The sequence below is a fragment of the Mauremys mutica genome, chromosome 2 (genome assembly GCF_020497125.1).
Source record: "Mauremys mutica isolate MM-2020 ecotype Southern chromosome 2, ASM2049712v1, whole genome shotgun sequence".
In the NCBI taxonomy this organism is placed as follows: Eukaryota; Metazoa; Chordata; order Testudines; family Geoemydidae; genus Mauremys; species Mauremys mutica.
The window spans coordinates 87534821-88111536 of record NC_059073.1 but is presented as its reverse complement, the minus strand read 5'-3'; the positions used below and the strand labels follow the sequence as shown (position 1 = coordinate 88111536).

At 42.0% G+C, this 576716-nt stretch overlaps 1 protein-coding gene across 2 annotated transcripts; it reads left to right on the top strand.

Moving 5' to 3' along the window:
* Positions 1-304172: 304172 nt before the first annotated feature.
* DLGAP1 (DLG associated protein 1) lies at positions 304173-575262 on the top strand. Of its 2 annotated transcripts, none has more exons than XM_045007859.1 (11): positions 304173-304205; positions 348792-349817; positions 365019-365233; positions 418813-418990; positions 422398-422638; positions 531417-531790; positions 538781-538872; positions 555620-556041; positions 564992-565083; positions 568866-569018; positions 572053-575262. In XM_045007859.1, exons 2-11 carry the CDS (start codon positions 348864-348866, stop codon positions 572260-572262), a joined length of 2931 nt encoding a protein of 976 aa, XP_044863794.1. In that variant the 5' UTR covers positions 304173-304205; positions 348792-348863; the 3' UTR covers positions 572263-575262. The 2 variants fall into 2 exon arrangements, with proteins under 2 accessions (XP_044863794.1, XP_044863795.1); XM_045007860.1 differs by lacking the exon at positions 304173-304205 and adding an exon at positions 328953-328979.
* Positions 575263-576716: the final 1454 nt, after the last annotated feature.

The window sequence follows — 576716 nt, the reverse complement described above, 5'->3', positions numbered from 1 at the left end:
TAGGGGATTTCTCATGATGGCTGCCCCTTTGTTCTCTTCCACCCACTTATATATCTTTAGCATAAGGCGGGAATCCTTTGTCCCTCTGGGTTCCCACTCCTCCTTCTCAGTGGAAAAACACCAGGTTAAAGATGGATTCCAGTTCAGGTGACATGATCACACGTCACTGTAAGACTTTATTACCCACTTGCCAGCACACACATAGACAGGAAGACTTACAAGTAAAACAGAGCCATCTACAGTCAATTGTCATGGTTGATGGGAGCCCTCAAGATTCCAAACCACCATTAATGGCCCACACTTTGCATAATTACAATAGACCCTGAGAGTTATATTTCATATTTCTAGTTTCAGATACAAGAGTGATACATTTATACAAATAGGATGACCACACTCAGTAGATTATAAGCTTTGTCATGATACCTTACAAGAGACCTTTAGCATGAAGCATATTTTAGTTACATTATGTTCACACTCATCAGCATACTTTCATAAAATCATGTAGAGTGCAACATCACAATTATATTAACCACAAGTCCATTCTTCCTTTCAAATGTAGAGCATATGATGCCATTGATCATTTGGAAAACACTGCTAACATACACTAATAACATGGCTTTCCATGAACAGACTGGAGCCTACCTTCGGTTAATGGCTCACAAAAAAAAAACAACCCCACATTTGAGTTGACACAACACCTAATGCTTATGTAATTATGCTGTGGCAGTTTTTCTAATGCTTTTCTTCTGGAGGTTTAGTTACAGACTGTATTATACATGTTCAGTGTTCAAAACCTTTGAATGAAAACTAATTTTAAGTTGGTCTCTTATAAGTTAGGTCAGTGAAGAGAATGCATGTACACTTAACTAATACAACTTTCAGGGCCCTCTGCAGTTTGTGTACCTCCATTATGAGGTCTCTTTCATGCTGCTTTCATTGGGTCAAAATAGAAGATTCTAGCAGGGAAATTGGTAGGCATTTGGAGCATACCACTTAAGGTATTTCCACACAGCAAATAAACGCCTGTGACTGGGCTGTGTTGACTGACTTGGACTTGCAGGGCTTGGGCTATAGGACTATTTCATTGCAGTGTAGTTATACAGACTCGTGCAGGAGACCGGGCTCTGGGACCTGAATCCTTGTGCAGTCAAAGAGCCCAGGCACCAGCCCGAGCCTGAATGTCTACACCCCATAGTCAGAGTCAGCTGACATGGGCCAGCTGTGGGTGTTGAATTGTAGTGTAGATATAACCTTAGAGAGTGTTGAGCAACAGAGTGGGACCTATTTAGTTAAATTGATCTCTTTATTTGACTTACACAAAAAAATCACATGGTATGATTATTTTCATATGGAGATGCTTCATCAGAATGGTGTCCAACCTCTTTTCATTCTTGACAGTGAGTGGCCGTGTTTCAGTCCCTTACATCAGAATACTGATTACTAAAGTGTAATATCTTCCCCTTGTCTTTCTGCTTATCAGGGTCTCCAGTTTGCAAAAGGTGTTTTTGTTGAGACACCCATTTGTTGTGAGACTACCAATAGGATTTGATAATGTTTGATGGAATATTTTGGGAAAAGGGGTAAGAGAACATAATAAACAAAATGTGCTTTGAACTTTATTTAAAATAAGAAATACTTGAAGTTATGTGATTTTTTATAATTCTTATGTAGCCACAATGACTATCTAATATTGGAATTGTTCTGGATATTTACTAATCAGCCTTCTTTAGAAGGCAGCTCTGATACAGAGTGACACAGTGACAAAAGATTGGCTGCCAGTGATATCAAAATGATTACAAAACTCAAAGCTATTTAGTTCTATAAATGTTTCATCAATGCATTTTTAGTGACATTAATGGAAGTTGCACAAAGGCATTGAAGGAAAAATGTATCCCTTTGCTTTTAGATGCTAATGGTGCTTGTATTCAAAGAAAAGCTTCTCAATTGTAGGGACCTCCAATAATCGCTAAATGTGAAAGATTGATGGTTGGAGTTGCTAGGGCAAAAAGTAGAGTACACAGTACAAAGCAGATAATGTTTAGGATGCAAATTTATGGCATCAGGTTGGTATGAAAACCTTGTGACATTCAGTGATTGCTGTAACTTCTGAATCACTTCAGCCTAGTGAATCACTTTTACATATTGTGACTGTGTTGCAGAGCTATACTAATCCACAATGAAAAGATCTCTACTGTGTGTATATATGTGATTAGAATATGCCCACATAGTATATACTTCTCTATTTATTGTACCATTTAAAAAATTCAGTTTCTTCTACATTCTTAAATACTTAATCTTTTCCATGAATGTTTTTTAATAGTAGTGACATGGCTCAGGAGTGAACATAAGTGTTTATGGTTACAATTCTGCTAATAGGTCCCAGTCAAAAATAGGCCCCAATCAAAACCCACTCATACTTAATGTACCTCAGAGGGACTATTCATGTGTTTAAAGTTAAACATATGCTTAAGGGCTTTCCTGAATCAGTGCCTGATTGTAGATCTTTAAGAGCACATTTTAAAAAATGAACAAGATTCTTAAAGATAATACAGAAATGTATTAACTGAAATGCAGAGCTGGAGGAGACATTGAGGGGTCATTTAGTCTGAGGTGTATCTCTAGACCATCACTGACAGGTGTTTGTCTAACCCGTTTTTAAAACGTTCAATGATGGCCATTCCACAACCTCCCTTGGAAGCCTATTCCAGTGCTTAACTATCCTTAGAACATAAGAATGGCCGTACTGGGTCAGACCAAAGGTCCATCTAGCCCAGTATCCTGTCTACCAACAGTGGCCAATGCCAGGGGGCCCAGAGGGAGTGAACCTAACAGGTAATGATCAGGTGATCTCTCTCCTGCCATCCATCTCCACTCTCTGACAAACAGAGGCTAGGGACACCATTCCTTAGCTATCCTGGCTAATAGCCATTAATGGACTTAACCTCCATGAATTTATCCAGTTCTCTTTTAAACGCTGTTATAGTCCTAGTCTTCACAGCCTCCTCAGGCAAGGAGTTCCACAAGTTGACTGTGTGCTGTGTGAAGAAATTAAATATTTTCCCTAATATCTAACAAGTCTCTCTTGTTGCAGATTAAGTGTGTTGCTTGTTGTCCTACATTCAGTGGATGTGGAGAACAATTGTCACCATCTTCTTTAAAACAGCCCTTAATGCATTTGAAGACCACCAGTTCCCTCCTCAGTCATCTTTTCTTAACACTAAACATGCTCAGTTCATTCAAACTTTCCTCATAGGACAGGTTTTCTGAACTTTTTATTATTTTTGTTGCTCTCTTTTGGACTCTCTGCCATTTGTGCACATCTTTCTTAAAGTCTGGTATTCAGAACTGGACACAGTACTCCAGCTGAGGGCTCACCGTGCCAAGGAGAGTAGGAAAATTACTTCCATGTTTTGGCATACAACACTTGTTAATACACTCCAGAATATTAGCCTTTTTTGCAACTGCATCAAATTGGCGAATCATATTCAATTTGTGATCCACTGTAACCTCTTGATCCTATTCAGCAGTATGATCACCTAGCCAGTTATTCTCTACTTTGTAGCTGTGCATTTGATTTCTTTCCTTTCTAAGTGTAGTGGTTTGCACTTGTCTTTATTCTGTATTTTATTGATTTCAGACCAATCCTCCCATTTGTCAAGGTTGTTTTGAATTCTAATCCTGTCCTCCAAATTTCTTGGGACTTCCTCCCCACCACACACACCTTGGTGTCATCTGCAAATTTTATAAGCACTCTATTATCCAAATCATTAATGACAATATTGAATGGTACCAAATTGAGGCTAAACCCCTGCATGACCTCACTAGATACTTCCTCACCATTTGATAGCAAACCATTGATAACTATTCTTTGAGTATAGTCTTTCAACCAGTTTTGCACCCACCTTACTGTAATTTCATGTAGAGCATTGGAGAGAGGAGGAATAGCTCAGTGGTTTGAGCATTGGTTTGCTAAACCCAGGATTGTAAATTCAATCCTGGAGGGGGTCACTTAGGGATCCTGGGGGGAAGAAAAACAAAAAAACAGAACTGTCAGGGACTTGGTCCTGCTAGTGAAGGCAGGGGACTGGATTCAATGATCTTTTAGGGTCCCTTCCAGTTCTATGAGATAGGTATATCTCCATATAAGAAGATAAGCATATTTCTGTAATTTGTTTGAGAATGTCATGTGGGATTGTGCCAAAAGCCTTACTAAGATCAAGACATAGCACATTTACAGCTTATATCCACTAGGCCAGTAACCGTGTCAAAGAAGTAAATTAAGTTGGTTTGGGATGGTTTTGTTTTGGCATGTTTGACGAATCCATGTTAGCTATTACTTATTAATACTATTTATTCTCTAGGTGCTTACAAACTGATTGTTTAACAACTTGTTCTAGTATCTTTCCAATTATAAAAGCTAAGCTGACTGGTCTTTAATTCCCTGGTTTCTCTTTGTTCTCCTTTTTAAAGATAGGTATTGTTTGCCTTTGTCCAGCCTTCTCTCCTCTGGGACATCACCCAATCATGGGGTCTCAAAGATAATTGCTAACAGTTTTGAGATAACTTCAGCTATTTCCTTAGGTGAATTTCATCAGGTCTTCTTGACTTGACTACATCTAACTTATCTAAATATTCTTTAACCTGTTCTTTCCCTGTTTTGGTTTGCATTTCACTCCCCCTTGTTACTAATATTAATTGTGTAAAGCAGTGGTCCCCAACGCAGTGCCCGCAGGCACCATGGCGCCCGCTGGGGCATTTATGTGCACCCGCCTAGTGCCCAGCAGGGGAGAGAAGCTGTGACGCTGCGCCTGTCGGGGACAGAGAACTCCAGGGCTGCAGGCTGCGGGCGCCGGTGTTCTCTGTCCCTGGCAGGCGTGGGGCTGCGGCTTCTCTCCGGCTTCTCCAGGGCTGCAGGCTGCGGGCGCAGTTCTCTGTCCCCGGCAGGGGCGGGGCCGTGGCTTCTCTCCAGCTTCGAAGCCAGAGAGAAGCCACAGCCCCGCCCCTGCCAGGGACAGAGAACTCTGGGGCTGCAGGCTTCATTCTATGTTAAAGTAAGAATAATAAATATATTTGGACCAACAGTTCAACAATGTTTTACTTTTTAAAAATAAATAAGATGAAAACTGTTTATGATATTTATTTTGTAAAAACTCCTTAATTTTTCTTACAGGTAGATAAAAAAGAGCAAATTCACTTGGTAAGGTGAAAGAGTAATTGCCGAATAATTTAATTAATATCTTTTACATGTAAAATTACCCTTTTTATCTTATGGATTCATATATTATGTAATATTAAATATGATGTTTTTCGTATTATATAATGTACAAATACAAAATAAACCTTGAAAAATTGTTGGCGCCCGCCACACTCTTCTGAAAACATGAATGTGCTACTGGCCACAAAAAGGTTGGGGACCACTGGTGTAAAGTATACAGTCACAATTTACCTTTTCAGTTAAGACTGAAGCAAAATAGGCACATAAGCCTTCTTGATGTCATCCCTTATTAGCTCTCCTTCCCTGCTAAGTAGAGGGACCTACACTTACCTTTCTTTCTCTTGCTCCCAGTGTATTTATAGAACCTCCCACGCTCAGCCTGCAGGAGAAAAAAAAATCAAGATTCCTAATAGTTTAATGGAAAGAGGTAAAAAGTATTGGTGGTGTTGGTCTTGGAATCCACATTTGCCAACAATATTTGTGTAAAAGTATGAGTGATCTTGAAGTCAGTGTTAACGGAAACAGACAAATTTAAGAACAAAACTGGAAGACATTACAATGAGACCTTAGTTATCTTTGAAATTGGGATTACAGGTTTGGAGAACTGTTGCTGCACTAAACTCACCTGAAGGTTGTTCAAAATTAATGTTGATGGCTGAAAGAAATTTATAAAGGATGTGAGGAAAAAAACTACCCACATATATTATGTAAACATCTGTGTAACAGAGTTTAAATTAACAATTTTCTTCATTTTCAAACTGTATCTATAAACAGTACAAAGGAGTTCTAAGGTTTTCCGAAGTCAGCAGAAGGGGTGTTTTGGAGAAAATCTGTGGTTGCCAAGAGACTTACACTAAGGCACTGAAAAAGCAAAAGTGCATTCTGCATCTAGTTAGAGATGTGCTCTCAGAGCCTAAAGGTGTGAGATGCTAAGACACCTCCCTCCCCGCGTAAAAGGGTGACGACTTAATTCCAGTTAAAATTCTTTAGCATCTCTATAGGATCAACCCCATCAAAATAGCTTCATTTTAGGTAATTTTTTAAAAAGAAAAATGCACTTGCTGTTGTCCTAGGCATATATACAATGAAATCATTAACAATTACTAAATACATTATGAATTCCTCTTTACACCATTGTCTGTATAGAAATAACAAAATTCATTTCCTTTTAACCCATGCTTTCCTGAGAAGCCTTGTACCCTGCTTCAAAGTCAGCAAGCTCAAGCTGTGTCACAGCAAAGGAAGAAGCAAGTACCGTTGCTGACAGATCATTTTCAGTGAGGGGCAGTCAACAGCCGCCTCCTTTTTAAACCAATATATTGCCATCTTGAGTGCATCAGCTGATCTCAGCTGTGGGTATATATACAGTTTTTATTGTTTTGGGTGTTTTAAGCTTGAATTGCACTTGGAAATTAAATGAAATTAAAGCTAGTGTGGATATTGGAATACAAATCAGAAAACTTCTATCAAAGTCTTGACAAAAAATGAGTGGAGAAGGGGAAGCTACATTTTCCTCCCCCATTTTCCAACCAGCTTCAGACACAGGTATTACTACTTTTGCTACAAGATGCGCGTTTAATTAAGTGGGCTGCCGCCTTCTGCACTAGGTGTAGCTTTTAAATGGTCAGAGCCCCAGCTCTGGAACTGTCCCACCTTCTAGGGTGCTGCAGCCTGAGCCGGAACGTCTACACCACAATTAAATAGCCCCCTTAGCCTGAGTCCCATGAGCCTGAGTCAGTTGGCATGGGCCAGCTGAGGGTGTCTAATTGCAGTGTAGACATACCCATACAGATTGTAGTAATCCAGGTTCAGAGTCTGAATAGATGGATAACTGCTGTAAGGTCCAGCTCTAAACTAAAGTTGACAAGCACAGATGGAGAAACAGTTGCTGTTCTTCATTGCTGACACCTGGCCATCCAGAAGCAACTGGTATCTCCAGAACGTCCAGGTTGTAGATGTATGTCCCAAACACTGGGCATATCTCCCAATCGCAGAAGCTGAAATACACTCTGCCAAATCCTCTGTTTGCTTTGCCAGATTAAGGGCCTTTGTCCATCATTTTATCCAGACTGAGTTTCACCCGGTTAGTTGTCATCCAGCCCCAATCTCTGATGAATGCAAAAAGATTCTCTGAATAATTGTAATGATGTGCTTGTCATTTATGACCTAACTTGGAAACCCTTTCTGGATTTATGTTGCAGATAAGTGCATATGGTTCTCCTCCCACTTGTTTTAGTCATATGTGTCCATGTGTTGTGTGGTGAGATTGAATGATTAACTTTTGTTGTTCTTTTTGAAGGGCAGTTGTTTTTCATCCCTTTTTTTTATTATGATGACATGGAACTGCACCTTTCTTGAATTAACACCTTCTGTAACATTTTTAACTTAACAAAATTTACTGGAGTGAGCCTTTTATGAATCAGTACCAGACTGGGATTCATTGGTGGAGACTATAGACTGCTCAAAGAGACTGGGACTGGTATGAGGAGCCCAGAGGGGTTGACACCGGAACTGGCTAGGTGAGAAGACTGAGATTGGAACTGGGATGAGAATCTGAGGAAGGGGGAAGAGATTGGGACAATGAGGTGGGGAAGCATGGAGGAGGGGGAGACAGGAGTAAGATGAGGATGGAGACAGAAGGGTCCGTGACTGCTGGGGATGAATTAGGGTTGTGTAGTGAAGGATAACGTTGTCTGTAGGATCACTGCTTTATCTGTTGCAGAAGTTGGAAGATTGTACAGAAAGAGATCGGAAAATGCAGGCAGAGAAAGGGAGGGTCTTACTGCTAAGACATGCCCTGGAGATTTGGATTTTATCCCTACATCTGCCACAGAGTTCCTGTGTGATGCTGGGCAAGTCACTTAAATCAGATTTTTCACAGGTTATCACGAATTGTGTGTTCCTCATTTTCTGGGTGTTCAACTTGATACAGTGAGGTCTGGTTATGCAGAAGTATTGAACACTCACAGCTGCAGTAGAAGTTACTGCATACAGGCAACCTTAATTCTGGTGTTTCCTAACTTTTCAGTGCTTGACTTTGCAACCTGAACATTTTTAAGATTGGTTTTTTATAGTGTGTAATATTGTGACAGCATGCTGCAAGCTAGTAGCTGACCTGGTACTCTGATCACTTAAGTATAAATTAGCTCCACCAGAAAAGGTCTGATGGAGAAGGAGTACTTAATTGCCTAAGCAGAGTGGGGAGTTGAGTTAATTATCCCACCAGCTGGGAAGGCTAGTTAAAAAGCACAGGAAGTACAAAGTGGGAGGAGGTTAGGGGAAGCTAGGACTTTCTCTCCCCTCTCAGTTGAAGAACATAGTGTCATTACATAGGATTGTGATGGTGGTGGAGGTATTGTAAAATAAAACGTGCAGAGATATCAATAGACTGTGAGGCACCTAAAGACTGTGAGGGGACCCCAGGATGGGAGAGAAACCTGCCTTGTTACAAATATCTAAGTTAGTGACAAATGAAAGTGTTTACTGTGATTTATGTGTTCTCAGAGTCAGCACAACTTAAGGGAGCATGTGAACTGGAATCTGTTCTGTGTTTGTGTATTGTCATTGAAAGTTAAAGCCAGTTACAATTGTGCAAATCCACTGAAGGCATATGGTCCACATGTGTGTGATTGAGAGCATAATGCACCCTGCAGAACCTGCATTGCAGGTAATGATACAGAACAGAGAGAATCTAGCTTGACTTTTAGACCCAAGATTGAGCTTACAGGATTGGCAGTTAGAGGAAACCTCTCTTTTTCTTAAAAATTGAGTGTGTTTGACATATCAAAGATGGTGATCCACAGACTGCCATCTTTACAGAGCTACATTTCAAACCAGAACTGCACTTTGAGATGGCCAAATGACATAAAAACTGATTCTGGGCTGTGACCTGCTTCTCAGGTGTAAGGGCAGAGTAACCAATTAAACTTTTTAATTAACTGCCATACTAGCATCACTTTCCCTTTACTCTAGAAAAGATTAAGTTGAAATGCTTTTCATTCTCTACATTATGTAATGTAAACTCTAACTCTTCCACAGTATTTCGTTTATGCTGCTATAATTGGATTTGACTGTTAATGTTGCAGAAGAGGTGCTGCCTGAATGTTATAAAAGACAAGAAAATATGTACACCCAGCAGAGTATAGGAAAATGGGCAGTGTTAACCGTTCTAGAAATACAGTGCACTAGGAGATTTGTGGTCTTTTCTATAGAAGTATAGATGGTAAAAAGGTGTCTGTACTGGCATACAGTAAAGCACTTAGCAGCTCTAGGGCATGGTTATCCTCAGGTACAACTCTAGTTGGGAGTGGTTGTATTCGATCATACTTTAGTCTTACCTTTAGTTAAAACATATATTAGCTACTTGAATAGCAGTATATGAGACATGGGCACTGAGACAGTGCTGTGGATTTATCCCTTAATATTTACCCTCCATGTTTTCATATTATATTATTGTTTGTATTTTTTGCTGGAAAATAGATCTTAATTGAAAAGCAACCCCCCCCCCACACACACACATTGGCAAGTCCTATAGTTCATGTTCATGGAAAGCATGTGCAGTTTATAGGAGGAAATCATTTTACCTACTTTATGTTATGAAGGTGATTAGTGTAACCAAATGTAATGCAGGGAGAGGCACTTGGTTGAAAGATGGCTGCCCTGCTGTGATGCCCAAGAGTGTGGATGCATTTTTGTTTCTGTATGCAGCTGCATGGGAAATAACTTTTTTTTTTAAAAGCATTGGTCACATGGTTTTAAAAATTCATCCCAAACTGAAATACGTGCCACCCTTAAAGCTTGAATAATTGTTCTTGTTGCATATATTGTACCTTGCACATATAGCTGTCTTTTCACCCGTACAAAGACAGATTGTAAAGCAGTTATGTAGTTACTTGGTGGCCAGGAATACACCCTGTAAACCTGCAGCACACCATTGTGGGTGTTTTGGACAGAGGAACCACATAGATTATAGAGCTGCTCATGAGTCAGCTCTTACAGGCAAGCCATAAACACCTGCTGTGTTGCCCTGGTGAGACATGCTGTGGAACATTCTGCTCTGTGCCTGTGAGATCTCTTTGCACAGCGTCATCGTGCCCTTCCTTGCCCCACCCATGCAATATGGCCATGTACACTCAAACAAGGGAGGGGTGAGGAAACATTTGTCCCTTAATGGGGTGTGTTTTGTGGGAAGGGTTTCAGTATTGCCATCAAGTGTTTTTAAAAATCAAAATCAGGCCCCCCAAATCGTGAGATTTTTAAAATAGCGTTTAGTGTCCTTATTTGTCTTTCTTCAGGGAGTCACATTTTCAGGCTTTTTCTCCAAATCATGAGGGCTAGACCCTATATTTTATTTTAACGAAGGATGAGATTCTCATGTAATCAGATTAATTCAGGTTTAAGGAGTTTTAAGGAAAGCACAAAATATTGTGAAATTCCCAATAAAATTGCAACAGTCGGTGACACAGGGGCTTGGTGGCAATTCTTTCCTGCATCTCTATCCTCTTGTGATTGCATGTGCTTTTATCTTATGCTCATGTGAAATAAAAATTGGTGAGGCATGTAGGGTGAAATAATGTATTCTTTGAAGTCTATGTTGTCACTAGGTTATTTGATTTGATCTTTTTAAATTGAAGGACCTATTTGTTTTTCTTTAGTGTACTTTCAAAAGATTGTCATGGGGCCCCAGAGCATTGTACAGATGCTGTTCATTTTAGAGTAGTAAAAATCCAAAGAAATTCATGAAGTTGACATTTTAAAAGTGGCTCCCTAAATTGCACCTGCATAAACATGTGGAAAATGGCTAATTGTGCGTGCAAATCAGCATTCAAATGTAAAAAAACATTTTAGTAAATTCAGGGTAGGCAGCAAACTTTAAAAACTTAATCTTAACTTTTGTCTTTTTGCTATTTAGAGCTGAAAATCAGCCATGGCCCTTGGAAGTAGCCCGGGCTGGGAAATAGCGTTTTCGTTGTGTGTGTGCTTTTTGGGGAGGAGGAGTGGGGTGAATGAGGTGGTGGTGGGGAATTCAGCCTGAGAGATCAGTTCATTAAAGAACCTACTGATGCAGTCAAAGAAAATTGGATTCTAGAAGCTGACTTTGTCTGTAGGTGCTACTGTTATCCCAAAACTGAAAGAGGATGAACTTAACAATGGTAGAGAGCATAAATTCTAGGTATTGACAATTGCTCCAGGTGGATGCTATTTATCCATAAGGATGAGTTGAGGGACAGATTGGATCTGTAGAATTGTCCATGGGTTTGAAGATCAGTTTGTCCTTTTTGTGTAACTTTTTAAAGAATTTGCATATTCATGAGCAAAGTAGCAGCACAGCTACTGTTGGATTATGGCGGGTTCTTACATAAGGCAAGCAATTCCACTCTGCATATGTTTTCAGTTGTGTATAAATAGATGTAGTAGTTAATGCAGAAAAATAGAGAAGTCCAGCTTTTGCTTGTGTATCACATGGAGCTTGTCTTCACTAGACTTTTTTATCTCTAACTGGTTGACTCCCAGTTAACTGGAGGTACTTATATGTATGTAAAGGCTGTATGGACATTCCCCACATGTTTAATGCAGGCTACAAACATTGGTTCTTTATCCTAACCTGATTCCTAAATTAAATATTTTTGAGTTAATTGGCAATCAACTCAAGGTAAAAAAGTGTAATGAAAACGAAACCATTAGTATTAGCTGCCAGTCATGACAACTCTCTGGCAATAACTCCCCTGAACATTATTGTTAGTTTGAATGGATCAATTTTTGTCCTACAGTACATATCTGACAAAAACCTAGCTAACCTTAACTCTAGTCTACACAGACGTATCACCAAACTTTTATCCAATAACAAAAAACCCACCAATTTCTTTTCAAATAACTGGTATATCTCCAATTATTACCTTTTTATTACCACTTTGAATTACAATCTCCTAGAACTGGAAGGGACCTTGAAAAGTCATCAAGTCCAGCCCCCTGCCTTCACTAGCAGGACCAATTTTTGCCCTAGATCCCTAAGTGGCCTCCTCAAGGATTGAACTCACAACCCTGGGTTTAGCAGGCCAATGCTCAAACCACTGAGCTATCCCTTAAAACAAAGCAAATATTGGAAATTATAGAATGATACAGTTAAGGTCACCCCAGCAACCTTAACTTTACACTTACATACACTCAGTCATGTATGTGCTCTCATATTCACTTAGTTGTTTGGATGGACTAAAGACTTTAAGGCCAGAAAGGACCATCATGATCATCTAACCAGAACTCCTGTACATGGCAGGCCACACACCTCTCCCACTCATTCCATAACCTCTGGCTTAGTTACTGAAGTCCTCAGATCTTGATTTAAAGACTTCAAGTTACAGAGAATTCCCCACATACTCTAATTCAAACCAGCAAGTGACCTGTGCTCCAGGCTGCAGAGGGGGCAAAAATATTGGCGGCTTGCGATCAACCAATACTTTCAGGTCTTTATCTGCCTTTGTCGCTTCAAGCTAGTACATTCCCAGCCTACAGCAAAATGTCATTGTCAGTCTCTAAAGGCATGACTTTTCATTATTAAATTTCATCCCATTTCTATGATTCTAGTTTTCAAGGTCTTGCAAATCTTCTTGCATGATATTCCAGTCCTCCTCTGTATTGACATTGTTTCCCAACTTTGTGTCATCTGCAGATTTTATTAGTGCACACCTGCTTTTATGCCAAGGTCATTAACGAAAATCTTTACACAGTAACTTGCTCACAAAGGTTTTCACAAAATCACACTTACACTCAATTTCACTGTTGTCTACACTGATTCTTCCACTTGCAGAATCACTCTTGTGCACGTTCATGCTCACAAGTATATGCCCATTTGTAGTCTTGTGTGCTAGCACATGTGCATACCCAGTTGGTCTCCTGCATAGTATCTGTCAGCCTGCTCTACACACCCACAATCACAATCATCCATGAGCCGCACAGACCTTCATCCTCCCTTTTTCCATTATCCCCAGCACGTGCTGACAATGGGAAAATCAACTTATTTCCTGACCTTGCCTTTTATATAGCCAGGGTCCTTGAAAGTCTCCCACAACAAGCAGGATTCCGTTGTACTAAGGGAAGTCGTCAACTCTCCAATGAGCGGGCATATTTCTTTTACTGAGGAGGAAATCTTGCCTACATTAGTGGGACCTTGCACCAACACTCTGTAGCAATTCTAAACATTTGGGGTAGGAGGTGGCATTTTCCCATGTCTCTACTTGAGCTTTGTGGAAAGTACGCACTCAAGGGTCTTTCACAGCCCTTCATTCACAGGGCTGGTCCTGCCCTGTACTTCAGAGGGAAGAGCTGCTGCTGGGTGAGGACCTCTTACAGCCTTGATTCCAAACATTCAGTGTAGAGAATGATGTGTCTGCTGCCCCAATGGGCACTGAACTGGTGTTTCCTGGCCAGTAGCAAGTTGCCTTGCAGAACAGTCAAAACTTTTCCAACTGTCATTTATTTATTCATTTTTCTGTTTAATTTCTATTTCCATGGGAGAAAAGTAGGATTTAAAATTTGCATCTTCATATACTTTTAACTGCTCCTTGTACTTGATTAAAACTTTTAAATCTTTGCTTCAATGAAACTGAAAACGAATCTAGACCGCTTGAATGTAAAAATACGGACCGAGATCATCAGCTGATGTAAACTGGCAGAGCTTCATGTATGTACCCCATAGTACAGTGTTTTCCTTAATTAAGTTAGCACAAAAATCTGAGATACATAATTGTGAATGACAGTAGAGCAAGGCACAACAGTAAATGTGGTACCACAAATGATATATGCAATCTTTTGAATACTTATCAGGGAACTTTGGTACATATATGAAAACAATTTGTGTATATTTCTTCCTTTTTTTTTCTTACTGGCTATGTGTCATATCTCACAACGTATTGCAAATGTTATTCATAACAGAGGAGACAGGTAATATTTCATTTGGCTTTACTGCAATCAAAAAGCATTAATTTCTTTTCATTGCACCGCTTGCTCTGGAAGAACTGAGCTGTGTATAGCTGATTTCAATTCTTACTGACAGAAGTACAAAAGAAACACATGAATAAAATATTACTATAAATATGCTAACATCAAAGCAACCTTCTTAGAATATTATTTTACATTTGACTGTGTAAAATAAGGCTATTTTGTTTGTTTTTTTTAAAAGCTGAGTATTATTTAAAGTACTACAATACATTTCAAAACTTGCTATGTTCTCATATCAGGTACCAAATTCTGGATTACAGTTGAGAGAGCTTGCTTCCTTTTAACATTAAAAAATATGCGGTAATATAGACTGAAATCCACAATGATTTGTTCATGAATTCAGATGTACACTAGGTTGCATGTCTCTTTTTGTGAAAATAAGGGATTGTGTGACTCTCCAAACCTGCAGAATAGCTCCCTGGGTAAGTGTTTGAATCAGGGTGGACTGAGAGGCAGCATGGTTTGGTGCAGGGGTTCTCAAGCTTTTTCTTTCTGAATACCCTCCCCCTCCCCCCCTCACAGATACTATAAAAACTCCAGGGCCCAGCAGAGTGAGGGGTGGAGGAGGGTGAACTCTGGGCTCCGGCCACTGGGCGGGGGGGGGGGAAGGGGGAGGAGAGCCTTTGGCATAGGCATAGTTTGTCTTCTGTTTGGGTGGGCAGGGCCAGGTAGGGCTCGGGCTAGGTTCCATATGGCAGGGCCTAGGGAGGGAGCGCCACTTCCATCACCTGACTCATCTCAGCAGGCCTCCCAGCCTGGTGGGGTTGTGGGGGAGGGGGTTGCACAAGCTCAGAAAGTTAGAAAACTACTCAGGGTGCAAGGAGGGATTAGCTAGGGGCTGAGTACAGGCAGGGGGTAACTCGGCGCAGACACGGAGTAGGTAAGGGCTGTGTGTGAGCAGGAGCGTAGCTTAGTGTTCAGGGCAAGGGTAGCTAGGGGCTATGTGCAGGTAGGGAGTAGGTAGGTAGGGGCTGTGCATGGGCAGGGGGTTAGCTCAGGGTGCAGGGAGATGATAGCTAGGGGCTGTGTTTCCCGTCCCTGATGTCTCTTCCGGCCCCAGAGCTGAGTCCCCCGACCTGGGCATCTCTTACCAGTTGCACAAGTAGTCAAAGGGGGCAGGGGCTGAGGAGCAGCCGTAACCTTGGGCACCAGTAGCAAGAGATGGGGAATGCCAGGGCTGCCTATTCCATATCACCCGCCGGAGCAACAGCTGCCCAGCACTTCTGGCTTCTGACCTGCCCAGGGGATGAGGCCTCGAGTGGGGGGGGAGGGGGGCACTGGGTGAGGAGGGGTGTGTGTGGGGGGGGGTGGGTAGAGCTGTCCCTGGCACTGCCCCACTCTGGGTAAGGCACTGCAGTTTGGTGGGGCAGTAGCCTCGGTGCTCCCGCAACTCTGCCCATGGGTTCGGGGCTTCTGCCATGCCCTGCACTGCACTGCACTGCACTGTCGGGAGAACTGAGTCTCAGGGCTTTCGTCTGGTGGGGGATGCTGGGGCTTGGGCTTTCAGCCATGCAGCTCCTGCTTTAGCCCCCTGGGGGGGCACCATGACTCAGGGCTTCAACCCCAGGTTTCCCGACTTCTGCCCCTGTGGGGGGCGCTGGGGCTCGGGGCTCTGGAGTTCAGCCCTGCAGTTCTGGGCGTTAGCCCCACAGGGGTGCCGGAGGTCGGGGCTGTAGGCTTCAGCCTCAGGGGATCCACAGCCTCTGGTCTAGTGTATGTGGGGCACTGGATGTGAGAGTGGAGACCTGGGTTCCTAGCTGTGCCACTGATTTGCTGAGTGGTGTTGGGGAAGTTCCTTCACCTCTCTGGGCTTACGTTTTTTGCTCCCTCTCTCTCTCTCTCATTTACATAGTAAACTCTTTGAAGTAGGTGACAGTCCCTGCGGTGTGTTTGTGTCCAGTGCCTAGCATGGTGGGGCCTATAAGCAAAAAAATAATTAATCTTGCTGAACAAAATAGTTTACTCGGTGGTTTTACCGACACCATTTTTTTAGACTAGATGGAGCTCTGGTTTATTCTGGAATAGCAATTCCTACCCATACCAAATATATGTTTATGCTGGTCTTCAAAATAAACCACAAATGTCTGAAAACAAACCATGCCCATTTTTACATTGCAATACATTCTCACTAAGAAAACCAGTAAACGTGTGTTCTTCTCCGACTGTATGTATTCCACTCATGTCCGCACGTGCGAGAGGTGGTGCTTGCTCCCCCAACTCCCCTCATAGCCTCTGCTATGGTTATTTAAGAGCAGCACTGCCCTGACTCACCCCCTCAGTTCCTTCTTGCTGTTCGTGGCTAGAGTTGGTGTGCTTTGTGTGACCTTTCCTCATGCTTGTCTTCACAGCTTTTTGTCTTTTGTAGATAGTTATAGTTAGTACACTTAATTAGTAACTGTTAGGTAGTTTCTCCTGGTGGGATGCTCTTTGTGTGGGGCAGCTGTCCCCAGTTATAACCCCCATACTGGATGGAGGTTGTGCCTTGGGAATGGGTGTGTTAAAGAAAGGTGCTCTATTTGCAAGTCCTTTTAAAAAGTGGACATGGGTAGCTAGAGACTTAAGATTAAAACAGCACCTTCTCAAGCAGGCAATGAGGCATGCCTCGGTTCTGGGGACTGCAGCGGAGAGCCAGGCCTCTCAGAGTGCTGGAGCCAGTACGGACTACACTGTCATCCTCATCACTGGATAATGAGTCCTTGTCTTCTGTACCAGAGGATTTCAGATCGTATCAGGATCTGCTCAAATGCATGGCAACATCCTTAGATATTCAGGACAAGTTTGTGCAGGAAAACGTCCATAAATTGGTGAATATCCTTCAGCCATTGGCTCCTGGAAGAGTTGCTCTTACTACAAATGAAACAATACTAGAGCCTGCTAAATCCTTTTGGAATAGTCCGACTCTAACATGCACAGCAAAGTGCACTGATAAGAGATACTATGTGCCAATACAGAGCTTCGAATCCTTTTTCACTCATCCAGCTCCAAATTCCCTGGCTGACATGGCAGCAAGTGAGACAGGGAAGACATGCCTAAAGAAAGAGTCCAAAAAGCTAGATTTGGTGGAGAGAAAGTTCTACTTGACTCCTCCTTGCAGATTCATTTTGTAAACCAGCAGCCTGTATTATCAAAATATGATTTTGTGAACTGGGATGCCGTCCAAATTTGTGGATGAGTTACCAGTATCCTTCAGGGAGGAGTTAAAGACCTTTTGTTATGGAAGGTCATTTAGTGGCCAAGACATCCTTCATAATCAGCCCTGGATATAGTAGATGCTTCATCCAGGCTCATGGCATCAGCTGTAACAATGAGAAGAATCATAGTTACAAGACTCTGGCATAGCACCTGAGATCCAGCAAAGCATAGAGGACTTGCCGTTTGATGGTAGTCTCCAAAACTGATGAAACATTACCCTGTTTCAAAGTCTCTCAGGCCACCCTACGCTCACTGGGGATTTACACCTAGGCTGTAGAGACAGAATTTTGGGAACCATCAGCAGCAGCAACAATCTTGTCCTCGGTGGTATTTCTGTCAGTCCACCTACCCTCTGAGGCAGCAAGGGGCATAAATCACAGAGGAGGAAACCATCTCGGTCTGCTTTTAGTGAGATGGCCTGTCCTCTTCCTTCTGTGGCTAGACAGTCTGACTGGTGTTTCGAAAGCAGCCCTCAGTTGTTGATATCCTATCTACACTCCAGCTATTTGTGGACAGGCTGTCTTGCTTCTATAGTGTTTGGAAGACAACAGCTATGGACAGATGGCCCCTAAGCTCTGTGGGATCAGGTTACATCATTCAGTTCCTATCCATTCCTCCCTTCCTGTTCTGCCCCCCCTACCCTGTCCCTCTTCAGGGACCTCTCTCAGTAAGTACAAACCTTATGTACTCCTGGGGCTATAGAGGAGATTCCTCATCTTTGCAGAAAGGGGGTTTGCGCCTGGTGTTTCCTTATCCCTAAATCCAAGGGAGGAGTGAGACCCATCCTCAACCTCTGTGCACTCAACAAGCATATCAAGTACGTGAGATTCTGCATGGTCACCTTGGTTACTGTTCTTCCTGCTCGGAATCACAACTGGTTTGCTGCTTTCGATCTCAAGGATGCGTATTTCACGTGGCAGTCTTCGCAGGCTATCAGTACATGGTTCTCTCCTTCAGCCTGTCACCAGTCCCACACATCTTTACCAAATGCATTATGATGGTGGCAGCCTTTCTCAGGAGGGAAATTCATATCTTTCCATTTCTCAACGAGTGGGTGTGACAGGTTTCCCCCCACCACACACACACTCTAGGGTGCCACCTGATATACTGGGGTCCCACTGAGCCCATCTGTTCCACCAGCCTGGGCCCCCTCTTTGTCCTGCTGAGCCAGGCCCTCAAGCCTCCTTCAGCACGCGCGCACACTCACACGCAGAGACACACCCAGCTGCAGAAAGACAGACACTGAGATCAGCTCTGTGTGGGAAGACTCAGCTCGGGGATTGTCCAGCATTCAAGTGCACACCCCCTCTGGAGTGTAAACCCAAAATTGTCTTGTCTTGTCTTATGCTGCACAGAAAACTATATAGTGTAAATCAGGGGTCGGCAACCTATGGCACGAATGCCAAAGACAGCACGCGTGCCAATTTTTAATGGTACACTGCTGCCTTTCGGAGTCCCGAGGACACACAGCCAGTGAGGGGCAGAGCCCGCGCCCCCCGAGAGAGGAGCCACCTCAGCGGCCTGCCCGTGGGCTCCCGCGTCCCCTAACTCGGCAAGGAGACCTGCCCGGGGGTGCGGAGGGGCCCGCTCACCTGGGCTGCCTTGGTATAGCTGGCCATGGCGGATTGGCAGCGTGCCGGGGGAGCGGGTTTGCTGTGGGACCCAGTCCCGACTCCTGGCGGCAGGATGCGAGGGCGGTAGAGGTGGGAGAGGCCGGCAGTGGCAGCAGCGCTGGCTGCTAAGCGTCTCCAGGAGGAGGCACTCGGCCACAGCCAGGGACCGGTACCTGCTGTTCATGAGTTGGGAGGAGCGGAGAGCCCGGCGGCACTGAGCGCATAGCAGGTGCGGGTGAGTGGGAATTGGTGGTGGCCAGAGAGCCCTGGGGCGAGGAGCTCGCATATCACGGGGTCATGCGCCTCCCGGAGCAGCTCTTCCAGACACAGCCAGAGGGGACTCTCTCACCAGGGGGGCACTAGTTGCTCTCGTGCAGTGCCCCACGGGGCCCTGAGTGGGTGAGCCGGCTGGGGGCCGCAGGAGTGGGGGGGGGGCTCTGCCCTGACCCCCCCACAGCTCTCTGTCCTGAGCCCTGCAGCCCCACACACACACTCCAGGCCCCTGCCCTGAGCCATGTACCCCCCTCACACACACTCAGCCCTCTGCTTGACTCCTTCACCCCCCCACAGCCCCAGCCCTGACTCTTGCACCCCCCCACATACCCAGCCCCCCCACCCCATGCACCCCCACATCCCCACCCTAAGCACCAAATGGGAACTCTTGCACCCCCCCACCCCACATTCCCACCTGCACCTCTCGCACCAGATGGGAGCTGCCCAGGTAAGTGCCCCACACCCAAATCTCCTGCCCCAACCCTGAGCCCTCTCCCTCATTCTAGCTCCTGGCCAGACGCTTCACCCCCAGCCCTGTGCTCGGTCCACTCCCACCCTCAGCTCAGTGCAGAAAGAGGAAGAGAATGGGCCAGAACCAGGGAGAAGGTAGATACCCACTGTCTGTGGGCAGGGCCGGAATCCCAGACTGGCAGCGGGCTGAGCGGGTCTGGCAGCCAGGATCCCGGCTGGCAGGAGCCGGCGGATGGAACTCCTGAGCAGCAGTGGTCTGGGGTCCCAGCCACTGGCCCCACACGGCCCGCTGCCGGACCCTTGCCAGCTGGGATCCCGGCCGCAGGCCCTGCTCAGCCCGCTGCTTGCCCAAGTGAACAGAACCCCAGACCAGCAGCGGCCTGAGCGGGCCGGCAGCGTAAGATATACATTTTAATTTTAATTTTAAAAGAAGCTTCTTAAACATTTTGAAAACCTTGTTTATTTTACAATACAACACTAGTTTAGTTATATAATATATAGACTTATAGAGAGCGAGACCTTCTAAAAACATTAAAATGTATTACCAGTACGCAAAACCTTAAATTAAAGTGAATAAATGAAGACTTGGCACACCACTTGTGAGAGGTTGCCGACCCCTGCTCTACAACATTCCTTGTATTTCAGACATTTTTTCCTCCCAGATATCAGATTTCATTCAAATACATTTTTTGGTGGGGAGGGAGGCAAATAATAATAAAGGTTATATGACCACTAACCAGTGCGAAGAGGAACAACAACAAAAAATCATCACAGGAAAACTGGGGGGAAATAGGTCAGAGTGCCACGAAAGAACAGCTACCTACACAGCCATCTGTTCATTTGCAGCCTATTTCCAGCTCTGCCAGTGACATTGGGAAAGTGACTTTACAGCACTGTGCCTCAGTTTCCCCATTTGTAAAATGAAGATAATGATACTTGCTCTCCTTTGTAATGGATACTTGAATAAAAAGGACTATACAAAGCTATGTATTATTATTTAACGGAGCACAGAGTCACACAAATCCATTTTAACAGTGGCAGGGTGTTTTAGCTGTATTTTCTATGCTATTTCCCTTAATTGTTTAGTGGTTTTTGACTAGTATTTTTAAGTTGCATTACATTAAAAGAACATTAGTTTTTTCTGTATTTATAAATTACCATTCAGTCCTAAACTCATCCCACTGATCCTAAATATTGCAGAGAATGGAGAACAGCAGGCAATCTTGATGTGCTACAATATAGAGACACATGAGAAACCTTAAATCTGGGTTTTCCTGTTCTTCTTTGTAATTCAGTTCATTATATGCAAAAGAATCTCTGCTAACTAGGTCTAGGATGTCAATATAATGTCAGAAGGATGCAAATTCCTGACGTTTTGCTGTGATTAGAAGAACTTGTTACCTATATTGTAACTATTCTTCTTCAAGATGTGACTGCAGACATGTATTCCCCTAATTTCTGTGCATGCCCAGTGCATCAAAGTTGGAGAATTTTGCCTAGCAGTACCCACAAAGGGGCACTCTCTTCCCTCCCCTCATAGCCCCTCCCTTGGCTATATAAGGGCAGCGTCACCCCAATACCCCTCAGTTCCTTCACACCAAAATCCCCAGCTGGAGACTGATGCAAAAGAGAGATGGATGGGATTTGGAATATACGTCTGCACCCACATCTTGAAGAACAACAGTTACAATACAGGTAATGAACTGTCTATTCTTTGAGTGGTTGCAGACATGTATTCCACTCAGGTGACTCACTAGCTGTTCCAGCAGGATGTGGGCTCAGAGTCTATTTAAATAGAGAGTGCAGAATTGCCTTCCCAGAATTAGCATCTGAACCCAATGCCAGGGTGATAGCATTATGTCTATCAAAAGTACACACAGAAGACCACCTTGCAGCCATGCATATATCCACTACTGAGACATTGCTAATATATGCCAATGTCATCAGATCATTTGCTGAATGAGCCTGAAATGACTGTGGAGGCATCATCTGAGCTACTTCATAAGCCATGATAATGCAGGCAGCTATCCACTTGGAAATGGTCTGAACGGAGACTGGTTGTTTCTTCATCCAGTCAGCATGTGAGATAAAGAGTTGAGGTGACGAACAAAACAGCTTAGTCCAGGGGTCGGCAACCTTTCAGAAGTGGTGTGCCGAGTCTTCATTTATTCACTCTAATTTAAAGTTTTGTGTGCCAGTAATACATTTTAACGTTTTTAGAAGGTCTCTTTCTATAAGTCTATAATATATAACTAAACTATTGTTGTATGTAAAGTAAATAAGGTTTTTAAAATGTTTAAGAAGCTTCATTTAAAATTAATTTAAAATGCAGTGCCCCCCGGACCAGTGGCCAGGATCCGGGCACTCTGAGCGCCACTGAAAATGAGCTTGCGTGCAGCATTCGGCACGCATGCCATAGGTTGCCTACCCCTGTTGTAGAGTTTACATATCTTTGTATGAAAAGGACCAACTTAAGAGTTCATCCCATCTCCAGGCCCCTATGGGTTGCACACCCTTACCTCAGGTTTTACAATGTCTCTATCCCCCATTATCTTGGGGGTAGGGGAAGAGGAGGGCTTTCTTCCCACTTCATGAGAGTGGTGGTTGGTAGGAGAGCCTGGACCCTCCCTGAGGTTGTCTCCCTGGGTCACCACTTATTTTCTCATTCTAGGGCATGGTCATAATCTCAAACAATCCAAGTGAATCCTTAAGGACAAGCTAGTCTCTCCTCTGGGACCAGGGATAGCCGCTGCTTGCAGACCTATCCTTTCCTGCAGTAAAGGGCCCCTGCTATATTTTTATTCAGGAACTCTCGGGATAGCTCCATCTTTCCATCCTATGTGCTGTTTCCCCCTCTTACTGAGCTGTCTGTCTCTCTTTTAAACTCCTCCTCCAGCTAGAGCAGGCAGAGCCCATTGGGCCCAGAACTGCCTCATAATCCCTTCTATACTAGTGTGTGTTGGGGGGGGGGCAGGAATTGTATAACCCCATCACAAGGACCAAAAGGGATGATAAGAGAAGATGAAGTGAAAGATGCAGACAGCGGTGTCCTTGTCCTCCTTGAGTCACAAGAGATTCATATAAGGTATGCCTTATTTGGAACACAATACCAACAAGGTAGATTACTCATACTTGTATTTCACAGATATTAAAATATCTTCCTCACCCCCCTAAAATTATAACATTCATCAATAGTAGAGCAGCAGCACTGCATAACCCAAAAGGAAAAACGACGACGCCAATAGTGCTATAAAGTACAAAAAGAAAGACACAAATAGACTTTTGCCACTAGAGGTGGTTGAAGTTTTTTCCATTTGGAAAATCCTTCCTCAGGAAGGACAGGCAGGGAAAAAAGGGAGGAGATGTTGTCATATATATTAAAAATGTATACACTTGGACTGAGGTTGAGATGGAAATAGGAGAAAGACTTGTTGAAAGTCTCTGGGTAAGGATAAATGGGGTAAAAAACCAGGGTGATGTCATGGTAGGGGTCTATTACCTAACTAGGAAGAAGAGGTGGATGAGGCCTTTATTAAACAACTAACAAAATCATCCAAAGCACAGGACTTGGTGGTGATGGGGGACTTCAACTACTCAGACATCTGTTGGGAAAATAACACAGCGGGGCACAGATTATCCAACAAGTTCTTGTAATGTATTGGACTCAATTTTTGTTTTTCAGAAGGTGGAGAAAGCTACGAGGGGAGAGGCTGTTCCAGATTTGATTTTGACAAATAGGGAGGAACTGGTTGAGAATTTGAAAGTGGAAGGTAGCTTGGGTGAAAGTGATCATGAAATGGTAGAGTTCATGATTCTAAAGAATGGTATGAGGGAGAACAGCAAAATAAAGACCATGGATTTCAAGAAGGCAGACTTTAGCAAACTCAGGGAGTTGGTAGGTAAGATCCCATGGGAACCAAGTCTAAGTGGAAAAACAATTGAAAACAGTTGGCAGTTTTTCAGAGACATTAAGGGCACTAGAGCAAAATATCCCACTGCGAAGGAAAGATAAGAAGTATGGCAAGAGGCCACCCTGGCTTAACCAGGAGATCTTCAATGATCTAAAAATCAAAAAAGAGTTCTATAAAAAGTGGAAACTAGGTCAAATTACAAAGATGAATATAAAAAAATAACACAAGTATGTAGGGAGAAAATTCGAATGGGCGAGGCACAAAATGAGATCGAACTAGCTGGGCACATAAAGAGTAACAAGAAAACATTCTCAAAATACGTTAGAAGCACGAGGAAGACGAGGACAGAGTAAGCTCATTACTCAGTGGGCGTGGGGAGGGGGAGGAATAACAGAAAATGTGGAAATGGCAGAGGTACTTAATGACTACTTTGTTTTGGTTTTCACCAAGACAGTTGGTGGTGATTGGACGTCTAACATAGTGAATGCCAGAGAAAATGAGGTAGGATCAGAGGCTAAAGTAGGAAAAGAACAAGTTAAAAATTACTTAGACAAGTTAGATGTCTTCAAGTCACTGTGGCCTGATGAAATGCATCCTAGAATACTCAAGGAGCTGACTGAGAGATCTGAGCCATTAGCGATTATCTTTTAAAAGTCATGGAAGACAGGAGAGATTCTAGAAGACTGGCAAAGGGCAAATATGGTGCCCATCTACAAAAAGGGAAATTAAGACAACATGGGGAATTACAGATCAGTCAGCTTAATTTCTGTACCCAGAAAGATAATGGAGCAAATAATTAAGCAATCAATTTGCAAACACCTAGAAGATAATAAGGTGATAAGTAACAGTCAGCATGGATTTGTCAAGAACAAATTGTGTCAAACCAACCTGGTAGCTTTATGTGACAGGGTAATAAGCCTTGTGGATGGGGGGAAACGGTAGACATGGTATACCTTGACTTTAGTAAAGCTTTTGGTACTGCCTCCATGACCTTCACATAAATAAACTAGGAAAATACAACCTAGATAGAGTTACTATAAGGTGGGTGCAAAACTGGTTGGAAAACCATTCCCAGAGAGTAATCATCAGTGATTCACAGTCATGCTGGAACGACATAACGAGCGGAGTCCCGCATGGATCCGTTATGGGTCTGGTTCTGTTCAATATCTTCATAAATGATTTAGATAATGGTAGAGAGAGTACACTTATAAAGTTTGTGGACGATACCAAGCTGGGAGGGGTTGCAAGGGCTTTGGAGGTTAGGATTAAAATTCAAAATGATCTGGAGAAATAGTCTTAAGTAAACAGGATGAAATTCAGTAAGGACAAATGCAAAGCACTCCACTTAGGAAGGAACAATCAGTTGCACACGTACAAAATGGGAAATGACTGCATAGGAAGGAGTACTGCGGAAAGGGATCTGAGGGTCCTAGTGGACCACAAGCTAAATATGAGTCAATAGTGTACACTGTTGCAAAAAAAAAAAAAAGTGAACATCATTCTGGAATGTATTAGTTGGAGTGTTGTAAGCAAGACCCAAGAAATAATTTTTCCGCTCTACTCTGTGCTGATGAGGCCTCAACTGGAGTATTGTGTCCAGTTCTGGGCACCCCATTTAAGGAAAGATGTGGACAAATTGGAGAAAGTCCAGAGAAGAGCAACACAAATGATTAAAGGTCTAGAAAACATGACCTGTGAGGGATCTTTGAAAAAAATCAGGTTTGTTTAGTCTGGAAAAGAGAAGACTGAGAGGGGACATAAGTTTTCAAGTATATAAAAGGTTGTTATAAAGAGGAGGGAGAAAATTTTTTGCTCTTAACCTCTGAGGATCGGACAAGAAGCAATGGGATTAAATTGCAGCAAGGGAGGTTTAGGTTGGACATTAGGAAAAACTTCCTAACTATCAGGGTGGTTAAGAACAACTGGAGGGTGTGGAATCTCCATCATTGGAGATTTTTAAGAACCGGTTAGACAAACACCTGTCAGGAATGGTCTAGATCAGTGCGTCAGGCCGCTGCTTGTTCAGGGAAAGCCCCTGGCGGTCCAGGCCAGTTTGTTTACGTGCCGCATCCGCAGGTTCAGCTGATCGCGGCTCCCACTGGTCGCCCTTCCAGCAGCCCCCATTGGCCTGGAGCGGCAAACCACGGCCAGTGGGAACCGCTATCAGCTGGGGAGGATTAGCTCAGTGGTTTGAGCATTGGCCTGCTAAACCCAAGGTTGGGAGTTCAGTCCTTGAGGGGGCCACTTAGGGATCTGGGGCAAAAATCAGTACTGCTAGTGAAGGCAGGGGGCTGGACTTGATGACCTTTCGAGGTCTCTTCCAGTTCTAGGAGATAGGTGTATATCTCCAGGTATAAAATAAAGCTTCTTACAGCATTGCTGCTGTGTCTCTTCTCTCCCTAGCAGAACGACAAACAGACAAAAGGGGAGTCTTTTCAATTTATCTAGGGGGGAGGGATAGTTCAGTGGTTTGAGTATTGGCTTGCTAAACCCAGGGTTGTGAGTTCAGTCCTTGAGGGGAGCCACTTAGGGATCTGGGACAAAAATTGGTCCTGCTAGTGAAGGCAGGGGGCTGGACTCAATGACCTTTCAAGGTCCCTTCCAGTTCTGGGAGATTGGTATATCTCCAATTATTTACTTTATTTTTATTTATTTACACAGCACATAAACAAACCATCCCAGACCGCCAGGGGCTTTCCCTGAACAAGCAACGGACTGGCTTAGAGACGCACTGGTCTGGATAATACTTAGACCTGCAGTGAGTGCAGGGGACTGGACTAGATGACCTCTCAAAGTCCCTTCAAGTTATTTGATTCTATGATTTGACAAAACGAAACATTCCATGGGAACATATTCATTTTGCACTGCAAATTTAGACAAAGTCTAAAACAAAGAATTTTAATGTCAGTGTTTAATTTCAGTAAGGTCAAAACACTATTATATACAGTTGAACCCTGTTATGTCGCCGGCCTAGGGGTTTGCCAAAAAGCATTGAGATAACCGATGATCGAGATAAACCCCTATCCACCCCCCCACCCCTGAACTCCCCTGCCCTCTCTCCAACACCCCCTCCCTGCCCCCTTACCGCGGTGCCTGCACGTGGCTGGATCCGGCGAAGCGGGACGGGGAAGCGGGGCCGGGCGGCCGTGGACGGGGACCTGGAGCCGGGCGGCCGTGGACGGGGACCCGGTAAGCGGGCCGGGTAAGCGGGGCCGGGCGGCAGGCGAAGCGGGGACCGGGTATGCGGGGCCGGGCGGGCGGGCGGGGACCGGGGAAGTGGGGCCGGGCAGGGACCGGGGAAGTGGGGCCGGGCGGGCAGGCGGCAAAGCGGGGACCGGCGAAGCGGGGCTGGGCGGACGGGCGGGCGGCGAAGCGGGGACCGGGTAAGCGGGGCCGGGCGGGCGGGGACCGGGTAAGCGGGGCCGGGCGGGCGGCGAAGCGGGGACCGGGTTAGCGGGGCCGGGGGGCGACGCGGGGACCGGGTAAGCGGGGGCGGGCGGCGAAGCGGGGACCGGGTAAGCGGGGCCGGGCGGGCGGGGACCGGGGAAGCGGGGCCGGGCGGGCGGCGAAGCGGGGACCGGCGAAGCGGGGCCGGGCGGGTGGCGAAGCGGGGACCGGCGAAGCGGGGACCGGGCGGGTGGGCGGGGACCGGCGAAGCGGGGACCGGGCGGGTGGGCGGGGACCGGCGACGCGGGGACCGGGGAAGCGGGGCCGGGCGGGCGGCGAAGCGGGGACCGGCGAAGCGGGGCCGGGCGGGCGGGCGGCAGGCGAAGCGGGGACCGGGTATGCGGGGCCGGGCGGGCGGGCGGGGACCGGGGAAGCGGGGCCGGGCGGGGACCGGGGAAGCGGGGCCGGGCGGGCGGCGAAGCGGGGAACCGCGGGGCTGGGGACACGGGGCTGGGGAGCCGGGGAGCGGGCGGCCGGGGACGTGGGGAGCCGGGCGGCCAGGGACGCGGGGAGCCGGGCGTCTGGGGAACAGCGCGGCTGGGGAGCCGGGGAGCGGGCGGCTGGGGAACCGCGCGGCTGGGGAGCTGGGGCTAGGGCAGGAGTCGCGTGGCCGGGGAGGGATGCGGCAGGAGCCGGGCAGGGCCGCCGCCGGAGTTACAGTCGAACCCATTTATCTCGACCTCGGTGCTCTTCTGTGCTCGAGATATTAGGGTTCGGCGAGATTAAAGAATCGACATAACCAATGAGAAACCAATAAGACAAAGAGGGAGTTTGGCGGTTCCACTTCTAAAACGTCGACTTAATAGGATTGGCAAGTTAACCGAGGTCAAGATAAATGGGTTCGACTGTAATAAATTTCAATATAAAAAAAAGTCAAGTCAATAAAGTCAAAATGAAATGTATCAACCTAATTGAAACCATCTACCCACACTGGCTTAATTGGGAGGTGAGTACACAGCACTGTTAAAAGTCAAGACAATGCTAGGCTTATTTAAAAGCAAAACAAATAAACCCACAGAACAAATCTGTACTAGTCCTCAAGATTAAAATATATATCAGCAATTGACCACATTCTTGTATCTTAACTATCCATAACAAATACATGCCAACTTGAAGCAGTTTTATTCACATTTTGTTCACTTAAACAAATATAGTTAGCCAGGGATACTACTAAAGCAGGTTTTACAGTGATATAATCTTGTTTATTCAGATAATTTAATTTTAACATTGTCACAGTTATGGTATCTCAAACAAAATCCAGCTATTACAATGTCACAACAAAACTACTACTTCCTTCTTCCTACTATTGAAGTATAGCCTTCTAAAAATTTAAAAGCTTTATTAAATAGACATGGATATGAAAACGATAAGCATGGTCAAAAACTTTCCTGGAATAGAATACAATAACGATAGCTTTTGGTAACAAGTCACTAATAATGAATTAACTCAAGACAAATACACAAAGTATTGTAACTAAAGAATTCCTTTCTAATGCCCACAGTGCTTACTAACAAAAGTAGATCCACTGACTTCAACTACAATCTACAGTATTTGCAGAACTGGCCTTTAACTCAGGAAACTGGCCTGGTTTTCATTTCAGCTCTGAAGGCTTATAATTCAGATAATTGTCATGATTCATTATATGAAAAAATCAGTGGGAAAAGGTCAAAAAGCACAAATAAAGCTAATCAAAAGTTTTCAAATTGAGTTTTGACCAAAAAAAATGTTCAAATTCAGTTTTCAACCAAAAAAATCCTGGACATTTTCTATGAATTTTTTCTGGATTTTCAACCGGCTACAGAGCTGGGTAAAACTTTTGAGTAATTGAAAAACTGTATATATGTTGACATTTTCAAAATTTAAAAAAAAAAGTTAAACCTCCAAAAAAACCTATGATTTTGTATGTATATAAGTAAAACTGACACTAGTCACAAATATATAGTGAAAATGCCAGTAGTCATTCATGTCTGAAAATATATTTTCTTTTGCAATAAAAACTGTTTTAAGGCTTTCAATAATATTTAAAGAGTTAAAAGCCATTTCAAACTGAGATGGGCTTGAACTACAAAGTTCTAGTCTGGTGTAGAGTCAGCTCATTATAGAGATAAGAGCCAGCTACAGATTTTGGATATAGGTTTGAACCAGAGGTTTAAGAGCGCCAGGGGGAAGGATAGCTCAGTGGTTTGAGCATTGGCCTGTTAAACCCAAAGTGGTGAGTTCAATCCTTGAAGGGGCCATTTAGGGATGGGGGGAATCTGTCAGGAACAGTACTTGGTCCTGCTAGTGAAGGCAGGGGACTGGACTTTCAAGGTCCCTTCCAGTTCTGTGAGATAGGAATATTTCCATATAGGTTCTCCAGCTGGGTCTGTTACAATGACATGACTAGAATGCTATTTATTTCCATGTTTATAAAATAGATGCTGAATACAATGGGGGAGGACCATGCATTGTATGAAAGATAAATGTATTTGCAGTGAAATACATTTAAAAGATTTAGAGTAATGGGAACATAGCACTACAATAACTGTAAATCAATGTCAATAACAAATGAAGTGGAAATATTTAAATTACAAGTCTAATACAACTGAAAAAGTCAAGAAATTCAGAGTTATGACTACTATCTAGAGTTATGACTGACACTCATCTATTTTCACTTTCCAGTGAATGAAAAAAAGTCATGAAATGCCTCAAAACTTAATGAATTATTACTTGGAATATCCCAATTTTTATCTATTTATCTTGAAAACTTATCACCATATGCATTTGAGATTAGTTGAAGCACTGTGGTTTGGATCTAAATCTGATGTACTCTGAAGTCCAAAGCTATTCAGATCTGGTGTTCTGACCAGTTTGGTCCAATTACTGATAGGCCTGAATTTAGATCTGGATCCAAACTGCACTAAAGTTGAGAATGAATATTTTGGTCCATGCTCATGTGCAATTTAAAAGTGAGTTCTAAAAGAGCAATTAGAAATTGCATGGAAGTGAGCGTGGACTTCTAATCACATGGAGTTTAAAGTGTGGGGAAAAACTGGCTTAAGTCCATAGAACTTGGGTCATCCTCATAGAACACCCTGTTTTCACAAAAAACTTAACAGCTACACTGGCACCATATCGGGTTCAGTAGCCATGCTCTGACTGGACCTTATCCTACCTGAAGTCTCCTGTTACTCCATTGTGAGCAGTTCTTGGACTTCATTACCCCAGAAGGGGGCAGGCTCAACGGGTGAACTGGCTAGAGGGCTGAGTCACTACCTATCAGAAGAGGGACTACCACAGTGCGGGAATGTGAGGGCAAGGGATGCTGAAGACAGGGGAGAGCTGGGACCCAGTGATCTAACCCGTGGGCTGTACCGCCAGTAAGCCCAGCCTGGCACAGTGCTCTCAAGCATATTTCCTGAGTGCTTTCTTCAGGACTGATTCTGAGAAGCAGCCTCTTATTTTGCACCTGCAAATAGGTAGATGTAATTTTGTACTTGTTTGTTATGGGCACAATTCGTCACTAGTTTTCTACCTACCTGAGTGCACCTGAAGAGCAGGTACTAGATAGCTAAAAGTCAAAACTTGCACCTGAAGATAGTTACTGAAGCAAAATATGTGCCACCTTTTGCTGTGGCTCCTACACTTGAAACACACTTCTGACACTGATTAGGCTCCCACCCTCTCTTCTGTCAAATTCCTAAAAAGCTTTCTGTTCTGTGAAATCTTCTATCTACAATGGTGGCATATCTATCTGTTTGCCTGTATACTAGTCTCCGCTTGCCTGTCCTCCCTGCCCCCCATTGCACCCACTCATGCCTCTAGACTGTGAGCTTTTTATATCAGAGAGTCTGTTCTTTTTCTGGCAGATCTGACCTATGTTCAAGAGCCATGCATACTTAATAGAACAACATGAATAATAGAAATATTATACCCAAACCGTACAGTTTACTGAAGAAAAAGAAATGCAACGAGTATCCTTTTTTATAAGTAGTTACGAAAGGAAATAATTAGTTTACAAAAATAGTTTTTGATAGATTATTAGTAGTAAGAAGGTCAGCTTGTATTGGTGGTAGTCCATTAAATATGCTATAGATCAGTGTTTCCCAAACTTGGGACACCGCTTGTGTAGGGAAAGCCCCTGGCGAGCCGGGCCGGATTGTTTACCTGCCACGTCCGCAGGTCCTGCCGATCGGAACTCCCACTGGCTGTGGTTCGCCGCTCCAGACCAATCGGAGCTGCTGGAAGCGGGCCGAGGGACGTACTGGTGTCCAGATATAATTAATGAACAATTTGGGCAGGCTTTTCAAGGAAAAATGGCATAATGCTTGTCAGACTGTCTTGAGTAACCAACCTCCGGGCAGACTGTCAAGGAACAGGGCACAAACCCCAAACTGATTGTATTTTCTATAATTAGATTTCACCAACCAAGAAACAAGAGTGAACTCCAAAATGGAGTCACAGACAGTTCCCTTGGGCACTCCGGTCTATTTTGCCATTGAGGCAAGCCTGCCTTTGTGATAGTTGGTCCCTTACACCAAAAATCACAACAATATTCAGATTACTTCTAGTCCCAAAGGGCCAGTCCCTTACCCCAAATCAGTTGTACGCTAGATCTCTACTCAAAAAAAGTCAACACTTATAGCCAATCCTGTAATAAACTAACTAAAGACTTATTAACTAGGAAAAAGAAATAAGTTATTTATAAGGTTAAAGCAGGTAAATATACATGCACAAATGAGATATAGTCTTATGTTCCAAAAGATACTAGCTGCTATAATGTGCATGCTGTATATGTCCTTTAGGGCTAATCCAAAACAAGCAACTTATCTCTTGCTTATGCTTAGGAATATTGTCCTTTCCAAATTCCAAGCAGCATAGTGATAATTTTTCCTTAAGAGAGATTTTTATTCCCTTCCCTCAGTGTTCAGGCTGTGATGGGACGAAGGCAGGCAATAAACCAAGTCTTTTGGTCACTGATGTTCTACAGTGACTTGTCTGATGTCAATAGGCCTTCTTTCGTTGCAGAGGAGATGACACTTCTTGTGGTAAACTAGTATTTGACACTTGGCAGTGGGGATTTACAGTTTTGGCAAACACTTTTATAGATACAGAGTAAACGCTTAAATATTACCATTAACATGAGATACAGATATAAGTGATATTAATACATGCAGCATCCTACAAAGATTTCATAAAGTCTAAACAGTCTTGTTATTCTAGTATCTCTTTTTAATAATACTAACACACAGGCGAGCTAGACTGGCTTCCAGCTATGCATTTGTCAGTGTTCAGTGAGACCCAGGGCCCTTGGCGTGAGTTGAGACCTCATCTGCCAGCATCACACCACTTTCCTGAGAAAATTTACATTAAATTGTTTTGTTTATTTTATTATGTTTGACACTGGTTACTCATTGGTTTTCTGTATCTCAGGTCATTCTGGGTCATATTCTGATCTCAGTTACACAGGAATAAATCTCTAGGATCTGTTTCTCCTTTATACTAGGCCCCTTTGCACCACTACTGGCAGCATAAAGTGAGTGTCACTATACACATGAATGACAATCAGGCCCATGGATTTAATTCGGTACCAAGGAAAGCATCCTAAAAGATGTTGCAGTGTGTGCACTCTCACAGTGTTCTTGGAATGCTTTTTTTGGGAAGGTGGGGCGCACATGCCTTCTTCCCAACACAGGGCTTTGTATAATCTTTCAGTCCGGTGTGCTGTCTGTGTGCATATATAAATATTTATATGACTTGTACTCACCCATTCAAAAAGCCCCAATTTCATGCGGTATCAGAATTTAGCATAAGCCAAATATGTATTTTACTCTTCCCCCCCCCTCCGATTTCACTAAGGAGAGGCATCAGTACCTCTGTGCCTTATGCAGTGCTGATGAATGTACTGATTCATGGATAGCCTAGATGCATCTGCTAACAGAATTCTCAAGGCTACATCAAGGATAGCTTATACCAAGACCTATAGGAGAAAGAGGACCCAATTCACTAACTTATTTTTCTGGGAAACGTATTATATGACTTAGGGAATGTATACACTGCAGGGGGTGGTTTGAGTGGTATTTAGACTAGAAGGTGCAGCTGTGTGATTTTGAAGGGAAATGGGAGAGCACTTAGTTTGCCTGGGTTGACCCTAACAGTTCAAGTGGGAGCTACAGTATCCCTGATAATGGGAGTCACACTCATTGGCCTCCAGATTTGGCAGCTGAATTCTAACACTGGATCTTTACCAGCACTGTGCAAATAATGTGTCTTGAACCACAAAATTACACATACTTAGTCTCAGTTCTCTGTTTGAACTGCATCCACAAACCAATAATGGTTTGCTCAGATTTTGTTTGTATCTGTGATGTGTCCATAAAATTGTGAAAACATCTTTTGAATCATCTGGCTACCTGCACATTTTTTCAGGCTGTGCTTCGGGATCTGTTTCCAGCTAAAGCCTGATTTGTTAGGCTAGATCATGTGGTACAAGATACAAGGCAATTTGCCTCTGTCTGACTGAGCCTATCTTGTGTTCAGGACGTTTGAGCCCTGCTCAGCAGAAGCCACTTTGGACTGGATTCTCAGAGGGAGACTTTGCATTTTTTTTATTGAGCTTCCTGAGTCGTCTGTAATAATGTGTGTGTCTGGGAGTGGGGTGGGAGCATAAAAGCAAAACAATTCTCTGGGAGCCCCTTTCTTTCTGGTAAGTGGCCTAATACATTACTTTAATCAGTGCTCCTTCAGTGGGAACTGGACAATTTCTATTTGTAAAAATAATTTATGCATTGTATTATCCTTCTTTCCCAAGAGCATCTTGTTTCACCTCTTCTGTTGTGTCAAAAGGAGACCCGCAGCATGTTTGTTTTGGATTTGAGAGGGCCAGCACAGTCTAGGGTCTCTTCAGCCGCAGCCTGATGCTTTGTGTATCCTCTGTGTTGTATGCATGAGTGGGGGTGGTCATACAACACAAATGGAGTGTTTATCTTTAGTTTTTTTAAATGTAAATCATTGCTATGGTTAGAAGAATAATTTGATCGATGCCAGCAATTAATGGTGACACCAATGTATAAAACTGCCAGAACATTTCATTTTAATATCAATAAGTAACCTCCATGTCAGCTATAATGGATGGTTATGGTATATTTGACAGTGGCATCCTTCTTCTCTTGAATCTAGTGAAAGTGAGGAAAAGCCAAAAAATATTATGATAAATACTGTTGTTTCTTTCTTGTACACTGACAATTTGTTTTAAATAACTTAGGTAAAACTTTAAAAACATTCATGCCTAAAACTGAATACACTTGCAAATTCTATCAATCCTGAGGAATATGATAGCCTTGGGGCCAGTAGGCGTGCTATTGTGCACAACCCTGCATTGTGGGCATCATGAACCTTCCTTGTAGGTATTGGGGGAGCCCAGGGAAGAAATATGTCTCAGGAGGCACAATTCTTCTTGGAGCTCCACCTTACACAGAAACACTGCACCCCCTCTTCTATCCCTCTACAAATGCAGCAGTGTTTCCCAGCCTTCACACCTGGCTAGTGGCAGGGAGGGATGTGTGGTCCAGACCTCTTTGTTATAGTTGGAGTGGGTTTCCCTCCGACTGCCAGGATCACTTGGAAGGAACGTTGCCTGAAATCTAGCAAGCACAGGGATTATAACTGAGTATTGCCTTTATACGGGGAGCTCAAAGGAGACAACTTCTTGCACCTCCTTCTGACCCCACAGCACATCTGGGCAATTGCTAGATGCAGACTAGCTCTCAGTGAGGGGATGATGTATGAATTGTAATATTTGCCATCCTGTTGCACAATAACATTGCTTCCTTTTCCTTTCATTCCTCACCTAATGAAGGGATGGGGGGAAAAGTTGTCTGTATTATTTACTCTGCACAAATGACCCCCATGTTAGCTTTGCACAGTTCCTTCCTGACAAAGTATGCTATAATTACAAGGTTTGCTTCTTACTGATGTACATTATTTGCACAGTGAGCTCCCTTACATCCAAGAGAACATATTTTCAGGGAGTTTGTTCATATACAGAGAAAGGTGGGATGGTGATGCATGAGAGGGTCTCTCTGCAGCCCTCATTTCTTTTCTGCAGTAGAATAAGCAGAATGTTAGGGATGCTAAAAATACATCACCCTTTTGAGTTTCCATGGATGTCATGGGTTTCCATGGATGTTGAGGTATTAAGTGGTAAGAGCATCTTTAATTGTTTGAGTGAGTGGGCAAAAATGGAACTACATAATCGGCTTTGATTGTATTTACAGGAAGGGAGCGGGGAACACTCAAAAAGCAATATGAATTTCACATTCACCATCATCCATTCTCTGCCTGCATTTACCTCCTACTCATTTTTCACTGCTTTTCTGAATTGCATAAGAGGAGCGGGGTGTAGTGTGGAGGTGTCTGAGAGAAGAGAAAGGAAAAGAAAGTGAGATAGAATGACAACTAAGACTCCTGAAAAGAATTGGGGAATATCCTATAGAACTCCATTAAAACCCACTGCATATTTCAGAATGTAAGTAGTTTTATTGAAGCCATTCTATATTAGGTTGCTGTTCTGAATGCGATCTGAGATGAGTGAAATAGGTAATGTTCTTATCAAATTGACACTTTCCTTTTTGGCTGAATAGTGATGTCACTGTCTTCCAGTACCACTTGCTAAAGAAAAGGAAGTAGGCAGCAATAAATAGGGAGGTGAAAGGGAAGATAATCACATTCATTATTGTCTCCAAACAACTTTGATTGTGTCTGTCTTATTCAGGACCATATTCTCCCCTCTGCTGCAAGGCATAGTTGGAATTAAGCTACAGTAAATATCAGCCATGTCTGGCTAGTAAAGGTGGGAAAGAGGGAGCAGAAGCTTTGAGGCATTCTGACTCTCTCTCTCTCCTCTGAGATGGCAGATGCCCCTGCATACAAACACAGTATGTTCGGGGTTTTCTTGGGGGAAAGTGGCCATTTGGAGAGGGGATGAGGCCAATATGAGCTGCCAATATTTTTAACAAGGGACTTTCAATTTTTTTTCCTCCTTAGTCTATAATAAAGCTTGGCAAAGTGAAAGATTGGAAATCTATTCATTTACTTTTCCATTTAAAAAAAAAGAAAAACACATTCTTATCATAACCAAAGGAGTTAACAATTATGGGGCACCATCACTTACTACTCAAAGTAATATTAAGCAGCGTACTGTAGGAAACGTTCATACTTTGTTCCTGAAAAATGAGTATATGAATATTATAGCACTGTTGAGCCCATATAACTTGACATGAGGGTTAAGACTTTATTTTCTGGTGAGTCTGTCTTTATCCTCTTCCAGAACATTTTTTTTTAAACAAATGCCTGTCATTTGGTGCAATCTGGCCCAATCTGCTTACAAAATACTTCCAACGGGAATTAATAAACACTCTAACCAGCCTCTTTTAAGACTTCTGTCTCGGTAAGTATAATGTTCAGCTGCAGTTGGACCACCAAAGGCAGCGTAGCTCCTAAAGTAGCCCATACTGCCAGTGGTAAGGGACCAAGGGACAGTGTGGTGGTGCTGGCTCTATACCCAGAAGCCTCAAAATCTACAAACTGCCCTTTGGATCTTGGAGCATCTGTAGGGTCAGAGGGTCCAGCCTACCATGTCTGCATTGCTACAAACCATTTCCCTGAGTGAATGATCTGTTGAGAGCTTTCAGTGCAACTTTCTTCTTGTCTACTTTTCCTCAGGAAGCGATGAAAAGACCTTTAGATACAACCCCGGGAAAGGAACTGGGAGGAGGATAGGAGCAAGGGAATAAGGGCAGGAGTCGGGCAGAGAAGATGTGGAGGGAGTGGACGGGCAGGAGCTGGGAAAGGGGCCTGGGAACAGAAGAGGACAGGGAAAAGAGGCTGGAAGGGACAAGGACAGAAGGATCTATAAACCACAGCAAACATTCCCCTACAGAACCTAGAATCATAGGCGGCAGGTTCGTATAATTTTTGGTGGGGCCCAAAATGGTGGTTCCCCCCCCCCGGCTCTCACCCTGTAAGCTGATATAAAATGAAGCTACAATGCGTCAGCACCACAAGATTACAAGGGTCAATTAAAAGTGGAAAGTCAGAAGCAGCACTTGCCTGCTTCAATATACAGTATTAAATTTTGTTGCACCTGTTGTGACAAAGTGGGAATGTTCTTAATGTTTTCTCTGAATACTCTGTGGGTGCCTCAGTTTCCCCTGCAAAGTGCCAACTGACGGTGTTGGGGACAAAGAGATCAGGTGGCCTCCTTGTCCGGAAGAGACACAAAGGCCAGATGAGGGAGTGTTAGTTTGGAGCTGGCTGGGGAAATCGGGAGAGGCCCAGAACTTGGGTCTGGGCTCCCCACCCCCCAAGATGGACCTGACTGAGGGGTCCTGTTTTCTGTACCTACATGCTCTGTTTTAGACTGTATCCCTGTCATCTAATAAACCTTCTGTTTTACTGTCTGGCTGAGAGTCACATCTGACTGCGGAGTTGGGGTGCAGGGACCTCTGGTTGCCCCAGGACCTGCCTGGGCAGACTCGCTGCGGAAAGTGCATGGTGTGGAAGGGCATGCTGAATGCTCCGAGGTCCGACCCAGGAAGGTGTAAGCTTCTTGCCCTGGAGACAGTATGCTCAGAGAGGAGGCTCCCCCAGAGTCCTGACTGGCTTTGTATGGAGTTGTTCCAAAGCATCCCAGCATCCCCTTCCACACCATGCGCTTCCCGGAAGTCTGCACAGGCACTGACACTCCCTCCTCTGGCCTTTGTCTCTTTTCCAGGCATTAGGAGGCCACCTGATCTCTTTGTTCCCCAACACCTTCAGTTGGCACCTTGCAGGGGGGTGGCCCAGGCCATCAGTTGCCTGGAGGCAGGGTTGCAGCCATTATCTGTGCAGACGGCATCACACTGGCCCTCTAGGGCTTTACAACAATCACACCCCCTTCTCCCACCATCTAGAGCCTTAAGAAATGCATTGGGGAAACTGAGGCACACAGACAGTATTCAGAGAAAACACCTGTATATGACCAGTTACATACTTTGAAGGGTGTAAAATAATCAAATATTGTGCTAAATACAATGATACTCCAAACACCTTCAGTTGGCACCTTGCAGGGGGGTGGCCCAGGCCATCAGTTGCCTGGAGACAGGGTGTCAGCCATTCTGTGTGCAGACAGCATCACACTGGCCCTCTAGGGCTTTACAACAATCACACCCCCTTATCCCACCATCTAGAGCCTTAAGAAATGCATTGGGGAAACTGAGGCACACAGACAGTATTCAGAGAAAACACCTGTATACGACCAGTTACATACTTTGAAGGGTGTAAAATAATCAAATATTGTGCTAAATACAATGATACTCCAAACACCTTCAGTTGGCACCTTGCAGGAGAGTGGCCCAGGCCATCAGTTGCCTGGAGACAGGGTGTCGGCCATTCTCTGTGCAGACAGCATCACACTGGCCCTCTAGGGCTTTACAACAATCACACCCCCTTATCCCACCATCTAGAGCCTTAAGAAATGTATTGGGGAACCTGAGGCACACAGACAGTATTCAGAGAAAACACCTGTATATGACCAGTTACATACTTTGAAGGGTGTAAAATAATCAAATATTGTGCTAAATACAATGATACTCCAAACTGACCACCAAATTTAAGTTGCACGTTTTTCCCCTCAGGTGAGGGTTCTGGGGTGGGGCTGGGGATGAGGGGTTCACAGTGCAGGAGCGTGCTCGGTGCAGGCTTTGGGATGAGGCAGGGCTGAGGATGAGGAACTTGGGGTGCAGACAGGCTGCCCCAGGGCTAGGGCCAGAGAGGACTCCCCATCACCACCACTGGCAGCAGCAAGCTCCAGGGGAGGGACCCCTCCTCTGCCCCCCTGCCCCCACAGCACACTCACTCTGCACCACAGTCACTGCACATGCTCCTAGGGTCCCTCAGGTCCAGAAAGCTCACTCCCCTCCCCTATGATGGGTACTGGGGGGGGGGTTACCATCACAGGTGGCCTTCCATGCTGCCCCTCACCATAACTTCACTGTGGATGGGTGATGGGGCTGCCCCTTGCCCAGCATGGGGCAGAAGTGGGGTAGGCAGGGTGGTGGCTGGCTATGGGGCGGGGGAGCAGGGTGTCATAAAATTCATCCAAGCCCCAGCTGCTCAGGTCTAGGAAGCCTCCCTCTCCCATCCCTCCTGTGGCGGGTGGGTTGGTGGGTGCTGGGGGAGGGGGCATTGCCTTCACATGTGGCTTCCTGCCTCCCCTGTGCAGCCTGCTGCGCCTCACTGGGGGTAGGAGTCGGGGCTGGAGCTGGGGCTGGGGCTGGGGGGGAATCATAGGGTCAAACACTCAAACATAATAAAAAAAAATCATAGGGTCAAACACTCACGGAAGCCCCAGCAGGCTGCTAAGGTGAGCGATGTCCCTCTCCTGGCTGGAAGTCCCGTTCGTGTCTCCTCCAGGTAGGGGCAGGGGAGGGGAGAAGAGGCCCCCTCCACTCCCCTCCCCCTCTACAGCAGCAGTTAGTTAGCATTGTTCTTATGCTAATGTTGCAGCTGTAGCCTTAGGCTACGGCAGCAAAAGCAAGGGAGAGAGACACTCGCTGTGCGCTGTCTTTACATTCAGGCAGGGAAACTTCGGGGGGGGAAAACCTAGCTCCAATATTGGTGGAGCAGAGCCCCTGATTATGAATATTCCTGGGGCTTTAGCTCCAAGAGCCCATATAAGTTGGCGCCCATGCCTAGAATTTGAACCTGTTATTCCTGAGTGTCAACATTTCTTTGCTTTCTAGCAAATAATTATCAAACCTACTAGCGAAGTATCTTACCATCCCTCTACAGTGGCATAGTCCATATACAAGAGAACAGCTGTCAGTCTGCTGATATCAGTGACAGTTAGCTGAAGAGGTAGCACTGAAGATTTCAGAACTCCTGTTGGCCCATGTTCAGTGGGGTGGTCAATGTGGTTCATAAGACACTTTTTGTTTTTTCAATTTAAGTATGTAGGAAACTACATCCCAAAAAGCTATGTTAAAAAAACCCACAAAAATTAAGAAACATCAGAAATGAGGTTTTTTGTTTAACTTTCTTGGATAGCTCTTATGTTTAAACAGCTGAGGGCAAAATAGACCAGCGAGCATGTGGACAATCATAATTTTTCAGGTAGAACTGGTGAATATAAGTGCTCATTTCTTCTTTCAGTACTTCAGTATCAGAGTATTGCACCAAATGCATAGCACGTATTTTCACCATGCAGAGTGTTAGGAAGGGCTGGTTGATTTGCCTTTTAATGATTAGCACTCTGGAGTGTCCTGCTTCATATTGTATTTTTTACCAGTGGGTCATGTCTCCAAGAAATAGGCCAATGTGTTTGTAATCATACATTTGATTTTTAACTACATCCTGTTTGTTTGAAATGTACTTAATAAATATTTCAAATACCTCTGTTGACTTGCTAACTTGTTTTTAATTAAATGCTTGTTAAATTGATTGACTTAATTGAATTGAGTGTTAACACTCTGATGAGAACTGGGTTATTTTGAATCTAGTTAGCCTTCAAATGAAGGTTTTTGTTTTGTTTTTCTGCACATAATTGCAATTGAGATTACATTATTATGTGCATAATATGTGACCTCTCATTTCATGCAGGGTAAAGAAATGATCTGAGCTATTTACAGTACGAACATAAAGTACATGGGTTTTAAGATAAGGTATAAATGTTACTGTTTATCACCTACAAAGCACTGTTGCTCAGATGGAAACATTATTTATAAAGTGTAGAAAGGGCCCCAGGCAGGACAGGGCCCCATTCTGCTAGGTGCTGTACAAAGCCTGGAAGAGAATAGTCTGATTCAACCTCTGACTGTTCTGATTTTTCAAAACGAAGCTTATGGTTTTTAGGTGGCCTACAAGCTGAATTTGTCATGTCATGAATAAAAATGCATCCCCTTGAGAATTACTTTATTATTTTCCTGCCGTCAGGCTTGTAAATAATACTCAGTGCAAAAACGATTGAAAGCCTCAGCGACTAGTGTATATAGGGCTCAAATGTAGAATGCTTCCCATCAAGGCTTCTATTGTTTTTCAAGGATCCCATTCATTGGGAAAACTTCTGTTAGGTGGCTTTTTGTTTGTTTTTTGTTCAGTCAGGAATTTGTCTGCTGTTTATTTCATTTAAATAGTGACAATGGGATACAATACTGATGGTTTGTAATGAGTGCAATGATGACTTGAGGCACATCAAGTATGTAGAGGGAATAACAAGAATATAATTATGCCTTAATTGACAGCATCTCCATAATAGGAAGCATCCTAAGAGCCACAGTGGGTCAGACCATGGTCCATCTTGCTCATCATTCTGTCTGACAGTGGCCCATACCAGAGCTTCAGGGAGAGCATATGAAATGGCAATTATGAAGTGATTCTCCCCTATCTTCCACTGCCTGACTTCTGGTAGTCAGAGATTTAGGATTTCCCTGAGCATGGGGCTACATCTTGACCATCTTGGCTAATAGCCATTGATGAAACATGGATTTATCTAGTTCTTTTTTGATCATCACAACATCCCATGGCAATGAGTTCCATAGGTTAGTTGCATGTTGTGTGAAAAAGCACTTCCTCTTGTTTGCATTAAACATGCTGCCTGTTAATTTCATCAGGTAACTCTAGTCACTTTTTCCACACGATTAATGATTTTGTGGATCTCTATAATGTGCCCCCTTATTTGTCTCTTCTAAGCTGAACAGCCCTTTTTCTTTCATATGTTTAACAGCAAGGTGACAATCCCCCCTACACACACTCTAATTTACTGCTATTTTCACCCCTCTTTCCTAATGAAGTTTTCATTGTGGGCTGACATTAAGTGTTAAGAAATCATTCAAAGTCAGATGATTCAAAGACACATGAGACGCTACTTTCAGATGCTGATTAGCTCATAAAATGACTAAGTCCATAAATGATAGTCTGTCTGTCTAAAGGATTTAACATCACAACTAATAATTTCATAAGATTTAAAAACCCCACATTTTTTGGTTGATGTTATGTTTCTAAAAATCTGGCCCAGACTGTCAGCAACGAATCATTGGTCTCCTCCCATATCTTATTTGTTCCATTTTTATTACTGGAATTTACGAAATATACTGAAAACAAAGATTTTTTTAAAAGGGGAATGGCAAGAATTCTGGGTCTTATCCTGTGCATCTTATCAAAATAAAGCTGATCCAAGTGATAGGTAATTCATAATGAAAGAGGCAGAATTCAGAATTATAAATGAGCCTGCAGTAATAGTAGATTGTACAGGAACATATACGATGGAAAAAAGCACCTAGTGAGAATAGTTTTCTTGTGAAGTTTCTAAGGGGAATAGGCAATTGTCTTAAAGATATTGTGGGCCCACTTACACCAGTGCAACTCCATTGAGTTCAGTGGACTTGCATGGATCTATACTTGTGTAAATGAAAGCAGGATGAGGGCTCAGGTAATTAGGCAGAGATGAGGGAGGATTGAAACCTGAAGTATCTGAATATATTGAGAGTTAGATCCATTTTCTTGGATATGAACTCATCCTTTCAATTTTGGGTCTAAGACCCCAAAAGTGTATGTTTTCTGGATCCTGTTTAGATGTAGCCCAAGATGGCAGAAATCTCACAACCAGTTGTGAGAGTTTGGTGCCCTTGAATTCACACCCAAAATTTAGCTCTAGTTCAGCCTTAGAGCCAAAGTCTTAAGCTTGCCCTACATCTAATCTTGATCTGAACAATGCTACTTATGCTCATCTTTAATTTCTAGCTACTCCTTGCCAACAAACTTGTTTTTGCCTAATTTCAATGCCATAAGTTTTGAATGGCTGGTTTGAAGCCAGCCATTGTCACAATCTATAAAACTATCTCTGTATCCTCCTTAAAATTCCCCTTTAAAACTCACCTCTGCTGTGATGCCTACAGAATACTGCCATCCGGTAAAGGTTATGCAGGTGGCGAGATGTGGTTACTGCTCCTGATTAGTTTATTATAACTATGAATTGTACACAGAGCTAGTCACTGCTAAAACATTTTACTATTAACTCATCCTTTCTCCATAGCTTCCTCCAACTGCTTTTTTCCCCCTTCCAACCTGTTTTCTTGTTTTTTGGATTATAATCTCTTGTGAAAAGGGCAAGTCACTTGCAGAATGTTTGTACAGTGCCTACCACAGTGGAACCCTGACCTGGTTGAGGCTTGTAGGCCAGGGGTGGGTAAACTATCTTATCTGGCCCTCAAGCTCCTGCTGCAGTGCAGGGTCGGGGGCTCCCGGAAGCAGCGGCATGTCCCTCCTCGGGCTTCTACACATAGGGGCAGCCAGGGGGTTCTGCACACTGCCCCTGCAGCTCCCATTGGCCAGGAACTGCGGCCAATGGGAGCTGCAGGGGCGGTGCCTGCAGACGGCGAAGTTCATAGAGCCACCTGGCCGCGGCTCCGCATAGGAGCCGGAGGGGAGACCTGCTGCTGCTTCTTGGAGTTGCTTGAGGTAAGTGCCACTCAGAGCCTGCACCCTGAGCCCCTCCCGGGCCCCAACCGCCTGCCCCAGCCCTGATCCTCCTCCTGCCCTCCAAACCCCTCAGTCCCAGCCCGGAATACCCTTCTGTACCCCAAATCCCTCATCACCAGGCCTATCCCAGAGCCTGCACCCCCAGCCAGAGCCAGAGCCCTCCCAAGCCCCAGCCCTCACCTACCCACCCACCCTGTGCCCCAATCCCTTGCCCTAGCCTGGAGCCCACTCCCACACGCCGAACCTCTTGGTCCCAGCTTGGAGCATCCTCCTACACCCCAAACTCTTCATCTTCAGTCTCACCCCAGAGCCTGCATCCCCAGCCAAAGCCCACACTCCCCCGAACCTCCAGCTCAGAGCCTTCTCCTGTGCCCTGAACTCCTTATTTCTGACCCCACCCCTGAGCCTGCACCCCCAACCAGAGCTCTCATCACCTCCTGCACCCCAACCCCAATTTTGTGAGCATTCATGGCCCGCCATACAATTTCCATACCCAGATGTGGCCCTTGGGCCAAAAAGTTTGCCCACCCCTGTTCTAGGTGTTACTACAATATAAAATATAGTGACTAAAAATTACCACCATTTGACTGCTGTTCAGTGGCCTTTGTGAATTGCATTTGCAGAACATCACAATATTACTAACACAAGCATAATTGGCATGCTTGGTAGCATTTTTAGCAGAGGTGAGAGCAGAAAAAGTAGGGCCTTAACCAATTCATGGTTTTGAAAAACATGTCACGGATTGTGAAATCTGAACTTTTATGTACTTCTACCCTGTCCTTCAGAGCGGGGCGGCTGGGAAGTGGCGGTTGCAGTCCAGATGCCTAACTCTGAAGGCTACACCTCCCCGCCAGCAGCAATGCAGAAGTAAGAGTGGCAATACTGCTGCCAGCTGGTGGGGAGTCGTAACCTTCAGAGTTAGGTGCCTGGACAGCAGCCGCCACTACTCTCCAGCTGCCCAGCTCTGAAGACAGCACAGAAGTAAGGGTGGCAATACCGTGACTCCCCGCTAAATAGCTTTGCCAGACCCTTTTGGGTTGGGGACCCCCCCAGTTTGAGAAACGCTGAGTCTTGAGGGCTTTACATGTTTATATTTTGCTATTTTAAAAATACATATTCCTGGTTGTTACAACACTGAAATTTAAGATTTTTAAAATGCTATGACCGTGAAATTTACAAAAATGGACCATGAATGTGGTAGGGCCCTATGAATTTGCAGGGAGATTGAACTGCCTTGTCCAGAGGATATCCTCCTAGGTCACGGATGAGGCACAGGATGTGAGTGATTTAGGAAAGCTTATACTGCCATTTTATGTGCTGTAATCATCGGCGATCCCTCTAGATCGAGGATGATCTCTTTCATGGGTTTTATTTTTCATGGGTCCTTTGGTGACTGATGAGTCCCATTCTTGAGCCAGAGGCTCGTTGGCAGACACTGCAGGTGGTGTTGGAAGACAGGTTTGGGCCGCAATTGCTGCATGACTGTTGTCTTTCCTTTCTTTTCTGGTGTTTTTCTGTGACCAGGGCAAGGCAATTTTTCTCAAAAGTGGATGTTCCCTCTCTGACAAGTCTTCACCAGTTATCCCTATCCTGGGATGCTGTCTCCCAGTGTGCTGTAATCATTGTGCAGATAAATAGAGGACTCTTTTCTTGCTGCTTAATAATTTGGTTCTACTTGGCTGAAGCTCTGAAGAGGTGAAATTTATTTTCTCTGGAAAAATATATGAACATTTCCCTAGCTTGAGGTCTTGATATATTTCTTAACTAGGCAGTATACTGTGTATATATACTGTAGGGATCAGTTCAGTATTGGTAGGGAGATGGATTGATAATTGTTGGGTTGTGGATAGATAATGAACTACAAGCAAAATAGTCAGTAAAGGCATTAATTAAAATATATAGGTGGCCCTCAAGATAGTAGGTAGCATTCTAGAAAGTCACTAACAACAATTTATATTGAAACAGAAAAATGAAGTCTCAAGAATTGTCAAGTCACTTAAACTGATTCTGATTTTTAAAAGTGCATCAAGTCTAATGTTCATAGATCTTGAATAAAATCCTGCCCCCATAGAAGCCTGTTGGACTTTTGCCATTGACTTCAGTGAGATCAAACTTCATCCTTGACTCCTTCTCTGAGATGTGCACTCCACTGTTCTGAAGTGAATCTTTCTTTAAATCACTCAGTTGCATCCATACATTGCCCCCTATTCGCAATAAAGGGAGGAATACAAATGACTCTTCCTCACTTTGCTCCAGTCCTCCATATCTGCATAGTGCAGGAGGAGATAATGCATGCTATTGAAGTGGGGAAACTGCCACCAATATAAATAGATACAACAAGGTCTTTCTGCTCAAGAGTTTAGCACAAGTTTATTGTACTCTGACGTAATAGCAAAGCCATATGATAGTAGCCTTTAAAATGAGTGTAATCTATATATTTCATTTTCTAGCATGTTCATTATTTTAGTATCTGAGCACAAGGTTTGAGCCTCTTTCTGGACTCTTAACATCAAGAGTAAATGAACCCTCATGGGACATTTTTTAACTGTCAGTGTTGTCTGACTACGGGGAGGATTCATAGATTGTGAGACCAGGAGGGACCATTATGATAATTTAGTCTGACCTCCTGTATAACATACATCAAAGAATTTCACCCAGTAATTTCTGCCTCAAGCCTGATTGAAGCTAGAATATATTTTTAGACATCTAATTTTGATTTAAAGACTTCAAGTGATAGCAAATCCACCACTTTCCTTAGTAAATTCTTAAAAATGCGTACCTTATCTCTAGCTTCAGCTTCCAGCCATTGGCTCTTACTATGCCCTTGTCTGCTAGATTAAAGAGCTCTCTACTGTCAGGAATCTTCTCCCCATGTAGGCATATTGTAGGTGATCAAGTTGCTTATTAACCTTCTCTTTGTTAATCTAAATAGACATAGGTTCTTAATTGTTTCACTGTGAGGCAAGTTTTCCAGACCGCAAATCATTCTTAGATTTTTCCTGAACCCTTCCAATTTCTCAATATTCTTGTGTTGTTTTGAAGTGTGAACCCCAGAACTATTCCAGTAATTGTCTTCCCAGTGTTATATAGAGAGATAGTATCACCTCCCTGCTCCCTCTTAGTATTGCTCTGCTTATGCATCCAGGAATTGTATTTAACATTTTTAGCAACAGCATCACCCTGGAGACTCCATGTTCAGTTGGTTATCCACCATAACCTCTACGTCATTTTCAAAGTCATTTCTTTCCAGGATACATTCCCCCATCCTGTAAGTATGACCCATGTTCTTTGATGTCAAATGTATGACCTTGAATGTTGATCAAATGAGCCCCACTTACTAAGCAATCCAGATCTAGATGTTCATCATCCCTCTTTCTCTCAATTCTTTGTCAACTTTAATGCACAAAAATATATAACAAAATAAGATGCAAGAAGCACTTAAAAAACAAAACCAAATCCCACAGATTACTTTCTTCCCTTTAAGTCAGAGGTTTAGGGGGAAAACTGACACAGGATTATTTTGGATCCTAAATGGCCCAGCTGGGTCTTAGGTGGAAGCTAGTATACTTGCAAAGATAATGAAACAAGAAATTTGGAGAGCTGTTAGCCAGTGGAAATAAAATGGTATAATAAAACTCCATTACTTCACAGAATTCACACTAGGGCTCATAATTCATCCTCATATTTAATTTTTTTAGATCCTCCAGAGAGAGAGAAGACAAGAGTAGCTGTCTCTTTATTGCAACACCCCATAATATCATAAAATGGGGAACATAAAGTTTCTCCCTTTTTGTCTTTAGAAGTTCCCCTTCTCAGAAGAAAGAAACACTTAAAGATCTACGAGTGTATTCCTGCAAAGACTTCTGTGGCAATTGATATTGCTATACAAATTTATTTTCCCAGAAGCCACTGACTTACAGGCAGCCCAAGCCCCACAATGACCATTCAGGGCTGAGGAAAGGGGGAACAATTGTACCAAGGCCCTGAGCTCAGGGCCGCATCCTAGAAATATTTGTAACTGGGGTGAAATGGGGGTAAAAGCAGGGTGAGGGGCAGCTAACATGTTGTACCAGGGTCCTAGATTTCTCTTGACTTGTATCTTTTCTAGTTTGAATTTATGTGTAAACAATAACATGGTGGGGGTGTGTGTGTATGTGTGTGTGTGTATTTAATTTCTGTAGTTTATTTTTTTTAAAGTGAGTAGTTGCATATTGTTGTAAATGAGCTATCTTTATTTAATTCAATGTGCAATGTAATAGTGGGATGACATTGCACTGAAATAAGCACACACTTCCAAGGCATTCACCATTTTCTGTGTGCATGTAGTTCCACGGTAGACCATCACTACAGGACAGACCAAGCCTTAGAAGTAAAGTTAGGGTTTTAGGATGCCTGCTACCATATTCTTGATTTTGAATTTTTTTTTTAAGTGACACCCTAGTTGATTTACCAGATGTTAAATGATGATCAAGGTGTCAGTCTTCACTGTCATGTTTCTGTAAACAAATGTTAGGGGACCTTTACCTATCTGATTCAGTATAATGTCTTATGCTGTATTAAAAAGACGGCTTACTTTAAGAGAAGGGAGGCAATGTATGTGCAGAAAGACTTGTTGAATCTCAAAAGGAAAAAGGCCAAGTTAATATTTTTGTTAAACCAGGAGAGTATATATTTGGCTTCTGTGAAAGTGAACTGTTAAGCATGGATTGAGAATTCAGTATTATTTTTTGCATTTTCAGTTCTGCTCTTCAGGGAGTGGGCTAGCTGTTTAAATCTTAAGATAATTTGTTTGTTGATATTGTCAAGACCGATTAAGAAAAAGTGAATTCATATCCTATTAGCGTGTGACAGCTAAATAGTGGATTTCTGAACATGTTGGGGGGGGGGGGAGAGAGTAGGTGATGAAAGGATCATGGACTTTTTCTAAGTAGCTTTGCAAAATTGTTATGAAAATTTAACAGCTTGGCATAAAATCTATTCTCCAGCTTTTTACTATGAAGATTATTGGTTTTTTTCCAGATTTTACTCACTTGTCACAAAAAATTACTCCCCTTCAGTGAATAGAATTTTCAATTTTTTTCCCCAGTAATCTTGTTTCCCGCACAAATTGTTTTATTTTTTCCATTAAATCTTTTCGTAGAATTGTCTCTCTCTTAATAACAGAGAACTTTCAAAAGAGAGGCCTTGATCTAGCTCTAAAATTGAAAGACAGGCATTGATGCATGTCTGTTAAAGCCACCTATTGCATGTGAGTACATAAATTCAATAGCCAGTTTTGCAAGATTCAGGAAGATGATGTGTGTATTTAACCTCAAGTCTACATTTGCAATACAATGCAATATTCCAATAGTTCTCCAATTTTTTAGGAAGAACCGCATAGAGAAGGAGAGGAATAGTCTGTTTATGCGTGCGCATGTAAAATATACTATATATGGCAGAGGTGGGCAAAGTATGGCCCACGGGCTGCGTCCGGCCCACCAGCCATTTTAATCCGGTCCTCGAGCTCTCTCTGGGGAGTGGGGTCAGGGGCTTGCCCCACTCTGGCACTCTAGCCGGGGAGTGGGGTCAAGGGCCGCTCCGTGCGACTCCCAGAAGCAGCAGCATGTCCCCCCTCCAGCTCCTACGTGTAGGGGCAGCCAGGAGGCAGTCTGCACGCTGGATGAGGCAGTGTGCAGAGCGGCCTGGCTGCACCTCCACATAGGAACCGGAGGGGGGACATGCCGCTGCTTCTGGGGGCTGCTTGAGGTAAGCGCGGCCTGGAGCCTGCACCTCTCACCTCCTCACACACCCCTGCCCCAGTCCTGATCCACCTCCTGCCCTCCAAACCCCTTGGTCCCAGCCAGGTATCCCCTCCTGCACCCCAAATCCCTTATTCCCAGCCCCACCCCAGAGCCTGCACTCCCAGACAGAGCCCTCACCCCTCCCATGCCCCCACCCCCTGCCCCAGCCCTGATTTCCCCTGCCTTCTGAACCCCTCGATCCCAGCCTGGAGCACTTCCTACACCCCAAACTCCTCATCCCCAGCCCCACCCCAGAGCCTGCACCCACACTCTGAACTCCTCATTTCTGGCACCACTCCAGAGCCTGAGCCCCAGCCAGAGCCCTCACTCCCTCCTGCACCCCAACCCCAATTTTGTGAGCATTCATGGCCTGCCATACAATTTCCATACCCAGATGTAGCCCTCTGCCAAAAAGTTTGCCTGCCCCTGATATGAGATATAGTATACAGTAGTATCTTACTGGTAACACTGTGAGTATGTGATATAGGTACAGTTTCCCATCTTATTCCAACACTGTCCTCATCTCAGAACATTTTGAGTTTTAGCAGTACAGACGCTCCCTGGGTTATGCAAGACCGACTTGCGCAAATCTGCACTTATGGAAAAAGTTCCATAAGCTAGAAATAGGAGGTGTGGGTTTTTTTGGGTTTTTTTTGTTTGGCGTAATGGTCGGAGATATGTTTCCGACTTACGCAAAATTCGAGTTACGCAAGGCGTTCCAGAAGAGAACACTTGCGTAAGTCGGGGTGCGTCTGTACTATGTTTGTTTTTTGTGAATCACTGCTGTACATTAAATTATTAAAGAATAAACATTTACAGATTCCATATACATTTATCCATAATAGTGTCATTTCTCTCCCTATCTATGTATACTAAAAAGAAACGGAAAGCTTCCTGTTGGCCAAAGTCCGATGAGGAGACAAGTATCACACAAGTAGGGAGGGGTAAAAGAGTTTACAACTCGTAGTATCTTACAAAGTGGTGTATATGTAATGCACAGTTTCGTACTATATTTTTTTCCATTCTGCTATTTATTTCTTGTGGTGAGAAAGAAGAAATAATATTTGGCACTTCTGTCCAGGTTTTTTTTTTTAAAATGCACATGCGCATGTGTGCACACACACATACACAAAACTATCAGTCTTAAAATAGGTTGGGGTCTGAGATTTGGCTTTCTCTGGATGCCAGTTACACAGCTGGAACAGTGTCAGAAGCTGCAGCCACTGAGCAATAGGAAGCTGAACCCACTGAGACACTTTCAGCTGGGTAATTCATGAACATTCCTGCTTTACCTCTGCTGTGTGGTAGTAGGCAGCCACTATAATAGAAATAATACTCTTCAGAATTACTGCTTCCATTAGGTTATTTTTATTCAAGTGATCTATTACATCATCTAAACTGGATTTAGAAGAGTTTAAAAGTTCCAAAAAGAAAACAAAACCAAGAGAGAGAGGTTTTATTTTATTTATTTCAGCTTACAATAATACATATTAGCTATGCCAGGCTTTAGGCAAGGTATCTAGGTGCCACAAATTAATAATACTGCCACATAAAAGATTGAAGGAGCCGCTGCTCCTCACCCCAAAACCAAATGAATAAATGAGGAAAATAAAAGTCTAAATAAATACCCCTTCATACCATGAGCACTCACCTTTATCATGTCCTTCCCTGGGTACAAAGTAGATAGGTCTTGTGGAGCTCCCAGAAGGCCAGATCTGGGATGCTTTTCTTGTGCACTTGTCACTAAGGCTAAGGTGCACTTGTCATGGGTATTTTTTTAGTAAAAATCATGGACAGGACTTGGGCAATAAACAATAAATTACAGAGTTCCAGCCCTGCTGCCTGGGGCTGACAGCTGGAGCCCCCTGCCATGCTCAGGGCTGAAGCCGAAGCTGTCACAGAGACCTGTTAAAGTCATGGAATCCATGACCCCTGTGACCAAATTGTATCCTTAGTGATAAGTCTGCATTTATGTCACTGTCTTCTGAAACTGAAGAGATGGGTAAAAAGTTTGCGACCCATAGAAAGATTTCATGTTCACAACAGTAACAAGAGTCAAAGCCAATTAATGCTAATCTCTGCAGTCTCACTGCTGTAGAATAACAGGTTGCCAGATTTAATTTATTTTAAATTTTTCAAACGCATGTTGCTGCCTTATCCAAATAGTCTAATAGAGCTTTCTATTGGCTTATTTCACAAGAGCATCTCACACTTCCATGAAGGGTATGAGAACAAGCCACCCCAAAATCACTGTTGAAATAAGTTTTTAAAATATTAACATAATAGATTTATTACTTCCTTACGTAGCAGTGGTAGCTACTCCATAGTTGATTCAAGCTAGCTTCTCATTTCAAATCGCAGCTTCACTACCCACCTTGGTCCCTAGATCAAATAGCTTAATGTTATATCTTATCCCACGGTACAGTTTTTATGGAAAGTTTGGAAAAAACAGGAGTTAAAAAAAAATATCTTTTTTTAAATGGTCCCATCACTCCCTTTCTGAACATTTCCCTAACTTTTTTTGGATGATCATACCTTCAGAATGGCTTGGCCTATAAACTCAAAATTTCATATTCTTATTTGGACTTGAACAGGGACAGCTCTAGCTTTTTTGCCACCCCAAGCATGGCAGGCAGGCTGCCTTCGGTGGCTTGCCTGTGGAAGGTCCCTGGTCTCGCGGATTGGGTGGCATGCCTACGGGAAGTCTGCCAGTCCTGCAGCTTCGGCGTACCCACCGCCGAATCTGCGGGACCAGCGGACCTCTGACAGGCAAGCCGCCGAAGGCTGCCTGACTGCCTCCCTCGCAGGGACCAGCAGGGCACCCCCCACAGCTTGCTGCCCCAGGCACGTGCTTGGAGCGCTGGTGCCTGGAGCCGCTGCTGGACATGAAGAGTAAAAGTGCTCTTTAATGTGTTTTTTTGTTTGTTTGTTTTGGTTTGTTTTTTTTCAGTGTTGATAGGTGCAATGGGGGACAATACCAATATATACTTCAGTTTTATAAAGCGTGTACATGCTATGGCAGGCGGGAAAGAGATTAAGTATGGGCTCATTACAGCAGAGACCCTGTGCCTCCTCTTCAGATTTCTCCATGCTTCCTTATCCAGATGGGAAACATTGTCAGGAAAGTCTGGGGCCCAAACGAAAGCAGCAAGGAGGAACTGGGAAACAGACTATTTTGCCAGTTTACAAGAGACGTAAATTTAGGATTGTCTGCTCTACCAGCTGAAGTAAGCCATCTTTTGCTATTTTGTTGGCTTCCGGAAGCTAATACCAAACTAGATGGTCACCCATACTTTAGGGGAGAGCCTCCAGCTCCTCCTCTGTGCTGTTTTTTTTTTATATGGAGAATGGGCCCATTTACAAAAACTTTGTCTGTTTGGGGAGTATGGTGATAGGAGAGCAGCAGATCTTGGGCGTGCAGTGGTTTGCTATGTCGATTTACAGAGAAAGCGGAGCATAGTGACAGGATTATTTTCTTTTCATAATCTTTATTTACCATTAGAGAGGCAGCATGGTCCAATTGATAGGGCACTGGCCAGGAACCCAAGAGAATCTGAATTCTATTTTTGGCTTTGCCATTGGCCTAGTATTTAACCTCAGGCAAGTCACTTCAGGTCCATCTGTTTCTCAGTCCATCTTTTGTCTGTCTTATCTATTTAGATTGCTCAGGCTTTTGGGGGCAAAGCCTGCTCCTCACCGTGTGTTTGTACAGAACATATCACAATGGGGCCTACTCTACAAGGGGCCCCATAATACTGCTATGATAAAAATAATAAAAGAAAATATATAAAAGCAACAGTATACATTTGATAACACATTGTCTCTACAGAACAAAGGGGAAAGTTCTGGATAAATCCATTTTACTGCAATAGAGCTTTGATTTACCCCAGCTTCAGATGTGGCCCACTGTGTCTATAACTAATCTTTTTTGTATCCCTGCGCTTAAACCCATCTGGTTAAATGGCAGTCTGCTCCTTCACACTGTTCATGTTACCTCTCTAAGGACAGATGCCAAGTGATCCAGCCGGAAGTTTCTCCACTGTGACAGCATTGCCACATGGATGACATATTTTGCTTTACTGCTGCTGGGACTTGTGTGTCAAAAAAATCCAACAGTCTGCATAGGTGCAGGAACTAGGGTATGCTGGGGGTGCTGCTGTATCCTTTGGCTTGAAGTGGTTTCCATCATATACAGGGTTTACAGTTTCGTTCAATGGCTTTTAGCACCCCCACTATAAAAATTGTTCCAGCATCCCTGAATGGTGAAATAAAAAACAGTGTTAATGGATGCTTATAGCTGCCAAAAAGAGAGGCTATACTGCAGCTAAAGGTTGGGAAACCATTTGAACTACATGGGGGTCAAAAGCTAAGTAAAGTGAGTGTATAACCTACAGGCACTCAGAGAGAGGTCAAGTCTCATGCAGGCAACGGGGACACATTACAAAGGAGTGAATTTGATGAAAGATAACTGCAAAGTAAATATTTATAAAATGACAATATGGGAATCTTTCTGCCTGTGCACTAAACACTCCATTCACAGTCCCTGTAGGTATGGCATAGTCAGCTAAGTTATTAACAGCATATATTACTTAGTGTTTATATGGGGCTTTTCATTTTTAAGGAATTGTACAAATATTAACTAAGTATTATTAATACTGGTCTATATTGCTGCTCTTCTCATTGCCCTCCCTCCCCTCACCCCTTGGAATACCCTTTTTCAACAATGCAAGGGACTGGTTAAGGGGAAAGGAAAAGTCTGCAAGAGATCCCTTGCGTTGTGTACATAGGGACCCAACTAAGATCTGGGCTACATTGAGCTAAATGTGATACATCCACAGGAGGTTTGTCTACACTGTGCTTTTGTCCGCACTGGACAGGTGTGAATTTTAGTGCGTGCTAAAGTGCTGCTCACCAACTGGCCTGTGTGGACCCTGTTGGTGCACACTAAAAGTTCCTTAGTGCATGTAATGTAGTCCTGTTTCAAACTAGGGAACATGCACTAGGGAACAGTGAGCGTGTGCCAGCAAGGTCCATGCTAGCCAGTTAGTTCAAAACACACTAGAATGGGCTAAAATTCACTTCCCAGTGCTGTGGACTAAAATACTGTGCAGACAAGCCCTGAGTAAGAAACCATCCCTGTCCCAAAGAATTTACAATCTAGATACACAAGGCGGACAAAGGATTATTATCCCCTATTAAAGAAGGGGAACCATGGCATAGAGAGATTACTTGATTTGCCCAAGGTCACCCAGGAAGCTTCTGGCAGAACTGAGATATGTATCCAGATCTTCTGCATGCCAATCCAGTGCCTTAACCACAAGACCATCCATCCTTCCTAAAAACGAACCATTGGCCAAATCCTGTAGATCCACCAGGAGGCCAGAGCCATCTGAGTGTCTGTATGTTTCTGTCACCCTATGCAGCTTCCTGGCTGTTGCTCCTCTGACACTGGACAGGCATAGACTCTCTGGCTGCATTGCAACCTGTGACCCTCCTTAATTGGGAGGACCCTACTGTGGTGCTGGAGATTGGAAAGGGTAATGCAGCCTCAGCTTTTATTACCTTTCCTGTCTGATCGCCCCAGATGGGAGCTGATGGGTAGATCATGAAAGTTTGATCTGGCCTATTTATTCATGTTATTTGTACTAGGCAAAATCCACTTTATTTGAAAGACAGGGTTAAAATGTTTTGTTGCCTGTTTATTTTTTCCCTCCTCATCCCTTTTGTTCCTCATCATTTAGTTTGCACGTGTTGACTCCTCTTGTCAGTGTGCTGGCTGTAAAACTGAAACTATGCATTTATTGTTGGCACTACAAATAGGCAGGGTGGATGAAAAAGAATGAGAAATTTGAAATCCATTATGCTGGAACCCAGCTTTTCCTTTGGAATTTTTGAAAGGTCAATAAATACAAAGTATAAGGAACATTTTAACAGTTTCGTGTCTTTGAGCACTAATCATGTTGGGGGGTGTTGTGGAACAGTCAGGGCATATAATTTTTTTAATATATGGTTTCCAGAAGAACATATTGATGGTGCATACCATGGAACAGTAAATGGATCTCATTGCACTTTATAAGTAATGGAGGTAAGTATAACTTTTCTTTGGGTATATGTCCCCGTGGGTGCTCTATGTTGTGTATATGTGCGTATGCGCCTGTATGCCTTCAATTGGAGATTTTTCTTCAGTAGTGTCTGTGGGTCCATGCCTGCATGGTATACATCTTCATACTCTGGACCGAGAGTGTATAGGGAGGGGCAGACCCGCTGCCACTCCAGTTCCTCTCAACTGCCTGTGCCTAGAGATGAGTATTGTGTCCACTACTTACCTGATATTTTTACCTTCTTTTTCCGTATGTTACTTAAATACCTTATTTTTAGTTTTAGTTTTTCACCTCAGCACTGATTTTCAGTTTCCTTCTGCCGTTGGAGGGACACCACCCCTCTGTTCTTTTTTGGCCATGGCTAGGACCTCCAGCCCTGGGCCTTTCTTCCTCAGCTGTGGTATAGTCCATGGTAGGTTATGCCCAAAACTCTGAGCTTCAAACCCTGCCAGACTTGCCACAGGTCTTTCCCCCTTCAGCGATGGGTGCTCCAGCTGCCTTGAAGGGTCTCTCATCTCATTTAAATGCAAGGTCTGTGCTAGATTTTAAAAGCCAATCTCACAAGCTTAGGGGAGATGGATTGAAGCTCTTTCTAATTGAATGATCTGTGAGACCACAGGGGCTGACTCTCCCCTCCCCTCAGTCCCATACATCAGTATGTCTCTCAATGTGTACTGGTGGCCTCTTTGACTTTGGCTCCAGGGAGCAAAGGTAAGAGGTCTCTGGGAGAGATCGCCCCAAAAATTGGGGTCTAAGGAGACCTCAAGCCCACTCTAGGTACCGGCTTCTTCTAGCACCCAGGGTCTAGTACTGCCAAAAAGAGATCTTCCACCACTCCACCCAAGGAAAAGTCACCTGGCTAGCAGTCACATTCAACACCATCCTCGATACCCCCAGAGCCCTTTCGATGCAGGGACTCAAAAAAGCCACTGTCCTTGACTTTGGCATCCTCTGTGGGCCCTGAGCAGACCACTCATCTGCACCATCTGGTACTGCTTGACCTGCTTCAGCTGGAGGAGTACTGCCCCAGATCACCAATACCAACTTCATTCCTCTGACAGAGAACTGGGTTCCCCTCTCCTGAGAGTTGCAGATGAGGAAACCTTTCTTGGTATCGACACACACTGTGGTTCCAACTTACCCATCGGTAATGCCACATTCCACCCCAAAAAGCTGGATGCTGATACTGACTTGGATCCCATCTCCCTTCAGCCACTCATACCTATCCAACTGCCAATACCAAACCATCTGCTAGTACCACTGCCCTGGGCTTCCCCATTGGACACAGGATGATGCATCTTCAGAATCTGACATCTCTGTCTGGGACTCAGCCACCTTTCCCTTCCACCCCTCCATTCCCTTCACCATACCCGGAAGAGGAAACTCAAGGATCTGGCCATCACCTTCCCTGCCAACCTTGGCAGGAGCATTCCTGAGGTCCTCCTGCCTTTTCTTATGCCCTGCCCCATTAGGCATTTCGGAACTCTTTGGTGACCAGTTTTACAGGGTGCCATAAATGGACCCACAAAATCTCTTTCCTGGGAAGCCCCCTATACTAAAGAGGACTTTGAGGAGCAGCAGTGTCTAAGAACTGAGGAGGAAACAGCTCCTTCCAACAGATCTTCATAATCTCCTGATGCAGCAGGCATGGCTCCACCCCCATCCTCCAGGTATAACTTTAAAGTTTGTCAAGGCTTGATGAAGAGTGTGGCCAAGACTTTACAGATCCCCCTGGAAGAGGAGCAGGAACCCTAGCATTCCCTGTTGGAAAGCATCCATACTATATCACAAGGCAAGCTAGTGCTGTCTGTTAATGATGCACTGTTGTCACCTGCCTGTAACATCTGGCAGACACCTGCAACCGTTCCACCTATGTGCAAGAGGACTGACAAAAACCACCATGTTCCAGCAAAGGGTTCTGAATAGCTGTTCTTGCATCCCATCTCACATCTCCTCGTTGGTAGATATGGACAGTGGAGGAGCAGCCAGCACCGGCAGAGATCTGCTCTGCACAACAAAAAACTTGCGTTCCTCAGCTGCAATAGCTGCTCCTCAGCAACATTACAATATTCAGAGTCGCAAATTATCATGCCCTGCTAGCAAAGTATGATCACACCAGCTACTCAAAGTTCTCTCCATTTATTGATTATCCGCCACAGAACCAGAGGGACTAATTTCAAGCCCTCATTTCTGAAGATCAGACCGTCGCTCAGGCATATTTACAAGTGTCCCTTGATGCAGTTGACACAGCAGGTTGCTCTGCAGCCACTGACGTGATTATGTAGCGAGCTTTATGGCTGCAGTCTTCCTCAAAGTGTAGATAACCATAGAGTTCATACCCTTTGAAGGGCCTGAGCTCTTCAGCAACACAAAGGACAAGTCCCTGCATTCTCTCGTGGACTCCTGGGTGGCTCTGAGTATTTATGTTCCTGCAACCAAGAGGAAATTTAGTACAGTTCAGGTGGACCTACGATCTCACCTGGACCAACGATCTCACCTGGCTCATTTTTATATTTTATCCCCTTTGAGCCTATGGGAAATTGCTCTCTCTTCTCCACTGATCCTTTTAAGATGGTGTTCCTCCTACCCACTACCTCAGCCAGATAAATAAGTGAACTGGGAACTCTTATAGCTGACCCCTCTTTACACAGTGTTCTACCATGACAAGGTGACTCTCGGCCCTCAATTTCGCTTCCTGCGGAAAGTCACTTTGGACTTTCACATCAATCAGGCTATCCAACTACTGGTCTTAACACAAATCTCACTCCTTCCTCCAGGGAACAGGCTACCCTACATGCTCTAGATGTGAGATGGGCCCTCACTTTCTGTCTCGACAGGACCTGACCTTTCAGATTTTCATCTGGACTCTTCATCTCTATTGCTCATGCAAGACAGAGACAGCTGAACAAAGACTGTCATGCTATGAAATGACCAAGTTACACCTTCCATCTAGGGTGGCGGTCATTCTACAGGAGCTCAACCTCAGTAGCCCTGCTCAAAAATATACCCATTGCTGATATTTGCAAAGCTGATACTTGGTCATCAGTGCATACATTCACTCAGCACTATGCCTTCATCTGTGCTTCCAGATCCAACACAGCCTTGGATGAGGCTGTCCTCCAAACTGTTATGGATTCATCTCCTTAGCGCCTTCCTCCATATTTAAATACTGCTCTGGAGTCTCACAAAGTGGAGACCCATAGGGACATATAGGATAGGCTTTTCACCTGTATGGTAATTGGCGTTGTTTGAGATGTTATGTCCCTATGGGTGCTCTACCACCTGCCTTCCTTTCCCCTCTGCTTCAGAGTACTTGTCTTTGGACTTCAGAGTTGAGAAGGAACTGGGGTACCAGCAGGTCTGTCCCTCCCTGTTTACCATCAGTCTGGAGCATGAAGATTATTTAGGACACAAGTGCAGACCCGTGGACACTGTTGAAGAAAAATCTCGGATTGAAGATGCGCATATGCAAACAATATGGGACATAATATCTGAAAACTCCAGTTCCTGCATAGGTAAATAACCTCTCCTTATTTCCGTTGTATAGAAAGGGAAACCGAGGCACAGAGTGGTGAAGAGATTTGCTCGAGGTCATACAGCAGGTCAGTGGCAAAGCTAGAGGTCTTCTGACTCCCAGGCCAGTGCTCTATCCTCTGAACCACTCCTCCCTCCCCGTTCTTTGGGGTAATATTTTATCATTTTTATTTTTAGTGTAATATATGGTAGTAATAATTTATTCAACAGATCATAACATAAGTATTAGAAATAGATTTTAAATATATTTATGTACTATAACTGTGAACTATTATGATCACAAGCAAATAATAATATTCTCTGTTAAGAAAGATTTCTCCATCCTTATTCCTCCAGTTCAATGGCATTATTTAAGAGAAAAAGAGAGAGAAGTGAGCCTAAAAATATTTTAATTATAACTTGATGGTTCTGACACAAACCAGTGAAAGCTAGGAGATTCAAAGATAAGGCTTATACACTAGGGTATATCTACACTGCTGTCGGAGAAAAACATAGTTCTCACTCTCAGGTTGGGTGCAGCAAGTCAGATACTTTATTCTCTAGCAGTTGCATGAAGGGAGAGAGTGCACTAAGACTCAGGGTTTCCCCCACCTAGGCAGGTCTCTCTCCAGGTAAACAATTACAGCAAGCATTTATACCTTTTGTTACATACACTAATGAGCAACAGCTGCATTTTGTTTATACATAGGTCATCCTGATATCTTCTTTTTCTCAATTCTATTTATACTATAGTCTACATTCCATACTTATCTAACACAAGGTTGCAACAACTTCTCACAGAGTTCTTTCCCACTCACCTCACACAGTCCTCGCTTCTACAAATCTTGTATTATTAGGGTTACAGCTAGCCTGACTCTTGCTCACAGAGGGGACTGTTTGCATTGAAATCCCCTTCAAATCCCTGCCAGTTCTTGCTCTACTTCCACAATGCAATTAGACACCTGTGGCTGGCTTTGCCAGCTGACTCAGGCTTTTCGGGCTTGGGCTGCATGCAGGGCTGTTTAATTGCAATTTTGACTTTCTGGGAGGCTGCAGGCTGAGCCCCACAAGCCCTAGTCAGCTGGCACGACCAGCCCCAGGTTCTAATTGCAGTGTAGACAATACCCTAGCTTTCATTTACATTTGTGGCTTTTTCACTCTCTTTCTTCCCACTGGTCAAAGTTAAAGATGCATTGTTAATCTTCAATGTTATTGGTTTTTCCAGTTTGGTTCCATATGTTATGATTTAATGTTTTGTAGGATTTTAAGCAATAATAAAACACTTATTTCATAAGTGTGGGAATGTTGATGAATGGTTAGAGGCAGGGACTAGATGCTATGACTCCCTGGTTCTCTTCCTGGTTTTGTTACTGACTTGCTGTTTGATCTTGGTCAAGTCAGTTTAAATTCTCTGGGTGAAATCCTGGCCTCACTCCAGTTGACAGGTAAATTCCTATTGACTTTGGTGGGGCCAGCATTTCACCCTCTGTGGCTCAATTTATTTACGCATTAAATGAGGTTAATGACACATACCTCATATGGGTTTTGTGAGGCTTATTTAGGGTTTGTAAAGAGTTTTGAAATCCATGGATGAAAGGTGATAAATAAATGCAAAATATTTGCTTTTCCTTTTAAATGATTGACTATTGTCTCTTTGCTATACGATAGTTATTCGTAGCTGATATAACAAGCAACCAAAGCCATGATTATGACATGATTAAACATTATATACACGAGCATGTAGTTTTGCTTATTAGGTGTGAGACCCAATAAATATTTTAGCTAGAACAAAGCTTTCCTTCTGTTCTGATTCAGGGATTATAACCTGTATTGTTGCCTTTAGTGTTCACACAGGCATTAAGTTTTGTTGAGTTAGCAAAGGTAGAGGCATTAAAAAGTAATCTGATATCTGTGAAAATGCACTGGTCTTTTGGCAGGCATATTGGACAACCTGTAAGCTGTTTGCGTCAGAACAGCCCATCCACTGTTGTAATTCACAGCTGACTGAGGAGGATAAGAAATCATGCCTTAGAGAATGACTACACATGCCTGCAGTGTGAGTGGCAGTAGCAAGCAGTGGTGATTCATTCTCTTGACGCTGAAATTGCCAGCATCCAGAGAAAAACTATTTGTTTTGAACAAGAAATATTTTATCCAACAGAGAATGTAGGCATTATAAACTGTTAATCAGGACATTCGTCCTGAAAGTGTTTTTAATTTGCAGATTTAGTGGAGAGGGAATCTCAGATTACTCTATGAAGGTGGTAGATTGAACTGCAGATTTTTAGGAACTCCTCAAATTGCACCTTAGAAAGTTTCAGTCTGTAAATGCTAATGAAACGTTTCCTATTTGTATGGCTTAATGTTTTCTTGGAATGACATCTCTCCAATACAGATATAAAACAGCCAGTTTAATTTGCTGTCTTTTCTACAGAAATAGCACCTGAGGCTGTTACTTTGCTAAATCTCATGCATTAAGCAGGGTCCAGCCTAGTTGCTAGTTAGATGGGAGACCTCAAAGGAAAATCCAGATGCTGCAGGTAATTGTGTTGGTGATTCAGCTGGTAGTATTCTTTCCTCTGAATCACTATTGAACCATTCCCAAACTAGGTGTTAGGGACATTATATTGCTGGAGCAGCTACAGCTATTATCTGGATGAGCCATAAAGCTCATAAATGCTGCCTCAACCCTGATATTGTCATGAGCTTTGGAACTGTGAACCCCCACTGAAGTTAATGGGGTTCCATGCAGGCTTTGGGGTCTGTTCAGATGGAGTTGATTAGAATCATAGAATATCAGGGTTGGAAGGGACCTGAGGAGGTCATCTAGTCCAACCCCCTGCTCAAAGCAGGACCAATCCCCAACTAAATCATCTGAGCCAGGGCTTTGTCAAGCCTGACCATAAAAACCTCTACGGAAGGAGATTCCACCACCTCCCTAGGTAACCCATTCCGGTGCTTCACCACCCTCCTAGTGTAAAAGTTTTTTCTAATATCCAACCTAAACCTTCCCCACTGCAACTTGAGACCATTAATCCTTGTTCTGTCATCTGGTACCACGGAGAACAGTCTAGATCCATCCTCTTTGGAACCCCCTTTCAGGTAGTTGAAAGCAGCTGTCAAGTCCCCCCTCATTCTTCTCTTCTGCAGACTAAATAATCCCAATTCCCTCACCTTTTCCTCATAAGTCATGTGTTCCGGCCCCCTAATCATTTTTGTTGCCCTCCGCTGGACTCTTTCCAGTTTTTCCACATCCTTCTTGTAGTGTGGGGCCCAAAACTGGACACTTCTTGTAAGCTTCTTTTTTGTATTTAAGATCAGCAAGGATTTCACTGTCAAGCCAAGCTGGTCACCTGCCATATTTACTATTCTTTCTACACATCGGGATGGTTTGAGCCTGCAACCTCAATAAGGATTCTTTAAAATACAGCCAGCTCTCCTGGACTCCTTTCCCCCTCATGTTATTCTCCCAGGGGATGCTGTCTATCAGTTCCCTGAGGGAGTCAAAGTCTGCTTTTCTAAAGTCCAGGGTCTGTATTCTGCTGCTCTCCTTCCAATTGCAGGTTTGGGACCTTGATTGCTAGGAGAAGAGAGAGAGAGACCCAAAAGTTCTTAGCAAAGTAGCCATAAACAGTGGAATCTGCTGCACAGCATGGAATGCACTGGAAACAGCTCTTTAAATTGGTATAATGTGCTCTGAGAATATAGGCAAAAAAGAACTGTAGAAATTCAGAAACACATTTTTAAAGTGTGGATATTATGAACGAGCTTTTAAACACTACAGAAACTTAACCCTAAAATTCACAACTATAATTGGGGAAGGGATGGCTCAGTGGTTTGAATATTAGTCTAGGGGAGGGGTAGCTCAGTGGTTTGAGCATTGGCTCCCTAAACTCAGGGTTGTGAGTTCAATCCTTGGGGGGGGCCCACTTAGGGATCTGGGGCAAAATCAGTACTTGGTCCTGCTAGTGAAGGCAGGGGGCTGGACTAGATGACCCTTCAGGGTCCCTTCTAGTTCTAGGAGATAGGTATATCTCCATTATTAAATTGCTGCTGTGCTATTGTGGGTTATGATATATTGTACTGTGTCCATTGCAGTTTAATATAGATGTACAGTAGGGAGCTGATTCTCTACTGCCGTGTCTTGTGTAGTTACCAATCTGATTTGGTAGTGTTTTGCACCAACTCTACACAAGTATGCATGTCCAAGGAAAGAATCTGTATCAAATCTATGCATAAATTGATACCGTGGCACAGGTATTTTCATCACATTCATTAATGTTGAAAATATAAATTTGTGTGTGGTAGCTGCTCGCCTCTCCTCTGTTTACTCTTGTTAAAACATTTGCAGAACCGCCTCGAAGTTTTCAAGTTTACCACTCTGAGAGTCATAAACTAACAAATTATTTACAGCCAAGCTGTTACAAATATGCTCAGAGTAGGCTTTGTGTGTGATCTTTATGGAATGTTATGTGATTAGATAATGTTTTGTCACAAAATTAACCCAGCCTCCCATTGACTTTTGACTTTCTGGTTCTAGTATTATTATGGAGATTCAGATCTTCATAGTGACAGATTTAACAAGAGAAATAGAATCTAGAAGTGATAGCTACAATTGTATGGTATGCAGTTCAAATTGTTTTTCTATTATGTATGTAAAATAGAACTTGAATCTGTAGCTGTGTTTTTACTGGAAATTTCATAACACATTTTCTGCAAGAATAGAATTAAAAGACAAATGTGGTATAACCCAGAGTTTAATTTTCACTTGTCTCAGACTGGGGTGCTTGCTTTGTGTGTTCAGAATTTTTCTGCCAAAGTCCTTAAATTCTCCCAAACATCTGAATATAAGTGATTCAGAATAGCTGTGTGATTTAAGAAAATGAGTGTGTGCTGCATACTATGTACATACTACGTGCAGCTGTGTAATGCTGTATATTTAGGTTTGATTACTTCTGCATCCTTTTTTAATGCAGATTCTATCTATGATCATGGTGTAGTGCTTGCTGCATCTGCCACTGATTGCAGGAAAGCCACATATGTCATTTAAATAATTAGATCAGACTCTGTTGTTCCATTTAGGCAGAATCTGGAGCTATGAACTCTGTCCTCTCCTCCCAGGAGGAATTAAGTGTCAGGGAATTCCTCCTGGTGCTAACTGGTAAGCAGAGGACACACATTCACTGCCACAGTTCACAGGTGTAGCATACTACCTCAGCACAACTGGCCAGATCAGCTGGGTGAATCGTGGAAAAGGCAGTGACATGGCCAAACCCTTCCCTTTGGGGTTTCTAGTCCAAAGAAAATGCATAGAGGGAACAATCTCTGTGCTTCAGGGAGATCAGGAGGCCTTACATGCTATACTGAGAGACAAGAAAAAGGAGCCCCTGACCCTTCCAGCCCCAATTGTACATTCACAGAGCAGGCGTATGCAGTCTGGCCCATCAGTATTCTCTACATGTGGCCCAATCTGTTGGAGGAAACTGGAATGCTGCCTCAAGATGTTTTAAAGATAAAGGGTGAAATCCTTCCCCATTGGAGTGGATGGGAATTTTTCTATGGACTTCTTTGGATTTCATTAAGCTCCTTATGTCCATAGAAAAGTGCAGTATCTCATGAATTGCTGTTATGGGTCTGTTGTTCATGATTTATGGTACTGTAGCTCATGTTAAGAACAAAAGTGCAAAGTGAAATTCAGTATATAAAGTTGAAGTTTTACACTCAGCAGCAGCATATTTGCTGATCAAGTTCACTTTGCTGATGTGCTTCCAGGCAGTTTCATAATTGGAAATGTGCAGCGAGCTGAAATACTTGTGACTGACTGAAAATTCCTGTTAACTTCATTTTTGGATTGGTTGTTCAGAAAACTTTTTAAAATAGCACAATGCTGCCGTGTTTGCTATTAAAACAACAAATAAAAAAACCTCCACCTTTCCTCTGGTGTAAATGGAAATGGGCCACTTACTCATTTGAGCAGAAGAAATTCACCATATGTGAAAACTGTGTAACTCCTTTTTATTTTTATGGGATGAGCAAAAATGTATGCAGATGGAGAGGACAGGTGTATCTATCAAGCAATGGAAAGTTTAGGAATAATGCCTTTCATTAAAAGTGAATGTGGTGAATTTTTTTTTTTTGAAGGAGAGAAGAGTGTCGCTGTAAGAGACACCTTTATCAGAAATGTCAGGGTTTGTTTATTTATTTTAAACATAGATACATTGTGCATTTGGATTATCAATCAGAGAAGGTGGTTATGAGGGTAAATCTAAGCAGCCCAGAATGTAGTAGGGAGAGGTTCTCAAACTATGGTTTGTGGATTACTTGGTGGTGGTTTACAGAGAGGTAGCTGGTCATATGGTTCTTGCTGATTCTTCTTTCAAGCCACTAAGTCATATAAAAGACAGATAAAGACACATTTACTACTTTCCTGACATTATTTTTCTAGGTAAGCAACTGTTGTAGTTGCCTTAAGGACATTATATGTCGGAAAGGAGGTGATTTGTGGCCCTACCTTTAGTGCATGCTATGAAATACTTGAGAGTCTTGTAGTTACGGATGAAAATGTCATGAGCTCTGCCTGGACTAGTTCAAAGTTTAGAGATCCTGAAGCAAGGGCTCTCTGTGGCTACAATCTTTCTAGCGCATGGAGATGGGTGAGGAAATTGTATTGCTAGTTTCTTTGTGCGTCTTGGTATTGGGTCTGTTTTCATTAACTTTCCTATCATATTTACATTGTTTCTATTTATGTCCTCTTATCTAAGTTGGACCAAGAACAGGAAACTGCCATGGATTATCCATGCCATTAGTAAGAATTTTAAATGCTATAATTATTCTTCTTTTATCAAAGCCCATTACTTTGAGTTGCTGGATGCTGTAGCTAAAAATTTATCCAAATCTCTTTGTTTCTTCCATTCCTGCTGTGATTATTAGCAATTTTAAAAAATCTGACAAGAAACCTAAATATCTATATTTATATGGTTGTTTAAAATGTGTTGAGTATGCCATCAGCAAAGAAAGAAATATCCCAGCTAATGAATGAACTATAAAAGACAGAAATTTATCCACTGCAATCAGCTGCTGTTGGTGTGGAATGTGTAACACAGATTGAGCAATGAATAGATTGGAGAAAGAGGGAATGATTTTTGGAGGGGAAGGGAGGGCTGTTGTTTAGAAGACAGAATTATTACAGATAAACTATCCCTTTTTATGTGCAGCTTCAGTTAATCAAATGCTTTGCAGCATCTGCTGATTTTAACAACTTGGGTGGTCAATGATGGATAGCTGGCTCATTTCACTGGCTTTCCCACCCTACCTGCTGTCTGCTTTGCTGTGTATTGAACTCAGGTTATGGATTTTCTTGGCTATACCATATGATTTTGGCAGCATTTAGTGGTGTCTAACAGTATGTGCTACCTAGTTTTTCAGAAGCCTTTGTACAAAGTTATTAGTTGCAGTTCTAGACATGTACACCTGCTAATCTCTCTTCCTTTTCAATGAAAGGCATTATTCCTAATCTTTATATTGCTTCATAGATACACCTGTCCTCTCCATCTCCATCTCATTCATTCAGAATCCTACCTTCTTTTTTATTATTTGTAAGGGTAACAAATAAGGGTTTTGTTCATGAAATGACTAGATAACATATGATGTGTACAATATAAACACCTAGATACGGTCAAATAGATTCTTAATGTCAGCCAAGAATGAAAGTGTACGATTAAGTGCATCATTCAGCTGTCACAAGTGTCTCCTGCTTTGCTAGTTAATTAGAAAATCTTAATTACTTCTAAAGAAATACTCTTCTGTAATGAGGAATTATATATATCTCAAGGGCTTCTTTTCACAGTTCCAAATAAGATTTTATTAATCTAAAATCTGTAGCTCTTCAATTGACTTATATTTGTTTGTCTTTTTTCTTTTATTCCTTTGACAGACAAAGTTCCTCGGAAATCGCAAGAGTCATATTGTTCAGGATTTCAAAGAGCTGTCATTTATCTTTGTGGATACAAGTAACGGACAATGGTGCCCCAACCATCAGTTCAAGCTGCTTGAAAAAAGGCTTCTGTACAAATGGCATGAAAGGTAACCTAACCACATCAGGGGCCCCGGTGTACTTTAGCTCTGCTTGACATCTTTTCTCCCCCACCCTTCTTCCTCATTCAGACCTCCTAATTCCCACTCTGAGGAGGAGTTAATTAGACTGGCTAATTCCAGGATTCTAACTAAAAAAGGATTGTTTCTGCTCTCTGATACTTTTCTAGATAGAAAACAGCTCTTGAAGACAAATGGTACATGCCTCATATATTTGTGCTCCTTGCAGTGGAAGGCTGTTGGTTTTAGTCAGTGTTTTTCAAGAGGTATAGAGTAGTAAGCAAACAGGGAGTGGTGAGCATACTCTTCTGAATCTCTGTCTGCTATGGAACCATCATACTTTGACTAGGCGAATCCTGAGGCATCTGAACAGTTTCACAGAGATCCAAGTCTTTGTCAAAGAAGCTGTTACAGAAGCTGTGGCTTTGACAAAAATCTTCTGAGATGAAACGTGAATGCCCTGGATTAGAAGAACCCATTGCCTTGCATTGAGTTAATCCCCACCTTTCAGATGCCGGGAATGTTATTGGAGTCATATAACAAAAAAGAACCTTGCACCTCCCCGCCCCCAAACTGTTCTGCATTGCCAGATCAATGAACAGAAGTAGTCAACGTAAACCATGTTTTCTGGTGGCTACCCACAACACACAAGGATTCAGTTATAATGAATTATGGTAACAATATTTTGATAATTAGCAAAAAAAAGTGTTACCCTCCAACAGACCTCTTAATTCTCACTATGTATAATATTTAAAATTCCAACAGTTTGTATTTTTACGCTAGTAGAACCCAAGTAGTTATGAGACTATGAATGTGATCTTCTTTTAAGGGTAATTCTAATTTATTAGCATTTGGAAACTAATTAAGAGATTTGCTTGAAAATAGTTCAGGTTTTTTTTTAAAACAATCAGATTTACACTTTTCCTCATAGGAAACAAAGATGTTGAACATCTGCTTTAAATGCAAAAAGGAGCCTAACATTCAGCGGTGTTGCTCCTGATGCAATTTTACCCTTAAAGAACTCTGAGAAGATCTACCTCTGAGAGTTATTTTTAAAAAATCCAGAAGAGGTGGAATATGACAGATTTCAAAATGTTTTATATAGCTTTCAACAAGAAGCAATTTATAGCAACCTTAGATTTATGTAACTTCTAACTCTGATTTTTAGTGGCATAATTTAGAGGAGCTGTAGTGCTTTCACTATAATTTTAAGGAATATGTAATCAGTCTGTCTAATCTATTTTAAGCATTTCTAAGGAATACATCACTATAGTTTCTAGGTGCTAAATCTAAATACAGCTGACAGCTCGCCATGAACTTGTATTATACAGAATATCAAAAAGGAAAATGTGTGAGTTTGTTTTTAAAGACAGTCTGCTTACTGCAATCCCAGGTTCCAGAATTGTGCCATTAGTAAAGTCTATATTAAGGAATCTGTATTCATTGTGAATCTCACTCTTTGGTCTGGGAGAAACTCAGTTTGTCCCGGAAAAGTGATGCTTTTGGTTTGTCGAGGCCAGGTACTTGTTGTTGTAGTCATACAATACTCAGGAGTGTCAGAAACATCAAGCAAGGGTGATTTCATATCATTTTAGCCGAAAAGTGATGCATGCATCCAATTGCAGTGGCCCAGATTTGGAACATAGTGAACAATATGAAATTTTCAAATGAAGAATAAAATATACCTTGGAGAAACCTGCAATATGGCATAATACCTTTTGTATGCCTATAACTGGAGGTATTTGAACAATCTTGAATAATTTATTCAATGAATTTTATGATATTATTCAAATAAATTATTCAGATATTTTGCTCATTATTTGCTTGGCTTATAGAGATGGATGAATAATTCATGAACATTTTCATTGAATGGTTTAATCAGGGAATCTTCTTAATAAATATTTTCATTATTTGTTCTGTTTTACCAATAGCAGCATCTGCCCAAACCCTGCTCTTAGACGTGCAATAAGTATACACTATTGTGCAATTGTAGGATTTTGTTATATGCTGTATAGTAGGGTATACTACTTGTCTGGGTCTTGGGAGAAGCAGGAGAAAGGTGGCAGTTAGAAAGCTGTGGAGCTCCAGGCCAGGGAGGTAAGGGCTAACAGTGGGAACATGAAACACCTGAACCCTGTGGGCCTTTCTGGAAGCCAGTTGGAGCACATAAGAGGAAGTACAAGCTCAGAGCATTGGACTGGGAGTGGCTAAAAGAACAGTAGCTGCTCTGCATCTCCAGGAGTCAACACTCCTAGTGTCACTGTAAGCCCGTTTTGTTCAGAGTGCATATATTTTCAACTTGTTTTCTCTTGATTCTGAAGAGGAAGAGCATCCAAAGACTATTTTCAGTCCACTAGAAATCTTCCCCAGAGAGGAGAGAAGCACTCCAAAGAGCAGTAGTTAGATAGCCCAGCACAGTGGGAGGGAGTTCTCCTCTACCAAAGCCCGGAGAGACACGACACCCCCACCCCACCCCATGACATGACCAAACGTGTGAATAGTTGTGACCTATGGTAATGAATAGAGCTGAGTGGACACATCATAGCAAATAGAATACTTGAGAGCTCAGCATCTCTTTCTGCTTGGCACTTATTTGAATGTATTTGTTCAGATTTTACTGAACGGGTTATTTTGGCCCAGATGGTGCACTGGTCCTACACTGCCTCACAGGAGGAAGTAGGTACTTTGCCCTCAGGGGCCCCCTTCTTGCACAGTTTGCATTAGGCTTCCTAGATTGCTGCTCTTTGGAGCGTTGAGGCTGTGCCAGACATGTGCCTCTCCTCCTGCCAGGAGCAAGTGGCCAGGGGGCCAGGGAGTAGATGCCATATAAACATACCAATAGTAACATTCAATTTAATGGTGTGTAATTGTCTGCAGGGGCGGCTCCAGGCACCAGCACGCCAAGCGCGTGCCTGGGGCGGCAAGCCTTGGGGGGCACTCTGCCGGTCGCCGCAAGGGCGGCAGGCAGGTTGCCTTCGGCGGCTTGCCTGCGGAGGGTCCGCTGGTCCCGCAGCTTCAGCAGACCTCCCACAGGCGTGCCACTGAATCCGCGGGACCGGGGACCTCCCGTAGGCAAGCTGCAGAAGGCAGCCTGCCTGCCGTGCTTGGGGCGGCAAAATACCTAGAGCCACCCCTGATTGTCTGCCATCACTGCAGTCTTGGACACAGTGCAGTTGTGAGTTTACATCCTCATTGCAAAAGCTGCAGTCAGACCCTTTCTGCTTCATGTAACTGCTTCTTGGCTAGGGCCATGGTGAGAGGTTTTGAGAAAACATTCCCCCTTTTGTGTTAATAAGTAGTCCCCACATGATATTCATTAGCTGCCTTCACTCATGTAGTATTGCTAGACTCAATCAGTAAAAATCATGTCAGCCCCTCCCCCTATAATAAATTTGGATTAAAATGATGCAATTTTAAAAAAATAAATGCTGGATCCTGTTTATTTGCCTCTTGGGTTTTGACCCTTCAGGATTCACATGCTCCAGCTTTTCTCCACAACCATGAGGACTAGAAACATATTTTCATTTTTTTTAAATGAAAGCTGAGATACTCCCCTAATCCCATGATTCCAGATGATGGAGGTTTCAGAAAATGTCATAAAACTCATGGCGAAACTGCAAGAGTTGGGAATACTGCTGCTGATCAGCACAGAGTAAGGTGTAACGGTAGCAAAGGAAGGAAATATGTCCATTTCAACAGGCATGTTTAGGCCTAAACACAAGGGCCTAGTAATCAAATTAGTACCAGAATAAAATTGTCTTCACCACCAAGACCGTCATCTAGTCAGAGGCCAGAATATTCTGCTGCAGAGCAATGTTAGATTTTTTTGTTCTTTGAAAAGGGTGGGGGAGGCCTACCTTTTGAGTTCAGAAGATGTATATGTTGTGCGGTCAGAGAGAGCTGTCAGTTTGCTATTATCTGGAGCAGAAGGGACATCTGAGGATGAAAGGGGATAAATGAGGATGCTGCCACATTGCTCAAAATAATTTACATCATGGGGAGTGTTTAAAGGAAAGTATTACTAGTACTGGGCAGGAAAGAGCAGCACAGTATTTTGAGCTAACACCGATGTCCAAGGACAAAGTGTGCATGCCATTCAGGAACAGAGTAGGAAGGATAGTTTAATGTTCAGTGCAGTGGACTGGGAACTTGAGAGTTCAGGATTTAATTTCCAGCTCTGATTAATAATTGAGAGTGGCTCTGATGGTTATGGGAGGACATGCTGAGTCCTTAAAGTGATCACAACTGGTAATAGAAGTGGGAATATTCCAGATGTGATGCTTATAACAGCTTCATACTAGATCAGGGGAAGGCAACCTATGGCATGCGTGTCAAAGGCGGCACGCAAGCTCATTTTCAGTGGCACTCTCAGTGCCCGGGGTCCTGGCCACTGGTCCGGGGGGCACTGCGTTTTAAATTAATTTTAAATGAAGCTTCTTAAACATTTTAAAAACCTTATTTACTTTACATACAACAATAGTTTAGTTATATATTATAGATTTATAGAAAGAGACCTTCTAAAAATGTTAAAATGTGTGACTGGCACGCAAAACCTTACATTAGAGTGAATAAATGAAGACTCGGCACAGCACTTCTGAAAGGTTGCCGACCCCTGTACTAGATGATCTAATGAAAATAATACAAAGGTGTGCAATTTATTGAGGAGTAAAAAATTAAAATGGATTTCATTATAGATCCTATATCGTGTTTAAAAATAAAATAAAGTAATCCCAGGTGGATCTGACAGTGTGGTTAGACTTCTTAGTGGCGATGAAGAAACTACCCACAGAGTTGACACTGTAAATAGATTCATGAGATCTCAGAAAGGCAATCAAGCAAGAACATTACCTAGTGATGCCTAAACTTGCAGATATAACAAGTAAATTGGCTTATGCCCATTTTCTCAGTCCTGGAGGCTAGATCTAGGTACTAGCAAGTAAAACAGGGCAGAGGAAGTTCAGTTCTAACCATGTTTAATATCACAATAGGGAGATAAAGATTCACTTACTCTTTGGTATTCATTCAGCCTGTGATGTGAGGTTCAAAAAAAAAAAAAGGAAGCCTTGTGGAGTTTTGTGGACTCAGCTATTGTGGGTGATATATTGTTTGGTGCTGTCATGGAAGAATATGATGCCAATCTATGTATTGTGCTCCAAAATCTAGAGGAAAAGGAGTTAAATCTACACAAAATGATCACCGACCAACTAAGCTAAAATATTTTGGTCATTTTTTCTCAGTGGAGAGTGTGAAACCTGATCCTAAAAAACGGCAGCCATCACTGAGATGAGGCCATTTAGAGAATTATGCTGAGCAAGAAAATGTATCCAAGATTTATCATCTTGGGTTTATGTGTTACCTTGTAGAAATTTTGACATCAGGTTTTCTAAAAAGAGACTGAGTTTCAGTGGGATGCTCATTAGTATTTGATTTTCAACAAACTGAGGCAATTAGCTGTCAGTGCAGGCATGTTGACATACCATGATAAAAATAAAGTAACAGTTCAGGAGGATGTGTTGCAAGATCTGATTCAATGCCCAATAAAGTCCATGGGAAGTTTCCAGTTGGCTTTAGTGGGCTTTGGATTAGGTTCAATGTCAGGGCTTGAAACTACACTACTTCAAGAAGAGAAGCCAGTAGTTTATGCATCTAACCCTCTCACATGTACAGAAATAAATTGTGCACAGAAGGAGATGTTTGCATGTATGCTTAGCTAGGAGTGCTTCCATCAAAATACATACGGGAGAAAAGATGCAGTGCATCTGAGCAGAGCACTTTGGAGGCAGGCATGAAAAATCATGTTACAGCTTCACCACAGCTATAAAGAATGATGTCTGAAGAAACATGATGATGTAGGTAAGAAATATGCCAGATGTTCTTAACTTGAGCAGGTGGAGTTGACAAGGGTTTTGACCACACCTAAAACTACATGCATGAGTATATGGGCAATTGACAGTTGTCATCTTACCTGAGCAGGCCAGGTCTTAAGCCCCTCAGAGACACTGAATGTGTATATTTTTTCTAATGCTTTTGAAAGTTAAATATCTGGCTTCTAAAATATTTGCTTTTAGCAAGCCTCAAGTTTATGTTAACAATAAATTTTATATGGCTTTTTCCCCCCTGTGTGAAGGGAATAGTCAAATCAGTGGTAGTCAGCAAAAAACTATCAAGATGGTTTTGCTAGTTTTGGTTATCTGAATGTGTAGGAGTTAGATCTTGAAGAAATGCCTCCTGTTAGCTATTATGCAGTTCTTTTTAAGATGCAGTCATATGTAAAGTTCTGATTTTCTCTCTCTTTCTCTCTCACACACACATTAAGAATAGTTTACTGTTATGGATTAGTCTCACATAAAGAAACTATTATTTCAGTGCCAAAACATTACTTATTGCCCTTTTGTGTTTTATATTAAAAAGAAACTATTAAACACACAACCTCAGTGAATCCAGACAAGTAGGAAATTCCTAGGGTGGATGAGTAGGGGAGGGGATGTACGTACAGCCATGTGTAATTAAGTTATGGTAGTTGAGAGATTTTTAAATAGTATAAATTAAAATACAGAAGAGCGACAATGATATATGAAGAGTGAGCAGATAAGATTGCCTATTTACCACATTCCAACAAATAAATACTTCCTTGACTCCTTTAGTGTGTCTTCTGTTGTTTCATTTCTCTTATTTAATATATGTTGACATCTGGTGTGAAACATTGCCTCTGTTAGAAATTTTTCTGATTTTTCTCAGCTTTGGAAAAAGCTGTGTGGGAAGAAGTTGTCTTTTAATTCTGCATTTTGACTACGTAATATCTTTATTGTAAGTCTCCCTGTATGAAGTTGTATATATTTAAAAATGGGGAAAATGCTCATTTTATGTGTAACAAGTGTAGGTCAGTGCTTGCCAAGTCTGACAGTGGATAGTATAAAAAGGTAGCATGCTAATAGCTTAGTACCAAAGTGGTGTTACGTGTCCGAATAACAAAAATTAAAATGAGAAGCTCATTTTGTGAATAAAAGATAATTTAGGAAAGATTTACATCAAGATTTACAGCCATTAGAATATCAATATTATTGGTTTGGCCAGCCAGTCTTAGAATGGGGATTTAATTTCTGTTCCTCTTTGCTGTAAGGTTTTTACAGAGTTTGGTTTTTACCTTTTTAGTTACAGAGCAGAACTTTTTCATAGGCAAACAAATCAGCGTGAGTGCCAACCGTTGGTTGTAAATGGAATGACAGAGTTTGCAAACTTTACCAGCAATTTTAAAGAAATTATTAAAGTAAGATATTTCTTGGAACGATTTTGTTTCCTATCTGACTGATATGTAGCCCATGGCTTTTCTTGAAAATGTTATAGATATAATTAGTACCTTTCCTGAGAAATAAATGAGGAGGATTTATTCTAAAATTTCACTGAGAAAAAACTGTGCAGACAGGTGCTCTTTGCTTGTTTCGAGCAGATATTCAGTGTTTACTTTCAAGCTGCAACGGTTTAACTGGGAAATGTGAAGCCAGTCTCCTATTCTACTTAGTGCTTAGAGGAGGAAGTACCTCACCTCAAAGAGTATTAATTTGTTGGGTGTTGATTCTTTTTAAAAAATCAGCTTTTTTTAATGTCCTCAGTTGGACCACACTAATCAAGCTATTCAAGATTTCTGATAGTTATTCTTCGAGAGCTTGCATATGTCCACGACACTGGAGAGGTGTGTGAACAAAAACATATCATCCACGCAATTTACCTAATGGTACTTTTTTTAGTCGCTTGATGCTTACATTTTTTGTTTTTTCTTTATTTTTTTTCGAACTTTATTTCTTAGTAGTATTTTCCAGTCAGGAGGGTCATTGTGCCCCACCCAGTACTGGAGGACCCCTACCATGGTAAATTTCAGATTTACTCAGGCTGCAGAGAGGCCGTTCCAGTCAGTGACCCTCAGTTGCACTGTCTCAAGTGCTTGAGTGAGGGCTGTGTAAGATGAGTTTGTCCAATAGCCTAGTTGTAATGGAATCAAGACCAGGAGAAGGAAGTTGAGGGAGGAGCATCTCCATTACCTCTTGGTTGAGGCTGCCCTTAGACTGGAGTTGGAACCCCACTGGTCATCCAAGGGAGATACTTTGATTCCTTCCCAAAGTGCTTCCCCCAGCTTTTCTGCAGACAGGAGCAGTGAGAGATCCCTGTCAGTGGGACTGTCTTCTTTGAGGCCCAAGACTTCAGAACAGTCCTGGCTCCAGAAATACAAGAAGGAGGAGGCATTGGGCTCTTTTGAGTCCAGAATGCAAGACTCGTATACAGAAGATTGTTCAGGTACTGATGGTAGAGCGAGCCCTTTGGCTTGCTGCTCCCTGGTACTAGCTCAGAGAGAGAGACCTGAGACATCAATACATCAGTCCTCCCAAGGACTGGCAAGACTGGCTAACTCTTCAGCCGCAGTGGAGTAGTCATCCCAAATCATAGAATCATCATAGAATCATAGAATCTCAGGGTTGGAAGGGACCTCAGGAGGTCATCTAGTCCAACCCCCTGCTCAAAGCAGGACCAAACCCAACTAAATCATCCCAGCCAGGGCTTTGTCAAGCCTGACCTTAAAAACCTCTAAGGAAGGAGATTCCACTACCTCCCTAGGTAACCCATTCCAGTTCTTCACCACCCTACTAGTGAAAAAGTTTTTCCTAATATCCAACCTAAACCTCCCCCTCTGCAACTTGAGACCATTACTCCTTGTTCTGTCATCTTCTACCACTGAGAACAGTATAGATCCATCCTCTTTGGAACCCCCTTTCAGGTAGTTGAAAGCAGCTATCAAATCCCCCCTCATTCTTCTCTTCTGCAGACTAAACAATCCCAGTTCCCTCAGCCTCTCCTCATAAGTCATGTGCTCCAGTCCCCTAATCATTTTTGTTGCCCTCCGCTGGACTCTCTCCAATTTATCCACATCCTTCTTGTAGTGTGGGGCCCAAAACTGGACACAGTACTCCAGATGAGGCCTCACCAGTGCTGAATAGAGGGGAATGATCACATCCCTCGATCTGCTGGAAATGCCCCTACTTATACAACCCAAAATGCCATTAGCCTTCTTGGCAACAAGAGCACACTGTTGACTCATATTCAGCTTTTCGTCCACCGTAACCCCTAGGTCCTTTTCTGCAGAACTGCTGCCCAGCCATTCGGTCCCTAGTCTGTAGCAGTGCATGGGATTCTTCCGTCCTAAGTGCAGGACTCTGCACTTGTCCTTGTTGAGGACAAGCCACCCATATCCATACTGACTATGCCAGAGACTTTTGCTATGCCCAGGACTTGTTATGCCTGTTCTACCACCTTCACTATTGCTTCAGGTCGGCGGCACAGATGCTGAGATCATCTGCAAAGGAATGCTCTATTCTGGGGTCACCAACCAACTCCTTCGACTTCTTTTGGTCCAGTACCAGTTCCTCCATGCTGCATGTGACTGGCGGCTAGGAAGCTGCCCATACTTTCCCTAGTGCCACATCCCTGTTGCAGATCTAGATCTCAGTCACCGAAGTCCCCTTCCAGTACTGCACTGTCTCAGAATACTCTGTGTCTTCATCAGACTCTGAGGTAGGCTGTCAAGTATCTCAATACCAGAGTCTAGAGCTTCCTCCCAAACCACTTCCCATACTTAATAGCATGGGTTTGAGAAGAGCTTAACCAGGGATTGGGATGCTTGGGCCAGACATGCCTGGGGCCCCAGTACTGTTCCAGCCCCATCAGTGGCCTTGTTAGTTGCCCTATAGGATGCCTCCAGCATCCAGCTTTATATTGCCAATAGCTCATACGAGTAAATCCCCAGAAGGGAGCCATCTCCTGCCAGTACCAAGAGACTGTGATGGTTGATACCGATCAGCCTTTGGAATCTCAAGCTCAGGCTTTACCTGTTCTGCTTTGGAGCTGCAACCTGTCTTGGTACCACCAGAACAGCCTTGAGAGCTAACTCCTTTGCCCCCGTCCCCTTATGCATTCTCTTCACCATGTGTCTGACTTTAAGACATTTCAGAAGATCTTCAGGAGAATGGCAGCTTCTTTGGGCATTCAAGTGGGGCTAGTGATGGAGAATACCCACAAGCTGACTGACACGCTCCATCCCGCTGTGGTAGAAATGGTAGCCCTGCCTATCAATGGGGCCCTTATGCAGCCCGCCAAAACACTGTGGCAAAGTCCTTCCTCCATTGCACCTATGGCCAGATGAATGGAACATAAATACCAGCTTCTGTCCCAAGGGTTTGAGCAGTTTTTTTTTACATCCCACACCTGGCTTAGTAGTAGTGGCCATGATGAATGAGAGGAGTTGGCAGGGCTGGGCTAGGGCTACCCCCAAAAATAAAGATCCCCAAAAGCTCAAACTTTTTGGTAGAAAAAAATATTCTGCAGCAAGATTATAACTCTGGATCACCAACTATAGTACTCTGTCAACGTATGACTTCTCTAACTGGGAGGCAATGTCTCTTTGCAAGCAAGCTGCCCGAGGGTTCCGGAGAACAATTGCAATCACTCATCACCCAGGGCTGCCTCCTGTCTCAATCAGCTCGGCAGGCTTTTTTGGATGCAACAGATTCCACAGCCAGGCTTGTGGACTGCCCATGTGGACATGTTGGCAGTTCCTGCTTTACATTCAGAGCAAAACTGTCCAATTACTTGCTGACAACATCACAGCACTGTCTTATGTGAACAAGCAAGAGGGTACCAGGTCAGACAGTCTCCGTCAGGAGGAAGTCAAGTTGCAGAATTTGTGCATTCAGAGTTCGGTCACCCTCAGGTTCTCACTTTCTGGGGTTCAAAATGGCCTGGTGGACTGTCTGAGCAGATCCTTCAATTTAAACACATACATAAGGGGTTTTCCATTGGTGGATCTGTTTGCAGCTGGGCAAAACAGGAAATATTCCTGCATCTATTCCAGGGCTACTCACAACCTAGGATCAATATTGGATGCTTTTCTGTTGCCATGGGACAGGGTCTGCTGTATGTATACTCACCAGCACCCCTGATTCCCAGGGTCATCCTCAAGCTCAAACAAGATCATGACAGAATGATCCTTATAGCTCCAGCCTGGCCAAGACAGACTTGGTATTCAGTTCTCTAAAAACTGTCCCCTCAAGATCACTTATTACCAGTAACCAGAGACTTCATGACACAGAACCAATGCTCTGTGCTGCATCTGAGTCCTCAAGTGCTGCGTCTCACAGCATGATTTATCAGTGGTTGAATGCAGAGGCACATTGTGTTCAGTAGCAGTTGAGAATGCTCTCCTTAATAGCAGAAAACCTTCCACAAGAGCTACTTACCTGAGTAAGTGGAAGCATTTCTCTATCTGGGCAGCCTCCCATAATGTGTCCTTGACTCAGTCCAAGATTGTTTGACTCTTAATCTATCTGTTGCACCTTGAGGAATCAGATCTAGCCATCAGCTCTATTCGGGTGCATCTCAGCGTTTCACCCTATAGCTGGGTAGACTGTGTTCATTAACCCTATTATGACCAGATTCCTGAAAGTTCTAGATAGAGATCCAACTACTTCTTGGGATTTGAATTTAATGTTGTATGTTCTTATGGATCTTCCTCTTGACGCCCCAGCACCGTGCTTGCTCCTACATCTGCCAGTGAAGGTAGCTTTCTGACTGGCCATCGCCTACCTCTTCTAGGAGAGTAGAGAACTGAATGCATTGGTCACTGATAACCATATACAGTTTTCTTCAAGGACAAGTTTCAGCTTGGACCACACCCTACATTTCTTTTAAAAGAGATGCCACCTGAATCAGTCTGTATATCTGAGTTTCTTACGAGCTCTTTATTTCTTATGCCGAACATCTGAGAGACAAATCAGTCATGACTCAGAGACATTTGAAATGGATCACCACCTGCATCACAATATGTTAGGCTGTCAAAGGTGTAACAACACCTCGCAAACTCAGAGCACATTCAGCCTGGGCAGTGTTTGTGGCACACAATGTCCAGATTATGGGCAACAGTGGTTTTCTCTTCCAACATTCACTAGAAGTTATGCACTTTCTGCTGCATCGAGGGAAGAGGCAAATGTAGGTAAAATGGTTCCATAGCCCCTCCTCCAATGAAGCACTGAATCTGACCACCGGGGATAACAGCTTGAGAGTCACAACTAAATGAATTTGTCTTGTCTAACTGCATTGGTATCTGGGGAGATAAGAGACTTGAGCTGTAGTTCTATAGTGTCAGTTAAAACGGAGCGTAGGTTTATAATGTGATATATCACATTTGGGAATCAGAAAATGTAAGCCTTGAGACAGTGGTCAGCTTGTATCATGCAGCCTGTGACAGAATGCAGGTAAGCAAACAGGTACGCTTGAACTCTCCCCTTGAGAAAGCTGACAGAGGTAATTAGACAATCAGACTGGCCGGCTGGATTGTCTAAGAAGTCAATTACCCCATCAGCCCAAGGCTAATAGAGGCAGGATGAAAGTGCCAGGAGGGAGAGGGAGAGGAGACCAGGGCTAGTTGAGGTCAGAAACACAGAGGCCTCAAGGAGAGGGAGACCTCTGTTCCCCTCACGAGTGCTTCTGGCGCTATACATAGACTGTTGTAGGGGGATTGTTGTAGAAATGGTGGAGGAACTTAAAATAAAAGAATAAAGTGAAAGCACAACCACTGCAGTTTCTGTGGGGAGAAGGCAGGAGAGGAACTACGCCCTTTGGCACAACTATTTTTTGTGTGTATTTAACATGTACTGGTAATATTTAATATTATCATTGTTTAAATAGCATTCAGAGCAACAATAGCATTCAGTGCATGTATTAACAGTCCCATGAAAGGTGTAAAAATAATGGAATTGAGTTAGAAATTGCCTATGGTACGTCTACACTGCAAGGGAAGGTGTGATTGTAGCATGGGTAGTCATACATGTGCTAGTTTTAATTGTTGTTTAAAAGTAGTAGTGTAGATGTGGCAGCATGAACTAACAAAATGAGTAACAGGCTCCCTAGCTGCTTATACTCTGGTGGCGACACCAGGGTGAGGTACATGGTGTCATCTACACTATTGTTATCCATACTAGCTAAATTAAAGCTTGCATGTGTCTACAATCATACTTTCACTTGAGACATACCCTCAGGGGCTTTCAAAGGGTTATGGAGTCTCCATTTCTGGGACATTGGATTAAAGCGAGACAATGTTGGTAATAACCAAATGGTATCATGTGCAGGTAGCCTGAATGAAATGAGTTGATGGTTTCACTCCATTAGTTGTTGGACAGCTATTCACATCAGAAAATATATCTATCACAATTGGCTCCTTTCCCAGCATAGTGGGCAGGCATTGAACACTCATAAAAATTAGCCTACCTTCTTTTTCGTAGCTAGTCAACTTTTAGGTACATTGGTGGGATGTTTTATGAAAGTTGCACTGTTGCTGCCCATGGTATACCTGTTTGAGGGAAATAGAGAGCATCTGACTTATTGGTGGGGTGTCCAAAGGGGTCCAGAGCACTCCATTTGAAAGATGTTCCTGCTACGCTTGTAAGAGATAAAGCTGTCTCTTCGAGGCAGGAGGAAGAAAAACTTTGCCTTATTGCACAAGTGTGTGGGGTCCAGCCCAGAGAAGTTCCAGAGGGAGGGGCAGAGGGCCGGCATGGTTGCAATACACCCCTTCCTGGCCAAAGACCAAAACACATTCCTGAATTAAAAGCCTTCCCCAAAGGGGCAGGAGAATCTGCATCAGAGGGCCTACCAGGGGGCACAAAGAAATGGGAAAATACAGTAGACACTAAACAAGCTAAATTATGTGTACAAAGCCTGTCCACCGTAGATTTGCTGTTAATCTTGTGTCTTTTGCTAATTAATCTATGGGATATTGTGGGGAAACAAGAACTCCAAGTGGTCCTTTTCCTGAATCTTTGTCTAACTCACTTGGTGGTGGCAGCAATACCGTCCAGAGACAAGGAGGAATTTGTGCCTTGGGGAAGTTTTTAACCTAAGCTGGTAGAAATAAGCTTAGAGGGTCTTTCATGCGGGTCCCCTCATCTGTACCCTAGAGTTCAGAGGGGGGAGGGAACCCTGACATGGAGTCTGTAAGATTGCCCATTTGCCAGTCTCTAGGATTGCTTTTTAAAACAAAGAGTAGGGGTAAGTAAATATTACTTTACTAATTTTCCCCCCTAAAGTGCTAAGCAGTCCACAGGACCTGCTTTCAGAAGGCAACCTGAAATAAGAACAATTCCAGTTTAAGATCTTTGGGGTTGCCATTGTTTAGGATAATCTTGTTCAGGCCTTCTCTCCGCCCGCCCCAATACCCTTGAAAGGGAAGTCTGCAATCTCTGATACATCAGTCTAGATCTATTGGGTCCTATACTTGTATCATATAAATCACAGGAAGAGATACCAATAGAACTACATTGAAGATTATTCCACTGTGTGGACTCTTGTTTCTTCTTTGATGTAATGACCAGTTCTCATCCTGCCTCTCTGAGCTGATCGCAAAGCATGACCCAGCCACATTGTTACTTAAACAAGCTTTTTTCAAAAATAAGTTAAAAAGAAACTAAGAAAAAGAATGAAGAAGGATTTTGCAGAGTCCCAGTTTCAGGACATTAGTTAGTATTTACTACTCTTTGCTGCATACAAATGTTAAGGTGGGAATATATCAGTTTTCCAAAACTTTTTTTTTTGGGTCGGGGAGGTGGCAAATAATTAAAGAGTCTGGATAAAGAAAACTGACTTAGTTTCAGCAGAACGAATAAAGAGGTAACATATAAACAATGATCATGAAATAGGTCCTTCTGGTCTTACTCATATTATCAAAATAATTATTTTAAAAATGTGTAATAGTAGTATTTTTATTTGCTGTCCTCAGCATAAGCCATTTTAAGGGAATTAAGTTGTATTAGGTACATTGGCTGTATTTGGCCATTTGTCTCATCCGTAATTACCTTATTATTTAATTTGTCCTTATTGAGATTGCTTTGTAATCTGTTGTAGCCACTAAACATAGCAAAACAAAACAAACATCTGGTGAAGCATTAAGCACTGTGTACACTGAGATCATATAGCCCATTATTTATTAGTAAATTATAAGTAATGAAAAAAAACCCCAACCATTGGTCCTACTATAGGATTACCTCAGTGAAAGCATTTAATAAACTAATGAAGATCTAATTTGTGCAGTTCTTTGTACAGCACCGTTCATGTAATTAATAATTAAATCACCTCCATTTACTCCCTCTGTTTTAATGAAACACAATGTAGCAAAGTAGTTGGAAATTGAAGTTGGAGGGGATATAATGAGAACACTAATTGAAAAGCACATTAACAACTCTATTTGTACTGTAGTTCAGCACAGTGATATAATAGCCTCTTGAGCATTTTTTTTCTTTTTACTCATTTATTCCAAACAAATACCCTCTCAGCCTGACCTTTGAAAGCAGCCCAGGCTCTCTACAAATGAATTCTATCAGAGCTAGTCAGATAGTGTAAAACCCTATTCACAAACAATTAAATGAATTTGAAACTTGGTTGTGATTTAGCCCATTTATAACACTTGATGGCCGGAAAGCCAATTTCATTTCCTTGCAGAATTTTGAGGGGACCCCAAACTGGGAAGAAAAACCAAAACCTTGAAAAAACTCTCAAAGGAAATTCTGCAATATTTTGCTTTAGAAATGTTCCCTCAGCAGGAATGTTTTGGTGTTTATGAAACAACATCCCTGGGAGCTCCAGCTCCACTGTAGCCCACCAGGCAAACTGCTGAGGAACCAGGGAGCTTGGGCAGTTCAGCATTCGAACTACCTGACTGGAAGGTTGCTGAGCAGCCAGCAAAGCAAGTGGATAGGTAACCTGTCAGGAAACCAGGCAGGTTTCTGCCAGAAACGTATGTGCTTTCCTTCAAACAATTCATCAACATTCCCACAGAAATGTTTCTCTTTCAACAAATCAACGTTTTCGGCACAGCTCTATTCCTGAATCTTCATAGTACCTAGGTTTAGTTGGCAAACGTTTGTTCCAGTAGAAAATTTCGGGGCCATATCCAAAGTATTGCTCATCCAGGTACAAAAATTGTTTCATGATGCAACTGAGTTTGTTTCAGTGTAAATATGGTTTAAAATTTTGTCATCTATTCAAGGAATGGGAAAAGCACTACATGATTTATGTGACCAATCAGAAAGCTTCAGTAATATATTCCTTGCAAATATTGAATCACTGACTGAATACTCACTACAAATATTTTGTGACCAATCCAGAGTTCTAATATATTTGTAAAATGTACGCTGACAATTTCAGAGAAGTAAATTTGTAAAAATCATGATTTGTGGACAACTCGTACTCAGGAAAAAATAGGGGAAAACTTGGAATGCCATACTGAACCCATGGACAGCAATGGCAGAAATCCCATTGAGTTCAAAGAGGTCAGGATTTCACCCTTGGTGAATCAATTGTACTCTGTAAATAGTAAGACCAGCTCAAGCCAGTATCTCATTTAACGAAATATTTTTTCTACTGTAATACTGGTCAAAAACCATTAGAAAATTAGAAATTTCTACCAACATTTTTAGTTTGGAAAATTTGTGAAACATCTATGGAAAATTTCTGTTATCTGGCGAGGAACATAAAGGAGTGTATGACCTGGTGAGAAGTGGGGGAACTTGAAAGGTGTAGGTGGGATAACCTTTGGTGTGGTAAGGGGAGGCTAGGTCAAAGGGGATTGAAATTCAGTGAGGGATGGGAAAGGAAGAGGGAAGTTACATGCTTGTTTTCAGGGGGAGAAGGGAAGGAGTGTTGGAAGTTACATCAGAGGAGCTATAGTAGGAGGGGAAAGAGCCCCAAACTACTTAATTGGTTGATTTTATTTGGGAAATCCAAAAAGACTTTGGAGGAGGGTGGGAAGCCAGAAATATTTTATATCCAATTGGCAGCTCCACTGCTTATTTTTGGCACCAGCTGCTACTTGTTTGTACCTGTACACCAAAGCCATGTGTACACTGCAGGTGTTACACTGGCACGGTTCTGACATTATAACTATGCCACTGTATCTCCATAGTGTAGACGCTTCCTATAGTGACAGAAGGGATTTTTCAATTGTTGTAGCAACTCTACCTTCCTGAGTGACAGTGGCTAGGTTGACTGAAACATTCTTTTGTTGACCTCGCTGCACCTTCACCGGGGGTTAGATCTGCCTAGCAACAGCACTCCATGATGTGATAAACTTACACCCCATAGCAGTGTAGCTATGTCAACTTAACTTTTAAGTGTAGACCAGTCCAACAACCAGATGAGATTCATCGATTCTTTTTTTTATTTATTTTAAAGCCAGAAGGGGCCATTATGGTCATCTAGTTTGATCTCCTGCAGAATACAAGCCACAGGACTTCCATGAATTAATTCCTGCCTCAAGTCCAATAGAACTAAGGTGGCCACTCTCTCATTCCCAGAATACCCAACATTCTGGTATTTATGGAAATGTTATGGCCGGCCCTTGCTGGTGTGTCCACCCGCCCCGTCCCCCCACCCCCATCCGGAGCATGACTGTGCATGCAAATTGACTCTGCATGGAGAGGCACAGTTTTGAAGAGCATGCCTCTCCTCCTCATCTGGCATGACTTAATGCACACAGTGTGTGCAAGGTCACTCTAGCAGACAGAGTGGTGCATTCTTCATTATGGCACCCTCCCATCTGATAAGAAGACACAACCACTTCCAGTTGTTTCTCAGTTCTGGGTTGGGGAGGGTGCATTAGAAAAGCAGGACTATCCAGTATAAAACCGGACTAAGGCGATCTTTAGAAAAATAGCCAATCTTGATTTAAAATTTTCTAGTGATGGAGAATCCAGCACAGTCCTTAGTGAATTGTTCCAATAGTTAATTAGCCTCACTGTTAAGAAATTGCACTTTATTTCTAGTTTGAATGTGTCTAGCCTCAACTTCCAGCCCTCGGACCTTGTTATCTTTGTCTGTTCCCTTGAACAGCCCATTATCTAGTGTTTACTCCCTGGGCAGGTAGTTAGAGTATGATCAAGACACCTCTTCAACTTGCCTTTGTTAAGATAAATAGATTTAACTCCTGCAGTTTTGGATTATAAGGCATGCTTTCCAATCGTCAGTCATTCCTGTATTTCTTCTCTCAACCCTTCCCAATTTTTTAACATACTTCTTGAAGGCTGGCAAATGGGAACCAAGGCAGTCTACCATGCTGCTCCCCCATTGTTGGCAAGTGTACCCCAGACCATGATCCTGATCCAGCCAAGTACTTAAACATGTGCAAAACTTGAAGCATCTGAGCAGGGGTTCTGGAACAATTTGTATGGGGGGGGCGGGGATGCTGAGAGCCATGGAACCAAACTGTAAACCCTGTATATGATGGGAATCACTTGAAGCTAGGGGGTGCAGCAGCATCTCTAGTTCCAGCACCTATGCATGTGAGTAGCCCCATTGACTTTAATGTTGTTGTTTTGAATTACAGCTGCTTCTGTATGCCCCATTCAGAGATGGAAGCCCCGTTGTGCTAGATGATGAACAAGCACAGAGCCGGAGATGTTCCCTGCCCTTAAGAACTTATGTTATAAAAAGACAAGTCGGACAATATTTTTACCTCTGTGTTTGGCACTGGTGCAACCGCTGCTGGCATATTGTATCTAGTTATGGTTTCCACAATTCAAGGAGGATGTTGATGTATTGGAGCGGGTTCAGAGAAGCCATGAGAAGGATTTAACAATTAGGCCTGGTCTACACTGGGGGTGGGGGGGAATCGATCTAAGATACGCAACTTCAGCTATGAGAATAGCGTAGCTGAAGTCGAGGTATCTTAGATTGACTTCGCTCCCATCCTCACGGCGCGGGATTGACGTCCGTGGCTCCCCCGTCGACTCCGCTTCCGCCTCTTGCCCTGGTGGAGTTCTGGAGTAGACGGGGTGCGCGTTCAGGGATCAATTTATCGCGTCTAGACGAGACATGATAAATCGATCCCCGATAGATGGATCGCTACCCGCCGATCCGGCGGGTAGTGTGGACGTATCCTTAGAAAACATGCTTTATAGTGATACATAGAAGGAGCTTAACCTATTTAGCTTAAGGAGAAGGTGAAGGGGTGACTGGAGTAAAGTCTAAAAGTACCTATACAGAGAAGGAATATTTGATAATGGGCACTTCACTGTAGTAGACAAAGATATAACAACATTTGATTGCTGGAAGTTGAAGCATGATACATTCAGATGGGAAATAAAGTGTAAATTTTTAACAGTGAGGGGTAATGAATCATTAGAACTATTTACTAAGGGTTCTAGTGGATTCTCAATCACTGGCAAATTTTTAAATCAAGATGGATAATTTTTGAAATGATATGCTCTAGTTCAAAATGAATTATTTTGTGGAAATTATATGGCCTGTTACACAGGAGGTAGGTTGACCACACACAGCAAATATGAAAAATCGGGACGGGGTGAGGGGTAATAGGAGCCTATATAAGAAAAACAGCAAAAAATCTGGACTGTCCCTACAAAATTGGGACATCTGGTCACCCTACTAGGTGGTCAGACTAGATGATCACAGGGGTCCCTTAAGACCTTGCAGTTTAGGAAACAGGTAGCATACAAACAAAATGTTAAGTACAAAACTTGGAGGTGTGTGGTTTTTTTGTTTAATTCCCCTAAACTCCTTTATCCCCGTTTATCCTGTGTACGAATGTTCCAGGCAATCTGCGCTACCACTGTTGATCCATAGAGTCCTTTCTTCAGTCAGACCACATCTATCTTAAGCACTTTGCAGGACTGGGTCCTTTGTGCCTACTTCAGCCACGTGCTAGCCTTTAAGCAATAGTGTTCCCTATTGTCAGCATTCACTGAGAAGTCTTTGACATTTGAAAATTACTCTATGGATAAGCACAATGAGAATGTACCTTTACCTCTGCTGGTTCTCTGTTAGAAAGAAAGTTAAAATTATATGGTGTCTATTGTATATCCATGTCCTTATTGGATTTGCTATTACCCTTCATAATTGGACTCTTCCAGTAGCTTGCTGATTTGAGGTATTTGAAAAGACCACAATGGAAGTAAGCTTTAATTTTAGAGTTCAAATTATTTCTATGAATGTGATGAAAATGTTCAATATACAGTAAAGGACTTCTTTCTAGACAGAATTTTTGCAGCTGTCCAACTTTCTCAACTTGGTCTTTGTAAATTCTGGTTCAGAAATGATTGCTGAGCTACCAGCTATATTTTTGCAGAAACTTCTATGGTTGACTCCATTCCAATAACAGTAAAATATTGTAGAAGAAAGGGAGGGTGGTTATCACATAATCCAGACATTTTCAGATTCTGTAATGCTGTTATTGCAAAAATGGTTATACAGAGGGCTGGGAACAAAACTGATTTATACTGAAAATAAAATAACCATTTTACAATAATGTGAAGATTCTTGAGTAGAGATAGGCAAAACCCTGGATTCAAATACCTACAAACTTTAGGATCTTTGAAATCTAGATCTTAAACTTTGCAGCTTAAGTCTATGATTAGTCTGTTCTATGATTCTAGGTCCATCTTTATTTCTGAGTGACTAAAACCAACAAAAGCTGGGAAATTCAGCTTGCAGACTCTCCTTCTTTAATACTGTGGTGGGTTTGGGAAAGTGTGTGTTTTTTTTTCCTTATATCGCATAGAATCATAGAATCTCAGGGTTGGAAGGGACCCAGGAGGTCATCTAGTCCAGCCCCTTGCTCAAAATAGGACCAATCCCCAACTAAATCATCCCAGCCAGGGCTTTGTCAAGCCTGACTGTAAAAACCTCTAAGAAAGGAGATTCCACCACCTCCCTAGGTAACCCATTCCAGTGCTTCACTACCCTCCTAATGAAAAAGTTTTTCCTAATATCCAAACTAAACCTCCCCCACTGCAACTTGAGACCATTACTCCTTGTTCTGTCATCTGGTACCACTGAGAACAGTCTAGATTCATCCTCTTTGGAACCCCCTTTCAGGTAGTTGAAAGCAGCTATCAAATCCCCCCTCATTCTTCTCTTCTGCAGGCTAAACAATCCCAGGTCCCTCAGCCTCTCCTCATAGTCATGCGCTCCAGCCCCCTAATCATTTTTGTTGCCCTCCGCTGGACTCTTTCCAATTTTTCCACATTCTTCTTGTAGTGTGGAGCCCAAAACTGGACACAGTACTCCAGATGAGGCCTCACTAATGTCAAATAGAGGGGAATGATCACATTCCTCAATCTGCTGGCAATACCCCTACTTATACAAAATGCCATTAGCCTTCTTGGCAACAAGGGCACGCTGTGGACTCTTATCCAGTTTCTCATCCACTGTAACCCCAAGGTCCTTTTCTGCAGAACTGCTGCCTAGCCATTCTGTCCCTAGTCTGTAGCAGTGCATGGGATTCTGCCGTCCTAAGTGAAGGACTCTGCACTTGTCCTTGCTGAACCTCATCATATTTCTTTTGGCCCAATCCTCTAATTTGTCTAGGTCCCTCTGTATCCTATCCCTACCCTCCAGCATATCTACCATTCCTCCCAGTTTACTGTCATCTGCAAACTTGCTGAGGGTGCAGTCCATGCCATCCTCCAGATCATTAATGAAGATACTCAACAAAACTGGCTCTAGGACCGACCCTTGGGGCTCTCCGCTTGATACCGGCTGCCAACTAGACATGGAGCCATTTATCACTAACAGGAGCCATTCTATAGAACAATGGAATTACTTAACATATGCTTTCTTCTTTATGGCATATGAGAATATATGCTATTTTCTTGTTGTCGTAAGCTTTTTTGATCCTGTATGTCCTTGGCATGGTTCTTGCTAGATGTCCGACTTTTGTGAATATTGTAGGATTTTGCATAAACTGTGACTGCGTTTATTTTCTCAGCAGTAGCATCATGGTGGGGTGGTATTTGAAACTCTAAGGACATGCCTCTCATTGATTGTTAATTGTAAAGGAAATCATTTTAGCTGTACGCTCGTGTATTGCGTTGAAATACACCACTTCTGATATGCCCCAAAGGAACGCGTGTAACAAGGATACCCGAGATTCCTGAGAACATTTTTGATACACAATAAACACAATGTGTAATGTGCATGTTAATGTCAAATCCATACTATGGAGATGTGGGACTTATTTCCAGCTTTGTAGTAGTGGAAAGGAAGTTATTTCAGATCCATTGACTAGTATTTAAGCACATATTTAAGTCAAGGGACTTAAAATTAGGCGTATGCTTTGATGAATTGGGGCCTTAATGCATATGGTGGCAGGGGTTGTTTTTCACGAACTTATGTGAATTCCAATAAAAAACATTAAGTGGAATTGATCACCTTAAGTGGATAAGAACTCTGTTGTAAATAATTTTAAAACGATTAGTTATAAATCAGATAGTTGAATTTTTTTAAATATACAAAGTCAAGTAAGGGATAACTGTCTGAAATGGCTTATGTTAAATGTCAGCTTTTTTTTCCTTTTGTTAAAATATGACACAAACTATTTACGAAAGAGGAAAAACATATCTTAATGGCGCTAATAATGAATAAAAATCAGATCCTGTGTTGACAGGCATGTACACCAAGTTTCAGTAAAAATGAATTCAAATAGCCTCCTTTGGGTTTTAGATTAGATGACTGAGGATGTTCCATGCAACCATGTCAGCTGTGATTTTGTGATATACACTAGAAATGCTGATAGAGCCTTAGCTGTACCAGTCCACTCCTGAGTGTGACTAGAATTAAGTAATAAGGAATGACAGAGAGAGCATTTCTAGGCAATTTTAGCTTGTTTGAGGAGGTTTTACAAGACAGAATGTGAAAAATCAAGAGCCTAATTCTGCCAGCCTTAGTAGTTCGTTCAATCAGTGTGGGACTATTTGCATAATAAAACACTGTTGTTCACTGTGAAGAACCTGACCGAATTGGGTCCCAGGTGATTTGAAACTTTGAGAATTACTGCTTGACCACCTGAGAATTGTAAGAGTGACTAGGAATGCTCTGCTTTTTGTTCTATTAGTATTATAAAATGGAACTGACGCATAATAATAATGAAAACAGGTCTCTGTATTTATTAAGTTTTAGTGGTATGATACCATTGAGAGCCAGCCAGAAATCTCTGCTGATGTCCTAAATTCATTTTATAGTAAACATTTACTGTTCTGTTCAAGCTTCCTGCCTTGGTTTCTACATTCTGCTAAAAAGGGAGATGATGCCTTTTCTTTCATCCTCATATTTTGCTTTATTTTCAATGTAGCAACAGCACCTAAAATATATAATGTAATAGTCATGCTTTTTGGCACCAAATCTTTTTGCATTTTGAAGTAATTAGTCACTGGTAAGGCTGCTAGATTCAGTGTACCAAAATGTGGGGCTGTGTGCTGATACTCTCCAAAGGGAGAGATCCCCCTAATAAATTTTTCAGTCCTTCCAGACATCTTGTCAGCATTGAAAATGGAAGTTGCAACCATGATTCCTCAAGAAAATGATGATTGTAGAATGAATGTTTGCACTGCTGCCCACTGCATTGCCTACAGCATCTTTTGCGTTGCTTGTTCTAAGTACGAAAGCAGAGAGCATGAAGAATGAGAAATACCACATCGAAAATCTGGAGTTCCTCTGCAAATTCTGGATTTTTTTGACCACCTTCTTCAGACATATGCCTGTGTACTAGTAGAATTCAGCTAAAAAAAATCTACAGTTGATTTGTTTGATTTTTCTCTTTTCTTGTGCACAGACATACGTTCTGTATAATATTTGTCAGGATATCTCTGTCCTTTGGAACTATACTGCATGTAGAGGAGTCGTACTCACCCCTGCGGCGCCTCCTGCTGGTGACTCTTGGGAATTAGCTCATTCCAGCTCCGGATCACCCTCTGTAGGCCGGTGATCCTCCTGTCCTCTGGCCCCCGTGTCCCTCCCTGGACCCCGGTGCCCTTTTTACATGGGGAGCTGCCCCTAGGCACCACCCCATGTATTCTCTTTGGGTCTCCCCTCCCTGGGGAACCCCCACCCACTATCCTCACCTTGCCTCAGTATATGGCTACTGCCAGTCATTGTCTAGCCCCTGTGCCCTGGGGCAGACTGCAGTATCAGCCTACTCATCACTGGCAAGGAGGGTTTGGACCTGCTGCCTTGGCCTACCCCTGGGCTGCCCTCTGCAACCCCCAGTATCTATTAGCCCAATGCTAGGCTGCAGCCTGGGGCTTTCCAGGCTAGAGCTCCCCAGCCTTTCCCCATCCCTGCTTCACTCAGGTACCTTATGTCCAGCTCCCTGCAGCCAGGCCCATCTCCCTCTATAGCTAGAGAGAGACTGATTTGGCTTCTGGCTCACAGCCTCTTATAGGGGCCGGCTGGGCCTGATTGGGGCATGGCCACAGCTGAGCCTACTTTCCCCAATCAGCCCAGGCTTCTTGCCCCAGTCTAAAGGCTGCTTTCTCTAGCTACAGCCCCTTCCCAGGGCTGTTTTTAACCCCTTCAGGGCAGGAGCAGGGGACCACCCTGCTACACTGCATATAAAATCTATTCTGGTATTTTCACATTTTGAATGATGCATGATCTTCTACTGCAGATAACTTTATTGGCTGATTTTTATTCACTTTACTAGAAGCCTTTAAAATATTCTTAGCAAAAACCACAGAAATAATTTTTAATCAAATTATCTCAGAGATAGATAATCTTTCAAAGAGAGGGCTAGAAAGTGAGTTAAACTTGAAATCCTCAAATCCACTATGATAGTGTGAAAATGTTATGGAAAGATCTTATTTATCATGTCTAACAAATTACAGTCTATTACAAGTTTTTAGTGATACTGTCTCATGCCTCAGCTGAGCCTGCTTTTATAACAGTAGTGTTTCTCTGCTCTTTATTTGTGTATCTGGAGAACTAGTGAGTGATGATAAAATTCTTACATTTACTGAAGTGCTTCTGCCAAAAAGACTAGCAAAGCATATTATTACTATATGTATGCTGCACATATCTAGGCTGAGGGTGAGCAACCAATCAACACACAGCATAGTGAATAATAATGGAAGGAGGGAAAATTTTGTACCAGGAGAAAATCCAGTTCTTACAATGGGATCATGGTATTTTTAAGTTTCTAAGGTCGTGTATGAATCTGAGTCTGTTGGGGTAGAGCTATCCCTTTAAAAACCATTGAATGATGAACATTTATTAGTTGTTGTATTTTGCCAGACACCTATTGGCTGCCTGTGCAGTTGTCAGGCTTGTAAAGAAGCTACTTTCTCAACCTAGAGATATGGCAAAATCCTCCCATCTGGTCCATGGAGGAAATCTGGGATAAGTAGGGAAAAACGGTTTCAGAGAAGAAAAGCCTTCCTATTAAAAGGTGTACAAAACACAGTCCAACATCTGTGCAAAAGCAGGGGTTTTTGTTAAAGTAATTTTTACCATGGCTAGAGGAACTTTTTGCTGTTGTGAGTCTACATGGCATAGACTGCATGTCCTGGTTCTAGATAAATATATCTATATGGGGCCAAATTGTCAAGACCAGCCATTTCTTCACCCACTGTAGTTTGAGGGGAGTGCATAAAGAGTTATGCCAGCAGAGGTGCATAAAGGGGCTGAGCTGGGGCTGCTAAGCACTAGTCTAATTCCAAATTAAGTTTTAGAGGAGCCTGGGCCTGCTCTAAATTGATAGTCCCAGAGGGCCCTTCTGCCAAGTGGGAACAGACATCTATAGTGATTCCCCAGTGACAGAGACATAAGAGGTGACATAGGGCTACTTCAGCAGCCCTATGCCATATAGTGATTCCCCCACGATGTGGGAGTTCCTGAATCTCAGCTTAGGATGAATTTCAAGTTGTCTCTGCTACTAGATCAGCACTGAGCAGCTGCAACAGTCCTGGGAATCTGGCCCATGTAATTTCTCATGTGAAAGAGAATGAATGGAGTTGTACAATATCTTTACCATCAGTGTTTCTCACACAGATACAAACTGTCCTAAACTCCTGAGAAAATATTGCATGAGCAGTAACAGCTCCTGGAATTTGCTAGTAGAGTAATCAAGCTATTCAGAAACACTAATGATCCATGGTGGCTCCCTGTTGAGTATATCTCTTGATCTGGGCCATTCATCATTTACATACTCTACATTATTGCTTAGATTGTTTTTATGAGAAAAAACAAGAATAAAAATATACTGTAGCTTTTATTAGTACAAACAGTATATGCAGATCTAGACTTGTGCAAACCTGAAGGTTTACAAGAGAAAAGAAGAAATTGTTTTGATAGCCAATTCTGAGCATAACGTAGTGAAAAGCAGCTCACTTCATGGTGCATGATTTTGAAGTATTGAGTGTGAGGACTCCATCAGAGTTTCATCAGTGGTTGAATGTGGGGCTAGGTGCTCATTCATAGATGACCACAGTGCAGCAAGCAAAGGTCTGAAGTCATATCACTGTAAATCTAACAAATTGAATCTTGCAGCATTTAATAGATAACACCTTTGAAGCAAAATTCAAAGTTAGGAAATAATTTTTGTTACAGCAAATATAGCATATGCTCTGTACATTGAGATTGTCTGGGGGAGAGAAAGAGAGAGATCACAGACACCTCAGGGGAAAGCTTTTACATTTCTCTAGGGGGTGGCTGTATTATCTTGGCTAGCAATATAAAGCATAGCTGATTGTTTCCATAAAGAAAAGCTATCTAGTGCTGTTTTTCAGATGAGAATTTCATTTCCCACAAAGTTTCTTAAGCATTTTTGTCCCTAAATGGTAATGGAAGCAGGATTGTACCTCAGCTTCCAATTTGCAACTTCTATGTGTATACAAGGCACTTGTATCTGCTTCAGCTGCATGCATCTTTGGACACTAATGCTTCTAACATCAAGAAAGCCATCTTTTATGATTGACTATATTGCATTATATAATCTATATTACTAGGTTTTGGTTCTCCCACTGCTATTGTACTTATCCTGAGTTATTTTCACTTTAAAAGAGACATTCCATCTTCATCTTTCTTTCCAGTCTTTCTGACTTAATGATTGCAACTTGATTACAATATATACTTCATTGAACATGGCTCTGTTGAATGTTTACCAGCAGAAGATGATGGTGGCTTTTTTCCCCCTCAGCAATATTTTCTTTTATAATCAGCATGTCATGCATTGCTAGACAGTTGTCTTTCAGATCTTTATATTCAGTCTTTGAAACTCAACAATAAGGGCTCATTTAGAGAAAATCTCACCCTCAGTTGTGTTATATTCTCCACCAGTGGGTTTTCCATACAAAATTCTTAGCATTTTTATGCTTTGTTTCTCTTCTTGCTATGAAATTTTATTCACTGGTCATAAAAAAGAGTGGCAGAGGCTGAAGGGAGAAAGAAGCATGCCCTACGGTGCGGCTGAGTATACTTTGACAGAGTACAGATATTTATAGAATGACACAATTACTTTCAGTGCTAAGATTTATCAGTAATCTGAAAGTAAGAATAGCTTCATGTAGGCCTCAACTGGGGAGGATCAGTGCATGTACTTTATATTTAAAGCAGGTGATGATCTTCATGTAATGTCTAGTATCTGAGCCAAGGGAGGATTTTTACAGCTCAAGTCAAAGGAAATAAATCTTATGTCTGCATTGTTTGAGGAGAACTAGCTTGTAATCATATTTATTGTAATTTTTTTGTAACCATTTGGTAGTAAATCTATCAATTTACTGCCACAGATAATTTTCACTTGTTTCTATGGTTCCGCTAAATGGAGTCCTAAATGAAAGACAGCACTGTGACACCGCACAGTGGGATACAAGGAAGGTGTCTTTTTAAATTCTTTTCGTACTGACAATGCCTAGTTTCTGACTCCGTGCAAATAATGAGGAAAATTAGTATCAAACATAATTTTTCGTAATGGAATTCAGCTTGTAAATGTCATTAGAATGCCATGAGCCACTCTCTTCCTGAAAACTCAGTCAGCTAGTTGTTTTCTTCTTTTGAGGATAGTATGTTTTGTTTTTTTGAGATCTTGAAAATACAGGGGCATCTACATTCCTGATACAAATTATTTGCATGTAAGACAGATAAGAAGTTTGTAATTAGTGAAGAGGTTGTTTGGATAAAAAGCATGTACTTTAAATAACTCAGTTTCATTATCAGCAATACTAATAACACTGTAAATGGTTAGAATGAAAAGTATAAAAATTGATTTTCCAGTGTTTTTGCAATTCTTACAGGGATCTAGGGCAGTAACAATATGCTGGTTGGTTGCACTTTCTGGTGGATCTGGGTTTCTGACACTTCTGGGAATATTTTCTTTTAAAAAAAAAATTAAAAATATAATTGAAAATATTTGTATTAAGTTTTTAACTCTTACCTCTGTTTTTAAGATAACTGAAATATTGTGCCTGAACAAATGTGATAGTGTCCCTTTAAACGGCAAAAGACTTTGACTGAATAAAGTAAAGGAGTAAATAGAAAGATGCACAGTCAAGTAAACATGAAGTTATGCACCTATTTGGTGTGAATTAACTTACTGTTTTCCTTCAGGTGATGCATAAGATGGGGTAATTCCCACACACAAAGACAAAACAGACTTTGTGTGAGGACCACTGTGGCAGTTTGTAGGAGGGAAACCTCCCACAACTTGGGGTATGGCCAAGTATCAGCGCAACCAGGATGCAGCTGCTCAGTTTGTATGAAGTGAATCCACTCCTTTTGCAGACCTATTGGCCCCATCCTACCACTCCCTGTGCTTGACCCTCTCCTCACATGGTAACACTTAGAGACCTACAACAGAGCTCAGCTCTGTAGAGCACAGGAAGATGTGGAGTCCCCTCTCCAGCCTCTCTACTCTCTATCTTCCCTCACGGGTCTGAATTGTAGTGTCTCTGGTGTATTTTGGGGCTTCCACAGCTTTGAGGTCTCTGGCGGATTTTGCAGAGCTAGTTGGATTATTTTGTAGCAAAGAAATTAGCTGGATGAGGCCCTTTATGATCAGGAATAATTTGCGAACTGATGCAGTTGTATTTGTTGATCACAAGTGTTCACCAAATAGTTTGAACGAGCAGTTTTCGACTGTGGAGTTTTTATTAGCTGTTCAGTTCAGTTTTTCATTATTTATTGTTCATTGCATATGACTGGCCGCTTAAATCATATGGTATTATTTCTCCTGCCTTATATGGATCCTTGAAAGATTTTTAAACTGATGAATAATGGTGATTAGCAAATGTAGAAGAGTGAATACTTATGTTCATGCATAAATGTCCTTGTGATCAGTGATCATAGTATTGAAACAAGATGAAATTCATTCCCATAACTAGGACCTGCACGAGACCTACCTACTGCTTAGCTCCTTAAGTGGGATTAACTGTTACAGTGGCTTTCTTCTGGTCGTCTGTGCAGAGGTGAATTAATCCATTTAAAAAAAAATTATTCCCCAAGCAGACATGATAACAAAAACCCACACTTGTGGCTATTAACAAATAAAAAGGGCACAAATATGGAGAATCAGGTCAGCCATGTGGAATAGGCACACATTTTTGCAAACTCTGTTCCAGTATTTGACAGTGTTTCTAAATGAGTATAAAATAGGTAGATAAGCTACAAGATAATTATAATTACATTTATAATTTCTTTAAACTATTACCCTGATTTTGAGTCAAGGCATGGAAACATAAGGGTGCTGTGCACACACCTGCTTACCTTTGCAAAGGGCTGGGGAAGGAAGAGGAATGGACATAGACTTGGCCTGCCCCCACTAATGAGTGTGTCAGTGGAGCTGAGCCAGCAAGACTCAGTAGTTTTCTGCTGTTATTAGGCCAGCAGCAAATTACTGTCTTCCAGAAATAAGAGGAACAGGAAATGAATTGTGGCCCGCTTCTGGACTATGTCCTTGGGATACAATCTTAAGCAGTCAACAGGGGGAAACTGTAACCGAGAGAAATGTACTCATAGCCAACAAGTACTGATGTAAGGGGACTATGGTGATGAGAAATGTATGTGCTATATTAATAAAATTCTTATCCATGTCTGATTCAATAACAGATGCTTATTCAGATGGTACAGTTTAGAGCCTCACATCTTATGTCAATACATGATTAGATTTCAAGTACCTATGGAAAGGCTGCCAAATCTGCCTGTATAAATCTAGCCAAATCTGTCTTGATAACTCCAAACAATCTTGCATGTTTTCAGCAGGCACTGGAAAAAGTGACAGCAGTAAGAAGGTGTTTTCACTCTGCTAACAGAGTATGACAGTGTGCAGGGGTGATCCTGCATTGTGCATTGACTGATCCTTCCTTTACCAAGGGGCTGTCCTCACCTTAAGCTTCCTCCCCTCCCCTTTACACAGGTGCTTAGGAGAAGGAATATAATAGGGCTATGGTGATTTGCACCAGCTGAAGATCTGTTTAGAGAGTGGAAAATGTCTGTGGAAGGCAGGACTCAACACCTCAGGATCACAGAACTGAGCTGAACTTCATCTGGGGAATTTCTGGTCACTCTTTTTCTTTTGGGTAACTTGTTTTTATTTCTTGTTATAAATATGATCCCTGAAGGAGAAAGCCTTGCTGACTGCACCTCCGTTGTGTTTGTGCTGAGTCATTCCACCAGGTTATAGGGAGAATGCAGGCAAAAGGTTAGTTTTTTCTAACTCTTTCAGAGGAGTGAGTATTGCAGAAGGTGTGTAGGTGTGATAAACTGAAATGAATAACTCTAGGGAATGAAGAGAAAAGAAGTTGTCATGTTTCAAGTAATACTCTTACGAATTTGTCACTGCTAAAACTCTTCTTGGTTACAAAAGATATGTACATACATTGTTTATTTGAATAACCATTAAGAAGGAAATGGTTGTTTAGACTGTGCAAATGAGAGCACCTGTCTCCAGGTTAGATAAGGATGTTAATCACGATGTGATTTTGAGCACAAAAATATGCCCGAGTTGTTTGTAAATTGGAGAAATATGTGCACATGCTTAGATGCATGCAATTGCATGATCAAAGCTTTTAATTCTGCACTGCTTAAAATGTCTCTCATTTACCAGGTTAGGTATGTACATACTAAAGGCCAAATTCTGTCTTTGGATGCAGTTGCTATTGAATTCAATAGGAGTCCGTTATGTGCTTGATTGGGCAACAGTTGGACCTGAAAGGCTATTAGAATGCTATTAGAATGTACTGGGAAAATGCAGATACCTTGAATGTACAAGCAGTCCCTGTGCCAAAAAAAAAAATTGTATTGCAAGACATTTTCAATTATTTAAACTTACTGCACCTGGACACTACTCTATCAGAAAACAGAACATGATGGTTCTAATTCCTCCTGTTTTCCTTTTGAAATTACCATTGTGCGCACACAGTATATAAGCATTTATACCCAAAACATCCTGTTGGAAAGTAAGAAAGATTGGTTTCCTACTTTCTGCTCCAAGCAACCAAAGTAAATAAGACATTTGTTGTAAGACTAGGACTCTCTATGTTTAGATTCATCTTAGAGCAAAAACTTGTGGTCCTGAAAATAAGGGATTTTCATGGGAGCACTAACAAAACCTTAAGTATAGTGGTATGAAGGTAAATAATATTCCCTCTGGCCATAAAAATGAAATCTGTTGGGGGGGGGAGGGAGGAGTTATGTAATTTGCTCCTAGTTCAGAAATGACATGTTTCACAGTTCCACCTGTGGTGATGCTTTAGGGCAACCTCTAAGCCTTAATGCTGAACTCTAATTAGTGTGGACAGGATCACAGTGCTGGCTTTTTGAGGGAACACAAGATAACATGCAGACAACATAAATTACCAGTGAAGTAACATGACTGGCTTTGACATTGTGATCAGTTCATTTATAAAATTATTTTTGTCCACTATTCCATTTTGTAATAATTTGGCAATAGCTATCAAAACATTTTGCACTCTGGTGCTGTAGGGAACCAGACTTCCAGATAAGTATAGAAGTAGCTATGTAGCTGGAGGGTTTATGGTAATTCTGTAAGCAGTAAAGTGTCTCTGCAAGGGAGAGATAAACAGCTAGTAATCCTCATAAGTCCCCACTGATAGCCTATCCATCTCTGCTATAAATTAGAAAGCCTAGAGATTAGGAAAGCTAGGCTGGGTGTAGCTCACAGCATTAATCACAGATTTAGGACAACAGTGTGCTGAAATACTGTCCATGGTATTTTACTCTAGGTTAAATTAGTACATAATGTAGTTTGGCATAAATATATAGGAAGACTGATTTTTGTTTAACGTTTGCAGAGAGAGTTTTGCAAAAGACACTATCTCATAAATTCTTTAAAACTAAAAGATCAACTACAGTGTATAGATAACAGTACATTGTTTGTTGTGAAAACATTGTGCTGTTCTGAAATTCCTCCATTCCTCTAAATTATGAAGAATTTTTATTCTGTTTTTGTTTACATTCGTTTTATATGCACTTAGGGCGAAATTGACTTCAGAGCTTGTGTGTATTTTTGTTTGCATGGGAGGACAAGGTGGGTGAGTTAGTATCTTTTATTCGACTAACTTCTGTCGGTGAGAAAGACATGTTACTTTGTGCTTTCAGAATCTATATTTGTTTATGCAAATTGGGCTATTAGACATGCCATCACTTGATTTTTCACATGCAAATTTCCATTTCAGCATGCAAAATTTGCATGGGCTCTTCTAAAAATATGGAATTCAATGGGTAGAAGCAAATGATTGAAACAAATGTTCTTCTATTAGTGCAGAAGTTATTTTAAAATGGTAGCAATAATTTCATAAATAACATCAGACTCATTTTATTCAGATCCATAATGAGGAAATAATGAATCATTTCAGTCAGCAGAATAAAGAAATAATTTACTCAGCAGAAAAGTCTGATACCCATATGTTTTTATGATGATAATTCAAAGGCAACCATGTTAGATTACCAAACTGTGTCATAAACAGAATGAATATGCTTTAAAAGACCATTTCATTTTCTAAAGTTAGTTAACTTTTTTATTTTGCTTTGTTACATATCACATTCATACCATGATGTTTTATATTCCAAACCCAATATAAAATGTTTTAATACATATAGTTCTAAAATTGGATATTTTATAGTATGTCAGTCTTGAATTTTATATCCGATTCTTCTGTCAAACATTCATATCTCTTAACTCCTGAACATAAATTCCAGATTTTATTTTAAAGCTTTCACAGTAGTTGTAACCTGGAAACTATATTTTTCTATGCACTTTATTTAAATCTTTGAAAGTGTGTGCGTGACTGCAGCTTGAACATTTTAGATAGTATCAAATTCAATGAACTATTGCTTAAATGATGAACATGGATATATAGCACCAAAAACCTCCATTTCATGGTTTTTTATGTATTGTAACTGTGTGACGTCTAAGATACAGTGAACGTGTTTCCACCATGTTATCTATGACTGCATTGCTTGTTTTTGTTTTCAAGCTGCCTCTATACATTTTTCAAGTTTAGGAGGAGTCAGAAGGTGCTAACTTCCTGAAAGGACAGGCAGACAGTTAACTGTCAGACAAACTTAAATAATTACAGTATTTTATGAAAGTCTTAATCAACTGTGTGTGTGTGTGTTTGGGGGGGGGTATTGTGGTGAATCGGTGGGAGATTATATATATAAAAAATAAAAATGTGTGTGTGTTGGTTTCTGCTTGAAAGTCTTCTGTTCCTTTCGCATCTCCACTCCTGTCATGTTCTCAACAGCAAGCGTGCCCCATCCTCACACTTAATGATGTCTCCCTCCAATATTGCTCCTTTGCTCCAGAGAATGTTGTCAGTCTGCCTGCTTATTACAAGTGCCAATCTGAGGAACTAGTTGCCAGTGATCCACAGGTGGCTCTCTAGGGAAATATCTCAGCACCTGAGACATCATCAGCTGATCTCCCCTCTCACTACCCTCTCCCAAAAAAAAGGGGCATGGAGGGAATAAAAGGAAAGTAGGAACAGAAGATTTGTCAAGGAAGAAAAGCTATAAGCTGTGCATCCTAGTGAACTTTGTTCATTCTGTGCAGTATGACACATGTGGTGAAATTTGCCTGCTTTTTCTGGTGTCCTTAGTTTCATTTTAGGGGAAGTTGTCTTTTTTTAATGACCAGATGCTTCTTGATTAGTATGAGAAAAGTGCTTACAGGTAAGAAAATACCTAGTGAGCTCACTGTGTGCTTTGAGATCAGGATGAGGAATCTTGGATTAGCATAAATCTATCCCTAAATATGGGAGTAACTATTAACTATGTTTCTAAAACTTAGATATGAAATCCCTCCCACACCAATTTCCTCAACATTATGCTCTTTATCAAACTTTGATCTAATCAAGTAGAAGTCTAGAGCCCCCATGATGTATACCTGTTACAAGAATATGAAACTGATCATAAATCACTTGAAAGCACATCTGGGAAAAAACACTCTTGTCTTTTACCACCTAGAATCCCATGTATGACACTGCTGTGCTCTACTAATCGCCCTGGTGTCTGGCTGCACGTAATCAGCGGCCAGGCGATTTGCCTCAACCTCTCACCCTGCCATAAACGTCTCCCCCTTACTGTGGAGCACACAGCAAGCGGCATAACAATAGGCATATTGGTTTCGCTGAGATCTAACTGACTCAGTAAACTGCGCCAGCGCGCTTTTAAATGTCCAAATGCACATTCTACCATCATTCTGCACTTGCTCAGCCTATAATTGAACAGCTCCTAACTACTGTCCAGGCTGCCTGTGTATGGCTTCATGAGCCATGGGATTAAGGGGTAGGCTGGGTCCCCAAGGATATCTAAAGGCATTTCAACATCCCCAACAGTTATTTTCTGGTCTGAGAAGTAAGTTCCTTCCTGCATCAGAGGGGTAGCCGTGTTAGTCTGGTTCTGTAGAAGCAGCAAAGAATCCTGTGGCACCTTATAGACTAACAGACGTTTTGCAGCATGAGCTTTCGTGGGTGAATACCCACTTCTTCGGATGCAAGTCGAAGAAGTGGGTATTCACCCACGAAAGCTCATGCTGCAAAACGTCTGTTAGTCTATAAGGTGCCACAGGATTCTTTGCTGTTCCTTCCTGCAGCTGTTCATACAGACCAGAGTTCCTGAAGATGGGAGCGTCATGTACCTTTCCCGGCCATCCCACGTTGATGTTGGTGAAAGGTCCCTTGTGATCCACCAGTGCTTGCAGCACCCTTGAAAAGTACCCCTTGCAGTTTATGTACTGGCTGTGTTGGTGGTGTGGTCCCAAGATAGGGATATGGGTTCTGTCTCTCGCCTCACCACAGTTAGGGAATCCCATTGCAGCAAAGCCATCCACTATGACCTGCACATTTCCTAGAGTCACTACCCTTGATATCAGCAGCTCAGTGATTTGCTTTGGCTACTTGCATCACAGCAGCCCCCATGGTATATTTGCCCACTCCAAATTGATTCCTGACTTACCGGTAGCTGTCTGGTGTTGCAAGCTTCCAGAGGGCTATTGCCACTCGCTTGTGAACTGTGAGGGCTGCTCTCATCTTGGAATTCTTGCATTTCAGGGCAGGGGAAAGCTAGTCACAAAGTTCCTTGAAAGTGTCCTTACGCATGCGAAAGTTTCGCAGCCACCGGGAATCATCCCAGACCTGCAAAGCTATGCGGTCCCACCAGTCTGTGCTTGTTTCCCGGGCCCAGAATCAGTGTTCAATGACATGAACATGCCCTATTACCACCATGATGTCCAAATTGCCAGGGCCCGTACGGGCCTTGAGAGAAGTCTGTATCCATGTCCTTATCACTATCGTGCTCGTGCTGTTGTCTCCATCCTCGCCTGCTTTTGCAGGTTCTGCTTCTGCACATACTGCAGGATAATGCGCGAGGTGTTTACAGTGCTCACAACAGCAGCGGTGAGCTGAGCAGGCTCCATGCTTGCCGTGGTATGGCGTCTGCAGGAGAGCAGAGTTGCAGCGGAAATGGTGGATGACGACGGAGTGCCACGAGACTAGATATTTATAAAGAACAAGAGGGCCTGTGAGGTCGATTCACGGCACCAGGAGAGCAGAGTTACAGCAGAAGTGGTGGTTGGATGACGATGGTTAGCACTCCTACTGCACCGTCTGCTGAAAGCAGTATGGCGTCTGCACGGAAAAAAGGCACGAAATGATTGTCTGCCTTTGCTTTCACAGAGGGAGGGGCGACTGACGACATGTACTCAAAACCACCCACGACAATGTTTTTGCCCCATCATGCATTGGGAGCTCAACCCAGAATTCCAGTGGGCAGCGGAGACTGCGGGAACTGTGGGATAGCTACCCACAGTGCAACGCTCCGAAAGTCGACGCTAGCCATGGTACTGTGGATTCACTCTGCTGACTTCATGCGCTTAGTGGGGGGGCACACAATCAACTGTATAAAATTGCTTCCTAAAAATCAACTTCTATAAATTCAACCTAATTTCGTAGTGTAGACATACCCTGAGGTTGCAGAGCTAGATGGGGGCTAGTCTTCAGTGCGGTGATGTTGCCCAGTGAAATAAAAGATAAGTAGCCTTGAGAGGTGTTAGGAACCAGGTCACAGGACAAGTGGCTAGATAAATGTATATCTGAAATAAAGTATAATTGATTAAATGACTGAAAAGTATTTCAAAGATGTTGGCCATATGTATGTAAAGTTATTTCCAATTGTCATAGAGTAGCTACAGTTGCTAAAAAGAGGGATACATAGATGGATAGATTTGCTCCTAAAAGGATGACTGTGCTAATCAGATTTTGCAGTTTTAGCATGCCAGTGCTATGTTAATGGTTGTAACCTGCTGCTGAGCATGCTCAGTATTAACATAAGACTGAAAGTATATGGAGTCAAAAGGTCATGCACTCAATAAAAGTACTGTGAATTCTCTTCTGACTAACCTGCGTGTTGAGTGCTTGCCAACAGTTATGTATATCTGATGATGTTTCACTTATGGGGAAACTACTAGATTAAAAATCATGGGCCAAATTCTGCTATTAGTTTTTTAAATGACATCTTAAGTTACTAAACTAAAAAGAATTTTAAAAATCTAAAACTTTTCACAGCAATACATTTTTTACATCTTGCACTTTTGTTCACCTTGGATGATGATGATGATTATTTCTATGAAAATAGAGTCATGCTCACATTATACATGTTATATATTATACATGTATATAATGTTATATACATATATATATATATATGTTATAATACCCTACCAGGCAATTGCAATGTTTGGATTACAAACAAAGCCCCTGTTCTTGTTGCACAAGCACAGGTTTTTTTCCAAAAGTAATTTGGCCTGAATATTAATGGCTTACTATTAGAACCCTAAAATTAATATTGTCCTAATGAAGGGCGGGCAGGGCTAACTTTCATCATTAGCTTTTTTTTTCTTTCTTCTTCTTTGTTTTCTCTTAACAGTTTGCCATATTGGAATTATAGTATAATAATGAATTCCTGAATTAAAGTTATTAGCAGATGCTAGAGAAATGAACTTGCCTGATTGAGCGAGATAATGCAGCAGATAAAAGCTATAACAGATAGAATTTTTTTAATTGTTTGTGTAGTTTACATTTTGTCATCTTATACACTGCCGTATATGATATAACATGACATATACACATGTGAACGCCATTTGTTAGAGAAGAGTCAACATGGCTTTTGTAAAGTGACATCATGCCTCACCAATTTATTAGAATTCTTCGAGGGGTTAACAAAAATGTGGACAAGTGTGATCCAGTGGATATAGTGCACTTGGACTTTCAGAAAGCCTTTGACAAGGTCCATCACCATAGGCTTGTGACAGGTTGGACCCCTTGGGAAGCCATCTGATGTGCTGAGATACCACTGAGTCTACCTGTTCTGCCAGCATGGGCCCCCTTTAACCTGTCTTGCTGAGCCAAGCTCTTAAAACCTCCTCTAATGCGCACACATAGGCAGGGCCACAGCCAGCTGCAGATCAGCTCTTGGAAGACTCAGCTTAAGGGACTTGCTCCAGCACTTGGATGTCCACCTCCCTTTGAGTGCAGACCCAAAGATATATTATGAAATTCGCCCCCTCCCTCAATGTGACGAGAGGTGTGCACACTCCTTCACATAACACAAGAACCAGGGTTCACCTAATGAAATTAATAGGCAACAGGTTTAAAACAAATAAAAGGAAATATTTTTCATACAACACACAGTCAACCTCTGGAACTCATTGCCGGGGATGTTGTGGGTTCAAAAAAGAATTGGACAAGTTCATGGAAGATAGGTCCATCAGGATGGTCAGGGATGCAACCCCTTGCTCTGGATATTGGGCTAGTTGGACCATTGATCTGACCCAGTATGGCTGTTCTTATGTTCTTAAGACATATTTCAATGATTGAAGCATGTGTTGCTTACTGCCACTTTAAGAGGGAGCTCTGTGCTTCTGCAGTTCCACCATCTGGGGAAAAGGAGAAAATGCTGTAAGACCAAAGAGCCTAGAGATGGCTGCCAGACAGGCAAATCTCTGCATATGCTCCTTTTTCCAAGTCTGAGTCCATTTTCTGACCTTCAAAGACTTTGGGCATGGCTATACTTGTGAGTTTGAGCACATTAAAGCAGCCCCAGTGCATTCTAACTCACGACCCATCCACACTGGCAAGGCTCGTAGAGAGCTCTGACTCTGTAGCTAGAGTGCTTCTGGTACTCCACCTCGTTGAGTGGAATAATGTTTGATAAGCCCCCACTGGAGTGCTGCGGTGCCAGTGTGGACGCCCTGCTCTGTTAATGTGCTCTGATCGGCCTCCAGAAGTGTCCCACAATGCCTGTTCTAGCCACTCTGGTCATCAGTTTGAACTCTACTGCCCTGCCTTTAGATGACCAACCATCAGACCCACCCTTTAAATTCTCTGGGAACTTTGAAAATCCCCTTCCTGTTTGCTCAGCCAGGCGTGGAGTGCTCTCAGCACATCTTTCCAGGTGACCATGCCTCCACGTGCCAGGCGATCCCCAGTATGGAGCAATGGGGAGGTGCTGGACTTCATCAGTGTTTGCAGGGAGGAAGCTGTCCAGCCCCAGCTGTGCTCCAGCTGTAGGAATTACAATACCTACGGGCAGCTATCAAGGGACACGATGGAAAGGGACCGGGCTGCTCTGCAGTGCAGGGTTAAAGTGAAAGCACTGTGGAATGCCTACCGCAAAGCCCGTGAGGCAAACAGCCGCTCTGGTGCTGCCCCCGCGACCTGCCGTTTTTACAAAGAGCTGGATGCGATACTTGGGAGCGACCCCACCTCCACTCTGAGTACCACCATGGACACTTCAGAGTCCAGTCCAACAAGGCATGAGGAGGAGGAGCAAAGCGGGAGCGAGGGTGCTGAGGAGGAGGAAGACACCCTGAATCCCTAGATGCATGCAGGCAGAAGCTGCTCTCAAACCAGGAGGAAGGTAGCCAGTTGCGGCGGCCGGTACTTGGGAAAGGACAAACACCAGAGGAGGTTCCTGGTAAGCGGCTTTTATTTTGGGAAGGAAGTTATTTGGTGCGGGCTGTTGGGGCGAGGAGGGTGGGGCTGCATGCATGCCTAGTTGCGGAATAGGGCATTCATGTGCTCTCTCACATCATGGTAATCGGCCTCAGTGATCACTTCAAAGGTCTCAGCCAGAACTTGGGCAATGCGCTTGCGCAGGTTTTGTGGGAGAGCCACTGTGGTCCTTATCCCAGTCAGGCTAACATGTCCGTGCCACTATGCCATGAGGGGCGGGGGGACCATTGCTGCACACAGCCAAGCTGCATATGGGCCGGGTGGAAGCCGCATTGCAGCAGAAGACCCTCCCTTGCTTCCCAGGTCACCCTCAGCAGCGAGATATTTTCCAGGACGAACTCCTGTGGAAAATGTGGGGACAGTGTTCAGTATAGGGTTCCCCCTGCAGCTGTTGGCTCTTCCCAAGGCACAGAAACCCAGAGGACAGTACAGCCATGAAAGAATCAGTCCCCCATGACCCTGTGATTACTTAACATTTTGGGGCACCTGTGAGTTGTGTGTGCTCGCTTTGAGATGGGCAAATTATGCTATTGTGTAGACTGTTTGTGTCTTTAAGTATGGGCGAATCATTGCTCTGTCTGGTATGAACAATGCTGCCTGTGTTAAGTGTTGCATTTTGCATTTACAGATGCAACCGTATGATCTCAGCCATCCGTGTTATCACGGGCCGAGAGGCTGCAAAGAATCAGGAAGAGGCCATGTAGATGCAAAGAGGACATTGCTGCATGAAGTCATTCAGCACTCCTTTAATGAAAATCAAAAAGTGCAGGAGTGGCAGGAGAGTGAAAGGAGGGTCTGCCAGCAGAATGCGGATCACCGGCACTGAAGCACAGAGCGGCTGATAAGCATCATGGAGCGCCAAGCGGACTCGATCCAGGCGCTCGTAGCCATGCAGGTGGAGCACTACTGCCCCCTTCCACCACCGGCCCTCGTCCCAAAACTCTTTCCCTTGTGCCCCCATGTCACCTCCAACCCACTTTCCCCAACATCTGGGTTCTTATTGCCACCAGCTGCCTCCAACATCTGTAGCTTCACCACCCAGTCCTGAAAACAACCCTTACCCACTGCACTCAATCCCCATCACCATGCAGTATAGCCATCCTGAAGTGCAGCACTCATTGCGCAGCACTCCAAACAGGAAGGCTGAGTATGATAACAGGACATACGCACATCTGTGATTGTACCATTCCCCACCCCACCCCCTTGCCCTTTCTGTTTCCCTAGCAATTGTGTTTCTTTTCAATAAATGGATTTTTTTGCTTTGAAAACATTCTTTATTATTGCATAAAGCAAAAGATACCTTAGCCCAGGAAAGCAACAGCCAGTCCAAGTCAGTGTATCATACGTAGCAAACACAGATTCCTACTAACATTGGAACCACTGCACTTTACTCCTGTGCAGGGCATCAGACATTACTGGTGGCTTTCAGCCTCAAATTGCTCTCTCAAGGCATCCCTAATCCTTGCAGCCTGCACTGGTCCCCTCTAATTGCCTTGCTCTCTGGCTGTTCAAATTCAGCCTCCAGGTGTTGAACCTCTGAGTTCCATGCCTGAGTGAATCTTTCACCCTTCCCTTCACAAATGTTATGGAGGGTACAGCACGCGGCTAGAACCGTGGGGATGCTGTTATCGGCTAGGTGCAGCTTCCCATACAGAGAGAGCCAGGGGCCCTTTAAATGGACAAAAGCACACTCCACAGTCATTCTGCACCAGCTCAGCCTGTTGTTGAACCATTCCTTGCTGCTGTCAAGGCTCCCTGTGTAGAGTTTCATGAGCCATAGCATTAAAGGGTAAGCAGGGTCTCCAAGCATCACAGTGGGCATTTTAACTTCCCCTACTGTGATCTTCTGGTCTGGGAAAAAAGTCCCGGCCTTCAGCTTCCTGAACAGGCCAGTGTTCCGAAAGATGTGTGTGTCATGCACCTTTCCGGGCCAGCCTGCATAAATGTCAACAAAATGCCCACAGTGATCCACAAGCGCCTGGAGAACCATTGAGAAGTAGCCCTTCCAATTAACATACTCAGAGGCTAGGTGGGCTGGTGCCAGAATTGGAATATGCATCACATCTATTGCCCCTCCGCAGTTAGGGAAACCCATTTGTGCAAAGCCAGCCACAATGTCATGCATGTGACCCAGGGTCATGGTTCTTCTGAGCAGGATGCGATTAATGGCCCTGCAAACTTGCATCAACATGATTCCAACAGTCGACTTTCCCATTCCAAACTGGTTAGCAACCAATCAGTAGCTGTCTAGAGTTTGGCGACTTCCAGATTGCAATAGCCACCCGCTTCTCCACCAGCAGGGCAGCTCTCAATCTCATGTCCTTGCCCCACAGGGTGGGGTTGAGCTCCTCACACAGTCCCACGAAAGTGGCTTTTCTCATCTGAAAGTTCTGCAGCCACTGCTCGTCCTCCCAGACTTGCATGATGATGTGATCCCACCACTCAGTGCTTGTTTCCCGAGCACGGCAGTGAGCATGTCCGTGAATGCCACAAGAAATCTCGTGTTGTATGTGTTACTCGAGTCGATATCATCATCGGAGTCCTTGCTGTCACTTTGGATCTTAAGGAATAACTCGACTGCCAAATGTGATGTGCTGTCGAGACTTGTCAGCGTATTCCTCAGTAGTTTGGGCTCCATTCCTGCACACCGAAAGGGAAGACAGAGTGTGCAGTACAAAAAATGTTGAAAGATGACGCCAATTGTGGATGGAAGCAGAGGGATTGCTGGGATGCGAACCAATGCATCATCGGGCGTTGGGACAGGGACCCAGAATGCCCCGCACCTCCTGTCATCGAATCCTAGAATATCAGGGTTGGAAGGGACCTCAGGAGGTCATCTAGTCCAACCCCCTGCTCAAAGCAGGACCAATTCCCAACTAAATCATCCCAGCCAGGGCTTTGTCAAGCCTGACCTTAAAAACCTCTAAGGAAGGAGATTCCACCACCTCCCTAGGTAACCCATTCCAGTGCTTCACCACTCTCTGAGTGAAAAAGTTTTTCCTAATATCCAACCTAAACCTCCCCCACTGCAACTTGAGACCATTACTCCTTGTTCTGTCATCTGGTACCACTGAGAACAGTCTAGATTCATCCTCTTTGGAACCACCTTTCAGGTAGTTGAAAGCAACTATCAAATCCCCCCTTGTTCTTCTCTTCTGCAGACTAAACAATCCCAGGTCCCTCAGCCTCTCCTCATAGTCATGCGCTCCAGTCCCCTAATCATTTTTGTTGCCCTCCGCTGGACTCTTTCCAATTTTTCCACATTCTTCTTGTAGTGTGGAGCCCAAAACTGGACACAGTACTCCAGATGAGGCCTCACCAATGTCGAATAGAGGGGAATGATCACATCCCTCGATCTGCTGGCAATGCCCCTACTTATACAGCCCAAAATGCCGTTAGCCTTCTTGGCAACAAGGGCACGCTGTTGACTCATATCCAGCTTCTCGTCCACTGTAACCCCTAGGTCCTTTTCTGCAGAACTGCTTCCTAGCCATTCGGTCCCTAGTCTGTAACAGTGCATGGGATTCTTCTGTCCTAAGTGCAGGACTCTGCACTTGTCCTTGTTGAACCTCATCAGGTTTCTTTTGGCCCAGTCCTCTAATTTGTCTAGGTCCCTCTGTATCCTATCCCTACCCTCCAGCATATCTACCACTCCTCCCAGTTTAGTGTCATCTGCAAACTTGCTGAGAGTGCAGTCCATGCCATCCTCCAGATCATGAATGAAGATATTGAACAAAACCGGCCCCAGGACCGACCCTTGGGGCACTCCACTTGAAACCGGCTCCCAACTAGACATGGAGCCGTTGATCACTACCTGTTCAGCCCGACGCTCTAGCCAGCTTTCTCTCCACTTTATAGTCCAATCATCCAGCCCATACTTCTTTAGCTTGCTGGCAAGAATACTGTGGGAGACCGTGTCAAAAGCTTTGCTAAAATCAAGGAATAACACATCCACTGCTTTCCCTTCATCCACAGAGCCAGTTATCTCCTCATAGAAAGCAATTAGGTTAGTCAGGCATGACTTGCCCTTGGTGAATCCATGCTGACTGTTCCTGATCACTTTCCTCTCCTCTAAGTGCTTCAGAATTGATTCCTTGAGGACCTGCTCCATGATTTTTCCAGGGACTTAGGTGAGGCTGACTGGCCTGTAGTTCCCTGGATCCTCCTTCTTCCCTTTTTTAAAGATGGGCACTACATTAGCCTTTTTCCAGTCATCCGCGACCTCCTCCGTTCGCCATGAGTTTTCAAAGATAATGGCCAATGGCTCTGCAATCACTTCCGCCAACTCCTTTAGCACCCTCGGATGCAGCACATCCGGCCCCATGGACTTGTGCTCGTTCAGTTTTTCTAAATAGTCCCAAACCACTTCTTTCTCCACAGAGGGCTGGTCACCTTCTCCCCATACTGTGCTGCCCAGTGCAGCAGTCTGGGAGCTGACCTTGTATGTGAAGACAGAGGCAAAAAAAGCATTGAGTACATTAGCTTTTTCCATATCTTCTGTCACTAGGTTGCCTCCCTCATTCAGTAAGGGGCCCACACTTTCCTTGACTTTCTTCTTGTTGCTAACATACCTGAAGAAACCCTTCTTGTTACTCTTAACATCTCTTGCTAGCTGCAACTCCAAGTGTGATTTGACCTTTCTGATTTCAGTCCTGCATGCCTGAGCAATATTTTTATACTCCTCCCTGGTCATTTGTCCAAGCTTCCACTTCTTGTAAGCTTCTGTTTTGTGTTTAAGATCAGCAAGGATTACACTGTTAAGCCAAGCTGGCCGCCTGCCATATTTACTATTCTTCCTACACATCGGGATGGTTTTTTCCTGCAACCTCAATAAGGATTCTTTAAAATACAGCTAGCTCTCCTGGACTCCTTTCCCCCTCATGTTATTTTCCCAGAGGATCCTGCCCATCAGCTCCCTGAGAGAGTCAAAGTCTGCTTTTCTGAAGTCCAGGGTCTGTATTCTGCTGCCCTCCTTTCTTCCTTGTGTCAGGATCCTGAACTCGACCATCTCATGGTCACTGCCTCCCAGGTTCCCATCTACTTTTGCTTCCCCTACTAACTCTTCTCTGTGAGCAGCAGGTCAAGAAGAGCTCTGCCCCTAGTTGGTTCCTCCAGCACTTGGATCAGGAAATTGTCCCTTACGCTTTCCAAAAACTTCCTGGATTGTCTGTGCACCACTGTATTGCTCTCCCAGCATATATCAGGGTGATTAAAGTCTCCTATGAGAACCAGGGCCTGCGATCTAGTAACTTCTGCTAGTTGCCAGAAGAGAGCTTCGTCCACCTCATCCCCCTGGTCTGGTGGTCTATAGCAGACTTCCACCACAACATCACCCTTGTTGCTCACACTTCTAAACTTAATCCAGAGACTCTCAGGTTTTTCTGCAGTTTCATACTGGAGTTCTGAGCAGTCATACTGCTCTCTTACATACAATGCAACTCCCCCACCTTTTCTGTCCTGCCTGTCCTTCCTGAACAGTTTATATCCATCCATGACAGTACTCCAGTCATGTGAGTTATCCCACCAAGTCTCTGTTATTCCAATCACATAATAGTTCCTTGACTGTGCCAGGACTTCCAGTTCTCCCTGCTTGTTTCCCATGCTTCTTGCATTTGTGTATAGGCACTTAAGATAACTCGCTGATAGTCCCGCTTTCTCGGTCTGAGACAGGAGTCCTCCCCTCTTGCACTCTCCTGCATGTGCTTCCTCCCGGTATCTCATTTCTCCACTTACCTCAGGGCTTTGGTCTCCTTCCCCCAGTGAACCTAGTTTAAAGCCCTCCTCACTAGGTTAGCCAGCCTGCTTGCGAAGATGCTCTTCCCTCTCTTCGTTAGGTGGAGCCCGTCTCTGCCTAGCACTCCTCCTTCTTGGAACACCATCCCACTGTCCCCTTCCCACAAACCACAGTGCTAGCATGGGAAGAGGTGCTCTGTGGGATAGCTGCCCATAATGCATCACTCCCAATGCCACTGCAAGTGCCTCAAATGTGGCCACACCAGTGTGCTTGCAGCTGTCAGTGTGGACAGACTGCAGCACTTTCCCTACTGCGCTCTACGAAGGCTGGTTTAACTCAAAGCACTCTACATTTGCAAGTGTAGCCATGCCCTTTGTGTGAGCTTCTGCATAAATGAGGTTGGATCTGGTGTTCATGGAGGTGGGTGTGAATTGCATTTGTCTTCTGGGGCTATTGCCAGTATGAGATCATCCGTTATCTCACTATCCTGGTCATCTCAGAATTTTCATTATTATTGATGCAATGTAGCTTAGACATATTAAGAAAACATGCTGCTAATGACAATCAAGCCTTGGCTGCCCTTGAAGTGTTCTATTATGTCATTGCAAAAGAAAGAGAAGAAACTCTCCCTTTCTTCCCATAATTCTAATGTTTCGGCTATATACTTTTTCCTTTAGGGCTGAGAAATTAACACAGTTATGTCGCATCTTATTTTTCAGACATTCAATTTCTCACAAATGCAGCAGCTGTAAGTGATAGGTGATAAACTTTAATGGGTATGAGAAAAAGAGAAATACGAGAATGTGGCTTCAAATGAACAAATAGACGTCTCTGTCAGGAGAAAAGAGCGTCTGGAATATATATGTGTAGTTCAGTGGTGTTCTGGCTACATGGTCATTGTAGTCTACATTTTAAAGATTATTTTATTTTTTAGACTCCTTAAGTAGGTAAATAACTGCAATTGATATCTTGGGGAACTTTCTCAGAGCAGAATCCTACCCAGGTTTGTATGTATGTGCTTCTGGGAGTGCAGACCAGTGACACCACTGCTGTACTCTCGCTACACCCTTTCAGAATGTGTCCTCCCACATTGGCCAGCAGAATTGGAATGGCATATGTGAAAGGTGGGAAGAGAGGACTGAATCCTGCTCTTTCTTCTGTGGGGAATCTGAGGTCACTTTTGGCACTTGACTCATAAATCCTTTACTCTCCCAGGGCACAAGGACCATGATTGTGCTTGGCTTGTTACATGGAAGTTCAAGAAGTTGGAGAAGAGGTTCTGGTACTTCCTCCTGTGCATCCAAATATGAGTAGTTAATTAGTAGTGAATTAAGGTTTTTGTTTTTGTTTTGTTTTGTTTTTTTTATTTAGTTGTAAAAAATGAAGTGATCCTTTCTTAATGATTTTCACCTCCAGATCTGGGAAAAGGTGCAGTAGCTGATTACTATTCAGTCCCAGTCTCTTGATCAGCAGGCTGGCAAGTGCTGGCAGTGCTATAAAATAAACCCATTAGAAACTTTGCATAAATAAGTGCCTTACATAACTGAACAATGATATCTCCTGCCAATAATGGAGAAATCTTGAGGAACTCAAAAAGAGGAAGTCCCTCCCAATTTCTCTGTATCAGAAGGGTGTGGCTGTGACATTATTGTAGGGTCCTGAAGTTGGGAATGTAAAATGAGAAAAATGGAACATAAAAATGAAGCCTTGAGAAAATAATTCTGAATACAAACACTTTAACTGAGTAGTCTGATTTCCCCATATAAAAGGCAGGAAACATTTTGTGAAAAATGTTAGGAAATGTTTTTGTGGGAAAATGTCTTGTCAGAAAATAGTGCTATAAAATATTATGTTTTACTGGTGCTGACTACCTTTGAGAGATTTGGATGATAAATCTAGCACTGAAGGGTGTTTTAACAATAATACTTAATATTGCTCTAGTTTTATTGGGTTTACATCATTTTACATTTTACTGGGGGGGAGACAGACCTTTCTTCTTAGTAGGTAAGTTCTGAACACTTTTCTTTAAAAATCCATTTATTTTCCTAGTGATTGCACTCAAAATTCCCCATCTTCTCACTTTTCTCTCTCCCCTCCCTTCCCCTGATTACTCTGTTTTGGTGACCTTTCCTCCAGGGAGGGTGGATGGCTCTGCGTCCCTTCAGACCCTACCAGTGAAATTCCTTCAGTCATCCATAAGTGACTGCTGGAGAGTGATGAAACACCCACATTTCCCTCAGAGAGTGAATGTGTTTCCTCTCTAGTATTCTGAGTCAATACAGTCTGAGGATGAGAAACTGATGTAGGAAGCCATATTAGATCTCCCACTCTTCAATGTGATATGGGAGATCTCTCCTAAGTACAAAACACATATATTTATTTGTTGAAACATCTCCAGTACTATTTTTTCCTGCCTTACGTTAGCAATATAAGGGTCTTTTATTACCTTTTTAGTATTGAGATAAAACTTAATTATTTTTACAAAATATATTGACCATCTATTTATTAGCACATTATGAAGCATCATCATAAATAATTAATGCTAAACTCCACAGTGGGCAGACTGGAAAAAAATAAGCGATGGTATTCACCAGAGTAACTATAAGTTCTGCCCACTTGTGGTGTCTCAGTAAGATGCTATTCATAAGATAGTGAAGATCTTCACAAAATAATATCTCACTTTTTGGTAAGCTTGGATCAGTATAAGAAATTTCCTCACTACCTTCTGCACCCTTGTGTTAGGGGCCAGACACAGTCATGGTACTTGTGCTCAGGAAGTGTAAGGGAATTTATGAGAAGTGCTCAAGGTGACATTAGTGAGCAGACATTTCTCCCTGTTATAGCCTTCAGAGTCAAGAGCCCCTTGAAAGGAGCAGGAGCAGCTTGTACCATTCTGAGAGTTATTGATTCAGGCTCTCTGCAAACTTAAGCAGATATGAAACTGATATAAACTGATATAATAATATTTTGAAGGTTCTGTTTACAATCATATGAACTAGAGACTTATTTTAGAGAGACAGAACTTATTTTATATTTGATAAAAGTTAAGATTCTGGAGCACAAGATAGAAAATTACCACTTTGCTGAACTGCTGAGAGTAAGTGCAATCCAGCTGCTTTAAACTATCACTGAAAAACCCAAATAAACAGAGTACATTTTGTGAGGCTTTATGCTTGCTTTTAATTGTCTATTCTCTAAGCACCCATTCCTGCAAAATATATGCCTCTGAGTGCTGAATGTACACAACTCTCATTAACTTCCTTGGGAACTGAGGATGCTCACACTTCTCATGACTTAATCCCATATTCACTACATTTGCAATGAGTCTCCCCACTGAGAGAGGTTCTCCAAAACTATAGATTTTCCCTAATTGTTTTGTAAGAGCAAATAGATTATTTATTGCCAAAGGTCACAGAGTCACTTGCTTAAATTGAGTTTGCACTGAGGACCCTCCTTTCTGCATAAGCTATTGCACTAGATGGGTTTCCTACTATTAAATAACCGTATATATTCAGCCATGAAAACATATGAGTTAATTGTAGCATCTCGTTTCTTTGGGAAATGTTTTGGGGCCTAATCTTGCTCTCATTGAAGAATGTCATTGTTATTAGAGGGAACAGTAGCATGTGCTTCATATTAACATTGTTTAAATCATCCTGAAAGAAAAACCACGAGTGCATGGGGGGTAGCGGGAACGTAGGAATACAAAATCGACTTAAAATAAATTATTTTTTAAAGATATAAACATCTATAACTGTTACTATTGCAATATTAACTGTGTACAAACTGAAACGGAAAGGTTTTATTTATATTTATTTTAGTCTGAAAAAATGGCAAATAGTATTGCTATTAAAGAAATGCAAACAAATTCAAAATCTTCTGAGTATGTATGCCTCATACGAATTATTCAGCCTTCTGTAAGTGAAAGAATTGTGTCATCAGTTTGGCCAGATGACAAGGCATATGGCAGACTCTTTTATGATGCCTTTGATCTGTAATGATAGCTGTATGTGTAGCTGTACCATTTACTGAGTGAGGATAGAACAGTAGTGCAGCACACACTGCTAAATGGAGCAAACTGCTTTTATCGAGGACAAAAAAACCCCCAAAGAGCAACATTTCAGAAAGAGGAAGGAAAAAGAAAAGCAATGCAATCACCCAAGGGAGTTGCTATAGAAGCAGTAATCTCAAGCATCCAGGCATGTTGCCAAGAGCTCCAGTACATTGGGTTAATCAAAACTTCCAAGTTTCCTGCCAATCTGTGGTGCTGCTTTTTGGACAGCTCTGTGCATCAGAGGGAAAAAGAACCTCAAATGGTAGTATATGCGCATGGGGTAAATGTATATTTTAATATTGTTAATTTGCATTCTTACCCTGCAGATTTTTCTTTTTTGCTCCCCTAAAGAGATTTCCCCAGTATTAGATTTTTAACAGAAGTCATGTATTTTTTTACAGATACAGGATCAATTAAAAAAAAAAAACAGGAGTACTTGTGGCACCTTAAAGACTAACAAATTTATTTTAGCATGAGCTTTCGTGAGCTGCAGCTCACTTCTTCGGATGCATAGAATGGATCAATTCAAACACTCTCAGATAATATGTGCTCTTTCTTTATTAATTAGTTAATGTCCTAATGGTAACATACTATAAAATTGATGCTTCCTAGAAATAGAAAAAGAAATAGAGCTGGGAAATTTTTAAAGTAAACTATTTTTAAATAAATAAGAATAAATGTTATAAATTCCCTGTTTATTTAGGTAGTTGTAGGATTAAAGTGTTTTTGTTAAATATTATCAGACCTCCGGGATGTTACATTTTTAAATTGACTTTGATGAGCCTTGTGTCTAGAAAATGTACTGTAGGAACAGTGTTACATTTGTAGAGGGACAAATTATGATTTTAAGTCCTCTCCATCTTTAACTTCTGTGAGATGGATTTTTTCCTCTACTCCTATGAGCAGAAAGGAGCAGGAATCAGATGGATGCAAAAGGAAAAAGTGTTCTGTAGTTTGATTTTTCTCCCCACCTGTCCTATGGTAACCACCAGAACTACTCCAGGGGGAACAAGCTGGGGGGGCAGTGCAGGAGTTAGAAGGAATGGAGTGTGGCCTCCACCACTCCTCTCAAACCCCACTGCAGTCTCCACACAAAAAACAATCATGGGATCAATGTTAGCTTACATGGTATGGTACACTTTAAAGTGAAATCCCTCTGCTTCCCCAGGGAGACTGGACAGGTGCATGTAGGAAAGCCTGGGAACCATAGTGCCATAGAAACTGAGAGGCTACACAGGGGTATTGGTTCGTCATGGGCATAGCCTGGGCTCCACGTGAATCTTGGGAGAGGTATGCATTTATGGGGCTGAAACTCTGGTCATTTCCATGGGATAGGTAATTCGTCCTCTCCCAGTACTCCTGTAACAGGCTGTATAAACCCTGCAACAGTGGCAAAGGGATTAAAGGCTGGCCCACTCCTGCGGCCCTGTTAATTATGTGGGGGTCGAATAAGGTTTTAAAAGCAGGAAGTTCCAGACAGTTGCTGGGTGGCTCTGGGAGAGAATAGACTCTACTGAAAGGACTAGAGTGTAGTTCCCGGAATCCCCATCTCCATCAAATGCAGACAGTTTGGCTTAATTTAGTATAGAGAAGACTCACATTTATGCGAGCAGGGACACACTCTAGATTTAGCAATGCCCAGGCATCAGAAGGCTCCTGTCACTGACCCAAGTAGAGTGACACTTCCCCTTCCACATCTGCCCCTCCCCCCAACAGGAGCATTTTGAAGGAAATCCTTGAGTCTAAACTAGTAGAGTTCCCACTGCTCATTGGTTTGACCAACATATGTTTAATGGTGGCAAAATATACCCAGAGAATTAGATGTGGAACTAGGACTTCATATTTTCCAGAATATACCTCTAATTTAACTTAATTTTAAATGTACCCCCTGAAGTTTCCCACTCACTATGATTTCAAATGTAGCAGTGAGCAATCGGCCTGGTGATATGACAATTTTGGGGCACTGTTGTAGCTCGGTCTCATCTCTCTTACACTCATTCTTTTTTTCTTGTAAAGAAGGGCAGAAAATAGTTGCGCTGTGGATCAAATTTAGCCAAAACTGGATTCTGATTTTTTTTTTAAATTCAGGATAGACCATGTATTATAACCTTAATCTCAAAACTTACAATCAGCCACATGGCAAACTATAGTATAATCATATTGATGGTACTGGCAGTCCATTTGCACAGAAGTAGATAATTTCTTTGATTTTCTCAAATATTTTGGCCTTTTGAAATTGACATCTAGAATAAGATTTCTTTGCATACCAATTATGATTCAAATGTCTGTATTACATAAGATGGTTTGTTTAAAATGTCACAGACTGCCATTTACTACTATCCAGAGAGAGAGAGTTTTCAAAAGAATATGAAAAAGACAGAGACACTTTAAGTCAGTTAGATATTTTAGGTATTAGAGGTCTGGATTGGTACATTATATGCTAGTACTACATGGAAAAAAAACTATGTACACATTTTATGTAGAGAGAACAGTCATCTGCAAAGCTGTACCATTTTAGTGATGACTTGCTAGACATTCAAATATTTAACTATTAGTAAAATAACAGAAAACTGTTCTAAAATGTCATTGCCATAAGAGGGGTTTTGGCTTTACAGTGGAGTTGTTGATGTTTTGATAAATACTGTGAAATTTAAATGTAATTTCAATTGCTTATTGCTTCTTTTCATAGGACAGAGATTAGTAATTTGCTTATTAATTTTACACAATTAGTTCTTCTATATACAGCTACTTAACATAAATCTCACCATGGCAGGGCCGGTGCAAGGATGTTTCGCGCCCTAGGTGAAACTTCCACCTTGTGCCCCCCCCCCCCCCGCGCCCCCGACCTGAGGCGCCCCCTTGCTGCAGCTCCCCACCCCCCACCCTCTGCCCTGAGGCACCCCGCCCCAGCTCACCCCTGCTCCGCACACGAGCACTTCACTTCTCCCACCTCCCAGGCTTGCGGCGCCAATCAGCTTAGGTGCCGCAAGCCTGGGAGGTGGGAGAAGTGAAACAGCCACGGCGTGCTCGGGGAGGAGGCGGGGAAGGGGTGAGCTGGGGTGGGGAGTTCCCTGCATGCAGCCCCCGCCCCCCTTACTTGCTGTAGGCGGCCCTCCCCGTGCTCCCCTGCCCCAGCTCCCTCCGCCTAAATGCCGGCGGCGGCCGAAGATCCAGCTGTCGCGGTTGCTGCCGAAGAAAATGGTGCCCCCCAAATCTCAGCGGCCTAGGCGACCGCCTAGGTTGCCTAAATGGTTGCACCGGCCCTGCACCATGGCAATCAAATTATGTCAGTTTTCTTATTGCAGGTGGCCAGGCTGCATTCCATTACACCGCAGCTTATTTGATGTTAACAAGAAGGGCCTAAAATTGGGGCACCCGGAATAAGCTGAGATTCATAGGACTGAAGCTGTGCGGGAGGCACTTTCCTTTAAAATCACAAGTGATTAGTTTTTATAAGCGTCCCTGCTGTAGCACCATGACTCATCAAATCCCAAAGGCAGCTTTACAATTACTATACCGCATTTAGAGGAGGAGTGCCTAGTGAGTGCAAGGATCATCACTCTGGATCACTCATTCGCCTCCAATAATGTTCTTGGTTCTGCTACGGGAATGCCAGTCTGATCCTCACATCATAGAAGGGCCAAATTCGACTCTGAGACACAAGCACAATTGCCACTGTCTCATGAAATACAGTTGGGATTTATAATACTGTACATGTCTTACCAGCCTTTCTACTGACAAGAAAAAGGGTCTCTTCCCTGAACTGCATTTAATATACCTCTGCTGATTTGCACATTCAGCCCACATGCTGCTACATCTGCATAAGACCAGGCTTGTTTTCTTTTTTAAATCAGGAACGCCATTTAAACCCGACATGCATAAAAAATCTGCATCAAAATTAACACCCGCATAAGCATTTTTCCCCATGAATCAGGCTCCAAGTCCCGTTTAAAGGGAGCTATTTATAGTGCAACTCTTTCACATGTTATGTAAACTGACAAGCTTCCGTCCCACTGTACAGCTGGCAATAATAGATGAGATCGGTCCAAAGAAGCCACATTTCCTCCCCACCCCCATTCAAATAAAATGTCAGTCCCTGCTCCATAAGTGTTGTGAGCCGTTACTGGGGTAGTAAGGAACCATCAGAGAGTTTTAATGTAATATAAAGGGATTACCTTTTTATTGGGTCTCAACTAGAGGAAGCTGAGAAAAATGTCAGCTGTTTAATTATTAACACTGAGTCTAAATCAATAGCAAAATAAGCTTTGATGGTGATCTTCAAAAGGGTTTTCATCATTACTTTCCCAGTTACAGAGAGAAAATGACACTGAATTCCGAGGGTCTAGTCTGGGTTTCTGTTAACTGTATTAGAAGGTTACAGCTATGGGAGATTGCACAAACATTTATATCTATAATTAGTTTAGCACTGTGCTTTTTAAAAGTATTAGTGTGTTGGGCTTCATTATCCTCTCAATGTACTTATGGGTAACTGCTGGAGAACAGACCAGACCGCAGGCTAATGATTAACACTCCATTAAGTCCTATTGACGTTAATGAAATAATCTGATGTGGAAGTCAGTGTAGAATTTGGCCACATGTGGTTCTGGGGCAGCACACAAATGTGGACTGCAAACAATTAAACATTTGAACGCCATTTTAAAATGATAGATGCATGCCACTTATGACTGGTTGGACTGCTGCTGTTTCTGCATAGGTTGCTGTATGAAAATATACATCTGTGATTGTTTTTGGACAATGAGCCTACATAGATCTTTTCATATTCCTGTAGTTTAGGTTATGTACATATTTTTTTCCGAAATAAAATGTATTTAGTACTACTGAAAGATGCTGGATTGACACTTTTGGAGACTGCAGTCCTTAACGTATACATAGAAAAAATATAACATGAGAGCTAGAGATGGAAAAAGAGTTTTGAGGAATGAAACAAAGATAGGAGAGAGCCAAAAATGTGGATGCACTGCTCTGAAAAGGAGAGCTGCTGAGCCAAGAGGTTGATGATGATGATGATGATGATGAAAGAAGAGAATAAAGTTATAGTGAAGGAGGTTTGTCTGGTCCTGGATTTCATCCAAACGTACCCAGTGGCATAGGGGTGGGATCATTTTGATTAGCAAGCAGGCTGACTGCTCCAATTTGCCATATTAGTCATTCGACAAAGTTTCCAGCCAGTGGGTGATGCTACACAAAGTAGAAATAAACAATATTTTTTTAGATGTTAGCTTATACTGCATGCAACTAACCAATAGAATTCTGTAGTCCACCATTTAGAAGTATGCCTGAAATTGTTTTTGTTTTTTTTAAACCCACTTATTTCAAGGGGTTTGGTCTAAAAAGATTTACCTTCGGTAATGCCATAAACTAGTCCTTGGCATTCAAGATCAGAAGACTGGTATCTTTGTGCCATTTGCACAGCAGGATTGCTTTGTTTGTGGCTGTTTTCTGGTGTGATGATACTGGTAGTACAAAAGCATTTTCCCTTTTTTCTCAATGTAGGGAGCTTTAACTGTTGCACTATAAAATGATAGAGTACATTTTTATTTCCTTTTTATTTTTCCCCAAGCCCTTTGCCATTGTGGTGCTGACTTCAATGTACTTTAATTTAGTTGGGCAAGTAAATGGGCCACTACTGCTGTTCACGTTGTGTTGGTTGGTCTGGGGTGAGTGGTACAAACTACAGCATATTTATTTATTGATTTCGTTGTCAGGTCAATAGCTTAAGTACACCACAAGAGACTCAGTCTTTTCAGTTTCCGAGTTTAGGATCTGTAGCCTGCTTTTAAATGTGAGTCTCCCACTTGAAAACAAAAAGCTGTCCTGCTAGGATGAAGAGTTTTCATAGACTGAGCTGTCTAGATTATCCCACTCTAAATATTCATAATAAATCTTAAAAAGCAACAAACTTTCTCTCCTCTAGAAATCCCTTTAACATGTTTAAAAAGGGAATTTTTAAAGCTTTTTGTTCTTTAAGTTGTATTTGTTTAAAGTGATTAATTTCCCACCCCCAATGTTATTTCTGTTCCTCCTTTCTATCACTTTTATTACAATCTAGATCCTGTTTAAGGAGTGACTGTCTACATAGAGTTCACTCTTCACATGGCTGCACCCCATTCATGCAAGATCTTCTTGAATAGCAGTGTCCAGTGGGTCTGCGTCTGCACCCTGCAGCACTTGGAATCACCTTTAACTGAGGGTATAAGGGGCTGGGGGGGGGCCTCAACCACCTCTTAGTTTCTTCTTACGGTCCAAGGCTGAGATAGAATCTTGCAGTGTCCATATCTTTTCAACCTGCATGAGATTTATTAGTTATTGCTCTAATTCATTATCTGTAGCTGTTAGTTAGTTTAGCATACTCCATTGGTGTAGAAGCATGTGCTCTTTCTTACTAAAAAGCAAGTCTTTAAGGTGACACAGGACTCTTTGTTGCTTTTTACAGATCCAGACTAACATGGCTACCCCTCTGATACTTTCTTAGTAATTAAGTATCCAGTTTCAGGAAATAGTCCATTGACTAATTTGGGTCATCGTGCAAGAGAAAGTCTCTGTGTTATCACCAGATTTTTGTTCAACCATCAGCTTTCAGCTCAGTAGCTATTCACAGCAAGTGTGTTGACACTGCAAATGCAGGTGGAGCAGAGGACTGACATGACTTTATAGTCTTTTCCTGGTGTACTAGCAGGCAATCCAAGTTGCAAAGAAAGAGACAGTTAACGGTGCCTATCTGAGATAGATACTTGATATTACCCAGAGGATTCTCAGGTGGCTGGCCCAGGACTTCAGTCTTCTCCCTTCCAGGTGTCTTCGGCTTTCAGGAAGCAATGTGCTGAAGGGGACAGGCTGTTTTATCCTGTTTCTGCTGGGTAGTCAACTTGGTTCCTCTTCTTTGAGATGGTGGTATGGACCAATCAGATGGCGCCTTCTAGTTCTGATGAAGATTTGAAATGTCCAGTCAAAATGAGAGTTGTCTCCTCTCACCATTCAATCAGAGAATGAGGCATCACTCTTGAATTCTTGGGGCTGAAATAGTCTAGTCTCTTTGTGCAGAACATCTTGTCATTCCAGTTTTTGTAAGACAAGACCATAGCTATTGGTACAGCCACTTTGGGACAGCCATTTAAACAACTGCTGGTTAGTTCCAGCCAGTACCTTATCTCTGAAAGCCACTTTCCAAGAACCCCACTTGCAAAGCATCCCTTGGCCAACTTTGCATGCTCTGCCTGCTCCAGTTGCAGTTTCTCTATTAACACCCGCTTTCACTGACATGTCTAATGTAAACTTCACATAGTTTATACAATGTCCCTCCATGTTCTTTGATGCTCTTTAAACTTGCTTTAACAGTCCATTATGAAATCACAAAATCACTTCAAGAGCTGTTGTTCTCCAGCAAGCTGGAACAGCTGAATAAATCTTCCATTTTTGTTCTCCTTATTTTAACAACAACAGGGGGACTTCTGTATATGTGGCTGAGCTGTGCCTGTGCATTATTGATCGAACAGTTAAATTTATGATTATTCAAAGTTGTGATCAATACACCTTATGACACATTATTTGGTTTCAGTCCCTTTTATTTACTGCCTTTTCCAGCACAGGTGTATTTCACTAAATTGATAACATAAGCATGCTTGATTGCAAATATTAACCTTCTTCACTTTTATCACTAAGCTAAAAGAAACCAATATGAATTTGACCTGCTTCTTTCCATAACAGTACTGTCCATAAGACAAACCCTGTCATTAAAGTTTGATATTTTGCCCAAAGTGGTATAATTTATAGTCAACTCCTGTTTTACATGTAACTTCATTGAATCAAAATAGTTTTTTCAGTCTAGTTTCCTATTTTTCCTTTCTGCTGCATCTGACAACCTCTCATATTGTATCTTTATATTTAGTATCTATATTTTAATTAATTTAATTAATTAATTCATTCATTCACAGTAGATTAGAGAATGGGTATCAGGGAAGTCTATTCAGTTGCAACAATGATGTGGTTTACAGGCTTCCTGTCTTGCCTGTTCTGGGTTATATTACACTCTCAAGAGAGGCTGTAGAAACTCTGAGTTTCCTCAGACTTACTGAGTAGTCTGAGGAAACTCAGAAGAAATCCTGATGTTAGACTTAGAGTTTTTACTCTCTGACCCCTGTTCTTTCCTTTCTAAAAGACCTTGATACTGGGCATTCTTACATAACAGTGGCAATGCCCTACATCAACAGGCAAGGAGGGGCCTGTCACCATTCTGCCAAGAAGCCATGAATTTGTGGTTGTGGAGTATTTTGCATCAGTCACCCAGGAGCTCTGTCTCCTAGGTCTTCAGAAAACCCTGATGGACTAGCTCAGCAGAGACTTCTCCAAGAGCCATGGGTGGTCGCTCAAGCCCTTGTTCTTTCAAGACAGTCTTTCAGAGATGGGGATACCTGACGATAAACCTGTGTGTGACATTTACACAATTACAATTACAAATGCCCAAGGTGGTGCTCCAGAGGAGATGAGAATCCAGGATCCCTCACCCATGCTTTCCTCCTGGCCTCCAGACCTCCTGTATGGGGTTCCATAGATACCCAGGGTCTCCAGTGCCCTGTGGAAACTCAGTTAGAACTCAGAAACTATAATCCTGATAGCCTCAGCTTAGTGTGACCCAGGAATCTCTTGGTACCAACTGGCAGAGGATATAGGGGTGCATAGGTTTACAGGGATCCCCTGAGTCTGGTCTCTACATAATAGTTTGTCAAGGTGTGTGTGGGGGATCTCTACTGAAAGCTTGTCTCACACAGATCACATAATCATTGCAAAATGTATATGCATAAGGAGTTGAGTGTGTATATTGAAAATTATGCTCTTAAAGTCTGAGAGTTGGGGCTGATCACCGGAGGGTGATAAACAAGTTTCTTTCAGACAGGAGATGCTTATCTGCCTGTCTGCCTGTATGTAAATTGACTATTGTATATTTCACAATGAACACCTATTTTGCAGTCTGAGCAAAATGCTAATCAAGTGATTGCAAAGTCTCCAGAAGAGGTTCTACACAGGAAAAAACAAGCAGCTGGGGTTATCCTGTTTACAATTGAAGACAATAGATGGTTGAAACTATATATCTGGGAGTGCAGAGGTACACTCCAGTATCCTTCACCTAAGGGACAAGCTGCCAGCTGGCTTGTCTTATGAATGAAGGATCACAGCCAGTCTGGCTGTTTAAACCTGGAAGAAAAACTTTGGGTGAACTAACCTCTGAGATGGGAGAACGAGTTGTTTAGTTAAGTTTAGGGTCTAGAAAGTATTATAATTTTATTTTATATGTAACCATTTGTTGCCCTAATTTTACTTGCTGCTTCTTGAATGTCTGTACTTTGTTAAATAAACCTGTACTTGATTTCACTATACAAATCTAAGTGCTGTGTATTATGTGGAGTGGGAATCCTGACATGTAACTGATAAGGTGGAGTGTACCGTTCCTTTAGAAGTAGTGGATCTGTGAATTCTGTGAGCGTCCAGTGGAGCAGAGGCTAGACAGTCCAGAGGGATGCTTGGAGGGCTCGGGGGTTGGAATGTGACTATTGCTTACCTGCAGAGGGACAGCAGGGCCTTCATGGGCTGAGAGGGCAGTGGTTGTACTGTCTGTGACTGGGAGAGTCAAGGAGCTGACCCAGGGGAGGGACAGACAAGGCTTCCTCACTTTAAGACAGATGACAACAAGGTGCCTTGCAACCCTGGGTACCCCAGGCAAGCATCATATTGGGCAAGACTGTTCTGGTACTCAGATATGATGAGACTGTCAATCTGGAGCTGTTACTGAGTCTGCCTGACTTGCTGTCTAAGAAGAGTGGCTAGGGCGTACATCTCCAGGAGCTGCTGCACCTGAGAGTCTAGATGCTGGTTGGCTGACACCCACTGAGAGGAGTATCGGAGAGGTAGCCGTGTTAGTCTGGTTCTGTAAAAGCAGCAAAGAATCCTGTGGCACTTTATAGACTAACAGACGTACTGGAGCATGAGCTTTCGTGGGTGAATACCCATTTCGTCGGATGCATATTCACCCACGGAAGCTCACGCTCCAATATGTCTGTTAGTCTATAAGGTGCCACAGGACTCTCCACTGAGAGGAGTTACTCAGCATTTGTCCTGGACATCGTCTTCCAGAGCAGGAAACTGTCCATGAAACAATCTAGCTAACCTAAATGGAGGCAATTTTCCATTTGGTCTGAACAGTAGCATGTGACATCCCTACAAGGGTCGCTTCTGGTTGTTCAGGACTATTGGTCTCAATGAAACAATTGTGGCTATCACTCAGCTTTATTAAGGGCCGTCTGGACACCATTTTGGCTCACCATCCCACTCCCATTGAGGGCCACTCAATATTTTCTTTCCCTACCGTGACAAGATTCCTTAAGGGACCACCCATACCTTTCCACCAACCAGAGAACCCCCTCCTCGTCTTTTTACATGGATAGGACCTGTCTGAGACTGTTTATGGCATTCACAGAATGGACAAGGGGTCAGCCAGTATCCTCACAAAGACTGTCCAAGTGGTTTCAGAATGATATTTATCTGCCATGTTCTTGTGAAGAAAGATCCACCTAGATGTATTGGAGCTTGTTAGACTAGAAGTCAAATCACTTCTGTCACCTCTTTCAACTGATCTCCCTGAACTCCCTGAGGGAGATTTGTAGGGCAGCAACATGGAGTTAGATCTATACATTCACCACTCACTGTGTGTTGCTGCAGGTCTTTAAATCAGATGCAAGCTTTGATAGAGCAGTCCAGTCAGTATTACAGTAGGACTCCTTATCCATCTCCAAGAAAGGATACTGCCTACAAGTCACCAAGAGTGGAACCTGTGTGGACAGTCACTCAAAGAAGAAAATACGGTTACTTACCCTACTATAACTGTAGTCATTTGAGATGTGTAATCCACACAGATTCCACAACCCACCCTCAATCCCTGCTAATAGGAGTCATGATACATGGGAGTCTTACGGAAGGAGGAACTGAGCGGCAGTTGATGGTTCTCCACCACTTCTACTCTCAGCTGTGGAAGTCACGAAGGCTCCCAGGGTGCAGTCAGAGCCCCAGTTGGATCTCACATGCATGGAGTGCACGCGCACCAAGAGTAGAATCTGTGTGGACTACACTTCGTTGAAGAACTAGAGCAGTGGTTCTCAAACTGGAGGTCGGGACCCCTCAGGGGGTTGCGAGGTTATTACATGGGGGCTTGTGAGCTGTCAGCCTTCACTCCAAACCCCACTTTGCCTCCAGCATTTATAATTTATAAATATATTAAACAGTGTTTTTAATTTATAAAGGGGGGTTGCATCAGAGGCTTGCTATGTGAAAGGGGTCACCAGTACAAAAATTTGAGAACCACTGAACAAGAGTTACTGTAGGATAAGTATTTTAAAGGGTCTTTTTAAAAACCTATTTTTCCATCCTAAAATGGTATACTCTTCCTAGATATTTATGATGTATTCATGAAAGAACCCAAATTGATGAAACAGGTTCAAGAACCAGATCTGTCAACCTTGGGCCTGGTCTACACTAAGAACGGGGGTCGAACTAGGGTACGCAAATTCAGCTACGTGAATAGCGTAGCTGAATTCGAAGTACCCTAGTTCGAAGTACTCACCCGTCCAGATGCCGCGGAACCGAACTCCGCGGCTCCAAGGTCGACTCCGCCACCGCCGTTTGCAGTGGTGGAGTACCGGAGTCGAACGGAGCGCTTCCGGAGTTCGAACTATCGCGTCTATATTAGACGCGATAGTTCGAACTCCGAAAAGTCGAACTCTCCGCGTCGAACTGGCATGTAAGTGTAGACTAGCCCTTGGAAAAAAGGAGGTAAAAATGACTTTATAACAGCTATGTAATGATATCCAGTAATCCAGAAAGAAAGTTCCTTATTATGTTTTAGAGTATGAAGTCGGTGTACTGAGATGCATGGTAAAGTAAATGACAGTACACAACCACAACCTATATGCTCTGAATTACCAATATATGGGGAAAACCCAACCATTTTTGGCATGTTCAATAAATGATGTTTCCACCTTCTCTGTCTCCAAATAGCTCCTAAAGGATATATGATTAAAAAATGAACCAGACCAATTCATGCAATAATAGTGAATTGTGCATAATTGATAGTGGAATTATATTTCATAACCCAAAACATTACATTTGAATTACCACAAATATTTAAGGAAATAAATCATTTTCATATCATGAAATATTTACGAGTTTGAGACTCAATCAGTTAGCATTTGGATCTGCTCTGCATCCTAAAATTGATCAAATTAATGCAAATTATTCCATCTCACAGTTGCAAGTACAGTAACTCTTCACTTAAAGTTGTCCCGGTTAACGTTGTTTTGTTGTTACATTGCTGATCCATTAGGGAACATGCTCGTTTAAAGTTGTGTAATGCTCCCTTCTAACATCATTTGGCAGCTGCCTACTTTGTCTACTGCTTGCAGAAAGAGCAGCCCGTTGCAGCTAGCTGGTGGGGGCTTGGAACCAGGGTGGACCAGCAGCCCCCTATCAGCTCCCCTAAGTTCCCTGTGCAGCATCTGCCTGCAGTTCATCTGTGTCCTTCCCTCCACTGCCATGTGCTGCTTCTGCCCTCTGCCTTGGAGCTGCTCCCTGAGACTGCTGCTTGCTGTGCCCGGGGGCGGGGGGAGAAATGAGGAAGAAAGAGGGGGGCTAATGTCAGGGTGTCCCCCTCCCCCTGCTCCTGCACCCCGCTTACCCCATCTTCCATAGAGCAGGGCTCAGGATGGAGGGAGCTTGCAGAAGCTGCGGTCTCAGCAAGCTGATCTAATTAACAAGGCAGTGTACTTAAGGGAAATGTGCATATCTCCCTCCATTCCTGCTGCCTTGCAGAGTGAGACAGTTAACCCTTGAGGGCTCAGCCAATTGCTAGTTCATCATGTAGCAGTAAGGGAACTATCCCACCCTCTGACTCCTCCACCTCAACCAAGCTTCACAATTATCATCACTGTGTACCAGTATTAAATTGTTTGTTTAAAACTTATACTCTGTGTGTATATAATATAGTCTTTTGTCTGGTGAAAAAAATTTCCCTGGAACTTAATTCTTATGGGGAAATTGGATTCGCTTAACATCGTTTTGCTTAAAGTCGCATTTTTCAGGAACGTAACTACAACGTTAAGTGAGGAGTTACTGTACAGATCATATGGGAACTTGTTCTCTGTAGAAAGTATCTCTAAATTTTTTGCTATTAAATAGACTTCTTGCCTGAAAGTTATGGTATGATTTTTGCAGCATGTGTGAAGAATGATTTTATGCATTGATTTCTAAGATGCTTGAGAATATTAACAGTAGTGTGTGTCATACCTTTAGGTACACTTGCTCTCTTCCTCTGTGGGCTCTGGGAATGTCTAGAAATTTGTATATGTCTAGGTCAGTTTGTTCCTAGGTGATCTAGTCTTTTGAATCTCGTAAGAACATAGCATCTGCTAATCCAAACCCAGGTATCTTTGAAATTGGTGAATCCAGTCATCTTATTTGTATTTTGTTAAATATTAGTCACTCTAATTTTTCATAGTCATGGAGTTCAGTCGTTTAAAGCACGCATAGTAGAACTTGATTTGCCAATGCAAATTTTCTTAGTAGATTTTATTTGCCTGCCTGGATTCTGAGTTCCTGCACTGCATCCATTTGTTTTGCAAGGTGTGGAACTAATTAGGCATGGACTTGCCCCATGTATGAAGATTCTTGTGTGTCTAAGTACTTGTGCTGAGACTTGAAAATAGAACTACATGATTCTTCCTTGTGTGCAATATTGTGAATAGTTAGCCCATCATGTAATCTGACCAAACTGTAGTACGTGTCATCCCTTCTGTAGAGCCTACAATAAGTAATTCAATGTTTTTTATATGTTCAAAATTATTGATTAGGGTATATATTAAAATAACCAACCGCCTGACCCACCAAAATGTGCGCATGTCTATACCTGTTGCCACATGATCATGCTCTGTAGACCATGTCAATCTGTACCCTTTCCCCATATACTGTTTGTCACCATTGTTCATTGTGTCAGGAGTGTAATTTAGACTGTAAGCAATTTGAATACTCGGGTTTTTTTTTTGTTTTTTTGTTATTTTCTCTGAAGTGCCTAGTAGCTTTTTGGGTGCTGTAAAATAATGAATAATAGCAACTGTTTGCTGTGGGAGAATCAGAGTTGTTGGCATAAGCAGATTGTGGGGAGGATATATTTTGCATTCAGTGCTATGGAAACAACCTCTTCTTTTCCACTTCTTTCTAACAGATGGTGCTTCTTTGTTAATTAATCAAATGTAAAGTGATCCATTTGTGGCCCCAATCCTGGAAACAATTCACATTCATTATGTATATATTTAAACATGCAAGTATTGCCATTGAAATTAATAGAACTATTAATGTGCTTAAAATTAAATCATGCACTGAAATGTTTTCAGGATTGGCACCTAACTTGAGATTGTTCTGTTAAAAATATACACAAATGTGATTAGGCAAGTCCTCATGCAGAAAGTGATACACAGATACTTATTTTGATGTTCTGTGTGGTGATATGCAAGCTGCATATCCTTTTGCCATACAGAGAAGTTGCTTGCACATCATGATCTGTCGCCATAACTCATCTGGGAACGACTTGGAATTTAATGTCCTTTAAAATATGTGCTCCTTAAACTTTAATATTCATGTTGTATCTTCCCGGCCAGGCAATTAGTTAGAAAAGTATAACAGCCAAAGATGATGATGTTATAGTGGAGGTCAAGGTTCCTGAGCATGTTGATGATTCTCTCTAACTCATTGCCTATTACCATTGCTGAAATTGTATAAATCCTGATCATTGCATGCAACTAGTCCTCAATCAATTAAATTACTAGGAATTGGTCATCATCAGGGTCAGTTCTTCTCTTTGAAATATATGGTAAGCTCTTTACAACATTATCTTTAACTCACTCATTTCAAAGCTCATATCCTTTCAGCCAATTTGGTGGCTAACCCTACCATCTCACTGTGTGAAGGCTGGTTTTAAGTATCATAGTTTGAGTTCCCAGTCTGCCCTGGTGGTATGAGGCATACCTTTCCATTTCTTTTTCCCTCTGTGCTGGATATATGTAATATACTATTTAACATCAGTTATTTTAGTAAATATTTTTCCCATTTCTTGTAACCTATGTTACCTTTTCATTCTGCTGGTTTTTTAAATTTTTATTCCCTATATTAAGAGAGACTGCAAATCATAGTAAAATATTTCCGTAAAATTCTTTGCCAAAATTTTCAAACATCTATATTTAGGTCTGATTTTTTTTAAGAGGTGCTACTTACACACAACTTCTTTTGATATCATTAGGAGCTGCAAAGGCAAGCATCTCAGAAACTCAGACAACTTTTATTTATGTACATAAATAAGGATATATATGCCTACCTTTATGTACCCTTGTTTGAAAATTTTGACCCTTAGGTGTGTTTTTTTAACATGCTATAGCAGTGGTCCACAAACTCTGGGATGCAAACATCTAGAGGGGTGTAGAGGAACATTTGCGGGGCGGGGGGGGGCGGTATGTGGTGGGGCCTAGGCCAGCCCCTTTGGGAGTGGGGAGGGAGAACCACCTAGCCCCACTCTGCCACCAGACCAGCTCTACCCCCATCTGCAGCTCCGTTCCGCTCCTAGCCACAGCTCCACTCTGCCCCCAGCCCCAGCCCCAGCCGCAGCTCTGCTCTGCCCCCAGGGAAGCTCCACCCCCAGCCCAGCTCTGCCTCTGGCCCCAGCTCCTCCCCCATTCCCAGTTCTGCCCCCAGCTCAGCCTTCAGACCAAGCTCCTCTGTTGAGGAAGCCTTAGTTGTGTAGAAATGGAGGGGGTGTGTGGACAGATTCCATTATTGGTGAGGGGTGTCTGTGACCGGAAAAGTTTGGGTACCACTGTGCTGTACTCATTACTCTGTCCAACAGAAAGCCATATATGTTTAAGTTAAAGTTACAAAGTCAAGCACTCAAAAGTTAGGAAATGCCCTAATTAAGTTTGCCAATGTAACCCTAATACTGCCCCCTTGCATATATGCATTATGATATTGCTTCATTCAGTGCATCTCCTCACCCCTGCCCTACTTTCCCCTGCATTCAAGTCAATCTGGTTGCTCCTTCTCCTCCATGGGCACCTGTTGTGGGACCATTGAGAGCACAGGACAGTTCTCTGTTTGCTCTCTGTTTTGTGTGTCAACTCCACAGCAGCCCCTGGCAACTAGAAGGAGCAATTGCAGGGATTTTCTCTGCAGTCCTGCACTGGATCATGCCCTGTGCCAATAGACTCTTTGGAGGATTTAGCTGCCAAACACTAACAGAGAGAGCACAGGAAAACTGATTATTTTTTGGAGGGCTAACTTTTGGTGGATTTTGTTTAGGGATGGCAAAAGGCACATCTCTGATGCCAGGACAATTTCCCCACCAAATTTCAAGACCCTGCTTTAAAGGATGGAGGCACTAGAGTTTCTTAATGAAACGTTTATAAGAATTGTTTAACGTGGGTAAAACAATGAATTTTTCTCTTACCTCATTCTTGGAAATAGCTGGATCATTTTAGCGCCTGCCCTGAATAGGATCAGATGCATTATTTGAGTTTGTCACAAACATTAGTTTTCACAGCACCCCTTGTCAAGTGAGTGGGGATATTATCTGCATTTTACACACAGCAAACTGAGGCACAGATAGGACAATAGTGTCCTGTAATTTTCTGTGCCCAACTTTAGATATCTAGGGCCTTAGTTTTGTATAGTGTGCTTAGTTTTGTATAATACTTTTTATATTTGAAGCACAGCTACCATTGACTTCAGTTGCAGTTCTGAGTGCTTAGTGAATGCTACTGGCCATGTCTCGTTCTCCTTGATTTTGCTTAGAATTCTTTACCGATTTTCAAGTGGCATGCTTGATTCTTTGTTCTCAGTGAGATGAACAAAGTAAATCCCATCAGGGAATGGAATTTATTTTTTCCAAGTCTTGAAAGTGCACTTGATGTAGACGTAGACTAGATCCTAATAAAACCACTAGAATGTATCAGATGCTTATCTCTCAGCAACTGAATGGAAAAGTTAAATGTTGTTTTTATGTGAAGTATCTCCATTTCCCCTCCATAAGTTCCCACCCATTTTCATAGAGGTAAAGAGGTTTTTACTACATTCCATGTTGCATAGCAGAGGGGAACATATAGGTCACCCTTCAGACAGAGCTATCTGGTAAGTTAATAGACTACACAGGCTTGAACTGGCACAGCCACAGGCATCATTTCTGTTTTCCACAAGTCTGTCTGATGGACTGAGAAGTAGAACCAGTTTCTGGGTCTCTCTTGGAACATATACCTTCTTGAGAAGTATCTCTTTATGGGACCTCTGCCCCTGAGCTAACCAGTCTCTTCTGCCTGTGCATCTGGAATGGTGGGGGTGATGTGGGCTTTTCCTGTCTGATGTCTCTGCCAACCATATTTCTTGATATCTCCCTACCAGCTCTAGAACCAGAATAAAGGAATTCCTGGCTCCTGGCCCTTTGTGGCAAGTCTGCTTCTACTTATTATTCTGGGCTTTCTTTTAACTTCCTTTTCATTCATTTTCTCACGTATTAAGAGAATACAGTGACACATTTTGTCTCTGGGGTCCACAGGGCAAGATAAAGTATATTGTATGGTTGTACAGCATGTGTATTATGCCATTTTATTTGTCACTTCTTTCACATAATTTTATATTGTTTTTATAATATGTTTGTCTCTTGGCTGTTTGGTTCTTTCACTCTCTCTGTGTTTGTAAATACAGGGCTAAACTCACCCAGAGCCTATTGTGGGAATGATTGGTATAGGGCCTCTTGTTGTAAAACATCCACTGGAAGTTAAATAAAATGTTTTCCTCTCCTTATTTAAAAAAACATGTAAAGTGTCCTAAGGTGAATGTTTCTGTTCTTTGGGAAGTCACCATAAGAATCTAGGGAGCAGGGAGGATAAAAATACACACTGGTATTTCCTCTCAGGTGGCTTCTGTTCAGCCTTGCAAGTGGGATAGAAATTGGCAGTGTCCGCCTAATGTGTGGTTATTCACAATACTATAGACATTAGTGTCAGTTTCTATACAGAGAGGGATTGGATTGGAAGACTTTGGATTTGGCTGTTCAAAATAGATGCATATATTCATAAATGAATAATAGTATAAATCCAAAGGGGTAACATACAACCATGCAGTGGAAGATTCTCAGAACATTTCTAAAACTGTGGTTTTATCAGAACCATAACATGGAATGCCTTTGTATTATGTTTCATACTTGTATTTCTTAGAGTTCTGTTAAAATGTTGGTATTTCATATGTGCCGATGTTGTGTATTCAGAAAAGCATGTGTCACATCTGTACTTTTAAAAAAAATTCCTTTTAATGTTGACAGTTGGCCTTTAGGAATCTTTAGCGATCATACGTAGTATTTTGTATAGGTTTGCTTGTGACAGAACAGCTGCACTGAGTAATATGGAACAATTCAGATGTCCCTAAATCCACACAACAGCAAGACTTTTTGTTTGTTTTTGTTTTTGTTTTTGTTTTTTTGCAAACTTGTAACAATTAATTGTTTCTTCCTGATTTTGTGATCTCTTGCGGTTCTTTTGTATCTTTAGTTTTGCCCATAATAGCTATTGTTTAGGATGTGGAATTCAAAAAATAGACTTATTTGAATTTCTAGGTCATTTATTATCTCTGTGTATTTGGTGTATAGCTGAGCACACACTGTACAGTATCTAGTAAAGAGATTGTTTTGAGTATTATTTTTACCACCAGTGTGTACAAGCTGAGAGGCTGATTAATATTCTCTCTTTTCAAACTTGAACTGTATAATCATAGCTGCTATGTCATAGCCATAGGGACAGATTTTAAAGTATCTCAGTTTTGCTACAGGATTCCAGCCCTATCTTGTCTACAAGTTAAAAATGAACACAATCTCCTCTCAAATAGCTAGCAATAGTAAAGATATTTGTAATTCAAGCCAGTGTTCTATGCCAGCTTTCCATTTTCCCTAAACTCAAAGAAAATCAAAATTTAATCAACTGGATTAAAAATTAGAGCTATGAAAACAGTGGTTGCCTTGTGTTAGCTCTTATGTTATCTTTGGAGAAAGTTAAGTAAAGTATGTTTGTGGGAATGAAAAATTCTAAACACTAAAACAATTTTCATTGGAACATAAGGGCCTAATCCTGCTCCCACTGGATTCAATGATAAAACAGCTGGATCCTCAGCTGATCTAAATCAGTATAGCTTCAGTAGAGCTCTATGCCTGTTTACCTTAGCAGATGATCGATCAGTCTTATTACCTATTTATTAATTTGCATTATTGTAGTGACTAAATTATGTTTAGTATCAGAGGGGTAGCTGTGTTAATCTGGATCTGTAAAAGCAGCAAAGAGTCCTGTGGCACGTTACAGACTAACAGACGTATTGGAGCATGAGCTTTCGTGGGTGAATACCCACTTGCATCTGAGGAAGTGGGTATTCACCCACAAAAGCTCATGCTCCAATATGTCTGTTAGTCTGTAACGTGCCACAGGACTCTTTGCTGCTTTTAAATTATGTTTAATATTCTAGCAGAAACACAGCATACTGTAATATATGCCCCAAATTTCTGAGTTTTAGTATATTTCCAGCTTCCTATGTTTCAAAAAAACACACCCAACTCTTTCTAATATTTCACTACAAAGCTTCAGTATCATTGTGACTGCTCAAAACTGCTTCTCAAAATTGTGCTACTGACATGCAAACTGTCAAACATTACACTTCAAAATGCTTTAAAAAAATCAAGGACTTACAGTCAGTGATGAGCTGCCAAATTTTTAACAACGGGTTCCCTCCTCCCTCCAAAATTTTAACAACGGGTTCCCTCCTTCCCCCCCCCTCCGGGGGGGGGTCGTGCCCCATCCAACCCCTCATGTTCCTTGACACACACACTCCGAGACCCCTGACCCATCCCCCCCTTCCCTGTCCCCTGACTGCCCCTTGCCGCCCCACCCAACCCCTCCTCTCATTCTCAATGGCCCCCCAGAATCTCTACCCCATACAACTACCCCTTCTCTCTGTCCCTGAGTGCCCCCACCACCTCATCCAACCCTGCTCTTTCCTGACTGCTCCCCGGGACCCTTGCCCCCATTCAATCCCCCTGTTCCCTGCCCTCTGACCCCCAAACTCCCCTACCCTCTCTCCAACACCCCCTCCCTGCCCCCTTACCGCGCTGCCTGGACGTGGCTGGGCCGGGACAGGAGTCGCGCGGCCGGAGCCGGAGGATGCGACGGGAGCCCAGCGGCCGGAGCCAGGTGGCTGGCTGGGTGGAACCAGGGAGGGCTGCGGCCAGAGCTGGAGCCGGGCAGCCGGGGCCGCCGCCACGCCCAGACCCGCGCTGCCGGAGCCCGGCCCCCTGGCAAAACAGCAGGGGCGGCTGGAGCCACGGGGCCAGGCCGGGCTGGAGGTGGGGGGCCGTGTCCAGAGCCGAGCATCCCGGTAGGTGGGGGCACGGCAGGGCCGGGGGGGGTGCGGCCGGAGCCGGGGGGCCGGGGAGGGGTTGGGGGGGGTCGGGGACGCGGGGCCGTGCCGCAGCCGGTGAGGGTCGGGCGGGGACCCGGGGACGGGGGGGGCAGGGCCGGGAACGCGGGGCCGGGAACGCGGCCCGGGAGGGTTGGGCGGGGACCCGGGGACGGGGGGGGCCGGGCAGGGCCGCGGGGGGGGGGATGCGGCCAGGGAGGGTCGGGCGGGGACCCGGGGGGGCGGGTGGCCGGGCAGGGTCGCGGCCGGGAACGCGGGGGGGGGGACACGCGGCCAGGGAGGCCGGTGAGGGTCGGGCGGGGGGACGGGGGGGGCAGGGCCGCGAACGCGGGGGGGGGGGAGGACGCGGCCAGGGAGGGTCGGGCGGGGACCCGGGGACGGTAGGTGGGGGCACGGCAGGGCGGGGGGGGTGCGGCCGGAGCCGGGCGGCCGGGGAGGGGTTTGGGGGGAGTCGGGGACGCGGGCCGGGCAGGGTCGCGGCCAGGGACCGGCCAGGGAACACGCCCCCGTTTCCTACCTTAGGGTCGTCTTCCTGGGCCGGGGAAGCCTGCCTGCTTCTCAGCCCTCCCAGGCTTCCCGCGCGAACAGCTGATTCGCGGGAAGCCGTGGGGGAGGAGAAGCAAGGAGGAGCTTCATGGCAGGAGGTGGAGGCAGAATTTGCAACTGTTCGCGCGAACTGTTTGCTAAAATTAGACGCCGGACAGAGAACTTTAGCAAGCGGTTCGCTGTCCGGCGTCTAATTTTAGCAAACGGTTCGCGCGAACCGTTGCGAACCGTCTGCAGCTCACCCCTGCTTACAGTGAACATAAAATTAAGGCAGAGTAAGGAAGTGAGCTATCTTTGGGTTTCTATTTGATTTCTAATGCAAAATTACTCCTATTTGGGGGAAATAAATCTCTGGCAAAAATGTATTTTTCTCTCTCTATCACTCTCGGTATAATTGGGCATTTGTTTGGAAATGGTTATGAACATTCAGACACAAAAGAGTAACAATAGCTCCCCACAATGAGCAACACACATGAAAAAAGGATTCTCTCTCGGTTAATTGAGTGGTTAGGAGCTCATTAGGGACACATTTTATGCTGGAACCTGTGGAGACTTAGGTATAGTACCTAAGTTTACTAATGTGAGTTGTCCTGTTGAAAAAAAACCTCAACTCGTATGAGAAAAGTCATTCATATGCATAAGTATTTGCAGGATTGGGCTTTTGACTGCATTACTTTTTAGCTGTTGTATATTAAAACATTAAACCAGGGATTCTCAAACTGGGATTTGGGATCCCTCAGGGGGTCACGAGGTTATTACATGGGGGGGTCATGAGCTGTCAGCCTCCACCCCAAACCCCTCTTTGCCTCCAGGATTTATAATGGTATTAAATATATTTAAAAGTGTTTTTCATTTATAAGGGGGAGTCGCACTCAGAGGCTTGCTATGTGAAAGGGGCCACCTGCACAATAGTTTGAGAACCACTGCATTAAACTTTCCATTTACATCTCAGGGACACTTTATTCCAATTAGTTTAAGATGGTCTGTCTTGTGAGTTTTACTAAAATAGTTTCAGAAACCAAATTTAAAAGCTTGTCTGACTTTTTGAAATATGGAATGTATTGGCTATTAAATGGTGAATGACAAGCTGCTATCTTGGCTGTTGTCAAATGGAAATTGAAATTAAATTTAGCACGGCCTCTTAGGTATTACCACACTAAAGAGCTCTCCATCAGCAGTAAGTATACAGCAAGTGTCATGCCCAATTGAAACAAAAGATGAGATCTGACAGAACAAATTGCTGTCTTTAGCGTGCTCTTGATGAACCATTCCAATTCCTTGTCAGGTTCTCTGGCTGCTACTCACCTAGTAGCACGGTCATATTAAGGCTCATTTGGAGTTACTCTCATGGTTCCATGTTTTAGTATCATTTCTATTCCTTACAGAACCTGGCTCCATGTTCATGGTACTACAAAACATTATTTGAAGTGGGTGACCTTTTTGTAACAAACCCCAAAATCATATGAAACTTTGCTGGTTTCTACTTTCATTAGACTTTAAAACTTGGCCCAGTTTCACTAGAGTTTGTGACCTGGATCAAATTTTGAGCAATCCATCTCTCTATCCATGAGTTAAAGGAGTGATTTATGAAAATATATTAAACTCTGCAACTCAGCTGTGGCCATAGATGCCCCGCTTTAGTTGTGAAACCTGTCTTCCTGCTTCCTTAATGAAGTAGTCTCCTCCTTTAGGAACATCATGGAAACAGAAACTTTTTTTTTTACCGGATATTTTAAAAATCTGGTAAAATTGATGCTTTAAATTTGTTTCTGGAAGTGTATCTTACTGCTGGCCCTATAATAGCAAATCACAAGTGTATCTTAATAAAGATTAAAAAAATCCATCTTACTTTCTCTAGCAAACTAGGAGCATTATCCCATTTGATTATTTGCCATATTATGTCCTCCTTGTCCGATGCTCCCAAATGAGGTAAACTTGCCTTCTTTAATAATGCCCAAAGGGTCTTCCCTTTGGGTATCTATCACTGTGGATCTGTGCAGTGGAGAACCTATATATGTTATTTTAATACAGTGGTAAGCAATACATCGGCAACATTTGTCCTAATGACTGTATAATACACCATATTAGGTACATTTCCCAAACCTGAAGAAGAGTTCTGTGTAAGCTCAAAATCTTGTCTCTAATAAAATATATTAACTCGCCCACCTTGCCTCTCTAATATAGTAGTATCTGAAATACCTTTATAATGTCCAAAGTACAAAGGAAATTACTATGTTTCCTGAATGACAGCTATGAGGTAATTGTACATAGATGTTAGCTAAGATTTTCAAAAGTGATAAGGGACTTTGAGTGACTCACATTGGTCATCCTGAAACCAAGGCCTGGTCTACACTGGGGGTGGGATCGATCTAAGTTACGCAACTTCACGTACCTGAAGTCGACTTACTTAGCTCAACTTACCGTGGTGTCTTCACCGTGGTGAGTCAACTGCTGCTGCTCCCCCGTCGACTCCGCCTGCGCTTCTCATGGTGGTGGAGTACAGGAGTCGACGGCAGAGTGTTCGGGGGTCGATTTATCGTGTCTAGACTAGATGTGATAAATCGACCCCCTGCTGGATCGATTGCTGCCCGCCGATCTGGTGTGTAGTGTAGACATACCCCAAGTTACCTTTTAAAGGTGGTGGTATTCAGAGGATGGCTGAAAGTCAGGCCTCCTTAAAGTACATGAGGCTGGGCATCCTAGACACTTTTGAAAATCTTGGCTCTTCACTGTCTATAATGGCTTCTAGGAAGTGAAATTTTTACAATTCTAGATCGTTTTTGTTCACATTAAGCAACAGAATGTGCTAGTTGCTTAGTGGGTGTTAAAACTGTGTTAAAACTGATAAAGGTGGCTTGGCAAAGTACAGTTCCCTAAAGCGGTTACTTTTGGTTTAAGAGCAAATCATCCTCTTTACTGTGACAACTTAGAGGGTGCTGAAAATGTGAGTGAAGGGAGTCCTCTTGGCACCAGTATTAAGAATATTTAAAATTTCTTTTCTTTTACTTAAGAGAATTAAGAGACCGTTTTGGTCTCCCTTTCTCAGGTGAGCTCAGTTCTTGCACTAGAATAGTGCCAGTAAAGAAAATCAAACTAACAGATTCACTAAAGCAGAAAAGTCTTATTAGTGGAGTGAGCTATGATGCCCGCTCTGGAATGGCATTTGATCATTCAGCTGTAGTGATTCAATCATTCCACACAGCTAATTTAGTGTGTTTCTCAACTCACATCACGGGAGATTATGTGAAGGTTCTGGCCGTTGTTTGCCTGGGTAGGCAGACTGAGATAATCTGTGTTCCTATGTGCAAGGAGGAAGATGCTGGATCATAAAGTTATTAGGCACTAATATATTTTATTTTTACAGTCCTAGATGTAATAATAGTAATAGTGAAGCAGTTATCAGATACAGTTGTAAAGATGAGAGGTTTGTTAAGAGTACAAAGAAATTGAGGTTGTACTCCTAGTTACATCAAGGCAATTCAGGTGTGAGTGAAAATACTTGATGGCTCAGATTGGGTTCAGATTCTACTTTTTACTAGACCATCAATGTCACCAATATTTATATATTCCCACACTTTAGAGAGAAACAAGAACAATTTCCTCTAATCCATGCTCAAGAGTTTATGAATTCTTTAGTCCAATTGTTGTCTGCTGTGCGATACCATTGATTGCAAATAGATTTCAGAGAGAAATCATCCAAGACAATTTAGGATTCCTTAATCTGCTTTTGGAGAGCCAGTTCAACTGAATTACTCACTAGTTTACTAATATGCTACTGTGATGAATATATATACTTAATGGTAAATAGTTGAGGGATAAAATATCGTTCTCTTGGGGCAGAATTCAAGGCCATTTATACAATGCATATCAGAAACAAACACTAGTATAAGAGATGAAGTGGTAGCAAACAATATGGCTTTCTTTGCATACTGAAAGGTAGGAAAAGGAATGACCACTGGGCAGTGCTGCCTACTTTTTGACTCTGAGAGAATCTCCTCATGTTGTTTTTCCTCCACTCCCCTAGTCTCAATGTCTCTTTTACATCTGTCTCAAGCATTTCATGCCTTTTTCCATATTGCCATTCACACTTCACTGTTCCCAAACCTGTTTGCCAAACAATCTCTCTCCTCACCACATTCAAATCCCTCCTAAAAATACCCTTTTCTCTTCCACTTTCTCTCTTATCTGTGAGACGCTAGAGGGGGCATAGTTAAGTAACTAAAAATAAGTGCCTGATGCATCAAGATGCATACATGCTTGCCTGACTAATTTTATGACCTGACTACTGCTACCTTTGCAAACCTTCTTCTCTTTCTCTCACTTTTTCTTTTCTGGTTACAACTCACTAGATGCATCAACAATGAAGTTAGAGTGTCTGTTTCTCAGTCCATCGACCATGCCTCTGAACTGTTTTTGAGGCATGTAGCACATCTTGCACTGCTTGAGCTATAATTCCTATTATGTTTTATTTTTTCATTTGGGTTGAGAAAGGCTAGTCCACAGCTGAAGTCATTGTTAATATTCTTTCCTAGTCCTTTTAAAAAAAAAAAAAACACACACATCACCCTCCCCCCAAACTTTATTTAATAACTTTCAATAGATGCTGTATTAAGACAATAACATCACTGGGGCTTGAGGAAGGGCTATTGCTCTTAGTAAAAGAGCTTGGTATCCAGCTGGTAAGTCTTGTTTGCCTATTGAATGAATGCAGATTATGGTAAGGTGTACCTTCTGCATATCCATGTGTCCTCTCAAAGGGGTAAATACTATATTGAGAAGTAAGAAAACGCTTTTCTTGGTCCTGTAGTATGCTGTGACTTCAATGGGAGTTGCTGGACGCTCAGCATTTTCGAAAATCAGGCTGTTGCTTAGTTGCCCAATATGGACATGGGAACCTACCTTTAGGCACCTGATTTTGAAAATGTTGGCTACTTGTGGGCGTGGATAGTAGTGAGCATGAGTAACCGTACCAGAATGTTGCACAAAGCCACTGAACTTGAAATACCTAATCCTAAAGAAAAAATCATCTCATTCAGAAACAAAACTGAATTTAAAAACTCTGCTGTCTTCCTCTGACATTCCAGCTACATCTCCTGCAACTAAATCCCCAAAAGAACCATTTAAATGCATTATTGAATAAATTAACAGAAAATTTCAAAGCATACATGTTACAGTTGCAGCCATGGATGGAGAATTGGATTCTGTAAGGCAAAATGTAATAAAACTGGATATATGGTCAACCAGAAAACCTTTAAAGCTGAAAATGACTATTTAAAAAAAAGGGATTAGAAAATGGATTTTTTTAATCTCAAACTGTTAGTACACTTACAAAGGAGAATAAAATCCTTAGTAACAAAATAGAGCCCAACACAGACTAAAAATATTAGATTACTTGGGCTTTTAGATAGTGAAGATGACTTGAAATTGTTTATGGAGCTGCTGGGTCAAAAATTATTAGATTTAAATCTAACGAGACCCTATTCAACTTGAAAAGCTTATCCTGTCACAATAATAGTACCAATTTTGAATTAATGGATAGAAAAACAATTATTTTTAAAGTTGCTGAGCTATAAGGTAAAGGTAGAATCTTACTGAGACCTAGTCAAATGAAAGAAATGCTCTATAAAAATACACAGTGAATTTTGCTTCTTCCAGACTTGAGTCCAAGCCCTCAGACAAAAAGAAGATTGCTGACCCTTACTTAAAAGGTTTTTAATGAGGAGCAAGTTGAAGCTGCACTTTTTTTTCTTTTTTTCTTTTCTCCATGCAAAACACTGGAAGACTCAAATTATCCTTTAATGAGGAGGGCTAGGTCAGATCGTAGCATGTATGAAGGGTGCCTATGAACCACTATGCACTTCTGAAAGGGTCTCTGTCAGCTCTACCTTGGCCAGCATGGAAAGCTGCTATGAATCTGGGGTGTGGTGGAGCCAAAATCCACACTGATGTGGATCCAGTGTTCTCATTTCTTGACAAACACTAGTATAGTGTTCCATGCTGATCTGGAAGCTATATGTTATCTCTGGTCTTCCAGTACGAAGTGTCATAACGGTTCCACTGTTTGTCCTAAAATGAGATTTGTCAACATGACCCACCATAAAGCACTTTTGTACCCTGAAACATAAATATGTAACAATGCAGTATCATAACCGACCTGCTCTTTTGAGAATTTGGGTTTATGCTTACTCTAAGGACAAAAATTAATTCTTGCTGCTTTTTACTCCTATTAGTACTTAAAAGCCTACACCATGTGGAAAGAGTAAGCTAGATTCTATTCCTTCATGTGCAAATGCAGACTTGTTTACTGAGGTCTGCTCAGCTACATTTAAGCAAACCTACTGAATGCAATTGAGTTATAGAGGTGTTGCTGAGTGAATAGTTTGGCTTGCAGGTCTGGTGACAGACCAGATGAAGAGTCCAACTTGATCTGAATTTCCATGTCCGGTTTGCAGGGCTGGTGGCGAGGGGGGAAACCCACACTTTTTACTTCTAACCTTAGGAAATTTGAAATGGAAATCCTTATGTGACAATAAATGTCGAACTTCACTATGCTGCTTCTAGTTTCAGATTAGAGCTGTGCTTAATAGCAATACATAGTTGGCTCCCCAAGTGGTATCTGCAAAAGGTGAAACCATTTTCTAGTCATAGCAACAAATTTAAGGATAACAAAAGGGGACATGCAAGTTTAATGAAATAAAGCATAAGAGGTGAATTTGGACAGAATGGACCGTTGACATTACTGTTACATGAAATAATTTAAATACTCTTATGTCAAATAACTCCTACTGTAAGTAAAATACATGAGAACCATATAATAGACCAACGAGAAACACATTCATTGTACCATTAATGAAATGTTCCAGTTTTATAATAGGATAAAATTATATAAAATTCTTTGTTTCAGCCATCCAGACACTAACATAGTCACATCAGTTCATCCCTGTACTTTTATTGAGGTACAGAACTTCTGTTTGGTGGAAGTTTTTTTTCCTTTTTTTCCTAACCAGTAATTATCTGCAAATAAAAGGCAAACATCTAGCAAGCTAATTGGCTCACATGGAGTTCATTGCATCAGTTTAAAGTAAATAAGCTTTGGAGAGAGTTAGAATTGACACACATTTCTGAGGGGGGGGGGGGGGAAATGCTGATTTTTAGTTAGAAAGTGGTCTCCCACGGAAGACCTGCCCAAGATGGTAAACACAGAAGAATGCACTCCTCATAACACCACTAATGTCTGCCCTTTTCTCTCTTGTTGAATCTCAGCATATCCTGGAAGATGTGAATTTGCTCAAAACTATGGTGGGTTTGCAGAATTTTTTTTTCTCTACCAGTGCTAGCATATAGTCATTGCTGAAAAATGACAATGCTGTAGATCAGTGTGCGTCTATGAAGTTGTTTCAAAATTAGGGAGGATTGAGGAAACGGCTTGATGTGCTTGCAGTGTGCTGCTGCTATGTAGCTTTTCTCTGTATTATCCTGTGCAGAAGATACAGGTATCTGTCTAGTGTCTGAGCAAAACTGATAGCAAGTTTGATCTGAGGCTCAGTCCAGCCAGGATTGAGGAGCTAATAGGAAATTGGGGAAAGCATGCTCTATCACCTAGAGCTGGAGGAATCTTTGTTCTTTCTGGAACGTTACCACTGCTCCGGTGTTTCAAAGTCTAAATTCTCTGGCAAAGGTAAGCAACTATCTAAGTCAAAATTAATTAAAATTGTTAGCAGTGATATTAAACAACATAATCCTGTTTAGTTTTATATCTTCATCATCCATTTTTGCAATGGAATACAAGTAGGCTCAGCTTTGTACCCTAAAAACCATTAGAAACTTGGCAGTGTACCTTTTACTCCAAACTGAGAAGTTATCAGGATAAGACCTTATTTCATCTCATTTGTAAGACTGTCTAGTACCAAATTTAATAAAAAATTGCTATCCAGAAAAGTTTTATGAGGTTAACTAATAGTCTGATAAAGGACTATGTAAACATTATCTTAAAAGTTGTTTAATGAATAGGTCTAATTCTTATATTTTCTTCTCATGTCTGTCTGTCTGTCTGTTGCATAGCCAGGCACCTGAATGATGATGTAGAGAGAAGTGAATTGTTGGTATATGCGTGGAATTTTTTTTTTTTAGTAATTTTTTCTTTTGATACTTCCGTCGTCCCTTGTTTTTCGCATATCCTTAACTGCAGAATCAGCTGTGAACCATAAGATAATTATATTAATAACAATAAGAGCTTTTTTGAAAAAGTCTTTCATTCTACCAATCCTGATGTGTTTTACCAGTGATATACACACAAGAAACACTTTATTACTGAAATTTATCCAAGTCTGCAATGGAGGACAGCTGTCAAGGAGACCATCAGCATTTCACAATTGTAGGAAGAGGGGTAAACCTCCAATTTTATGCAATCTTTGTAATCTGTTTGCCATGAAGTGAGACCAGAGGTCCATGTACATTTGTGCAGTTATGATGTATTTGTATACATTTGCCATGACTGAATGTAGTTTTGCCACTTAGAAATGTAAATGGCTCATGCAAGTACCAGATTTGCAAGCACAATCACAGTAGTTGTATTCAAAAATGCATTTGGAGCTTGAACTACATATCATGAAAATCAACATACAGGAGTTTGTTTTTAGGAGCTGCCCAAAAGACCAACCTGTAAACTAGATATTATTCATCCTAGCTTGGAAGGAAGGATGATGAGCTGAGTTAAACCTGTTGGGATTAGAATTTGTAGTTCAAGAGAATCTAGATGGTTCAGGTCTGTGTTAAGACTTCTAAACCATCTTTTGACATTATAAATTAGGAATAATTGCTTTGGCAGACTGTCTTTTTTTTTATTTTCTTTAGTCTTTAGAAAATGTGATACCTATAGAATGGAATGGAAACACATTAGCTTGGGATTTTCAAAGGCATTTAAGGGCTCTAGACCCAATTTTGTCATTGCTGTGATAAAGACCATAGAAGAAAGATTATGTCTAATTGCTTCTTGTTTTTAGCTGACAATTTAAATGGTTAAACTTATTTTGATATGGCTGGGGGTGTTATATTTATTACACACAAAAGAGCTACGCTAAGTGTTAAGGCTACAAAGTCAAGCACTCAAGTTAGGAAATGCCCTATTTAAGGTTTCCCAGCAACCTTCATTTGACCCCTTGAGTATTTGCATTGTGATAGGATGTGTTCACGTAATTAACGTCCTATCCTTTTTCCAGAGGATCTCTCCTTCATTCGTGCACAGGATGAACAGTTCTCAGGGAATGAATGTGAAGTTATTTTGTGACTAAGACTACTGTCTTTAGGACCCAGGCTTCATTTGTTGCACAAATTGAAAGATGTGTAGTGACTAAGCCAGGGAAATGCATGAAGAGAAAAATGGTTGTGTGGTTAAGGCAGTTGAATGTTGTCCTGGCAAAGTGGAATCCATCCCTGTCTCTGCCACGGAGTTTCCTGTGTAATACTGGGCAAGTCACTTCAACCAAAATTTTCAATTTCTGTGTGTTCCTCATTTTCTGGATGCCCAATTTAAGACATCTGGAGCCTGATTTGCAGAAAAGCTGTACATTCACAACTGCAGCTGCAGTCAGTGGGAGCTGTGCTTTGAACATATAAAGTGCTACAAACATACTAAGTAAAAGGCCCTAAGCATCTCAAGATGGTAACCCAAAATTAGTGGATAGTTTTGACAATTATGGAACCTTTCTGTGCCTCGTGTCCCATCTGTAAAATGGAGGTAATGATCTCATTTTACTTCACAAGGATGGTATGAAGATTTGTTATGCATTCTCATAGTACAGTGACAGTCTTTTCCTAAAAGACTAAGGAAATTAATAATTCTGTATTAAGTCCAAGGTTTGGACAGTGTGCAGTAAATAAGGCCTTGAGCCACACATTGAATGATGAGGATAAAAAAAGAAATATTGAATAACTCCCTATTCAGAGAACACCATCCATCTTGTGCAATCAATGAGGCAGGCATCATGTGGAAAAATAGTATTTGATCATGCAATTAAAGTCTGGATTGAAATGTATCCAGAAGGGATCAGTGCAACCTTAATTCTGGCACTTCTTAATTTCCAAGTGCCTGATTTTGCAGCCTTAGTGTTCTCTTAACATATTTTTGGTATGTAATAAAATATATTTGATGAAGTCTGCATTGATCTGCACCTTCTATGGAGGAAATGGCAAGTGGATCCACATAGTCATGAAACAACTATCTCCAGCTTACTTCTCACCCCCAGATCCATTCCCCAAGGCATGAAGCCCTCATGGAAGTGTGCTCTGTGATGCACCATGGTTGTGGGCTTATCCAGTCCTTTCCCCTCTGCATTTGAACCAAACCACATCTATTGGTAGACAGGACCCATTATCCCTATAGAAGGAAGTATGATTCTTAGGGCTTGTCTACACTACCTGCCGGATCGGTGGGCAATGATCAATCCAGCAGGGGGTCAATTTATCACGATAAATCAATGGCTGAGTGCTCTCCCGTTGACTCCGGTACTCCACCAGAATGAGTAGCGCAAGCGAAGTTGACAGGAGAGTGTCAGCTGTCAATTTACCGCAGTGAAGACACCGTATCTTAGATTGATCCTGCGCAGTAGTGTAGATAAACCCTTAGCCTCTGAACATGTAGCCAGTGAGTATTTAAAGTGCAAAATGTGTATATACTACAAGGAATTTCTTTTGTGCTACGTTAATTCCCCTTTTCTTATATGTACTCCATCACCTACGTGAGATAAACTGACATGCAGTGTGTACATCAGTAGAAGCCTGATTAAAAAGAAACTTTCATAGCAAAAATACATACTCCATAAAAAGAAATGACAGTGGATTAAAGCCTTGGGGCAGTACTAACTTATGCACCCATAAGTTATGTATGTCTCATGCACCTTCTGATCTGCCAGTCACTAAAGCAAATTTATCTCAAGTCATGTAACCCCTGCCTTTCCCTGCTGAATGCCACTGTTTTTGAACGTGATTACTTTATATGTCCTGGGGACTTCTGGAACGGATGCATATTACCATCAATGCATGTTTTTTCCTATTTTCTAAATCTGCCTGTTTAATTCTTTCATAATGTGACCTTATTCTTCGTTTCTGGATTAATTTTGGCTCATAAAATGAGGGAGAAGAATTGTACTGGCTAGATTGAGACACAATATGAGTAGCTGCTATGCCATATTGACCAAAGCATCTTAGTCCTGACCTGCAGCGTCTCTTCTGTTTCATTGCCGGGCTCTTTTGAGCAACTATTGCTCCCTATGGGAAGAATTTTCAAAAGTGTTTAGATTACTTGAACGCTGCTCCCATTGAAGTTAGTGGTAAACCTCTCATTAATGTCTGTAGAAGTTAGGTCAGCCTTGAATACTTTTGAAAATCCCACTCTCTGCTAAAATATGTGATTTTTCCAGTACTAGAGAACCACTGATCTTCAGAGCTAAAAATGCACTTGTTTTCATTCAAATTCCTAGTATCGCTTTCCATACTTACTCCTTTTATGCCATTCCCTTTTTCAGAGGCACCACTTTGAGGCACTTATCACTCTGCTACTATTTTGTAAACCATTACTGCTGCTCTTCAGGCAATCAGAGAAGGTCAGTCAAACGAGACACTTCTTTTAGGGACTCAGTAACATGCATCTTTTTCTGTGTTAATGTCGCTATTTTGAAAATGACAATAATATGCCTGTCAAAAACTAGGGGGAACAGTCAATAAAAACTTCTTCCAATTTCTTTGTGGCGGGGAAGCACAACTGTACATTTATATACGTGTGTGTGTGTGTAATATCATGTATAAAAGGCATTGTGTATGTATGAGAAAGAAAGGCTTGCTTGAAAATTTGCAGTGCTGAAGATGAATAGAATTTTCCTTGACTCCTATCCATGTAAGGGTGTCTGTTTTAAATGTACAGCTGGCTGCAGCACTTTGGGGAGTTATTACTCTGTCTACTTATATGTGTACTTGATGAGTGCTCTTAGCTATGCTTTCCTCTACAAATTGTTAACCACGTATTCATCTGATCTCTAAAGGGTAGTGGAGTGGGAGAGTGGCTCTGTCAGTAATAGTTGTTTGTAACAGGGCAGAATAATGGTTACTTTTAAAACTTAAAAAGCGGTGAAGTGTGGAGCAGTTGAAACAGTGGAATTGTATTTTTTTTAAATGATAGTATTCAAGAAAGGTGACTGGCAGATAGCACTGGATACTAAAATATCTGGAAAGGACATTATTAGGCATGAGAAGGTAGTTCAGTTTTCATGCCTATTAAGAGCTTGACCTTCTTGCTGAGAGTGTTGACAGTTTGTAGTGGTGTCATCACAAAAACACCCACCATCTCAACAGCTATCGAATGGTCAGAACCAACCTAAGCTGAATTTGAGCCACTAAGCAAGAATTAAAAGGGAAGTGCTTCTCATCATTTGACTGCACAGGAAAAGCTACAAACTTGCTTCAAGGTAATTTCCAGTATTCATTGTTTGTTTGTTTTTTAAGTAACTTTGGTTTAATAAAAGCAATGTATTTGCTGCGTACATTTTGTACATATTTAATAGGGTGGCAGATTGTAAGACCCTGCATAGCAGTGTGTTGCTCTTCTGTTGGGTAACCCTAGGCTCAGATGGAAAAACCCTGCATTAAGTTTCAGGGCAGTTACTGCAGAATTAGGCTGGCAGGAAAAACATACCATAAAAATGGGGTGGGGATCTGTTTGGGTCAAGGAGGAAATTCTAGAAACAGTCCAACTTGCTGCAGAAGCTTATGTTGAGGTTTATGCTGTTTTTTTTGAGGGGGGGCGTTATAAAAAAGCCAAATCCCAGAAGGGGGGTGAGGTATTTAGGCAATTAAAGGTGCAGATAGGTGTCTGTTGAAATTTTCAAAAGCACCTAAGCAGGTTCGGCATCTAACTCCCATTGATTTCAAATGGAGTTAAATGGAATTTAGGTCCCTACCTGCTTAGGTTCTTTTGAAAATCCTTCTAGGAGTCTAAATACTAGGGCTGTCAAGTGCTTAAAAAAATTAATTGTGATTAATCGTGTGCTTAAAAAAATTAATTGTGATTAATCACACAATTAAACAACAATAAAATACCATTTATTTTAAATATTTTTGGATGTTTACTACATTTTCAAATGTATTAATTTCAATTACAGCACAGAATACGAAGTGTACAGTACTCACTTTATATTTATTTTTGATTACAGATATTTGCCTTGTAAAAAAACAAAAAATTATTTTTAAGTCACCTCATACAAGTACTGTAGTGCAGTCTCTTCATCATGAAAGTTGAACTTACAAATGTAAACTTATGTACAAAAAAACCTGCATTCAAAAATAAAACAATGTAAAACTTTAGAGTCTTCAAGTCCACTCAGTCCTCCTTCTTGGTCAGCCAATCACTCAGACAAAAAAAATTGGTTACAATTTGCAGGAGATAATGCTGCCTGCTTCTTGTTTACAATGTCACCTGAAAGTGAGAACAGGCGTTCACATGGCACTGTTGTAGCCGATGTTGCAAGATATTTATGTGCCAAATGCGCTAAAGATTCATATGTCCCTTCATGCTTCAACCACCATTGCAGAGGACATGCTGATGATAGGTTCTGCTTGATAATGATCCAAAGCAGTGCAGACTGATGCATGTTCATTTTCATCATCTGAGTCAGATGCCACCAACAGGAGGTTGATTTTCCTTTTTGGTGGTTTGGGTTCTGTAGTTTCCGCATCAGAGTGTCCCTCTCAGATTTTGGAAGGCACTATAGCCTATTTTTTAGAAATCTCACATTAGTACCTTCTTTGCATTTTGTCAAATATGCTGTGAAAGTGTTTTTAAAATGAACATGTGCTGGGTCATCATCATATAACCAGTGATGAGCTGCCAAAATATTAACAACCGGTTCCCTCCTCCCCCCCCGGGGGGGGTCGTGCCCGCCCCACCCGGGGGGGGTCGTGCCCCATCCAACCCCTCATGTTCCTTGACACACACCCCCAGGGATCCCTGACCCATCCCCCACTTCTCTGTCCCCTGATTGCCCCTTGCCGCCCCACCCAACCCCTCCTCTCATTCTCGATGGCCCCCCAGGACCCCTACCCCATCCAACCACACCTTCTCTCTGTCCCTGAGTGCCCCCACTACCTCATCCAACCCTGCTCTTTCCTGACTGCTCCCCGGGACCCTTGCCCCCATTCATTCACCCTGTTCCCTGCCCTCTGACCGCCCTGACTCCTATCCAACCCCCCACAACCCACCCCCTCCCAGCCCCCTTACCACACTGCCTGGAGCCAGGACTGGGTCCACTCCGCCAGGACCACGATTGGCGCCGCGGGGCCCAACTCCCTGAGCCCGGCCGGACCAGAGCAGGCACCGCTCGGCCGGAACCGCGGGGCCCGACTTACGATTCCCCGGGCCGGCACCGGGACTGAGCCGCTCGGCCGGCACCGGGGCCCGACTCCCTGGGCCGGCACCGGGCCGGGCTGGAGCCGGAGCCGCTCGGCCGGCACTGGGGCCCGACTCCCCGGGCCGGGCCAGGCCGGGCTGCGCTGGAGCCGCTCGGCCGGCACCGGGGCCCGACTCCCCGGGCCGGCACTGGGCCGGGCTGGAGCCGGAGCCGCTCGGCCAGCACCGGGGCCCGACTCCCCGGGCCGGGTCGGGCCGGGCTGCGCTGGAGCCGCTCGGCCGGCACCGGGGCCCGACTCCCTGGGCCGGGCTGCGCTGGAGCCGCTCGGCCGGCACCGGGGCCCGACTCCCCAGGCCGAGCCGGGCTGGGCTGGAGCCACTCGGCCGGCACCGGGACCGGAGCCGCGGGGCCTGACTCCCTGGGCCGGGCTGGAGCCGCGGGGCCCGACTCCCCGAGCTGGGCCGGAGCTGCAACCGTGGGGGCCGGGACCGGCGCTGCGGGGCCGGAGCTGCAACCGCAGGGGCCGGGGCCGGGACCAGCACCGGCTCCGCGGGGGCCGGGATGGAGCTCTGGAGCCGAAGCTGGGGGCGCTCGGTGGGAGCCGGGACCAGGCTGGAGGGAGCCGCGCTCTGGGACCGGGAGCTGCTGAGCCAGCCGCACCTCCCTCCCCCCCGGACCCCAGCTTACCTACCTGCCTGCTGCTGCTTGTTCAGGCTTCCCGCGAACATCTGATTTGCGGGAAGCAGGGGAGGGGGAGGAGAAGGGAGTGGAGCAGGAGAGGAGGAGGAAGTGAGCTTGGGCCAGAGCTTTTGTTAAATAAAGCCCTAATAGAACTGGTTGTCCTGGAACAACCGGTTCTAAAAGGGGCTGTTAAATTTAACAACCGGATCGCGCGAACCGCCTCAAGCTCACCGCTGGCTATAACATGAAATATATGCAGAATGCAGGTAAAACAGAGCAGGAGAAATACAAATCTCCCCCCCCCCCAAAGGAGTACAGTCACAAATTTAATTGATGCATTATTTTTGTTAATGAGTATCAGCATGGAAGCATGTCCTCTGGAATGGTGGCTGAAGCATGAAGGGGCATACGGATGTTTAGCATATCTGGCATGTAAATACCTTGCAACGCCAACTACAAAGGCACCATGTGAATGCCTGTTCTCACTTTCAGGCGATGTAAATAAGAAGCAGGCAGCAGTATCTCCCGTCAGTGTAAACAAACTTGTTTGTTTTAGCGATTGGCAGAATAAGAAGTAGGACTGAGTGGACTTGTAGGCTCTAAAGATTTACACTGTTTTGTTTTTGAATGCAGTTATGTAACCAAAAGAAATCGACATTTGTATGTTACACTTTCATGATAAAGAGATTGTACTACAGTACTTGTATGAGGTGAATTAAAAATGCTATTTCTTTTGTTTATCATTTTTACAGTGCATATATTTGTAATAAAAATAATATAAAGTGAACACTGTGCATTTTGTATTCTGTGTTGTAATTGAAATCAATATTGAAAATGTAGAAAAACATCCACAAATATTTAATAAATTTCAACTGGTATTCTATTGTCATAAGTGCAATTAATGGCAATTAATTTTTTTGACTTAATCGCATGAGTTAACTACGATTGACCACCCTACTAAATACCTTTGAAAATCTGTCCATACTGGCCCGTGTGCTATGTTGGTAACTGAGTAGGGCAGGGGTAGGCAACTTATGGCACGCGTGCCAAAGGCGTCACATGAGTTGATTTTCGGTGGCACTCAGACTGCCCGGGTCTTGGCCACCGGTCTGGGGGCTTTGCATTTTAATTTAATTTTAAGTGAAGCTTCTTAAACATTTTAAAAACCTTATTTACTTTACATACAACAACAGTTTAGTTATATATTATAGACTTATAGAAAGAGACCTTCTAAAAACATTAAAATGTATTACTGGCACGTGGAACCTTAAATTAGAGTGGATAAATGAAGACTCGGCACATCACTTCTGAAAGTTTGCCGACCCCTGGAGTAGGGATTCAGCCTGTCCACTTGCCTTAAATTGTGGTTCTGTTGTGGAGTTCCATGCCAACTTTCTTTCAGTGGGAATGATGAAACTGAGGTGCATCAAAACAGTGGCTCTCAGTTACAAAGATATTAAAATGTTGAGGAAATACAATATCTGCCTAAGTATTAAAAACTAATCAATGCTTACTTTAGACCAGAGCATAGAGTGCCTAAGAAGTACAGTGTCCAATGATCTTGAAAAATAGATTTCACAGTATTGGTCGGGATCTAATGGAATGCTGCAACTTTTAGTGACCTTGTTACATGAAATGTATTTTAATGAGAAACACTCCCTATCTCCTAACCAGCAGCAAACCTATCCAATTCAGTCCTCCTCATTAGCTCTTTGGCCATAAAACACCAAACTGGGACTCTCAACTAGCCCCCACTGCAGTCGAGTCTGACCTCTTACAACCCATCTCTATTTCAAGCAAAAATATTTCACTCCAATGAGGAAGCACCTCAGGCCTGGTCTACACTACGCGTTTAAACCGAATTTAGCAGCGTTAAACCAATTTAACCCTGCACCCGTCCACACAACGAGGCCCTTTATATCGATATAAAGGGCTCTTTAAACCGATTTCTGTACTCCTCCCCGACGAGAGGAGTAGCGCTGAAATCGGTATTGCCATGTCGGCAGAGGCGGCTCTAGAAAGTAGGCTGCCCCAAGCAGCGCGGTGCGCTGCGCCGCCCTTCCCCAGTCCCGCGGCGGGTCCCCTCTTCCCGCGGCTCCGGTTGAGCTCCCGCCGGCATGCCTGCGGCAGGTCCACCGGAGCCCGGGACGAGCGGACCTGCCGCAGGCATGACTGCGGCGGGTGCCGTAGTCCCGCGGCTCTGGTGGACCTGCTGCAGGCATGCCTGCGGGAGCTCAACCGGAGCCGCGGGAAGAGGGGACCCGCCGCAGTCATGCCTGCGGCAGGTCCGCTCGTCCCGGGCTCCGGTGGACCTGCCGCAGGCATGCCTGCGGCAGGTCCACCGGAGCCAAATGCCGCCCCCCCAGGAAAGGGCCGCCCCACGCGCCTGCTTGGCGCGCTGGGGTCTAGAGCCGCCCCTGCATGTCGGATTAGGGTTAGTGTGGCCGTAAATCGACAGTATTGGCCTCCGGGCGGTATCCCACAGTGCACCATTGTGACCACTCTGGAAAGCAATCTGAACTCGGATGCACTGGCCAGGTAGACAGGAAAAGCCCCGCGAACTTTTGAATTTCATTTCCTGTTTGCCCAGCGTGGAGTTCTGATCAGCACGGGTGGCGATGCAGTCCCAAATCCAAAAAGAATTCCAGCATGGACCATACGGGAGATACTGGATCTGATTGCTGTATGGGGAGACAAATCTGTTCTATCAGAGCTCCGTTACAGAAAATGAAATGACAACGCATTTGAAAAAATCTCCAGGCTATGATAGACAGAAGCCACAGCACAGTGCTGTGTGACAAGCATAACAGAAAGCCAAAGAATCAAATGGACGCTCATGGAGGGGGTATTGAGGACTCCAGCTATCCCACAATCCCTGCAGTCTCCGAAAAGCATTTGCATTCTTGGCTGAGCTCCCAATGCCTGAAGGGTCAAAAACATTTTCCCGGGTGTTTCAGGGTATATGTCGTCAATTTACACCCTTCCTCCCCCCCAGAAAGAAAAGGGAAAAAAACCATTTCTCGCCTTTTTTCAATGTCACCCTATGTCTACTGCATGCTGCTGGTAGACGGGGTGCTGCAGCACTGAACACCAGCATCCCCTTCCCGGTGGCAGACAGTACAATATGACTGCTATCCATCGTCATCGTCAGCCTGTGAGTGCTCCTGACTGGCCTCGGTGAAGTTGGCCGGGGGTGCCTGGGTAAAAATGGGAATGACTTCCGGTCATTCCCGGCAGATGGTACAGAATGGCTGGTAACCGTCTTCATAATAGCAACTGGAGGCTGAGCTCCATCGGCCTCCCCCCTTTCATGTCTAAAGAAAAGATTCTGTACTGCCTGGACTATCATAGCAGCGGGAGGCTGGGCTCCTCGCCCCCCCCCACCCTTTAATGTTCTGCCTGGACTATCATAGCAGCTGGAGGCTTCCTCCCCCTTATTTTATCTCACTAAAAAGTCAGTGTTTCTTATTCCTGCATTCTTTATTACTTCATCACACAAATGGGGGGGACACTGCCACGGTAGCCCAGGAGGGTTGGGGGAGGAGGGAAGCAACGGGTGGGGTTGTTGCAGGGGCACCCCCTAGAATGGCATGCAGCTCATCATTTCTGCGGGATCTCTGGGGCTCTGACATGGAGCGGCTGTGCTCTCTGGTTCTCTAGTACACTTGCCACATATTCTAGGCAGGACTGACTCTATTTGTAGACAAAACATAAAGAAGGGAATGACCCAGGGAGTCATTCCCATTTTTGTCCATGCTCCCCCGGCCGACCTCAGCGAGGCCAGCCAGGAGCACTCATGACAGCAGCAGATGGTACAGAACGACTGATAACCGTCATCTCATCGCCAATTTACAATGGCATGACAGACGGTGCAATAGGGATGGTAACCGTCTCTGCTACCTTGCAAAGGCAAATGAATGCTGCTGTGTAGCACTGCAGTACCGCGTCTGTCAGCAGCATCCAGTACACATACGGTGACAGTGACAAAAGGCAAAACAGGCTCCATGGTTGCCATGCTATGGCGTCTGCCAGGGCAATCCAGGGAAAAAGGGCACGAAATGATTGTCTGCCGTTGCTTTCACGAAGGAAGGATTGAGTGACGACATTTACCCAGAATCACCCGCGACACTGTTTTTGCCCCATCATGCATTGGGATCTCAACCCAGAATTCCAATGGGCGGGGGAGACTGCGGGAACTATGGGATAGCTACGGGATAGCTACTCACAGGGCAATGCTCCGGAAATCGACGCTAGCATGGACGCACACCGCCGAATTAATGTACTTAGTGTGGCCGCGTGCACTCGACTTTATACAATCTGTTTTACACAGCTGGTTTATGTAAAATCAGAATAATCCCGTAGTGTAGACATACCCTCACTCTAGAATTAAAGCCCATCCTTCCCCACTATTTCCAAAAACATACTTTGTATCCTGGCCTTGTTCCCTGTTACATCTGTATCCTGAATTATGGACAAGCTTTAGCCGTGTTCATGTGCCACTATCACAATAGACTCCTGCCACTCTAAAGCTGTTGTTATTGTTTACTTTTTATATTCTGGCAGTGCCTAGGAACCCTAAATCAAGGCACTGTACAGACAAATAATAATAATAATAATGATAAAAAACAGCTCTTCCCATAGATTGCTCACAGTTAGCATGTCAGACAGGTGTAAGAAAAAACAAAAAGGCATATCTGCCATATCTGACAAAAATAAGCGCCTATGAGCATGTCAGTATTATATCCACAAACCAGCAAGTCCAGCAGCAGTCACAGAATACTTGGAGAAAGGGACTAAATAAATAAAATACCTAGCAGCATTTGCCTGTGGGCAACAAGAAGAAAAACTACCCATCCTGATCCTTAAATGTGTGGTTATCTGAAGCTCAGAGTAAGTAAGTCACTGCACCATTAAACCATATGATAGGTTTGCAAATGCCATTTGGGAAAACAAAAACTAATCAGGAAAGAGAGCAGGAGAGCTCTCAATCACTCTCTGGAGCAGGAATGAATTTCCTACTGCTGTGACAGGATACAAACCCCACTCAACTTGAAAGGGTCTGTCAAATCCTGGGGGAGCCAGCTCTGTTTCTTATCCCAGTGAGCCCTTCCAAAGCACTATCCTCCATCATAGGGCACAGTTGGAACCTTGTTTTTCTGATCTTGGAGGCATTATGAATGCAAGCACATGACTGACTTAAAAATGAGAATATCTTTCTTTGGCATATAAACAAGGGCACGCTGTGTGGAGTACAAATGGTGGCAATTGAGAAAAATGTAGAGTGTGCAGACTCTTTGCAAAACATAAGAAATACGTTGTTCCTGGATGTGATTCAGAGGAAGTGTGAATTCTTAAATAGGGAGAGCCAGTGTACCATCTGGTGGTGAAAAAAGTACAAGTTGGTACTCTTCTGCCTTAACAGATCAGGTGAAGGCTACTTTATGAACATCATAGTATATGCCTTTATTTATATATATATATAGTTGATTCTTTATGTGATTGGTATTCATAGTCTTTGCTGTATTTGATAATCTATGTTCTAGCTTAGCTGTATATTGTTTTACTTTGTCAAAATGGTTGCATATTATAAATAAACATAAAGTCCTGATGTTAGCATGGACAAGGGTGCAACAGAAGCTCCTTTTATACCTTTCTTTGCACATCAAAAATGAATCTTTAAATGCAGTTTAACTTCTATCAGTGTACCACAATGTACTTGCTAGATGTGATGTTGCATGCCTTATGACATAAGCTATTTGACTATGAATTGTCCTATCAATATCATCCTCATTATATTGTTAATCATACCTCCAGCTTTTGAGTGCTATGTTCTCAGTAGCTTCCACTTCAATACTAAAGCTAAAATTGCCAGCTAATGCATTTCAGCTGCTTCTCAGTATGAGTATTGTGTTAATGAGCAGGTTTGAGAATAAGTGTAATGCCAGTTTAATATATTACATGGAAAGCCCTCTCTTATGGGGTAGACTTGATCTTTTGTATTCTAACAAGTATGATCTCAAGATCCTGTTGTTTCAATAGTTCTTTGACCATTTCAAATAAGAATGTGGAGTTCCAAACATATTTCCTTTTTGCACTTTTAAAATGAAATTGTGCTAAGTACCCATATATTGAGATAAACGGAGATATTGAAAAGGAGATATTTAGTTTAGAGGGGAGGCAAATAAGAGGGGACATAAGAGGCATACAAAATAATGACTGCCATAGAGATGGTAAATTAGGTGATCCTCTATCAGAATAAGGTGCCATTCAAGGAAAAACTTTTTTACAAAACTCATAATTAACCTGCGAATTCACTGAAGCCAAGCAGAATTTTTAAAAAAACAAAACAAATAAAGCCTAGACATTTTTATAGATAATGAGAACAGCCACCGTTACATTAGATAGGACTTTTTGAAAGGGGATATAAATACCCTCATGGTCCAAGGCATAAGCCAACAATTCTCTAACTGATTTGTTTAGGAGGAAAATCCACTATGGGCTTTCCTGTGCTGCCTTCTGAACTTTGACACTGATCACTGTAAGAGATGTGATGCTGAGGTGGATGGACCACTGATCCAGTCTGTTACGGCAATTCCTATTGAACATCTCGCCTTAGAATGATTCTTCTAGTCCTTGATCCAGGTCCCAGTGCACAAGGAAATGGCCAATATTGTATATAAGATGCAAAGTTTATTATGGAGAGTTGAATTATTTGGAAAGACTGTAGACTATTGCAATCAGGGTTGGTACGAAGTGGGTATTCACCCACGAAAGCTCATGCTCCAAAATGTCTGTTAGTCTATAAGGTGCCACAGGACTCTTTGCTGCTTTTACTGTAATTTGAGTTACTGTCATTAGCAGGCAGCACCTTTTGAGGGTGTGATACATGGAAGATACTATAGTACTAAAGTAGTTCTAGAGAATATTGTGGTAAGGTTTTGTAAGATGTCATTAAATAAGTTGTTATAAACATATGAGGACATATTTTTCTATTAAAGGTTTTCATAGCATATTTGCAGCCCGGCAGAAATGTTTTTCTGGTGGAACACTTTTTTATGATAGTGAACTCCAATTATTGAGGCTGATTAGATACTCCATTCCTATTTGGATACTTAATGTTTCATAGTTACTAAAATAGGGATGTAATCTAAGGACTAGTTTAGAAAGTTAGTTAATGTTACTGCTAGTGTGGTACAAAAAAAATAAAGTTCAAGAGAGACCTTACAATAAAAAAACTTGTATTTAATTGTGCTTTGAGTGATATATATACTTAGCACTATTTCTTAACATAACATCTTCACTGTAATAATGTTGGATATTGTGAGGACCCTTTCTGAATGAGGATCACCTGTGTCACAAGAGGACAAAAACCTGTTGTGGACGTTTCTGAGAGCTCAAGAAAAGACTGAAGTCTGCACTATTTATTTTTAAATACAAAATAAGCTAGTTTTGTCACACAAATCTACCCGGAATTAGAGAAGTTTTTCGCCTGGTGCAAGAGGCACTTATTATAGCATCTTTTGTATTAAGTATAGGACTCTTAAATTCAAATTTTGTTCACTGTGACAAGATTTACCAAATTATAGTTTGAAATTATAGGTGCATACGTAAGCTTACATAGTAGTCCCCCTTTCTAAATAAAATAACTTGATAGTTGTTAGGGATTTTTTTTTTGGTAGAATACCCATAGGAGCTAATTTCTATGCACAGATGGTCTGTAGAACTTCAGCTGAAAAAATCCAAGCTGCTTTTTTAATTATAGAAAGGCACAACATGGCATTTGATTCAAGTAACCGCTTTTTTTTGTGACACAGATCCTCAAATGAATCATGTTATAACTCATTTCTGGTGAGATTTCATTATACCAAATTTTAGTCTAAAGCAAATGGCTGCAGTATAGGTGGTTCTATGTAATAGGTGTCGATAATTAATGTCAATTATAATGTCATAACACTACTGTGTCTTTATATAAGGATTGTAATAAGCAGGACATGTCACTACAAATTTCGTTCCAAATGTGGCAGGCAGGTTGATTGACTGCTTCAATACCTTAAGCCAATCAGAGAAATTTATTTGATAGGAAAACATTTTAAAAAAATTATTTGAATTCATACATATTCCTTGGCCAAAACACTGTATATCTTTTGTGGTTATCCTGCAAAATCAAATTTTATGTACATTCAAACAAACTCCTGCCTAGTCATAGCTCTCTTCTCACACTAGCATTATTTTAGAACACATTTCTTGAGATTTTCTTTTTTTTAGAATACTTTAATTATTCACGAGACTGCTGTAGAATGTTTGTTTTTAATTACTGAACTAATTAATTCAAATCAACAGCATTGAGCCAGAAATGAGATACCAAATTACTGTGGTGCAATATTCAAACCAGAAATTGTCTCTTACTCTTCACTAACCATTCTGGTGGGTCTTTTTGAAATATTCAGGCAGGAGAAACTCGCCCATGATGTATTGGCTTAAAGTAACCTGTATCCATTGAAATTATTCATCCTACAATATGCTTTCTTTGCAAATATAAAATTGCAGGCTACCTTTTATGGCTGCACTGTTTCATCACTACCGCATGACATGAGAGACGACTGTTTTTAACACCTGAGCAATCATGCTGTGTAAGCAGAATCCTATATGGTCATAAATAAAATTTATTTAATTCAGGCAGTGTATTGCATATGTAATATTAACGTATGTAGTTTGCTAATATAACAGGAAGTTACTTAGGATGCTGCAGCACTGTCAGTATTGTGTAATGCTAGCGTTTTATATTCACTAATCTGAATAATTTCTTATATGAAGACTTCTACTACAGCAGAACTAGCAAATAGATGCCAATGATCAAATTCACCAGCATGGTGAGAGCCTGTATAGAATGAGCATATTAAGACATCTGAGTCTACACTATGTAGAGCTAGTCCAGAGGCATTAATTGTGTATTTTCCTGGTACATTATTAATCTTTTCCTCAGCATTTGATGAGAAATCCCCCCCCCCGGAATTATCCATCTCTAAAAACATGGTTGAGCAAGCACACTTTTAAACAGCATGCTTTCAGAGAATCACTGTGACTAAGATGAGAGCCTGATAGGATGGTAGTGAATCTCTAGAACAACATTCCAGTTAGGCAAGGATTTTTTTTATAGGGAAATGAAACTTCTTGCATGTGTTACAACTGAGGGAATAAGAGAAGCCCCTTCACTAATTAAGAAAGTTTGTTGAAGAGGAGTTGTTTGTAGTGAGGTTGGATGCCACTTTCAGTGTCTTTTTTTTTTTAAATGCCTAAAGAACAGCAAGAGGCAGGAGCTGTCTTAAGAAAGAGGTGGTAATGTTACTGAAAGCCTGGAAGAAAAAAAATTGTCCGCAAACCTTTTGCCATGGAAAAGATATTTCCAGGTAGATTTGTCAAGTCTCTGGCTGACACATCTAGGTAATTGAGGATTATGCTAGAAAACCTTCACCTTGATTGTGAATTACCGTGCCACTCGTCAATAAACAGTAGGGTGACCGGATAGCAAATGTGAAAAATCGGGACCGGGTGTGTGTGTGTGGGGGGGGGGTAATAGGAGCCTATATAAGAAAAAGCCCCAAATATTGGGAGTGTCTCTATAAAATTGGGACATCTGGTCACCCTAATAAACAGTCATTTCATAGATATGGAGTAAAATGGTTGTCTTCCATAGCATATCATGGAGTTTTTACTGTGGTGGATATTTTCTGAATTCTGTGGGGCTCCTACTAAACATGCTAGACCTGATATTCCACTTTCCTGCACCTTCTGTAATGATCTACCCTTGGGTAAAGTAGATGGAAAATGCTACCATTATGATTGGTAGCACTTGACAGACATTTGGCTCTACTTTGCACAGGTGTAAATCACTACACAAGGTGTGGAGCAGTGGAGAATACCTATTGTATTTACTTTCATCCCCCTTCTTCATAAACCGTTAATACATGCTCTGCCTAGTCATATTTTTCTTTAGGTGGTTGTGTTTAGGTGAAGAAAACATGGTTTTGGGACTTTCTCCTGATGGCAGCAGAAATTCTGTTCTTTACAAACGCATTGATTTTCTTTTTCCACTAAAACAGCCCTCTTTATACTCAATGGGAAGCTATTTACAAAGTTGGCAGGGATTACAAGGATTTGCCAATATACGTATAACAGATTTTTAAGTGGAGTAGAAGATATAGGGATATTTTTGCCATTAAGTTTTATCTAACTTTAGTAGAGATTAGTTTGACTAATTAAATAAATGAGAAACTAAAAGGATTCCCATTATTCATCTCCAAATGCATAAGAGAGAAATTAGCAGAGAGATCATCACCTCCTGTAAATTGGTGCAACTGCATTGACTTAATTGAAGTTTACATCAGTTTATACCACTTGAGGATCTGGCCCAAAATTTCAGCTACCGTAGCTAAATGCTTTTAGTTTCTTAATCTCCTGATATTTAGTGTCATTTTCCCTACAAACATTTTTGGTTTTAAATTTCTTTTATCAGGAGTAATCAGACACATAGGCGCTGACTCTGTGGATGCTGAGCACCCACCGGCAGCCCCACCAATCGGCTCCTCCCCCCCGCCCACATGCTGCTATTTGTGGTATTTGAACGCTGGACCTTCAGATCCTAGCACAACCACAGAAGTAACTGATATCCTCTATGTTGGATCAGCCGCTAGCGGGGAGAGTTGTGTAACCCAAAATGTGTTTCAGCTACTTTGCTAGACAGCAGTAGAATATTAGAGATCAGGCACCCTGGGTTCCATCTCTGGCTCTGGCATGTTCAGTCTGAAAGGGAGTGTGGCTGAGCGGATAAGACTTGGGTCTGCTACATTAGAAAGCTTGGTTCTATTGGCAATTCTGCCTGAAGCAGGGCTAAAAAGTGGTGGTGGGGCGGGGGGAGGGACAATCGTAGTGGTATTCTCTCAGTCTCTGTCCACAAGCCAAGCTCTTGAAATGTAAAAATGAGCTGCCATTCACAGCAGATTTTGTTTATGTTCAAAATATGATCATCCAGGGTCTTCTGGGCTCTACAGGCTGGGTTCCTCTTCAGTGCCATTCAGATACATTGTAGGCCCCAGATCCCAGTGTCACGTAATGATGCCAGAATCTCAGCTTTCATTTAAAAAAAAATAGTCTAGTGCTCATGACTGTGAAGAAAACTTAAAAATACTTATAAAAAATGTATACTGCCCTGAATATAATGGAGGGAGTGAAATATGACTGAGTCTGCAGACAGCCTCCAACAGATGGAGGAACATCAGCCACTAGAACCAACCTGGTCTTTCACCCACTAGCCTGCCAGTAGAGCATACCTGGTCTACACTGCTCTAATGGTGCCAAGAGGAGACTATATAGTTGTGGGGTTGGATGCCAGGCTGGCTAATTCTTGACTGTTGTCTAGGGTTGAGGGGGTGAGGTTTTGGTCGGTAGCAAGAGCTGTGACTAGCAAATATAAACTGCTGTCAATAGAGATTTGAGCTCATGGTCCCCTGGCTCCCAGCACAGTGCATTTTCCCTTAGGCTACGGGATATTGGATGAAGGAGTTCTCTGTGTCCTCCCCCCATCCCCGGCCAATGCAGAATGGAATGGGCATAGAAGAGTGGTCTTTCTTCCTGAGATGTACGTGTGTGCGTATGTCCCATTAATGTTAATCGGGGTAGGGTTTGTGTAATATCAAGATTTTCCTAAAATCCACAAATACTGCCTCATAGAGCAAGGCTGTGACACTCATTGAAGTTCTGTTGAGGAGGGTAAAAGGATAGCTCCTTTTTCCATAACGTTAAAATGGTCTGACCACCCTGATGCCCTCGGGAAAATAACCTATTACACAAGGGGCTCCTAAAGAGACTCATCCATGTTTGCTTTGATGGCTCCAGATTTAGAAGTGCATGCCATTACCATTAAGTATAGTAATTCCCATCAAATAACCATAAAAAAAGCTCAGTGACAAATGTTCACAGAAAGTAAAGCAAAAGGAGCACACATATGGCCAAAGCAAACTCATTTAAAAATTCAAATGAATATTAAAAGACTCTTTTTGCTCTATTCACTAAGCTCTGATGATGATGATACTTTAACTCTACTGGAGGCCCATCCTGGAAGGCAGATTTGTGCAGAGTATCTAGCCTGCTCTGCGTATACAGCAGCATAAAGTAATTTCTAATAGAGTGTGCTGTACACTTGGCTGCCTTTACTTGGTTTTTCTTAAGCCTCTCTGCAGATGATTTTCATATTTCAGAGGGTTAGAGAAAAAGAAACATTAAAAACCTTAAAAAAGATGTTTACAATTTACCTGATACATATTTCAAAACTTGTTTTATGATGTACGTTCAGTATTAACTATCATGAAAATAATTTTGACGTAGGAATATAAATGTTCTGTTTTAAGGTTATGGAGAAATTGATTTGACTTGTCATGTCTTCTTCCAAAAACTTTTGCACTTTTATGTTCTTAGGTGGTTTTTACTTTTTACCTATGAAATTAAACTACAGTATTTCAGAAGGGTTTAGTTCTACTTGCAAAACATTTCTATCTTTTTGTATCTTACCATAATGAATTTGTGACATTTGGTGTAAATTATTTAGGATATTTTCTTTCTCATCCATACTCTTCAAGTGTTTCCATAGTCCTCAAAGAAACTTTTACTTTTAAAGCAATGCATCTTTATCTGTTTTCTGCATTCTCCATGCTTCATATACCTTGTCCATTTCTCCCACTTTTTTTTACCATCAATGAACAATCTGTTCAGTTGGCTTCATCCATTTATGCATGATCTTAGACTTGGTAAAAGTGATAAATACCCTGTTGTCCCTTTACTACTCAGCTCCTAAGTCATTGTGACAGCAGTAACCAGTGTTCCACTTAGAATGGGTTCCTCAGGTCCTCAGAAAGTGCCTACAAAAGCACCTTCACACCTCCAAGCTCACTGCCTTAAATATTGTTATATCACCTAATTCATGAGTCCAAGACTGTGTCCAGCAAAGCTCATAATAAAATATAGAACTATCCTGTCTCCCTGGATGGTGGAATTAGTACTCCTAGTTTGCAATCCAATGGCACTGTCACTTTTCTCTGCTATTTTGCTTCATTTCCTCCATATGTTCTCCTAAAAGTGAACACTCAGGCAACTGTTTTACATATCATTCATTCACATCTTCTTCTGTCTCTTACAGTGAAATCTACTTCATGCAGTGTCTTCCTCTCATTTGCTAACTATGACTGTTTCCTAGTCCTTTTTTCCCCCCATGAAGCTAGTTCCTCAACTAATATAAGCCAAAAAAAGAACAGGAGTACTTGTGGCACCTTAGAGACTAACAAATTTATCTGAGCATAAGCTTTCGTGGGCTACAGCCCACTTCATTGGATGCATGTGGGCTGAGGCCCATGAAAACTTATGCTCAAATAAATTTGTTAGTCTCTAAGGTGCCACAAGTACTCCTGTTCTTTTTGCGGATACAGACTAACACGGCTGCTACTCTGAAACCTAATATAAGCCAGTTTCTTCACCAATATTTAGATTTATAGTTTTTTATTATTCACGCACCAGTTGCAACTGCACTTGAATGTTACATAAATAATACACTTCTATCCTGATATAACGCGACCCGATATAACACGCATTTGGATATAACGCGGTAAAGCAGTGCTCTGGGGGAGGGCGGGGCTCCACACTCCGATGGATCAAATCCAGTTTGATATAACGCGGTTTCACCTATAACGCGGTAAGATTTTTTGGCTCCCGAGGACAGTGTTATATCGGGGTACATATGTTATATAGGTGTACTATTAATTTGCACTTATACTGCTTTACATTTTCTGAGCGCTGCGCAAACTAATCAAACAGTTAATAAACTAATTAATCAAGCAACAACAGCAAGCAATTATACTGCATCTTGATACATTGGTACAATCAGGAACCTCTTGCATACTGGTGTACTATAAAGTCTAATCAAGAATAGCATATATAGATGAGATACCTAATTAGGTATTTCTTCAGTTTTCTTAAATGAGACTTCTTAATATGATTGCATATATGATTAAAATAACCTGATTACATAATGAGAGGGGATTTTCAGAAGCTGTCACGATTGGCCTGACTCTGCTTCCATTGAAATCGGTGGCAGAGTTCATATGGTTTTCAATGGGATCAGAGATAGGCAAACCCTAAAATCCTATGCTTAAGATTCAAAAAGCAGTACCATCTTGATCTCAGAATGCCTCTTGCTTATTAGTAAGGGCTAAAAAGAGAGAACAGTGTGGACTGACCTCCCAGCATGACGAGGGAAGAGCCTGGTTTTTTGTGGAATAAAGGGCTGCCAAAATGCCTGCTAATGCCATGTTTCACAGATAGTAAAATTTAGTTATTAAAAAATAAATTCATTTGCTGTTTCACTTTTCAAATCAGTTTATAACTAATAAAGCATGAACTAATTGTTTTGAGTAATTGTTTTGAGTAATAGTGATATAATTTAATCTTTTGACATTTGGCGATGTACAGTGAGATTGTTTCCTCCGATATATACAAATAGGATGATGATATAACTGTCAGTATATTATTTGCAAACAGCTGTCTTGAGAAGACTGTCATAAACCTGAGAAATCTAGGTAACGTTTGTCTGGGTCTTTCATCCTCAGCCTCATTAAGATGACTCAATCTTGTTATAGCTTCTCAAGAGGATGAAAAAGTAATTAATTTTACTAATAAATGTTTATTGTAATCCTGCAGGATATAACAATGTCTAATTCTTACTGCCCATTGTCTCACTGGGATAGTTGAGGTTGGTCGGGTTAAGGTGATGCCCCATTCCAGGATGTGAACCTGAGTAACTGAGGAGCCATGTCCTCTTCCATCAAAAGCCTGCTTTTTGGAATTTCTCATCTTTGATCTTTTGCTACTGTAGATCCCAGTCATCTTTCAGACAAGGCTTTAAGACTATTTATTTATTTGTTTGTTTGTTTGTTTATTTAAATAAATAAATAAATATTATATTTCTGTTCTTCATTTTAATGTGCTTGTTTGCATATCACCCAGTCTCATTCTGAATAGCAATTAAGTTTTGTTGCTGGAGAGATGTAACTTTGTTTTTAACTTAAGATAGCTAGAAAACTATGGGTATTTTGCATCCAAAAATCTTCAGCTTCATCTTAATGTCTGGGGATTTTTGTGGGAACTTTTTTGTCCTTCACAAAAAGGCACTTATTTTCTAACTATGAAACTGTTCGTACTTAAAGTAGTAGTATGCTTTTTTTTCTTGCTCTAGAGGTTCCGTGCCACAAGCAATGGATTTTAATGGGTAACAGTACAGGAGCATCAAAAAGAAGAGATTATGACAAGCTTCAAATACCTCATTGAAATACTGTATTTGAACAAAGCAAGCTAACAAAAAATCCCAAGGCTTGAAATCTTTCTAGCTATTTTGCTTTTCCACTAATCTAATTCTCTTTTTGATTTAAATTATCTTGACAGTCATTGCTGTGTTTTTCTTTAAATTCATTTGCTGTGAGGTCAAATCATCACAAAAAAATCTTTTTTGTGCCTATAATCTTCAAATACATTTATCAATTGCTATAAGTTCTAATTTTAAAGAATCCAAAAATCTATAAACATTTTCATCTGGGCAGTACATTTTCTCCAATATTTTCTACCAGCCAGTGTTCCATTCATGAAGGGTTCTTAAAAGACTTAACGAAGCTACTGTTAGCTTTAACATGTTAACATGTTTTTCTCTTGACATAATGCTGTGTCCAGAATGTTTCAGAGTGGTAGCTGTGTTAGTCCGTATCAGAAAAAACGAGAGGTCCTTGTGGCACCTTAGAGATTAACAAATTTATTTGGGCATAAGCTTTCATGGGCTAGAGCCCACTTCATCAGATGCATGGAGTGGAAAATACAGGAGCAGGTATATATACATGAAAAGATGGGAGTTGCCTTACCAAGTGTGAGGTCAGTCTAACAAGACAATTTAATTAACAGTAGGATACCAAGGGAGAAAAAATAACTTTTGTAGTGGTAATGAGAGTGGCCCATTTCAAACAGTTGACAAGAAGGTGTGAGTAACAGTGGGGGGAAATTAGGTTTAGGTTTTTTAATGACCCAACCACTCCCAGTCTTTATTCAGGCCTAATTTGATGGTGTCCAGTTTGCAAATTAATTCCAATTCTGCAATTTCACGTTGGAGTCTTTTTTTTCCCTTTTTTAAGAATGGTCACTTTTAGGTCTGTTATTGAGTGACCAGGAAGATTGAAGTGTTCTCCTACTGTGCAGCATGTCTCAGGTTTGATTTGGGGTACCTTAACTGAATGAAGAGTGAGTGTATTTTATATATCTGGTCTATGGAGAATATCCATCAGTTTTCCACAGAGAAGGATGCCAGCTCTGTCCATATGCAGTTCCAACTGCAAGCATACTCGTAGAGCAACATTTGAGTTTGAACCACAGAAGAGGTTATAATATGGAAATACAAGCACCTGACAAAGGAAGTGCGAGAAGACTTTCAACAGGGAATAGTAAAGTAAACTAAACAAGAAATGACTTTGCCTAGTTATAGTCAAATATATAAATATGCTCCTATGTGCCTGTGGAATATAGTCTGACATAATATTGCATGAATTACTTATTACAGTATCAGAGGGGTAGCTGTGTTAGTCTGGATCTGTAAAAAGCAGCAAAGAGTCCTGTGGCACCTTATAGACTAACAGACGTATTGGAGCATGAGCTTTCGTGGGTGAATACCCACTTCGTCGGATGCATGGGGGCATCCGACGAAGTGGGTATTCACCCACGAAAGCTCATGCTCCAATACGTCTGTTAGTCTATAAGGTGCCACAGGACTCTTTGCTGCTTTTTACTTATAACAGATTGTCTTGACAAGATAAGTAGAATATCCCCTAGCTGACTGATATATACTTCTGTTGCACAGGTAGAATGTTACTGCATTTGCTCTTCTTTACCTTTCTAGTGTGTTTTCAACCAACTGTGAAATTAAAAATTCTTCCTTGCCAACAGCTGGATGCAGTTTGTTAGTTTGTATGTTATCAAAAACTGTTTAAATGCATCTCTATTTCAGCTATAATTAAAAGCAGGCTTTCAAAGTTTTAGAGCGAAGTACATTTCAGTGATTATACAACTCCACCACCATAACTAACAGCAAGGATTCTAGTCCATCATGGGAAATAATATGGACTCTATTTTCTATTGTCTGTTGGCCTAATCTCCCTATTACTTAAACACAGTCATGATACTGATGTGATAAGTGGTCATTGTTGGCCTACACGAGTAAGAAAATCTCTGTCCTATAAATAAATTTAGCAAGTAAAGTTAAAGTATCCGAAAAGAAATGCATCCCACTTCCATATAACGCAATCTTAGATCTAAGTTTCTATTTTACTTTAATAAGATAGAAAGTTAATTATACCTTATTTCCTAAAGGAACACTAGCAATGCTCTTAACTAGTTTTTTTTTAAATGACCAGATTTTGAATCTTTTTCAAAGTGTACAACTGAGATTCACAAATCCAAAGAGAGTAATTAAAAGTTAAAATATGCACAAAGTAATTCAAAACAAATGTTAAAATAAATCCAGCCACAGTGTTCTTTGTCTTCATATACATTCTGCTACAATGTTTAAAGGATCATGTAAATGTATTACAAATGATAAGAGAACAGTAAAGTAATTTCATAGATTTTTAACACCAGATAGGACACTATGATCATCTAGTCTCACAGCCTGCTTAACCCAACCTATAGAATTTCAACCAGGAATTCCTGCAGTGGAGGGAATTGTTCTTTCCTGCCACATAGATAAATACTATCAAGCCCAGTTACTTGTGATAGAACTGGAGCATATCTAATGTCAATTTAAAGACTCCAAGTGATGATGAATTTACCACTTCCCTTGGTAAGCTATTTGAATGGTTACTTACCCTCACTGTTAAAAAGTTAAAACTTGTTTTAGGGTTTAATTTTTCTAACTTAGCTTCCAGCAGTTGGTTCTTGTTATGCTTTTGGGTGTTAAATTAAAGAGCCCAGATATCTTCTTCCTGTATAGTATCAGGGGGTAACCTTGTTAGTCTGTATCTGGTGGCACCTTAAAGACTAACAGATTTATTTGGGGATAAGCTTTCGTGGTTAAAAAAACCTCACTTCTTCAAATGCAATAGATTTCTCCCTGTATAAGCACTTGCAAACCATGATCAAGTTACCTCTCAACTTTCTCTCTGATAAACTGGTGATGAAATAGACCTTACAGTTGTAGCTGCATTGTAACTTTATATGATATTCATGCAACTTAATTGGAGTACATTTTCAAGGTATTTGATACTTACTTAATGACCTGTAAGAGTATGGGTGGGCAAACTACGGCATGGGGGCCGCATCCAGCTCTTCAGACTTTTTATCTGGTCCTCGAGCTCCTGCCAGGGAGTGGGGTCCGGGCTTGCTTCGCTCTGTTGCTACAGCCAGGGAGTGGGGTTGGGGGCTTACCTCGCTCCATGTGTGTCGTGGCTCTATGCAGCTCATGGAAGCAGCAGCATGTCTCCCCCCCTCCGGCTCCCATGCATAGGGGCAGCTGGGGGCTCTGCATGCTGCTCCCGCCCCAAGTGCTGCCCCCACAGCTCCCATTGACCGGGAATTGCAGCCAATGGGGGCTGCAGGGGCGACGCCTGTGGATGGGACAGCACGCAGAGGTGCCTGGCCATGTCGACGCGTAGGAGTTGGAGGGGTACATGCCGCTGCTTCCGGGAGCTGCTTGAGGTAAGCGCTACCAGGAGCCTGCACCCCTGATCTCCTCCCATGCTCCAACCGCCTGCCCCAGCCCGGATCCCGCTCCTGCCCTTGGTTCCAGCACGGAGTACCCTCCTGCACCCCCAACCCCTCATCCTCAGCCCCACCTCAGAGCCCACACCCCCAGGCGGAGACCTCACCCCCCTGCCCCAGCCCAGAGCCCCCTCCTACACCCTGAACTCCTCATTTCTGGCCCCACTCCATAGCCTGCACCCCCAGCCAGAGCCCGCAACCCAACTCCCAATTTCATGAGCATTCGTGACCCACCATACAATTTCCATACCCAGATGTGGCCCTTGAGCCAAAAAGTTTGCCTGCCCCATGTAAGAGGATGCCTTGCCCCAGGGGCTGGAGAGCCTGGGGCTAACCCAGCTCTGATTTCAGGATGAGTCACATCTGGGTTAAATGAATTGATCCCAGGATAAAAAGAGCAGAAAGTTCCAGTAAAGGGGGGAAGTTGGGGAAACTGCAGATCTCTATAGACACTCCAGGGAGCAAGAAGGCTTCTGTAGAGAATGTCACTTTATCTGGAGTGGTTCATGAGCATGAGTGATGACCTTAAAGCAGAATGTCAAAAAGCAGGGCAGACACCCCAAACTGGTGATATGTTCTATAACTAGATTTCGCCAACCCAGTAACGAAGGTGAACGCCTGAAGCACTAAAACTGTCTTACCCTGGAGTCACAGACTGTCCCTGTGGGCATTTCAGTCTATCTTGCCACCCAGGCAAGCTGGACTCGGTGATAGTAGTTGTTATACACAAAAGATCCAGGTTGTTTCCAGTACCAAGAGACCAGTCGCTTACCCCAGGTCAGTTTGTACCTGAGCTCTCACACCAAAGACAACCCCTGTATCCAATTCTATAGTCTGTGGTTCCAAAAGGTGACAGAGTGGTAATAATCTGTCAGCACTGAATGTCTTTTAGGGCTAATGCAGGTTGACCCTGGGGATCTCTGCTGCTTTTCCTAGCTCCAGCCCTGTGAGAGTTCAGACAGCAGAGATAAAAAATATTCATGTCAGCTCTCTTTATTTCCTTCTTCCAGAATTCAAGATGATGGGGCAGGGGTCTGAGAGGCCATTAACCAAGTCTTTATATTGTCATGTTCCACAATAGCACATTTAGTTTTGATAGTCCTTCTTGATGGGCAGGGGAACCACTCCTCCTGCCTGGGCTCACAAGTTCAGAGTAGGCATTTTTACAGTTATAAAGCAAAACTTACATATTACCTTATAGCATGGGATACAGACATTACAAGTAAGATTAATGAATGCAGCAATTCTGGTTTCCAGCTATGAATTTTTCAGTGCTCTGCTGATGCCTACAGCATTGGCAGGACCTGGCACCTGGTCTACCAGTGTCGCAGGGAAAAAACCTGAAAGAGCAGGAGAGAGATCTCCAGGAAGGGAGGCCTGGGAGACACTGTAAAGGGTAGCTGGGATGAAGGCTATGTGAGTTTGTGTTTTGATTTTATTTTAATTTGGAGTAAGCAGGAAAGACATTGAACTGCTTGGGGCCTATAGGGCCAGTATGTATCAGAGGCCCAAATAAATGGGATCTCTTGTGGGGATTTTTTTGAACCACCTTCAAACTGTGAGTTCTTAAAGGGCCCTGAAGAGGCAGAAACAGAGGCTGAGTGGTGAAGACTGACTGGCAGCCACGAGGGGGTCCTTGGGAGCTGGCTGCATGGTATTACAGATCCTTAATGAAAACTGAAGGCAATGTGTTACTCAGGATAAGGTTTTTATTTTGTTGTGATGATAGATGTGTTAGCAGTTTTTATTTTACTTTCAGCTTTTTGAGGTATGGGGTCTGTATTTCATTCATTAAACTATATGTCTGTCACTATATTGTTTTTTAAAAATGAGGACAGAGCCATGAGTTGACATTAGCGCTTATGAGAACTAACTGCAACTAAATACAGTTTCTAGACACTGACAACAAAAATCAAAAATAAATAACAGAAATAATTTAGGGCCAGTACACAATTGATGTAAATTAGATTATTGTTGCTCTTGGAATTAAATTGGCCTATAGCGTCTAGAGATAACTATTTGATCGCAGACTTCTTCTCCTTGAAAATAAAGGTTAAAGCAAAAGTTCACATTTTATTGTAGCTTAATATGAAATAATCAGCTATTAGTGACTAGGGCCAGGTCTTTCTGTGGTAGACAGACTGGCTTAGCCTTCAAAAATAGTAAAAAAATTGAGACTTCAGTTAAAACCCCTTTGAGATAAATGGTGTGTTATTTGACTAAGGGGAAAACAGGACTGCACTGATTACAGATGAGATAGAAACATTAAAAAGGAAGGCTTGGATTCTGGAGAATATACTAACATTTGTGAAAAGCAGAAAACTCTTGAATCCATTTTTTTCTGCTTCCTCTGCTTTTTATTACCCCCTTACATTAATGTGTAGGAAAAGAGAGAGGGGGATGAAAACTGAGTGTATATATAAATGTACAATGACTGATGAGATGATATAGTCCATGGCTGACGGGTACAGAAGAGAGGGTAAAATGATGGTTTAAAGTTTGCATGGGCATAAGATTAGATGGCCACAACATTAAATACTGAGGCAGAACTACTACATTATATGGTATTCCAGATGAATGCCAGTAATACTCTTAGACCATACCATTATGTATCCTGTGCATCTTACATAAATCACAGGAAATTACCGAAACTTTCTAAAACATTTCTAAACATATTTTCGAGTGGGAATACTTTTGTATCTTTACACCAAGATGTCATTGTGCATGTCTCCCTTTATAGACTTCTGAGGGTGAGGGGGAAACAATTAACTACTAAGCACTAAAAAGAACTTACTCTTCATAAAAATGTGACAACTTTAAAGTCTGATAGTTTGGAACATTTCCTTTTCATAGAATCATAGAATATTATGGTTGGAAGAGACCTCAGGAGGTCATCTAGTCCAATCCCCTGCTCAAAGCAGGACCAACACCACCTAAATCATCACAGCCAAAGCTTTGTCCAGTCGGGCCTTAAAAACCTCTAAGGATGGAGATTCCACCACCTCCTTAGATAACCCATTCCAGTGCTTCACCACCCTCTTAGTGAAATAGTTTTTCCTAATATCCAACCTAGACCTCCCTGGGAGCTGCCCTTGTCTGTGAAGACCGAGGTGAAAAAAGCATTGAGTTCTTCAGCTTTTTCCACATCATCTGTCACTGAGTTGCCGCTCCTGTTCAGTAAGAGTCCCACACTTTCCCTGACCACCTTCTTGTTGCTTACACACCTGTAGAAACCCTTCTTGTTACCCTTCACATCCCTTGCTAGCTGCAACTCCAATTGTGCCTTGGCCTTCCTGCTCGAGCAATATTTTTATACTCCTCCCTAGTCATCTGTCCAAATTTCCACTTCTTGTAAGCTTCCCTTTTGAGTTTAAGCTCACCGAAGATTTCACTGTTAAGCCAAGCTGATCGCCTGCCATATTTGCTATTCTTTCTTCACTTCAGGATGTTTTTTCCTGCACCCTCAATAAGGCTTCTTTAAAATACAGCCAGTGCTCCTGGACTCCTTGCCCCCTCATATTAGCCTCCCAGGGGATCCTGCCCATCAGTTCCCTAAGGGAGTCTGTCTGTTTTTCTGAAGTCCAGCGTCCATATTTTGCTACTCTCCTTTCTCCTTTTTTTAGGATCCTGAACTCAACCATCTCATGGTCACTGCTGCCTAGGTTGCTACCCACTTCTACTTCCCCTACCAATTCTTCCCTGTTTGTAAGCAGCAGATCAAGAGGAGCATGGCCCCTAGTCTCCCAGCTAGGGTGACCAGACAGCAAGTGTGAAAAATCGGGATGGGGGTGGGGGATAATAGGAGCCTATACAAGAAAAAGAACCAAAAATTGGGACTGTCCCTATAAAATCGGGACATCTGGTCACCCTACTCCCAGAAGATGTCAGGGTGATTGAAGTCCCCCATTAGAACCAGGACCTGTGATCTGGAGGCTTCAGTTAGTTGTCTGAAGAAATTTCCTAATGATATAAGGATAGGTCATGAAATATTAGACCATAAACCTGTCACTAGTCCAGGGCTGAAAATTGCTGACCTGGGCCTCAGGCCAGAGTAATTTGGAGGACAAATTCTACATTGTGAGAGGTATTCCACCCCACCCCCACCCCCTGGCAGGTTAATTTTTTTTTTTTTTTTTTTTGGTAATGGCAGAGGTTTGAAATATTAGCAGTAGTTCCAGCATGGATGAGTTTGTAGGCAGAGAATAGGCCAGATGAATAAAGGTATATGATAGATAAAATTTATAACATGAGGTCTGCAATATGTCACTTGACTCTGCAATTATCAGATTGATATCACCACTGCATCTTCAGTGTTAATATTTTATAGCTTGCCTAATAAATATTTTTAAAGTAATAATTGTATTTAAAATATTTGATTATTTTCACCTATTCCTTTGCTTTATATGCAAGAAAACTCTCATATATGATTTACATGGAATATACATTTCTTGAGACTAATTGTATAATGATTCTTTTGTGCAGTAATGACTATTGCAATGAGCACTGTTGCCATTGGAGATAATTTTGAATATATACCAGATCACTATATCCTAAGTCAACAAAGCGCTTAAATTTTTGATTGACTTTGGTAGTCAGAAAATGTAGTTTCATTTGGTTGGTGGGCTCACTGTTGTTCATCTTTATTCAGAGGGTTTCACATCACTAGGAATACTTGTGTTCACCAGGTGATGATAAGCATAATGAGAGAATGACATCGCAACTGTTAAGACTGTTATATTAAGATGTAAATGTTGCATAGGACCTCTCCTTTTTTAGTTTCTCACAAGTTCCTCTGGGGATAACAAGTTCTCTCTTCTCCTCCATAATCTCCATTAGGCTTCTTGTGGCCTCCCTCCAGATTAATGGTGATTTCCCCCCCCCCCCCTCAAATCTTTTATGTGAGCCCATCTGAGGTTTCTGACTTACGGCTTCCTATCTCGCATCCTTCTGTCTTTAATGAGCCATAGTGAGGAAAAATGGCTGTGTCCTTATGTATACTGTGGTAGTATCTACTGTGAGCTGCATTCAGCTGAAGTACTTCTCTGTTATGGTCCTAGTGTGGAGATAATCAAGCAAGTGGAGCTTTGCGGAGTCTGTAATTATTTGTTACTGCATACTTACAGATATGACTATTGTAAGCTAACTTGCTCGTGTGGTGCATCAGGGCTAACATTCGTAATCTTTAGAGTCTCCAATAATATTTTTAGCATAATTACATAAATGGTAATGTGTTTCAGAGGACAGTTACTTCACAATGGACAAAAAAGTCACAAATATTTGGGTAGCTCTTGTGCCATGACAGTAGAATGATATCCTCCAATAGAATTTACTCCCCATAGTTAAGGCAATGCTAACCCCACTGCAGAGTATCTGGAGTTCCATAAAAGTCAGTTCCAATGGATAGCCACAGAAAAAGACATCAGCTACATTTCAGTTATGTAGAATGAGGAATATAATTTAGGACATTCTGCAATTAAAAATTGATATTTATTGCACTATATTCTACACTTCGAGCGCAAATACTGCAGTGTTTTCAAGTATTGCAGATGATAAATGTCCACCTTTAATGGCTTTTCTTCCTGGATGTACTTTCCCATACATGAGCTATGGGAAAAAACTCACCCTTTTATTCCAGCTGTTACATGAAGTTGCAGAAATAATTCCCAAATAAATAGGAAGAGGAGATCTTGGTGAGTAACCAAGTAAACTTTTTCAAGGAGACATCTTTAAAATGTTGCTGTTAGGGTTTTAAAAGTTTTGTGTTTTGAATTTTTTTGACAGAGGACACATTTTTCCTGAAATCGTTTCACCAAGCATGCCCCCCCCCTTTTTTTTAGACCAGTTCTTGTTGTTAGTCTGATTTGGTTATTTTCCAAACTAGAGCTGGGACACTCCTTCAGACAGGCCTAAACAACGAACAATAAGAATTTTATGGTGCAACATTCTGAGGATGGAGCAATCTCATTTGAAAATATTTTACAAATATTTAGACTTCAACTTGATTCTTTCAGTTGCATAAGAGTGAACTAGAAGGGGCCGTGTTCTGCAGCTAACCAGCAGAGATCATCAGTTGTTATGCATAACTTCCCATTGGTTTTAATTGAATATTTCATAGGGAATTTCCACTTGCAGGCTGATAGCTGGATAAAGGCCTATATTTGGTTTTTTCCTTATGTTATGTGTAGACTAACCACTCAGTTTCATATGCAATTAATACTTAAGGTCACATTGAGAATAATACAGTTGCAGAGGAACAGGGAGAATAAAATGTCTGCCATTCACATGCTTCTATAATGTAATAAATACATAATTTAGTCATGAATGAATGAAATCAGATTTAGTCTATATGTGTAAACAGATACCAGTCTCTATCATCACTAGAATATATTGTTGACAAGTCACATGAGCTGTCAGCATGATTTTAGACTCTTCTCACTTCTTGCAGAGTGCACAGCTGAAGTCTTCAGTGATTTAAAATGCCTCTTCATATTTGTGCTAGACACCGATATCAGTACGTTTTCTTAAGATATGAATAATTTCTGCTTCAGGTACAGGAAGAAGTGATTGTTGATAATGATTGTCTGTTGACTTCCTAAAATAGTGCAATTAAAAACCATTCTTTGTAGAGCACTTTAATCTGCATTCATTTTTGATCCTTTATTGTTAAATAGCTTTAGGGTGTCTCCTTTTCAATTTAGACTAAAATATAGTCTTGCATGTGTGTATAATTGGTGGCAAATACAATGAGGCTAAATGTTGCAGTGTGACAGAAGATACTTACAGCTCAGTATTGGTAATGCAGTTCTCCAGTTGTCATGGGAAAAATAATCAGTATGTTTTGACTTAGAGCAAAATCTGTGTGCATTATTATTACCATACATCAGTGATTGAGCTGTAGAAAATAAAGTATTGCATTAATATTTGCTGTGCGTGGATTAGTTGAATTGGTTGACTTGGTAGAAGGCTTAAGTAGAGATGTGGGCTTTCATATTATTTAATTATATTTGTAATTTATTGTGGCTCAGCATGCAGCATGATTTCTAATTGTCAGAGGGAGACGGTTAATTTTACAGATGAAGTTGGAGTGGGAGGAAACAGTAACAGTGCATGTATTGCGGCTGTAGGAGGAAGGTTGTTTCTTTTTGTGGTTTTATGTTTAGGGTATTTCTGTTACTGCCAAAGTAGGGTGGTTAATAATAATAATTTTAAAAAAATCTTCAGTTGCCAATACTTGCCACATAGTAATTCTGGTATCTAAGATTACTGCAGTTTTCTTTATATTTTAGATAGCAAATAGCTGACTTACCTATCTCCTATCTAAGGGTTAGCAAATGTTGACTCTAATGGCTAGCCTTTTCTGAATATATGTGGATATCTGCTGTGAGCAATGCAATGTATCAATGACTCTAATGGCTTATTAAAATTGCGTGAGGGCCCTCTGATTACATATTTGGTTTTGCTGTGGTTGATATCATGCTTTTCCATACACAAAGAACCCATGCAGGGGCGGCAGGTTTGTATAATATTTGGTGGTGCCCAGAACGGGTCCAAATCTCCCCCCCCCACCTGCCTTGTAAGCCAGTATATATTTTACCAGTATATGTAAAAACGGACTGGAAACAGTAAGTGTTTAACAGTTTCCCTATATTGCACAATGTGGGGGTATTTGGGGGATGAGAGCCCTGGCAGGGGGTGAGGGTTCTGGGGTGGGGCTGGGGGTGAGGGGTTCTGGGGTGTGGGAGGGGGCTCAGGGCTAGGGCAGAGGGCTGAGATGCAGGGGGGGGGTGAGGGCTAGGGGTGCAGGCTATGAGGTGGGGTGGGGCTGGGGATGAGGAGTTTGGGGTGCAGGCAGGTTGCCCTGGGGCTTGGGCCAGAGAGGAGGACTCCACATTTCCCTCCCCCCCAGCCCTCTCCCCATCAGCAGCAGTGAGCTCTGGGGGAGGGGCCCCCTCTTCCCTCTGGTAGCACACTCACCGGGCACCGTCACTGCATATGCTCCTAGGGGCCGGAGCCCCTCTCAGGTCCAGGAAGCCCCCCCCCCCGGGGAGAGGGCTGCCATCACATGTGCGCCTCCTCCATCCACAGGCAGCAGCTGTGCCACCACCTCAGCCTGACACCACCACTCCCTTTTGTAGCCTGGAGCGGCTGCCGAGGGAGCTGAGCGTCAGGGCATCCGCCCGCTGCCCAGGGTGCCAGCAGAGACGCTCTGGGGGAGGCGCATAAGGTGGCAGGCAGGGCTGAGGGAGAGACCCAGCCCCAAACATTGGTGGAGCCAGGCCCCAGGGCCCTGAATTTAACTTGCTGCCCCTGAAACCATGTACATTCACACTGAATCATTTTTATTTTACATTAAGAAAAACAACAAAATAACCATGGACAAAGGCGCTTATCTCTAACAGAAACGTTAGTGTCTCCTCTATACAACACCCTGTCAACTCAAAATGGCAGAAGACAGCAGACTGAGAAAACAAGCTACACAGTCAATTGACTAACAACACAGTTCAGGGCCCTGAACTCTGAACTGGATTTTTCCACTGAAACTTATATTAATGCTCATGGGAGCACTGTGAACTGAAGACTGTTATTAATCCACAGAATAGGTACAGCAGAGGTGAGGGTATCTATCTTCCTTGTGCTTCCCTTCAGACTAAAACTACAGGAGCTACAGATAGAGGCGATAGGTAGTGGCCATTTGTCGCTTAAGAACTGGTTTTTAATCATCTACTTTCTGTAAATAGGCTACCAAACAATTGTCAACTGGTGTGAAAGATTTTGGTCCCCAGCATGTGCTAAAATTGAACCAATGACTCATTGTTGTAAGATGCCTGCCTTTTATATAGGGGTTAGATAAAGTTTTGACTTTTACATTAGCTGAATTTTGAGCGAGGCTGTTATGAAAAATGGTATATACAGTCTGTGAAGCTTCAGGTTTAGGTTTTTGCAGTGAAGGGCAATTCATAAATACACAGTGAAGTATTAATCCTGTTATTTCTCTAAAACACTGTGATCTGACATTAATCAAACCATAAATCTCTAGTGTTCCAGTTAAGGATGCAAGTCAATCACTATTCAGAGGAGTATAAATAACTTTTAAAGGCTTTAGTTTTAGGAACATTTGTGATATAACCATTATATGACAAATATACCTTACCTTCCGCTCAATCAGAATATTCATCTGGCTAACAGAATGAAGAGTTGGTGTGGCAGCAGTTTAACTACCGCAATGAGAGCTAGTCTGGCCATACAATAATGGTAGACCTCTGACAAAGTTAGTTTTCAGGTAAAAGTTGTGCAAGTGTCTGTGAGAGAGAAGAGCAGAGAGTGAATGTATGTTGTGAGCAGAAAAATAACTGAATGAAGAATTGAAAATAATACTTTAAAGGCCCAAGCCAATGTAGGCAGTTGACTTCAATAGTATCCGCAAGTCCAGTGCATGTTGTTGGAGAAAATCCAGCCCGCAGCTGAGCACGCAAAAAAATTAGGCACAGAAAATTAGAGAGCACCTCTAAAAAGTGGGTTGCATGTATTTACAATATATTTATTTTTTTCAGAAAATTCTTCTGATAGCTAATGAAAAACTCTAAGCAAAATTTAATTTGTGTATTGGGCTTTTGCAGTGGTTTAGCACTCAGTGCTTTACACAGCCATGTAAGGTGACCAGACAGCAAGTATGAAAAACCGGGACAGGGCATGGGGGGTAATAGGAGCCTATATAAGAAAAAGACCCAAAAATCAGGACTGTCCCTATATAATTGGGACATCTGGTCACCCTACAGCCATGTAGGCAACATCTCTTCAGTTCCTGGCTCCAACTTTTTGTACCCTAGCAAGGTGGTGGGAGTTGCAGAGGTAACTCATTCAGCCTGTAGGGTTCTGTTGGCCAACAATTCCTTTTTAAGCCTCAATTCAGGAAGTCACTTGAGTTTTAATGGGACAATTTACATACTAAAAATTAGGCACTTGCTTAAATGCATTGCAGATTTGGGGTCTTAAAGAGCAACTTTGACCGCTTCCAAAGGGAATCCCGTGTATCTGGGGAAATGCAGAGCCTTAAAGTTGTGGTTATTTAAAAACACAGGAAAAACATGGAACCAAAACAAAAAGTCTCACTGAGGCTTATTTTCAGAAGCATTGTTGAAGTCAACAGAAAGTGCAGATACTCAGCACATCTGAAAATTAAAGCCTCTGATGTATATCTTTGGATGAATTTCATCTTGGGTTTAATTTTAAAATGAATATAGTACAGGTAGATATTTAAAAAAAATTGATTAAAAAAAAAACTTGCAGCAATATTACATTCCAGTAAGGAAACATAAAATGTATGGTAAAGTTAGTATTGTCATTAAATTAATGTCTTTTCCTTAGAGACTTTCTCAACTTGAAATCTACTAAATTTCAAAATATGAGTTAAAAGTGCTATCTAGCACTACACCTCCACATAAGTCTTCCTGCCAATTGTTGTGTTTTTACAATCACTATTTATTTATTTAAAATTCTTCTCCCATGAAAGACCCACACAAACACAGTAAAACTGGCTGACAAATTGACCACACAAGGTTGTACACAAAGTGCTGTCAAGCTGCGCTGTTAATGAGATGACTGTCTGTCCTTGCTTCTGTAGGGTACACAGACCCTGAATCAATGTTGAAACTCACCCCTTGCTGGAAGTTGGATTTATTACTAACACAAAAGACAATAACATAACTAACTAATATAAACAGCAGCCTCCTTGATTATGGTCATTCCTACACTTCCCCTCCAAGGCCTTCTTTGTCTTACATTCCCAGTTTTCTCCTCAGATATTCTTCTTCCATATCTTGTGTGAAATGTTAAGAAGCTGTACTTGCTATAATGTGCTATTCAAGGGACTTTAATAGTGAATGTTTTCCTAGATGATATACTCTAGTACAAACAGGAATTAATTCAGAGAAGTTCTGTGGCCTGTGTAATGCAGGGGGTCAGACTAGATGACCACAATGGTCATTTCAGGCCTTGGAATCTCTGAATCTGTGACACCAACAAGTTTTAAAAAATGCTTTGTCACAGTTAATGTAAAGATGCTTACTCTGTAATATGGTAACAAACTGTTAAACAGAGAGGTCTGATGATTGTATTACTGAGTAATGTTTCTGTAAACAAAGTATCAGAGGGGTAGCCATGTTAGTCTGGATCTCTAAAAGCAGCAAAGAGTCCTGTGGCACCTTATAGACTAACAGACGTATTGGAGCATGAGCTAGAAGAGGGCCTCATCCTCCCTGATTGAACTAACCTCGTTATCTCTAGCCTGCTTCTTACTTGCATATATATACCTGCCCCTGGAAATTTCCACTACATGCATCCGATGAAGTGGGTATTCACCCACGAAAGCTCATGCTCCAATACGTCTGTAAACAAAAGCTCACTGTTGTAACGATTACTGTTTTGTTTCTGATCTTTACTGGCAAGAATTTGTAAACCTATTGAAACTTCCAAAACAAATAAATAGTTTAAAAACACCCCACAGGCTTTGCTTTGAAATTTTTTACCTGCTATTGTTACAAGTAACGCCTGGGGTTAGTAAAACTAAAAGAAATTTAAAATATACCGTTTTGTTCTCACTCTTTCAGTTTGCTTACTCTGTGCATAAATAGGTTGTCAGGGCTCTTTTCTTGATCAGCCCTGTTAGCAGAGGTTGGAACCTGGGAAAAAAGCTTTTGAAGTTGGTCTAAATCACCATTGTGTATTGTCCACATGAAAAACTACAATAGAATGTGAATGAACAAACCTGTGCTTGATGAGATGTATAATAAATTTGGAGTGAGGAGATGATTCATCTCACTTGCTTAATAATGAGAAGACGTTTATTTACTTTATTCTCAACACATAGTTTTGATGCCACTAGAGGGGAAAGATAACCTATATCACTGTAAAATGTTGAAAAAATGGAACTTTTCATACACAGAGAGAGGCTGACTTGAAAAGAAATATTTTTTCAGTTACCTTAAACAATTTTTAAATGCACATTTTATATATAATTAATATGGCTGATCTGTAGAGTTGTTTTGACATTATTTCTCCACCTTCTCAGTCATCCTTTGGCAGTTGCCTTGTGAGAAGGGGGTTGGCAGCCAGGTGGAAGAAGAGGTGAGAGGAAAGAAAATTCAATATGTCAAGTGTGGCAGAACTATCAAAGTCAAACATACCAAACCAATCTATGTATGTATAAAGGAACAGACAGTGTGCTTTATGTTGTTTGGGAAGAAGTCAATTATACAGTACCAGGAATATGGCTTTATAAATACTTCAGTTTTTTATTTTTTTCCCCCTTGTACACAGAAAAATGTAGAATATGGCACCAAGTAGCTTTGGTATCAAAATCTCTCATCACTGCAATTACTTTTAATGGCTGAATGAGTAGTTGCTTTTGAGACTGTTATTAATTTTTATCTTGTTTCAGGCTAGTCATTTACCTATTGCATTTTTATTACATTTCAGAACAGTCAAGCATCACATATCGCAACTGACATCTGCATTAAAGACTGTGCAAAATTCTCTCTCCTTTAAGCCTTGAAACAAACCAAAATGGAAAACTGATTAAAAAAGGTGAGCCCTTTTTTCCCCAGTCTGCCTCTGCGTTTGTTCTTTCGGATGTTTCTCTATAGTGGTGAAAATTTTGGGTAAGCAACCATAAAAATAAATTGTCCCCAAATTGGTTGCCCCCTTAATGAAAATGAATATAAATTTGGTGACTTGGTATCTTTCAGTTGGCAAAGTATCTGTACTTGGTGCCTATATCTATAGACATTTACGCTTGCAGGTTTTAAAGAGCATTAACATTGTTAGTCTTCTGTGAACATTATTCCATCTCAGTAAACTATTTTCATTGGACTTGCATGAACAGAAAAATGAAATATATAAATATAACTGTTGGGTAAAGCCCCAAAGGACTGCATGTACTGTAACTGTAGAGCCAGATTAGAGAGAGGATTGGTTTGGCCTGGAGGAGTGGGGCAGGGAGATCAGCACAGAAAAAGCATGGGGGAAGGGCTGCAGCATCTTGGAAGGAACATTGGAATAGCCTAGAGGAGCTTTGAGTGAAAGAACTGCTCTCTCCACAGCTTCCTTACGGTGAAAGCTGCAGAAAAACAGGACCTTATGGATCTCATACACACGTTGAAGATAAATAAGCCTCTAGCATTTCTACCCTATTGAGGGCAATTGGTATGATGGTGAAATGTGGCCCAGTTTGATTTACATCAGCATATTTTTTCTCTTACTTGTAAAACTTATCCCAACCTTAAAAACACTGGCAATTGCACTCCTGCAAAAAATTAGTATATAATTTAGCGGAAATGAAAGAATGACTTTAGAATGCATATTACTCATTATGCAGACCCACATACATCCTATCTAGACATAAAAAAGAGAGAGAAATTGTATTTCCCAATGTTAATTTAATGGAGGCAATAGAAGATTAAATGGCATAGAATCTGGCCTTTAGCATTAGCACACAACTGGCCTGACAAGCCATAATAGGAGAAGGAAACTTTGTGGGGGGTTTTAGAGAGGTTTCCTTTCCTTTTTAGAGAGGTTTCCATGCTGCTATAAAACTGTAGTTATTTTGTAAAATAACTATCAGCACTTGCTTTTAGTGCACCTCTGAAAAATCAAGGACATTGAATTGTGTAGCATATTGTAGCTGTAACCATCAAAATTAGATATATACTATGCTTATATTGCACCTTCTAGATTTCCCTGAGTCAGCTGAGCTTGATTTATCAAACCCAGTGTTTTGCAGTCTCTGGAACATTTTTATACCAGTGATTTTCTTCCCCCATTTGGTTATCAGGTTTAATATACTCTCTGTTGATTGCAAAAGTAACTGCTTATCAATAGGTATGTTAATGTGTATTTTTAAGAGTTAATTTGTTCCTTTTAAATAAAGATAGTGCCTGCAATGGCAAGTACATTGCATTTTAGTGCATTTGGTAGAAATAAAGTATCAGTGCTGTTGGCAATATTTCTGTCCTTGATTATATGCACACAGGACAATTATTAAAGGAAGGACTTGGAACCATGATGCCACTGTCCTTTTCCTGGCTGTGCCAATGACTTTTGTCAGTTCAACTCTCTATGCCTCTGTTTTACCCTTCTGTAAAACAGCTATAATACTTACTTGAAGGGATGATGAGAGTTAATGCTTTGACTCTCCCAAGTAAAAGCTGGTATATGAAAGAGCAATACATTGTTCAATAATACATTTATTAATTGCTTATATTTTTGGCATCAGCCGTAGTGCAAATTGAAATTTAAAAGTCTCTTCCCATGTGTGTGCACGTTATATTCAATGAAGCCTATATTATAGATAGCATTGTCTCAGACCATTATAAGACCTATTTTCAGTTGCTTATAACTTTACCAAACTTCAACTATTTGTGCTGAAGTTTTCCATTCTGAATGTCTGCCTGAGGTGTGGGGTTTTTTTGTTTGTTTGTTTTGCAAAACTGCAGCCATTTCTCACAATGAAGCTAAAAATATATATATTTTGCCCGAGTTTTAAAAAAAGATATTCTTACAGCTGTTCTACTGAGAAGTTGTAGCAGTCCATTCTTTGGAGCAATGACTTGAAATGTGGTATTTGGGGAGCGTGAGTTGGTGTTACAAATGTGCCTTTTGCTCTTCTTGTGAAAATCCACCATATTTGGCCAACTTTAGTCTCTGAAAATCTCATTTCACACATGCTCTGTAGACACTTCTTAGAATTTGGTGGCTAGATTCTATCTGCACTGGGCATGCTTCAGTTCCCTCAAAACTGGACAGAGCATGTGCATGGAGCAACAGAGCATGCTTCAGCCCAAGGCATAGGTGCTGGAACTACGGATGCTGAGGGTGCTGCCGCACTCCCTGGCTTGAAGTGGTTTCCACCATGATACAGGGTTTACAGTTTGGTTCAGTGGCTTTCAAAACTCTCACTAAGAGCTGTCATGGCACCAGGTACAGTAACGTATAGCAGCAGGAAGACTGTCACCTGTGCTCTCAGTTTTCCCACTTCTGGCACTGAATAGGAAAAGGAGGAAGCCTGGCTGGAACACAGAGGGATGAGGAGCCAGTCCTGGGGGACTGGTGAGGGAGAGACTGACAAGAGGTCAGGAATGGGGTAGGGAGGAGGGGAGGGTGGAATCTGACTAGGTTGAGTAGCCAAAGGGGAGGGAGTGGCGTGAAGGGATGGGGGGGTGGGATGGGACTAGGATGCGGAGCGGGCAGGCAGAACTGTGATGAGAAAACAGGGGAGAAGGGAGTATGAGATAGAGTTGAGGGTAGGGACTGGGATGAGGAGCTGGGGATGGTCACAGTGGAGACTGGAATAAAGACAGTCTGGAAGACCCAGGGGCAAACTTTTCCACTGGGCATCTCAGTACTATTGTTGGTGTTAAATTGAGTGGAATAAGTTTCCTCTTTAACGATTGATTAAGAGGTTAGCATTTGGAATTAAATATTGTTTGCTTTAGAAGCACAATCAAGGGCTAGGTGTAAAGGGATCTATATGTATAGATGAGCATTGCCCTCTTTAATATCATAGCCCTCTGCCTATGCACTAGAAGCACAAGCAAGGCCTCTTGGAGTGTGGACAAAAGACTACTTCATTAGAAACTGACAGTATAGAATGGCACAGGGGAGGCCTTTCAATATGGCAGAATATTTGGGGAATTGGGTGCGGAGCTGAAAGAGAGGACAAGCAGCCATACGCGCTGACTCCATGGGTGGAGCATGCTCAGGGAAGAAATGGTGGGTGCTGAGCACCCACTGGCAGCCCCCTTATCAGAATCCCCCCTCAGCGCCTCCTGCCTGCCAGCAGGCCCCACCAATCAGCCCCCCCACATTTCCTGGCGGGGGGCTGTTTTGTGGCGTATGGGAGGCTCTGCGGAAGAGGAGTGAGGATGTGGCACACTTGGGGGGAGGGGGCGGAACGTGGCTGAAAGAGGCGGGACGGGAAGAGGTGGGGTGGGATGGGACCTTCGGGGAAGGGGTGGAGTGGGGGCAGGGCCTGGGGCAAAGCTGGGAAAGTTGGTGCCTGTGCAAGCAACAGATACATTCACAATAAAAATAGTGTATCAAATAGTGAGAGAAGGAATTGAAAGATAATGTAAGGAAGTAACAAATGGAACTCTAACAGAGGATGATAATTCTCATGAAAATAGCATTAATGTAGCCAAAATGTTATGGGGACGCCATTGATTAATTGCACAACATGCAATGGGGTCTTGGTCCATCACTGGGACTCCTAGGTGCTATGGTAATGCAAACAATAAGTAATAATCTAATGCATAGGGCTTAAATCGACTTGTGAAATGAGAGAGGGTCATGACTGAACTGATATGATCCCATCATGAATTAGTCATTTGTAAAAAGGCTCACATTTTTCAAAGGCTTATAAAAGCCTACTAGCATATGGCTGCTTTGGATAGGAGTTTGTTTTCTGGGCCAAAACAAAATGGAGGGAGGTGTGATGGATTGAATCACAGAAACCCCTTTGGGAACTGCCAGCTGATGTGCCAAGACTACTTATGCTCCTGCTTTCCTTCCTTGCCAGCTTGGGACTCCAGCACCCTGTCTTGTTGAGCCAGAAACACCAGTCTGCACCAACACAGACCCAGGGTCTGAACCACATGCCTCAAAGCTGTAGACTTAACTGAAAGCAGCTAACAGAAGTGTTCCTGTCTTTAACACTCAGATGCCCAACTCCCAATGGGGTCTAAACCCCAAATAAATCCGCTTTACCCTGTATAAAGCTTATACAGGGTAAACTCCTAAATTGTTCACCCTCTATAATACTGATAGAGGTATGCACAGCTGTTCCCCACCCCCACCCCCCAGGTATTAATACATACTCTGGGTTAAATAATAAGTAAAAAGTGATTTTTTTAAATACAGAAAGTAGGATTTAAGTAGTAACAGACAGAACAAAGTGAATTATTACGTAAAATAAAATAAAAGTCAGCCTAATTCAGTAATAAAACTGAATACAGATAAAATCTCACCCTCAGAGATGTTTCAATAAGTTTTTCACAGACTGGACGCCTTCCTAGTCTGCGCACAATCCTTTCCCCTGGAACAGCCTTTGTTCCAGCTCAGGTGGTAGCTAGGGGATTTCTCATGACTGCGGCCTCCTTTGTTTTGTTCCACCCCCTTATATGGCTTTGGCACAAGGCAGGAGTCTTGTCTCTCTGGGTGCCCCCCCCCACTTCTAAATGGAAAAGCACCAGGTTAAAGATGGATTCCAGTTCAGGTGACATGATCACATGTCACTGTAAGACTTCATTGCCCACTTGCCGGTATACAGGAAGACTTACAAGTAAAACAGATAAAGGATAAATGGACACAAATCAGATATTAGGAATGGCAATATACAAAAACCTGTAGGAGAACACTTCAACCTCCCTGGACACACAGTAGCAGATCTTAAGGTGGCCATCCTGCAGCAAAAAAACTTCAGGACCAGACTCCAAAGAGAAACTGCTGAGCTTCAGTTCATCTACAAATTTGACACCATCAGCTCAGGATTAAACAAAGACTGTGAATGGCTAGCCAACTGCAAAACCAGTTTCTCCTCCCTTGGTTTTCACACCTCAGCTGCTAGAAGAGGGCCTCATCCTCCCTGATTGAACTAACCTCATTATCTCTAGCCTGCTTCTTGCTTGCATATGTATACTTGCCCCTGGAAACTTCGACTACATGCATCCGATGAAGTGGGTAGTCACCCACGAAAGCTCATGCTGCAAAATGTCTGTTAGTCTATAAGGTGCCACAGGACTCTTTGCTGCTTTTGCAGATGCAGACTAACACGGCTACCCCTCGAATAAGTAAAACAGAGCCATCTATAGACAATTGTCCTGGTTAATGGGAGCCATCAAGATTCCAAACCACCATTAATGGCCCACACTTTGCATAATTACAATAGGCCCTCAGAGTTATATTTCATATTTCTAATTTCAGATACAAGAGTGATACATTTATACAAATAGGATGACCACACTCTGTAGATTATAAGCTTTGTAATGATACCTTACAAGAGACCTTTTTCATGAAGCATATTCCAGTTACATTATATTCATACTCATTAGCATATTTTCAGAAAATCATATAGAGTGCAACATCACAGGAGATAATACATGTCTTGATGTGACAAATGTGGGGATTTTGGTAACATTTTTATGATTCATATCTGCACCTCCATTTCCTTCTGTGCTTTGTACTGCTATGCACTGAGAGTAAAGGGAAAGGACCAAGCGTTTGACTCAGATAGTGGGTGGACACCAGAATAATAAAGTGAATAGAGCCTACATATGTGAATGGAGGATCTGGAAGAGGCAATGGAAACTCCAATGGCCAGGACATTTACACCTAAGGACCAACAGCCAAGTGGAAAAAGATCCCCCACACCTCTCTGCAAGGGTTCAGATCAAAGGCCCTGAGCTGGAGAACAAAGCGGGAAGGTGTCAGATGTTTGGGATAAGAGCACGGTACACAGACATGGAAGGAACTCTCTTGGAACTAGAAGACAAAAGGGGAGCAAGGCATGTCAGAACCCAGGCTTCCACCATCAGGAACAATATCATAAGCCTGCCTCTCTCATGCCAGCCTACCGACTTCACTATTCTGTGTCCCAGGTGACTAATAAGTGGTTACCTTGTTTTTAAAAGGCTGCTTGGTGTCACTGCAGATACTTCATCAGAGCACTGCACTCTGGTAGTATAGGAACAAGTCTCCTGCAGGAGTCTGGCTTGGCTGGACTTGCTGCAGGAAGTCATGGAGAGAAACAAGAATTGCTGGCACCCGAAGACCCAGTTTCAGAGCTGTGGAAGCTGCGGGCCACCTGGCCTTGTGGAAATGTGTGAATCGTTGGGCTCTAGTTCACCAAAGGGATACTCTTAGGAGACTGGTGACAGGACTTGGCATAGACCAGACCCTGTGAATCTGTGACACTTGCGAAAAGCACTACAACTTGAAATCTTGTGTAGTGAAAGAGCAAGGAGAGAGATATTTTAACTGCTCACTAATGAGGGGAATATGAATAAATTTGAAACTGGAAAGGCCTCATAGCAGAAGAGAAGAAAAGTGTTTAGGAAGATTAGTGGGGGAGAGTCTACAGGAAACTGATCATTAGATATGTGGAGGGAGCTGAGTCATTCTTACCCCCAATTTCTCTGTGAGGATGGATATTACTGTAATTTCTTCCTCTCTTAATTTCTTCCTCTCACTGTTAGAGCCAATATTGGACGTCTGATATGGTTTGATCATGCTGCAGTCTTGCTCTTTCTAACCGATTGGGCCTGTGGAAAAAGGGCAAAAGACCTAGAGGACAAATAATCACCAATTAAAAGATGGCATAGAAGAAGAAACCTAGGTTATTTTACTAATGACGCTAATATGGAGGTTGTGGCTTATACTATAATGAGGGAGAAACTCATAAGTAGAGCCTGAGGTTTAATTCACAGAAAAAGAAAAATGTAGATGTCTAGATGAAATAAATATAGTGGAACAACAATGGAAAGAAACATGTTTTAAAGAAATCTTGAAAAAGCTCAGAGCTCTCAGGGGCTAACTGAACATGATACTTTTTGGAAAAAAATAGTGAACAGATTTTATTATGGCTTGAGCAACATTTCTATGAACAGAGAAACAAATCCCATGTGTTCTTAGCATACAAGCTTGGATTGGGGGGGCAAAGGAAAGACAATATTTTGACCATCAGAAGAAAAGCACTTGAATTGTTTCAAAAATTCTATTCTCAGCTCTACACATGTGAAAATACAGCCTCAAAGCAAAACATCAGGGAATAAATCTTTAAAGCAAAAATACCCAGACACGCAAACAATATAAAGGAAGAGACCTAATAAGAATGAGGATATTCAAAAGGTGATTAAGTGTCTTTCTGAAGGCGTGAATCCCTGTCCCCAAATCTGCTGCAGTCTTCTAGCTAGTTATACTTGGAAGAGGAGACCGCTTTTTACAGCTGTCACTCTGTATCCAGAAGCAGTGAGGAGTTCTAGAAGACTCCTATGCAATGTACCCATTTGACACTTTTAAAGGAAGATTCCTTTGATGGTGGGTGAGATGATAGTTTGAGAGCCTAAATTAAAGTAATCCAACTACCAAATTTATACCTCTTGTTCAAAATCCTACTTGAGATTCCTCAGGAAAATGACAGGACTACATAAGTGAGTATGGATGTTTGTTCTTAAATGGATGGCTTGATTGTTAAATGTATGTGTTTATCTGTTTTCCCCTTACTTTATTTGAAAAGTTTGTAAATAAATTTTAGGTAGATGTGTGTGTATGTGGATGTTTAGTGGCAGTAGTGCCAAGAGACACCCAACTTAGTTTTGAGAATCTACTGTGCTAGGCATTTACAAACACAGTCCCTGACCTGAAGAGCTTACAATCTAAATAGACAAGACTGAGTGTGAAGAATGTGGGAGTATTCTATATTATTTTTGTTATATGTGTACCTCTGTCTTTTTTGATTAACATCAGATCTGTTCTACATTGGTACAAAGAGTAAACAGTCCTGGGCAGTCGGTTCTCTGCAGGTAGGCAAATAAGGATCAGCGATTGAGTTAGTAGTATTCATGGGCAATATAATGAATCCACAGCCAGAAATCTACCTCTGACCCCTCCAGTGAGATGCATAAACCAAATCATCTAGGTTCAAGGGTCCTAGGAAAATGGAACTTTGAAATGAATTAAAAAGTCAGCTGGTGAATCAGAGGGATAGACGCTGACTGATGGTCAGACCGACCGAGGCAGATGCTGCGGGGGTACAGGCTGCCTTGCTCAGCTCCAATGCTGTACCGGGGGAGACAAATGGGACTTACCTAAACGTTACTTTACCTGGCAAGGGGTGCCCACAGAGAGACTGAGTGAGGAGTCTAAGGTACTGCTCACTCTGGCACCGTAACATTGGGAAAGGAAATGGATACAGAGGTAAAGTGAGACTACTTCTCGTCTTTTTTCAATGTCACTCTATGTCTACTGCAGGCTGCTGGTAGATAGGATGCTGCAGCGCTGAACACCAGCATCCCCTTCCCGGTGGCAGACGGTACAATATGACGGCTATCCATCATTATCATCAGCCCGTGAGTGCTCCTGGCTGGCCTTCGTGAAGTCGGCCTAGGGCGCCTGGGTAAAAATAGGAATGACTCCCGGTCATTCCCGGCAGATGGTACAAAAGGATTGGTAACCGTCCTCATCATAGCAACTGGGGGCTGAGCTCCATCAGCTGCCCCCCCCCTTTCATGTCTAAAGAAAAAATTCTGTACTGCCTGGACTATCATAGCAGTGGGAGGCTGCGCTCCTCTCCCCCCCCTTTTAATGTCCTGCCTGGACTATCATAGCAGCTGGAGGCCTCCCCCTCATTTTATCTAACTAAAAGTCTGTGTTTCTTATTCCTGCATTCTTTATTACTTCATCACACAAATGGGGGGACACTGCCACATTAGCCCAGGAGGGTTGGGGGAGGAGGGAAGCAACGGGTGGGGTTGTTGCAGGGGCACCCCTTAGAATGACATGCAGCTCATCATTTCTGCGGGATCTCTGGGGCTCTGACATGGAGCAGCTGTGCTCTCTGGTTCTCTAGTACACTTGCCCCATATTCTAGGCAGGACTGACTCTATTTGTAGACAAAACATAAAGAAGGGAATGACCCAGGGAGTCATTCCCATTTTTGTCCATGCGCCCCCGGCCGACCTCAGCGAGGCCAGCCAGGAGCACCCATGACAGCAGCAGACGGTACAAACGGATTGATAACCGTCATCGCCAATTTCCAAATGCAAACGGTGCAAAATGACTGATAACCATTATCTCATCGCCAATTTACAATGGCAGACGGTGCAATAGGGATGGTAATCATCTCTGCTACCTTGCAAAGGCAAATGAATGCTGCTGTGTAGCACTGCAGTACCGCCTCTGTCAGCAGCATCCAGTACGCATTCGGTGACAGTGACAAAAGGCAAAACAGGCTCCATGGTTGCCATGCTATGGCGTCTGCCAGGGCAATCCAGGTGAAAAAGGGCGCGAAATGATTGTCTGCCGTTGCTTTCACGGAGGAAGGATTGAGTGACGACATTTACCCAGAATCACCCGCGACACTGTTTTTGCCCCATCATGCATTGGGATCTCAACCCAGAATTCCAATGGGCGGGGGAGACTGCGGGAACTATGGGATAGCTATGGGATAGCTACCCACAGTGCAATGCTCCGGAAATCGATGCTAGCCTCGGTACATGGACGCACACCTCTGAATTAATGTGCTTAGTGTGGCCACGTGCACTCGACGTTATACAATCTGTTTTACACAGCCGGTTTCTGTAAAATCAGAATAATCCCGTAGTGTAGACGTACCCTGAGTAAAGGTGGCCAGAGAAAATGAAGTAGAGGTCATATGCTGAATTTCATGCATGGGAGGACCTCTTGAATCAGGTTTAGATTTGGCAATGGTGAAGCTTCTGACTTTTGTGAGAGCTGTGGAACTCTGAATTTTCACTAATAGCCTGTCTATAAATGTAGAGCAATAATCTGAAATGAATAATAAAAAAGTCTTTTGGCCTTATCCTGAGAGAATTCTTCAGCACAAACTCAGGAACAGGCTATACGTTAACAATATGGAAACAGAATAGAAAATAGGATAATGTGCTAGTACACATGATATACTTTCAAATTCTGTGTCTTGCCATTCCTACACAATTCTAAAATGGTGTTTTTATTAAAATATATATACGAACGTGCTTTTGTGAGCCCAGTCTTTTAAATTCATAATATAAACAAATTGTATATTTTATACTTCTGATTCCCTGTCTGACCTATTGCGGATATTTTGGAACCCAAACAAGACATCTGTTTGACAACTAAGATCTAATTGTAGATTGTTGAGGTAATATCAGTGCTATAGAGAGGTTATTTGTCATCTTCAAGAACCATACATCATCAGAATAAAAATTTATACTGACGAGATTACTGCAGTTCACATTGTGATTGTGTAGCTGCTTTGCATGGACCATCAAGTCCAACAAGGAGTTGCAGCAATATCTATTTGATACAAATTGCTACTGACAACTACTCTATATTCTTTGGAAGGTTTATAAAAGTTGGAGCTATGAGCAACCACTGAAAGGATGTTTAGGCCATATGATGCAGCTATGACTGCAAAACAAATAATTTAGTTAATGTGATTAAAAAAACGTTATGACTAGGGCTGTCAATTAATCACAGTTAACTTGTGATTAACTCAAAAAAATTAATTGTGATTAAAAAAATTGATGCAATTAATCACAGTTTTAATAGCACTGTTAAACAATAGAATACCAATTGAAATTTTTTAAATATTTTGGATATTTTTCAACATTTTCATATATATTGTATTCTGTATTGTAACTGAAATCAAAGTGTATATTATTTTTTATTACAAATATTTGCACTGTAAAAATGATAAAAGAAATAGTATTTTTCAATTCACCTCATACAAATACTGTGGTGCAATCTTTGTCATGAAAGTGCAACTTACAAATGTAGATTTTTTTTGTTACATAGCTGCACTCAAAAACAAAAGACTGTAAAACTTCAGAGCCTACAAGTCCACTCAGTCCTGCTTCTTCTTGTTTGTCTTAGTGGTGGGCTGAACAAGTTTGTTTACATTTACAGGAGATAATGCTGCCCTCTTCTTATTTACAATGTCACCAGAAGGTGAGAACAAGCATTTGCATGGCACTTTTGTAGCCAGCATTGCAAGGTATATACGTTCCAGATATGCTAAACATTTGTATGCCCCTTCATGCTTCATTCACCATTCCAGAGGACATATTTCTATGCTGATGATGCTTGTTAAAAAAATTGCATTAATTAAATTTGTGAATGAGCTCTTTGGGGGAGAATTGTATGTCTCCTGCTCTGTTTTACCCGCATTCTGCCATATATTTCATGTTATAGCAGTCTCTGATGATGATCCAGCACATGTTCATTTTAAGAATACTTTCACTGCTGATTTGACAAAACACAAAGAAGGTACCAATGTGAGATTTCTAAAGATAGCTACAGCACTCAACCCAAGATTTAAGAATCTGAAATGCCTTCCAAAATCTGAGAGGATGAGGTATTGAGCATGCTTTCAGAAATCTTAAAAGAACAACACTCTGATGCAGAAACTACAGAACCCGAACTACCAAAAAAGAAAATCCACCTTCTGCTGGTGGCATCTGACTCAGATAATGAAAATGAATGTGCATCGGTCTGCATTGCTTTGGAGGGTTATCGAGTGCAACCCATCATCAGCATGGACACATGTCCCCTGGAATGGTAGTTGAAGCATGAAGGGACATATGAATCTTTAGCACATTTGGCACATAAATATCTTGTGACATTGGCTACAACAGTGCCATGAGAACGCCTGTTCTCACTTTCAGGTGACATTGTAAACAAGAAATGGGCAGCATTATCTCCTGCAAGTGTAATCAAACTTGTTTGTCTGAGTGATTGGCTGAACAAGAAGTAGAACTGAGTGGACTTGCAGGCGCTAACATTTTACATTATTTTATTTTTGTATGCAGGTTTTTTTTACATAATTCTACATTTGTAGGTTCAACTTTCATGATAACGAGATTGCACTACAGTACTTGTATTAGATGAATTAAAAATACTATTTCTTTTGTTTTTTACAGTGCAAATACTTGTAATAAAAATAAATATAAAGTGAGCACTGTCCACTTTGTATTGTGTTGTAATTGAAATCAATATATTTGAAAATGTAGAAAACATCCAAAAATATTTAAATAAATGGTATTCTATTATGTCTAACAGTACGATTTTAATCGCTTGCAAGCCCTAGTTATGATATTTCAAGATCAAGAACTTTAGTAAAAGAATTCCAGTGTCCAAACAACTGGCATTTCTGCATTTGTGTGTGCAAAAATAGCTCTTTTAATGAATGCACTTTTCAAAGGTTAAGTTTTAATAGTTAAACTTGTTAACTACAATAACTTTTTATGGTAACTGAAGCAATTAAGTTTTTGATATAGCCAAATGCCTCTGGAAATTTTTTCTTACCAACAGTAACCAGTAGAACCTCAGTGTTATGAAAACGTCAGGAATGGAGGTTATTCATAACTCTGAAATGTTCATAACTCTTTTGTTATTTCAAAAGTTTACAACTGGACATTGACTTAATACAGCTTTGAAACTTTACTATGCAGAAGAAAAATGCTGCTTTTAACCATCTTAATTTAAATGAAACAAGCACAGAAACAGTTTCCTTACCTTGTCAAATCTTTTTTTAAACTTTCCTTTTATTTTTTTTAGTAGTTAATGTATAACAGTAGTGTACTGTATATGCTTTTTTTTTTTTGTCTTTGCTGCTGCCTGATTGCATACTTTCAGTTCCAAATGAGGGGTGTGGTTGACCGGTCAGTTCATAACTCTGGTGTTCACAACTATCAGGTTCTACTGTATATAATATATATTTTCTAAATCCTTTCATAAACAGCTCGCCTAAGATGAAATATGAAATACAGTACAAGCTGTGTTATCCGGCATTTTAGCAACCGGAATGCTCTAAAAACCGGCATTTTGGGAGGGGATGGGTGGCACCTGCTCGGGGAGGGAGTTTGGGTGCAGGAGGAGGCTCGGAGCACTGGGTTGGGGGCACGGGAGGGGTTTTGGGGTGCCGGATCCGGGTGGCGCTCAACTCGAGCAGCTCCCTGCAAGCGGCAACATGTCCCTGCTGCTCCTAGGCGGAGGAGTGGCCACAGGGGCTCCATGCACTGCCCATCCCACCCCAAGCCACCCCACCCCACCCCGGGCTGCAGCTCCCATTGGCTGGGGACCACGGCCTAGGAGCTGCGGGGGCGGCGCCTGCGGGCGGAGGCAGTGTGCAGAACTGCCTAGCTGCGCCTCCACTTAGGAGCAGCAGGGACATGTTGCCACTTACAGGGAGCTGCCCGAGGTGAGTGCTGTCTGGATCTGGCACCCCAAAACCCCTGCTGTGCCCCAACCCCCTGCCCTGAGCCCCCTCCAGCACCCAAACTCCCTCTCAGAGCCTGTGCCCCTATGCCCCAGCCCTGAACCCCATTCTTCACCCAAACTCCCTCTCTCTTAGTTAACCAGAACTTTTCACTTACCGGCACCCCCTGTTCCCCCAACATGTCGGATAAAACAGCTTTTACTGTATATGCAACTGGTAAATTGTGCGGTATGAAATGAGGCAACCCATCCTTCCTAGAAGGTACACATTTGCACTGATTAGGTCAAAACATATTTTCTTTAATACGGTATGGCGTTTGCCCTCAAGCTGAATAATCCCAGGGCAGGACTGAAGACAATCTGCAAACATCACATCAGGAGGGAAATAACCCCACTAGGTTGGGGTGTTCCTTTAAATAACATCTGTAGAGCTTCTTTGGATTTAAGATCAAGTGCAATCAAGAGAGTGCACAGATACCACACCGCCTGCAAGCTGCTTAAGATGTATCTTATTATATGATATATAAACTGGGTATAATACCAGAACAGGCACCTTTTACCCAGGGGCTGTTGCCCTAGGGTCATTCATTTTTGGAGGAAAGTTACAAGAAGAATCAGCTTAGTCCTGCAGCAAAATTTCCAATATAACTTTGAGTCAGTAATGTTTGATGACACCAGTCAGTCAGATTTCATAAGGAATCATGAACAGAGCTAGTTTCTTAGCGCCACAATGACTCCAAGAAGTTCATGCTGTGGGAAAAGTATGAAAGACCCAGATATAACAGATATATCTGCAGTGCAGTTTTAGAAATTGCCAAGTTTGGGAGAACACCATTTTTAAGGCTGGACAGACTAATACATTGGGACTACTTGCATGATGAATTTGGGCCATACTGAGATCTGTGACCTGAATACATGAGATAATAGAAAAATCATTAATGATCAAGTATCCCGATACCCTGAGAACAGCCAGAATTTATTTATCCAGTGTTGACTATCTGCTGTTTTCTTGAATAAACTTGATGGTTTAGATAGGTTTTAATTTTGAATTACTAAACTCTCTCTCTCCTGTAGTGAAGTACATAAAAAAACCCAAGGTTTTGTGTGTTGTGGTATGTCCTGTCAAGTAAATGGTTAGGAGCCAATTTGTAAGGAGAATCAAAGATAGTTGTATTAATATACAAAACTTGTATATGAATTCAGTGTAGTACACGTTAAGTGGGCTTTAGATGTACATTTTTCTCTACCTATACTTTATTTGCTTTTTTTAAAAAATTTTGTTTGCATTTAAACAAAAAAAAAACTAATGAAATTTTAAAAAAGGTTTTCCTCTTTACAATGTGTTTCTACCATGTGAATAAAAATTGGAAAAATATCTGGCATGAGGTCAGACTTTCTGGTTTCAGTTAAAATTGACTAATCCTGCTGCTTTGTGTTTGACATCAAACAGTGGAGCAAATTCTGGGTGGCAAAATGTAGTTATTTAGTCTACGTTAATTACTACTTTCCTGAATCATAGCTGTCTTGTCAGTTCCAAGTACCATACAGTGATCAGGTACAAAATTTTGTGATATTGTGATACTTTGTAATAGACCAGACACCTTCTCAGAGATACTTCTTGGCTAGAGGTAGATAGGTGGAATCCTGTTCGTTACAATTACCAAAAATTTATGCTCTTTAGGTAATCTTACGATATATCTAACACAAGCTTTATTCCGCCCAACATTCTTGAATTGATTTACATTTCAATGTTCGCATTCTATGGAAATGTGCAATAGTTTCTAACTTTGTGAAGTGGAAGCATCTCATTTTGTGAAATATCTGCAGTGTTGATCAAATTTTGACCACTGCAAAACACTTTTTGACATTCTGAAGTATTTTATATTCATTATTTTCAAGGAAGGTTAATAGCTAGCAGACTTATTTATAGCAATAAAGTCTCAAAAACAAAAGAAGCTGTACCAGGTATGAGTACCATATTGTACTCATCCAAGGAAATATAACTGATGGCATATTTGATTAACTTAGGTTATTTATATATCAAACATTGGCTTTAAAAAAAATCTAGATTGAACTAATATGAATTGCCTTCTTGTACTCAGTTGTTTCCTCTTGCTGTCTTAATGATTGTATGGAGTCTGACAATTATAAAACTGGGATTTTCAAATCCTGGCCTAAATAAATACCTTCATAGCCAAAGATGTCTCTGTTTTCACCCAGTGCAGACATTTTTCTTAAACATAGACTCTTTTTGCACTGAAATTATTTATCTCATTTGTAGGGGTGGTTTGAGCACTCTACATCTTGATGAAATGGAGGAGGAATAACTGAATCGAAAGTATTTACTCTGTTAATTAGCTTTTTTATATGGCTCATTGTCACAGTTCACAGGAACTGCAGCTGTATTCACCATCCATGGTCCAACAAGGGTTCCCGGCTTCTCAGCCGTCACCTCTCTTGGGCAGAGACCCGCATCTCTCTCCCTCCTGACCAGGTTTTTCCAGACTGCACAGTTCCCTGCCTACATTGTGAGTTCCCCAGCAAGTAAGCCTGCCTAAGCAGTCCTGCTTTGCTTTCTTTTCAGAGGCTATAAGCAGCGTAATTGTCAACAGTTATAAATAACCACTCAGCCCTTTCTTAGCATGCATGTTTATTCTTAAGGTACAAAATATTATAGAGAAAACATTAAAAACAATAAAAGAACTTACATGCATGCTAATAAGTTCACTAGACATCACCCCAACTGCACAAAGGGCTCTGGCAGGTGATCTGTCCTTCAACCCCACCAAGGGGTTTTTCTGTGGGTACAAGTTCATTAACAGCTATTAGCTCAGAACAAGCACACCCATAATTTTGAGTTCTCCTGTTATGCAATTTGAGCCTCTGATCTTGGGTAATCAGCATGCAGTCACCCTCTCCTAAGGGCATAGCTTCAGAGGCCTGGGTTTTTGCATAACTGGAGGCAAAGGGTATGGATGTAGGGGATGGGAGTGGGAGGGACAATCTGCATTTGCCTCCCGCTACATATTTCTCAGGAAATCCACTTCACACACATTGTCCCAAAAGTTTATTCTTGTCTGCCTCATTGTTCAGTATCAGAGGGGTAGCCGTGTTAGTCTGCATCTGTAAAAGCAGCAAAGAGTCCTGTGGCACCTTATAGACTAACAGACGTTTTGCAGCATGAGCTTTCGTGGGTGAATACCCACTTCGTCGGATGCAAGTAGTGGAAATTTCCAGGGGCAGGTTTATATATGCAAGCAAGAAGCAAGCTAGAGATAACGAGGTTAGTTCAATCAGGGAGGATGAGGCCCTCTTCTAGCAGTTGAGGTGTGAACACCAAGGGAGGAGAAACTGGTTTTGTAGTTGGCAAGCCATTCACAGTCTTTGTTTAATCCTGAGCTGATGGTGTCACATTTGCAGATGAACTGGTGCTCAGCAGTTTCTCTTTGGAGTCTGGTCCTGAAGTTTTTTTGCTGCAGAATGGCTACCTTTAAATCTGCTATTGTCTGTCCAGGGAGGTTGAAGTGTTCTCCTACAGGTTTTTGTATATTGCCATTCCTAATATCTGATTTGTGTCCATTTATCCTTTTACGTAGAGACTGTCCAGTTTGGCCGATGTACATAGCAGAGGGGCATTGCTGGCATATGATGGCGTATATTACATTGGTGGACGTGCAGGTGAATGAACCGGTGATGGTGTGGCTGATCTGACTAGGTCCTGTGATGGTGTCGCTGGTGTAGATATGTGGCAGAGTTGGCATCAAGGTTTGTTGCATGGATTGGTTCCTGAGTGAGAGTTACTATGGTGCAGTGTGTAGTTACTGGTGAGAATATGCTTCAGGTTGGCAGGTTGTCTGTAGGTGAGGACTGGCCTGCCACCCAAGAGGCACTGACCATTATAATTTTTTCCTAAATATTAATTGATGCGCTCCTGCTGAAAGTACCAGAATTTAAGGGCTGCCAGCAGCGTGTTTTTAGTGAGGAGGTTAGATGTCTCTGGAGCTAGTGTCCAGAGACTCTCAGGACAAAATGCATGTCAGTTAGCTATCAGCATGTTCAGTGTGTGAAGTGGCTTAGGAAGGCAGTGTGGCCTTGTGATTAGAGTATTGAACTGAGACAGTAGACAGGGTTCTACTCCTGGCTGGGCAACTGGTCTGCTGGGTGAGCTGCAAATCACTTCTCCTGTCTGTGTCTGCTTCTCCATCTCTAAAATGGCGATGGTAATAATGACCTCCTTTGTAAAGCATTTTGAGATCTACTCCATGAGAAGCAGCACCATATAAGGACTAGGTGGTATTATTTATTAGAGAAGGCAGCAAAGTGGTTGGTGAAAGTTACTGCCTATAGCATAGTATAATTTGTTTTGTTTAAATTATGTAAATAAAATACACCCAGAGGCATAATAAATCTCTCTACAAATACATACTTTTCTTTCTTTGCAGCAAATAGTTCTTTGCTGTTCCTGAAAAAATGGTCATTTTGCATAAAAGATAATGAATAATTTTCTGTGAAGCTAATTAGTTGATTGCTATAAATTGCATTAGTGCTTTAGTGTAAATTTAGCCCCTTACTATCCACTTACAATTTCATTTGACAAGGTAATATATGTTGATGAATAAACACTTTATATTTTGCTCCCATTCTCAAAAGTTGTTTAAAGCACAAAGTGGCAGATGTCAGGCAGCTAAATGTTTTAAAGTGTGCTGGTTTAGTGAAGAGGCTGTTTGAGTAATGGAGGAAGAAAGGGAGACTCAGATTAGTTGGTAGACTGTAAATAACTTTAGTTGCATGTGGTTGTCCATAATAAGGTGACAACCATTTTATCTGCCTATATACACTAATGAACAAATTTAGTGACATACCAGGTTGTCGAAAAGTGTTACTCCCAGCAAGGGAAATTTACCTTGTATTCCCTTCAGTTGCTGCAACCCTACACTCTGCAGGCGTGTAACACACATTAGATGGCCTTGTGTATATTTAGTCACTTTAGAAAGGAAACTGAATCTGGATTGTGTCTCACTTGTTTTTCACAATCTTGCACTACGCATGTAAAGTTACAGTAACAGAGTACGAATGCATGTTTTTAGCGAGGAAACAGAGTGGCCTGCAATGTACAGTACCAAAATCCAGAAGATTGAATCCAAAGAGGATGCCAGGCTTCTCCTCAGCTGCTTGGAATTCTTTAAAAGTTTCTATATCTCGGGGAGTTTTAAACCATAGTGTTTCCCTCTGGTGGGAACTCCTCTCTTTTTTTTCCCTTCTCCTTTCTCCCCCCTGTTTCTGAGGGAAAAAGCCCAATGTGAGTCACACAGCTTTATTTGATAATGTGATAGACCCAGGCCAGTTGGGAACAGCATAGTAGTCGAAGGGAGATATACTGGCCACTGGATAAGCAGTTTTCTGTTCCCTGAGTGACCAGAGCAGGGGCTGCTCCAGGCTAATGAGAACACCTGACTCCAATTAACCTGCTAAGAGTCAGGTGAGGCTGTTAATCACCTGACTCTAATTAAGGCCCCTCTGATGCTATAAAAGGGCTCACTCCAGACAGTGGGGGGGAGAGTGTGAGTGAGGAACTGGTAGCAAGAGGTGTGCAAGAAGCTGAGAGTGAGTAGGCATACTGCTGGAGGACTGAGAAGTACAAGCATTATCAGACATCAGGAGGAAGGTCCGGTGGTGAAGACAAAGAAGGTGTTGGGAGGAGGCTATGGGGAAGTAGCCCAGGGAGTTGTAGCTGTCGTGCAACTGTACCAGGAGGCACTCTAGACAGCTACAGTCCACAGGGTGCTGGGCTGGAACCCGGAGTAGAGGGCGGGCCCAGGTTCCCCCAAAACCTTTTCAATTTAGCTGTATCTACACTGGGATTAGTTTGACACCACTCAGAACATAAAATGTTTCATAGCACTGAGTGACATCGCTAGGTCAAGCTAATTTCTAAGTATAGACCAGGCCTTAAATATTAACAGTTGCCTTTCTGTGCAGGAGAGGGCTATCTTGAACTGTTTGTGGCTAGCTATAAATGCTCTTTTACAGGCCACTGCAGAGATGCCATGCCTCACTCTCTCACCCCAGCAGTGTGGTGCTTCTGCCCTCAGGAAAAGAACTAATGGGATGGTCATGTTTTTCTTTAGAATAACCAGTCATTAAATGTCAGTGAGGCAGATCATGTGGATTGACTAAGGAGACATGAGAGTTGGGTTTCTAGGAGTTCAGAACAGTTGCCATTGGCCTGCCTGTAATCATTACAGATTTCAAGGCTGCTCATTACACTGAGAAACTGTTTGACTGACAGAAAATGCATTTTTCCATTTTAAAACATGGGAAAGTTGTTGTAAATTGTTGTAAAGACACTCCTGTGCTTTTTAAAAAAAACTAGAAAGTGCATTGATTTTTCATTTTCTTAGAAGAATTTACCTTCTAAATCTGCCAATCTGTGCTTTTCCTGTGCTTTACAGTGATGAACTGTTCCTCTTTCCTAACCTAGATCATGATTTAAAACTTTCTTTACTCTTCTTAGTTACATATTGTGATTCTTCAGTTAATGGCAGAGTGAACTGTTTCATAACTTTTCTTCATAATTCATTGATTCAATATTCCCTCATTTGTTGTAATTAATTCTTGGACAGCAGATTTTCATTTTTTAATTGCAAATATTACAGTCAAATATGCATTTTGTATTTTGTTCTGTAAATTATGTAACAGTGTAAATATCAAACAGCATATTTGACTAATAGTCAATATAAGTCTAAAGTGTTTTATAGGCTTATGCTGGCTCTGTGCATGAGAATGAATTTCACCCAGTTTGCACTGAGTTTTTTCACGTTTTGCTAGTATTCAGTTAAGCAAAACTTGAGCAATTTGAATTATCCATTGAAAGTGAACATGAGAGGTGTTAGCGTGATCCGAGCAGTTCACTTTTAGATTTGGAAAAAAAATCATTAACATATCCAGCTGTATTTATATTATACTGGAGTTTTCTAGTACTGACTTCTCTGTTTTTGTAGTCTACTTCCTTCTCAGACCAAAGAGCTTGTTTGTGCAGCAGTATAAAAAAAACTCCTAACAAACATCTTATCAGCTACAGATATTGTAGTGACTTGATTAAAAACAGCAAGAGCAGCTGATAATTTGTTTCTAAAAATTACCTTAGTGGGCCTTCACGGCAGTTGTGTATTCTCTAACTGCAGATGTATTGTAATTCTTTTGACAAGTCAGCCAGTAATAATAATTTGTACATGGTTTGTCACTGGGACATATACCTTTTTCTTAGCTGTCTGCATTTCTCTCCCACATCCCCCTAAACACAGCTTGGCCATAAAAACAGCCCAACTCTGGCAGGAAGGGCAAGAGAGAGAACTTGATTTATGGGCAGATAAGGTGCTGCTTAAATCACCGCATCTGTTAACCTCCAGGCCTTTCTCTCCTTTCCATCCTCGATAATGTCCTGGGGTAGATGCCAAGTGCCACACTTAGACAACATACCTCACTCCACCTTATACCTTTCATGTAACAGGTTTTTTAAATAATTTAATTTTAAAAGATTCAAATGTAAATAAAGTTGTGGATAACTACTGTGAAAGTGGTGTGCCTGGTCCAAACAGCCTTTTCATATTGACTTTCTGTCAGGTGAAGGATTAAACTCATGACCTTTATTGTTTGGCCGTTCCATCTACAATGAGATAAGAATCCATTTCTAACTGTTTTACCCAATCAATTACACTATTCGATGGCCTGTAACAATTTAATTGGGCAGCTTGATAATATTTACTGGCAGAGTAAAGCTTTTTGACAGTTGTGAAGAAAATGCCAGCTAAATCACTAGTCTTGTTTTGTCAGCATTCTTCAGAAGTAATAAATACTTTAAAGCTCTCTTGATGATAAAGTGCATTTTAATTGTCAGTGGTAACTTTACAGACTTGCTAAACATGCATTCTCTCTCTATTGTATGTTTTTGAGGGACTTTCAATCAAATCGTGGGCTGTAATTCATTGCACCCCTTTCCTCCTCCCTTCCCCCAATTCAGGAAGCTGTAAAGCAGTTCATTGTCAAGGACTTTTACTTTGCTTTTAATGATTTTTTTTTTTTACAGGGTTTCAAGGGACTATTAAAATTGAGAGTCTCTGAATTATGCAGATCAAGAATCTTTTAGCATGTGTCATGCAAGTTAATAAAGAAAGAAAATGCAAGAAAATTTATACAACCAAGGGACATCTTGTTTCATAAGGAAGTAATCTGGGAGCATTTTCAAAGCACTGCTACATTGTCGTACTTCATAGTAGATCTTTCGTTGTTATGGATTGTGAAATATGCTATTAAGTAGTAACTTCTTAGGTAAGAATTAAATGAAGGGTGATGTTACATCACAGCTAGATCATTTCAAGTTAGTACCTGTAGGGAAGCATAATGCAGAATATGCACGCTCAATGGGAATAGAACTGGGTGAACAATGTAAGCCACCGCCATCTGGGCCAGCAGGGGAAAGCGATTCCTTGGCCCCATTCATAAATTACAACCAGCTTTTTTCTTCCTACCTCATTAGGCACTCAGCCGAGTTGTGGATGGGGGATCCTTTGCTGATTGGTGGGATGGATTGGTGTCCTGTAAGCCTGTTGGCTCACATACACGCAAGGGTGGGGGGAGTGTGTTCATAAGCCCTTCATCCTACCTACGATGCCATTCTGCACCTGTATGCAACAGCACCTATTCTCCCTGCCTTGAAGTTAGAGTAGCTCTGGGTTTTTGAGCTTTGCTATGGTCATATTGCGAGTTGCCTTTTTGTGGCTGGGAAAGAATTTTTCCGTCACTGCCAGATTAGCCTAGGGGAGGAGGGGACACCTTCCTTTCAGCAGCCAAGGTATGTTGAAAACTATGCTTAAAATTATAAGCTACCACTTTAAGTTCTCGGGGATTTCCTGGTCCTGTTTACAGGCCAGGTGGCTCAGTAGGAAAGCATGCATTCTGAGTCTCTCTGCAGTCAGCATGCAAAGAGCCTGCCCTAGTGCAAGATGGGAATGAGTTATGCCTCTCGGCCTTAGGGAGCAGCCTGCTTTCTTTGTCTTTCTTTCTCTCTGTTTTTGATTCTTGTGTAGTAAGGTTCTGGATTTTAAGAAATAAAGTTGTATTACGGTGCAACCTTCTAGAAAGACAAAAACCTAAATACTCTAACTTCTCTGTTTGTATGCCATGAACACAAAAGTGCCTAGGCTTAGAGAATAACACAGGTTCCATTATGTGGCAAATCAGGAAGTTGGGGTGTTTTGTGTCTGTTAGCCCACTGTGGGCCAGCCTTAGCAACACTAGCACAAAATGTGATAATTAAAGCTATGTTTTAGTCATGGGTATTTTTAGTAAAAGTCCTGCACAGGTCACGGGCAGTAAACAAAAATTTAAGCCTGTGACCTGTTCATGACTTTTACTATATACTCCTGACTTAAACTTGGGGTGGAGGCACCACGGATGCTGGGGGGCACCGTGCGGGGTGTGAGTGCTGTGGGGGTATGGCCTGGGGAAGCTCCACAGGTGCTGGGGAGAAGGGCTCAGCCTGAGTGCTGGGGAGGGGCACAGGTGCTGGGGGCAGGGACGGTCATGGCCTGGGGTTGCTAGGGGGAGGGGGAGGGTTGGTGGGGCTGGGCCGGGTTTCCTACCCAGCTCCTGGGAAGCGGTGACCCAGCTCTATGTGCTGCCTCTGCCTGGCCCCAAACCCCGGTTCTGCAGCTGCCATTGGCTGTGAACCGGTGGAGCTAGGAGCTGAGGGATGGGAGTTGCTGTCGCCCTTCCTGGGAGCCCCCCCACCCCCTGGTAAGCACTGCCCCACATCCCAACCCCCAGCCCTGAGCCCCCCCAACACCCAACTTCTGCTGCTGGGGAACGGGCCTGAGACTGCCCCAGCAGTAGCCAGTGCAACTGGCCCAGGGGCTGCCCAAGGTGCTCAGGCGGCTCCCAGGCCAACCACACCAGACTGCTGCAAAAGTCACAGAGGTCACGGAATCCATGATTTCTGTGACCTCCATGACAAACACGGAGCCTTAGTGATAAACTGTGTACTGTCATGCAAAAATGGTTGACTTCTCTCTCCTCCGGTTTGTGGCCTCTGCTTTTTTGCCAAAATGTTTATTTTTGTCAGACTATTTTGTTTGGAAAAAAATGCTTTGATTAAATGTTTTTGACAACTCAGACCCATACTCCTCCACTGTATTTACACATCCCATTCCTTTCTGTCAGAAAAATAGTCCACTAAAGAAAACATTGGTAATGCTGCCCCCTAGAGGTTGAAAAGGAGACTTAAGTGTGAACTACATGCCAGGGGTTATTCCCCTGCTCTCATACACATACTCACACTAGCTCAGTGAGCGCTAGCATAAGAGTGGGTTTGCGAACAGGGGAGTCGCACTCCTTGCTCGTAGTGTAGACATAGCATTGGGGTTTGCCTATGCTGCAGCTGCAAGTAAGCCTCCCAGTCTAGGTAGCTAGAATCCCGCTAGCAGGGCTCAAACTAGCGCGCTACAAATAGCAATGTGGATGTTGTGACTTGGGCTGGAGCTTGGGCTTTCAAGCCTAGGTAGTTGAATGGGCTTGAGAGATGGAGCTCCAGCCTGAGATGCAACATGCACATCTGCTATTTTTAGAGCTCTAGCTCCTGCCCCACTAGCACAAGCCTGTTGGTCCAGGCTGAGAGGCTCGCTCCGAGCTGCAGTACAGACATACCCTTAGAGGTCTGAATTATATGAAAATTGGCCTTGTGTTGAGAGACTGTGTGGCCTAGTGGACAGAACATGGGACTAGGTCTCTGAGACCTGGGTTCTAGTTTTGGCTCTGACACTGGTCTCCTGGGTGGCCTTGGGCAAGTCACATAATCTCTCCTTGCTTGAGCTTCCCCATCTTGGGATAATGATACTTGCCTCCATTGTAGTATAGTGCTTTGAGATCTAATGATGAAAAGCACCATAGAAGAACAAGGTGGGATTTATTTATTTATTATTGATTGTAAAGCCCGAATGCAACTTACAGTGAAGGAATGCACAGTTACCTGAGCAGCTCTTCAATAGTAGGAAGTTGACTGAGGGAAGAGGGAGAACTGAGGCAGCTTTCCCAAAACTGCTTCTATATTTATTGTGAAGAGCAGAGTGCCTATCTACTGTGCCAACAATAAATGTAACCATTTGGTGCTGTGGAGAAGCACCACTGGCTGTGCCAGAAGTTTACGAATATCAAGATAGGTAGAAGAAAAGACAGGAGTGCTTGATCCCTGACACTGACTTTATGCTGCATTCTTGCTACCTCAAGCCAGTTCCTGCTGCTCCCCTCTGCTCCCCACTGGCTCCCCTCTACAACGTTGGGTTGTGAGAAGTGGTTTTGACATAATTTAACATCAGAATTTTCCTCTATATGGCCCTGTGCAAGACATTTTGTACTAATAGAAACATTTCTGAGGCAATTTTTCTTTGTTCCAGGGCACACGTTTGTACAGTATCCAGCTGGATATGGACTGTATGGTTGTTGTCTGTGGGCAATGATATGGTCTCTGGCTGTTACTTTTAATAAACAAGTCATCTTGCTTTTATTTTTGTTTACAAAGCTTGTTCTAATTTTTATTATAAAACTCCATTGGACACAGTATAACTTGCAGAGTTAGGCAGTGCCAATTAGGTAAAGCAGGCTCTTTAACTGTATTTTCAGGGGGCTCCGTGAACAAGTTAAGACAGAATTGTATTTAGTTTAGGAAGGTAGTAGTAGCAAGAGTGTGACTACAAAAAAAATAGTCTTGTCAAAATACTGTTCACTTGATTCCCCCATTCTTGGGTTCCTTAATATCTATTCCCCTTTCCTCTTATGATTTGAAAGTCACCATTTTGCTTGTGTGGGTCAGTCAATCTGGAATGACTTCTCACTCCTACTGAAGCATTGACCCATTTAATCTTTTTAGTTCTCCTCTTGCATTCCTTTTCTCTTTAGCATGTCACTGGTACTATCTGTATATCTTTTTGATACTGTGTGTAAGGAGGCAATATGAAAAAATTGATTATACAGTATTGACATTTTTATAAATATCCTTAAACAGTATGTATTGAAAAACTTGCAAGGTAAAATATAAACAAATTAGTGAGTATAATAAAGAGAAACTATTCTGCTCCTATCAAAAAACCCACATTAAGATAAAGCTTGTGTGTATTTTAAGGGTAGGTGCCGTAAACTTCAATCTAGAATCATGGTGTCTGTACCTGCACTTGTAATGTCAATCATAATACTAGAATTAAACTCTTACTGAAACATAAACCAATTGAACACGTCTACATTATATATCCTGACAACCCATTCACCAAAAAACCAGCAACAACATAGAAATGTTATTGTTCATTTTACTGTCATGGGATTGCTTTGTAAGGGCAAGATTATGACATTCTTACTCTTGGTGAAAGTCTCTTGCTCTGCAAGTAAACCCATTCGAGTCAATGGGACCATTTGTGGAGTAGGGTGCTACTCCCAATGAGTAAAAGTATCAGATTCTGGTCCAAAATGAAGAGAGGATTCCAGTAGAATACTTTGCATCTCTCTTCATTTGCCTCATATAGTTTACCCAAACCTGCCTCTCCTGGCTGTTTGATCTGGAGTTTGGGTTCTAACGCATTCTACAGTTCTGTTGCTGATACCTTGCTTCTTGAATCTGTAACACTAGGCTGGAAATCTTGTGAGTTTTCTCATGAGAATTTTTTTACTTCTGTTTCTGGCTGGAAATACACAAATACAGGCTTTCTAGAGAGATTTTGGTATATACTGTCCTGCCCATAACCAAGATGTACAAAATAAAAAATATCTGATCATTTCAGAGTTCAACAGGCTTGTTACAAGTCCTTTTCTAAAAAAAATAGATAAAGGTTCTGACCTTCTCTGAGTTAGTTAGCTGAGATGTTTTGAACTCAATCCCCAGGATGAAATCCTACATTGCGCAAAGTGGGTGAAAAGTTAGAGAAAGGGCATTGTAACCTCTAAACGTGTAGGTAAAATTTCTGTTGAAAGAGCAGAACAGAGTCAAAAAAGATGCAAACTGATGTGGTTTGACTTAAAAGAACTGTTGCCTAGGGGTAAAGGGAAGTATCTATATATGAACGATCAGGATATAGAATGTTTTGACTGGATAATTTTGATGGAACAAGGTTACCACTCTTTTTTGATATTTCTTTTTTAAAGAGCATTTGTCAGCTTACACTGCTCCAGTGTGGCTGGAAAGTGTAAAAAGAATCATCACCACCACCACATTAACCATGAGCACATACTGGGACACAGATTTGCCACTGGGCCTTATTCTTGATTTGCAAATTGTTCTAACCAGACCCAGTGAGGAGAGGAAACCAGATAATATCAACATATTCACAGCTCTGTTCTGAGCAACTTCTGAAGTGTGAACCTAAGGATCCTGTTTCCTCTTGTGCTCATTTGCAGCCACATTTTATTCTTCTTCTCTCTTTTGTTGTCTATACAATAAGAATCTGGATTAGCCAATCATGGCAAACCTAAACTTGTATTGGAACACTGCTGTGACCAGTTTGGCAAGCAAAAAACAATTCCTGATCATTGTGAAAATGTTGATCTCCCACAGACTAGCAAGATGACAAAAAAAAGGATATTAGCCAAATGTTTTTCATGGTGGGAAAATAAAGCTAATTGGGTCTTGTGTTGTGCCTCAATTTTCCAGCAGCTCAGCTACAATCCAAAGGTAACGGCTGCATTTTCCTGTCTTTTTGCAATATGTATTTCACTTCCCCGTTGTTTCTTTTCTTAAGACTTGAGCAAAACAACCCGAGGACCTCAAATCTACCACCTAATATTGATTCCTTGTTTTGAAGAGGAGAAAAAAAAAAGTCATTTGCTACTGTCTGAGATTGTCAAGCACTGGTTTTCCCTTTTGAAAGACTCTCTAGAGTAGAGAGAAGAACTGAAGTAGATATTAAAAATGAAAAATTACTTGATACTTTCAGTGTTGGTGTTTTTTAACTATTCTGTTGTGTGATAATGAAGTGTTTGGGGTGGTACAGTGAGAAATTCCAAGCCCTTCTAATAGAAGTCCAAATTCAAATTATTATTCATGTTCTGGCAATCAAATACTGTTGCCCCTTGGTCTGAACAATTTAGCCAATATTAGGGCTTTGCAGGATAGTTTCTCTTAACAGGAGAAACTGATTATAGGAGTCTGGTATTTCTGGTACACTATTCTTTACGTACAAAGAATGTACCTAATGTCCTGTTTCCCTGAACACAATAGGAACAAACAAAAGGAGGTAGTTTACTTGCTTACAGTTTCCAAGCCTGCCTTTCCAGTTAGTCCTGTGCCCCAAGGAGCTCTGTCTCTGCTCACTGCCATGGCCATGCTACTCTGGCTTTCTGCCTCTGACACACACAGCTCCAACCAATCAATGCCACAGCCCCAGTGTTTGCAACCACTCCCAAGGGAAGCCCCTTGCATGCATGGCTTAGCATCTGCTAATCAGTCTGGTATGCAGCCTAGTGCCTTGACTTCCATTATCTTCGGCTAGCTGACTCCATAAAGGAGCTTAATTGCCTCTTCCATCCCTACTTACAATTATGCCCACTTGTTTAAAAGGCTGTATGCTATTATAAAAGTTAGTGTGTGTTTATTAGATTAGAAATGCCAAGGAAACATGGTTTCATACTAGTGATTCCTATGGTGGACCCAGATACACCTCTACCTCGATATACGCTGTCCTCGGGAGCCAAAAAATCTTACCACGTTATAGGTGAAACTGCGTTATATCGAACTTGTTTTGATTCACCGGAATGCACAGCTCCCCCCCCCAACACTGCTTTACCACGTTATATCCGAATTCGTGTTCTATCGGGTCGTGTTATATCAAGGTAGAGGTGTAGTTTGATGTTAACTACTTCAAGTTTATTGAAGTGTCAGCTATGTAAAGAACTGTTTCATAAATTCATTTTGTTCCTCTCTGCAGTTAGCTTTGGTTGGTGTTTTCTCTTGTTTCAGCTCATGCAGTGTTATACCTTTATATTTTCTATACCTTGCTGTATTGATACCTAAATGAGGCCCTTTCTTAATCTCTTCTTTGCTAAAGAAATGCAGCCCTACATTTTCCATCCAGGCTTTCAAAAAAGCGGAGATTCTTGTGTTTCTATGTGAGCCTGGTTGACCTACACTGTAACACTCCTCTCTATAGTCCTCTTTTTATAATGTGACTAGAACACTGAAATCCAAATTGCTTGCCTACTGCCTTTAGCTGAATGGCCCATTTAATCCCAGAAAATCTATTCTGATTATGAAATTACTGTTTCCTTCTTGTAATTGAGTTTTGAGTATTTCAGCTTTTAGAGAAAGATGTGATGTATGAGCAAGGTGAAAAGAGAACAGAATAAACGTGTTAAATTGTATGAAAAGAAATGTTACCAAAGTGTGTGGGAGGGGGGAGGATTATATCATAAGGACCCCAGAAAACTGTCAGATTTTTTTAAAGCAACTCTTAGGAAATGTTGAAGTTATCCAAAGGAAGTGCTTCAGAGCAGGGATCAGTGATGACTCTCTGCTCATCATTACAAATGGAGATTAAGTATGCAGTCTGAGGTGCTAGCAAGAAATTTCATATAAACTTAAGCTATTATATATCACGCCTTAATCTTTGTAGAATTTGTAAACCACTTCTAGACAGACATTACAGTGCAGTTTGATGTAATTAAAAAGTTATTCTATTTTTCACTGTGATTTAAAGGCTTTTTAATATTTAGTGCTAGACTAAATATAAATTGGCAGTCTAATTCCAGTAGGTGAGGCAAAGATAATGGTTTGTACTGTGATGGAGCAGGGAAGAAAAGCCTTATAATACAGCATGAGATGATGTAACTGTGCTGTGCTGATGTAAATAAGGGAAGTGCGTAATCTTCAATGGAGATAAAGCTATTAATTAACATATAACTGAATCACATTTTGATAAAGATAATCACTGCTATGGGTTAGATAATCAAACCCAAAATTCCAAATCCCCTCACCACCTCTGCCTTTTTTAGGAAACCTATATCTGTGCAATAAATAATTAGTTTCTTGACTTTTAAAAAAGCTGACATGTAAAAAGACTCTATAACTAGTATATGTAATTTATTTTTTCTTAAGAGGAAGCTCCAAGTTTTCCATTTACTCATTTAGTCTGCCATTCCATTATACTCGGAGGGCAAAGTGTCTTCAGTAATTTTGTACAGAATACAGAGAAGGAACAAATAAATGACTGAAGTCACAGAGACTTTCATATACAAGTAGGTGTTTCCTACTTTCCCTGTACACCTTTGAATAAGGAGACTGCAAATTTCTTGAATGGATGGTAATAAACAGATTCCATACTGAGTTTTATAAATGTGTCCATAGAATATTTGCTTCACGGTTTGAAATAAGGGTCTTAAAAGAATTCACTACTAACATACATACATACACATATATATATAATGGCTTCAGAGATACTAGATTCAATGCACATTTCAAAAAGCTAGAAAATCAGGACTGATCTTGTTAGATTATTTTCTAGTAATTTTATAGCCTTATCTTAAAGCACTGCCTTCTAATATTCAGTACAATGAAATAGGGCAGTGGTTCTCAACCAGGGGTACATGTACCCTTGGGGGTACACAAACCCCTGGGGATACACCAGGAGGTACATCAACTCATCTAGATATTTGTCTAGTTTTACAACAGGGTACATAAAAAGCACTAGCGAAGTCAGTACAAATCAAAATTTCATATAAACAATGTCTTGTTTATACTGCTCTATATACTATACACTGAAATGTAAGATCAATATTTATGTTCCAATTGATTTAGCTTATAATTATATAGTAATAATGAGACCATAAGCAATTTTTCAGTAATAGTGTCTGTGACACTTCTGTATTTTTATATCTGATTTCATAAGTAAGTAGTTTTTAATTGAGCTGAAACTTGTGGGGGGGGGGAGTACACAAGACAAATTGGACTCCTGAATGGGGTACAGTAGTCTGGAAAGGTTGAGAGGCACTGAAATAGGCTTTAAAATGAAGAAATTGTTTCAGAACTTTGACTTATGAAAGACTTAAAAAAATTAGCTAAGCAAGGAAGTACAAGATGGTGGTATTTTTAGAGGTTAAAAACAGAGTTTGAATTTGCTTGTTGGCTCGCATCACATTCCTGGTAAACAAGAACATAAGCTCTTTCACTAGATGCTATAAAGCATTTTTAATGGAAGAATAAAATCTTGCATGACAAACATTTTTATTAGGATGCTATCAAAAATAGGTATCAGGCTGTCTGTGATACTAAAATTATTTTTCACTCTGTTTTCTGCCCAGTCTGATTGATTGAACAGGAATTTGATGAACAAATACTATTAATAACATGAATGAAATAAACTAAAAAAGGAAATGGTGCTAATTCAAAAAGTATGGATGAGGTGCAATTTACTAGAGAAAAGATTATAAGGAATTGTCATGGGAAAATCTTATATCATATGCAGTAACCAGTTTAGATTCATAACACTGGACTTGCTTTTCAGGGTCTACTTTTACCAATGTCACAGCAATGTATTGATCCCTTGATCTGTCCCTAACAGCTGTTTTCTTATGTTACTTGCATGTATTTCTGAAATAAAACAAGAATTGTATGTTCATTTTCATCATAAGTATAGGATATATGTAACATCTGTCTAATGAAAATTTATATTTTTGAGAAAAAATATTTAGTAGAGATGAGCCAAACTGAGAATTTGGATCTGGATTTTTAATAGTTGTCAAAATTTAGGTGAATCCAGTGTTTTGGTTTGGCCTATTATGAAGAATTGGGTCATTTGTAAAACATGGGTCAGGGTTTGGTTTTTTGAGGTTTTTGTTTTGGTCCATCTCTTGTACTGATGTTACAATCTGATATTCTGGTTGCTAGGATAAATTATGTTTACAATTCCACATTTATGACTGAATTTCTTGGCTACATTACCTGGTTATCCAGTCTAAAAAAGTCAGTAAAGCTCAGGAACAGAAATACCTTGAGCAAAATGACATCAATAGTAAATTATTATTATTATGATCAGATTTTCAAGATCTCAGCACCTAGCGGCTGCCCTATGACCCTTTTTGACAGGCAGCCGGTCAGGGACAGGACTTCTTACCTGAAGTGTTCTTAAGTTCACCTTTCTGACTCTCACTGCTGTTATGCTTTTTAGGTCTCTTTAAGCCTGTCACACCACACAAGAGTGTATGCTGATGTCTCTGTTGAGGCAGATATTACCATCCGTCTTTCATGCCGTGTCGTATGTTTTCCAGTCATTCACTATTGTACTCGCTGCTTTGGATAAACATTTAAATTCTCATATTTTTTTTTTTTAGATCTTCACCTTTCACATTCTTATTCCCAGATAAACTTACCCACTCCCAGGCCTCTTTGCCCTTTGTTCAAGCCTAAGGAACCATACTTCTGCATGTTGATTTTCCTGGCTGGAGGTCTCAGCCAGAAGCCAGCTCACAGAGTTCCTTGCATTAGTGGTTAAAGGCACAGGGCTCATATAATTTTTATAATTATATCTGGGTGAAAGTCAGGGTTTAATTGGCATCAAAGTGGCTTTGTGCTGACCCTCTGCAGAAGGGTGAATTTTACCCTCTTGGCATTAATTCAGCTCTATATCAGACATGAATTATTGACAGATTAATGCTGATTTACCACAGTAGGCAAGGGGAGAAAATAGTATCTCCAGGTGAGTTTTGAAAGTGGAGAGTCAGTGAAGCAGAGAGATGAGAGGAGGTTATTTTGAAATGACAAGGTGAGAGGGAAGAAGGCTCTGGCACAGAGTGGTGGCGGTTGTGTGAAGGGACAGAGAGTAGGCTAACAGTGGGCAGCTAGAAGGAGCGAGGAGGGAAGTGGAGATGGGATTGCATCAGAATTCCTGTTCCAAGGCCGCCTAATGTTTGGGTGTGTCCAGATCCACAATGCGGGGACCAGAGCCATACGTTCAGTTTTGTATCCAACCAGCTGTAAGTGTTTGAAAGGAGAAATTAGACCCAGGCCCTGTTCTCCCCAAGTGAAGTTTGTCTCATCTTGGAGTGTCAGGACCACAGAACTCCACTATTCTTCTATGGTCTGTTAGGTTGGGCTGTTGTCCCAACCTTCTAGGGAGTTCCTAGAGTCATGTTATTGCATAAGATTCTCAGCAATAAACTAGGAGATCACACATTTTGTTGCTTCTTTAGGTCGAACTCATTGTACACACCAAGAACTCCCTGCTTCTCTCTATTCTCCCCCACAAGCCCTTTTCATTCCCCTCTATTTCAGGGGAACCTCCCTGCAACCTCCCCAATATCTCCTTCATGCCAGCAGCTCTGTGTCCCCCTCCCTCTCCTCCCTGTCTCAGAGACTCTCATTCCATATCAGGGACACCCATACTCCTGCCATGAGAGGGGCTCTGTGTGCCCCCCATTCCGGAGGTCCAGTCCTCTCCGTTTTCCTCTCCCCATGCCTCCCCATTCCTCTCTTCCCTCCACTAATGTTATTCTCCTTCTTTCTTTCTCTTTCAGGATGTTAACGTTATAGAACTGTATTGGGAGAATGGGTAGAGCTAAAATGGAGTATTGTTATTCTGGGATGTGTTAGTGGCTGCCATCAATCAGTTCTTTGACCTATAGATGATTGCAGAGTTAGTTCAAAAGTTATGTTATATACAAACAGAGAAATGACTGCAAGTTGAGTGTAAGGCCTCGCAAGCTTGGCAAAAAAACCTTCATGGTTGTGGATAAATGCTTGAAAATAAGACCCCTACAGGTTCAAAATCCAGGTGGCAAATAAAAAGACCCCTCAGTTTATAATTTTTGAAAGTCTCATGATGTTTTAAGTCAATATCATGATTTTGGGGACCTGCCGGGACTTCTGAATGCTGTGTGTAGGCAAACAGGTCACAGATCTTCAGTACACAGGCTAGAACTCTCCTTCAGCTTGGGACCACCTCCCTAGTTCAGTCTTTGTCCTCCAGACATGTTTCCAGGTGTTGAGTTGTAGGGGCAGTGAGGCTAAGTAGTGATGTCACTTCTCTTTTATAGCTTCTTCCAGCTTGCTGGAAAGAGCCTTTCTTAGAATGTGGGTCAAGCAGTCGCCATTGTCAATGTGTTATCTCTAAGAAATCTCCATTGTATTCAGTTCCTGGGATAGTCCTTGGGAGTGTGGATTTCCTTTTAATGGGCCATTGGTGTGTCTGGCTCCTCCATTGTTGTACCTGAAAGGCTGGTGGTTGGTGTTCCCAACCCTGCAACATATTTCAGTAACTCACACATAGCAAAAATTCGTAACTTCACATACGATGATAGCATATACAATCCAACAGGATATAAAGGTTCAGCAGGCCAAGACATTTAAAATGATACTTCACAGGACATGTTTTGTACAAAACATATTAAAATGATATGATCGTAGTGCATATGAGGGTTCCAAGGTGCTGCTTTGAGGCACAGCATGCCACACATCCCTTTTACAAAACTATAATGGATTTTGTACAAAGTATGCCTTGTGAGGTGTCATTTGAAAACTCATAACTGATCATTATTGTTCTGGGGTAAAATGTGTGGCAACATTGTATGTCAAGTTATAAGGTTCTACTGTATGACATTGCTGAGACATGCTCCAAGTTTAGAAAAGCAGGCACAGACAAAATTCCTCAGAGACAAAAGGCAAACTCATGTCGCAGCCAGGTGTCGTCAAAATCAAATGGACTATTGCTTGGTTAAATGGCTATTCTTTGGTAGGAAGAAGGGTGTGAGTGAGAAATTATCTTGGGAAACAGTTGCCCTTGCTTGAACCCCAGCTGGAAATGATTCTCAAAGAAGAGAAATTCTATAAGAAAGGAGAACAGAGAACAGAAATTCTCTCTCTCCCCTCATCTCTGCTCATGGCATCAACAACATTTGAAAGGCAAAGAAAGCATCACTGAACTGGGAGAGGGGTCCTACCTGAAATATCCTGCCAAACTACTGAGAGCATGTGGTGAGAAACAACGTTTTTGCTTTGAATTCACTTAGTTTGCTAAATTAGGTATTACCAATAGTTTGCATTTTACCTTTTATTTATTGTAACCAATTCTGACTTTTATGTCTCATTACTTGTAATCGCTTTAAATGTGTCTGCAGTTAATAAACTTGTTTTATTATTTTATCTAAACCAGAATGTGTTTGGATTGAACTGTTTGGAACCTCCATTTGAGATAACAGGATTTGTGCATATCATTTTCTCTTAATGAAATGACGGACTTTCTATGAGCTTGTATTGCCTAGGAGGGGACTGGGCAGTACAAGATGCACATTTCTAGGGACAAGTCTGAAACTGGGAATTTGCTGGTGTCACTCAGGATTGGCTGGCTGGGAGCACTCCTGTAACTCAGCTGGGAGTAATTTACATACTAGAAGCAGTGTGTGAGCAGGCCAAGAGTGGTTGCTCTCACAGCAGAGCAGTGTAAAAGGCACCCCAGGTTGGAGAATTGAGAGGACACAGCTGTCAATCAGTCCAGATTGTACCTTGGGGAATGTCACACAAACATACCCCAGTTGGTTCAGAACTTTCAGATTCTTGTGGGTAGCACTGCCTTTTGAAACTGCAAGTCCTAGAAACCTTTGGAGAGTTACTAGGAGACATTTGCCTTCCTTTGTGGTATAACAGCTTTCAATTTGTCGGTGTTTTCGGGGGGCGGGTGTTAGGTGTGTGTGATTCTGAATGCATAGAACCCTAGGGTAAACTATTAGATTTGTGAGCAGTTACATAATTTGTGTGTGTGTGTTAATTTGCTTCTGATTATTAGCACTGTTAGAAAAAATAAATTCCAGACTACAGTAAAAGTGAATAAGTGTCAGTGTCTTTAGCATGATATGAGAAGGATTTCAGATGTACGTATTCAGGGCTAACGATAGACCAACCTCATAATCTTATGTTTTAGACCTTGAAATAAGGTTTTTTGACATATTTTGTGCTGTTGGGATGCAAACATAAATGATGTGCGAACTAGAGATAATTCAGGGTTACTTTTCAAAACATTTAATAGAAATTTATAACTGTATCATGTTTGACATGTGCCTCTGCAGAAATCATTGAAATCTTATTTAATATGATTATTAATTCTTATATTCCAGATTATTAGAGTTGGGTCTTGATGCTGTTTTTCTAGCCTAATGATGCTAGAAATAACAAGTTTATGTTGTTGCTTTGTTAAATGAGGTTCTTATAACTCATTATTTAATAGCTGGACCTTGGCAACAGTGTATCTGTGAATGAAAGGACAGAACCAAAGCTGATGTCAGGTGCAAAAAGTGGGGAACATGGTTAGTATGAGCTGACATTTAAAATGGGGGATATGTTTAATATGATTTGTTAGAAATACCCGAGAAGTATTAGCCCATTTCTCCTCCACTTATACCAATTTATTTAGGATTTGAGTGGGGAGAGAGGAAGTTGCCAGTGGAGACTTGAAAGCTTAAAACAAACATTCATAATTAAAATGTTTGAAGAAGATTTTCAGTTACTGAGTGATTCCATATGGTACTGAAAATAAATAATCTTACCAAAACCCTTGAGAAGTGATTGCATGCTTTGTGTGGATGTGTTTGTTTAAAATATCTAGGAAAAAGGCATTTAATATCAAGTGGTTGGTGCTGCTGTGCACATATCAAATGGCATTTGGTTTGGCCATGTTACAGTCAACAAAAATAGCAGGACAAAGAGAAGCTAATGTTGACTTGAAGACTCTGGAAGGAACGCTACAGAAGAAAGAGACAGCAGGCCGGAGGAGACCTATACAGCTTAAATTAATGTTGTTACTTAAAAGACCCAATATATCTTCAAATTAAACTGGTGAGCCAGGTAAAATGATTGGGAGCACAAAATGGAGGAAAAAAGAAAAAAAGCTGAATTATTTTATTTTGCAATGATGAAGCACAACTGTCAGTGACAAAACAAAACCAAGCCACTCCTTAAAGTGTCTCCAGCAGATTGACAGAAACATGTCTATACAAAATTATATGCTAATTGTGATTAATAATGTGAAGAATGACTGTCGCTGTGTTAGACTGTTAATGCATTGTTACAAACCACATTTATGAAACAGTCAGTATCTTTTATGTATATATTTCTCTGTGAAGAGCTGCAGATGTTCATATTCTCTTAAGAGTCAGTTCATATTCTGTTTTAAGAGTCAGTATTTGATGTATACATGTGGAGCACATACAGCAGCAGGGTAGGGTTCATAGATTGGGTTCTCCCCCATCCATTCACCCCTGCCCCCCAATTAGCATCCCATGCCTCTGGATCAGCCATGGGGGAAGGGTCCCCACCGTCTCCCATGGGAAAGGCAAGGTCAAATCAATGTGGCTACAGCAGTGAGGGAAGAGTATATTTTAAAGGACTTGGGAGCCTTCTCCTCTGTCATCAGCAGTTTTATTCATACTGTAGAAGGAAGGGGGCTTTCTTTGAGGTCAGTAGGAAGCACAGAGGACACACTTGGTCAACAGTGATAGCACCGTTTGGATGACAGATGTCAAGTGGAGTGTGGATGGGGGAGTGTTTGAGGAACTAAGGAATTTTTTTAAAAAAATCTTGGCATTAATTTCTAGATCAAGCCCTGTATATCCCTATGTATTGAAAAGATGGACCCTATAGTTTTTGCCCTCTACTGCTCATATACGCACAAACAAAACCCTCACCTTGAAGTGAGATGGTAGTGTGCTTGTGCTTGTGCAAAAGGAATGTCATTTAAAATGAAGTCTAAGCATTCAAAGACACCATGGCAATAAGGGTTTTGGGGTTTTTTTTGTATTTACAGTAACTACCTTAAAGGATCTTGTTTTCCGAGCAGCTGAACTGAAAGTTGCCCTAGTAAACAGCAAAAGCTATTTTTGTGATCAAGTTAATGTTAAAATTTTTATGATGAATAGACTGTCTCTTTCTGTCTTAGCGGTGAGGGAGGGTGTTTGGACAAGCAGGGGAATGGCTACGTGCTGGCATCTTGCTGGGAGGGGTTAGGGCATGCCCTCTACCAGTAGGGGCCCTCTCCCTACCCTCTCTTACCCACCCAGAATGTGTGTGGGTGTGGGGCTGAGGCTAGAGAGAGTTGATTAATGGTTCACTTGCCCTAGTCCGCCATTGGTCCTGTCTGATGGGGCGAAGAATGCAACTGGTTCCCTTGTGTTTAAATATTCCAGGGTGCACAACAGCCCTTCTTGCTGCTGAAAACTGCCCTCCCCACTCTGTCCTGTGGATGGTGTAGTTGTCAGAGCTGTATTTCCAGGCTTGCTTTGGGTCTAACCGGATCACCTTTTTGGGGTCAGGAAGGAATCTTTCCCTAAGTACAACTTGGCAAGGCATCCCGAGCGTTTTTGCATTCCTCACAACACCCTTGAGGCCTGGTAAGTTGGGGACAATAAGAATTGGTGAAAGAACTTTTTTTAAAAAGGAGGAAAAAAGAGGTATAAAAATGTCAAATTGTCACAGCTTGTAGCCCATATCACATGTGGGTAAGAGCCTCCCCAGGGCCATCTCCTGAAATAACTCGAGCATATGACATGGGAGAAACTGATGATGCCTCTTGGGATCTCAGAATGGGCTGAATCAGAACTTGAGTAGTGGGGGGTTGAATAAGAAACTAACCCTTATTCCCTGGTTGTATGGCATGAAGCCATTCAACCCACGCTGGCCACAAATAATGTTTGAAGTGGGGGTCAGCTTCTCCTTTAGTATTAAAATTAATAAAGTTGCAGCTTCCCTCTTTAAAACCATTCACACGCCTATGTCTATGTCATCATTCTCCTGCGTTTCTTGGTCAAATGATATATGGAACATAGAGCAAAAATTCCATTTAAATATTCTGATATGATTGAATGTAATGAAGGAAATTTCCAAAAGTACATAAGGGATTTTAGGCAGCTTGTGTGTTGAGACCACAGCCTATTATGTTGATCTCATTGTTCTAATCTCATTGTTTCTTTATACTCTCCTCCCGATCTGTCTGTATCCCGCTATTATGTCTTAGATTGTAAGCTCTTTGGGGCAGGATTTGTTGTTTTGTTCTGTATTTGTACAGCGCCTAGCACAATGAAGTCCTGGTCCATGACTGGGGCTCCAAGGTGTTATGACAGTACAAATAAATATTAGTGATAATATTGAACTTCAGTAGTAGTTGTTCAAAAGTCTCCCTAAGGAGCTGTTAAAAATCCCTCCCTCTCTCAAAGTATAAGATTAAATTGGCTTATTTATATACTCAAAATTAGAACTATAATTGTAGTGGTCAATAAAAGAAAAAAAAGGAAGATTTCCTTTTGCTCACCACTGCATTTTCTTCACTTCGTGCAGTGCTGGGAAACTATTAATCCTTTTATTAGGTATTCTAGCACCTTAGATCATGAAGTTTTAGTTGGAGCAGCAAAGGCTATATTGTGGCCTCATTTCATCATGTTGTCATCTGATTTTGATAATACCGTAGCTTTTGCAGTGAGTTTAGTTTGTTGCAACAAATGGTTTCCAGTTAATATTTTGAGATCTTAAATTGGAAATGCTACAGGAATTCATCCAAACTCTGATATTATTTCTGATTTATAGTAGTGTACTTGCTGGTGGGTGGCAGTCGTTTGCTGACAGATCTTGCTTTTACATGTACACTGATGTTATGCAATTGTATCTCTCAATTAGCACGATTGAACACTTGGCAGTTACATTGTCAAGGGGAAGTGATTTGTAGGAACTGGTCATCATGTTCCTTTTCATAAAGAACCTTTTGTTCTTTATTTTTCTGTCTCATTCCGTAATAGATTGTCTTGCATTATATCACGTTCTGTGCCATATGTAAGTACATGTCTGTCTCGAGTCTAGCTGCACACTGTTCTGGTATTACAGTAGTCACCATTGAATGGTGAACATTTACCAGCAGTAATCATGTTACCTCAGCACTTACTTACACTTAGAATGTGGACTCTTCAGTACCACAGTGTGGTAATTTTGGGGGCATTTCACTAATGATGACCCTCCACACCTGAAGGTGAAATTCATATCATAAAGATATAAAGTTCTTTGGTGAAAGTTGCTATCAAATCTCTCTTGAATTTGTACTACTACTGTACAAGACAGAAGATACCTATATGCAGTGTTCCATTTCCTGAGGTCTTTTGTGCATCTTTCATGGTAGAAAAACAGATTTCTGTGCTTGAAGTCATTGAATAAACTAATTCCTCTACCTTTTTTTGGGATTGACCCAGGTGGAAAATATTTTGCAAAGGAAGTCTGAAGTGGTGTCAGGTAGATGGAGGACTTTATGCATCCCCTGAAAATAATTAATTTGCTAAAAACATCTAACCTTAATGAATTTTGCATTTTTTATACTTTTGTTAGATTCACTTTTAAAGCTATGGAGACCAAAGTCTCTTATTTAGCCACAGAACAGATGTAACAGTGTAAGTTTTCTCAAACTGCCTTACAGTTGTACATCCACCATGGTCTGGAAGGAACACCTTTTGAGGTGATGGAAGGTAGTCCTTGCCTATTCAATCCTTGGCTTTCCTGCTGTTGATACCAACAAATTTGTCAGGGTTTTTTGTGTGTGATGTGTTTGTGTCTCCTGTGACCTGGAATGAAACCATTGACTTGTTGCACATAGGCCAGCAATCACCTGTGGCAAAGACTTGTGGTCACCATATACACCTCTACCCCAATATAACGCTGTCCTCGGGAGCCAAAAAATCTTACTGTGTTATAGGTGAAACCACATTATATCGAACTTGCTTTGATCTGCCAGAGTGCACAGCCCCGTCCCCCTCCGGAGCGCTGCTTTACCTCATTGTATCCGAATTCATTTTATATCGGGTCACGTTATATCAGGGTAGAGGTTATTATCAGTTCCTGGAAAAATACAGTTTCCTTATGCAGTGTCTCACCTGTGAGGGAATGGCTAAATCTCAGAATGTAGTTTCCTCTGTTTGCTGAATTGATTCTAGAGCAACAAGAAAGTAGCAATATTAACCTCGCGTGCAGGTTCATGAACTTTAGCTGTGACTATTCGAGGTATAGGGAATCTGGGCCAACTTTGACTGGGCTTGGATAACTTTATTTGGTCAAATAAAGTTTAGTAGTATTAAGGAATGCTAAAGTGTCTGATTTTAGGTGAAAAAAATGGAGTAGGCCAGGCACTCACCCTGGACTTGGCCCCCCCTTAGATACCCTTTTCCCTTGTCATGATTACTATGACAAGGAATTAATGGAATGTGTGAAAAGGGTAATTGAGAATGAATCTTTAACTATATTTATCAAAGTAAGAATGGGCCTTATTCCTTTAGATGGAAGTCTGTTGCCGACTCCTTCTCACACAGGCCTCTGACATGTCCTGCTTACAAAGAGGACATCTGCTTGTTGTCACTAATTGATTGTGCAAGAAAATGTCCATCTTAGACTGTAAAAGCAGCAAAGAGTCCTGTGGCACCTTATAGACTAACAGATGTATTGGAGCATGAGCTTTCATTGGTGAATACCCACTTCATGGGATGCATGTACATGCTCATGCTGCAATACGTCTGTTAGTCTATAAGGTGCCACAGGACTCTTTGCTGCTTTTACAGATCCAGACTAACACTGCTACCCCTCTGATACTTGACATCTTAGACTGGATTCTTCAACTATGACCTTAGATTGAGATATCAAATTATTGGTCCATGTTGAGCTATAGCCAACATGCTGGAATCTCTAATTCCAGTCCTCAAGATGGAACAAGAGGACACTGAACCCTACAAAAGACTCCAACCATGCAGAAAGAAGAGGGGACTCTTTTCCACCAGCGATGACACCCAAAGTTATATCCTGCTCTCTTCCCTGAACCTGTCAGCTAGAGAAGGAGAATTGAAGGATGTGTGTGTTTTGCTGAGAGTCACTAACCATTTTCCCAGGCAGACACTGAAAATCCAAGTCTGTTATTTCATTAGTAAGAAAATATTTTTGGAATAAAATGCTTTTAATCCAAAAGTATAAAGTACCTGATTTTTAAGAATCACTTCTGCATCTCTATATAAGAGTACCAGAAAGACACACACATTGTATTAATTTGAGAAGGAGAATAAGCTAAGTAAAACCTATGCTGGACTATATTTAGGGCTGGTCTACACTGGGGTGGGGGGTATCGATCTAAGATATGCAACTTCAGCTACGTGAATAGCGTAGCTGAAGTCAAAGTATCTTAGATCGATTTACCTGGGGTCCTCATGGCGCGGGATCGACGTCTGCGGCTCCCCGTGTCGACTCCGCTACCGCCGCTCGCTCCGGTGGAGTTCCGGAGTCGATGGGAGCGCCTTTGAGGATCGATATATCGCGTCTAGATGAGACGTGATATATCGATCCCTGAAAAATTGATCACTACCCGCCGTCTGGATGTACCCTTATATTCAGAGAAACTTAAAGTGGAACACCTAAGTGGGAAACTATAAAGCAGGGTTTCTCAACCCATTGATCAGAATTGAAAATTGGATCACCAGAATGTTTGAGAGTCACGTGGCAGCTCCTGTTCCATAGGACTGGCTGGGCTCATCTCCCTGCTCCAGGCACTGCAACCTCTGGGATCCCAGTGTCACTCAGGTTTGGCCCAGCCGTCATGATGACAAGAGCCCAGGTGGGCCAAATTTGAGTGAGTGCCACTGCAATCCCATGAGCCAGGTCACAATTTCACTCTCACAAATTTGGTCCAGGGCAGGGCCAAACCTGAGTGGCGCTGCAACTCCAGAGATTGCAATGCCTGAAGCGGAGAGCCAAGCCCAGCCAGCCCTATAGCGCAGGAGCTGCCATTCTGGGATGATTGCCAAGCAAGACCTTCACTTCCCCAGGCAGGGCATTCACCCCCAGACTATTTACTGGGTTGTAACTGGCCATGAACATTTACAAATGGGTCCTCAGCCCAAAAAGATTGAGAACCACTGCTATAAAGAGAGAATTCCAGGAGTTTTCTTCCTTGAAACAAAGTTGAGTCAGCATCTGCTTTTTAGCAGACTCTGAGCCCAACTGATTAGTTTAAAAGAAAAGCCTTCTTCTTTAACTTTTCTATTGAAGTATTTCTTGTGTTAACCTCATAAATTGATGTGATTACTCATTGTAGTAATTTAGTGTGCCAGATAAATTGAACCATTAATCTGTTGATTGAATTTCAATTGTAACCTTAATTTGATCATGACATTGTGTTATATTTGATTAGTTTAGGGAAATTAGAAGTAAATTAGTTAGTGACATTTCCTTAGCGTCATATTTGTTTGCTTTTTCTTTTAATAAATCCATAAAAGCATACTAGACTGGTTCTTCTCTGAAAACTTTAACATGGGAAAACAATCTACTTAGAGGTAAAGGTAAATACATTGAGTAGCTTCTGGACCCGTAGTTTGATTATTTGATTAAAATTCTATTACCACAGTAGAGGGGAAACTCGAAAACAGGAGCTGGTATTAATGTTTCTGACTCAGGCAACACTTAGCCCCGTATTTTGAAATATGACTGTCTCAGTTCTGTCTGCAGTATATGTCTGCTCAGCTGCTATGTGTGCAGCAACCACATTTGCAGATGCAGACCGACATTTGTGTGTGCAGATTGGGTAATTGTATGTGTAATGAATACTTAGGCACGTATTTGCACAATTTCTATCTGTAATATACATGCAATTTAGAAGTATAACTTAGGTACTGACATTTGAAAACATTCCCTTTATGCCTGTTACACTAAAAATAAAATAAATTTTGTAAAAGGTATAATAATTTGATAATAACGGATTGCCCTTACACTTATGATGCAATAATCCCAACAATAATATCAATATTATTAAAAGTGGTAAACCAGTTTTGTATATGATGGACGGTAGGCAGTTTTCTTCCAGAAATGATTCTACTTTAACTATCCTAAAATCTCAGTATAGTGTCTTCTTTCAGTATAACAATTTAAATATTTCAGTATTTGCAGATACAATATGATGTATGTGCAATTGTGCTTGCCGTATCAAAAGTTTATTAAAGTACGCTGAGAAGTCAAACTGACTAGAAAAGAAATTAATAATTACACTAGTGAGTAATTATTATTCTTGCTTTTTCAAGTAATATTCTAATTAGCTTTTAGGAAATGGCCACTTCCTCACCTCAAACAGTTCCTGAGGTAGAAGGCACTTTGGTTTAACACTGAAGGTCTCACGTCACCTAGAGATAGTGCTGACTGTGTGTGTCACTGTCACTTCCAACATGGACCACTCTTGTAACCGTATATGCCTCTGTGGGTCTTGTTCCTGCTTGCACCGCAATATGACAATTTCTAGAATTTTCCTAAAAGATTCTGTGCCAGGGAGACACAAATTCAAGTTGGGATTCCAACCTGCAGTGGGTGACGTACCCTTGATTTCCCACTACTGCCAGCTCTTGTCCTCTACTTTAGCTCAGGAAGCAACAATATGCAGCCGAGTCCATAGATTGGAAACTTTAGGTTCCATGCCAAAAAGTTGCCCCCCTTGCAGAAGGGAGGAGTGAAGCTGTCTGCTCTGTATGGGGTAGTGACTCTGTTAAAGGCCACAGCGACGGGAGTTACTAGAGGTCTTCAGGTGGTGTGTTTGGGCATGGATCTTATTTTGAAGAGTGGAAGGAGGAGTAAGTTGTATAGGAAAAGTGGAGTGGCTGCTGTGTTGGAAGCTATCCAACCAGCTGTTCTCACCCCTCATTACAATATATAGTGAATGAGTAACTCATCTTCAGAATCCCAAAGGTAGGTGCAGTACAACCGCCTAAACTGTGTTTAGCAATGATTGATAAATAGGAAATGACGTTTATTCCCCTGACTTCCAAGAGCAGGCTAAAATCGACCATATGGTTTTCTCATAGCCTTTTTAATGTTTCATTCAGTCCATCCCAATCTTCTGTAATGTTTGTGGCTTGACTTTCTGAATTGCTCTCCCTCTCATCTGCTTTTTAGGTAGTCCCATAAACACTGGAACAAAAAAACAGGACTTCTTCATCTTGATAGGAGAACTTGAAGCTTTTGCATGTTATGGAACTTCCTTGTAGTGTTTGTCATAGTGAATACATAGGAACTAGAAACCATCCCTTTTGGGGACTTGCCACCTCCTGCTCTTTGACTTCTTTACCGAGGAGACATGGAAGTGTGGTTGGGATTTTGTACATGCAGTGGAGTGAGTCATGTTGATAACAGTATAAAAGTACAAACAGGGCAAATCTAAGATTAGTAAACAGAACTCGAAGAAAGGATTTTGGTAATTTTTTGGGTGCTTTATGAAAAAGAGAGATTGGAATATATTGTTCAAGAGACTGTTGGTTATTTGAGTATAGATGAGTATGAGTTTGGTGAACAGGGGGATGTAGCTTTCAGGTCAACTTTTTTTGTCTGAATATTGCTTTTTATTGTCCATGTCAAGGCAGAATCCCCACTCTGTCACTCCGAGTGCAGAAAGCGGAGGCCTGCAAGGATTTTAAAAATTAATACTGGCCACTCCAGGTTTGTATTAAACTCCCAAGGTTACACCTTGTCTTGGTAAACGCTGCCATCACCCAAATGCAAAAAAAACCACCTTTGATCCAAGGAAGGAGCACTTGGGAATTCCTCTCTATGGGGGACCCTCAAGCCCTTTCACCCCCCTCTGGGGAAGAGCTGAGAAAGAAAACAAAGGAAATTAGCTGTGCACACCAGCTAATCAAACAGCATATATACAAACCTCTTAGGATGCCAAAAATCCAATCCTGTTCTTAAAAAAGGTAAATTTTATTTAAAAACAAAAAGAAAATCCATCTGGAACTTAGGCTTTTCCTATATTTTAAAAGAGCAATTCCAAAAATCAAGCACCCAAAAATAGCTTTTTTAGGGGTTCAGCTTAAAGGTTACAATCAAACAAAAGCATCTGGGGTTAGCACAGAGGAGATCCACAAGCCAAAATAAAAAATAAACCTGATTGTGTCTGTCTAAACATTGCCTATCCAAATAATTTCTTCTAGTTATGAAAGGTGAATTTTCATACCTGGTATAAGCCTTACACAGCATTGCTGCTCCGTGTCTCCTTCTCTGGAGAACAAAAGACAAAGGGAAAGTTTATTTCCCAAATGTAAAGTTCTAGCCTTCCCACTGGCTCTTTTGGTCAGGTGCCCACTCCTTTTCTTTTACCTGTGGGCTTGTTAACCCTTTACAGGTAAAGCAAGCAGAGAACAGACCAAGAGGGACTTTATAGCTAACTGCTGGCTGGGTTTCCATCAAAGGGAGCTACTCCCCACCCCCTTCATGTATCACAGTCCAAGCCTAGTTGTATTTGCTTGCCAAATTTTGATGAATCACAAACTTTTAAAATCCTTTTGTTAGCATATTATGAACCCATTTTCAGGATTAATTCTGAACTGGGAGGTCCTTTGACTACTGAAGTTCAAATCGGACACAGGTGAAGGATCATTTAGGAGATATGTTGTTTCAGCTGCTATCAGCAAAGTAAAACACTATGCACAATGTGCCCTGATGCAGTAGACTATCATGTATGAGCAAAGTGAAAAGGGAAACAAGGGCTAAAGAAGAAATGAAGGAGCAGAACATGGACAACTAGAAAGGGAGGATAAAACAAGTTTTAAAAGGAAACTACACTTAAAAGGGGGAGGAAGAGGAACCAGGGAGAGGGGAGAGAAATAGGATAACAGCTTCTAAAAACTGTGTGTAGGGGGCAGAAGGAATGAGGAACAGAATTCTGTGACCAACATTGTTTTTAATGTTTCATATTTTCAAGGCCTAAATGGCCCTTTACATTTAATTTTAAGAATTAATGCTGCACATTTAACCAGCAGTTCAAATGAGAAGCAAGTGAACAATCTGATGTATCGAAATGTATGGGAGTCTTTATTATTTCTGGCAGTATTACTTTAATCAGTTTTGCAGTTCGCAGTGTGCCAAGCACTTGGTCTATAGCTAATGCTTAGAGAGATTCACATTTGACATATGCAGCTAAGCTGCCAATTTTCAGCAAAGGAGCCTGACAGACCATATTTCCAGTGCTAATTTATATTTGACATCTCATTTAAACCCAGGAAAGGTTGATAGAAAATCTTAGAATACAAATAATGCCAGTGCAGCAAGATTCTGAAAAGGAGATGCTGTTGACCTTCTTTCCATGGAATTATTAAATAAATGTATCTAGTATAAGAAAACTACAGAGTTAATAAAAAATAACTCTAAAAAGCAGGAAAAGCCTGATCTGAGAAATTTGTACAGTACCCATAGAAAAACATAATACAATGTATTTTCGTGGAGGTGATGTCTGAATAGACCATTCATTCAAAGAAACTATTGTACCTCAGCCATTAAATGTGTTTCAATGATACTTTACAATCTTATTTTACTGAATTTGTGCAAGGCATTTAAAATGACTAAATCTGTGCAGACACAGACCAGGAAGGTATTTTTAAATAGCTTTTCAGTGGGAGATGAGACTTAATGATCTTAAAGTGTATTTGTTGTATTGGAACAAGTGCACTTATAAAACACAGTGGGCCAGGATCTCAGCTGGTGTAAATTGGTGTGACTCCTTCGGATCTTACTCAGTATGTGAAGCTTGGGGCTTTATTCTGGTGAACAAAATCTAGTATGTGCACACTAAGGCAAATTTACAGCCTCACTATTTTGGCCTTCACAGAGGAAAATAGGGACAGGAAATAGTGCACACTAACGTAAACAGTAGTGTAACCACTTTCAGTCAGAATACTCAGGTATGCTAATTTAAATATAATTTCTGTGAATACTCCTAAATCAGCTTTGAAATTTTGCTGTCTGCAAGTATTCATGACAGTAAAACTGGATAGCTCTTATTGTTTGAAGAAAATTCATGCAGCAAAGGTACAATTATCTTTAAATAAAATGCTTTAAATTCCAGAGAATATTCTTAGAAAATATTTTACAGTATTAAATTCAAACTAAACATTTTAAAATTAACCCCCCCCCCCAACCTCCTGTCAATATTTAACAATATAAAAGTGTCTTTTTGGAACTAAAGGTGGATGACTGTTGCTCTGTTCAATCCTCCCAGATGCTTTGGGGTACTTCTTTGTACAGCTGTCATGACATATTTTACAAAACCAGTAACTCTGATGGTTTGGCAGTCACATGGGGGCACAAAATGCAAGGTCTTCAGGAGCCTCAGCAGGTGTAAATTGATGTACCTCCAGTGAAGTTGATGGAACAATGTTGATTTACACCAGATTCTGGACCACAGTGGGTATATGAGAAGGTATCAGGGTAGGATATTGGCAGGACTCTCCATAATAGTACAACCATTGAGAAGGCTACAGAATCTGGGAATGAGTGCAGAATTCCCCTCCTGCTCACCATTGTGAATCCCACCAGTGGTCTCTTCAGCCTGCATGGAATAATAATAATAATAATTGGAGATATACCAATCTCCTAGAACTGGAAGGGATCTTGAAAGGTCATTGAGTCCAGCCCCTGCCTTCACTAGCAGGACCAGTTTTTGCCACAGATCCCTAAGCGGCCCTCTCAAGGATTGAACTCATAACCCTGGGTTTAGCAGGCCAATGCTCAAACCACTGAGCTATCCCTCCCCAAGCTTGGCAGGGAGTAGATAGACTAGAGTTACATTGGTTTTTATTCTAATGGGGGAAAAAAGAGCTCAGAACACTAGTATCCTCAGTATGTGAGCACCAAGAAAAATTAGTCTTCACTATATTCAGCTGTTTAATAGCTACAGCAGTATTTGATAGTTCCCCATTCTAAATATAGAGAATCTTGCAAATACTGTGAGTACCATAAACAACGGTAAAACCGTCTGTTGTAGTTTCCAAGCAGCGAGAATGAACATTTTCATTTGTTCTAAAAACTGATGAAGACATCATCTGTAAAAGTACTACTTTGCCCCTTTGACTTGAGTCCTCCTTGTGCTTACTGGAATGACCAAACTTGGTGATGAAACCTGGTCACGTGTAACCTGAGGCACATTGCGCATACGCTAAGTAGACCGCAAATGGAAACTCCCAGGCATCATAATACATGTACATTTTCCAAGCAGCTAAGTCTTAGCTCCTACTCTAATTTTAAATAAATGACAAAGTCAGTACTGCCAGCTCCAAGTGTTCAAAAACGTATGTCAGGCTCCCAAGAGATCATGATTTTGACTAAAAAGGCATAAGGTTTTATGTAAAAATATATAGGGTTCTTTCTATTTGCCTTCTTGGCTTTTAGTCTTTAGGGTGCACTTGGTTCATATTTTCAAGTGTTTCTATGCAATGATTATGGCTAGAAACATACTTTGTTTTTAATATAAGGAGATTTTTACCTATTCACATGCTTCTCGGAGATGGGGTTCAAAGACAATACCAAATATTCTGAGATTTGAGATGAAACGATGTGCCTTGAAAACACTGCAGAGTTCTCAGTGGTTTCAATGAGAGTAGTCAGGGCCATTGTTTTTCTCCCAAGAGAAAAGAAAAGAAATAAGGTCTTACATAAAGTCTTAATATTTCTGGTAAACTAGAAGTACTGAAAAATATAACTACACCACTAATGCAACCTGGGTTCCTCTGAAGAACCTCCATTACTCTTGTCAAAGGTGACAGGTCTTTTTAATCTTTAGACAAGCTGAACACGTTGTTGTTTTACAGCTAACTTAATTTGTCTAAAGATGTCCTGAAGCTGCTGGCTTGACTCATGGAAATGATGATATGATACCCAATATGGTAAGCTTGAGAATGGTTTTCTTTTGGAAGGCAAAGTTGATTAGGTCTTGTTTACATGGTGCTTTAGTATGCATCAGAGGGGTGTAACTTTTAGTCTGCACATGTGTGTCATGCACTAACTGGTTTGTCTGACACTGCTGGTGTGTACTCAAAGTACCCAAGTGTATGTTAATGTCCCATTTCAAACTTTTGTTTCAAACAGGACTACGTTTATGTGCACTAGGGAACTTTTAGCATGCACCAGCAGCGTCAATCCAAGCCGGTGCAGACTAAAATGTACACCCCAGTTGTATGGACTAAAGCACTGTGTAGACAAGCTCGTACTCACCCTATATAAGGAAACTTTTAGTTTGCTCTTGAGAGAAAAATGCCATTTTAAAAAGTTCACAGATGGCAAATCAACCAAGAAAATCTCACCAGACTCATATTAATATATTCATAGTCCCATCCTCTCTTATTAAAACCAGGCACACTAGAAGACCAGTAAATCTCTTTTGCTGTATAAATGAAGCTGCTGAAACCTACAGAAAAATGACTGTTTTATTCAGCTCTGTCTAATCACAGGAATTACTTAATGTACAAAGTTACTCCTCGCTAACATGTGTATATATACGACAGGTATGGATATCTCTAGAGCTAGGTGTGCTTCTATCAAACAGAGATAGAGATTTGTGATAGGGTGTGATTTGATATGTTGCCAGATTAAAAAAAAATGAACCTTTCAGATATCAGAAGAAAATATTTTTTGATTACAAGGAATATTGCAAAGATTAGACTTTTGGTTCCAAAGTCAGACATGATGGTCTGAAAAATAGAGCTGCTGACTCTTAAAATTACAGGGAATAGTCTGGTTTTTGTTCTTTTAGAAAAGTTTTCTCCACATCCCTTTAAAGACATTAGTCTAGTGCACAGGTTCTCAAACTGAGGGTTGGGACCTCTCAAAGGGTCACGAGGTTATTACGTGGGGGGTTGTGAGCTGTCAGCCTCCACCCCAAACCCCGCTTTGCTTCCCGCATTTATAATGTGTTCAGTATATTAAAAAGTGTTTTTAATTTATAAGAGGTCGCACTCAGAGGCTTGCTATGTGTAAGGGGTCACCAGTACAAAAGTTTGAGAACCACTGGTCAAATGATATGATCTGTTTCCTTCCCTGTCAGGCACCATAATGATACTCTCTGGGAACTTTATCAGCATTGGACTAGATTGTCATATAGCTTACACCAGGATGGCTCCCTTTAATTCAGTGGAGTTACTCCTGATTCACACTGGTGTAAATGAGAGGAGAATTAGGGCCACTTTCCTGATGAAACCCTTAAGAGTACACACAATCTAGGGGGACCAGGAGATTTCTCCTTAGCTGATGACAAGATTTTATCACTTTGATGTATTTAAAAATACCATAAGAAACTGACAGTTCAAAGTCCAGTTCAGATTTTTCTGTGCTTCTACTTTCTGGTATTAAACATCACTGCTGACTGTTAAAGGACAGAATCCACATCTATTAATGCTTCTTAACTAATATCTAATAATTCATTTATATTTAATATTATAGATTTATATAAGAACTTAAACTATAATTGAAATATTGTGACACTAAAAATAACTTTGTCCATATACACTATTAATTAAGATATTCTAGTGGAAAACAAAATCGATTAAGACATTATTTCTACAGTTATTCCAATACCATGAAGGATTTATGCAAATACCTTAGAGTCCAATTCTTCTCTGAAAGTGACTTTAAAAATAGTATTGTGAGGCTCCATCTTTATTATCTCTCATAAGAGTTAATATTTAGGTAAATTAGATGTATTCAAGTCAGCAAGGGCCTGACAGAATTCAGAAACTAGCTGAAGTAGGCTTGGGACCATTAGTGATTATTAAGGCTGCATGTCTGTCACGAAGGTCACAGAAGTTATGGATTCCATGACTTTCTGTGACTTTTGCAGTGGAAGGTGCGGCTGGCTCTTGGGTTGCCCGAGCACTCGGGCAGCCTCTGGGCCAGTAGCAGCAGCAGTTTGGGTGTGAGAGGGGGTCAGGGCTAGGGCACAGGTGCGGGGAAGCGCTTAACTCAGGGTCGGGGGCTCCCCGGAAGCAGCTGGCATGCCCCTACAGCTCCTAGGCGGAGGGATCACAGGGCTCTGCATGCTGCCCCTGCCTGCAGGCACCGCCCCCAGAGCTCCCATTGGCTGTGCAGAGACCCCCTGGCCTTCCCTGCCCCAAGAGCTTCAGGGACATGCTGGCTGCTTCTGGGGAGCTGCATGGAGCTGGGTAGGGAGTCTGCCAGCCCTACCAATCCCACCCCCCCCCCAGCACCAGCAGGGGTCCCGGGCCACGCAATGCTCCCCCTTGCCTTCCCCGTAATGCTAGCGGGGGATCCTGGGCCACGTGCTGCCACCTGGTCTTCCCCCCCACGAGCACCAGTGTGAGGGTCCTGGGCCACACACCACCGCCCGCCTCCCCCGGCAACAGCGGGGGTCTGGGACCACCACCACCCAGGCACTTGTGATGCCCCCAGACTGCCCCCCCAGAGCACCCCTGGCCTCCCAGCCCAAGTTTTTGTTAGGGGTATGTAATACAAATCATGGACAGGTCACGGGCCATGAATTTTTGTTTACTGCCCGTGTCCTGTCCATGACTTTTACTAAAAATACCTGTGAATCATTAAGACTACATTTTAGTATCTTCAAGAACTCATGGAGGATGTGTGAGGTCCCAGAGGACTGGTGAAGGGCTAACGTAGAGCCTATCTTTATAAGGGGTGGAGGGGGCAAAGAATACCCAGGGAATTATCGACCAGTTAACCTAACTTCAATACTTAGAAAGATATTGGAACAAATTACTAAGCAATCAGTTTGTAAACATCCAGAGGATAATATGATGATATATAATAGCCAACATGGATTTGTCAAGAACAGTCATGCCAAACCAACCTAATTTCCTTCTTTGACAGGGTTCCTGGCCTATTGGATACGGGGAAAGCAGCAGATGTGATATATATCTTGATTTTAGTAATGATTTTCAGACAGTACCACATGACATTCTCATAACCAAACTAAGGAGATGTGGTCTAGATGAAATTATTAGAAGGTGGCTGCAAAATGGTTTGAAAAAACCATACTCAAAGAGAAGTTATCAATTGTTTGCTGTTAAATTGGGAGGGTATATCTAGCATGGTCCCTCAGTGGTCTGTCCTGGTTCCAGTACTATTCAATGGTTTCATTAATTACTTGGATAATGGAGTGGAACATATGCCTATAAGATTTGCAAATGAAACCAAGTTGGAAGAGGTTGCAAGCACTTTGGAGGACAGGATTAGAATTCAAAAGGACCTTTAGAAATTGGAGAATTGGTTTGAAATCAACAAGATGAAATTCAGTGAAGACAAGTGCAAAGTAGGAAGAAAAAAATCAAATGCACAACTATAAATGGGAATAATTGGCTAGGCAGTAGTACTTTTATGTAAAAAGATCTGGGGGTTTATAGTAGATCACGAATTGAATGTGAGCCACCAATGTTGTGCATTTGCCAAAAAAAAGACCAATGTCAATCTGGGCTGTATTAACAGCAGTGTTGTATGTAAGACACAGGAAGTAATTGTCCCTCTCTACTCAGCACTGGTGAAGCCTCAGCTGGAGTCCTCTGTCCAGTTCTGGGTGCCATAATTTAAGAAAGATGTGGACAAATTGGAGAGAGTCCAGAGGAGAGCAACAAAAATTATTAAACATTAGAAAAGCTAACCCATGAGGAAAGATTGAAAGAATTGGGCATGTTTAGTCTTGAGAAAAGAAGACAGAGTGGGGACCTTATGACAGCTTCCAGTATGTTAATGGCTGTTATAAAGAGGACAGTGATCAGTTGTTCTCCACATACGATAAAGGTAGGACAAGAAGTAATCCGCTTAATCTGCAGTAAGAGAGATTTAGGTTAGATATGAGGAAAAAAATTCTAACTGTAAGAGTAGTTAAGCGCTAGAATAGGCTTCCAAAGGAAGTTGTGGAGTCCCTGTCACTGGAAGATTTTAAAAACAGACTAAAAAACACTTGTCAGGGATGGTCTAGCACAGTGGTGGGCAACCCGCAGCCCATGGGCCGCACGTGGCCCATCAGAGCAAGCTGCTAGCTGGATGCCAGACCATTTGTTTTCATTTGCACAGCCTCCTGTAGGTCCCAGTGGCCGCGGTTTGCCATTCCCAGCCAATGGGAGCTGCAGGTGGCCATGCAAATGTAAACAAACAGTCTGGCGGCCCGTCAGTGGCTTGCCCTGGTGGGCCATATGCGGCCCACCACTGGTCTAGCAGATATACTTGGTCCTGCCTCAGCTTGCGGGGTGAACTAAATGACCTCTTGGGATGCCTTTGAGCCCTACATTTCTGTGATGCTATAATTTTTGTATCAAATAAATTCACTTTAAAGTAAAAATTGCCAGTGCTTCAAACTTGGCCTGTGTTGTGAGAGTCAAACAGAGTTCTTTTCTTCGCATTCATTAGCACAAGCAACAAAGGTGCTGATAGACAAGTTATGCCCTGACTTTCACTAGTGCAACTCCGTTATCAGATTATACCTTCAGTAATACCCATGCAATACTGTTGCCTTTAGTTGGTTTTCACTTGTGTAAGTGACTGGAATTTAGTAACCACTAGCCTGGAACTTTCCATGTGCTCAGACATAGTACGGGAGTCAGAAAAGGCTCCCTGTGCCATCTTGTACCTCCATCTTTACCGCACCTGTGAGGCTCTGCTCACAAAGGATTTGCTATGGATTTTGGAGTTAAATATTCAAACAGTTCCTTAAGATGACTTTTTAAAAAGGCAAAGATTAGATACACATATTATAATCCCACCACCCTTTGGTGAGATCCGAGGTACTTCTGAAGTTTTAAACTGCCGAGTGAAATTATGCATTTTCCTTAAGTTCTTGATTGTTTAAAAAGATAAGAAAAATGTCCATAGTCAATATTGGATCTACTTATTTTTACACAATACAAAACCAAACAGATGTTTTCATATTTTTCTCTAGCACATGTCCTTTAAAACCACTGAAGAAAAGGTAAAACAAAACAATTTGAACAGAAATCTGAATTTCTTTGCAGTAGCACAGAGGAAATGTACATGGTGTTACTGGATATAACCTGGGCCTTCAGACTTCTCCATTTAGCTCTTTTCAGTGTTGCCAACTCTTGTGATTTTATCACAAACAACACAGTAGTGGCCCCTGATGCTGGCAGTCTTGTGATGTCATGAAAAGTTCCAGCTATCAGACAGTGCTAGGGAAGTGTGGAGAGAGAGAGCTCTCTGCAATGTGAATTACTCTGATCAGGGACTTGAAGCTGGATCTTCCTTATTCTCGGTGAGTGCCTTAACCACTGGTTCATAGAGTCAGTCACTTGCTCTCTCTGTCTCTCTTATTGGAGCTGTTCCACTGTATAAATAAATATTCATTGGGCCCAAGAAAGACTGACTTCTCTATGATGCAGCAGTTAGGGCACTCAGCTCGGGTGTATGAGACCAGGTTCAAGTCTAGTGCTACCTGATTCAGAGCAGGGACTTGAACCTCTGTCTCTAACATCCCAGGTGAGTGCCCAAAGAACTAGGCTATTAACTATTCTGGAGAGGGTCTCTCCCTATGTTTTTCACAAAAAAATTCAAAAGATCTAGCTTTCATTCCCAGGCAGCATGAAAACAAATGCTGAAATGTCAAAATTAACACGTTTAGGCACTTTTCAAACCTGTGTATTATTGAAAAGACAATAAAACCCAGGGTTAATCTGCATTTGGCTACTTCAGTGCTGTTATCACCTGCATTATGAAAACATTGAAGAGCTTCTTTACACAGTATTATTTCATTATGTTAGCCTGTAATATGGAGATGTTCTGATGTTACTACAGATAAGCACATTAAAAACAATTAGGGAAAAAATGAGTGTCTGCACAATAACAGATGTTCAGACATTGGGGAACTGCTATTAAATGATTAATTGAAATCACAGTCAGTAGCACATTCTGTGCTGCATTATACACCCGTTGACTTAATTGGTATTGAATGGAGTATAAGTTGGTGCAGAACTTGACCCTAGGTCTAAAGTGGGGGGGATCAAAAACACAGGCAAAATTGGATATATTCTGTATGAGGGGTCGGCAACCTTTCAGCAGTGGTGTGCCGAGTCTTCATTTATTCACTCTAATTTAAGGTTTCGCATGCCAGTAATACATTTTAATGTTTTTAGAAGGTCTCTTTCTATAAGTCTATATTATATAACTAAACTATTTTTGTATGTAAAGTAAACAAGGTTTTCAAATGTTTAAGAAGCTTCATTTAAAATTAAATTAAAATGCTGATCTTACGCCGCCAGCCTGAGGTTCTGTTCACCTAGGCTGGGATGCCGGTGGGCAAGGGGCTGGCAGCCGGGACCCCAGACCTTGGGGGTGGGGTGGGGTTCATGGGTCAGGGATGGGGTTCAGGGCAGAAGTCTGGGGGTGTGGGGGATTTCAGGGGTCAGGGCAGAAGGTAGTGGGGTGTAGGAAAGAATGCTGGGTGTGGGGGGTCATGGCAGAGGGCTGGGGGTGTGGGGGGGTGTAGGGCAGAAGGCTGGATGTGTGGTGGGGTTCAAGGGTCAGGGCAGCTCATGGCAGGGGTCTTGAAGGGATATGTCTCATCCCCACCTCGTCTCTGCCTCCTCTACAGAGCAGTGAGCACGCTGCCACTCTTCCCCCTCGCAAGGGCCATCAGCTGATTGGCACAGGGAAGGAGAGGAGAAGGGGCAGGAAAGCACCACGCTGGGGGAAGAAGCGGGGGAGGGGGGAAGCTTGGCTGCTGCAGGACCAAGCTTCTGCCTCCTGCCCCCGCAGGGGAGAGCGGTGGGCGGGGGTGCTGAGTGGGACTGGGGACCGCGGCAGGCATCAGCATGCCACTCAAAATTGGCTTGCATGCCATGGGTTGCCAACCCCTGTTCTATATAGACAGATATATGAAGATCCTAACATTTTTTCCTTAGATTGGTTTAACCTAATACACTGCACATTTTGCAACAGAAACTGCATTTCTTCAGCATACGTTCCTATTGCTATTGCTACAAAGTCCTGCCTTCCATGTGTACCTAGGTATGTGATGGGAAAAAGGAATGGTGCATTGGATATCTGACCTGATGTTGCATTATTTACTTCAAAAGTCTCTGTTTAGTTACTTTACTTCCAGAGAGGAACTAAAAAGTAGATGGGCACTTCTAAGACTGGATCCACTTTGCCATTACTATTCAGGCACAGCATAGAACTAGCAGTATGTTTTCAAAGATGCTTTGAATGTTTTCAGCAGTATGTTTTCAAAGACGCTTTGTTGCATTTAGCTAGCGTAACCAGGCTGCAGAAAATACATGTCAACATTAAGGTAAACAACTCTTCATTCTCCCTAAGCACACCTGTCAGCAGAGGATGTTTAAAGGACTATGCCTTGGAATGTAGGGCTTATGTATTTGGCGAGTTGTCACAAAGTTAAGTCTGCTTTCCAAAATAGTAGATTCTTCCTTGAATTTCAGCTGTAAACATTTTGCTGCTGTGAATATAATTGGCTGCAACCCTAGGTTGTTTGGATTTGAGTTCCATTACAGATATTAGGTCTAATCCAAACAAGATTGGTCCTGAAACTACAGAGTCATGTATTGCACTGTTGGCATTTCTTAGCATTGTTCATGACAGTGACGTGACAGAAGGTTTTCTGTTCAACAGTCGGAATGTAAAAAAAATTGTAGGAATGCTTTTTAAATCTTGCATAGCATTTATATCGGGGTTTTGTGAAATGGACTCAGCAAAAATAAAAGGCCAAGCAATGAAACTAAATAAACCTGAGTCTTTGCCACTAACATTGAAATGAAGCTAACTTTCCAACGTGTTCTGAAAGCCTCTACTAAGAGGTGTGGGAGAGACCCAGGTGAGAATTAGCTGTTTCATGTGTTGTGCAGCACAGTATATTTGACACCTTAGAAAAGGTGCACATGGAAAAGCAGTTGGTACCCAGGGATATCGAGATTATGCCTCATTTACTTGGCATTTTTCTTTCATGTTTATTTAATTGCTTCATTAAAAATAAGGAAACCTGAAGAACATATTATAAGGAAATGTCATTTTTAATATGCACTTTTCTTAAACTTGGTTCTCCACATTGATCTATTTTTCATTTATTTTATTCTTTTGAAAATATATTGTATTTTGTTTGTAAAATACTGGTGACTTTAGGGCCATGATTGTCCAGGTTTCCATTGTACAGGGAAAATCAGAGAAATCATCCCAGTTTTGGCCTCAACAGAGAGTCCATTTATGGTAATAGTGGTTAGGAGCTTAGAATGAGCTTCAATTTTGCAAGTTTTAGCCATGGTGGCTAGGGCACTAATGTTTCTTTACTTCGTTAACAATCAGTCGTCCCATTTAAGGCCTTTTGGATTAGGCTACTGGTGACATGTTGGCTTCGCTGCTTCTACTATCCCAGGACACAAGCAGATTCAGAAAGTTGGAGGAGATTTGGCTCATTTTCTAATACCTGGCCTTAAACCTTGTCATGTTTCAGGGTTGCTTGCTCTAATGCCTAGCCAGCTTGTAGGTTTCAGTTGTTGATAGTAGGACCATTCTGCTGCTAAGGACTAAAGCTCTGCTGAGTTTCTAATATTTTTCTTGGTAAAGGAAAAATCGGGCTATTACATGGGTCAGGTGTTAAGGCCTTTGTGGAAATAGGATTTCCTCTTTGTTTCAGGCCGTGCCCCTTAAAATAGCCAGCCAGTGACTTCCTAGCTCTAGCCTTGAGGTTGGAAGCCATTGGGAACTTTTTGGGAATAACTTCTCTGCTTTATTTTTGGCTTTATAAATCCTGGCTGAAGCCCTTAAGATGGGTGTGAGATGAAGAAAGTGATGGTGCTAATACATCTGGAACCTGCTAGCATAGGTGACTGACATCTGATGATGCTAAATGTGCTAGCTTTTCATTTTCATTGTCTCTTAAAAAATCTAAACTGAGTTTATAATACTGTGTGTGTTCATCATAACAAATTCTCATTTCATACAAAGTACCATAAGTGATAAAAAATAGTGGACCTGCATCTTGCATACCGGTTTTACACTGGTATAATGTCATGGACTCACATGGAATTACTTCTTGTTTGCCAGTGTGATCCAAATCAAGCAAACAAACCTGTAGAATCCTCTTGTTTAAAATCATGTCGCTTATTTCCTGTCATTACATGCATTAATAAACAGATGGTATTACAAGCTTGAGAGGAAAGCACTGTACCTGGACTCTGCTGCAGATTTCCTGTGTGACTTGGGCAAGTCTTTTCACATCTCTGTTCCTTCGTTCCCTTCCTGTAAATGGTAATAGTACTTCCTTTCTCCTCTCCTTTGTTTGTCTTGTCAAGCTGTCTGTGATGTCTTCTTAAATTATACACTCTCCGTGGCAGATACTGTCTGTCTCCACTATGTGCAGTCACAGCACCTTGCACAGTATGGCCCTCATCTTGGTTGGGTTCCCTAGGTGCTAATGTAATACAGATAATTAATAATAATGCAAAGGAAAGCTGATTAACAGTGGAAGAAAGGAGTTTTAGGCTCTCATTATGATAGGTGGAACCTGTAGGATTCAAACTCCCCTAAGCCTATAATCAATGGCAGTGTGTGTAGTAATTATGGGCAATAATTGGTACAAGGTGCCGTTTGGAACAGTAAATCAATGATGTTTAGGTGGGAAATGGTTTTATGACCATTGCTGTTAAAGAAACATGCTTTTACTTAATGCAATATGGTTTAGTTCAGGAGAAAATATTCTACTAAGGGTAATTTTTCATTAAGCAAAGAGAACGTAAAGTGTACCGAGCTATATTGTACATTTTGGCCAGTTATTGAAAATACTGGATTTTTTGATACTTTTGAGTGGGTACCCAATTTAGGCAGAGGAAAATGTTTAGAAGGTTAATAGGTCTGGTTTATTGGAGTAGTAATTAATTGGCTATGGCTTTATGTGCAATCTCTTGTCAGACTGGAGAAACTACAAAAGGAACACTCTGTGCCAGCTTGACAAAGATCCTTTTTTAAAGCATGATGTTAAGAAAGGATATTTTTATCAGTCTTTCAATGTTGTCATGACACCTTTCTAGCCACATACAAAATCTTTTTGCCTACATTTATTATAATGCTTGATGAAAATTACTTCCTTTTATGCTTCAGCCTATTCCATTGTAAAATGGGCCTAAAAATGGTTACCTATTTCACAGGGGTTTTGAGGCTCAATCAGTTAATATTGATGAAACACTTTAACTTCTTTGGATGGAAGATGCTAAAGTTATCCCCTTAATTATTGTCAATAGTATTACCAATAAGATCTTGGATTTGAGCTATGACTTCAACGTTACAAAATGCTAATCATCTCTGTCAGCCATTAGTTTAGATTTCATTTGCTATTAATTTACAATGGTAAACTCAGTAGAACTTGTTAATTTCTTACCTTGAATAATAACACTTGTAGATAATGCTTTATTTATTCAAACAGTTTTATCTATGTAAAATAGGCATTTTTAATATGCTTTGGTAACTAATGAATACCCTGGTTCGTTACAGCCCCAGTTCAGCAAAGCCTTTGAACATCTACTTTATTTTAAGCATGTGCTCCAGCCTCTTTAGGCCAAGTAAAAGGGACAAGGCATAAAAGGGCCCTAAAAGCACCATCTCCGCCATTGGAGGATTTCAGGAACTGAGGAAGACAGACAGAAAAGACTGCCCTCGGATGACCCCTTTGCAAGTCCTGGCAGAGGGTGGGTACCAAAGCAAGGCTGGAGGTTGGAAAGGTATTATGGAGGCAGGGCCACAGCATTGTCGCTCAGAGGGCAGCCCAGGGAGGCTGCTGTAACTTAGACAGGCCCTCGTGGCTGTCTGAGTCATACTGGGGGTCACTCTAGGCCTTCACCAACCCAGAGTCAGGAGGATGAAAAGATGGCTTAAAGCCACCTTAGTACCTTGCCCCAGTCCTTCTCTGGGCTACAAGTTCTGTTCTGCTACTCTTATCAGCACAGACTGTCACCCTTGCTATTTTTAAATGTACATAAGGAGAGAGGAGACACTGCAGACAATTTCTGTCCTCGCATGTAATAATGTGCTATGCCCTGGCTTAATAAATGAGACTGTGTTTCTTTAAGACTGTATAGTGCAAGTTCTCAGTGTTCTGTTTGCAGCTATCTTTTGTTTGATCATGTCTCTTTCCATAAAGGCACTTACATTGCTGACATACTATGTTCCTTGCAGCATACTTTGTGTGTGGCCTTCTTCATGCAGCAATATCTCACTGAGCTAATGAGAGATTTTCTTTTTCTGGAAGACCGTGGCAACATTGCTGTTTAATTACAGAAAGAATAGGTTCATTTCATTGTGTTAGGGAAATTTCTGAAAAAATGGAAATGCTGTCAAAAATGTCTGATTGTGGGGACCTCAACAACTAAGGGTATCATTTACTAAACAACCTGTAGGCCATAAATAGGTATGTGACCTATTTCCCTACCATAAAAGAATTTCAAATGAATTGAAAATTACTGGAGGAAGTCATTCATTATTTGCACTGTAACAAATTTCTAAGTAGGTTTTTCTCCTACGGGAAAATCCAGCCATTCCTTCTATGGCCATTGTGGTTGCACTGAGTTGCGGGAGTGTCCGGATTTGGGTCCCCATGCAGAGCTGTGTTTTCCAGCTCTATGGTGGGTTCATTCTACCCCAGATAATGAGTTAAAGTTGGGGCAAAGTGGGGGCAGGGTTGGTGGATCTGCAACTATTCAGATCCTACTGCCATTCTGTGACCTACTGAGGGGAAGATTCTATTTTTCCCACTCTCTATAACCCAGATACCAAATCCAGCTCATATAAAGAATAAGGCTTTGCCCTTTGAAGTGGGACAAAATCAAATCTCTAGCCATAGCCAATAGCATCTTTTTTTTTTTTAGTGTCAAGTGATGATGGCAGTATGATAGCTGTAAGCTTGTGGAAATATCCTGTAGCTACGAGTCCAGTAGAATTGTATGTAGGACCTACTCTAAGGGTTAAAGCCTAGATGGCAATAATGTAATGTGGGATGACTCATTTCTGCATATTTGATCAGATGTAAGCATCCCTGGCAGATAATCGGGTCTCGCATTGTACAGATTACAAAACCAATCCATTTTTGTTAATATCCCTGTATTACAGTGCACACGCAGACATGTGTTTCAGCCTTGTAGAACAGATTTATTTGCATTTTTAATTCAGAGGAAACCTATTGTCTTTATCCCTAAGACTCAGATGCTAAAACACAGGAGAGGATCTTGTTAGACCTGTAATTTTAACAGGCTTTATTTTTACTGTTCTTTAAAAGGGGGTTGAATTGAATGGAAGAAATTTTATTAGGGAAGCCCATCCATGCAGCTAAAATAAAATGGGAATGACCCTATATTTTGTCACCAAATATTTTTCAGGCTAGACCTTGGCAGAATAACTTTGTTATATGAGAGTAGCTTATTAAATGTAAATATCTTCAGCCTTCTCTGTCTAGGCAAGAACAGCATATCGGAAAGCAGTTAATGAACAGAGATAAAACTTAATTAGACCAAAGGAGACAAGAATGACATTAGGAATGGCATTGGAATGTCAATATGTTCTGGCACTTGTTAGTGGTTAGTAGGAAGCCAGTATATTTCAGAGCCTAGTAAACCCTGACATGAGGGGAGCTGCAAGCTGTTGGTTCAGACTAGTTTGAATATTAAGGCCTGCAGAGAATTGAGTGGTCATATTAAAGCTTCTATTGGTTATTGGAGGAAGGTGTGTTAGATTCATACTCTTCAGAAGCCATTCTCTGTAATCATAGAATCATAGAAATGTACAGCTGGAAGAGATCTCAAAAGGTCATCTTATTCACCTCCTGTGCTGAGGCAGGGCTAAGTATATCTACTAGATAGAGCGATCAGACATCTCGATTTTATAGGGACAGTGCTAATATTTGGGGCTTTGTCTTTATATAGGCACCTATTGCCCCCCATCCCTGTCCCGATTTTTCACACTGACTCTCTGGTTACCCTACTAGACCATCCCTGACCGGTATTTGTCTAACCTGTTCTTAAAAACCACCAATAACAGAGATTCCACAATCTCCATTGGAAGCATATTCCAGATCTTAACTACCCTTACAGTTAGAAAGGTTTTCCTGATATTTAATCCAAAATCTCCTTCCTGCAGATTAAGCCAACTACTTCTTTTCCTACTTTCAGTTGACATGGAGTACAGTTGATCACTGTTTTCTTTATAACAGCCCTTAACATATTTGAAAACTTATCATGTGCCCCCTCAGTCGTCTCTTCTCAAGACTAAACATGCCCAGTTTTTTAACCTTTTCTCAAAGGTCAGGTTGTCTAAAACTTTCAGCATTTTTGTTGCTCTCCTCTGGACTCCCAGCAATTTCTCCCCATTTTGCTTAAAGTGTGTAGCCCAGAACTGGACACAGGACTCCAGCTGAGGCCTTACTAGAGCCAAATAGAGTGGGACACTTACCTCCCACCACTCTGCCCTGTCCCACATACAATAATCTTGTTAAGTATCCCAGAATATTTGTGTTGTTTGCAGCAGCATCATACTTCTTATTCAATTTGTGAATCACTATAACCCTGAGATCCTTTTCTGCAGTACTATCACTAGCCAGTTATTCCCTAATCTTTATTTATGCATTTAATCTTTTTCTTCCTAAATGTAGTACTTTGTCTTTATTGAATTTTATGTTGTTTATTTCAGACCAATTCTCCAATTTGTCAAGATCCTTTAGAATTCTAATCCTGTCCTCTAGCAACCTCACCCAGCTTAGTGTCATCTACAAATTTTATAAGCATCCAAGTCATTAATGAAAATATTGAATACGTGTAGTACTAAACAAAAGACAGATACCTACGGGACCCCACTAGATATATCCCCCCATTCTGATGGTGTACAATTGATTACTACTGTTTGAGTATGGTCTTTAAACCAGTTTTGTACCTACCTTATAGGAATTTCATCTTAACCACATTTCCCTTGCTTATGAGAATATCATATGGGGCTTTGTCAAAGTCAATATACATCACATTTACTGCTTTCCCCTTATCAACTAGGCTGGTAACCCTGTTACAATGGTTGAATTTGATGGCATGGGAGTTCTCATCAGATTTAGATGTTGTCCACCCACCACCAAATGAATATTTTTTTCAAAATATCAAGACTAATCTTGTCCATTCTTGGCATGCGTGAATAATTGTAATTTACAAATCATAGCTAGATGTCTAATAGTACAATTACAAGGAACTTCTCAGGTTCTAAAAAAAAAGCTGTCCTTTCTGATAGCAACTGGTTATTGAAAAATACTAAGGCCTTTTTCTGCAGGCAATCAGTCTTTTATTTTTCTTTGTTTTATCAATGTTTTGCTTGAGGACACTTTTATATTAACTGCTGTGGATCAGAAGAATAGATAACTATATAGCGTGTCTCAGTAAAAGAGAATAAAGTTGAAAACACAACCATGAGCTGCATAATAGAATAGTGTTTTTTAAACTGTGGTACATGTGATTTGTATTTTCTGGACTCAGATCCATCCTTATGATGCAAAGTTTGGAAAATTCTTATGTGACTTTTCCAAATATATTTATGTAAAGCGTGATTCTTCTCTGAAAAATGGTCCTCTCAAAAAGGCAATGTGAGGTTCCATTATTTATTGTTCCTTGCTGACCTCTGGTTTACAAGAGGACTTTTTGAAATGTTAGACCTGCAAACTGTACCTGGGTTCTGGAAGTAAAGTTGGGTTCTTTTTCTTCTTGTGCTTCATCATTTTCTTCAGGTTTATGCCTTTAATCACACCAGGGCAAATCCATTGAGTCAGATTCTCCATTCCTTCTTTCTTACATTTGAGGCCAGAGACGAAGAAGGGCAAAGGTAGCTTTACGTCATTTTCCCACCCTAGCCCTGGCCCCCTGTGCGAACTTGTAATAGCTCATTATCAGCTGTTAGCCTGGAATAGAACAGCCAGAGTGCCAAATACTCCAGCCACATACCCTCCTTTCCCCCAGCCTACCCCAAAATAGCCCTTTCATCAGGGACCAGACATAGAGCTATTTAGGTGGGTATACACTGAGTATTCTGTAGGTGCTATGTACATTCCCATTGAGCTAATGGAGTGATTTTGACCAGCTATAAAGTGTTCCTTGCCAAGGTGCTTGGACACTGCACAGTTAAGTCATAACTATGACGGGACCTCATGATCTGTTTGGTCCCCTTTGTGATCACATTGGTATTCACATGCATTTTCATGGCACTATTGTAGAGGAAGAGCACAGCCACTTTTGTGCCTTTTGAGGTTGTACCAGGTAGTCTTGAAGTAACTTCGTAGCAGAAATCCCATTGACTTTCAATGGAATGTGTGTACTAAAAGGCTTGTGTACATTGCTGCAGTGGCTATAGCGCTTAGTGAAGACACTGCCTATCCCTTTGACATAGCGTTGTCTACACTGGGAGTTTGGTCACTTTAACTGTGTTGCTCAGGGGCGTGGAAAATCCACAGTTATACTGACCTAAGTTTGGTATAGGCAAAGTCTTTTAAACAGGCCCTCTGGAAAATCCCAGTCCCTTCTGTCTTTCATTAGAGCCTAATTCATTTTAGATTGGACCAAAGTAATACTTACAGGCAGTTCTCGCAATAGAAAGATAGAAAATTAAAGCTTAGTTTAAAATGTACATGTCTTCATATGGGGCTTAAGACAAAATCCTGAGAGTGGGCTATAGAACATAAATTAGACAAGATGGTAGAGAAAATCAGATTATCAAAGACTTGTTCTTGGCATTGCCTTTCAGTGTTGTTTCTTCCTACAAGAAGAATATACAGTCAGTGTTAACTCCTAGACCAATTGTAGATGCTTGAGTCTTTGATGTGGAGGAGTGAAAAATAATAATTTATTTTGGAATAAGGTTGCTTTTGAAATCTTACAATCTACAGCCATATGTCAGGCCATTAACTTTTGGTCAAAATACATTTTAAGTGTCTGATAAAACATCCTCCTCTTTTGTAGCTCAAAAGAAACCTAATTATGAACATTTGTTATAAAAATTTATTGACATTTGATGAATGATACAGTATTTTGTTTCCCCTGCATTAATGTCATTGTGTTTTACCAAGGAAGCTTGTCAAAAGGCTTTTCTTTGCATAGACCACAGGGAACTTCCACCCTTGAAATAAAGCAAACAAGATCTTTACATATTTTCTAATTAACCCTCCTTTTATCTTCTTAATAAGTGCATCAGCACCTGTCTAGTAGCAGAACGTAATTAGCACCTCCTCAGTTTTACCCAGATGGTTTAGTCTTGTATGTAATAGCACACTCCTGAATGACAGATTAATAGTGAATACCACATTAGAAATTATCCAGAACAGTGTTTTTCAATCTTTTTTCAGTTGCAGATCCTTAAAAAATTACGAATGGAAGTGAAGATCCCTTTGGAAATCTTAGACATAGTCTGTGGACTCCCAGACGTCTGCAGACCACAGGCTGAAAACCACTCATCTCTAAAACTGCATCAGATAAAATTAACATTGCACAAATTGGTCACATTTATTACACTAACCAAAAGCTATGAAAATAGCAAGAAAGATAACACAAATTCAGAAAAGAGGTTTGAATAGCTATCCCAGCATCACTTTAAAAAGGCAGGAGGATCATAAACAGGGACCACTAGTGATAACATCAAGAAAATTCTGACAATTTAAGGGGAAAAACTCTCAATTTATTTTCTTGATGATGAACTTTGTCAGTACCCAGAAAGATAATGGAGCAAATTAAGCAATTTAATTTACAAACACCTAGAACATTATAAGATAAGTAACAGCATGGATCTGTTAAGAACAAATCATGTCAAACCAATCTAATAGCTTTCTTTGACAGGTTTAATAAGCCTTGTGGATGGGGTTGGAATGGGGACAGGGAAGGGGTGGGAAGAGGTGGGGCAGGGGTGGGGCCTCATGGAAGGGGTGGAATGGGGGCGGGACTGAGAGTGGCGGGGGGTGTGTCAGTAATGGAGCTCTTGGGCCAATGTACTAGTCCTCATGTGGCCCTCGTGGTCATTTGAGTTTGAGACCCCTGCTGTAGAAAGTGTGACATAAGAAAATAATGTTGTTTTTGCCTATAAAGGAAAGAAAAAACAAACAAGTACTGTCAAGCAATATTGTGAGAATAAAGATGGTGAGCATACAGAATGTGCCCTTGTCCCAGACACACCAGTCATTCTTCAAATTCTTCAATCCTGGAGGACAATTCATTTCATTTTGTAAGATTACATTCCAAAGTACTGCAGTTGCCAGACCCTGCTAGCTTGTAATTGCCAGGATTTTATACTTTACTCTTTTGTCCAAACAGTTTTCAGAATCTGGTGATTTTAATAGATCAAAACATACCTAAATAGTGAGATTAAACTATGAATAACCCTCTGATAGAAAGCACTAAATTAATTGTTGCTTTCAACATGATTTGTAGATGAGTTTGCGGAAGTTAATTTCATGTGCTTGATACTTTCCCTTGAACTATTAACTAGTCATACCCACATATACAGCTATATGGGACGTTTCTGTTTGTCTGCCTATGCCAATTCAAGAGATATGTGGTGTTTATGAAACTATCTAATGTGATGAGGTCGTAACATACCACTTACAGAAAGTAAAGGTAGGTACTGGAGATTTCATAATGTACACGTCTCATTTCTTTTTCCTCAGTTTCTTCCTATTTTATTCCGTTTTCCAGAATTGCTCCCCAGCGTATCTCAATTTGTTTCTCTGAGAGTGAAATGACTTTTTTTATTGAGATAAATAAGAATGTAGCCAGTTGACTCTCAAAGAATGTTCTTTGAGTTATTTTCTTGCTATGCTGTTTGCAACTCAAACAAAGTCAGCATGAGACTAAAAGCAAGAAAAAAAAGTCCTTAAAGAATATGATTCCAGTCTATGTACATTTGAACTGAATTGTTTTTCTTTCAGTAGCCTACTTACCCTGCACAAAGGTCCAGAGCCTTAACCTCTTGCTTTGTATCGCTCTAGCAGCATAAAACAGGCTTAACTGTCTGGTTGGGGGTTTCTTTAGCATTGGGGAATCCCCAAGTGGACTAGAGCCAGCAAAGCCAAGCGTATGTCACTCCCTCTTCTCATCCCAGCGCCCAGACAGGATACATGTTGGGGGAAGGCAGCAAAGCAACCGCCCTGTTGCAATCCTTGGTTTGTGTAATATCCTTATTGGGATCATTACTATCTGGTGCAATTTAGAGCTCCTGGCCTGGCTCCTGGAGTGGGATCAGAGGCAGAGAGTAAAGGTCTGAAATCACCTTTGCTTTCCCTCACCTCAGTTGGACCAAGGCCATTGATTTATACAGAACGTGATAATCTGTACTGAGCAACAGAAGATTCAGAACATTGCAACTGCAATCTTCCATTTGGCATATTTGTATGTTAGGATATGGGGAAAATTCCTCTTGTTGTACTGGCAGGATGTTACTACCCAGATGCATAGTATCCCTAATAATGGATGTACGTCTCTAAAGATATTCTATACTGGGACAAATGCTGTGCTGGATTACATGCAGATCTGACAGCACTCGCATCCTAGCCACTTGGAATAAAATTTGAACAATTTAAAATATAAAGTAGTTTAAATACAAACAATCAGGACTATTTCTGCACTGACTTTAACTGACTGACTTAACTATTGGAGTTGCACCAGTCAGGTAACAGAGTCTAATAATTAATAAGATTTAAATCAATACAGAATTTAGTTTGGTGAGTTGTCTTTACCACAGAACATCTTATATCTCATAAAATTAAACCAAAATATCTTTGGTAGAAACATTGCTTTTAGACTGAAAATATCTTTAAAAAATCACAACAATAAATAGCATTCTATTGAATTTGGGAAGATGTCTAGAAGGGGACTAAGCAGCCTGCTAATGAAATTAGCAGATTATACTACTAAGGAAATGACTGGAAAAACGTGGATTTAAAGCAAATGGAGCTAGAGAGGTTCTTAACATGGGCAAAATATTCAAAATTCATTTTGGACAAATGCAAGCAAATACATCTAAATAAAAAAATCTTCCAAGGCACACATGCTCAATAAGAGCAAGAAACCTGGAAATTGCTTTGCACTGAAAGATCTTGGCTATTAATGCACAACAACTGTGTTTGTGAGATTGTAATTCAGTATGGCCAAAAAAAAAAAAGTTTAACTCGGGTGTGGCATATAAAGATGCATCAAGTCATTGAACAGGGAGGTAATAGATGCTTTCTGAATAACTCCAGTGAAACCACATTTGGAGTGGTGGGTTTGACTCTGAGTACTTTGGTGATGATAAATTAGGAGTTCAGAAACAACCAGCAAAATAATCAAAGGGCAAGAATGACTGAGGTGAGGAGAGATTAATCTTTTATGTTTTGTCTAAATTATAACTAAGGGGGGAACATGTAAACCAACAACAAGGAAGTAAATGCAGTAAACACCAAAGAGGAAGAGAAATTAACTGGCTGAAAATGTTCTGTTAGAACTGTTTTTTCAAAGTGTCTGCTTTCTGTGGAAAATTTTGACTTTTAATTGAATCCCCGTGTCAAGATGTCTGGAGTAGCTCACAATTTTGAGTGCCTACCTAGGGCAGACTGTCAGAAAACAAGGTAGACATCCCAGACTAGTGGTGTGTTCTAAAATTAGATTTCACCAAGCCAGTAACAAATGTGAACTCCTGGATCACTGTATCAGTCTTACCATGGAGTCACAGACAGTCCCCTCGAACTCTCCAGTCTGTCTTGCCACCGAGACAAACTGAACTTTGTGATAAAAGATTACTTAAACCTAAAATCACAACACCACATCAGGTTTCTCTGAGTCCCAAGAGACTGGGCACTTACCCCAAATCAATTGGTACTCCAGATCTTACACTAAAGACAATACTGGCAGGCAATTCTTTAGTAAACTAATTAAAGATTTATTAGCTAAGAAAAAAGAATGAGAGTTACTGCGAGGTTAAAGCAGGTATAGGTGAATTAGCTTGTAACAACAAATGGTGTTAGAGATGTAATAAACTGCCAGTTTCCCAAAAATCTTTCAGGATATCCAGATTATCTCTGGGGATCTCTGCTGGCATACTTCCTTGTAAGCGTCCAAACAGTCAGAGATAAAGGCGCTTTCTTTGAATCCATATTTATAGTATCTTTCACACAGAAAGCAAGCGGACAGTGTCTCTACCAGTGTGGGCTTTCCCTTTGATGATGTTGAGTGAGGAAAATGCACGTTGAGTCTCTGATCTCAGGTCATCACTGCAATGGCCATTTGCTTTGAAATTAGCACCTTTTCTGATAAAGTCCTTCGTTAGCATTCCCTAAGGCTTCTGTCAAGGCTAAATCCCTGCTCTGGCACTTTGAGTGCAGAAGGTAGGGGCCTGCAAGGATTCTAAAAATTAATACAAGCTTGGAGTGGCAAGTATTAAACTCCCACGGTTACAGCTTTTCTCTGACCTTGGCTTGGTAAACACTGCCGCCACCCAAAAAAAAAAAAACACCCTTGGACCCAAGAAGTAACATTTGGGAATTCCTCCCTGTGGTGTAACGTCAAGCCCTTCCTTCCCCGGGGGAAGAGCTAAGAAAGAAAATTAAGGAAATTATCTGTGCTACTGGCTAATCAAACAACATGCACAAACCTCTTAGGACACCGAAAATCCAGTCCTGTTCTTAAAAAAGGTAACTTTTATTAAAAACAAAAAGGGAAAAAAATACATCTGGAACTTAAGCTTTTGCTAGACTTTAAAAGAGCAATTCCAAAATTCAAGCACCCAAACTAGCTTTCTTGGGGGTTCAGCTTAAAGGTTACAAGCAAACAAAGGCATCAGGGGTTAGCACAGAGGAGAGCCACAAGCCAAAATAAGAAATAAACCTGATTGTGTCTAACTAAACAGTCCCTATGTAATAATTTCTTCGAGGTATGGAAGATACTTTTTCATATCTGGTTCAAACCTTACACAGCATTCCTGCTTATAGCATTGCTGCTCCATAGGGTAACCAGACAGCAAGTGTGAAAAATCAGGATGGGGGTAATAGGAGCCTATATAAGAAAAAGACCCCAAAATCAGGACTGTCCCTATAAAACTGGGACATCTGGTCACCCTACTGCTCCGTGTCCCTGCAGCCCAGAGAACAACAGACAAAGGGAAAGTTTCTTTCCCCATTTTAAAAGTTCTAGACTTCCCGTTGGCTCTTTTGGTCAGGTGCTCACTCCTTTTCTTTTACCTGTGGGCTTGTTAACCCTTTACAGCAAGCAGAGAAGAGACATCAAGAGGGATTTTACAGCTAACTGGCTGTCTGGGTGTTCATTAAAGGGAGCTACCTCCCCCCCACACTTCATTTATCACAGCTTCTTTGGTGTCTGAGTTATTTAGTTAAAGGGATATTTACAATGTAAATATTTGCTATTACTTTATAACGAACAGATATGTGAAAACAGTACATGTAGTTTTCATGAAGTGTAAACATCTGAATACACACTTACACTTTGCTCTATACTAATACTCATGTGAATTGGTCTGGCACTCTGACCTGAGTTGTCACCTGGTTTGCCAGCATCACATGCAGAACACCTGAAAACTGAAAAATTTTGCTTAGGAAATGATGCCATGGTGCTTCATAGGAGAGTTGTGTTCAGCTGATTCATGCCTCCATCCTCTATGGGCTGGGTTACCCAGCCAAACTACATCTTCCAAGATGCACCATGGCTAGGGACTCCCAGGATGCACTATGGGAGATGTACTTCAACAAGGAAAATATTTTTTTATCATTCATTGGTTATTTTCACTGCTTGATAGATCTTTTTTTAAAGACTCTTGGTACTATAGTGTGATGGATTGTCTAAATATATCCATGTATTGCTTTTAAACTGTGTGATACCACTGAGTTTTAAATCTAATAGCACAGAAATTGTTGTGGTATCTCTCATGTTGACTAACAGCGACCTTATTCTACCCCTAATATAACCTATCAACAACATTTTACACTATTGTATTCAATACATTATCAATACTCTATAGTTGAGAATCACCAAATTGTGTTTGTGGTGAGGTACAAACCGTGCAACACATCACCAACAGTTGCCCTATTCATTCTAACAGGATCCACCTACCTAGTCTAGAAGCATTTGAATGACTTTTGAAACACAAGATTCAATTTTAAGCCCAGCCCATTGCTTTTCAAATGACATACAAAAGAAGTTCAGTTGCTAGACTAATCTATACTCTGCTACTATAACCTCAGTTTCCCACTGTTCTATATAGGGTCCAGTCCTGTGGAGGGCTGGGGGAGAGAACATTCCAGATGCGGGCAGGGAGAAGTCTGATTAAAAACTGGAGTCCCACATTTATCCCTGCTTGAAGTCAGGGGACCAACCTCACAGAGATGGGGCCCTTGACGCAACTCTGATAAGGGAAGCAGAAGTCCGACAGGATCGAGGTTGTGGGGGCTCTTTAATAAACCCCCAATCAAGGGTAAGAGCAACTCTGTAGGATCAGGGGCCAATAAAAGCCTTATTTTCAGGGAAGCAGCAGCCACTAGGAGGGATTAGGGGACAGAAAATGACTCCAGTCAGGTATAGCAACTGGGAGGTGAAAGCCAGGGAGGAAAGTACAGTGGTGCCTCATGTCGCCCTAACCTCAGATGTCTTTTCCAGTTGTGTACATTTGGGGATGAAATGAGGCCTAGCCACAGGTGAGCTGCAAACTCTTGGCCAGGCTGGGAGTCCGGGTTTCACAAGGAGAGAGGTTCAGCATAGCTTTCTCACACTTACTCTTGATATGAGCTATGGAGAAAGACTGAGGAACAAGCAAGAGGGAGTTCTTGCTTGTTCCTCAGTCTTTCTCCATAGCTCGTATCAAGAGTAAGTGTGAGAAAGCTATGCTGAACCTCTCTCCTTGTGAAACCCGGACTCCCAGCCTGCTTCCCTGTGGGGTCCTCCCTACCCTAGGAAACCCCTGTGACTAAAGCCTTGCATCCTTTTAAGATTGACGGTGGGCTGCCATTAATAGGAAATGATACATGAACTGAAAAATCTTCCTGTGCTAAGTGCACAGCTAGTGCTTTGCAATCAGAGAGTTTATTTGTGCCTGTCATAAACAGTTAGTTAAGGGTTAAGGTCTCTTTTACCTGTAAAGGGTTAACAAGCAGTACCTGATGAACACCTGACCAGAGGACCAATCAGGGACAAGATAATTTCAAATCTCTGTGGAGGGAAGTTATTTTTCTGTGTTCTTTGTTTTGAGGAGAGTCTTTCTTGGGAGCTAAGGAAGTCCAGACATCTTAATCAAGTCCTCCCAGGTTTCTGCAGTATTTTTCATCTATTCAGTCTAGTGAGTATTAGAAAGGCGTACTAGTATTATAAGTTTATTTCTACATTTGCAATTGTGTGTTTTGCTGAAGGAATCTCTTTATTTCTATTGCTGTTACTTTGCTTTTACTGAGAAAGAAAGGGGGAGGGGGAATTCTCTCCAGGTTTATAGGTTAGACTCTGTGTATTGTTCCATCCTGGTGTTACAGAGATAGTGTACTTTCTTTTTGTTCTTTTTAATAAATTCTTTTCTTTTTTGGACTTGGTTAATTCCTTCTCTTGTGGGAATTCAGGGGAAGGGGAGGAGGGAAGAGTGAGTTCCTCCTGGGTTTGATTCAGGGAGTTGAATCGGTGTGTATCTCTCTGGAGTAGGCTAGGTGAGAGGGAGGGGGGAATTGGGCTGCTTCCTTTTGTGTAGAGATTCAGGGAGATTGAATCTGTGTTCCCCAGGGAAAGTTTTGGGGGAACAGGCAGTGTGTTACCCACTTTAAACTTAACTGGTGGCAGCAGGACCAGATCTAGACTAGGATTAGTTTAGAGGAGCCCATGCAGGTCCCCATCTTGGAACCCAAAAGCTCTAAGTGGGGGAGAAGACCTATGACAGTGCCTATGTTAATCTTAGGCACAGAACTCACCAAGCACTGGAGAGGAAAAAACAAAGTTTATAGGATAATTTTCCTTTCCTCTGGTCATGAACCCTTCCTCTACTCCCAGTTAGTCAGTTGTCTCCAGAGAAGGCCCGATACAAAACCCACTGAAGTCAGTGGAAAGACTATTGATAATTAAAATAATAGATGCTATACAAATTGACTAGAAAGAGAATTGTAAAAAATCTCAAATGGCCTCTAAATTATTATTTCCAAGCTCTGAGTAGTTTTTATATGGATCTTTTTGTGTTTGAAATTGTCAGTAAAGGTATGTGAATATTGTCAGTATGGAATATTGTCATTTTGTAAGAGTTGGGCTTGGGCAGATGCATTTTGGTTTTGGTAAAACCCTCAGTTGTTTTACTTTGCCTTTCCAATGACAACTAAAACCACTCTTGGTTTTGCCTCAGAATTTGTGATCTCTGATCATATCTGCTTTACACTTTCCAAATTTCCACTGATTTTTTTTTGCGACATTATCACTCTAAAATGATAATCTCTTCCCGCTTTTGATAATTCCTGTCCTGCTCCTAGGACAATGAGATTAATGAAGCATATCAACCCTTTCTCTTGTGCCACTTCTACCTCTTTTCCCATTCCTTATACACCCTTGTGTCTATTTCTCTTGTCCTGCTACTATTACTCCTTTCCCCATCACCTCCTCTTCCCCAGTGTTGCCCCTTACTCCCTTGTGTTTTAGTTTCCTTCTACTCTGGTATTTCTGTGTATCCCACTTTGGTTTCATCCTTTCTCTGCCCATGATTTTTTGATCTTCCACCTTTGTCTTCATTCCTTCCATCTTTTGTCTTCTGGGTCCTGGGAAATAGGTTGGTCATTGAAGAACATCACCTGTAGTTCCCACCTCTTACCTGAGGCACTGGAAGGGGCACTTGTAGGAGGAGCAGACTCTCTTTATCCCCTTTGAGTAAGTCACTGAGAAGAAAGAGTTATGCAGAATAAAGGTAACTTTTTCTTCCTCTGAAGTACTGGCAGGTGCGGCCTGAGGACTAAGCAGTTGGCGTCTTATTTCGCTAGGCCTGAGCAAGACCCAACTTTCAGTGTGTCATTCACTCTTGGTTCATAGAAGAAAAATGATAGTATCAAGTGTATTTAATCTGTCATGCAGATTTACTTCAATATTTGAATCTTTTCTGGAAAACCTTTTCTGAGTTTGGATATAGTGAGAGAGAACCAAAAACAATATTATGAGTCCAGATTTGGGGTTTCCATTTTGAAAAAACCCAACTCTAATTTTTTAGCTAGTGGTGAGTTAGCATCCAGGGATATGTGGGACCCCGCTTAGATGATGGCCTTCCATTTCTGGATAAAAAGCCCCAGATCCAAGCCTTTTTTAAAGGTCTTTCTTTCTGATGACTCATGGCCATTCAGAGAATGGGAAACTCCCTCCTTTTTCAGTTTTTCAAGATTGGGGTGTTCTTTTCAGTTTCAATGTCTTTTCTTTAACTTTAATGGTCCGCCATTATCTCTGCCTTGCTAGACAATGGATGAGTATTTGAATTTAAGTTTTGGAAAACAACTGGCTTGGGAGACCTTCTCTGCTGTGACGTGTACTTAAAATTGTAGCTGGCTAAATGTTTTTTGTTTACAATGTTGTTTTTTGAGGAAAGTTATTAAAAGTGCTGAAATGAATTGGAAAACCATCAGTTACATATTATTAAGATCTTGATTCAGCTATACGAACAGCTATGAAAGCTAATTCCAGCTTGGATCAGTTTTCAGAGAATTCCACCTACACACTCTTACCAGGACACTGAATGACAACTTATTCAACTAATAAAACAGAAAATAAAAACATTATAGCAGAGCATACTGTCATTTGCTAATTAGACTTCTTCAGGCAGGAGGCTATTAACTATGGAGGGCTAATAAACCATTTAATGTGTAAAATACACCTCTACGCCAATATAACACGACCCGACATAACGTGAATTCGGATATAACACGATAAAGTAGTGCTCCGAGGGGGCAAGTTTGATATAACGCGGTAAGATTTTTTGGCTCCCAAGGATAGCGTTATATCGGGGTAGAGGTGTACATCACAAAAATAACTTAACTCATGAGTTTTAGCTCACTTTAAAAAACATTTTTAAATTGCTAAAAAAAAGTAATTCTACACAGTGCTTCTGATGGGTCCATTTGGTCATTTGACAGCACATACACACCATGAAATTTTATTCCCAATTAAATATTCCCATTAAAACCTATGAAATAAAAAAAATTATATATTGAAATGTTTGGAGTAGAACCAATAAGGTCAATAATAATCAATAAGAATAAACAACAACATGAAATAATAGCACCTTATATGGTTGGGTAAGCATTATTATCTCAATCGTAAAGAAGAGGAAACTGAGGCAAGATAAGGGACTTGCCCAAAGTCGCACAGTGAGTCAGTAGCAGAGCTAGGAATTAATTGCTTTCCCGAATTCCAATCCAGTGTTCTATCCATGGACTATGCTGCCAGATAATGTAGGAGAGGGTATGCTACCATTATCTGTCAGGCTATCACCAAAATTGGTGAAGTCAATGAAGGAACAAGGTAAAAGCAAGATAAGCAGGCTAGAGTTAACCTTGCATAAATTTAACTTTTATTATTTAGACTGGAAAGGATGTTTGATCATTCAAAAACCCAATACAGGCTCTGAGATATCCTTCTAATCTATTCTTGTCTGTATCATTCCACATCAGTGGGGTACACCATCACCTCTCTCCATTCCCCCTCCACTAACAAGATGGTTTCCTTAATCCAATGTATTTAAATCCTGTGTATTATTATGTTTTGTATTTTTTCTTTACTCTTTGTTAGGGGTGTGGAAGTTACAAAATGAAGAAAAAGAAATCAGCCTTGGTAATATGGTAGATAAAATTCTGTCACTGCCCCCTTCCCTACATTTGAGTGCCACTCTAATGGTGAAAATGACTTAGGCCTTGTCTACACATGAGTTATGTTGGTTTAACTAACATGCAATCAGTAAAATCTCTGACCTACAAGGTTTTGCATAAGAATAAAAGATTTATAGTGAGGCTTTAGGTACCGTAGTGTTAGGAGCATTAAAAATGCATAGGTAGTAGATACCCATTAGGAAACTCACTCAAAGTAGAGTGATAAGGGTAAGCAAAGTGTCTTTGCACGTAAGAGACAGAGGAAGGTACACAAATGCAATGAACCATTAATAAAAGTGAAAGAAAGACACCTAATGGTCAAAAGGAAATTAACCGAATAGAACACAGCACAAATCTAAAAACAGCTGGGAGTACAATTTAATATCATAGCCTTATATACTGAGGGGCTGAATAATCCAATCAAAATGTTAAACCTCTTGGAAAAACAGCATTGGTCCATAGGCATGCTCTGAGAAACAGTTACAGTAAAAGAGCAGGAGAAACTCCAAACCCTCCCACACTGAATCCAAAGTAAGACAAAGAAGTAACCATTCTCATGCCCAAACATATCTTCCTCCCTCTCTCCCCCCACGCCCTATTAGATGACTCAGTCAGTAGAATGTTAGCATTAGGAGAAATTAAGAAGACAGCTCTCCCTCCTAAATAATGTATTTCTTTCTGATTTATAAAAATAAAAATGCCTAGGTACAAATAACAGTGCTTTAAAATATATACATAATATACAACCTGAAATAGTGTTGCCGTAAGAATATGCTAACCCATCAGCTCTAGGTTCCCAGCCATACTGGTTTTTACCAGCTCCTTGGAAGGAGTAGGTAAATAAATAGATCTTGCAATGTGTCTTGAACTGGAGATCCCTTGCAGTTTTAAGGATAACAAGCAAACAAAAATAACTATACATTTGTGTACTAGTATAAAAACTTAATGATGCCACTTGTGTCTACCTGTACCAGTTTTTCACCAAATACTAGTATATATCATTGCAGAATCACTTAAAAGCTTTCCTACCTCTGCATTACAAAGTTGTGTCAAATATCAACTGAACTTTTGCTAGCCTATCTAACCATGTATAATAAGGCCTCGACAAATATATAATCATGTACTGCATTGATGCCCCAAACTACATGTTTAACATGCAACAAAAAGTTTTGTTTCAGGAAAAATATGGACAAATTACAGAGATTGCATTTCAATATGTAAAGAGTACTTGAAATGGAAAGAGGAGGCTTTATGGGATATCCAACCCAACTATGTTATGCTCCAATTTTTGTTTTGTTTTTATGTATAGAATTTAATTATTACAGAGTTCCATCTAGAGCACCACAAAAGTACTGGGTTTTATTCACCACTCCAGTTTTACATCAGCATCACTCATTTGAAATCAATGAAGTGCCCCGGCATAAAACTGGAATAATAGTGTATTGATTCCGGCCTATTATATCCATTTCTATATCTGTACATCAAGAAGCAAGAATTTTGCTCCTGTTACTTTCTCACTTTCTTTAAGATCCACTTGGTGTCCCCTCTGAAAAGATTTGGGTAAGGTTTTCTTTAATTCCATAGTTTTTTCAGAAAAATAGTGTGAGTTGGTTCATAGCGAGGGGCAGGGGCGGCTCTAGCCATTTCGCCGCCCCAAGCATGGTGGCACACCACGGGGGATGCTCTGCTGGTCACTGGTCCCGTGGCTCCGGTGGACCTCCCGCAGGCGTACCTGCGGATGCTCCACCGAAGCCGCGGGACCAGCGGACCCTCCGCAGGCACGCCTGCGGGAGGTCCACCGGAGACGCCTGCCGCCCTCCCGGCAACCGGCAGAATGCCCCGCATGGCATGCCGCCCCAAGCATGCGCTTGGCGTGCTGGGGCCTGGAGCCGCCCCTGGCGAGGGGGATCGGCAGCTGTTTGCCTTTTCTGTCAAGAGGTATCCAAATCTCCTGTTAAGTAGTTTGGCACATGCTGTGTCTATTGGATTGGTTACTGAGCAAGTATTGTTACAAAACTGACTTTTGGATTATAAGGTTAACCATCTTCTGACTGAACACTGGACATAATTTGGTTTTAGTATGTTGTGTGAGGAACTGTTTGTAGACCGTAACTCCTGTATGTTATTAATAGGAGGTGTGAAGAGGGGATTGAAAACTATGTTGAAAATGTTCTTTTTTGGCACACATTTTGTAAGTCGTTTCCCCTTTTGTACTACTTTTGAACCATTGCAGTGATGTTCTAGATTAGAACGGTAACGCATAGAATGGCAAAATAGAACATTCACATACTGCCAAGCGATTATTCATGTCTTGGTATGGATGACTGTCCATTAGAATTATTTATCTCAAAATTAATAATTTCCAAATTCAGCTGATGACAGCACTCTTTTTTTTTTAATACTGATCCAGACAATTATTGGTGATATCTATGCTTGTGAAAATAATACATCAGCACCACTTTTCCACACAGGAATTATTCATCCATCCGTTTGTGTGGGTGATGATGCACACAATAAAAGTAAGCTGGAATACCTCACCTTCAGCAAAGCTCTTTCAGTAGATTCTGACAAGCTTCTAGTTTCTATGTATTCATCATGAGCACTATATATTGTTTTTCAAAGATGTGGTGAACATTTTGCGGGAGGCGAGGGGAATCTTTTTAAGGAAACTTGCCTTGGGTAAACAGACCTGCTATAGAAATTAGAAGCCATGCTGTTTCCCTGCGTTCTCCTGCCTCTCTTAACTGTCTGCTCTGCTCAGCACTGCTTTGAGGCAGCATTATCAAAACCCACACAGTCACAGCCAAAAGAACAAAAGGTACACAGAGTCCATGCTTTGTGCCGCTCTAATGGTGTATGTGTTTTTCCATACGTTGTATTCATAAAACATTTATATTTATTCCTGGGCAGCTTAGTGTCAGAAAGATGTCGAGAAGTTGGATGGAATTCAGAGAAGAGCAACAGAAGTGATTAAATGGATCTAGCCATTGAGAGAACTAAATATAACTATGGGAGGGCTAATGAGAGAAAGGATGATCTTGTTGTCAAGGAGACCTTAGTTCCATTCCTTGCTCTACAATTGATTTCATGTGTGACCTTGGGCAAGTCACTTAATCTTTTTTCTTCAGTCCTCCGGGTATGAAATGAGGATGATAATACTTCTCGGCCTCACCATGTGGTTGTAAAGATAGATAAATTCAGGTTTGTGGGGCACTCTGCTACTACCATGATGAGGTCTATATAATCATCAGATAGATAGGACTAGAGTGCTTTATGATAACTGACTGGCAGTATTTGAAGGATATAAATCCTACTTGTTTGGGATGCACACAGATATTAAGAGGAGGTGAAAATAAGCAAAGAAATGTAGGTTGAATATTGTGTAAATGTTCTTGATTTTTGGAAATTATTTCAGGTCTAGAATAATCTCCAAATTCCTACTATCCACATCAATTATAAGAACTGAATTTGGCAAAATACTCAAGAATATTCTTTTTAGGGGACAGTACTAACTTGTCAGGAGGGATGAATAAGTGATATAGTACATTTTTTCTCTCTCATGTCACTTGGACCAAATTTAAAAGCCTGTTACTCAGATTTTGACAAAAAATCCTTCTGTTCTCTTTATATCTTTTTTTATCAGAGAGATTAGCAGTCTTGCATAGCGTTCTCTCATTAAGAGGTACTATTTAAAACGGCTATTCTGTTGTCTGAGGAATGCCCCTAGACATCTTTTGGAAAGAGTGGAATGAGCATACAGGATTTAAATAGTACGTGCTACCTGAATTTCCTTTTTGGCTGGAAAGGAAATTGCCAAAGTGGTGATTATGGCTAAATGCAATTCATTTCAGTTAATTTCAAATTTCCATTCCAGAATGAAACCGGAAATGCAGCTGTGGTGTCCATATGATATCTTAATATAAAGAGCTGATGCAGCTACGGTAAGCATTGTAGGTTAATATATATTTTTTGAAGGAACTGCAATATATATATTGCAGTTCCTTCAAAAAATTATTTAACCAGAGCCATGAGCATTGAGATGGAATGACATTTCATCAAAATGAATAATTGAAGCAGAATAGTCCCCCTGATGGTTTGTTTAATTATTAGAAATAAAGTTTATAAGCACCCTAGAATATGTGCAAGAATGAGACCAAACAATACAGCCTAATTAAAAACATGAGCAGACACCAATTGCAGAAAAAACCCAAATTCCTGAATGCATGAATGATTCATTTGAAAGTGCTGATAGGAAGCCACATGGATTATAATGTTTATAAATAGTAGGACTAAGTACAAATATTTGCTAATTCAAATAAATATAATTGAAGGACATTTTAGAGAGAGTTATGCTGTTTTAGGCCCTGATTCAGCAAAGCACCGAGGAATTTAAACACATGCTTAACTTTTAAGTATGTGAGTAGCCTCATTGAAATCAGTAGGTTTAATTAACAAATCATAAAACATGAAACACAATATCCGATAAATAAGGAAAGAGAGAATTTATAAAGGAATTCTACTTGAAGGATGAAATTAAATGATAGTCATGCCTGATATCCCATGACAATGATTCTTATTAGGTTTTTCCTTTTTGTCAACTAAATTTGCCTTACAGACTATCCATACCAATGTTTTAGCTTTTTGTATAGTATTTTCCCTCTTCAAGGTGCTTCACAACTGTTAACTAGTTGGTCCTCATAAAACCACTTGAAGGCCCATAAGTGTTAGTATCTCAGTTTTAAAGAAGGCAAAAATAAGAGAGTCAACAGAGGTTAAGGCCAAATTCTCAAAAGTATCACTCTGTTCCCACAGGAGGCTCTCTGGGTGTCATAAATTGCTAACCAAAAATTGAGGCACATAACATCAGTGGACACTTTTGAAAATGTTGGCTTAAGTGAGTTGCCCAAAGACACAAGGAAACTCAGTGACAGACCTGAAGGACACAAGTGGTCAGTGGGGGTCACAAGTCGAACTAAAGGGCTCCAGACTCTTCTTAGTCTTGTGCTCATCTGTCTCCCTCTGCCCCCTTCTCTCTCTCTCTCTCCAAGAGATTTTTCTTGTCTGCTGAAAGTGTTAATCCTTAGACCGTGTCCAGAGAGGATTTGTGACAAAGGACTTTCCCTCTTCTTCTCCCATTGCACCAGTGATTTTATTTATCTATCTATATCAGACTTGCCCCCATCTCATTTACAACATGATTTCTTCAAAAGCTCCTCCTGATTGAACTATTTCAGTGTCTGCTGATGAAAGCTGACAATCTGATCTTTTTAATCATTTAATGTCACATCACATATCTGTAATTAAGGGACATATGAAACCCTTATGAATGACTCATGTGACTTGCAAGCTTGCTTGTTACTGTATGTGCTGTGTTCTCTGGCAAACTGCTCCCTTGCTCTCTTCTTGATTGACAGGTATGATGGTGACCTAAATTTATCCTAGAACTCCCTCTCCTCCCTTCACTTTACTGTTGTTCTTCCAGATTCTTGGGAACATGTTCATAAATCACATTGTGTGTTTCTGTGTACTTACTATGGATTTTTCACTTTCATTCTTCAAATCCTGTGGAAAATCCATGCACTGTAAACTACAGCAATGAATTTTAATAAAGTAGCTGCCAATACTTTGAATGTACTAGATGATACACTATTATTTGCTTTCACATGAGATTAAGTTTGCAAAATGTGTTCTGAATAATCTAAAACATACTTTTTTTGCATTGTCATACATTCCTCCTCACTCCAAAACCAAAAACCCCAAAACAAGAAAGGACAATTTAAGCATGTGCTTCCTGCCATATTCCAGAGCCTAGAGAAGGCTATATTTCTAGTCACTGTGGTAGTTGTCATTGTTGAAATTATTTATAATTTAGATTGCAGTAGTGCCTAAAGCTCTCAACAAGGCCAGGCACCCATTGTAGTACGTACTGTATGAACATACAGTAAATGACAGTCAGTGCCCCAAAGAGCTTACAATCTAAAATACAAGACATAACAGGTGGATGAAATAAACAATCAGGGAGGAAAGAGTAATAAATATTACAGGATGGGTTCACGTGAATTAGTTGTTTGAGCAATTCATAGCCAGTCAGTAGTAGTGATCACAAAATTACAGCTCAACGCTGTCATGATTTTACATTGTAGCCATTGTTTTCAGATAGCCCTAGAAATTGCTGTTCATGAACACTTGCTCATAGATTTGGAGTGACATTAAATATTTTCTTCAGTGTCTCAAGTAGTTTTATAGAGTGTAAAATTTAAGGCTACTTCACCTTTTGCAGTAGAGTCAAATATACTACAGAGTTGCTGACTTTCACGCGGTAAATAAGCACCCCGACTTTCACAATAGCCAAAAATCAAGCTAAAACAAGGCCAAAACAAGCCAGTCCCTAAGAACCCCAACACTCTATGTGACTAGATCCCCTGGCATGTCGTCTGGGACTATGGTGGGCCCACTGTGCACCCCGACTCCACCCCGCCTCCCGCTTGCTCCTGCTTTCTGGGAGCCGATCCAAAAAAAAGGAGCAACAAGCTACAAGCCAAAAACTAGCCAACAAGCAACTCACAAGCCAATTAAGCCAAAAACAAGCCCAATTTCTTGTTTTTTCCATGGGTTTGGCATCTCTGAAATAGTATTGTGACATTAAATATCAAATCTTACTCAGTCTTCTGTATTTGGCTTCATTTCAGTAATCTTTTTTGCTGCAACAAAGCTCCTGTGAATCATTCCTGAATCTGTGCCTCGTGTCTTTTGTGAAACACGTTGGGTCAATGCAGTTTTAGCACTAAAAGAAAAGAACACTGGGAGATTAGCCATTGAACACGTTTCACTTCAGGCGGTTATCCCCAATATAATTATTTTAAAAGGTTATCATGGGTTTCAGATATCACAATGATGGTAGATATTAGATATGAACCTATGATAGGACCACCTATATGAATAGGTTGGGGTGGAGAGAAGAGAATCTGCTCCCAAGCATGAGTGTTTGTATGAGATCTTTGTTCTCATGGGCTGAACAAGATTTTTCTTCTACTTATGCCTCTTTTTTTAAAGCTTCTGCCTGATATTTGGCAGGTCTATGCATTTAGAACAAAATCTATGCAGAAATATTAAAGCTAGGAATTGAATAGAAATTTACTTTGAAGAAATCTACTAAATGATTTAGAATCCAAAATCCCCTTTTGCAGTGCTCTGACCACAGGATTATCGTGTCAGTATTTGTCTTTCTTTTTGGCCCAATGACTATTTAAATGACTTCGGTACTTAGGAGCCGAGTCTCATTGAAAATAAAATAGTAAATTCCATTTTTAAAAGTGATTTAGTATTAGGAAACGGAAACTCAAATGTAATGATGAAATTTAAAGCAAAAAGTCTACAACTTTATGAACTTTTAACTTTATTTTTGTAATTTATTGCACATTCAGGTTTGATTTTCAGATTGAAAGTCCATGTGCATTTCTGTGGCTTTGTGCACACGGAACACTATATATTCATATGTAAATCAGGTCAGATAGGCAAACAACTATGTGCAGACTTTTGACTGAAATTCAGGCCCTCAGTAAAATGCACTGCATGACTATCTTAATCCTACCTTTAGAATTGCAACATTATATTATAGTGAGGTTTCTGTTTTATATCCCAAATCTGGAACTAAAAATAAACCTTCATTTCACAACTGCAAGGATTTTATTTTCAAATCTCTTGGGGTTCAAATTGACTTTTGGGGTTGAAAAATAAACATGATCACTTTCAGTCACTTTTGATACTTTACTACACCCTACTCTGGGGAAATTCTGTGCTACTGCACACGTGCAGAATTCATGTCCCCTGCAGATTCTTTTTTTCTCTGCAGAAAATACATTCTGCTGGAGAGGTGCTGCAGTTACACCTTTCTCCCACCAGGGGATGCTGTGGCACCAGAACAGAGAGCAGATGGCTCACTGGCAGTAGCCGCCAGCACAGCGTCCTGCCCACCAGTCCAGGTTAGGAGATACGGGATATGGGTTGGGGACAGACAGAGTGGGCACATGGGCTGCTGGGGGTGGGGGTCGTCACACGGACTGGGGTTCAGAAGGGCTAGCTGGGGGGACAGACTGGGGTAGAGGCTGAATGGGATGGGGGTACAGGGCCACATGGAGATGGCGAGCAGGGTGAGACTCAGTGGAGGTGCAGGGACACGGAGGAAAGGGGGTGCAGGGACATTTGGGTGCAGGGGCAGATGTGCCTGACTGAATGGGAGAGACTAGGACCAGCCAGAGTCTGCATGGGGGAGGCTCCCCAACTCCCTAAAAATCCCTCCCCTCCAATAATAACTCGTTCCATACTTCTCCCACCCACACCCAACCACCTGCCAGGTTTACTCCCAGGCTCCTTCCCTCTTCATCAGCTCCTCCATTACCCCAACTCCTCCCAAGCCTTTGCACTGCTCCTGAGGGGTGCAGGAAATACATTTCTGTATTGTAGTTTAAATGAATTACTCTGAGTTCTGTATTAATATGCTTGGTAAGGAATCTATTTGCCAAAAAACATTTCCTGAATCATTTTTGTTGTCTGTATTCCTACAGACATATTTGCTGGCAGGTATTTTGAAATAAATTACCAAAATAATTGAAACTGGTGTGATTAGACTGTATTGTTTTGACAAATAAAATTTGGAGAATTTTGTAAAATTTTTACTTTTTTTGGTGCAGAATCCCCTGGCCATCACGTCTTGAGGGAATCCTCTCTCCATCCCCCTCTCATTATCTTCATTCTCTTTTCTAGTTCCTTCTCTCTCTCTCTCCTGCAGCCCAAATCAGTCCCTTCTTCATAATCAAATAAAATCTCTAAGTACTTAATCCTTACCTGATACCACTGAGGACTCTCCCCAGGTATTCCTGTGCCAGGTCTGCTCTTGAAGTGCTTGTCTAATTAGCACTCTGCATATAGGTAGAGCAGGAAGTGGAAAGCTGATTAGACAAGCACTTGATTTCAGGAGAAGACCTGACTTAGGAAGAGTCAGCTTTTCATGCAGGAGGTCTTGCTACAGGCCTGTGGTAAGGAAAGGGAATTTGGGTGTTTAAAAGGTAGAGTACAAATATCTCATAAAATCAGGAGGCTTGCAGTTGAATTAGGGATATTGGCAAGGATGAGAGACATATCAGGTGAATGATGCAGTTTATTTTTCGAATGAACAGATGGCACCTGCAGGTTTTGATAACAAATTGTGTCCTGTGAATTCTTTGTTCATACTGCACCTGAATTATTTTACTAAATACTGTTTCAGCTTATGGTGTCTCGTTTCGTGATGAGACAAAATTCATTGTAGTATATTATCAACTTCTGTAAACGGGAGAATGAAAAGACTATATTACAAACCGGGTTCCTTACAATGATTAATTCTGAGTGGCAGTACAGACTGGATCAAGAAGTCTCTTGCCCATCCATTCCTGTTATTTCCTTGCATGAAACAGAAGCTTTGAGTAGTCATGCACATCTCATTAAGGGGTAGAAAAGCCACTATGACCTTGATTTTTTTTTTTCTTTTCAGAGGTGCCCAGAACCCACAATTCAAATTGAAGTCAGTCAGTCAGAGCTGTGAAACTCAGCTCCTCTGAAAATCAGGCTCCAAAAGTGATAAACATTGATTTATTTCATCTTATGCTGCCTTTTGGCTAGATTTCAATATATTGTGGAAGTGGGTATGTATATAGATCATTGAATTTATGAACCATCAATAAAGCAGAAGAGCTTAATTGTTTGTAACACCAAGCCTCAAAGATTGAAGCACTGATAAAGAAATGAAAAAAAATACTACTAGAGGTTCAGCTCTTAGGAAAAAAGATGGCTCAGGGCTGATGGTGATTTATGGAAGAAAGTGGAGGAATATCAGTGATTGTTCTAAAATAATGTAGAATATTTCCTAACAACTGTTCTAATCATCACATATAAAACATCATTACAAATATAAATGATTACCAGAATATTGTATCTTTGTGAAACCAGGTACAAAAAAAAGCAGCTGACCTCATAATCTCTTTCTTTATTGAATACTGGTTTAAAAAAAAAGTAAAAATATTGCAAATGCTGTAGACAAGTTCAGTTTTAAAGCCCTTCACTTTGGTCTAACCCATTTGACAGTGATTTATTGTGTGAATAACTTTCAGTGGAGACTGCTATCTTAGTAATATTGTAGACCCAATAAATTATAAATGGCTTAAATACACCTCCCCGTTTACGGAAGAAAAATGTGCATATTAAGCTTTCTAGAGGATTAGAAACCTAATTAAATCAGATCAGAATGCTTCCAAGTGTGATATCTCTCTCACCTCTGTCAAGACTGTAATTTGTTTATCAACAGAAACGTAGAAGTAGTGATAGCAATAGAAGTTCTTAGAAGAAGACAACAGGTTAATATATTTTTCTGTGTTAATTCAGTCTGCTTGATTTTTATTGAAGAACCCAGAAGTCCAGTAATTTAAGCAGAGGATTTAAAGTCAGGTCTCCAGGGTTCTATCCGCTGATTCATATTGGTCCATATTTACAGGGATATTTAGATGCTTAAAAATGCAGATAGGAAGTTAGGTACCTAAGTACCATTTAAGTCAGTCTTTCTGTATCTTTAGATGCTTAAATATCATTGTAAATCTGCCCTGTTCTGACTTCGTGAGAGGAGTGTAAGGGAGTGAGGTGCCCAAATCCTACTGACTTCCAAAGCTGCCTTCCTTTGACAAGCACAGCCTAAAACTCTCTCCTTTCAATTTGCTAATCTGAAAACTAGCTATAATACAATCCTGGAGCCTTAAACTTCCACTTGTCATGCAGGAATTCAGTGTTGTTAAATGGAAATCACTCCATGAGATAGGAGAGTAAAAACCTCCAATTCTATATTCTCTGTTTGAAAGAGATGTTGTGGAGTTCAACATTTTTAAACTGTTGTGAGATCCTTCGATGAAAAGTACCCTGTAAGTGTAAATTATTATTAACCTTGCCTGTTATATATGGTGATAGAAATTAAACTACCATGTGGTATTTTTCACAGAAGTGAAGGCCGTTTTTTTCCAGCAGAAGAAGTAGCTAGTAATGTAATTCACACTTCCAGAGAAGGATAATGGCAGCAATATAATCCTCATTTGGAAAAGCTCTGAGGCTCTGGATAGGATAGTGATTATAATGAGTAAGACTGTCCATCTGTAACAATGGAAAGTTTATAAGTTTAAATAGCTCTGTCAAATTTAGAGGTAACTTAAACTCTCTATTTAATGGCTCTGATAGTATGTGAAATAGAAAATGCATATTGCAGTTTTACTGTGTATAATTCAAAGAAAGAAGAGCAGACTAGAAAAACACCAAGATATCTAACAGGAATTCTGAGAGGTGAGGTCGAAATCCATTTGCTTAGGTACACAAAGAAGGATTTATCTGCCACCGATGTGGAGCAGCACAATAATAATTTAGAATACTGTATATTGACTAGGTATTCAGGATGTTTACTGTTGGTTTAGTTTAATAGTGTGCTATAAGGAAAAAGCAGGTAGGAAGGAAACAGTGGCTCCAGATAAGTCACTTCTTGGTGCATGCTTAAGAGTTGCTGTAAGAGACAGTGCCTGACTATTAGATGTGAAGACGTTACCTCCTAGCTCCAGCTGTCTTACCACACTGCCTTGATCTAGAAGCCAAAAGTTCAGGAACTTACAAGAATAAATGCATTCTGGCTGGGGTAAAAGAACTCCCACTCCCTCTCTCTCTCTCCGGAGATTGGGAAGCTGTTTAGACAGACACAGGCACCCACTGGAGTGTTGGAAGAAGCTCAGCCTGCCAAGGCTACCGTTAAAGGATGGTATAACCCTTTGGGTAAGATAGACATACTGGTTGTTTTAAAATATTTTTTCTCTTTGTTCCTACTGTTGAAATTAATCAATATTTTTATGACACTCCCCAGGATATACAGGGTTGTGTGGCACCTCACTATTACCTGCCCTTAGCATGAAGCAGCCTTGGCTGTTCCAACTATGGATCAGCTCCCTGAATCCAGCAACCTCTCCAACACAAGCAGTACCTTTCAGAGCTCAGCGTCTCTATAAGGGTAGCAATAGGCACACGCCAACCACCAAGGTCTCAGGGTGTTCCCTGCCGTATTCAGCCCCCTTATCTGCTGAACGCTCAAAGAATTACAAGGTCTATTGTTACCAAACAGACAGTATACACACCAGCTTATAAGATTCAATTCAAGACCAGCACTTTGCTTAACAGCACAGCACTGAGATAAACTTCTTATTGTTTTCACTATAGATATATCATCCAAGACTAGAGATTCAGGAGATAGTGAGTAAGGATGTTGGAAACAAATGCTTACATATAAAACAAAATAATAATATGCTTTCTAGAGACTAAACTTAACTAATAGGTTAACCTCCTGTCAAAAGAAACGTCTCACCCAAAGTCCTTTTCGGCATTTTCAACCAAGATTGTCTGAGACCCTGTTTTCATGAATGTAAATGCATTGTCCATTTACTTCCTAGGTGCAGGATGACAGGGTGTCTTTTTTGCCTTCCAGAAATACACCTGAAGTTTACTGTCTTTACTCATAGACAGGAGAATCTCTTGTGGCATGTTTTTTCCTATGTGCCCCTTTCCCCTTGATTCCATATCTTTGTTAATATTTGCCTTTGTATGCAAATGGGTATCCATTGTGTTAGCTTGCAATGCTTAGTTTACATCCCCAGAAAGAGAGAGGTGAATAAACATCTGTTGTGTGACAAAACCTGTTTTTCACCTCTGCTGGTGAGTAGTACCTTGATTCGGACTCTAAGAACATACCGTATTTTCAGTATATATACATAACTCCCTATGTAGTATCTGTACATACATTTCACAATGATAATTATAACCAGTGTGACATTGGCTTTCATTTGGGACCTTGCATGACCATAGGTGCTAGAACTAGGGGCGCAGTGGGGGTGCTGCAGCACCCTCTGGCTTGAAGTGGTTTCCATCATATATGGGGTTTACAGTTTGATTTAATGGCTCTGAGCTCCCTCACTATACAAATTGTTCCAGCACCTCTGCACATAACATTCTTTGGTGACCCAAAATATTCATACCAGAATCTGGATATTCCTGTAACCCTCTTGCCAGTTCATGTTAAGAGGTTCTTGGATCACCACTCTGGTTTAAAGAAGACTCCTTGGTCACTGTGTTAACCACTGGTCACAGACTCATGGAAGGAAGGACCACAAATGCCCAAACTCAGCTAAACACACTGGGTAAGCCTGTTTGATACACGGGGTTCTGTGGCGCAAGGCTCAGTCTAAAGATATCTTTACACTTGGAGCTGGGGGTGTGATTTCCAGCTCACAGAAATGCTTGCTCTAGCTAGCACGCTAAAAATAGTATAGCCACAGTAGCATAGGCAGTGGTGTGCAGTGGGAGGGGCTAGCAGCTGCAAGTACAAACCCATCTGGACCACAAGGGTAAGTACTCGGGCGGCTAGCCCCTCTTGCCGTTGCCCAGGCTACTTTGACTGCACTACTATTTTTAGCATGCTAGCTTGATGAGATCTAGTGTGAGTATGTCTCCTCAAACGGGGAATCATAACCTTAGCTTATAGTGTAGGCATCCTCTTAAACTAAGGGAATTGCAGAATTCTACCCCAAGGGAAGTAAAGTCATGAGACCTGACACTCTAGGGATCAGAAAGGGAGCAGAGGTGCAGCTAACCCTGTAACCATGCAAGTGTCATCCTCATAAAGTATTATCCACTTTCATGCCAGAGATATGACAGTGCCTAGCAAAAGGTTCAATATAGTGTAAGTGGGAGAGAAAGAGGAAAAAGCCAGCAGGCACATCTGATGTCACTCAGTGGGGAATAGATCAGATATTTTGTTATTTTAAATGTATCCTCTAGGGATGGCTACCACTTAAGTTTAGCTTAAAACGTAAGTCTATATCATATATTTTTTATTATATTAAACAAAATTCCCATTCAGATACACTGAAGGCGTTCTTCTTTTTTCCTCAAGAAAAGCACATGTAGTTGGTCCTGACACCAGATTTCATGAACAATATAAATCATTATCCTTACATAAAAAGGCCCTCTGTTTAGGCCAACCTAACTGGATCTATCTTTCCTAACAACTTTTAATCTGGCTGTTCATGTGACAATAGTGAAATAATTGTTATCAGAACAAAGGATAACAGTGGCTGTCTACACAGCAAAGAAAAGCCCACTGCTGGCCCGAGCCCGCCCACTTGGGGTCACGGGACTTGAACTGCAGGGATATTTCATTGCTGTGTAGACTTCTGGGCTCGGGCTGCCACCTGGGCCCTTGCATCCTGCACAGTGGGAGATTCCCAGAGGTTGGGCTCCAGCCGAAGCCCAGAAGTCTACACAGCAATGAAACAACACCTCAGCCCAAGCCCTCCAAGTCTGAGTCGGCTGGCATGGGGGAGCCATGAGCTTTTCTTAGCTGTATCAGTGCACATATTTAACCAAAAACAGTATCGCCTGCATGAGCCAGTTTTATTTGTCATGTTCAGATTTATCACCTACTGTAATATGAATTACTGTGCATCTTTCAGCCTGTAACCTCAGGATTGTTTGTAATAGCCGCTGGGATCTGGGTCAGTTTGCTGACTTCTACTGTTTACTACTAATGACAAGTCTGCTCCATTTCAAGTGTGCAGAAAAGCTCCTATACTTCATTCTACTGCCTGTTGCAGGATGTTCATTTAACTGTATGATTTAAAATGAAGAACATTTGGCTAATTAGCAGGCAGCTGTTCACTTACGTGAATGACTCATACAGAGATATTTATGGTGCATAACTATTTTTCAAGCCTGTAGAAACTTAAAAAGAAAAATGAAGACAGAAAAGGAGATGTTTTTGCTACTGTGTCCATGAAAAATGTTGAAGACTGAACCCTGTACTTATTTAACAGTTTATCTTTCAAAACTGAATGATAAGTAGGTAAATCTGAATCTTAACAAGTATTTCTTAGAGAATAATAATGTAATGTAGCACTGCAAAAGAAATTGCTCCATTTTGCATATACTTTATTTCATATAGAATGACTGATTTGCAACCAATTAAAACATGAGGTGGCATAAAATGTACTGTAGTTGGGACCTTAGCTGAGGATCAAAGGAGTCATCTTTAATCTTTTCTTCTTATGAGATGCTATATAAATATATTTCAAATGCAAAAAGAAAAAATAGAGAAACATTTTAATCTGCCTTCTACAGTGCATAGATTCTATTTAGAAATACCATTATTGCAAGATTTCAGAAGTATCATATTCATATAATTATAAGAGCCAATCCTCAGCTGGTGTAAATCAACTATACTAATTGATATCAACTAGGATTTGGACCTTGAGTCTGTTATGGATTATATAGACAGTAGTGTTTGGAATTGTAAATTTATGGGATTCTTTCACTGAATCTATGTTGCCCCATATTTTGGTGCATTTATTTTGGTTATTTGTTAGCTAGCTGAGCACTGCAAGGCATCTTCTAGGTTTCCTTTAACCCACTCTGCTGTCCCTAGTTGTGAAACAGACAAAATGTGTCTCTCCTGCTCTCAGGTACTGCTCATCAGTTCTTACTCACTCTCTCCTGCCTAGATTAGAACAAACTCTTCTGGGTGTTAGATTAGTGGGCTGTACCTGTGATACATAGACTATAAACATAACAGGGAAATATATTCAGATCAAAGGAGAAAATTGAAGAGGAATATTTTTGTTGCTTTTGTTCTCTCTGTTTCTTTCTCTTCAATTCTGTCTCTTCACATATTTGAAATTGTGTAGTGCAAACAGTGCCTGCTGCTTTAAGATTTGTAGAACCTTTAGTGCCACTTTGTGCAAAGTAGCACTCTAGAGGATTAGGCAGCTGAGCAGTTCTCTTTAATTCTGCACTCATATTCGAGAATCCTGCTTTTCAACTCGCTTTTAGAATATTTCTAAAAGCTGTTGTTTAAAATATGTAACCTTTAAATGCTTCAAGCGCTACAACAGCTGTTTCCAGTAAGTGTCTGAAAGGACCCAGGCTTCTCTTACATGTAAATAAGGTAAATTTATGTTCAGAAGAAATTACATGGATACATTCTACCACTGCCTGCTATTTTTCTACTTCATCGGTATAGAGAGCAGATAAGGGCTTTTCTGTTAAATAATCAGAACACAATTTAACGTCTTAAAAATACCCTTGAATGGAAGGAGAGCAGAGTCAGTTGTTGTTAGATAATGTTCAGATGCTTCAACAGAAATACTGAGGTGAATTGGTGTCTTGTCACTAAGAGAAAAACTATGCACTGATGGACATGACAAGACCTAGTACAGTTTATAAGGTTATTCATAAAGAATAACTTTGGGCTAGATTTTCAGTTCAGCAGAGGATGGGGCCCATCAATGGACTGTAACCGGTTCCCAATTCTCTGCCTGATCTTGGAACGAGTGTAGGTTAAAGACTGTGGGGCTGCTGTAAATTGTGCCAGCTGTAAATGCTTTCCAACGGACCATCTGGGGATGGCAAAGGGACATCACACTCCAGCCACACCTCTGTAGGCCCCTATTCCAGTGGCCATTGCATGGTCATGTACAAACCAGCTGTAAACTCACAGGGAGTTCCCTTAGACCAGGAGATTGCCTCCTAGAGAGATGTGTACGGTTTCCATTCTTTTACATTGCCTGAACTACGTGAGAGAGTGAATTTGGCCCTGTATTATTGTTTTGTTTTTTTAAGTGCCTTCAACTTATAGGCTGAGCAAAGAGAATAGAAAATCAAGTTCAGTGAAATAAACACACACACTTTTAAAATTATTATTTGAATTTAACTAGAATTGTCAGGTGAAATGTCAGTTCTTTTCAGTGTAAATTGCACTCCTCGTTCATATAGTACAATAGGTTATAGCTTCAGAGGTGAACTGAACATGTATGCATTAGAAATCCATGTGCTTTAAAGGAAAAATAAATAAATAGACCAGGAGTGGGGAAAGTGAGAGAAAAGTACTGTTGTCCTAGGTTAAGTGTTATGCTTTGTTCTATTTTGAACATATTCCTGCTCCTATTGGAGTCAATGGGAATTTTGACTGAAATGGGAACAAGAGCAAGCTCTTTATCTATTTTTTTAAAATCTGTTCACACTTTACTGTAGATCTGTATGCTGTGCAGTTCTCTGAATCATGAGTAAACTACACTTGAGATGGTCACATCATGTGGTGCTTGTCCTGCTACTTAAAACCCAAAAGATCATCCTTATAACACCCTTCTGCATGTATTTTATATTTAATTTCATATTTTCTGCAATGCTCTCGGAGAAAAATGTTACAATATGCATTTAAAAATAGAGATAACAGGCTGGTTTGGGAAAATGGGTACATCCGCAAACATGGAGCGATATAGAGGTTTGTTACTACTTGATTGCCTAGGAGTACACATTGTCTACCTACACACTGGCCTAATTCTCTCTTATTTGGTTTGATTCTCCATTTTACAGATCCAGTCACTGTATCAGGCCGTGTCATGCTTAGTTACCCTAGGCCTATAGACAAATTACCCTGATAATCAAAATAAAAGGGGAAAAGGCCACGAGAGGTTGAAAAAATATTGTTGGAAAGTCTGTACTGTATTTAGAATATAAACATATATTCTATATCAGCAAGATTTCACCAGCATAAAAAATGGATAACCAAGCTAAAGGACAATTGCAGCTACATGTAAAATACAAAACTGAATTTTTCCCAGCATATAGTAGCTGTCCATCTCCAGCTAATAGTAGTTGATTTAGAGAATTGCTCCAGGTGAAACAGTATTCAAATTGGTAGGTACAGGAATAAAATATTTTAATTAGAATATGTTTATGTGAGTTCCTGGATCTAATTAATCTTTTGTTTCCTTAACACTTCATGTAGGCTCCATCACTCTCTGGAGCATGCCAGCAGTAGAGGATTTCCTCTGGCACATTATAGCCCATCTTGTCAATTTGTAAAGAGAACAAAACTTTCTGTACTAGGAAAAAAGAGGAAGTTGTCAGACAGACAATTTAGCTAAAATCACTCTATAACTATATTTCACCCAGATAGCAAACAGTAACAAGATACTTAAAAGTATCCAAGTTACAAAGCAACTGGAAGTTCTACATACCCCCTATGGAATACTATACCAGCAAACTACTAAGCAGAATAAATAGGGGAAGTAAAATTCTTCTTCTGATCTGCAATGAAAATAATACATTTTATAAAGGTGTCTCCTGCTCTTGCTGTAGCGTCAAAGGAATTAAGAGCAGCCAAAGAACGCAAATACAGCACAGGAATTCTAAGGGAGTTAAAAAGAATTTTGAACACTGTATTTGCATTGCACATCAGTCTCCTAAAGTGTCATCTCAATAAGGATGTAGAGTGAATAAACGTCTACATAGACGGAGTTAGCTTTTTATTAGTATTTATTTTTGTATATATCATCTCTTTGTAGTGTCTATGTGAGTGTGTAATACATATACTGTTAATATAATCTTTCAGAAATGTGAATTTACTAATTCTAAGGAGTGTCCTTGAGCCTTGAAATTGTCTATCAACCAGGCCAGCATGGGCAATGGCAGTACAAATTCGCCACGATGCCTTGCTGACGTGCCTTAAACGTGCCAAGAAATTTGTCAGCTGAGGTGGTGGCTTTCCGATGTGAACCTCTCTGCTGTAACCAGACTAAAGACCACTGTGCTCATTTTACATAGGCCAGAGATGATCAGCTTTGTCTCTACAAAATTTGGCAGAATTTGAAATGATAAAGAGGTGAGAGGTTCTACAACATACTGCTTTTTCCTTAAACATCTCCTCTGTTTTCCTGGGACGTGAATAAAAGTAAGTATTTTTGTTTTCTGCTATCAGTTTAATTGGGGTCATAAAAGCTAAAACTCAATTATTAGGAATAGTGTAATTGAATCTTGCTCAGCTAAACATTGCTCATTTAAAAAGAGAATATATTACTAGCTGACCAATGCCTTGCATGGGTAAAACACTGAGTGAAAACACCAGTCTCCCAACAATTCTTTAAAATGTGTGTAGCTAAACTGATCTTTCAGGTGGATGACAGGGTCTGACTTGTGATACTGATGGAAAAGTGTATTTGTGGTCTGCAAACCTATCCCAATCGTGAATTGTAGTACTCAGTCTTAAAATCTTTTCAATGTTGACTTAAATGACTAGGTAACATTCCCTCACAATTGACAGTATTTTTGAATTAGTTATCTGAGTCATTGAAATGTTTTTTAACAATGACCACTCTATATCCTTCAGAGGTACCAGCTGATTCTTATCAGACACATTAATAAATGTTGCCAACTTCCTGTCATGGACTATTATTACTGGAAATGTTTAAATCTCTAAGATTTAATATTGAATAAGGTCTTAATAATCCAAACCATAATCTTCTATTAATAATTTCTGACAATGGGTATTAGTAATCGTTTTCTTAGAGGTTCAGAGCATAAAACATCCAGAAGAGAGAGAATATTATTTTTCTATCTTAGCTAATTATGTTCAATTAACCTGCCTGTTTTTCTGTGTAACATGGGAATTCATTCACTGAGCTGGCCACGTAGAGTGTTTGGGTAGAGCCCTCTCAGTTCACTTTGCATTATTAATGAAAATAGATTGGATTTTGGAAAGAGGGCATCTTGAACTATGGAGACTGAGTACATCTTCAGTTGATGCCTGATAAAATGTATGTAATGTTTTTTCATCATGTAAACTTGTATTTGAAGGAAAATTCCTCTTCTGGTTCATTATTTTAGCCTTCTGTAGGAGGCATGATGATGATTACTGTTCAACTTCGCAACTGACATTGCTGCTATTTTTGTTGAAAATCATATTCACGCTTACTCACGCAAAATCAAAGAGGAAGCTGATAAATTTAACAGGAAAAACAAGGATATGTTTGAGATAAGGAAAAATCAGTGGCTTCTGGTCTCATAGATGGCATAAAATATAATTACTTCGCTTCTGGATTTGAATCCAGACAAATGATGTATAATCAGATGTAACCCAGGGATCTAGATATGTGGAACATAAGATTAGAAAATGGCTAACCTGGTTGATTGGGAAAGAAAAGAATGAAAATTATTTGACCAATTATTGGGGAAATGAGCTGTAAAAAACTGCTTTAAAAGTAAACCTGACATTCTAAAAATATAAATTACCTAAATGCATGTAAATTAAAATCAGGAAATGATGCTTGCAAGTTGCATGGTTTGATCACAAAAGTCATAGCTCCTATGACTTTAATCATACAGTTGTGATGAGAATAAGAGAGGTGTCTAACAAACTGGGTTCTCATAGTTAAAACTTAACAAATTAAAGACTCAGATCTGAAATAGTCCTAAGTAAAATGGGAGATGAGCTCTGGGTCTCTTATCCAAGGGACATGTGGTGGAGTTTGAGGGCAGGGGGTTGATAAAATATGTATTTTAAGAAAGATCAGATCTGGGCCCATGATTTTCCATTATCCTCCCCCACAATTTCATTATTTTCATTACTATTGCATGCTGGTAGACCTTTGGTTCCAAAACCCACAAGCCTCTGTCACTTGAGTTAGAGGACAATCTCTGTTAATTATAGTATTATTAAGGCTTATTATTAATAAAGTTAGTTACTCGGTAATAAGGCTTATTAAGTTTATTCTTAATATTATAAAACAGTGTAAGACAAGCAGTAGAGAGCAACATAGTCACTAACATTGATGCAGGTCAGACATTTTAAGCAATAAAGGTAGGCTTGGAAGGATTAGATTTTTATAAATGAATTTTGATTTCACAAACAGTCCCATCAATAATAGTTGAAATTTACAGACAGGCAAAGTAAGAAAAATGCTACTTGAAAACACATTAGAGTTTGATTTAAGAATATTTACTTTGCATATTTTGATGGAATGTTGACAATTTGTGTTTTAATAGTTATAAAGCTTTAATGCCAGGACACATTGAGATTCTAAAAGTTAAATAATTGTCTGACACCACCTCCCCATTGCCTAACCCATCCCCCCCATAGTTTCCCACAACTGCAAAAATTTAAATAAATAAAAATAGAAAAAAATGCCCCCATAATTTTACACAATTGAAAATTAGCATCAATATCCATTCAAATTATAAAAAATAAAAACTGAATTCTGCCAAACCTAAATAAAGGCAGCAGTACATATACACCGTGCATTATGTCAGCTTTAAATGTATTACCCATTCTAATGAACTGAATCTTTTGAATACATGTAATCTACATGACAGTCTCAACACAGTAAAAAACACTTTTAGGAAGAGGTGTTAAATCTCTGCCAAAACTCTGCATAGATGGAAAACAACAGGTTTAGTTGACCCATTCAAGAAATTTTGCAAAACATTTACAGCTTTGCTAATGCACCCTACATTTAGACTGCATAATTTCTTGTTAATAAAAAGAATTTCTAAGAATCCATTTCAACAATGCTAATTACCTATAGAGAATCCTACTAAATGTAGACCACAGAGTTAAATTTAGCTGGGTTTACACCGATGACAAGGCTTTGGGAGCAGAAAAGGATCCAAAGGAAGGTTGCTGCAGTAGAAAGCAGCTGCAGTTTCCCATCTCTGAGAGAGGGGTTATAGATGTCCAGCTGTTGAGCACTGCCCAGAAATTGCTAGGTTGGCCAGGAAGAGTGAGATGGCCAAAGTGAATCAACTCATCCTTTCAGTATCATTATTTAGTGGGGCTACTTTAGAAGTTTGACAGTAACCTAAAACTGCTCTCCCCTGCTGAGAAAACTCAAACAGTAGATAGTGGCAACACTGCCACCTTCTCCCTGCTAGGATCAGTCCCATTGAGTGAGCAGGTGTATGGAGGTGCAACGGCTCTTCTCTGCATCAGCTTGAGTGAAGCTGACCTACAGATTTTTTTTTTATTATTTGTATTTGACATGATCTTCAAGATACTGACTAAAGTTCTGCAAAATGATTTTAAAAAAACCTATAAAGCATATAATTCACCTTAACCACATGATTCTAAAGCCAAATCTGTGTCAATTTCCATTAATAAATGTCCTTAAACACAATGTTCTGAGTTGTTAAAGTGGTGCAGAAGGATTTAGCTGTCTGATCCCCCAGTCGTTGAATAATAATTGAATGGCTATATTTCTCTCCCTCTTTCCTATACCTCTGCACTGTATCTCCCATTCCGAAGATGGAAAAATTACACCTATAGATTTACATTATACCATTCCATTGCAACATCACTTGATTCAGGAAAATCTGTTGATTTGGTGGACTAGGTATATTGAATGTATTCTTCATGCTAAGTAAACTTTACCAGTGACATTAACATCAGAAACTGGAACATAGTATTTGCCTTGATGCATCAGACAGTTGTCCGTAAAGTATGAGAAGCTGGTTCTAGCTGTATCCATTATCTGATATCTCAGATGGATTATAAAAAGTGCACCAGGTTGTCAGCTTACATCTCAAAGCCCAAGTTTTAATTTGGTTGTAATATTCTGCCCTTTTTAAAAAAAAAGTAGCCACGCTATTTGACTTAGCCGCCTGAAATGTTTATTTCTACAGATTGTCTCATTTTCTTTTATTTATTCTAAGTTTTGCTGCCATTGAATTTGTTAGGGGGCTTATTCCTTCACCCTCTCACTTCCCTGGTCCTTGTCGCATGAACAGAGAGCAACAATACCCGAAGTCCAAAGGCGCAAACAATTCAATGTTTATTGGGGTGAACTTCCAGCAAGCATGATTCCAATTTCCTTCCTTAGTGTCCCCCTTCCCAGCTCTGACACCACAGAGCCTTGCCTGTGTCCCTGTTCCTGTTCCAATCCCCTGTTCCCATTTTCCCCTTTAGCAAGACATGATTTTAATTCCCCCATCCCCAGTCCCTGTTCCCATTCCCCACCCCCCACACTTCCTGATTGACTTCAGACTATATAGCAAAACCTGAGTTTTGCTTAGCTATTCCTTAACCAATCATTTTACTGAAATTTAACTAACCAATCCTAACATACTGTAACATGGTTATTTGACCAATTATACCCCACCACCTTAATTGGTTTACACCCAACAAAATTAATTATACAGCAGACAGAAACAATCACAGAACCAGACAGAGACCATGCAAATAAACATACAAGACAATACAGAAGTGAGGATTTCACAACTACATCTATACAGACATAAGGGTTTTCTAGCTGTGTCTATTGATAAGTTAGTTCTTGCCAGACAAGATGCTATTAAACTAAGTTTCCTTTTACATCTTCTAGGCTCTACCCTTCCTCTGGAGGTGATAGAAATATCAGGGCAGGATTGTATTCCTAATAGCCCAATAGCACGTTATTTCAATTTGACTAGTTTGGAATGTGAGGATGTGACCATACACTTCCCAGCTTATGGCTGCCTAACTACATCTTAGCTGAAGGCCTTAGCCTGTCACAGTAAGAGAAGGCCATGACACAGACAGTGATCTTTGATTCTTTCTTTTATACCTCTATAACTAGCTAAGGGATAAGAATACACCTACATTCTTAAAGTATAGGCCTTTGCAGACAGGCCTGAATATCTATATCTAAACAGAATTACTGATCAGTTTTCACTAGAGATGGGCCCACATCATCAAAATTTGATCTGGACTTCAAATACCCAAATCTCAGGGGTTTAAATCTGTAGTATTGCTTCTGCCCAATAAAAATGGGGCCAGCAGCAAGAATTGGATCCAAATCAAGATTTAGATTCCAACACACTCTTATGCCTTCATGGCATGTATGTAATATTCGCTGTACTTTTCTGAGTGTGTCATACTCAAGTTATTTTCCTCTTTCCAAGCTGAATATTCCCAGTTTTTGCAATCTCTTGTTGAATAAGCTTCAGCCTTACCATGTTTTTAGACTTCTTCCTTGGACACCCGGAGGACTGAAACTGCTGGTCTTGGAAGAAGTTAAAAAGGGGTTATACTAATTGTCAGCAATGTGTAATACCTCCCTCTGAACTGCAAAATTCCTTCTCCCCGTGGTGAGTTGCATAGGAGAATGATTTCAACGAAGGTTAGATTTTAGAACTACAGTAATTCTTGATTCAAGGGCACGTGGTGAGAAGTGAGGTTTGAAACAGTCCTGAACAGGAACTGTTAAGAATACAAAATGAGCTCTTCAGAGACCATAACTTGAAATTGTGGATGAGTTACTTATTTTATAAGGCAGGGGAGGATTTTGATGACAAGCTGACCTTTCTGCTGAATAGGCCAGATTCCCACGGAGCCAGGATGTGCAGCAGAGAAGGTCATGAGTATTTTCAGCTGGATTGCGCCCTTAGGACATGTATACACATCTCATTCTTTGTTAGTCAGATTCTATGAACATGTGTTGTTATCCACAAACACCATTTCAAGAAGAAAAATACATATTTTAACTGAGAGAGAATACAAACCTTTATAAGTATTTTATGTAAAATAACACTCAATGACAGACAAGTAAGTAGCCCTTGATGACTAAATTCACAACTCTCTCTAAAAATAACCAATAAACAGATGCATTTGGAGAACTTTACTAAGGCCTAACTGTTATGTAGACTATATTATTTTATCATGTGTAAATTCAGGTGCTTCAGAGTTTTGTACGAGGCATGTATCTTAATGTTTCTGTGTTTATAATTGTTTGCTGAAGCTTTACAAGCAATGCTTCTAAAGGCAGCAGGCGAAACATGCAGGGATTGAACCAGGGAAATACAGAGTTGAAAGTACAGTATCAGTCTTTACAGCTTGAGATGGAGAACCAGGCTTTGTAGCTGTGGGCTGTAATTGCCATGCATCCTGTATGGATCAGGCACAGGATGGAGGGACAGGCAGAACACACTGACCATAGTTTACACATACACCCTCTAGTGCACTTGAAATAGTTTTGTGGATGCATATTTTCCAGACCTGGCTGTTTTTGAAGACATTTGAAAACACCTTTGAAAGTACCAAGAAGAGAAGTCCTGTTAAGGTATGATGGCCACTGACTTAAAGCAATTCCTGCTTGGGGCCATAGCATGTGACTGACTTTCCTTTGTGTTGCATATATTATCTGAGAATAAGGTGACCAGATGTCCTGATTTTATAGGGACAGTCCTGATTTTTGGGTCTCTTTCTTATATAGGCTCCTATTACCCCCCACCCCCCTGTCCCGATTTTTCTCATTTGCTGTCTGGTCACCCTATCTGAGAAGGATGACATTCCTATTCATTTCAGAATTTAGATGGTGACAGTATTATCCCACCAGTGATTTTTTCTTAACTGAATTTTGATATGTCATATCTGCTGTCTGAGAAAGAAATACTTAAGGATCTGACCCAGTGCCCACTGAAGTCAGTTGAAAAGCTCGACATTGGATTAAATTGACTTCACAAAAGCAGAGATATGATCTCAGTCGTGTTTTTCTTATAATGCTGTTAGAACAAACGTAAATTCACTTGAAACCTACAGATCAGTGTAGCAGATAAAGCCCTTCTTGTATAGAATTTGGATATTTGTAGGCAAATAAGTTCTGTATCTTTCATTAGGTTTAGTAGCAAATATAAATAACTTTTGCTTTAACTTTTGAATAATAAATGCCACTCTCACTTTACCTGGTATTTCAACACTGCCATGGAGAAGTTGAGAAACTCTTACTGTATGAATTACAAATCCACATAAGTACCCATTACCCATTCGTTGTTGTTGTTGTTTTTTTCCAGAAAATCAGAACACAGTGATACGCTCACTACCACTCGAGTGGTGGTGTTTTTAAAGAGACAGAACATGTTCACCATGGTGCCACCTCAGCCTGAATAATCTGTGTGGATTATGAGAATTATTTAAATGTTGAACATGGCAGTTATTAACTCTCTTCAAAAAAATCACTTTGTTTTTCTTAATAAAAGTCAGTTTAACTAGATGGAGTATTTCAGTCTTATCAGTCTGAGGCAAGTCCAATTGATTCCCAGCCAAGCATAAGACTTAAGAGGAGGTTACCCTTCTTGCTAAATCAAGATGAGATCCCAGCCACTCAGATAAAATCAGAGAAAGCAAGTAAATGCTCCCTAAATCAAACCACCTGTGTGCTAATATGCAAAAACTCACACCGTACCATGGTATAATGAGGGGAAAATCCTTCCTAGCACCTGAGAGACTGCTGGTAGAAGCCAGAGCACACATGTCCAGCAGTAATAAAGAAATTGCAGCAATTAACAAAATCCCAGGGAAGTGAAAGCAGGAGCCTTTAAAGGCCACTCACCTCAGTTTCTTTATTGCTACTAGACACTACTAGACTGTGCTCTGGGTGCTACCAGCAGCCTGTCGCGGTAGGGAGGATTTTCCCCTCGTTGTAAATGTGCAACAGGGTTGTCACATTAAGGTAACCACTGGCTAATTGGGACATGGGGGAAGCAAGTCAGATGTGACACCAACCCTGCCTCGGCTGCATGAGGCCATCATAGGGAGGAGGGCTGTGATCAGTCAGGCTGACCAGGACACAAGAGTCTCCCGTGCTGGTTCAGTCAGCCCCCTTCTCCCCAACAAGCAAAGAGACTGCGTTCTAACATTTGGTGAATGTTGAGTTAGATACAAGAAGAAACGTTTGAGCTTTTAATACCCTGTTTAAGAACTAAAATGGCAAGATTTCTTTTTATTGTTACGCTGATTAAATTAATAATTTCAAAGATGCACCATTGTTTCATATGTACATTCCTTCAGGTTTTGCATAAGGTCAAGACTAGTACCTGCAGTGGACTTCTAATATGATCGGGGGGAAAGCTGTTAGAAAACTGTGTTTCAGCCTTGTAAATGTCCTCCGGTTCCATTTCATGTCTTAAGATTCCACACAAGTTCAGGGCATATCCTGGTGGGTAACAAGTACTTGAAAGTGAAGGTTGCTTTTTGACAACTTGTCCAATTTGCAATCAGTTTCTCATTAGAAAGTGAAGAAAATAAAGCAACCTGTCCATCAGGCAGTTTTAACAGCAAGCTTGTCTCCAAATGCCATTAGGTGGCAACTGGATCTTTATTTCTGACTCCTATCTTTACATTCTGGATTTTCTGAAATGTGTATTTGGGATTTCCTTTGTTTTTTCTTCTCGTATTTGTTTATTTGTATAGGTTGCTTACACTGTCTGTTTTGTGTTCATCATAGTAACTAAATTGTTTGATAGAAAATCTTCTTTTGAAGTATTGATGTTCTCTCTTCAAGAAGCATTCTCTAAACATTTTTGCAAATTTCACATAGCTTAATTGTGCAAATGGGTGGCTAATTTAAAAAATGTCTTTTGGATGCACTTGTTATTAAAAATGCCTTAGTGATTTTAGCCAGACTAAGGGTATTAGCCCTGGTAGCATAGCCAAATTCAAATTGTGAGATTGTTTTCTGCCTACCTAAATTCTCTTGGTAGAAATACTCATTCTGATGAGATATTCTTTATTTTCTAGAACTGTTGCATATTATCACTTTCAAAAAACAAAAATTAGACTAGGAAGCCAAATATTACGAACCCTCAAAAGTGTTCTTTTTACATTTTCAGTGAATTTTAAGGTCTTTTCTTATTTTTCTGAACCATTTCACCCATCTCCATAATATATATTCAGCTTCCCAATACTGGTGCAATAGTTGCTATTGAGATGGGTCGATGCTTTCATTCCAATGCCCTATTAAGTTATGTCTCTTAACTTTAACTTAGGGTATGTCTACACTACGGGATTATTCTGATTTTTACATAAACCGGTTGTGTAAAACAGATTGTATAAAGTCGAGTGCACGCGGCCACACTAAGCACATTAATTCGGCGGTGTACGTCCACGTACCGAGGCTAGCGTCGATTTCCGGAGCATTGCCCTGTGGGTAGCTATCCCGTAGCTATCCCATAGTTCCCGCAGTCTCCCCCGCCCATTGGAATTCTAGGTTGAGATCCCAATGCATGATGGGGCAAAAACAGTGTCGCGGGTGATTCTGGGTAAATGTCGTCACTCAATCCTTCCTCTGTGAAAGCAACAGCAGACAATCATTTCGCGCCCTGGATTGCCCTGGCAGATGCCATAGCATGGCAACCGTGGAGTCTGTTTTGCCTTTTGACACTGTCACCATATTTGTACTGGATGCTGCTGACAGAGGCGGTACTGCAGTGCTGCACAGCAGCATTCATTGCCTTTGCAAGGTAGCAGAGACGGTTACCATCCCTATTGCACCGTCTGCCATTGTAAATTGGCGATGAGATGATGGTTGTCAGTCATTTTGCACCGTTTGCATTTAGAAATTGGTGATGACGATTATCAATCCTTTTGTACTGTCTGCTGCTGTCATGGGTGCTCCTGGCTGGCCTCGCTGAGGTCGGCCGGGGGCGCATGGACAAAAATGGGAATGACTCCCTGGGTCATTCCCTTCTTTATGTTTTGTCTACAAATAGAGTCAGTCCTGCCTAGAATATGGGGCAAGTGTACTAGAGAACCAGAGAGCACAGCCGCTCCGTGTCAGAGCCCCAGAGATCCCACAGAAATGATGAGCTGCATGCCGTTCTAGGGGGTGCCCCTGCAACAACCCCACCCATTGCTTCCCTCCTCCCCTAACCCTCCTGGGCTACCGTAGCAGTGTCCCCCCCATTTGTGGGATGAAGTAATAAAGAATGCAGGAATAAGAAACAGTGACTTTTAGTGAGATAAAATGAGGGGGAGGCAGCCTCCAGCTGCTATGATAGTCCAGGCAGTACAGAATCTTTTCTTTAGACATGAAAGGGAGGGGGGGCTGATGGAGCTCAGCCTCCAGTTGCTATGATGAGGACGGTTACCAATCCTTTTGTACCATCTGCCGGGAATGACCGGGAGTCATTCCTATTTTTACCCAGGCGCCCCCGGCCGACCTCACCGAGGCCAGCCAGGAGCACTCACGGGCTGATGATGACGATGGATAGCAGTCATATTGTACCGTCTGCCACCGGGAAGGGGATGCTGGAGTTCAGCGCTGCAGCACCCCGTCTACCAGCAGCATGCAGTAGACATAGGGTGACATTGAAAAAAGGCGAGAAATGATTTTTTCCCTTTTTCGGGGAGTGGGGAAGGGTGTAAATTGACGACATACACCCTGAAAAACCCGGGAAAATGTTTTTGACCCTTCAGGCATTTGGAGCTCAGCCAAGAATGCAAATGCTTTTCGGAGACTGCGGGGACTGTGGGATAGCTGGAGTCCTCAGTACCCCCTCCCTCCCTCCATGAGCATCTATTTGATTCTTTGGCTTTCCGTTACGCTTCTCACGCAGCACTGTGCTGAGTCACTGCTGTGGCCTCTGTCTATCATAGCTTGGAGATTTTTTCAAATGGTTTGTCATTTCGTCTTCTGTAACGGAGATCTGATAGAACAGATTTGTCTCCCCATACAGCGATCACATCCAGTATCTCCCGTACGGTCCATGCTGGAGCTCTTTTTGGATTTGGGACTGCATCGCCACCCGTGCTGATCAGAACTTCACGCTGGGCAAACAGGAAATGAAATTCAAAAGTTCGCGGGGCTTTTCCTGTCTACCTGGCCAGTGCATCCGAGTTCAGATTGCTTTCCAGAGCAGTCACAATGGTGCACTGTGGGATACCGCCCGGAGGCCAATACTGTCGATTTGCGGCCACACTAACCCTAATCCGACATGGCAATACCAATTTCAGCGCTACTCCTCTCGTCGGGGAGGAGTACAGAAATCGGTTTAAAGAGCCCTTTATATCGATATAAAGGGCCTCATTGTGTGGATGGGTGCAGGGTTAAATCAGTTTAATGCTGCTAAATTCGGTTTAAACGCGTAGTGTAGACCAGGCCTAAGTTTAAACAATGACTGGAGACTTAATTTTCTTATGCTTCATCTGATCGCAGAAATTACATTTCAAGATATTTTATAACTAACTGGTCATTTTTAGATATCCAACTGTTTAATCCTAAAGAGTTTAGAAGTAGGTTGGGCAGAACTCAATTTTTATAATTTTGGTGGATAATATTGATTATTTTTAGCATTTTTTCTGATTTTTATCACTGTTAATGTTTATAGTTGTGCAAAATTATGTAGTTAAATCCTCTGTTTTCTATTTTTATTGATTTTAAATGTTCACAGTTATGGAAATTACAGGCGGGAGTCAGACAATTATTAAAGGATAGCTGTTGATATTCAAAAAGTTTAAGGTTAGTAACCATTAAAACACAAATTGTCCACATCACGTCACACTATGCAAACTAAATATCTTTAGTTTGATTTAAATTTTCAAGCAGTGTTTTTCTTTCTTTGCCCATCTGTCAGTTTTGATTATTTCGCTGGAATATGTTGTCAGTTTGTGTGTGCGCGGAGAAATCGACATTCACGATAAAAATCTAATTCTCCTAAACCTATTTGTATGTCATTTTAAGCCACAGCCAATAATAAGGCAAGTTGTAGAAAAACGCAAGAGCTTCTACAGTCATTTTGCCTGACTGCCAATGTTACAGAAGTGCAGCTGCTTCCACTCCTCTCTTGCTCCTCCTCTGTATTGGTGCAAAAGGGTAGGAAAGCTCGCACCTCCACCATCTTTTAGTGGGCTGGACACAAACTGGCTTAGAGGAAGACATGATCCATGTCCCAAGGAGCGTGCATCTAAATTAAATGTTAGCTTGATAGCAAGTATTTGAGGAGCCCTGTTTACAATTGAATAACTAAAAAAACACAAACGTACAAACAAATGTTAGTTTTAAAATTTCTAATTTCACACACTTGCATGCTTCAGAGAGGACAACTGGGGGTTGTTTGAACAAAGGTACATACTCCTCTACCTCAATATAACGCTGTCCTTGGGAGCCAAAAAATCTTACTGTGTTATAGGTGAAACCGTGTTATTGAACTTGCTTTGATCCACCGGAGTACGCAGCCCCACTCCCCGGAGCACTGCTTTACCGTGTTATATCCGAATTCGTGTTATATCAGGTGGCATTATATCGAGGTAGCAGTGTATAATTCTCTGGCTTTGCACAAAAATGATACACCTGGAAGTTCATGCACAGAATGAAAGTAGATTGACTCTTAGTTTCCAAATGAAATATATAGTTGTTAGGAAATATATCATTTTCACTAGCTTCATAGAGTCCTGCAGCAATTCAGTGCTGTGCTTTAGCTCTGATTTCCCTGGCTTCAATATAACACTTTGTTACAAGGTTTTAACTATTCAGTACTACAGAGAATACATTTTTGTATGATTGGTAAAATGCTTCAAGTGGCATTAAAGGGCATCACTTGAACTCACTTTTCTCACCACCAGTGGACAATATTTTTTTAAGAAAAGGGTAATTTCATATGCAGATACATATGAATTTTATTTAACACATTTTAGTTGGCAAGATATTTATCTTCTTGAACGTATTTCCATGTAAATTATTAAATCTCTTCCACCTGGAAAAGAAAATTGCATATTTGGAATCAGCAGTGTTGGTTTTTTCTGTACGGTATTTTTTATGTCTTGCACATTAATGGGTGTCTATGTATAACCACTTCCAAGATTGTTCTGAGCCAGGTTCAATAATGTGTATAGTACCAAGCTTAAACGCTTGGCTGAATTCTGCCCCCACTGTAGTCAATGGCAAAATTCCCCACTACCTTTCAATAGGGCCAGAATTTGTCCTTTGTGTGGGCCAAAGGTAGGACTGGTTAGGAATGGAAAATAAAAGACTCCTCTGATCTTTTACATACTAGAGTACCTATGGAGTTAAGACCTGATCCAAAATCTTTCAAAGTCAGTTGGTCTTTTTTCATAATGAATGGAAACTGTTACATTTAATATAAGAAAACTATGGTATCATAAGAAATATATGAAAACTATAAGAAAACTATAACATTGAAGTGTGTGTGTAACTTTTAAGTCCCGGGTTTTTGTAAGTATGAAGAATGTTTTAAGCCTCCAGGAATATGCGGTGCATGTTTTTATTGACTTTATAAGAGAGAGAGAGAGACTTTTGAGGCTTATATAGAGTATTTTTATTATTCAGAGTACTCCTCTATTAGCATTTTCCACTGTCTCTTCAGAATTGTAACAATAAAAAGGCAGTATTATTAAATACTGATGATTGGAACTGGAAATGGAACAACACTTTTAATTATTCATTTGAGTATATCTCATTTCAAATTAAAATGAGGCACCCAGTCTCCATTATGTTGTAATAATGTCATCTCTTGAAGTCAGTCTGTGAGTTTGGCTGGAGGGGGAATTGGAAAGGAGGGGTGAGAAATCTCTGCAGTGGAGGTGACCTCAGTGGTAGCAGAGTGGATCAGACAGTTTGGGAATTGGTGAGATTGTCCAGCTCTGAGTTGTCTGCAGGGTAAAGGTTCCTTTCAGCACAGCTTTTTTATATCCTGCAGGTCAGTTTAGCTGGAAGCTTATCATGATTAGGAAGCATTAGCTGGCTAGGGTGTGAAACTGTTATGCAAGTCTGTCTGCCGTCTGACCTTACTATTCTTGAACTGGCCCAGACACTCCTGCTTGATGACAATTTCTTTGTCATAGTTGCTTCCACACACCCAGTGTCTACATCCAGTGTTTTTAAACACAGTATCTGCAATAGGCTGCAATATTGGTAAATAAGCATATTTTGTGTGTGCTCCTTATTAGAATACTAGGACTATAAATAGCCAGAGCCATCACAAGAATATCTGTTACGCACTTTGAGAATTAATAGAAGTGCAAGTGTTGATATATAAAGATTCAGCTCATGTGTACTTATACTTACCTGCCTCTTGCTTTCATGCAAACTACTTGGCCCCATTGTGTTCCCAATTTAGAGAGGAGAAACAAAACAATGGAGTGGTTGCTAAGACACCTAGGAAATGGGAGCAGGATTCTCCTCCACTCATCCTTTCAGGTATTTAACTTCAAGACCCACTGGAGCAGAATCAGAATTGGATAAGTTAAGATGTGCATTGGATACAGCTATTATAAAGATCTAGGTGGGGAGAGGAATTTTTTTGCCCCTTAAGGGAGCCTTGACCCATGCTCCCACCCCTGGCTTCTGTTACACAAGTAACTCTACATACTCTAACACAAATTTATAGAATTCTGATAGTTAAAATGTCTTTACACTGCAGGGTCAGTGGGAGGCTGCACTTATGTGACCACCCCCCGAGGCATAGTATCTGAGGAAGGCACAGTGCCTTCAGTCATCCAGTTTTGCTGGCTGATACAAAGAAGGGGCAGGGCCATCACCCTTACCCATTTATTTCCTACCCACTCTGAGAAGTCTAGAGCCAGATTCCTCCAGTTCTTGAGCACCAGGGGCCTTGGTCTAAAGTCCACTGACGTCAGTGGAAAGACTCCCATTGACTTCAGTGGGCTTTGAATCAGACCCTAGGAGCACAAAGACTAGGATTGTGTTTAGCCTGTGTGGCAGGTTGGAAGACTTCTTGCTCTAAAAAAAACAGGAGTACTTGTGGCACCTTAAAGACTAACAAATTTATTTTAGCATGAGCTTTCATGAGCTAAAGCTCACTTCTTGCTCTAAAACTCCCACAATCCACTACCCCCCACCCTCCACTGTGTAATTCTAGAAAAAATCTATTCTGTTCTATTTAGCTTCATCTTCCATACCCATCACCATTGTATGTGAGCACCTAACCTGTTACTTTGTGTGCAGTTTTAGACCTTGTGCTTGTGTTGCAGGATTAAATGTGATCATAAACTGTCCCTGAAAATCCATTCTGAGATTAAAAGTGTATTGTGCAGTGAAATGAGATCACAGAAGGACTAAGGTGTGGAGAAGAGCTGGATGTTGATTTTGCAGTGCAGTAGCAGGTTCAACTTTTCCCAGCTGTGATTTGTCAACTGATTGCACATCCAAACAAAGCTGATGGATTTTCATGTAAATTTAATTATGATTTAGTTAAAAGCACTCTGTTTGTGGTACTCTGTGTTCCATTTCATACATTGCTAATTGCTGAGGATGAGATTCAGTTGCTGAAATGCTTGTTATGAAAATTTTTGAAAAATGTTTCATTAGCTGTACCTTTTAAAAAGTGGTGAAAACGTTTTCAACAAAAATTTTCATGAAAAAAGTCTTTCCTTGAAAATTTTTGATCTTTTGACAAAATAATTAACATTCAAAAACTGAAAAGGTTTTGGTTTTCAGCTGAAATATTTTAGCTAAAACCCAAAATATTTCAGTTCACATATGCTGCCATGGAGGCCTCATGGGAATTGTAGTTTGGGTGCCTCATGTCCCAATTCTTCACTGTGGGACAGGTTCCCCAGACAAAATACATCTCCCATAATGTACCAAAGCCAGGAATTCTCGTGATGCATCACCAAGAGGCGATACCATAGTGCATCATGGGAGATGTCACCCAAGCATAGAGCCCAACTTATAGAGGAGAATGGAAGCACGAAGAACCAAAAGTACAACTCCCATGAGGCCCTGTGGTGGCACTTCCAATTCAAGGCATTTTGTTTTATGGCCAAAATGTTTAGGGTTTTTTACCCCCCCCCAAAATCAATAGAAAATTGACATTTTTTTTCCTTTTTGATATTTTCTGTAGGAGAAAATAAATTTTTCAACCAGCTGTAGTTTTCACCTTGCTAGTAGATTATTCAGGCAATGGGAAAATGTTTTGATCAAACAGAAATCAATTTTCAGCAAATTTGAAAAGTAAAAAAAAGTGTCAAACAAAACATTTCGTGTTTACAAAATCAAAATATTTTGTTTTCATTTTGATCATTTTTAAATGTTTTTGACTGTTTATCAATAAACTAAAGGAAGCTTTTCAAAAAAAAGTCAGTTCAAACCAAAAAATAAAAGGTTTAATTTCCAAAATATCAAAGTGAAATGTTTGTTTTCAGAATTATTTTTTAGGTTATTTTTTTCCTAGAGCCACAATGATTTGGCAAAATCAGCATGAGTTTTCTGAATGTTTCCGTATAGCTGAATCTGCAGTTTTTGCCAAAAAATGTTTCAGCCAAAACATTCCACCCAGCTCTAATAAGGAGTCAGGCTATGTGAAAGCCCTGCCTAGAGCTCTGAATCCTTAGTTTTACAAATTGATAAATTAAGTGATTTACCAGTGAGTCAGTATCAAGGAAGGAAACTCAAGTTTCCTGACTTCCAATTCTGGATCCTATCCACTGGACCATTATAGGAAAAAGTTGGTGTTTTCAATCCATTAATCTGTGTAGGTTTGATATTTTGTTCATTCTTAAATATAAATCTCATGTAGTCAATAAACCTTTGTACTAAACCGGGGGCAGCGGCAGTGGGAGAGGCGGCAGGTTCAGAGTAGTGGCTAATGTTACAGTAAATGTTTTGAATAAAACCTTTAGGCATTCAGGGGATTCTTCAAATACTATAAAATATTCGATGAAACCCTGGTCCCATTGAAGTAAATGGGAGTTTTGCCATTGACTTCATTGGGCCAGGATTTCATCTGTTGTTTCTGGAGTGAGTAATCTTACCTGTTGGTCTAAACGAAATACTGTCAATTGGGAGTTGAGAAACTTTGAGGGTGCAGATACCCACTAAACATGGAATTCAACAAATGTAAACATATTGGGCCAGATCCTCAGCACATGTAAATCAGTACAGCTCCACTGACGTCTATGAAGCTGCTGTCAGAATCCCGGGCAAAGCTAGGCAGGACTAGTGGCAGGAGTTTGGGATTCCAGAACTTTAACTAGAGATCAGAGCCAGTATCAAGGTCAAGAGTCAAGCTGCGAGTCAAGTCAGAGTCAGGAGTTAAGCCAAGGGTCAGAGGCAGAGTCAGGAATCAGGCCGAGAGTTAGTACCGGGTATCAGGGTCCATGTTAGAGTTCCAGGGGTGAATCAAAAGTCATAATCCAAGTCAGAGTGGAGGTCAGTACCAGGAGTTCAGGAACAAAGAAACAGTACAGTCATGGTAGCTAGCTAGAAGCCACATCTTTGCCCGGACACTTCCTGGTATGCCCCAGGGGTTTATATAGGGCCAAGTAGCTAATCAGGGATCACTAAGACCACTGTCAGTCTAAGACCCCTGTCCAGAATATACTTTCTATTCTATTCCCCTGGCAAGGGAATGAACAACATGAAAAGGTGTGTGAAGTTTAGCACCTTTGCTTCATGGGGGAGCATGGGCATATATTCTTTGGTTTCAGTCTGGATGGGCTCACCATTGTTGCAGGTTTCACTTGCAGTTTCACATCTGTGCAAACACAGAAAAAATCAAAGCGAAATTTGGACGAAACGAGCCAGGGTCGCTTAATAGGAATAGTATTTGAAAGGGTGCAGTTCAGAAGTTAGGAGATTGTTGTCATTTATACAGCTGGTCTTCTAACAGGTTTCCCCCTTCATTGAGCTTTCCTCAGCTGTCTCAAGCACAGATAACCATGGCACAGGTATCCTATCAGGTGCACTGTAAACTTAAACCCTAAAGGCTTGAAAAACAGAAGGCAAATAAAAAGCACACAAAATGTGTTGATTTTAAAAATCTCATCATTTTTTGGGGGGAAGGGACCTGAGTCATGCTATTTGAACACTTGAGGCTGGTAATACTGCAGTTCTTCTCTCACTGCTTAACATTGGCATTGCTGGCAATGAGCCAGCATACTCTAACCCTACAAAAATTAGTGTGAAGAAGAGGCAAGGATCATTCCACACAAAATATTCCCAATCCCTCTAGGGGGTTCCCCTTCAGTAGCTTTCTAACTGGAAGGTATTCTGACAAGTTTTCATATGAAAACAAGAGACTTCCTAGCTTTTAGTCATGAAAGAGCTAGGAAATCTGAATCATTTCATGGTTTTGCCCTCTCATATGTTGACTTTTTGCATTCAAGAATATTTAAGCTGTTTTAAAAAAAAAAAGTGAGGCTAGAGTAAACTGAAAGCAAAAATGGTATTTAGTATGTACTGCATATGAAGTCCGTCTGCCCCGTAGCAAAGTCCTGAACCTAAGCCAGGTACAGTAAGCTTAGTGGAGGAATCTTTGCCTGACCCCAAAAGGATGGCTAACTCCTTCGATTTCATTTAGAATAGAAGTACCAAGAAATGAAAGACAGTGTCTGGATTGCAATGAAGTCTTGCCCATTACTGTGTTAAGCCATCATGTCACTTGAAATTTCAAGCATGCAGAGGCTTCCTGTCTGTTGCAACTTTAAGAGAAAGTGACTAGGTCCTATGCTAAACACTAGAGGTTTATTTTTTCCTGTCTGCCCTTTGATATAGTGTGAGTAGCACTTCAAAATGTGTCAAAAGTTGTTTTACCTCAGGTGTGGGCACTGACCGAGAAATCCGGTGATCATAGCAACTTTACAAATTTAAACAGAATAGCACTTTCTTTTCATATGAAATTCTAGCTCCATTCCACTTCTTAGCATGGGTTTTCTTCATTTTGGTGTGCTTTAAAGCACTTAATGTTTCTCCTTTGGGAAAAACATCATCTATTATTTATCTGTAGCCTCAAGCGGCTTCTTTACATGTTTCTTTCTAACACAGCCTGCACTGTTTCAGCAGGAGAGCAAGTTTTATAAAACATAAGGGTGTTCATTAAGATGTTGTGAAAATGCCATTTGTCTTTTTGTACAGATTTACTACAGATTATTTTTCTTGATCTTGATTCTCATTTTACTTTGCATATAGTAAAACCAGTATACAGTGATTTAAGAGTGCAAATTTGGAAATGCTTTCTCATGCTTTCATTAGTGTGCTTGTTTCCCTTCCTCATACTTGTAAAATGAAGCAACCACATCTCACATGACTTCTGATGAATCAGGCAGGCCCTGGCAATGTAGATGAGTACAGAGAAAAGAGTTTTAGCTGCACTATAAGCTTGTCACATCATAGCCTGGAAATACCATTTTGTAGGAAGGATTTTCTTTGTTTTCACAGAGACCTCAAACGAAAAACATGCCAGTACTGCAGTCATAGATTGGCATAGATTGACAATGTTTGTAAGAAACATCCCACCCTGTGTGCAGGTGTTGGTCCTGCGGGGGAAAAAGTTAAGTGGGTTCTATTGACTGAGGCTTGATCTACACTACAGAGTTAGGTCCATGTAAGGCAGCTTAAATCAACCTACTTATGTCAGTGTACACATAATAGCTTTTCCCCCGCCGATGTAAGAGCCTTACTACACCAACATCCTAACTCCATCTCCACGAGAGGCATAAGGCTTATGTCAGTGTATTTAGGGCAACGCAGTGTCCATGTAGATGCTGCATTACTTACATTGGCTGTATCTGGGTGGTGTAATGAGCATAATGTTGGCTGTAATTCTTGTCAGTTTCATGTTTCCATGCTAGGCTCCACTAACAGAAGGAGGACAGTGTGGACATGAACCACCGCAGTAATTATTGCAGTGAGTGTAAGTTGACCTAATATAGGTCGACTTATCTGTCTACTGTAGACATGCCCTTAGTGAGGCACGAGGCTCATTATGCCACTCAGATACCACTCAAAGGAAAGTGAGGATAGCTATCTAGATAGAGAGGATCTAGACTGTAGGCTGAGCAGTTATGAGGTAGGAACACTAAGAACAGCTAATCCTGAAGAAAAGGCAAGTAGACTTGGCAGACAACTAGCTCTTTTTTTATTTCTAAATATGGGTAGTATAATTATAATAACAAAAAAATATACATCATATATAATAATATGCACACATCTGGTGTGGTGATAGGCATCTGACCATCATGGACCTTTGACTGCATGACTTGTACTCTACTCGCTAATCCATCTTTACTAGGTCTGCTTCCAATTTTCCAAAATTGAATAGCTTCAGATAGCCACCATTTCTTTTATTAACTTGCTAGAGAAATATTGCTGGAGAAATATTTTCTCCTTCCCCCTCATATATGAATTTTCTCCCCAAATTAACACAGAGTCAAAGTCCAGAATGGGTCATAGACAGTCTAGCATGATTGACAGGTTTAACTTCTGCTATCTTGTGCTGCTGCTTCAGCGTCGGTAATGAGATCTCTGTCACTGTAAAGATGAGATTTACAGTTTAAAAAGCTCTTGCTTCCAGACCTGCTTGGATGATGACTTGGTGTAGTATAAAAGATTTTAGAAGGAACGGAGTATGTGTAGTTTGGAAAAGAGGAGATTAAGGGGGGACATGATAGTGGTCTTCAAATACTTGAAATGTTGCTATAAAAAAAGATGGAGAAAAGTTGTTCTCTCTTGCCACATAAAGCAGAACAAGAGGCAGTGGGTTCAAACTACTGCATAGCAGATTTAGATTAAATCTCAGCAAAAAATTCCTAACTGTAAGAAGAGTAGGACAATGGAACAGGCTGCCTTGGGAGGTTGTGGAAGTGCCTTCACTGGAGGTTTTCAAAAGGAGTGGGGGTAACCACCTGCCTTGGATGGTTTAGACACAAATAATCCTGCATCTTGGCAGGGGGCTAGACTCTATGGCCCTTGCAGTCCTTTCTGACCCTATAGTTCCATGATTCGGCTTGTTTGGGGTGAGCTTACATAATTCACTCATGGTTTTGCTGCTCATGAGCAAGTATAATGCAAACTTTTCAGTTTATTAATAAAGCCACACCAGAGTCTTTCATTCCCTGTCTCTCTCACACATATAGACAGAAAGTTACACTGCATTTTATATTTGAGAAGTTATTGTGGCTACACACACACACATCTACACAAAATATCTAAAAATGAAGGTCCATTTTGCCATTACTAATTTAGTTCCTGTTGTACTGATAACATGCTTTAAAATGTTACATTGTCAAAAATGTATGTCAGTTCAGTAAGGAGAATACAATTTTGAATGCACTAAATGAGAAATTGTGACCTTTTAAAAAATATATCCATAAACCTATGAAAATGTTTATATCATTTTGCCCTGCGCTATTTAGAGTATAATGCTTTCTTTGTTTTACAAATATGATTGTGTGATTTTCTTTAAAATGTGCAACCGTGCTAAGTTCAGCCAGCTAAATCAACTATCTGTAATGCATCTTTTTGTTTCAATGATATTTTAATTGAGGGTATATTTTCAATGCCAGTGAAATGTTTATCTTTCTGGCAGCTTCTAGCTCAATACATGGATTCATCATGTGGACAAAGTATCATTTAGTTAAAGTGCACTTCAGTGCCAGAACCAAGAATTATTTCCCGTCAGCTTCCATTCTAATTGGGTTTTAGTGTTATAAAACAATGTTCAATCCAATTAAATTATTCTGTAACAAGTGTTAGAAGGGTGCTGCTTAAAGACCTACAGTAAATGTAGGCAGATGTTCAGTGATTAAGGATCTCAGCTTTCATCCAGTCAAATATTTTGATATTTTTGTGTGCGCGCGCACCCATTGGAAATGCAGAATTACAGTCTCAGAAATATCCATCAGTAAGAATATATTATGACAATGACATTGTGCAAGATGAAGTAATTTTGTAAATGTAGATGACTAAATAACTTGCTGCTAATTATGGGGATTTTGTCTGTTCTTTCTCCTCCCGCTCATTCTTCAAAGAACCCTCAGAAAATTTGGCAGATTCAGAACCTTGGACAGAGAGAGAGAGAGAGAGAATGGAGAAATAGTAGGCTGGGTATTCAGCCTTAATAAGACAAGGGATTCTATGAGTGCTAAAGGATTTGTGAGCAGTGGATGTTGTGCAGTAATTGCCACAAATTGATAAGTAATGTTCAGCTCCATTGGTTGGTTGGCTGAGAGATTTAGAGTGCATAACGTTAATTCCAAAATACTGACGCTCTTTAGATATTGAAATTGAATGTTCAAAAGATGCTTTCAAAATTATTAATTTTCTAATTAAGGGGAAAATATCCCAGCAAGTCTCTATTAATTGGTGAAGGGCCACTGCTGCTTTTCAGTAAATTCTTTGGCAAGGAACGAAAATTAAAAGTTAAATACTGCATTAGGTTTTCAAGCAGGTCTTGATAAGGGTTATTTTCATAATTGATGCTTAATTTGGTGACTTTTGGCATTCACGAAAGTGAGACATAATGATTGTCATGTATTTTAAATCTATGGGGTTTATTTGTAAATAGGTAAAATTTTCAGAAGCACTTAAGTGACTTAGGTGCATAAGTCCCATTGATTTTTCATTGGATTTTAGGCTCCTGTGTCACTTAAGTGCTTCTGAAAATTTTACCCCCCAAAACTACCTATATTACAGATATAGCACTGATTCCCATTTGCCTTCTAACTTGCTAATACTTTTGCTATATGTATTGTTACGGCAGGCATCACCAGGAGGTGGTGGTACGCATAGTCTTCCAAGGTCTTTTTCTTAGCATGTGAGCAATTGTACAGTCTTGGGGAGATGTGTTGTGGCTAGTTCTGTTCTGTAAGGTGCTGGGTGGAGGAAGCTGTGGCTTGGCAGAGGGGAGATAGCATTTGATTATGTTTTCATTAATCATTTTTAAAGTTTTGGCATGATTGTGCCTTGTTCTGCATGCCCATGCAGGTAAGAAGGGATTGTAAGGTGCCTCCTTACTCTCCTGCAGAACTGCAGATATTGTATTGCAGGTAACAGTGTAAGGGAAGAAGCAGCCTCTGCAGAGTTGCTGCTTCCCCTCCCATGCTGGTGAATGGGAAGAGAGTAGGTGGGAGTGGGGACAAGTGGAGCCTTGGGCTTTGTCTGGGGCCATCTCCCACCACCAAGAGAAGGGGGAACTGGGAGACAGATTAACTGTGAGTCACGATCTCCTTCACAGGCTGTTCCTGATGCAGCACAACAATGCCACAATTCAGCCCTTATTTAAAATTGAATTTATCCTGCTGTAAAGCTAGAGATGGGCCTGAGCTGCAAAGTGGGGCAATGAAGATGAGCATTCCATTTCTCCAGATATATCAAGGTCAACACCTTGGAGTCTCTTGCTTACAACATTTATTTCAAACAGTATGTCATGCCACAACACTAAGCCACACAGAAATGTGAAGTTATGTATGTTTCTGGTGAGTCCATTTCTCTCAGTTATCCCACGAACAGTTCCTGTTATAGCATTATCCGCCATAATGGCAACTATGGCATCATCTATCTTCCCAATTTGATGTTTGGTAGACTTTATCACCTCAGTCAACTTTCCCATCGTGTGACACTCAGTGGTTTCAGTGTCAGAGAGGATGTTCCCAGATGTTGCTTCAAAATTTGCCATTGATGAGTTGATGCAGAGAAAAATACATAAATACTTTGAATTACATTAAAAAATTCAGCAGCCTCACTAGAAGCTGATGCTGCATCACTGACCACCAAGTTCAATGAATGAGAACTGCATGGGACAAAAAAAAGCTTGAGGGTTTAACTCTTGGATCCGTGTCTGCATTCCTCTGTTCTTTCCTCTCATGTTGGCACCATTATCGTAGCCCTGACCTCTTATGTCAGCTATCACAATTCCCGTATCTTCCAGCTTTTTAAGAAGCACATTTGTCATACCAGCTCCTGTAGGATCATCAATGTCAATAAATTCTAGAAAATGCTCTGGCAAATGCAGGGATATTTTCACTAGGTTCTGTTGTTACAGAACGCACCATTAAAGACATTTGTTCCGTATGGCTGACGTCAGGTGTTCAGTCCAGAATAACAGAGTAATATCTTACTGACTTCAGATCTGCCACAACCTTCTGTTTGACTTTTGTTGCCAGTAACTGTATGATCACATTTTGAATTGTTTTTCCAAGGTAGTGGTGTGTGTACATTTCTTGGGTGGTGACTCTTCTTAGATGCTCCTGGAGTACAGCATCAAACTCAGCCATCAGCTCCACAATTTTAAGGAAGTTTCCATTGTTTGGCACATACAGCTGATGTGAAGTGCCACGCAGTGCTAGGTTTTGGGTAGCAAGCAGTCTCACAATGGCAATGAGCCTTTTCAGAACATTTTGCCAGTAAAGAGACTCATGCAGTCTTCTCTTGATGCTATGGTGGCCTTTAACCTTAGTCTCATCTCAAACTCTTTCCACCTATGGAATGCTCTCTGGTGATTTGCTGTCTTCTCATGCAAGCCAGATTTTTCCAGTCCTTTGTTCCTGTAGAACCCAATGTGGCTGGAACATTAGACTGGAAGAGTTTGCAACAAAAACAGTATGCAGAATTCTGGGTTTTTGAATACATAAGCTATGGCCTCTCCACTTTGTCGCCATTGGGGATTTCACACCAATAATATGTTGGATGGAAACTTCTATTTTCATTGTCTTTGGGGAACATGAAGTTTTTCATTTGCTGTGGCCCATGCAGTACAATGAGGTCCCTCAGGCTACTGCTCAAGTGGGTCCACAGTCCTGGATCATCTAGACTTAAGGAACCAAACTCAGCAGCAGCTGTTTCTTGCGCCTCCACCACGCTCTTCTCTGATCTACACTTTTCTTCAGGAATATGCATGGTTATATCCATTTGAGATGGAGATATGGATGCTGCAGTAGCTGCCAGGTCACCTGCACTCTTGACTAACTGGAAGATCAAGCATCTCCTCACCACTCACATCCTCACTGGGGCCGGAAGGCTCACCGTGAACATTTGTGTCTATGTATCTCAGGAGAGCGCCTTCCTGCTTAGATAGAAAAGCTTCCTTTGCTTGCTTTCTTTTTCTGAATGCTGCCCCAGAGGGGCATTTTTTTCTTTCGCTCATGATTGCTGTTCTGTGTAAGCTATAGTGGCTCTCACTCAATTGAAGGGGACAAAATAAGCAGGCTGGTAGCAGGGCCTGAGTGAGGGAAGATATCAGTGTCTTAAGGGCCTAACTGGCTCCTACTACTTCAGTTGACGGCCTGTTCTCTTCAAGTGGGTTCAGGGAAGCAGCAGGAAACAAGAAGCTCCCTGAGAAGCTGATGTGAATCAGTCCAGGCTCCTGGGGGTGCTAGAGAGGTACATAAGAGGCTCCTCCTCCTCCTCTCTCTCCCTGCAGTTCCTGCTGCTTTCTGTTATTCCCTCACCTTTTCTCTTGCCTGCCTGTTATGTCTCTTGTGCCCTCCTTCCTCCAGCCCAGCACTCCACCATCTCTGTGCATCTCGAGTAGAGAGAATACATATGCACCAGCAGCAGAGACAATTTTCTACACTCTGGGTCCTAGTGGCACCCCCTCACAGTCTGGCACCTGAGGCAGCCACCTCAGTTCGCCTCGTGGTAAGGCCAGCCCTGCCCATAGACTTTGAAATTGATACAAATGTACTAATAATTTTTCATTCTTAACATAAATAACATTCTCACACCAATCAGTATTTATACAATGAAAAGCTTTATTTCCCTGCCTTGCAGATCCAATCCTGGGAGGTGCTGAGGCCCACTACTTGGCAAACTGAAGTTGTTGGGGGTAAAGGTGCTCACTGCTCCCAATCACATCAGTGTGGGAGTTGCAGGGGCTCAGTGATGCCAGGATCAGGGCTTTAGCTGAAAGCTGAAGATTAATATGGACACACACTGAAGACAGTGAAAGGTAGGTTTCAGAGTGTGACTTGCATAAATATAATTTTCTGCTGAAACTCAAATTCAAACCCTACAGGCAGATTAAGAGCACAGGAGTTAAAGGTTTTGGGATCTACAGCCGTACAGTGCACAATTCTTGGTGTAGTTGAATTTTAATATTGTTCAGGGGGAATGTTGGTGGCTACTAATAAACATGTCTTTGATCTATAGGCACATACATGTCTTTGATCCCTCACATACATCCCTGAAACTGAAAAGCATGCTAGCCACCTTTCATTGAGGCCAAATCAAAGAAGCATTTGAGCTTATTTATGGAGCAAGGTAACTGAAACAATAGAGAAGCCACTGCCCAAGGCACAGAGTCACATGAGAAGGCATGAGCAAGAACTCTCTCAGGGACAATAAGAGGGGTTTCCATGGGACTGATGGGAAGAAATGGGGCTGCAGCATTGACTGATAGAGCTGTGTGTGTCAAAAGTGAAAGTGAGCAGATAGTGTGAGTTTAGCCCTGGGAAGAAGCCAAGAGAGAGTTTCTTTTGGTAAGAGTGATGGCTGGAGAGGCAGGCATGGAAACTGCAAGCAAGCAAACTGCCTGCTGTTGATTCCGGGTACGTTGTTTGTAAATAAACAGGATTGCACCAAAGAAATATCTGACTCTATCATCAGTGTCTCTTCCTAATAGAAACAAACCAGCAAGGCCCTGAATATTGCCTAACCGCTCCAGCAACAATATGTGCAGTTCTAAAGTCTATAAGGCTTGATTCTCATTTATACTAAGGCACTATACTGGTCTGACAATGTGTAGGGAGTCTTAAAATGGATATACTGCCAGAGGGGTATAAAGGGACCTTAGCCTAAATGAGAATCCTACTCTATAATGCTACAATATTAAGTTACAGTGAATTTAAACAACAGAAAACAGTACTCGTTTTCTGCCCTTTTACTGATTTATTGCTATTAGACAGCTAATTGCAATCTGGCTGAGTCCTAACCTGTGTGGATATAGTTTGATACCTTCAGGACTCTGAGGCTTCATTAGTTATCATATTCTAAATTATTTTACATTCCCAATTATACCATTATGGCCATTCAGTCTCCTGAGTGATCTAACTGCCTAAAAATCCATTAAGCAAAAGGACCTTTTGGAGGGCCTGTATGTTATGAGTCACAAGCCTGTAAGGGGCCCAAACACTCCTGAGTGAAAAACTTTGCTGGAAGGGATCCTGTGAGAGGAAAACTCCATGAGTGCCTCCCAATTGTTTGTGTGTGCGGTGGAAAGGTATTATGTCTCTTTAGAACAACCGAGGAGTTCTGCTCTAAGAAACTATGAATCCCTTTCTGAGGACCATTTACACCAGCTCTGTGGTCAACTGTCCTTTCTCTGGCACTCAGCCAGGGCTTTCTCTACCAGCTACTGTGCCTGTCCAGGAAGTCAGGTGGGGAGTATACAGTGCAAAAATGTGAAAGCTAACAGCCGTAGGCTGCTGGATTGTGTGTTTGTGTATTCTGCACAGCACTGGATGGAAAATTCCCTTCTGGACTTGCCCATACTTCCTCTGGTGCCCCAGCCTGCCCCCCTCTCTAACCACAGATCCCTGACTGAAGAGTGTTTAGTGGCATGTAAATAGCTAACCCTCCTCCATGAGCAAAGAATGAGATTCACATATGGGTGGTCCCATCTATGCATCTCAGGGGAATGATCAGGTCCAAAAATGTGCATATATTCATGTATAATTTGATTTCTCAAAATATAGTTCTGCTTTTAGGAAAAAGAATTTAATCTGATAACTAGCCTAGAAAACTCACTGGCCATTCAGATTCCTTGTTTTAGCCTCCCAATTTAAAAAGGAAATTTAGATTAATGTATTTTAGGGACTTATACCAATTGGTGCAGTTAGCCAATAAACCACCTGTACTGCCACCAAGTCACCACCAAGAGCTCCCCTAATCAAAAATCCAGCTTCAGACCCTCACGAGTACAGCGGGGTGGCTAATCCATACCAAAGGGTACGTCTACACTACGGGACTATTCCGAATTTGCATAAACCGGTTTTGTAAAACAGATTTTATAAAATCGATTGCGCGCGGCCACACTAAACACATTAAATCGGTGGTGTGCATCCATGGTCCGAGGCTAGCGTCGATTTCTGGAGCGTTGCACTGTGGGTAGCTATCCCGTAGCTATCCCATAGTTCCCGCAGCCTCCCCCGCCCCTTGGCATTTCCGGGTTGAGATCCCAGTGCCTGATGGGGCAAAAATCATTGTCGCGGGTGGTTCTGGGTACAGCCTCACCCCTCCCTCCCTGAGCAGCAGACAACCGTTTCGCGCCTTTTTTTGCTTGGTGAACTGTGCAGACGCCATAGCACAGCAAGCATGGACCCTGCTCAGCTCCATACCGCAATCGTGAATGTTTTAAACACCTCGCGCACTCTAGTGCAGTCTATGGTGAACCAGGACCTTCAATCCGAGGCGAGGAGGAGGCGGATACGGCAGCGCGGCGATGACAGTGATGAGGACGTAGACACAGAATTCTCTCAAACGGCGGGCCCCTGCGCTTTGGAGATCCTGATGGTAATGGGGCAGATTCTATCCATTGAACGCCGATTTTGGGCCCGGGAAACAAGCACTGACTGGTGGGACCACATTGTGTTGCAGGTGTGGGACGATTCCCAGTGGCTGCGAAACTTTCGCATGCGTAAGGGCACTTTCATGGAACTTTGTGACTTGCTTGCCCCTGCCCTGAAACGCCGTAATACCAAGATGAGAGCAGCCCTCACAGTAGAGAAGCGAGTGGCGATAGCCCTGTGGAAGCTTGCAATGCCAGACAGCTACCGGTCAGTCGGGAATCAATTTGGAGTTGGAAAATCTACTGTGGGGGCTGCTGTGATGCAAGTAGCCAAAGCAATCACTAAGCTGCTGCTACGAAAGGTTGTGACTCTGGGAAACGTGCAGGCCATAGTGGATGGCTTTGCTGCAATGGGATTCCCTAACTGTGGGGGGGCGATAGATGGAACCCATATCCCTATCTTGGCACCGCAGCGCCAGGGCACCCAGTACGTAAACCGCAAGGGGTACTTTTCAATGGTGCTGCAAGCACTGGTAGATCACAAGGGACGTTTCACAAACATCCACGTGGGATGGCCAGGGAGGGTTCATGACGCTCGCGTCTTCAGAAGCACTACTCTGTTTAAACGGCTGCAGCAAGGGAATTACTTCCCAGACCAGAAAATAACAGTTGGGGATGTTGAAATGCCTGTCGTTATCCTGGGGGACCCAGCCTACCCCTTGATGCCATGGCTCATGAAGCCATACACAGGCAGCCTGGACAGTGGTCAGGATCTGTTCAATTACAGGCTGAGCAAGTGCAGAATGGTGGTGGAATGTGCATTTGGCCGTTTAAAGGCGCGCTGGCGGACATTACTCACTCGCTCAGACCTCAGCCAAACCAATGTCCCCTATGTTATTACTGCTTGCTGTATTCTCCACAATCTCTGTGAGAGTAAGGGGGAGACCTTTATGGCGGGGTGGGAGGCTGAGGCAAATCACCTGGCCGCTGATTACGCGCAGCCAGACACCAGGGAGATTAGAAGAGCACACCAGGAAGCGGTGCGCATCAGAGAAGCTTTGAAAACGAGCTTCATCAATGGCCAGGGTACAGTGTGACTGCTGTGTTTGTTGATGAACACCCAACCCCCTTGATTGACTCAGTCCCTGTAAGCAACTCCCCCACCCCCTTCGAGTACAGCTTACTTATGCAAATAAAGTCACTCTCATTTAAAAAGCATGAATTCTTTATTGATTCCTTATAAAAAGAGGGAGAGAAGTAAGGGTGTGGTTTGGGAGGAGGATAGGAAAGATGGAGAAGGCCATTAAAAAAAAAATTCACAGTAACGACAGCCTTCTGGTTGGGCTGTCCACAGGGGTGGAGTGGGCGGGTGCACGGAGCCTCCCCCCACGCGTTCTTACACGTCTGGGTGAGGAGGATGTGGAACAAGGTGAGGGTTGAGGGTGGTTATACAGGGGCTGCAGTGGCACTCTGTGATCATGCTGCCTTTCCTGAAGCTCCACAAGACGCCGGAGCATGTCAGTTTGATCACGCAGCAGCCCCAGAGTTGCATCCCGCCACCGCTGATCTTCCTGCCGCCACCGCTGATTTTCCTGCCGGTCTTCCTGCCGCCACCTCTCATCTCGGTTGTCCCTCCTGTCCTCACGTTCATCCCTCCTGTCCTCACGTTCACTGGCCTCTTTCCTGTAATTTGAAACCACGTCCTTCCACTCATTCAGATGAGCTCTTTCATTGCGTGTAACTTCCATAATATCCGAGAACATCTCATCTCGCGTCTTCTTTTTCCTCCGCCTTATCTGTGCTAGCCTTTGGGATGGAGGAGGGATGGTTGAAAAATTTGCAGCTGCATGAGGGAGATAAATATTTAGAAAGATACATTTTACAGAACAATGATTATACTCTTTCACAGTGAAAAGAAGTATTCACCTAGCACATGTGATTTCCCTACAAGGTCGCATTTTTAATCTTAATAGTGAGTGCCTGCAGCTCTGGAGTTACAGATCTCACAGACACAGGTCCAGGCATCAGAATTCAGCTTGCATGCGGCCATGGTAAGCCACTGTCTTTCTGCTTCTGTAGTGATGTACCCCTCCCCCCCAACGCATGGCTAATACCACGCTAGCTCCCTGCTAATCAACAACCTTTCCCCCCCCCCTATCCACTGCGTGTCTGGTACCTTGGGGAAGATCGCCGGTGACCAAACACAGAAAAGATCATCGGCATTTCACTCCTCCCCTCCCCCCGCTTCGCTACGTGCAGGAAAGTTTTTTTTTTAACCTGATGCAGTCCACGAACCCAGTAGAAAAATGGCCACCCCCCTTACTTAAATTCCTGATTTTTAACCAGGTTATCCTGAACGATATCACTTTGCTGAGGATAACAGAACAAGATAAAGAACGGATGCTTCTTGAATGCCAGCAGTCACCGGGACCATACGCTGCTATGCTTTGCCACGCAATGATACCTGATTACTTGTTACATGCATGGCGTGGTAAAGTGTCCTACCACGGTGGGCGGAACAAGGCTGCCTTGCCCAGAAACCTTCTGCAAAGGCTTCTGGAGTACCTACAGGAGCGCTTCATCGAGATGTCCCTGGAGGATTTCCTCTCAATCTCCGGACATGTTAACAAACTTTTCTAAGTAACTATACTGTCTGCGAATGCATCCCAAGTCCTCAGGGCAAATCAATCATTAAAAAAGGCTTGCTTAAAAAACAATGTTTGCTATTTGCAAAGGTACACTCACCAGAGCTCCCTTCCATGGCGTCATTGTCTGGGATAGTGGCTTGTGAGGGCTGGGAGGACGGTAATTCCGTCAGGGTGATAAAAAGCTCCTGGCTGCTGGGGCTCACGGAGTGCTGTGTGCTCTCTGCTATGTCTTCCTCCTCTTCTTCATCTTCATCTTCCCCGTCTGCATAATCCTCAGCCATGGCAGAGATTACAACCCCCACCTCGGAATCCACCATCAGGGGTGGGGTACTTGTGGCGCAGCCCCCTAAAATTGCATGCAGCTCAGCATAGAAGCGGCATGTTTTTCGACCTGCCCCGGACCTTCCGTTTGCTTCTTTGGTTTTCTGGTAGCCTTGTCTGAGCTCCTTAACTTTCACTCTGCACTGCACTGAGTCCCGGCTGTGGCCTTTATCCGTCATAGCCTTAGAAATTCTTTCAAATACTTTTTCATTTCGTCTTTTGGAACGCAGTTCTGTTAGCACTGAATCCTCTCCCCAGATAGCGATCAGATCCAGTACCTCCCGTGCAGTCCATGCTGGGGCTCTTTTACGATTCTCAGGAGACTGCATTGTTAACTGTGCTGATGAGCTGTGCGTGGTCACCTGTGCTGATGAGATGAGATCTCCACGCTGGGGAAGCAGGAAATGAATTTCAAAAGTTCGCGGGGCTTTTCCTGTCTACCTGGCCAGTGCATCCGAGTTCAGAATGCTGTCCAGAGCGGTCACTGGTGCACTGTGGGATAGCTCCCAGAGGCCAATGCCGTCGATCAGCGTCCACACTAACCCTAATCCGATATTTTAATACCGATACTAGCGTTACTCCTCTCGTTAGGGAGGAGTACAGAAACCGGTTTAAAGAGCCATTAAAATCGATATATGGTGCCTCCTAGTGTGGACGGTTGTGGCGTTAAATTGGTTTTACGCTCCTAAAACCGTTTTAAACGCGTAGTGTAGACCAGGCTAAGAATCTATCAGACAAATCTCACCTTTCTTCGTGAATTTTCCAAGGACAGTTTGTGAATTTCTGAAACATATTCTTTGTTCAATAAATAATTTCTTTAGCCAACTCTTTCTTTAGATTATTTGTGACTAGTTTTTTGTGTGTATCTGATCAAAAGAACACGCCAGTTCACATTTCCTTAGATTTGAGTTTCAGCTGATTTAATGGCTCATCCTGAGATAGAGTGGCTAAGAAGGAGAATCTGATCTCTTTTCTTGAACCAATGCAAACATTAATTTATGGACTGAATCTGTGCGTGGGGGAGGGGAAGCAGTTTCTTCAGGTCAAGAGCACAATCAACAGCCATTTTAACCAACTTGTATAAATACAGTGGATTCAAGCATTTTTTCAAAGTGTTTACAATAAACTAATGAGAAATGCATGGAACAAATTTGCATGAGTAAAGGCTGAAAGCATCATAAAGAAAGTTTTGTGTCCAAACATTCAAAGTTAGAATTATCACTCCAATAGAGAACTCCCAGATTGCAATACAGAGACAACCACTAGGAGAGAGCAGTGGACACAGAAAGGAGTTTATATCTCCTTCCATTCCAAGTTCAGATGACTTAAAACCAACAAATCATATGTTGTTTTTCTTCCTATCGGTTCCCATCTGTGTTTTGGATTTTATGTGAATTTGTTTCCCTGAACAAAAGAAAACAAAACATTTGGTGCCCAAAAATGAGTAGACAGGTGGTCTTCAAAAAATATATTTTTCCCATTGTGATTTGCACCACCATTTAGTCTAATTATCCCTATCATCTCACTCTTCATATTGTGGTGTTTTTCAGAGGAAAGCAAATATCAGCATTTCTCTTCAAGAAAAAAGAACTAAGTTGGAAATGATACAAAAAGCAGCACTGGCCACCGGTACACTTTCAAAAGCTTGTTGACAACAAAATAGAAGAGATAGACACTCAAAATCTTGTCAATTTTAAAAAAAAGTAACTCATTTTTTAGGTTCTACTCCTGTCTTTGATCCCACTGCAAATTCACATTAGCTTTTTGTGAGCATTTGTGCTAGCAATCTGATAAGAATTACATTCACCTCATCAGAGAAAAGAATGATGATGAGGATGGTTTAGTTTTTTTCCTACTCAAAAATAAGAAATGCAGCTCAGATTTCAAACAGCAAAGCTAAAAAACTACCTTCCTGAAAAATTGTCTCATACTTCCATGTTGTGAATAGATTCAAGACAATCATAATCTGTCTGTGGACAATCGAAGAACAAAAAAAGATGAAATTATTCATATAAATGGTTCGTTATGAATTACACATCTGTTTCTAATGACTAAGCATGTACTTTATTTCTATTTGACTTGTACAATGTTTGATACTAGAGTGTCTGGCTCAAGAAGTGTACATGTGAAAGACAGACAATCTATGCTGGGAGACCCTGAGAACTGTTAAAAGGTTTTGTTTTTGTTTTTAATTCAGATGGTCTTGTTTGGTTGGTTTTTTTTAATGATGATGACCCATATGGGGGGTAATTGTTGTAGAAGGAGTGGATTTTCAGGATGGGTAACAAGGAAGAAAGTTTGGTGGGGGAGTGGCACTATATGTGAAAGAAAGCATAGAGTCAAATATAGCAAAAATCTTAAATGAATCAGACTTTACCATAGAATCTCTATGGATTGCTATTCCATGCTTAAATAATAAGAATATAGCCATGGGAATATACTACTGACCACCTGCCCAGGACGGTGGCAGTGATTGTGAAATACTCAGGGAGATAAGAGGCTACAGAAACAGAAAACCCAATAATAATGGGGGATTTCAACTATCCTCATATTGACTGCCTAATTGTCACCTCAGGATGGGATGCAGAGAGGAAATTTCTAGACACCATTAATGATTACTTCTTGGAGCAGCTAGTCCTGGAACCCAAAAGGGGAGAAGCAGTTCTTGATTTAGTCCTAAGTAGAACACATGTTCTAGTCCAAGAGGTGAATGAAGCTAAACTGCTAGGTAAGAGTGATCATAATACAATTAAATTTAATATCCCTTGACATGGGGGAAATACTAATGAAGACCACCAAAGTAGCATTTAACTTCACAAAAATGAGGACAGTAGTTAAACGGAAGTTAAAAGAAACAGTGACAATGGAGAAATACCTGCAAGCTGCATGGAAACTATTTTAAAACACCATAATAGAGGCTCAAACTAAATGTATACTCCCAAATAAAAACAAAAACAAAACCGTAAGAGGACAAGAAAAAATGCCACAATGGCTAAACAACAGAGTAAAAGACGATTAGAGACAAAAATTGGAAGTCAAATCTTACTGAAGAAAATAGAAAGGAACATAAACTCTGGCAAGTCAAGTGTATAATTAGGAAGGCCAAAAAAGAATTTGGAGTGTAACTAGCAAAAGACCCAAAAAACTAAGAGCAAAATTTATTTTAAGTACATCAGAAGCAGGAAGCCTGCCAAACAGTCAGTGTGGCCACTTGACAATCGAGGTGCTAAAGGAGCATTTAAGAAAGACAAGGCCGTAGCAGAGATAAAATAATACTAATTATTATTTGCATCAGTCTTCACTGCAAAGGATGTGAGGAAGATTCCCACTCCTGAGCCATTCTTTTTAGGTGACAGAGCTAAGGAACCCTCTCAGATTGAGGTGTTGTAGCAGAGCGTGTACTCACCGGCACGGCGCCCTCTGCTGGCCAGTATCTCACCTGCCTCCAATTTTAGGGTCTGGGGCCATTTGTTGGCCTGCTCCTTGACCACTTGGGTCCTGGCCTCATGCTGGGCCTACTCAGTCTCAGTTTCTTTATGTGTGACCAGCTCGGTGATGGTCTGGGTCCCGACCTCCTGCTGCCGCCGCCACCTCTCGTGGGTGGCCCAGTGGTTGGTCAGCCATTATTCCTGTGGTTTCCACCTTGTCCAGTTTTGCCCCTTCTGGACCTCCAGGCACCTCCTTCAGCCACCCCTCAGTTCCCTTGAGGGTGCAGTGCCCCCTAAGGTGGCCCGGTGTATGGCAGTCCCAGCAGGCTTCCTGCCCCTTTGCTGCCCTGGGCCATGGCTTCTTCTGTTGGTCCTTCTCAGGGACAGCCCTCCCTGGGCTGCCCTGGGTCAGGCTCCTTGAGGCCAGGCACTCCCTCCATAGGTGCCCCCACTGCCCGCAGGCCCAACACCTTTGTTGCCTCCTGACTTCCCTCACAAGGTGGCCTCTCTTCTGGGCTTGTCCCTTCCTCCATTCTGGGTGAGGCTCCCTGTCCCCATCCCAGTAGAAACAATCCACCCTTACATGCCCATGCCGCCCACAGGCGTAACAAGCCCCATGCTCCTCCACCGACCTCCTGGCGCAGGCTCTGGGCTTTTCCCACCAGTCTCGGCAGTCTCTCTGGAAATTCCTCTGCAGGAGTTTCACCAGGGCCCGCTGCTCCTCTGCCAGCTGCCCCAACTGTGCCTGCAAGACCCACTATCTCTCCTGGTTCTCATAGACCACACGGAGCAAGGTCTCATGCCACTCCTGTGTTCCATCAGTCCCCTTCTGTCGGGGCCCTGGCACCGGATCTTAGCCAGGGATGGCACAAGAGCCTTCAGCAAAGAACATCTCTGTATATGCTGGGTCCATTGTCCCCTCCTCTTCTACTTGGCAATAGTCCCAGTCCTATCCCTGCCACTTATATCAGGGGTGACCATCTGTGCCCACAGTCTCCACCACGTATAGCAAAGTCGAAGACTCACCGGTGCGGCACCTCCTGCTGGTCGTCTTGGGAATTAGCTTTTCAGCCTCAGAGCACCCTCACCTGCCTCAGGCCTCGTGTCCCTCCTGGACCCCGGTGCCCTTTACCTTGGGGTTCTGCCCCACAGTACCCCCACATTTTAGGTCTCCCCTCCCAGGGGAACCCCCAATCCTCTATTCCCACCTTGCTTCAGCAGCTACTGCCAGTCATCATCTAGCCCCCGCTCACTGGGGCAGACTGCAGTTTGTAATCCACTCATCATTGGCCAGAGGTCGGACCAGCTGCCTCTGCCTAATCCCAGGCTGCACCTCTGCAACCCCAGTACCTGCTTTGGCCTTTAACAAGGCCTGCAGCCTGGGGATTTGCCAGGCTGGAGCTCCCTAGCTCCTCTTGCCTTTCCCCAGCACTGCTTTACTCCCAGTACCCTGAGCTCCTAGGCAGCCAGGTCCTTCTCACTCCACAGCTAGAGAGACTCACCCAGCTCTTCCCTGAACCCTTATAACAGGGCCAGGTATGGCCTGATTGGGGCATGGCCCCAGCTGTGGCTGCCTCCCCAATCAGCCCAGCCTTCCTCCATCAGAGCGGGGTAACTGCCCCGCTACAGGTGTCAATAAAGATGTTTTGGAACAGATTAATAAATTAAACAGTAATACGTCACCAAAACCTGATGGTATTCACCCAAGAGTTCTGAAAGAGAACAAATATGAAATTGCAGAACTACTAACTATGGTATGTAACCTAGCACTTAAATCAGTCTCTGTACCAGATGACTGGAGGATGGATAATGTGATGCCAGTTTTTAAAAAAGGCTCCAGAGGTGATCCAAGGAATTACAGGCCAGTAGGCCTAACTTCAGTACCAGGCAAATTGGTTGAAACTATAGTAAAGATCAGAATGATCTGACACATAGATGAACATGATTTGTTGGAGAAGAATCAACATGGCTTTTGTAAAGTGAAATCATGCCTCACCAATCTATTAAAATTCTTTGAGGGTGTCAACAAGCATATGGAAAGGGTAATCCTATGGATATAGTGTAGTTGGACTTTCAGAAAGCCTTTGACAATATCCCACACCAAAGGCTCTTAAGCAAAGTAAGCAGTCATGGGATAACAGGGAAGGTCCTCGCATGGGTCAATAACTGATTAAAAGATAGGAAACAAAGGGTAGGAATAAATAGTCAGTTTTCACAGTGGAGAGAAGTAAATAGCAGGATCCCCACAGAGATCTGTATTGGGACAAGTGCTGTTCAACATATTGAAGAAGGGTGAACAGTGAGGTGGCAAAGTTCGCAGACAACACAGAGTTACTCAAGATAGTTAAGTCTAAAGCAGACTGCAAAGAGTCACAAGAGGATCTCACAAAACTGGGTGACCATGCAACAAAATAGCAGATGAAATTCATGGTTGATGATTGCAAAGTAATGCATGTAGGAAAACATAATCCCAACTATACATTCAAAATGATGGGGGTCTAAATTAGCTGTTACCAGTCAAGGAAGAGATCTTGGAATATTATGATTAGTTGTATGAAAACATCTGCTCAATGTGCAGAGGCAGTCAGAAAAGCTAACAATGTTAGGATCCATTAGGAAAGGGATAGATAATAAGAGGTAATATAATGCCATTATATAAATCTATAAAATTCACACTTTGAATACTGCATGCAGGTCTTGTCACCCTATCTCAAAAAAGACATATTAGAAATGTACGGAGAAAGTCAAACAAAAATGATTTGGGTACGGAACAGCTTCCATATGAGGAGAGATTAAAAAGACTGGGACTCTTCATCTTGGAAAAGAGGCTAAAGGGGGATATGGTAGAGATCTGTAAATCATGACTGGTGTGGAGAAAGTGAATAAGGGGTCACCCAATGAAATTAATATGCATCAATGTAAAACAAACAAAAAGAAGTATTTCTTCACACAACACACAGCCTGTAGAACTCATTGCCAGGGGAGGTTGTGAAGGCCAAAACTATAACTGGGTTCAGAAAAGAATTAGGTAAACTTATGGAGGACAGGTTCATCAGTGGCTGTTAGCCAAGATGGCCAGGGATGCAAACCCATGCTCTGGGTGTCCCTAAGCCTTGGACAGCCAGATGCTGGTTCTGGATGACAGAGGATGGATCTCTTGATAATTGTCCTGTTCTGTTCATTCCCTTTGATGCATCTGGCATTGGCCACTGTTGGAAGACAGGGTACTGATCTAGATGGACCTTTGGTCTGACCTAGTATGGCCGTTCTTATGTACTTATAAATTAAGGAAGAAAACATTGCACAGCAATTCTGGTCACAGTACAATCAGTCTCGGTATTGCAGTAGTGGACATCTGCTTTAGTGCATATTCTTTGCAAAATATCAGTGATCTATTGCAAAGAACATAGGAAGGGGTAGTATATGAGAGATACTTCCATTATGGGCTTGATGTTGAGTCCTTATAGTATGTAACTAAAAATAATAATTATTAATTACAAAGAATCCAAACTTCCTTTGATTATGGATTATGAACAAGATTTGAATTTAAGAAATTAGAGGCCAGATTACCAGCCCAGTTCAAACCAGACCTTCACATTTGCAGGTACGGATAATGGTGGATGCAAAATTGCACCCCAAAACACTTATTTGTGACTGCAGTATGCAGCTGCAAAAATGGCCATGAATAGCAGAGAATCTCAGCCTAAGCACAGCTGTCCTGTGAACAGACCCATTAGTAGTTTTCTATTTCTCAGAAACATTTTATTTAGCTGATGTTACAAAAAAAATGTTGACTAATGATTTCATTAGTTTCTCATCTCCATCATATTTGGCAAGCTTCAAAATATCTGGAACAGATGATATTTCTGGAGATGAAAGGCGCTGGAGCAAGTATCTGAAGAAAGAAGATAGTGAACTAAATAAACAGGAGGAGGTAGTGAAAGTGATGGGAGAGAAGTCAGAAAAAGAGTCATGCACTTCCATTCTGTGATTCAGTTTCATATTGTTTTGTTTTTTTCTTAAATGTGTTGGGAAACTATGCTAGATTGCCTGCAGGTTTGATCCATGCATCTTGTGCCTGGTAAAAGAACAACTGGGAAGTTTGGGACTAATTATTAATGTGATTGAGTAAATACTTCTCTTGGTAAATGCAGAGTGCCAGCTGCCTGTAAGCAAATAGTGGAAAGGCCCATAATCCAAGAAACCATTTTGGGGTATTAATAACCTGGAGGAAGTGTGTCCTAGTGGATAGAACACTGGACTGGGACTCAGGAGACTGGGATTCTAATCCCATCTCACCCACTGGCTACTGAGTGAAGTTGGGCAAGTCACATCACCACTCTATGCCTCAGTTTTCCCATTTTTATTATCTGTGGGTGATGATTTACTCCTAATAATGGACACAAGTAAAATGCTTCTACTGCAGTGTTTCCCAGACTTGGGACGCTGCTTGTTTAGGGAAAGCCCCTGGCGGGCCGGGCCGGGCTGGACCATTTATCTGCCGTGTCCGCAGGTCCGGCCGATCGTGGCTCCCACTGGCCACAGTTTGCTGCTCCAGTCCAATGGGAGCTGCTGGAAGTGGTGGCCAGCACGTCCCTCGGCCCGCGCTGCTTCCAGCAGCTCCCATCGGCCTGGAGCAGCGAACTGCGGCCAGTGGGAGCCACGATCGGCCGGACCTGCAGACTGAGGGTCATACCCCAGCTACAACCATCAGTTGCCAGCCACTATTGTAGCTGCAGCAGTGAAATACCCAGCATAGAGAGGCAAAGCTACTATTGCACTAATGGACTTTACCCCAGTTTCAAGTACAGATAAACTCAATTGGTGCAAATAGCAGCTTTGCCTGTTGGTGCTACAGATTTGTATCAAGGGCTGTATTTGGGGCAAATCCCCAGTGTAGACAATGCCAAGCTGTCAATCATCTACTAGAAGTAACTTTAAATTTGAGCATAGTGACTAATCCAAAACCCACTGAAGTTGATAGAAAAATTAGACTGAATTTACATTTTTTCCTGATTTAGTGTAGCATAGTGTAGCACCATTCCGTCCTTAGGCTTATAAACAGTCCTTAACTTGTATGCTGTCAGGCAACTCGGCATTTCCCAAATTCCTGAACAAAGATATATAATTTATCACTGAGAAAATAATGTATTTGATGAAGTTGTTTTTTTCTTCTCATGGAATAAACCTGAGCAGGTTGCTTTTGTTATTAGAGTGTATTCAGAAAAAAAATCAGTATTTTATTCTATGGAATGACTGAATATTGGACTTTTGAACTGTGTGCTTAGTGGTGATTGGCTAGATTTGTCACCTGACATTGTTTTGTTTCCTGATTGGATGAGAAGGGAAAAGTACTTCCTACACAAATAACTGTGTATGCCAATTTAAAATTCAGTTTCTATGAATACTTACACATGCAATTTTAAAATTTGCTTTCAGTAAGCTTACCAGTAAAATTTGATTGCTCATATGGTCAAAGAAAGCCAACACAAAAGGTATAGAAACCGTAACCCAGAGAATTTATTTAAAAATTATAGCCAAATATTCACAGAAAATGTTTTGCATTATTCAACCAATATCAATTTAATGTTTAGATATATTAGGTACAATATTTAACAGAATTAAAATCAATTGAAATAATATTGGATGACGTACAAAATGCAACTATTTTAATAAGATTTGTTAAAAATATTAAGAAAGGAAATGGGTATAGGAGATGCTTCCATTTGGGGAAACAGTCTTCGCAGTATGGGGTTGTCTACCCTGGGAAATTAGAGTATGTTACAACACAACTCTGAGACGACATGATGACTAAACCAATATTAAACATTCAGGACCCAATTCTCATTTATATCACAGTTAAGGGGAACTGTACCTGTATTTCCCCTTAGTGATCCAGCATGGGCAAACCACTCTTAGGGTATGGCTACACTTACAAATCTGCAGCGCTGGTAGTTGCAGCGCTGGTCGTCCAGCTGTGCAGGGCCAGCGCTGGTGTGTGGCCACACTCACAGCTACCAGCGCTGCAGTGTGGCCACATTTGCAGCATTTGCAGCGCTGTTGGGAGTGATGAATTATGGGCAGCTATCCCAGCATTCAAGTGGCAGCAACGTGCTTTTCAAAAGAGGGGGGTGTGGGGCAGTGTGACAGGGACCGGGGGGGGGGGGAGAGAGTGGATTTTTGGAACTGACACTGTGCAAAATCAGAAAATTTTCCCACCCCCTTACTGTTAACTGCAAACAGCCTGCATCCAACATACTCTCTTTCCCCCCTCTGCCCCCTCCCCCCGTTTCTCTCAAGCAAAGCAAACACTCAACCCCTGTGAATGACTCCTTTTCTCGCTGCTGGTCAAGCAAAACACAAACACTCAACCCCTGTGAATCACACAGGGAGGAGGATCTCATTTGATTGTTCACAGATTGATCACAGCAAACAGGAGCTGATAAGCAGCTCCGGTAGAGCAGCTCCAGTAGCAACGGAGCTCCGGAGGTTCACAACAAAACAAAGAGAGGCTGCATAACAAAACAAAGGGAGTAATTTAGTTAAAAGCATTCTGGGATACACCCTTATACCCTGGAGGCCAATAACAGCGCTGGTGTGTGGCCACACTTGATGACTAGCGCTGCAGCACCAGCGCTGCAATCCTTATTCCCCATGCTGAGTGAGGTGTACGGCCAGCACTGCAGCCAGGGAGTTGCAGCGCTGGAAGTGCCCTGCAGGTGTGGCCACTTACTAATTGCAGCGCTGGAAAGCCTCCACCAGCGCTGCAACTCGCAAGTGTAGCCATACCCAGCTCCCTCGCTGTTGCCTCTCTTGAGTGGAGGCCTGCATCTCTCTCCCTTCTGATGGGTATTTCCAGGCTGTACCACTCCCTGCCTAAGCAGACCTGCTTGCTTTCTCTTCAGAGACTGAGAAGAGTGATTGCTACAGATATGCTACCACAATTTTATTCTTAAGGTAAAAGCATCACAGAGAAAACATACTAAAAACAATAAAAGAACCTTCACTTATGCTAATAAGCTTGCTAGAATTCACCTCAACCCTAACATGGATTCTGGCAGGAACAACCCTGCCTGGTGAGTCCTTGTGGTTACCAGTTCATCACAACTTCAGCTCAGAACAAGCACACTCATGAAAAAGTTTAGTCCACCCTTTATACAGATGAGAAGTCTTTGATCTGGAGTTTCCAGAAGCAGGTAGTTAGTACACAATGGGTCTTTCTCCCCAGGGCATATCTTCAAAAGGTTGGCTTCAGAGGGGAGAATTTGCATTCCCTTCAGCTCAAATTATTTCCTAAGGAAATTCACTTCGCACATATTGTTTCAAAAAGATCTTGGGACTTCCTTATCCCTTCCAAAGATTGTATTACTATTTTTCCTGCTAAAGAAGTTCCATACAATCTCCCAATAATACGTAAACATTTGTATTTGTAATACAATGAACTCCAAAGATGCTAGATTCAGTTAAGTAAAGTTTAATTTAATTCAATAAGGTTTGGCTAGGATGGAACAATTTACATTAAAGGCCTCTTTGCACCACTTTGACAATGTGAAGAAACCTTAAAGAGGTGGGAAGGTGTAATTTGTGTACTCTCTAAGGCCCATTTATACTGCCAGAGCAATATAAAAGTGCCTTAGGGTTTGGCTACACTTGCAGCTGTACAGCGTTGGGAGTTAAAGCTGTCTTCGTATAGCTGTGTAGGGAAAGCGCTGCAGTGTGGCCAACTGACAGCCACCAGCGCTGCAGGGTGGCCGCATTTGCAGCGGTGTTGGGAGTGGTACATTATGGGCAGCTATCCCAGCATTCAAGTGGCTGCAATGTGCTTTTCAAAAGAGATGGGTGGGGTGGAGTGTGACAGGGAGCGTGGGGGAGACAGAGAGAGTGGATTTTTGGAGCTGACACTGTGTCAGCTCCCTGCCTTGCAAGTTCCAACCCCTTCCCCCATCCCTCTCTCATTCACTAAATGCAAATAGCCTTCTTTGTTTTTTTCCTCACAGACCAGATAAGCAGCTTCTCCGAAATGGACCCCCCCCCCGTCCCGCCCAACGTGCTGTTTCTCTCCTCAAGCAAACACTAGCTGTGGACATTCCAAAGGGATCCCCCTGCCTCTGCTCATTCACTGCAAACAGGAGCTGTTTGTTTTTTAGATAAGCAGGTCCGGGAGCCCCGAGTTCACAACAAAACAAAGAGAAGCATCACAACAAAACAAAGAGTGTTATCTTTACTTAAAAGCATTATGGGAAGGTTCCAGAGGTCAGTTACAGCGTAGTAAGATTAATCACTGTTTACACTGGCACCCCAGTGCTGCAACAGCAGCGCTGTTCTCTTTATTCCTCTCGTCAATGTGGAGTACATGCAGCGCTGTAGCCAGGGAGATACAGTGCTGTATGTGCCTTGCCAGTGTGGACGGGGAGTACCCGTATTCTTCCGTGTATAAGACGCCCCCACGTATAAGATGCCTCCAAGTTTTCTAACCCCAAATTCAGGTGTTTTTTTTGTTTTGTTTTGTTTTCTTTGCCGCTCCAGCCGCGCTTCAGCTGTCCCCCCCGACTTTGCCGCTCAGGCACAGGAAGAGAACGCCGAGGTAGGGGTAGAGGGGCCGAGGAGGGCCATGCGCCCCGGCTGGTCTCCGGCGGCGGCCCTGCCCGGCTCCTGCCGCATCCCTCCCCGGCCACGCGGCTCCTGCCCTGGCCCCGCGTCCCCGGCCCCGCGACTCCTGCCCTGGCCCCGCGACTCCTGCCCTGGCCCCGCGTCCCCGGCCGCGCGACTCCTGCCCTGGCCCCGCGTCCCCGGCCGCCCGGCTCCCCACGTCCCCGACCCCCCGGCTCCCCAGCCCCCCGGCCCCAGCCGCCCAGCTCCCCGCGTCCCCAGCCGCCCGCTCACCGGCCGCCCAGCCCTGCGTCCCCAGCCGCCGGCTCCCCGCGTCCCCGACCCCCCGTGTCCCCAGCCGCCCGCTCCCCGGCCGCCCGGCTCCCCGCCTCCCCGGCCGCCCGGCTCCCCGGCTCCCCAGCCCCGCATCCCCAGCCACCCGGTTCCCCGCGTCCCCGGCCGCCCGGCTCCCCGCATCCCCCGCCCCCCGCCTCCCCGCGTCCCCGGCCGCCCGGTTACCCAGCCGCCCGGCTCCCCGCGTCCCCAGCCACCCGGCTCCCCGCGTCCCTAGCCGCCCGGCTCCCCAGCCGCCCGGCGCCCCGCATCCCCAGCCGCCCGGCTCCCCGCGTCCCCAGCCACCCGGCTCCCGCGTCCCTAGCCGCCCGGCTCCCCAGCCGCCCGGCTCCCCGCGTCCCCGGCCGCCTGGCTCTCCGCGTCCCCAGCCCTGCGTCCCTGGCCGCCCGGCTCCCCGCATCCCCAGCCGCCCAGCTCCCCAGCCCCGCGTCCCCAGCCCCGCGTCCCCAGCCGCCCGGCTCCCCGCGTCCCCAGCTGCCCGGCTCCGGTAGTGCGGTCCGGGCACTGAAGCGGCTGCGACCCCACCTACCTGCATGCCCGGCTCCGGACACTGACTGGCCCCGTGGCTCCGGCCGCGTGACTCCTGCCCCTGCCCCGGCCCCGCGCTCCCAGCTCCAGCCGCGGCGGCTGGACTTTAGCGCCGCCAGCCACGTGCAGGCAGCGCGGTAAGGGGGCAGGGAGGGGGTGTTGGAGAGAGGGCAGGGGAGTTCGGGGGTGGGGGGGGTGGATAGGGGTTGGGGGGTCAGAGGGCAGGGAACAGGGGGCTTACTTCCGTGTATAAGACTACCCTCAATTTTTAGTCTAAGGATTTTAGGAAAAAGTATAGTCTTATACATGGAAAAATACGGTAAGTTACAGCACTGGAAAGCCACCACCAGCGCTGTAACTCTCAAGTGTAGCCAAGCCCTTAGTGTAGATGAGAATAAGATCCTCAAAGTAGATGTGAACTGTCAATAAGAAGAATTTTTCAGAATGTTATGAACATGTAAAAGGTTATAATAAACGCATTACAATATTTACCAAATAAACATGACCATCCTGACCACTCTTTTGTTTATATAATATAACCATATTGGCATAACAGACTTGGAATACGTGAACCAGATTTTCAAAACTGGTTTGTACCCATAAAAATTGCATTTATATATTGCTAAATTTATGCTTAAAGATTTCTATGCACACAGAATGGGTAATAGGCATATTTGCACCTGTCTGTGCAACCCATTACTAATGGGGTTTTACAAGCAATGGTGCATGTGCAAATTTTGCAAGCACAGTTTGGGTTCCCATATTTGAAATTTTGGCCTCACATATCTATTTACTTGGTCTATAGATAATAAAAGGAATGTTTCCTGATGTATGTTTTATTTTACTTAACAGCGTTGAGTGAATTGTGTGAAATTATTCATGTTTAGTTTTTAGTTAAATTTAAACCCTAGTAAATGCGTTAATCTACGGTGCGGTAGATCCATTTAATAATTGTAGGTGAATCTCTGTAAATATTCTTTTAATGAAAACGTGGCAAGTCTTTAAGTGTTGGCCTATTGAAAAGCAATGAATGGTTTTCCACTTTAACCTAACACAATACATTTCTGGTTTCAAAGGAATATATGAAACGTATATAAAATCACTTAGATAAGTCAGATATGAGAATAGGAGAAACTGACTATTTTTAGTGGAACCGATGAAGAGAAGACAGAGGGTGAGCAGTGCTCCTTTATTAAAGATAGACGTACCATAGATGATCGGAGATGAAGAGTAATACTCTCTGAAGAGCATTTCTTTATATTTATTGAAAAGGTACCTAATTTAAGATAAGAGAGAACATATTTGGCTCATAATGTTTTCACTGTTACAGTTACAGTGCTGCTCACTTAAGCATCACTCAGGAAAATAAGTAATGCATCTATGTTGTAACTGGCAAGATTCTCTTCTTCAAGACACCTCCAGCTGATTATTAATGTTTAAAGAGTTCTTGATCAAATCCTCCTTGCGCACTGTATGTCAGTCAGTGCAAAGGAAACTGAATTAAAATGCTGAAAATTGGAATACAGAAGCTAAAAGTGTATTCTCAAACATTTTCATATTCAGTTGCAAGGGTATTATGAACATTTTGGCCCCAAAACTACAAACACTTAAGCATATGCATTACTATTCTATTGTGAGTAGTTCCATTAGCTGTTATGAGACTACTTGTGTGTGTAAAAGCTTTTCATGTGTAAGTGTTTGCAGGATTGGGGCATCTTGAGGACTATATGGCTATATGCTAACGATGAGTAATTAATTGAACTTGTACCATTTTATATTTTTCTACTTCTTATTTGTAACGGACCAAGATATTTCATTAATATCATAACTGCATTATTACCACCGAAATATCAAACGGGTTGTCAGCTAGCAACCCGTCCTAGAAATCCCAAAAATATTATGGGTCAGACAAAGATGCATAAGAAGGGAATTTTGCTATATTAATTTTTTCCTTTAGAAACAATCTTCCCCTAAACAAATATAGGTAGGAAACTGTACCAAATGGTCATTTTGTGATGTGGATAATGTCATTGAAGAACAAGTCGGGATTTATTTCTTGAGAGGTGAATGACTAGGTCATTTATCCACTGTGCCATCCCCCTTCATGGTTCTTATACAGACCTGGGATTAATATTTTGCCAAGGAAATTGAACTTTGAAGTGTGCTGGTAACAATTCCACAATGTTTATTTTTCCCTTCCAAGATGTGCATATGCAGCTTCCTGTTAAGGGTTCTGGTAATGTCTATTCTATACTAAGGAGTATTCCAACTGCCTATACAGATAATTGAAAGCACTGTGTACACATATTACTACATCACAGCCGGCATTAATTGTGATAAAAATAAAACCCTCTGCAGTGTTGGCTCTACGCAGGGTCTGTGCAGCACTGTCAGTATTATTCATTCTACAGAAGGCAAGGATTTCCTGTTTCACACATCATTTCATAATCTCAGATGTGCAATCATATGTCACATGTATAGCACTTCTCACAGGGAAGCACTGAAGAAACACTCTGATGCACTAGATAGCAATCTGTAGTGGAGGACAGCAGTTTTTACTAGAGCTTACCACAGTGCAAGGCCCTTCTTACTTGAGTCTAATAAGCCATTCATAATGGAGACAGATCCGGACTGTATTTGCATGAACTATGCTTCCCCACTGTAGGTTGATGGCATAAAGCCTAAGATATCCGTATGCTCATGTGTGCTCTGGGATTGCAGAGGCCTGGTGACAAATTGGCAATTGCTACTGTTCCTGTAGGCGTCACTAAGATATTGCTGTTTTCCTTCATTTCTTATATCACGTGATGTTCTGGGAAGTTGTGCACATTCTGTTTTTTCGTGCTGCACAGGGAGCTGAACTCCAAGAAGTTAAGAAATATAGCCCATGTCCCTTGAGATGTAATTGACCTGTACATGAAACAGTGGGTCAATAGTGCTATTTTGATAGTAGGAAAAGTTTTTCTAGCATGGTTTAACACACTTCCAGGTTCACTATTATATTGCAGAGACAGCCAATACTACTGGTCATGTTGCTATTAGTATTTGACTCCCCATCCCTTTACAGGATTCCTTAGTATACTTTGTTTCCTCTCTTCCTCCTTGGGTATTACTAAAATTTATAATGCTGTCGTAGATACCCTGGGATATATTTTTAAGGGCAAATCATGTTCACAGCACCAAGGAGCAGAGCTACATGCTGAAGATCTCTGGAGGGAAGAAATCCTTCCTCAGGTCACAAAGAAAGAAGTAAGCCTTTCTCTGGCTACTGCTTCAGCTTTAATTCTAGAGTCTCTTTTCAGCAATTGTGTGCCTCTTTACAGTCATTCAGTGGCAAATAATTCCACATAGCTACCAATCCCCTAGCCTTGCTTTTGCATGGGCATCAATGCAACTCAGGATGGAATGCCTTTTCCTAATTAGTGCATGAGTGTTGGTAGCATTTGGGGTATCCAGGGCTCAACTAGAAAACTTGAAACACAGATTTAATGTTCCCAATTTAAAAAATAATAGCCCAAAACATCTATTTGTTGTTGTTTTATGATCCTCTGGCTTTATAATTTATACCAATTATGACCAACAAAAAACATACAGTTGAGATTTTCAAATCAGTGCAGGGGGACTTAGCTACCCATCTTTCCATTACAGATAATGGGATATGTGTGACTGCACTGCTTTGAAAAATCTTACCCTATGTGGAAAACATTAATCACCATTTAATGTGCTTTCGAAAATACATTGGGAACTTTTGAAAATCTCCCCCTTAATTGTTGGCAAATTTTAATATTTAGCACACTGCCATGTCTGAGGTACCACAGCTATTTCCTGTTCTTAGCAAAGGGATATAGCAGCAGTACCTCAGATACTGTGTACTGCGGTGTCTTTACAATTGGTAAACACTGTCTTCTCAATGGGCATCTTTTGGGGTGGAGTGGGGGGGAGTTCTTCATGTCTGTCTGTAAAGTGCCTACTACTCTTTCAGCAGTATGTAAATATTTAATAATAATACAGAATAATTCATAATTTAATAGTGTTTAAATCCAGAAAGGACCATTAGATCATCTAGTCCAACCTCCTGTATCTCCCAGTTCATTATTTTTCATCCAGATACCCCTGTATTAACCCCAAACATTTTAATTAGACTAAAGTATTTTAATCCTCAGGAAACTAAACTGTGCCACAGGGAGAGAACAGGAGAGACCCAGGTACCCCACAGCGCTCAGAGCCCCTACAATGGCAGGGAATTGATTAGGTGAGATACGCCCAGATGATTTTAGCAGTCTAACCATGACAGAGGAAGGGGGAAAACCACCAATATACCAGCCAATCTGACCTGGAGGAAAATTCCTTCCTAAACCCAAATCTATTGATCAGTGTGTCCCTGAGCATGGGAGTAAGACGCTCCAGCCAGGCATCTAGAAAGAGGATTAATAATAAATGGTATTAAAAAGCTATAATTTTCCTGTTGATATAGGTAGTAATAATAATACTTGGCATTCTGTAACATATTTCATCCCATTTTTGGTGCCTAATCAATCTTCATATCTGTTTATGTTCAAGTGTTGTTGAATTTTGTATTATTCAAAAATGAATAGGCAAATTCACAGTGAGATTTTTTTAAAGGCTGAGATGATCATCTGAGACTAAAGATTGTGCCAAATATATTCATGGTATGATCATATGATCATTTCTACCCTTTAAAAAAAAAAGTCTAGCACATTCTAGTTCAATAATACAGAGCTAGGTTTTAGTTATTCATCCCTTTGGCAGCTCAAAATACAGTAGGATTCAGTAAGAGACTGTGAAACGGTTGTTTATTTCAAGTCCTGTTGAATATTTCATATTAGAGCTATCAATAAGCTTACTGGACAGCAGAGTAGTCTTGCTAGCCTGGATGATTTGTCGAGACAGACACTGAGAAAATCATACATTGTGGAGTTTAGTTAGTTCTGAAAACTAGCCTGTCACTAAATATTTAAGAGAGAAATCTTCAATGAATAACTTCTAAGGAAAGTCAGATAATTGTCCTAATTCTGCCAATTGTTCTAACTAGTCATTAGAAGGGGCTTAAAATAGAGATCTTATACCAAAATTATCTCTGATGTTTCCATTGAAGTCACTGGAGTTATGTCATGGATGGCCCATAGTCTCTTTACTGTAATAATACTAGTCAGTGCATGGTTATTTTGACTGCATGGGAAATTAATCTCCATTTTGGCTGTTAGTACAATTTTAAAAACTGTTTTTAGATAGTGGTCCAAATCCTGCTCTCTGATATGCATATACATATCACCCAGGAGGGGAATAGTCCTTTTTTGTCCAAATGCACCAGACTATAGAAAGGGGGAAATATATTACTGCGTTTTGCTTACATTTAAAAACCTTTGGGCAGAGGCCAAACTTGATACATTTGAGCTCCAGAATGAAGATTTCAGCATTATGAGAGTGTGAAAATATCATTTATAAACAAACTTGAGAATGACCTTTTTAGGGAAACTGTTTTGTAATCTTTATACAATGGGACGCTACCTATACTTGCTATAATAGCTAAGTGTTCATTTAAGTTAGTGGGAGTCTTTCCATTGACTTCACTGGGTTTTAGATCAGGCCCTTAAACATCTTATCAAAGGAAGTCAAATTTCAAAGCTTTTTAATACTGTACATTCTACTCTGTGATGTTTTCGTATTTACAAAATAAATACACAGAAAGAAAATGTAAGGACTCAGGGACAGCTGATATTCCCACTATGCCATTGGGAGACCATGCAGAGGCACTGCCAGGAAACCTACAAGGAGTAGGCGCTGCAGGAAGTACCACCCAAGAGGCCCAGGTGACAGTACCCTGTGACACTCTGCCAAGCACCCTTTTTATCCTAAGGGGTTGCTCTAGGAAGTTGTCTGGGCAGCCACACAGACTTCAGCCTCGCTCCCAAGCCAGACTTTGCTTGATCTCCTGCTTTCTAGTCTCCAACCCAGTCTGACTCTGATCCTGATTCTTGCTTACGGAACCAGACTCTTGAGCTTCCTAGGGTTGCCAACCCTCTCAGTTTTGCTGGCAATCTCCCAGAATCAGGCTCTATCTTGCGGAGGCTGCTGAAAGTCCGGCGGCACAGCAGGGCTAAGGCAGGCTCCCTGCTGTTTCCGGAACCATCCAGCACATCCCTGTGGCCCCTGGGGGAAACAGGGTCTCCGTACACTGCCCCCACCCCAAGTGCCAACTCTGCAGCTCCCATTGGCTGGGAACTGCAGCCAATGGGAGCTGCAGGGACAGAGTGCAGAGACCCCCTTGACCTCCCGCCTTTGAGCCACTAACAGAGGGATGTGCCGGTCTCTTTCAGGAGCCGCCTAAGGTAAGTGATGCCTGGCCTGAGCCCGCACCCTTCAACTCCTGCCGCACTCAACACCCCTGCCCCAGCCCAGAGCCTGCACCCCACACCCAAACTCCCTCCCAGAGCCTGCACTCCGCACCCCAACCCCAGCCCAGAGCCCACACCCCACGCTCAAACTCCCTCCCAAAGCCCTCACCCCCTCCCACACCCAAACTCCCTCCCAGAGCCTGCACTCTATACCCTCCCCGCTCCCAAACTCCCTCCCAGAGCCTGCACCCTCTCCTGCACCCCAACCACCTGCCCCAGCCTGGTGAAAGTGAGAGAGGAGAGCAAGCAAGGGAGGAGGGGATGGAGTGAGCGTGGCCTCTGAGCAAGGGGCGGGGCAAGGGTGTTTGGGTTTGTGCGATTAGACAGTTGTCAACCCTACCTCCAACTCCTGCCCAGTGACTATTGTCTCTGGTGGGCAGACCTCAGCCCAGCTGTGATTTCAAAGCCAGGCTGCCTACACCCTGATCCCTTACAGAAAGAGACATAGATATAATTTGTTTATAGTGGTCATAATGTTACCCAGGGTTCTTTCAACCCAAAGCTCTTGGTAACTTTATTCTGTGCGAGGAGGTGTCAGGAAATAAATCAGGGGAGACACAGCCGTCCGACTGATAGATGGCTGGCACAAATAGGACAACACAAGAGTGCTTTCACTTAAAGCTAAACTTTACTTAGTCTCAAGCACTTACACACATCCGCAACAAGTTAGTAAAAGACCCCAAACCCTTGATAATTACCAAAGTTGAGTGTGGCTTTCGAGTGATACAACGGCAGCCCATCTGCCACTGGGGAACACAAGATGCATCCAGAGGGAGAGGCCAGTCCCAAAATGAGTCCCACCTGTCTCAAGCTTTTTCCCCTTATTTATACATTAGTAATTAAAGAAACCTTGTTAAGTAAGCAGTTTCAAGCAAGAGGTTCTTTCTGATTATTGATTAACCAGGTGTGGGTCTTTCCAGAACTTGCAGCCTTGAGACCTCAATAGACATTCCTGGGGCATATCCTACTCTTTGAAAACGCATGTATCAGCAAATTTAACCCAATTCTTATCAGGAAGGACGCGGGGTCAAGCCGCCCTTTCGGTGGCACCCTAAATCCTCCTCCCCTCCTGCCTTGGTCAAGCTAAGACTTGCTTTTAACAGCTTGCTGACTAGGCTGTCTTTAACAATAAGCCATAGTGGTTTCAGGCACTTTACTGGTTTGCCAAAGTCTCCCCGTACAATAATACATCAGAAATTCTCCTTCCAATTTATTGCTTCATCTAATGACACACTCAGCAATGCCACATGTTACTGAGCCAGGTCAAGAGCAGCAGTCATTAAATAAATGTCTGGTTTAAGTTAACTTATTGTTTGTTCCTTTAGACCAGTGTTTCCCAAACTTGGGACGCTGCTTGTGCAGGGAAAGCCCCTGGTGGGCCAGGCCGGTTTGTTTACCTGCCCCGTCCGCAGGTCCGGCTGATCGCGGCTCCCACTGGTCGTGGTTCGCTGCTCCAGGCCACTGGGAGCTGCTGGAAGTGGCACGGGCCGAGAGACATACTGGCCACTGCTTCCCGCAGCTCCCATTGGCCTGGAGCAGCGAACTGTGGCCACTGGGAGCCACGATCGGCTGAACCTGCGGACACGGCAGGTAAACAAACCGGCCCGGCCCGCCAGGAGCTTTCCCTACACAAGCAGCGTCCCAAGTTTGGGAAACGCTGCTTTAGACTAGTTGATATCAGCGTCCAGTCCTCCTGTCATTGATGTAGTGATTTAAAGACTTGACATAAGTCAGAATACAAAAACATTACAGGTAATAACACAAGTATATTTATTGTCATAACATAAAATAATACTTAACATGTATTTTTTATTATCGGGAATCTCATTGGTAGTCTTCAAAGGCTTTTTGCTAATGGTCTGAGATCACCCTCATCACTATTCTGTTAAGACCATAGAAGTCTCTTTTAGACCACAGTGTAATGGAATTAAACCAACATTAAGGGTCTTAACAGAGTTTTCTTCTGTCTATTTATTCTGGTAGAAATCAGCAATCCTTTCCTTTTGATAACAGCTCTTTCCCAGATTCTGTCCCAAACCTCCTGCCCAGATGCCCTTGACCTATCATTCACTTCTCAGCTGGGAGAGGAGATGAATGACTTTTTTGAAAGCTATTATGAACACGACTGTGTAATCATCTGGCAGTGAATGCAGCCTAAAAAAATCCTGTAATCTCCTTTCTCCCTTAGGGAGACCGGAGTCACCGCTTCTTAGCATTGTACATCTCCACTAATATAAAAAATACCAGGATAGACAGATGTTACTTATGTGTTCTGATTTAAGGCAGCATTTTCAATAGCTTATATGATGCATGTGAGTTTGTGTATTTTAAACTTCCCTATGCACGGTGCTTTACAGAACTCTCTAATGGATATTGTGAGGTAAAATAATAGGCCTTTGCCCCACCCTACCTCTCAGCCATATTTCTCTCTGAATTTGTATTCTGAACCCAAAGCATAAAGGAAGGATGAGATCTGATAAAAGATATATCTGTATCCCAGTATACTTATGAATGGCATAGTACAGTCAAACTGAGCAAGAAGTATAGAAACTCTGTGTGCAGTGGCCGAATTTTCTGCTGCTGTTATTGCTACAGCTCCATTGAAGTCCATGGAATTGTGTCAGTTTACACCACTAGAGATTTTGTCCCATTATGTCTTTCCTTCATTTCTTTCTGTAGCTATTTTTATATTCACCTAATTCAGACTAACAAGGGGTGGGAGGGGTTGTTTAATCACTAGTAGAAATAAATTCTGGCTTACTTTCATTTTTTCTGAGAATGGCAGGCACTGAAACCCAGCTCCCTAAGTAGATATCATATGATATATGAATAATGTAAGAATAATGTAAGATATATGAATAATGGGAGACTGTGATGGTTCTGGGGGCACCCAAGACTGTGAGTCACCTTGTTACTCCCTGCCTCTAGCATGAGGGAGTCTTGCCTTCGCTTGGCTAGGTGTCAGTTCACTAATCGCAAGCCACTCAACCACTCTTCTCTGAGCTACGCCAGCCCTCACTTCATCTTGCAGGTTAATAATAGGTGCAACCCAGTCCCTGAGTCCCTTTGAATCATTCCCCTGTGGTATCCAGCCACTGACACTGGCTACTCTCAGAAATCCCAGCTCCTCTGCCCTCAAAGGGCTGTGTGCACCATTTGATTAGTCTTACCTTGTATCGCCACTCCTGTGAAATCACAGAGCACTTATGACCGCTTGTAATAAAAGAATAATTTTTTAACCTAGAAACGAGAGAGTGGTGGACAAAAATGGTTACAGGACAAAACAAAATCATAAGTTGTGAACGGGGGTCTGCACTTCTTAAGTTACCTTTTCTATCTAGTAAAGTAGGTTCCCCTCCCCACCAAAGTTCAGTCTGTTGCAATGCTGTCTGGCTTCACAGGAAGCAGGGTTCAATTTTTAATGAGAACATCTTGCTCCTCAAGATGTCTTAAAGAGGTTTTGATTGTTTGCAGTTGTCTCTGATAGTTTTCCATTGAAAGTCTTGGGATTGAGCAAAGCTAAACAATTGAGCTTTGCATTATATCACCAGCTAAATAGCTTCGGGTGACAACTTCCTTCTATCTGAATGGGTCATCACTGAAACGTATTATCCCCGGTGACTACTTTTTAGTCCAAATCCATAAAGCATACTTTCAGTATAAATACATTATCCCTTAAATATCACCCATACATGTATCTCACAATGATATGAATCTTGACAAGTTATGAGCTTTCTGTAGATATTTTACATGTTACTCTTTATGGATAAATATCCTGTATAACATGTTTGGTGTAGTGAGTTTGTCAGGTTTGGGGCGAGCGTTGTTTGCCTAGGAACTTCTGTGTCACATAGACAGTTGAGGTGAAAGAAACAGAAACTGATCCATTTACTTATATTTTGTGGTAGTTTTTACCTTAACTTAAAGAACATTCTCTTTTTAAAATGTCTGAAATGTTAAGTGAATTTAATGCTCTTAAAGTGTCAGATTGACACTTACAGAAACAGGTGCCCTCCATTTATCCACTGAACAGATAACTACTAAATCCAGACTCTAAAACAACAAATTTACATTTGCCCATGTCCCTTCTGTAGGCCTTTGGTTGTTTGGGTTTTTGATGGGGACAGGGGGTTCAGCTACAGTGTCTTAAAATAATGTGATTTGCTGCTGTAGTTCAGATTTCATAACTCTAGTGCATACAATACTTTGCTATGCATCACTGTTTTAATTGTGGTTGGCCAAATCTCTAGAATTTGAGGTTTGATTATGATGATTTCTAGGTCTGGCTTTATTGCGAACCTCCCAAGCAAAAGAAATGTAGTCTGAAATAGCGTTTACCACAGCCCCGAATCTTTCATTTCACACTGCTCTCTGTATCATGCAAACTACATGTCAATAAGCACTGATGCTGTAGTCATGAATGTAAGTCAAAAGTACAGCCAGGACACTGGTTGTAATTGTGAGTTACAATGGGAAAAATCTAGAACAATGTGTTTCAGTAGGATTACTCTAGATTTACATGTTCTATTTGAGATCAGACTATTGGCCATTGTGTGATGCTGTTCTAAGAATATGAAGAATATTGCTTTCAGTTAACACTCAATCTCAAACATACGAACATTTCTTAACCTATTTTCAGAACTGATGACAAGCCTAATCTACATATAGGTTCATTTCAAAACCTGACCATGCTGCAAAACATAGCCATAACCTTAATTTGTCCATTGTGGATTTTTAGTGATGATTCATATTGTTATCAATAGAGGATAATGTGCTAATGTAGCTATTTGCTTGAACCTGCATTCTTGAACAGCATTTGGCCAATGAAGTTGACACTTTTGTCACACTTTTTGGATTTCAGGTGTTCCAATTCCATGTTTCTTTAGGAAGAAAAAACCTGCTTTTGTGAACTTTTAAAGAACAAATTGTAAATGTTTCCAAGTTATCTTGGGTGATTGAGGGGCATGGGCGATTTAGGGATACGTAATGGGAGAGGACAGAGCCACTACTGTTTGGCATCAGTTCAAAATCTGATCCAGATGGTAGTGACCAAAACCTAAGTAATATTTGTGAAATGACTTTGCTTTAATTATTTTTTGTTTTTATTTATTGTATTGTGGTAGCACTCAGACCACATTCAGGTGTGGGAACCCCTGTAGAGAGACATGAGAAGACATGATCCCTGCTTTGCAGAGTTCACAGTCTGAGTTCACTCTAGTTCTTAATGGACAGTTCACAACATCAGAAGTACTATCCATCTGTGCTTATTTTGATACAATCACTGGTGGAAGTTATGCTTGTAAATACCCACTTCAATAATGGGAGAAAAGCCAACAGTTGTAAATTACAGATTTTTGTAAATGGTGTTTATATATAAAAATAGACGAGTTAATAGTTTAATTGTTTGGGGGAAGTGATATATCTTTGTATGAATGTCATACTGCTTCCTTGTGCTCGCTTTTAAAACTGATAGGATTTCTGGTGACACGTTTGTATATTTTATTGGAATTTTTTTCTTTGCGATACCCCGGATTGATACATACACAATTGATTTAAGGTCTAGGTGAAATAAGACCTACAGGAGTGGTTTGAAGTCTGGATAACCCGTTTTACTATGAGAGACTAAGAATCTCAGTCCATTTAGCTAATGAAAGGGAAATTTAAGAGGTGACTTTATCATAGTCTAGAAGTGCCTACATGGGGAGAAGATTTTTTATGACAGAGGGCTCTTACATCTGGGAGACAAAAGCATAATGAGAGCAAATGGCTGGAAGCTGAAACTAGATGAAATTAGACTGAAAATAAGATACAGATATTTAAACGTCAGGATAATTAACTATTAGAGCATCTGTCCAAGGGATGTGGTATGGTCTCCATTGCTTGAAGTCTTTAAATCAAGAGTGGATGTCTTTCTAAAAGATGCGATGTGGATCAGCTAGGATATATGGACCATAAGTTGTGGACCTGATGCAGGAATTAAAGAATGAATTTCTATGGCCTGTCTTATGCAGGAGGGTCAACTAGATAGTGATTATGTCCCTTCTGTGCTTAAAAATTGATTATTCTGGTATTCAATTGAGTATATGCCCAGTGTTTTGAATGGAAAGGCAGGATTTCTGCTGAATAGCAAAGACATAATAATCAAAGTGAAAATATTGTTTGACAACTTCTGTTGTATATTTAAATCAGGTTTTTCCCTGCTCAGTAGTTTCTGTGAAACGCATAATTTGGAGGATTAATACTAAACACTGATGTGAACTTCATTTCCCTTACCCCTGAAATAAAATGTGATGGAGACAGGGAAAGGTGGATGGAAAAAAATTACCATGGTGTTTTGTGTGCAAACTAATTTGAATTCTATGGTTTTCTCATTTTGAAGGTTTTAGCACTTCTTAACAAGCATAGTTCCTCTGAAGCATTCTGAGTGCTTTGCAACTGCTTAATACAAATATTGTTAGAAATGCAAACAATTTTTACAGATCACAGTGTACATTCAGCTTGTATCATTTAAAACATTCAGGTCAAGCCATTCTACAGTAAGACCTACAAATAAAAACATAAGAATGACCATCCTGGGTCAGATCAACGGTCCCCCTAGCCCAGTAACCTGTCTTCCAGCAGTGGCCTATGCCAGATGCTTCAGAGGGAATGAACAGAATAGAGCAATTATTGGTTGATCAATCACCTGTTGATCAAGTTTCTGAAAGTTGGAGGTTTGGGTACACCTGGAGCATAGGGTTGCATCTCTGACCATTTTGGCTAATTAATCATTGATGAACCTATCCTCCATGAATGTATCTAAATCTTTTTTGAACCCAGTTATACTTTTGGCTTGCACAACATCTCTTGGCAATGAGTTCCACAGGTTGACTGCACGTTGTGTGAAGTGCTTCCTTCTTTGTGTTTTAAACCTGCTGCCTATTAATTTCATTGGGTGACCCCTGCTTCTTGTGTTAAGTGAAGAGATAAATAATACTTCCCTATTCACTTTCGCCACACTATTCAAATACAGCACTTGATAAGGACAGTCTACATTATCCTACATGTATGTCTACTTTATCATATGGCATTAGGACACATCATACAGAACAAATTTAATAAACTCCTTACAATATCTTTTACAACATATATCTTATTTATGATTTTTAATGATGAAGTGATAACACACTAATATTATACCCCTTAAGGATGTGTTACTAGTTGTTCTGAAATTGTATTTACCAAATATCATAGAAAATATAAAAGCAGCAAAGAATCCTGTGGCACCTTATAGACTAACAGACGTTTTGCAGCATAAGCTTTCGTAGGTGAATACCCACTTCGTCGGATGCCACGAAAGCTCATGCTGCAAAACGTCTGTTAGTCTATAAGGTGCCACAGGATTCTTTGCTGCTTTTACAAATCCAGACTAACACGGCTACCCCTCTGATAGAAAATATATATTCTTTCATTATTACCTTCAAACTAGTGAGCCTTCTCAGTCTTATTGAGAGAGGTTCTAAGATTAAACATATTCTGTTCCTTTTCACTCTGACTGATATTCATGTTACCTAAATTGTCAATCAGGAGTAACTCCACTGAGGTCCATGGAGTTATACCAGTGAATGACTGATGAAAGCCAAGACAGAAGCCATTTCCATCCTAGTGCCCAGGCAACTCTGCTGGGACCCTACCATCTCCCCCCCAAAATTAGGGTTAAGGTGGGCTATAAAGTGGGGGTTGGCTCCCTGCCGTGCCAATCATAGGAGCCCTGCACACCCCCCACCACGTTTCCACTCCTGTAACAAACATCTCATTGAAATCCTTTACCAAACCATTCATCTGAGCACTGTATCCCTTCCTGATGAAGTACCTGCACTGGACATCCGCCCCTCACTTATGTAATGAGTTGCGATATCAGAGCCTAACTCTCGTTCCCTGCTCACCCTAATTAAGCCCTCCCCCAAACCTGCTGGGCAGCAGGCAAAATAGCCCCTACTCTGAAAAAATTCCTTCCCATTGCCCTGAGAAAGGAATGGCTAGCACAGTGCACACAGCAGATCCTGACCAAACCTGGTATTTCACTACTTGGGAGGTTGCGGGGTGTTCTGCCTGATTTGGGAAACAAGGGTTATCTCCTGCCGGGCTCACCCTTTATCAACTTCTTCTCTTGTGGTCTCCTGAGCATTGTCATGCTGACTCATTCTGCATCTGCAGCAATGTCCATGCCTCTCTACCCCCGCCTTAAAGCCCCTGGCAAGTGTGACAGTTTCTACACACGCACACCACTTAAGGTACAGTGCTGTCATTGTTCCTGTCCTGTAGAGCTAAATAGACAACATACAGCAATGGGGCTGGAGATGTGACCAAGTCAGGCATCCTTCAGTAATAACATGCCCATTTACCTATTGATGATATTTCACCTCTGCTGTTTGTGATGCATTTCTAGAGAGAACATATGCCGAGACTGCATGGCTTGAATTCTGTTTATCATGTATACAGGAACAAGAAGTATATCTAACAAGCCTCCACCGGGGGCTCCGTCTTTTTCTTTTGAGAATCAATGCTTCAGAATTAACCATCTATGACCTCACTAATTTGATGAAAAATCAGTCCCAGATCATGCAAATGAAGATCAGTCAATCAACTACACACAGAACTGTAGAGCTGGCCAGTTCAATCCAGAATATCAGAGAGTTTATTCATTGTTTCTTTTGAGCTGAACAATGTTAGTCAAGTTCTTACATCCCTATTTTTACAAAACTGAGCAAATAACTCCTAGCAAATAATTGATGCAATGGATTTTGCCTCCTCGTTTGCTAATTGTCCACAAGCAATTTCTGAATTTCTCATACTAGTTCAATATTTTAAATTATTAATTGAATAGTTTCTGTGAGTGATTTTTAGTTTTGTTATTTGCAAGTCATTCATTGCAAGTATTCAAAATCCAATGTTTGAGCTATGTTAGTTTTGATTTGACCCATGGAGTACACAGCATTCTTTTCTGCTACTTAACTGGATGAGCATAACTCTTAAAATCAGGTTCTTTTGTGACTACGGAAGTTCAAAACTTGCTTTTCATGAGTATTCTATGCTGCTGTCTTAAAATTAACAGTTTGCATACACATTCAGGTTACTGAAATATTCATGAAAAATCAACACAAAAAGGCCATGATCATAGCTGAAGCAAATTACATTTTTGTTTGGACAAATATTAGTGGAAATATTTTGAGGTATTCAACCAAATCTTCAATTTTCCCAGTCAAGCTGATGGCCAAAAGAGAACCCAAAATTGTGATTGTAGGCTTTTAAAAGCCTTTAAACTATATTTATTTAAAATATATATATTAAGTGCTTCCATATTTAAGGTGGAGTTGAATTGATCTTTACATATGAATACAGATTAACTTCCTTAAAACTACAGCACTTACTGTTTGAGCACTGAATGCATTTTCTAAGAATTTATAAGTAAATCAATTAATTAGTTTAAATTAAAATTATTTTTAAAATGGTCCCTAACTATGCATTTTCATACCTTAACATGTTTGGATTTCTTTTGAATTTATAATACTTCTTTTGGTGATAATTATAACATCCCTGTTCTATTTTATCCTTATATTTGATATTTACTCAGTTTTAGTGCCAATTTGCTGCAGGGTTTTTGTTTGTTTTTGTTTTAATCTGGGAATATAGTTAGATATATTAAACTTGTAAATTATGGAACAAACCAATCAAGCAGTACAGTGTCAACAAAAACTAATATGGTAGGTTTTGGCAGTTCAGTAAAGTGAATTAGAAATCCTTTCATGAATTGTACGAGAGCTTTACATTTCTTTTTGTTAATTGTCTGTTTAAACAACATGATACATTTACCAGTACCAATACCTTCAGATAATCCTTTTATGTGGGTCAAATAATCTCAAGAGTCCACCATATTAACATTTTTTTTAATAAAAGGATGTGTGGAAATTAGTTCAGGAAAAATCCAAGATCCTTCTGATCTTGTGATTTAGATAAAAGTGAGATGAACTGAGCATTAATTATTTGGCTCCTGTTGCTTCTGGAATGAGGAGTTTGTGGAAGATGATTTTGAATAGGGCATTTTAAAAAGTAATTCCAGTTTTGAGCTAAGCAAAGGTTTATTGTTTCTATCTTATCAACTGTCTTTGCCAAGGTGGTACATATGAGGTAGTTCAAAAAGTTCCTTAGAGTAGTTCCTCAATCATATTTCCTGCAGCAGTTGGTAGGCCCTTAATATAAGTGAAACTTCCTCACATCTGTACCACTGGCCTGGTTTCTTGGTGTCCCATTGAAGAGATGTGGTCTGGCCAGATAACTGGTAGGAATCAGAGCTCTATGAGGAATCTTCAGGATCCCCCTAATACAAAGCATTCATACATTATTCACAACACTGTCACTGAGCCCTACCTTACAAATATTTTTTTTCCCAAGAACTAAAAACCCATCAGCAGCATATCATAGTCTGTGACGAGCAATTTCATGGATAGTTTTCTGATCCAAGGATAGAACTTCTTCCACAGCACCCTTATGCCTTGCTAGCCTTTAGGGAGCAGGAGAGCCCAGACCATGACAGTGCAAGGTAACCACACTGGCAAAATTCTGAATATATTCAAGGCTGCATAATACCTAGCGTGACTGTGAAATGGGTTCCCCTGATGATATTTTCAAGGGTATTTTTATGATTCCTTACAATTGGTTGTCCAGTGACACTCTGATGGGCAGCATATGGAATTCCCAGCTACTAAGGCCAATGGTCTCATCTTTCTTGTCATGTCACTAAGCCCTTCCAAGTTCTTATGTTGCCCTGGTGAGGCTGTTCCATTAGACACTCAATTATATTTTATTTGGAATGGAGGGGTAGGCAACAAACCTTCAGGAAAAGCATCATCAGAATTGAGGTCGTTGGTATTATTCCACCACTAGTTCCAGCAGTTGACAACCTGGTCCAGGACAAGAGGCAAATGGAAAGCTTACAGAATGTGATATTGACATGCTTTATGGAATATAATGTTGCTTGGACTTAGAAGTGTACCATGTAAGAAGTAAAGAGTCACTGGCAGGGGGTAGTGAAAGGAAACAAAGAAACCTATATTTCTGTTTAAGTAGGTCAAGGCCTACAAGCACTCCATGCTGAAAGCAAGAGCAATGGAAAGTGCCTCGTAAAACTATATTTTATTATGTTTAAGACAACCTGGCGCTCTCAGCTGAGGGGGAGAAAAAATGAAGTGTTTTTTTTAAAACAATGTTCAGTTTGATTTTTAAATAATAAAAAATGTGAATCTAAAAATAAGAGCCATTTTAGTAAAATGAATTTCTGAATTTAATATATCACTATTTGAAAGCATGTAAAGACACATACACACAAACTCCCATCACCATAAAAACTTAGGCCTAATAGTATGTGTTGTGCATGGTGTGGACCCCTGCACATAGGACTAAGAAAAGCCAGGCACCTGACATGAATGTGAATACTGTGATTTCAGGAAAGCGTACAGTAACCCTCTTAGAACCACACAAATAATTGTCTGGCTATAGTGAAAGGAGGACAGGAGACATTTGATACAGTTTTAATCAGGCTGAACTTTATTATTAGATGTCTGGAACTACCCAGCAGATAAAAATGTACAGTGCAAGTAACTACATGTTCATTCAATAATACCCAGGGGTGCTTCCGCCAGCCTCTCCCCCCCACCTCTTTTTTTCCATCCAGGTGCCCCAGCCAGCCCATTGCTGGGACCTTACCACCACCACCCTCGTATGAGGGTTAAGGTGGGCAATCAGAAACGGGGGGCACGGCTCCCTGCCGTACCATTCATGGGAGCCCCAAACCCCTCCCCCCGTTCTGTTCCTTTAACCAATACCTCCTTTTAAAATCCTTTACCAACACATGCTGACTCACCTGCTCCATGGAAAAAGGGCTTCTGATGCCTGGGCTTGCTTCTTTTCAACCCCCCGCCCTTCCAGTCCCAGTCAATGAGTCTGCAGTGCTGCACTGTATCCACACCTCCTTTTGCAGCAGCTTCTGACCTCTTCCCCTCCAGTCTCCCCCACCACCATCACTGTTCCCTTTCTCGCAGCAAGACGGACAATGCCTCTTCCCCCCCATCCCCCAACTTAACAGAGTGTGGTCAGTATCTGAGGTCAGAATTTAGCCCTAATTCTTGCTGCAAAAATGGAGTGCTACAGAGTTTCACGAGGCTCAGACTATTAAACTAGCGAGCAAAAAGTGGATTAGTAATCTTGCAGATGCAACTGTGGATAATGTTAGTGGAAGTCCCATGTAGGCTTTGATCAGCAGTGTTCATTATTCTGTTGTAATATAATTACTGATTACCACGATGGCTGTCCTTTTATCAGTGGTGTGTAGTGTAGGGACTACTCAGATCAAATCCTGCTTTTATAATATAAATTAAAAGTTACCTTTTTTAAAAAAAAAATGACCGGGATTTGACAACATTAAAATACCTGACTTTTACAAGAATAGTATTGTACGTTACATGCATTGTATGTAGGTTTTGTCTGCTGAGCATCGCATTCTGATTGAAAACACGAGCCTTCAGCAGTTTGTAAGTGAATAATTTATACAAAATGAGTCCTTTCATATCTCTGCATGTAAGTTCTTAACGTAGCACTTCTTGTGACAGTACTTCCCTGTTCACAAGACCTTCAGTGTTGTTGGGATGTCCAGGGTATATTCTGGGACTTGCCTCTACTGAGAATGCAAGACAGGTTCCTTTTCTGTGTGATCCTGAACAGTTCCAGTAATTTGAATGCTATGAGACCAGCAGTGATCCAGATTCTCCTTTCCCTTTATGATGTCTAGCTGTGAAATAATAGAGAATCTCTGTGCCACTACAATAAGTGAAAGATCTTTAGAATTCGCAACCAAAACAGATACTTTGCAGATCCTTAGGTTTGAAGTGAGGTAAATGACACAAGACAGCCAAGTAGTATATAACCATATAGTTCCAAATTATGGCATTTTGCTTTTCTTCTCAAATATCCCTCTTGAACTTTCATGAAACACTGTTAACAGAATGCTAAGGTAGCATTCAAAAGTCAGAAAATAGAATTAGAGCTTCATATGCAACCTTAAACTGATCTCCTTATACATATCCTTTACAATATAGTCCTTAAATGTATATTCACATAGTGTTTCCCAAATCGTACAATTTAATATATTTTCCTACACACACACTATACACATCCTTCTCCCTCTCCCTCTGTCTGTGTGTATATATATATACACATTTCTAGTCATTTAAGAATTTGATTATGTAACAATAGTAAAGAATTCATAACAAGACAAACTCTCCAATTATATATAATAATGTGTGTAACATAATATATTGCTCATCTAGACATTTTAATGCATCAAAAGCAGCTGGGTCATTTTCCTCCTCAGAGGCAAGAATAGAAAATGGCAATTATGAATCTGTGATAGGACCTACAGTACCACAAATTCTACATACAATATGCTGCACCCTACCCTGAGAGACAGATTCTGTACTGAAGTGCCACAGAAAATGCATGACTACAAGCAGTCTGATTATATAGTATATCATTATTTATCATAATGGACCTGACTTTGAAACACATTAAGGATCAATTGTGTGTGTGTGAATGAGGTAAGTGGGAGTGAAAATTATCACTGTTTGCCATTTTTATATGCAGTTCCCAGATTTGTGCATGCAATCCAAATAATTGCACAGCTAACATGATTAAAATTCAGTCTCAATATGTCAAAATGTCACAGAGATGTATCACTGTTGCAGCTTTTGCAGACTTTGTAATGGTATTTGAATGTGACTCACAGATTAATTATGTGTTAGAAAGTTCTTGCAGTGACTACAATCTTAGTGACACACTCAGAGAAGAATTAATTTATTATTAGCCATAGAGACAAAAAACTACCAGAGGCAGATAACATGATAAGCTTGGACTTCAATACTGTCTCACCACAAACACCCATTTTGGTGAAAATCTGGTTCCTATGTGGATATAACATTTAGAACCCCTCAAGTGTACGTTTAACTGTTTCCATTAGGTGTATCTAATGCAGTGGGTCATTTGTGATCACATTCTAGGGCAGCGGTTTTCAAACTGGGGGGTTGGGACCCCTGAGGGGGTTGTGAGGTTATTACATGGGGGGTTGCGAGCTGTCAGCGTCCACCCCAAGCCCCACTTTCCCTCCAGCATTTATATTAGTGTTAAATATATTAAAAAGTGTTTTTAATTTATTGGGGGGGGAGTCACACTCATTGGCTTGCTATGTGAAAGGAGTCACTAGTACAGAAGTTTGGGCATCATTGTTCTAAGGTATATAAGTTTCTGGCACCCTTCACCACAGTCATTTGTGAACTTAAAAATGTTGGGGTGCGATAACGCAGATAGGAAAAGTAGACAAGGACAAAAAAAGTGTTTTTGTTATAATCCATCCATTCTAATCACATAATCCTGTTGTTTCTCTCTGTTGTGAGATTTTCTTCAATGCTATGCCAATTTCAATACACTCCTCAAAGATCAGCCAGAGTATGATTCTTTTCTTTGAGTATCTCTCCCATTTATTGATCTGTCTATAAAGTTGGAACAAGCTGAACCTTTCTCTTGAGGATTCTCTTCTGCTGTTCAAAGCTGTAACTATAATTTAAACGTCATTTGGCTGGTCTGACTGCTTGGCATGGCACCAAAATCTGTGCATTCTTTTGAGACGTTTACCCTAAACACATTTCACTTCAGGACATATGTCAAAAAGGACTAGGAAAATGAATGTGGCATCTTATTTTCTTTTTGTTGAACTCGGGATACCTTTAACAAAGTACATGGGCACATCTTTTTACATACGTATCCTTGTATTTAATTTTATACCTGCATTATTGTGATGTAACACTGACATTATTAAAGCCAATAGAAAGACCAGCCCAGAATAACTGGTTGTAAAATATCGAGACCTGGGAGATCAGTGCTCTGCGTTATGACTGAGGAGTGTATGGCAGTTTGATTCTCAGTCCAAATGTATTTTTCCTGTGTTTGTAAGGGGTTAGAACTCTTGAGGCAGCATTTTCAATCCCTGGTATTCTCTGTTAACAGCTATTCTTTTTGGTGACACACATTAAGTATATGGATGAAATCCTCAGGATTTAATATGAAGATAAGGAGAATTTCCTCCATTTGTCCAGGATGGATACAATAGGATCAAATGTGAGAACTGTTATAGATGACAACATTAAAAAGCATATTTATGGGGGGAAATGTGTTCATATGTTCCAAATAGCCACACACAATACCTTTGGCAAGACTGTTCTGTTTTTAGACATAGAGGTCCCAGTTCAGGACAGCATCCCAATACAGGAAGGGTGCTTAAGTGCTTTCCTGAATCAGAGCCATAGTTTTAGTCTGACCCAGTCTGAAACTGAGATTTCAAAATCAGACTGTGACTCACTGTATGATATTTCAAAAGAATTATGTTCACTGCACAAAAAAAATGCAACCTCCAGAGCAGGCCCTCATTTTCTCAACAGATGTGTACTGCAGGGATTACGTAATGTGGTTAGGTGACTTTTACCCTTAAATAGGAGATCATACGTTGCATACAAAGTAATTATTTGGTCTCAGTATTGTATATTCCTAATACAGTTTTCATGTTCACTTGTTGCTCATAAAATTCTCAATTCCTTGAAGTTTTTCTATATTTAAAATATGCAGTATATATACAAATATAATTAGGCGGTGGTTCCTTCAAATGAGCTCTGCAAGTATCAGTTGTACTTCTGTATGTTATGGAGTTTGTCTCATTATGAATCTTATGTTATTGTTGCATAATCAAATTCTGAGATTACTAGAAAAATAATCAGCATTTACTACATATAATATATTGTCCACGTGAAAGAAACATCTAACCTATAATGCAATACTTTGTAAGATACTAACTATAACCTATTTCTGAATACATAAGAATACACAAATGTTAATTCTACATTCTATATTTTCCGCTCTACTCTGCTGTATTACCTACCCTCTTCAAATAAGGCTACGATTTAGTCATGGGTATTTTTAGTAAAAGTCATGGACAGGTCATGGGCAATAAACAAAAATTCACAGCCCCTGACCTGCCCATGACTTTTAATACAAATATCCCTGACTAAATCTTAGGTGCTCTGGGGGGTCCGGGCACTGTTTCTGCTGTGGGGGGGGGACTCCGGGGGCCCTGTGGCTGGCTCTGGGACCCCCTGAGCAGCTGTCCCCCCGAGTGGCTCCAACAGCAGCCAGTGCGGCTTACCCTGGGGCCGCCCCAGCTGCTCGGGCAGCCCTGGGTTTATCTGCATTGACTGCTGCAGATGTCATGGAGATCCCGGAAAGTCACAGAACCCAGGATCTCCATGACAGACTCACAGCCTTATCTATAAATATTATTCGCACTGTATGATTGTAACTAAAGAATTTGCTACCTCATAGTTGCTTCATGTTTTTTTTATGAAACACAGGTAATGTAGTTTTGTGATCTTCTCAGATAAAACTGGAGAGGCTGTGCTACATATCACTAAATCTTTTTAAAAGGGAGAGGTTTCCACAGACATATAAACCAGGAAACAGGTTTCTGGAAAGCATTGCACATTAATAAACACAGAATATAGATGATTTATGTATCAGTTAATACAAATACAGGTTCTGATGGTTTGTATGCCGGTTTGATTCCAAACCATGCTAGTGGCATATGAATAATCTAGGGCACAATGTTCCAGCACATTACATCATACCAACATATAACTGATATATGTACTGTGTACTGTAATATGTGTGGTCATACTGTGTCAGAAATAAGTATGAATAGGTTTTTATCTCCTTCTCTCCTAAGGCATACTTAAAATAACAATGGCAAACATAATACTGATTCTAAATAAGATTAGACTTCTGCAGCCTTATAAGATAATGTTTTATTTCTCTATTATGTCATCCATCACTATGCTATCGAGTGGTCTTTTGTTCTTCTAGTCACAGAGCTGCTATTTCCATTGTTTATAAATCTGTAAAACCTTCAGAAAGTATCCTTTATTTTTTTTATGATTGATTAAACAGTTGTGGTTTGGCCAAGATATAACAATACAGCACAAACTCAATTTTCCTCATCTCAGCTACTCGTGATATGATCAGATTCCCCATTGGTTATTAATGACACTGAAAAATTCCTTGATAGGTTTAACCAATTCCGTTATGTAAAATAATATATAAGCATATTAAATCATTTCCAAATGAGATGAGGGGATGCAGTTGTTTAATATCGTTTGTCAATGTTTCAAGTGTTTTCTGAATGGAGTTTACATAGTAATGAAAACAAATGTGCTTTTTACTGTTCATAAGGATAGTCCTTTAAATATGTAGTAGAAGCACTATAAACCTCTGTAAATAGGGAAAATATATCACCAGTATGCTTTATTCAATGTAATGTACATTAGCGCACCAACTTAGCCTGATACTTTTCTGTTTTTGTTAGATCCTCCTATAGTAGCAGAATAATTAAAGTACAGTGGGACATATCTTTGTTAATTAGATATTTGATACATAATAAAAGAATGGTGTTCATTTCTGGGTAGATATTTTCAGCATTATCATTTTCACAACACTCAATGCAATGTAAGGACCTCTATAATAGAATAGAATCCTGTGGCACCTTATAGACTAACAGACGTTTTGCAGCATGAGCCTTCGTGGGTGAATACCCACTTCGTCGGATGCAAGTAGTGGAAATTTCCAGGGGCAGGTATATATAAGCAAGCAAGAAGCAAGCTAGAGATAACGAGAACTCTCCAAAAAAGCCCAGTGCTGCTGCATCACCCTTCTATGCACCAGCTCCTTAGACATTGCTATGAATTATTTTACAACATTAGCAATTCATACATTAGCAGTGTAGATGTTGCAGCAACGTTACTCCAACTGGTCCTTTCGACTGCTAAATTTGCCACTGGTGGGATATGAACTGGGGACATGTAGATTGAAAGGTTGTAGTTATTGAATCACTTGAGCTAAAGGAATATATCTGGCTGCCAGTTGTAGTACTGTAACCTTTGAAAGTCACTCTGAGGCCAAATATTTCCAATCCACTCAAGTAACATAGTCTTTTGCATTTGAAAAAGCAATGTAAGAGATTTGGTTGTACAAATCCCATTGACTTTAGAGGGAGCTGTGATACTGAAACACTTTAGTTCTTTGAAAATTTATGAGAATAAGTCTGAACACCAAATACCAGTCCACTCTAAGTCTAAACTATTTCTGGTAAAGAGTAGGAGTAAGTCAATAGGTATGTAATGGTTCCAAAGGTGTGTACTGTAAAACAGTTACAGTTGGGATATGTTTTCATGGAGTCCGCAACCTTTATTATTATTTTATTATTGATTTGATATTGCGCTTATGTACTGGGGCGGGGAAGAAAATGAAGTGCTCAGACAATATACTGCATAAATCTATGACCATCCCCTTCTTCCTGCACCTCAGCTTTACTCCTTGCTCAAGCACAGGCCAGGGTTCTGTCTTTTTAGGACTTTTCAAAAAGCATTACACAGAATTAAACCTCAGGGCTATTGTATGTAAACCCCTGATAAATGAATGTTAATAGTTCCCAGTTGATTTCAAAGAGCGCATACCCTACTTTTACTAAAAACAAACATTTAATGTGCACAAAAACACCTTGTAAATAGTATTTGGAGTACTATGAATAACTTTTAAACAAAAGCTATTAAGCAGTAAATTTACGGTGTTTTACGTACATTTACGGTGTTCTCATACAGACTTTCCTCCTAGTCCTGTGTCAATCAACTACTGAGTCTGCTGGGCTGTTTTTAACTTCTTTGTTTGTAACCTTCCCCCTCCCACACACCCACCTTGCTCTCTGATTGAGTCAGGTTTCAGAGGATGACTAGGTTATCACCTGCCAGGCGAGTTGCCCACAATGAAAACATCATATAGAGCCTTAGAACAGCTACTAACCATATATGGTAATTACCACACCATGTTCTGGAAGTTTCTGGGTCTTTCTAACTGTGTTACCCTGACCTTCTCTCTGCACTTCTGCAAAGACACAGACTATCCAACTAAGATGCATGTCTTCCACACTGCTTCTCTCCCCTGAAGAAATAGTCTCATGCTGCAATATAAAGCACGTGAGTTATTCTTAGTGTAGTATAAGAAAGAAAAGATGCTTATAATCTAAGTAGATAAAAGACATAAACTGAAATCCAGTGAAGTCAGTGGAGCGACTCTCATTGACTTCACTATGCTTTGCATTGGGCCATAAGTAACCCAGAAAATGTTCTGAAAGAGCATGATTTTGTTTAATGAACTCAGGCCTGGTCCTGAAAATATGCATGTGAGTAATTTGGGATCCACTGAATATACATATAAGGATTTGTACACATGCATAAGTGTTTGTAGGATTGGGGCCTTAGAGAGTACAATACAGCATTTTTACTGCTGTCAGTCAGTTAGCAATGGCGGGTTTTACAGAAGAAAATCTTCCCTTGTCTAGTTTTCACTTTTTAGAACAAGTTCACTTTTTGTAATTTGTTGAGCTATCCTTTATGTGATGATATAAGGCCATGCATAAGGGGTGACCAACTGTCTAACAAAGGGGTGTGAGAAAGGATTTTATGTTGAAGATTTTTTATATTAAAGGCAATTATATGAAAAATATGCATGTCAGTTACTGCAGTGGCTTAAATATCTCACATCTTCTGATGTTTTCCATTCTTCTAGGCCTTTCTCTGAGATCTATCTCTAACGTAACTATACATATTAGATGACTTTGGGATACTCTTTACATCAACAATGAAAGGATTATCCAGCAACCGCAGTCATCATCATGGGATTACCTGTGACGCGCCGTGTGACAGTCTGCCACATCACCCAGACAGGCAGCCATATTTGTTAAATCCAGTGGACCCTCACCCTGCAGATCATCCTTATTATACTCAGAGGAACTCTTTTCAGGCAGAATGCATGGTACCTTATAATGATCAAATTGCCAGCAGCACATTTCCTCGGCGACATTACAGTTCCCACCATGAACTTAAAGACGAGTGTGCTCTTGTTCCCCATGGAACAGCTAACAAAACTAATCGCATTCCTGCCAATCTTTTGGACCAGTTTGAAAGGCAGTTGCCTCTTAATCGTGATGGCTACCATACCTTACAATACAAACGGACTGCCATGGAACATCGCAGTGACAGTCCAGGGAGGATCCGCCACTTAGTTCACTCTGTTCAAAAGCTCTTCACAAAGTCTCATTCTCTTGAAGGACCATCAAAGGGAAGTGTCAATGGTGGCAAAGCAAGCCCAGAGGAAACACAGACTATGAGGTATGGGAAGCGTAGCAAGAGTAAAGAAAGGAGGTCAGAAGGCAAGTCCAGATCCAATGCACCAGGATGGTGGAGTTCAGATGACAACTTGGACAATGATGTTTGCATTTATCATGGTCCCAGTGGAGTTATGACTATGGGAAGGTGCCCCGATCGTTCCACTTCTCAGTACTTTATGGAAGCCTATAATACTGTAAGTCAACATACTGTGAAGTCATCCAAAAGCAATAATGATGTCAAATGCTCTACTTGTGCAAACCTGCCCGTGAATTTGGATGCCCAGTTAATGAAGAAAAGCTCTTGGTCTTCTACATTGACAGTGAGCAGAGCCCGTGAGGTTTACCAGAAAGCTTCAGTTAATATGGATCAGACACTAGTGAAGTCAGAGACATGTCAACAGGAGCGGTCTTGTCAATACCTTCAGGTATAGTATGTAGTACTGATTGCTGTTTACTGAATTGTTCTTTTTGCAGATGTTTTTTTCACTCTGATATTTCAGAGGTCATCGTCTATCATGTTTTGAGAGGTCATTGGACGTAGAAAAGGGAAAGGGGTAATCCAGATAAAATTTAAAATAAATTTGCATTTTATTGCTAAAAGTCAAGTTTCAAATGAACTTTTCCAGTGGGCAACAGGCTGATTTTTATTTTTTTTATTTTTTTGCGTGTGTGGGAAGAATGAGAGCTTTGGGGGGGGTTGGATTCAAAAGGCAGTCACAGCGGGGACATAGGGAATTGGAGGTTGCTTTGCTTGTATTTAGCATTACAATGTCACTCAACAGGATGTTACCAGCAGAGGTGCTGGAACAATTTTTCTAGTGGGGATGCTGAGAGCCATTGTACCAAACTGAAAACCCTGTATATAATGGGAACCATTTCAAGCCTGGGGGTGCTGCAGCACCCCCAGCAACCCTAGTTCCAGTACCGATGGTTACCAGTATACAAATTCTTTGGTTTCTGTAATTTCAGGATTTGCCTTCATTAATTCTTATTTTAGTATGAAAATTGGAGACCCTTTGGAAACTTTGAGATGTCTTAATCCTTTATACACCAGTAAAAAAAATTGCTAGCTGTTTTTCCACAAAAGATGAAATAGTTATTGTAAAGTGTCCAGATTTGTATCTCTGGCTATTTCTCTTTCTTATGGCATTGATTCAAAAACATAAAATTGAAAGGCTGTAATGATTGCTTGTTCTGATTATACACTTTAAGAGTACATCACCTACTCCCTCACAAGCTGTTTGCAGTTAATAAAGCGTCACTATTTTTCACCAGTATTGTATCTTTAAATGTCAAGAATCAGATGTCTGCTCTTGGAGCTATCATACTGCCGGTGAATGTGTGTGGCAGAAACATGGATCAGAAAATATTAAAACTGTTCCATTCTTAGTTGAGCTGTGGATAGCTTTTATGCGTTTTAAACGAAGCAGTTATGGCACATCTAAGTGTATGTGTAAAATGGAATAATGTTACACAGAGAAGAGAGAAGACCATGAGGAAAAAAGAGGTTTGAGAAGAGAACTTTGTTTTGCTTTAAAATAATGGGACTCTTGCATGTTTATATGTATACAGCAGCCCATTTTTCTAATGTGGTTACCTTTCTGGGACATTCCGTTGCCACATTTTGTTGCTCAGGTCATTACTCAGATAAAGGGCAGGATTCAGATGTCCTATTAAGGCACCCACATTTTAAAATTGAGCTCTATAGGTTAAATGGCATATAAAATCATTTAGAATACTAAGCTTTGAAACTCTGCTTACAATATTTAAAAAAAGGATGTGTATATTTTGCATTAATTTGTAGCAACATGGGGGAAGGGGAAATGTAGAAAGTATGTATTCTCAGGGTGTGTGTATAGATGCGCGTATGGAGTGGGGAGGGACTTTAGGACAAAGTAACAATTTTAAAGGTTTGATACAGTAGTTTTCTTCAATCTGAGTTTTGGGAGCTAGAAGAAATTTCAATTTTGGAGTTGAATGTCTTGGTTATTTTGGATTTGAAGTTTTTTGTTGTTGATGTTTTTGTTTACTCATTCAGTTTCCAGGCAGGTATTGATAAAATAGCTGATAATTCAGTGTGTAACCAGATGGATAGAAAAGAGTGAAAAACTATGCCAACATCAGCTTCAAATAAGCACTTCCATAGGGACTGTTAGATAATATTTAATTGACAGGAATAGGCTTATAAGAGGAATTAGAGGAGAGTATCTGTATCTTCATGGAAATGTGTCCAACAATGCATGGAATTAGAATGACTGAACATTCTCTTATACATATGCCATTCTATTTATGTCCAGATTGTTGTTGTTTTTTTTTAATTATTATATACTTGCTTTGGAAAAAAACAGTGAAATGTCAGTGTTTGGAATTTGCTAAAAAGCAGAGGAAAATCTTAATCAAGCTCTAATTTACATTGCTAGCATTATAAGACATCAGTCAGGTAATAATTGCTAGTGTATGAGGCAGTCTGAGACAACTGAAACTGTTATTGACAATTTTAAAAAATAGCAAATGTACATGTTAGTAAAAAATTGTGCATATTTAACTGCTTCCCATTCCCTTCCCCTTCACATATCACTTGTCATCTGAGACTATAAGCCCTTTATGGCATGTACAATATTTCCTTTGTGTTTGTACTGCTCCTAGAACAATGGGGCCCCAATCCTAATTGGGGCCTGTAAACTCTATTTTTATTTCTAATATTTATATTGCAGTAATCAGTATCCTTCTGTCAATGAAATGTAGATATGTTTCAACTGTTTTTTATGTTTCCTGTTGAAACATAGGTAGGCTGGTTTCCTGTGTTAGGACAATTTGAAATGTACTAATTGAGATAAAACTAGTTAATTACAAAGCCATGATAGTGTTGGACAACTCTGATAATGAGTTTGACTAATGTGGTATTTCTTTGCTGCTTTTTTTAACTCGTTAACCAGATTACTAGATGCTCTTCTCAACTCACATATAATTTAAGTTGCTATTGATGACCCAGCAAGTGGACTACATGATCCTTGGATGAGGCTAGTGTTTTATTTATGCAAACTGTCCTTGTGATATAAATGTTTGAACACAATGGATATGTGACTTTTTTGTTCTACTGAATATTCAATGTGATTTTTTTTCCTGTGAAGCTGCAGGCTTGAGTCTGACATAGGTCACAAGTGAAATAGTTCTCTCAGCCTTTCCCCTCACCCCATGCCTGCCTGTTTTTATGGCCTCTAGTACTGTAGTATCAGAACCCCTCATTATTTAGAAGTAGAAATAACAATCTCACTCTGTAAAAGAAATAACTTAAGTTTCATCATTTCAGTATAGTCCTCAATTCGCATTTGTCCATATTAGAGATAGCTTAATCTCTGAAGATTTGGAGTGTGGATTCAGAGCAGACTCCAAACCTCAGGATGTTTGCTATCCAAAACCTATGGATGTTCCTCAAGGACCCATTCTTTCCTTTAATACAATCTTTCCTCTCTCCAATAGCTGTAGGAAAGCTAAGTGGAAGTGGCTAGTAGGACCCCCTCCCAATTCTATTTTCTATACAAGTAGCTGTGAGTTCCCCTGTGCTATTTTAGGGGGATGGCTGATAGACCACCTCTCACCTGCTGTTCTGAGAGGGTGGTGTCTTGCCTACTGTCTCCGTTGCTTCCTATGGAGATGGTGTTTCTGGTAGACCTGCTCCGATAAAGTCCCAAGTGAAATATTATAGGGGCTGGGAAACTTGCCATCCCACCATTTCTACAGTAGTGAAAGGCAGATCCTCACTCTTAGGTCCTGCTACACCTGCTCCTTTAAATCTCACAATATTCTTAGGCTGATACTTCTGTGCTTCTGCAGCATAACTGGGGATGGAGACCGTGCACAGGCGCTTTCATTAATGTGGACATTGGGAAAGAATAGATGATTCTTTTATGTGGGCATAGGGTAAATTAGAACTACCTCATCTCTTCTCTGGGAAGTAGGTGTGTGTTGGTGGGAGGGAAGGGAATAGGGTACAATCTGGTATTGAACTTTTCCTGAAAATACTCTGATTTGGTTCAGCTCTAGGAATGGTCCAAGCAGCGGAGGGCAGGAGATGGGAAGGAGCATTCTTATTTTATCCATGATAGTTCCCCATGCCTTGACAGTGAGATTTGTTAGGTAGTGGAACAGTTTCCCAAGGCTTATGGTAGACAGTCCATTGGAATGTTCTAAGCTAGACATATCACTAGAATTTGTAATGTAGGAAAATACTTCCCTGGCCAAAAAATGGTCTAAATGCATAGATATTTTACCATTCTTAATTTTATGGATCTATGGTAATTCATGCACCAGCACTACCACACTACACAGTTAGTCTCTAGTGATGTATTTACTGCTGGATATTCCACACAATTGTTTTCATAGCCTTCGCCTGTCTGTAAGGAGAGAAAAAAATGCACAAATTATTTTTCATATTTTCCCCCATTTTTTTTATTTGGGTCAGTCATGTTTTTTCATGACACACTGTAATCATTTGCATCAAGATACGCAGGATAGGGAAAGCAAGCTATTTATTTATTTCCTGGCTTTAATTAGAGTTCACTAAACTCTTTGGAGCAAAGACTTTTTCTTATGTGTTTGTACCGTGCCTTGCACATTGAGGGCCTTGGCTGGGGGCCCCCAGGCACTACCACAGTATAAATAATAATTTTATATTCTTGGCACAAGGAAGCAGAAAAAGTAGAACTTTGCTGCTGGCAGCTGCAGTTCAAGGAAGACTCAGCAATAGAAAAGTGGCAGGGTGGGGTGGGAAAGTGAGATATCAAGTAGGTGAGGAAGCCTATGCAGCTATCAACATACCATGCTTTTTCCAGCAGCCCATGAACAAGCGACATGGAAAAAAATCTGTAAAACTTGTAAGACAAAAGGCTAGAGTATGAGATGCATATTTTCTAGTTTATTGTAGTTTGGATCAGGTAAAGAAGGGCCTGATTTGTTCCAGAGCCTATGTCTTATTTTTTCTTATGGCTTAGACCCTGGTGGAAGCCATCAACAATGTCCATAATCTACTCGGTGTAAAGAAATTCTTCTGCTTCAGTAAATCCTGCTTTCTTTTCTTAGGACCAGGCACCTCCTTTGTAAGATGATTCAGTAGGTATCCTGTAGCTTCTCTGGTCTCATTTCTTTGTAAGGTTAAATTGAGTTTATTGCTTAACTTCCTGGTGCTAATCTGTATTGTGAGCTATCATATTATTTGATTGTTTAGTCTGTTAAATCACCTGGTAAATTGTTTATTCTTCTGGGATAGTAATTTGTTTAAAATCTGTTTTGCTGGGTTTATCTGTGCACATTCATCTGAATTTGCAATCATTCTCTACTTGTTTTTCTTGTGAACTTTGTTTGTATTTCTGTCATGGTGAAGTGATTACTAAATTAATCTACTCAATGTGTCCTTGTCTTGCATACATGTCTAGGGAAGATGCTATTTGTTCTCTGCTGCAGCGTACGTATCTAGGACTTGATTCTCCATTCCTTTCTTCCACTGAATGGTAAATCTGTCCTTCACAGCTGCGGTTTTCTTATCAGTTCTGCAAAACAGCTAAAGTTGAAGCATCCTATTATAATTTTATCCTGATTTCTATTTCATACTTCTTAATAAAGCTGGTGAAATAATTGAAAATAAAAATATATTTGCAAATAAAACACCAAATATAATAATGGGATTATATTATTCTCAAGTATTTGGACGATCTCCAGGTATTCATGAAAAAGTTTGTGAATCCCAAAAGGTTCATGAACTGTAGCATAACTGCAAAAAGAACAGGAGTACTTATGCTTATGAATAATGAGTAGATCTGTAGAAATTGGGATGGGTTTGTAAATGATTCACAAATGGGTGCTAAATTTGCAACAGATATATTCATAATGAATAATTCAACCAGATCTTCTATTTAGGCATACAAAGTCTTCAGCCTAATTCTGTACTTATCCAAGACACCTTTGCTGTGCTGTGAAAAATCTTTCCTATGAAAATAACCCATAAATGTAGCAGAACATTTCTAGGTAATCCTGTCTTCCTCTTGCAATCTCTTTTTAAATTTACCCTACAATAACTTTCCATCACCTTAGTTATTGCAGTTGATAAGAATGACATCACTGTATATTTCACTTTAACAACCACCATTTTCTTATACAATTAGTTGAAGACTGGTCTTTGGCATAGCTGTCCCATCTTAGTTGCTCAGTACCCCACTGATGCAGGCCCTGTAAATTCCTAGCTAGATCTTCTATCACAATGTCTGTTCTTTAATGATTATGACTGCAATTTTATCTGCCTTTGTACTTGAGATTGTTGTTTCCCATCCACTAGTTGCTTCACAGTTCCATTACTTCTCAGCGTTGGTGACTGTACACGTATACACAGCGCATTGTTCTAGTTTGACTTTTAGTACCACTGTGCATCTTCCTTGAACATCCGTTCATTCCAACAGCATGTTTACCACTCTGTATAAAATTCTATCACTTGGATTTATGCCTCCTCTCAGCTGTGTGATGTTAGTATATAGTATAAAGGGGCCATTAAATACAGCCGTTTGAGTTATCCCATCATAAAGTACCTTAGAAGCTGTGAGATGTGTTTGTGGAGACTGTATCTAAGACATTAATGTTGATGCCTGGTAACAACTCCAACTCCAGTTGATACTAAGAGAGAAGACAGACTAGATGTGGTCCCATCTCAGAACCCTGAATCTGATACTGTTCTGTCACCATGAACACTGGGGATGTTCTAATCTAAATATTGTGGATTGGGTCTTTCTATAATGGGCCCAAACCAAACCCTATTCTGGACAACCCCATCCTCAGGGACAGTTTGGATCCAGATCTAAATCTGGTCTGAACTCTACAATGTGGACCCATTTCTAATGGAGACATGTACAGTAATTTGGAGATAAATGTTGAAAGTGATGCTTCTCTTTTTCAGGGTGGGGAGTAAGGAATATTTCTGCTATTTTAAATTAAGCTTCTTGTTCCAAGATTGAAGTAGAGATCAAAAAAGCACCACAACTGCATTACCCAATGCGGGCAGACTGGTCTAAGCTAAGAACAGTGTCTTGGCTGGTTAGGAACCTAATACCAGTTTTTCCCCATGTAAAGCTGCATGCAAGTATTTCAGTCAAATGAACTGATTTTAAAATAGAACCTCATTGCTAAAATCCCACAAGTTGAAACAAATGTTGGCAAGAATATTGCAGATATTTGATTTTCTCTCAATGGAAATAACCTATATATCTGCTTTTCTGAAAACTGCTGAAGGTTATTTTTAAATACAGTAAAACATATAGTGTTAATTATATCTTAAGTCCTCCTTTTTTGCATATTTCAGTGACTCCTAAAACATGCACATTGAAAGGATGCTGTGATATTCATTTTTGTTGTTCTAAGAATTCAGTATTCATGATTGCCAAGAATAGACCTAGAAAGTGGAAGAGGGCAATTGAATTTTCTCTAACATACAAAATAGCCATGATAACTGCTAAGAGAACCAAATTGCATGGGTTTCAAAATCTGCACTGAGCAGTCATTAAGTATTGTTCTTAGTTGTGTGGTTTCATTTCATTAAGTATTTGCATACTAATAGAAAGCTAAAGTTATGAGTCTACTGTTGAGTGATGGCCAGCCACTCCCCTCCAGCCCTTGTGTTTACTTCCAGTCACCCACATTGCATTGGCAATGCACAGGGAGAAGCTTAATGCTCTCAGCTGCAGTAAACCAAATCAAAATTGAGATGAATAATGAACTTAATTTGCAAAAAAGACAGTCTGTTTGATATTTCATCTAATAAGGTAAGTTAATAAACATTCTAGGCAACAGAAAGGAAAATATTCTTTTTTTTATTGTTTAAAGCCTGAATAAAATCCATATTTTTATCCTCACATGCTGGAGTTTATTTCAAATTTCATCCAATGTGTGAATTAGAGATGAATAAGCTAGCACTTGAATGCCACTATATACCTGTCTTTTGTTTATTTGGGGACCCAGAAATATACATAAGAAAAATCCAGCTTTTTACACAAAAAGAATACGAAAATAAATTTACCAGTCACCGCAAGCTTGCTAATGATAAATTTAGTCTCTTTCAGAGCAAAGTAAATTTAGATAAAGATCAGAGCATGTAAATGGCACAGCAAATGCAACTGAAACCAGTGAAGGGATTGGCTATTGACTGTATGTGTTTTGCATGGTCTGTTTATGTACAGTAAATCTAACAGCTGATGTTTGAGCAGAAAGAAAGAAACCATAGTCAATATTATTTTTCATAATTGTAAGGAACATTATATTTCTACGTGATTACTTATAATGGAAGTGGTGTGTTTCATTAGCTGACCCAGTTCTGAGGCCTTTGTTAGGTGCTCTTTTTCTTCCTTACATTTGTTTTCTATTTCATCAGACTTTTTTGTCTAATTAAAGCACATTCTTCTTTAATAGTTCTGTAAAGAATGAAAAATCACTATGAAAGATCTCACTTTAAATTTATTAAAGCCCACTTGCAAAATAAAATGCCTCTAGTCTCCATATTATTTTGTTTAACAGCTTGATAATAAAAATGAGATTTTAATTAAAGAGGGGACGTTCTTTGGATTTGGCTTTTATTTTCCACTGTTCTCGCTATCTTTCTCTCTCTGTCCCTCCTTCTCCCCCTCTCTTTTGGAAGTAAAAATATTCTGTGTGATGCAGGATGGTTTAATTTAGTTAGGCTGTAGTATAATAATCCTAATGCTGGAAAAAATTATACTGTTGAGGCAATTGGATATTACAATATGCTTAAACTTTAAAGAAAAATGAAGGTACTTTCTCAGGTATAGAGCTCTTATTCCCCTGCATCTTCAAAGGCAGCAGCCACTATCTACATATACTTACATGCAGCATAGTATTTGACCTTGCAAGATACATGCTGGCCATCAAAAGTTGCCAGGGCTGAGCAAACCTCCCAATCAGAAAAAATGATCTGAAAACTCACATAGCCACCTTTCCTCAACATTTCCCCAGTACTTTTGGATGCACAGCACTGCAATATGTGACACCATATCTGAGAATGTAAATAAGGCCCTTGGAAATATTATTGTTTGTTTTATTTTTGGTTATATATAGTCAATTTTATTTTTAGTTCTCTAAGGACTGAATACTCAGTATATTTTTTTCCCCCAGAATCGGAAACATTTTTCTGTGACAGCAGATGATATCAGTCTACTAAGCCACAGAAGCTTTTTGCTTTAAGAGCCTAAGTAGAGGCAATAAGTGAAAAACAAAACCCAGCACTGATTTGAAATACTTTTAGTAAATTACTGTTTATATTAAAAAGATGTGTAGAAATGGCAATACAAGAAATACATCTAATGTTGTTGAGTTTTAAAAATAAGGATCCAATATGTAGTAGGAGTTTTGTCTAGTAGGTAGGACAGGATTGGGATTCAGCTGGACTCCTGGGTTCTATTTCCGCTCTGCCACAAACTCATTTTTTAAGACTGTGCTTATATAGCTTCTACTAAAATTATCAGATTTGGATGCCTAAACTTAACGGGTAAATCTATACTAGATCAGCTATAATGGGAACTCTCTAAATGAGCTCTGAAAATTAGGTCACTTATTTTAGAGCTTAAGTACTGTGTTGATTTAGATACCTAACTTTATATGAAGTATGAAAATATTGACCTACATGCTCTGTGCCTCAATTTACCCATCAGCAAAGGGGGAATAATAATAATGCCTAGCATGTAAGGGGGTTGTGTGGTTTAATTTATTAATGTTTGTGAAGCACTTTGAGATCCTTTCATATAAGGTGTTATAGAGACATAGCTAATAATAAATTAAATATCAACTACTTTATCAGCATTTTTCCCCGTGCAAAAGCTCTGATTCATCATTGTGACACAGTTTTACCCTGACAGGTTTCAGAGTGGTAGCCGTGTTAGTCTGTATCAGCAAAAACGATGAGGAGTCCTTATGGCACCTTAGAGACTAACACATTTATTTGGGCATAAGGTTTCGTGAGGTAAAACCCACTTCATCAGATGCATGAAGTGGAAAATACAGTAGGCAGGTATAAATATACAGCACATGAAAAGATGGGAGTTGCTTTACCAAGTGGGGGGTCAGTACTAATGAGCCAATTCAGTTAAGGTGGAAGTGGCCTGTTCTCAACAGTTGACAAGAAGGGGTGAATACCAAGGGAGGGAAAATCACTTTTGTAGTGCTAAGGAGGCCAATGCAATCAAGGAGGCCCATTTCAAACAGTTGACAAGAAGGTGTGAGTATCAGCAGAGGGAAATTACTTTTTGTAGTGACCCAGCCATTCCCAGGCTTTATTCAGGCCTAATTTGATAGTGTCCAGTTTGCAAATTAATTCCAGTTCTGCAGTTTCTTGTTGGACTCTGTTTTTGAAGTTTTGTTGTTGAAGAATTGCCACTTCTAAGTCTGTTATTGAGTGTCCAGGGAGATAGAAGTGCTCTCCTACTGGTTTTTGATGTCTGATTTGTGTCCATTTATCCTTTTGCGTAGAGACTGTCCAGTTTGGCCAGTGTACATGGCAGAGGGGCATTGCTGGCACATGATGGCATATATCACATTGGTAGATGTGCAGGTGAATGAGCCCCTGATGGTGTGGCTGATCTGGTTAGGTCCTATGATGATGTCCCTTGACTAGATACACGGACAGAGTTGGCAATGAGGTTTGTTGCAGAGATTGGTTCCCGGGTTAGTGTTTTTGTTGTGTGGTGTGTAGTTTCTGGTGAGTATTTGCTTCAGGTTTGGGGGCTGTCTGTAAGCGAGGACTGGCTTGTAGATTGTAGGTTGTAGATCCTTGATGGTGCACTGGAGAGGTTTTAGTTGGGGGCTGTAGGTGACGGTTAGTGGCGTTCTGTTACTTTCTTTGTCAGGCCTGTCCTGTAGTAGGTGACTTCTGGGTACCCTTCTTGCTCTGTCAGTCTGTTTCTTCACTTCAGCAGGTGGGTATTGTAGTTTTAAGAACACTTGATAGAGATCCTGTAGGTGTTTGTCTCAGGGATTGGAGCAAATGTGGTTGTTTCTTTGTGTCACTACAAAAAGTAATTTCCCTCTGCTGATACTCACACCTTCTTGTCAATTGTTTGAAATGGGCCACTCCCTCTGATGAAGTGGGTTTTAGCCCACCAAAGCTTATGCCCAAATACATTTGTTAGTCTCTAAGGTGCAACAAGGACTCCTCGTTAGTTTCACTGTGGTGTAACATGATTAAAATTGATAGTTACTGCATCATAAAACTGGAGTAAGGCGGTAGTGAATCAGGACCTGCATAATATTATAATATTTTCTTAGAAAATTGATACCTGCAAAGCAAAAATGAAAATTGGCTTAAACAGATTTCTGCAAGCAAGCTGAGCAAACAATATAAGCCAAAAAAAAAAAAGTTGTAACTAGTACCACCCCTTTTTAATGAATGGTTATTTTTGTGAAATTGTCTTTGTACTTCCGTGTTCACTGAAGCTTGAACAGTATGTATCATATCCTGACTTCCCAAATGCCATGAATTGAAATTAGACTTCTCTTTGTGGTACTGCATTCTGGGTTATGACATAACTCTGTGTTTAGCTCAGTTTTTCCCCTTGCCATATTGTCAGGGGTGCTGGAATAATTTGTATAGTGGAGGTGATGAGAGCCATGGAACCAAACTGCAAACCCTGTATCTGAGGGAAACCACTTCAAGCCAGGGGGTGCAGCAGCACCCTCAGCACCCCTAGTTCCAGCACCTATGTATATTGTCATTTTCTTTGGCAAATATGGACTTCCCCTACCAGCCTCAGTGTAGTAATGGTACTTGAAATTTTTTACCTCCTTATTTTTGCACCAGCAAGTTCCCCCATTCTGGAATTCTTCAGACAGCAGGAACCAGTTGTTTTTTTGGTGCCCTTGGACCTCTGAATTCTCAGTCTGTCCCTTCACATCTCAGTAGCTCTGCAACAGCAAAGTGGATGTTAACAAGATTGTTTGTTGTTTTTCACTAAATAAGCCTGTGTCACTGAGCTAGGAGAGCCTAGACTTCTGAATGATGATCTGATGCATTGTGTTCACTTGCGCACACACAGAGCTAAATTTTCAAAGCTGGACAGGACCCCTATTCGTGCATGGAATTACACATATGCATGTGTAAGTACGAGCTTATGTGGCAAACCCATTGCAACCAGCTTTGGAAACTTGTTCAGTAGTATCTAAACCACTGGGATAATCTTTGTGACAAAAGGCACTGTGTGCACTAAGACATCGAATTTCTTAAGTTGTTGTGTTAGAGTTCTGGTTCCCACAACAACTACGTCTCATCTATATTACAGCTAAATACTAAAACATTACATCCAGTTATACATAGAGTATTGCAAAAACTACAGGCGCATAACTTGGCTGAGATATGGGTGATGTGTATTAACTTTGAATTCTCAGACTTTTGACCAATTAAAAGTCTCAGCCTTAATGTTGCATTAATGTAGGTTTTTAATTTAATGCAGTATAATTTGTTTTTAATTAATTTAGTACAACAAGGTAAGCATAGATACTAAAATCAAACATAGTGAATGGAAATTAAACAGAAGAGATCTATGAGGTAAATGTTCCCTCAGAGCATTCAGATGTACTGTACATAATATGAGTTTAAATAATCTTTATCCTAAGGGTGACTAGAAATCTATTTTCTTGAGCTTTTCTTATATGTTATAAAGTTCCTGTGAGGTGTCCCAGCTTTTCATTCACAATGTCAACAAGCCTTGATTTTATTAATCTTGTGTCAACTTTTTTATGAACAATTTGGAAACGCAACTCTTTACTCCCAACACAGGAGGTAGGGGGAAGGGGTGATTTTGCATGCTCCTAGGTGTATTTGAGAAATGCTGAGGGTACGGACTGCATGCATTTTTTTATTTACCCTAGAAACGGTGCAAGAATCTAAGCTGAAAAGGAGATCTGTGTGTGTGTCATAAGTTTACTGGTGAAAAAGAAAAAGTGTAAAATACTTCCTATTTCCATAGGCTGTGGATCCAAAGTCAAAGCCAATATCAAAAGATATGTACATATATAAATATACACACACAAGAAGTGGGCATGAACTGGAACTCCAGATTTGGGGTTAGGTGTATCATGTTCAGGGCATCAGCTCTAAATCAGTCCTGGGGTGTTCATATGAAACCGAAGCTGGATTTGGGCCTAATTTACGGTTCTTGTTTGGTTTCTTAACTCCTGATCTCCAGGTGCCCACCTTCCCTTTATCTGGTACTTCCTGCTGAAAATACCTTCCTCTCAAGTCCCCCACCAGTTACTCAGAAGGAGAGGGGTGGAAGAGAGATTTATTCAAATGCGTGGGGGTTTTTTCATATGGCAATGTAAATATACATGGGATTGTTTAATAGGTGAACTAGGCCCAACCCAAAATATGTCTCTTCTCTGGAGAGCTTAAAGTCCTGAGGCATTAATAGGTACAATAGAGTGCAACACAATACAAAACAAACTCAGTGTGCTGTGAGGACATTTGAACTGTAAAGCTTCATAGAACTAGAGTTTTCAGGACAGTAAGTGGGAATTATTTCAAGGATATAGATGGGTGTAAAAGAAGGCATGAAGAAAGAAGTGTGCAAAGGAGTAAGGAGCAGTCAGGAGAGATGCTTGAGTGGTAAAAAGAAATTATAGCAGAGAGATAGGCAAGAGTAGACTTATGGGGTGAAATCCTGACTTCACTGAAATCAGTAGCAAAACTCCCATTGACTTCAGTAGGGCCAGGATTTGTACCCATGGGATACTTCGGAAGAGAAACAGAAGCTTAATACAGAAGAGGAGGAGGAGCCAGTGCAGAAATTCCAGTAAGGCAATGACACAATAATAGTACCAAAGGAGGAGGATGAACTGGAGGAAGAAGAGATGAGAAAGGAGGAAGTCAAAAGGAAAAAAGCTGCAATAGTCAGCATAAAGTTATCAAAGAATGAAATATTGTCATGACAGTAGGGAGGGAAGAAGGAATGAATTTTGGAAATATTGTGAAAAAAAGATTCAGGATTTGATGAGGTCTTGGATGTGACAGGAAAAGAAATAAAGGAACCAAAAACTGCACCAGGGTGGTTTACAACTAGCTTGGGTGGCTAATAATTTGGGGTCTGTGGAATACTTTTTTCTTCATCTGGTGCAGTGTTCTGTTGAGTTATGTTTTATAGCAACATTGCCAGAGTTTGTATGCCATAAAGCTTGACCTGCATTGGCTGCAGTTACATTTGAAAGGGCTTATCTGCCTTCAGGACTTGTCATGTTCCTGGTTGTGGGGAGTCAGCAACTGAACGTTAATTTAAATTTAAGAAACAACTAAGTAAATGTTTGACTTTTCATTATGACAGGTTAAACAAACTGCTGCATGAGTGCTCTAAGAGGAGACAGTATATAAGAAGCAATGCACATCACTCAGCTGCATTGAAAGTTGTGTGTTGTGGGATAACATTTAACAATTTATATAGCACCAATTTCCACTTGAAAAGGGACTACAGAGTAAAATCCCTATTTGGGGGACACTACTATTCAAATGTTGTAGGTCAAATTTTGACCCCTAAAATTTGACAGTGTCCATTTAGTATAACATACAATGGTCACTTTGTGAGCCATATAAATTGCCTTTATATGTTGATCGCAGTAAAGGGAAGGAGAAAAGAATAGGTGGGAAAACTAAAGAATACAGGTACTTTATTTCTTTAAAATGTTGCCTACTTGCTTTTATGATTTTGGAGCATCTACTAAAATTTTCCCAATCTGGAAAAATTGGGGTGCTGTTATCAAAGAACTGACTGCAGGACCACTCCTTCGGTAACCCTATTCCACTTCACATCTGCTCTCATTTCTACTGTTATTCAGGCACGCATGTGTTTTCTCAACTTCACATCCCAAGATGATGGCCTGTAACCCCAGGCCAATAGGAATGGGAGGCAAGGCATGGACAAGGCAGCTGTCCTCATGGAATTTCCAAAATTGTCTGAAAACACATTCTCATTGTTATGATTTTCTATAAACAAGGAGCAAATGTAATGTTTGGATAAATTTTATTTTAGATTAAAGGAAATTACAAGGAGAAAGAACAAATATAAAGTCACCATAAGAGAGAGAGGGGTGGATAGGTGTGATTTTGAACACACAGCCATTTTGAACTTCTGAAACTCAGAGGGAGCATCTCAGCAGGCAGACTATTGGGTTCACTTTACTATAAAAGGTGCAGTACATAGAAAACAGCCTTAGAGTCACACAACTATATATGCTGCTTCATTACTTTAAACGTGCCTCTAAAATGGAAATGGAAAGTAAGGTCTTCTGGTGTGGAATATATCCTGAACCAAAACCCTAGGGTTGGGTTCAGATCAGAACACACACACACACACCCCATTTGAAGAGATTCTGATTCAAGAATCTAGATATGTCCCCTCTGTACCATGCAAGGGCTGATCCTTTTCTTCCCTTCAAATATGTTAACTATACTTGAGCCACTGGGCTTTACTTAGAAACCCAAGATCAGAGACATATATCCTTTCAGTGAAAGCTCAGCTGCAATTTACTGTTTTCTAATCTTACTGTTGCTACAGAAGAAGGTATATTGAATATGTGAATTGTGTTTATTACTCTAGGTTCCCCAAGACGAATGGACCGGGTACACTCCGCGAGGCAAAGATGACGAGATTCCATGCCGGCGGATGCGCAGTGGCAGTTACATTAAAGCAATGGGGGATGATGATAGCGGGGACTCAGACACCAGCCCGAAGCCATCACCAAAGATTGCAGCACGAAGGGAGAGCTATCTCAAGGCCACCCAGCCCTCACTTACGGAACTCACCACCCTCAAGTAAGGCATTGTCAGAATGAACCACTGAACCTCAGAGAAACACATTTCTGTTTCTCTCGCCTTTCTCCACTTTCTGGACCCCAACTAAGGAAAGCACTTAAGCATGTGTTAAAGTCCCAATTAAGTCCTCATAAATGATTTCCTGAATGGGGTGAACTTTAACACATGCTTAAGTGCTTTCCTGAACTAGGGTGCTAATGTTTAGGATTCAAACCAACAAAGCACCTAAAATCGTTGATTTCCATGAGACTGCTCACATGCTCAAAATTACATACATTCTTTAAACACCTTGTTGAATTAGAACCTTACGTGCCATATTCCACAAACCTTACTGTGTATGTACTTATGCAAGTGTGAGTAAAATTTAACATGAGCAAGCAGAGGCGGCTCCAGGCACCAGCACAGCAAGCGTGTGCCTGGGGCAGCCTGCCGGTCGCTGTGAGGGCGGCAAGCAGGTGGCTTTCAGCGGCACACCTGTGGGAGGTCCGCCGGTCCCGCAGCTTTGGCGACAATTCAGCGGCAGGGACACCGATGGCGCGGCACCGGCGGACCTCCCGCAGGCATGCCACAGATTCCGCATGACCAGCGGACCACCCACAGGCGCACCGCCTGCCTGCCGTGCTTGGGGCGGCAAAAAACATAGAGCCACCCCTGTGAGCAAGGTATGTGAAATTAGCCCTAAATAAGTCTTTGTAAATCCTTTGACGTTAAGCCCTGAAGAGTGAACATTGTAAAATAGAGAAGTCCATATCTTCAACCCACCCATCCAAAAGTACATTATTATTTAATTGAGAACCATGACCAAAAAATTAAGTCTGAGAATTGCTTTACAGAGACTTTGATAAAAAAGTTACAAAGTGACACAGAGAATCTAAAATCATCATTGTTTAATATTTGTAGCTCTTTTCACAAAAGCTAAAGTCCCTAAAGAGTTTCAGATAATGGAGAAGCAAAGTGTCAATATGCTGGAGGAGGTAATAGCCTGTGGATAGAGCTTTGCTAGATGAAACAACTTTGGAGATATGTTAACTTGCTTGGAATGTGCTTTTTGAGTTAAAAGTAGCACTCAAAATAGATTGTGTTTTTAAAGACCAAAGAAAACATTCAGTGTATAATTTAAAAAACCCAAACAGCATAACATATATTTAATCTACATTTGTGCTGGGTCAGAACACAAAACAACAATGAAAGAACAAGTGCCCATTGCTTCTGAACTGAAATCAGTGGCAAAACTTCAACTGATTTACATCAAAGCAGGATTTGACCCATACTAACTGAAAATCAAATAGTTTTATCTAACTAGAGCTAGGTAATGTTTCGAACAGTCATTCTGAAGATTCTTTGTGAGACTGTCATAACATTTTGTAAAATATTTTACCAGCTGGGACCCAAAGTAAAAATCCTTAATAACACAAATTAATTATTTGAAAAATGTTGTTGTGGAAATTGAGGGAACATGTTACTGATTACTATGCAATGCACTGTGAAAGAGGGGGAAAGGAACAGTACCCAAGCAACAACTCAGACAGGAGAGTGAGCCAAAGCATCTAATAAGGAGACTGAAAACATGTGTACACTTCATAATTTTGGGAGGCATTGAGATACCAACGTGGCAATCACTTCTCAGAAGATGATTGACCAGATTATATTAAATTAGGTTAGATTAAGTTAAATGTGTTCAGTTGCAGGGAGTGACTGCAAACAGGTGGCAGTAGCCAGAAAACTCTAGTGTAACTTTTCCCTAGATTTATATTAGATGAAAGGGAAGCAGGAATATCTGCCAGATGCTCATTCAGAATTTACAGCTCCCAACTTTGCTACTAGCAATGGAGCAGAACTGTTAGCAATACTGGGAAATCATTAAATGTTTTCCAAGTGTTGGCAGGGCAGTTCAGCAGCATCCAAGATCAGTGTCTGTTATTCCCTGCCCTTTGGCTTCTTCTCTCTTGGAACTCTAGATATTGTTCACATTCTCTCTGTGGCCTTGTATTCAGGTTTCAGAAGCCTTAGTTTGCAGAATTTGTTACTGAACATCTTTTCCCCTTGTGACAGCAAAGCCATGTTCTGGCCTGAGGCTCCATGGCCTAATCTAAATGGATTCCAGTTACTCTCTTGCTTCTTAATTTTATTGGGCTCAGTATTACAAAATGCTGAGCACTGTGGCCCTGATACAGTAAAGCACTTAAGCATCATGCTTAATAAGCATACAAATAGTCCCACTGAAGTCAGTCATGCCACCAAAATGATATAAATGAAAGAAAAGTTGGGAGCAAAGAGAGAGCAAACTACATATTAGAAAAAACAGAAATCTATGACTCCTCCCCTGCCCCCATCCCCCAGTAAATGGATGGCAAAGCTACAAATAGAACCCAGTTTGTTAACTGTCACTTTTGTTCTGTGGGTTCACCTGAGAGGCCATGAATCAATTAAGCATAGATTTGACTGGTGGTTTTGGCTTGCTAGCAACACCAAGATTGATCAACTTCTGTCTGTCTGTCAGTATCTCATCAGAGTATTAGAGTGCCATTGTGATATTGTCCAGGTAACTAGGTTTTTAATTGAATTCACTGAGCACTAGATTGTACCTAACTGTCATATACCAATGCAGAGGAGTAGGGGTGAAGAAGTAAGGATCTTGAGAATGGTTCGGAGAACGGTTGCTGCTCCCACCCATAAAGTGACTAGGACCAGGGAAAAAAGGAGCAGGGAGCAGGCAAGCTCTGCTCCTATATGCCAGCCATACAGCTGGACAGACTGGGGAAAGTAACCTGCACCCTCTTCACAGCCACAGTAAATTACCCTCCTTTGGGGATAAGAAGGGTGCCCTGTGAGGAATTTTGACACAAATCCACCCTGGTTATACCCGGTGCCACTCCTGGGGTTAGCTATGAATAAGGCTACGTTTATGTCACGGAGGTCATGGAAGTCACGGAATCCATGATGTCCAGAGACCTCCATGACATTCTCTGCTTCAGCCCCAGGGGCTGCAGGACTCTGGCTCTGACAGCCAGCGGGGCCCTGGCAGGATTCCAGCGACAGGCGACAGCAGCAACAAGTGAGAGGGGGCCCCTGCAAAGTTCCAGCGACGGGCGACAGCCTCACGCGGTGGGAGGGGGACGCCTCAGGTGAGTGGCTGGGGTGTCGCAATTTCTCTTTGGGAAATTTGGTCACTCTGCAGCTCCCAGCCGCCATGGGTGGAGAGGGAACCCTGCAGCTCCCAGCCACCACGGTGGTGGGCGAAACCGTGGAGCTGCAGCAGCAAAAGTTACAGACAGGTCACGGCTTCCATGAATTTTTGTTTATTGCCCATGACCTGTCCATGACTTTTACTAAGAAAACCATGACAAAATCTTAGCCTTAGTTATGAATATTTACAGCCAAAGTCTCTGTAATCTCTACATGCAGTTTATGCCCTCTCTCTTACACGGGGCTTCATTGGACTTCAATACCACCAACCCCAAGTATGCAAGAAAAACTCTCATGATGGCCTTTAATACATGTTGGGATTTTTACAGTTTGGCTTTGGAGATGTTAAACATAATAAAATTTAGGTTCATTTTAGTTGCCTTCTGGTGTTGTAACTTTTAGGGTTCACATTTTCAAACCCTTTTCTCTGCAGCCAAGAGAGCTAGAAATCTACTTTTTAAAAATGAAAGCTGAGATCAATCGGGATCTAGGGCTCTGAGAAATACTCCAAATGTCATGAGAGTCACAGGAAAATTGCTAGCACTGGTCCATGTATAGTAAAGTGATTCTAGATTGGTGAATTGACGTAAATCTGTAAAAGAAATGCTGTTCCATAAAAGAGAATGTTGTACTTGCCTGAGATTTAAGCTAACAATTGTTTCTCCCTGTTCTCTGCAGAACCTCACAGCTGTAATAGTGAATCATAACTCACTGAACCAAAAAAATAACCTAAAATTAGTATAAGATGCCTAGGGCTACAGCTTTTAATTTTTTTTAACTTATGTCTCCTCTGTCTGTGATTAGTGACAAAAGTATCTTTCTGCATTTCCCTCATTAATTTCCCCTCTCCTCCTCTTCTCCACTTGTCTCGGACACCTTGTCTGAGATAGTGGTCATTGGTCATTGTGAACAATGTCATATTCTTGACATTAGTAATGAATCAGACAGGAGGACAAATTCAGACCCTCTGTCACAAGGAGATGCTAACTGTGCCTTTCCATACCAGCCTGATCCACTCTGACCCAGGGGAAGCCAGGTGTTGTTTCCATTACTGTCTTTCCCTGGGGTCCATTGGGGAGGACAGCTTTAGTTTCTGCAGGGAGTTTCATAGGCTCAGTGGAGACTGTTCAAAGTCTACAGTGAATCAGCACATTCCACCGAAGCTCTTGCCACATCCTCTCTTAGGCCAAAATTTTCCACTTCTGGGGCAGTACCGGCATAGTACCAGTCAGAGAGTGGACCTAAACACTTTGCACCACCACAAACTCCACACTCAGGTGGACTTTATGCTGAGAAGCTGTCAAGATTGGTACTGACTTCTTCTGATGAAGCCCTTGGAATATATCGGACCCAAAGTCCACAGTCAGTTCCAGGAACACTAAAACTCACAATACAGATGCTGTTTGGTGGGAGGTTAAAATACTCCACATCAAATATGCTCCCTCCTGGACATAGGAGAGGCAAGGTTAGTAAAAATGCATGGAATTAATTTAAAAATAAAAACACAAGTTCTCTGCACCACTTAAAAAGGGTTTTAATGAAATCTAAGGTGCGAAGCAGCAGAAATGTATGTAGTAGCCAGAGATTAAAAAAAGCGGGAGGGCAGGAGCTTTGTTTTCATTATGGCCTCAGTTTAGAAAAGTACTTAAATCTGTGCTTAACTTAAAGTAAGTTCTTCTTAAGTCCTTTTCTATTCAGGAAAGCATTTAAGCACATGCTTAATTTTAAGCACCTTTAAGTCCCATTGATGTCATAAACTTATGGGCTTTGATGAAGCAGTACCTAAGTCACTAACATGGAAAAAAATGTAAAAAATGTTTTTCCTTATTATCTACTTTTCAATATGAAATAATGTTAAATAGAATCATTTTCTGACAGTCCAGATTGGCATTTTGTTTGAAATCATGCCACACCGTTGCCAGGGTCTTAATGTGTGAAACATACTTCTACAATATTTTTTTAATGAGAATTTTTGTGAAAAGGATCCAATTAATCTCTGGGAACTGAAGTCTGCTCCATATAACAAGCCCCATCCAGCCCAGTCAGTGGCAGTGCAAGTTCCTTCTCTCTGCTCTATTAATGACTCAATCTTGACCTAAAGGAGATCATCTCAGGGGGGTTGAGGATAGTTTATTTTCTGTGTGTGTCCATTCCTTGGCTTCCCTGATCAGTGGGTCGGTGAGGTTCTGTGGCCTGCAGTGTACAGGAGGTCAGACTAGATGATCACGATGGTCCCTTTTGACCTTTAAAGTCTTCTAAACCTACAGCTTTGATGGAAATAAGGCATAATTTTTAATGCTGAGAGTAATTAACCATTAGAACAACTTACTAAGGGGTCATGGTGGAGTCTCCATCACTGACTCTTTTTAAATCAAGATTGGATGTTTTTCTAAAAGATCTGCTCTAGGAATTATTTTGGGGGAAGTTCTGTGGCCTGTGCTTTACAGGAGATAAAGACTAGGTGATCACTATGATCCCTCTGGCCTTGGAATATATGGATCTATAGTTTCAGTTTTGTGAACTTGTCTGCTGGGGACTTCACTAAGCCCCTAAATCATAGGCTACCTAGCAGTGGTGTGATACACAACAAGTTGCTTCCTTTGGTCACTGTTGACTCAAGCTAAATCTGTACACAAATAAAAGACTTTATGGGAATGATCAAAAATCCATTCAAGTCAATGGAGACTCTCTTATTGACTTCAGTGGGCTTTGGATCAGACCCTAAATTCTATTACCAATACCCTACAGCTGAGCTCCTCTCCCCTCCCCAATCTTGTCTTTTCTAACAGTGAAGAAGAGAAAGTGATGGATGTGAAAGGAGTTGTTATAAAGAGACAGCAGTGGTAATGTTTCAGGGACTTTTTGCATTCCCTTCTGCTTGTCTCGTCTCTCCCCCCACCGCCCCGTATATGAATTCCTGTGTGACATCTAGTTGGTCTTAACTTTATCTTTGGAAGAAAAATGGGCCTGGTAACTTAAAGCCATCTCCCCTTTTGCTTTCATTGTTTTTTCATTATGTGGGATTTTTTTCTCTCCAAATGCACTTTACCTCACATGGTCCCACAGCCCACACACTCCCTCCCACCTACCTACCATTGCTCATGCTCCTTCTCTTCCAAGAAAATAAATGGTTTTCATTATCTGTGTTTCTTTTTCTATAAGTAGCAAGCTTTTAAAAGCACAACTGTGTCATATCTCTTTTATGTAATATGAAATTTATTTTCTGTTTTCTGCTGATTTTTGTTGTTATACCATACAATCTCCCTCCTACAATCTTCCTCTCATGCCATGGTTTCCATGTGGTTACAGAACATGTTTCAAATGCTATGGGTAAAATTCTGAATAAAGCACAGCTTGCTGTGATCTTGAAATCCACACCTCCGCTGCTGCACTCCCATTATCCTACCAGGAAGTGAGAAGCTTTTTCTTTTCTTTGCTGGCAATAAATATCCCCTTGGATTTTAATAATTAACAAACTAGTAAAATCTGGCCCTACAGAAAAGGTGACATTTTTCTGCCTAGTACTGAAAAGTGGTAAATAGTTTGACTATTTTTTGTTGTTGAACAGATAGAAACAGGATTTATTAATCTGACTTTTAAAGAATGTGCACAAAACAGGTGAGTGATGTTCCTGGTGCATCTGTCCTGAACCAGCACCTTTCCCTTTATTATGTGCAGTCATCTTTAAATTATTTTAGTTGTGGTAAGAAAAGTAGTATAAAAGTATAAGGTATAAGGCAATCTTTATCCCCATCCATGTCTATTTGATCCAATGTGTAAGTAAAATATTCAGCGAGAGGTGCATATGTTCTCTTGATACCTGGACTCAAAGGAAGTTTTCTCTCTGCCTCCCTCCTATGCACACTATTCCCCTTCTGCCCTTCTGACAGACTGGCAATATCCTGTAATATACTGAACATACCTTATGGAATTAAGATAAGATGTACTGGATTAGGGTTAATGCCTTTGGAGTACAATTACAAATGCAGCTGTTTATGTTGTTGTGACACCGTACGTACCCTCTCTAGTGGGGCAGGGGGCAGTGCGTATGTACTTCCTCCATTAAACACCTCCACATCTCCTTAGGAAGTTATGCATAACTGGATTTTCCTGGGACCAAAAGACAAAGAAGATTTTTTTAATAAAAGCCAGGGGCTTAACCTGCCTCAGGGCCTTCTTCCTTTTCCAGCAAACAGACAGGACCCCTCATCCATGATCCCAGTCCTTAGGGCAAGAATGGAGGGACTTGTCTTATTGGAGGTTCATAAGACTCTGTGCTTGTTGTGCGCTGAAGCTTTGATGAACTTGTGTAATCACAAGGATGCTCCCAGGGTGGGGTATTAAAGGAATGCATTTGCCAGAGCTCATGTGACAGTTGGGATGAATTCTGGTAAATGTATTAGCTAAGGCTGTCGATTAATCGCAGTTAACTCACGTGATTAACTCAAAAACTTAATTGCAATTTAAAAAATTAATTGTGATTAATCGCACTGATAAACAGTAGAATACCAATTGAAATTTATTAAATATGTTGATGTATTTCTACATTTTAAAATATATTGATTTCAATGACAACACAGAATATAAAGTGTACAGTGCTCACTTTATATTATGTTTTATACAAATATAGTACTTGCACTGTAAAAATGATAAACAAAAGAAACAGTATTTTTCAATTCACCTCATACAGGTACTGTAGTGCAATCTCTTTATCATGAAAGTGCAACTTACAAATGTAGGTTTTTTGTTACATAACTGCACTCAAACATAAAACAATGTAAAACTTGACAGCCTACACATCCACTCAGTCCTACTTCTTGTTCAGCCAATTGCTAAGAGAAACAAGTTTGTTTACATTTACGGGAGATAATGCTGCCCACTTCTTTATTACAATGTCACCTGAAAATGAGAACAGGCATTCACATGGCACTGTTGTAGCTTCATCGGAAGATATTTACGTGCCAAATGCACTAGAGATTCATATGCCTCTTCATGCTTTGGCCATTGTTCCAGAGAACATGTTTCCATGCTGATGAAGCTCGTTAAAAAAATAATGCATTAATTAAATTTGTGACTGAACTCCTTGGGGGAGAATTGTATATCTCCTGCTCTGTTTTACTTGATTTCTGCCATATATTTCATGTTATAGCCGTCTCAGATGATGACCCAGCACATGTTGTTCACTTTAAGAATATTTTCACTGCAAATTTGACAAAATGCAAAGATACCAATGTGAAATTTCTAAAGATAGCTACAGCACTCGACCCAAGATTTAAGAATCTGAAGTGCCTTCCAAAATCTGAGAGGAATGAGGTTGGATCATGCTTTCAAAAGACTTACAAAAGCAACACTCCCATGCGGAAACTACAGAGCCCTAACCACCAAAAAGAAAATCAACCTTCTGCTGGTGGCATCTGACTCAGATTATGAAAATGAACATGCGTCAGTCTGCACTGCTTTGGATCGTTATCGAGCAGAACCCATCATCAGCATGGACACATATCCTATGGAATGGTCATTGAAGCATCAAGGGACATATGACTCTTTAGCTCATCTGACATGTAAATATCTTGCGACGCCGGCTACAACATTGCCATGCAAATACCTGTTCTCACTTTCAGGTGATGTAAACAAGAAGCAGGCAGCATTATCTTCTGCAAATGATAAAGAAATTGCACTACAGTACTTGTATTAGGTGAATTGAAAAATACTATTTCTTTTGTTTTTTTATAGTGCAAATATTTGTAATAAAAAATAAATATAAAGTGAGCACTGTACATTTCGTATTCTGTGTTGTAATTGAAATCAATATATTTGAAAATGTAGAAAACATCCAAAAATATTTAAATAAATAGCATTCTATTATTATTTAACAGTACGATTAATTGCAATAAATTTTAATCGTGATGAATTTTTTTAATCACTTGACAGCACATTAGCATGTGTGTAGGTTTTTATAGGTTTTAATATGTTTTTTTCTGTAATGCTTTGTACCTTAATAAAGTAGGCTTGCTTAGAAGGAGCTGTCTGGTAATTTACAGCTATGGCAATTACAGTTATCCATCTCTGAAGAGAAAGCAAGCAGATGTCCTAGGGCAAAATCTCTGTGCTGGGAATGACTCAGTGAAGGAAAGAGAGACAAGCTTTCGAGCTTACACAGAACTCTTCTTCTACAGCAACACTGTATGCAACAGTAAAGGAAAGGCAGCTGTCCAGCCTGGGAATAGCCTGGTCAGAAGGGACAGGGTACGTCTACACTACGGGATTATTCCAATTTTACATAAACCGGTTTAGTAAAACAGATTGTATAAAATCGAGTGCACGCGGCCACACTAAGCACATTAATTCGGTGGTGTGCGTCCACAGTCCGAGGCTAGCATCAATTTCTGGAGCGTTGCACTGTGGGTAGCTATTCCGTAGCTATCCCATAGTTCCCGCAGTCTCCCCCGCCCCTTGGAATTCTGGGTTGAGATCCCAGTGCCTGATGGGGCAAAAATCATTGTCGCGGGTGGTTCTGGGTAAATGTCGTCAGTCACTCCTTCCTCTGGGAAAGCAACGGCAGACAATCATTTTGCGCCCTTTTTCCCTGGATTGCCCTGGCAGACGCCATAGCATGGCAACCATGGAGCCTGTTTTGCCTTTTGTCACTGTCACCGTATGTGTACTAGATGCCGCTGACAGAGGCGATTCAGCAGCGCTACACAGCAGCATTCATTTGCTTTTGCATGATAGCAGAGATGGTTATCAGCCGTTCTGTACCATCTGCTTCCATTGTAAATTGACAATGAGATGATGGTTACCAGTCCTTCTGTACTGTACTCTCTGCTGCTGTTATGGGTGCCCCTGGCTGAGGTCGGCCGGGGACGCAAAAGACAAAAATGGGAATGACTCCCCGAGTCAATCCCTCCTTTTTGGTATTTAAAAATAGAATCAGTCCTGCCTAGAATATGGGGCAAGTGTACTAGAGAACCAGTGTATCAGAGAACCAGAGAGCACAGCCACTCTGTGTCAGATCCTGCAGAAATGATGAGCTGCATGCCATTCACAGGGGGTGCCCCTGCAACAACCCCACCTGTTGCTTCCCTCCTCCCCCAGCCTTCCTGGGCTACCGTTGCAGTGTCCCCCCATTTGTGTGATGAAGTAATAAAGAATGCAGGAATAAGACACAGTGACTTGTTAGTGAGATAAAATGAGGGGAAGACAGCCTCCAGCTGCTATGATAGTCCAGACAGGACATTAAGCAGTGTGGGGGAGAGATGGAGCTCAGCCCCCTGTTGCTATGATGAAGACGGTTACCAGCCGTTCTGTACCATCTACTGGGAATGACCAGGAGGCCAGCCAGGAGCACTCATGGGCTGATGATGAGGATGGATACCAGTCCTTCTGTACTATACCATCTGCCACAAGGCTGATGATGACGATGGATATCAGTCATATTGTACCATCAGCCACCAAGGAGGGGGGGCGAGGATGCTGCAGTTCACTGCCGCAGCATCGCGTCTACCAGCAGCATTCAGTAGAGATAGGGTGTCATTTAAAAGAGTCAAGAGACGATTTTTTTCCCTTTTCCTTCTGGGGGTGGGGGTGGGGGTAAATTGACGAGCTATGCCCTGAACCACCGCGGACAATGTGTTTGACCCTACAGGCATTGGGAGCTCAGCCAAGAATGCAAATGCTTTTCGGAGACTGCAGGAACTGTGGGATAGCTGGAATCCTCAGTCTCCCCTCCCTCCCTCCATGAGCGTCCATCTGATTCTTTGGCTTTCCGTTACGCTTGTCACGCGGCAGTGTGCTGAGTCCCTGCTGTGGCCTCTGTCTGGAGATTTTTTAAAAATGCTTTGGAATTTTGTCTTCTGTAACGGAGCTCTGATAGAACAGATTTGTCTGCCCATACAGCGATCACATCCGTACGGTCCATGCTGGAGCTCTTTTTGGATTTGGGACTGCATCACCACCCGTGCTGATCGGAGCTTCACGCTGGGCAAGCAGGAAATGATATTCAAAAGTTCACGGGGCTTTTCCTGTCTACCTGGCCACTGCATCCGAGTTCTGATTGCTGTCCAGAGCGGTCACAGTGGTGCACTGTGGGATACCGCTCGGAGGCCAATACCGTCGATTTGCGGCCACACTAACCCTAATCCGATATGGTAATACCGATATTAGCGCTACTCCTCTCGTTGGGGAGGAGTACAGAAACCGGTCTAAAGAGCCCTTTATACCGATATAAAGGGCCTCTTAGTGTGGACGGGTGCAGTGTTAAATCGGTTTAACGCTCCTAAAATCGGTTTAAACGCGTAGTGTAGACCAGGCCTCAGAGACACATCTCCACCCAAGACAGGCAACAGCTTGGGAGCTGGAAGCTGAGTGGCTGCCTGTGCTGGACCACTGAGGGGATATACAGGTGCAATGGCCCTGAATTGTGACAGCCCCAACATACAAACTCCCTGTTTAAAACAGAGCTTCTGGTTCTGCTTGCCAAATTCAACATCCTTGCTGGTTTGGGGGCATAGGGTTACTGAAGCTTCTAGGATTTTACTTACTTATCAGAATATGTTTTTAAAATATCATAATGTGGATACATTTCCAGTCATTTGCTCTATATTTTGGATTATATCTGATCAAAGCACTGTTGCTTTGATCTCGTCTGATCATATATATGTTGTGGAGAAAGTCCAACTCGATCACTGATGCATTTACTTCACCAGTCTTGCAAAAGGAGAATTTACAGAGAGACAAGTAAGAAGAAATTCAGTCTCACAAATCCACACTTTTTTCAAGATAGCATTTTATGGATAAGTTAGTTTTATTCCTCCCAGTTGCATATACAGCATTACTGAGCTGTACCCTACACGATTAGTCACATCAGTGATGATGAGAAAGTAACACACAGGAGAAGTAGCATATGTCTGGGGAAAGTGTTAGGAAGGATTTATAATTTACAGAATTCTGTTATGTAACTTACTTCATCAATGTGTCTCTTCCAGTGGCCTCCCACTTATCAATGTAAATAGTACTTCATAAATAGGATGAGCCAACACTCCCTTCTGCCAATCATAGGCTGGAAGCAATGCATTAAAACTTATATACTGAGAACTACTTATTATATACGCCTGTACCCTGATATAACGCTGTCCTCAGGAGCCAAAAAATCTTACTGCATTATAGGTGAAATGACATTATATCGAACTTGCTTTGATCCACCGGAGTGCACAGCCCTGCCCCCCAAGAGCACTGCTTTACTGCATTATATCAGAATTTGTGTTATATCGGGGTAGAGGTGTACTTATATAATGTGTGTGCATTTGCACGCACTTATATAGTGTGTGTATGTGTGTTTTAGGATATAATCTCAAAACAAGATGAGATGGGACTGAGAATCTCTGTGTCCTGTTTTCTAAGAACCTATTCAACCATCTCAAACAATAATGATAAATTGATACAGAAAGAGAATGAGATCACACCCCCAGTAATGGCAGTGGCAACAGCAGACTTGTAGCAGAGATTGGCCTGGTCTTCTACCCCCGGAAATCCCAAAGCCACTGTTTCAGTGTACAGCGAGCTACAGTGGATATTCATTGACAGAATATAATATTTCAATAATAATATGAACCCAAAGAAAATAATGGGGGCACTCCCACGCATCTCCACAAAACTTAACATTTATATGTTTTTTTTTTAAATGGGCAGCTGATTAAAAATCATGAAATTAAGTCTCCCAACAACTATTCAAGGGTTGGTCCTAGAGAACCAAACTGCAAGAGTCAGCTCAAGCCCTTTTCCTTTAGAGTGGTAGCCGTGTTAGTCTGTATCAGCAAAAACAACGAGGAGTCCTTGTTGCACCTTAGAGACTAACAAATTTATTTGGTTTCAGAGTAGCAGCCGTGTTAGTCTGTATCCGCAAAAAGAACAGGAGTACTTGTGGCACCTTAAAGACTAACAAATTTATTTTAGCATGAGCTTTCGTGAGCTGCAGCTCACTTCTTCGGATGCATAGAACGGAACACACAGACAGGGGATATTTATACATACAGAGAACATGAAAAGGTGGAAGTATGCATACCATATATATATATATATATAGTACATGAAAAGATGGGAGTTGCCTTACCCAATGGGGGGGTCAGTCTAACGAGACAATTCAATTAACAGTAGGATACCAAGGGAGGAAAAATCACTTTTGTAGTGGTAATGATTGTGACCAATTTCAAACAGTTAACAAGAATGTGTGAGTAACAGTAGGGGGAAATTAGTTTTTGTAATGACCCATCCACTCCCAGTCATTATTCAAGCCTAATCTGATGGTGTCCAGTTTGCAAATTAATTCCAGTTCTGCAGTTTCACGTTGGAGTCTGTTTTTGAAGTTTTTTTGTTGAAGAGTTGCCACTTTTAAGTCTGTTATTGAGTGACCAGGGAGATTGAAGTGCTCTCCTACTGGTTTTTGAATATTATAATTCCTGATGTCAGATTTGTGTCCATTTATTCTTTTGCGTAGAGACTGTCCAGTTTGGCCAATGTACATGGCAGAAGGGCATTGCTGGCACAGGATGGCATGTATCACATTTGTAGATGTGTGTGAATGAGCCCCTGATGGTGTGGCTGATGTAGTTAGGTCGTATGATGGTGTCCCTTGAATAGATATGCGGACAAAGTTGGCACCGGGGTTTGTTGCAGGGCTTGGTTCCTGGGTTACTGTTTTTGTTGTGTGGTGTGTAGTTCCTTTAGAAGCTTGTCCCTGGCTGCTTCTTCCCAGGGTTATTACTCTCCTGCCACCTGGACTCTCAGAGGGCAAGCTTTGTATTGCAACATGTTGACATTTGCATCAGGACCCAGGTTGGGTTTAGATTTGGGGTGCATTAAACTTTACAGCTAAAAGCAACCCTTTGGGATAGTCCACCCCTACTTTATTATAAAATATAACCAAATAAACATACTAGCGGTATTTATTATTAGGCTGAAAAAAGCCACTGGAGATAGAAGGGCAGAGAGATACCAGGATCACTGGTACATGGAGCTATAATTTACACAGGTCTCGGAGAGTTTGCTCCAGTGTTAATTTGTGGAGGGAAGAGTTGGGATGGCAGGTGCACACATGCTGAGCCCACACACCTGGGAGGAAGTGTGCTGCATTTGCACGATAAGGACCACCATTGTAATGCAACAGCAACAGGATTATTTCTATATTAGCACATGAAACACATTTTGAAACTTGGGATGCTGCCCAATGAAAGAAGGGAAGAAGAGTGCCAAAAAGATTATTGCATTGAAAATGTAGTAAGAGTCATTGTTGTGTGAGCTTTCATATCTGGGATTCTGTTTTGACATTATGATCAATATTTCAGGAGAAAGAGGTACAATAAGATAATGGTTTTTACATTGTTCTCTGCTTTTCCTAAACTGATGTGACTCCTTTCTAGGGATGTGTTTCTCAACACCAACAGGGCAGCCTGTTCAGTTTGCTTTATTGTTCGGTGATTTTCAGTTAGGGCTCGGTACAAGAGGAATCTTCCACTGAGTAGTTAGTAAGATTTAATACTAGGCTTCAGTTTTATCAAGTCTTTAGTAAATGAGAGAGAGAGAAATATTTCGTGCTCGTTTTCCTTGGGTTTGTGTGGGCCCCACAAGAAAGAAAATGCAGCCTCCCCAAGAAGGCCAGACTCCCAATTTAAGAAATAAAGTTGTTTTTCAATAACCTTCCCAGCCCCAGTTACTGGCACAGTAATCCATTGCTAAGTTTTTTACTGTCCTTATTACTTTGTCACTCATAGCAACCACCTCTTCTCTCTGTAAGGTAGAGCTCAGCCTGTTTTCAAGCTTTTTCTCTATTCAGACCGATGAGCTTAGAGATAGCTCAGTTAGGGTTAATAGATAAGAACATAAGAATGGCCATACTGGGTCAGATTACGGTGACCAGATAGAAAGTGTGAAAAATCAGGACAGAAGGTGCGGGTAATAGGCACCTACATAAGAAAAAGCCCCGAATATCAGGACTGTCCCTATAAAATCGCGACATCTGATCACCCTAGGTCAGATCAATGGTCCATCTAGCCCAGTATCCTGTCTTCTGACAACGCTGGTGCCAGATGCTTCAGAGGGCATGAACAGAACAGCGCAGTTATTGAGGGATCCATACCCTGTCATCCAGTCCCAGCTTCTGGAAAATGTATAAGTGAAAAGAAAATTGAAGACAAGACATTTTGGGTGAAAAAAGTACTAGGTGCTGAAAGCTGTTGTGGAGCCAGTGGTTCCTTGATGGCAGCTCTCATTAATTTTATATATGTGATATGATATATTTAAGGATTAGAGAATATTGATTTCTTGTGGGAACTTAGAATGAGACAGCCTTGGCAATAGGAGACCAACTATCGTAACTTCTGTCGTGGAAAAATTTGACCACACCTTTGATTTTGGGTCAGACACACAAGGCACCTTTATTAGGGTACACAATACATTTATGCATAAAGGGAAGGTCGGCGTATCCCCAAGCAAGGGGGGGGACAGCCGCCTTGCATAAACCACACAGCTTTAAGCTTATAAAGGTAAAAACCGCAATGCGTAATCATGCATTACAAATCTTATCAGCCTTATTTGGTATTTTTATCAGCAAGCCAATCAGAGCCCCTCTGGGGCCGTGACTCGGACCCCCTACCATCTAGGGGTTTTCCTGTTGTCTCTAGAGGCTCCTGTCTTTCGCCACGTCCCCCCTGTCTTGTGATACCTTCTCTTGCATTATCTTGCGTACTAAATTACTTAATGCAATTATTTTCCAATATAGTTGTACAATAAGCACTTGTCTAACTGTATGCACACCTATTTGCGGTTTCCATTGTACAAGACTTTTCTGCAATTATTGATTTTTCCATAGCTAACAAGCTGTTATTTTAGGTCAAGTTACCCAATTACCAGTAGGCGTGGGTTCCTCTTTTTCTCCTGTTGGCCTTTTGATTATGCCATACAGGCTTCGAATTGTGTCACACAAGCTCTTACAAATCTTACTAATGCCTTAAGGTCAAATTGGCCTGCAGTGGCCTTCTGTTACCTATGCTCAACTAACTTAGCTTGGGGCAGACAAGACACAGTTTCAGGGTAAACTCAATCTGGGGTACGGGGCGGTCCCTGAAAATCCCCATCACTTCCCACTGGCAGCAGAACACAATTATTCTAGATGTAAAACATGTTTGGTCATTAAATCCTTGCTTTTACTAACAGGAATGTCAGGAACACTGCTCCTCTCTTGCAGGCTTTGTCTTCACTGGCACTGGTGGGTTTGTTTGTTTTTCTTACAATGAGATAGCTGGAAAGTCCTACTGGAGACAAGGCACTTGTAGAGTTTACTGTAAGGTAGCTAGGTGAGGTCAGCACTATATCCTTCCCTACCCATGGCCTAGTTTACCTCTCAGAACTACAATGTCTTGCCATCTCTGTGTTTTTACAGCGGGATAGCTAACACATTAGTTATCCCATAGTAAAAAAAATCCTTTTTTGAGAGTGAAGATGTAGCCCTAACCTCTCCTTTGTTCAGCCATTATTGTTGCTTCTATGCAAATACACTCAGGATTATGTTTCTCCCTCATTAATTTAAGACTCATGGTTGGGGTTCTTTTTTATTTTTTGTTTTCAAGTTTAGCAATATTATGACTGATGCCTCACCCATATTTTATTCACTCATGTTTCACTCAGGAGAGTAACTGCAGTTAAGGGGCACAAGGGTGTTATGAGTTTCATGTTAAGAAATGAATTTTTTAATGTTTGTGAAAGTTATAGAGTGACATCCTTGGAAACTGAAGTTCTTTGTTTATCCTTAGAACAGGTACAGTGTAGGCAAGCTTCCCCGACAGAGCTCTACCACAGTGGCTCAGTCCTGACCTGGGAGAACCACTTTATGGATATGTCTGCAGTAGAGCTGGAAGGTGATAATGCCTTCTTGGAGACATAACTATGCTAGCTCTGATTGAGCTAGTGCATTCAAACTAGAAGTGTAGCTATGGTTGCAGGATAGCAGGAGGAGCGAGGTCCTACATACATACTTGGAGCAGCTAGCCCTTCCCCACCTTGCACTTGCACTACCTTGGCTACACTTCTATCTGTTAGCATGCTAGCTCAATGAGAGCTAGTGTGGGTTTGTGTCCTCAAGCTGGAATTAACACCTTCCAGCTCCAATGTAGATGTACCCTCAGGCTGTGTCTACATTATGACCTATGCGTGGGATTCCCAGCTTGTGAACACATACTCGTGTGGCACAAGCTCGCTGAGACCTAATGCGAGTCTAAATAGCATAGCCACAGTAGCACAGTAGCTTAGCTGTGCAGAACACATACCCACGGGCTTCAGCCGGGTTTGTTCTCAGCCCGGCCAAGCTGTGCTGCTGCTGCCCATGCTACACGGATGAGCATGTGTATGTGAGCTGGGAATTGTACCCCTATCTCGTAGTGTAGATGGAGGAGCAGAGGTGGGGTTAGTTCAGTCTCCATGTCCATTCACTTTCTGTATCTCAGCCTCTTGCTGAATCTGCCAAAAGGCAGCTGATGCTACTAGCCGTGGTGTTTTGTGAACTGGAAATGTGATCATTAAGGACTGGAGTGATGTACCAAATATCCACCCAATTTCTTTTGGTCATTTTATGCATTGTCGGGATTTGAACCAATAGGGGATTCCTTGTCAGTTGGTTAAAGTGACTTCTTGATTTCGTAACTAATATTACTGTCTATCTCAGCATTAGTGTTAGATGAATACTGTAAAATAATTCCCATTGATATCAAGTAGAATTTTCAATGAATTCATTTCTCCATTTCCATTTGCTTTCTGTGAACACTCCAACCATCCTGAGTTACTGACACGAATTTGGACAGCACACAAGTGCACACAATATTTGCACACAAGTGCTAATATTTGTGGAAACTGAATTTTAAATGTGTGTGTATATAAGTATTTACACTATAAGTGCAAGCAAGTTGTGCAATTTGGGAACAGAAACAATGCCACGCAATTTATATGACCAATCATAACAAAGCAAGGCAGTTCACATTTTAAATAATTAACATAAAATGCTTGCCATAGAATGTTTGTGATTAATCCAGAGAATGAAAAGAAAAATTGTCAAATAAATTTGAATAATACATACCTTCAAAAAAATCATAAACCTCTTGCAGATAACCCATGAGCAGAAAAAGAGGCTAAAACATTTGAATAAATTATTTGTGATACTATTTACTCAACTGTAGAGCAGCAGCAAGAGCTACCTCTTTTGGAGGAAATGTTTTCTCTTAACAATGTCACTTAATTCACATTTATTCATTGCTTAATAAGAAGATACCCAGCTGCATTTGGAATAAGCCTGGATCCAAACACCCTCAAACGTTGGGAATGTTCAGATCCCAGTCCAAACTTTGCAGTCCGCATCTCTAGGATAAATGCTGAGGAGAGACTAGCTTGACTATCTAATAGCAGTTGTACTCAGTACCAGCAGCTGTAATCAGTCAGAAGCCAGAACACCAGGTAATCTTCCCACAACAACATCATGGCTTTGTCATGTATATGAGTGAGCTTTACTCATAAATATAAGCTGTCAGCACTAAAGTGGACCTTCCTTACCTATCTCTTCTCTCTTTCCCTTCCCAGGCGCTAGCCCTTCCCAATTTGCTTTCTCTCATTTTCATTGGAGCATGAAGGACTGTTTAATTTGCACTACCCCACTGTACTCCTTCAAAGTAGTGATTCTTTGCAAACGTGCTGAGAGCAAATTTAAATGAACAAACTTTGCAGCAGAGATGATTGAACATTAAAAAATAACTGCTGGGGGGAAAAATCAAAATTTGAAAGTTGCTTTTCTTTCAAAGAGTTCAGAACAGGTCCATTTTTTTTTAAGTTTTATCTAAATATTACTGAAATGGTTATTGACTCTTTTTTTTTTAAACTGGGGGGAGGAGCTATTTTGCAGGGGTTTTGACTAAGTCTGGCTTGCTTTGTAGAAATACATCATTCACTGCTATTATTTTCTGTTGTATTCCCTGTTTAAGTAGAAGAGTACAAAGAACCCGTGATTCTTTGGTTCTTTATGTAAAAATTACCTCTTCCTCCATACAAAACCCAGTATTTTGTGATGCCTTTGCTTTTCTTTTGGGATTTGAGACTATATAAATCCTGTTCTTCAGTTCCTTCTTAGTCATAGTTCAGAGGAGTTGCTAAAAGTAATTTTGGAGGAGTAATTTAGCAGTATATTAGGAAATAGAATGGCTGTTTGCTGTCTCTTTACCATCAGACTGTTCTTGGTGGCTTATATGACCAGCAACTACTGTTGTCAGCGTATCTTTATTTTTTTTCCCAGTCATAACAGTTAAGACCCTGATCTTGCAAGCACTTACACACATGATTCACTTTACTCAATCGGAGTTCTTAAAGTTGAGTATGTGGAAAATTGTTTGCAATATCTGGTGTTTAGTGGTAAGTAGAAAGTAACAGAGTTGGGAATTCTTACATACTCTCAATTTATTACTGGTATTTATTTACTAACTTCATAGTAAATTATACCATCCTCTCTTTAAAGCATTTACCATCAGGAAGGACATGACTATCTCTGTATCTTAGGGGTAGAACTGTGGGACATAGTTTCCGAAACTCCATTGTGATTAATTGGACAAAACCAAGTTTTGCATCAATATCAGGTATTCAGGTCTTTAAGATTTGTGTCTCTTTCTGCACCAGATCTATTTTTTTTGTTGAAAACTGTCTCCATTTGTTCTAAACTCCTCCACCCATGTCCATATTCTAGTATCACAGGCTATTGATTGTGTCCAGCACTATGCTCCATACTTGTAGTTTTTGTAAATCCTCATCCAGTCAGTACTATCACCGAAGAGCTGATAGTGCTTAGTAATCTGCTCTCTTAGTTATATCGTTCAAAACTAAAATGCCCATTCTCTGAATGCCGCAGTGGAAGAGGAGAGAGTAATTTTTCAAGGATCACAACTGGCCTAAGGACTGTTGGCACTGATGCATTTTGATGAAGCAGTTCTCCAATCCTGTCCTGTGAAATTAATCAGTCCCTAGGTTCTACATGGTCATGGACACTGCTTCTCTGTTGTTGAATAATAAGTACAGGTATTCAGCCTGCATTTAGCCCTGCATAATTCCTTCATATACCTTAAGTGGAATCCCCATGCCTGCATTTGGAAACTGTAATCTAGTATACTGCTAGCCACACCACACTTACATCTCTGTGTGTGGTCATGTTTTCTCTGGTTTAGTTTGCTAAAGGGATTCACCCAATCAAATTAATAGGCAGCAGGTTTAAAACAAACAAAAGATGTTGTGAAGCCCAAAAATATAACTGGGTTCAAAAAGAATAAGCTAAGTTCATGGAGGATAGATCCATCCATGGCTGTTAGCTAAGATGGTCAGGGATGGAATCCCATGCTCTGGGTGTTCCTAACTCTGTGAATGCCAGATGCTGGGACTGGATGATGGGCGATGGATCACTCAATAAGTGCACAGTTTTGTTCATTCCCTCTGAAGCAACTGACTTTGACCACTGTTGAAAGACAGGATCCTGGGCTAGATGGACTGTTGGTCTGAACAAGTATGGCCTTTCTTATGTTCTTATTAGTACAGCTGATGTATTAAACCTGCCATGCAGAAAATTCATAGGACTTGTCACAGGGTCCCATGCAGGCTCTCCCACTTTTGGGCCTGCACCTGTGTTTAGGCTGGTATTATAAAGAGTCCTCCACGCCTCTTTTTGTTGGACCACCCCAGTGTCTGTATTTACAGTGCTTGTGCAGTTCCCAGATCCCCCAACAGTTAGTACCCCATAGACTCTCCCCAGGGTCTCCTGTCCCTTGAGGCTTCCTTGTTGGCAAGGAGACAAAGATACTGCCCTCCTGTCTCCTCCCAGGCTAGCCTCCTCACTGAGGTTTGCCCAGGGCTTTTATAGCCCTCTCTTGCTCCAGCCCAGCTGTCACTACTTAGCTCAGTATGTCCCTCTGAGCCAGCCCTCGTTAGGGCTTGCAGGTGGGCTCCCTGCTGAGTACCTGCATCTCTACACCTGGCCTCCTGGTCAGAGAGCAAGCTGTAGCCAGCATTTGGGCAGGGCTTTAAAGGAGGTTTTGCCCCTACCCTGCCACAGGACTAAAAAGAAAAGTGCACTTTACACAGAATTTTGTGTGAGCCCTTATCATCCAGTATAATGAGGTGAGCAAACAGGCAACAATAACATGGTTAATTATTCATGGTAATTTTCTGTTCTGAGCAGCTAGAAGTAATAGAATGTAGATATTAGTTCACCATGAAACTCTGGAACATTTATATTACAACTGCAAAAGTAGATATAAAATAATATATAGTTGGTTTTGTTGGGATTTTTTAATATTGTGTTCCTACAAGGTGAACATCTCATACTCTGTGATCTCTTTGGTATCTTTTGCTTGAAGGATATGTCTGCACTGGAACTGGAGGTAAACATACCTGAACTAGCTCTGATCATGCAATACTGTGACCATGGATGGGCCAGCTGCCCCAAGTATTTACCTGGGGTCTCACACAGGATTTTTCTTGAGATGGCTGACCCATCCTGCCACCCATGCTGCAGCAACTACACTGCTATTTTTTGCATGTCAATTCAATCAGAGTTAGCACAGGTATGTCACCTACCTGGAAATGATACCCCAAACTCATGTGTAAACATAGCCTAAGACTGTTGACTCACACAGTCTTAGGTGAGAGAGACATGAATGTGAGAAGTTCTGCTGTCCTTTGACTGAGAATGCAAGAAGATACATTGATGCACATCCATTTATATCATATACTTTTGCATGGTTGTTTTATATACGAAGCTGAAATGTTATTCAAAGTATTTTTAAATAATCTCTATGAATGAGGGGGCAGAATATGAGAGCCTGGCACACTGCAGGAACAAATATTGAATAATATGAAAAAGAATAGCTTCAAATATTGCTCTTTATCCCAGGTAGATAAGAGAGTGCAATGTTCATTTGATCAGATTGGCTTTTAATGATCGGCCTCTTCTCCCTAACCAATATGTAAATAATTCTCTTTTGTGGGGGGACCTGTTTGACTTTTCTCAAAATGTGCTTGCTTTCTAATTAAATGGATGCTGCAAAGTCATGGAACCATTGTGTCTGATCGGTAACATGATCATTGTTCGTTGTGTTTATTCATGTAAGAAAAGGTGCTTATTGAAGATACCACAACAGTCATTGGCTTATTTAAGAAATTTCTGTTGTCACATCTTCTAAGTTTCACAGTAATTTCCAGCTACCATGCAGAAAGACTATGATACCTGATAAGACTCTACTCCTGCTGCCCAAAGCCTGGCCTGTGGCAAGCCCACAGAGTCTAGCCAGCCCTGATTGACTTTGTCATCTCTGAGTGCCAGCAGGTGCATCTAGAACACTCAAAATCCCTTCCCCACCCCTTTTAATAAAGCAGGAGTGGCAGCCATGGTTTTTTTATTTTATTTTATTTTTTTTTTGTCTGTGCATGTCTGCAATGTGACAGTGATGTATCATGCTGAAAGCAGGTTCAGAAGCTTTCAGGGTCAGCACATAAATCTCTCCCATTTCATATCTGACAATTGGTGTTGCAGATCTGCACACTTCAAAGGAAATATTGAAAAACTCCCATAGAAATGCACTCATTTTTCTGCTGGGCTCATCCACAAAAATGTTGTACTCTGGTCCCAGGAATTTATGATTTTGTCATACAAGCGTAGGGATAATGCAGTCAGTAAATTAGACAGAAGCCTATTATTCATCATTCCATTCACTGTCTGTGTGACAATATTTGAGACATGTAATCAGCTGCGAAACAACATTAAGGATCTGACTGCATCTGGTTTGTGCTTGTTTGTTTTTTAACTTAAGAACTGCTGTATTGCTTTTTTATCACATTTACTGAAATAATTTATTTCTGGACTGAGATTTGCTTTGCCATGTTTTAGGCAAGAATATACTTGTATTAAGACCTTAAAATGGGTGTAAGTAATGCACAAAGACTACAAACACCTGCGGTGAAATTCTGGCACCATTGATTTCAGTGGAGTCAAGATTTCATCCCATAAATGGTGCTGCTATAATAACAAGGATTTTGGACCAAAAATAAATCTGTATTTACGGTGATGTTTATTCAAAATTTAAATCCATACCTGTCTGAATTTCAAGGGAGGGGATGGTAGCTCAGCTTCTAAAACTGAAGGAGTATATTTTCTGGTGGGAATGCAGCCAGAATATCACAAGAATGGCCATTCTTATGAGATTTCGGTCCAAAATATTGGAAATCGCTTAGTATTTTGGCACTGTCTACTCAGAACCCTGGATCTGATTTTACCTCCAACCTGAACCTCCACTAAGACTGATCCAGATCCAGAACCACTTTGACTCATGTATAGTCAACTCTAGACTCCAGAGTCAAATAGAACTCAGGGACATAGGCCCCATACTTTGGAAAGAGTCAGGTACTTCTTGCTCAGATTTTGTTGAAATTCTGCGGAGGCAGATTATTTCATCACAGCTGTTCAGTCCTTTGCTATTGGATAGAACATAATTTCTCACATAGCAATAACTCTGTCTTTTTCTCTATTACATACATTCTGTCCTGTGTGAAGTAGGGCATGGGTTAATTGCCATTTACTTTCTCCAAACAGTGGCATTTGAATTGAAGGGGTGCACATTATACCATATTATAGTATTAAAGCCTTAATTTGACACTTTGAGCTCACTCCTTATGTGTGTGCACTGTGGTCACTCTGTGCCATTGTGATGGCATAAAATCAGTGAAAAGTGTTTCAAGTATGCAGCATGAGATTTCTCAGCATCTGCGTTCTACTCTTGTTCTTTCTTTTGTTAAAATGAATATTTTTTATTATCTTATGAAGGAAAACAGAATATAACAGAAAAACATTCTGAAATATTGCAAAACAGCGCAGGAATAATATATAACATATTATGTGTGTGTGTAAAATTAACATCTAACACAAACAAAATACAAGAAAGCACATTACAATCCCATCAATTTCCTTACTCAGCCATGCACGTATTCCCAAGAAACATGTCCATAGCTCTCACAATTTCTGAAGTTAATTGTTTATTTGGAAAGAGCTTGACCAAGTTTCAGTCCTGACATATTGATTTTTTTTTAGCCAGTTTTAAACTCAAGCCAAAATCCATGGCTCCAGCCAAGCAACACAGTACAGCGCTCGGGAGTGGCTGAAAAGGTGGCCTTTTTGTTAGCCTGATTTAGTGCATGCTGTATCTTAGGGGGCATCTAACTGCCATCAGTGCCATGCAGCTGCTATAGGAGCTAGGGATCAGCAAAGCATAGGAAAGTCCTGGCCATTTACTGCCTTTCCCTGTGCTAGCACCAAGGAGGTGGGTGGGAGGTTTAGGAAGCACTAGGCCTGCTGTCAGTGAAGGTTCAATCTCCAGGAGGGTAATTCTCCCATGGCTATGTTGGCTTTAGGTCCACAATCCTCCAGCAGTGCAGCACAGAGATCTGGCCTTCCATCTCTTAGGAGTCATGCAAACCTATAATAGAAAAGCCCCATGTTCCCAAATTTTAAGCACTTGAGTCATCCCATTGAACTCTAGAGGAAAAATCACATACTTAAAATTAAGCATATGCATCTTTGCAGGATCAAGGCCTCACGTTTCTAACTTTTCCCAGAGCCCATCTACCTTCCTAGCTTCCCTTTTCTGAATTTGTTACTAATTCTCCACTATTCTTTCACTAACACAGTGCTAAGATTTGTGCATGGAAAACCCCTAGTATTGTGGTCTCACCACCCCTATACATATTCACACATCCCAGTTATCAGTTTTGTTTTCTATTGTATTTACTTTTGTTTAAATAAACGTTTTGTTGTGCAAATGATGAATAGCATTTGGGTAGAGTTGAGCATAATTCCCAAAGATGGTGTTTAAGATTTTCTTAATTCCTTTCTTTACTGAAGCAAGATATTGTGCTGATTATCTGTTTTGAGGTGTTTTATGGTAGGTCCTATCTTCAGGGTTGTTAAGGTATAATGTGAACAACACCAAATCTATTACTGATCTCCATAGACCTCTGCTTTCCACCTCCCTCCGTGATCTGTACCCATTTCTGAATACCCTGTTCTTGAGCAGTTGTTTGTCCTGTTATCCACTATCAGTAACATTCTTATTAACCTTATATACTATTCTGAATGCTGTATTGTAGTCCAAAGTATGTGGCTTTATTCCTGTTAACTCTCATCGTCTCTTCCTCAATCAGATTTGTGTAGCAGATTTATCCTTTATGTATCCATGGTGACTTCCTTTTTCCAGTATGTGCTTGTCCATGTGTTCTGCTTTGTCCATAATACAAACAACTCTTGATTTTCTTGTCCGTATTGAAGATAGGCGTATGTCTGTTGTCTTCCAAGCTGCTCTTTCTCCTGTACTCAAATTACTAAGTCCATATGATGATACAGATAATTCTTTAATTTATACTATTTCATATTAAGGCAACAGCCTAAGTCACTGTTTTAAAAAAAAATCAACTCAACATTTATATACATGAACAAAAATAAATCTTTTCCATAACAGACTAGTTAACTAATTTGTTACTAGTCTCTTGAGAATTTATCTATTTATACATTTCAAGGTTAGATGTTAAATGAGTTGTACTTTATACATATGGTTTACAAAGGAGGGTCAATCATTTTTACAAGTATTTAAAGAAATAGGAACAAACACAATTTCCATGTAAAATACTACTTAAAGCATCCATTTCAGAACTTTTTGGAACTTACTGACAGTGCATTTGAAAAAAAATGTTTAAATTATCAACATGATTGATATAGCTTAATTTTTCTTTCTGTAGAAGGTCCTTTAAGCAAATTATGTATATTATCCCGAGGTGGGCTAAGAAGGTAGTTTCCCTAGCCTAGGGGAAGGATTGGATTCAGGTTAACACTTAAAATTCAGTTCCAGAGTGGACGAGGGCTATGGTTCATATATGATTAGGCTGAAATCTTGCAAGCTATTCCCCTGGTGCTTCTGCAGTTTTGTGTTGTATTGAAACCAGATTAGGAGGACTAGCCTCCTTCCAGTTTGGATGTGGGGATTTGAGGGCAAACCCTCTGCCCTCTTTCCGCCACAAAAAGATGAGGGTAGAAATCAGATCTGACGTTCCATTTGAACCTGTCCCTGATAATATAATCCAAACAACTTTTTTTAAAAAACAATCGCGTACACAATATATACCTCCATATTAAAAAAATCAAATGCACTTTCACAGAGAAAAACACTTGGATATTGCACTTTTGTAAATATGATTTTATTTGGATTTTAATTGTATAACAGCCATGTTGTCACACCTATGCACATTTCCATGCCCAGTTGATGCAATCCACCAAAACCAATATCATATAGATATCTTTCAATTCTAATTCATTTGAATTAATAATGATAAAGAAAAACTAGTGTCAAGCTGTGGATCCTATCCTGTTCCTATTAAAGTCCTTGGGAACTTCAATGCAAGCAGGATCTGGACCCTCTGTCCTTAATCTACAACAAGGGTCGGCAACCTTTCAGAAGTGGTGTGCCAAGTCTTCATTTATTCACTCTAATTTAAGGTTTTGCGTGCCAGAAATACATTTTAACATTTTTAGAAGGTCTCTTTCTCTAAGTCTATAATATATAACTAAACTATTGTTGTGTGTAAAGTAAATAAGGCTTTTAAAATGTTTAAGAAGCTTCATTTAAAATTAAATTAAAATGCAGAGCCCCCGGACTAGTGGCCAGCACCCGGGCAGTGTGCGTGCCACTGAAAATCAGCTCACGTGCCACCTTCAACATGCGTGCCATAGGTTGCCTACCCCCGATCTACAATGTTATTAGTTACATCATCTATAGTATTTAAAATTGCAAGTTGTTTGTTTTTGGGGGAGGAGGGGATCAACAAAGTAGATTTGAATTTTAAAATGTCAACTCCCTCCCCCCCCCCCCCCCGCCATACAAATACAGTTGCTTTAAGCAGAGGACAACATCTACTATGAATAAACCAAACTGCTTGTAAAAACAGTATCTTGCTGCTATTCTTCTAGGCTCTTTTCAGCATAGACAAATTTAACAGCTTCCTCTTTAATAAAATGATACACTAAGGTTAATTATAGTGCAGGAGCACCACAAGGTATGATTTGTCTTCTCAGCATCTGTCACATTCAAAAAGAACATGATGGGTGCACCTGGAATGAGAATACTTGGCTCACAACATTAAAGTAGGGAAGGGGAAGGACAGTCTAGTGATTAAAGCAAAGAACTGGGAGTCAGGAGATGGTTCTATTCTCAGTGCTACCATAAGCTTCATGGGTGCCCTGGGGTATGTTATTAAACCTGTCAGTGCCTCTGTCTCCCAGCAGTAAAATGGGGATAGTACTTACCTGCTTCACATCAGGGATGTTAGGAGAATCGATTAATTAATGTTAGTACTGCAAGCTGAGAACCGTGTATTGAGGAGACTATAGAAGTGCAACCAATTGTTGTTGTTAGGTATGTACTATACTTTTAGCCCTTGATTTTTATTCCTAATGAATACTTGCAATTATATTCCGTTCTGTGGACCAAGATGTAAGAAAACTCCCTGTATATTTCACAGGCAGATGATGCATGACTTGGGAAGAGGTGCACATGCACTCTCTTGGATGGGGAATGGTTAGGGTTGAAGAATCAGCAGGGGCAGGGCCCTTCAAATGAAGGTAGACAAGGATCCATGAGCCAAAAGGGGCCAGTTCCTGTATTTGTTAGTCATCTTCCCACATGCATCATGCTGCCTTCCCATCCACTGTACATACTCCCTCCCTCCATGATGTCTAACAGCCACAGAAGGGAGAATTACCACTGCTTGGAGCGGCAGTATTTTATGCTGCATTTTGCAAGCATGTCTCCCCCCATCCTTGACCCCTTCTGCCCACACTCAAAGCTAACATATGTCACAGAGAGCCTACAGATGGATCTGTGGTGGATGAGAGAAGGTATGATCAGTAGACACTGTTCTTCAGTGCAACTCCCCTACCCCATTAGCTACAGATTTTCTTTGAAGTTGTTCTCCGCACTGCAGCAGATGGGAATAGATGGATTTATTGTATAGTAGGAAAAGTACAGTCTCTATAGGTATCACAAGATGTTTTAAAATATTTTGCCGAGGCCCTGCCTGGGATGTGTATGGCAGAGAGGAGCGAATGCACACACTGTAACACTGGAAGAGTCACAGTTTGGATGGTAGGAGAGTTGCCAAGTCATGCTGTATGAATTGTGTTCTCAAGGGAAATTAATGTTGCTCTGAGCAGAAGTAATTTTCAAAGGAAACTCTGTGAGAAAATCCACAGGTTTCCAAACTGTGGCTCTTACCATTTTTGGAAGGTAGAATGCAGCCGCCATGACAAGGTGCCAGTAGTAAACTATCCGTGAGTTGACCATGCTGATGGGGAAAGGACAGCCCAAAATAGCATGTGGAAGGAAAGGTGTTTTGTGCAGCTGTCCCAGGATCCTCAGGGAATTTCTAGCAGGCCATCAGGCTCAGCCAAGTTCCCTTACCCTCCTTGACACGGTCACTCTTTATTACTGTTATTAGCCCATTTCCTCAGCCAGTCGCCCACTGACACTAAACCTGCTCTCATTGAAGTCAGTGGGGGCAGGATTGGTCCCATTCATTTCAGCGACATTTGTCTGAGTCAGAATTGAATAATAACAGGGAACTGTATTTTGCCATCCATTTTAAATCTGATTTTTCCATTGATAGACTGTGTCAAGACCTCAGGATTTGATCCATTATCAATAATTGAAACTGTGTATCTGATTCCTCATGTCAGTCAGTGTCGCCCCTGTACTAAGTATTTGGATTTTATAGCTGCAGATATTGCATAAAACTAAAAAGTTATTTTTATCATCCAGTTATGGTATATTTTCAAGTGCTGAGTAGCTGCTACACAAGGATGATTAGTGAAGAAGTATCAGAGGGGTAGCCGTGTTAGTCTGGATCTGTAAAAGCAGCAACGCGTCCTGTGGCACCTTATAGACTAACAGACATTTTGCAGCATGAGCTTTCGTGGGTGAATACCCACTTCATCGGATGCAAGTAGTGGAAATTTCCAGGGGCAGGTATATATAAGCAAGCAAGAAGCAAGCTAGAGATAACGAGGTTAGTTCAATCAGGGAGGATGAGGCCCTGTTCTAGCTGTTGAGGTGTGAAAACCAAGAGAGGAGAAACTGGTTCTGTAGTTGGCAAGCCATTCACAGTCTTTGTTTAATCCTGAGCTGATGGTGTCAAATTTGCAGATGAACTGAAGCTCAGCAGTTTCTCTTTGAAGAAGTGTGCATGAAAAAGCCTGCCTATGTGTATCCAGATTGCCATACCTACAAATGGACATTTAGCATTCCTATCTCTAGGCAAACAAATGTTAGGAAATATAGATATTGTCATCATAAGTGTATTATTACATTGGGCTCTATCCATTTTCCGCTTCCATAGAGCTTCACTGCTCAGCCATGTGCAGATTACCATGTTAACAGGTCTGCTAGCTTCTGGAGAAGAAAGTCTATTCCTTTTTTCATCAGCAACATTTCCTTCTTGACCAGAAAAAATAGAATAAATATAAAATAACTGAAGTGTAATTTCCGTGAAGAGTGCATAAAAATCTTTTAACGCTGCAGCTATTTAAAACTGCTGCACATTGGCTTCTTGTCTGATCATCAGCACTGCCAGCCCTACATGTTCAGGAGTCAGGCTTCAAAATACCAAAATTTGCATAAAAGTCAGAATATATTTTTCAATACATTTGGAGGTTTTGTTGTTTGCCTTCTGCTTTTAAAGTCTTAGCGTTCATGTGTTCAAGGTTTTTTTTTCTGCAACCATAAGGGCTAGAAACTTTTTCTTCAAGTGAAAGTTGAGAATCTAATGCCTCCAGGAGCTGGGTCTTTAAGAAAAGCATACGCTAATACAAGACTCACTAAAAAATTGCAAGAGTTGGTAACAATAGATTATTTCTCCCTCTAATGGCTGACTAGTCCTGATGAGCATAATACCAGCTACTTATTGACATCTAACCGAATTACTATTTTAGCTCAGTTTTTGCAGGCTTATGCTTTTGATGCTAAAGTTCTCTGGTTCAGGGCCTGCTTCGGAACCCATATTGTTTATGTATATGGCCATGTCTTCATCTTTATCAGGCTACCTGTGCTACAGTGCTGCTGGATTTTGGTATTAATTTCATTTAATTATATTACAAACTCTATAGGTTTCTAATATTAGAGGTGCCAAGGAGAGCACCTTATCAGTCTGCTTCTATTATATTTCTATTATATATTTAATAGTTAATATCCAGAGCACTGATCTGCATGTGGGAGACCCAAGTTCCAATCCATGTTCTGAATCATGCAGAGTGGGGACTTGAACCTGGTTCTTCCACAAACCAGGTGAGTGCTCTATCCACAGGGCTTTAGGATAAAAGATGGGGGGAGGGGAATCTTGGCCACCTCCTGTTCCTTGAGTGTGTCTAAGTGAATCTTGCTGGAAGAGAAATTTGTCCAAAAATATTCAGCACATTTTCAGTCAACCCAAACCTGCATACCTGGCCAAAAATTTTCCCCCAGCCCTACCTACCATAACTTTTCTAAAACTCCATGTCTTTATTCAGCAGACATTTTCAAGGAAGATAATCCGAACATCAACAAAAATACTGAACAAATCAGCACATCTGTCGTTAGTGTTTTTAATCTAAGGGATAGATTTCTTTTTCCTAAAGCAGATTTTGACCATCATCCCACACATTCTTTTGTCTTTACTAAACAACTACTCACCTGCTGTATGAGTTTTATTATTTCAGTCATTTAGTCAGTTTTGCCTTTGGAGTATAAATAAAAATAATCTTAGTTTGCTATCCCCTTCCATCCAAGAATCTCAAGCACTTTTGCTAACTTTAATTTAAACCTCAAAAGCATACCAGAGAGGCACTGTAGGGAAGCATTATCAGACATCTTTGCACCTTCCCCCAAGTCACATAAGAAATCTCTTACAGAGGTGGAAACTGAATTCAGGAGTCCTGGTGTGGAGGCCTGTGCTTTGATCACTAGACAACAGTACTTTGCCCTGAAAAGCAGAGTTTCTTTTTCAAAAATGTTAATGGTACTTTAAACAAGATCCCAAAGATGTTTGGGGCCTCTTTGGTTAACTGAGACATGTCTTGAAAGTCTTCCATGTCGGCAAATATCCTATCATTACACTGTGATAAGGAGCATTCTTTTTTACCTCATTCATTGCTGTTGGTTTGATATCTGGCTTTACCTTATAATTGTGCTGTTAATCAACACTGCCCAAACATATATTTAGTTTTGTTCTTGTGCTGCCTAAATGGAAGTGTGTCTCACTTTTGGCACTAATTTATGAGTTTCATACAATTTGTGTTTATTCATTTTCTTTTCCTCTATTTTTCTCCTATCTGTTTTTCCCATTTCTTCCTGTCTTGAGATTGCTTGGAATGGGTGGATTTGATTTAAATCATGATTTAAATCACTAGTCAGGAAGACTCGATTTAATCATGGATTTCTACATAAAAGTGCATTCTTGTTGGTTGTTATAACCGGGGCCGGCTTTAGACCGATTCCCATGAATTGGGCCCCCCAGTGTCCGGAAGAGGGGCCCCGCTGTCGAGGAAGGACCCTCCACCAAAGTGCCGCCAGAAACAGCGGCAACCAATTGAGCTGCCGCCGAATTGCCGCCACTATCTTCGACGGCAGCTCAATCACTGCCACTGTCTTCGGCGGCATTTCGGCTGCAGCTCTTTCGAATCGGGCCCCACACGTCCTAAAGCCGGCCCTGGTTATAACCTTAATACATATTTTTCACAACTCAGAGATAGATGTAGGTTTCATTTTTAGAAGGTACACGCTATACATTTTTAAGTGATTTATTTTGAAAACTTTTCAGATTAGTTTTACAACTATATCAGAAAATGAATGACTGTTCAGTTATTTCATTTACCAAAGGTAATGGAAGCAGATATTTATGAAGTCATTGGAAGGTGAACTATCTCCAGTTCAACAGGTTAATCATTAATATTTGGAAGATTTTCTTGCCATGATGTATTAGGAGGAGAACATTACCAGACAGACATTTAAATTGTTTTATTTAACTAAAACAACAATGTTATGTATTCTGGGGTTTTTTTTCTTCAACAGCAAATTTATAATATTTTAACAATTCAGAAATTCACATGCTTGTTTTTAGTTAAACATTCAAGTTTTTTTAAAATCAGGGTTGTTTTTGTTAAAATTGTTTTTAACTAAAATAGTTAAATATTTAAAAAAAAATAAATCTACTGTGTCAGCCAGGTCAACGTGAGAAATTTAAAATATTGGCTTCTGCAGCTAAGTCAGTCATCTTCACCTTCATTTTCCTGTTTGTTCATAATCTGGAAAAGAAAAACAAGCATTCCTGCTTTTTCAGGTCCCAAACGATTTCTCAATTTGGAATGAATTAGTCCAAAGGAAGAAATATTCTTTCTACACCGGCAGAAGAAGCTACTGCTGTTAAAAGTGAGATTATCACTTCAACAGTCTCTGAATCCAAGTGCTTAAGTGACTTCCACCAGTTCGCTGGTGTGACTTTCTTTAAAACATCATCAGCAAACATATATTTCTTGAATGGTTCACCCTTAGCTCTGAAGTTTATTATAGTTGGCATTATGGAGGGATGATTGCTAGATTCCATGTCATAGCCAACTCCTCCTCTTCAGTAGTTAAGGTTTGACTGTGGTACCGAGTACTGAGAATATTTGCAAGAAAATGAGCTTGAAAAATTGCTTGTCCCATTCTTTTAATGTTTGTAATTTAACTCTGTCATTGCATGTTTCTCATTTTAAGATCTCACTCAGATCCTTCCAGATTTCAACAGCATCAGCAATAAAATAGCTATTTTCCTGTATTTTGTTCAAGGCTACAGAAAAAGGCTTCAGGGTACTCAGCATGTGTTCAACATTTCTCTTAAGTCTGATGTTGAGAACTTTGGCTGTGACAGTGCCATCATGATTTTTTTTCACAAAGTGTCATCAGATTAGGCCAGTTCTTGATGTAGTGCACAAAACAGTCCACTACTGAGTTCCATCACACGTCTTGTGGGAGAGTTAGCTTGGTTCCTCCCACTTTTTTCAGAGCAGCTGCTGCAAAGTAGTTGTTATGGAAGTATTTGCAATTTCAACAACATTAGCCTTTATTTCTGGAACACTGAAGTCTTTGGCTAGGAGGTGCATCAAATGAGCACTGCAACTGTATGTTATTAGCTTGGGACTCTCTTCTAAATAATTTCTTCTCATCTTGGATACATTGTGACCAAGCTGCGTACTAGACATTTGTATTTTTTTCACAGTTTGTTATAGCTTTTACTGCTACTTCTTGTAAGTATTCTGCAGGGTGTGCATTTACTGATGTATCAATTGTTTCTGTAAGGAAGACATTCCCTTCTTTGGTTGTCACATAAGCACATACAACAGGATAATTGTGGACATTGCTCCACCCATCAAGACTCAGATTAACAATTTCACCCTCTAGACCTTTTGCACGCTGCCCAATTTCTCTTTCATACACTTTATCCAGCAATTTGCCTGCCACATCTGCTCTGCTGGGTGGCCTTAATGGCTGAACCATGTTAATGAAGTGTGGGTTCTCAATCATATGGAAAGGAGAGTTTGTTGCATAAACAAACTGGGCAATTTTTTCACCAATTATCTCTTTTAGTAAATCTGCTGGTTCTTATCACAAACTTATCTATAGTTGTTTCTGGATGATGGAGATTTTTTTTTCTTTTTGCTACAGGTGATATACTGTGGCTATGTGACATACATGATGTGACTGAAACACTGTAATTGGCAGATAACTCTGAAACTATAGAAAATGATGGTGATCTTGAAGGTGGATAGTCTTCAGAATCCTGTATGTTGAGGATGGATTCTCCTAAACAAAATAAGTCAATGCAGTTATTTAATTATTATTACCATACTGCTCATTTAGTATTACTTATTGCATTCACTGACACTCGGTACTACTTTAAAGGTGAATTTGTAACAGGAAGATATGCCTATTTAAGCTATTTATTTTTTATCGCAACTGCATCTAAAATGATAGTACCATAGAGGAACAGCTATATTTTTTGCTCAAACATGAGAATTCAAGAATATTCCAGAAGGAAAACAGGCAGTCCTTATGAAAGAAGTATTAAATAAAAAAGGTTTACCAAAGTGAAGATCCTTCATGTTCAGACATGTTCCTTCCATTATCTTCAACGCAGCTTCCTCCTGAGAAGGAACACTTCTCATGATGTTGTTTCATTCGGGCAACCAGGCCTTGCATTTCTTCGTTGCACGGTTTGTATTTTGTACGCATGCCTGTCTTACCCACAGGTAGAGGAACTTCATTCAAATATTCACAAACAGGGTCTCTTTTACAGCCTCCTGCCATTATAGGTTTTCCCTTCTAGTGAGAGAATGATATGGTAGATCTCAGATCAATGAAGGCTACACTCAGAAAGACCTCAAGACTTCTAGAATATGCTGCTCAAACAGCTTCACTTTTGTTTCTACTGCCTGTCCCTCCCTTCTCACATTTATCTCCAGACTTCTTCTCCTTGTCCAGATCTATTCTGCCCCCAACAATCTTCTATTCATTAAACTTTTTGAAATTTTGCACTTTTAGAGAGAGGTAAGGGATTGACTCTGTGTACGCAAATTTGCAGAGGGACGATAGGGTTGAGGTCTGTTATTTCTCACATCTATCTATCTATTTATTTATTTTAAACCATTTTTGCTGTTAACAAGCATGTTGTCTCTGGAGACACAGATCTGCAAGACTAAGCATCTCTGATGGTATCTTCTAGACTAAGCACTGAGTCCCATTGGGTAGATAGAAAGATTAACCCAAATAATCTATACAGAAGCCCCTGGAACGCCATAAGATTGGGTCCCTAATCCATGAACTATTGGAACTCATTTACAAAACTTTTCTTAAACATTACATGAATATATTGTCTCATACTATAGAATTAGAATTTATAATCCCTATTCCATGATGAGATATCTTTGAGCTATAATGTATCTTAATTAAAACTATCTATAGAGAGGTTTTTCCCCTCAAATCCTTTTTTTTTTTTCCAATATATTTTTATCCACCCTGCTTGGAATTTCCTCTGACTTTTCATTTTAAATAGGCAATGTGTAGACTATGGCAAAGCACTTAGTCACAAGCAACGCTTAATCGCATAATTAATTTTAAACATGATGCCTAAATCCCACTGAAGGTTAGGCAAGCATAACTGAATGCCTTTCCTGAATTCCTTTATTGGGCGTTGAGGATGCTCATCCCTTTATACCAGATGCTCACCACCTTGCAGGATCCCAGTCTTGAAGGAGATTTAGTCTTTGAACAGTTTTCACATCCATTTTTAGCCCTTTACTACTTGAGTCTCTAGCAGCCCAATGACATTTTTCCTGGTTTTTAAAAATTCACCCCTTTATTCGCAAGCTCAAGTGAATGTTTCAGTTTCTTTCACTTTCATAAGATTACAAACTATATACTCAGTGATTGCAAGGGAGAGTGCTTAAGTCTATAGCTGGCATTGGCATTTTTAAGCACGCTTGCAAAGTTATTTCTTTTGCTGTACTCCCTCTCACTCAAAAATGTAACCAATTCCTGTCTGCCATGAATGACTATGCACAGGGCTGGCCTGAGGACGCAAAAAGTATCTGGATTTTTTCAAAATATTTTTTTTCGTTGAATGCAATTCTGAGTCTTTTTGAGCATGTTCAGATTTTTAAGAAGAGTTTGCAAAGTGAAAATAAGATCTACACTCTACCTTAGGCTGTTTAACAGTCTAATGTTGCCATCGCAGGTACCGATTGAATTATCCAGGCAACACTAGATTTCACACGGATCTGAAATAAAAGGTTACCACTCTCTTGAATATAGCTGATAAGTCCCTGATAGCTTCCTCAAAGCAAAACTGTTAAGAGAAGAGGGCGGGAAATTGTGAAACACACACAGACAACTGGGCTATCTGGAATTATCTGGATTTTTTTCAATAGAGAAAAAAGGCTGAAAGAAAAGCCATGGATCTGCTAATTGAACAATAGCTCTGGTTAGGGAGAATCTTTGAGTGGCATAGAGGGGAAATCTCTGTGCTCCAGGGATGTTGCCTTTATGATCACCTAGATCACTTGAAAAGCAGAAGGTCCTTTAAAGTAATAAAGAATTGGGCCCTGAGTGTCATAGATAACTTGGCAGGAACCGAAGGGTCCCTCTAATTTTCATAGCTACTTAGATGCTGGATTTATTTTTATCACAAATAAATGCACACAAAACTGTATTTTTGTATTTCTATCTTCCTTGATATATAGGTACAAGTTGCTGCTGCTTTCTCTTAGCCAACAGTAAACTCAATTGAACAGCTTTACATTGGCCTTGCAGCTGCAAGGAGAAGGCGGATTCGGGTTATATTTGAGCTTCAAACTACCCTTTTTAAGACACAGCTAGAGAAACTAGATGTAATGTCATCCAGTAGGCACTGATCCTTGCTCCCAACATGTTCTCAATTCACACACAGTTGGCGGCAGCAGCAGCTCTATCCTTATTAAACTCAACAGCTCATAGGTGTTCAAAGGGAAGGAAAATTTACCAAATCCAAACCACTTGCTTAAAAAAAATACCCTGCAAAGAAGAAAAGCAGACTCCTCTGCAGGCCCTTTGAATACTTTAGTGTTCTTAAAATACAAACAATTTAAAATGGAGGACATAGTAAAAGTGCACACATGCAATCTCCAAATTATGCCGTGAGGGGGAAAACGAAGAAAAATAGTTCAGCACAACTCCACAGTTTGCAGGTGTTAACCAGAAAATGCATACTCAGAGTTGAGAACTAGTAAAAGTATTTATTACAAATAATACTCGTTACGAATCTAGGCTCTCCTCTTTCAAGCGTTTACCTGACATCAATGGAACCACTCACAGTGGTAAGTACTGCTGCACCCAGGAGTAGCTGCGGGCAAGATCAGGCCCTTATCTGCTGTTTTTCATTAGGGAATCCCAAGCCAATCCCCGTTTACTTCCATTTGTAAGAATTTTCCCAAGTAATTTGACTGGCTATGTGTGTTGTGTGGTTAGTTACATAAGTCACATGGTATTGATTCTGCTCCATCACTGAATGACTGACATGTTTTAAACTGGAGAAAAATAAATAGGAAATAACAAGCAGTGCGCTTGTGCTGTAAATTTTCACATAAACATTCACTCTACCATTTGTGAAACTTTGGGTAGTGCTCTTAGTTGGTGAAACCAAGAAGTGCTCTTAATCTTATCTACTTTGAACTAGACAGACCAAACTAAGATATTTAGACATTTTCTCCCCTACAAAAAAGGTAAATGAGAAACAAAAATACTGGCAGGTCCTGTAGTCTAATGATCTCCCTGAATTTGAGGCATCCAGATTTGATCCCAAGTTTTCCAGGCCACTTCGGGCTGAGAGTGCTACACAGGAAGTATGCCAAGATTCTCAGAAGAGGAAGCTTTTTTGCTTTACTCTTAAGTAGTCATGGCACTCAATACTAGACGGTGGTTTTTGTTTATTTTTTTTAATATTATAGTCTGCACCTAGCAAACATTGTTTCCATGCCTTTACCAGTATAAGTAAAGACAAAATATGCTATATATCGACCAACATATATAGTGCCATCACACTGGAGTCCCTTCCCCCGCCCCCAGTGGTGGAAAGTCAGCCCAAAAGATGTTTTTTGTTGCAAAGAAGCATTCTGTTCCCACTCCTCAGTGGATTCCAGAGCAGACCAATACTGTCTCACAAACGGGAGCCATTGGCCAAAGAGGAGTGTTGTAAGGCTAACTGTGAGAACTCCCAGGGAGTGCAGCAATGCAGATACAGTCTACTGCTCTCTAAGGTGGCATTCCTGACAAGTAGCAGCCTTTACTGATGTAGTTGGCAGGGAGTTGCAGTTTTCTCCTCCCTCTACTAGCAGAGGTAAATCAGTTCCCTAGATTGTAAAGTGGCTTGAGAGGAACAGTGAAGATGCTGGACTATCTAATTTAGGAATTGTCTAAATTTGTAAACTAGGTTGAAATTAGGACCACCTCGACCAGCTAAATAGACTAGGGGAACGGTGGTGGATTAGTAAACTTCAGCCTCTTTACCTATCTAGTCAAACCCTTAGAAAAGAAACTAAGGCCTAATTTTCTTTGCTGCAGAGTAATGCTGAGAAGCTGCTGCTAATATTTAAGAGGCCATGCTTGGAATGCTGTTACCAGGTACCTGAGAGATGAAGAAATGTAAAGGTGTAGCTGACACCTGTGCTGTGACAGTAATCAATTACTGGGATCATGGCAAAATAATCCCAAATGACCAGAGCAAACATGAAATCTTCTTAGAGGGTCACAAGCTATGGTAGTGGATCCTCTGTGATATGTACTGAGAGGAAAGTTTTAATACACCTCAAGCTGGGCCCTTTTGGATGATTTTGTTAGTTGTTTAAAAAAAGGCCTCATCCACCTCTTCCACGTGGTTAGGTGGCCTGTAGTAGACTCCTAGCATGACATCACCCTTGTGTTTTTTACCTCTTTTAGCCTAATCCAGAGACTCTCAACACTTCTGTCTCCTATGTCCATCTCCACCTTCATTCCAAGTGTGTACATTATTAATATATAAGGCAACACCTCCTCCCTTTATTCCCTGTCTATCCTTCCTGAGCAAGCTGTGCCCATCCATACCAACATTCCAATCGTCTGTATTATCCCACCAAGTTTCAGTGATGCCAACAATGTCATACTTGTATTTATTTATTAGCACTTCCAGTTCTTCCTGCTTATTACCCATACCTCTCGCATTTGTATATAGGCATCTAAGATACTGATTTGATCTTGCCTCCCAGTTTTGCCCTGACCCTCCTTTCTCTCTGCCATTATAGCCCACGCTCCCTCCTATTTCCGACCCATCTCCCAGGTCTCCATGTTCTCCACTTACCTGTGGGCTTTGCTCACCTGTCCCCGTCGAACCTAGTTTAAAGCCATCCTCACTAGATTAGCCGGTCTGTGTCCAAATAGGGTCTTTCCCATCCTCGAAAGGTGAACATCATCTCTGCCTAGCAGTCCTTCCTAGAATAGCATCCTATGGTCAAGGAAGCCAAAGCCCTCCTGGCAACACCATCTTTGCAGCCAGGCATTCACCTCCACAATGCACCTGTCTCTGCTCGGGCTCCTACCTTTGACAGGAAGGATTGAAGAGAATACCACCTGCATGATATCATGCCTATCTAGATTTTCCCCTGTAGATTCAATTCAATATCATATTCTCTGCTTCATTTGTCCATAACTGTTGTGTAGCTTTGCTGTGCACAGTTAAACACTGCTGCATTTCACCCTAAGGGCAACTGCGTTCCAGTAGTGAGTGAAAGCATCCCTAATTATTTGGCCTATTCTTTTGTTTGTACATGATGTTTTGGGATCCTTTGGGATGAAAGGCACTATGTACATATATGGCTTCATTGTATAATAAGAGCTAAGACATTAATAGATGAAGCACAGAGTGATATCAAAATGAAAGACTGAAGATGCTTTTGATTTTTGGCCCATGGTCCTTACAGCACAACCTCAGAAACAAAGACCATCATGACATTATCTGGAACCACAGCTAGTTGTAGAAGAATGGTTTCTAGATTGATTCTGGCAGTGACTTCATGGCCAGCCAGTCACAGGTAGCTTTAAAGAAATTGTGCTTTTGAAAAATGTTTATAAATATAAATTGATCAAGGTCCTCTTCTCCTTTAACTATCAAACAAATAAGGGCTCTCTGGCAGGACACCATGTGCTTATACAGAAAAACAGCACATTTTGCCAGCTGGAGACAGACACATCAGAAAGCTCTGTGGCATTTAACTGAGCTGAGTTTTGGATTAATTTTTTAAGTGCTCTCTTGTTCAGCCATATTAAAGTCTGTAATATCAGACAGAGAGACAAATATGAGTGAAAAAACACTGAAGTCACTGCCCCTTCTCACCCTGTCTCTGTCTGACATCAGATCCACCTTAAAAGGATGTGTAAGGTATTATTAATAAAATAATGCATACTCCACATGATTAATGAGAATCAATGCCAATTGGTCTGTGTAGTTAGAATGATTTATAACCTGATTAGTGGATTCTGTGTAGTTAGAATGATTTATAACCTGATTAATGGATTCTCAAGAATCAAAAGAGAAACAGCTGCCACTTTTGTACTATTGCTGTTGAATTTCTGCTCAGCAAGTAAGATATTCTGGTTATGTGCAAGTTTTTGTTTTTCTTTCTCATGGCCGGCTCCATAGCAACTGCACCATGACATGTACTAAGATTTTATCTTCCAAGTGTGAAACCCTTAGCAAGACAATCATATTATTTTTAAAAAGTATGGGAAAGGAGGTTTTTCAAAATGTGGCAAACTTCTAGTGAGAACAAATGCACAATGTAGTTGATATTTTGCCCTTGCCAATTTCTGTAATGTGACAGCCTTGTACACTGTTCAGTGAAAAGTTAACACAACATAATGCAAGAGCAACAGCAATAAAATTACCCCTTTGATGACCCACGTCATGATTGGAATAAGATTAATACGCTTGAATGGCTTTGTTCTGTGCATGTTCTTCATTGGTGTCCTTCTGCTTTTACTTAGCATCAGACTGCAGATGATTTTTCCCTTAAAGCAAAAGCTACAATGAAAATATAGTTAAACACAGAACTGTGTGCTGAATGCTCCCACCAGCCAGGTTGGGGGAAGGAGTGCATTCAGCATAGAATTAATTAGGTCCATGGGAACTATGCTATCAGGGATAGCCTAGAAAAATGAATTCTGGGATGTTTAACCAGCAAGAGGCAAAGATTTTTTTTTTTAAAGATGAGTTAAAATATATTTCTACAGTGGCTGCTCCTCACAGCCTGACTAATGGAGGTATTCATTACATATTTCTGGACACAGCACCATTTCCTTTTGTCTTGTACAGCTATGACACTTAATATTGACACAACAAGGAACCCATGTGGCACAACACTGTTTTGTGCTATGAATTTGCACACTGAAATGCAGAAGACCATCTAATTATATTTTCTCAGGGATAGTTTATTTTATTGTCAAGCTTTCACACACAAAAAAGGCAGTCACTGCCAACACATTCTCCTGACTCTACACTCCTTTTCATGCACAAGTGAAATATTGTAATACTTGCTTACAGAAATCAAAGGATTTATTGGAACACTGCAAGTACCAACCCCAGCACACACGGGCAGGACTGAATATCCTAGTGCCACTGTCTCACCCTGCCCCAAACCAAGACAACAACGTAATATCAAAGTACACAACAACTTAACACTATGATAAAGACACTGCACCACCTATTGGTGGAAGTGCTGTCTGCACTGATCATATGATCATCTAATACATTTGCCATAGACAGCACAAGAACAATTTTTTCAATCTCCTTTCAAAAATAAAAGGAAATATTCCTATCAGATTTTCCCTGTTCTTGTAAATAGAAAAATCCTCCTTGTCCATCTCAGAGTCAATTTGAAGATATAGTGGCTCTTTCTGTAAAACATTCAGAAGCACTCCATTCAGACACAATCCTGCTAGCATAGTTTTTCCCCATAAGTGTATTTGAATAAAAGTCAGGAGCCGCCTTGGGTATGGCCAATATTCACAGAGCACTAGTCACAAAGTGGTGTGCAAAGAGAGCTAAACATTTTCCTTTGCACTCTTCTGATCCTCAATTATATTATGGCTTAGACCAGGGGTGGCCATCCTGAGCCTGTGAAGGAGCCAGAATTTACCAATGTACATTGCCAAAGAGCCACAGTAATATGTCAGCTGCCCCCCCATCAGCTCCTCCCGCCGATCAGCGCCTCCCCGCACCTCTTGATCAGCTGTTTCGTGGCATGCAGGAGGCTCGGGGGGGGGAGGAGCGAGGGCATGGCAGGCTCAGGGGAAGGGGTGGAGTGGGGGCAGGGCCTGTGGCAGAGCCAGGGGTTGAGCAGTGAACACCCCCCAGCACATTGGAAAGTTGGCACCTGTAGTTCTAGCCTTGGAGTCGGTGCCTATACAAGGAGCCGCATGTTAACTTCTGAAGAGCCGCATGTGGCTCTGGAGCCACAGGTTGGCCACCCCTGGTTTAGACACTGGACTAGAATTCACTTGTTGCCTTTGTCACAGGCTTCCTGCGTGACATTGGGAAAATCATTTAGGGCTAGATTCTCCCACACTTACTTATATTGAGCAGTACCTTACTCTGTGAGTAGTCCCATTGAAATGAACAATGCAAATTAAAGGAGCACACTGCGCTGTGTGAGTAAGGCTAGCAGCACCAGGCCCTACATCTTCTTTTTCCCTCTGTTCTACATCTTGGGGCTAATAATACTCCCCATCTCACGGCGGTTTGGTAAGGATCAATTCGCTACTCTTTGTAGGGTGCTTAGATATTATAGATAAAAGTTGTCCTCTTTGTGCTGTGTTAAAGCTGCCTGAAGGCTTCTCTAAATTACATCATCATGAAATGGCCACAAGAGATCAAATCAAGATAAGCTTCAGGGCACCCCAACCACACCTTTATCTTTCCATCCTACTAGTCGCAGGGGGTCTGGTATACAAGCCCTGCGTAAGTAAGCTCTTTGCCTCTCCCTTCAGGGCCACACTTGTACTTGAGTGATCATCCTTGAGTCATGTAGACAGGCAGTGCAATGCAAAGAGGATGCAGCACACCTGAGGAGCTGGTTCCAGGATCTTTGAGTTCAGATGCTCGTGCTGCTAATCATTGTATACACTGAAGTCAGTGGAGCTAGCTAAGCCATTTCACTTTAGGTATAGATCTTGCCCATAGTCGTCATCCTCTGTGAATCATAGTTGGTTGAAGTTGCTGCTGATAAACTAAGGAAGTGAAAACTTGAAACTATGATATATTGGCAGATTTATTCCTAAACAGAATGTTTTTCAAAGTTTCCTGTGAAACTTTTCAGCTACTCTTTAAAGACTGCTGTATAGTTATTGTGGAATATGATGATGATAATAATGATTTATTACACATTTGTAAAGTGCCAGTCCTGAACATGTATGGAGCTAATAAATAACTCTTTCTATATAAGGGATGCCTTTAACAACAATTTAGCTACCTGAATGTCCTCCTTGCCTGTATTTTAAACCTTAGTTATTTTTTCCACCGTTTTTAAACATATTGAAACCTGTGAATGTGGTCATCAGTGAGCAACAGTCACCTCCTCTAGTGGCTGCCAAAATCTCAGTCCCTGCGTGGCTCCCCATCTGTCATGTAAACCAGCAGTATGATAAGTAGCCACCTGTGAAACACATTCCCAGACACGTGCTGAACTGGTCAGTCGTATAGTTAAGGACCAACTATCTGACAAAATAAGTCAGAAAAAGAATCTATTTGCTTCGACCACCCACATCCAGAAACAATAAGCATATACCACGGCAGAGAAATTAGGTGATTTTGTATAGAACTGGGAAAATACTGCAAAAAAATGTGCAAATAAGTGCTCAAATTTTCACATGGATTCATGCCTCTTTTGTATTTGCTTTCCGTGAACATTCAAGCAATCAAAGTTTAGTGGTGCCTAGTGCACATGATCATGTCTCCATCTGATGGCAGGTCCCTCTGACTAGAACAACTTGCTTCTTATAGCCACAGGGAGATCCCCTTTAGCTCAAGCCAGTGAGGTCTTTGTTTTTGGTACTGAATAACCCAAATTTGTTCCCTGTTGGTGACTAAGATATCTGTATGACTTGTTACAGTGGACCAGACATTTGCAGAAAGCAAATTTCAAAGATGCATGCCTGGATATTTAGAAAAAACAATTTTTAATTTGACAATACTTGTGCACTGAGTTTTGTGATTTGTTATATTCAGTGCTTGCATGCTCGTCCAATCAATGAACAGAAACAACACCAGGTGACGTATTTGATTAATTTGCAAATCAACACAGTTTGAATTTTTTATATCAAATATTGAATATGGTCAGCAAACGGCTTACAATCAATCCATAAAATAAAACAAAAAACTAATTAATTTGATTAACAAATATATTTGAGGACCTTCTGATCTGCTTGCAGCTCAAAAGAGAGCAGTGAAATAGTTAGTATTATCTGATAATTTTTTTGTGATGAATTATTCATTTAACTTGGATTTTATGCATATTTTCAGTGCTCCAAGTAAATTACATACAATGAATTATTTCCAAGAAATCTACTGATCAGGTTTTGGTAAATTGTTATTAAAAGGCACTGACAGCTACAAATAGAGGTGATAGATAGGTCAGTCATTTTATTTTTAGTGTTCAATGTGTGTGTGTGTGTGTGTGTGTGTAATCTGAACATTTCTTATATCTAATCTATCCAATTATTGACTCACTGCTTGAAGAAGGCAAATAAATGACCAGTCTTCAAATGGTGACAGAATTCTCTAATAATTAATAAATAGTTCAAATTCATTTTTATTAGATCATCCAGAGAACATGGCATTCCAGTTGTGACCCTTATTAATAGGTTTTACAGTACTGTCATAATTACACATGGGGTCTAACCATTAAACTAGTTATGTGTACAATTACACAATCAAAGTACACACCTAATATATGTAGACAGTTACCAGACTTATACAAATAACTACTATTAGCTATTTGAGTGCACGATATCTGTAATTGCTTGCAGAAAGTAAACACAGAATGTCACACAGATTCTCTTTAAAGTCAGACTTGTGTGTGTATTTCTTATGATTAATTTTGTGTCTGACAAAGTGGGTATTCACCCACGAAAGCTTATGCTCCAATACTTCTGATAGTCTATAAGGTGCCACAGGACTCTTTGTCGCTTTTTGTGTTTTCTGTCTCTCATTCTCATTCATTCCTACACAGACATACACACACAGTAGTGAGGTTTCCATTTCAAAATGGAAAACTGACTTGTTCAATATTGTGACAAAGCCAACTGTGTAAGAAACTGAGGGTATTCCTCCCTTCCCCCGCCCCCCCGGGGAGAGGTCATGTGTGATGTAGAAGAGCTGTTCCTTTCAACATTTACTGCACTCAGTGCTCTTTAGAAAAAAATAATAATCATCATCTCTGAAGCTGTTTGTTTAAGTGGAAGGTCATGATGGAGACCACTTTGGTGTGTGGCTACCATCTCTTTATATGGTGATACAGCCCATGGAGACCGTACTGTGCCATCTTTATCTATGTAGAAAGTTGTTCAGATTGAGCATTTCGTATAGGTACTTGTAGCTTTGAATGGCTGAGGCTGCAATTTGTTCCATTTGGGGCAAAAGATTATGTGCCCCTGCTGTGCCTACTAAGGTTCCAGTGTTGTCAGCCACTGTTGATATAAAATTTGGACACCCACCTCAGTAAATGAGTCTCCAATGGATAACAGAAATATAGTTGGCTACAAACTCAAAGAGACAGAAATTAAAGGATGAACTGAATTTATAATTGTTTTTTCAAATACTCCAAAACCCCTCATTATTAGTGATAAACTTGTGGAAACTAAAATAAGTTTTCTTTCCTTTCAAGAAATTCTTCAGTGTCAAGCCTAAGCAAAACATCAAATGAGTGACAAGTCTAAAAACGATTCCCTCAGCCCCAGCATAAGGGACCCCCTCTGATCTGTCTCAAAACAGCATCTCTGAAATGTTTTACTAACAGAAATATTTGAAATGTGCATGATCAGATAATTATGATGAACAAGGCAGTGCAATAATTGTAAATAGCATTTGTCCTGTAAAAGAGAGATGATTTCCTTTGCTACAATTTCAGTATACGAAATCACAACCAGAGGGTCACTATTGACACTGGGATCCATACAAAATATTATTCCCACTTACGATAACAATATTGTTGCTTTGGGTCAAATAACACATCAGTTAAGAAAATATATTTATCGTTGGTCTGTCTGACCCAGTGTGATGAAAGAGGACCTTCAGCTATATTACTTCTAGCCAGTTCCCCATTTTTTTAATGATGTGTTCATTATAGGTGGAAAAACAGAAATGGACTTTTCAAACTTTTGAATTTAAATGAATTTGCATTTACAAGCTACTTAATGTGTTTCCTGAAAATGGAAAATAGCTGTTCGACATGAAAAATGCCTACAGCCTGGCAGCTATTGTCACTATCCAAAATAACTATTGAATGTAACCAAATTACACCCATGTAGCAGTATATTCTTGGAATGATTTATTATAGGGTTAGGTTGTCCAATGACCCCAGCTGCATTTTGTGTACATTATATGTCATTGATTTACAGTTAGCAGCCCTCCTACAGTTCCATAAGAAGCAAGCTGTCAAGTCAAACTGGAATATGCTATAAAATACATACATAGAGAGGGTCTCAAATCTATATTGCGAAAGATTAGCACCAGATTACCTCCCTATGAGACAAACCCTAAGAGGAACTGAGCACCTACAACTCCCACTGATGTAAGGGCTTGGCTACACTTACAAGTTGCAGCGCTGGGAGTTACAGCGCTGGTCATGCAGCTGTGTAGGGCCAGCGCTGGAGTGTGGCCACACTTGCAGCATTTCCAGCGCTGTATTGAGAGGTGCATTGTGGGCAGCTATCCCACAGAGCACCTCGTCCCATTTTGGCGCTGAGTATTGTGGGAAGGGGAAGGAAGTGTGTGGCTCATTCCGCTTCCTGTGCCAACGCCCCGTGGTGCATCGCTTCACATCCCAGCATTCACAGTCTTTCCGGCCACGTTTGGCGCCATTGTGAGTCTCTTTCTGTTTTTTACTCTCTGTCTGTGAATCGCGATTTCTGTGGGAAATGGAGCCCGAGCTGCTGAGGACTGTGATGATGAGTGTCGTCAGCACAACACGTTTGGCAGTTGAGCTATTCCTTCAGCTCCAAAGTGACAGTGAGGAGTCCGACGATGATATCGATGATATCGAGTCACCTGCCGCGTGTGACACTACAGTGCTTGTGGCATTCACGGAAATGCTCAGCACCGTTGAACGCCGCTTTTGGGCTCGGAAAACAAGCACTGAGTGGTGGGATCACATTGTCATGGAAGTCTGGGATGACGAGCAGTGGCTGCAGAACTTTCGTATGAGAAAAGCCACTTTCATGGGACTGTGTGCTGAGCTCGCCCCCACCCTGCAGCGCAAGGACACAAGATTGAGAGCTTCCCTGACGGTGGAAAAGCGGGTGGCTATTGCAATCTGGAAGCTGGCAACTCCAGACAGCTACCGGTCGGTCGGGAACCAGTTTGGAGTGGGAAAGTCGACCGTTGGAATCGTGTTGATGCAAGTTTGCAGGGCAATTAATCGCATCCTGCTAAGAAGGACCGTGACTCTGGGGAACGTGCAGGACATTGTGGATGGCTTTGCACAAATGGGTTTCCCTAACTGTGGAGGGGCGATAGATGGGACGCATATTCCTATTCTGGCACCCCCCCACCTAGCATCAGAGTATGTTAATTGGAAGGGGTATTTCTCTATGGTTCTCCAGGCGCTTGTGGATCACCGTGGGCGTTTCATTGACATTTACACAGGCTGGTCTGGAAAGGTGCATGATGCACGCATCTTTCGGAACAGTGGCCTGTTCAGGAAGATGCAGGCAGGGACTTATTTCCCAGACAGGAAGATCACAGTAGGGGACGTCGAAATGCCCATTGTGATCCTTGGAGACCCCGCTTACCCGTTACTGCCTTGGCTCATGAAACCCTATACAGGGAAGCTTGACAGGAGCAAGGACCGGTTCAACTACAGGCTGAGCCGGTGCTGAATGACTGTGGAGTGTGCTTTTGGGCGTTTAAAAGCCCGCTGGCGATCCTTGTATGGGAAGCTAGACTTGGGGGAAAGCAGCATCCCTGCGGTTATATCCGCATGCTGTACCCTCCATAATATTTGTGAAGGGAAGGGTGAAACATTCAGTCAGGCATGGACCACTGAGGTTCAAGTCCTGGAGGCTGAATTTGCACAGCCAGAGAGCAGGGCTATTAGAGAAGCCCAGCATAGGGCTACAAGGATTAGGGATGCCTTGAGGGAAGAATTTGAGGCTGAAAGCCAACAGTAATGTTTGCTGCCTTGCATGGGAGTGAAGTGCGGTGGTTACACTGTTAGGATTCTATTATCCCTAACATGATTTCCAGTGACTGTTTCTTTACTGGGATAAGGTATCTTTCACTATGCAATAATAAAGACTGTTTTCAAAGATTTATTTTACTGAATAGAAAAATACTTCATTGACAGACACACAACATTTCAGGAACCTAGGGCAGGGGGGTGGGTGGGTGAACTGTACAGTCACAAGTTTGCATATGTCCTCTCTGCAGTGCTGTGCAATGGCTGCTGCACTTCAGGGTGCATATACTGCATGGTGATGGGGGTTGAGTGCAGAGGGTAAGGGTCGTAGTTCTCAGGGCTGGTTGGTGAACGTACAGGTGTTGGAGGCAGCTGGTGGTGGTAAGAACCTGGATGCTGGGGAAGGGGGTTTGGAGCTAACATTGGGGCAGAAGAGAATAAAATTTGGGACTGGGGGGCTGTGGGGCAGCACGGGACTGCTCTGCCTGCATAGCTATGAGTGCCTGGAGAGAGTCCGCTTGGCGCGCCAGGATGCCTAGCAGCTGGTCTGTGCTTTTCCTCTTTGCCACAGCGTTTCTCCGCCAATGTCTCTGGCGGATCCTGCTTTCCCTTTCTCTCCACTCCTGCAGCTGTTTACTCTCTCGAGCAGAGTGATCAATAACTGTTTTCAGCATTCTTCCCTGGTTTTTCGAGGCTTTTTCCTCAGCTTCTGTAGTCTCTGTGCTGTGGTAGATCTGGGCAGTCCAGCAGTCAAGGTCACTTCTTGAAGGCAAAAATGGCAACATTTAACAGGGTTGCATTGTTAATTATCTCATCCAAACAGTAATTCCCACACACTGAAGGAGTTTTCAGTGTTCACGTTAGCATTCTTTTCCCATACCAAATAAGACCACACATAACACAACAGGAGACAGGAAATGGTGAGTAAGGGGTACTGAGATTGCTTCAGGGCTGTGCAGGGGTTTCTGTGCATTGGGGACAGCAAACAGCTGCATGGGGGATCTGCACTAAACAGTCTCCCAACATTTTCCACAGGAGTTACTCCTGGAAGATATCTCCCTGCTGCGGGTCACTAGGGAAGAGCGGGAAGGTCTTCTACAGCAATGCGGATTCCGCCCTGGCCCCTATGCAGCTTGCCTGTGTGCAGCAATGGTCCCCCCACCCCTCGCGGCACAGGTTAGCCAGTTAGCCTGACTGGGACAAGGACCACAGTGGCTCTCCCTATAAACCTGCGCAGGCACATTGCCCACACTCTGGCTGAAACTTTTGAGGAGATTACTGCAGCCGATTACCGCGACGTGATAGACCACATCAATGGGCTATTCCACATCTAGGCATGCATGTATGCAGCCCTAACCCCCCCTCCTCTCCCGAAACATTTCCACCCTGAAAATAAAAGACGCTTACCGGTAACTCGCTCCTCTGTTTGTCCTTCAGCAACTGCTGGCTGCTGCGATTGGCTTCCTTCCTCCTGGCTTGAGAAGAGCTCCTGGCTGCATGCCTCCTGGGACTCTGGGGTGTCTTCCCCCATCCCAGTAGCTTCACTCGCGGTTTCCACCCCTCCCCGCTGCCGCCTCCTCTTCCTCCTCCTGCTGCTCCTGTCCCCCACCCTGCTCAGAAGTGTCCATCGTGGTCCTCGGATTGGCAGTGGGGTCACCCCCAAGTATTGCGTCCATCTCCCTGTAAAAACGGCAGGTCGTGGGGGCAGCGCTGGATCGGCGGTTCCCCTCACGGGCTTTGTAATAGGCACTCCGCAGCTCCTTTACTTTAACCCTGCATTGCAGCGCGTCCCGATCATGGCCCTATCCAGCATGGACCTTGATACCTGCTCAAAGATATCATAATTCCTACGGCTGGAGCGCAGCTGGGACTGCACAGCTTCCTCCCCCCAAACACTAATGAGGTCCAGCAATTCGCCATTGCTCCATGCTGGGGCTCGTTTGCCGCGTGGAGGCATGGTCACCTGGAAAGATTCACTGATTGCACTCCACACCTGGCTGCAGCAAACAAGAAGGGGATTTTTAAAATTCCCGGGGCACTTAAAGGGCGGGTCACCTGAGGCCAGAGCAGTAGAGTGCATACTGATGAGCAGAGTGGCTGAACAGGAATTCTGGGATATCTCCTTATTCCCTGGAGGACAATTAAAGCGCTGGTGTGTGTCCACACCTGATGAGCAGCGCTGGATCACCAGCGCTGCATTCCTTATACCCCAAACCGAACGGGTGCACAGCCAGCGCTGCAGCCAGGGAGTTGCAGCGCTGGATGTGCCTTGCAAGTGTGGACGGAGAATAATTGCAGCGCTGGAAAGCCTCCACCAGCGCTGCAACTTGCAAGTGTAGCCAAGCCCTCAGTACAAACAGTAGATGCTTAGCAGCTCTGTGCTTGATGACCCAGTCAACTATATGTCTTTCCATTAGGTCTTTTCTTCTGGCCTCCTTGGCCCCCTTATTGATGGTTGTTGTAATGAGATTCCTTCAGTATATTATGTTGAAATAGCCATTTCTTTGACGGCACTCACCATGCTCTTTTAATAATGGAATGTGTATCCTTCAGCACTTTACTCTTAATGCAAACAGTAGTCTATTGTCTAATTGTTTCAAAAGTAACACCCATTGCACTACTTGCTATGGTTCCCATAAAGCTCACCTCTGCTGTTGTCATTACAGCATGAAGTTTTGCTTTGGACTAGTCTGTCAATAAATATAGTGCAGATTATGATGTTGTAACTGATTTGTCCTTGATTTACCAAAAAAACCCCAACACCTACCAAACAAAATGGAAAGTCAGTTTGGGTAAATAAGAACATCATAATGGTCATACTGGGTCAAACCAATGGTCCATCTAACCCAGCTGATGGTCTTCCAACAGCGGCCAATGCAAGGTGCTTCAGAGGGAACGAACAGAACAGGCAATCAAGTGATCCAACCCCTGCCATCCACTCCCAGCTTCTGGCAAACAGTGGCCTTGGGACACTCAGAGCATGGAGTTGCATCCCAGACCATCCTGGCTAATAGCCATTGATGAGGCTATCCCCATGAACCTATCTAGTTCGTTTTTGTTTTTTTTTTGAACCCTGTTATAGTTTTGGTCTTCACAACATCCCCTGGCAACAAGTTCCACTGGTTGACTGTGCATTGTGTGAAGAAGTATTTTCTTTTGTTTGTTTTAAACCTGTTCCCTATTTATTTCATTGGGTGACCCGTAATTCTTGTGTTCTGTGGAGGGGGGAATAACATTTCCCTATTCATTTTCTCCATACAGGTCAAGATTGTATAGACCTCTATCATATTCTCTCTTAGTTGTCTCTTTTCCAAGCTGAAAAGTCCCAGTCTTTTTTATCTCTCCTAATACAGAAGCTGTTCCATACCCTTAATCATTCCAATATATCTTTTTTGAGATGGGGCGACCACATCTGCACACAGTATTCAGGATGAGGGAGTACCATGGATTTATATAGAGGCAATATGATATTTTCTGTCCTATTATCTAACTGTTTCCTAATGGTTCCTAACATTCCATTAGCTTTTTTGACTTCTGCTGCACGTTGAGCTGATGTTTTCAGAGAACTATCCACAATAACTCCCAGATCTCTTTCTTGATTGGTAACAGCTAATTTAGACACCATCATTTTATATGTATAGTTGGGATCCTGTTTTCCAATGTACATTACTTTGCATTTATCAACATTGAATTTCATCTGTCATTTTGTTGCCCAGTCACCTAGTATTCTGAGATCCCTTTGTAATTCTTCACAGTCTGCTTTGGACTTAACTATCTTGAGTGATTTTGTATCGTTTGCAAATTTTGCCATTTCACTGTTTACCCCTTTTTCCAGATTATTTATGAATATGTTGAACAGCGCTGGTTGAACAGACCCATGGGGGACACCACTATTTCCCTCTCTCCATTCTGAAAACTGACCGTTTATTCCTGTCCTTTTGTTTTCTGTCCTTTTAAACAGTTACTGATCCATGAGAGGACTTTCCCTTTTATCCCATAACTTCCTACTTTGCTTACGAGCCTTTGGTGAGGGACCTTGTCAAATGCTTCCTGAAAGCCCAAGTACACTATATCCACTGGATCAGCGTTTCTCAAACTGGGGTCCACAAGGGAACTCCAGGAGGTCCGTGGGCCCCGCTGATTAACTCGTCCACCTCTCTCACAGCACCCCCTGCACACCGGGGAACCTCTTCCCTGGAGTGCAGGAGGTGCAGAGATGGAGGAGGGGGGGAACAGGAGGGGCAGGAATGGAGCAGGGATAAGAAGATTTGGGGTGGGGTCTTGGGGGAAGGGGTGGAGTGGGGGCAGGGCCTGGGGCTGAGCAAGGGGTTTGGGGGTCCACGGCAAATTTTTAAATCAAAATGGGGGTCCTCGGGTTACTAAAGTTTGAGAACTGCTGCACTAGATCACCCTTGTCCACATGCTTGTTCATAGCCTCAAAGAATTCTAATAGATTGGTGAGGCATGAATTCTCTTTACAAAAGCCGTGTTCACTCTGCCCCAACAAATCATGTTCATGTATGTGTCTGATAATTCTCTTCTTTACTGTAGTTTCAACCAATTTGCCTGATATAGTAGTTAGGCTTACTCACCTGTAATCGCCAGGATAAGGAGGCTTTTTAAAAAATTGGCATCACATTAGCTATTCTCCACTCATCTGGTGCAGAAGCTGATTTAAATGATAGGTTACATACCAGAGTTAGTAGTTTTGCATTTGAGTTCCTTCAGAACTGTTGGGTGAATATCAATTTATCAATTTGTTCCAAACCCTCCTCTAATGACACCTCAATCTGGGACAGTTCCTCAGATTTCTCACCTAAAAATAATGGCTCAGGTGTGGGAACCTCCCTCACATCCTCTGCAGTGAAGACTGATGTAAATAATTCATTTACCTTCTCCGCAATGGCTTTATCTTCTTCGAATGCTTCTTTAGCACCTCGAATGTCATTACTGTGTCCCATTGATTATCATCATTCCACCAAGTTTCTGATGCCTGTTATATCGATATTCTCATTTAATACCAGGCACTCAAGTTCACTCATCTTAGTAGTTAGACTTCTAGCATGTGTATACAAGCACTTACAAAATTTTTACTTATAAACGAACTGGAACTGGCTGATTTGCTGTACTGTACTGAATTTATATATGCCCCAGGGTTACATAATTTCTGGTTTGAGTTTTACTTTCTTGCAGGACAATTTACTGTCATTCCCAGTCACAGTTAAGCTATTTGCATTTGATGAAATGTCTCTTTCCCACTCTTTCCTTCAAGGATATCCAGCGAACACTCTCCAAAACTTCAAATCCGGAGCCACAGTTACTTGAGGGCAGTGAGTGAAGTCTCAATCAATAGAAGTTTGGACAGTCTGGACCCTGCAAGTCTGTTAACTTCTCCTAAATTCCGTTCCCGGAATGAGAGCTACATGAGAGCCATGAGCACGATTAGTCAGGTGGGTGGCAAGCATGCACAGCTAAGAACAAGATCAAAATCAGGCCCCAGCCAATTCAGCTGTATGTGCAATATGTACCCTTTTTGTTTGTGCAATGAAGTCAGACATGCAACAAATTACATATTTTCAAAAGCATTTGAATTTTAAAAGGACTTTTGGGGATGTTTTTTGTGTACATTTTTATGAAGGAATAAGATTTGAAAATGTCATAGTCTAAATTTTGAAAATTGTTTGGTGATTTTGGTTGCACAACATGAAATGTCTTAAAGGGGCCTGATTTTTAGTGGACTGGTGCTCAGCACTTCCTCTAAGAAGTTTCAGGTTTAGCATACAAAATAACGAGTCACTTCTAAAAATGTAGGACTTGGAGTCCTAGTGAGAATGAGTTTTCCTTTAAGAAGTGGGGACCATAAAATGTTTGCGGGGGAAAAAGAATAAGGGTTACTGGTATTTTCTGTTCCACAATTGTTTTGACATAAACCTTTTCAAAATATTGGATTAATTAGCTCCTTTCACACATTTTTTTTAATTCTGATAGAGCTTTGACTTTATGATATACATGGTACATATGTGTTTGGTTCACACATTAATTATGAAGATGTGCATTATTTTCCTGAAAAATCATAACATCCTCTTTTGTGCCAGCTACAGTCTGTCAGTTGAATATCGTGCACTCTGGGTCATTTTAAATTGTAAGTGACACAGTGGAATAGCCTGCCCTTATATAAAACATGCATATGGAGTCATCATGCTGTCACATCTGTCTAGCTGCCATGCATGCAAAATAGGACACAGGTCAGGGATGTGTTGAGTGCCCTCAACTTTGCTTAAAAACAGTGGGAGTGAAGGGTGCTCAGTACTTCAGAGTTGGACCCTAAAATGGTGCTAAGATAGAAGGTAATTTTCTTTGGGAAAACTTGAATGAATATACACATTAAAATATCATAGTCAGATATGTTGTTCTGCAATGGTATTCTGGCATGTTATGTATTATTTGCCAACTAGTGTAAGGCACCGCATTTCATTTGGTGTTATTTGCTGTGACAAAGTTCCTCCTCTGCCTTGGTGGGTTCTGCACTTTCTGGCGGATTTGCTCACCTCAGAGGTTCACAGCAGTCCTCAGTTTGGCTCCTTTTGTTAGTGGCACAAACCTGCCGTTCATTTGGCTAACCTCATCACTGGCCAGCATTAGGAAAAGGAGGAGAACAATCCCCGCAGTCTCTGCTGGCCCACCTAATGGGTCGGGGACAGACCAGAGACCTTCCCCTCTGGTGGGACCCACTGTCCAGATCAACTCCTCTTATATCAAATAGGGAGTTGGGAGGAACTTTCAGCCCAGAGCCCTGTGGATTGCAGCTGTCTTTAGTGTCTCCTGTAACAGCTGTGTGACAGCTACAACTCCCTGGGCTACTTCTCCATGGCCTCCTCCAAACACCTTCTTTATCCTCACCACAGGACCTTCATCCTGATGTCTGATAACGCTTGTACTCCTCAGTCCTCCAGCAGTACACCTACTCACACTCAGCTTCTTGCACGCCTCTTGCTCCCAGCTCCTCGCACGCTCTCCTCACTGACTGAAGTGAGGTCCTTTTTAAACCAGGTGCCCTGATTAGCCTGCCTGTCTTAATTGATTCTAGCAGCTTCTTAATTGGCTCCAGGTGTCCTAATTAGCCTGTCTGCCTTAATTTGTTCCAATAAGTTCCTGATTGTTCTGGAACTACCTCTGTTACCTTACCCAGGGAAAAGGGACCTGCTTGACCTGGGGCTAATATATCTGCCTTCGATCACTCTCCTGTAGCCATCTGGCCCGACCCTGTCACAATGTTCTAAATTGCTGGTAATAACTCATGTTGTAGATGACCGTCACTGCTGTTACAATTTTGAACCTCCAATTTATGCCAGCAAAGGTAAAGGCCAATTTAACTGGATAGTACATTTTCAGTGGAGATTTCCTTTTTGGACTTAGATCAATTTTCATTTTAAAGTAGTCATGGAATAAAAATAATGCTGTCTCTGTGTTCATATAATATAAACATCAAGGCAATCTAAAAATATCGCTGGTTGTACTTAAGAAATCCTGGCCCCATTGATGTCACTGAGTTTTTGCCACTGACTTCAGTGGGGCCGGGATTTCACCCATGGACTTTTATGCAGGATGAATGGGCTAGAGGAGTGACTTCGGTCCACGATGAAGTCTGCACTGTTCAGGCAGGAATTGCTGAATTTGGAAATTCAGAGGCATCATCTGCTTACTATACACTGTAGGAGTCTACAGCACTAGCACAAAGTATAAGCAGGTGCTGTAGAAACAGAGTTATGAAGGAAGCCGGCAGAAAACAGCAAACTGAAATTGTAAGCGTGGGATAAAACTATTTGACTCCAATTTAGACGGATTGATTTGTGAGATGATTGAAGCTATCCATGCTCCAAAGAGTGTAGGCTTCCTTGCCAGTAAAAATAGGAAGCTTAAAAGAAATCCTAGAAGTGAGCTCTGGGAGGCACCTGTCTGACAATCTAGTTTATCCTCTGCCAATGTAGGATTGTTCTTTACAACATAATATCCAGTGCTCTGTCCAGTGTTTTTTAAAGCAATCAATCTCTTTCTACTATTTGCCGTAGGAAGTTATTCCATAGTCTAATAGATTTCACTGTTCAGAAATATGGCCTGATACTCAACCTATTTTTTCTTAAAATTCATCCCAGTATAGCATCTTTCATATCTTCCTAGACCATCCTAAACCATTCACATCTTCCCTTGGTCTCTGTGCCTTTAGAATGCCTGAGAAATAATGAAATCATGGTATACATTATTGTTTCAGATGTGCATTTTTCCTATGGTGATTATTATAATTTTAATACCAATCTCAAGGCTCAATCCTGGTTTAGAAATGTGGGTGCCCATTGCCATATAAACATGGGCAAATGGCTGCAACGTTTGTAAATTTGCAAGGCCATGTGGTTTTGTGTGTAACTCAGGCTAGGAGAGCCTGGCTCTTTGTTATTCTCTGGGAGCTGGTTCACAAAATAAGGGTTAAATAGTCTATTATAGCTGCCAGCCAAGGGAGTTAGTCCTTTCATTCAACTTGGAGAGGCGCAGACTCTTAATACTAGAAATCCCAGATTTAATCCCTGCTGTTGGCCCAAGTTGGGTTAATTACATGAGATCAGGACTGAGCCCTCAGTGTCCATAGTTCTGTATTTTCTTTACTCTGAATATGCACGTTGTATATTTTTCTTGGAGAATTGTTACTGCATTAAAAAAAAGATTTAAAGTGTAAATCACTTGCTGTTCAAAGGGAACTTTTAATGGAAATTTTACGTATTGTTCCATCTTTGTAAATGTTATTACAGGATAGATTGCTCTAATGGGATATAATTACAGGAAACTACCTGTTCTTGGCCTGCAGGTGAGTGAGATGGAAGTAAATGGTCAGTTTGAATCAGTCTGCGAGTCAGTGTTCAGCGAACTAGAGTCTCAGGCCGTAGAGGCCCTGGATCTGCCAATGCCAGGCTGCTTCCGCATGAGGAGCCACAGCTATGTGAGAGCAATTGAGAAAGGCTGTTCCCAAGATGATGAATGCGTGTCGCTGAGGTCCTCGTCTCCCCCACGCACGGCCACCACAGTGAGGACCATCCAGAGCAGTACTGGTGAGTAACAAAGAGGGAATTCAGAAGGGGGCAAAATAAAAGCACCACTTGGCACAATATATATTACGCTAGTGGTAAAATCATTGCTCCAAATCCTTGCTAGGCATGAAATGCACTGGAGATGCTATGTTTCTTCTGCATATGTGGACCAGACTGTGGGAAACCTGCATGTCCCCACATACGGTAGAACTATGCTGTTCCTGGGAGCAGGAGACCCAATAGTGTAAGGAGAGACATGCAGATCCACTGACTCAAAAACACAGGGGTGGAGAGAACAAAGAGGTCACATCTGCTACTCTTCCTGTTCCCAGGAATGCAGCTACAGCTAGGCTGTGCAGGAGCAACACACTCTGGCCCTTGTTGAAATGGACCTTTATTGGCCCACAGCTGGGCAGACTGTTACTGGTACCAGTGAAAATTCGGATTCAGTTTGCTCAATGCACAGCAGTGTATTGGAGAAAGAATTACACAGGCAATAAAAGATTATATAATGCGTCTCCCTAATAAGCCTCAACTCCCCAAGCATAAACCTTCTGTAACTATATTGGCCTTAAACAGTATCCTGACTGGCAAACAAAGCAGGTATAGCTACCAGTCCTAGATGGAGACTTCTGTTTGTTCTCTTCTCTTTTTTCTCTCAAGTACTTGGTCTGTCAAATGTCCCCGAAAGCTGGGTCTTGGTTACCCCGAGGCCCTCTGGTTCAAAAGTTCTCCATAAATCCCTCATAGCAGGGTGTTGGCTACGCTGGGACCCTCTGTCTTACAGCATCACACAACTCTTCAGATGTTAATTGGGGAACTAAGAACTGTACATATGATATTCTTAATATTTATACCCTCTGCCCTGTGGACATTTCATTACTGGTTTTCCCTAATTAATATTTTAAAAGAGACTGCAAAACAGAGACCAAAGATCAGTTGATGTTTACCCTCTCATAAATCATTCACTCAAGCGCTTAGTGTGGTGCCATCCAAAAGGGTCATTTTGACTCTGGTCAGCCTGTGCCAAGCTCACCAATCGCATGTTTTTGCGTTTTCTTTACTTGGTGAGCTGGCCTCAAGGTGATATGTTCCCAAGTTCCATGTTGAAACACACACACAGATAGAGCCTCCGATCACTCTCGGTAAATTTCCATACCAAGTGTCAGATGCTAAGAGAACCCTGCTCCCAGAATCCTCTAGCAAATTCAGACATATCAAGCCATACCAAACTCATGTTCATCACATTCCCTCATATCAATCACAATAATTCAACACCATCCCAACAGCCCTCAGCTGGTGTAAATCAATGCACTCAGTGGAACTATGCTGATTTATACAAGCTGAGGATTTGGCGCTTTGCTTGCAGATAAGTTGGGAGGATCCTCTTGCACAATAAAACCTGCACAAAGTCCTCCTCTTTGCAGTGGTGTGAGCACATTTTTAAAATTGGAGGGGACAAGGGATGATAATGAATTACTCCTTCAGCCACTTTGCTTAAACAGGATAGCAAAAAGTGAGGGAGGGGTATGTCCGTCTCACTCTCCTGCTCTTCATCCTAATGGGGTTCTGGTTTTGTAACTGAAACCAGAAGATATGAGGTTAACGATTTTTTCAAATCTTTTAAATTATTTATGGTTGCGTAAAAAAAAAAAATCTCTTCCTGTTTGACGTGCAAAGATAACCTTGATGTCCACTAACCGGTATCATCAGAATTCATACTCAAGACAAAAAAACAGATCAGGGAACAAAAGCAAAATCTGTATTTTCAAAGCCCTATTCGGGAAAGCCAGAAACAAGGACTCTCAAGCTGTTTTCTCCAGACGAGTATTGAAAAGAGCCCACTGCTTTTGACTTATTCCTCTGTATCCATTCTACTGCCTCATGCAAGCATCACTTCATTCTACATTCAAGTTGCTAGAAGCCATTTCATATTCCAACTACCGTTTTTCCCATGTTCTGTTAATTCTACAGTCTTCCCTAATTTTTTCCCTTTTATGTGTGTTATCTCACTCTTGCAGTTGCTTGAGTTCCTTGTCTCTGGCCTTGTAGAGGGAAAGGGGTCACTTTTTAACTGGTTTTCATCGTCAAAAGACTTTTTTGGTCCTTTTATCAAAAATGTGCCGCCTAATTTATACCATTTAAAATATGAAGTGCAAGCATTATTGGATGTATGTTGGCAATACATCATAAACTTCAAAACATCTTTAACAACTGTGATAGTACAGTTCTCTTCTAAACCAATGGCTAGTAAGAAACAACTTCCAAACTATAGTGTTATGAATGTGAAAGGTCATTTTTCTGTGTGCATGATTTAGCCATGTAATTTGCGCCCAATCGCAGCTGAGGGATTTACATAAAATGTGTGTTGTTTCATCATACACCAATAGTTCATTTCCAATGTGTTGGGAAGCATGCAGCTGAAGGCAGAGAGCTTGCAGTATGTAGGTGCCATTATTAGCCTGTAATGGATGCCTGGGAGTGTGAGATATCTTTTCAATAAATTGATTTTTTTCTTAAGAATGAGAAAAGCCATGTTAAAATGTTTCCTGTTTTAAAATAACACTAATTATCAACCCACATAAGAAGAATGTCCATTCTTTTTGTACTCAAACGGAAGTTTTGGTGGTTTAGAAAAAAATGTGGGTGGTGTAAGGTAAGAATAAGAGAATGAAAGATGATTGTAGATGATCCCAGAGGACTGAGGAGAGAATGTGGGTTGGATAATATGGCCCTAAAACTATAAAGAAACAGATCTTTAGTCATTTGCTACTCCTTTTCCAGGTGCCTCTGTAAAGTCCAGAGAGGGAAGCACCTGCAGCCCTATATTGGACATTGCAGAAGGATTTAAGACTGCTGCAGGTTTCCGTTCTTTTTCCTGTATTATAGGAATTACTGGGTTATTTTGCCTTTTATTTTGTCTTTCCAGGCTCTTCAGGGTCACATTTGTCCTTTATTATCACTTTAACTATACCTCTTATGGGGTTCACAACCTCAACTGGTAGTTTAATTTCATTTTAGGGCATCCATGTAATCTCTTTTGCCCTTGCCTCAGGCTAATTCACAGATAGGCAGTAATGCAATAGTCAGCCTAGGTAGTTCCTATTCGTATAGTGTAGAAAAAATAAGATCCTTTTTGACCCATGTAGTTAGCCAGAAATTCAGGGGGGTTGCAGGTTCTTCCAGTTAGGAGGAGAAATTGATGATGGAGTGAGGTAATTTTGGTGCAATCTTGTGTACATTCTTTGTAAATAAACAAGTCCTGTTTCTGTGAACACAGGAGGAATCGAACAACAGGAGAGAGGTTTTCGTGCTCACAACTCCAAACTCTTTCAGCCAGCACTCGGCTCAAAAAGTGCTCTTTCTCTAGGCTTTTCTCAGGGCCACATTCCTAGTTTTTATTCAAGCTGTGTCGGGTGTTTCCTTGCTGCTTTCTCTCTAAACTTCTCTGTACCTTTTTCCTCTCTTTCACAGACGCACAGTCCTTCACAAAATAATAGACACCAAAACCTCTCTGCCCACATGTGCCTTGCATGTATCTTTGTTTTGGGCGGTGATGTGGCTGGGGTTGGGGTGAAGACCCCTATTGTTTCAGCTATCTGGTTCTATAAAGGAATTTAACCATTTCTTACCACCATCTTGCACCCCATAACAACAGATATTAGGTCTGTTAGACAGTTACAGAAGGAGGGGAAAGGAGTCGCGGGTATATCTCCCTGTAGGAGGTGTAACAGATATATTTGCTGCAGACATCAGACACAGTTATAATAAAATCTACATGCACGTAATAGTCCAGGACTAGAAACCTGTTCCACCTACTCCAAAAATACTGGCCTCTATCAATTCACACTTTCACTGTCAGTAGTAGGTAGCTAACGAGGAAAATAGGAACGAGCAAAACCTATGGCAAATAAATCATAAAGCAAGCCAAGAAAGTATTTGAGAAGTAACTTGCTAAAGAGGTAAAAACTAATGGTATTTTTTAAGTACATCAGAAGCAGGAAACCTGCCTACTAGGCAGAGGGGCCACTAGATGACACAGCACTCAAGGAAGACAAGGCCATTGCAAAGAAGCTGACCAAATTCTTTGCATCAGTCTTCACTGCAGAGGATGTTAGGGAGATACCCACATCAGAGCTATTTTTTGGATGACAAATCTGAAGTACTGTCTCAAACTGAAGTGTCAATAGAGGAGGTTTTGGAACATATTGATAAGTTAAACAGTAATTAGTTACCAGGACCAGATGATATTCACTCAAGAGTGCTGAAGGAACTCAAAAATGAAATTTCAGAACTACTAACTTTAGTATGTAACCTATCAATGAAATCAGCCTCCTTACCAGATGACTAGAAGGTAGCTAATGGAATACGGATTTTTAAAAGTTCTCCAGAGGGAATCCTGGCAATTACAGGATGGTGAGTCTTACCTTAGTGCTGGGGAAATTGATTGAAACTATAGTAAGGAACATCATTATCAGACATATAGGTAAACATAATTTGTTGGGGGAAGAGTCAACACAGCTTTTGTAAAGAGAAATCATGTCTCACCAATCTATTAGAATTCGTTGAGGGAGTCCACAAGCATGTGGATAAGGGTGACCAAGTTGATGTAGTGTACACTGATTTTCAGAAAGCCTTTGACAAGGTCCCTGACCAAAGGCTCTTAAGAAAGCTATGTAGCCATGGGATAAGAAGGAAGGTCCTCTCCTGGATCAGTAACTGGTAGAAAGATAGGATACAAAGAGTAGTAATAAATTGTAAGGGTGTTTTTTTTGTTTGTTTTTAAAAGAAATTTTTTAAATCTCAAAAACCCTCACAGGACAGGAAAACCATTTCCTAACTAGCTCAATTATTGTGTGGCTTTCCTGTTTGCTCTTCCCGCAGTCTCTTACTAACTTAGATCAATACATTCATTCAGAAAATTCTAATAACCCACCATAGTTATACGGTACCTTTACTTCACTAACTAGGACATTTACAATATTCATACTACAGTATTACACACTATTACATGTCAGCAATCATAGATTAAGGCATAGCAGCTTCTCGTCTGTCACAATGTTTATGTGATATTCAATATTTTATTAAATATAAATTTAAAAGCATATTTGGGATCCTTACTTTAAAGTAATTTCTAGCTTTGTTAGCCTGGCAAAGTGCTCCTTGTGTGCTCTCTTCATAGCTACATGATATAAAACAGGGATTAATAAAGCAAAATCTAAGACGAATGTTTTGTTTGGTTGGTTGATTGATTGTTAGCTTTCCAGTCAAGCTACAATAATAGTGTGGCTTTTGCTTCCTAAATGTCGTCTTCATGCGCTGTGCATGTCTCCATCTCTATATAATGTAGTAAGATCATGTTCTTGATTTTTCATTTAAAAAGGCTACTTTTAAAAGCAAGGATAAAATACAGTTTTATGTGGCAAGCCTGTTTCAACTGCAGCTTAACTGTCGTCTAAGAATTCACAAAAATTTTGCCAGACTTCAGTGAGCTAAGTTTTCTATTTCATCATGTAGTATTCCATCCATCTGATTGCTAATTTAAGGTATCAGTTTATTTAACTGTCTTTTTAACTTTTAATCCCATTTTCCTTGTTCCCAACTCAGTTTGTTTCTACATTAGCCAGTATATCCATATACCAGATAAATACAGTACTGTTTGTGATTCTTTTCTCAATCTCTTATGACTATCATGTAAGATTCCTTTTTCTTTTTACATATGTCACTTATCCTTAGCTTCTTGAGGTCAGCCTGCTCTTAGCGAATTCTTTATTTCCTTGATTAGCCATCCATGCTTAGAAGAGCTTGTTTTCTATAATATCTTTTGCCAAATTATCTTGGGGGAAAAGTGTATCATTCAGCTACATGCTCTGTGTGTAAGAATTGTTGAAAGTGTCTTTCATTTTGATGAAGCTAGCTATAGAATATCTGATTGTTAGAGTTGTTATGGATTTGACAGGATTAAATGAAATAAGAAAGCATGGATTTATTTAGAGAAGGTGGTTTTATCAGAGATGCATAGATAATCAGTTAGTTTTACTAACTGAACATATTGGGGGTTCATTCATATATAGTTTATATGGTGCAATTGTGATTCCTTCATTGTGAATGTCTTTCTATATTTGAATTAATTGAATGTTTCCTCGGGCTGCCTTTTGTCATGTCGGGAATGGGAGGATTTAAGCAAAAGTTGGATTCCCTTCTGCCTTAAACTCCTGTACTCTGCTTGCATCACACATGTGTGACACTTTGGGGATTTACCCAAACAAATAAGGGGTTGTGTCACCCCCTGCCCCAGAACCCTGGGTGCTTAAGTGCTGTACAGCTTTCACTCAGAGCCCTGACACCAGGAGCCTGCTTTTACAGCCCAGTGACCTCATCCTGGCTTCCACCATTGTGCTTACTTCTAGCAGGGTGACACCGACAGTCCTTCCAGTCCCAAGTCTACTCAAAACCAGCTCCTCTGCAATGCTCAGCCCCTCTTACTGTAGCACGCAGAAAACCTTAGCAAGTTTGCTGCTATGTAGACAGTACACAATACAAGCCTGCCAGTTGGCTGAGAATGTTGCTCTTCAGTTTGAAACACTGAGATGGTTGTGGAATAAAACAAGATTAAGTTTATGACCAAAAAACACACATTTAAGTGTCCCCAAGTAGAAGGAATTTAGAAATTGTTACAAACAAAGTAAAAATATGCTACCTAATAAACTCGAGCCTTTTGTTCAAAGTAGTTTTCTCACCGCAGTTGTTCTTCCAGCATGGCTGGGCAGTTCTTAGCCCAGATCCAACACAGAGCTCAAAGTGCTTGCTTTCTTTGTCCCATCCAGTGAAAGATGCTCAAATGGCTTTCTCATTCTGCTTATATCCTCAAAGTTTATCTTTGTTTTCAAAGTCAGGAAGCCCTCCTGGGGGCTCCACTTGCTGTGTCCACCAGGGAGCTGATACCATGTTAATTTTTGCAGTCTCCTCCTGTCACCATGGTAGTTTAAGCGGCCATCTCCCTCCACTCGCTGGTTTGATGGCCTTGTTTACCTTTTATGTATATGTACTTCTTTTGTTTCTCTTTGCTCAATTTGCATTGGAGACACATTCAAGCAGGCAGGACCACATTCCTTCATTTAAGGTGGGGTGAGTTAAGCCCTACCTCCAAACATATTTTAAGAGCATATTTCCAGCACATATCTAGAATTTTTCATATATCACCCATACACACACCACACAATAATAATAATGACCAGCATGCTACCAGTTCTCATATGACACCTTACATGACACCTTTTAGATACAGATTATAACAACAGTGAGCTGGGGTGCGCTGAGCTGGTCAGGCCAGCTGAGACTCACTGCTAGATACCAGGGAGACCCTTGCCTTCTGGCATTGTGGTGCTCTTACAGTCACAACATGCTTATGTGAAATTTATATGCATCATTATGTGATCAGAGATGCCAAACCCATTTTGTGCAGACTCAGGAATCAAATTTGGGGTGATGTAGGCTTTTTCATCAGAACAGGAGTGTGCGAGTTCACATGGACCAAAATTTGCCCAATATGGTTATTTATTACAGCGACACCCAGTTCCCCAGTGAGACTGAGATCCCATTGTGCTGAGTGATGAGCAAAGACACTGTGAGAGACACTGTGACCTAACAGTTTGACAGTCTGAGACCTCAGTTCTGCAAACACTTATGCATGTTATTAACTTTACTCATGTGAATATTCTCACTGACCTCAGCAGCACTAATCACATGATTAAAGTTAAATATATGCATAGTGTTTTGCATGCTCAGGCCTAAATTGAGACAAAATGCAACAAGCTGATATAAGAAACAAGTAGAGGGAGCGGAAGAGGTGTGATGAGAGTAACAGTGACTGAAAGGTCGTTCCGTCGGCTGGCTGTGGGCACATGTTGCAGGCTTGAGAGTTGGTTATTGGTTATTTTTTTAAAGGTATCAATAAATTAGAAATGTTAATGATGTCAGTGGTCCCCTGGTTAAATATTGTTTCAAATCAATAACTGGAGGCTGGCTTCAACATATTTTCAACTAACTTCTTTGGTTGCCTGAACTACGAGTGGGACTAGGCATCAGTTCTGATACAAGAAGAGAATTCTGATCTCATGGAAACAAATTTTCTCTGCTAATCTGGGCTAAAATCATGGGTGGCGGGTATCGTAGGTAGGAGGAGGCTGTGCCTCCCCAAACAGCCTAGTGTGACCCTGCCCACACTCTGCCCCCAGGCCAGGCTGCCTCCTGCAGTTCCCAGCGCTCTGTCCTGGCTGGATGGGGCTGGCCAGCCTGCCTCCTGCAGGGACTCAGGGTGACTGGTGCTGGGGCCATGCTGCCCACCCAGCGTTCAGACCATGCCACCCAGTGCACCGAGGCTAGGGACACTGCAGCTGTGCCACCCACTAAGGGGTAGAAGAGGAGGGAGAGTAGAAGGGGAGGGGCGAGGCCTTGGGTAGAAGGGGAGGGGCCGGGTGCTAGCCTTCCCCAATGGCCAGGTCACCGGCTGCCCATGGCTAAAATTGTTGTGTGACCCAAACTATAAAATAAAAATTAGAGAGTTTCCACTTACCAAATGAATTATGAAAGGACTATATAGCCCTTGTCAAGAAGACTGTATGCAAAATTAGTCCTCAGTTCCAATGAAACAACAGAATTCTGATACATATTTTCCCCTGTACAGCTGAGCAGAAAATCATTCAAATTTTACCTTATATGGAAGTCTTACTAAGCTTCTAATTATTTTTGTTGACCTTCTCTATTTCTGCTGCTTCCTTTTGGAGATGAGAGTGACCAAACTGTCTTCAAGATGAAGATGTACCACAGATTTTTATAGTGGCATTAAATTTTCAGTATTATTCTCTGTCCCCTTTTTAATACAGCCTAACATCTTGTTCACTCTTTTAAATACAGCTGTGCATTTAGCAGATGATTTAACCGAGCCATCTACAAGGGCTTCTAGGTCTTGTTCCTGAGTGGTTACAGTTAATTTAGAATCCATCAATGTGTAAGAATAATTCATGTTGTTCCTTCCAATGTGCATTACCAAGTGCTTTTCTGCACTCATTTTCAACTGGCAATGTGTTGCCCAATCACTTAGTTTTAAATCCTTCTGAAGTTTCACATAATCCTCTTTAGACTTCACTAACCTGAATAATGTTGTGTCATCCACAGATGATAATTTTAGCACATTGAGATACTATTGGACTTTTCAAGCACACACAAACAGGTTTCTTTGGTTTTTTGAAACAACTGAGTCATTTTGTTTTTAATCAAAATCTTTGTAAGAATTTTTAATAAGTGGATTTAATGAGCACAGCTCCTGCAGGATCTCTTTACTACGGAACAACTCCTTTGGAGCCATTACACTTCATCATGTCAATACTTCCCATTTCAAAGTTCCCATTTTGGATATTTATTTACATGATCCAATACATATTATATATTTTCAAACCTCCTAAATATGTATTTATGCAACAGTTCATAACAGTAATTGGCTTTTTGAAGTGGCTGTGCACTATTGGCATATACATTATTAAGCAGTTCTCAAAGCAAATACTCTATTGTTTTTTATAATACCATAAAGGAGAAACCCAAAGGAAATGCAGCAGCAACAATAAACATACATTTAATAAGTGGTAAGGACATGACATATACATCTAAATGTAATTTACCTTCTTATGCCTTGGTATGCTCCTTACTGATTTCAGACGCTTGCAATAACAAGGCACAATAGGACTTAAAAATACAGAGATGTGAAAAAAGTCTAATGTTGTTTGTAAAGAGAGAAAATTTAGCTGTCTTATTAGAGCCTGGTATCTGCTTGATCAAAGACATTACAGGTAGGTGCTGGTATTTGATCCTAATGCTCCTCCAACCAGGGCCAGCTTTAGGCCTATCCCACCAATTCCCCCGAATCGGGCCCCGCGCCTAAGAGGGCCACGCACCCAGTGAGAATCCCTTCCCTGGCTAGAGGCGCCTTTTTAATTTTTACTCACCTGGCGGCGCTTTGGGTCTTCAGCGGCACTTCAGCGGTGGATCCTTCACTTTCTCCCGGTCTTCGACGGCACTTCGGCAGTGGGCCCTTCAGTGCCGTTGAAGACTTGGAGCGAGTGAAGGACCCACAGCCGAAGTGCTGCCAAAGACTCAGAGCACCGCCCGGTGAATACAAGCCCCTCGTGTTTTTTTACATGTGGTTGTTTTTTTTTTTTAAAGTCATCCCTGCCAGGGCCCCGTCGAAACTGTTTGAATTGGGCCCTGCACTTCCTAAAGCCGGCCCTGCCTCCAACCATTGTTCTCCCTAGAGCTCCTCTAGATGGAGTAAATGGATATTCTGGTCTTCAGAAATTACTTTCCCTATTGAATTTGGCTTTGGTCAACTGGGAGTGCCCTAAAATTGAATTCCTCTTAAAATTTAGTAAACCGTCTAATAAGAATAATTCCTAGTCACTCTGATCATGGTTGGATTTGAACTACACTATCAAAGGAGCAAGACAAATAAATAATTGTGCAGATCCCTATCGTAGGACAAATCTTCTGTTTGTTCTCTTGCAAAAGACTTTCAATTTTTGTCCTGAAGCTTTTCATCAGTACAGCCAAGGGAATAGTGAAACCTGACTTAATAATCACATTCTTTTTGTCATAATGATTCTCCAATAAGCTGTCTGTTCAGTTAAAATAAAACTTAGGTTGGAAAGTTTGAGAAAAAAGTCAAAGTTCTTGCAATATTATAACAAAATAGATGATGATTGTGATGCACTTTCCTTAAAGTAAGTTAGGACTTTTTGGCTTTAAAAGTTGTAGCTTTCTTCTTGGCTTCCTTCAATTAAGTTAGCATAGTGTGTTATCTGTAAGTGGTTTACTCTGTAAACTGCCAGATAAAATGAACTATGTCAGAAACAGTATCATTAATACTAAGTTATTTTAGAAATGCTTTCAGCAGGTCAGAAATTAACAAGCTGTGCATAAAACTGAGGCAGCCCAGGCATTATAAAAATATTCTGTCTGTCTCAAAATGCCTTTAGAAAATCTCACTCCCTGGACCCAGTGTAGTGTATGAAAAATAATTTACACCTGTCATACTGATATTGCACTTTTAAAGAGGTGTTACCTCACTCAGCTCTATGAATTCTTACTTGGCATTTTACCTGCAAGTCAAAAATATCTAAAGTTTAACACTGTAAAAAATGGTTCTAAGAATAAAATGTGTAAATACTGCATTGCACTTCACTTTCTGTATGGGTGTTCTGTTTTAACACACTCTCTTCAATAAGGCTACTACACCTTGGTACTCAACTTTGTTAAACTCTCATTCACGTTATTTTCACTGTGGATCTGACCTAACGCCAATTAAAGTCAATGGATGTCTTACTATTTACTTCAATGAGAAGTGGATTAAACCCAATAGTACAATCTTTTTGCAATGCTCAACATGTCTGTTTCCTTGGGATGTTGTTATAAGAAGGGTGCAGCGTTATCACCATTCCCCATACACAAAGAGTTGTGTTTCCTTTAAAATGTTAATGCACAACTCATTTTAGTCTCCATGGAAAAGGCAAGTTAATCACAGTGTTAAGGGAAAGAAGTTAGCTATTAAGCTTCCACTGTCAGCCTTACCACTATGCTTCTTAGCTTTGCTCCATGTTTCACTGAGGCCTTATTTACACGGAAGAACTGTATCATGTTAGAACATGTGTTAATGACGGTGAATTCATTATAAACAAACACTTGTGTTTATCGTGTCGTTTGGTCATGGAGACAATGTTAAAAAGGACTGTCTTTGTCTACACTGAGTGTTTAACATCATATTAATTAACACCTGTTCTAATACAATGTAATTTCTCAATCTAGACAAGACTTGAAACCCCTCCTGTAACTCTACTTGTCCTCACAACTCTCATGCCTTCCAGCCTTCAGGTACAGTCTACCAGACTCCCTGTAGTCTCCCCTCCATTTTTCCAGTTCTGGGATGGGACTGTATACTTTCCTTGTGGAGGATCTGTGAAAGTTAAGAGGAGTCTTCAGTACAAATACTAGCAGTATGTCCTGTAAGCACGGGTGGGACTGCTGGATGACAATTTTAGGAGATGCTGAGCTCACACAGTGAAAGCTCTGACTATAAAGGAGTAGGAGTTTATACAGTTCTAGCTTTTAATATTCTAACCAAGAATTGTTCATAGTATTCCAGGGAACATATTCTCCTTGAGGTGCAACTGATTTGATGGTGTAAAAATAAGCTATTTTTGAGTTATCAGATGACCAAGAAAGGTTGGACTCATTTTATAATACAGAAATGTGCTGCATCACACAAAAATAGCTTGCTCCAAAAATGTAGTTCTCAGTTATGCCTGATCCTACAGGGAGGAATGGGTGCTCAATGTTTTTCTTACTTACTCCCCCTTAACTCCAGCACACCCTTTCACAGCTGTGCAGAGCTGGATGAAATGTTTTGGACAAATAGTTTATTCAGTGAAAAATGCCAGGTTGACCAATACTATTTGCAAATTTTACATGAATTTGTAGAACAGTTTGGGACAAAAAAAATGCTCTAAATTCATGAGCAGACTTAGGAGCCATTCACTAAATCTGAGGAGGAGGTGGCGGCAGCAGCAGTAGCCTAACAGCCAGTGGTTAGGGCGCTCACCTGGGATGGGAGAGACTTGGGTCTCTCATCTTCTACAGAGTCGGGATTTGTACCTAGGTCTTCTACATCCCAAGTGAAGTGCCGTTAGCACTGGCTTACGGGGTATGAGGGGGCACCTCCACCACCTCCTCTGTCATTCTAGCCCTTCATTTCCTTTGCCTTTATTATTTTTTTAAAATATAAACGCTGAGAAACAAAATATTTTGTCTGACCCAAAACAAAAATTTTGTCAACTTTTTTGATTTGCTGGAAATTCTGAGAAGTTTTAGTTTCGGTTCAGGTCAAACCGACTTTTTCTTTTCCATTTTTCAGCACTGTCAGTGAACCAAAACATCACTTATTCACTCTGCTGTAGTGCAGTGACATAGGAGGGCATCTCTTTCTCCCTCCAAGATCCCCATGGGCCGTGTCTAGAGTAGGAACAGAAGGTGCACTTAAAAATGTGTTAGCTAACATGTTGTAATGAACACATGTTTAAAAATGTGTTTGCTGGCTTCCCTTCTAGTGAGTAGATACACAGCAGGTGTTTGGTAGGCATAAAAAGTAATGCCTTCTTCAAAAGTCTCCTCGTCGCTTTGAAAAGACAGACTCAAATAGTGAATGGAAAATATAAAATATGACAGATAACAATGGGTGAGGAGCTGTAAACTTAAATTTGGAAATATAAGGTGCAGGTGTCTTCCCGACCCCCACCCGCACCCCCCAGCCTGGTCACACTTGCTCTTTCCCCAGTATGTTTACTACATTTTTAAGTATAAAATTACAACGCAGTGCACTCTGTCATGCTGTAAAGGTGAGCTAGATTTTTCTTTTAGAATTTATATGGCAAGTTTTGCTGTTTTATGGCCTAATAGCGTGAGGTGCTGTGTATCCTCAACTGCCAGCACCACAGGCCTGGTCCATAATTTCCTTATGCCTGATGTCACAGAAGCATCTCATTCATCTCCTTTGCTGCAGAGGGTTTTGCGATGAGACGAGACTGGGTCAGGGGAATAAATGTGTGGGAAGCCAGCTTACAGTGTCTTTTGAAAAATATAAACCTAGCTTTTGTAGTTCTTGTTCTGATGAAAGCTTAAATCTCAGAGGCAAGCTTTAAGCTTTTACCTGTCTCCCTGCGAGAAAAGCTCCCTAAGCAGTGATTTAAAAAAAGATTCCTATCACTCCTGATCTATGAGAGTCGTTAAAATCCGTCTTTTTTTCATTGTTCCCTTCCCTCTGGAAAATAGGAGTGATGTAAAGCATGATTTGAAACTCATGATTTCTGGACAATCTCTTCAAATGGAATTGTTTGTTATCCATTACATTACTAGATAACAAATCTTGGGGAATGTAAACCTTCTATTGCTTACCTGTCTCGGAAAGCAATCATGCCACAACATACACAAAGCAAGGGCCACTGACTTTTAACCAATGGCTAGATCATCCCCTTTGCTTACATGAATGAAGGAGACCCAAAATCTGTCAGATCCCAACTGGGGCACAAAAAGAGTGGGAAGGGCAGCTTGACTGGGTTTAATATGAAAAGACTCCAAGCTTGTAAAACTAAACTGGCTCTTTATTAAGAGAACTATTTCCAGACATGCTGTCACTGCAACTAGCATTCCTAGCCATTTGCACACACAGACTGACTTTCTGGTGTCTCCTGCAAACTCTTCCCTCCTTCAACCTGTGCTCCTCCCTCCAAATCCCCTGCAGATTGCTACATCTTTCCTTATAATAACTTTTGTTGTTGTTGTGTATTTTGTACAAGTTTGTTGATTTGTTGGGGCCAGAGGTACTAGTATATAGTCCACTGTAGCGACATAGCCTTTAGTACCCTCCCATTGCAGCGTATTGGGCCTCATAATTTGTAATTGTACTCCAATCCATTCAAAATGATCTGGACAAACTGGAGAAATGATCTGAAGTAAATAGAATGAAATTCAATAAGGACAAATGCAAAGTACTCCACACAGGAAGGAACAATCAGTTGCACGCATACAAAATGTGAAATGACTGCCTAGGAAGGAGTACTGCAGAAAGGGATCTGGGGTCATAGTGGATCACAAGCTAAATATGAGTGTGTAACACTGTTTCCAAAAAAAAAGAAACATTACTCTGGAATGTATTAGCAGGAGTGTTGTAAACAAGACACGAGAAGTAATTCTTCTGCTCTACTCAATGCTGATTAGGCCTAACTGGAATATTGTGTCCAGTTCTGGGTGCCACATTTCAGGAAAGATGTGGACAAATTGGAGAAAGTCCAGAGAAGAGCAACAAAAAATATTAAAGGCCTAGAAAACATCACCTGTGAGGGAAGATTGAAAAGATTGGGTTTGTTTAGTCTGGAGAAGAGAAGACTGAGAGGAGACATGATAATAACTTTTTCTGTACTTGAAAACTGTTCTCCTTAACCTCTGAGGATAGGACAAGCAGCAATGGGCTTAAATTGCAGCAAGGGCAGTTTAGGTTGGACTTTAGGAAAAACTTCCTGTCAGGCTAGCTAAGCACTGGAATAAATTGCCCAGGGAGGTTGTGTAATCTCTGTCATTGGAAATTTTTTAACAGCAGGTTAGACAAACACCTGTCAGGGATGGTCTAGATCAGTGGTTATCAAAGCCAGTCCGCCACTTGTTCAGGGAAAGCCCCTGGCAGGCCGGGCCGTTTTGTTTACCTGCCGCATCCGCAGGTTCAGCCGATCGCGGCTCCCACTGGCTGTGGTTCACTGCTCCAGGCCAATGGGGGGCTGTGGGAAGAGTGGCCAGCACATCCTTCGGCCCACACCGCTTTCCACATCCCCCATTGGCCTGGAGCGGTGAACCGCAGCCAGTGGGGGCCGTGATCAGAGGATGCGGCAGGTAAACAAACCGGCCCAGCCCGCCAGGGGCTTTCCCTGAACAGGCGGTGGACCAGCTTTGAGAATCACTGGTCTAGATAATACTTAGTCCTGCCATGAGTGCCTCTCGAGGTCCCTTCGAGTTCTATGGTTCTATGATAATCCGTCAAGTATGATGGTTTTCAAACCAGTCTCCCATTTCTTGTTTGTTATTACTGTTGGTGGGGAATGTGCTTCCACCCTGTTGCCATCTTCATTCTGTTGAGTGGTGCCCTGTTGGTCCTCTGTCTTGCTTATAAACCTTGTTTATGGCTCTCCTATGTCAAGCTAGCTGATGGCTGAGGCTCTTTCTATGTCCTCCTGGTCCTGGTTTTCTGTCACTCCTCAGCAGTTGTCTTAGGAGAGCAGTGGAGACAAACCCAGACTGTGTAACTACTACCTATGATTTGTGTCCCAGTGTAGCTTGGACAGTTGTTGCCTTTTACCATTGCACGTTGCGGCTATTTGATGATTGGATCCAGACCTTCTGCCCTGTGCATAGTGGCCTCAGGTCCAGAGCTCCTTTGTTGTAGCAGGCTGCCCGCCCCTGCTTAGCTTAACTGCTTCTGTGTACTGTCTGTGGGTTCTCTGCTAGGCTTCAGTATACTATCCATGATGAGAAGCAGAGTCTTGGTGTTCCGGCCATTGGTCTTTGTGCTGAGCTACTATTTAGTTCCTGGGAGGGTGTATTGCAATGGTTCAGCAATGCCAGGCAGAGATCCTTCCCTATCTGTTTTGCCTTTGCCAGCAGTCTCTTGGCTGTCTTTTGTGCTGATTCTGCCTTCCCTTGCGGATACCTAAAGAAACACCTCATGTGCTTAAATTCCCATTTGGCACTGAATTGTCTGTACCTTGCAAAATGCCCCTTCATTTTTCTGATCACAGTTCTTGTCCAAGCATTCTCCAGGCAGTCTGTCCTCCCACAAAAAGTTGGAGTAGTAATTTAGTATGATGATGTAATTCCTGCTATTAAAAATGAACAAACCTACACTTTTACCAAGGCTGGGATTTCATGTGGCCGTATACTCTTGTGTTGTGAATCCTTGTACGCTTTGCACACCCCACCTCTCAGTTTGCCATTCACTCTTGGGCTCATCTCAGGCATGCCTTTATTCCCAGGTATGAAGCATGTATCTGTCACATGAAGTTAGCTTTTAAATTGGCTGGGATTACTATTAGACCCCTTTTAATGAAATCCAGTTTTGTGCACGCAGCTTGTCCCTTACCTAGGAGTAAAGAGTAACCTCCGGTGGCACTTGCTATTTGAAGTCTGGCTAACCTTGGAGTATGAACTGTTTTACTGCCTGCAGCACCCCATCCTGTTCAATGCTGTGTTGGATTGCCTGGAGCATCCCATCAAAGATGCGGAGATATTGTAGCATGTTGATAGACTCAATTTCCTGTTCCACCGAACTATTTGTGTTTTACTTTGTAAGGTATGTCCTGCTCATTATGTCTGACACCAAGAGTGACTTTCCTGGGCAGTACCTTGTCTTCACCTCATAGTGCTGGAGTCTCAATAACATGCATTGTGGTTGCTTGAGTACACTCAACAGTGACTTCTTCATGATGTTTTCTAATGGCTTGTGATCAAAATTCACATCCACCTTGTGACCACAGGTTAGGGTGACCAGATGTCCCGATCTTATAGGGACAGTCCCAATATTTGGGGCTTTTTCTTATATTAGGTGCCTATTACTCCCCACTCCCTGTCCTGATTTTTGACACTTGCTATCTGGTCACCCTACCACAGGTGAACTGATTGGAATCATTCCATTCCAAGAGCACAGCCGGTAGCTCCTTTTCTGTCTGAGCATAGCCCCTTTCTGTGTCTCTCAGGGCTCTATTAGCAAATGCTATGGGCTGCTGGTTTTGCATCAGTGCTGTTCCGAATGGTTGTAGTACTTCGGGACTGATGCCTCTTGTGATTTTCTTTACTCTGTCAAATGCCTGTTCCTCGCCATTCTGCATTTTCATGTGTTAATTGCCTCAAGAGTTTGTAGGCTTTTGACTGGTGGATACAGAATCTGGAAAGACAGTTGGCAACCCCTATAAATCACTGGACTCCTTTGCCATCCTTTGGTCTGATCATTTCCTTAATGGCTCTCAATTTCTCAGAAGTCCACAGGTATCTGAGATGGAGACCTCAGTTCTTTGCTTCAGCTTGTCTGCATTCAGCCTAATATTCCACTTCCAGCACCTGTTTAGGAGTTGTCACAGCTTGGTATCATGGTTATGGATTGCCTCTTCATTGAGACCTCCTTCTCCTACGATAGGAGTATGGTAGCTACAGTCTTGATTCCTGGGAGAGCCTGGTTCAGTTTACACTGGAACACCATTGGAGCCAGGCTGATGCCCATAACCATTTGTACTCAACAGTACCTGCCAAAAGGTATGGCAAAGGTTGTCTGGTGGCTGGATGGCTTATCTAGCCCAATATTCCAGAACCCATTCTTAACATCACAAGCTGTGAACACTTTTGCTCTGGATAAATCAGGTACCAATCTGTAGCAATGAGCAGTGACTTCTTTTCATTGCTCTAGCCAGTGATTTTGAGTCAAAGCGCTGCCTCGGTTTATCTGATGGTTTGTGCACCACTACTAGGCTGCTGATGTAGTCTGTGCTAGTTTCAACCAGTGAAATGATGCCTCTTCTTTGAAGGCTTGCTAGGTCCTCCTTCATTGACTCCACCGGGACTAATGGAACTCTCCATTTCAGAAATCTCACAGGCTGCACGTGGAAGTATATTTCTAACTTCAGCTTGCCTTTTAAGTGTCTATTCTTCCGGCCTCCCACAAACGATTCTGTCTTTTATTAGGAAATCTTTAATCTCTCCAAAGTTACATGTAGATGCCAGATTTCTCAGCTGTGTACCATAAGTATCTATTCCCTCTTCTGCTTCTTGGTTTAAAGTTTGTAACAGTGTGCTCAGAGGGCTGGGCAGCCCAGTGGTAGGTATGCCTGACTTCTGGCCCCTCTCTTCCCTGGCAGAGGTGCCAGAGAGCTTAAGGAAGTGTGGTGGGGGACTCGGGCCCTTCCTCTCCACTAGATCCCAGCCCAGGGCCCAGTGTGAAGCAACACCGACAGGGTTCTCCCAGCAGAAAGTCTAAATCCACTGGCTTGGGCTACTTTCTATATTTGTCTTCTCAGTTTGGGGTGTGGCATCTGTAGTAGCTCAACTCAAGGGAACCTTTTGTGGTGCCCTGCTGGAGTCTCAGGTGCCTCTGGGCAGGGTGGCTGTAAGATTGGTGGAGCACAATGTCTCCATAGTTAACTCGCATTGTTCACTTACTGCTGGGTGCTCCTCAGTCAGACCACGGTGCTTCTTCCCTGGTGGCTGTCCTGGCTTTCAGATTCCTAGTGATGCCCCCCTCATATAGGGAAGCAACTTGCTGCTGCCTCTTTGCCAGTCAGCCCTGAACTGGGCCACATTCTCTCCTTTTCTTCTCCCCTCATGCCTGGCATTGACTGCAAGTATAGTGGGGCTGGGCCCAGAGGCTCTCTTTAATCCTTTCTATGCTGGTGTGAGGCTTCTCAGCTCATCACAAAGTTAAAAAATAAACAGTATCTCTCTCTACCCTGATTCTGTCTGTGGTCACAATCAGGACTTTGGAACGGGGCCCGGAGCTGGAGCACAGAGCAGCTCCGGAGCAGTGGAGCTGCAGGTTTTTGCCTGGAGCTGGAGCAGAGCCGGAGCACAGCTCCAAAGCCCTGGTCACAATACTCATCAACCCCTTTATCAGTTGTTCCAGTGTTTCAGGTATTATTCCTGGCAACTGTCTCTCACTCACTTCTCATCCTTTTTTCTGTATGAGATAGTAAAAAAGCTCTACCTTCATTTTCTCCTCTGGTTTTTTGTCTGGAAACCCAGTACTCCCAGTGGACTGAGTCCCTCCGTGCTGTTTGTTTGTTCTAGTCTAAATACTGCCTTGTTTTCCTGTTGTTCACACTGTGTTCCTTGCTATAGGTCTCACTAGACTGATCACTACCACCATGTTTCATGTACTACATTCTGGATAATAACATGAAAGGACTCCATGCTTGTAAAACTTAACTGGCTCTTTATTAAGAGACTATTTTCAGAGATTCTCCTGCTGTATCCTCGCCATATGCACACAGAGATTGACTTCCTGTTGCCTCCTCCAAACTCTTCCCTCCTACAGTCTGTGATCCTCCCAAGTTCAATGCAAACATGCCCCATCACTTTTACCACCATTGAAGAAGTTGCAAGAAGTTATTTTGCTGACCACTGCAGAAGGTTGGAGAAGCCCTGTCTCCAACCTCACCTGCCACCTCTCCAGAACCTGGCATCCATGGAGAGGGAGCAAGGATGACACATCCAGTATGTATTCTGGCCAATATCTTCTGCAGAACCACAAGGAAGGATTAAAGCTTCTTGTTCCAGGGCAGAATTTGGCCCTGTATAAGTAATAACAACAATCTCTGTGGATGTATCAGAACATACAGTGCATCTCTAGGACTACACAAATGGCACCATTCTGGCTATATGGCATGAATCACTGAAGGGCTTAATCATGAGAACAGTATTAGACATCCACTACTTTTCCTGGGCTTCCAGAATGTCTGTCACTATTTCAAAAATATGCACCAAAAGCTTTCCTATTTCTTTCTTTAATTACTTGGCAATGTGATAATTATTTCAATTGGCCCTGAGGCCTTGACTACTTTGTCAGTTTCTGATGTTGTACCACGCTGGCATCATCTGGCATAGTTTTTACAACTAATTTTTCCTCCTGAAAAATGTATTATTGTCATTGGAGCATGACTTTGTGTTTCTTTAGGAGAAAAAGAAGCCAAGGAAAATTATTAATTCAGGCTGTCAGCGATATCTAGCTCATTTGTATTGTTGCGGAAAACATTTTACATGAAAACTAAAATTGGGGCATATTGTTGGCAATTGAGCAAAAATACATGTGTGGGGGAAGCGGACCTTTTCACTGGGGCAATTTGCAGATGGAAAAATGAACATTTGCAAAACTTAAATTTGTGCAAAGCCCCCCCAAAACTATTAATAAGTCACAAAATGACAGGTTTTCATAGGAAAAGTTTAGAGTTTGTTAAATTAGATTAAATTAGGAAAAACTTTAGCCTAACAAAAACTGTTTAATGTCAGTGCATTCATTTTATGAAACGAAAACTGCTCCACTGAGTCTTGTCTCATTATTTACTTCATATATGTCTATCTAACGAGCCAGGCCCTCTTTTTTTTTAATGGGAACTGAATACATTATGATGAAGCTGATCCGGTTCAGAGTCCACAAATCAGTCCATTGCCTTGACGGTTTGTGCTTGAACAAGGTATTCGTTAATACTAAGGGCATGGCTACACTTGCAGAGGTAGAGCGCTGTGAGTTAAACCAGCCCTCAGAGAGCACAGTAGGGAAAGCGCTGCAGTGTGTTCACACTGTCAGCTGCAAGCACACTGGCATAGCCACATTTGCAGCACTTGCAGCAGCATTGGGAGCAGTGCATTATGGGCAGCTATCCCACAGAGCACCTCTTCTCATTCTGGCGCTGTGACTTGTGGGAAGGGGGTGGGAGGGTGAGGGGCATTCTGGGTTCTGTCCCAATGCCCTGTGATGCATTGCTTCGCATTCCAGCAATCCTTGTGCTTCGTCTGTGTTTGGTGCCATCTTTCGACGTTTTTTGTACTGTGCGCTCTGTCTTCCCTTTTGGTCTGCGAGAATGAATACCAAAGTGCTGAGGAATATGCTAACGGGTCTCACCAGCACGTCACAAATGGCAGTCAAGTTACTCCTTAAGCTACAAACTGACAGTGAGGAGTCCAACGATGATGTTGACTCGAGTAACGCATATGACACGAGATTGCTTGTGTCATTCATGGACATGCTCAACACCATGGAACGCCGCTTTTGGGCTCGGGAAACAAGCACTGAGTGGCGGGATCACATCATCATGCAAGTCTGCAATGATGAGCAGTGGCTGCAGAACTTTCAGATGAGAAAAGCTACTTTCATGGGACTGTGTGATGAGCTTGCCCCAGCCCTGCAGTGCAAGGACACGAGATTGAGAGCTGCCCTGCTGGTGGAGAAGTGGGTGGCTATTGCAGTCTGGAAGCTGGCAACTCCAGACAGCTACCGATCGGTCACTAACCAGTTTGGAGTGGGAAAGTCGACCGTTGGAATCATGTTGATGCAAGTTTGCAGGGCCATTAATCACATCCTGCTCAGAGAACTGTGACTCTGGATAACGTGCATGACATTGTGGCTGGCTTTGCACAAATTGGTTTCCCTAACCGTGGAGGGGCGATAGATGGGATGCATATTCCAATTCTGGCAGCAGCCCACCTATCCTCCGAGTATGTTAATTTCTCTATGGTTCTCCAGGCGCTTGTGGATCACCATGAGCGTTTCATTGACATTAATGCAGGCTGGCCTGGAAAGGTGCATGATGCAAGCATCTTTCATAACACTGGCCTGTTCAGGAAGCTGTAAGCTGGGACTTTCTTCCCAGACCAGAAGATCACCGTAGGGGAAGTTGAAATGCTCATTGTGATCCTTGGAGACCCCACTTACCCTCTCATGAAACCCTACACAGGGAGCCTTGACAGCAACAAGGAGTGGTTCAATAACATGCTGAGCCAGTGCAGAATGACTGTGGAGTGTGCTTTTGGCCATTTAAAGGGCCTCTGGCTCTGTCTGTATGGGAAGCTGGACCTGGCCAATGACAACATTCCCATGGTTATATCCACATGCTGTACCCTCCATAACATTTGTGAAGGGAAGGGTGAAAGATTCACTCAGGCATGGAACTCGGAGGTTCAACACCTAGAGGCTGAATTTGAACAGCCAGAGAGCATGGCAATTAGAGGGTCTCAGTGTAGGGCTGCAAGGATTAGGGATGCCTTGAGAGAGCAATTTGAGGCTGAAAGCCACCAATAATCTTTGGTGCCCTGCACGGGAGTGAGACGCTGTGGTTCCAATGTTGTTAGGAGTCTGTGTCTGCTACGTATGATGCACTAACTTGCAGTGCCTATTGCTTTCCTGGGCTAAGGTATCTTTTACTTTATGCAATAATAAAGAATGTTTTCAAAGCCAAAAAAAATCATTTATTGAAAAGAAAATCCATTTATTGAAAAGAAACACAGCTGCTAGGGAAACAGAAAGGGCAAAGGGATGAGGTGGGGAATGGTACAATCACAGATGTGCGTATGTCCTGTTATCATACTCAGCCTTCCTGTCTGGAGTGCTGTGCAATGAGTGCTGCACTTCAGGCTGGCTAAAATGCATGGTGATGGGGGTTGAGTGCAGTGGGTAAGGGTTATAGTTTGCAGGGCTGGTGGTGAAGCTACAGGAGTTGGAGGCAGCTGGTGGTGATAAGAACCCAGATGTGGGGGAAAGTGGGTTGGAGGTGACATGGGGGCACAAGGGAAAGAGTTTTGGGACAAGGGGGGCAGGCGCGGTAGTGCTCCGCCTGCATGGCTATGAGCACCTGTACTGAGTCTGCTTGGCGCTCCATGATGCTTAGCAGCCACTCCGTGCTTTGCTGTCGGCGATCTGCATTCTGCTGGCGGACCCTCCTTTCACTCTCCCGCCACTCCTGCGCTTTTTGATTTTTTCATTAAGGGACTGCTTCATTACTTCATGCAGCATGTCCTCTTTGCTTTTACGTGGCCTCTTCCTAATTTTTTGGAGTCTTTCAGCCTGTGATAACAAGGACGGCTGAGATCTCAAGGTTGCATCTGTAAAGGCAAAATGCAACACCTAACAGAGGCAGCATTGTTCACACCAGACAGAGCAATGATTCACCTGTACTTAAAGACAAACACAGTCTACAAAGTAGCAGAATTTGCCCATCCCAAAGCCAGCACACAACCTACAGGAGCCCAAAAATGGTGAGTAAGCACAGGGGCAAGGAGGACTGCTTGTTTCACAGCCATACTGTCCTCTGGGTTTCTGTGCCTTGGGGAGAGCTATCAGCTGCAGGGGGGCCCTATACTGAACACTGTCCCCACATTTTCCACAGGAGTTCATCCTGGAAGATATCTCGCTGCTGAGGGTGACCGGGGATGCAAGGGAGGGTGGTCTTCTACTGCAATGCGGCTTCCGCCCTGGCCCATATGCAGCTTGCCTGTGTGCAGCAATGGTCCCCCCGCCCCTCACGGCACAGTGTTAGCCTGACTGGGACAAGGAGCACAGTAGCTCTGCCAAGGAACCTGCGCAAGCACATTGCCCAGCTTCTGCATGAGACTTTTGAAGAGATCACTGAGGCCGATTACCGTGATGTGAGCATCAACACGCTTTCCACATCTAGGCATGCATACAGCCCCAACCCTCCTCACCCCAAGAGCCTGCACCAAACAACTTCCTTCCCAAAATAAAAGCCATTTACTGACCGCTGCGGCTGGCTACCTTCCTCCTGGCTTGAGAACAGCTCCTGCCTGCATGCATCTAGGAATGTTGGGATGTGTCCCTCCTCCTCAGCACCCTCACTCCTGCTTTCCTCCTCCTCCTCCTGCCTTGTTCAACTGGGCTCTGAAGTGTCCATGGTGCACCTCAGAATGGAGGTGGGGTCGCCCCCAAGTATTGCGTCCAGCTCTTTATAGAAACAGTAGGTCGGTGGGGGGCAGCACCAGAGCGGCGGTTTGCCTTGCGGGCTTTGTGGTAGGCATTCTGCAGCTCCTTCAGTTACGAATATTAGCTGTGTACTGGCTTGATTTTAACTAGCCTAGTAGAGCATTTGGTCAGCTTCTTGAGAAAAGTGCAAATTAAGTGCCCAATCAAAAACCACTTAAGCCAACAATGAACTTGAAGATGCCAATCCACATCTGAGCCTTCCCAGGAATGTGGCTTGGCTGGTAAAAACTGAGCCATGCATGGACATGTGGCTTGCAGGGCCGCCCAGAGGGGGGGGCAAGTGGAGCAATTTGCCCCGGGCTCCGCAGGGGCCCCCAAGAGAACAGCTGAGGCTCCCGCCTCCGCCCCTCTCCTGGAGCCTTAGCGCATCAAGCGGTATCCTCAGACAGCGCCGCAGTGTGTCTCCGGGGGGGCCCCTGAGCCCTGCCCCGCTCAGAGCCATGTGGGGAGGGGGCGGGGCTGCAAGCTCCAGGCTGAGCTCAGCTCCCTCCGCTTGGTGAGGAGCTCACAGCCCCGCCCCCTTACCATGCGGCTTGGAGCAGGGCGGAGCTCAGGCCCTGCCGGAGCCACGCTGCAGCTGTTCAGCGACGCGCTGAGGCTCCGGGTGAGGAGGGAGCCGGAGGTAAGAGGCTGGGGCCAGGGGGGTTGGCTAAGGGGCAGGGAGTCCTGGGGACAGGGAGGGGGCAGAGGTTGGGGGGGCGGTCAGGGGGCAGGGAATGGGGGGGGTTGGATTGTGGGCATTCCGGGGGGGGGTCTGTCAGGACTCAGCGGGGGGGGAATAGGGGTTGGGGCAGACAGGGAGCAGGGGTGGGGTCCCAGGGTGGTGGTGGGGGGTCTCTGGGGGACGGTGAGGGGACAAGGAGCAGGATGGGTCAGGGATTCTGAGGGGGGCAGTGGGTGGAGGTTGGATAGGGGGCAGGGCCAGGCTGTTTGGGAGGCACAGCCTTCCCTACCCTAAAGCTCATTCAGCAGTTTGAGGCTCGCAGAAGAGCCAAGCTGTTAGCTTGTCCATTAGGGCTACCATCCCTTTCACTTCTCTAATGCCAAATTATAGTCTATATGTAATTTCAGTGCCATAGGGAGATTCATGTCAGGGGAGGGTAGCTTCATTTAAAATTAGCCACTGGGGGGAGGGATCACATGAGAAGAGCAATAGCCTTCCCAACCCTACCAAGGGTTCTCAAACTTTTGTCCTGGTGACCCTTTCACATAGCAAACCTCTGATTGTGACCCCCCCTTATAAATTGAAAACACTTTTTTATATATTTAACACTATTATAAATGCTGGAGGCAAAGCGGGGTTTGAGGTGGAGGCTGACAGCTCACGACCCCCAGTAATAATCTCGTGACCCCCTGAGGGGTCCTGACCTCCAGTTTGAGAACCCCTGGATTAATTTAATTTTAGCACCCTGTGTCCATTCACATGCATGTGCTATTTTGAGCATTTCAGTTTTGACAACATAAGCTCATCCCAGATTCTGGAACAAGCTCAAATGCTCAGTTCGTGGAGTATGTACATAGTCTATACTAAAGACAAACCCACAGTAACCATCTCCAGTTTGTGAGAGACCACATGGAGCCAGTCTCTAGGAAACAGATAAATGCATGGAGGTTAAGTCCATGAATGGCTATTAGCCAGGATGGGTAAGGAATGGTGTCCCTAGCCTCTGTTTCTCAGAGAGTGGAGATGGATGGCAGGAGCGAGATCACTTGATCATTACCTGATAGGTTCACTCCCTCTGGGGCACCTGGCATTGGCCATTGTCAGTAGACAGGATACTGGGCAGGATGGCCTTTGGTTTGACCCAGTATGGCTGTTCTTATGTTCTAACCTAAATGAAGCCAAAGTTATGGAGACAGATATGAGTCAAGGAAGCCAGCAGAGTATCAGAAACCTGGAAAAATATCTGCCTGGATGGGCTCAGGTGTTTGGTTACAAGCTGAGGTGGTTCAAAAGTTTTGGATTTTTTTTAAGCAGAATTTTTTTATTGTTTCTTTAAACAATCAAACACAGCAAGCAGCAAATACTTGGCCACACACTTCTGAAACCTCAAACCATGTTCAGGTTTTGGCAGACTAATTTCAGCTTTTCAATCAAAAAAACCACAACAAATTTTGAAGGAAAGCAGACATTGTCCGTGATTTTTTTTCTGCTTTTTAAAAACCCCTAGTTTTCGATCCAGAAAAAGTTTTGATGGAAAATATTTGTCCAACCCTTTTAATGAGCTTTAGTGCCTTTTAGCACTAGCTGATGCTGAGAACCAGTGATACCTTGTAAAGAAGTTTTCTCAAAACTGGGTTTGTGCCGAAATGCGGAAGGTTTATTTTTCCCAGGGGCGCCTGTGGGGGGGAGCAAGTGGGGCAATTTGCCGTGGGCCCCGCAAGGGCCCCCAGAAGAATATAGCATTGCAATTTTTTTATAGAAGGGGCCCCCAAAATTTCTTTGCCCCAGGCCCCCTGAATTCTCTGGGCGGCCCTGGTGGCTTGCCCATGTGACTCCAAAACTCCATCTTGGAGCTGGACCCCTCCATTTTGTCTTCAGCTGGCTAAAGAGAGAGCCTCTCCACCCCCAAAGATACCTGAAAGGAACTGAAACGAAGTCCAGTAACTACAGGGGGTGTGAGTGATTGCTGGACCCAGACTAGAAGGAGACTAGTCTGTAAAAGGAAGCATACTGGGTGAGGTTTTAATCTGTATTCAGTTTCTTAGACAGACTTGCGTGTTCTATTTTATTTTGCTTGGTAATTCACTTTGTTCTGTCTGTTACTACTTGGAAGCACTTGAATCCTACTTTCTGTATTTAATAAAATCACTTTTTACTTATTAATTAACCCAGAGTATGTATTAATACCTGGGGGGGGGAGGTAAACAGATGTGCATACCTCTCTATCAGTGTTATAGAGGGCGAACAATTTGAGTTTACCCTGTAGAAGCTTTATACAGGGTAAAACAGATTTATTTGGGGTTTGGACCCCATTGGGAGTTGGGCATCTGAGTGTTAAAGACAGGAACACTTCTGTAATTTGCTTTCAGTTTAAGCCTACAGCTGTTAGGGGACGTGGTGCAGACCCTGGGTCTGGGTTTGCAGCAGGCTAGCGGGTCTGGCTCAAACTAGGCAGGGCACTGACGTCCTAAGCTGCCAGGGCAGGAAAGCAGGGGCAGAAGTAGTCTTGGAACATCAGTTGGCAGCCCCAAGGGGGGTTCTGTGATTCAACCCATCATGGGATTTTCAGAATTCCCAGAGAATTTAAAGGGCAGGTCTGACGGTCGGTCATCTGAGGGCAGGGCAGTAGAGTTCAAAGTGATGAACAGAGTGGCTAGAACAGGCATTGTGGGACACTTCTGGAGGCTGATCAGAGCACATTAACAGACTAGGGCGTCCACACTGGCACCACAGCGCTCCAGCCAGAGCGCATTAAGTGTTGTTCTTCTCGTTGAGGTGGATTACCAGGAGCACTCCAGGCACGGAGTCTAAGCGCTCTATGTGCCTTGCCTGTGTGGATGCGTCATGATTCTTTAATGTACTCGCAAGTGTAGCCATGCCTTACGTTGTTTTCAGTTACCAGTTGCATGAGTTTCAATCCTCTGCTGTTTGCCTTGTCATTCCCAAACCTCCCAACACAGCTGCACCATTCTGGGTAACTTGGGGCCAATATATGCATTCCAGGAATCTTGTACAATTAAGATGTACCTACACTGAACAGCTGCTAACTTCTTATTGATGTTACCATAGAATTTTTCAGCCTCAGTCACTAGTCACTGGAAAAAACAATTACATTATAAGAATGAGCTGCCAATCTGATGGTCATCAGCCCCAGTTTGTTGGCCATCAGGTAGGAGCTGATCTGCTTCCTGATCAGTAGCACAACTGCATGCTGTCTTTTTTTCTGCCACCCCCACTTCAGATTAACATGTTTCTTTCCACAGTAATCATCATCCCATTCCCAGTGCATCTGGAATCTCACAAACCAATCAAATTCCACTTACAGGACAAGAGCTCATTTTGTAGTAGTTGGGGGTAACCTGCTTTCAAGGTACAAACAATCCATGTGCCAGTGGAGAACATTTGCTTAGCCAATTTAATTTGTTTAAAATCCAGTTGCCCCTTCTCAAATGCTTCAGTGGAATTATCCAGTGCAAACATGTCACTTCCTCCCAAATACTGTATCGTCTCTGCTGAAGTGTCACCATGGCATTGTAAGTCATTATGGACAGTAATTATGGTGGTGTCCATCTCCTTTCCAGTATCCACTGCTGTTGTCTTCCAAGCATGATCATCCACTTCAAGGAGCACGGCACCCCTGGATTGAACTTGGAGTTTTTCTTCTCCTAGGTGGCTGCCTGCCAAGGAGGAAGATCCCCACTTAACCTGAACAGTCTGGTTTCTTTTAAAAGGGACCAGACACTTGCCTTTTAAAAGAAAGTTTGGCTGTTCGGGGGTGGTTGGTTTTGCTGGCCATTTGGGGCATTTAATAGAAATTGGAAGCTCATCCCCAGCCTCACCATGGCCATAACAGCCCTTGTTAGAGGCCTCTAAGCCTTGCTTACATTTGAATTTTGCTGTTTTGTTGTACAGCAAGCTCCTCAGAATTGCACCATTAATCATATTTTATTTCTATGAAAAAGGAGCTAGACTTTCAGCAGAGCCCGGGGTAGGGAAATGTATCTTTAAGAAGAATACAGAACACACACATTTAAAATGTCATACAGCAGGCAATATTCCTGTTGGATAATCCAGAAACCTCTCCGCCAGGGTCACAATCCCACCACTCAAAATGGTGTGATCATAGGGTCGTAGCAGAGAGAGAGTAGGGGAGGTGACAGGTTATTCAGCCAAACAATGGAGGAGAGGGTGCTACTTCTAATGTCACATTTCCACCAGCTGGTCCTTATTTTGCATAGAATAGGTCAAACATACAGATTGTGTGTTTTCCTTTCATTTCATGAGGCACTCAGAATTCAATCATAAAATAATAGGTTATTGTAACGGGGCGATGCTCACCTCCGCGGCGCCTCCTGCTGGCCTCCTGGGGAATTAGCTCGCCAGCCTCCGGAGTGCCCTCTGCCAGCTGGTGTCTCACCTTTCGCTGGCCCCCGTATCCCTCCCGGACCCCGGTGCCCCTTTCTCTTGGGGGCTGCCCCCTGGCAGTATCTGGGTCTCCCCACCCAGGGGAACCCCCACCCACTATCCCCACCTCGCCTCAGTATCAGGCTACTGCCAGTCACCATCTAGCCCCCGTTCACTGGGGCAGACTGCAGTGTACAAGCCACCCACCACATGCAAGGGGGGTTTGGACCTGCTGCCTTGGCCTACCCCTGGGCCTTTAACAAGGCCTGCAGCCTGGGGGGTTTCCAGGCCAGAGCTCCCCCGGCTTTCCCCCAGCCCTGCTCCACTCTAGGTACCCTGGGAGCTCCTAAGCAGCCAGGCCCTTACCTCTCTAGAGACAGAGAGAGACTGACTCTGCCTCTGCTCCTGGCCACTGCCCTCTTATAAGGGCTAGCTGAGCCCTGATTAGGGCGTGGCCACATCTGAGCCTGCTTCCCCAATCAGCCTGGGAACTGCTTGCTCCCAGCCACAGCCCTCTCCTGGGCTGTTTTAAGCCCTTTACGGCTGGAGCGAGTGATCACCCCGCTACAGTTATACAGCACCCTTAGTATAATTATACCAAGTTTAGCTGAGAGTGTCAATTTTCCTTTATAACCATTTTCTCTTTATCTAATCATATGTAGCGGGAAGCTTCATAAGTAATTTGTATGGCTCCATTCCACCTTATGATTTGCCTTTCATGGAAATCCATTTTTGAACAATGTGTTATAAATATAGTATAATTAAATATGTTGCATTCTTTCAACTGGTAAATTAGAAAATGTGAGCGTAAAGTAGATGGGATTGGGAACATAGAAGCTGTGTTACATTTCAAACCCATTTCCTGTGTGGCCAAGGATGGGAGTGCTTTTGTACGTGCATACGGGAGTGCTTTTGTACGTGCATACAGAAGTGCCAAGGTGGATTTGTCTCATCTCTTTTGATTGCCTGAAGGGAGTTTCATTATATGTCAAAACTCATCACAAGGATTGATTTCAACACAAAAATGCACATCTGTTAACTCCTGTTTAAACTAAATACAACTGCCTAATCTTTAGTGTATGGACTGATTCATATTCAGGGCCACCTATGAATTATGTACAGTACTGATAGTCTGGAAAGTCCTGGATTAATTCCCCTTTTTCTATTGTACACACATTCTGAGTGAAATACAATAATATCCCTGCTAAGTACTAAAGGCAGCAGTGTCTCTAATAGGTGGAATGAATTTGTCGTTGAAATAAAGGGGACCCAGATAATCCTTCTGAAATAGCTGAAGGGAATGCTATTGTGTCATGTCTTTTGAAACTCTGTGAAATCTGTGAGGATATCTGGGAAATCAAAACATAACTGAGCAAGCACCGCTAGTTTTTGCACCTTCTTCTTAGCATATGTGCAACCTGCCTCAGGTGGCATGTGACCAGAATACATCACTTAATTTGGTCCACTGGTTGGATCATTAACTTCCCCGGGCCAGGTACTGACAGGGAGTGTGACATGAACATTGATCCATGCCTCCCAGTGTAATATGGGTGTTTCACAGACTGTGATGCATAGTTGTACAAGAAGCTTGAGCTTGCCACAGCCAAAATATAATTCAGAATTTCACAGATATTAAATGTTGAGGTTAGATCATTCCAGTGTGTAGAGTTGGTCTAGAATTAAAATGATAAAATATTTTAACAGATGCACTCCTACTTCCAAAGTTCTGAGAAAGAATATGCATTGTACAGGTATAAGAATTTACTATTATGCAACTATTATTTAGTTGTGTTTTGTTAACGTGTTTCTGTCATATTAACTTTTAGCCAGTCTATCATTTTTGTTTCTTCTTGACAAGAATTGTAAAGATTTGCATTTGAAGTTGTCCTCTTGTTTTTTACATCCTTTGAGCCAAAGTATTTCATTTGCATCTGCCTTTAAATTAGTGTAGAGATAGGTCCAAGCCAAAAAGTTCAGATCTGAATTCTAAATTCTCAAAGTATAAGTCATTTGTGGTTTTGGGAAAGGCTTATTACTAATTTAAAGGGAAAAAATGAACTATTTTAGAGGCCACTGCAAAATCCATAACGATAGGGGTCCTACCACAATAAACAAAATCCCATAGTGTTGCCCACTCTTCTGAAACTAGTGTCCCATAGCCAATATTGGGGTCCACTTTCTGCCAAGTGGTTGGATTCTCTGGTTTTCCAGGTTGGCTTCCCAGTGAAAGAGAAATTAGTGACAAAGAGTCTATGTATAGTCTGAAGATATGTCTACACTACAAGTAAGGGGTGTGATTCCTCTGCTATTGTGTAAGTGGTTTTTCAAAACTTAATGTTAAAAAGTATCTTCATGAGAGCATGCAGAAAGCCAGCTGAAATTGGTGATTGACAGTTTGTAAATAAGTAGTGAGTGTGCTTATACAGTATAAATAGGATATTGATAAAGGTCATGTTAAATACAATGTCTGTTTTACATTTTGCAGCTGCTGATTAATATAAGGAGTAACAAGTTTCATCTAATTGTAATGCTTTAATGGAGGAGATTTTCAGGACTACACTGTAAAGTGGTTGCTTCACTGTTTGTCGCTTTTTTCTCTTCTACATTTCTCATTATGTGTTCTTCAAGCTGCCGTTGATCTGTTTATAATGTTTGAAAAGTGAACTTGTCCAGGATTTTGAGCCACAGCTCTAATTTCTGCCGCTCTGAGACTATCAATTGCACACAGTAGTAGTATTAAATCAGCTTCTCTTCCTTTTTAGAGCGACACACAGACTAAGACTGCTAAGGGAAAAGTACAGTATTTTCCTGGTGACCTGCATGAAAGAATATAGCGGGCAGATTTTGATTATGTAGATTTTAATAGAGTTGATCGGTTATGACAGGATTTACAGAATTATTGAAGAATTTCTCTTTCCTAAGCAACAAGAGTATTTGATTAGCTTGGTGTTTCCCCCACGATCTCATATGCCCCCTCATATTTTGTTCTGGAGAGTCATTAGAGGGCAAAATAAACTAATCTAGTACAACTATATTTTAATCTCATTTAGGAAACACATTTATTCAAGAATTAAAATTGAAGCATCAATATGAAATGTGCTGTACTATCTATTTACAGAATAGTATGAAATATTACAATATACTTTATAAATTAGAATTGGCACTAAATCCAGGAGATTGCAGAGGCCATGCTGTTGTTTTCATATTTTAGGATCAGATGCTGTTAATATTTATTTTATATTCAAATTGGGGGGGAAGGAAGATAAATAGAATCTTTGGAAAACATTGATTTTCAAAGGCTATGGCAACCCAAAGAAATAACTAAGGAGAGGAATATCTTTCACCTAAAGCAAAGAGGTCACCTAAAAGCAGTCAAGGAAACAAAAACAATAACTGTTTCTTTAGGTGAGTTACAGAAGACAAAAAACGTGTTGGAATTCTTCACCGAATAACTTGTGCATCAAGAAATAAAGTTGGTTTTCTCTTATTAACCTCTTTGCTGCAGGAGAATACATCTATACATAAGACAGTTTTTAATTAACAGTTTTTTAATCAGTGACATTTCTTTGTGTATTTTAGGTGGATCTGGTAGCACTACCAGTTACTAAGGTTGCCTGGCATGTCCCATTTTACAACCCTGTTTTCAGTTGCATGTAACTTTGCCAAAATTTAACCATCCGGTTCAAATTTTCCATGTCAGGTATCTGCCTCAGGCCGATTTTTTTTTAAATTTCAGCCCAAATGGTTCCGCTATTTCCAAGAATGAGGTTTGAGGGAAAAAATACATTGTTTTGCCCATGTTAAAAAATTCTAATGAACTTTTATTTTAAAAGCTCTAGAAGCCCCATGCTTTGGAGCAGGGACTTGAAATTTGATGAAATGGAGGCCTTTGTGTAAAGGATACGTCTTTTAATGTTCCCATGAAAATCCCCCCAAATTTGAACTTTTAAGCCTGTGAATACAATTCACACATGCCCAGTAGAAACTTCCTAAGTTCCCCAAAGATTCTGTCTGCACTAGGCATGCTCCCATCTGGCTTTGAGCAGGAATTTCTCTTCAATTGTTGCTGTAGGCTGGGGCCAGATCTGGGCACCAGAACTGAAAGCAGGGACCTGTCTCTTCCATGCTCTTGATATCCCTTCTGCTAACACTCAGGCACTGAGAGGAGTAGGCTGCCTGATTCTAATGCGATGGGACAAGAACAGCACCTGAGGTGCTTCTAGGAGTAGATTGGGACGGGGATGGGGAAATGGGGACTGAAGGGTTTCAGGAAAGAAAGGGAAACTGGGCCTGGGAGTTGGGGTGGAGGGAGACTGGGACTGGCTTGAGCCAGGGGACAAAGGAAACCGGCGTTGGTTAGGAAGAAGACCGGGACTGGAAACCAATGCAGGGGGAGACTGAGACTGGATGAGGAGCTTTGTGGAGACTGGGATGAATTGGGAAAGGAGACTGGGACTGGCAATCAGTGAGATGGAAGTCCAGAAGAAGAGGAGACACATCTGACAAGGAACCAGGGTGCAGGAGAGAGTGTTATTGAATGAGGAGCAAAGTGACTGGGACAAGAAACCAGCGAGGACACTGGGATTGGAGAAGGGTGCTGGGAGGAAGACTGGAAGCCCATGGGGACGGAAAGCAGGGAAGGGGACAAGAGAGACAGATAAATGGACAAATAGAGATGGGACTGGTAAAGCAAAACTGGGACTGGGACAAGAAGGCTGAGGAGTGGAGACTGGAACTGGCTAGATGAGGAGAATGGGACTGGAGTGAGGGGTGGGGAAGAGACAGGACTAGGAAAAAGAGAGGTTGGAGAGGACAGGGCAGAAAGGGTCAAGCATGGGGGGAATGGTCAGAGGAGTCTGGGCCCACTAGAGCACATTCGCCTCCAGTGCCTGCAATGGAACCCAGAATTTCTGAGTCTTGCCATTCCTCTGTTGTAAGGAAATGTCTGAGACACACACTGGCAGAAGGTGTGTCTCAGCCCCGCTTTAATGCTGGTCTTTATAGAGGATGAAAACTACTATTGCTATCAGTTACTCTGTTAGCTCAAGTGGCAGGTCTGCGCAATGGAACTGAAGGTTCCAATTCTGCTGATGACCCATATGGGTGTCAATATGGTGCCATGTGATGAAATTTCTGTTGGGGTTTTTTTCAGTTTGCTTTTTAAACAACCAGGAAATGACACACAAAAAACCACAGTAAGAGAATGTTATTAAGTTTGCATAGTCAAACATTCCAAAGTTAGGAAACATCAGCGTTAAGGTTGCCAGGGCAACCTTATTCTGGCCCCCTGGTGTATATATGCATTATGATTCAGTCTTTAGTTACATAATCACATACTATTTTTCCCATAGTGTACCAGGATGGAACTGCTGTGGGAATTAATCGCGATGTGTAGTGAAGAAGGCTGTTGTCTGTAGGACACTTGCTTCATATGTTGTTGAAGTTGGAAGATGTGTACTGAATGAGGCAGAGGATTGCAGGAAGAGAAAGCAGGGTATCATGGTGAAAGCAGCTGAATGCTGCCCTGGGAGACTTGGATTCTATCTAGAGTGGCAAAAAAAAATTCAGCTGAAACGTTTTTTGACAAATAATGCAAATACAGTAACACTGAAGTCTTTCATGGATTTGTGGTGTTTTGCTGAATTGTTTGTCTCAAAAAAAATTGGGAAAAGTTGAAAACATTTTCTAAATGAAATATTTTGATTTGGGGGTTGAAACAATGTTTCATTTTGGAATTTCCCTCAAATTTATGTTGAAAAATGTAAAAATGTTTTTAAAACCACTAAAAAGCAACATTTCAGGTCAAATAAAGCATTTTGTTCAACCCAAAAGTAATTTATTTTATTTTTTTTAGTTTGCCACAAATTCAGAAAAAAAAATATTTCAGTTGACCTGCACCAACTTTTCTTTTCAACAGCTCGAGAACCAAAAATTTCATTATTTTCACAGAACTAATTTTGTCCCTACCTCTGCAATAGAGTTCCTGAGTGAATCAGACATTTCTTGGTGGTCACTAATTGTGTGTTCCTCATTTTACAAGTGCCTGACTTGAGACTCTTCAGTCTGATTTGTTGAAGAGCTCAGCACTCAGAGCTGCAACTGACATCAGTGGGTGCTGTACTTGGAACATATAAACTACTATATAATGCTAAATATTCAGGTCCTAGGTCTTTCAAATTGGGCACCCAAAATTAGTATTTTTTACCTTTTGTGTCTCTGTTCTTCCTCTGTAAAATGAGGGGAAATATCACCCATTACTTCACAGGGGTGATGTGAAAATAAATTAATATTTGTGAAGCACTCAGATATTATAATGATGAGCAACAATAGAAACACCACTAATTAAGTTAATAATTGTCTATTTGAATACTGTACAGTAAATAAAGCTGGAGCGACACATTGAACAGTGAAAATAGAATATTGAATAGCTGCTGATTAAGTGAGAATCATAGGGTTAGAAAGGACCGCAAGGATCATCTAGTCTTACTCCCCAGAATTGTCCATCCTGTGCCTTGAATGAAGCAGGGGTCCTGTAGAAAAAATAGTTAAAAATTGTATCATAATGCATATGCACTAGGGGGGAGATTAAGTTATAAAGTTGGGATTTTCCTAAATTTTTAGTACTTGATTTTGCAACATTAATAATGTTATTTTAATAGTTTTAATGTATATTATATTGATATAGATAAATAAATATAGTGTGTGGGGGGGGTAATGTCCAAATATATATTATATGTATGTGTCAAGGCTGATTCCCCACTCTGGCACTTTGAGTGCAGAAGGTGGGGCCCGCGAGGATTTTAAAAAGTAATACTGGCCACTCCAGGCTTGTATTAAACTCCCAAGGTTACAGCTTTTCTCTGACCTTGGATGGGTAGATGCTGCCACCATCCAAGTGCAAAAACTCCTTTGAGAACCCAGGAAGGCGCACTTGGGAATTCCTTCCTGTGGGGTACCCTCAAGCCCTTCCCCCACCCCCCATTCCAGGAAGAGCTGAGAAAGAAGAAAAAGGAAATTAGCTGTTGCCACCAGCTAACTAAACAACATATGCACAAATCTCTTAGGACACAAAATCCAGTCCTGTTCTTAAAAAAGGTAAATTTTATTAAAAACAAAAAGAAAGAAAATACATTTGAAAACTCACGCTATTGCTAGATTTAAAAACCTCACTTACAATAATTAAGCATCAAGAATAACCTTCTTGAGGTCCAGCTTAAAGATTACAAGCAAAACATAAGCATTTGAGGTTAGCACAGAGGAGTCCACAAGCCATAAAGAAATAAACAGAAATAAACCTAATCATAGCTGTTTGTCTGGGTGTCCATAAAAGGGAGCTACCCGCCTTCTTCCCCCCCCCCACCCCCCGCTTTCATTTATGATAGTATGTGTGTGTGATACTTAACTTTCAGACCTTTGACCATTACTTTGCATTACATTGCAGACTAATGCTAAGTGTACACTAGCACTTTGGTCGGCAAAACTTCTGTTGGTCAGGGGTGTAAAAAAACATTCCCCTGACCAACACAGGTTTCACCAACAAAAGCGCCGGCATGAACAGCGCTACATTGGCAGGAGACGCTCTCTGGCCAACATAGCTCGACTGCCACTCGGTGGTCATAGTTTAATTATGCTAACAGGAGAGCTCTCTCCAGTCAGCATAGAGCAGCTACACGGGAGACCTTACAAAGGGTGACCAGACAGCAAGTGTGAAAAAGTGGGACGGGGGTCAGGGGTAATAGGAGCCTATATAAGAAAAAGACCAAAAAATCGGGACTGTCTCTATAAAATCAGGTCATCTGGTCACCCTACCTTACAGCAGCACAACTGCAGCGGTACAGCTGTGTCATTGTAAGGTCTGTAGTGTAGACATACCCCAAGTGTGTGTGTTTTTCCATCTAGAAGCTCCTGTAAATCTTATTCTAATAGGTCAGTCTGCTAATAAGCAATACTCTTCATTCCTAGTCTTTTTATAGTCCCATAGTATTCCTATGTAGACAGAAGATGCAAAGAGAGATCAGCACCACTAGGGGTCCTCTGTTACCAATTCTGCTCTTACAAAGTATTTCACCCACTTTCAGAGCACACAGCTTAGGCAGTAACGTCAGACATAAAATACTTTTGTTAAATCAGCTGTGCAATATGTAAGGGCCTACAGTGTGTCTCAGAAGCAATTGATGATAACATAAGATTGCAAATAATCAGAAAACAAAGTTAGCTATTAAACATATATTGGCAAGTGAAAGGTGCTGGAGCAACATAGCACTGATGGATGCACTGGTGCTTTGCCTTTAGTGTATAACCATGTGTCTCATACAGATGCATTAAAGTGTACTGTAAACAAGTATAAAAAACAGAAGTTGAAGAAAGGATGATTACATTGGGGTAAATGGTTAAGCGGGATGTGCTTATTTTAATATTCCAGACATCTAAAAGCAACTTCAATCAGTTGCCATTTTTTAAATTGTCTCTCAAAAGTGTTTCCTCCTTCTCCCCCAAATGTGGAAAAATTCTTCCTTCTCCCTTCAAAATACTATCCCTGCCTGAGGCCCAGGGCAGCTAGTGACAGCTTAACAATGTGGTGTTCTGAGTGTAGTGTCCTTGAACGTTGACTGTCTTTTTTGGGAAGTAGGCCGTACCGCATTTACAATGGCACCAGTGGTGCCATGGAGCCAAGTCCATGCTCAGAAGGGGCCCCGGCCTGCTCTGCTTGCACTGCGCCCTGAGACCCTGCCAGCCCACTGGCTCCCTCCCAGCCCCCGCCCACCACTTCTTCCTCTCTGGTGCCCACCGATCTGCTGAGGGCTCCTCTCCTCCCCTGACCCCACCCGCCTGCTCCTCTCTGCCCCCTGGTTAAACCTCCAGCTGCGGACAGTCTCTGCTTCCCACCACCTGCGGGGCCTCACCTGTCTCCCCGGAGCTGAGCCACCTGGGACTGGTGGAGAAGCCTGGCCAGTCTCTGCCAGTTCGGGGGCGGAGGAGGGGAGAATGGGGGGGCTTGGCTGGGCCCCTCCAGGCAAATGGGTCCTGACGGAGCCCAGACGGGGTAGGCCCTGGCCTGGCTGACCACTCCATTCCTGAGGGACCAGAGTGATTCCCCGCCCCGAGATCAGCCCTGACTGTGCTGCCGGCTCAGCCTAGCAGGCACAGTACATCCCAGCAGGGCCAGTGAGTGCAGCCAGGAGGCAGGGCATGGGGGAGTGGGTCTCTGGGTGGGGGGAGATTTGTGTGTGTTGGGGTGCTGGGTAGTCGTGGTGTAGGCAGGGGAGTGCTGGGCAGCTGCTGTGTTGTGCAGGGAGCTGTGCATTTGTGGAGGGGCGCTGGGCATAGCGGGTCCGGAGGGGCTCTGACCATAGGGAGTCGGGGGAGAGGGTTGCAGAGGCTCTGACTTTCTGATTTCCCTTGGGGGTGCTTGACCCCGACTCTGCACTAGGCCCCGCCCCCACTCCACCCCTTCCCCCAGACCCCACCCCTGCTCCACCTCTTCCTGCCCCTGCTCCTTCCCTTCCCCCGCAGCACCTCCTGCCAGCCGCTGAACAGCTGCGGAAGAGAGGGAGGAACTGATCGGCGGGGCCACCAGTGGGTGCTGAGCACATACTATTTTTTTTCTATGGGCGCTCCAGCTCTGGAGCACCCACAGAGTGGGCACCTATGGGGTGTTGGGCGGGGGGGGGGCTGTGTGGCATGGCATGGGCCCACCCCCAAGGAGAAGGGGCATGCTGGCAGCACATGGCCAGGCGGGCCACTGTGCATCTGACAACTGCCAATTTGTAAATAGTGCCCTCACACGGGGCTGAGCAGAGCAGGGCTGCCCCTGTCATGCCATGCTCCATTGCCCCTGGCTGGCCTCTCGCTCTGGGGACTGACTCCGTGCCATGCTCCATTGCCTCCATGGGGGCCCACAAATATGTTTGGCGCCAGGTCCACAAAAGGTTAATCCAGCCCTGGAAGTAGGGGAGAATTCTGTTAATTTTCACAAAGCAGCATCATTTTCATTGTATCAGCAGCTATCTGGTTAACATCACCTTTCAACAGGAAGTTTTGTTGAGATTCGGAACAATAAAGTTAAAGACCCAGATCCTCCTGTTGGGTACAGCATTGCAATCGCAATTTGGCAAGTGGGCAGAATCCTGAAAAATACAGTGTAAAGAAGAAATAATAACCAAAAAAATAGTGTCAGTGATGTGAAAAGGGGACCAGACTTAACAAAGGGGTGTAAATTGGCAATACAGCTATGCTGATTTACACCAGTTGGGGATCTGGCCTAGAATTTATAAGGCTTTTAATTGCATTGTTGTTTGTTGTTCTACTGACCTGTAGAACAGTAACAAGCAAATTGTGCATATTGTATGCCCTACCCAGGTCTAAAGCATTGATTTGTGCTTGGATTAGTTTTAATATATACAGATATAAATATATTCAATATATTCTGTTCTGATCGCTTTTCATTCCATCTCCTTACTATATTTCAGAAGTCAGATGAGTTATGAAACAATAATAATAATAATAGCTGTTATATAATGCTTTCCTGCAATAGATCAGAAAGCATGTTACAAAGATAAGTTTCATTATCCCCATTGTACAGATGGGGAGAGACTCTGTGGCAAAGCATGTTACAATACAAAATGTGTTTTGGTTTTTTTTTAAGATATACTACATAAAATGTTTGGTAACATATTTATTTTGTTAATTATTAATAGTTAGCAAGCAGCCAGGGTTGGTACTCTTTGCCCCGATAAGGCCAGAACTGGAAAGGAAGAATGTTATGATTTGGTTTCGAGGTGTGCTGGCTTAACAGAATGAGAAACTTTGTACACCATTTCATCTATGACTTGCTCAAAACACCAGTGTTTTAGCTTTCTGGCTTTCAATCATTTTGATCACAAAATTGAAACTGATTCATTTTAAGTTTTTTAGTAGCTACAAAGATATATTTGCTGCTGAATTTTAGAATCTAGAAGTTTTAACTGCATACAAACAGTCAAGATATTTAATGTTCAACATTTAAAGTCGTCCTGTTTGGGGTATTTGGGGGAGGGGAGGGGAGTTGGAGGGGCTGTATTTGCGTGACATTCACACAAGTAATATAAGCATTAACATTCTCTCTACTTCTTGCTCATTTTGTACATACAACTATATGTGTGTGTGCCTGTGTGTATGTCTCTATGCACACATGGACTCTTGTTTTGCAGCCACAGCTTAGATGCCTATTTTTGATAAGTTACCCTTATTTCTTACTTGACTTGTCTGTTTTGTCAAATGAACGTTTGCACTCATGAGAAAATTCAGATGACTTAATTAGTGCAAATGTAGGGAATAAATGTTGGAACAGCTGTAAGGAAACTAATATTTGCCAAGTTTACTTGCAGTGCAGTGGATTTCTTAATGAGCAAGAGTGTCTTTCTCCTAGGGCCATTAATTTTGCTGATTATTGTGAACATTTGAAATGGCATAAGAGGGCCAATTTTTATATTGCAAGAGATAATATGGTCTAATTCCCATGTGCTAGGCAGGTGTATATGGTTGTGAGTGTTTATCAGTACTGTACATCACTGCTGTTATGCTCAGGTTGCAGTCTTTAGCATAGGAGTCTGTGTATGACCATCATACCATTCACTGTTATGATTAGAGACAGACTTGCAGCAGTGCAGTAAATCCAAATTCCTTTGAATCTTAGGCCAAGTTCAGATCTGGATCTTTGCAGTTGGGTCTCTCTCTAGAATAACCTGAACCAAAACACATCCCTGAAACATCTTCAGATTTGGAGAAGTTCACATTCAACTTTGTGACTTGGGTCCAGCTGTCATTATGATATAAATCTTAAATTAACTAAATATCCTTTTGTACTTATTTCCTGAACCTTCATAAATGAATCATCATGTAGGAACATTGAATATGAGGAGTATGTATGAAGGAAAGCTTGGCATAGTGACCAAAGAATTGGAAAGATGTAAGATGCACACTCTGTGAGTGATTTCCCCAGAAACCTGCTTCAGTTCAAAGGAAACTGTATGTGCTCTGCACTTCTGAAAATCAGGCCACTTACAGTGGTTTGAGCATTGGCCTGCTAAACCAGGGTTGTGAGTTCAATCCTTGAGGGGGCCATTTAGGGATTTGGGGATTGGTCCTGCTTTGAGCAGGGGGTTGGACTAGATGATCTCCTGAGGTCCCTTCCAACCCTAATAATCTATGATTCTATGATTACCGGGGCCGGCTCCAGGCACCAGCGCAGCAAGCAGATGCTTGGGGCGGCCAACGGAAAGGGGTGGCACGTCTTGCTCTTCGGCGGCAATTCGGCGGTGGGTCCCTCAGTTCCTCTCGGGGGGAAGGACCTGCCGCCGAAGAATCAAGCGGCGGAGGTAGAAGTGCCGATCGCGGCTTTTTTCTTTTTTTTCCCCATCGCTTGCTTTTTTCTTTTTTTTCCCTTTTGCTTGGGGCAGCAAAAACGCTGGAGCAGGCCCTGCTCATTACGGCAGCATGTAGAGTGCATACACTGCACTCCTCCTTAATATGAAGATAAATAAAGATAAGATCTTTGGAAGGACTACTGCATCTGGACTTGTACAAAGTCAACAAAAACCATATGACTTCTTTACAGAGCAGTTAGGGTCATTGTCACAGGTGAAAGAGGAGAACAACCCAAACAAACTTTGGAATAAAATGAAAACTGTTATGATCAAAGACACACATTGAGAAAACTTATTATCGGACCACACCATGGTTGTTAATGAAGATGGTAAAAAACGATGCAGAGTAAAAGAGAGCATCTTAGAGACTGAAGATCATAGGAGGGAATACAAGGAATTGAGGAAACAGACTCAAAGGCAGTCTAGATGAGACAAGAGTGAACACACCAAGCAAAATGCGAGGAACTTGAGAATTATAAAGAGAGTAATAATACATAAGGTATATTCACAGTGGTCAGAGTTCTTACCATAGAGCTTTTCCCACGACTGAGCATTATAAAAGATCATGATGTCAAACGCAGGTGGAGAGATTACTGTGCCAATCTGTATGCCTCATTAGAGCCGCTTACACTGCAGCATGACAGAAAAGAGAGTACAGAGCCATCAATCCTGTGAGAGGAAGTGGTGCATACTGTTATGAAAATGAAGCCTGAGAAAGCACCAGGGATAGATAATATATCAGCAGAATTGCTAAAAGTGATTATTGACCACAATATTGATCTCATGTGGAAAATTTGCAACAGTGTCTGGATGACTAGAAATTGGCTTGACGACTGGATGAAGGGAATCTTTCTGCCCTTATCAAAGAAAGGATATATAACAAAGTACAGTAACTGTTGTACCATTTCCATGATACTGCAATCAAGTAAAGTGCCACTCTATATAATTCAGGATCTCATGAAGTGAATGATAGAGGCAAAACTACAACCACTACAAACTAGTTTCAGAGAGGGATGAGGCACACGTGATCAAAGTGTGAATATCTGTCATATCATTGAAAAATGCAGGGAGTACAATCAGCCTTTGATCATGGGCTCCACTGACTGTTCCAAAGCATTCAATACCATGCAATATGACCATCTCTGCAGAAGATTGGCGGACATGAGGATTCCAAAACATCTTATTGGACTCACTTCAAGTCTGTTCTGTTAACAGATCATGGTGAGAACAGCAGCAGGCAGCAGCATCATATGGTTTTCCATTGGGCAGAGTATTAGACAAGGGTGCATTCTGCCTCCAAGTCTGCCTTTGAGGTGTGGTGCTGCATATATCCTGGATGGAAAAGAAGACTAATGCTTAAGTTAGAAATATTATTGGGGAGAAGTGGACTCTGCCCTCAGAAATTAACAAGCAAAAACTTGTATAATTTGTTTCCATCAGGAGTAGAGGTGGAAATAACCTGGTGAAACTATCATGGAAGGAATGGTGGCAGGTCATTGTAGCAGGGGACGACCAGCGAGAGATGTATAGATGGTGTGCAGCAGATCATTGGGAGGTCGACTGTTGAGTGTGTGAAGTTAGCCATGGATTGAGAAGTCTTCTGAAAATTCTGCTATGATGTCACCAGTTCTCAATTATAAATAAATGGACTTGACGATGACTACTATTGCTTATTTCATTTATAGTTTCATGTGTCTTCAGAAGACAGCTTTGTCTCCTTGTCACAAAATCAAACAACCCACATTACGATGCGTAACTAGGGATGAGCAAATCAAACAAATGTAGCCGTTTAGCACAACAATATTTGTTCATCCACTGTGGTAGCTGCTGGCATGAGCCAGCAGCAGACCCAAAGTTTCTAGATGATTTTCACCCTGACTGGTTTACTGAGCCAGAGGGAGAAGAGAGCATTGATGCAGACCCAGTGGGACAAAAATGAGACAACAGGGTGATGATACAGCCTCTGCTTTCCTAAGCAGACCACTGTGGTTCAACAGACAACTTTTGGTGAAGTGCACTCAGAGTTTTTACATGTGAAGTATTGCAACATCTGCAAATCTGCAATATCATAATAATGAAACCTAGAGCAGTTAACAACTTTTTAATTTCTGCTAGCAAGTGGCCAGCAGTTAACATGGGGCACTCTCTATCCCTCCCCTATTCCAGTGGTCCAAGAAAGGAGAGAGGAATCTTGGGGTTTTTTGTCATTCTGAAGAACTTTTTTCCTCTGAATCTTTCCTCCCTAATTCTCCTTTCCATACCGTGCACCTTCTAAAGTGTCATGTTTCAGTGCTTCCCTTGTCCCAGTCTCGACTCTCCAGCCGGCTCCAGCCACCAGGTCTAGAGCCTGACACCCATTCTCCCAGGAATGTAATGTCCCAGTTTTGACACAACAAAAAGTGGTGTTATCAACAGAAAACTGCTACATTGATCTAGTTCCAGCCAAGTATCAATTCCAGCACAGTTTCATTCATTTTAAAAATTCTAATTATAATGGTCAAGAAAAGGGAAAAGTGTGTTCCCTAGCAGCCAGTAGCTAACACCCAGAAAACTGCATATGAAAAATGTCTGATGAAAGAGCTTGAAAGAGCATATGTGATTTTAGGAGGATTACCATATACAGAGAGGATTATTATTTGAGAGACAAAGAGAGTCACAGACTACAGGTTATTTACGCAGCGTAATTTTACATACAGAGGTATACTGTACACACGCTGTACTAGGCTCTTGGCAGTGGAAGCCTCTTCAGTTGGGTTATTTGTAAAACAGAGCACTGTGCCAGACTGCTAGAATTTAGCAGAAGCTTTTAGAACAGAAAGCATTTTAACTTTTGCTTCTGTGCTTTTAGCTTTATACATCAGCATTGGAAGCAAGCAAACTGCAAGCTATATGCATTCGGAGGTGCATCAACAACAAAAAATAATCTTCTTACAGATTCCTGGCCTCTGGTGTGTTTAAAAAAAACAAAATCCAGAAATTTAGGTCAAATATTAAAGCCTTTCCATTGGTGGATGAAGAATATCCAATGGAAAAAATAATTGCATTGCTCTTTGTAGAAACAGTCATTGTTCGTCTGCCCTCCTGGTTTTTGACATGGTTACATCACAAACATCTGAATTTCTCTTAATTTTCCATGTAAATTGTTTCCCAATTGATCCGTGCAACTACCTGAAAAGTTAAATTACAACAAAATTGCTATTACCATTTAATAGCACAAAATAAATGGGTGTCAGTGCAAACTGGGGCAATGAGTGTTTGAGAGAGCAGAATTCTCATGTTTCATTTTGCTACCTGGGCCTGCAGATACAACTTAAAAATATAAGTTGTAGATCAAATTCTAGGGCGGGAAGCTATGATAATGTCCCTAGAAGTGTTGTGAAGTTGCATGATAGTTCACTGACTCCCTGAACTGTTGTCCAGTTATTTGACATATCCTTATGCGTATGCTGGGTCACCCTGGAAATGAGAGTATGAAGTTAAGTTCTAGAGGTGCATCAAACAAAGTGATGCCGCATTTTAAACAACAGTAATCTATTACCCTGTTTTCTTACTAATGACTTGCTTCACCAGTTTTGAAATCATCAGGAAATTTAGAGTTCTTATTTTAAAAAACCTAGTACAATACTCATTTGTCTTTTTGAATGATTTAACGAAGATGGTGGTCTTCCAGCAGAACTGCTGGGAGGCCTCTTGAAAAGTTTTCATCACTTAGGGTACACACACACACAGCATCTGGGAGGTATAATTCCCAGCTCAGGTAGACATTCATGTGCTGGCTCTGATTGAGCTGGCACATAAAAACAGCAGTGTGACCATGGCAGCATGGGCAACAGCTCAGGCTAGGAGCCTGAGTATAATGCCCCCTTAGCCCTATGTGTACATACTCAGGCAGATAGCTCAATCAAGCTGTTACCCATGTAGCCAGAGACACACCGCTATTTTTAGGCACTAGCACAAACAGACTAATTCCCAAATTGGGAATTAAACCTCCCAGCTGCTGTGCAGATGTACCTAATAATCTATGATTCTATGATTACCGGGGCCGGCTCCAGGCACCAGCGCAGCCACAAACATGGTTAATAATCTAGATCTGAATTCTCAAATTGTTCAAGGAAGTTAATTTCTAGTATTTGGAATGGCCCTCAGCTAGTTACAAAGTTTAAAAGGGGGTCACAGTTCCAGGGGTCTGGATCCAGTCCATCCAGGTTCCAAAATTCTTCTTCAACATTTGAGGAGGATCAGAAGGGTACCAAGAAGTCAACTATTACAAGACAGGCCCAACAAAGAAAGTAACAGAATGCCACTAGCCATCACCTACAGCCCCCAACTAAAACCTCTCCAGCGCATCATCAAGGATCTACAACCTATCCTGAAGAACGATCCCTCACTCTCATACACCTTGGGAGACAGGCCAGTCCTCGCCTACAGACAGCCCCCAAACTGAAGCAAATACAGTAACTCCTCACTTAACATTGTAGTTATGTTCCTGAAAAGTGCAACTTTAAGTGAAACAGTGTTAAACGAATCCAATTGTTCCATAAGATTTAATGTAAATGCGGGGGGTTAGGTTCCAAGGAAATTTGGGGGGGCAGACAAAAGGCATTATATACCGTACAGTACTGTACTGTACTGTGGTTGGGAAGTGCCCCTGGCTTACCCCACACAAGCACAGCCCACTGCGGGCAAGGATGCTAGGAAGCACCTTTGCAGCAGCAGCGGCAGCTTCCCTGGAGAAGAACAGGCTCAGACTTTGCCAGGAATGCTCCAGGCCTGCATCTTCCTGTCCCCGCTCCACTCCAGGCCCACCTCTTCCCACCCCCACTCCACCGCCTCTCCGGAGCATGCCAAATCCCTCCCCCCCCTCGCCCCCCAAGTCCTAAGCGCCGCCAAACAGCTGTTTGGCAATGCTAAGGACTTTCTGAGAGGGAGGGGGAGAAGTGGAGACATGGCGCTTTCCTGCTCCTCCCCCTCCCTCCCAGCGCATGTGGTACTAAAGATCATAATATGGAGGTGAAATCAGGGATATTCAAGTGGGAAAAAAAGTCCTTAGTTTTTTAATTTGCATGTTTAAAGTGGCTCTCTACAGAACACCAGATTGATTTCAAGAGTGTGATCCTCATGCTTAAGAGCCTGATCCTGCACCACTGAAATCTTAGAGAGCTTTGCCATGAATTTAATGGTATTGGATCAAGATCTTCCTTGACAGTTACACACCTTGAGAACATGAAGCCATAGATGCTGGAACCCGGGGCAGCTCCAGGCACCAGCGCACCAAGTGTGTGCCTGGGGCGGCAGGCTGCGGGGGGCGGCCTGCCAATTGCCATGAGGGCGGCAGTCAGGCTGCTTTTGGCTGCATGCCTGCGGGAGGTTCGCCGATCCTGCGGTTTTGGCAGTAATTCGGCGGTGAGTATGCCAAAGGTGCAGGACCGGTGGACCTCCTACAGGCGTGCTGCCGAACCTGCGTTACTAGCGGAACGCCCGCGGGCGCGCCACCGAAAGTTGCCTGACTGCCGTGCTTGGGGCGGCAAAATACATAGAGTCACCCCTGGCTGGAACTGGGGGTGTTGCCAAACCCCTCCTCCCACCCACCGCCCGGTTTGAAGTGGTTTCCATCATATACAGGGTTTACAGTTTGGTTCAATAGTTCCTAGCACCTCCACTATAAAAACTGTTCCGGCCCCACCTGCATGAAGCTATCAACATCAAGGGACAGATTCATTAATCTGAGGACAGAGCTTTCTCAGTCGTTGGCTCAAAATTCTGTAACTCCCTTCTGGACCACAGACCACACCAGCTTTCTATAAAGGCAAGACTCACTTCTGTAGCCTAGCTTTCTCTCAACAATAGTTAAGAAAAAATAGATGGGGAGGAAAACAAGAGCGCATGCACACGCCCTGAAAGAAGGCAGTGTGCAGAAGAATTTCCAGCAACCTCTTAGGAAGGAGGTAAAAATATAGTCCCCAGTTTGGGCCGTGTCTAGTGTTGTTTTGTTATGGATGGAGGTTGGATACTACAGAGACGGGTGCACAGTACCAATGCAGATATGTAGATCGTGAAAGTCTACAAGGTGCTGGCCTTCTGACAATGTAGTGTATTCTGTTATACTGGGTACTTGGATCATGGATACAATGAGATCATCATGGGAAAAGTAAATAGTTGTATTTTGTTAGTATTGTTTCTGGATGCAATTAGCTGAATATTTATATAATTAAATAACTCCAGGCAGCAGATTAATGATTCATTGACAAGGAGAACTGTTCAGAATGGTAGGAGCACAGTTTTCCCATGAAAATTTGGCAACAGACTTTTCAGTCTAGAATGGTGTTCACCTGAATATGTGTGTGTTTGGGATGGGTGTCTGCCTGATGTGCAGAAGTTGTCTTTCCCGTGTTCAGTGAAGGGTACAGTATACAGTCAGAAGGTATAGTGTTCACTTTTGTAATACATACATTATCTGTCAGCCTTTCCCGCTGCTGTGGATGAAGAAGTAACAATATCAGGCAAACACCAGAGGGAGTTGTAGTTCTGCTGAAGAATTATAAAAGGAAAGACTTAGGGTCAGATTTGCACTCTGTCTTTGACTGAAGAAAAAATCTGTGAGGAAGGAGCTCTGCTTTCACTGTTTGTCATTCACATTCTTTTGATTGCTCTGTGGAGATTAATAGAGGTTACATTCTGCATAATTTAGGGCTGTAATGTACTGTTTGTTTTATATGATGGTACTATGGCTCTAAGATACTTTTGCAATAATAAAATAATGACACTTTAGCAATCAGAGCCAGATAAATAGGAAATAAGAAACAACCTTTCTTGCTTGTTTATTTAAATAAGACTGTTGTTGAATCGTTCTAATGCATCCTCTCTCTATGCATGATGATGCTGTCCAGTCCCCCAGGCATTTAGGCACAAGTCTTACACTTGGCCGTAATCAGTAGACTGAGTAGACTGAGCCCTTAATATTTTCCCAATTGTTTCATTCTAGACACATATTATTGTCCCTTGCACTCTCCTCTCACCCCATCACCCTACTCACCCACACAAATCTTCTCCCTTTACATTGCCACAGATATAGACCCAGGTCATCTTCTTCTTAGCCACATGTGGAGCATTTTCCTTGCTGGTGAAGGAGTTCTGCCTCTGTGGCACTGTTCCACAAACGAGCCAGATCCTCTCCTGCACCAAGATGCACTTGGCCCAAGAGGTGTGGAGCTGTAAGTTAAGGCTCCCTGATTCTCTGGGTCTGGTGATTACTAAAGTGCAATGTGCTTCAGCCTTGCTACAGACATGCCTCTTTCCACTCCCAATGTGAGGCTGAGACCAACATAGGGGCTGGCTATGTTGTCTCTGTGCCAGCTAAAATCCAGCCTCCCTCATGCTAAGGGGGATGTCCAGATCCAGGAAAAGCAAGCCACTGGGCTCTTTGTATATATATTGGTGCTATCTGTATGACTTTCCACTAGTGGTTAAGCAGATGTCAAAGCACCGAGAAAATCCAAAGATGAATCTGTGCATTTTTAGAAGGACGTTTCAATGTACAAACAGATTCAACTCCACCACCATTTGCACAACACCAGTTCTGAAGGAGGGCTTCTGATAGTTCCATTGGAACTTCCAAGACAATAATATAAATGTAGACTCTCTCTGACCTCACCTACTTGAAATTGCTGCTTTTTTACTCTGGCTGTTAGGGTCAATTATTTACAAGGTACTCAGCATTCCGTAGCCATAGAATTGAGTTTCACCTGTACAAAGTAAAAACATAAAGCAGCTCATTACAGAAACAATCTGCCTTTTCAAAAGGGAGGCCCTCAAAGTGCAGCTCTAGTCTGAAAAGGGGATTTTGTAAAAGTGGCATTATGGGGTTCCATGTCTCTTGATGGCTTTCATAACAAATTTACTCCTTTACAAGTAACAAGATAATTTTCCTAAGAGCCAACCTGGGGTCTGAAAGTCGAGCTGTTTTCTTTCTGCCTGACATGTCACCACTTCCAAAAAATATTCTGCACTAAGTTAACAATTTCGTTGCCATTGTGTGGTATACAACAGAACCTAGTGCTCCCACTCTTTCAAGTGTGTTAGCTCTATGGGGCTAATAGCAATAAAATATAGTCAAATCATAGTTTTCTGACTAACGGAGGAGATAAGAGCTGTTAATACACTCAGGTGGCAACTCTAGTGAGGAAGAAGGTAACATTTTTCTAGTTGATCTTCAGAAAAAAAAATCTTTTAAATAATCTATGGGAACATTATTAGATGTCAATTTAATTGTTGACCTCAGAAAGTCAGATCCATGCACAAAATATCCATACCATAAATCTTTCTTTCAATACATAAAAAATCTGAGAGATCTAGGACCAGATTCTCATCTCAGTTACACCAATTGAAATACAAAAATTGTCTAAGCTGGTTAGGTGCTTAACTCCCTGCTTAAGTGTTTTTGAAAACCCCACTAGGCACCTGTCTGCATCTTTAGGTGCTCAAGTTCCTTTTTAAATCCGGCCCTAAGTCCATTACTTAAAAGCCATTTGAGTTCAGAATCAGAAGATTGGCCCTAGTCTTCCATCACTATGCAGGGGACCTACTTGTAATTTTCATACGCTTTAATAGGGATCTTTTCATCACTACCTTGTAGGTTAAGAGTTACCTATGTGAATTGCTCACATACCCAGTGGGAGAATAGACCCTAAAAGTATTTTAAAAGTGTACAAATAAGGTTAGGTATCCTGCGGATGTGAGTACTACCACGTTGTTTGACAATATTGATGGTGGAAGGAAACTGTGTAAATCAAGTTTTATACCGAATGCTGCTGGTGTCCTGGAAGAATATGATGTGTCAGGATGTATAATGCATGCATCTGAGACAGAGTAGGCCTGCTGTAGATCATGTTTCGAAATGTTGAATTAATCTGTCAAACAGGATGCCAGTGGATATGAACCATGCTGGCATTGGCCATTTTTCAGTGCAGGCACTTTTAACTATTGGAATAATATTTGTACAAACCTATAACATTACCAACAGTTAAAAATAGGATATTGCCACTTGGCAGTGCCAAGAATGGGTTATGTTTGAAGTAGCTGTTGCATTCTCTCATCGTGCAAAGCACCGTACAGTCACATCACAATAAACAGGAAACGCAACACCTGAGGTCATTGGTGAGCAATCTTCCTCTATGTTTCATGGTCTTCACACAGCCTTGAGAAGCCATACACATCTCATTCAGTCAGCCACATCATTGATCCACGCTCACAGCACGCGCCCCTGGCACTTGGCACCAGCCCCTGCAAAACTTGCTTCGGCAATCTTCTTATGCTCATCCAACCCATCTTTCCCGCAAACTCAAGTTTTCTTTGTCTGATCATGTTGATGATATCCAGTTTCACTCCAGTTATGCTGTAAATTTGGGCAAGTACCTCCTTGTTAGTCACATGTGAGGTACAGCTAATGCACAGCAATCACCTGTAGCATTTCAATTTGAAGGCAGAAGGCCTTTAATGTCCTGTTTCCTTATGCTTGCATGCATATACCAAGATGCTGACGACACGAGACTACAGCAATTTTATTTCACACTTCACGGTAATTCCTTCTTCAGAAGTGGCTGAATGTCACCAAAGCAGCAGTCACAAGTCAAATTCTGTCAGATTGCTAAGTGATGTCTCATATCCCTTGCAGTCATACCACCCAGGTATTTGAAGTGCCTTATGCATTCCAGTGCCTCCTCAGATTTGGATTGAAATATCTTCTCTTTTTCAACAGACTTAGATGTCACCATTGTCTAAGCTGCTGTAGTATTACCTTAAAGCCTCAGGATCTTTTGCCAAGCAGCATGTATGGCGGTCTGTAAAATGAGGACCTTCTGAATTTAAAGAGCCCTCCCTCTCTACAATTCCCTCAGAGGCTTCCACTGTGAAAAGAAACCTCATGTTTGAGGAGAAAAAAGAAAAGAAAAAAAAGATTAACTCACCTTTTGGAGAGTGTAGTTTGCAAAATAATACAGTACATTTTAAAAATCTGTGTATATGTGCCTATGTTGAAAATCACCTGACAGAATTAAGAGGGCTGCCTTCATTAAGGCCAGTCTCATATCATGAGATGTCACCCAGTCGCTTCCACAAACCCTCAGCATAGTTCAGACTGTAGAAAGACCAGGAGTTAGTCAAGAAGCCCAGGTTTGGGGACAATAATCCTAGCAACAAAATAAACCCAGATTTTCAAAAGTGAAGTCCTAACCTGGGCAGACGAGTCAGAGTTTGCATGAGTGTGCTATGTGACTCCTTTCTTGTTAATGTCTAAAGTCTTTGCACCAAGGAGTTAGGGCACTTAATTTGTGTGTGTTCACTTTTCAAAATTTAGCTCTTATAAATGTCCTATTTATGCCTCTCCTGCCTGCAATACCAGCCTGTTGAACTGTTGGTTAAAACCCCAGGTTTACAAAATCTGAGTCAGTCTATATCTATACTTGGAGGTGGGGGTATGGTTCTCACATAGCCACACTCACGCTAATTCTCATCAAGCTAGCCTGCTAAAAATAGTAATGTAGCTGCAGTAGCATATGCAGGGGCAAGCAGCAGCACAGGCTAGCTACCCCCAAGTACAAATCCGCCTGGGCCACATGGATACGTGACTTACCTGTGCCACTGCTACCACTGCCCATGCTTACATGGACACACTACTGTTTTTAGTGCACTAGCTCAATGAGAGTTAGGGTGAGTATGTCTGTGCAAGCTGAGAATCAACCCCCTAGCTCCAAGTGTAGACACAGACTCACTTACTGGAGTAGTACCTTACTCTACAAATAGTCCTGTTGAAGTAAGATGGAAGAATCTTACTGCCTGATTTTCCAAAACTCAAAAAGCCTTCATATCTCCCAGACTGATGGTAAATTAGGGCATGTACCCCAAAGTTTTTGAAAGCACGGATTTACCAACATTTAGTTTACCTGTATTACTACAGTGCCTGGCCAGTTAGGTTTAGTCAACAAGTATCTTTTATCAATGATTGGCAGATAAATTATCATTATCCCCATCATCAGATCTTATTCATTTCATTTATACAGCACCTTTCCCTTTACAAAGCTACACTGGAATCAACTCTGGATTTGCTATCTCTTTTCTGCTTGAGGCAGGCAGATTCTTTCAGAGGCTGCTAACTGAAAGTATTTTCAGGGTAACTGAGAACAGCCCCAGAGAGTGTTAGCTTTCTCTGCCATGTCCAACCTAATCTGTCACACTTTGAGACCTGAATCAGCATTGAGTCCTTGCAGGGCCCCAAAATGTGTCCCATATAATTTGCAACATTTAAAGAAACTGAGGTCTAACCAACAAATCTGTATGAATCTAATTTACCTTCTCACACCAGGGACCTGATCAGAGGGGTTTATTTCTTTTTCTGTCTCTGATATGGACTAGTTTAAAGAACAAAGTGCAAACAGTACATAAGTTAATAAGTCTGAGTAACTCTTTTGCATGAAAGCAACAGGACAGTGCAGTAAGAATGTGCATGTCACCTCATCTTTGTTTCTTGTACCCTTAAAAACAACAGCACAAAACACTCACTCTTAAATTAGTCCATGATTCATGTTAAATCCTACCCTGGGCCAAGCCTGTACTAAACCATTTTGATATGTTGTAAGCAGAGGATTATTTTAGAGGTGAAAATACGCCAAGCCTGAAGCTTTTTGTATACACAGCTGTATATTTTGGGGCTAGCAGTTCTCTGCCTGACCTCAGAGAGACATGATGAAACACAGCAGCAGCAGATGAGCTGATCAAGCAATTTGAGCTAATAACCATGGCATGTCCTGTGATGTGGTTTGCCTACAAACCTATTTGTTTCTTTTGAAGATCCAAACTACCAGAATGACATCAACTGTACCTTTCTTTTAAAAGCCTAGGCAAGATAGTGAGACTGTTTCATTTCTTTAAATGGTTGCAGATGTTTGTGTGAAGGCTACAAAAATGTGGAGCTTTTGAAATGTGCAGGTGTGGGAGATGATCTCTTACGCGTTACAGCTGATCACATTTCTGAGTGGCCAGCATAAAATATATGTTCAGCAATAAGTGAAAAATATGCTAATAGCAATGTTTTTGTGAGTGTTTTTTATTTCTGATTATATACATTTGCCTCCTTTTGTCTGATGCCAGCCACAGCCTGGACCTACAGAACTATCACTAGTCAGAAGTAGGGACTCAGAAGACAGGCTGGTGGTTTTCATTACAGCCACATTGCTAAAACAGACATCCATCGCTGGTTCAGGATTCCCATTTGAGCGAGCCTCACGTCTACATTCTGGGAGTGTATTGTGCTTACTAAGGCCAGGTTATGCCATTTATGATTTTCCCTAAGTAGTGGACCTTCTGTTAGTGTCAAGAAAACATCCCTGTTCAGGACAGCACTTAACCACATGCTTAAGTACTATGCTGAATTGGGATGGACTTAACACATGCTTAAGTGCTTTGTCGAATCATTGCCTGAGGGCTTGGCTACACTTGCAAGTTGCAGCGCTGGTAGAGGCTTTCCAGCGCTGCAATTAGTAACTGTCCACACCTGCAAGGCACATCCAGCGCTGCAACTCCCTGGCTGCAGCGCTGGCTGTACACCTGGCCAGGTTGGGGTGTAGCGATTGCAGCGCTGGTGATCCAGCGCTGCTCATCAAGTGTGGACACACACCAGCGCTTTTATTGGCCTCCAGGGAATAAGGAGATATCCCAGAAAGCTTTTAACTAAATTACTCTCTTTGTTTTGTTATGCAGCCTCTCTTTGTTTTGTTGTGAACTCCGATCGGAGCTCCGTTGAACTGCTTATCTAAAAAACAAACACTGATCACAGCAAACAGGAGCTATCTGTACCTGGCTGTGAACGATCAAATGAGAGGCAGGGAGTGAATGTTTGCTTGACAGAGAAACAGCGTTGGAGGCAGGCTGTTTGCAATTAAGAGTTAAGACTAAGGGCTCGTGAACATTTTGTGATTTTTCAATCCAGGAAACTAACACACAGTGTTGGCTCCAAAAATCCACTCTCTCTCTCTTCCCCGCTCCCTGTCACAGTACACCACCCTCCACCCCCCTCTTTTGAAAAGCACGTTGTTGCCACTTGAATGCTGGGATAGCTGCCCATAATGCAGCACTCCCAACAGCGCTGCAAATGTTGCAAATGTGGCCACACACCAGCACTGGTAGCTGTGAGTGTGGCCACACACCAGCGCTGCTCCTACACAGCTGGATGACCAGCGCTGCAAACCGTAAGTGTAGCCAAGCCCTGAGTCTCTCATACACCATGCAGTCTGTAAAGCCCCTAAGAAGGTTGTGTGTTTGTTTTTATTACAAATGATTTTTAAAATCTGTCATTTCTTCTTTGATATTTCTTCCAGCTGATATGCCAACAAGGTTCTGGTATTTCTGAGTTACTATATGTAGGCCAACCTACATACACTACCATTGTACCCAGAAAAGAAGAAGAATTAATAAACTAAGTCTTCGAGTGAAAAGGGTTTGACCATTGTATTTTCCCTGTTACTCTGCAGAGATAGCAATATGTTCGTGTTAAGTTCATATAAACCCTGCTGACAGTTTTACAGCTCTCATGTTTATTACTGATGGCAAATTAAAATTGAAGTTTCAAGCATTTGTGCAACAGAAAATCTTATCTCTTTTAGATCTTATAAAATGAAAGTGTCAACTACTTTTTTCAAAGCTGTTTCTTTTTAACAATCTTTCTATGTCTTGTAATATGCACAGTTAGAAGCCAGAAACTATCTTTTACTATCCATTTTGTCCTTTTCCGTTTGGCAAACACTTTATTTGGCAATGTTTCTGGTCCTACAAATGTCTCCCTTTCGTTTATGTTTCTGTCTTTGCATCAACCAGTGATGTCAGCAGTAATGTGAATAATCCAGGAACAAAAGAGAAATGAGGGGAGAACATACGTGGCATTTTGGTCTGATCATACTATTATCTCTTTTGACCCGAGTGGCTAGTCATAGACCAAACGAGATAATATAGAATATCTGGGTTGGAAAGTTCAGGGTCTGGCGGGTGTTCCAGTTGGGAGCAGAACCTGATGATGGAGTCTGGATTTTGTTTTGTTTTGTTTTGAATGCAGTTGTGTTTATTTACAAGGAACGTACAAAGTCCTGTTTCCTCAAACACAGATGAAACTTAACAGGGGACAGTGTCCCTGCTCATAGCCCTCAAAGCACTCTTTTCAGCCAGCACCCCAAAAGCTTGCCTTCTAGGCTTTTTCCAGTGGTGAGTTACCAGCTGCTTGTTCATTGTCTCTCTCTTTCTCATCTCTCCTTCATCTTGTCTCTCTCTCACTCACACACATCCCATACCATGGGTAGTCAACAGGTGGACCACGGGCCAAATCCAGTCTGCCAGACACTTTTAAACGGACTGAAAAATCTTATTTACTTATTATTATCATTATTGTTATTGAGGTGTGAAACATGTTTCTCTGGAGTCTGGACCTTGACTCTACCTTGGCCAAGAAATTTGGATCTTGACAAAAAATAGACTACCCCGTCCCATACTGCATACATATACACACACACATCACTCTAGTTAGACAATACCCAGTGGAACCCTCCATCCGCATTATGCTAATTTCTGGTCTAGCTCACATATCCTGTCTTAGGTGAGGACTTGTGATTAACGTATTTTAAATGAAGGGTGATGGTTAAGCTTGTAACAGTACCAAAATAATAGTAAATTAATTGTTCCTTGACAGTGAGGAAGAAGATTCACTACATTTATATACATGCATATATGTATACAACCTGTAAAATACATGTTTAATTACTTAGGTGCTCAAATATGGTAATGAGCAAAGTAAGTCGTTGGATTTGACCAAAATGGTCATTATCAGCATGGATAGACTCCAAATATGAGCTTCTCTAAATATATAGGTTTTCCTTGCAAGTAGGTCCACACCAGGAAGTGTCACAAGTGTTAAAAAATTCAGAGCATTTCATATTTAAAATTGTGCAGACTAAACACTTTGGGCCAGATACTGCCTTGAGGTGCATGTACATAGATTCAATTGAATCAATGAGAGTTGGCTGCATGTATCAGAAGGTAGAATTTGGGCTCATGATTTCAGAACGATTGGTGTTCCTATTTTGTGGCTTGGGCTCCTTGGACTACTTATGCTGTCAACGAGAACTGGTCCTCGTCTTATTTAAAACAGAAGCTTTCAAATCACAGGGCTGGTAACAGAAATTATGCTGTAGTGTGGGGGGGAAATTTCCACTGTTTTTGTCTGATTTTTCTACAGATTTGTACTGTGTTTACAAGTGTTTATTAGATGTTCAGTTTCATCAGTTAATAACTATTTTTGAAGGCTCTCCTCATGTCATACATTTTAATGCCAGATATTATTGTAAAAGTAAATCAAAAATAGGAAACAAAAAAGCAAACCCCCTACAGAATCTGCCCAAATGAAAGGCAGCAACACAGTGCATTGCAGGGCATTACCTGTAGGAATGTCCCCAAAGTCCATTCAAGTCAATGTGGCACATCTTCAGATGATATACATTGGCATAGCTCCATTGACTTCCTTTGATGATTTATGCCAGCTGAGAAACTGTCCCAATGAAAGACTCCTATTGACTTCAGTGGGCTTTGGATTGGGCCTTAAAGCTGTGAAAGTAACATGCCCAGTGGAATAGTAATTGAGTCCCCCTGTGCGGAGCTAGCCCCTCTGAATAAGGAAAAGATGTTGGACGTGAGGAACATTTTCCCAGGCGCCTCTTGAGAGAACCTGCCGCTACTCTTAGAGTAACTTTCATAGGGAGAGGCCAAGATCTCTTCCGGTAAGGGAGTGGGAGGATACTGTGCCTGAGCAGGAGCCTCCAGAAGATCTGGATTGACTTAAGAGAAACATCCTAACTTCCGGAGGTAATATATAAATTATATCGTATTCTTCAGCATTCTCAGCATACATGATAACCATCAAGGTCCATGTAACCGTGTGAAATAACAATCCAAACGCTGCTTAGGAAGAATGAATTTAACACCTTTCCAACATTTAAACGTCTCAGGGTACGTCTACACTACGGGACTATTCTGAATTTGCATAAACCGGTTTTGTAAAACAGATTGTATAAAATCGAGTGCGCGCGGCCACACTAAACACATTAAATCGGTGGTGTGCGTCCACGGTCCGAGGCTAGCATCGACTTCTGGAGCGTTGCACTGTGGGTAGCTATTCCATAGTTATCCCATAGTTCCCGCAGCCTCTCCCGCCCCTTGGAATTTCCGGGTTGAGATCCCAGTGCCTGATGGGGCAAAAATCATTGTCGCGGGTGGTTCTGGGTAAATGTCGTCAGTCACTCCTTCCTCTGGGAAAGCAACGGCAGACAATCATTTTGCGCTTGTGACTGTCACCGTGATGAAGTAATAAAGAATGCAGGAATAAGACACAGTGACTTGTTAGTGAGAAATGAGTGGAAGGCAGCCTCCAGCTGCTATGATAGTCCAGACAGGACATTAAGAAGTGTGGCGGAGAGGAGCCCAGCATCGCGCTGCTAGTCCAGGGGCAATTGAATCTTTTCTTTACACATGAAGGGTGGGGGCTGATGGAGCTCAGCCCCCTGTTGCTATGATGAGGACGGTTACCAGCCATACTGCACCATCTACCAGGAAAAATTAGGGCCAGGCGCCCTTGATAGACCTAACGGATGCTAGTCGGCATGGTTACCAGTCCTTTTGCATTGCCCCATGTGCCAATAGACTGATGACGAGGACGGATACCAGTCATATTGTACCATCAGCCACCCATGGCGGGGGGGGAGCAAGGATGTTGGTGTTGAGTGCTGCAGCATCGCATCTATCTGCAGCATTCAGTAAAGATAGGGTGACATGTAAAAGAGTCAAGAGAGGATTGTTTTCCCTTTCACTTCTGGGGGTGGGTGGGGGGGTGCGTAAATTGCCGAGCTATGCCCTGACCCACCGCGGACACTGTGTTTGACCCTAGAAGCATTTGGAGCTCAGCCAAGAATGCAAATGCTTTTCGGAGACTGCAGGAACTGTGGGATAGCTTGAGTCCTCCAGTCCATGAGCGTCCATTGATTCTTTGGCTTTCCGTTACGCTTGTCACGCAGCAGTGCGCTGAGTCCCTGCTATGGCGTCTGTCTGGAGATTTTTTAAAAATGATTTTGAATTTCGTCTTCTGTAACAGAGCGCTGATAGAACAGATTTGCCTGCCCTTACAGCGATCACATCCGCATGGTCCATGCGGGAGCTCTTTCTTTATTTTGATTTTTAACTGCATCACCACAGGTGCTGATCGGAGCTCCACGCTGGGCAAACAGGAAATATTCAAAAGTTTGCGGGGCTTTTCCTGTCTACCTGGCCACTGCATCCGAGTTCAGATTGCTGTCCAGAGCGGTCAGTGGTGCACTGTGGGATACCGCCCGGAGGCCAATACCGTCGATCTGCGGCCACACTAACCCTAATCCGATATGGTAATACCGATATTAGCGCTGCTCCTCTCGTTAGGGAGGAGTACAGAAACTGGTTTAAAGAGCCCTTTATACCGATATAAAGGGCCTCTTAGTGTGGACGGGTGTGGCGTTAAATCGGTTTTACGCTCATAAAACTGGTTTAAACGCCTAGTGTAGACCAGGCTTCAGTCTCACAAAATAGATCCTGTTTCTGGGCTGTGCTATGGGGCCAGCTCCCATCAATTGCTCTAGTAAACCCAGGCAGATCCTCCCTACCAGGAATTCCCACAATGCAGGTGTGGCATAAGCTACATTGCTCCCACATAGCCAACGTAGAAACATATTGATGGGTGACGGGGGTTCTCTTCTCCAGCTATTCTGGACTGAGGACAGCCTCATAGGGAGCCATGGGGAGCAACATAAATTAGAGCAGCCCGTGGGGTTGATTTATGCTGCAGCCACACTGGCCCACCAGACGTGTCCAAAATTTGGGAGGCACAAAGGGGGGTGCACTTGCCCTCCCCCTCTTGGGCTAAGCACCAGTGCAATGCTGCTAAAGAAATGCAGCACAGAATCAGGCCCGAAGTCTCACTTTCTGTCTCTAAAATTGCTGAGAGTTCTCTGGAAACAGCCCATAATGTATCACGTTAAAGTAATCTCTTGATTACTTGGTTTTATGTGTAGGCCTGGAAGTAACAGCCTATTCAAAACACCCATAACAACACTTAAGATAACCTGAAAAAGCAGCTTCCCATTACCATGCCAAGGTACTTATCCAACAACAGTGCTGCAGTTGTACATTCAGTGGATTTGGTTTAATTCACTGGTATGTCTGAGGGTTGTGGGTTTTTGTTAACAAGGCTCCCCAAAATGAAATCCAGAACACTTTATGATACTTTTTCCTCTGAATTAGAAAATGATTTCAGGTTCTTTGAGGGGCTTATAGCACATGTTTTCTGCTGCGATGGCAGAAACAGAAGAAAAATGTCAGTGAAATCCCAGTCCCAGGTACGTCACTTGTTTTTTGACCAGGCGGTAGGAGAGGAACTGGTGAGGAAGTGTGCTGCCGCTGGTGGAGAAAGGATATAGCTCCTGGCTGCAAGCCCAGACCTGGTCAGTAGATCAAAGACTCTTCCCTTGGCTCTCCTTGCAGCTGGAAAAGCAGCTGGTCCATAGCCTGTCAGCATCCCTAGACCCTTTCCTTCCCTGCCAGGCTCCCAGCAGCTAAAGGGTTCACTTCCCTGCCCCTCCCCCACCCCAGTATTGTGTTTGTACCTTTCTTCCCTCGGTGCCCTCCCCAACAAGGTCCTTAGCAGTGGAGGATATTTTTACTTCCTACAGTGTCCCAAGATCATCTGTGCTGCAATACTGAATGCTCCACTCCTCACTCATCACAGTACTACCCCAGCCCCTGATTTTTAGGAGGAACAGGAAGCAGGAGCACCAGAACAAGGGGAGCCACAACTTTTTACCGGTCGTATGGGCGAGTGACAGGGGGAGGAGGTGGAGAGGAGGGAGCGGGGAATTAGGGGAAGGGGCAGCACAGGGGATGCGGCCATGGTTCAGGATCTGTGGCCCTCCCACTTTTAGGAAGCTTCTCGCCTCTGCTGACTGGAGGCAGGGGCTAAAAGAACAAAACATGGTTCTAGAATTACATTTTCATTTGAGTTTTGTTTTATAGCCAACTAGGGTCTTGCTCCAAAGGAGGATCCCATGCTGGAAAAGTGCTCTCATGACAAACCAGCATAAAATCCATACTTGAATAGCTCTTTCACACACATCCCTACCCCAAAAAATGTTGATTATTTTTCATGTGTTTTTTCTTTTTGAAATATATAAATGGCTTTCTCCAAAGATGCTGCTTGTCAGTTCTATGACCTAAATTGGTTGACCGTGTCCTTTTAATGGTTTCTGTCTTTATATTTGTCCTGCATGAGAGTCAAGTCAACATGTCTGAAAATGGAGTAGAGTCTGTGAAATAAGCTTTGTTCATAATTCTTATTTACAGTGGTGTTATGAGGGATGGTTATTTTTTAAAACTCGCTGTACAGTAAAGAGGAGATTTCCAAAGGCACAAATGGCAGTTGTACCCAACACCGACTGAAAGTCAGTAACTGCCATTTAGGTTAGGGGCCTAACTGCCATTTGTGCCTTTTGAAAATCTCCCACTAATAGCTTTTCTTGGTGATAATCAGACATGGACACTCTTAGCTTAAAATTGCAGGTGGAGCAGCAGGCACTGGGTTTTTACGTTATACTGAAACCTGCAAGTTGTTCCTGCATGGAAATAACAGAGGGCCTAAAGTATTGGTTTTATGGCAAATGATATGCCACTATTCAAATTGCTATAAGAGCATTGTCTCAAGTTCACTGTTCACTGCTATGGGCTATTTAGACCAGAACCACTTTGGGGCAGTGAGGTGGGAAACACTCATCCTTGGAGCACCCTTCCATCCACATGTAACGTCACTGGTATCCTCAGCTCCAGTACCTCCTGCAGCCCATCTGCCTCCCACCCGGTCTTCTGTGACTCAGCGCTCTGGCCAAGTCACATGAAGTTCACACCCCTTCCGGAGTATCACGAATAAGTCCAAAAGAAAGTCCAAACAAATCTGAATAATTCTTCTGCTCATTTGGGCTACTGAAGTCTTCTACTTCCACTTACAAACCTGCAGGAGCTTACTCTGCTCCCTGTGGGTCTCTTCCACCTGTTGTAGGCTCTAACTCAGGGCTTCGCCACAGGAATCTACTCTGCTCCCTGTGGATTTCTCTCTGTAGAAGAGTCTTGCCTCCATTCTCTGCCTGGATTTTCTCCCTTTCCAGGGCCCACCGCAAGGATCAATTATCTCCCTATGCCTTCCTGAATCTTCCTACCCCAGACCTTTTCCAGAGAGAGCAGGAAAGACCCCCCTACCTCCTCTCTTCTGGGACTTCTCCCTCCAACTGAGCTCCCTTGGCTCAGGGATGTCTAGCTGTATCTCCTCTGGCCAGGGATAAAGGGATATATAGCATATAAGGCAGGGGTAGGCAACCTATGGCACGTGTGCCAAAGGCGGCACGCGAACTGATTTTCAGTGGCGCTCACACTGCCCGGGTCCTGGCCATCGGTCCGGGGGGCTCTGCATTTTAATTTAATTTTAAATGAAGCTTCTTAAACATTTTAAAAACCTTATTTACTTTACATACCACAATAGTTTAGTTATATATTATAGACTCATAGAAAGAGACCTTCTAAAAACATTAAAATGTATGACTGGCATGTGAAACCTTAAATCAGAGTGAATAAATGAAGACTCGGCACACCACTTCTGAAAGGTTGCCGACCCCGATATAAGGAATAATGGAAAAATTAGTTATCTTTCATTGTGTTGTTCATTGTAACTTACACTGTTAAACACAGTAGAACTTAATTATCTAACTCCTCTTTTATACAAATATCTCACATCAGAAAGCAATGTTACCATAAAAGAAATTAGAGTAAATGAAGACAATGGAGATTATTAACACCAGTTATAGGTATTGCTGTTCTTTATCGCAGTATGTCTCTGATGAGGTGCAGTTGGACATGGTGTTTTTGCATGTCCATGTTAATTGTTCTTCTCCATCTGTGGTACTTTGTGGGCTCTCTTCTCTCTTTTTATTATTTATTATTTGCATTGCAGTAGCACCTAGGAGCTCCAGTTATGGACCAGGACCCCATTGTGGTACACATTGTGCAAACAGAACAAAAACGTACAATTGCTTTTGTTTTTGTTCCCATCTGTCTTTTCTCTGTGCCTCTCTCTCCCCTTCCCAGCCCAAGTCTCTGCAGTTAATATATTTTTGCATTTACAATGCATGAAATAATTTATCATCATCAATTAATATAAAAGGAGCAACACATCAGTCTTAGGTGTTTTGTTTTCAAGAAAAATGTAATTTGTTTTAAAATATTGTACCAACAATGATTGTTTCAGCAACTTTAAAGTTAAAAAAAATCTCATATGCTATGTACATCTGTATTTGTGTAGGTCCAAATCAAGAGCATCTAAGAATGTGATTATAGTGAGTGCTGTCTAGAGTTCCCAGCCATGCTTTTAAAGAGACTTTAGAATTCAGGCATATTAATCATTACAAGAAGCTTTGAATGGGCTTCAAGGGGGTGTGGGTGTGAAGGGCTGAGTTGGTCTGAGAAACCAACTCCAATCTTCTTGCTCTTATTACTGTCCTGATAAATCATTTATTGGGACACCTTGTTCCAAAATTCCCTTAAAGACCTATAAAATGTATTTGGTACAAAATGTGGTTCTCCTAGCAATAATATTCCAGTCTATGCTTATGCTTCTCAACACCTAAGTAATAGATTGTGAACATCAGGATGTTACAGGGTGCTAGGGAATGGAGTGGGGGTATGTAGTGGGTTCTTCCCTGAAAACTTCTGTAATAGTGAATTGTTTGTAACTTTGAGGCCCCTCATTTCTCATTTGACCTGACACAAGAGTGCTTTTGCTTGTATGCTTTCTTATTGTGACATTCAATGCAAAATTCCATATAGGAGCTGCAAGACATAGGAAAATGCTACATTTTAACTTTTTTAGAACTAATGAATTTGAGAGAATATAATGTTTTTATTTTGTCCTATCAAACTTTTTTTTTATTTGATTTTGCTGAGTTTGGAGTAGATGTAGGGGTTGAAAGGTCTTGGTTTTAAAATACTGACTACAGGAGTTTAGTTCCAATCCAAAGATAACCAGGAGCAACTCCCAGCAAAGTCAAAAGGAGCTACACATACTTTTTGAAAGTCTGAATTTGGCCCTGTATTTATAGAATGTGAGCTTTTTCCCTTGCTACAAATCCTACATTGTACAGAACCAGTTGTCCATGACACACTGTAGTATTGCTAGCCCAGCTATTCAAATATCATTTGTGAGGCATCCAAAAATTTAAGAGTGAATTAAAAATCAAGAAATTAAAAAACAGTACATTCAGGGTTCTGCATATTTTCCATCTGGTTTTTGAGCCTTTAGGATCACATTTAGGGTCACATTTTTCTCTTCAACTATGAGGGCTAAAAACCTTACCTTCATTTTTCTTTTCTTTTTTTTTAAAGAAAGCTGGAGTTCTCACATATTAACATGACTCCAGAAGGTCAGGTTTTAATAAAGACCCCAAATATCATAAGACTCATTAAAAAATTTCAGAAGTTGGCAGCAATGTGCCATGGGAACATAGAATCATAGAAGATTGGGGTTGGAAGAGGTAATCTAGTCCAATCCCCTGCTTAAAGCAGGACCAACACCAACTAAATCATCCCAGCCAGGGGTTTGTCAAGTCAGGCCTTAAAAACCTCTAAGGATGGAGATTCCACCACCTCCCTACGTAACCTATTCCAGTGCTTCACCACCCTACTAGTGAAATCGCTTTTCCTAATATCCAACCTAGACCTTCCCCAGTGAAACTTGAGACCATTGCTCATTGTTCTGTCATCTGCCATCACTGAGAACAGCCTAGCTCCATCCCCTTTGGAACCTCCTTCAGGTAGTTGAAGGCTGCTATCAAATCCCCCCTCACTCTTCTGCAGACTAAATAAGCCCAGTTCCATCAGCCTCTCCTCGTAAGTCATGTGCTAATCATTTTTGTTGCCCTCCGCTGGACTCTCTCCAATTTGTTCACATCTTTTCTGTAATGCGGGGCCCCAAAACTGGATGCAATACTTCAGATGTGGCCTCACCACTGCCAAATAGAGGGGAATAATCACTTCCCTTGATCTGCTGGCAGTGTTCCTACTAATGCAGCCCAATATACCGTTAGCCTACTTGGCAACAAAAGCACACTTTTGACTCATCCAGCTTCTCGTCCACGGTAATGCCCAGGTCCTTTTCTGCAGAACTGCTGCTTAGCCCATCGGTCCCCAGCCTGTCGCAGTGCAAGGGATTCTTCCCTCCTAAGTGCAGGACTCTGCACTTGTCTTTGTTGAACATCATCAGATTTCTTTTGGCCCAATCCTCCAATTTGTCTAGATCACTCTGGACCTTATCACTACCCTCCAGTATATCTACCTCTCCCTCCAAGCTTAGTGTCATCCTTGAACTTGCTGAGGGTGCAATTCATCCCATGATTTAAATAATTAATGAAGATGTTGAACAAAACTGGCCTCAAGATCAATCCCGTGGAGCACTCCGCTTGATACCAGCTGCCAACTAGATATCGAGCCATTGATCACTACCTGTTGAGCCCGACAATCTAGCCAGCTTTCTATCCACCTTATAGTCCATTCATCCAATCCATACTTTTTTAACTTGCTGGAAGGAATACTGGGGGAAACTGTATCAAAAGCTTTGCTAATGTCAAGGTATATCACGTCCACCGCTTTCCCCATATCCACAGAGCCAGTTATTCATCATAGAAGGCAATCAGGTTGGTCAGGCATGACTTGCCCTTGGTGACTCCATGTTGACTGTTCCTGATCACCTTCCTCTCCTCCAAGTGCTTCAAAATGGATTTCTTGAGGACTGAGGTGAGGCTGACGGGTCTGTAGTTCCCCAGATTCTCCTTCTTCCCTTTCTTAAAGATGGGCACTATATTTGCCTTTTTCCAATCATCCAGGACCTCCCCCGATTGCCATGAATTTTCAAAGATAATGGCCAATGGCTCTGCAATCACATCAGCCAACTCCCTCAGCACCCTCGGATGCATTAGATCCAGACCCATGGACTTGTGCATGTCCAGCTTTTCCAAATAGTCCTTAACTTGTTCTTTCACTGAGGGCTGCTCACCTCCTCCCCATACTGTGCTGCCCAATGCAGCAGTATGCGAGCTGACCTTGTCTGTGAAGATCGAGGCAAAAAAAGTATTGAGTACTTCAGCTTTTTCCACATCATCTGTCACTAGGTTGCCTCCCCCATTCAGTAAGGAATTAGGAACATTAGGAAGCATGGATAAATTCTACTATGTTTCCTATAATGTAATATCTATTTATAGTAATTTGATCTAGTATGTAGTCAAATGGAACAGTACACACTGAGGAGAAGGGTCACAAAAACTTTGTGTAGGTGGTGTGTAACTTTGTCATGAAGCAAGTTTCATATTGAAACAGACAGGTCCTGGCAAGTGTTTAGATAAATGCAAAAGTATACACAGAGAAATCAAAATATAAATTTAGAGGGAATATGCCTTTTATTTGCACATATTATCAACAGCTGGATTATGTGAAGCACTTGTATCTAGTGTATATAATTTAGTGGGTTTTTTCCTGTACTTTCAGACAGCTGCAACAAATGGGATTATAGTAGAAAATTGACATCACATCACATTGACACATAGCTGGGCAAATATTGCAAAAAGTATTTGCAAACACTTATTTAAATATAAACCTTATAAAGGTGACAGCTGCAACTGCACAGTAAAAGTTGAATTTTTTTCACTACAAGCAGGGATTCAACATCTTTGTTCTATGTATGAAAAGTACAGCGTAGCCTCCCAACATTACAGCACTTTTACCCTTTGAGATTAGAACAAATGTTCAGAGAATTTACAAGTAAATCTGTTTATTAGTTTAGGAGTTAAAATTAATCTTAAAATGCGTCCTTTAAGAAATGCCGCACTTGGTCACAGACCTTTTTTGTTTTTCTGAATTATCTTAACAACAGAATAATACAAATGCTTCAGACTTCCCATATAGTTTAAACCCACTGAAATATTATTCATGGGCTACCTTTGAAGGGGTTTTTAGGTTTAATGTTAATTTTCTCATGTTCTTAGTATCGCCAACCCCCCCAAAAGTTCAAAATTCGTAAGTCAGCCTCCCCTACACACACACACACACACACACACACACACACACACACACACACACACACACACACACACAAAATCAGGAAAACAGTATTTTTGGTCTGTCTTTTAATATTTGAATTCCCCTGCCCATCCCTTCTGTGTGTGCGTGTAACACTTAGTGTCACCAACTCTCCAAAATGTATAGAGCAAAGTGATTTGGGCCCCCACTGCAATCAAATTATAAAGATTTGTATATAATGTTGCCCACCAAACCCCAAAACACTAATTAACTAATTCTGCTCACATCTGTCCTCCCCCAGCCCAGCAATTAACTATGCCTCCAGCAACTTTGCCCCCCCCTCCAATTCTCACATCAGCCCCAGGTCTGCCCCTTGCCCCCAACACACCTATGCTCCTCCTGCAGCTCCAGGGGCTCTTCTCCCCGCCACCCCTTGGCAAGCCTGGAATTGCAGTAATGGAGAGGAGAGGAGCAGAGTGACTCATTTCTCACAGTAGGGGTGAGGAGGGGGAAAGAACCATTCTGAGATGTGGAGCTCTTTCTTCTCCCTTCTTTGCCTTGCCCTCTCATGAAAATGGTATTGGCTGCTCCCTGCTCTACCCCAAAACTCCTCTGGCTCCTGATGGGAGGGGGCAGAGCTCTGCCTGCCTCTGAAGCAGCTCTGATAGGCTGCTCTACCCCAGGAGGTGAGGAAGGGAGGAAAGTGGCCAGTTAGAGGGTTATTTCCATGATTGGGAGAGTGGCTTCAGCAGGGCTTGAAATCACATTGTGGAGAGTTGGCGATGCAGAATCCTTCTGCAAGGGCTGACGCATAATCTTCAACTACAGAGGATGCCATGAAGAGCTGCCACCTTCAAAAAGCGTTTCCATCCCATTGCTCTCAATAGACAAGGAGTCTCAGGTGGCCCTTTTAAGAAAGGTACCTATCTCCTGTTATTCTCAATGGGACTGACTGGTGATCTCCACCTCCTGACAGCATGCAGGCCCAACAAGTGATGGCATCTTGGTTTCACTTTCATTGGGAGGCGGTGGCCGAGTCCCTTTGAGAACCTTGGGAGACAGCAGTTACTTTGAATGGCAGCAATTCTTCATAAGTTGTTCAGAAGGCAGTGACTTTATGCACCAGCCGCTGCTGATGGTTAAACTATCACTTTTCAAAAACAATGGTGAAAAATGACCATTCATCCTAAAAATCTTTTTATTAACTACTCACCACACAAGATCTACTCAACAGGAAAGATATGTGAGTGCGTGCAGGGGGAACATGATGGAGGGAGAAACTGGTGTGTGCACAAAGGAATGTAAGGAGGTGCAAGGGGCACAAAGTGGGGGTGCAAGGAAGGAGAGAACAAAATCGAACGTGTCTTTAAAATCTGTTTAATCTAATCTGGATCCACAAACTTTAAAATGCCATCATGACAAGAATATGGCTATTGCATGGTGTCACTGCAGGGCAGAGGTTAGGTTATTTGGTGCCCTAACAGTGCATTCCATTCCTTAATATATTTGGATTTATTTTAGGTTTTAGCGTTAACTTTGAATTTTCTAAGTTTTATAATGCTTGGTTTGGGGATAATTACAATGTGTTTTACCCTAAGTCACTGATATGCACTCTCAGCCTTAACTCTTCCTTAACGTAGGTTTTATGTGGCTGCTACTCTGAAACCTGTCAATAAAAAGTATGAATTTGTTTGACAGTATTTCTGCCCGTGTCATATATTTTCCACAAATGTTTGTATGAGTAAAAGCTGTTTCTCAGAAAGCAAAAATGCCTCACGGCAACGTGAGCAGAATGTGTGTTCATGCTAGGGTTGTTCTTGCGGCCATTTTGAAGCCTCTGATCTTTCTAACCTTTGTAGAAGAAAGTTTGTCATCCAAACAAGAAGCCAAAACAGTCCCATGTGATAAAGAGGACCAGTCACATACCACAAATACTGAATACTTCAAGATATAGCTAAAGTGAATAATTTGAAAACAACCTCTAACCTGAAATAGCTCCATACAAAGTGTACATGGAATGATTCTGAATAACAAACAAATACACAAATATCTAAGTATTTTTACTCATAATTTGTGTAAAAAAGAAAAAAAATTTAACAAATTATTTGTTATGTATTTTTTCCCCAGCTATACACTTAATGTGGTTTTACTGGCATGCACAGCCTTCCGAGTTCCAACAAATATTGTTGCTCATCGTTTTTCCTTGCCACAAAAATGTGCTTTTAAAATGAACAAAAAGAAACTGTAGAACCTCAAAAGTGCTGTAGTGCACACATTCATAAAATTCTTAAAACGTGTGGCCTTATCGTGTATATTTAAAGTGTTAAAGTTCTTATGATTATCTTTACAGAGGGCATACGGCTAAAAGACACTGAATCTTATATTGATATAATGCTGTATTTGTACTCACTTAGATTCATAGTTTGTATTAATTATTCCCACAAGTGGTCCTACACAGTCTAAATTTTTAACAGCTTGTGGGCCTTGTTAACGCTCTGAAATATCAAACAGTTTATATCCTCCATCTGAAATACTCACTCTTTTGTTTTTCAACTAGCGGTAATTAGCTGGTATTGCTCACTTCTGAAACATATTAAAGGTAGGGAATATAGTGAACCAGAGAAAAATGCCTTAGGTGGTGGTGTGGGGTAGAATGCTTTGCATGTGCTATGTATCCTTTGCAACCTGGGACTGTTCATTATTATTTTTCAATGTATTGAGAGAGGAGTGTATTTAGGCAGCTATTTGAACAAATGTCTCAGAGGAGAACTGGTAATAAAATAATGATCTCACCATGCTAGCAGTGAAGAGGTGTCTTATGTGCTAACATATTGAATTTTTTATGAGAAAGCTTCAGTTATTGCCATTTTCATGACATTCATGACTGCTAGGGAATGTGGTTTATTAGTGGATACCATTGAAAACCAGACACAAACTGCAGCGCCCAATAGTACAACTTCTCAAAGGCCTGCAGAAACAATGATGTCTTGCTCTACAGGCTGTCTGTTATTTGCCAAGTGTAATTCAAAGTCTTATTCTGAGCATTCTGACCACATCTACAATCCAGGGGCTACAGTGCTGCAGCTATGTTGCCGTAGCACCATAGTGCAGATGCTTCCGACCTTGACAGAAGGAGATTTTTCATCAGTGTAGGTAATCCACCTTTGTAGCAAGGTTGTCAGAAGAATTCTTCCATTGACCTAGCTGCATCTACACTGAGTTAGTTTAAGTCCAATGCTCAATGGTGTGAATTTTTCACACCCCTGAGCAATATGACTAGTTTTAAATTTTAAGCATAGCTCTAAATTTTAAGTGTAGACCAGGCCTTGGAAACATAAGATGGGACAGAAAGGTGGCAGACCGGAGGGGCAAGCAGCCCCTTCACTGACCCAAATGACTCCCCCAAGTACTCTGGCACATTTTCCCCTCCAAGCAGCCTGGTGACACTCTGGAAACCAGATAGAGTAGTAACACATTCACCTGTTTAGATTGTAAGCCCTTCCAGCAGGGAACTCTTTTTTATGTTTGTACAGTACTCAGCACAATGGAGCCCGGTTCCTGATTGGGGCTTCAAGCACTATCATAGTACAAATATTTACTTCTATTAATAATAATAAAACACGTAGATACACACCACTTCCAGTGACCCCTCACCAAAATACCCCCATTCCATTTCCCAGTTATGTTTCCCCAAAATAGCCTTTTCCACTCCATGGTAAGTCTTACTAAAATCAGCTCCTCTGGACATCAATAACATTCATCCCATTTTCCAAACCTTCCTATGCTCTACTATAACCCACCTCCACACACACCTTTCACTGATGTAACTTTAAGAAAGAAGTCAGTTTATAGGGGGCAAATATTTGGTCATTTTAGGTACAGGACCTACAATTTTGGTTTTGTTGTTTGTAGGTTAAATGTTGATTATTTACTAAATGTGGAGCTGGTATTTTGGGTTATTTCTTCACTCAAGTTTTGTGGTTCTGTAGGCAAGTTGCCTTGTTTGATTGAAAGTTATCTTTTTAGTTATCCTCTGTAAAGATGCCCAGATGCTTTGGGGCATGTGTTCCTACAATAAATAGTATTATTATCATAATGACCTATTATTCCCACTGTAGGACATAAATATTGTAGACTAAGTTTAAGTGTGTACTATTTTTTCATTAGAGTCTCTATATTGCCATGCTGCACAGATTTAAGTCCGTGAACTTACTACTTTCTTTATGTTAAAAAAAAAAAATGTGAGTCCATTATGTTATACACACTGGGCCTGATTCTGATCTTCTTATGCTTAATTTACACTGGTGTAATTCCACTGATTTCAATTGATTTATTCCTAGTTTAAATTGAGAACAAAGCCAGGCCTACTGCTCTTGATTCATTTTACTGAAAGAGCGGTAGGAGGCCTGATTTTGATCACATGTACACTAGGAATAAATCAACTGAAATCAATGGAATTAAACCAATGAAAATTAATGATAAGGAGATCAGAATCAAAATGAATCAAGATGAGTTTAATAGTACTAATGTACTAGCACACCAGTACTAGTATTAGTGTATTAAACAAAATGCACAACTACTAGGAGAAATTACTTGGCAGAAGTTGAAGCACCAGACATACAGAAATGTTTGCTCTGAAATTCCAGAGACTTAACCGTCCCTTTGGTTTTCTGGAATGCTTTGATTTAGTCATGTGGAGTGGAAATAGTCTGTAACATCAAAAGGGCACTTGGAATAATACCTCTTGTGCAGTTACAGGATATGTGAAGTGAATTAAGTGTCAGTGAACTTCAGTGTGACAGCAAATTTATATATAATAATAAAGACAGTTAGGAAAAGTTTAGTTATCTCCAAATGTGGAAGTATTTATAATCAACATATCTTTATACAGCACCTTTCCTCCAAAGCATTTTATAAAATATATAATCTCTAGGTGCATAATATATAATATAGGCTCTATCGGAGGATGGTGGTGGTGAATCTATTACAGGCACACATCGGAGTAGTTTCACTTCGTCTACCTGGGTGCAGAGGTAAACCAGGCAGTTATAGTTTTGTGAGTGCAAATTTTACATTACAAAAAGACTTGTTCTTAGTGCAGCTAAATTAAAGTATTATTAATTTTTTAAATAAATAATACAAGACTTCTTTGCAGGTACAATTTGGACTCCCAAAACTTGCATCTGCAAAATGAATGGTACACAAATTTGAGGGTACTGTTTTTGAATATTTAACTGTCTAACCCGCCATGACTCATAAATTAGTCCTGTTATCTGACTCTGATTTACTGACACTGGTGACCAGTATTTCAGTTTGTTTTCCACTATGAGGCTGACACTGTTGTTTCTAGGGTTTAGTTTCTGTTGTAGCCCAACTATGGTCTTTTTGTTTGCTTAAAACCTTGTTAGTGCGGGAAACCAGAGTCCTGACAATAACAGTCAGGAGAAAAGGGATGTGGGTGTGTCATATTTTTGTAGCTGGAGCCCACTGACAGATTTTGACAGTTTGCAGACACATACTATCTAACAAAAACTACAAGGAAATATTTCTTTAACCACAATTTCTTCTAAACTTCTCTGGACATAACTTGTAGAAAGTGTTATTAATTAAATAATAGCCTTTTAGAAATTATTTTCAATGTAGTAGCGTGTAGTCTGTCAAATAATAAACACTCCTGTGTCATGAAACATGTCAAAAAGAAATCTACAGCTTCCTTTGTACCTCTGTCTTTTTAACGTTTCTTTATTGACTAGAGTATACAAGGAGTGGCTTAGAGATTCTAGTTGCATGTAGCAGGAAATAAATTTTACAAACATAAGCCACAAACTGCAAAGGCTGCTTGTGAATGTAAGGCTCTCCCAGTTCAGAGTCCCATTGACTTTAGTGGAACTCTTCAGAGGCAGATCCTTATTTCTGCCCAGAGCCCTTGGCAGGACCAAAGCAATGTGAGGAATATTCTATTTAATATCATTATATCTAGACAAGAATTAAAATGCTTTTGAAAGTCAAACCCGTTTTTCCTTGATGACACACTTCTGAATTCTATTTATAAACCATCGAGGCCTTTTCTGATTGTGTTGCTGTACAAGAAAAAACAGAAATTTTTCAATATAATTTAAACCAAAATCATATTAATCTCATAACTCATCATATGGCCAGATTCACTTACATCAGGGGTTCTCAAACGGGGGGTCAGGACTCAGGGGGTCAGGAGGTTATTACAAGCTGTCAGCCTCCACCCTGAACCCCGCTTTGCCTCCAGTATTTATAATGGTGTTAAATATATTTAAAAGTGTTTTTAATTTATAAGGAGGGTCGCACTCAGAGGCTTGCTGTGTGAAAGGGGTCACCAGTACAAAAGTTTGAGAACCACTGATCTACACGCTCTGCCTGCTTTGTGTTGCTCAGGCAACATAAGCAGCTATAAACCCAGTTTAACCTGCCAATTAAGGTGGGGTTGTGGCTACTTTGTGTTACATTACAGCAGAAGGTGCATACCAGTGATCTGGCCCTTAACTTTTTAAAAGAATATTAATAGAACCCTTCTTCTCATCATGTATTTATAACGCAAAAACTAGAGGTGGGCATCAACCAAAACCTCAGATCCAAACTCCCTTAAATGTTGGCAGTGTTTCAGATTAAAAGCTGTTATGTTTTTTCTGTATGTAAAGAGCAGATATTTTACTCACAGTGAAAATGACCTTTTTTAGATTTAGAAAAAGACAAAACTATAACCTCCAAGACTTGTGTGTGTCTCCTCTTTAACTTTCTGCACCAAAGTGAACACAAAATGGCTGCTTGTCTCTCTGCAGACACCAGAGTTCTTAGCGAATTAAAGGTCATCAAGCACTCAGTAAACCATAGAACCAAGGTCTGAATCTGAATGCAAATTCTCCAATTTCTCTCTTTAAAATGAGCCAAACAAAATGCCCAGTCTAAACACTCTAACTTTTGGAATTTTAAAATTCGGGTTTTAGTATCAATCTCTCAGAAAAACCAACCAAGTTGCAAAGGACTTCCTTCAGGGATATTTTTCCTTGTGTTTGTCAGATGAATAGTCTGAAAGGCAAAGAAAATTCTCTTAAAGTAACTGAATCTACCTCATACTTATATCAGACATTCCACCACTTTGGCATCCTGTGGAAATGGTAATCATGCCACTGTATTAGTATTCAGTAGTGGAAAGCTTGTAATCCACCACTCAAGGGGGAGTCAGGGAACGTGGACGATGGTCTAGAATACTGTAATTATGGAGTTCAGATAGGATAAGCAGTGAGGTAATGTGTATCTTGAGCTGAACATTTTTTGTCACAGTAGGCCGGTTCCATGTGTAAGTGAGATGCAGCTTTTGTTTGTGTTCTCGCCCCCAGGCCAGTAAAACACAGGGAAGGGCTCACCCATCTGGTGGTGGTAACTGAAATTCCAAATGCATCAAAGATCTTATCACTTCTCAGACTAGTCACTTCTTCTCCTCCCTCCCCCCCAAAATAATGCAACACATTTTCATTTATCTTAAAACTGAAAGAGGCTGTATGTTCATTGGCATGTTACTAGCTTACGTTAACTGCAACCAAATGGATTTTCTGTATGAAGAAGAACAAACATTGCTGCAGCTGTTGCTTTCCTATAATTTTTAATTAAGACATTTCATGTATCTTTTCGTAATGTGGTTGTGGTGTGCGGGGCCGGCTCCAGGCACCAGTGCAGCCAGTGATTTCCATACACCCCCACCAGGGGGAGTGTACACCCCCCCTGAATTTTCCCAACACTCCCCCCCCCAGTTTTGTGAGCTAGTTACATACCAATTTAGTGACTGGAAATCTGAATTTAAACTGAAACATTAATACACACTTTAAAAGCTTATACAGTGTATGATAAAATATGTGTATCTGAAAAAGTATAATAGATTTGAAAAGTATGAACATAGACTAGCTTCCTTGCTTCCTTATACAGCTGTTTTTTATGATGTCACTGCATTCATTTCGGTGATGTTGGCCAACCTAATAATTTCAAATGATGATTTGTAAGCAGAGTCTAAATGAGCTCTCCCTGACAGCTAGTGATGAGCTGGGGGCTAAGGCTTCAGGGCCAGATAATATTTACATTCACACCTAATCTACCTAGGTATCCAGCAAACAGAGCTGTGTTGTCCAAGTGATAGATTTTGGCTGGGGTTGGGTTACAAACCACTTGAATGTGGGGGGAAGAGGGGATGAAATGTTGTTCTTATTGTATGAGTAAAGGGCAGTAGAACTGAACTTAGGCCATGACTACACTTGCAAATTTGCAGCGCTGCAGCAGGGTGTGAAAACACACCCTCTCCAGCGCTGCAAATTGCAGCGCTGCAAAGCGCCAGTGTGGTCAAAGCCCCAGCGCTGGGAGCATGGCTCCCAGCGCCGTACGTTATTCCCCACGGGGAGGTGGAGTACGGACAGCGCTGGGAGAGCTCTCTCCCAGTGCTGGCGCTTTGACTACACTTAGCGCTTCAAAGCGCTGCCGCGGCAGCGCTTTGAAGTGCAAGTGTAGCCATAGCCTCAGTCTGTGATGATTTGAAGGCATCAAGAGAGAGGGTGGGAACCTGTCCCTCTCCACTGTTTAAAGACAGAGCTGATTAGGCTCCATAGATAGTATTTTGTTCTGTTAAGTGACCACTGCAGCTGAAATCACTGATGATCAGGTGTAAGTGCTTAGTCCTGTTGTGGGGACAGTGTTCCTGTGGGTACAATGTTTTTGTATAAGAGACAGCCCAGACTGCACTAGCAGCGAGGTTCCAGCACTGAGGGCTCAGCTGAAATCACTGAGAGCTGGTGGAACCTCAAGAGACCAACTCGCAGAGGTCACAGTGGTAGGTGACAGCAGAAGGTGACTGTGCAGGGCCATTGGCAACAGAGCGGTGGAGTGAACGGTGGCACAACGAACAGCCGTGGCCAGAGCAAACTGTGCCTTTTTGTCCCCCACCTGGAAGGTGTACTCACGTGAAAGCACCTCTGAACTCTGAGTCTCCACTGACCAAGGACAACACCGGTGAGTGGAGTGCGGTGGAGGGAAAAGTGCGGGGCATGTTAAATAAACATTTGTTTGTTGGACTATATTTTAGTCACTTTGCTCCAGAATGCTAGATTTGTGACTGGGAATGGAAACTTATATAAATATGTTTCCCAGTAGGCCAAGATTTTTAAAATGCAATATTTGCCAAGGTTGTTATCTCACATTGTTGCTATCTTGGGAGGTCATTATGTTGGGGAGTTTCTGTACTAAACATTTTTATTATAATTAATTTTTACATAAGAATGGTCATACTGGGTCAGACCCATGGTCCATATAGCCTAGTACCCTGTCTTACAACAGTGGTCAAGGCCAGGTGCTTCAGAGGGAATGAATAGAACAGGGAATCATCAAGTGATCCATCCCCTGTTGCCCATTCCCAGCTTCTGGCAAACAGGCTAGGGACACTCAGAGCATGGCGTTGCATCCCTCTCATCTTGGCTAATAGCCACAGATGGACCTATTCTCCAGGAATTTATCTAGTTCTTTTTAAAATCCTGTTATAGTTTTGGTCTTCATAGCATCCCCTGGCAAAGAGTTCCCTGGGTTGACTTTATATTGTGTGAAGAAATACTTCCTTTTGTTTTTTTTTAAATCTGCTGCCTATTAATTTCTTTGGGTGACTGCTAGTTCTTGTGTTGCTTTCCAATGTGCATTACTTTGCATTTATCAACATTGAATTTAATTTGCCATTTTGTTGCCCAGTCACCCAGTTTCGTGAGATCCCTTTGTAGCTCTTCGCAGTCTGCCTGGGACTTACCTATCTTGAATAGTTTTGTATCATCTGCAAATTTTGCCACCTCACTGTTTACCCATTTTTCCAGAGGATTATGTTGAATAGGACTGGTCCCAGTACTGACCCCTCAAGGATACCACTATTTATCTCTCTCCATTCTGAAAACTGATAATTTATTCCTACCCTTTGTTTCCCATCTTTTAACCAGTTACTGATCCATGAGAGGATCTTCCCTCTTACCCCATGATGGCTTACTTTTCAAAAGTCAATTTAAATTAAATACATTTTTTTTAAATTATATATTTTTTTAGAAATCTAGATCTGTTATGTGTTTTGGTGTAACTTGCATTATTCTTATGTTAAATTTACATTATCCTAACAAAACATTTACTTTATTCACTTTCTTCACATCAGTCAAGATTTTATAGACCTTTAGCATATCCCCCCTTAGTCGTCTCTTTTCTAAGCTGAAAATTCCCAGTCATTTTAATTTCTTCTCCTGTTTCATACCCCTCATCATTTTAGTTGCCCATCTCTGTACCTTTTGCATTTCCAGTATGTCTTTTTTGGGATGGGGTAACCAGATCTGCACACAGTATTCAAGGTGTACATGTGCCATGGATTTATATAGAGGCAATATGACATTTTCTGTCTTATTATCTATCCCTTTCTTAAAAACGCAAAGGTTTCAGAGTAGCAGCCGTGTTACTGTATTGCAAAAAGAACATAAGCTTTCGTAGGCTACATCCGATGAAGTGGACTGTAGCCCATGAAAGCTTATGCTCAAATAGATTTGTTAGTCTCTAAGGTGCCACAAGTACTCCTGTTCTTTTTAAAAAAGCAAACAGAATGTTGGGAATCACTGACTGCCGCTGCACACTGAGTGGATGTTTTCAGAGAACTATCCACAATGACTGCAAGATCTTTCTTGAGTGTTAACAGCTAATTCAGACTCCTTCATTTTGTATGTATAGTTGAGATTGTTTTTCAATGTACATTACTTTGCATTTATCAACATTAAATTTCATCTGCCATTTTTGTTGCCCAGTCACCCAGTTTTATGAGATTCCTTTGTAACTCTTCCCAGTCTGCCTGGGACTTACCTATCTTGAATAGTTTTGTATCATCTGCAAATTTTGCCACCTCACTGTTTACCCATTTTTCCAGATCATTTGTGAATATGTTGAACAGCACTGGTCCCAGTACCGACCCCTCAGGGATACCACTATTTATCTCTCTCCATTCTGAAAACTGATAATTTTATTCCCACCCTTTATTTCCCATCTTTTAACCAGTTACTGATCCATGAGCGGACTTTCCTCTTACCCCATGATGGCTTACTTTTCAAAAGTCAATTTAAATTAAATACTTGTTTTTAAAATGTATATATTTTTTAGAAATCTAGATCTGTTATGTGTTTTGGTGTAACTTGCATTATTCTTATGTTAAATTTGCATAATCCTAACAAAACATTTACTTTATTCATATCTTTTATATATCTCATTGGTCCTGACACCCCCCCTGTAAATTCGAACACCCCCCCTAATTTCAATTCCTGGGGAAACCACTGAGTGCAGCAAGCTAGAGCTTGGGGCGGCCCTATGGAAGGGGGCAGCATGTCCGGGTCTTCTGCAGCAATTCAGTGGCGGGTCCCTCAGTCCCTCTCGGAGGGAAGGACCGGCCACCGAATTGCCGCCGAAGAATGAAGTGGCAGTGGTAGAGGAGCTGCTGAAGTGCCGCCGAGCATGGCTTTTTTTTTTTTTTCCCCTCGCCGCCTGGGGCGGCAAAAAAGCTGGAGCTGGCCCTGTTGGTGCGTTTCTTTCCAGATTAATAACATATTCATATTAGTGCCTTTCTTCCTAAAGAACTTTGAAAACTATATAAAGTACCAGACATACAAAAAGCAGCCACTCTGGGTTAGAAGGTTACAGCCAGAGAATTGTGTACATTTTGGAAATGGACAACAGCAGAGAAAACCTCTACTCTTACAAAGCTGCCAAGGGCTATTTAATACCTACCCAGAGCAGACAGGATGTTGGGGGTTTTTTAAGGTTTCATTCAAAGGGACCCATAACAGTAAGACAACCCTGCTGGGATTTGATCCTCTGACCACAGAATTGCTAAGTGTTCTCGGTCTCATAGCAGCATTATAGCAGAACTTCTTAGTGAGTAAGATGCATTAGTAAAACTTGTGCTCCCTCTTGCCCTCTGTGACAGACAAGCTGTCTGGATCTGCAGAAAATAAAACATCAAGGGCCAGATTTTAAAGGAATAAGGGGCAAATCAAATTGGCCAAGCAGCAAGAGTAACACACATGCATTTCTATGTGACAGGAGAAAATTGTCTTATTTTTCAAAGATTTAATGATTTTTTAAGACCTTTCCATATGCCCATTCTGGAAGGATGTGAAATGTCAGGAACTTGACGGGAGAGGCAGTTGTATTCTTCTGAGTCATACTGGTTTTTGCCTGGATGGCAGGTCTCACTAGCTCTAATCTATGGTACAGAAGGGTTCACGTGTTTAAGAGGGGAAGGGTGGAACTAGGGGCAGAAATACAGATGGGCCTTGGTGGGAGAAACCCAAAGGACAAAGTCAAGCTCAGGAGAAAACATACACTGCAGTTTCAGTTAAGGAAAAAGACAAAACTCAGGAAGAGGTTCATTTTGAATAGTGGGGGGATGTGCACGCATATGCACACAAGCATGAGTGTGGAAAGAGTGGTCTGTAGACTGCCTGTTCACTGTACGTATACTAAGAGTGCCCCACCAGGCCTGCGGTCATATATACTGTATACTGTACAGTGAGTTTTTCCTACTGTATTTCAGAGTGATAATGCACTAAGAACTGCCCAGACTGTTGCAATTAGAAAACTATATTTACACAGTAACAATCATTACTCAGTTCTGTCTCCACATAATCTGCAGAAATGCAGAAAAAGTTGCACAGACAGGCATGTGTGTTCATTATGCACTGATCTGAACATGTCATACAGGCCTAATATCCAATATGGCAAGCTGTGTATTCACATGGGTTTTCAATTCTCAGCTGATGTGGGTAAATTGCAACATTGTGAAAAGCTAGGTTCTATGTAAAGAGTAGCTTTTTAAAAGTTAGCAACAGATTTAAAAAAAAAACAAGATGATACTGGGCCTGATTCTCTTAAGTGATACCACTGTAATTCCATTGACCTCAGTGGATTTTATTCCTGATTTATACTGGCATACATGAGGAAAATTAAGCCCTTGGAATCTGCAAAGCATTCCACAGCAGATTATAGCGTACAAAAATATTTGACTATAACAACAACAAATATATATATATATATATATATATACAGAAATGTAGTGCCTTCCATCTTGAAAATGTAAAACATTTTACAGACTTGGGCCTCTTCTGAAGTCCCCAGGATCATCCATTCACCACCAGCATTTGTTAAAGGATACCCTCTTTCAGGATATTTCATATAATTTTTAAAATAGCATTTTTCATTGTGGTTTATATAAAAAAATATTTTAAACCCTTGGAAGCTCATCTCTGCCATCTTTGTGCATGCACACTGATTTATCACTGCTAAGTAGCTCATGAGTTCTGGCCTGCTAACATTTATTTATTCTTTTAAGAGTCAAACACTCACTGAATACATTTTTTAAAGCACATATAAAGATAAAGTTGTGGTTTGCACAGAAGTAAAATAAAGGTTGTAGCTCAGCCCTTCCATCTTCAGTGTCTATTCTTTTTCGAGTGATTGCATATGCCCATTACACTAGGTGTGTGCCGGTCTCATGCTCCAATATTGGAGAGTTTTCTTTAGCTGTATTCATAGGGGCAGTCACACCTGTGCGCAGTTGCCTCTGATGCTCTGAGCAGAGGGTATAAAAGGTAGAGTAGTAGTTCTCAACCTGCGGGCCATGGGCTGCTTGCGGCCCAATCAGCGCACATGTATGGCCCATGTGATATCCTTGGGGCCATACAGGAAGTATATATATTTTGTGGATGTGGCCCACATAACGCACAGAGACCTGCATATGTGGCCCACAATGGTAAATAGGTTGAGAACCGCCCCATCCTCCCTTCCTCTTTACCATCCCTGGTCAGTGGCAGCCAAGTGCTGTCAGTTGTTCCTCTGTGAACATGCAATTATTGATTTTGGCTAGCTAGTGGTACTCATTTTTGGGTCCTCAAACTCCGTTTTCTATCATTCTTTCTTCCTTCCACGGTTGGTCAGTCAGTGGACTCTGGGCAGCATAGGTTCCCTGGCTTCAAACCTTGCTCTGCATGTCACAAGCCAGTGTCAGTGAGTGACCCTCATTCTTGCTGTCTGAAATACTTGGATGAGGATCACATCAGGGCCAGGTGTCCAGTTTGCCAAAGCTTTGAGTCAACAAGAAGCTAAGAAAAGAATGCCTCGGGTATATTCTGATGGAAGCCACGCTTTGCCTGGCATTAGTGAGTTAAAAAGGAGTTTCTCCCCATCCAGGAGTGCTCTCCCACCCTTACAAAGAGGCAGAGAAAGGAGATCCCCTTCATCAAGGCATTCCTCAGAAAGACATAAGCACTCAGAGCCCTCTCAGCCTCCAAAGCCAAAGAAAGGGACGGCATCCACTTCAGGACTGAAGTAGAGTGCTCCTCAACTCACTGCCCCACAGTACCACTTTGGCTTAATCATAGCAGAGCCATTGAATCCAGTTACCAAGCCAGAACTGTTGAGGCCAGCTGCTGCTTTAGAGCAGGCATTAGACCATCGCTCTTGATCACAGTGGGGCAAAGGCCTGTCTTGGTATTGACCATCCTGGAGGCCTATGCAGCTGCAAAAGATCTCTTCAGCCCTTTGGTATGGCCCTCACCAGTTACTCAGACTGATAACGTCTTGCCAAGGTTGTTGCATGGGGTGCATTATGTTGCTTTTTCTGTTCATGTCCATTGTGGCACCAGTGGCTTCTGGTCTGGTCTACTACATGCATCCATCATTAAGCTGGCTCTGAGACCAATGGCAACCACTCTGTCTCAGGGCATGGTACCTGTAACAGGGCGGTTCTCACCCCTGCGGCGCCTCCTACTGGTTACTCCGGGAATTAGCTCTTCTTCCAGTCCGGAGCGCCCTCTGCAGGCTGGTGATCCACCTGTTTTGCTCTCGGCCCCGTGTCCCTCCCTGGACCTGGTGCCCTTTTTAACTATAACTGGGTCTCCTCCTCCCAGGGGAACCCCCACCCTACTATCCCCACTTTGCCTCAGTAGTGGCCACTGACAGTCATGGTCTAGCCCCACACCCTGGGGGCAGACTGCAGCATCGGCCCACTCATCACAGGCAAAAGGGGTTTGGACCTGCTGCTTTACCTACTCCTGGGTTGTCCCATGCACCCCCCAGTACCTCTTGCCCTTTTCTAGGCCGCAGCCTGGGGCTTTCCAGGCTGGAGCTTCCCTAGCTCCTCAGCCCTTCCCCAGCCCTGCTTCACCATAGGTACCTTCTCAGCCTCTAAGCAGCCAGGCCCATCTCTCTCTGGAAGCAGAGAGAGACTGACTGCTCCTGGCTTCCCTGCCTTTTTATAAGCCCTGTTCAGTTTGGGGCGTGGCCTCCAGCTGCAGCCACTTCCCCAATCAGCTCAGCCAAAAAGCCCCTTCCCGAGGCTGTTTTGAAGCCCAAAAGGGCAGGAGCGGGTAGCCACCCCGCTACAGTACCATAACCAGGAAGCCCCCGATGTAGCCGCCAGTACCACAGAATAGTCATAGATCTTGGTCCCGATCTCCGATTACGCTGTCCGGTATCATGCCTCCCTGACTGGTGGAGTACTCAGACTCTTCAGAGTATGAAGTGGACTACTAAGTCTACCACTACCTGGAATCCAGAGCATCCTCCAGGGATTGTTACTGCTTTGATAGGTGTCATCTTTGCAAGACTAGATCAAGAGTTTGGTGGGCCTGGTGCAGGCACAATTGTCCCTACCCTGCCAGCCCCATAATTGGCCCTACTGGGTTCTATTCCCAATAGCCAAAGCAAAAGGAAGTCTCAAGCCAATTCTGAACCTTTGGAACTGAAATAACTACATCATTTCTGCATGATCTCCCTCACAACTATTATCCCTTTATTAGATCCAGGAGATTGGTATACTGCCCTTGACTTGAAGGTTGCACATTTCCACATAGCTATTTCCGCTATGTGGAAAATATTCACAAAATTTCATAATAGAAGGGAACCACTTCCAGTTTACAGTTCTACCCTTTGGCCTATTGTCTCCACCAAGGGTTTTCACAAAATGCATGGCAGTGGTAGCTGCCTTCCTCCACTGCTGGAATGGCCAGGTATACCTTTACCTAGATGATTGGCTGCTGCGAGGCCATTGCCGTCAGCAGATGGAAGAAATTATTCATTGAACTCTCTCCCTGTTTTCATGCCTAGGCCTGACAGTGAACAGAGAGAAACAGACCCTAGTACTCCTCCAGAGCATGGAATTTATCAGTTGTCCCAGATTCAATCCTAGTTAGGGCCATTCTGCTGCTACCAAGTTTCCTAACTATATGAGACCTCTGCATGTCCCTCAAGAACCGTCATTAAAGAATTACTTCAGGCTCCTGGGGGATATAGTAGTGTAGGGAGCCAGGGTGGCTTCCCTCCGAGCCTGAGGGTAAAAAGCCACTCTCTCAACCTGAGTGGGCGGGGCCAGGCCAAGCTTGCTCCACCCCCCGGAAGGGGAGGGGTGGAACAGGAAGTACAAAGGGCGGGGCCCTTAGCTCAGTCAGGGCAGCACCAGGGAGGGAGGCAGATGCAGACTGCACGCTGCTCCCTTCAGACCCTGCTGCCACACCAGGGGAGGCCCTGGATCAAGGGAAACCTGAGCTGGAGGAAGGACTGGGCCTACCAGGACTGCCTGCCGCCGAGTACTCAGACGAACTGGAGGAGCCAGAGCCAGGGGGAGAGCTTGAGCTGCCAGCAGCGGTCTACCCGGAGGAACTGGAGGGACCAGAGGGACGCACAATCGGGTAGGAAGTAGCCCAGGGACAGAGCGACACTGCGGTGAGTCTACGTTGCGGACAGACCCCCGCTAACCCAGCGGCGGGACCCTCGTCTCGCCCCGGTCAGGGCCCTGGGCTGGAACGCAGAGGTGTAGGGCGGGCCTGCGTTCCCCTACCCGGCCAGTCCACCTCAGGAACCGGGCCCCGACAGCGCTCCCGACTCTTGCCGGCGCTCCCCTGCCTGAGGGGCGCGCTCCCGACTCTTGCCGGCGCTCCCCTGCCTGAGGGGCGCGCTCCCGACTCTTGCCGGCGCTCCCCTGCCTGAGGGGCGCGCTCCCGACTCTTGCCGGCGCTCCCCTGCCTGAGGGGCGCGCTCCCGACTCTTGCCGGCGCTCCCCTGCCTGAGGGGCGCGCTCCAGACTCTTGCCGGCGCTCCCCTGCCTGAGGGGCGCGCTCCAGACTCTTGCCGGCGCTCCCCTGCCTGAGGGGCGCGCTACCGACTCTTGCCGGCGCTCCCCAGCTTGAGGGGCGCGCTGCAGCCGTTTGCCGGTGTTCCCCCTGCCCCGGGTTCTCCCGAGACCGGCCGGGGCTCAAGCCGGCCAGGGGGAAAGTAGCTCACCACCGCCCCTAGCGGTGGTAGGCCAGGCAACGCAGTTTACAAGTGGTACCTGACCAGGGACCTGACCCTATCCCTGCCGGAAGGGATTAGGGCCCCGAGGCGTTTGGAGCCCCCTGCTGGAAGATGTAGATGGAGAGGCTTATCAAGTTCCTGGCCGAGAGCCAGCAGCAGCAGCAGCTCATACAGCAGCTGGGAACCCACCAGCAGCAGTTACTTCAAACCTTGGGGGTCCAGCACCGTGAACAACAAACCCAGTGCTTCCAGCAGCTGGCCACCCTGTGGCCGGGCTCCGGTGGGGTTCCACCAGGGGGGGCGGCTGCACATACCCCCCCTGCTCCACCAATCCGTCTGGCCAAGATGGGGCCCGAGGATGACCCAGAGGCGTATTTGGTGACCTTTGAGCGGGTGGCGGCCGTAGCCGGTTGGGTACCAGACCAGTGGGCGACCCTCCTCGCCCCCTATCTGACGGGGCCCGCTCAGAAGGCGTACCGGGGGCTCCCAGACGATGAGGCTCGGATTTACGCTTGAGTAAAAGCAGCTATCTTGGACGCATTCGACATCACCCCGGAGACCTTCCGACGACGGTTTCGGGGAAAGCTTTACCCTCCCGGCGCCCGGCCCCGGGCCGTGGCCCAGGAGTTAAAGGATGCAGCTGGCCGCTGGCTACAGCCCGAGCGTAGAACTGCGGCTGATGTGACGGAACAGGTCGTACTCGAGCAATTCGTGCACATCCTCCCGACTCCAGGAAGGGCGTGGGTGTTGCGGCACCGACCTCAAACTCTGAGCGCGGCCGTCAGGCTTATGGAGGACTTCCTAGAGGCCGAAGCCCCGGTAGGGCCGGCCGCCCGGCCCCTAAATTCAGGACCGGGCACTCAGAAACCGGAAAGGGGGTCCAACTCCAAGGCTGAGACACCACCCCGGGCTCGACGGCCAGAGGGCGGCGGGACCTCTTTGCCCCGATGCCCAGATGCCCCGCCGCACACGGGCTCTGGGCGCCTGACCCGGCCCCCAGGACCCGTCCAACCCCGCGGCCTCCCTGGTGCCCCCGCGCGGTCGGGGCGCCCTGAGCTAGGACCCTGCTTTCGGTGTGGCGAGTACGGCCATCTGCAACGAGACTGTACGACGATGGAGTGTGACTTTGGCCGGGTGTACACTGGGGAGTGCCGGGCCCGCCCGCCTTCCACGGCCAAGCTGACGACTCCCATGAACGTCGCCGGGACCCACGTGGTGGGTCTAATCGATTCGGGCTGTGGACAGACTCTGGTTCGCCAGGCGCTCCTCCCAGATGCCGAGCGGATCAGTGGGGAGGTTCGGATCCAGTGTATCCACGGGGACGTGAGACCGTACCCCACGGTTCAGGTCCCTATCACGGTAAACGGAGCAACCCAGTTAATGAGCGTGGCAGTGGCCCCTTCTCTGGCCTACCCGGTTATTCTGGGCCGGGACTGGCCAGATTTCATCGAAGTCCTCCGATCCTTATCCCCGGAAGAGTCATTTGAGGGAGCTTCCTCGGAACCCGACACCGACCCCAGTGCACGGGCCGACCCCGGCGCTGCCCCATTTCTCATGCCCGGGCAGGACGGCCGGGGGACGGGGGGCCCCCCTCTGGACCTGGTGGACTTTAGCCGAGACCAAAGGGAAGACCCTACACTCCGGTTTGCCTACGAACAGCTGGCACGGGTGGAGGGGGACATCGTGGAGGCCCAGCGGGCTATCCAATGGCCTAGGTTTGAGCTCAGCCATGATCGGCTCTACCGCGTGGAGCGAGACCCTCAAACCCAAGAAGTCCGGACCCAACTCGTGGTTCCCCGCATTCATCGGCAGGCTGTCCTGAAGCTGGCCCACAACATCCCGGCCGCAGGCCATTTAGGGCCGGAGAAGACCGCGGCTAGGGTCCTGGCCAAGTTCTTCTGGCCTGGTATTTACCGCGAGGTAAAGGATTATTGTAGGTCATGCCCGGACTGCCAACACGCTGCACCAGCGGGGGTCCGGAAGGCCCCTCTGGTCCCCTTACCAATCGTAGGCATTCCATTTGAGCGGGTAGCTATGGACCTGGTCGGGCCCTTCCCAAAAAGTCAGGCGGGCCATCAATATATCCTTGTCATGATGGACTACGCCACCCGCTTCCCCGAGGCCATCCCCTTAAGAAGTATCACTGCCCGCACTATTGCGGCGGAGCTCGTGAAGATCTTTGCCAGGGTGGGCCTCCCCCGGGAGATACTCACTGACCAAGGAACCAACTTTACCTCTAAGATGTTCCGTCAGGTATGTGCCCTGCTAGGGATTAAGAAACTGCAGACCTCGGTCTACCATCCCCAGACTGATGGGTTGGTCGAACGTTTTAACCGGACCCTGAAGGGGATGTTACGACGCTTCCCCACCCAGGACCTCCGCCAGTGGGACCAACTACTCCCCCCTTTACTACTGGCAATTCGGGAAGTTCCGCAGGCTTCCACGAAGTTCTCTCCCTTTGAGCTCCTCTATGGGCGACGACCCCGCGGCGTGATGGACCTCCTCAGAGAAACTTGGGAACACACCCCGTCCACAATGCAGGGCCTCCTGCAGTATGTCTCACAACTACAGGGGCGGCTCGCCCGGGCCGGTGAGCTTGATAGGGAGAACTTAAGCACAGCCCAGAGAGCCCAGGAGCAGCAATATAACCGGGGCTCCTAGGCCCGAACATTTGTACCAGGGGATCGCGTTCTCCTCCTACTCCCCTCAGAGGAATCAAAACTGTTTGCCCGCTGGCAGGGCCCGTACGAAGTCCTTCGCCGGGTGGGGCCAGTCACTTACGAAATCCGGCAACCTGGTCGCCGGAAGGAAACGCAGACTTATCATGTGAACCTGTTGAAACCCTGGAGGGAACGGGAAGGACTACTAATTGCCCCGTACCCCCCCGAACCGGACCTGGGGCCACAACCCCCCGAGGGGTCTGAGAGTGTTGGACCCCAGCTAGCAGAGACGCTCACCACGGAGCAGCGAGAACAGGCTGCCTGTTTGGTAAAAGCGTTCCCCAAGACCTTCACCACGAAACCCGGGCGGACTACGCTCGCCTATCATGCGATCCAGACCGACCCCGGGGTGGTGATCCGGGGGACGACCCGGCCGTTGCCTAGACGTATGCGGGAGGCCGTGGAGGAGGAAGTCCAGGCAATGTTGGAGCTGGGGGTTATTGAGCACTCGCAGAGCGAATGGCGGAGCCCGGTCGTCCTGGTCCCCAAGCCAGATGGGAGCCGGCGGTTTTGCATTGACTTCCGGAGGGTCAACGCAGTGTCAAAGTTTGATGCATATCCCATGCCCCGCGTGGACGAGCTCCTCGACCGACTTGGGGAAGCCAGTTATATCACCACGCTGGATCTCACTAAGGGGTACTGGCAGATTCCCTTGGAACTCCGATCCAAGGAGAAGACCGCGTTTGCCACCCCTTCCGGACTCTACCATTTTACCCGGATGCCGTTCGGCCTCCATGGGGCCCCGGCAACCTTCCAGCGTTTGATGGATCGGGTTCTGCAACCACACACCAAGTACGCCGCAGCCTACCTGGATGATGTGGTCATCTATGGCCGCGACTGGGAGGAACATCTCAACCAGGTAGCGGCGGTCCTCCGGGACCTCCGCACCGCCGGTCTCACAGCCAATCCAAAAAAATGCCAAATCGGACGGGAGGAAACCACTTACCTAGGATACACCTTGGGTCGAGGACTGGTGCGGCCCCTCGTCGGGAAGGTCCAAGCACTCCAGGAATGCCGGGCACCGACCACGAAGAGGCAGGTGCGGCAGTTCTTGGGCTTAGCTGGTTACTACTGGCGGTTCGTACCCCACTTCGCTACCATTACGGCCCCTCTGACGGACCTCCTCACGAACAATAGCCCCCGCCGAGTCTGCTGGTCTGACGACTGCGAGGAGGCCTTTCAAACCATCAAAGACCGCCTATGTAACGAGCCGGTACTCTTCAGCCCGGACTTTCGTCGTGACTTCATCGTTCAGACCGATGCCTCCAGCGTGGGGCTTGGGGCGGTCCTCTCACAGGACGTGGACGGGGTGGAACACCCTGTTGTGTATCTTAGCCGGAAGCTGTTCCCCAGGGAGCGGAACTACTCCGTCCTTGAGAAAGAGGCCCTGGCGGTTAAGTGGGCAGTGGACACCCTCCGCTACTACCTCCTTGGGGCCCCCTTTACACTGATTACGGATCATGCACCCCTGCAATGGCTCAATAAGATGAAGGACGCAAATCCCCGGCTTCAGCGATGGTATCTCACTCTACAGCCCTACGCCTTTACGATCCGCCACCGGGCGGGACGGGACCACGCCAATGCGGACTTTCTATCCCGCCTGGGGGAGGCTGAGGATGCCAGCTCTGAGGTTCGGGAGCTGGATTTGAGGGGTGGGGTCTGTAGGGAGCCAGGGTGGCTTCCCTCCGAGCCTGAGGGTAAAAAGCCACACTCTCAACCTGAGTGGGCGGGGCCAGGCCAAGCTTGCTCCACCCCCCGGAAGGGGAGGGGTGGAACAGGAAGTACAAAGGGCGGGGCCCTTAGCTCAGTCAGGGCAGCACCAGGGAGGGAGGCAGATGCAGACTGCACGCTGCTCCCTTCAGACCCTGCTGCCACACCAGGGGAGGCCCTGGATCAAGGGAAACCTGAGCTGGAGGAAGGACTGGGCCTACCAGGACTGCCTGCCGCCGAGTACTCAGACGAACTGGAGGAGCCAGAGCCAGGGGGAGAGCTTGAGCTGCCAGCAGCGGTCTACCCGGAGGAACTGGAGGGACCAGAGGGACGCACAATCGGGTAGGAAGTAGCCCAGGGACAGAGCGACACTGCGGTGAGTCTACGTTGCGGACAGACCCCCGCTAACCCAGCGGCGGGACCCTCGTCTCGCCCCGGTCAGGGCCCTGGGCTGGAACGCAGAGGTGTAGGGCGGGCCTGCGTTCCCCTACCCGGCCAGTCCACCTCAGGAACCGGGCCCCGACAGCGCTCCCGACTCTTGCCAGCGCTCCCCTGCCTGAGGGGCGCGCTCCCAACTCTTGCCAGCGCTCCCCTGCCTGAGGGGCGCGCTCCCGACTCTTGCCAGCGCTCCCCTGCCTGAGGGGCGCGCTCCAGACTCTTGCCGGCGCTCCCCTGCCTGAGGGGCGCGCTACCGACTCTTGCCGGCGCTCCCCTGCCTGAGGGGCGCGCTACCGACTCTTGCCGGCGCTCCCCTGCCTGAGGGGCGCGCTGCAGCCGTTTGCCGGTGTTCCCCCTGCCCCGGGTTCTCCCGAGACCGGCCGGGGCTCAAGCCGGCCAGGGGGAAAGTAGCTCACCACCGCCCCTAGCGGTGGTAGGCCAGGCGACGCAGTTTACAGGTAGCATGTACTTACATGACCCCACATCCAGGCTGCATCTCAGAGCGTTACAGGCATGGCTCAAGTCAGTGTACCACCCTCACATATATCATCTGGAAAGACCAGTATGTATCCCTGAGAAAGTTTTATCCTCCCGGGATTGGTGGATGAGCCAAGACAACATCTGCAGGGATGTTCCTTCCTCCTCACCTCTTCCTTCCATGAATTTAATGATGGACACCTCAGCTGTGGGGTGGGGAGTGCATCTGGGAGACTTGCAGCTCAAGGCTTGTGATCCAGTCAAGAGACAGGACTACACACAAACATTCTAGAGCTAGGGGCAATCTCCAGAGTGTGTCACCATTTCCTGCCCCACATACACGACAGACTTGTCCAAATACTTACTGACGCAGGAGAGCACTGTTCTACATCAATTGGGGTGGGGGGAGAGGTGGGTCAAACAACCTGTGCCAGGAGGCAGTCAGGCTGTGGAGCTTCTGTATACTAAATTCATTGATACTCAGCATCATACCTGCTGAGGGTTCAGAATGGCTTAGCAGCTAGGCTAAGCAGATCCTTCGCCTTGGATCTTGAGTGGTCCTTCAACATGACTATTCTGAGATCAGTGTCCACTCTTGGAGTTATTCACATCCCGTAAGAATAGGAAATGCTCCCAGTTCTGTTCAAGGGCAGGTCACAGCCCAGGTTTCATCTCAGATGTGTTCCTTTTTTTCTTGGGACAAGGACCTGCTCTATAACTACCCCTAGGACTGCTGATTTCCCAAGTCATCCTCAAGCAGAACCAAGCAGGACCGAGACAATATGATACTCACTGTGCCAATGTGGGCAAGATAATTGCAGTATTTGGACCTCTGCGAACTATCAGTCAAGGAACCTTTCCTCTAGCTCCAGTCAAGCACCTGATATCACAAGGTCACAGGTGGGTGTTGCACCAGAATCCTCAGGCATTATACCTCATGGCCCAGTTCCTGATTACACCCTGAGGAAGCACATTATTCAAAAGTGGTCCAGAATGCCATGCTTAATAGTGGGAAACTGTCTACAGGGGCTTTCTACCTTTAGAGGAAGTGGTTCTCTAACTCAGCAACTAACTGCAGTGTGTCCCCTACACAGACTGTGATTCAAAAGATCTTGCATTCATTGTTAATTAATGAGTCAGGTTTGATGTGAGCTCCATCAAAGTGCACCTGGCTGCAGACTCAGAATTGTTTTCTCTAATGCAGTGACTACCAGGTTCTTAAAAGCTGTAGATAGATTTTTCACACCTTCTCGAGGGACCCTAGTCCCCAATCGTATTTGAACTTAGCCGTTAGCTTCCTGCTCATGGTTACAATTTTCAGTGAAGGGGGCCTTTTTAGTAGCCACCATGTCCATGAGGAGAGTAGGAGAGCTGCTTGCCTAGTAACAGATCCTTCAAATGCTCTTTTCTCCAAGGAACAGCTTAGGCCACATCCTAAATTTCTTTCAAAAGTAATACCTGACTTTAATCTCAGCCACTCTATTTATTTACAGGTTTGCTTTCCAAAGCAAAAGTCCCAGACTCTGTACGTTCGCTGAGCCCAGGCATTTTATCTACACAGAGCAAAGCCCCTTCCTGTATCTTCCCATCTGTTCATCTCCTACCCATAACAAATGAGGGGGCATCCTGTGACGGCACAACGGCTGTACAAATGGATCACCAGCTGTATCGCCATGTGTTACAATGCCAAGGATGTTACTCCTCCAGAAAAATTGTCAACCAGAGCTCACTCAGCATCCATGAGTCAGGTCCTGATTGTAGACATTTGCAGAGCAGCAATGTAGTCCACAGTCCATACTGTTGCTAGACTTTATGCAGTTACCCACACATCAAGGGAAGATGCTAATGTAGGGAAAGCAGTTCTCCAGTTCCTCTTCCAGTGAGGCTCCCAGCCCTACTTTCACTGGAAACTGCTTGTGAATCACCTAATTTAATGTACATATGCAGTCACTCAAAGAAAAAAAAAACACTCACCTTTCTTAACTGTTGTTCTTTGAGATATGTTGCATACATCCATTACACGATCCACCCTACTTCCCCCAAAGCACCAGAGTCTTTCATCTAAGGATGCAGTATGAAGGTACTGTGAAGGGGTGGGGCGCTTCCTACCCTTTATACCCTCATCTTGGAGCACAAGGAGCAGTAGGGCGCAGATATGTCACCCATATGATACCATTAGGCAAAACTCCCTGGCATCAGCACATGAAACATACATACACATCTAGTGTAATGGACACATGCATCACATCTGGAAGAACAATGATTACAAACAGGGTCAGCTAAATTCAAACTCTATAAACCAAGAGGGGCAAAGGTTTTGTCCTAGAATGTTTTTATATTTTAGCCTGGCTCTGTAGTTCAAGGTATTTTTAAAAAAATTATTCAGAAATGGGAAAAATAGGAAGGAAATGTTTAAAACAATCTTGGCCTTTTGAGATGACGCGTTTGATGAACAGGTCAAATCAACAGGTTCCCAGTCTCAGAGAAAGCAGCTGCAATGACCTAGTTGGTTGCTAATATACCGCACATTCGTATCATGTATAGAAAAGTCAACTAAATGGGATAAAGTGGGATATAGTCAGGAAAAATGCTCTTGTATTAGTAAAAAGAACAGGAGTACTTGTGGCAACTTAGAGACTAACAAATTTATCTGAGCATAAGCTTTTGTGGGCTACAGCCCACTTCAGCATCCGATGAAGTGGGCTGTAGCCCACGAAAGCTTATGTTCAGATAAATGTGTTAGTTTCTAAGGTGCCACAAGTACTCCTGTTCTTTTTGCGGATACAGACTAACACAACTGCAACTCTGAAACCTGTTGTATTAGTAAATTTCATTTCTCAAATGAAATTAATTCCACTCCTGAAATTTACTAAATTAATTAAACACCAGTGTTAAATACAGAATAATACACATATTACTGTGGCAAATTACCTTTGAATTGTATGACTATCTAATTGTTTTATATTGGGGGTGTCAAGGTTTCCTCCCCCACTCTGAACTTTAGGGTACAGATGTGGGGACCTGCATGGACCCTTCTAAGCTTGATTTTTAGCTTAGATCTGGTAACGCTGCCACCAGCCAGAAATCAGTGTCTGGCACACTTTCTGTCCCCCCAAAACCTTCCCTGGGGAACACAGATCCAAACCCCTTAGATCTTAACACAAGGAGAAATTAACCATTCCCCCCTCCTTTCCCCCACCAACTCCTGGTGAGTCCAGACCCAATTCCCTGGATCTTAAAACAAAGAAAAATCAATCAGATTCTTAAAAAAGAAAGCTTTTAATTAAAGAAAAAGAAAGGTAAAAATCATCTCTGTAAAATCAAGATGGAAAATACTTTACAGGGTACTTAGATTTATATAGCCCAGAGAAAAAACCCTCTAGCCTCAGGTTCAAAGTTACAGCAAACAGAGGTAAAAATCCTTCCAGCAAAAAGAAGCATTTACAGGCTGAGAAAACAAACATAAGACTAACACGCCTTGCCTGTGCTACTTACAAGTCTGAAACATAAGAGTGATTCAGAAAGATTTGGAGAGCCTGGATTGATGTCTGGTCCCTCTCAGTCCCGAGAACGAACAACCCCCAAAACAAAGAGCACAAAACAAAGAACTCCCTCCACCAAGATTTGAAAGTATCTTGTCCCCCTATTGGTCCTCTGGTCAGGTGTCAGCCAGGTTTACTGAGCTTCTTAACCCTTTACAGGTAAGAGACATTAACCCTTAACTATCTGTTTATGACAGGGTTTTTTTAATAATTCTGTCCCCTGAAAATTCTAGGATGGGGCTGATATCATCTACACCATTCCTGTGTTCCAAAAGCCTGCCTGACCCAGATTTTGGCTAAACCATCTTGAATTATTGCTCTTACCAGATTTCAAAAGCTAAACAAAGTTAAGCTGGTTAGCACTTTGATGGGAGATCTCTACAAAACAAAGGTAGCAGCAGGAAGTAGGGTTGGTGATTCACTAAGTTACAGCCTTCCCTCTGCATCAATAAAGCTTACCTGCATTTGGAAATTTACTGAAATAGCTATAGAATAAGTGGCTGTGGGAACACTTATTCCAGAATAAGAGTACCTTTTCCAATTTAGCTTAATCCACATTGAAAGTGATAATTATTCTGGAATAACTATTTAAGTAAATTTCCAACTGTAGACAAGCCCTAATGAACCAGTGCCTCAGTGTGGTGCCCAAACATGACTGCATTTGAGCAGTGAGTGTCACTAATGTGATTTATAGATATATGTGGTGTGTATATCTTTTCAGATCCTTTATGATAAAAGGTGCTAGACAAATGTAAATTATATGATCATTATTACTAACCTGAGCTGGTTGAATTATTCATTGTGATTAACATTCATTGCAAATGTATCCCTTTTCCCTGATTGCAAATGCTTCATTGATTTTTGCAAATCTATTTGTTGTTCATAATTAGTCCACAAGCAGTTTATACAAACAAATTTTAGTCTATGGATTATTCATGAACTGTTCACTATTTGTCCTTTGTGTTCTGTGATTGGTCATCTAACAATGGTAATGTTTCCTCTCCATGATTGGATGAGAATAACAAATAAACTCATGCCAGGGTTGCCATGCATATAGGTGTCAATATGAAGAACAGCCATTCCCAAAACTTTAATGCAAACAAAAATTCAAATCACACAAATATTTGCAAGTGGCAAACAACAAAAGGTGTGAGCATGGTCAAATAGGACAGCTGTTTCAGTTCTGAATCAGTGTTGGCTAGCACTGTTTTGCAGTATTCTACCAGCTCTGTCAATATTCTGACTGTAATCTCTGTTTTATAATTTCTGTAGGAAAGTAAAAAGAAATGTTGAATTATGTGATTAGTTACGGCTAACAGATTTGGGCACAGGATCCAGACTTGTAGAGATGCTTTCTCTTTTAAATCCCATGTGTTCTGACTTCCCCAGCCAGTGTCAAAGGTTGTCTTCTGGGGCAGCACTGGCCAGTGAAGTCCCAGAATATGAAATATTGACTGCAGAAGAGACACCAGACCTAGAGAGAGAATACATTTGTGTAGGTAGAGGGATCTGTTAGGAGTGGGACTCAGGAAGCGGAAGCAAAGAGTCAGGGCTGAAAGTTGTGGGGAGAGAAAGGAAAAATGGGAGAAAGAAGAGGTGTTTTATTTGAAAATCTGAGTCAGTCTTCCTCTCACCTCAGTTTGAGGTTTAGGAGAATGTGTTACAAGCGTTTATGGGATTCTATGAATTTGTGGGACTAATTTTGCAGGCGTTTGCAAAGATTCTATGTGAGTTTGTGATCTCCAAAATTGTTTCCATAGGTTAAAAATGGTCTAACTAGTTCAAATTGTCAACATTCAATGTATTTTTATTGGGGAGGGGGGTTGTATCTTTTAACTGATGGCCCAGCCTTAACTTTCAATTATGCAAGCACAAAAATGTATCTTTAGGTTCCTATATTCGTGTAAATTTCAGAAATCCTAAAACTGTTGTGTTGGGTAGGGGTGAATGAGGGGCAGCGTTCATCCAGGCTGAGACCTTAAATAAAAATTCCTAAATCTTTGCTTTAGACAAGTTGCAGTTGAATCTTGGGGGCAAGTTGGGACGGGGTGGAGAGGGAGCATGGAGAGAGAGAAATATATAATCAAATCAGCAACAGTCTCTCTACTATAATGGTTCTACTTTCTAATGCTGGGAACTATGGTAAGTATACCTTGGTTTTTGCCACTGGAATGACATGCGATACATTCAGACTTCATGGCACCGTGATCATCATCTTGACAAAATTTAAAATTCCTTCGTTGTGAAACTGAAATTATTTTTAAAAAATTATGAAGGTAAATAAAGTGTAGCTGGCAGCCCATTATCACAGGCAGCTGATGCTGAGTATGTAGCCTGCATAGAAGTTACAAGATTTTGTGTCTGAAGTCTCTTACATGCAGTGGATTAGAATTTCCTCAGGGACCCCAGTCCCTCCGTCCCCCGTCTCCCCCCCCCCCCCCCCCGTGCATAACCCATTTTACATGCATTACTTCAGGGATATTGTGGGGGTTCGAAAAAAATCGAAAATGTCTTTCACTCAGCTCTTGTTGAGGCTGGTTTTACCCTTTCTCTTTTCGTGTATCCCAGGACCCCAGTCCTTCCTTGTCTCTTACTTTTTGAAACAACAGGGAGTGGCTACCTCCCTTGTGTTAGCCCAGGATTCCGGACAATAGGTGATCTCTGAGCTGTGAGTTATTGAAATGGTCTTATCTGTTTCCTGGGGTGATAGTAAATGAGATGTCAATATAACGTCTTTTGTGCTGATGACATTCAATCTGATGACTAGGAATTTTTCACACTGGGCTAGTATTTCAAACTGATGTGTTGGCATATTAACTAGGGGTCTCACCAAATTTGTTGTATGTAAAAATAAAATGAGATCACTCATAGTGACTTCAACTATCCTACTTAATGAGGTGATAACTAATTAATGTACCTTTAGAATGTGAAGATCATCACGGCCTTTTTTAGATATTCAGATGCATAAATTTTCAGTTGCCTGTTCTCATCTCTGTGGAATAAACATATCACACAGAGTGCTCCAAGACAATTCTGTTTTCCCAGTTCTGGACAAAGTTAATTTTCCTCAGTCTTGATAAAAGTTTGCTATTTTTCTCAAAATCAAACCAGTGAAAACAGATATATTTTCTTGCCTTATGCTTCTTTTCTAGTTTTCCTCCTTTTTGCAAATGACTGCATTTAACTGTGATCTGACCAACTACTCCCTTGGCTGATAAAGGAACTGCCCCAGACAGGTGACTGAGGATGTCAAACTGTGCTTTTAACAGATTCATTGATAAGGTTATCGGTAACTGCAAAGGGACTGAACCTTTGAGCTGTGTCAGATTTCTCCTAGTCTCTGGTGCCAATGTCTGGTTCCTCCCACCAAAAACCACTTAGTTCACTTCCAATTTGTCGTCTTCTCTTTCTTTTCCCTTCTGCAGGCAGCCTTCACATTTCATTTTCTCCTGGGAAAAATGAACACACAAAATGCTTGTTTTAGACATTCTTGATCACTGTACGGAACACCCCAAAAAAGACAGACGTACTGAACAACATGAAACAAGTCAATACTTCTCCGTTTGAATTAACACTGTTACACAATACACATGTGATAGTTGCTTTCCATAATGCTGCTTGTTATATTTTGTTTTTATTATCATTCCTATTAATTCTAAGAAAAATAAAGAGAGCATATTTACTTGACCCAACTCATACTAAACTTACAATAAAATACATAGAAATGGATCCTCAGTTGGTCTAAATCAGCTTCAATGGAACTAGGTTGATTTGCACCAGCTGAGGACCTATCTGAACTACTGTTTCTTCTCAATTTATGTTAGCTTTATTTTCTTGTCTTTGGCATTTGGAGAATTTTCTTCCAGAATACTTCTGATTAGAAAATGGCAGTCCTTCCTCATCCTGGCATCTAAGTAACTCTTTTAAATGATGACCAACCTATTAATTAATATGAAGCATTATAAAATAAAATTCCCAAACCAAACAGAAATGGAGATCCTCACACATGCTACTCAACTCACTGAGGGCTTGATCCTCCAAGGTGCTGAGCACTGTAGCTCTGATCCAGCAAAGCACTTAAGCATGTGCTTAACTTGAAGCATGTAACTACACCCATTCACTTCAAGAGGATTACTCATATGCTTAAAGTAAAGCAGGTGCTTACGTGCTTTGCTGGATTATGGCCAAAGTGCCCAGCACTGTGAAGAACCCCTAGGAAAACTCTCAACATAATCAAGTAGTTTGCTTAAGAATAATATAGGCAGCTACTTAAAATATTAAATTGCATCTTACATACTTTATGCTAAATAACTTGTTTATTAAATTTATCTAAAAAAAACAAAAAACCCGAGGAGTCCTTGTGGCACCTTAGAGACTAACAAATTTATTTGGGCATAAGCTTTCGTGGGCTAAAAACCACTTCATCAGATGCCTGGAGTGGAAAATACAGGAGACAGGTATAAATACACAGAACATGAAAAGATGGGAGATGCCTTAAAGAGTGTTAATGAGGCCAGTTCAGTTAGGGTGGATGTGGCCCTTTTCCAACAGTTAACAAGGGGTGAATATCAACAGAGGGAAAATTATTTTTTGTAGTGACCCAGTCACTCCCAGGCTTTATTCAGGCCTAATTTGATGGTGTCAAGTTTGCAAATTAATTCCAGTTCTGCAGTTTCTCGTTGAAGTCCGTTTTTGAAGTTTTTTTGTTGAAGAATGGCCACTTCTAAGTCTGTTACTGAGTGTCCAGGGAGATTGAAGTGTTCTCCTACTGGTTTTTTTAATGTTATAATTCTTGATGTCTGATTTGTGTCCATTTATTCGTTTGCGTAGAGACTGTCCAGTTTGTCCAATGTACATGGCAGAGGGGCAAGGCTGGCACATGATGGCATATATCTGAACAACCTCAATGCTGACAAACATACAATGCTTATGGAACAATACACACTCCTAGGTTTGCTGCATGTATCTAATATAAATATATCTATCACATGTAGTATAACTTCTCTAAGATGAGGTTCTACTCTGAAAAGCATTTTTATTGTGTTTCAGAGATTTCAGGATCAAATGTGTTCAATTTACAGGTAAAACATATGCCAGTTCTGCAAACTGAGCCTGGGATCTAAAAGTCAAGCTGGATTCTTTCCATTTCATGCATTGCCATTAGTAATCAAATCTGTTAGTCCTTAATGTGCCACCAGACTCCTTGTTGTTTTTATCAGTAATAAAAGTTAATTTACACCTGTACAGACTTCAGTGGGGTAGTACAGGTGTAATTTATTAGAATTTAGGGCTTGTCAACACACAAAAGTTGTACCAATGTAGCTAAGTCCATTTAGAAACCAATACACTGAGTCCAGTTGGGGTAAATTTCTTGTGTGGACACTTTTATTTCAGCCCTATTTTGATTTAGTTTAATTTTTAATAGCCTAATCCAGCATAAAATTATCCATGCAAGAGAATGGTTTGGACCAATTTAACCTAATTGGTTTCTAAACCAGTTTAGTTAAATTGGTGCTCAAACAATGGATAGACCATCCCCTTGAAAACAATTCTGTTCATGATGCACATAATAAAATAGAATCATGCTCATTCTATCATAATTGAATTGGCTCTGCAGGGCTAATGGGAGTAAAAAACAGCAAAAATTTATGTTTTGTTGCTAACGTCAGCAGTAATTACTCTGAATTCACAAATGGAGCTGTTCTGTTGAGGAGGAGGAAGGAGCAGTTGTTACATTTGCATTCAGCAAAGAATCATGTTTTAAAACAGTGGTTACCAACCAGTTGATCACGATTGACTGGTCGATCCTGGAGCCTCTGACAGTCGATCATGAACTCCGGCCGCTAAAAGTCCAACAGCGCAGCAGGGCTAAGTTAGGCGCCCTGGCCCGGTGCCGCTCCTGGTAGCGGCTGGCATGTTCCTGCGGCAGCGCAGCCCCTGGGGTGGACAAGGGGGTCTCTGCATGTTGTTCCTGTCTGCAGACACCGCCCCCACAGCTCCCATTGGCCGGGAAAGGGGAGCTATGGCTAATGGGAGCTGTGGGGGCGGTGCCTTGAGCCAGGGGCCGCAGCGATGTCCTGGCCGCTTCCAGGAGCAATGCAGGTTGAGGGCAGGCTGGGAGCCTACCTTAGCTCCGCTGCACTGCTGTCTGGGAGCTGCCTGAGGTAAGCGCTGCCTGGCAGGACCCTGCATCCCAACCACCTGCCTCAGCCCTGAGCCCCCTTCCAGAGCCAGCACCCCAAACACCCTCCTGCACCCTAACCCCCAGCCCGGAGCCCCTTCCTGCACCCAAACTCCCTTCCAGAGCTTTCACCCCTCACCCCTTCCTGCACCCCAACCCCCTGCTCAAGGCTCAGCCCAGAGCCCCCTCCCACACTCCAAACTCCTCAGCCTCAGCCCAGAGCCAGCACCCCAAAACAATGCCCCAGCCCGGTGAAAGCGAGTGAGGGTGGAGGAGAGCGAGTGGTGGAGGGGAGGGGACTGGAGTGAGCAGGGCAGGGCCTTGGGGAAGGGGCGGGATTCTGGATTGCACTTAAATTCCAAAAGTGATCTTGTGTGTAAAAAGGTTGGAGGCCACTGCTTTAAAGTGTCAATAGTCCAGTTAAAGATGGTTGCTGTGTAGTGGTTGAAGCAGTCCATACTTGCAGTGATGTAGTTAAAACACAGATGGACAGATATGTTAATATCCAACCTGATTATCTGTGAGTAATTTGATCATCTGATATCTAACTGGCTAAATCTAGTATCTGAAAGACACATGAATTCTTGTGACTGTATGCAAAGACATTACCTATAGATTTTTCAGCAAACATTAGTACTGTTGACTGACCCCTTTCACGCTGCAAGCCTCTGAGTATGTCTCCCCCGCCACACAAATTAAAACACATTTATTAAAACACTATTAATAAAAGCGAAGTAGGGTTTGGGGGTGGAGGCTAACAGCTCGCCAGCCCCACGTAATAACCTCACGACTCCCTGAGGGGTCACGACCCCCAGTTTGAGAACCCCATTCTAGTCTGACCTCCTGTATAAATCACCTAGGCCATAGAATAGTATTTCCTGCATCGAGGCCAATTACTGCTGGTAGAGCTAGCTATTTCTAAACGACTGGCTGAAATTGCAGCTTTGATTGTTTCATCAGCATTCATCAGGTAGAGAGGAGATAACAGAAGAACATCAAGAACAAAAAAATTGCTCCTTAATTGAACTGTGAAGGAGGTCGTGACCTTCAGTGCTTTCTTTTATGACAAGTTTAGTAAACTATGAGCCTGATTCTGAGCTCACTTACAGGTCTATTACCCAGTTTCACTGAACTTAGTTCTGATTTACATTGGCTATCAGTATGTTGACCGTGGCCCCTTATACGTTTTAAGTATTCTTTCCAGTTGTGTATAAATGGGGGCATGGGTGAAAATGGCTAATGCCATAATCTTTTCTTGCACATATTGAGTAAAAAATTTTAAACTGGCACCTAAGTTGCACCTGCAAAAAATATAGATGTATACAATAAAGTAAGTGCACTTAGAATCTGCATTGGCATGCTCAGAATGGTATCATGGCATAGAAACAGGTGCTTGTGTGTGCTAGATTTCAAAAGTGCTCAGCAACCACAGTTGGGGTCAGATTTTCAACAGGGTTCTGCTCCCATTTAGGCTTCTAAATAAAGGTTAATTTCAAGTGCTCGGCACCCAAATATCTCCCACTGTGACACACACAGCCAGATTTTCAAAAAAGTGTAACACTCAACGTGCTAGCTCACCATCAGAGCTCAGCTCTTATCTAGGCGTCAACATAAGTGACCAGATTTTCAAAACCAGTTTGGGTGCTGAGCTGTTTTGAAAATCTGGCTTCAATTGTGGGTGCTGAGCACTTGAAAAAAGGCCCAGCCCCAGGGTTGACACCTCCAGCATGCAGAAAAACCAGCTGCTGGCCACCCCCACCAACAAAGAGTCCTAGTGTCAGCTATGGCTAATTTCCCCGCAAGAGTCCCTGTCTCCCCTCCCATTTGTTATCCCTGCCCGCCAGTGAGCCTCGGGTCCACTTCCAGCCGCCAGTGCTAAGGAACCATAACAGTTTCAGCTGGTTGAGGACCTGGCCCAGAGAGGGAGACCCAGGTGCTGTCCATGTACCTACCATGTGACGTTCATAGCAGCTACAAGCCTGCTGTCAGGGGCGGCTCCAGGCCCCAGCACGCCAAGCGCGTGCTTGGGGCGGCATGCCACGGGGGACGCTCTGCCGGTCGCCGGGAGGGCAGCAGGCAGGCAGCCTTCGGCGGCATGCCTGTGGAGGGTCCGCCGGTCCCACGACTCCGGTGGACCTCCCGCAGGTGTGCCTGCGGAGGGTCCGCTGGTCCCGCGGCTCCACCCAGCGGACCCTCGGCAGGCATGCCTGCGGGAGGTCCACCGGAGCCGCGGGACCGGCAACTGGCAGAGCTCCCCCCGCGGCATGCTGCCGTGCTTGGGGTGGCGAAATGTCTAGAGCCGCCCCTGCCTGCTGTGTGGACGCACAGTTTACAGGGAACGTAGGTCCAAAGTGGGGGGGAAAAGAGGTCATTAAAGCTTTTCACCAGAAAGTGGCAAAGCAGAACAAAAACTGGTAATCGTATCCAAAGCTGTGTTATTTTGAACATGGGCCCTGGGTATATGCATATGCAGGTTTTTCTCACACAAATACTGTTTGTGCATGCTTTGAAAATTTTGCCCATTTCAATTTATTGACAATATTACCTGATAGAAAGTGCTGGGAACTCTTTGGTGTTTATGTGTATTGTAGTAAAACATAACATAAATAGAATACCAGTGTCCAATAAAGTGTTTTGCTGGAGATATGCAACTCCTAGAAGATGTACAGGAAAAGGACCTGATCTCTTTAAAAAGCAGGTTATTACATTCATCAACTTCAGTGTTAACTGCCATTTTTAATACAGTTTCTTCTCTTCACCCTAAAAGCTTTTTTTTATAGAACAAATTTATGGTATTCAAAAAAGTTTTTCAATTTCTTACTGTAATGTTTGTGACCACGTTTATTATTCTACAGAACTTATACTTTTCAAGGACCCTTTTTCATCTGATATTTCATATATTGCTCTTGTCTTCTTCAAATAAATCAAGGGGGTTTGAGAATGTGTTTAAGTTCAGAAAGAATTAAGAAAGCTCACTGGATTAAGCTATAGCTCAAACAGTGTTTCCCTGATTAGCTCAATTTAACACTGTACAGATGAAAAGAGAGAGTAAATAATTTACAGACTGACTAAATAGGACAGTAATGCTGGATTCCACACACACCAGCCCCTGTTGCAGCCTTGCGTAATGATTTCATACCTGTGTCAACTAATAGAAATAATAGTCTTCTGTTTTTTCTTCCCTTCCCAACACACCCTGATTTCACTGAGCATAGAGATTTGTTTTGTATTGTGAATAACCTGCCTCAGTGGTTTTAAACCAGTTTCCCTTTGAGAGAATCTGTCTGGAAGAGTGCCACATTATTGTTTTATAGTGGTTCTGTGTTTCTGCTGTTCTGGGCTGCTTTTTTTCCAGGTGGTTTGCCAGTAGCCAAAGGTTACTGATAAGTCATCAGCCTGAGTGAATTCCCATTCAGTTGCCCATTGATGTATGTAGCTTACTGGCTGATTTGATGTTATCCATAGAGTCCTTGTGAAAAGTAGAAACACTCTCTCTCTAAATAGTATAATATTACTTAGACAATTACTGGCTGGCACAGGTCAAAGCAGAGACAGGTGCCATTCATCTCCTTTGTTACTTCACTAGACAGTATGAAGCAAATGCGCTCATTTTTTTATTCACACAGATCTGTTTTATCTATGTCCTTCAGATAGGAGAAAATCAGTCGTAACTACTTGAAACCATTAAAGATTACATTGCATTTTTTTCTGGAGTAAGGTGTTATACTCCGTTCTAGCCGAGTTGTAATTTAGATACTGTAATTACATTCAGTCTACATAAAACTCCCCCTGCAGTTTCAGTTGTGTATGGGTTTCTTTACTTCTCCTACAGCTGTGTACAGTTAGCCTTCTGCTCTGTTCCAGCAAAAGGGGGCTAAATTTCAGTAACAAGTGAATGATTCCTGTGAGCCAACTGTGTGCATATAATTGCTTATATGTAATTATTAGATAGTAGCAATATCCATGTAATAAACTGCACATAGACTCCTTTCATGGCCTCGCCTACACTCTGCACACTAATTTATCTCCACAGGGACAGTGATTAAATTTCTGAACATCACAGCAGCTTCAAACAGCTAAGAAAAGCAAAAACGTGCCAGAGAAATATTTTCATCTTTTCCGCTCAGTATAGTTTGAGTTTTAGGTTAGCCATATTCAGCCCTATACTTGTGACAAGTTTCTGGTCTCATTTCTTGCTTCCCTGCAGGGCTAGAAATTGCTGCTGTATGGTACCAGCTTTTCATTAGGAGAAGCAGCACTTGCTTTTAAGCATTGAAGAACCTGAGATACTGGACCTTAATACTGTGACTTATTATGTATACTACAGCTATTTTAGATAATCTGTTTAGCTTTCTACCATTTGCTAATTTCAAATTTTGTCTGTTTCCAAATCCTGTAGAGGGTTAGGTCATGATAATGAAGGCACTAGGCTTTACAATGCATGGATATGGAAAAAATGTGACATACCCAGAATATATGATGGCTTTAGTGGCTCTCATTTGGGATGATTCCTTTAGCTGACACTGATATTATGCTGACAGGCAGTTTAGAATTTCTTATGGAAGGCTTTATTTCAATTTTGTTTTTAATTACAAAGCTTTGCTGCCTCAGCAGACATCTGCCATCCAGAAATCAGTAATTTTTTTTATTAAGAAAGCATTGAATGTGTACTAACAAAAGTATATAAAATATCGGCCCAAACCAAAATTCCAATTCCAAGCACTCCCCCACACTTGAATAGAACAGGGTAGAGTGTGGGTAGGAGGAAAGGAGGTGGACATCTTAGTCATAATCCAAATTTCATGTCTGGTTCCTATCTCTGTAACAGGCCAAATCAAACCCCTAAACCTGAACACCCCAGAATTTGGGGAGTTTTCGAATCTGAATTACGAGGCTCAGGCTTGTTTTTTTAGTTTGTAAGATCTTTACCAATGGGTCCCTGTCTACCCACGTGCAGTACAGCATCTGAGTGGGATATATGGGCATGGCTGTAATACAGTACAGATACTTAACAATAGTTAAATGAGAAATGTGGCCACCGTCTATAGGGTATGTGGCCAAGTAACTATGTTTGCTTTATAATTTAATAATTTGTGTTATATAAGTACTGATTAACCCTTTTACTGCACCCTGTAAATTGTGGACTTAATTGCTTTTTTTTCCCCATGAGACAGTGACTATTAGTTACTTAACTTTAAATATGCATTCTCTTATTCTTCCTTTTGCTAACCATGCTTATGTGAAATTGTCAAATTAGACAGGGAATTGCATGGCTTACATATCTTCTCATTCACTGTCCAAAATACTGTCTGAAACTGATCCCATTTCGCAGCTTGATCTGTCTGCCTGTGGGTTTTGTAGTGCACCTGTCACTGGTTTATACAGCAAGCCTGTGATTGCGTGTTCGTGTTTGTTCCCTAGCATTCATCTCCCTAGTGAGCTTGTTTAAACAACAGAAGTGCTCTTACAATGACAAGTTTGAATTCAAGTCTTGATATTAAGCAAGCCTGGGGTTGTTTTTTTAACCATTGGACTTCCTTCTGGTTGACACTCCTTGTTGCAAATTCCTGTCCTGCGATTTAGCACTTCAGAAATATTAGCTACTAGAAGAAACACTCTCACTTTTTTTCCACCTTGGAAAAAACTGTCCCACCAGGTATTTGGGATCAAAATATCACAAGTAGTTGTACCACAAAAATAGGAAAAGAGCAAAACTAATGATTAGGACTTTTTTCGTTAGTCCATTAATACAAGTGAGAATGATGGGCCTGATCCAAACCTCACTGAAGTCAGTAGGAATCTTTGCACTGACTTCACTGGTTGGATCAGGTCCTACGTATGCCCTGGAAGGAAAGAATAGACTCTTTTGCAGACTGTGGGCCCTATACGATAATATGAAAAACAGCTTTGTATCTAGAAAACCATAGTAATGTTCTGGGTTTGAGTGAAGGATTTCCTGTCTTTGTCATTCATCCACTAGTGTGCAACCTTCTCCCTCAAAGCCCATCTTCCTAGTGGTCTTTTTTGGCAGAGAAGAGCAAGGTGGGATTCTCTTTGGCCCCCACTGACACAGCTCCTGGAATGGCCAGGAGAGCGACATGATGCTCTCCTGCACTGACTGAACACTCAGCCCCAGTTAGGCTGGGCAGAGAGTGCCAGGTTTTTCAGTATTTTTAAACACCTTTTTAATATTCAAATGTGGTAGCAAACATAAAAGCCAAATGCCTTTTTAGACCCTACCGGTTGCCATATCACAAGTTGCCAGGTTCTTGAAAGTGATTGGGAAGAACAATGAGGAACAAAGTCCATTTGCTTGTTATGTTGCAGACTTTTGAAGGGCTCAGTCAGCTCTGACATTTAGAGAGCAGCTGCTACAGATTGCAGGTTTAGCATTGTTTTGTTGTAGTTTCAGCAAAGGAGTGGCAGCAGCTTACCTCATTTCCAGTAATGAAGTGCCTGGGGCTTTTTTATGACTTGCACTCTGCCTGGATTTGCTCAGTATGTGCCATGTGACTCCAGGAAACTAAGGCTATGTATTGACTTGTTAAAACAACGTTGTCTTTTTCTTCTTCTGTTTCTTTTTACAATTTCAGCATATGACTTCTCGATTCTTTGCTCCTCTCGAGAACAATGCTGTGTTTAACTAGATGCAGGCATTTTCCTCACAAGGTGAACTGTTTTCCCCATTGGATGCATTGAGCAGTGGAATAAAATACTTCTAAACCAGATGCTTACCTGCTATTAGGAAGTGTCCAGATTGCTGGTAGATTCCACCATATAGTAGATATTGGCTTCTTTTTTTAGGGTTGAGGTGACCAGTGATGAGGCAACTAGTGTTATTGTTGCTTCTGTTCTATTTTGGAGGATCTTACCCCATTTGAGACCTCTCCTCAAGGTTTTTCATGGTTTCCCCATCTGTTAAATAGGGGAAATTACATGTACCTTGCTGGGGTGTTATGAGGATTAATTATTTAATGGACCAAATTCACTCCATACAGGGAAGTGCAAATTGCTGTGCCTCCAGGGGGGGATCATCCAAAGTACTGCCACTAACACTCCAAGGACATTCTCCTGGCCATTAATCAGCTCAATCACTTCTGGTGCAGATGCGTTTCATCAGTATACAAACCACATTCTCCATTGTTCTTTTTAAGTCCATCTGCATGTGCTTCATCAACAGCAGTTAACTCTCCTGAATATCAGTAGGTTTTGCATCATAAATGCCATGCTGCTTTTGGCTGCTCCAGAACTGGTCAAGAGTTGTACAATATTCAGTCCTGTTCAGAAATTGTTACCTTTTCTTTAGCACCACCAACTTGTCCTTTCATGGGCTGCTTAAACCAGGCCTTAGTTCACATAGGAGATTACTAAATGCACTGTTTTTAAAATATTAGGAGCTTGTTTTTATTCATTCCCCCCCACACTAGTTCCATCCCACAAAGAATTTGTTGTTTCTGGCGGATACATCACAAATCAGGGCTTGTCTTCACTGCGGGGGTAAGTCGACCTAAGTTACACTACTCCAGCTCTGTGAATAAGCTCCACTCCAGCTGGAGTCAACATAGCTTAGGTCGACTTACCCCAGTATCTTCACTGCGCTGCTTCGATGGGAGATGCTCTCTGGGTCGACTTCCCTTGCTCTTCTCGGAGAGCTGGATGGCGTTGACCAGAGAACGTTCTGCCATCGATTTAGCATGTCTTCACTAATTCCACTGTATCGATCCCTGGTGCATCGATTGCAGCAGCGTTGAACTCCCCCGCAGTATCAGAAATACTGGAATCCGTTAAAAAAAAATCCATGTGTGATTTCATGACCTGGTGATGCCTTTTACTCCACAGCAAAGAAAATGCCTTCATACAGCCATCAAAAAGATATGAGTTGTGTGGATCTGGGTTAGCCAAGTTAATGTCATAATGGCTTCTGGCTCAACAAGCACATAGTGCAGACAGGCAGCAGAACAGTTGTAGTACAGTTACCTTTTATGTGGGTGGCACAGATGTCTGCCAGTTAAGAGGCTCTGATAAGTTATTTCTTGTCTTGTGATTGTTGTTAATAAGAATGTATATGAACATGTTTGAATCTGAACTATGCACAGATTAGTGCCTGTATTTATTTTCTTTAAAATAAAATATTGCTTCATTGGGTTTTGGTTCCTAATAAGTTTTTTTCTCATTTTAGAGCATTCCAGGATTTCACTAATACAGAGCAGCCAAATGGCCTTTGAGGATAGATTTTTATTTATTTCTTTAATTTTGTATGCACAGGCCAAAATTCTCAAACCTGGGGGAACCTAAAGTTACGCTTCCAAATTCATATTCAGACACCTGAATAAAAGTGGTCTGACCTTCTGAAAAGCAGGGCCCCACAATCCCAATGAACCATGGTCTTTCCTTATAGGTCCCAATACAGCAAAGACTGATAGAACTACTCACAGTGTGTAAAATTAAAGAAGTGCATAAATCTTTGCAAAATTGGGGCTGTCATTAGCACAGGAGAAATCTGTGATAACGGTTGGCAATATGTTTTTTTTAAAGTGGCTTCTACAGTTATTTTTCATGTTTAATAAATATTTCAAAGAGACCTGAGGACCTCTGGCAAAGAATGAGACAGCTTTTGTTTTCAGATGCATAGACATAGATTTTCATATGATTAGTGGTAACAGACTTTAACTTAGGATGCTCTTTGATTTTCTTAGGCCATGCCTATACTACAGGGACTGTAGTGGCATTGCTGTGGCTCCATAGCTATGCTGACATAATCCCATAGCATGGATGCAGCCTATAGCTATGGAAAGAGTTTTTCCATCTCCCTGAGAAACAGTAGCTAGGTCGACAGAAGCATTCTTCTGTTGACCTTGCTTCCTCTATGCCTGGAGTTAGGTTGGCATAGCTATAGCGCTCAGGGGTGTGAAAAATTCACACCCCTGAGTAGTGTAGCTGTGTTGACCTAAAGTTTAAATGCAGACCAAGCCTCAAATGCAGTAGCTGCAGCTCCCGTCTTCACTGCCCAAAGAACTGTTTAAAACTTCGGCCTAAACATGGGTCTAACGTAGTATACTGATACCGCTGTGATAAGTACAGTAAGAATACCTAGAGAGAGAGAAAACCTGGCTTCAGTAAAACTTTGCATATAATACAGTTTAGCCAGAGTGAGTGTCTGGGGGCCAATCTCTGTTAATCTTGTTTAAAAACCATGCCATTTTGAAGGAAGCCCCATTGCTTGACTCATTTAAAAACTGGACTGACACAAATTAATAGAAAAATCCAGTGAAGGAAATAATAAACTGGCAGAGGAGGGACTAGATGTCAGTGTCTTTTCCAACCCCTGTATTGATAATCATGTGATTCACATCTGAATGAGTAGAAGTATTAAGTAGGGTAAATGCAGCTCTCTAACTGGAGCCTACTGTGGCTTGTTGATGTACAGGGCCCTCCTCACCTTCTCTCCTCCCCACCCACATACAGATTGACCTTTGCATGGTTGGAATCCATTCTTTTCCCCATTGGTTTGCTGCTAAAATGTGAAAACCGAAATGTAAGTCAGAATCTTTCTTACTCTTTCCAGTGTCATCCTGCATTACCACGTATAAGAAGACACCACCTCCTGTTCCACCAAGAACCACCACAAAACCTTTTATTTCCATCACAGCCCAAAGCAGCACAGAGTCTGCCCAAGATGCATACATGGATGGGCAGGGACAAAGGGGCGATATCATCAGTCAGTCTGGACTTAGTAACTCTACAGAAAGCTTGGACAGTATGAAGGCCCTAACTGCTGCTATTGAGGCTGCTAACGCACAGATCCATGGCCCTGCAAGTCAGCATGTAGGAAACAATAATGCAACTGTCACCACAACCACCACCATTGCCACCGTTGGTGTAGAAGACAGAAAGAAGGATCACTTCAAGAAAAACAGATGTTTATCCATTGGAATACAGGTAAAGTATAGTAGCAGATAAGTGTCTGTTTTTGTTGGTGTGGGTTTCTATATTACTTATGGAGTGGTCCATTTTTTTCTCTTTTGAATCCCTTTTTTGGTTAGCTACCCATTTCTGTCAGGTGACTGTAGAGATTTCAGTAGTATTTAATTATTCTCTGTGGCTGGGGATGTTTTCCTAATTAATTTTAAATATGTCAAATGTAAGGATTTCTTGAGTCTTTTTGCTGCTTATTATTCAGCTCTGTTAAATTGCACACATGAGCACAGACTAATCATATCACAGCAGGGGTCAATGATATCATTGAAAGAGAATCTGTAAAACAATGATTTACACTACACTATCACCAGAAAAATATTTTCAGCCAGCGTAGCTGAATTGTCACTGCTTATTCATGCATTTGGAAACAACTGTTAGTCATTTGAATGAGGCAGCATTGTTCTACTTAGCTGTTATCTCAGCCTCAAGAGCACAGGATAAGATCCCTCTGATTTGCCCTTGTTTAAAATAAATTAAACTTTGTTACCTCTAGTGAAATGTAACAAGAAAACTAATCCAACCACACTCAGTTGAAGCTTAGGGGAAAGAGAAATGTAAATAAGCTATATATTTCCATTTTAGATTTGATCTAACTTTTTTATTAATCTCTCTCATGCATCCCTTAAAATAATGACTGTAGAAGTATGACATTCATAATCACTATCTACTTTTTCATTCATACTGTTAGAACAAGACAGTCTGGGTTGGAGTCAACTAAGACTCAACTCTGGTTTTTGCAGGGAAAATAAATCGCAAGCAAATAGGGCAGTGTCCTCAAACTGACCAAGCCTCCTCCCCCTGGAAAAAGTGGTTAGTCTTTTCCTAAAGATGAAGTTTGAACATGAATGGTCTCCCACAGATTTCCAGTATGTTGGTCTTATTAGGTATATCTAATTACTATGGGCAAGACTGAGACTTTAGGCTGCGTGTGGTGTGGAATTGGGAGCAGCCCATGGATCGAATTGTTTCAGAAGCCGTGTCTACACTACTGGTGCTATAGTGGCACACTTCAGCATTGCAGCTATGCCACCGTAGTGTAGACGCTTCCTACAGTGACAGAAGAGGTTTTTCTGTTGATCATAGAAATCATAGAATCATAGCACTGGAAGGGACCTCAAGAGGTCATCTAGTCCAGTCCCCTGCACTCAAGGCAGGACTAAGTATTATCTATAGTCCATCCCTGACAGGTATTTGTTAAACCTGCTCTTAAAAATCCCCAATGATGGAGATTCCACAATCTCCCTAGGCAATTTATTCCAGTGCTTAACCACTCTGACAGGAATTTTTTCCTATGTCCAACCTAAACCACCCTTGTTGCAATTTAAGTCCATTGCTTCTTGCCCTATCTTCAGAGGTTAAGAAGAACAATTGGGTCTGCCATGGGCAGTACTTCCAGTGGTGCCTCGTCTCTCAGGGTTCACATTGCTTGTGGATCTGCCATGGCTGCTGGGTGGCAGCATGGAAGCATCAGTCACCCAGACTGCACACTCAGGCTTTAGTTCACCAGATCTTTACATCATTCCCGCTTCAGGTCCCCTGGGTCATCGATGCTAGGCCAGGCTTATCTGGGTGTTCCCTGTGAAAACTCTCAACCTGTTCTGGGGTGCAGACCTTACTAGCAAGCTCCCAGGACTGTCCCAGTCTATGAGGTACCACAACCTGCCTAATTTCAATCTGGAATCCAATATGGCATGGACTTCACATTCTTCATGGTCTTGAAACGGAACTGGCAGGACGGTGGCTGCATCTGGTTGGGGAATGGGTTTTCCATGTATGGCTTTAGGAGGGAAATATGAAAGACAGGGTGCAGGTTGAGAGACCTAGGTAAGTGGAGCCTGAAAGTAACAGGATTGATTTTCTGACAAATTTGATAAGGAATTGATGGTCTAGTTTGTGAGATGGCCTGTTTGTGTAGAGATTTTTGACAGCTAGCCAAAGCTTTTGGCCTACTGGAAAGGTTGGTGCTTCCTGTCTTTGGTGCTTTATGTGCCATTTTAGGCTGCCTTAGCATCCTCAAGGTGGCCCTTTACCTCTTTCTGACAGTGGCGAATCTGCCGAACCAAGTCTGCCCCAGCCAAGTTCAGGGAGGCTGTCAGTAGCACGGGGTAGAATTGGAGGGGGAACCCATGGGCACAGTTTAGGGCAACTGTGCCTGTTTGTCCCCTCATGGGTTCAGCAGGAGTACCCACTCTTGGCTTTCAGATCCCCAGTTGTTGCCTCTCTTGGATGGAGACATGTGACCGAGGTATATCCAGGCTGGATAGTTACCTTGTCTTCACTGTATAATTCCCTGCAAAGACAGTTTGCCCAAGGATACCTGTGTGCTTTCTCCTGAGAAACAAATACAGTGCGGTTACTACAGCTGTAAGTTACCCCACAGCTCTTTCTAGGCAAGCCTACTTTTTTCTTAAGGTACAAAGCATTACAGAGAAAACGTATTAAAAAAATAAAAGGGCCTAAACCCATTCTAATAAGTTTACCAGAGACCATTCCAGCTCTCACATGGTCTCTGGCAAGTGTTCTTTTTTAATACCCTACCCTAGGGAATTCCTTGTGGTTAAAAATTCATCATAGCTTCAGCTCAGAATAGGCACACTCATAACATGTTCAGTTTCCTTTTTTGTACAGTGCAGGAGTCTTTGAACTGGAGTTTCCAGAAGCAGTTAGTTTACAAAAGGTCTCTCTCCCCAAGCCATATCTTAGAAAAGTTTCGCTTCACAGGGAGAGAATTTGCATTCCCTTCATCTCAAGGTATTTCCTAAGAAAACCCACTTCACCCATATTGTTCCAAAATGACCTTTGAACTTCCAGAAATTGCATTAATCTTGTCTTTGTACTAAAGAAGTTCCATACAATCTTACAATAGTAAATAAACATTTGCATTTGTAATACAATGAACTCCAAAGATATTAAGCCTAGTTCAATAAGGTTTAACTTCATTCAATAAAGTTTAATTTAATTCTATAAAGTTCAGGATTTTACAGGATAATGTCAATCCATCACACCTGTAATTGCAAAAAAAAGAGGCTCTGCCCAGTGGAGGCATGGTCGGTGTTGTATGCAAATTCAGCATAGAAGCAGGAGGTGGACCAGTCCTCTTGGTGACAGTTAACTAAACATCAGAGATTTTGCTATAATAATTAATTCACCTTCACTGTTTGGCCAGCTGTCTGGGGATGATACGCAGAGGAGTGGACATTTAGTAACCGGAGGGCTTTGCACCTTAAGCACAAGATGAACTGTGGTCCTTGATCTGATTTGATGCAATCAGGAAACCCATGGAGGTGAATGACATGCACTAGTAGGAACTGAGTGGTCATCTTGGCTGAGGGCGAGTGGTCACAGGGGACGAAATGTGCCATCTTGGTCAATTGATCCCCGATCGTTCATACTGCCATGTAGCTGTTGGATTCAGGGGGTTCTACAATGAAGTCCATGGTGACAGCAGCCCAGGGCCTGGATGGGGTTTCTGGTGTCACAGGGGTGCTGTGCATCTTAGTGTGTGGTACCTTAGTATGGGTACACAGGTCACAAAAGTGACTATAAACTCCAATGCAGCCCACATTCAGGGCCACCGAAAGAAGCAGGAGGCTGGACAGTGGGTTTTGAGGCACCCAAAATGGCCTGGGTGATACAGGATCTCCAACAGCAGAACTTATATGCAACCATCAACATAAATTATTCTGTCCTGATGAAATGTTGCCTCTTGGTCCCGATTCTTGATCAGTCTGGGGGGTCCATTCTAAGGCCTTCTGGGGAGAGGATGTACCCCAAAATCTCTGGAAGTTTGGTCAAAGGTATATTCTCTAATTTTGCGTACAGGCCATGATGTCGTAGTCTCTCCAGGACAGACTAAGGTGGCATTTGTGTTGCTCATGGTTTTCTGAAAAGTCAAGCATATCATTGAGGTAGACTACTACATACTGGTCCAGAATTTCTCTGAACACATTAACAAAGTGTTCAAAGATTGCAGGTGCATTAGTTAGTCTGAATAGCACTACCAAGTATTCAAAGTGCCATAACGGGTCCAGAAGGTGGTCTCCCACTTGTACCCCATCTAGATATGCACTAGGTCCACTGTGGTGAATAATCTATACAGATTACTCATGATCCAATAGTTCTGAGATTAGACGCAGGGAATATCGGTTTTGGTTCAACACAAAGTAATCAACACCTTGCGTAAATTCAATCATAATGGACTTTCACCCTGGGCTTTTGGTCAATGGGGCAGTTATAATCCCAGTACAGAGGTAGTGTGTCTAGATTTCTTTTTTGAAAAATGTCAGCATAATATTGGTATTTATCAGGAATGTGGGAGGTCGAAGCTGGGGTGGTCCCCACTTGCCAGATGCCGCAATCTGGGATTTGTGAGGAGGGATTGAGGCTGCCTGGGTTGGGCTCCCAGATCCAACAATTCATCGCTGCCGATGCATAGGCAGATCTGTTGGCAATGCTCAGAGAAGAAGCTGAAGTAGATGGCACCAGTTAAGGAATCCCCTGAATTTTTGGCAGTTTCCATCAAGGCGTTTCAGTCGAGGCACCACAGGCCCCTGTTTGAGTGGTTGAGCCACCATTCATGCCTGGAATGTTTTTCTCTTGCGAGTGGCCCACTAATTTGCAGGGGGCCTGGACGGTAACTTCTTCTCTTGTGAGCCGCCCACTAATTTGCAGAGGGCTTGGTTTTCTCCCCAAAATTGCATCACCTGAGCACGCAGAGCATGAACCTCGGTCTGGAGACAGACAACCTGCTTCTGTGGATCTGGTGACCTGTGTGGTGTGCCAGGCAGCAGGAGGCCCATCCCTTCCATCTAACTACTGGGGCATCGTCCGTGGTGGGGATCAGAGATGGTCTGTGCAATCTGTTACAAACTGGGTTATTGGCAGTCAGGCCTACTGGTCGGAGCAGGAGTCAGGGACTGGTAAACAGAATCGAAGATTGGAACCAGACTCAGACCGAATTCAAACCCGAGTCAGAACCAGGAATTGGAACCAGATTAGCTGGATTCAAGGCAGGAGCAAAGCTGGGACAGGACTGGAACAAGGCGAGGAAACAGGGATCAAGAAGAAGGCATGGAAGCAGGAACAAGGCAGGGTCTGTCTCAGCAGCAGGTCAGGGATCGGCCTTGTTGCACACACAGCTTCCTGGGACCCCCTCCATGCTTAAATAGTGGCACATGAACCAATCAGCATCACAGGGGGTGTTGCCATTCAGGTTTTCCATGGCTGGCACATCCTGTGGCGCGTCTCCCAGGATTTACAGTGCAGTGATCTTGGCTGTGCTGTGGCCAGGGCTGGCTCCAGGCACCAGCATTCCAAGCTGGTGCTTGGGGTGGCATTCTGCAAGGGGAGGCAGTCCCTGTTGTTTTGCCCCCAAGCAGCACGCCGAATTGCCGCCGTGGACAGCTGGGGCAGTCTGTGTGCCCTTAGGGTGGCAGGTGCGTTTCCACGGTGGCGGAATTCGGCAGCAGCTTCTATGTTTAGCTGTCTGCGGCAGCTTCAGCTAAACATAGAAGCTGCCGCCGAATTGCCGCCACTGCGGAAACGTGCCTGCCGCCCTAAGGGCATACGGACTGTCCCCGCCGCCCCCAGCAGCAATTTGGTGCGCTGCTTGGGGCGGCGAAAACTGTAGAGCCAGCCCTGGCTGTGGCTGCCAGGTGGTGGCATGGAAGTGTCAGTCACCTGAAGCCTTGCACACCCAGGCTCTAGCCAACCGGGTCCTTACACTCAGGGGTGTGGTGAGTAAGGACGTGTCTACACTTACCGGATCGGCACTGCTGCAATCGATGCAGCGAATGTCGATTTAGCGGGTCTGGTGAAGACAGGCTAAATCAATGGGAGAGCACTCCACCTCCTCAAGAAGCGTAAGGGAAGTCGACAGGAGATGTTCTCCTGTCGACACAGCGCAGTGTAGCCACTGCGGTAAGTGGATCTAACTATGTTGACTTCAGTTACGTTATTCACATAACTGAAGTTGCGTAAGTTAGATCAATTTACTGTGGTAGTGTAGACCAGCCCTAAATTTCTGCAGCCCTTGAAAGGATGCAGCTTATTGCTTCCCTTGTACCCTTAGTTCCTCCCTAACCACTTGCTTGCAGGAGGAAGTCTCCAGATACCTGGACCTGTGCTCAGCACTAGACCTGAAACCAAGATCCAGATAGGCTGAGCAAGCTGGGGAGCCCTTAATTCTTCTTATTCCCCTAATCAGTCATATAAGGCAATGGCACAGTCTAACCCTGTGTCCCTCATTTCAGTGAACGACTTTACTGCAGACAAAGACCATCCTACAGGGGAAAAAATTACAAAGCTAGAAGTAAAATTATTGGAATACTAACAAAAATCTATGTGGATTACATTGGTGGAAACCTGAATTAACAACAGTATTGTAACCCTTAATCTTAAAAGGACGTCTAGGGGTCTCCCAATCCATTCTTAAAATAACTGTTGCTGTAAGTAAAATACATTTGAACTTAACACTGTATTGCAGTAGCCATTAAGGGGGAGATTTTCAAAGGCACAACTGGCAGTTGTTTGTGACTTTGAAATTTTCCCCTAAAATATTGACCTATACTGATTGCAAGTAATTGTATTCCTTATACAAAGTGTGACAGACATATTGAAAATACGGTGGGAATGTTAGTTACTTATAAACCATCACAGTGTCCAGTGAACTTGTCTGTCTCAAGCAACAGTGTTGAGATGCTCCCTTAAATGTTTTGAGAGATATTGCACCTTAAACATTTCACTGATCCGGGTCTACTACTCATGCAAATCTCAAATAATAGTAACTTTAGAGGGAAATTCAACTGTTGTCAGAAAGAAGGAAACATTTTTGTGGCAGGTCGCTTTAATTTTGATGTTGTTGCTATTGTTAACCAGACCTTTAAAGCAGAGCTATGAAATGTCAGCAGTCCTGGTATAGACAGTAGAATTTATATCTGGTTATTTCTTCAGGTTGATGACGCTGAAGAATCCACCAAACCAGGTGAAAATAAAGCAACCAGTAAGTTCCAATCCATAGGTGTTCAAGTAGAGGAGGAGAAGTCGTGAGTAAACATTCATTTGATTTTCTGAATGCTCATGTACAATATTCTCTTTCGTGCCTTAATAGAAATATCTCAAATAAAATCACACCAATGAGACCAAATATCCAAGAGCCTGGCATGCAGACAGCATCCTTTTGAGGTTTTTATCATATTTAGTATTTTAAAGAGTAGATCTGAACAAAGGTAAAGCATGTATATGTTTCCACAATTCATTATGTTCCTGTTTTACAATTACATTAAAAGTGATGAACGTTCATTTGGAATGTCATAATTTAAAAGGTATAAAAACATTTTGAAAATCTTTTCTAAAAGAATAAACAAACAAAACAATCTCACTTAAAAATAATATGAATCTTGCCATAGGAGATAATTTCTGTTGATATTATCTCTCTCAGTAAAACACTGTAGTCTGAAATCATAGGTGAATGGCAGCTGAGCACAGATGTGTGGTCTAATGGTCTGAACACATGACTGGGAATCAGGCTGGCCTGAGTTTTAGTGTTGGATTTGAGATTGATCTCGGGGGCGATTTTGACAAGTCAATTAATTTGTCTGCTTTGGTTTCCCTATCAGTAAAAGATGGATAGTAATATTTTCTTGCCTATACTGTGAGGATTAATTATAAAGTAATATCTGTAAACCACTTTAAAAATAATACTGCAAAAATAATACTGTGTTATTGCCCTGTTGATCAATACAGTGACAATATGTATTGCTAGTATTGAAGCTGGTAGTCTAGAATTAAATGCACCATCTTTAAATTAGTGGGTACATGAGTACATGCTAAAAGCTGGCTTCTTTTACATTTCATCCCCCTACTTGTTCACAAGAGGACAACAGATAGGTAATATGCAGCATTGTTGTAGCCATGTCAGTCCCAGGATATTAGAGAGATAAGGTGGTGAAAGAGACAGAAGTTGGTCCAATAAAAGATATTATCTCACCCGCCTTGTCTCTCTAACAAATAGGTTAAGCAGGGGATGGAGCTGAAGTGCATGAGTGCCTGCAATCATGATAAAATTCACCTCCTGGATTGGCTGTTGTTGGGTTGCTCTGCTGGAAAGTTGAGTATGATTCAGCATTGTGTCGCATATTTTTTCAGGTGCTGATTTTTCAGGAATGGTAGGAGAGTTAAATGAAAAACATTATATACTTTAGAGAGCCATAAAATTTTGACAGGTTTCAGAGTGGTAGCCGTGTTAGTCTGTATCAGCAAAAAGAACGAGGAGTACTCGTGGCACCTTAGAGACTAACAAATAAATAAATGCCCAAATAAATGTGTTAGTCTCTAAGATGCCACAAGTATTCCTCATAAAATTTTGAATAATTATCCGTCAGTGAGATTTTTTTTAACCCACTGTTTTGCGGCACCTAAAGTAAAACGTCAGTTTATAAAACGTGAATCTCTTCTAGAGTTGTTTATTAAATTAGTGCTTGAAATAAAAATAAAGAAGGCCACCCCTGGCATTTATGCTTCCCTCCCCACCACCTGGAGCCCATTTCAGGGGACCATCTCTGTCTAGAAATTGCCAAAGGGACTTTTACCTTGTACATCTCATCTATGACCAGCCAAACACATAGGGCAAATCCTGATCCCTGCACAAACCTGACTCAATGGGTTTTATATGAGGGTTGGGTGAGGGGCAGAATTTTCTCCTTCCTCTCAGGACATGGAGCACCAGCGGAGGTACTCTACTTCCACGGCTGCAGAGGTGGACACAGTCCCTCTGATCCCCCTTCACTGGGGAGTTTTGGCTAGAATAATTGTGGTTCGATGGGCCACACTGCTCAAAAGCCACTGTGCAGTAACATAGAGCCACTGTGAAGCACTGCTTCATTCCAGGCAGTGGGAGAAGAGTCCCCCTGTGCAGACTCTCCATGATGGAGAACCCCCTCATCCCCCAGCAACTATGAACCACTTCCAACTGGGGCCTGGCACCTTCCTACAGTCTGCAGGATTTGGCCCATTGACAGTAGGAGAGAGTGGGTCAGAAAAGTATTTACCACTAATTTTCTATATTTGACTATTGCGTATTTGCTAAGATAACCCAATCACCTATTGTTTACACTATTGTTAAATAGACCAGACTGTCATTATCTTCTACCTGAGCATTTCTGTTGTGGTTCTAAAAGGTTAAGGGAACTTCAGAGGGGAAATGTGAACTATAGTGACCTTGTTATGCTGTTGCTAAGCAAGGTCCTCATTAACTGTTAAAACATCTCTTTCTGGAAGACATTCCTTTACATACGCATCCTGAGCCTCAACCCCCCACTGCTTTTCTAGTGTTAAGTAAATTAGCGCATTTAAATAGGTGATGACAGCCACTTAACCCCTCCCCAAGGACAAAAGATATAAGTGTCCAAAATAAGCCAACCACTGATAGTAAATACCGTACTTAAGCAGTACTCTTTCTGTTACTGTTTTTATTGTTCTAGAGAGCAAAATCAAGAGATAGGATTTGCCTGTCAAGGTCTATACTGAGATAGCATTATTTCTGCATTACCTAAGGACAGCTGTGTTTTGGGATTCCTTGCTGATAAAGTTGAGGCTGCTGCTGTTTTGAGCAGAATGGCAAATAGTAATCCATCATGTACTTCCAGAAATGAACTGACTGATAAAAGACAGCAACCTAATAGTCAGAAAATGAGTGCACTCAAGATACAAAGGGCTTATCACAATTTGGATTCCTGTGCATTTTGTTAACACAGCGGGAGGGGTGGGGGGGAACTTTTAATGAATATCTCTTAAAGGAATAGACTTGTAAATGGAGTGCATTCTTCCTGGCCCCAAACCACAACATCTGCAGAAAAACAGAGAACCCATTTCAGATGGATACATGATAAAGAAATAAACCTGTTAAAGAAATCATCTTCCAGGACACTGAAAGATAAAATACACTAGAAGGCTGACCCTAAAAGGATAAATATAGTAATTGAATAATTTTCTTTGTGCACCAGCCAAATCAACGTATGTCATGAAGCAACAAAATTGGCCTCCCGCTACATCAAGAGCCCTCCCCTGGCGCATTCTACAAGGTCCATAATTTCTCAGCCCTCTCTTTCATTCTATCTACTTTGTCCCCCTTGGTCATCTTACTGCTACCCTCAATCTTCACCACCATTCTGATGCTGATGAACCTCACATCTCCATGTCTTTTTATTTCCTTAATGACGACTCCTCCTTCACCTTCTGTGTCTGGACCAAGTAAACAGGAGGGTTTGTCTCAGTTTCTCCATCTAAAAGTCTCAAAAAACAGAAGTTCTTCTTTTATGCAAGGGGAGCATCCTCAACACACAGCTCTATCTCTATACTTTTTCCTCCTCTTGTAGTGTCTGCACTACAGTGTCACAGCTACAGCAACATAGTGTAGATGCTTCCTACGTCAACTGAAGGGGTTTTTCTATAATAAATCCATTTCTCCAAGAGACGATCTTCCATTGACCAAGCTGCATCTACACCAAGAGTTAAGTTGACGTAACTATTCGATTGACCTAATTACTCACGGCATGACATTTTTCACAGCCATGAGTGACGTAGGTTGTTCTAATTTTTAAATGTAGAACAGGCCTCAGACTTCCATTCGTCTCCACTATACATGACCTTGAATGCATCTTTTACTCGTAGCTCTCTTCCTACACTACTTGTGTTTATAAATTTGCCCATCATTATCTCTTCAACGTTGTCCATATACAAAAATGCCTTGTGTCCAAATCTGTTATGTTTTTTATCCAACCCTGTGTCCTCTTTCCCCTTTATTATCATAATTCTTTCATACTTGCTCCCAAGCCCCAGCTCTGCAATGTAACTCAATTATAGATGCCTTGTCCACCTTTTCATGTGTCCAAAGTTCATGTGTAACCTTATGAACTGGTTGCAGTAACTCACCCACCCCTCATCCTTCCCTACCCCGCCATCATTGCTAACTACATCACCCCCGTCCTCTGATGACTCTACTGGCTTCCCACTCATTTAAGGGGAAATTTCATAACTTTTGTCTTCATTTTTATAGGCTGGATCAGGGTCATGGACACTTATTTTGTAGTCCTACATTTTCTCTACTCCTCTCCTGATCTTTCCGTTCACCTGTGACTCGATCTTCACCTGAAGGGACCACCTCTAGGGCCTTGTCTACACCAGAGACTTTAATTGTTTGTGCTTCAGCTACTTGTATCAAACCAATTGAAGCACAAGCTATTCAGTGCACCCACACGGGCCATTCTGAATAGGTTTAAGCGTTGTCCCACATCCTCACTAGTACTGTTCTAGACAGATTCAACTGTGGTGCCTTGCTGGGTGCCTGTCCCACTGCTCGATGGTAATTCACTGTCTCTGCTACCATCACATTGTCCCCTCCATCCCGATCTAGGCCTCCATGGTATCCCCCCCAATGTCTCCCATCTTTGTCTCTATGATCTGCTCTTGTCATACCTCTCATTCACATTCTAAGTTGATACTATTATTGGTTCACTGGATGTAAGCCTTTCATAAATGGTTTATTAGAAAGAGACATGCAGCCATAGTTCATAGACCAAGAATACTGTCCTGGGGCAAAACAGGGATGTTAAACACCCACATAAGTGCCTCCCCACCTTTCCAGGCCAGAGAAAGCTGCCCTCTTCTCCTGGATACACTTCTGCTCTGTCTAGTACATTAGATTTTGTCTACTATATACACTGAGATTCTTTCACATTAAGGAATAGTATCTGTTTTGGTTTTGGGGGGTTTAACCGACTAAAATAGAACAATAACATATTCTAACGAGGTTAAATTACAGAGCAAAATGTTTCCAGCAAAATGTGAAAAATTGACCAAGACCTCTACAATCACTGTAAATGTTATGAGAACAAAAGAAAGAGAGCCCTCTTTTTACTCTGGCTTTTGTGAGTTTGTGGAGCACAATCCTTCCTATGCTGCCTTTTTCACTTAGGCTCTAGTTTAGATGCTCTTGCATTAACATTAAAACAAACTTGCATGGGTTCCTGCTTGTGTCGCTTTAACATAAAAATTAATCTGCCAGCAAATTATTGGGATTTTATTGTTGTATGTTTGTAGTCTGTTGTTTCTCTGTTGCAAGTCAAATTTCTCAAATCTTAGATCTTTAGGTGAGGCATCTCCAAGCTATACTTGAGCTAAGATGCTAGGATTCATATTGACTTGGTTCTGATCTGAAGTATTGTCTGTCCCCACTTATTCTGTCAGTGGAAGAAGTTTCATTGAACAATTCTAAAAGATCGTAATAACGTAGAACAACAATAGAGGACTAGACGAAAGATAGTTACAAACAAAAGATTCCATAACTTGATAGACCCGTTAGTCTATTACCTGTGTTTGACATGAATCTTGAAGATATATGGTTCAGGATCCTGCCATTACAATACCTATCAATGATATTGAATCTGCTGGCCTTTTCCACAACTTGCTTTTTTTAGTTAGCATCACCATAACCTTGGCAGGCAAGCACAATACAACAAACAACAGAACCAATAGGTACATAATGAAGCCAGTTGAAATTATTAGAACTGCTTTTGTGAGTTGCCATCTGTAAGATGCTTTGGAGCCTCTTGCAGTAGAAGTGTAAACATGTTTCTCAAAAGGAACACAAAGAAGCAGCAGAGAGATGAATGCTAATGAATGACCCTGCTGTTGCTGTTCAGAACAGACACTGTATTGTGCCCCATACTGGTTTATCCAGTCTGCGGTTTCATGGTTTTCTGCACCTTAGGCCAGATATCTGCTGCTGTTCTCCAAAGTTGTAATTATTACACCTTATACCTGCAGGGCACAAATGAGCATGAAAGCACAGAATCTAAAAGCAGGGGAAGAGGCAAGTCCATGAGTTCATGTTTTTAGATCCTTACTCTAACAGTCAGCAATTTATGAAAGCTTTTTTTTCCAGACAGACTTAACTAGTTGTGAATGCTCTGTACGCGTAAAGACATTGTAAACTTTGCACATTAGCTGTAGAAACTCTCCTGCATTATTGTTGTTATATTATTATTTATTTGTATTGCTGTAGTGCAGTCATGTATGCAGCATGGAATTTTAATTAAATAAGCAGAGAGGTTTTGGTTACAGATAGTAGTTTGTAAGAATAGAACATCTTAGAAATGGCTGAAGGACAGAAGTTACTTTCAGGAATAAACAAACAATAGCCGAGGCAGTTGTATATGTATGCTCTGGGCACAAAGGCAGTGCCTTCCATCTACGGGCTTTTTCATTTCAATTCGTTTGTATTTCTTTGGCCAGGTCTACGCAAAAAAGTTAGGTCAGCCCAGCTACATTGCTCAGAGGTGTGAAAAATCCACACCCTTGGGGTACGTCTATACTTACCGGCCAGGTCAACGGGTAGCGTTCGACTTCTCGGAGTTTGAACTATTGCGTCTAATCTAGACGCGATAGTTTGAACTCCGAACGCGCTCCCGTCGACTCCGGAACTCCACCACCGCGAATGGCGGTGGCGGAGTCGACGGGGGAGCCGCGGACTTCGATCCCGCGGCATCTGCACAGGTAAGAAGTTCGAACTAAGGTAGTTTGACTTCAGCTACGCTATTTGCGTAGCTGAAGTCGCATACCTTAGTTCGATCCCTCTCCCCAGTGTAGACCAGGCCTTGAGCGACATAGTTAAGTTCACCTAACCCCTGGTATAGACAGCGCTAGGTCGGATGACAGAAGCGCTAGTGATGGACCGATTCTTCCGTCGACCTAGTTCATAGAATCATAGACTTTAAGGTCAGAAGGGACCATTATGATCATCTAGTCTGACCTCCTGCACAATGCAGGCCACAGAATCTCACCCATCCATTCCTGTATCAAATCTGTGTCTGAGCCATTGAAGTCCTCAAATCATGGTTTAAAGACTTCAAGGTGCAGAGAATCTTCCAGCGAGTGACCCATGCCCCACGCTACAGAGAAAGGCAACCCCCCCCCCAGGGCTTCTGCCAGTCTGCCCTGAAGGAAAATTCCTTCCTGACCCCAAAGATGGCCATCAGCTAAACCCTGAGCATGTGGGCAAGACTCACCAGCCAGACACTGAGGAAAGAATTCTCTGTAGTAACTCAGATCCCACCCCATCTAACATCCTATCACAAACCATTGGGCATATTTACTGCTAGTAGTCAAAGACGAATTAATTGCCAAAATTAGACTATCCCATTATACTATCCCCTCCATAAATTTATCAAGCTTAGTCTTGAAGCCAGATATGTCTTTTGACCCCACTACTCCCCTTGGAAGGCTGTTCCAGAACTTCACTCCTCTGCTGGTTAGAAACCTTCGTCTAATTTCAAGTCTAAACTTCCTGATAATCAGTTTATATTGTTTTGCCAACACATAATGAAACAAGCATATTTCCTAAATTCACCATTCAAACAACATTAAAATTTTGTCTGTATCCAGCACACAGAGCTGGATCTATTTTACACACACTTTCCTCCTACATTACCTGCCATGTCTTGAATGGCTGCTTGTAGCGTCATATGGTTCTTCCACCCCATATACATTTGTATCATGGTTTTCCACCACACTGCTGGAATTCTGCCATTCAAAGCGTGGATTTTTATCAGAAGAATGAATAAAAGGCAAGTTTTCATACTCTGGAATTTCTTCATAGTGGCGCACATTCTCATATTCTGGTGGATAATCGCTTGTAAGAGAATTCAAGTGTGTTTGTGACAACTGCTTCCCTGAGAATATTTGTTCATCTAAAGACTCTAATCTTTGACTGTTTGGTATATCATGCTGACTCCTATGTCTGTCTTTTCTTTTGTGATGCTGGGCTACCTATTTGTGCAGAATGTGCCTTGGCAGATTTAGTTTTCCTTTCGCTTGCTAGGGATGTTACATTCTAGTTGTTACCAATACCATTCCCTTCCCCAGTGGGAAGACTAAGGCCTTGGCTACACTGGCGCTTTACAGCGCTGCAACTTTCTCGCTCAGGGGTGTGAAAAAACACCCCCCTGAGCGCAGCAAGTTACAGCGCTGCAAAGCGCCAGTGTAAACACTGCTCCAGCGCTGGGAGCATAGCTCCCAGCGCTGTAAGCTAATCTCCACGGGGAGGTGGAGTACCTGCAGCGCTGGGAGAGCTCTCTCCAAGCGCTGGCACTGCGACCACACTTGCACTTCAAAGCGCTGCCACGGGAGCGCTGTACGGCTGCAAGTGTAGCCATACCCCTAACTATGGCACCATCCATGGATTGGCTGCCCTTGGAATTACTGCCTCTCAGGAAGGTGGATTAACTATGGCAAAGGGGGAGAACCCCTCCGATTGCTAGTGAGTGTCTACACTGAAGTGGCATAGCTTTGAGTTATTTAATTCTAAGCTGATGCTGTATTCTGTTGACAAGTCATTTTTCTTTTGAAGGCAGATACCTTTACTCAGTCCAGTGCAAAGAAAAGTCTGTTAGGCAAGCATGTAGCGTTGTTTTATTAGATAAAAACAAAGGCAAGCAAAACTAGGCCATTCTCTTTTATATGTTGAGCAGAGTCTGTGTTTGGTGGCACCAGCTCATATTGAAAACAGGAAGAACGTACTCCTGAAAGTTTTAAAATGTGATGCCTCTGGCAATACATCATCCTGGTAAGCAGAGCTTGATGTTTTCACATGTGGGATTTGTTGTGTATTGAAAGTCAGACTGTTAACTGCAGTTCAAATAGTCATTCCGTTCGCACAGATGCTAAGGTAGAAGCATATTGGCATTTAACTCGAGCTTGGTCTACACTGCAACTTATGTCAGTATAACTACATTGCTTAAGGGTGTGGAAAATCCACGCCCCCGATCAACAACCTTTCCCCTGGTGTAGACAGGGCTATGTCAATGGGAGGGCTTCTTCTGGTGACATAGCTATAGCCTCTCGAGGAGGGGGAGTACTTACGCTGATGGGAGAAGCTCTCCCATTGGCATAGTAGCTAGCATCTTCACTAAGCTCTATAGGGGCACAGCTGCACTGGTGCAGCGCTGTAAGAGTAGACAAGCCCTAAGACACACAAACTGTGCTGAAATCACAAGAGACCTCCTGAGGGTCCTGGAGAAGATGTGCTGTCCATATTAAAGGAATTGCTTTCCCCCATGATTGCTGTCCCATGATATTAATTATCATTAGAAGAGGAATGCTTTTTTATTTTTATTTTCCTGCTATCTGTGGATTCTGACTAAACAACTAAAAGGGGACTGGGGGGGGCACTCCAGGAAGAGGGGAATAATAAGAAATATAAAGTGAGAAAATGGGAAGAAAGAGTTTTGCTTATTAAAGAATAAATAAATACCTAAAACTGAAGAGATCTGTCTACATCATATTTTGTAGTTTGTCGGTGCAAATGGAGCCTATCATGTAAAACTTTAATTGGATAACTGACTTTTCCATCACCTAACAACCTTTTTTCAAAGCAAGTGCACAAAAGCAGCTGTTTTATTAAAGCAGCAAAGAGTCCTGTGGCACCTTATAGACTAACAGACGTTTTGCAGCATGAGCTTTCGTGGGTGAATACCCACTTCTTCAGATGCAAGTGGGTATTCACCCACGAAAGCTCATGCTGCAAAACGTCTGTTAGTCTATAAGGTGCCACAGGACTCTTTGCTGCTTCTACAGAACCAGACTAACACGGCTACCCCTCTGATACTTGTTTTATTAAAAACATTGTTGTATGATGTAAAAAAAGTCTCTCTAATTATAATAAGCTTGACAGATGCAGATATGACATATCTGTTTTACTGAGAAGACAACTGATACCATTAATAATTTCCTGCATAATCCCTATGTCAGTTAGTATTGAGGAGCCCCTCCCAACTCCCATTTTGTCTTGTTGTGCCTCTCTCAAAGCTTCATATCAATAGCCATTCTTCTACTCCAATAGGATTAAAGAGGATTCTCTTTGAAGTCTGTCAGTGAGGCTCCTTGCCTGGATGGTCACTATTAAATGATGCAAGATTCTCCCTCACCATCCTCCCATCTATCACTCCACCAGGGATTAAATACACTTGACCAGATTTTGCTCTCAGTTACATATGGTAAATCTGGACTCACTCTTCAGTGGAGTAATCAGAAGAGAATGTAAATGAGAACAAATGAAAATGAGGTCTGAATCCAGCCTAGTGCCTCTCCAGCATTCCCATCCCGTAGAAGGCTAGGCCTGAAAATAGAGCCGTGGTCTTCGAAGGGTAGCGTTCAAACTGGGCTAGCTGACAGTAGCTTGGAAAGCAGATAATTTCTTTGAGGAGCAGGAGGCAATTGCCATCTTGTACTCCAAAATCTGTGTTTACATTAAACAAAATTAAGGGCTGGATTCACTAGTACACTATTGCTGCTTTGCACTTCTCCCACAATAGAGCAGCTGTACACCTGGCTTAACTCAGGCTAATTAAGGGGGCGAGGCTCTATGGCTTCTTTGCATCACTGGAGCTGTGCAAAAGGATTTATGGCTGCAGAGATTACTGTCAGATTGTGAACCAAGTGTAAACTAATGCAGATTCAGACAGACACGATTGGAGACAGCCTGAATTAGCTGTGTGGAGAGCTATGAACTGTATTCATTGCAGGTGGATGTTCACTCTGAAGCCTAATTATGTTAATTTAAATTTTATCCTTTTTACTTATTTATTTATTCTACCTCTCTCTGTTCTCCTCCCTAAAGGGGTAGGCTAGGCAGCTGCCCACTTACTTTCTTCCTCTGTGTTCCCACACAGGTCTCCAGACCTCACCTACTCACAACATTCACTTGACCCCTATATTTCCCTCTGTTTCTCGTCACAATCTACAACCCCTCATATTCACCATCTCTGCCATGCCACGTTCTCCTATAACACACTCAGTTTCCTCCTGCAACCCTTCAGTCTGCCTCCTGCCCCTTATACTCCTCTTTGTTCCCTTCAGTTTGCCTCTTCCCCTCACACTCTTCTGTGCCCTCTCTGTCTGCCTCCTGCCCCTCAGGCTCTCCTGCTGCTCCCCTTTCAAGGTATGTCTACATTGCGTGCTTCTTTTGGGAGTGCAGAGTGTACATATGCGCAGGCCCCCCTAGCATGGGTATAAGTAGCAGTGTACCTGGTGAGGCATGGCTTAGGGCTTGGCTACACTTACAAGTTGCAGCGCTGGTGGAGGTTTTCCAGCACTGCAATTACACCCCGTCCACACTTGCAGGGCACAACCAGCGCTGCAACTCCCTGGTTGCAGCGCTGGCTGAAAACCCATCCCGGTTGGGGTATAAGGAGTGCAGCGCTGGTGATCCAGCGCTGCTCAGCAGGTGTGGACACTCACCAGCGCTTTAATTGTCCTCCAGGGAATAAGGAGTTATCCCAGAATTCCTGTTCAGCCACTCTGCTCATCAGTTTGCACTCTACTGCTCTTGCCTCAGGTGACCCGCCCTTTAAATGCCCCGGGAATTTTAAAAATCTCCTTCCTGTTTGCTGCAGCCAGGTGTGGAGTGCAATCAGTTAATCTTTACAGGTGACCATGCCTCCACGCGGCAAACGAGCCCCAGCATGGAGCACTGGCGAATTGCAGGATCTCATTAGTGTTTGGGGGGAGGAAGCTGTGCAGTCCCAGCTGCGCTCCAGCCGTAGGAATTACGATATCTTTGAGCAGGTATCATGCTGGATAGGGGCCATGATCGGGACGCACTACAATGCAGGGTGAAAGTTAAAGAGCTGCGGAGTGCCTATTACAAAGCCCGCGAGGGTAATCGCCGATCCGGAGCTGCCCCCACGACCTGCCGTTTTTACAGGGAGATGGACGCGATACTTGGGGGTGACCCCACTGCCAATCCCAGGACAACGATGGACACTTCTGAGCAGGCTGGGGGACAGGAGGAGGAGGAGGCGGATGCGGAGGCGGAGGCGGCGGGGGGGGGAGGAAACCGCGAGTGAAGCTACTGGGATGGGGGAAGACACCCCAGAGTGGGCATGCAGCCAGGAGCTCTTCTCAAGCCAGGAGGAAAGTACCCAATCGCAGCAGCCAGCAGTTGCAGAAGGACAAGCAGAGGAGCGGGTTACCGGTAAGCGGCTTTTATTTTCTGGGTGGAAATGTTTCTGGAGAGGAAGGGGGTTTAGGGCTGCATGCATGCCAGCCTAGATGTGGAATAGCCCATTGATGTGATCTATCACGTCGCGGTAATCGGCTGCAGTTATCTCAGCAAAAGTTTCATCCAGCGCGTGGGCAATATGCCTGCGCAGGTTTATAGGCAGAGCCACTGTGTTCCTTGTCCCAGTCACGCTGATGCGTCCGCGCCACTGTGCCGCGAGGGGTGGGGGGACCATTTCTGAACACAGGCAAGCCGCATAGGGTCCAGGGCGGAATCCACATTGCTCTAAAAGAGCCTCCCGCTGTTCCCTAGTGACTCGCAGCAGGGAGATATCTTCCAGGATTAACTCCTGTGAAAAATGTTGGGAGACTCTTTAGTGAAGAGATAGGGAGATAGTGAAGATCACCCCTGCAGCTGCATCTTCACTCAACCCCTCTATCACTCCAGATTACCCGAAGCAACCAGAACCCCTCTATCACTCAAGACCCACTTCTCCCTCTATAAGCACCCCTCACTCACCATTTCGTGGCTTCTGTTGTGTTATGTGTGTGGTAAAAGAATGCTAAACTGAGGACTAAGAATGTCTGGAGATAGTGAATACAATGATGCCCTGTTAAATGTATACATTTCTGGCTTTCTACAGTGACCTTGACTGCTGGGCTGAGCAGATGCACCACGGCACAGAGGCTGCACAATTTGAGGAAAAATCCCCGAAAGAGCAAGGAGGACATGTTGAAAACTGTTCTTCATCAGTCTGCTAGAGAGAGTAAAGAATTGAAGGAGTGGAGAGAGAAGGAAAGCATGATCCGCCAGAGACATTGGCGTAGAAACGCTGTGGCAAAGAGGAAAAGCACAAACCAGCTGCTAGACATCCTGTTGCACCAAGCGGACTCTCTCCAGGCTATCGTAGCCATGCAGGCAGAGCAGTCCCGTGCTGCCCCACAGCCCCCCCCCGTCCCAAAGCTTTTTGCCTTGTGCCCCAATGTCAGCTCAAACCACCTTTCCCCAGCATCCAGGTTCTTACCACCACCAGCTGCCTCCAACACCTGTACGTTCACCAACCAGCCCTGATACCTACCACCACCCTTACCCTCTGCACTCAACCCCCATCACCATGCAGTATATGCACCCTGAAGTGCAGGATTCATTAAACAGCACTCCAGACAGGACATATGCAAACTTGTGACTGTACAGTTCACCAACCCACACCCCTGCCCTCTTGTGTTCATGAAATGTTGTGTGTCTGTCTGTCTGTCAAGGAAGTTTTTTTCTTTTCAATAAAACAATTCTTGGCTTTGAAAACAGTCTTTATTATAGCAGATAGTGAAAGATACCTTAGCCCAGTAAAGAAAGAGGCACTGCAAATCATTTTAGGGATAATAGAATAACAGTGTAAACAGTGCAATTCACTCCCATGCAAGGCAGCAAACATTACAGTTGGCTTTCAGCCTCAAATTCTTCCCTCAAGGCATCCCTAATCCTTGAAGCCCTGTGCTGGGCCTCTCTATTAGCCCTGCTCTCTGGCTGTGCAAATTCAGCCTCCAGGACTTGAACCTCGGTGGTCCATGCCTGACTGAATGTTTCACCCTTCCCTTCACAAATATTATGGAGGGTACAGCAAGCGCATATAACCGCGGGGATGCTGCTTTCCCCCAAGTCTAGCTTCCCATACAAGGAACGCCAGCGTGCCTTTAAACGGCCAAAAGCACACTCCACAGTCATTCGGCACCGGCTCAGCCTGTAGTTGAACCGGTCCTTGCTCCTGTCAAGCTTCCCTGTATAGGGTTTCATGAGCCAAGGCAGTAACGGGTAAGCGGGGTCTCCAAGGATCACAATGGGCATTTCGACGTCCCCTACTGTGATCTTCCTGTCTGGGAAAAAAGTCCCTGCCTGCATCTTCCTGAACAGGCCACTGTTCCGAAAGATGCGTGCATCATGCACCTTTCCAGGCCAGCCTGTGTAAATGTCAATGAAACGCCCACGGTGATCCACAAGCGCCTGGAGAACCATCGAGAAATACCCCTTACGATTAACGTACTCTGATGCCAGGTGGGGGGGGCCAGAATAGGAATATGCGTCCCATCTATCGCCCCTCCACAGTTAGGGAAACCCATTTGTGCAAAGCCATCCACAATGTCCTGCACGCTCCCCAGAGTCACGGTCTTTCTTAGCAGGATGCGATTAATTGCCTTGCAAACTTGCATCAACACGATTCCAACGGTCGACTTTCCCACTCCAAACTGGTTCCCGACCGACCGGTAGCTGTCTGGAGTTGCCAGCTTCCAGATTGCAATAGCCACCCGCTTCTCCACCGTCAGGGCAGCTCTCAATCTTGTGTCCTTGCGCCGCAGAGTGGGGGCGAGCTCAGCACACAGTCCCATGAAAGTGGCTTTTCTCATACGAAAGTTCTGCAGCCACTGCTCGTCATCCCAGACTTCCATGACGATGTGATCCCACCAGTCAGTGCTTGTTTCCCGAGCCCAAAAGCGGCGTTCAACGGTGCTGAGCATTTCCGTGAATGCCACAAGCACTTTAGTGTCACACGCGGCAGTAGAATCGATATCGATATCATCGTCAGACTCCTCACTGTCACTTTGGAGCTGAAGGAATAGCTCGACTGCCAAACGTGTTGTGCTGGCGACACTCATCAGCACAGTCCTCAGCAGCTCGGGCTCCATTTGCCACAGAAATCGCGATTCACACAGAAGAGAGTAAAACAGAAAGACACTCACAATGGCGCCAAACGTTGCCGGAAAGAGTGAATGCTGGGATGTGAAGCGATGCACCACGGGGCGTTGGCACAGGAAGCGGAATGACCCGCACACTTCCTTCCCCTTCCCACAATACTCAGCGCCAAAATGGGACGAGGTGCTCTGTGGGATAGCTGCCCACAATGCATCTCTCGATACAGCGCTGGAAAGTCCTGCAAGTGTGGCCACACTGCAGCGCTGGTAGCTGTCAGTGTGGCCACACTCCAGCGCTGGCCCTACACAGCTGCATGACCAGCGCTGTAACTCCCAGCGCTGCAACTTTCAAGTGTAGCCAAGCCCTTAGGCAAGTAAAGACGTGCCTGAGAAGGCTGTGGGTATGTACTCGAGTACATACCCTACACAGCTCTCTGCTCACCCAAGCTGTGCCTCCCTCTCTACACTGTTATTTTCAGCTATGTAGTGTCCCACTGCCTCCCTCCTGCTGAAGTCTTTCCCCGCCACAGGAAAACACTCTGGCAGAGAGGCAGCAGGGGAAGGCTCACCAGCTTTTTCTGGTGCCCTTCCCTGCAGCAGTGAAAGGCTGTAGCTGGGGGGTTTCCCCACTTCCTTCCCCTACCAGACCCTTTTCCTCCCCACAGTGAGTGGCTCCTGTGGCAGAGAGCTGCTGAAGCCTTTCCCCACTACCTTCAGGCTGCTGTAGTCTTTCACTGACATGTGTAGCTACACACCGCACTGTGAACACAGCCTGCTTTTCCCTGCCGTGTGTAGGTACATGTACCGTACGTCATCGACACTAGTATGCAGTACAGACTTAGCCTCAGTCTGCCTACTGCCCCGGCCTTTCTCTGACTCCCCATACTTTCCTGTACTATTTCCTCAACACACTCCCTGTTCCTCCTCCCCCAACAGTCCCATTCCTTGTATCTCCATATTCTCCCATCTCCTGTCTGGCCCTTATGTGCTGACTAAACGGCTGCTTTCTTCCCTCAGAGGAGCCTGACTTTAGCCCTATTAGAAATGATAGGAGATGAAGGCCATATTTGCTGAGGGAAATTTCACTATCGTCTACAAATCTTAGGACATGGTGACCATCTTGCTGCGGGTAGCCTGTGTCTTTAGTCCTGCTGACAATAACGGGAAATGGCCACCATTATGGATATCGGCAGAAGATTGTGATGTTGAGGGAGGAAATTAGAAAATCCCAGAATCCCTTAAAAAAACAATATTGTGAGACTTGCAATACAATTATGAGAGTTGGCAATAATGACTTTTCGTGAAGAAGTAAATTAACCTATTAAAAATTGAGGTAAATTAGAAATTAACATATAGAATAGTTATGCTGAAAATACTTTTCCTTACCCACTCTGTCATAAAAATGCTTTATGTAATTAATTTGATGGTCATAGCTTATTGGCAATCTCAGCAGAGAGGCAAAGACTGAATGTACATGGACACTGAACGACCCTGGCATCTACAGGTGACGATATTGGCCGGGGAAGCATGGTTTCTCACTTCTCTGGCTGTGCCTGCTTAGTGCATAGAGAACTTCAGGCCAAGATTTTCAAAAGTGACTAATAATTTTGGCTGCCTCGGTTTTTGGGTGCCCAATTTGAGACATCTTAAAGGAAGTCTTATTCAGAGAATGGAAGTTCAACACTTTCTGAAAATCAGGCTCCTTTAAAGTGTCTAGTCTAATTGGACACCCAAAGTCAATAGTTATCTCTGAAAATCTTGGCATAGTCTCCAGACCTGTCAATCCAAAAACCATCACAAACACTATAAATCATAATTTGGGAGGGAAAATGTTTGTTTTAAGAAAAAGATCTATGCCGATAAATATTATGAACAAGAAAAATTGGTCTTTCTATTTCAAATCTATAGCACGGACAGCCATTCTCTCAGTCTTTGCAATGAGAGACAGAATCTTAGAATATCCTCTGTTACTGTATTTCCCGTTTATCATTGGAATGTTTGTCTAGGAAAATCTCTTTAACACTAAGCATTTTGTTTTTATGTTCTTTGAAGCTTCCGCAGGTTTACTCGATCTAATAGTGTAACAGCAGCTGTGCAAGCAGACCTGGACTTCCATGAGAATTTTGAAATATCAGTGGACCCTCAGGAAGACAATACATGCACTGGGCAAATATCAAGACAATATTCCCGAGATGCAAGCACCTCCACTGTTAGCATACAGGGGTCAGGAAACCATTATCATGCATGTGCAGTAGATGATGACTTTGATACAGATTTTGATCCTTCAATTTTACCCCCTCCGGATCCCTGGATTGATTCTATAACTGAAGATCCTCTGGAGGCTGTTCAAAGGTCAGTTTGTCACAGAGATGGGCACTGGTTTCTGAAGCTTCTTCAGGCAGAAAGAGATCGTATGGAGGGCTGGTGCCAACAGATGGAGAGAGAAGAACAGGAAAACAACTTACCTGAGGACAGTAAGTAACTGAATACAATAATATCACTGCTAGAAATAGTCATTTCAGACCTGATCCAAAGCCTGTTGAAGTCAGCAGGAGTCTTTCCATTGACTCCTATGAGGTTTGATAAGGCCATTTGCCATTTATCTGTACAATAATCAGATGATAGGCCTGGTTATCAGAAGTGCCCAGTACCTGTAACCCCATTTGAAGTTGGGAGCTGCAGATGCTCATCAGCTCTGAAAGTCAGGCCACAATAGTTTCCGTGGATACCATGTTCCTAAGAGGTTGTGGATGGAAATTAAGCTGTCTTGTGTACATTTGTATAGATGACATAAATGGGCCTTATTTAGATATACATCCATAGTGTATGGATTGGCGTATGAAATAATTTTTCAGGGTTATACTATATGTGATGCTGTCAAGAGTCACGGCTTTCGGGGTAAATGCTCCTCATTATATGATAAACTTTATCTTAAATGGGAGTTGCACAGCTAATTTACGGCCACTGAACTGGTCCTCTAGATATTGCAGGCTCCCATATTCTGTGACCGTCACACACTAGGTGTATATATACAGAATGTGGCCTCTAATTTTGCACACGAAAATATTACACAACATTGTGAGTACAAGGCACATAACACACAGATTTGGCACACTCATACTGCAACCTATTTATTTTTCACTAGCCTCAGAAATGGCTGAACTATTGTTACTGAAACTATTCAACCCAATGTAGAAACCAGCCATGGAGAATTTTAGACCAAATGATTATAATTTGGCAAGATAGTAAACAACTGAAAATGGGTTTATAACAAAGTGTTACCAAAACCTTAACTATAGGATATAACTACCCATTTCACCTATCCAAAAAACTGTAGCCCAAACCACAACTTTCAACGGCAGATTCAAACTTCCCACATTTGGGGTGTGTTTGGATTCAGGGTTTTGGTTGGGTTTCATCTTTAATGTATATTATTAGTGTTTATTTGCACAGGACACAAGCCAGAATGGAACAGTTACCCCCTGTAGGTATGCAGATGATACAACCCATGAACTGGGCTGTGGGGGTTATAGTGAAAAGTGTGTGCACACATACATATATGGGAAAAATAAATATCAGTCCAATCACAAAATATACTTGCCTGCTTGTTACCATAATGACTGATGATAATGGAAAAACCTAATGATATTTTACTTGCCCATCAAAACAATTACTCATCTAGGGCAAGTGGGGAAATTGAATTTAGTAAGGCTAATTTATACACAGCTTTTAGTGAGAAGTTTGTTGATGTATTTCATTGTCGTCTTAGTTATAACGTTTTAAAATTTTTAGCAATCAGTGGAAAAATTCTAATTTGGGGCAAGTAAGGTAGGAGTTATGTAGGCTCTACTATTGCCTCCATGTACAGTACAAGTTACATTTTACATATCCTGTAGATTATTTATCTGCCTCTTTATTAACTGGCACTTCCTGGTTTTGGTGGAGGTTACAGGGGGTAAAAGGGTCAACCTTGTTTAACAACCATTAGTGAGTTACTGGCTTCTTTGTGATGTCATCTGCGATTCTTGAATGTGACAGCTGCTTCCTGTGGACATTGTGTTTGACATTCCACTGCAGGACAGAGTTTCCTATTCTACCTGAAGCCAAATAAAAGCATATGGTGAGGGCCACAGTAGCCAGCTCACTCATGCTGAGAACAAAAGCTTGTTGTTGGAAACTCAGAAGCAAATCATGTCTTTTTCATACACACACACACACAAACTCTGCAGAGAAGGAGGGAATTTGTAATTGATAAAATGTAAGTAGAGCAAGGAATGCATGTCTTGTTTTCAACCTTCAACTCTGACAGTCTGCAGTGTGTTTTTGGCCTGATAACAAAATAATGAAAATCTGCAGTGAGTGAGGTTTCTTCAATGCCATGGCAGCTGACAGAATGCTTGTTCCCTCAGCACTTGAAGTAAAATGATACAAGCTTCTCTCAGACAATGCAGCCCTTGTGTGAAACAGCTGTCTCTGGGAGACGGCTCGCTGCTATTTGACAGTAGCTTGTATGTTACATAGATACGTTTGGTATTATCTAACTGGGAATGAATCTACCAGATGGGACTGAATGTTTCTAGCTAGGAATGAAGTCTACTGCTGTGTATAAAAACACAGGTTAGGGTTTCAGTCATTCCAGGGAGAAATACCAGTATACATAAATATGGCTTTGCCCTCACTTTCTTGTCATAAACTACTTATTGTATGAAATTTGCTAGTTTGATCTGAAACATTTCCTCATAAAACTGTAGCATGTGTAGTAGGCAGATTAATACCACTTTATCGTTGTATACTGACTCTTACAGTCAGGACACCTGATACTCCTTCAGCATATTTTACTATTTTGTGAATTCAGCAATGATTCTAGAGCTTTCTCTTTATGAAAAGAAAGAGTTGGAAATAAAGATGCAAACCTAACCATGTATTAAGGACCTCATCCAAAGCCTACTGAAGTCAATGGGATTCTTTCCATTGTTTTAATTGACTTTGTATCAGTCCTTTAACCGACCCTACCACACAACAAACTCTGACAAACCTACATCAGTGGGCCAGATTCTCACTCTCACACTATTAATCAATAGAGATATGATCTCAAGGCACATTTGCAGCTGGTTGTGGGTACAAACAAAAGCATTCCTACAATCCTTGGGCCACTTACTGAATTCACGTAGAGTTTCAAAGGAATTTGAAAATTAATTTGATTTCATTAAATCTTAAGAAACATTTCATCTGTGTGAAGTAGTGTAGCTTATTGACTCATAAACTTTCAGATGACCATCCAAAGCAAACAGTGGGTCTGATTCACCACAAGTCCTGGGTTTTAGGCAGGTGTATACACCAGTGTAATACTGGTGTAACGGAGAGATGAGTCAGACCCAACCAACTAAAGACTAAGAAAGAAAACAAAGGAACTTAACAAAATGTGTGCCCATCATCAATCTTATCACTTAGCATGTATACTGTTCCCCTTTGGGCTTGTCTAGACATAAGAGTTGACCTCAAATCTGCAGTAACCCTGTATTCAAATCTAGGGTCTCTGCTAAGCAAAGGCAACAAACTGTGACAAATTAATGTGGGACTGGCAAAGTTTTAGTAATTAGTTTTAAACAAAGCATGAAATGTGAAGCTAAGGAAGGAAAGGTTGGGGAGAGAGAGGAGTGACTCTTCTTTCTGCAAGTGATTATGCATGAGAAAATAAAACTAAACATTGATTTCTCCTTGTCCCTCAGACGTATTCCTGTAGTCCTAATTATGAGCAAATAAAATCATCAGTTATTCCTACAGCTCCCTGGCTCCTCCCTATACTCTGCTTTTCTATAACTCTTCTCCCCAACTAGTTCCCTCTACACCAGCTTATTTCACAAAGTCTCAGAAGAGCCAGGTCCCAGATGTTATCCTTGCCAGGGTTTTAAAGAAAAGTGAAATATCCACAGGCTGCAAAATACAATACACCTCTACCCCGATATAACACTGTCCTCGGGAGCCAAAAAATCTTACTGCGTTATAGGTGAAACCGCGTTATATCGAACTTGCTTTGATCCGCCAGAGTGTGCAGCCCCGCCCCCCGGAGCGCTGCTTTACCACGTTATATCCAAATTCATGTTATATTGGGTCGCGTTATATCGGGGTACAGGTGTAACTAGAAAACTTGTCAGTCACACTAATAAAAACCAGGTAAATAAAAGGACCAAAGGCCTGATTCTGCAATGCTTATTCATATTAAGTGGCACTTACTCATCCAAATAGTGCCATTAATCTTCGATGAGATCACTCACAATAATAAATGCTACTCAGTGTAAGGTTGTAGAATCAGTCCTTAACTTGTTTCATTCAGCTTCTTTTCTCCTTAATAGCTGACTAAGGACAGGAGTGTTAGCATTAACTTTGAATTTCCTGGCTTTTGTCATGCTTTGAGTTATTTAAATGCAAGTCTGTTGACACAAATAGGCTAAATACTGGTCCATCCTGGCTGGGAAATGGATTGTACCATCTCTATGGCAGGGTTCTCTTTCAGATGCACAGTGCAAAACTAACTTCTGCAACACAAACCTCAGTCTTGGTCCATTTTATTTTCTGCCATTGTTCCCTCCCCTTATTCCTGATGCTCATCCTTGCAGTCAGCCAGTCTTCTATCTTCTGTTATCCAGCTGTCAGGTGTTAGAGAGACACGGTGGGTAAGATAATATCTTTTACTGGGCCAATTTCTGTTGGTGCGAGAGGCAAGCTTTCCTCTCTCACCAACAGAAGTTGGCCCACCCACTTTGTTTCTCTAATATCCTGGGACCAACAGGACTACAACAACACTGTAAACATCAGGTGTTCATATTTTATGTGGCATTTTATGACCACAGTCCCAAAGTGGTTCCTTTGTTCTTTGTTAGACACTTTGCTAGGTCCATCATAATCAAAGTGCAAAGAGTTTGGCTGGTGTTTAGAGGTCAAATAATATTTTTTTAAAAGCTCCTCGTATTATGACTTTCCACTTCACCTCAATTTTACTACTTCGTCACTTTTTTCTATTTCTTGTTACCCTTTGATACATATGCAAGCAAACTCCTTTCAAGATGTACCAAACTCCACTTTTTGTGATCACGTTTTGTCTTATTGGGGGGGGGGGTGGATTTTCCATCCTCTACCCCTGCGTTTATTTATGTATCATCCAAAATGTGTACTAGGCACCATTAGAAACGATGGTCCTTGCTCCAAAGAGTTTATAGTCTGTGTGGCTTTAAATAATACCTACCTATTTTCATCAGTAGATCTCAAAGAGCTTTACAAGGGAGGTCAGCATCATTATTCACATTTTACAGAGAGAGAAAATGAGGCACGCCGGGGTGAAGTGACTTGCCCAAGGTCACCCAGCAGCCAGTGGCCAAGATGGAAATAAAACTCAGGTCTCCTGAGTCCCTGCCCAGTGCTCGATGTACTAGAGCACTCTGCAAATATACCAGATTAAGAGCATGTCTGCCATGGGAAATTGACCAGTTTAGCTATTCCAAATTAAATATTTCACTATAGCTATTGCACAGTACCTCCCCCATATGGACACTTTATTCTGGAATAAAAGTTATTTTATTCCAGAATAATTATTTTGCTTGCAGAATCACCTTTTTCCCAGAAGAGAGTGTCCACATGGGGGAGTTATTCCAGAATAACTATAGTGGGATAACTTTTTCTCAATAGCTATGATGGGCAGTTCTCCCCACATAGGCAAGGTCAAGAAGTGGATTTATGAGGGGATGGATGTCCAGGCTATTAGTAATAGAAGTATATGGTTGTTGTGGTCTGTTACGACTGCGTCTTGATGGATTTAATGAACAGGAGGGATTGTTTGTTTGCTTACTTTGTAAATTTTGTTTCTAGCATTATGAACTAAAGTAGTCAGTTTTAATGTTTTAATATATATTACTTTCCTCCTGCCCTGTGCTGCTTAAAACTCCATCTGTCATTTTCTGATATATTGTCACTTTCTCTTATTCACTTAGTATTTGTCCCCAAACTTGTGTTCAAGAATGGAGCCTTTCAGAATTTTAGCCAGATAAGTGCATCAGTGTGTTTTTATTTCTTTTACCACAGTACACCTTAACCCTTCCATTTTTGGCACTAGAGATTTTGGCTGAGTCAGAGAAACAGGCACGTTGCCTTGAAAACAAAAAGCAACAAGTATTATAAGGCAGTATTTAGCTATTGAGAAGACTTTTTTCCTTCTGGGAGATTCCTTTCAGTCTTTCACGTGCTTTGTTTGAAGTCTTTTTTTTTTTAACTTCTGTGACAGGGTTGGTCTTGTTGACTGGTAACATGTTAATGGACTGCTTGTTTTCGAGGGGTAGGAAAATCAGTGACACTTGACTAGATACAGCAGGAGCTACAGCAGAAGTGATAACAATGGAGAACAACATCAGCATGCATCTCACAATCAGCTGGGGTAAAGGTTTTAAACAACTAGCCAGTCATAGGCAGCCAGGGGTAAGAACTTCCTTTCCCCCCAGTTCTAGCTAATGATATTTTAGAATATTAAACTTATTAAGTATTCTTTAAAAACAAAAAGGAAAGGGTGCATCCCCCACCAAAAGTGTATTTTAAATTCACTTCTAAACAGACCTCAACATTCCCTCCATGCAATCAATGTACATTTCATATAAAGTTCTATCTTAACTTTTTACTGAAAAGTTGAGGGACCATTTCCCCCCTCTCAACTACTAAGCCGTGTTGTGAAGCATCAGATGGCCAAGCTCCAGAGGAGGCAGCTGTTCTGAAATATACACAGTGGGAAGAGTTTTCATAACAATGGGAACCACATGAAAGCTCTCAAAGTAGCTCGTCCCCACCATTGAAAGTTCCTTTCAGTTGAGTGGTTTGCACACTGGGTTGCATAAATGACTAGACACTCCAAGGGGTGCATTTTCAGCACAGTGCGCAGGGAATTAGACACGCAACCTTTACTAACAATAATGACAGTTGTAAGTAGAATTCCCGGTACAACATGCTGAAAATATTTCACTTAGTGAATCTTCCAGTTCAGAGCTATTTCCTGGCAGCGCTGAGCTCTGGGAGCAAAGTGGAAGGCTAGGGACTGTGCTTGTGTGTGCATGGCTTTCTTTTATGTAGGGCTCTGAAGGGAGAATCCATAAAAGGCTCTCCCCCCTCAACCCCCCCCCCGACTGTTTTACCCTTCTTCCTCTTACATTTACAGTGTGGTCTATGTCCAACTTTACTTCCACCTGGCTAAGTTGTTGTGCTACATTAATCAGTCTTAAAAGGGTAAAACATGGAGCTGTGATTGTATAGCTGGCTTCACTTAAGCCTACTTCAGTTCATAACTTAGTTTTGTCCCTACTTAGTTGGTGTCTCTGTGTTTGTGAATACCCAGAATAGTCTTTCAGTGTTAAATGGTTTTGTGGCAGTGCTCTGGTAGCCACCTCTAAAGTCTGGCCTGTGCTGAGTGGGCTGAGTTCTTTAATGTGGATTTTACAACCCCAAAGTGTGGAAGGGATTTTCCCCCTTTGAGCTCTCCTCAACACTGTGTTTGAATTTATAGGGGTTTAGCATGGTCCATAGACAGGGCATTGGCTTGGGAGTCAGGAGAACTAGGATCTATTCTGGGTTCTGCCACTGACCTGTGACCTTGGGCAAGTCACTTCACCTCTCTGTGCCTCAGTTCTCCCTACTTCACGTTGTCTGTCTTGTCTATTTAGACTGTAAGCTCCTCCGGGACTGCCTCTCTCTATGTTCTTGTACACTGCCTACCAGAATTGGGCCCTATCTTAGTTGCGGCCTCTGGGCACTACAATAATTATTTTAATAATAATGGTTTGAATCAAAGCAGAATGAATGTTGTTCATGTCTTTCATTAGTTAAGTGGTAAATACCAATTTAAGTTCATCCAGACTGTTGTAAAACCATATACTATGGGCCGGATTCTCTGGTCTACTATAACTCATTGTACCACTCTGATGGTGCAAAGAGACCATAAAGCTGGCTTAACTGACCAGTGTGCGGGAATCGCCAAGAGGTGCAAAGCTGCCATAGTGACCCTGCGCTGCCTTCCTCCGGCTCACCAATGTAGTAGACGCAGCTGGGGGAAGCATGGCATGGAGCACCGTTATGCTCTGGTGAGTGTTGGCTACTGAAATGGCCAGTTAGGGTCATAGGTGGCTGAGGATGACTGAGAGCAGCCCTGAAGCTGCTCAGAGTTGCAGTGGTGACTGGATGGCCCTAGGACCAGGGTGGAGGTTGTAAATGTGACATAGAGCCACTGTTCCCTGCTCCTGGGACCAGCACCAGCCAGCAGTCAGCCAGACCCAAGAACTGGGCCCTCTGTTTCTGAGAGAAACAGCAGAGGTATTGGTAGAAGCCGTGTTTCCCCAATATGGCACATGATTAATTACACATTTGTAACACTTTCTGAAAGCTCTTTGTTCTGCATGTGAGGCCAGGTCTACACTAGAAACTTTGGCAGGTATAACAGTCTCAGGCCTGTTACGTCTAGACGTAAGATACCTGTACGTCTATACTACCCGCCGGATCGGCGGATAGTGTTCGATGTATTGGGGATCAATTTATCGCTTCTTGTCTGGACGCGATAAATTAATCCGCTAATCGACGCCCGTACTCCACCTCGGCAGGAGGAGTAAGTGGAGTCCATGGGGGAGCCGCGGCAGTCAACTCGCCACAGTGAGGACAGCCAGGTAAGTCGAACAAAGAGACTTCAACGAGCGTAGCTGAAGTTGTGTATCTTAGTTTGAACCCCCCCGCCAGTGTAGCCCAGGCCTCAGAAAGGGGAGTGATTTTTCACAACATTTCTATATCAGCAAAAGCTATTGTGTAGATGTGGTTATACAAGCATAGAAGTGTGCTTGCACAGTTTATTAATTCAAACAGAAAATTCACCAAATAACTCAAACCAAAGCTATTCCCCTGACCAACACAGGCTTCAGGAGCCCAGAGACCTTTCACTCTACACCTCTCTGCTCCACGGACAGTCACAAGAGCCAGCCTCTGTCCTGCAGCTCCCCACAACTGAGTGCTCTCAGCCCTTTGTAAGTATGACCCGGCTTCTTCCCAACTGGGTCTGATAATCAAACAGGGTTAGCTGATCACCAGCCCCCCTGGCCTTTAAAAGGGCAGATCACCCTGTTACACCAATGTTTTCATTTGGGGATCCCGTATAAGCTATACCAGGAAAAACACTTTTTGTATAACTATCCTGGCAAACCTTTTCTAGTGTACACTTGGACTTAACTGCTATCAGCTGCTCTAGAATGCATGAGTCAGAGGTAACATTCTTTTAAAAATGAATGATGTTTACTCCATAACTTCCTCATTGGTGTGTATGGTTCAGTCACTACAGAAGGGCACTGGTCTAACTGGTGCTGGTCTAACCAGTGTCTAACTGGTGCTGACTTATCTTTGCTTTCCTGTCAGTTCTAGGGAAAATTCGAACTGCAGTGGGCAGTGCACAGCTTCTTATGGCCCAGAAATTTTACCAGTTCAGAGAACTGTGTGAAGAAAACCTGGTATGTAATGTTTATTATAGATATGATTGTGCATCTGTTATTGCTAAGGAATTTACTCTGTGAGTCACTATGCCTTACGTTGTATAAAGCTTTTTCTAGATTAGAATATCTGCAATTTATTCCAATAAAGGGCTTGATTCCCCCAACCAATGTAAATCCATTGAATTTAATCGAGTTACACCAGTGTCAAAACAGTGAGAGATCAGTGTGAGGCCCATAATAATTAAAAAAGAGAGAAACTCAAAAGGCTTAGGATGAAATTCAATGGGAGCTTTGCCAATGACTTCTACAGCGGCAGGATTTCACACTTGGAATTTGGATTCTTTTCAGATAAGCACCCAAAGGTTTGGATGCTTTTCAAAACTGAGTTGACCTCTTGAGTCTTCAAAATTGGACTGGAAATCTTTTGGGATGACACTTTCTCATGAGATTTCCAGTGCTGCTTGCTTTCAGTTGGACAGATGTGCCATAAAGCAATATCTGTTATGGAATTTTGGCCCATCTGCCTTCAAACCAAGGAAGTGGAGCATTTTGCAAAAATGAAAAATAATGAATAATTGAAGCTAACCAAACTCTTCCAAATCTCCAAAGAGGCAAAAGAAAGTTCTTAATTTCTCAGAATCAGTTTGCCTATCCCTAATAATGCACAATACATTGTATACCACATACCTAAAATGTTGATAATACTTTGCATTTATCAAAGATTTCAAACCATGTTTTAAACTACTGTATATACTCGTTTATAAGCTGACCCCCCATAATGGTTAGGTAAAAATAGCAAAAACTGTATGACCCTTTCATAAGCCGACCCTATATTTCAGGGGTTGGCAGACTTTGGCTCCTGGCCCGTTAGGGTAAGCCGCTAGTGGCCCAGGATATTTTGTTTACCTGGAGCGTTCACAGGCACGGAGCCCCTCAGCTCCCAGTGGCTGCAGTTTGCCATTCCCAGCCAGTGGGAGCTGAGGAGCTCCATGCCTGCAGACGCTCCAGGTAAACTAAACGACAATGTATTAGATATTCAATTCAATGATTCCATAGTTTAAAATCATCAAACTTTGGTGTAGACCCGTTTATAAGCCAACCCCCTCTCTTTGATGCGTCACTTTTTTACCAAAAATATTCAGCTTATGAACGAGTATATACAGTAATTCTTAGATTTTGAGGCCAGAAGGGACCACTGTCGTCATCTAGTGTGACCTTCCAGTATAACACAGGCCATAGAACTTCCCTAAATTAATTCCTATTTCAGCTATAGTATATGTTTTAGAAAAATGGCCAATCTTGACTTAAAAATGTCTAGTGATGGAGAATCTACCATGACTCTTGATAAGTTGTTCCAATAGCTAATTACTCTCACTCTTAAACGTTTTCATTTTATTTTTAGTCTGAATTTATTTAGTTTCAACTTCAACTTGTTATACTTTTGTCTGCTAAACAGAAGAACCCTTGGTTATCAAATGTTCAACGATTCACCATTGCAGAGTAGATAAGGACAATTATCCCAAATTTACTCTTGAGGAATCTGAAGCACAGAAAGGTTCAGGACAGAGCAGAGAATGGAACGCAGAACTTATGGCTCTCTTTCCTCTGTGCTAGCCATCCTGTTATTAAGCTCTCTTCCTAAAACATCCGATCAGACTGAGATCAGACGGCCGTGGCTCCAAATTACAGATAAACTGATTTTGTTTTTCATTATTACAAAAACACTTTTTAAACCATGCCAAGCTGACATTATGGGATAGTGTGTATTTTAATGTGACATTTGCTGACCCAGTTCTCATCCAAGTCACTAGGAGTCTCTCAAAGGGAGCTGGGTCAGGGCCTTAAAGAGAAGAATATAACTATAAAAACTCCATATTGAACTCTATTTTGTAATCAGCCGTTCAATCCTGTGGCAAAGTACTGAGGGCCTTAAGCTCTCACTGAAGACAAAAGGAGATGAAGCAGCACCTCAGAGGATCAGGACCTAAATTAGAAATCTGCCTAAATTGCAAGATGCCACGGAAATCAGCTCTGCATGAGTTAGTCCTTCTCTTATTAACATGAAGAATGAAAAAGTATTTTGTTCCCGTATCTGTGAATGTAAAAGTTACTATTTCAGTTTGCCTACCTAATAATGTCAATGGTCAAGAAATATAACCTTTATCCTTTCTATGCAGGTTTAGGTTTTGTAATGACCCAACCACTCCCAGTCTTCATTCAGGCCTAATGTGATGGTGTCCAGTTTGCAAATTAATTCCAGTTCTGCAGTTTCATGTTGGAGTCTGTTTTTGACGTTTTTTTGTTGAAGAATTGCCACTTTTAGGTCTGTTATTGGGTGACTAGGGAGATTGAAGTGTTTTCTTACTGGTTTTTGAATGTTATAATTGCTGATGTCAGATTTGTGTCCATTTATTCTTTTGCGTAGAGACTGTCCGATTTGGCCAATGTACATGGCAGAGGAAACCTAATTCCCCCCCTACTAATTTCCCCCTACTGTTACTCAAACCTTCTTGTCAACTGTTTGAAATGGGCCACTCTCATTACCACTATAAAAGTTATTTTTCCTCCCTTGGTATCCTACTGTTAATTGAATTGTCTCGTTAGACTGACCGCACACTTGGTAAGGCAAATCCCATCTGTTCATTTATTTATACCTGCTCCTGTATTTTCCACTCCATGCATCTGATGAAGTGGGTTCTAGCCTACAAAAGCTTATACCCACATAAATCTGATAGTCTCTAAGGTGCCACAAGGACTTCTCTTTTTTTTTTTTTTTTTTTAGGGAAACAGTTTCATAACCAACACTTGGTTAATTTTTTGCTGGAGAAAGATATGTTAACACAATGCGACATAAAACCATAATCTCAACCGAGCCAGCTATCATACAGAATTGTTGGATGTCAGGACAGGTCTGATTTGAAGAGGCGCTGAGCAGCCAGAGATCCTATTACCTCAAGTGAAGTTGTGGGTGTTCAGCACTTCTGAAAAATCAAGCTGTAAACCAGTGTATCCAACAGTCTATTTTATTTAAATCATTTAAAGAGATCCTTCAGACAGACTTCACCAGAGCAGTGTGCATCATTTGACTGGAAGGTCAAAATCTTACGAGCCAGTGGCACACGTAAAGTTTTAACGGCCAGATTCTGGTTCAACATATAACTCTCCCCAAAAGAGTGCCCTGCAAAAGTAGGGTTAATGTGCATCCATATTCTCTTTCCCCATTTATTTCCCTCTGCAAAGATTATTTTTGCCAGGAATATAAATAATCTGTCCAGGGTACATTTATTTAAAATGTAGTATTTTCATAGTCCTTAATATCATTGAAGCACTGTACAAATGCAAATGAATGCCCTCTTGAATCAGTAGATGCACATGCAGAAATGTGGGATGAAATCCTGACACCAGTGAAGTCAACAGGAGTCTTGCCATTGACTTCAGAGCAGCCAGGATTTCATCCATGTTAGACCCCTGGGCTGTGCTGAAGAGTGCCACTCTGCTGCTCCTGGACTGGAAAGCAACCTTCCCCCATGTTTTGATGGGTAGCCAGAATTGAGGCCACTGACTTCAGGGGAAAGCACAGGTTTTCTGGAGCACACCTGTCAGAATTTAGCCCTAAATCTTTATAAATAAAAATACTAGTAAGAAGTGTTCTTTCTCGGTTCTACTAACTTCTTCTATGTATCTCATTGATCATCTGAATCTAAGTAAACTGCTTTGCTGGTGAGGTGCATAGCCATTTGCACAAATGCTTTACATTAGAAGATACTAAAGCCAAAATATTTTTTTCTTCTGTTGTACAGAATCCTAATGCACATCCAAGGCCGACCTCCCAGGATTTAGCAGGGTTTTGGGATATGCTCCAGTTGTCCATAGAAAATATTAGTATGAAATTTGATGAACTTCATCAGTTAAAGGCCAATAATTGGAAACAGATGGATCCTCATGACAAGAAGGTAGAACAATGTAGATTTTGTATGCTTCATTTAAAACCCTGCACAAATACTGGACAAATTAAATAGTCCTCTGCGTACAGATGTTAAAAATGTGCAATGAAGCTCATATCAGATTCATTTCACTGTAATAACAATGTTTACATAATAATCATCTGGGATATTATCTGTAATATGTTTCAGGCATATTTTAAAACCAAAACTGTCTTTGTGAATTGGATAATGGGAATGTAGTACATTGTTAAACTTTACATTTAATCATACTAGATGATCAGTCGTTGGAAGGAACTGCCATATATATTGATTCTTAAATTTAAATAAATCACATTTATGGTGCATATTATTGCATATAGCAAGAATTCAGTTTACTTGCACACTCTAGGCTTTGTTACTGAGAAAACTAGGGAAGTAGTGTAATCATCACTGACTTTGATAACCGGATCGTAAGTACAGTGATAACCAACTGCCGTCATACAGACCTAAGAAACAAACTTCCTACAAGTTGCATGGTAACCTTTCCATGCCATTTCTTTTTTGTTTGCTTTCTTTTGTTTTTAAATGGAAATTCTTGTAATCGGGTTCATTTTGCTGGTAATGTTATTTTTCCAAGATAGCCCAAAAATCATTTGTAGCACTGGTAATTATTTTTAACAGAGTTTTCCATTGTTGCCATAAAGAGACTACCAGGTTTCCAAGTGTGAGCCATGTTTCTTTTTTCATTCTGGTTTGGCACATATCCTTATTTTTAATCCTTACCATCAGGACATCTGATCAGCTGATCAAACAGCACCTTGGGTGAGCCACAATACAGTTCTCCAAAACTATTGTTATCATAATTGATTATTTTATAGAACCCATAAGTGAGCTAGAAACTTCACGGAAAACACTTAAAGCCAGATCTGTGTCCAGAGGAGCTTACAATCTAATGCTATTCTCCTGCTGCTGTCTAACTCTACAGCGGTGTTTCCATTAGCCTCATTAGGCTCAGAAATGGGCACTGGCTGATGAATATGACACATAGGTAGGGATATAACATACACCAAAAAGGCAAGGGAGCAAGGAGTGCACCATTTACAGACAAAGTATTATAGCCTTGTTCAAGTAATATATACATTTGGGTGACCGGTGCTGATGTCTGGATTACCTGCTCCTAAAAATAGCTCTGACAAGCAAAGTGGCATTTTCTTTTGGACAGATGATAATACAAATTTCCACAAATCTTCCAGCAGGAAGGTTTGAAATACAGTTCTGTTAGCATCCTATTCCCACCAAACAAGACTAAAAAATCATGCCCTTTGTTCCTGAATTAGGAGTGCTAAATTTCAGATTAATCCCAAACCATCAGAGGAATACCATTAGTGTTTTATTTGTGGGTGGCCCATGGTTGTATTCTGAGACCATGATACAGAAGTCAGGTAATTATTTTTTAATATGTCTTCCTTGAGAAGGAGCTGTAAAACTGCAAACACACATGCGCACACGTGCTAATGTACTATTTTTCATTAGCTTCTAATGCAAAAGAATGTGTTCAGTCTCCAGCACGAAGAAAAGAGAGTTTTACTAGAAATGTCCCTTTCATTTTCCTTGAAAACATTTCAAGGAATTCCCACCAAAAGGAAGACTATAAAGGCTTAAAAGAAGTTAAGCAATAATGAAGAAAGGATCTTATGTATTTACAATCTACAATAGGAAGGTAGAGGATATGCACTTTAAAGAATTACGCTGACTCTGTTCCTGTTTCATTTGACTGTGATTTTAAATTAAACTGTTCATCTCCTTATTTAAAAAGAAAGAAAGAATGAAGACTTTCTATGGAATTGATCTTTGCATTCGCCTCTGTCTTCCCCCCCTTGGGCCCTTGTTAAACTGCATAGATTAATCTTTAGATGTAGTGGAAAAAGCAAAGTGTGAATAAGTGCAACTAGGCAGCTTTACATTTCAAGTAATGAAGGCTGTTGTCGTCAACATGAGCGCAAACTAAAGGCTAGAATGGAATCTTTGTAGTAATAAAATCCCTACTCTCAGAAACCATGTTCACAGTTGGAAGGGGATGTAATTTAAAAGACAATCTAAATTGACTTGACAAAAACTTTATAGCTGCCTGAAATTCAGAACTGAATCCACACTTTTTCTAAAGCCATCCTTATATATATATATAAATATATAAATTTCCTCTTTGTTAACCATGTATCTTTGGCTGCCAAAGTGACGATTAGTGTATGTTCTCTCAATGATTTTTTTAAAATTCCTACCCGTTTTCAGTTTGTAGGTTATTGTAATTCTTAACGCTCATTCAGCATGGTGCTAAATTTTAAGAATTTTTGTAGTGAGACATGAAAAGTATGGATTATTTGAGCTATTACCAAGATCGGCCACCACTAAGCACATGGTTTTTATTCTAACTGTGGTACGCCAACTCCAAGCTGCTAGTTTACATTACATTTACTGTGTGATATATATCCATTGAATCTCAGTGTTGTAAGCCCATCTAGTGCTATGTATGTACTGTGTGTAAGGGACAAGGTCATTTGTGTATTTCACTTCTGTAACACAGATTGCTGCTATAGTAAATTAATTTTATTAACAAACCCGAAGAGTTTGATAGGAGTTGGGTTTTTTTTTAATTCCGTAGTAGAATTTATACATTAGGTTTATGAAACTGTATTAGCTTAAAGAGTGCTACAAAGTTCTGTTTAAGATGCTCTCCTTTCTAATCCCTGGCACCAGGACGAGGAGTCTGGATTCCCCAATGGGAACCGCATTAAATGGTTAGCTGTGGGAGCTTCGGCCCTTTCAGCGTTTAATACACATCGTACCTGTGGAGAACTAGCTCTGCTATCAATACTGTCCTTTGCTTTAAGCTTACATTATTTTTATGAACCCTTGAATACAAAAGCCAGTTCAATGAAGAAAAAAATGCAGATAAGAACTAACAAACCTTAGGTAAAATGTGTGTTCTAACTACTGACCTATCCTAGTTTTTTCCAAGCTTTCCCTGAGAAGCTGTATAATGTCATTAACCTTCTGCTTTGATCAGGAGAGAAGGGTCCCTCCTCCAGTGCCAAAGAAGCCAGCGAAAGGTCAGGTGCCACTCATACGGGAACGTTCTCTGGAAAGCTCACAACGTCAAGAGGCCCGGAAACGGCTGATGGCTGCCAAACGAGCCACATCTATCCGCCAGAATTCAGCCACTGAGAGCGCTGAAAGCATTGAGATTTACATCCCCGAAGCCCAGACGAGGCTATGAAGGGATCCCACCAGGAGGACTCTCACTGGCAAGACAAGTCTCTTGTATAATCTGCTCCTCTAGGTCCCTATTCAGAGCCACCATTAAGTATTTATATTCCCCTCTTTCTTTCTTTCTTTCTCTCTCTCTCTCTCTCTCTCTTTCCATAATCCCAATGATCCCAATTAATTCCACTTTTGTGGTGTAGTTGTCGATCCTCCAAGAGATGTCCTCTAATAACTGTTGCTTTCTAAAGGTTTGCCCATGTCATTATAATGCTTTGTCACATGTATTGATGCTGCCACCTTGCCTCATGTAAGAGAGTACAATCCTTCTTTCTGTTTAAGAAATAAATACAGAACTCACAGACACACACACACACCTGTATAGTAAATACACCATTTAACTCATTCATGATCTTTAGTTTATCTAAAGTTAGTCTGTTACCTGGTGTACAGCAATATAAAACTATAGAGTATTTTGGAAATTCAGTAATGCAGGGTGATCCTTTGGGACTCTGCTGTCTTCCTCATTAAAGATTAAAGGAGCTATGGCTCGGATTCCCTTCTTTTTATTACTATTATTTTTTAAGCAGATGGCGCACTTTATTCTAAACCTCAGAATCATATCTCACCTGAATTTAAGACGTCACAAAGGGCGAGGGATAGCTGTGGTGGTGTGAAAAGGAGGGAGAAGTAAATCCTACAGGTGAGATTGTGAGGGACAGAAAAGATCCTGTCAAAAGATACCTGCACACTCTCTCAGCTGCACAAACTGCCTCATTTGTATTTCGTCAATCATTACTTAAACATTTTGATCAGCAGAAGATTGTAAATTCGATCTTCCAGGGAAATCATCTTTTTTGAATGGCAATAAAAAGGCAAAAGGAAAGGAGATAAGAAGAAGTGATGGTTGAAGATAATATAAAAAGGGACTTTTTTGTCAAAGTATTAAGAATTTTTAAAACTGTACTGTATTGTCAGTTCCTATCGTATTGTATTGTACTCTATTGGTTTTAAAAAAAGAGAAGAAAAAAAAGAAAAAAACAGTTTGGTTTTGTTGATGTCTTAATCTTGGTGAAACTATCAGATTTCACACCCATCCACCCCATTACTGAAATACTGTAAATGGAATCCATGCTGTTTTTCAAAGCAAGACTTTGTTTTGTTTTCTACACAACTGGTTGTAAGCTTCAGGTCAGACTGCTTCCATCAGATGGTTCATAGCTGAGAGTAAGTTTCTCCTTTAGTCCCTTTTTTAATAATATAAAATACCCCATTTTTCAAAAATTAGGATTTTTCAGATGCAATGGGACTATAATGAGCCTATATTTGTTCACTACACTAGCTTTTGAAATCACGAACAATATGCATTCCCTAGTCTTCAGCAATTTATTTGATACTTAGGGTAAAATCTTGCCCTTGCTGCTTGGAGTTGCACTGATGGAGGAAGGTGTTGGCTGTGCATTAGTGACACTAGCCAGTGTGCCAGCACAGAATAGGATGTCTTGGGTATGTCGCTGAAAATGAGCAACTGGCATATGCTGCAGAAGGCAACGTTAGTGCTAGTTGGCCAGGCCCACCTGGCTATGCCCCACAGTGAGCAGACCATGCCCTCTTGGGACTGTTGTGTGTCTTCTGGCATAGTAGCCATTCCCCATTGTTAGTGCTCTCTTGAGCTCTGGGTTGGAATGCTGCCCCACTCAGGTTCTTATGATCTCTTCTCCCACTTGGACATCCATATAGCACAGGGCAGGGTGTGACCCTTACAAGAAAGAAAGATCTTTTCTCTCTAACCTGGAAATGGTATAGCGACAGAGTCCACTGAGTGGTGGCTAATGTGCACTTTGCATCCAACCAAAGTTGTCTGTAAATGCCCTTATTCTTTAAACAGTGTGAACATTCCACCTGTGACAATTCCAGTGCATGGTAGCCTTAACTGTGTAGCTCCCATCTTAAAACATTTGAAATTCCCACCAGAAAGTTAAGCACTTTCTAAAAATATACATCTAAGATCATGCCAAACAGCTTCTTTTAATGTAACATAGCCAGGTGCTAATTTAATTTCATTCAAGAAATTAGGAGAGGTAATAGGTTCTGGCACCAAATAGTTTCATGAAAACATTGTAAAGCCACTAGAGAATTTGCTACCTCTCAAAGCCATTGATATCTGAGCTATGTCTTTATAAACAGGGCACAAATATTTACTGCTGTGGTTTACAAGATAAGGGCTAATAATTTAATATTTAAAAGACTTTTAACTACAGTGATCAGAAATCCAGTGTAACCCCACTGAGTGCTTCATGTTAAGGGAGCTTTGAAAGGTTGGCCCTATAAGCATTTGAATACCAGTGTATTTGCTAGTTTTGAAAAGAACCCACTTCATTTAACTTTTAGCAGCAATGAAAGATCACAGTGTTTGCAGTATATATAGTGCCAACTGCCACTTTTGGACATACCGGTATAGTCATGTTAAGTATTAAAAAATATTTGGAACTCATTTGTACTAAGATGTACAAAGCAGCATTCAAGTGAGGATGCACGTTCATAACTACATTGCAGTTGATTTGAAGTTTTCTGAAAGAAGAGTTAAGACTTAGATTGAGAAGTGGCCTCAGAAATGTATATAAAGGTTATGCCATAGTGAGTTCCAAAAAATAGAAGAAAACAGAAGACTTTTTAGTCTTGTACATTATGAATTGTATTTGTATATCATATGATATTTTTGGTATGTATTTTAAATTGATTCTTAGTTGAATGCCTGCTGGTTCCTAATGACTGTGGACAGGCCATTATAATATTTGCCTAGCTTTACAGCAAAATTTGAAGCATACACCCAATTTAGAAATTGGTAAATATGGGACAGAAACTACTTCTGCCACCTAGAATGCCACTAATTAGCCACTTATTACATATCACCACAGATAGTTGTTACATCATTTATTTTAGTGTAAGTTGTAATTATTTATTTTTTATTCTTATCTGTTCAAATATAAACTAAAAATGACTATATTCCGTTTAGCTTGGTATAAAATTGTTGCTTTTTTTTTCCCTTGGGGGAAAATTTAAAAGAAAAAAAGGTTTTTTGTCTCCTGCATTGAAAGGTTTAAAAAAAAGTATTTATTATATTTTTTGCAGATGTTTCCATAAAATTCTCATAATCTTTTTGTAAAGAATGATGAAGAAATGGATTAAAGATTTTTAATATTTGAAAAGGTAAATAGAAATAACTTATTTGTAATATATTTCAGTTTATTTATTGGTGTTCCCTTAATGTTCTGATGTGCACTATCACTTTAATTTAAATTTTATCTTTGTGAATTTATTGTTTCTTTTTTTTAAAAAAAAGTTTAAATGCATATTTTAAATAATAACTGGAATGTAAATCACTGGCCTACCTGCATTCCCAAATGTGATTTTAAAAGTGTTTTTGGTTTGGAAAAAAAGGAACAAAATTGAAAGCCTTTAGACGGAGGGGTGGAGTGCATTTTTATGGCTTTATGAATTGAGTTTTCATAGGATTATCTATCTAGTTTGTGTGTGGACAGAAAAATGTAAATAGACGAACGTTTCCCATAATGTAAAAAAAAGAGCAAATTAATAAAATAATTAATGCACTGCTTGTAAGAGCTGTGGGTTTTCAATGCAAATTCACAATCCCATAACTGTAAAATGATTCATTTAATGTGGTCAAGTATAAAAGCATAACTACCAGAATGCTGCCGTTATGTATTCAGAGGTTTAGATTCTGATCTTCCAAAGACTTTGCATGAGTAACTCAACTCACATGAAGAGTCCCATTGAACTCACTGGAAATATTCGCATGAATAAAGTTACTCACATATGTAAGTGTTACCAGGCTAAGGGCCTGGCTCCTTTAGAAATATTTTCAAAGGCAAAGCTACATGGGGCTAAGCCCCACAAAGACACCAGAAGTTCTGCTATTGACTTCAGTGAAGTGAGGACAAGCCCTATGTTTGTTTATTTTTCACCACACCGGGTCCCTTCATGCTGTAATTACCTTCACTTGTGGCTAAAAACATGTTGAGACAAATTGGCATAAGCAAGTACAGCTGAATTCCTTTCTGTGGAATTCTGTCCACCTACACCAGAATGAACTTTGTCCAGTATATGTGACAAAGATATTCTGTAATTCTTAAAGCAATGCCCATCTGAATTCTAAGCCTATCATCTGTATTTCATAACACTACAAATGAATGCCAACATTATAAAATAAATCAGGCTGTGGAGCCAGTACACCGCTATCTCGATATAATGCCACCCAATATAACACGAATTTGGATATAATGCAGTAAAGCAGTGCTCCGGGGGTGGGGGGTGGGGGGAGGGCTGCGCACTCCGGTGGATCAAAGCAAGTTCAATATAACACGATTTCACCTATAACGTGGTAAGATTTTTTTACTCCCAAGGACAGCATTATATCGAGGTAGAGGTGTGTATTGAGGATAATTATTT

Excerpts from the sequence above, each read along its gene's own strand:
- DLGAP1 (XM_045007859.1), top strand. The coding sequence starts at position 348,864 with ATGAAAGGATTATCCAGCAACCGCAGTCATCATCATGGGATTACCTGT. Across the intron at positions 531,791-538,780 it reads GTTTATCCATTGGAATACAG|GTTGATGACGCTGAAGAATC; the intron begins GTAAAGTATAGT and ends TTATTTCTTCAG. Across the intron at positions 569,019-572,052 it reads TGGATCCTCATGACAAGAAG|GAGAGAAGGGTCCCTCCTCC; the intron begins GTAGAACAATGT and ends TGCTTTGATCAG.